The sequence below is a fragment of the Lepisosteus oculatus genome, chromosome 2 (assembly GCF_040954835.1).
Source record: "Lepisosteus oculatus isolate fLepOcu1 chromosome 2, fLepOcu1.hap2, whole genome shotgun sequence".
NCBI classification, from domain to species: Eukaryota; Metazoa; Chordata; class Actinopteri; order Semionotiformes; family Lepisosteidae; genus Lepisosteus; species Lepisosteus oculatus.
Genome location: NC_090697.1, coordinates 9,650,934 through 10,145,504, shown reverse-complemented (window position 1 = coordinate 10,145,504; position 494,571 = coordinate 9,650,934). Strand labels below are relative to the sequence as shown.

Genomic DNA, 494,571 nt, shown 5'->3' with positions numbered 1-494,571 from the left:
GAGAGTCACATTTTCATACCGACATCACAACAACATGCATAATTAAAGCTCTGAAACTTCATCATTTTTTTCTTTCAATTCAATTTAATTGAGTCACTCATAATTGCAGACTTGTCACTTGTTGATATTAAGTCATTTTGAATCACATGTAAAAAAGTCACAGCTAAAATAACAAGTTGTTATATATTGCAATTCTGAAGGGTAGTTTAATAGGTCTTTAAGAGGGATATATTGTGCAATATATCTACTGTACGTACACAATTCAACACCTTACAAGGATATCCCATTTTTATTAATTACAAATGATGTACTTAAATTTTAGATAGAATAGAATAGAATCTTTATTGCCACATGACCGAGGCCTGTGGAAATTGTTGTTGGTACAGCTTTGCTACAGACATTTGACATGTGACAATAACATACAGAATATAAAAACAGGACCAGAATGCACAATATACCATACAGATTCTTAAAATACAGGACGACGAGAGACAAAAAGTACACAGTACAGAACATAAAAATTCACTCTATAATTGAACATGCAAGAAATGGTGAGTTGATGCCCTGGAATGTTAACATAGACAAATCAGTGCAATTTAAATGTGATTCAGGTCATAAAGCACAATACCAAGTGTTTGATGGTTGGGGGCACGTTCCTTGTTGAGCAGCCTAACAGCAGTCGGGAAGAAGCTGTTCTTGAAACGTGAAGTTTTGGATGTCGGTGATCTGAAACGTCTACCTGAGGGGAGCAGCTGAAATAAGTCGTGCACCGGGTGAGATGGAGCCGTAGTAATCTTGTGAGCGCGTGTGATGGTACGTTGGGTATACAAGGATTCAACTGAGGAGAGAGCAGTGCCAGTGATCTTAGAGGCCTTCATAACAATGAGTTGAAGTCTCTTCCTTGTTAGGATGTCTGTGCTTCCGTACCACACAGAGATAGAAGACGTCAGAATGCTCTCCATAATGGCTGTGTAGAATCGGACAAGGAAATGTTGACTGACTCCAAACTTCCTTAATTGTCTGAGGAAGTACAATTTCTGATGTGCCTTCATGACGAGATAATCTGTGTTGATGTGGATTGCTTACAACAAATGGAACGTTTTATCCATAAAAGAAGTTAAATGTCAGTAAAGAAAATCAAAAAATAAAATGTCTATGCTTAATTATTAACTCCCTTTGCTGTGGAAAACTTGAATTAGTTCAGGTGCACAAAATGACTTTGACATGTCACACACAGAGTTGAACATATTTTAATAACAACTGAACAATGTAAAGTTGTAGATAAAGAAAAAAGTATAGAACTTCAAATAGGCACTGCATAGATCTGTCACGTCCACCAGCTACCATAAATGACCTCTCGCTAAACCGACCACAGCTATGGGTAATTCCAGCAAGCGCCAGCGCACTGATCAATTATCCAATCATGACACCACACTAATTACCAAACCATACACTTCCCGGGATATTTAAACCCTAACAAGAGCTAAGCAAGTGTCCTGACTTGAATTTGATAGAATACCAGAGGCACGAAAATACTGACACAACAATTGCTGCCCATTAACGATTCACAACCAACGTGACAGAGCCCAAGCAAGTTTGTAAAGAAAAAAATTGTATGAAATTTGTACCTGCCTTGTGTGTTAAGTTAGTAGAGACGTATCCAAAAAGACTTGCGGCTGTTATTGTTGCCAGAGGCACTACCAGTAAGTATTGACTCAAGGTGGTGAATATGTTTGCAGATTTTTCTTTGCCATTTTTGAAGACAGTTAATTTATTTTCCCTGTGTAAGTATTCATTCAAATTGTGATGAAGAATATTTACTTTAAGAAAATGTCTATCATTTGTAATTTAAAGACACGGGACATCATTGGACGGGGAAGATATGTCTGCAAGGCACTATATCCCACAGAAAAAGGAGTATTAAATAGAATCGCCTGTATTACAGAGATGGCAAGTTGTCCAATCTCTTGTCACAGCCAGTGGCTATTGCAATTTGTTGATTTTCTAATAATCTTTCGAAAGGAAGCCTCTCTGGGTTGCTTTGCATTTCAAAAGTTCAGTGTTGTCAGCCTAATGTCATGTTTTGACTGCTACTGTGCTGTGTTTTGTCTCCTTGCCATGTTTCACAGCTGAGGTGCTCTAATTGTCAGCTCCTCCAAAGGCAGACCCTAATCAAGCAATTTCCCCCATCCCAGCCCCATCAAATTGCTCTTTAGCTGTTGAACTGTGGAGTTTTGCTCTCCTTTTCACATGCTAATCACCCCCTTTCACTGTCCCTCTGTGAGGCTGTTTGTTGTGGAATAAATCCCCTTGTTTGCCTCCTGCATGATTAATTGATATTGTTGCAGAGCGTTTTGTTTGTGCTGTAGAGAGCTGAAAGGCAGTACATATTGAAGGTGATGAAGAGAGACTCACAACATCATTTCACCACTGGGGTCTTTCAAAGGTCGATGAAAGGGATCAATCCCATTAGTTTGTCCCATTCATTTAAACTTCACTAGAAAAAAAAATAAAAGACGAAATATTGAAGTCTCTTTAGGAAAGCGCGGCAGTCTTCGCTTAATTGAAGTGACAGTTGTCTGGAGCACTTTATATACATATGTACATGCTTATAATGAAACAACGTTTGTAGCTTATAGCCTACGCACACTTCTAGAGATGTCTTTCACATAGACATAGACGAGGCAGTAATATCTGTTACACAAACCCCATGCCCTTTGCGTCTTGTAATGTCTGGCTGAAAGCTAATTTATTGCTTTAACACAGTGCTTTAAAGATTTATTCATTATATGATATTATAATTATATACGGATTTTAATTGCCCCGAGCTCTGTCTAGACGGAGTTTACCCACACTGTAAGCTTTCAGATACTTAACGTAACCTACTAACATACTCCGGTTAAATAAGACAGGATCTGTCTTTTTTTATTCAGTCGCCAAATCTTTCAGTGATTTCTTATTCTTTAATTCGTTCTCCAGTAGCCAAAATAGTTTACCCGTTTAATCTTTAAATGTTTCACGACTGTTCTGATCATCAATGTACTTTGCTAACGTATTCCATCTCTCGTAGGCAGATTTAGTAATATGTGTAAATGAAAGTAAATAACTGAATAAATCAATAATAAATCCGTTTGAGTGGCATTTCTTGTTGTCTAAAGGGGAATATAATGATCACTGTAGAAACCACTGTCTTACTCGTTTAATATAAGGTAGTCTAAACATATATTATACAACGGGACTTTCAGCGTTACTTTGGAACTTGCATTTATAATCTACCAGAAATTGATTCACTTGTTAAAACTAGTCCACAAAATATATTATTTGTTCCAGTTCGCTCCTTTTCATTTTTTAAAGGAATCTGTCTGCTGTCCTTTAGATACAGTATGCAGGGTAATTGATATGCTTTAGCAGAGGTCAGAATTTGCATGAGAATTAAGAGCAGTAAATTAATTTAATATTCCGCGCACATCTCCCAATTATTCCTTCAGACCTTTGTTCCCTCTGCTTGGCAGATACAGGGTTCAGCTGCTCTCCAGCCAAACATCTGTGCAGTTAATAATTTGATAAACAGCTAATACAAATACTTTTTGAATTGTCTGCCGTACAACCCTTTTTTTTCGTAGAGACTTGCAACATTTGGCAGTGTTTTACGCGCAGCCTGGGTTTATCTGTCTATTGTCCTCGGCTATTCTTCCAGTCCACGGTTTTCGTGGCCTAACCCCCGGTTTCGACTGGGAAGACTTGCTCAAAGTAAAATTCATCCTGTAGTCCGTCTCCACACATAATTATGGAGGTTCATAAATAATTGAATTTGTTGAATGGGGATTTCTATAGTTCGTGGAAAACGGAATTTGCTAAAAAAAAACAACGTCTGCGCCTGTTCAGTATAATCCCATTTGCTGAACGAAGTCATGTCACTCTGGGTTGAAAGAAGCGGGGCATAGTAAAAATCGTATTAAAAGGTTACATATATATTTTTTAACAAAATACTCTTCACTATACAGCGTGTCGTTAATTTAAAAAAAACGTATTAAAGTACAATCATTATATACACAATATCGCAAATTTCGAAATCGATTTTTGTACAAACGTGATACTGTATTTAAAATAAAGTCCCAAGGACACCGATTTTTGATTTAGGATGATCCAGACCCGTGTTAAAAATGCAATTCTAAATTCTTAACATATACAATTTGGTTAATGTTTTTTTTTATTTTCTCTTCAGTGCGCGTATGTCCTGATATTTGCGGAAACTGTTACAATGTTTTATTACTGATTCGAGACACCGACTTTTAAATGACTTACAACAGTCAGAGAGAAGAACGTTGATGTTGAAAACAATAGTGTACTCTAATTTAATTTTAACAAATAGTATTAAGTAAATTATTCTTATATATTAAATATATACATTTGAAGGGACTTGGACGCTGTCTCCAGGTGCATAAATAAACTGTGCTCTGAACCTACAGTAAAGTAGCAATTCTGTAATTCCATTAACAGATTTATTACTTGCTGCTATACAGTTCTGTGCTATACACTCCTTTACGTGTTTTTACCTAGCTTTTCCCCAATTTACACTTGTTTATCCTCATCTGTTGTGTGAATGTCAATATATTAGTCACACTATGCATAATCTGACCGTTACCAGCTAAAGAAGGAAAACATTTAATAGTTCTGTCCTATATCAGGGCTTTACCTTAGGACACATAGTGCTAGTGGTCAATGTGTTAGAAAAAGACCATATATCTTCTTTTAGCAAAAAAGTCTATTGCAATAAATTTCAAATTATGTGTCTTTAGGGAAATAGCAAACATTTTGGAGAAAAAATAGTTCTGTTGTAAATCCTGGTTAATTAAAAAGTACTCCAAATATATTTTTAGATTTGTGAATAAGATGGAAACTTGCACAGCACAAATACCAGAATCAGTATTTTTCGCCGTATGAGATACACCGAGATACATTTTGTATTTATATATTAGAAGTAAAAGCCATTTCTATAATAAGGAAAATGTCTTCTGCAAATGTCAGTCAAACATGTCAAGGTAATCTAAATATGCAAAAAAAAATAGCAAACAGAGAAGTCAGCCACTGGCTGCCATACCCCCATTATAGCATTAAAAATGTAATGTTGAGCTTTGCAAAGCTGGTGGAGTAATCGTAAAGTGTTTGGACCGCAAGAAAATGTTTTATGTTTAAATTCAGGTTGGAGGGGAATTTAGTCACACTATGCAAATGGTGCAACAGACACCCATAGTCCTCGTCTTTTTGAAAGTAATAGACAAACAGTTCCTTTACACTCTAGTGGGGGAAAAACCAATTAGTTAAGTGCTGTCAAGTGGATAAAAAGGTGCAAAATCCAATTTTTTGCAATTTCATAGAAAGCAAAGTTAATAAAGTAGTGGGAGAAAGTGGAAACGATGATGATTGTAAGACTTTCAGAACACAAAATGCATTTCTCTAATTTGAGAACTCTTAGAACACTCAGCAGGATAAACTTTGACAGTCCCATTAGTTTGTTTTAATTAGTGGATCCACAGGAGATCCAGAAGATGTTAATTGTTTTCCTGATCACAAGAGGGACAGGTTTACGTCTAATTGAAAACAAAGGATTTCGTAGTGGATCCTATTAATTGTACCTAATTTTAAAGACTAATTTTAAATGCTCCACTAAAACACCCTTTAGTGCATTTAAAACAGTTTAATTGTGTTGAATTGATGTGAATTGAAGGCACTCAGTTAAAAGCATGATGTCAGAGAGAGTGCTTGCCTATCACTGCAGTCTGCCCAGTAACAAATACAAGTGAAAGCCCTTACCTAGCCATTAACATGGAAATGCAGCAGATAAACAAAAAAAGATAAATCATTTTAATAACAAACATGTTTTCCCATTATCCCTTAACTGGAGAATTAATTATTTTCTTGGTGATTGTTTTACATGCATTCAGTTTCACATTTACAAGTATACATAACCCCAGTCATTATGTTCAATTCAGTTGGTTTCCATTCATAGTCATTGTAATCTAGATCACGTACCACACACCATGACCTTATGTATGTGGTGACACTCTATCTCCTTGCTACATGCTGAAATATTAGCCGTTTTCTGTTTTCAAAAGAAATGTTCCAGTCATTACATATTGTGGTTTTTTGGCGAGTTTAACCCACAGTGGATAAAGCCGCGCTGGTAATGAAGAGAGGAAATAAAATATCTCGATTAATTCATCTCCAAAATGAAGATTGTGTGCCAAGAGTTGCAAAACTCTCATCTTTCTCTTTTTGTTTTTTTTGCTAATTTGCCAAAACCATTTAGAGAGGGTAAGCAATTTGGGTTAGACATCTATCCAATCCAATCTCATCTCTTTAGCAGAGATATTTAATTTCAGTATTGTAATGTGATTTCAATACTGTGCTGCACTTCTGTAAGCATCTTAACTTTCATTTCATCATATGTTACTAATGTACAGCAGAAAGATAAGGTGCTACAAGTGTGAATGCAGGTCGAAATGCAAATACAGACCGCTCTCTTTTTCCCTCACATGAACAACAGGAGAGGGTGAATCTTTTGTTTTTTGTTTTTCATCTTGTGATCATATACTCAGTGCTCAAGGATCACCTAACTGGTTAAGGTCATCACAGTGGCAGCAGGCACAGTGAGAGCTTCTTCAGTTTGCTTTAGGCATGACAACATACAGTATTTAGATGTAATTATTACTGCAATTCTAGATGTTTGGCTTCTTGAATGTATTATTACATTTAACCAGATAGTGAACCAAAATGGTCCTTTGAATTTTGTAATGTATAGGCTAACATATTACAAAACATGCTAGCCTTCCTGTGTCAGAGTAGTTTATTGTTTCCATCCCGGTATCTAACAAACAAGAAGAGCTCTGAAGGTACAAAGGTCTGGAGAAAGTAAAAAAACTCACTTGCTCACTTAAGGCATCGTCACATCATTTTCAATAACCGATTAAGCAATTCAGGGTCACGGAGGCCCAGAGCCTATCCCAGGAAGCACTGGGTGCAAGGCAGGGTACACCTTGGATGGGACACCAGTCCACTGCAAGGCAGACAGACACAAACAGAGACACACACTCCCACCTGGGCCAATTTGTACCGAAGCCAGCTAACCTACGAGCATGTGTTGGGACTGTGGGAGGAAACAGGAGAGTCTAGAAAAACCCATGCGAACATGGGGAGCATGCAAACTCCACACAGAACGCACCCCAAGAACTGAAACCCAGGGCCCCAGCACCGCTAACCACTAAGCCACCCATCAATTAAAGCATTGAAGAATTAAAAATGAGCAACAACTGGCTTTATTTTTTAGTAGTTTTCATGTGTATTTTTCATCATTGAATGCTCTAGTACAGGAGTGCTCAGCTGACTCCTTCACAAAGCACTGTATGAATGAAGGAACAGCTCAATTTAATGCCTGAGCCTCACCAGTCATACAGGCATATGCAATTATTTTTGACAGTGCATTTGAAAACAAATGAATTTTATTCACTGTAGAAAGGTTGTATCAAAACTGTTTAGAATTTATGTTATCACATTGACGGTATTGTATGTTTCAGATGAGTTTGTACAGTATACATTGATTAGTTCATCAAGAATAAATAAACAGGAATAATTCACACGTGAGATAAAAAGATGAAGTCTGCCTTGCCACAACCATGGCACACACTTGAAGAAGGCTCCACAGCCAAAACGTTGTTTTCTTTTCAGCGTGGAATAAACGTTTACTTTTTCTTTTGCATGCAATACGTGACTGACTGCTTGTATTTTTAGTCAGAAAGTGATAACGTGTAGCCCCTTTCAAACAAACCTGTATTTACCTGTATAATGCTATTCAAATAAATTCCTGTTCTTATTTCCAGTTATGGCTGATTGCTATCTTTGTTACAACAATATTATAATTTAGCTATGATAATGGATGGATTGATTATATCTCTATATAAAGTATACACTTGAAAGCACTGAAAATGCCAGAAATTAGTTTTGGAGCCATTAGGACAAACAATTAGTGTTTATAGTGTGTTTAATGCCTATATATGTATTTGCACCCCAGAACAGAAAACTGCCCCCTCATTCATTATATATAACAGCCATCAATGAAGCGGCTGTGACAGTATATTGGCAGCCTCTGTTCTTTTTGTTGGAAAGCATGTCTGTCTCTAAAGTAAATATATAAGAAATGGATACGATAACGTACAGAATTATATAGAGAGATGTATTTTAAAATCCAACTATCAATTGCTCTTGGTACTATTTTTGGTGCTGTCTCTGCTGGGTGTTGTCGTATTTCTTATTTTACAAGTGATTACCGCCATTAAGGAATGGCTTTGACTAATCTCCCTGTTTACACACATGAATCAAATTGTCCAATTCTGGATGGCCCGTTGGCTTATTTTCCAGCTCTCTTTAAAAAGCAGGGGTCAAATGCCACATCAACAGCATGAAAGGTTTATCTGTGTGCGTGTGAGAGCCTACGCATTTTCACCCAACCAGGGTCAAACCCGACTGGCTCTGAACCTGGAAATTGTACTTGTGTGGGCTTCGCTCGAGAGGTCAAATTATTTTGCAATTGAGAGCAAAATAGGGAAGTTGCAATTTGAACTCCATCTGTGGTGCCCAAATGCAAAGCAACATTTCAGGTCCGGGGTCTAGATTAAAGCAACTTAGTTATATAAGGCAACCCAGTTATATAACAGACTCCTGCACATCCCTCCCCCTCTTCCCAGCTCACAGCACTGCCAGCTCCTTCCAATATTCCTATATCACAGCATGCATATTGATTGCAGATTGTGTGGGGTTTTGCAAGAAGCAACAGAATCATATTTCTCGGACTGATTAGAAACCTCATGCATAGGAAATCGTGGAGAGGGAGCACTCTGTCTGCCTGCAGTGAAGGTGAAAACAATTTACACATTGGCAGGCTAATGGATATATTCATAGGGAGCAGGGAGAAAGAAGCTGTAATGGGCCTGTGTTGATGCAGGGCAGTGGACCTGGTCAGGCATCAAGGCAGATAGCAGCATATCAGATAACATATAATTGGCAGGTCATAGACAAATGAGTGTGGTCATGCCCCGTTGGGGAGGCTTTTGCCCGTGATAAAGACACTTGTAAACAATTCACTCAGAGAACATGGCAATAATATGTTGATCCAGCATGTAATGAGGTGTTCCCAGAATCAATACCATAGCCATAAAGAGCAGGTAGCAAGGTTGGTGTCTGCCTTTTGGATGACCTTTCCAAAGCAGTAAGGACATCATATAGTCTGAAGAGGACTATTCTCATATTGCAGAAGGCGCTGAGTGTCAGAACTTTCATTCGCAGCAAGCAAATGAACAGCCAGGCTCTGCATGCTAATGAAGTCCAGGCTATTTTCCACCTTTTTTATCTGCACATTATGCTCTTGACTTTGGAGAAGGTGGGAATTAGGTTGGACCTTAGTGTCAGACTGCCTGATGGCTCCGCTCAGGAAAACTGGTAATTGAAGCCGATGACTGCTGCGGAGGAGGTCTGAATTTGGAAATAAACAGTTTCAAGCACTGCGCGTCATTTCTAGAGAGATGACAGAGAGAATGGAAATGAGTTCGGCTGTCTGGATCTAATGCAGTTTCACAGCGGGAAAACACAGTCTTTTAGACAACAATTCTACTCATTAGGGCTTAAATGCCCCTGTAATGATGGAAGCAAGAGTTGCTGAATGCACAAAAGCAATTATAAAAATCCCTGCCAGAAGAACAGAAATAATCATAAAGCTCAGATTTAGCTAGGAAATAACCTATAGGCTATTTTGCTATCATTGCCATTCAAACAAACAAATAATAAAAATCTCCCAAAAAACGAAAACATACGGCCACTGCTGCTCTTTGTTTTAATCTTCCCCAGCTTCGTGTACGGTTGGCATGACAAAGGTAAAGGTACAAATTGTAAATTTTAATGCCATTAAATCTCCAAAGGCTAGACAACAGGGTTTATTTAGAACAATAAATATGGGAGAGACTTCAGGTCTGAGAAGGTTATTGCCTGTTTATTAGTACGATGGGAAGTTGACCAATTATTCCTTCTCTCATTTACAACATGACTCATTTGTTTTCCCTGCCTGTTAACCCTCTCAGGCCCACAAGAGCTGCTTGATTCTTTTCTGCCGCATGTTTGTTATTGGGCAGCTTGGCTGTACCTGGATTGTCATGTCACAAGGAGATGACTATTGCTGTTTCTATTGAGTAATGGTCTAAGCTGCAAACGGATTACTTTTATTTAAATGAGTATATACAGTATATGGCATATATGTTATATGCATGCCAATATTGCTAATTTATATATTTTACTATATGTGTATATACATATAAGGTGAATTAAAATCATATTGTGTATTCTATGATCTCTAAAGATAAACTTTGAATATATTCTTATAAAATATCCCTAAGCTGTTTATCAAAACATAGTTGCAAATCCAGGTTCTTGATTTGGTGTTTTTTTCAACCCCATGCTGTTATTATCTAACTTCTTCGGCTGTCATGATAACTTTGATGTAAGCAATCTTTGTCAGGAGTATTGCACTCTCTTTAGGAGTCTGTAGCTTTCAGTTTTTCAATTTGGAAAGGATTATCAACAACAATCCATTTTCTCAGCAGATGTGTAAACTTTTTCTTTCCCTTCTGAAAATATTTCTTATTTGACACTTTTAAGCAGCACCTCCTGAGCTGAATGCAAGGACTTTCATTTCTATGCATGGAAGTCATGCATTCAAAGCACCCAAATGCCGTGTATTTACAAAGTGTGAAATTACTTTAATTAGCAATCAGAGATGTTTTAAATCTAACACGACATGTTATCAATACAACCTTGTGGAATCTCTCATTGATGTTGAACATAACCTTGACATGGTTTCACTGCAGGGTTTCTTTTCTTAGATCTCCTTCATGCTCATGAATAAACCAAGAGATTTAGAGCTTCCTGTGTGATTAATTCACAGTATCTAGTTTACAATCTGTTTGTACAGTGAGTTAATGTAACACTAGTTTATAGGAGCACAGAATTTGTTAAGCTGTGTCTACATTAATGTTTAGTAAATGTACACTAAATATGCATCTATTTCTGCTCATAAATACATATTAATGCTTTTGAAGATTAGTGCACGATTTGTTGCTGTTTTTTTCCGGTGCAAATGGTCAAATAAAACACCAGTCACATTTGGCAACACAAGTGGACTTTATCCCACAATGACAAATCACTGATTTCAGCCCTATAGTGAATATGCATCAGCTACAGCTTTGGAAAAATGCAAAGGAAAGATCTTGTGAGCACCATGTCATTTCCATCATTCATATTTTTATGGAAACTCATTCATCCAGTGTCCTCAAAAAGCCACATATTCCAGATGAGAGTCACAGCAAAAGAGAGCTCATTCCGGAGGTGCGTTGCAGGTCTCTTATGCACACACACACACATGTACAGGAACAATTTAAATACACACATGAGCCTAGTCAGCATGTCTTTGGAAAGTGGGAGAAAGCTAGAGCACCTAGCGAAAATACACTTAAACAAAGGGACCATGCAACTCCACACGGAAAGTACCCCATGCCAGAATCAAACAACAGACCAAACTGTTAATTTATCTGGCTGACACTTTTATCCGAAGCAACATTTGCACTCATTTACACAGCTGGGTATTTTATTGGAGCACCTTGGGTAAAGCACCTCAGTCAAGAGTACAACAGCAGTGTCTCACCTGTGGTTTGAACTCACGACCTTACAGTTACACGTCTGGAGCCTTAAACATGGCCCCACGTAGCAGACACAGCTCTAGCTCTTATGCCATTGTGCTGCCCCTTAATGGAAACTATGATATTGTACTGCAAATTTCAATTTTACACTTAAGAACATACTGAAGTTCACATATGAATAAAAATGCTATTTTTTGGCTACATTTCATTAAAAAATAAATGTTATTCCATATCCACATTCAGTTTTAGATTGGAAAAAGACACGTTACCTCATTCTCAAAATATTTCAAACAGAGCTCCACAGCATTCAAAGGTAAACAAATATCACAAGCACCTGTGCACAAATGAGGGCACAGTTGTGAGTATTTATGCTCTGAAAATATTTTAGCATTGAGGAGGTGGCTACAAGACTTCTTGGCTCACAATGGTTTGCAAATTGTTGCAAGTGACAGATTTCATAACTCATTACAACAATTTAGAATTTGATTTAGAAAGACAGTGCCAAGACGTTTTGAATGCGAAAAGATAAGAGAATGCTTGAAAATGTCATATTTTTAGGATGATCTGTTAACATTGATATGAACATAGAATTCCATCTTTTCTTAAGTTGCTGTTAACTGCAGACAATTGCAACACATATACATACATTTGCTTCTCTCCTAATTAAAAGAGAATGAGGTTGACAGAATCATTCAGAGTCACAACAAGGTATGAACCATTTCAAGTGGAGTGTACCCGCCAAGTCAGCAAAGAGGGGGAAAGAGGCAGAGAACCATTTGGATCAATATGTTCTGCTGCCCCCTGTGGTGAAGAGTCCAAAAATAGTGATCTTGATCTTCAATGCAGAGCTAACAGGAATCTGAGTGCCAAGTGTATGATCCAATCAAAACACCAAAAGAATATTTAATCATTAGAAGCTGAGCCGTAGCAAAATGTGGGCTAAAGCAACATGGTGGATTTTAACCACAACATGTGTTTTCTATGTTCCTAACGCTGCATGCGGTCAAAAACTGAATGAACAACAGCAATCTACAGAAAGCTGAAATCCATTACTTTTAAGGGCCTAATATTCCCAAATCTAAAATACTTCCAGCATGCAAACATTCGTGTATGTGGGATTTCTCTCATACCTTGAGATTTGATCTGCATTTGAGTATTACACCTCTTGACCACACTTTCAAATATAGTAAAGATTCATGCAAAGCTGTATCAAAAGGGAAGGTTCACCAGTGTGGTGCAGAATTCCTAGGGTTCTGAATGTTTGCCTATTTTTCTATTAGATTGGAGTTCATAGAGGGGAAACACAATTAGTCCCCATTTCTGTGGTATTAAACCAGTTCATTATGCATTCATGGCTTTATGTTAGCATGTAATTCAATCATTTTTTTTTATTGGGGGGTGAGTATTTTTTTTATTATAATGGTCTCAAGTTAAGCAGATTCCTCAGCAGCAAATTAAGGAGGACTTATAAAAATATTAGAGTGTACCCTAATTAATTCTTTCAGTGCCAATTTGTTTAAAACTGACAACACTCCACACTCTTATTTGTGTAAAAACCTGATTTTTAATGGTGCTTTTCATCCCAAGATGATGCACCCAGTTCCTTGCTGTTCTAGTCTGTGTTATACAGTATAACTTGGAGGAAATCTCACAAGCTGTCGTAAGACACAGCAGGTGTGCTTCATGATATAGTTCTGTAAATTTCTGGTTCTGGGCTTCCTGTTTGTCTACATTGGGTAGGTTTCCCAAACATCTGAGCAGTTCAGTGGGAAAAAAAATCAATTGTTAAGACAATGACAGGAAGTAGCAAAAAACATGAAAAAATAACACAGGGGGTAGAAGCCTCTCCCACTCTTTCCTAAAACAAACTGTTGATGCTGTTTTTGGCAAGCTGCTGCTTCGTAATAAGAATTACTTTCCGAGTCAACAACAAAATTTGAGGATAAAAAAAGGCAGCCGGTGGACATGAACGGGATTTATATTTGAAGCGTCAACGTAGGTTTGTAATCACATCTTGCAGGTGAACATGCTTTAATGCAAATCAGATGAGAGCCTTCCAAAAAATAAGTCGTACAATTGAGTGCAATTGTCTGGCATTGTACAAACATTCACGTGTACTTTTTATCCTAAAATGTGCGAATGTGGTCTTCACCTAGATGGAAAATGGTGCAAGTAAACTGAAACAGTGTCAGGGCTGCATCTTCTTGGTCTTTAGCGGTGTGAGTAAATACAGAGCCAAACCTGAAAGAGAGTATAACGAGCTTTCTTTTCCTCTGTGAATCCACATGACCCGTGGGCTCACAGCAGCATGAGGAAGGATTGGGGTCATTCGTTTTTGTCCACCATCTTGTAGAGAACGACTCTGTAGCCGAAAAGCCATTTTCCAGTGACCTTCACTATGTTAATACAATCAGAAAATTATGTAGAATGTTTATATTTCACTTCAGCCAGTACCGCCTGATGACACGAAGCAGCCATTAGTGATTCATATTGATGAGACTCCACTAATTTATTTATATTTTTTGCAGAATATAATTAGTGATTATGTAATATTCAGGCCCTTGCAACTGTGATTAATGTCCAGTGTTTGAGGGGGTATAGTTCTTACTGAATTAGAGAATGATTAGTGCATGGCAAATCTACTTAATTCTAAATATGTTAATTAACAGTCTATGCACTCTAAGCAGTGGTTAAAAGCACTAGTAACCTCACACAAGCTTCAAATGTACTACACTCTAAATTGCCTGCAATGGATTTCTTTGAAAGGCTATATTTAATTAAATGCCATACAGTAGCCAGTTAGAAGGCTAATGGAAGTTACATTATATGTAACAGATATAGTGAGAAATCACTTAACAACGATCTATAATGGATATGTTTTCATTCTGTTTTTTTAAGTTTATTAATTAAACATATTTTGAAAGACGGATCAAATTGTATCTTAATAGAATTAGTATTTTACACATGAAAAAACATAGTAGACACAAGTAGAGATGAACGTTTTGTCTTTATATGTTGATGACTGTAGACTCTTTTGATCAATTAAAGGTACTTAAATAATCACCGTACGATTTACGATTGAAATGACACATTTACAAGAATCGACACCGTTTCGAAAGACTGAAAACTACACACTTAAATTCCTAATTTTTTGACGATTTAACGTTAACAGATTCCCATTATTTTAATTCGCAGTGTTCCCGTAAACGTTTAGCCGTTTGCCATCTATGAAGCAAGTTATCTGCAAATGGCATTTCCCGTCTTCATAAACTGACCATTTGAGAGAACAAGACGTTTTCTGTCGTCTCCCCAGTCTAGACATTTCAGTGCCTATTACCAAGGAATCATCAATATTAATGAGTAATTAGAATAGCCAATCAAAATCTGATTTGCTAATTAGATTTTGGACTATTCCGAGGAACTCGCAAGATTTTATGCACCATTTATCAGGTTTTTATAATGGCTTGGAATCAATTGTAAATAATGAGACAGCACTTGGAATTGTTAAGAAACACAAATATGTTTTCTATGTAGCCTGTCTTAAATTTTGCATTTGATGAGACACCAGTTTGGAAAAGACTGAATTAAACCATTTGAATTCAGATTTGACAACATTTGTCCTCCACTCGAGCATCCAAGAAGTAGCCAATTTACTCACATAAGAAGGATTAGAGCGCGGCATTTCTGGCAAACTACTGCATCCGTTATAAAGGAGTGTGTTTGAACCAGATGAGGGGCTGCAAGGATTATTGTTTTTAAAAAATAATTAAGATATTTCCATTTTATTTCATAACTATCACACCTTTTTATAATTGTATTTACAAATAAAAGAACAGAAATATACACATTACGTATAGAATTGATCACAATAAAGGATAATAACATACGAAAGGAAATGAAAAATCTCGAGGATACATTTAGTTTTAGAACAGCACCACAGAGCCACCTAGTGTCTTTATTTCAGCATAGCAGCACATATTTCATTACTTGTTGGACTTCAAAAGTAACCAAGCCCTTTAACAAAATAAGACAAATACGAATCTGTTAAAATATTTTAAAATTTGTTTAAGTGTAACTATACTATAGAATTGGTAGTTCTTTGCATTTGTTTGTTTTTAGCATGCTAAAGGCAATTACTGAAGCGATTACTACTACTACTACTACTTATTATTATTATTATTATTATTATTATTATATAATTAAATGCCAAACATTTCAAGCTTTTTGTCCATTGAATCCATCAACGAGGTTGTCGATGCGTTGTAACTATTAATCGTGCTCTTGAAAACTCCGCATCTATCTTGACTAAAAGCAGGGTTACAGTAGGTCGTAACAACAGAGAGCAAGAAAAGAATTGCAGTGGTCCTTTACAGACATTTTGACTCCAAGAACCTGTTATAACAACAAACCTTAATAGCAATATTAACTTATAATAATTATTTTAAAAAGCTGTATTAATCTAATAGCGATAATTGTTATTCTTATTGATAGAATATTTATATTCTTTTGCATCTTTTTGAGAATATGAATAAAAAAGTACAAACTGCATACAACAGCAAGAAGCTAGAAAACGTCATAATGTAAACATTTGACATCTAAAAGTACTGTAATTCCAAGGTTTAAATCACTACAACTACTACCGCCTCTATAATTATTCCTAGTATTATTATAAAGAGCTTCATTTTTTGCAGATCTCCCCCACTAACTTACGAACAATCATGCTACAAACAACTGTGCTTTTTACATTGGGGAACGATGCCATCATCTGGTCGAAAAAAATAGAATCCTTATAGTGTTATTCACAGATGTTTAGTTGTGGAAAAAGTTTATCACCATTATTATTATTATTATTATTATTATTATTATTATTATTATTATTATACTGTTGAAGGGACTTTACCACAGAGAGTGCCTAATTTCAATGTCGAATTTCCACAAACTTTAATTGCAGGCACTTTACGCGTTGTAAATACTGCTGCACTGTATGACGGGTAGCCGTGCTTCATCGATTTACCTGTCACTCCTGAAGTAGCGCTGTTAAGCCAGGCTCAAACGGGAGGAAAAAAAAGGCTGTATTTCTTTCTCTTCTCTTTCGGAAAGCAGATTTGAAGATGAGAACCATCCAGAATGCTTTCATTGGGCGCAGATATTTGTTAAATACATGCAGGCTTCCAATGGCTGTCTACGATAGATTTTTAATGAATGATTTACAATTATAATAGTGAAACATGGTGTGCTTTTATTCTTACGAAGCTATGCGGCCATTCGCACTTCAAATATCTGTGAAACACACACTAAGGATTTGTTTCTGGTCCAAGGTTATATGCTACATTAACGCACACAAAATATTTGATTCCCAAGGACATCAAACTAGGTGGGAGGCATAATCATGACACGAGCTGATACCTCCCCAAGCTCCTTCAAAAGTTGAATGCTTTGCTCAATTTAATAAGAATGATAGCTGTTTATGTGATTTATTTACGAACGAGATTAACATTTTTATTAACGTATTTCATTTACCTGTTCTGAAATAATGGTGCAGAAAACCGCATTTAAGATATCTAGACTGTTCTGATTCGGAATATCTTAAATGGGTGCAGCTACAGTACCTACTGTTTTTTTTTAAAAGAAAGATTCATTGTGATTAATTGTTTAAAACAATGCAACAGCTGCTATCTGAAAAAAAGACCTTAACGTTGCGACATTTATGATAAGGTAGTGCTTGAATTTGTAGCTGAGCCTAAAATGTTGTCTTCAGCGTGGGGAGCTGAGGTTCATCAGTATGGAAGTCTATTAGGTGAGGAAAAAATGTAATGATGGACACCAAACACAGGGAATCAGCTGCTCAATAAAACCCCCTAATTGCTTAGCAACAGTGTTTCAGGCCTCTCATTTGAGATCAAGAGTTTACTGGACTAGAGACTATGCTTTGGAGAAATGTAGCTTGTGTCATTAGATAAGACTGGTGGAAATGGGTTATATCTATTTTTCCCCCGACTATTATGTTACCTTTCAAATGCCTGATGTATTCGGTTTAGTAGATTATTTTCTGTCATTTCAGTTAATTGAATTCTGTCCATCACATTTAGATGTTTCACATTTGCATAAAGGTTAGAGTGGGAAAAAGTGTCAAACTCCAATTTAGACAATGTCACTCAAATGTACTATAACACTCCTTTGAGCTGGGAAGAGATGACTGGCTTAATTTAAATATGCACACACACACATATATATATATATCAAGAGAGATAACTAGGCAATGTGTATGTACATAATATAATACACATGTTTATGAGCGTGCATATTTATTTACATTTTAAAAATATTTGTATATACAAATATGTATATCTATAGCATGGATATACTAAAATGACAAACGTATCACACAGTCTTGAGAAAAGACTAATGTGCCTCTAACAGACTATCTTTGCTGTGTGTTAGCTAATTATTTTTCATTCTTTGCTCGTGTTGGTGTCTCGTCAGCTCATTCAGGTGCTCTGCGGTACGACGTCATGCGATCTGTCTCACGGTTGGAGAACCACACTCACTCGCCACTCGGTTCTGAGGCCGATGCCACCTGACGGGCCCTTTCTCAGCCCCCGATACTCACTGTCAAGTAGCACATACCCCCACGCGGTGCAGGACAGCGCCGAAGAGGGCCCTGCTGGGCTGCCGAACATTTTAGACTTCTCAGCTCTTGTCAAAAATATGTCTCTATCGACTTCTAAATATTTTTCGTGCCAGTCTCTCTTCACGGCAGTAAATAATCTCCTACATCGGCACAGTGACAGAAGAGGGGGAGCATAATAACGTGTCACACAATACAAAAAAAAATCTTCTCAGCCACCGAAGAAGACCAGGACCAATTCAGATTTAATAAGTTTGCTGGAATAACCAATTATGTTTGCTTTTGAAAATTGATTCAGATGTCTTTAGTGGCAATTTTCATATTAGCCCCTCCAAATAAACATCTATTAGGTTTATAAATCACATCTGCTGTATTACTACAATATAGCCTAAGCTAAAATAACCAAGTGTCAGTTAGTCAATAAAGAGGAGCCTGAGACGACTGACAGATTAGTCTCCTTATCTCTTTTCATCAGCTCTGAATGCAGGCTGAATTGAAGGTCAATATCTTGCGATTCTCCAGAGCAGAGCAGGTGTCTGGAGAGTATGGATTTTCTGCTATTTAAGCTCCAGTGTTCCCCTTTGTGGGCTCACACAGGCCAATTTCAAAACCGTCAAAACTACATTACGGAAAACCTCCCCTGAACAAAACCCAGCACTTTAGACCATGTTCCAAGTTGCCCTCTTTTTCCCAGACATTCTATGTTTCACGACAGCAGTCTCCTGCTATGATTTATACCCTTATCTGCAGAGGCTCAGAAAATGCTCTGTTTGTCCGAGTGAGGCATGAATGTCCTATTCTTTATTTTTTTCTGAAACAACATTTTCATTAAAAAAAAAATGAAAGGCAACAAAAACGTAAAGGAGGATCTTGGACCACAGACACACACAAAAACACAGGGTGAGGAGGGAACTATTTAGAACCTGCTTCTGGATTGTGAAAGAAAGAACAGACCCGCAGAATTTCAGAAACTGAATGGGCCATCTGTTTTGTGAAATGTCCGTATTACACATTATTAATTAAATGTGTTCATGTGCTCCCCTCTTCCAAAAAAGCATGTAGTAAATTCTAACATGCGTTTTAAATACGAACACAAAATATATTTATATATCTAGGCAATATATTTTGTTAGATTAGAAAACAGTGAATTGACAATGTTTTCCCACAGTCAAAGTCATGATGAAATGACTGCTGGGCTACACCAAACAAGTACTTATTGGGCAGAGCACTAAATAGCAGATGTCCTTACGCCAACGTGTTTATAGAAGGGCTTAAATTCTTGTTCAAGCTTAGGAAATCACAAAAAGTGAATAAAACAGGATTCCCAATTGAATGGAGCTGCACATCAAAGCAGAGTGTTCAGTGTTATACTTGAGGGCCCAGCGACCTGATGGCAAAATGATCATACTCTAGCCCTGAAGACAAGACTCCAACCAGACTCTGCTGGATGATGGGACAGCCATTAAAAGTTCAAAGAAAACATATAATGAAATGTGAGTTGTTTTTTCCTCCTCAGATAAAAGGGAGAATAATAGTCATAATCCTCATTATCATCAAAATCAATGCCATCTTAAATTTATTTGCCAAGTAGGAATCTATGTGCTACACATCAATAAATCACAACCCTACAGGTTTTAGCTTCAGGACTCAAAATCCAACACTAGGAATACTTTTTACATGGTGAAATGACATAATGTACTGTATATGGGTAACATTTCTTAAATCTCTTTTGCCTTGTTTTCTTATTATTTGTGCTTGTGGTTTTGTGAGTGCTCCTTGGCTTCTCTTGGCACTGAAGTCTCTCTGGAGTGCAGCATGTGCGTGTCTTGCAAATTGGAATTAGGTTCTTTCAAATTGCCACAATGCTATGCTTTAACTGTCCTTTGTTGCTGTAACTACCTCTTTCTTCAACACATTCCTAGTGTCTGGTTCAAACCAGGTGACCTTGATGGGCAAGGTTCTACAGATTCTATCACCCTTTTCTCAGACAAGGTTTATTCGCATCTTAATGCTTGCCATGGGTTGTTGTTCTTTTGAGAATTAACCTCTTAAAACCTCATCCTCAAATTAGAATTGCATTTTCTAGAACTTGTAATAATAGTGTTTCGATGACGTCTTCAATAAAACAGAGCTCCTTAGCACTTTGAAAACAGGTGCAGCACTACACTTTTGTAAAAGCAGATATTTTTTCTTCCAAAGATACATCTATTGTACGTATATCTATACTCTTACTTTCTCTCTCTCTTCCTTTCTCTGCCTCCTTTGATGACATGATGCTGTGGAATTATTGCTTTATCAAGTATGACTGTAATAGCCTACAGTTGACTTAGAAGCATTTGAAAAGACACAATGAAGGTTTCATCAACAGTGACAGAAGGTAGTTTTTAGAAATGAGAAGCAGCAGTTCCTCTTTAATGAATGTGATATCCTTCTCCACTCCATTTCTGTTATAATAGTTGTGGCACATTTCCAGTAGTTTGGTCCAAAAGCATTCCATTTAAGTGCTATGTTTCAATGTTGTTTGAAAAATCTGGTTACAACACTAATACACACACATTTAATACATACACATTTTCTCTTGAAAAACCATGATCAGATGTGCACATTGTCAGTCAATACATTATATAAAGGAGTATTACCTTTAACCCAACCTTTTAAGACAAAGCATGATGTCAACTGATGATAGGATTATATCACTGCATACTCTTCACCTAAGCTGTCCTAGGGTTTGTGACTTGAGGACAGTCAAGGAGATACCCAAGGCAGAAAGTTTATTCTCATTAACCCAAAATTGTGGTAACAAGATCACTGCCTTCAAATCTCAAGTTATGATAGGTTGGCACTTGGCATTCCTACACTCTTTTCTCTTTCATACTGTCATCAGCTGATCTACTTTTTTTGCTCCTCAAACTTTATAGGCCTGATTGCAAAAGATGTGCATTCAAGCTAATGAGAATGGTGAAGCATGTAGTTGTATTGATACTGTTTAAATAAGATCAGCTGATTTTCAACATAGATAATAATAAGTGCTTATACATATATAGTGCTTTTCTGGACACTCCACTCAAAGTGCTTTACAGACACTTACCTGTGTGCAGCCCCACCTAGATGATGCGACATAGTGCACCAGTACCCTCCCCACACACCAGCTATCAGTGGGGAGGATAGCAGAATAATGAAGCCAATTCAGAGATGGGGATTATTAGGAAGCCATGATTGGTAAGGGCCCAATTTCCCAGGACGCCAGGGTTATACTCTACTCTTTTTGAGAAACACCCTGGGATTTTTAATGACCACAGAGTCAGGACCTCAGTTTTACATCTCATCCAAAGGACGGTGCCTGTACAGTACAGTACAGTACAGTGTCCCCTTCACCATACTGGGGCATTAAGACCCACATAGACTGCAGGGTGAGCGCCCCCTGCTGGCCCCACTAACACCTCTTCCAGCAGCAGCCTTAGTTTTTCCCAGGAGGTCTCCCATCCAGGTACTGGCCAGGCTCACACCTGCTGAGCTTCAGTGGGCTGCCAGTTGTGAGTTGCAGAGTGATATGGCTGCTGGCCGTAGATGAAGGAGAACAACACCGCATTATTAAATAAAACAACTTTTATATATTATTAGTACATTGCGAGGTATAAATATAATATTTGAGTGAGGGTAAATAAAATTACTGAATGGACCCTCTAGTGTTTAAAATGACCCTGTCACAGTAATGTCAAGAAAGGTGGAACCCCCTACATCTCTGAACTGGTCTTTTGTCAAACCAGGGTTTGATGCTTGTTTGAGCTGTGTGTATATAATGCTTGGATGTATGGCTGTAACAACTCTTCAAATCTGAGTTCTGACAGCACACACTAAATTTATAGCTCCCAAATCACGTGAGGTCAACATTATTTTGTTGCCATGGCAACACTGTAATGTGGTATGGGATTTTGGCTAAAAAAATCTGTTGAATTTGAACTACAGCTTTTGACAGTACTGCTTACGTACAGTATGTACATCATTACAATAAGAACAAAATGTATTTTCTTTATAATGGATAATTTATATTTTAATTAACATAAAGCAGTCAAAATTAGATTTCTGTATTAAATTACACAAACACTAGTTTTCTGAATGTACCTTTTAAATATCATATTCTGAAGTAATAATTTCATAGACCTTAAACAGTCTCATATAATCAGAATCCTAGAGTTTTTTGTTCTTAATGTACTCATTCCAGATTTTATGTCAGAAATTTTAAAAAGCACCAAGGCTTTTGACTATAAACAGGACATGTAAAAGCAAAATATCGTAGATTCTTATGAAAGCACCTTTTATCTTGAAAAGAAATCTGTGATACGAAACTGAAGCACAAATGTATGCACATGTTGAAATCAGACATGCAGACAGTAATTTCTACAGCAGAGACAACAAAGTTTCAAACAATTAAGTCTGGATCGGAAAATACAAAAGGAAATTTATGCAAAATAAAGAAAATAAAAATAAAAATCTACAAATTTTCACAGCAGAGAGAAGAACCAGGGATGATTAGTTTTATTTAAAGGTGGCAGTACATCCCACAATGCACATTTTGAAGCAATCTACTGAGAACATCTACAATTTCTGCCTACTTTATTAAAACGAGAACATCTGCTTTTAGTTTTTATAGCCCACAACATATGTCCCTTCTTTCCTTACAAATCTGGCTGGAGCTCTTGCACATTTCCCTTTACATAGTCCAAAGATATATCTTTAAATACCTGTCAGCACTTTATTATTACTGCCTTCTGTTACCCCAGATAAGAAGAGTTAAAGTTTAATGAAATTTAGCTAAGCTACAGAGGCCTGCCTTTTATAAATTCTATACAGCCTCTGCAATGAAAACATATTGCTCTGCAAACACACAGGTATCACTGCCTGTAGTGTTGCCAATCATTAGTCCAGAATGACAACACAAATCAGAAAATGCAGCCCACCCTCCACAGAGCTGGGGATATTTCTATGTTAGTGACCAAGAAGAGTCTGCTTCATAGAATGACCTGTGAATTGAATATAAGCATCACCTGTCAATGAGCCACAGACAAATAAAATAATACAATATTATATCATAAAATGAGGGAATGAATACCAGCGAAATGATAATGCTATCATAAAATAAAGGGAGAAAATATTGCACTTTATTTTGTATTTCATGTGCAGTATTTTTTGTCCAGTATTTTTTGGAATGTGTAATAAAATCTATTTTAAACTTTATCTAATCTATTTGAAGAAATACCACTTTCTACTTACTATTTTAAGAAAGACTATTTAAACTTTATCAAAAACCTTATATGAACCAATCACCTCATTGGTGATTGGTCACTGTAAAGATGAGAACTTGATTAGCAATGACTTCATGCAAACTAGAAATTCCTTATTGGTTTAGAAAATGTGATTTCAGGGCTAAGCACACCTTGTCTTTTAGTACTTTGACTATTATGTTGTGGGTAAAACAATCATGTCACCCTGTCTTCAATAACAACCTTGAAAGCATTCCACTCATTATGCATTTTGTTCCCTTTATCTTCTGGCTGATAATATAAATAAATATAAAAAATACAATTTGGATTGATTACAGAATAGCAACATCTTTTGTAACACAGTGATAACAATTGTACGCAATATTCTAAAAGAGGTCTTAATATGTGTATGGTACACATTTCGCATAACATCCCTTTTAACCATGCATCCTAATATTGTTTGCCTTTTTTCCCCTACATTGTCTATGAAATAAACTTGTCAACACAAACTCCTTTGCCTTTTTTACTGCCTTGCCTTGTACTCAAAAAAGGAGAAGTCCCTGTTGTGTAGTTATTTAGAAGTAGTAGCGCAGGTGGAAAGCATGTTTCATTGCAGGCTGTAATCAGTGTCTCTGTGACAGTAGTTAAGGGAATTGTATTGAAGGGACAGAGGGACAGGAGTGATAACAGATTGAATGGCTCCGATAACCTCTCATCTAATGTCCCTGCCTGTCCTTTATATACAACACCTATTTAGTCAAGCTTTTCAGTGGTGGGGATTACTAGCAAGGATAAGGGGAGGTAAACACTGGCAGCTTCACCAAACAAGTGAGAGAGAGAAAGAGATGCTGAGACAAAAACAAAAAGGAATGGAGCTTTAAAAGGTTCAAAGTTTGGAACTAATGTATCGGGAAGACATTTTTCTGATTGGGTTCTCTGTGCTAGCCTTTTATTGGCCTTCAGTTCTGCACTGCTTGTTTCCTTCATTTCTCTTTAGTTTCGGGTTCAGATCAGAAAGCTTTGTGTGCAACGGCTGTAATATCCCAGCCCAATGTGAATCGCTCCTCGGTCAGGTCTCTCAGAAAACTGCAGTAAAGTTCAAGGACGGGATTACGAGTGGTGTCAACATTTACTAATTGTAATGGATTACACCTGGAGGGAGACTCACACTGAGAACAGAACACATAGATCAGCTTCTCCCTTATAAGTGGTTTAAAGCAAATGTTAGAGGATCTCACTAGAGCATTGTTACACTTTACTTACTTACCTCATCAGTATATTTATAGAGATATCAAATCATTATATTTTTATACCATATGTCATATTGTCATATAGTTATTTTTGATACAAAGGTTGCTCTTTTTTCTAGCATGGATATTGAAAATTAAGACTTGATGCTGTTATTCTTCACATGTGGTACTTCATTCAACAGCATTTTCATATCCTTTTCCTCCTCTCTGCAGAAACTTTCAACTTTTTGTCATTTGTCTTTTTGGCACACAGAGCAATTGTGTGATTCTGGTACACAAAACACAAGCAGGAACTGAAGTTGTAAAAATAACTACATTACAGTGTGTATACACGTCACTAATAATGAAACTACTGACTCACGATACAGTATATGAGCAAGATTAAATATTTCACTGGTTCCAGATAGATTGAATTGATAATATCCATTGATCTCTACGAGGGTAAACAATATTGACACATCAAGTGTGCGTGAATGCCGAATTGTCAAGAGCTGTAGACAATGTCCACTCACTGGAAAAGACAGCTTGTTTCACACAGTGCCATGCTGCAGTGATTCTGAGAAATGTGATCTGCAATAGCCAGAGCACAGACAATGGGAGGGAACTATTTATTGTCATTTATTCTCAGATCTAAACAGGAAACAATAAGAAATCTATCAGACGTATTAGCGCTTTTGTTGGCTTATGCTTCTTGAAGGAACAGGGCATGTTGAGGTCTGTGAAACTCAGTAAATTCCTTTTATAATGTGTGCCTCTTTCATACCATTTTCATAATTTTTTAAAAACAATAATTAGTGATCTGTGAATATTGCAACCTCTTCTATGCCCAGTTTGGGAGCTCTCTTTGTTGGAACACAGCTTAGCTCATCACTGTATCGTGTTGCTGACATGACCTAAGGGAGTCACCCATAAAGATGCATTCACCACAACAGCCTGCTTATCCCCTTTAATCCCACAGTCTTCGAGGGAAGGAACAGAACTTCAGCTTCAGTGAGTTTTGGAAAGCGATCCTTAAAGACCTACCAGCTACGATTCCAGAGTAAAATGAAAAGAAATTAACATTTTAAAATAAAAAAATCCAGAAATTAAAAATCAGCCATTACACCCTTGGACACCAACCCTGGTGTTTTTATAATTTCAGGTCTTTATAAAGGTGAAGTAATTTTGTTCACACTATATTTACACAAACCTGGACGATCTGTTTCTAATAACGAACCACAGATCTTATAAACACAAGAAGCAGCTATACTATTTCATGTGTCATTGTAAATGCCGGTAATATTTAATTTTCTTGTTTTCTAGATTTACAGATTCATCCAAATATTTCATGAAAGATTTAATACAAACGACAAAACATGCTGAATGGGTTGAATGACCCAAATGAAAATGACTCTTGTTTGGAACTTTTCTAATCTTCACAGCTATTACATGCCAGTTCTAATGTTTATTATTTTCCATTCATGCAATATAGTGCACTTCTTGCACCCAACTTCTAGAGATTTCTGTTACTATCAAAGTAATCTGATTCTATTCAATACTAAAAGTCTTCCAGGTGCACAGAGTGTGAAGAGATGCAGTTGGACAGTTCGGCGAGGTTGAGCGCTTATCCAGTTTGGCAGAAAGCAGATGAATTGGGCAAAGGAAGGCAGAGATTCTCCTGAACAGCTGGTAAATTTTAGGAGATGAGCTATTTCCCAGTTTTCTGCTCTTCTTAAGTGAGAGACTTCTGTGTATCATTTTTAGTTTTGCAAAGTAAAGTTTTATTTTATGTACTGTGTAAAGGTCTTGAACTTCGTTTCATTATAGGTATAATGAACATCTTATTATTATTATTATTTATTGTTCTTTGCTTTTTACATGGTGGTTGGTTTAAACCTTCATTTGATGGTCAGATTTTTTTTCTCTCTGCTGTATGAGATATCTCAATTTTAGTAGTAGTAGTACTACTGCTAATCATCATCAACATCATCATCATCTTTATATAGGAATTTTAAATGTGTGAGTTAAAAATAGTCTGGATTTGAAAGCACTGAGAGAAGGTGATTCTGATATCCTCGCAATAGAATGTTGCTGAATTTTGCTGGTTAAACATTGATTTAGTATTAAATGTCATAGTAATGACAAATTGGACAATGCACAATGAAAAGTATTTGTTTAATTTGTCTAAATTATGATGTTTTCACAATTTTACCGCAAAATCAGCGCAACGCAGTTCTTTTATCTCAATCCCCCTTGAACACGTACATACGGTGGCTGTGTTTATTTTTTAAAATGACTTATTTTTCTCTGTGCTTCTCATGCTACACTTCAAGGCAAGACAAAAATTTAATCAACAAGAATTTCTTTGAAACTGCAAATAAAAGGATCAAACTCATGTTTGGGTAGTTATACTCTATATACAATATGTGAGAGAGAGAGTTTAAAAATAATAAAATGTATAATGCCTTTGTGAGGCATTTTGTCATGCTGGCTCAGACTGAAATTAATAGCAACAGACGATATTAATTCACTGCTTTTACTTTTTTCAAAATTACCATCCTATCAGTACACGTGTGTCTTACAAACACCTTATGTATTCGGTTAGTGGGCCCTCTGTGTTTTTCACAAGGCTTGTCTGCTCCAGCCAAGTGTTTAAATTCTTGAGGAGCTTCCAGAAGAAATTAGTATGTAATGACCACACTCTGCAGAAGAAAGGTCCATTATAACGTACACTAACTGTACTTGGCTTTCATTTGCAAAGTAAATGGATGCAAGTGAAGGTGAGGGTTCACTAGCCATTCAAGTATTTCGCTTTAACAGGCTCCAGTACTCTTGCTTTAATTCAAGCAGAAGCACAAGTATGAATAATCACACTGGATGAGGCTCATCAAAAACAGCAATGCCTTGCACGGTTTTTCAAATGGCCAATGAAGCTTAATGACAAAATACAATTTACATTATGCCTTTTAATTTGTATTCCCCAGATCTCCTCTGAGTGATCTGACTTTGATGTTTCGCAGCGCACTGTATTATTTTGATGCAAATTCCACCCGGCTACATTCATCACGTTCTGATTTCCTATCTGTTTACCGGTGTACATTAAGGGGGAAAACTAAGGAAACATCAGCACTAATTTGTTACACTGAAACAATGCCTTAGACGGGGGTCTAGGGGGTTCAAAAGCCTTAAATGTGAAACTGGGGTTGTTTAAGAGAACTCTGCTATTGTTTCTTGCTACATTCCCCACATTGTCACCAGATCTCAGCCCTTGCTTAAATTATGCATGCTGCAGATTTGGAAGAAATTGTAGTTGAGGAAATTCCTCTTTGCTTCAGCATAATCACCAAGGCATGAATGGTTTATTGAGATACATGGGGGTGCACGGCCAAGGCTGCTAATATGAGGCCCCAAGGGTGTTCATTTCATATAATGTATGCACGGGCTAATTTATTACACTGTGACTAATTTCCATTTCTTGTGCTTGGAGTTGCCTCGCTAATTACCGGGATTTTTTTTTTAACTTTAGTAATTATGTTCCATGTTTGAGAGAAGCAACAGAGCAAATGAGAGAGGGCACGTTGTGCAGCACTCCCAGGCAGATGCACCCAGGTGAGATGAAATCTCCGTCAGGACACCGAGAAGCCAAGCTTTCCTAATCACTGCTCCCCGAATCTTTGATCCATTCCTGGAGCCGGGCACTGCCAGCATTTTGCAGAAATATCAGATATAATGGCACGTAATTAGACTTGCTACTTTAATTAGGAAAAGTTAGCTGTTACATGAAAGCTGTCACATCTGTGATATGTACTGATGGTTCACTGCTTGTATCCCAGGAGGTCCTCATCAAAAGGCCCTTCCCTGCTGAGCTAACCCACTCTAGCATGTTCTCATAAGCCAGATCAAGCCACGTAGGGGCTCCGAATGGAATGGGAAGGTACCAAAGGCAAAAGCTTGCTGTTTCTGTGGGGTCTGTCACAGCCACGAGCACATCCTTTCTTGTCCTTGTTAAAAGATGAACATGACAGAGACAAAGGGATTTGAAAGGAAACAATGTAACTTAACAAGATATCACTGGCTCATCAGTGACAGTTTGATGTAGCATAATTCTACCCCCATATAACAGGCATCTAGCAAACTCGTAAAAAGCCAGCAATTTTTTTTTCCTTTCTTTGTCATTTTTGTAAAGAGACCCACCCACCTACAGTTTCTGCTTAGGTAACCCCTTTTTTCAACTCTGCTTTGCCAGTCCCTTAATGAAGGGTCTTCTTTTAAGTGACTGCCTCTAACATTGGATTTCTCAGTTTCCCAAATAAGAAAACACTAAAAAAAATGAACGATGAAGAGTATCATAAAAAAATGAAACTAAAAAACATAAAGCAAAATGCTATTTTTATTAATAGCCCCATGAAAGTTTTCATTTCTTATATCAATCTAGTATTTAACCATGACAAAAGAACAATAGTAATAAACATCTCTGTATTCTGATGCCTGCTGCAGTTGTTTTTCAAAGGAAGAGAGCATACAACAGCTGCGCACCACTATAGTACTATTAAATATGGTGAAAAGGCTTGGTGGATATCAATGCCATTCATCACAAAGAAAACCCTTTTCAATTTAGTTGTGTGTGTTTCCTGTTTTCCCTCCTCCCAGATGGTACTGACAGAAAAGTACAAATGAATGTTCACTCTTTCTGGGTGTTTTGTCATTTGATATACTAGGGCTCTTTTGTGATACAACAAATGATGACATGTATATATCCATGGGTGCAGAGACAGACACACATACACACAAAAAGCCCCCTCTTGGTTTATGTAGCACCTGGGTTTTCTTACTAGTCAGAAATGGTTGGAAACGGCTTAAGGCTGCATTTCACCAAGAATTCCAAGGATAAAAGAAAAACAAAAATTAAGGACGTTTCATGTGTTTTCAACATTCAGAAATATCAGTCAATAAATCACAATGATTACAAACATTAAGATCAAATTAATAAGTATATTGATTTGCCAACTCATTTTATTTTGTTTGAGTTTTACTCTTTTTATTCTGTGAAAAGCTACAAATCAAATATATACTGTATATACTTTCTAAATTTACTGTGGAGAAAACTATGTCTCAGGACTCTGGATTCTCAGTTCTAATTCCTCTAAGGCCTCAATCTCCTCATCTTCTGTCCTTGTTATAAACTTGTCAGTTAAAGTTGTCAGTTGTCAGTTAAAGTAGTTAACAAAATTATTTACTTAAAATATACAATATATACATATACAATATACAGTATTTTTAAGGGGTTTCTACAGCCAATTATTAATAACATTCATTCCTTTGATACAAACTGTACTTGTCATATGAGGTACATTTATTTATAAAACAAATTTACTGTTTTGTAGATAATTAAATAATTAAAACCAACTAAGTAACCGAGGGTGTTTGAAACAAAGACAAGAAAGCAGACCCTTCAGGAACTGATTTTGAATTGTGAAATTAACCTTCATATTGAACAGCAAAGGTCCTTTCCGCTTATGCCTGCCACTAGGCTGGCATCGCACCCGACCCGACTGTTCGTTTTGCAGGTGGTGAGCCCGCAAGACGGCCCCGCACTGCCTTCTCGGGATGAGCCCGGGCGGGTTATGTGGGCTGCCCGGCCACCAGGCGCTCGCTGGCGAATAACACCCCCAGGCCTGGCTCCGGGGGCAGGTCACGGTAACCGTGTTCCGGAAAGGGTACATTCAGTCTCAGTTTGTACTGTCATGGGGGTATTTTTCGGACCGTTCTTTGTTTGGCCCCTCAGACCTGTTCGCCAGGGGAGACCCTACCAGGAGCACAAGGCTCCAGACCTCTGCTGTCAAGATGTGTAGTTTAGGACCCTGTGCAGACGGTACAATCCGGATGTGACTGGAATAAGACTTCTAGGGAAACACAGCAGGAGCAGGACAGGAAGACAGACAGGGGGGCGTGAAGGCTGGGATCTTCCAACGCAGAGCCGCATTAAATTAAGATGGACAACACAGGGGGCAGGTGCATGAAATCAACTTAAATATGAAAGGGCAGGAGCGCCTTTAAGAGGAGGGATTACGATCGCGACATCTGCGCATCCCTGAGGTACACAAGGATGGAGCCACTGAGGTACCCACTGGAACTGTCCTGGGAACATCCCACCGGGCAGAGACCCCGTGGGAGACCCAGGACACACTGGAGGGGTAATCTCTCTCAGCTGGCTAGGGAGCGCCTGGGGATCCCCAGGAGGAGCTGGGTCTGTTGCTGGGAACAGGGAAGTCCGGGCGGCTCTACTGGCCTGCTGCAGCCCTGACCCTCACCGGGAAAAGCGGAGCGAAAATGGGTGGATGGATTGAGAAGCAAAACAAAAATGCAACATTTTGGCCGTGTAGCCTTCCTTAGGAATGTGGAAGACAGATCACCGAATTATGAGGCAAATGTGGAGTTTGAAGTAAAAAAAAAAAGCAATTCAGAGAATAGGAAGAATAGAGAATGAATAGGGAGCTAAAAAGATCTGGGTAATGAGTCCCACTGGAAGTGTAAAAAGTAGCAATAAGAAAATAATTCAATTCAATTCAAAATACTTTAATCAAATTGCCCAAGGGGGCAATTTAATCTTTCTCATAACATGAGAAAGTTTACAAACAAGGCCATTCAAGTCCATCTAGCTTGTTTAGTTTTATTTCGAATTGATTAAAGGATCTCTTCCATCCATTTCTTGATGGAAGCAATGGCACCAACTTAGACAATATGGCCAGGTAGCTTGTTCCATTCTCCCAACACTCTTTATGTAGAGAATCCATTAGAAACTGTTGGAAAGAAGTGCGTTCTGTTCTTATGCTCTTCTCCTTAGTTTCCATTTGCGTCCCTTGGTTTGTGTTTCCCTGCTGATCCTGAAGTGCCTTTGAGGATTTTGAATATTTTTTTAATCAATCCTCTTCTCTGTTCAAGGTTTAAAATTATTTTGTTTTTTTAAGTCTGTCAGAGTAGGACATTCCTTTGAGCCTGGAAAATGTACTGGATCAGTTAAATTCTTCTTTTTATTGAACGTTCCTTGTGTTCGCAAAATCCTCCTATTTTAGTATCATCTGTAAGCTTAGCTAGCTTACTAACCATGACAGAATTTAGGTCAAGAAATTAATTAATAATTGCTTACACTTATGTAGCGCTTTTCTGGACACTCCTCTCAAAGCGCTTTACAAGTAATGGGGACTCCCCTCCACCACCACCAGTGTGCAGCCCCACCTGGATGATGTGATGACAGCCATAATGTACCAGTAATCTCATAACACATCAGTGGGGAGGAGAGCAGAGTGATAATTCAGAGTGATGAAGCCAATTCATAGATGGGGGATTATTAGGAGGCCATGACTGGTAAAGGCCAGGCCAGGATGCCTGGGTAACACCCCTACTCTTTTTGAGAAATTCCCTGGGAATTTTAGTGACCTGTTTTAAGTCTCAAGCTAAGGGTGGTGCCTTTTTACAGTATAGTGTCCCATTCACTATACTGGAGCATTAGGACCCACATAGACCACAGGGTGAGCGCCCCCTACTGGCCCCACTAACACCTCTTCCAGCAGTAACCTTAGTTTTTCCTAGGAGGTCTCCCATCAGGTACTGACCAGGCTCACATCTGCTGAGCTTAAGTGGGCTGCCAGTTGTTAGCTGCAGAGTGAAATTGCTGCTGGCTACTGACAAGTAACAACGGACCAAAAGTTCTAACGATGATTCCTGTCCTCCCTGTTGCACAGATCATACATGTCCATAATTAGAGAATTAATCATTCATGAGGATTTTTGTTAAAATCTAAATCTAAATATCATATGCTCTGTTTGCATCTGGTGCTGCTGCATAGATTACAAGACAAGACCTACTGTACCTTTTCTAAACCCACCCTGATAATCCCCCAGAATGTTATTGCCATACAGGTTATACTCTAGTTTATTAATCTAATTATCACTACAACAATCTTCCATTTTATAGTAGTATGTTATATAGGCCTATAATTTTGTGGTTCAGTTTTGCCCCTCATTCTGTGGATCTCTAAATAAAGCGAATGAGTGAACTGGCATGTATACAATTTAAGAGGTGTACTCTTACATGACATTACATGGAGCACATTAACAAAACTTGAAAAATGTTTCCCACATTGTATTCCAGAATTCTGCTTGAATTACAGCTCTTGTGCAAAGAATGTGTTTGATTTTTAAACCACTTGATATGTGCCAGCCCCTTTTTTCAAGAACAAATAATACTTCTGAAAAGATACAGTGCAAATAAAACTGAATATCTGCAAGACAAAAGTTGAGCTCAGGCGCAACCAAATTACTCACTGTTAATACATCTGTTGGTTTTTTTTACACACCAAAGATCCCAGTGCTAATGATTTTCTAACAAAAACATAACAGCCATTGCTGACACTTTGCATCTTAAAACAGAAGAACAGATTATTACAAAGATTTCTTGCATTCCCTGCTGTGTACAACTGAGTGATACTTAAAATATAATGATGTTCTTAAACCACTCTCATTAGCACAATGGTTCCAAATGGAAACAACAGTACACTACCTTGGGAAGCCAAACAGATTTTAAATGAGAACATAAAAAGAAAAGGCAACCATTTATAGTACAATATTGAATATCCAGCTCTAAAAATTATGTGTTCTACTCAATAACTGCTTGTGCACCCTATTTAGGAAGTATTAATCTGCACCTAAAACATAATCAGCATTTAGCGTAGTTTAATAATTTTACTGAATGAAGGATACGAAAGCCCCCTTTAGTCTTGCTTTTGGTTTTGTAAATCCTTCTGAAGGTACTATTATATGCAACACTTGTATCATATCTTGGTATAAAATAGTTCAGATATTTTTAGTTAACTAAATTGCACAGGAATTATATTTCACTGCTAAATGCTGTACACCAGTTATGAGGAGAATTCAAAATGTTTTGTATCCTAGGTATATAGAATCAAAGCCAAAACATGTTTTAACTTCATTTGTCAACATAATCATCCTTCCTGTCAATGCACACAGCCCATTCGTCCTTTAAACTAGCACTTCCCTGGTGATAAAAATAGATTTCATACATGAGAGAGCCATTTGGCCTATCTTTTTTGGTCTTTAGTAGCTAATTGATCCGAAGTTCTCATCCAGCCATTACTTGAAAGAAGCCAGCACATCAGCTTCAGAAACACGGATGGGCAGCTTGTTCCACACTCTCACAGCCCTTTCTCCCAGAACTCCCTGTTCTCTTTTTTAAAGTTCACTTCACTGCAGTTTCCACGTGTGTCCTAAGGTTCGTGTTTGTTGTTCATTCTGAAAGTCGTGGAATCAGGTCCCCATGTGGTTTGTTTTCCCTTTCAGGACTCAGTTCTTTCAGCTCATCAGCGAAGGACATTCTTTTAAATCCCAGAATAAATAAGGTTGCTCTTCTCTGGACTCTTTCCGGGGAAGTACTATTCAAAATTGTTTGCAATATTCTAATTTCTAATTGTTTCTCTTTTTTTAGTCTTAAAGGGGAATTGCAGTCCCAATTTCTCAGACCGGTTATTAGATCTTGGTAACACAACAAATTAATTGTTGATATGGCAAAATGTTACAAATTTGGAATCAAGCACCAAATCGGGTCCTTTGTAAAAATACTGTATGGTCTCCATCTCCACGAGAGCCAGAGTTCGCACAAACTGCGACATGAAGTGGCCCTTCTTGCTCACTAGTCACTGTAATGACGAAGGTAATGTAATGGGTTGGACGAGTGAATATGTACAGGTTGTGCAGCAGACATTTCACCGCAGAAATGCTTCAATGTGAGTTAACAAGTAAGTAGCAGTTTGTCGGCAAAACTGTCTTGAAGTCAAGAGACATGTTTCTATTGGATTAAAAGAGATATATTCACAAGCCTGCTTGTTTACAATACGATAAATCTGGAATAGTGCTGCAGTTCCCCTCTCCCATAATATCCCTTGTAGAACGTCCACATTTTAAATTGATATTTCAACATTTTGGTGAACAAAGGCTGTGGGAGTTGCACCTTGTTGTTTAGCAGTGAAATATAATTCCTGTGCAATTTAGTTAAAAATATCTGAGCTTTTTTCTACCATTTTATAGGATACTCTTATATGCAACATGTGCATTATTTCTTGGTATAAAATGGGAGACCCCCAAGGAAAGCTTGCAGTTATTAGTGGTAATTGTACGGTTAGGTCACGCACATTATTCTGGACCAGAATTTCCCTAGCCAGTATCCCAGTATGTTCACCTTCTACACTGTATTGTAGGTGGAGCAACTAAAAAGGCATCCTTATTCCTTAATCATTAAAAATTACACCCTGCTGCTAACCCTGGTGTCCTGGCTAAATTCCACTCTGGACTCGCACAAACTGACTTTCTTAAAATCCTCCTTTACTTCAGCTGGTGAAGCAGTTACTCACATCTGTATGCAATCTATGCAGTTAGGCTGCTGAGACATAGTAGCTTATGCTCATCCCTTTGGTAGGTACTGCACTTTGGTGGTTGCTTAACTCCTTCATGCAAAGCCCTTTGGGATCCTTTGGGATGAAAGGTGCAATAGGAGTGCAATCAATTATGCACATTTTCATGTTTAAGTCTGTACTCTGGCTTTCTTCAATAACAAAGGATGAATGAGATCAATTAACTACCAGAAACAAAAAGAACTGCTTTGGACAAATGACCTCCACTTGTTTGTAATCTTTCTCACGATTTAGTGATTAGCAGTACCCCTTTTCAATCCACTGTATGGGAGCAGCTGTTAATTGGACTATGGTATCTGGTGGAAATATTGAATTTTGGGAGAATACGACATTCATGGGTGAGGATGAAAGGTTCTGGACCCCAAAACTGAAAAACTGTCGAACAGATGGAGATCATGGATAGTATGTTTAATGATGACACAACATAGAGAGATTCAAAGATCCCTACTCGATATTTCATCTCTCCATTCTTGAAAAATGTCTGCCTTTTACAAGTCCCTGAGAATCTGTCTCTCGTGTTTCCATCTCTTTGGTCTCCATGCCAAGCCCTCTATTCATTCACACATTCTCTTTATCCTTTTAGTCTCCTTGGCCTCATATTCCTACACTCTCTCTCTCACTGTCTCACACACCTGAAGAGGCGCCATGGTCAAAGATGATGCACTCATTTCTTTCTTTTTACTTTTCACTGTATAATTAACTTCAAATTAGTAGTTTGGGGAAGTGATGAAAAACAACCAAAGTAATTGCTTAGTAACAACAAATGTTCAATTTAAAGAGGGAGCTGTTGTTTAATTATCCCCCAGATAAATTAGAATGGAAATAAAACATCAATAGAGTATGTTTGTATTTAAATATTCTGTTTATTTTATTTTTTTGTGGTTGTTTTGCAGTTAGTGATATGATAAACTGACTACCTAGCTCTTCCTAAAAATACTACACTATGTAAATATTATACTATACACAAAATACTACATAAAACCTCTATATTCACCACCCTGCTCCCAAACAAAGCAGCTACTGATCAGCTGTTCACTCCTCCTGAATGAACATTAAGCACCAATATTCATCTCAGGAAACGTATAGTGGTTCTTTTAAAATATATTGTCCTTCTGTTTAAGGCCAATTTAAAAAATCCTGTCCTGTCTCAAAATGTCCCAGTGAACATAGTGCCATATGTTCATCTTGGATTTTACTCACAGTAAACAATGTTAAAAGCAGTAACATGAGCCCCTTGCTTAGAATATTTTATTCACTTTTACTCACTATTTTAAAGCAATTATGCTATCCAGGAAAGGAAAGTAGAAGAACTAGGTTAATCTGTAGTTTCAGAATAATGTGATGGACTGAACCTAAGTGGTTTCCAAAAGCAGGGATTTGTGAGTGGATGTGATTTATGAGCCTTCAACCCCTGAAAGTTTATGATCGAGTCAACCCAAAGAACTACTTCAAGCTCAGCATTGAAAGAAAATCAAAGACTCAAGTGGAACGTAAGGTGCAGAATCATTTGGGACTAACAATATCCAGGCAATTCTTTACAGAAATGTGTTGTCTGTAAAAGGTAGCACCACAGTTGTGTCAAGTTAGATCCACTAAGAACCTCAAGACTCTGCTGAATGAGCTACTAAAATTGACTGGTCAGTAGAAAAAAGAGAATAAAGGCAGAATGACCTCCTCTTAACTTGCAAATATTTGCTTTGTTGTCCGTGTGAGCTTTGTTCAGCTAAACTATGGAACCATGAAATAAAGAACATACGTCTGTAGTATGCCCTGCGAAGGATTGGCGTCCCATCCAGGGTGTATCCTGCCTTGTGCCTGTTGCTTGCTGGGATGGGCTCCAGCTCTCCCCTGGCCCTGAATTGGAACAAGCAGATAGAAAATGGATGGATGATTGCAATAATATAATTTTTATTTGTTAACTACAGTTTGTGAGACAGTAGAGTAATTTCAGGCGTGATAAGGTACCGGAGGCATGCAAATATTAAGTATGTAAATGACTGGACCCTTGCTCAGTTGATCATATTGCTTTTATACAGGTTTCAGACCTTTAAGAAAGGTTATTTGATGGACAGAAGATTGGACAGAGGTCCTATTTCTTTATTTTTTTGTACAGAAGGTCTAATTATCGTTTAAAGGTTTAAAACTCATTTTCATTACTCCGTTGTTTCAACCTTTTTTCAATCTGACCGATGAAGGGATCTTAGCATCTCAATGGCACTGTTTACTAAATGCATCTCCTAAATGATTCTTTGTTCAGAGGACGTAAATGATGTTTTGTGAATTGTAATGCCCGGGCTAATCTGACAGCTCTGGAAAGCAGTCATTGATCTTATGGCACACAGTTTCACTGGGGAAGATTGATCCTTCATGTCTGTGATTAAAAAGATCTACATCTTCAGAGAACAAAACATTTTCTGTGAAGTTTGAACATTTAAATTTCATTGTGCAGATATTCATTTACAGTTTCCAATAAACTAAGAGACAATGTCTAAAATCTGGAAGTTGCAATGCCTATCTTTTGTTGATAATAAAATGGCACAGCACTATTTGATTTTACACAGTGTCAGGTTCCAAAACAGACAGGACCATTTTGTAAAAATAAAATAAAAATGTTTGAAAAACCTGAGTTGTAAATACTGCTGATTTATATACTGTGGCATTTTACAATAAGAGCATTGTGAAATCTATGAGATTAGTGAACATTTAGCACAAAATAGTACTAAAAACTTGTTTAAAGAACTGTAAACTCTTCATTAAAGTGGTTTCTTCCCAAAATTAAAAAAAGGGCTTAGACCTGTAGATCTGCTTTTTCCTCAGCAGTTAAAAAGTAATAAGAAAACAAAATTCCCTTTCTCTCCTCTTCATTTGTTGCTCTTAGTAAACCTGTATTTATGCAAACATTTTCCTTTGCTGTGTGCTACAGGGCTGATGGGAAAATCACCTCGATACATTCAAGAAATTCTCAGTGTTATACAAAAGTGCTCTTGTAGAACTGCACATGCTATTATAATACTGGTGGAGTATTTATTCAGAAATTCTTCAAGAGTTATTGCAGTTTTCTGCTGAAACCTCCTGTTTCAACAAACAATTGTACCATTATGTACCAAAAACCATATCTGTACAAATGTTCATTCTGAAAGTGACGCCTGTTGTCCTCAAATCATCCCTCCTGAAGTGGCCAAATTCTACTGCATTGTTGAAGTGAGAGTTAAATCTCATATTTTATATTCGTTTTTGGTTGCATTCATTAGAACAGACGGTAGAAAGAAAAGAAAATAGTTGAGGTACGTTTGTGAGATATTTTTATGAGACATAAATCATTTTAGTGCTCATCTGTAAATGGAAAGGGACCTCTTTCAGTGGACTCTCAAAAACATTTAGTTAAACGCTCTCAGTGGTTCTTTCTGTACCATGCAGGTCAATTTATTTCTGCTCCGTGCTCTCGATACAGCTGAACAATGGCTTTTTTCAGACACTGAAGAGCCAAGTGAATGCAGCCAGTGGTATCCATCCAGAGATGGCCTTGAACACTTTCATTAATAAAAGCTTGTCATTTGAAATGAATTCCTGTTCTCAATACAGAACCTCCTCCTTATCTTTGTGTTAGCCGGGCTCCTGGAAAATTAATGTCAGATTAATAAAAGGTAATGCTTTAACAAAATTATGGTTTTGCAAAATCATAAACTATCTGTAAATGTAGGTATTTTCACAAACAATATTCTGAGAAAGCGATAGATTATTGTGGCAAAAATGTTTTTAATTCTGCTTGTTAATATTAAAATGAATAAAGCAAGATGTTCTGAATGTAATATATTTGTAAAATAAGAATACGGTTGGGACACAAACGATATTTGTGTTCAAAGTTGACATTTTTCAAAAAAATTAGAGTTGAGTTTCCAGGTGATGTAACCCCTGCTTACAGAGTCGATGAAATGAAGGCAAACAAACATTATCTGTCTCAGAAAATATATTTATCTGCAAAAATGTAGATGAATTGTTCTCTAGTAAAATACATCAGCATCAGTAGCATCTCTCAGTAAACTGCTTGAGTGTGATACTTGATTGAAATGTTGGCAATGAATTGTGGGAAAAACGAATTTTAATACTGAAATTATATTTTATATTTTTCTTAAAACAAAGCATAATTGTTTCGTTTTGCAAGAACAGGTATTTCTCCGTAACAATTCAGGTAACTGATTTTTGGTGGGATAAATTAAACTATATTAATAAAAATGAATAAATTCCTGGTCAAAGAATATTCATATACATAACACACAAAATCTGTCATAATTATACTCTGTTCTTGTAAGATTCCAACTAAAACAGAGAACTGAAGCTAAAAAGAGCTGTACTAAGAACCTTTTATAGTTTTTGACATGTAGTCACAAGCATGTGCAATCCTCAGTTATTTCAACTGGGCTGATGCTGTTTGTGTTCTTTGACAGAAAGTAAAGTTATTGTTTATTTAGCTTCAAATTTGCTTGAAATGTATACCCTTTGTTCCATTTATGTTGTTATGCAAGTTAACCTAGCTTGTCCATGAGTCTTCGTGAGGATTATGTGGACTGTGAGTTCTGTGATAGAGAACAGAAAGTCCCAATCACAAGTATGCTGAGGAAAGTGTCTGTATACTAGTCAGAGAAGAAAAGAAAAAAAGAAAATGTCATGCTTTTAAGACTTTTCTACTTTTTAGTTAGAAAGGAGAAAGGCTGAGTGCTGCTTTGTGTATTTCATGGTCCTGTCTACCTCACCTGCAACCTGCATCTAATAACCAAGAACTCTGGGCTATACAATCAAAATATGAGGTGATTTCACAAAGCTCAGATGACAGCTTCCTCTATACTGCTACAGTATGTGAAGTAATGCAAGCACACAGGATCTGATGTTTCAGAGGCCTCATACCCAGAAATACCAGGTAGGCAGATAGTGGCCTGAAATGATGCTTGTCAGTCACATTAAGATTCCACATGACGTTAAACCCTGTAGCTCCACCTTGCTCATTTCCTGCCTTGTGACTTGGCACCCCATAATGAGAAAAGAAGCAGCCTGGTCTGTGAGAAACCCCAGCACACAAAGGTTAATTAGCACATTATTAAAATTGCAGCTGAGGAATTACCTTCATTCTTCCCCCAATGCTATGACTGGCTTTAGCTTTGGAGTGCAAATTCATACCACTTTTTCTGACTGGTTTATGGGAAAGAATATATCATACAGATTACAATTCGTACAGCATGCAATGATTAAGATCTTCAAAAATTATAACATGACATAATGAAATCAAATGATTTGTAGCAAAGAAAAATGCACACTTTGTTGTTTGTAGATCTAAATAGAATAATTAGGGAACCACTTTAACTGACCATTAAAAATGTTACTACACTTTAAGTTAGTAAAGGATTCACTCCTCATTAAAGATCCACTTCATACCAATCCAGTGGCATGTTTCAAATAAAGACTATTCAATGCTATTAGTTTGTTTCAATTAGATCTGTTAGTGCCAGAATTGTTCTGCAGGAGATGTAATCTCTTCACAGCTCTTTGAAAGATTTATTACAGTCATTGAATATTAAAAGAAAACAAAATTCCCAAGGACCCAGAATTGCACATCATTATATTATTATTTTATAATGTTTTTATAACATTACATATTATACTGTAAGGATCCTTTCCTTCATCTGTGATTATTAAGAGATCCACCTGATCAAATAACCACTGACAATTAAAACAGCTTAATTGCAATGCCACATTTGTTCCTGTACATTATAATTAGTGGTATATTGAATGTTTTATCACATTGCACCATATGGTATTTCCGTGCTAAGTGAAAAATAATCTTTCAGCCACAGAAACATGTCACTTCCCCTCTGTAAAATATATCATTACGGACCATTACTAATACACAAATGGTTAAGAAAACAAGCAAAACAATCGTGTTATTAATGCCATGCACTTCTAATTGTATTACATGCTGAGTAAAGATAAGGTAAACAGTTTGTATATATATATTTAACCCCAGACTCCTTCATAAATCTTTATAAAAACACAGAGAAGACTTGAAACTGTAGTCTGCACCAACTGGCTGTTTTTTGTAGGCATTGATCCTGCGTTTGTTTTAGATACTGTGAAATATAAGTTGAACTTTTAACATTCATTAAAATTCTGAGTGAGAGGAATGCTGTATTCCTGTATATCAAGGTATTTTTAATTTAAATAAAGGAAGGAATGTAGCGAGGTGATTAAACATTTCAATTGGCTGAATGCAAAGACAGAAGGGGAGAAAAAAAAAACCTTGACAAATATCATTCCTAACATTTAAATGGCCCTATTGTCATTATGGGCTGAGAGATTAAATTTGCCTCATCAAAGCCGAGTATGACAGGTGACTCAATAGGCTGATGCCAAGCGTGGAGCCAAGAAGATTAGCAGGGCACTGATATCATTATTTCCGCCTATCAGGGATTCAGCAGGGAGGCAATTGTAATTTCTGGGCTTATTAGTCCACACTCGGAGGAGAAAACCTAGTGATAAAGCTCACAGTGACAGCTAGGCATTTGTGCAGCAAGTGCTGTCACACTGACACTTACAAAATGCCAGTGTGGCTATATCCTTATAATCCTTACTAACAGAGGTTAAAACACAGCACAATGAGGTCCTCATCAATGATCAAAACCTTCATCACATTTACGTATCCAAGTTAAAGACAGTAGGGGAAGGACAAAGAACCCCTTCTCTCAATTTTTTTAAGTTCTCTTGTGAAACTGGTCCCCGTGTACAAAATGTCACATGGCTACATGATGTCTCAACCTCAGAGCGAACTCACACTGCTGATGCAAGCGGAGCGCACAGACAAACATCTCTCTTCCATGCTCCAAGCCTGGTAGCGTTTGTCAAATCTAATTAATATTGCAAAGCGTTCCGTCTTAATCTCGTTACTGTTTGTGCTTGTCAGTGGGTTGGAATAGACGCAAAACCACATTGAAAATTAAGCTCTTTAAAAGGCTGGCTGTGTTGACATCAGTGCCTACCCCTTAATACAAAATAGTGCTTCACTTGAAAAGAAAAAAAAAACCTGTGTTGTCTTCTCATATAGATAAACGAATTAAGGCCAAATAAGTCATGGCCTTGTCACTTGAAAACCTTTGGGGATAAGAAAAAACAAATTTCAATTTAAATTGACTGAAGAGAGTAGTTGGAGTTATTTATAGAAATGTGTGCCCTTCATTAATGTCTGTTTATAGACCAAATACAGTACAAGCTTATCCTTACACTGTCCTTGACATATAAATAATCTCTATCAGGAACCAAGTGAGTGTGACCATGACAATTATATGATTTACTGTGTTTTGCTGTCATACTTAACAGTATTACATTCAAACAGTGTGATAACCATCTTACGATGGGGGTTAATATTGTCCATTATTTAAGAAGAACCAGATGGTGAATGTAGTTCTTAAAATAAGGAAATCGGTCATATTTATAGGAATTCACAGAAAGGTGTATTTTATGTCTTTTTCACAGCAGATTCCTAATTTAGTTTTTCTTATTTCTCAGTGACTAATAAGCTTAAAATACCAAGAATAACACACACCTTTGGAGAATGTGAATCAAATTACTGAATACTGAAATATAATGAAGCATACTGTATGTCCTGAAAAACTGCATGCACATTCTCACTATTTTCATATTTTTTATATAAACAGAGATATTTCAGTCTATTGCTTTTTATATGTTGTGTAAAAAAGTATCAATTGATACAAATGTTTCCAAGCTCTTTTGTACTATACAGGCAATTAAATATTTAACTAAATATTTTAAACGAATACTAAATATTGTCCCATTGATGAATTCCTTGCATTTCACTCTTTCTTCTGCCTCAGCTTTAGTTGTGAAACAATGCATACCGAAATAATGGGCAGGTCACAGAGATCAGCCTTTTGACTGCTTAGTCACAATACAGAAAAATCCTCAGAAAGTGTGTTTAGGATGTTTAAAGTTTGAATGAATTCACCAACTTTCATGGTGGAGATGGTCGGACTGGATCATCATTGGTAAACATCCCATATGTTTAACAGGATAGTAACTGTAAAATTTGTTAAAAAAATCAATGCGCAAAGGGGATGAAAAGTACAATAAGTGTCCACAAATGGGAAGTTTTCTGTCAGAAAATGCCAAATGACCTACAGCTGTGATTCCTTTTTTCTGTTATGACTGAAATGTCTGTCATGAGTAGATTTTTTATGACCTGTGGAGGTCTGCAATGGAGCTAGGTGTGCTAATGACTTGCTTGTCTTGTCGTAAAGTGTCTAAAAGCTCTTTCTAAATACGAACTCTGCTTTGACATGCAAGGAGATATGAATCTACAACAAAACTCAAGAAACCTAATTATGAGATAGATCGCCATGTTTTCCACAAGCAAAAGCTAAACAGATTTTTACTTCCTAGTTTTATCATCTATTTTAAGATTTTTCTTGTTACTGTACATTTTGTAATAAGTGCCATAGAACTGATTGGAAATATTTTTGTTTGTTATTTTACTGCACAAGAACATTGACACAGTGGCATTTCTGATTCTATATGCCTACTACATTTGCATGTGGCCCATTTGCTTAGATATGGTGCCTTTTGTATATTTTAATATTCCACCATAGTGCTCATCAGAATTCCATGTATTCCAAGAGAATGAGTCAGCTGTACGACGAGAATGTGAAACGGTGAAACTGTACAACGCCACAGTTGTATATGATTACCTTCCAATTGTAATGGTTCCTGTATGCAATGCAGTCCATAATGAGGCTGAAGAGTTCTCAATAGCATTTTTTTAAATCTCCTTTCTGATGTAACCCTTCAACAGAGCAGAATTCATTATCTGAATGAGAAATCGTAAACGTACATCTGTCATCATTTTTTGTTTCTCTCTCCTGAACCTTGAAGGAAAGTGTGTCTAAGAGCAATCTCTCATAACATGGCCATTACCAATGTTAGGACCTGCACATGGCTCATGTGATGTACAACACAGGTTGTTCCTTTGTTTATTTTTATAAACAGCATGACTAGTGCTTTAGTGGGTTTTTTTTTTAGAAAAACTACTTTCAAGCGGAAAAACTACTTGAAAAGCCCAGGATATGAGCAGAATGCCCAGAACCATTTGAAAGTGCTTCACTAAACCTGAGCTATGCTTTCACCATGTCACTCATGTAACACCCTTCTGTTGTGAGTGTATTGGTACAACAGAGGTGGCCGTGATGAGGTCAGGACCACATTTTATTTGGCCAGAACAGAAAATGTTTGAGACGTACTTTCAGTACTTTTCACTTGATAAGCTACAGTATCTGCACTTTACTTTTCTAAGGTCTCATATTTTCCGCCCAGAAAGCACTGTATCCAGGAACCTGCCTTAAGGATGTCCTTCCTCAGTGTCTTTGACTGTCCTCTACTCCATTATATTATCACACACCACTAACCACCGTGTGTTACTGTGTTGGTTAATATAATTTGAATGGCTTCTGCATTCCCAGGTTTTGCAGTTCTCCTCCTGTGGCTATACTGGAAATTGCTTTACAAGCACAAATATAGTTCAGGACATTTTCTGAGTGCGGTGTCCTCTAAATCACCATGTCATTTAAGGAATTACTTCATAGCATGCCTTTCACTGGTCTGATTCCAGTCAGTGGTCATTACTGACAGTGGCTCCATGTCCCCAGTGTTAATAATGATTGAATACATCAACCATTATTTGTAGGATGTCTTTTCATTGTGAGCTACATGAGCTTTATAGTTACAAGTGTTTCAGGTGCTTTATAGTTAAATATAGCTTATTATAGGTTATTACTATACTTTTCAATAAAATACATATGTAAACTAGGTGGTACAGTGACACAGTGGTTAGCTGGCTCAATGGGAATCACATTTTTAACACAAGGTTCACAAGGTTTAACTTTAAGCATTTAAGTGATGCATGAACATTTATAGGTAAAATGTTTCAAAGCAAAATGACTCTTCCTTTCAGGGCACTGGTCTAAAATAATCAACTCTGCCAGATTGGAAAAAGTTCCCAAATATGGAAAAGCCATTGGAAAAAGATCTCCTTTGACTTACAAGTAGCTTCACAACGGGGTTAATGGTATCGAGTGGGATCTGTATCTGCCCTCTGAGTAACAAGTCAACAGTACTGTTTGCTTTCAAGAGAGGAGTGGAAAGAAGTCACTGCCTGGTTAATGAAAGTCTCTTAGTTGTCTTCTGTCAGGTGAAAAGTACAGAAGCATGTATTGTTAAATGCCAGCAGGAACATAAAAAACACAAGAAAAATAAGTGACCCTATTTTTATGAACAAGCATAATGGATTCTCTCTATAATATTAAAGTAATCAATCTAATATTTCCTTTCCTAGCTGTCAAATCTCACTCAAAAGTTGCTTTATAACCTTTAGTTTGGCACTGTCATTTGGTGTGGTTGATAAAAATCACATCACCTTTGGAAAATAAAAATAATGAAATAAATTCACTATGAGCATAAGAGCCACAAAGCCTTTCATCGTCTTAACATATTGAGTCAGATAATTAATAGTATTAATTTAATTAGCAATCAACTTACATGCTTGTAAAGCAAGATAATTTACATGAGGAATACATTAGTAACACTTAATAATGTGTTTCTCTTTTCCCTTCACCTAAGAAACTGTGACAAAATCAAATTTGACTTAGGTGATTTATTAGGATTTGAAGTCATTAGAGAAAAGGCCAGATTCTACCAGAAACATACAGTACATAAATCTATTACACCTCCTCTTCAGTGCATCTCCTGGTACTTTAACACATGAGCTAGAAATGAGGAATTCACAAGTTGTTCTAGAAGCACTGCCTATGAATGAAAACTGATGTACGTCTTAATATTTAGATTTTTTTTATGTTGGATAGCCATTTCACCTTATTTTATAAAATCTCAAACATATTGACTCTGTGCTCTTAAAGACACCATAACCCTTACAGGTGTCCCTGTCTGTCTACCAGAGCATCAGTTTTAACACCTCTGCTGCATTGTTTAATGTTTCATCCAGTCCACAGCACCTTGTATGTTTAGGCTAGAGTTCTTAAATAATTTACTTGGGAAGCTGCAGCTACTATGTGTTATCCAGGGACGATTTCTTAAATGATTTCATTATTTATATTTGTGGGCAGCATGGTGGTTCAATAGTCAGCATTTCTGCCCTGCAGTGCTAGGGCTCAGGGTTCAGTTCTGGACCAGAGGTGCTATCTGGGTGGAGTTTGCATGTTCTGCCTGTGGTCATGTGGGTTTTCTCTGGGTGCTCTGATTTACTCCTGCAGTCCAAAAACATACTGGTGGATTAGTAGGAAAATTGAACTTGATATGAGTGTGCATGTCTGCCCAATCCAGGGTGTATCCTGCCTTGTGCCTGTTGCTTACTGGAATAGACTCTGGCACCCCCGCAACCCTGAATTGGATGAATCAGTTAGAGATCGATTAATATCTGCTGGCTGTACTGTAAATCTAATGTTTATAAGTGTAAATTGTGAATATAGTTCAGTTGGTTAGCTGCATCAGCAGACTGCAAAGGAACAAGTACTAGGTTTATTCCACGCTGAAAAGAGAAGAAAGAAAATGCAATGTTTTGGCTGTGGAGCGTGAGACACCCGAAAAAGGCTCCACAGCTGAAACGTTGTGTTTTCTTTCTTCTCTTATTAGCATGGAATAAACCTATTACTTGTTCAATTGTAAATATATATGTCTACCAAAATGCTTTCATTTTAACAACTCTCTGCATTATTCCTTACTGTAGACTCTATATTTATATAAGTGTCAGTAGAATTGTATCACTTGGATATGTTGCACTATTGCCTGTATGTCTAGAATTTTAGAAGTCATTTCGGTTTCATGTGCAGCATGGTAGTGCAGTAGCTGGCATTGCTGCCTTGCAGGACTGGGGCCCCCTGGTTCAATTCCTAGGGTACTATATGTGTGGAGTTCGCATGTTCTCCCCGTGTATGATGTGGTTTTCCTCCTGAAAAGACAAACTGGCTTCTGGGAAAACTGACCTGGTGTGAGAGTGTGTGTCTGTGTCTTCCTGCATCTGTGCGTGTCCTACGATGGACTGGCGCCATGTTAGGGGTTTATACCGCCTTGCGCCCATGCTTCTCCGGGCAGGCTCCAGTACGCCATACCTCTGAATTTGATAAGTGGTCATTGAAAGTGATTGGGTGGTCTGGAAACTCACATTAATTGATCTTGTTTAATCAGACAAAGAGACAAACACATGGGATCTGAATAATGACATCTTCCAAGCGTACAAGCCAAAGAACATCAGAAGATCACAGGTTTATTTGGGGTGTACGTAAGCTGCATCTTTAGCTGGACAAAGTAATTCACTGCCAAACCTGTAGCAAAGTCAAACGTCTCCTGCAAATTGAAAACGTGTTACATCATTACTCATGGAAAATAAATGTACATCTTCACTGGAGGGAGATGAAAGGAAGCTTTAAAATGGATATGTTTGCCTTTATAAACTAAGTCATTATAAACTAAGATTTTCTGAATTAGGTTAAATTAGGGTTAAGATTATGCTTTGTGAAGTTGTGAGGCATGTCAAACTATGTGTTGTATAATATCAAGGTTTGTATGTGCTGTCATTTGAAAATTTTCTGTCCTTCTTAAGAGCTAAAGCAAGACAAGGACTAAAGCTTCCTGTAGCACATAGCTTTCATTGAATTTTCACCGCACTCACACCTTGTCAGCAAACAAAGTATCAATGTTTCTGCACAGAGCTCCTTTATTCAGTTGGTATACATTCAGAATTTCAACACTACAGGGTCATATCCTGTCTTGTTTGGCTAAAGAACATTTTCATTCTGAGTTGACCCCTGTCACTTCCCTCCGATTTGTCACAATGAAGGACCTTTAGCTGCCATTCAAAATGAGTAAAATAGCTACTCCCAGGGGCAATGGGATGGACCGCCGGCACACTGAGCCACAGTGTCCCATAATCAGCCAAAACAAAAGCATATTGACATGTTTGAGCCTCCTATCTGCAGCAACCTTGAGGTACCAACAACCACAAGGCACGAGGGCATTTCCTGCACACAGCTTGCACAGCTGTCAAGTTCCATTGTCAGGTTGCTTAATATCTATTACTTTGAAGTGGGAAACGTATTTTTTTTAAAGACTCACACAAAGGGATGTAGTCTTCGGATGTCTAATTCCCATTTGCTGGATGATCTTTTCATTCATTTTTGTAGTTGTTGTTTGCGTCCCTTTTTTTTTTTCTCCCAGCAACTGTAGAATACTCGAGCTCTGCTTTCCTGACAACTCAGGCCAGGCCAGAGGAAGCTAATTCCAGCTTCTCCTCTCGTCTGCTCTGAAGCAGATTTGGCCTTTGTTGGGTGGTGCTAATAGGATTAAATTGGTTACTAGCTCTGCCACAGGGATCACCAAACCATCCCTAAATTTAAGCATCTCTTGGGGACATCATTGTTGCCATTTTGTACTTCTTCTTGCAGCTAACTGCAGCCCCAGAAAGAGCAAAAAGAGGGGGAGGGAGGGTTAGTGAGAAAAATCTAGGATTAGGCTAGTGCTCATTACAATGTACACAAAGGCCAAAGGATCAGGAGCAGAACGCAAATGCAGCAGTTAAGTTAAATCGGTTGGATAAGCAGAATATCTCTCCAGCCTAACGCTGGTTACCTTCAGTATCTCATGACTCATACATGTACTGTAACATGGAAATTCTAAAGACTAATGTTGGTCAAACAGCTCATGAAGGGGTCCAGTGTTTCCAAATGCCTAAATGTAAACTATAGTTAATGTTAGTAAAAGACAAACATGGAAAGAAAATGATAAAAACCCCACCGCCTGCGCAATGCACACAAAACAAATGACTTCATTCCCTAAACGTCAAGGAGCGATTGCCTTACCAAATGAACATGGCACTGTGAATGTGCAGTACAGTGAATCATATACTGTATTTATTGCATCAGAGAAATCTGTTAAATACACAAGAAGATCTATAATCATAAGGATAATGAGGCAATGATGACCTAGTCCAAGAGACAAGTGTAATGCAAAAGAGCTAAAGCAATTTGCCTTCATGTAACTCCAGGAACTGCAGTTCTGTATATTCTACCTAGTAAACAATACAAAAGTGCATGGCCGAAACAATGGAATGCACGCACACACCGAAAAAATCCTGTGACTAGATTAGTATGCTGAAGTCATTATAATACAGTGCATGCGAATTTTAAGGGAGAAAGAGTACATGGCCACTACAGTGTGACCCTTCAGTGCTAAAATCATGGGAAGCTTGATGGTGATTGATGGTTCTGTTAATTTGAATAGGTACTCATAGGCTGTATATCCCCTTCACTCTGTGAAAATGTACATCTAGCTCTGCCCTGTGCATGTGTGTGTCGAGCATTGTAAAAAGGAACTGTCAGGATCAAAACTGCACAGCATTAACTCAAATTGTTTATTCATGATGTACTAAGTCGTCCTGTGTCTATTACCACCTTTAAAAATATTCATTTTAAATCTAGAGCCATGCATTGTTTCTTTGTGGAAGATTACTGTTCATGCTGCGAGCGGTTTTATAAAGAATACGTCTTGACAGCTCAGAATTAATTCTCTTCATAAACAAATTGGATTATTTAATACTTTAGTACTGTACATGATGTTATTAAAGAAAGAGTTTGAATGGTGAAATACAAGCGCGACTTCCACTGGCACAGCCAGTAAATAAGAAAGCAAACATCATGTTTATATTATTAGAATTTGCTCTAATTAAAATGATCTACAGTAAAATATAATTAAATTTCACACAACGTACCTTAAATATTACACTGTTTTGTGAATGGATAAACTTAAAACATACATATATAACATAATTATAGCACAATGTTAAATGTTGTATATGGTCTGAAATGTCTGAACCTACATTTCTGCAACAGATCTTTTACTGTATGAGTTGCTGTTTTTAAAGAACAAATCGTTTTCTTCGCTCTGCAAGTAAATACATAAATATTTAAGGAAATTCTTATTTTAGCAACTCCAGATAGGCTGTCTGCATTTCCATAGCTTTAAATAATGTCAATCTAGGTTGCTCCTGGATTGAAGCCCATGAGCCGGAAGGCACAATTTTTTCTTTGCCTACAGTCTGATAATTTTTAGAGCTATTGGCAACTTGGGAATTTTCCTTCCTTATCACTTGGGCTCAGCGAACTTCACTACCACTAATCGGAGCTCGAATCATTCATTCAAGGATTGCATGATCATGTTTTTCTTTAGCAGTGACAGCTGTCTGCACTGCATTAGCATTGCAGATGAGGCAGTCTAATAGGTTAATGCGGAACACACGAAAATTAGGTTTAATCCCCAGCGAAATAATCTAACGTTTTCAAATTCCTTGATGTTGGGATAGAGACATCGCCTGTGACTCAATTACGTGTAATGTAGATCAAAGCAAATTTACCTTCTGCCTCAACCATCTCCACAGTTTAGACAGTGAGAATAGGGACCTGCAAGCACATCAGCTCAGCTCAGTTGACTCGCAAGCAACTGGGAAAGCAGCACTTTTAAGATGGCAGAGGCAGTTTGTTAATTCATCACATTCTGTGAATGCACAAATATTTTATTTTAAATAAGACCAGTGCAGAATTCTTTACCTTGACACCATGCACATCCATCGCAAATCAACATCATCATTTTGATCTTCAATGTACTGTACCTTTATTACACATATGTAAATGAACATGGAAATATAGGGTACTTACGTTCATATACTTACACACCCACTTAGGGTGGCACAGTGGTATGGTATCTTGCAGCTCTTGCCCTGGTTCACTTCTGCAATGCAGTATCTTGTATGGGGAGTTTGCACGTTCTCCCCGTGTTCAAGTGGGTTTTCTCCAGGTGCTCAAATTTTGCCCCTCATTCTGAAGACATACTGGCTAGGTTAATTAGTGTATCTAAGTAGTGTATCACAGTACCTGTGTGCATGTGTGGATGTATCCTTTGACAGTCTATCGTCTTGCACACAGTATTGTATTGTCTTGAAGAGCTCTGTGCCTCCAGAACAGGCCTCAGGTGTCCACAGTCCTCACTGGAATGACCAGCTTGCTGATAACAAACATGTATATGCACTCACAGAAACTGGCAAGCACAAATAATTAAAAATCTATGAAATATATACAATTTGTATGCAAAAATACTATTTCAAAATAAAATAAAAAAGGACACTGGATGAAAACCCTTTGTGCACCAAAAAATTCACAATGGAAGACATGTCACACAAGGAACAGCAAGAATTGTTATACAGGTATACTGTCCACCTATTTGCAATCTGCTTTTCAGGTTCTCCCGGAGAGGATCACTGATATTTTGGTCACCTAATTTGTCTAATCAATCAGTTTTATTACAGGTAAAGCCAGCTAGTGTTATTAATCTGTATTTACATGATCAGTGTTACTGTTTGCCAAATCTATCCCTCCATCAATACATCAAGACACACGACCTGTTAAAATATGAATTCAATTGAGCTTTTTTTTTTTGCATGACAGAGGATGTTGATGTTGTTTCATCAATACAATGCTCATTTCTCTCTTTTGCCTAAACCGAGAGTTTTGCTTTGACAATACTGTCACACTTCCTCAACTATCATGGGAAAGTCCTTATAAAATCACACTGGGGCGGTTTCAGGGAATATGTGCCCTGTTCATGCAATACATTTGCTTTTATTTTACAGAGAACCTCTGTTTTCCTCCTTAAATGCTTTTTCCAGAGTGACCTCAATTACTCTGAATACCACTACAAGTATACCTATGATTTGCAGGGGGAGGGTCTCTAGCATAATGGCTTTCCATAACCTTTCATTTAATGTCCTACAACTCATTCATTTGCTTTAAACCCCACTGTCTTGTGTAAGAAGTGAAACAGTGTTGTTTAAAGAAAGCAGGCGAACTGGGGCAGGAAAATGTATTTCATCTTCAAGAGCAGGTCAGGAGTCCAGGTCATGAAAAAGATTTTCATTGACAAAAAAGAAAGGAATTATGTGTGTGTGTGGGGGGGTTACTTATAATGGAGGGGTAAAAACTATATCAGAGATCATAATTACACCTTCTCCCAAATGGAAAAAAATAAATAAATCAGGAAATCAGAAAATCAGGATCCAAACAAACAAAACAATCATCTGCAACCAGCTATTGACCTTGGACTAGAATATGTAAAAATCCCAATTAAATTACATTTCAACATATGCACACTTTAGATTATATCTAGACATCTGTGGCATTAAGCGCGACACATTTCATGTAAAATGGAAACAAAGAAATGAATGTGCAATCTATCTCTCTGTTTTCATTATTAGTGCATAACAACTCAAATAACATTGTGCAGTTCCAGTGGAAGGGAAAGGGAAGAATTTGTGTGCCCTCGGTTGCCAAATTAATTCTTGTCTTGACATCTTAATTCTCAGTTCTTGTGTGTGGTCAAATCAGCCTACTATAGAAAAGCAATCAAGCAATTATTCCTAAATTATATTTGCCCAACACACACTGATTGGTTATTCTTTTCTTATTGGGTAAGCTCATTAATTCTGAGCAGCTTGCTTATTATGCCTCTACCATTACTGCCTCCCTCTCTCCCTTTCTCTCTATCTCTCTCTCTCTCTCAATCGAGCCTATCTGCTAGTGCCAGCCTGCTGATGTTTCAAGATGACACACAAAAAAGCCCCATGATCTATTGCATTGTCTATTCCAGCAATTACTATTCACATTTCTGATTAACTTTGATGTGGAACCTAATGAGATAAGGCAAGTTATCAAGGCAGACCTGATAGTGGTCTCATTTATTCAGCATTTGGCATCGATGAATGACAAAAACTAATGAGGATGTGTTTGACAGTAAGCCGGAGTTAAGAAAGAGTATCAGACATCTCCAATTCATCAGTCTATCTGAAATATTTGCCATGCATCTATGTAATGGAAACACTTCACATAACAGTACATATGTTTGCTGTAAAGACGCAACTAAGTTGTAGAGGAGATTAGGTGAAAGCACTCTCCCAGCATCTTTAACTTAACAACTTCTCCAGAGCTTTAATGGTTATGTTAATTGGGAGGCATGAATTGGAGACTCTGAGGTTGTTGAAATAGACGCCCTATTTGTCGTCCGTAGCATAAAAACTATTTATACTTAGCATCTGTCCATGGTGTAAATTGTGCAACTATATTAGTGGCAAAATAAACAAACCAATTTGTCACTCTCCCAGCAGTCATTACATTACTCGAAAAGCAAATTTCTACACCTGTCCTCAGAACGGTACATAATAACAAAAAACATTACTGTATTACTGCTTCATGTTATGCATTGGAATAATAAACCACAAAAACTGAAATCGCCAAATGTAGACTGAATTGCTAGCCTACCCCCTCAGAGTAGGAAAATGTTAGGATGTTTGTAGAGAGACATGATGCGGTCTAAAAAATAAAATACATGTGTTCCAAAGATTTTATTTACAAGAGACCTCCACTGTCAATACTCAGTAAATTATCCTTTTAGATTTTTGAAGAAATTATAAAAAGTTAAATTAAAATTGCTATGGAATAAAAACTAATTTGCTTTGTATTCTGTCTGTAAAAATAAAATTAAATGCTTAGCTTCCACACTGAATTTATGCATTTTGGAGAATATGGTGCTGGGTATTTGTAATATACTTTTTCTCATTTGCATGTTAGAAAACAGACTTTTTTAATGTTTGCATTTTATTCAAAAATATTGAAAGTATTAAAGTATTAGTATTAAACAATATACGAATAAAGTAGTGCATTTAATATCACTTTTGTTTATGCCATAGATCCAAGTGTTTTAATTTTAATGTATTGTACAGTATATGTTGTATTAAACTTTAGCCTCTATGTCACATGCTACAGATACATACTTCACTTAAGTTAATAACATTTAAAACCCAATTCCGTAGATTAATTTATGTCACATCTCAAGTGTAAAGTGTTAATGTACTAATATCAGTACTGTACTGGTATTTTTTAACTTATATCAACAACATTGTTTAAAAATAAGTGTACATTTATCACTTTAATTCCAAAATAAACCTGCAATATCTCACACTGACAACAGCAAATGTCTACTGTGTTTTTTCTGTAAGGAACAGCTTGTAAAAACTAGTTGCAGAGTGCTTTTTTGATTTTGAGTATAAAAAGTAAATAATATTTTTACATCTAAAACATACTCAAGACAAATGAGCAGGGCTCTGAATGCTTTCCTATGAGGTTGTGAAGAGCTCTACAGACTTTAAAGCACAACCTCAATTAAGCTCATCTTCATCTGGAGAAAAAGAAGAGCTGAAAGCTGAATACATAAGATAATACACCCTCGCAACAGAACAGTCCCTTTAAAATAATCTTGATAACCAAAATACAGAGTGACAAAAAGGAACTTCCTTCAAGCCTCCATCCTTTGAAACTGGTTAACCAACTTCAGCTATTCATATTCAGTACATAATTAATGACATCCTTTTCTTGTTCTTATTACACATCATAACAAGCTGAAAAAGTGGGAAAAAAAAATGATTTAAAAAAATCATAACCAATTTGAGGACAAAGCATTGACCTCTAGCATTTCAGTAAATGAACAGTGTGCATAAAAGAAGATTGACAGTAGCCGTCCAAGTTTAATTCAAGCAGCCAATTTCCAAATGCAAATCATAATCTGCAGATGTTAGCAGCTGATATTTTTAAAATACCATTTCACTCAATTTAAATCCCTCTGAAATTTGAATTTAAAACAAAACCAAACTGCGCTTTTATAGTCTTTTCTGGAGTGTGAATACATTTATGTGCCATAAAGCTCCTTCGACTCAGCCTGCTGCACCAGTGTTTCGGGAGTTCAGTGCGCCCAGGCCTGGCAAATTCTCTTGTTTTAAAACCAGCTCAAATGTGTCAGCTGCTATATGCAGTCTGAGCATGGAGGAAAAAGCCATGCTTGACAAAAAAGAAGACTAACGAGGGTTCACGGGATTTTTGACATTGTTAGTACGGCTGCTCTTTAATTATGCTGGTATTATAACAGTCCGATTATGAAAAGGAAGGAAACAACCTGGACTCTTAAAGTAATTCTTTTCCAAGCTACTTATATCAGTAGAGCATCACAAGCAGAAAATGATGTTTTCTGAGGAAGATTGTCTTTAGTATTGGCATGGGAATGCAAAACTAGGGTTTTATAGTGGCACAGATATTCATATACAAATAATTAATAATAATAAGATTATTCTTTCTAAAATTAAGGTTATCCTTACATTGTAACAACATCATTGCAAAAAACACTTGATGATCAATTTAAAAATTCAGCATTTCAGCACCAATTGTGTTAAAAATGATTAAATTGCCAACTAGTCTATTAACATGTTGACATTCACAATAACAGAATAGTTTAAAATATTTATTAACATCTGTTTTAAATTATCAGAAGAATTCTTCATCTCATAAATCAATAAAAACATATTGTCAGTTATGGTACTGTAATTTCCATGTACTGTAGTTTGACTGTCTTACAGTGAATTAGCTTGAAAGCAAAAAAGATTTAATAATGGCATTATATATGTCATAATAAATACTAAAATCAGCTGAAAAGAAAATCTAGCCTGCCATCACTAAAGTTAGGCAAACAGCACACACATGCATATACATGTGCACATTTCATGCAAGACATTGCACTTGAGCTCTTCTATAGTTTCCTATAGAAAATTCACAAACGATAAAGTTTCTCTTTATTATAGTAAGATAAACAGAAGAAGGAAGAAAATGCTGAAATCTTGAACAGACGAAAATGCATGGAATATGGGTAATTCTTTTAGAATATAAACAAATACTTGCAATAATATTCTGATTTTGTCTTTTAAATACCTTTGTCTACTAAATGATTTACACAACAAGTATATTCAGCAATTCTGCTTTATTTCAAAGATGGAAGCATGAAAATGATCATTTGGTCTTCATTCTTCCTTTGCCTTTTTTCTGCTTCTCTTAAATGTTACTACAGCTGAACACATTGAAGCAATATCTTTTTGTTGCCTGCTTAGCATATTTGACTTTCTCCTGTCATGCACAAACAACCTCCAGCTGATACAAAGCCGTATTCTGCTTAAAACAATTGAGGCTCGTGCTCCTTCAAGTAACCAGAAAAAAAGTCAAAGACAAAAAGACCCTGCAGCTGTCTCCAGACAAAATAAATGACTTCCGGGCCTGGAGGAAGGACTCAGCATTCGTTTCGCACTGAAAGGGGTATTGTCCTTCCAAAAGCACAATATCTTACAGCACTTATTTGTGCTTAAAGTGTTTTTTTTTCTTGTCTTGCCTAAGGAATTGTTGATGTTCAAATAAAAAAGGAAGTGCACCCACCCTGCTGGAATTTTAAGGAATGTCTCTAGCCTGGATTTTACTATTATTGATACCTTTAAACAAAATTCAATGTTTTACTGACAAGGTACTCAACATCCCACTGCATTTTGAAAACATTCTGAATGCTGGCTGAGATTTTAATATTCAACATCCTGATTCATTAACATTCTATTCCAGTGAACAATACTGACTGGAGAGTCTTTGACACTCAAGATACTCACATCAAGGTCAGTAACTAAGAAAATAAAATCTGCATTCCACTCCTGGATTCAATCTGCATGAGGTTTCTTTTTTTTTTTCTGCCGTATGTAACATCCCTGAAGTTTTTTTTTCCCTTCATCGTTGAATATTCAAAGGCAGCACTTTAAAAAGAAAAGGCTTTAAAATAACAAGATGCCGTTAGATCTCTTTATTTAAAATTTAATTGGAACTTAATATTACCCAGGTGAATAATTGACTTGGTTAAAGAAGTTAACATTTTTCTTGGCTGTTATACTATGACAGGATACACCAGGGTTTCAGGCTGAAGCCTGTCAATAGCATATGGCTTGTTATTGTGAGCTATCGACTACCGCTGTCTCAAACATGGCGACAGAACACGAGAAACCATTTCAAATCTTCTTCCGACACACCATACAAAGGAAGCAAAACACTGCAAGTGTTAGCGCTGCGTGTCAGCAACAAAAGACAGAATGCAAATGCCGCTTATATCAACAGTGGGCATCTGTGAGGCAGACACAAAGCCCAATTAAAATACATACAGAATCAACCTCAGCTTTTGTGGGTGTAAATGATGCTCCATCAAGATGTCATTACAACACCATGTTCCCACCCACCTCCATGTATCTCCTGCTGCCCGTCCCTAAAACTGGAAATGTCAGACTATTTTATTACCAACGTGAGCTGCTCGCCTTGAGGTCAACCAGAAAACCCTCAGGGAATTTTCAGATTGTTGGTTGGGATGTAGCAGGTCAAACAGTTTGAAAAGAGAGATTTAGTTTAACATCTATTAGCAAAACCCAGTACAGCACCCGTGAGTATTCCCATTAGCCTGTCAGTGCTGATTTATTTTATGGGAAGCTCTGTTTAAGTCAGCTGTAGCCTTGCTTGAACATCTAAAATCAATAATAGCAACGATGTTCGATTAACCATGTATATTATAAAGATATCATGCTCGCCTGTAGTTACTGCTTTACAGAAACTGTAAGACACTACTATTCAAGAAGAAAAAATTAACAGACTAACACAACGTGATAGTTAGAAGATCCTTTTAAATTAAAAAATTAATTTGCAATTGTCAAACTGGTCAAGAAACATCTTTTTAAAAATATCTTTCATAAAACGTCTTTATATACTAGATGGCAAAAGAGTTCTACAGAGCTCACAGGTTAGGAAAGATCCTCAAATGCCTTGTCAGATGTATAACTGGATGAACAAAAAGATTTAAATCAAGAAATTAATTTTCATTGGCTGTATAAAAAAGCATCATGGTCAAAGAATTGCATAGAAAAGCAATTCTGATCTTATTAAACGCAAGGCGAAATGATATATTACCACAGTGCTCTTTACACTGCTCGGACATTGCCTGCTGAAATGAAGTTCCTGCTGCACTCAACCCTGATCACATTGCTGCAGATGTCAAATATAATGTGTTGTGATGTGGGAGTACACATCCCTGGTATCGGCTGTGAAACTGGCGATTGCGGAGCAATCCCTCAAATAGGAATGTGGAAAAACGCATTGAAATCCGCCATTGTATTTCTTTCCCCTTATCCAAAAGTCCTTTTCTAACATGCTCCCTTACTTTTGTGTCCTAAGAGCGCGGAATGAATGAAACCAGCTTACCTTTTTACCCGTCACTTACAGTAAATGCATCTATGCATTCTGTATGTCATCTATTTTAAGTAACCGTGCCAAGAAACGTAGCTGGTCATCAAGGACACCAAAAAGCAGACTTGCACATGAAATGGAAAGCGGGAGAAAAATAGAGGAGTGAGAAACCACTAAGTGACAAGGGTTGTGGGTTTAAATCCCAGAGGATGAGTACAGCTGGAAAACTCCATCAACCTCCCTGCACACATGGACACTGTGGATGTACAGTACCAAGACGTGGATTCCCCCCAAAAAAACACATTTAAGAAATTGAAACACCTTTAAATCAATCTGGATTAAAGAGTTTGCCTGATATTATCACAATATAAACATTTCACCAAGCAACTTGTGGAAATTATGCCCCAAATGGCTAGCAGTCTAGCTTAGATGGAACTTCTAAAGCAATGACTATGAGTTTTTTTAGGAAAAAATCCCCCAAGCAAAATAGAATGTTAATAATAATAATAATAATATTATGATCACCATCCAGTTTAGCAATAATTACAATAGCGGATGTCTGTCAAAGGTATGAGAGCAATATGTGTTATTTCTGAGGATTGTGATATATAATAACTGAAAATTATATACCATATTCAAGTTTCTTTTAATCTCAGACACATGACTGGATCATAATTACATGCAGGTATAGTGATTCCCGTGTTAATGGGAATAACCCTGCCTTGATTGAATTTATTGTCAGCCCATTATTCTGTTAAACCCAACCCAGCAGTAATTGCTAGTATTGTAATTTTCTAACCTTGAGTGTGAAAGCATTTTTTTTAACATTGCAAATAAGATCTCTATGAATGGGAAACAGTCTCTACATGGGTTTACTGCCATATTGTTACTCATTCTTACTAGATTCAAGGGGTCACATAAAATAGAAGTTCTGTACTTGATCATGTTTTCAAACGGAAATTTCCAAAGGTTCGGTTTTTGCACTGTGTTTGAAAGTAGTGCCAACCTTCCCCTAATTGTAGCAAACACTGTATGTCAATATTAATATTAAGAACTACACACTCCCAGTTTGAAACAGTTTTGAAGGCAGTGGCTGTATCATTTCTCTGGAGACTGTAAGCAAACAAGCACCTCTAATTATGTCTGCACTACATGAGCCTCACTGCATAGGCTGCAGAATGTCAGGCTATTACTTTAGTCAAAGTTCCAAATGCTTAAGATAATGACCAGTTACTAATTGGTGCTTATACCTTAAATCGGTTTATACGGAATATAATTGCAGCTATTATGGTATTAAATAATCCTTGAAATTAGCATGTACTGCTTTAGCAATGCTTTTCGCAGTGCTTCGGGGGGAAAAAAAAAATAATGGTAGTAGCAGAGTTTTCAGGGGTTTTGGAACTGCACCTCAATCAGGAAAAAGCCTGTTTTGGAGGGGTGGGGGCTGGCTTCCATGTACCATGCAGAACCTTAGTGACATTGTAGATTCAGACTTTGATGAGAACCCCCCCCCCCCCTCAGAAAACAGAAAAAAACAAAACAAAAAGGGGACATTACATTCAGATCACATTTCCAGGGCTAAAGGACCGTGCTTTTGTGTCACCCCTTCCGTCAGCTGTTGACTTCCTAAGTGTCTCAGACAGCCACATGTCTGTCTGCAGCCCTCTCCAATGGCTTGTCCTGGTCACATTTCTTGAGACTGCTGACTGCTAATGGGCCCGTCCTGACAAAGAAGCACTTTGAACAGGATGCGGAGCTGGGCCTCCAGCCAGGGTGCTGCGGCAGAGGAGGGCGGCATGGGGCTAGGCCCTGCAGCCGGCACTGCCTGCCTCTCTGCACCCATGTCACGCTCGCATGACAACCGCTCCTCTGTGCCTGTTTGAACTGTCCCTCCCAATTAGCGGTAATAAGTGACTCTGTAAGGATGAGCAAACATAGTAGATTCGCCCCCCCCACCCCCCAGCTCCCCACGCCTAGCAGCCCATGAAAATCCCAAGAGCGCAACCCTGCTAATAGAAAGAGAAAGCCCAAAGCTTCTCGTTCTGAGCAAACAAGTGCTAGCAAAGAGGCAAATTAATGACAACTCATTTGAAGAGTTTGCCTGAAATTATTTTACCCCTGTCTTTCCACTGAAGAATTGATTAGTATCTGCTCGATCAAAGTGTCTGAATCAATAAAGAGATGCAATGAGCAGAGAAGGCATGGTCTAGGCCAATTTATTCAGCGCATTTTTTTTTTTTAGATGGAAGAAAAAGAGAGGGGCTGTATTCTACAGAGTGCAAATAACTAGGCCTGTTTAGAGGGAGAGCTAATGATAAGCTCTGGGAAGCCAGTGCGTTCGTCCATCTCTCGGGTAAACTGCAGATTGCTCGCCTCGCCGATGATAAGCTCGGCAGTCGTGAACACTTCCAAGTTGCCCACTGCGTGTCCCCCTATAGTTTTGCCATCTTTGTCAGCCAGACAGACATGCAGGTGAGCCTCTTTATTCAGGGTGCCAACCAAGGAGACAATTTCAAGTCTTTCGCTGAGATGAATGATCTGAAAAGAGAAACAAAGGAAGAGAACCCATGGGAAGCAAGGACTCTTTCAGCCTCCTAAGCCCTGTGCTAGTTCAGGAAAGAAATAATTTGCAAGTGGGTCTGTAACCTTTTTTCACTTACTGTGACATGCCCTCAAATACTTGATAAATGATATGTTTCATGGTCATGGTTTGGGGAACATTTTTTATTTTTTGGAAAAAACAAAATAAAAAATAAGACACAAAAAAGTAGACTTGTCTCATTGTGCACCGGTGTCTTGGTAGCAGGTATTCTAGCAATAGCCACTTGAATTCAGTGTTTGAGAGTGTTTATTAAAGAGCATTGAACCCTTGTTTCTGACTTAAAATAAGTGATTATCAACAGTCACCTTTTAAAGTATGTTCATGTGTTTCTGATAAGAATAGTACAACCGTAACACTGTAGGCCTCATTGTTATAGTGATTCATAAAAATTAGATAACTTAGTTCATTATTATGCTTCATCATTAAGCTTCCTTTTCTGTTAATTAAAAGTACAAAGAAAAATTCCTTGTTGGTAAATTACTTTTCTGGATTATTTACATATTAATTAATTACTGCACTTCTCTATTTAAGTTCTATAGCCAAACAAATCTGGCTATGGAGTGCCAAATTTTTACTGAGAATTTTTTTTTTTATTGAGAGCAATTTACTGAGAAAAACATGCAGTGTGAATTAATTAAACTTGTCACAGTATGATACTGGTCAACGTCAAGATTATCCCCTCACAAAATCACTATTATTCACTAATGATTTTTATTTTTTAGTGAATAAAATATATTTATCCCAGTTTCCTTCTTGCTCATGTTTCCCATTTTGTTTCATCATCTTAATGTTGAAACTCCATTTTGGAAAATATATACAGTACATTTACAAATTATTCTAGAAATATATGACATTTTATGTTTGAAAAGTGTTTTTTGCCATTTTCCAAGTAAATCACATTTTAGCCCCGTTCTGATCTTCGCGGGATGTTTGTCTTGAAAGAGTAGCGTAACCCTTAAAACAATCCCGTCTGAGCTATACAAAGCAGACAGGATTAAAGGCAGCTTTCCCTGTTTTAAATGTGCCACTGAAGATTAGACCCTTTGCCAAAAAAATAAAAAGAGAAAAACACTATGCAAAAACTTAATTGATTTCCTTTCGACTGTTTACCTCCACAGCTGACTCCTAGAGCACAACAACAGTGGCCTTACTGCCGCCAACAGCCCTGCCAAGTACCTCATTAGTATTCGAAGCAGTGGCATTTGCCAGCCTGAGTGTTGCCTTGGCGACGCTGCCCACACAAGTGATGATAAATGGGGCTTTCAGCTTCTTCTTCTCCACGAAAGTGACCAGGGAGCTCAGGAGGTCCTCCCCAGGACCGAGGCGCAGCGCGTAGACTGACAGAGCAGAGGGTCCAGCCTGGGGAGGAAGAAGGGGAATAATAATAATAATAAATAAATAATAATAATAATAGAAGGGAGACACAGTGGTTAGCACTGCTGCCTTACAGCACTGGGGCCTGGGTTCAGTTCTGGAGCAGGGATGCTATCTGTGTAGAGTTTCTCTGTTTCAGGCGGTGCAGGGACATGATCATGTACACCACCTTAGCTGGGTCAGAGGGAAAGGAAGAGGGTCCCATGGAAAGAACTGAAGTCGCAAATCCTCTGCAGCCGTCAGGGTCACAAGAGCAGGGAGGAAAAGGGCACCCCTGAAGGTTCACTGTGAAAGAGCTCCCCCAGAGGCTGTGCTGCAGCGTGCTGAGGTAGACGACAGTGCCACAGCTGATGAAGAAGCTACTGTACATCTGTTACAATGCACAGTGGCTAGCATTTGCTGCATGCTGGTCATGGCAGCACACAAGTCCTGAAAATGCCTCCTTAGGCTCAGACACATTAGGCACCTGAGTCCCGTATAGCAGACTCCTTGCAAAGCCAGCGCCTGCAGGATTTTCTCTGTGCCCACTGTATTCTTCTTGTTTGGCTCAGCCATTAGGTGACCTGAGGGACGCAGAACCCTGGCTGAATACAACCACAGGGCTCAATGATGGAGAGACAGGCGCTGATGGTAGAGAAAACATCCAGAAATCGTACTCAACATAGCAGGGTTTGAAGCTGGGGAGACAAGAGGAGACAAGCCAGGGGAATCCAGGAAAACTCAGCAGAGGCTGGTATATGGCGAGCTCGGTAAAAAGCAAGCAAAGCGAGAGGTCACTAGCAGAGCAAGCAAGAACATGGCTGAGACAGTGGAAAACCCAATGACAGAGTGCTGAGCAAGGGCTGTCTGGACTTGGGATGGTGCTGTTATCTGCACACTTTGACCTGTCCTGGTCATAAAAGCCTTTAGCTCTTTCAACGTTGTCATTAGTTCCTGTATAGCCTTTCCGATCAGTCCCCTACTTGTATGGTCATCCAGTCTGAAGCAACCAAATGATCTGTGCAGGGACCTGATGGTGCCATTTGCCTTCAATTTCTTAATAATGGTCATGATCATGCTCCAAGGGACATTCAAGGCCTTTGATTTTTTGTACCAATCCTCTGATCTGTGCCTTTCCATAGCTTTGTCCCAGAGCTCTTTTGAAGGCTCATAGGTGCTCAAGGTTGAATGCTCTACAAAGCAAAAGGAGCCTATGGGAACTGCTGCATTTATCTTGGAATGATGAGAATCACTGCAATTTAACAGAGGTGGAGGCCAATTAACTTGCTGTGTAACTCTGAAGGAGACTGGTTATACCTGAACTAGTTTAAGTTTACTCTTACAAATGGTCTGGACACATCTAACCAAACTATTTCAGCTTCTATTCTTCATTAATTTTCTTTCATCTAGAATACATATTTCAGTTGGAAGTTGTGGGATTGGATCTATAAATACATAAATAAATATTTTAATGCATTTTAATTGCAGGCTATAAGGTAACAAAAGGTTAAAATGTTGACTGGAATGTATGAAGTCCATGTGTGCAGTTCATGAGGAGATCTGATATGAGTATTTAAAATCCTTACAGGCATTGACAAAGTCAGCTCAGCTGGTTTCTTTAGAACGAATAGTGAAACAGAAACCAGAAGGTATAAGTGAAAACTGCCTAAAAATGCATTTAAAACTGAACTGAGAACAGGAGGCATTTCTCTACCCAAATAGATATAGGGCAGTGGAACAAGCTAGCCAGCCATGTCGTTGAAACAAATATCCTGTTTTTTTTCAAGAACTGCTTGGATGAGATCATTCGATTTCATAACTACTGATTACTATCTGAGATACAGTAGATGGGCTTCTCATTTGTAACCTTTCTTATGTTCATATGCTTAAGCTGGCAATCCAAATCTGCCCATATAAAGTAGTATCATCTGGTATTAATTTTGGCACGGAGGAAAGAATACAGTGGCATGAAGAAATATACAAAGATATAGAATATATAAAATCTAGAAAAAACACAAAAATCAAAGACTAAGATACAAATGCATATCTAAGTCTTTCCTATTGTCTATCTTAAGCAAAGTTGTAAATATGAAAACCAAGCTTGAAGTCAACACAGACATGCCCAGAAACCTACATGAACTACCAGGGAAGAGAATTTTGCTCAAACCAAAATGCCAAGGAGAATAATATCAGAATTAAATTCCGCATGTCTTATGTTAAAACAAACTGGAACAAGTGTACACTAGTACAAAGACATGTAAATGAGGGACTGTTCACTGGAAGGTGAAGGTGGAACCCTGGTACATGCCAGGCGTAAGAAGATGAGGCTCAATTATGCAAAAGAAGTGGCTCAAGGCCACAGATTGTGTGTTTGTGCTTTTTGGTGAACAAATCAAAATCTAAGAGTTGGGCTCAAATTGATCAAAATATGTAAATGAAAAATAGATCAATCAATGGAAATAGAAATGGATTAAACAAGCATTTCATATGCTTACTATGTTTTAGGCATCTGTCTCACTTTAGACAGAAGAGCGGTGGCTCTGTGGCTCAGGATCTGTGCCTGTGGCTGGAAGGTTGCTGGTTCAAATCCCATGGCTGGCAGAGGAATCCTACTCTGTTGGGCCCCTGCGCAAGGCCCTTAACCCCAACTGCTCCAGGGGTGCTGTACAATGGCTGACCCTGTGCTCTGACCCCAAGCTTCTCTCCCTGTCTGTGACTCATGGAGAGCAAGCTGGGGTATGTGAAAAGATGAATTCCTAATGCAAGAAATTGTATATGGCTAATAAAGCGATCTTATCTTACATTAGCAATTTTGTGGAAATATCAAGTTACTTGACTGACATTCAGACTATTCACAATCACAATGTTAGTTCTGAGAACGCATTAAAGACTACTTAAGCTGTAATAAATATCAGTAATAAAACACCTGACCAAACAGGTCAACAAGTTTTACTTCATTACATCAAAAATAAATTGTATCAACATCAGTAGCGAAACTATTTCAATAAATCATAATACAGTGCCAGTCTGTAAAGATTAGGTAACGAGGAATGACCTATCAAAATATTTTAATACATTTCAGGACATCAACGGACAACCACAAAGTAAAATTTGTGTATGTATTTATATTAGACGAATATGTTGAAACCAAAACAGTGTAATTAAAGCTTTATTCAAATCTGTGCACGCTTCACAAATTGCTTTCAATACACACAGGAAATAACCTGCATATTTTTCACGTACTTACATACCTCAGAACTATATGACTGACATTTTATTTAATGCTCAAAAGACTATATTTCACAGCATGCACAATTCCACAAAGAAATGGAAAGACGTGTCACAAACTCTGTTTAGCATGTATCAGAACTTGGCTTGTTTGACAAACTAATTTGAGCTGATATTTAGTGCATAAGTGGGAAACTTATAAAATCTATAAGTCTTGATCCGTTGTTTATATATTATAATTCTAGATTCATAGGTCACTGATGCAATTTATTAATTTGTCAACCCAGGGTAACTAACCTAAAACAAGACATTTTGACTTTTTATGTATAAGGTTGTGGAAACAATATTTAGAGCTAAAGTGTCACCTTGTATGAAAATAAGATCCTAGGGATGTTCAACATGAATTTAGAAAAGTAGACCTTAACTAACTTGTTAGATTGCTTTGAACAAGCAAGAACAGTAATGGATATGACGAGATACAGTAATTAGCCCTCTTCAGCTATATATCTAGTAATTTCCATCGGATGGCCAAGACCAGAGAAAATATACTGTAAGTATGAACCAAGATTAGGTTTACTTATCATGTCAGTGACCACAGGAAAAGACATGAATCAAACCAGTTTTGCGGCTTCCTGCATAGTGTTTCCAGACAGAATTGAAGTTGCATTTTTTACATTGTTGCCAGTATAAAAGACCAGAGTAACACAAAGCAGATGTCTGCATGCATAACAAAAGGATAAGTGGTCAGATGAAATAAAACTGAAACTTTCTGGTTTTAAGGTAGTTACCTCTGGCACGAACCCAACACAGCACATTATAACGTCAACACTGTCCCTACTGTCAAACATGGTGGTGGCATCATTACGCCCTGGGACTGTAAAGCTTGTCAAGATGGAGAGAAAAATAGATGAAGCGAAGTACAGTACTGTAAAACTAAGGGAAAACCTGTTCAGTCTACTGGAGACCTAAGCTGGATGAGCATTCACATTTCAACAGGACAATGACCCAAAGCACAAGGTCAACGTTACAAAAGAGTGGCTGAACAAGAAGGAAGTAAGTGGCCCAGTCAAAGCCCTGACTTGAACCCAGAAGAGAATCTGTGGCAAGACTTGAATATTGCCGTCCATCAGCAAACCCCAACCAACTCGACAGAGCCTGGGCAGGTTTAAAAGGAGAACTGGCAAAAACTGCACCATCCTCCATACTGGTGTGCAAAGCTGGTCGAGACTTATCCAAACAGACCTGCAACAGTAATTGCTGCCAAGAGAACTTCCTCAAATGACTGATTCCGGGGGGGTGAATTCTTTGTGTTTTTTATTATTTCAGCATATTGTATTTTTGGGGTTTCTGTTTCTGGGAGTTCTGTATGTACAGTATAGTATTGAAACTGAAGCTGAAAAAAGCTAAAAAATCTGCAAATTGGAAGGAGGATTTTTGCAAGACACTATATTCAGTACCCATCTTGACATCAAAGTGTCAGGTTTCAAGTAGTTTTCTTCCTGTTATTTTGAATTAAATTTGTTTTTTTTTAATAGCAGGGATTCCGTAATAATTGAAATTCTTGAACCCTGCACATCACATCTGGAAACAGATTCCGACATAGCCAACAAGTAGTGATTAATTACAGTCTGCTTTTTCTGTAATAGGGTTCGGGTTACTGCATTTTGACATGTCATCTGCAGCATTTTCTTCTATGTGTAAAAGTGTGCATAGCTGTCAGACACATCAGTTTGCCCGTTGACGTGATTTTCTTCAGGTTACCAGATCCCCTGATGTCCTTCTAAGAACTGCATTGTATGTTGTGCCACCTGCTGTTGGCTAAACATGCTAACACTGACAGAGCCTTTAGTTTAGTTTTAGCTTTCTAATACTAACTCATTCCACTAAAATATGTCTTTCAGCTTGGGAGTGATAAGCAATTACATAAACAACATAAAAGTTAGAATGTCACAGAAGTCAGAAATCTCCCTAGGGGAGAACATGTCTTTAGAAATAAGTTAGAAGTGATATACTTCAGATAGATCCAGTAATCAATGATTATCAATCTGCATTTTAAGAAACGAAAAGAGCATCTTTTTTCAAAGAAGAAAAAGCATCTTCTTTAACCAAACTGTTTACAAGCTAAAACCATGTCAGCAATTAGCAAGACTTTTTAAGCCTTTCTACATTACTAAGGAGGTGTTTTCTTTTAATCAAATGCAGAATCACAATCACATTGATAAACCAGTAAAGTGTACGGAAAAATAACTACGTAAAAGACCACATCTGCTTTTTGTTGAAGCAGAACAATTATTAAAGATTCCTACTGAGTTCTGGAATTAGATTACACAAACAGTGTCTTAAGGAAGCGGGACCATTTATCTTCCCAAGAGCTCAAGTATAAATGTAAAGCCTGATGGAATCGTGAATTTGATAACAGAATAAATCCACATCATCCTAGTTAAACAAAGTAAGCTTCATTGTCCCCATACTGGAGTACACAGCTATGCGGCACATTCAAAGGCTGCTTGGTTTGAGATTCAAAACCACTTTCTTGAAACAACCTAAATATAATATTTTTTAAGATTTTGCCTTTAATTATCAAACAAGATATCTGCACTTATCACTGTAAAGAGCATTCTTTTGCTTTTCACCTACTGCATTTCCACTGAAACTGTAATTACAATTATGCTTCAAATTATGAGTTTATGTTTCTCCCCAAAAGATCGAGTGTATTGATCAGGGAATGTGTCTTCATTGTTCATAGTATTTCATACAATTTGTATTTTATGCAGTGCACAGTGAACACCAAAAATAAAGCTTAATATCTTCTCAAATTGCTGTCTAGCAATTTTCCACTTGATTTATAATGTGATTTAATTATTTTGAAAAATTAAAAAAAACTGAACATCTTTCTAATTAACTAAAATCATTCTTTATATCTAAGCAAATAAATTGGTCTATAATAATTTCATATTACTTCCCAACAATACAAAAATACATTAGAGCCAGAAAAAAGCAATTCCTTTCTTATTCACTCCTTTATAGATATGTTAGTTAACACCAATCATTAATTTATTGAGTGAATGTACACAACAAATATCATTAAAAAATTGTAAGCAACAGAAAAACCAATACGTCCTCTAATTTCAGCAAAAACTAAACAATGTAACTGTTTTAAATAATTATTTAAAGTGTTTGATAAGCATTTGAGATAAGAATTTATCTTTTTATTTGTACAGAAATGCATTCTGTTCCTCGTTTTCAGGAAAGGAATCTATAGTGAGAGACGAGAAAATCTGATTTAACAGATTTTAATCAGATCAATCAGTTCCTCATGCACTAAATACAATTATTACACAGATTCAACACTAGGAGTTTATTCCTCATCTTCTGTTTAGTGAACTTGAACAAAACCATTCTTTAAAAAGCAGTTTTGACCTAGTGAATCAAGCCTGATTACACTTCTCTAGGACACTAAGAAACGCAGGACTTCAAAAAGACAGAAGACAATTGTAGAGTGTAAACCCCATAAATTGAAACGCTTCAGATGGGCAACTGCTATTAAAAGATAAATTTATTTTCAGATACATTATTCATGATAAAAATCTGCTCCACAATCAATGCGGTGAGTCGAAAGCTTAACTCAGCAGTCTCACAAAACCGGCAGAGTCGAGCCATGGCCCCTGCTGAAAGGGAATTCTGATGCCTAGAGATTGAACGACGTCTCTAGAACAGCTGTAAAAAGCACATTGGCATCGCCGACAAGTGGGGATAAAAACGGCAGAACTGAGCAACCTCTTAGCCGGTGATTGTGTTAAGGGCTTGAGCAAATATTTTTTAAAAATCTTACTTAAAAAAAGGTAAATACAAATGTAAAAATTCTGAGCTGAAGGAAAAACAGATTAGATCCAACCTATTCTTAATGGTGTCATTCATTCTGATTTCAGTCACAGCCCAGTTCTCAGCAAACAGACTGAAGAGAATGTCAAATAACGCCAGTTTTACAACTGAGATGTCAAATAATGTTAGAGGAGATAAAGCCTGCCTGATGCAATTATAATATATTGTCTTTGTCATGGTCAAATAAAATAAGACAGGTTAGCATGTCCAGTTGTAATTCTGGTAATAACATTACCAGATGGTATAATCTGGATTATAAAAGAAGCCACTTAAAGTACAGATTATCTGTTCATAAAAAACACATAGAAGTACTTTAGAAAAAAGTTTTACTATTTAATTCATGCAATTAGTAAACTGTATACTATACATATTTATAATCTATAATATACTGCACATCCTTTTTCTTTTTTTAAACTGTGCATTTAATATCTCCTACACTAACTTCCATAGTATGAATTAAGTCACACAACGTTGAAGGAATAGTAATTCTCAAAATAGTATTAACCAAAACCCAATTAAACAATTATTTGCAGAAAACAAAAACAGATTAGAAGATAATAAAATGAAATAGCAGGGCTCCTGCCTGCATTAAAAAAGAAAAATTATCAGCCTTCAATAGACAAATGAATCTAAATTATGCTTAGTACAACATTACAAGCCAAAAAATATTTTTAAAATTATGTGTTTTATAAGTTAAAAATGTATACTGGGCCCACAGTTCCTTTCTGCAGTTGTTTGGCTTAAAGTAAACAGTAAATGACCAAAGAACATCCTTAATATCAGCAAAGTCACATCCATTGAAAATTAAAATGTGAGTGTAGTAAAGCACAGTTTTTAACATGCTATACTAAGAGGAATACTATGTTGTTTCCCCATAGCAACAAGAAATAAACATAAAAGGGAAGGTTTTAAACCTTCAGGTTTCGGTTTCTTAGATTGCATCTAATCCCCTCACTGAAGGGAAAAACAGCCAGTTGTACAGGTGTGTAAACAAGATGTAACCATTACAAAGCGCTTTCTCGACATTATAGCCATGGTATCAATCATCCCCATACCCTGTCATTTTGGCTCTGTTCACTTCATCCTGCACTCTTCAGCTCTTGAATTGCCCTAATCTGGTGACATGTTTGGTGTTAAAGGAAAGTCTGTAATTCTTTGTTGTTAAAGTCATCAGCCAAATTGGCTTCTCATATTTGTAAAGGTAGCTAGTGCAATTGAGACAAGACCTCATACATGTTAGTGAATATCTACACTAACACCAAAATTTAACATAAATTAAATGTATTATATATGTGAGCTCCTATGACAGTGCCATAGCAATAGAATATACTGTCATAGGAGTATAGAAAATACTGTAAATGCTCCTACTTTGAGCTGAAAAAACTTTGATCATTTTTTAGTTTTATTTTTCAAAATAATATTTGGCTAAGAAATAAGATGATAATCTCTCCGTGTATTGGTGTTTTATATTAAAAGTGAAGCATTCTTCACTTCAACAAACTGCTGATAGTCAGAAACACATCTGAAAGCGGTATGAAAACAAATAGGCCCAGGGGAATCATTATTTATGGCACACTGAGTTTTGAGTAAGGTGGATAGATCCTTCTTTTCCAAGGCAGAAAAGATTTCATAAATGAAAATTAGTCCAGGGAGACCATTTATCATAGGATAATCAAGGAAAATCAGTCTAAGCAAACCATTTCCAAGGGAGAAACATTTTTTTAATGTGACAACACAGCCAGTTTTTTGTAAGAAATGTATTGTACCAAAAGTCAAAATGAATCTAGAGGCCATGAATCAAACCTGGAGTATTATAAAGCAATTATATATAATAGACAACTAATAACAGAATGTTAAAAAATGAAATTGCTAGAGAGAATTTGAAATTCTCATAAATACTCACATACTGCTTGTTGTCTAAAAGGGGTTATGACAACACATAGAGAGCTAAATACACACTACACACTGGAACAGAGGATTTACAGTAGGCCTCTGATGGTTTAACCTCTGGCAGACGTAGGGTCAGTTGAAAGCAAAGATTCAGACGTCAGTAAAGATCTGGGCCCCAGAAAAGATGTGGAGGCCAGTGGACAGACCTTTAAACCCCATGGAAGACCTAGATTCCCATGTATGTTTTTATTTAGAGTCCTACTGCTGCTTTGAACCTGCACACAACGCAGCATCTTCAATACGCCTACTTCCTCACTTGTTTCCACTAGGAAACCCAATGGGACAGAATGACTTTAATCTCTTACAATTTCCATATGCGAGGAAAATACATTTTTACTTTTAGAGATATTGTTAAAGAAAAACAAATCACGCAGAGCATATTTCCATAAATTACGTTTTGTATTACGGTTATGAACTGGAGTGTGTACATCGCATTTTCGAGGAAAATACAAAATAATTTTCTACATAGTACAGCTTTGATAACTCCTCTTTTATTTAAAAGCTCTATCACTGTGTAAGGAGGACAGATTTAAACCCAATTCACCAGATTTTAATATTCATGGTTTTATGCATATACATATTTATTATCTATCCATTCCATACATACATATAACCATTTCATCCAATGTGGAGTTTCAGAGGAGCCAGAAACAGGCGAGCAGACAGGCGCAAGGCAAGGTACGCCCTGGACAGGCCACCAGCCCATCTACAGTATATCCTTTCCTTGCTCCCTTATTCCGTTTCGAAAATGTTATATTGATTGTGTGAATCATGTGTCTGAATTTTTAATAAATGCTGCATTCAGAATCACTTGGAAACATAACTTATTGGAAATATAATTAGAGTGAAGACAGATTAATTTTCTTTTAGCCTAAAATGTCCTTTATATACAGTATGTACCAATGAAAGGAAAAAGGTTAGACATATCAGATGCTGCAGCTACCTAGAAATGAAATACAAATCATACAAATGAATCTAAGGTATCAGGTGTCAGAAAGGTCTCAACAAAACTAAAATAATGTAAATCATTTTTTTGTTCACTTTTGACACTAGATGGTGTTTGAAAAAAGATTTTGAAACAATTGCTCCTAATCCTCCTTTCCTGTATATTTTCCTATATTTTCCCTACTGCCTGTCTCCTTGCCCTGGGTCTAAGAATAAAATACAAAAATACTCCCTGTGAATTTCTATATAAGAATTTTCCAAATAATCAAATATTAAAAGTAAAATTCAATATTTGTTAGAGCTAATGCTTTAAATGCACCAAGATAATGTATAATATTATTTTTCCATCTGATTTCATATTGTGCTTCATACTGTATATCAGCGTTTTATCCTTTTTTGGGGTGTTTTCTAGATAGTGCTTTTTAAAAACATTTTTTTACAAACATTTTATTTTCATCCCGTGTTCTAAGTGCTCAAATTTATTTCACCGTCTGCTGCACAGTATTGATTTGATTGAAATTCTTCACTGAATAGAGAGAATGGCTTCTGGGAGGTGCACTCAAGCCCAAGCCTTTCCTAGCACACAGTTGTATTTGTGTTTATCTGGACAAGAACACTCTCAGTGATGGCAGGGATGGGAATAGGAGTGTACGAGCAGAGAGAAAGGAAAGGGGGGAGGGCAGGGAGTCTAAATTACTATTCTTGTTTTCCCACTTTAGCATCCTGGGTTAAATTAAATACAGAAACAAAAGCATTCATATTTGTGCTTGCATGTCAAGGATTACTTGTTCCATTGAATGTCTTTCCCATTATCTGCTTATCACTTTCTCTGCTCTTTAATCTCTTTCTTGTTTCTGCTCAATGGCTTCCTCTCACTGTCTCTCCCTCTGAAAATGTACCCTTTCTCTTCTTCTATTTTTTAACACTTACAAAACTGAAAAGGCTGGGCTAGCCGGGGCCACCTGGAAGCTGCAATGGAGCTTTCTCCCAGGCCTGGCTCCCTGCCAGTTGCCAGCTGTACCATTGTATGCGTCCATTTTAGTTAATTCCATGCCTCGCGATTGTGCTGGTTCTGTTTACAACCACCTCCTACTCCTCCTGGGTCCCACTCCAATTGTCCCGGGTTCCCCTTGTTTAATACTGTTTTGCAAGTTATTAAGCCCTGGAAGTCCATTAATCACAGTTCATGTCTTGTGTAAGCCCACACAAGGAAGGGAAAGGAGGGGGAAGGGAAGGCACGCTCATTTCCCTGAATGGGCTTAGACGGTGGTCCATTCAGATCCCTAACGAGATCATTACCGCTAACTAAATACAAACCTGACCCCTTGACCTGCTGGGAAATTACGTAGGCCCCTAGTGCAAGACATTAATATGCTGTCCCAACCTCTCTCATCCCGCGTGCACCACTGTTGCCCCCCTCCTCCTTCCCACCCCCCCTTCTTTCCAATGGACAGAAAACTAAACCTGTCATCAAAAGGACCCTAATCACTGCTCTGATTGTGGTAAACCAAGCCTGACAGACATTTCACTGAGGCTTCAATAGCTACATTAGTGCCACCCCCATAGCCAGCTCTCTTTACCAGGACCCCAGCCAATGAGCTGCAAAGACCCCCAGCTTTTCAGATTACTTGACACACTGTGTCCACTTTTCTGAGACCACCTGGTAGGCTCATTTTAATACAACACCAGCGCAGTGTCTCTCCCTTTCTCTCTAATACCTCCTCTCAGCCAAGCTACCACCATGAATTCTGTATAATCCATTGACCCAGCCGAACATTCCTGGTTAACACTCCTCGGAAGAGGCTGGATTTTCGAGGATTACATGGTTTGACTTATGTCTGGTGGCACCTGCAATGAGAAACTCTGGAAAACAATTATCCTGATGGTACAAAAGCCCTCGTACCTTTTCTCCATAAATTGGCCATTAGCAATCACCTGCTTAATCCCTTACCTGGACCTTCCTTTATTGTCAAGGCAAGCCAGCCTGTCCTCACCCCCTTAAGCACAATAAATAGGGGGAAATTGTCAGCAGATTCCCTTCAGCTTATGTTAAGATGTTGTCACTTTCAGTAACTGAAGTGTTTCCACTTCAGAAGCTAGAGCTTAGCTTCTGCACAGGAGGTGGGGGACTGTGAAAAGCAGAGCTCCATGCTAAACAAACAGAACATTAAACTTCATTATGCAATCACCTAACAAGCACATATCCATTTAAGAATTTCCAAACTTACTTTGCCTTGAGTACCCTTGGAGTGAAAGCAGCTTGAAAAGGAATTGTTGACAAAATTACGATTTTACCTTCTTGGGTTTTACCTTACTGTGTTGAGTTTGCCGATCGGGCATGTTATGCTTTTTTTCTTTCCTGTTTTGTTTTCTAAATTTTGAGTGTTTATTCTGTGACTGCTGTGTGGTCATGCACATTTTAGATCTTAAAGAATATCACCAGCCTAATCCATGATAAGATCTCACTCTCCTTTCTCCTGAGGATAAGAAACGGAGATTCAGAAGAAAGTCGGATTTGACAACCGCTCTTCAATTAAAAAGAAATCTTAATTTACCTAGATCCTGTAATTATCTTTCTGTAACAAAAAAAAATAGTTTCCAAACTCACTCTACCGCAGGGGGAATGATCAAAGCCCCTTTTTATTGAATTTTGTTTTAAATCAAAATGTAATGCCTTTGCTTTAATCTCTTGATAAAATATCTCCAACAAAAATTAAGACCCTAATAACAGTAAAGAACAGAAGTAACTCTGTTCAACAAAACATTCAGCTGTTTGAAAGAACGCTGTGCTCAATTATGCTAAGAATTAGATCTACTAAATATGCAGAAGTGCTATATACACAGTCCACTTCAATCCCTTCCACCCCCAACACACACAGCTTCTAGGCTGGGGGTTCAGAGAGCATGAACTTCAGCTGCAATGTTTGAGAATCTATTCTATCTCATTTTAAACTCATCATAATTATCTCCATTGTGCCAATTGGATTTAACCTAATTTTGAACTCTTTCCACACAACGTTGTTAAATAGTTCTCCATCAAGTTTTATCTGTTTTTTTAGAGAAGGACACAAACAATAGTTACACTGTTGATGTTTTTAAAAACATCATCAATGAAGGTACTGTACATTACTTTCTTTTTTTCATTTCCCAAAACTCATCAGGCCTGTGTTTTTCCTCACAGGCAAGCTAACTTTGATCTTAAATAAGTCGGTTTTAAATAGGTTGCAAAATTCTCATGCTAGTCAGCTAACCAGAGGTTAACTCTGAAAATGTTTTTTTTTTAACATTTTTCAAACCATTCTGCAACACACAATATGTTGGAATAAGAAAGGACATGATTGATGCAGATGGTTGTATTTCACTTTCAGGCAGATACATCACTTCCCAATTTTTTTCTAAATATGCCAGCCTGTTCTAAAATTGACCAGTAAGATATATGTTATTCATACTCTATTTGGTTCACATGCTAACACAGAGTTTCCATTTTACGACAACTTGCTAATAAAGTTAATAATTGTTTGTTTTTTTCCTTTTGTGTATAGCAAGCTGTTTATTTTCCATTTACACGGATGCAAATCCAGGTAGTCCTTATTTTGGCAGGCAATAAAAGAAAATGTGTACATCATCATGGATCTCTGGCTTTCTAAAAATGTGATTATGTCAATCTGGTCAAATAATAAAGCCAATTAACAACTAAAACAATTAAGCAAATATGCTCCAGAAGAGCAACTGACTAATAAGTACTGTACAGTAGATATACACCTGTGTCTTAGTTTTATCATCTATTCACTTTAAATAAAAAAATGACTTTAGAAAAAGTACATTTAATCATCATTACTGAGATTGATCAAGTCTGCAATTTCCCGGCGTGTCTCTTTACAGTCTTCCAGTGTGTTCAGTATATACATCTCCTTTTTGTTACTTTTATAACGAATAGTTAGCATACAATACATTCTAGTTTCTGAGCATAACTAAAACTTTGCCCATAACCTTTTGATTTCTCATTTTAGAGCTAATTTCCGTATAATTTCTCCGTGTACTATTTGGTTTATGTGGGTTTCCAAAGACCATACTGTATAAAGACTTGGATAGCACTGGTGAAGAGAGAAGTAGTCTAGACTAAGGATGAGTCTGACAGTCCTGCTATGATGTTATCAGATATTTCTTCAGACTACATTCACAGGTCATGCCTTGTTCCGGTCATGTGAACTACAATAATCATAGTGTATTCAGTATCATCAAGGGTAAGATAAAGTACTTCCTTCAGTCTTAGCTCTGCTCTAGTTTTAAGTAGTTTATATGCAGGTTTTAGCTCTGCCAGTTTTAGCTCTTACTAAGTAAGGTGACCCAAATATGTACAGTTTACACATATTGTACCCTGAACCACTAGAACATTTCAATGTTGAAGGGTACCATTCCTGATATAAAGGTAGCTGTCACAGAAGCATAACTTAATCAGGCAAAAATAACAGGTGTACAAGAAACAATCACAGGCAAAACAGTATTTTGATATCCAGTGCATATTTATTGAATTAACCACAATGGTTAATAGTGCAATTGACCTTGTTCTACCCACAATGATGTATTCAAAATGCTTTTGTAGTTTACTTGACTTCACCTTAATGTAACCTTTCCTTCAAGCCCTAAAATGCAACATAATCTCTACTGCAACAACAGGCCAAGGTGAGAGGGGGGTAGAAATTATCCTGGCTTCGTCTGGGCTGCATTGCTCTCCAGGTGAGTGTGATCTCTATTCAAAGGCTAAATGAAGCAGAAATGATAGAGTGTTTGTTTTCCCTGACTTTTCCTGGGCTCACCAAAGCACTTGCTTCTGCAAACACTAACTGTTAATTTAATGTTCCCACCAAGCACTGTTGTTGTCAACAAAGGCTTCAAACCATAAGGGAGGAAAAAGGTAAACTTGTGCAGAAAACGACCCTTATGGTCCGATTGTCTTCTGGTCCTGACTTGCACTGAGGAAAAAAAAGACAGAGGAAAGAAGCTGAGAGCTAATGCATCATCTGGTAATTAACAGAGGCTGTGTACCTCACTGCACAGACAGAATCACCTGTAATACTCACTTAGTTACCTTCACAAAATCCAACTGAAAGCTCCCTCTCCTGTTAGCCAGATGATTAATTTGACGGAGCTAGTTAAACCCTTTATTCTGTGAAACTTAAACAAAAAGACGGGGCTCTCAAAAGATTACAGCAGCACATTAACGATGGAATGAACCATGAAATTGCTTTTCCCCACCCGCTGTTCCACAGCTCCCCGTCTTCCACTGTCAGTCACTCTGGATGAGGAAAGCCATTAGCACTACATCACTGGTATATTACAAAATAGCCAGGAGGGAAGGGATATGTTTGGCATTTGTCAGCTGACCAGCAAAGTAAGGATCAGATGAACCAGATACAAACAATTAGATACTGAAAAGTCAATGTATTCTACAAGCAAAACAACCTCCCCCAATACATTCGAAAAGGTGATTGTGATTCTACGCAGTAACAATGTCAGCTATTACACTGGCGTGCAACACTCAAACAGCCAAAAGCAGATCAGAAATGAATTATGGCTACCAAGAAACAAGCAGCCAAGAGGAAGAGCTCCCATAACATTGGAAGATGGAATCAAAAGGTGGTTAAGGAGAGCCGAACGCTTACGTTTGTGGAATAATGTTTGGGTGGAGCTCATCCATCAATGAAGATGACAATACACATGAAAGACCAAAGTGTAATGGTTCCTAATAGAGAATGGGGATGTTCAAGCAGCACTGCTCCCTTGCAGTTCTGGCCTGTGGTGTCTTCTGGGTGGAGTTTGCATTTCTTTTCTGAACCCCTCGTGCTCCAGTGTCATCCCACAGTCCAGTGACATGCCGTCTGTGTTCCGAGCAGGATGTAGTCGTACTCTACTTCCTGCGGCTGCTGGTTCACCCTGATCTTCCAGAATAAAACAGTTACTATGAATGGAAGGATCCCGCAAGTAAGGGACTCATCATCCTACCTAGCTAAGTAAATATTTTGGGACAAGCAGGAATTGAACTCTGTAGCTTTTATCGAAATTATTTACCAACTGTGCAATCTGATATAACATACTGTATATCCAGTGCATCCATAGTTAATAATAGCACCCCCTACACTTCCTGACAAATGCCCTGGGATATTTAATGACCATGGAGAGTCAGGACCTAATATTTACGTCTCATTCTAAGGAGAGCTCCTTTTTTACAGTATAGTGTCCATCACTATACTGTGGCATTAGGACCCACACAGACTACAGGGTGAGCACCCCCTACCGTTCCACTAATACCACTTCCAGCAGCAACCTTAGCTTTCCCACTGCTTAGTGGGTTGCCAGTTGTGAGTTGCAGGATGATGTAGCTGCTGGCCAATTGTACTGCAGAGAGTATATCTTTTTCTCTTGACCTCTGTGTGTTAGCAAAGAGTTTTGGGATTTCCAGTATTTTGACTTTGAGGTTCTAGTCATTTTATGATTTGGATGAGTCTCTGAGTCCTAAATGTCATCTCCAAGCACATGGAATCCTTATATGTGCTTATTTAAGTTTTAGTCTGCTTCCTTATTCCTTGAGTGCTCTTGATCTCCACACTGAATATTTGGAAGGTATACTGTATATCCTTATTGCACCTATAGGTCTGGACATAAGCCTCCTCAAGAGGTTAATGCACTCTACATTAATATATGATACTTGACCTTATCAAGAAACTACCATACGTTCTTGAGACTCTTTAAGAAATTGATGCATTCTACCTTTATTTCAGGGATCATGACCACTGAAAGTGGATATTCACCAGAAAGACAGTGAAGGAAAACCACCAAAGAAAGATGATTACTAGATGTTTGAGCCACAGTATGTCTGAGGTTAACCTTTGAAGTGATCTGAGCACATTCCTTGCACATTCCATAAAGGTGCTTCAGTAACAAATGTTTCATTCTCCTATGAGAATTGATAAGGTCCTTAATGGAGATCCTCACCTTGGTTTTGTGAAGATATTACTTATTATATAAACAACATTCCAGGGTAGGTCAAGATACAGAAGCTGCTGCTCTAGGGTCACTTGACCAGTTACAGGAAGACAATTGGTCTGGCGAGGCTTCCTGTGTCAATCAGAGGATGTCTACTGACGAAAGGGCAGAGAGCAGAATCTCTCTGCCATTCACAAGAGGGAGAAAGACGGACCATGGATAAAAGGAGCTAGTCAGTTTTGTGGACATTTCTTTGAAATGCTCAAATGGAGAAGAGTCTCAGTGGTTAGTGAGAACTCTGTTTGGAAGAATTTTGAGAAGAGACCCAGGGGAGACTATTTTGTGAACTGTTTATATGGCAGTAAGCAGTTTAGCTACTCAGCTAGGATAGACAGGGAGCTCAGGCTTTTGTTTTGGTGTTTGGTTTAATGCTCTTTTAATTCCCCACACTATAAACAAATTGCACTGGTACCTTGAACCTTACAGATGTGACTGTTGGCCAGGGCCCACCTACAGTATTTGGCCAGGGGCGGAGCGGTGGCTCTGTGGCTCAGGATCTGCGCTTGTGGCTGGAAGGTTGCCGGTTCAAATCCCGTGGCTGGCAGAGGAGTCCTGCTCCATTGGGCTCCTGAGCGAGGGCCTTTACCTTAGTTGCTCTGGGGGCGCTGTACAATGGCTGACCATGCGTTCTGACCCCAAGCTTCTCTCCTTGTCTGTCTGCCTGTGTGTCTCATGGAGAGCAAGCTGGGGCATGCAAAAAGACTAGTTCCTAATGCAAGAAATTGTATATGGCCAATAAAGCGATCTTATCTTATTTTTTAAAGCTCCCGTTATGATGTGCCCAATGCGTTATCCATCCGTCCGTTTTCTAACTATTTACTCCTGGTGAGGGTCGCGGTGGTAACAGGCTGAGCAAGGCAGAACGGACTTCCCTTTCCCCAGCAACAGTCTCCAGCTCCTCCTGGGGGATTCCCAGGACTCCCAGGCCAGCTGAGAGATATGATCCCTGTGTCCCTTCCCAGTGGGTCATGCCTGGTACGTCTCCAGTGGGAGCATCCCTGCCAGGTGCCTGAACCACCTCTAATGGCAGCCTTTTGGTCCAGAGGGGAAACAACTGTGTTCCACGGTCCTCCCTGAGGTCTGCGTTACTTCAGACGCCGCTCCAATCCGCTGGTCAATCTCACTATCCCCTCTACCTTCACTAATGGACAAGATCTTGAGGTTCAACTCTGCCACTTGGCGCAGCCGACCCTCCCCCCCCGCCCCATGAGAACCACGAGCTCAGGTCTGGAGGTGCTGACCCGAGTCCCAACCATGTCATGCCCAGCTGCGACTCTTTCAGAGTGCGCTGGAGATCAGTCAGATGGTGCAACGAGGACAGCATCACCTGCAAATCATCACAATACCAAATACATTTAATGAGCATTTCTAAATCTTTTGACCTGACGAAGGCTCTACAGCAAACATGCTTTTAATTCTTTCTACTTTTCAGCATGGAATTAACCTTTACTCTTTGGTTTTTATACAAAGTTTTATTGATGGACCTGTAAAAGCAGATTGCCCTAGAGATGAATATAAGAGGCGGCCTCTCCATGTGGAGCTCTGCTCTGCCCCTGCCACGACTTGATTTGGGTTGATAGCGTGGCCAGAGCTACAGTGTGCCACTCTGCACACAGTGGCATATTCCGCGGTGTCACCAGCCCAGATCAACATCACTTCCGTAACATGCTAACTGCACTGAGCCCTGTTGCGTTCTCTCCCTCTAAACTCCTCCTTCATCTCTGCAAGCTCAGTGACCGATAGACATCTTGTAAAATCCGGGTCACGGCACCTTATGTACTGTACTGTAAAACACGTAGCACTGCTTTGTCCCTGCCCCTGCTGGGATTTGATCGTGATCACCTGTTGGCTCAGAGCAAACATAACACCACTGCTGAGACAGTGGCAAACACTGGTGTGCCAAGAGACTAGGTCCTTTATTACGGTAGAATTCTACAGTACTCTAGTGACAAGTGTAGCTGTTCTCTCTCCTTGCAGGGATCCAATCGCGATCACTTACAGACTCGGAGTGCATTCAACGCCACCACGAATATAATACTGAACGCCACTGCAGCACATTAACAGGTCCGCTGCCACAGAGAATTCCACACTGTCGAGGTTAAAAGGCGATATGTTTCTTTGTGTAACATGCTGTTAATCTGCCTTCAGTAAGGCCTTCTTTAGCTCGTGGACATTGAAGATCACAAGGTTAAATGTTATAGAACAGGAGAGGTATGAAACCTAACTGACGTCTAAATTCTGGACATCTAGGCAAAAGACCAACAGGTCCAAGAAATATAATTCTACAGATGCTAACGTACATGGAGAGTCTGCAGTAAATATGAAAGCAGAGGGTTGTTAAAATTAAAATATAGGGTTAGACATATCTATTTACATTGGTACAGACTAAATTTCCAGTATAGCCCGTAGATATAAATGATAGATAAATAATTCAATCATTTAAGAAATAGACCCTGGATATAATAAAAACAAGACGACACAGGAACCTTCCAAGAAAATTATTTGAAACCTCTAGTCTAAACATAGAAGGTGCCATCTGTTACATGAAACATTAAACCATGCCTTACTGGGAGCAGCAGAGGTGTTAAAACTGATGTTCTGGCAGACAGGCAGTTAGGTGGGTGTCTGACCAGGGACACCTGTCAGGGTTATGGTGTCTTTTAAGAGCACAGAGTCTCTATGAATTATGGGACTGAATATTAATTAGTCCATTTCATATGCTCATTTCCACTACAGAGATTTTATCAAATAAGGTCAACTGGCAATCCAACATGAAAAAGTAAATATTAATAATTACATCTGTTTTCATTTGTATTTTGGGCTCTGCCTTGGCTCTAGGTTGCAATTTTAAAGGATTCATAAATATGCAAATGCATCTTTCTCAAAAACAACAGTCAACTGCATCACTCATATGTCGTTAAACATCAGCAGAACGCTCTTATTACTGTCACTACCAGCTTCTCAGTGAGTGTTCATGTGGAACTTCTGGAATAGCACTCACTGAGACAATGCAAACTGGTTCAGAGGTGACACAAAATGTTCCATTGACGTCTGTGAATAGCAGCTCGCTTGATTGTACACTATAGCAGTGTATTTTTCAATGCTTCACTTCAAATACAAGGAATTGTGCTGTCATTTTCTTCTAGTACTTCAACATAATTTTGTGTTTCATTTGTCAGTGACTACAGTATCGCAGACAGAATTGGCTGTTATTACACAGCTGGAGACAATATCATTACCACGTAGTTAGTTTTCAAGAGTCTGTAAAGAATGGGGCCTTCTTGTGTCTCATCTAAGCTAACAATCTCACATACCACTTATAGTCTTCTGCTGTGGAATTATATATCCTTACCAAAGGAAGTCCAGCGTGCGACATCCCTGAGATGTGTGAAACCAGGTGAAAGCATTTTCACCCTTAGTACAGAACAGTTTGTATTAGATTTAATTTTTTTTTCACTGATGTTTTCTCAGTTAGAGATAGTGTAGCATAGTGGGTAAGTCTTGGACCTCCTAATGGGTGGGCTGTGGGTTTGATTCCGCACTGCAGACACTGCTGTTGTACCTTGAACAAGGTGCTTTACCCCAGTTGCTCCTGTTTAACCAGCTGATGGTCTGGTGTCCCATCATGGGGGGGGTGGGGGGTGGACCATGTGCTCTCTGGTTCTCTTAAAGCCACAGAAACCAGCTCTGGCCCGATGAGCTGATGTCTCATGGATATGGCAATAACATACTGTATACTTAATGTGTAAAACTGGATGTTTAAGGAAGTATTTTTTTTTATATATATGTATAACATACTCTAAGTTCAGTGGCAGAGTGGTTAGTGCTGGGACCCTGAGTTCTATTCCGGACCTGGGGTGCTGTCTGCGTGCAATCTGTATGTTCTCCCTGTGTTTACTTGGGTTTCCTCCTACAGTCCAGAGACATACTGGTAGGTTAAATGGTTTCTGGGGAAACTGATTCTGGATGCGAGTGTGTGCGTGTCTGTGTTTGTGGCTGTGTGTCTGCCCTGCGATGGACTGGCGTCCTGTCCAGGATATACTCTGTCTTGTGCCCGTTACTTGCTGGGATGTGCAAGATATCACCTTTTCTGTATTAAGCACTTGGGTATGATGAAGGAGCATCTATCCCAGGTGCATCAAAGCACTTTGAAAAGCAATGATAAAAATAGTAGCATTTACATTGCACAGCCATCGCGGACCACTGGAAGACTGCTCTGAGGGACAAGCCCCCACGATGACAGTTTTATTAATTTCACCAAGGGTTAAATTCACTGTCTCTTCTGATATTCCATCACTATAATAAGGCCAAGCATATACCATCTGACAGACTGATCTCAATATTGCCAACCAAATCTAACCTTAGTGTTATCCTGGAGGAATCACTAATGGGCTTTGTGAAACAGCCTTCTGCCACCCCCTCGGGATCAGAAGGAAAACCATGCCCCTATACCTGACGCACAGGAATGGTAAGGGGCAACTATGCGCTGGCCAGAACACCAGTCTGTGGCAGGGCACATCTACTTGCAAGTACACAGCAACAGTTTAGAGTCCCCATTTAAGTCAGTTTGTCTTTGGGAGGAAACTCCTGGTGAAGACCCATAAGAACACAAGGGGAAGGTGAACCACTCAGATGGTGCTCAAGCCTGGAATTGAATATAGAATCCAAAGAGCTGTGAGGCTGCATGTCAAACCATCACACCACTGTGCTGCCTTTAATGAAATATACTTGAATGTATGGAAGTATACATTAAAAGTCTATTTTTATAGTGCATGAGAAGTCCAGTAGCTTTGATCCAGATGCAAATAAAAACAGATATAAAATGAAATAAGAATAGTAAATTACTCACTGAACGCCAGTTAACATCAAATAAAGAAAGAAAAGAAGGTTGTAGTACACAACTGGGTAATAGTATACAATATCGCCCCTCTGAGAATGGACATGAATGCAATATCTTTGCTTTAGCCTTTTCAAAGTGTAACATGAAAGAAAGAATATGAACTCACTGAAAAGACAATTGGGTAGAAAAATCAAGACGTAGTTTTATCCTCCCAGGAACATTTATCCTTCCACCAGCTAGTAACATTTGGTAGTATTACAGAAAGGCATCAATTACACTTATACAAGCAATTTAAAACGTTTTACTGCATTCCCACATATGGGAAGTAATATTCAACATTCTACATTCCACCAATAGAGTTCTCTCCTGTGGCTAAAGCACATCTTTAAACTGCTATTTAGGCTAATATTTCAAAACAAGCAACCTAAACTATGACATAAAAAAAACAATCAAAGTTCTGCTCTTGCAGCTTTCAATGTGTAAAAAGCATCTCTTTGATATGGTGTATATGATTTTGCTTCTTACAAGAGCCCATATCATTCACATTCTTCCTCCAGCTCCAACGCAAGTCTGTGCTTCACAAAGACTCCAAGACCTTGATTTGTGTGAACAAAAGAAGCTCTTGAGGGTCCAACTTCCTCGGGATTTACATTCGTCTCCACTTCTCAAAGAATAGGTTGTAATAAATCTTTTGGATTTGCAAACAAAAATAAAATTATGACAATCCCCAAGGCGTCAGTGTTTAACAAAATTTCACTCACCAATTTACGTGATGTGAAAATTACAACTGCCATTCACTATGGGACACAAACATCACTGCAATTAGATCAGCAAGGAAATGTCAGCCAGAGGCTTAAATCAACTATACCTTCTCACTCTGACTCCTCCATATGGAACAGGCGCTCGCTAAAAGCACAGAAAAATCTTCAAGTGCCTTGCTATTTACGTGTGCACTAAATCTGCACACCGGACAGCTCATTTTGGTGAACTGACTTTCTAAACATATGAACGGCTTTCACCAAATCTGCAGTGTAGATTTTGTGATAGAACAGAACCTCAAAAGATACTGCTTAATAAACCACTTTCTCTTTATAAGGCTGAAAACTACATAACCAGCACGACTTTCACATGCTGGTAATGCTGGTTTTATCTAAATCTGCTGAATTTAAGGGGCAGGCAGTTTAGAATGCCACATGAACACTTTCATTTGTCACACTTTTGTCCAGCTTCGGGAAAGATTCAAGGCCAAGGACATCTTTCGAGTTACCTTAATTGCACTGCCTATTCATTAGTCAAGAGGGTCTAAAGAATAGGGCATACTCCCTTAATCCTTTGTGAACAGTTAGTACACTCAAGAGCAAGAGAAACCGGGGCAGCAGTGGACCTAGCATTAGGTTAAAATGACGTCAACTCCCCAGATTCCAAATATTTTATGCAGTATGTATGAGGAAACAAGTAGCTCCCACATAATCCAATCAGAAACACATCAGTGCACCAAGGGGTCATTGTGATCAAGTTGCAATGCTGAAACTCTTAAACAGGATTATAAACATTAGGTATTTTGAGATGAGAAGGAATAATAATTTTAACAATTTTAAATATGAAATCTGGCTTCAGAAGTAGATTAAAGAGCCTCTTCGAAATGTGAAATGTTAGTATCCACAATTAGCCCTGTCTCAGGAGGGTGGATGCTGCTATCACTTTTAAACTCCAGGGCTGGGGATCAAAGGACTCTACCACCACTGGGTAATCCTTGACAAAAATGACAATTTGAAGTTTATATATTTTTTTCACAAACTGAAATGTAGTTTCCTTTGAAATAAAAAAAAACATTTGCCCTTGTCCTTGTCTGTAATATCTATGTCACAAAAGACAATGATCAGCCTCATTGGGGTTATCAACAAGATTAGCCAAGATGACAAGCAGGTGTGTCTACAACTGCTGTTTAATTAGTGCGTATGTTATATCCTGGAGCAACAGTATAACCCCAGACACATTCCCTTTTGTGCTAACAATTTGGGATCATTGAACTTATCCTCTTTACAATTAAATGCACAATAAGAGAAAAAGAGCATTTAAACTCACTGTTGTAGTGATGCCATATTTAATTGTATATCTGTGCTAGTTCAAGGTGTGATTGCTGTTCATCTAAATCTTGCTCTACTACTACTGCCGCTTTTGAACTTACAGTAGACAGACTGACCACCTCTTATTCAAAATTAAAGAGCTGTAACTTTGGTAGCTTTATTGTGCCCATCTCAATTGCATATGTCTGCAGAAGGCTGCTCCATGTAGAAATGCATATCACGACATCATGCAATACTTTCAGACGCCCTGGAGGTAAAGGGTTTCGTTTTCTAATTAATAATGACATCAAACATGCTGCCAGGTTGAACCTAAAAGACTTATTTCAGTAGGAACAGTGAATGCAAGTTGTCACACTGGACCTATTAGCCCCTAATCCCACTGAAATGCTGTGGGATGCACTTCATGGGAGTGGAAAAGAGCAACCAGCACAAACATGCTCCTGGAGATGCTTCTCAGGGAACAAGAAGGGACCTGTGTCAGGGTGCGCTGGCTGCAAAGAGGCAAGGGAAGGTTAATTCTACGCTAAAGAGGAGAAGGAAGAGACAAAGTTTCAGCAGTTGAGCCTTGTTCAAGTGTTTCACCTCTTCTTGTTCACTAGAACTGATCATTGCGATCAACAGCTCCGGTTGTCAGATTCTGTGCTGCTGCCAGAAGTATATTTGGAAATATTTACCATCAGAAGAGTTTGTAGCCAGAATGCAAGAAAGATAATATTGTTTGGATTTTGGTGAGGTTAGTTTTTAAAATTTCATATAGGAATACTTTCTGCAAATTCTTTAATACATGGCATATCATCAGTAATTATTATATTGCAATTCTCAGCAGATGTAATGATACAATGTAGTTTTGAAATGAATGCCATCGCATTAACCTATATTTTAATAGAATCTGGGATAGATAACAGAATAAATTAACGTTTTCTTCTTTCTTCAAATAATTTCTCATTAAATGGAAACACTAGAAATTGATTCCTATTTTGTACATAGTGAATATTTTTTAATTCGAGGTTCAGAGATAACAGATTCACAGTAGCTATCTTATCACATCGCATGCTAAGACGTTATTAGAGAGTATAAAATTAGCCGAACAATAACAAGAATCCACTTCATGGCAAAGATGTTGCTTGTCGTAACAAAGCACTAGAGATAGGAGACATTTTTCAGAGAGTATATGCTTGCTTTCAGTTTCTGTTCCCATAAATCTTCACTTCTGTTGGGCAATTTTAAAGGCCTTCTAAGTTTACAAAAGCTATCAGGAAACCTCATTCATATGCAATTACTATTTTATTGTTATTTATAGGCTATTGAGAAAAATGGTGACGGTTCTGAAGCAAATTGCATAGTAGTGTGCCAAAACGCTGTGTTTTGGACTGGTTACATGCACCATTAAGCCCTTTAAAATGGGCTCCACCCACCATGAACTGAAAACAAGCCTGGCTTTCTGACAATCAATAGGCACCACTTACAAGAAACAATGGTCTGTTGAGCCCCACTAGTTTTCTCATCAATGAAAATCAAACATGAATGAATCCAAGTGACAGCAGTGTTTTACTTTAATACCAACAAAATCCCCTGGATATTAGCCAGGGCTTCACTGTTTTTCAAACAGGTGCTACTGGCTTTCTACAAGCAGGTTTGTTTGAAACAGCTGAAGCTGCATTCGCCTCAGACAATTGGAAAACACACGTGTTTGTTTTGCCAAAGCTAGAGCCATACACAGTATTCATTGTGTAACCTACAGTACCCAGTCCTGTCCATTTCTGAGCGTGGTCAAAAACCAGCACCTTCATTTACAACGAGAGAACAGACCAAATCTGATGCCTAAGGACCAGATATAGGACGTGTGCTTGGAATGAAACAGTTAGGAAAAGTGTATTATAGTGGAAATATCTGGAAATGGTGGCTTGGAGAATTAATTCTGCAGAATTTTTCAGCTCATAAACTGCAAGGCATAAGGCCCTATTTGAAAAGAAGTTTGATAGATATAATGGGCTTGTAGTTAGCCATTCAAACACACATGTGAAATCAGTCATTTTCACCCCAAAAGTGAAAGGAAAATACAATAAATGATATCAAAGCAAATATTCTTAATTAGGACAAAGTAAGGACATGGTCCCAGACAGGTAAAGTTATTGTCTTCCACTAGGTGTCATGAAAGCCCACAGTCCAGTACACTATTATCAGTGGCTTTGTCACTTTAGGATGAATATTTAAGGCCTAGAAAATTCTTCCTCTATAATATAAAGCAGACTGAAGCCTAACCTGGGCACTTTTTCTCAACTGTAAATCAAGATTTTTTCTCAGTTTTGAGACTGCTTTTGTAAGAGTCAATATTATGCTGAGTAATTTTAAGATGCAACATTTTAAATCAGAAGAAAGCTCAAAGCACTCAGATCAGTAGAAGATTAAATTTTTCAACAAGGAATTCAAGACATGTTTTTCTATGCAGCAATGGTAAAGCCAGGAAGTACTTAATACAATGTTGAACATTTTAATCTGGACTGGTTAAGATAAGATAGAATGGCAGATCAATAGTTCCATTATGATAGCAGGCTTCTGAGAGCTTGTTTTCTTAGACCATATGTGCTTGTTTTATCACAGTTTAGCAGATACCATGCCATCCCATGACTTAATTTTGGTACATTTCAGGGTCTGCTGTGTTTTTCTAAGGGGCAGAAATGGTCCATAAGAAATACTAAAGAAAGAACCTTTGAAAATCTCTAAATGGGGTTTTTAAGCACTTTCAACAGACACAATTCCATTAAATGTCTAGTTTGTGATTTTTGGCATTTTATCAGCTTATATCAGAAGATGAGACCATGAACCAAGATACAGTAAGTAGCATGTTTTTTCTCTTTTTATTTTTTGCTCAATTCCAAAAAAAGTGTAAGATTTATACAGCAATACATCTACTAGAGCAATCTGAGAACAGTAACTTGCCCAAGTGTATAAAATCAATGTCCTATCTGGTATTTGAACCCATGAACCAGAGTCTTGAGCTGTAAAAAACGCTCCACACCTCTGCCTAATCATGTTCTTTTTATGTCTCTTTACACATTAACATGTAATAACTGATTAGCATTGCTATTTCTACATTCAACACTTAGGCAGCCAGAAAACAGTCATGCATGTTACAACCAGATGATCTGCAGTCTCAACATTCAGAGTCACGGATATTTAGCCACGAATGCACATCACTCGCATCGAATATTCCACTTCTGATCTCAATTTTAATAACTGCCAAAGAGTGTCTGGGAGAACACAAACTGGCGTGGACCTGCTACGAGTACCTAGAGCTTTTGGAGTTTATTATTGCATAGTTCATGGACATATCCATTGCTATAATTAAAAATAGAAGCTTGAGACCATCCCAGAAGTGGTCTTCCTCACAAGACAGTACAACAGTTGAATAATATCAAGCGGACAGTAGCTGAAGACTTGCTCTAAAGTGTATGAAACAAATACACAGATATGACTGTTCTGTTAACTGTGCATTTATGATGGAAATGGGTTTACAAAGAGTGTGAGAAACAATCATTGCAGTTCACTGAACATTTGTAACCACCTGTTATTTTCCTTACATGAGCCCCTCAGGAGTGGTGGTGTCCACTTGTGGAGGGAGGAGGCTGCCGCCCTGTCACGGGGGGAGACGAGAGCACCCTCATGCCCACGCTGTGCCCTCTCTTCAAGAAGTCTGCTATAGCTGGCTGAAGATGCTCCATACACTATACTCACACAGACCCTCGGAGAAAAAAAAGTCTGAGAGTCAAAAAGAGATGTAACCCTTATGCCGGCGTCACACTACACGACTTTTCCTAGGATTTTCGGTCGTAGCCTTCATATACGTAACCGTAAAGAAATCACAGCGAGTTGTAGAGAGTCGCACCGCGCGCACGTTACCGTCAGTTGTGTAGTGTGACACCCCCAGCAACTCAGTCACAGCGCTCTTAACAGCCCCTACGACTCGCTGCGACTCGCTGCGATAAAATCAAACAGGTTTGAGCCCTCAACTGGAAGTACAATGCATACAATGCGGCCGCAAGGAAAGAAGGAAAGCGAGTGTTTTGGACTGTGCAAAACACAGGCTCGTCGAACTTCGGAGCCAGCACAGATGTCTGTTCCATGTTTCGCCTTTGTTGTTTGTTTACTTTTGTGCGGCGCTCCTCCTCCGTGTGCTCCGCGTGGATTGGCTGCCAAAATGAGGCGACCTCGCGGTACTTCACGGCTTGATACGAGATTAGGAGCCGTGATGAAAAATCGGGAGCGAATCGTGTAATTAGTCAGCCCATGCGATTCCTAGTCAGATAATTTGACACCCTGCAGGACAGAAAAAGCAGCGAGATTCAGCAACCGCAGTCGTTAAATTTGACATGCTCTCCGACTAGATGTCATGTCGAGTCCTGTAATGTGACAAAGGCTTTAGACTTTTCATGCTAGATTTCAAGTTCTGGAGGTTCTGAAAACTACAGCCTTAATAACTAATTAGGCAGAGTAATTGCATTTAGTGCCAATATAAAACATATACACCTGGAAGAGAAAACTTAATTTATAAGTTGGAATGGGTTATGTCTGAGAGATAAGACGCACTAAATTGGACTTTTTAGATTTCATATTAGCTATAATAGGAAACAATATTGTGCCATAATGGAAATATAGTACAGCTGGGAACCATAAGTCCAACAGAGAAATGTCTTCTCAATAATGGCAAGTACAGTAGCCATAGAGTTTTATTCTTAGCAGTCTGTTTTTCATTCATGCCTTTGAATTTCCACTCATTCTTCACATTGCATCTGCTCGCATTTCTAGCTGCCTTTAATAACAAGCAATTGTCCTTATTTCACGAGAGACAGAGTTCAGATATTGCAAGGGTTTTCAGTCTACTCATCTATTGCCAGTATCCTTTATGACAGCTTAAAAAGAGCACTAAATAAATACACATTTATATATTTTTATATATAACATATGGTGAAGGAAATGACAGAAGACTTCACTGAAGACTACCAATCAGACAATTCAATGTCTGCAGCCACACAGCCTACATTGTCAGTTCTCAGTTTAAAGAAAACCTTGCACAGCTTCAAAGATCTTTTCAAAGCCTTAATCCTAATAGGTCGTGGTTTGTTCTGTCACATCAAAAAGGAAAAAGGAGGTATAGCAAAATAATGTGCAAGGACTGGCAGAGATTCTTAAGGGAAGATTGGCAGAGGATTTACTGTGCAGGGGGACAAAAATGTGAAATATCAGCCACAGAATGCATGTTGTAATAGATAGGAAATAGGCCTTCTCAAACATCATGAAAAGCTGACATTTCCAAAAGTTTGTCATGAGCGATACCTTGTCCAGGAATGAAAGACAGGAGAGGTCTATCCATAAATATTTCATGGTACAAAATAACATCTTAAAAAGAATCAAAACTAGAAAGAGCTAACTAAAGTTATAAAACATTAATTAACTCCGCATAAGGATGAGAAAAACAAATGTGTTTTGCATTTGCACATACTGTAGGTTGTACACTGTGTAATGGTTTTCTTATGCCATGAAATTGTTGTTTAAATCTGATTCTTTTTTCCTGTTGTAACCTAAAAACCTATGATTTTGTGGACCTTTCTTCTGATTCTGAGTTTAAATAATGTGTATTCCTTATTTTCATTTTTATCAGGCTACCTTTCCTCAATATTTCCATCATTTATTTCTCATCATTGGAAGTGCTGTTGACAATGGGTGTAAACATGCATATCAGACAAGTTATATAACAGAACAAATAATAGAGGATGTAACTCAAATTTATAACTAAATGTTAATCTTTGGTGATCATAATTAAAATTATACTAAAGACAGAAATCACTATATACCCATCAAAAAGGACTATTGTTTACAATAATTGTACTGTACAGTATGTGTTACATTGTAATTGGTCCATTACATTCTCATTGCTGGTAGAGCTTATTTTTTTAAAGCAGAGCTGGAATCTGCCAGCTACTGTACATTTCAAAATCCTGTAGAAATTTAAAATCTGTTTAATTGCAATCATCAGACATTATGTAATGGCAATTTCTATATCAGAAGGGGTGTATTGAGAATCTAAAACCCTGTGAACATTAATACGTTGCAATTTCCACCATGTCCACCACAAACACTACTAATGTGATACTCGGAATTTCTTTTGAATATCTCCTCTGGAAGATACGGTGGATCAATGTTTAGCATTATTACCTCGTATTACTGGGACTCTGGGTTCAATTTAAGACCTGGGGGTGCTCTCTGCGTGGCGTTTACATGTCCTGCTGGTGTCCGTGTGGGTTTCCTCTGGGTGCCTCTACTGAAGTGACTTCAGGTATATATATACAGTATGTGTGACAATTTGATCTGGTATATACAGTACACTACAGTGTGAAATGAAGCTCTTGTAAGCTAACAGGACCTGCAGTGTGCCACTTCAGAAACAAAGTGGCACTGAACAACATGTTCTGAAAATGGACGAAAAACCATAGCACTTACCTGGAAGTGCACTTTTAGAAAGAGAAAACAGGCTTCAGTGTTCCTGTCTACATTGATGTGTGCCCCTTACCTTATTTCCACTCTGGAATCTGTGAATCAAATGTATGTTTAGCTACTGGGAAATGGCCATGCATGCTTACAAGCTTAAGAGGAGATTGGGATCACTTTATAATATGGTTATAATTATAGCACTTAATATGTTATCTATATAATATTCATAGATCATCAATAATTACCTATGAAACATTACTAAGGATATGTAGAGTATTTATGTGTTACAACAACATGATATTAACATATGTCGATAGTAATTAAGGACAGCACATTGGCACAGTGGTCAGTAGTGCTGACTCACGGCACTGGGGCACTGGGTTCAATTCCAGTGTGTGGGGTTTTGTATGATCTCCCCATGTTCACATTCGTTTCCTCCAAAAGTCCAAAGACATACTGGTTTATGGTATGATTTTTAAGAAACTGTTCAGCAGCACCCTGAATGTTTTAAAATAGTGTTCCCATTTTGAGGCTTTGTCTATATGTCTTTGTATATTTCAGAAAAATATATGGAGAAAGCACTAGATTTCCCCAAAGCTCTGAATGGAAATGAAACAAGATGACTGTTAACAAAACCAATGAAATACTATAAAAATACTATAAAATACAATGTCACCAACCTTCCTTTATCTGCAAGTATAATTATAATGATTTAATGTTTCAATAATTATTTAATGTTTATTAATGTAATGATTAATGCATTCATTCATGTATCTTTTATTGTATGGTAAGATAATTGTAATTCCTCACAGTGTCAGCTACATTAGTTTATGACTGAAAATATACCGGTACATTTGGCTTATCTGTGCTTCTATAAGAGTCTGACTACCAGTGTCATAAGTCCCAGGTCTGCAATATGTAAGTGACTGTTTTCTGTGATGTGACCTCAATCCAGTTCTTTTCACGGGTTGAAAGGTCATCTGATACATCAGCTTTTCCACAGTGCAAACAGTGAAAGTGTGTGAGAGCCCAGGATCCTTTGCAACACGCATAAAGTAAATATTGTTGTCAGACTGTGTCAGTCTTTAACTGCAGTTCTGCCATCGACTGTCTTCATGGCCTGGTCCAAATCTTCAACAAAGCCATGTCCCTGAATGTTCTGGGGGAAATCCAAACTCTACCAGTCCCCAAGGTGCCATTTCAATAGGGTCAATTTAGAGATTACTCGCTTATTGTATCTGGAATCCCTACTACAACTCCACAGATTACTTAACTGTCATTGACTACAATAGCAAAAGCAAAAAAAAAATACAAATTCCCTGTATTACTTCTTCATAGAGGCCCTATGATATTCATAAGTTCTCTCAGAAAACATTCAAGAAACATTTATGAATTTAATGTTACTATAACAAACCAAAAGAGTATTTCATTGGCATGTTACTGTAACCTTTAAAAACGTGAAGAATTAAACTGGGCATAGTAAATTAAATGGACATAATAATGCTGCTTAAAAACAAAGCATATCTTTGCCTTTGTTATGATTACAAATGTATAGGAGAACAAATTTCAAATCTTTTTAAGATCTTCGTGAGAAACTTAAAACAAAAAACTAACTCTTGATGAATTCTTCAGCACTGCACTATTTTTCCTCAGTCTATGTCTCTCCTGCACATTGACCTGGTACAATTAACTGACATAAAGATTTGGCCCATGAACCTTCAGCACAGAAGTGGCTCATTAATTAGTTACCCATGGGAACCCTGCCATTGATTTTCTGTCAGCAAGAAACCACAACACACTGTGCTGTTTGTTTTCGAGCCGAAGGCCAGGAAACAATTAATAACTGTGAGAAAACATTTTGGCAATATATGTGATGAAGAAAAGCTTTTTAAAAAAGCTAAAGCAAACTATCATTCAATGGATTGAAGGCCTAAGACTGTGAGAAAGTCCAGTTTACAATGGAAACAAGCTGATAATGTGTAACACTTTTGTGTCTTCTGTTCAAAGTGATAAGTCCATTGTAGAAATTACACAAAAGGCAGGTAAAAAGCTCCCTTTGACCTCAATAGCAATCCCAAGAAGAATTAATTTACCTGGCACTATACCCTCCGAGAAGCAATGATCGCTTGTTATTTTGAGTCCTGGAGGATTTATTTTGGTGTTCTGTGCGCGACGTATAACCCCGTGTGAGAAGCAAACATGGGAGAGATTCTAGCTAATGATCCTGCAGCTTGGAGTCAATAACGATGACTTCCAACATGAAAGCTACATGCTTTCAGCTATAATCATAAACACGGTTTCCACTGGTAAAAGAAAAGGCGTGCACAAAAAAACTTAACAGCTCTCAGCCACCAGAGGCAAGCAAATGCAACAAACAGCCACACGCATTCTAACTGAAAGAGAGAAAAAGTCCCAAGTACAGTGGTACCTACTGATGTCTGACCTGTGTCAAACACAGGGGTAACAGACAGTCACACGTGGCACAGAACACGGGCCGCATAGGAGAACATAAAGACATGGTCAGCAGCTCTAGATACATAATGACTGTATTTGCAGAGTCAATATACCCAGAATTCTCAAGTGGCATATCTTTCCCATTGTCTCTGCAGACTGTGATCACTGTTCAAGAATATAGCAACAGAACTATGGCAGGCATTGTAATTACTGCAGTACATACTGGATATACTTCCAAAATTGTACAACTGAGAGGAGGCCATTTGGCCCATGTGCATTTGGGTGTCAGTAGTTTAGTGATCCAAGGATCTCATCCAGCTGTTCTGGAATACTACCAGTGAATCTGCTTCAATGACATGGCTGAGTAGTTTGTTGCTGACCCCCACAACTCTTTGTGTAAAGAGTGCTTCAGCCTTAAACCTATAGTCTCCTCTAATCAAGAGTTAAGAGAATCAGTTTCAACACATTCAGAATTTGTCTGTGTACAGTAGTTAAACCTACTCAAACGTGAAGGTGAAGAAAGAAGTTGTAATAATACTGAATATTAAATTAAATATCACGTTATTTACACATTTTTGCTTTCAGTTGCATACTATATAGTGATGTTGAATATTAATTCATTTTGAATAATCGCTCATTTACAATTGGCAGCTATACAGGGAAGTGACTTAGTTGTTTAAACACTAAGTCACTTCCTCAGGTAAGGAATGAGTGGACTCACACGATTCAACCTACGGAATGTCAAGCCTGGAGAAAACAGAGAAAGAAACATACAGGAAAAAAGCAATACGCTCCACTTATCAAGTGAACAAAGACTTTGTGCCACCAGTACGAGAGAGGCTCAAGTAAGCCAGCGCACTGTCACTCACACTGTGGGCTGTTCATAACCAGCAATTTCAGACCTAGAGAGATGTCAAACCCAAAATCAGCACGTCAATGACGGGCCATGAACTATGAGATCACAAATCGGGACATCTCACCGAGCCTGACACATTATCACGCTCCATTTTGTAATGATTTTCCTAATTCCAGTACCACTGCATCAGGGGGTTCAACTGATAGAAGTCCGATTGACAGCCAGTTTGCAGGCTACTTGAGCACTTAGGGTCCGTGCTCACCAATGCTCATCATCACAACGGAATGAAGCAGTGAGAACAACACTTCAAATGGACAAACCGATCCTGATGGGCATTACAGACCAATCCATAGGAAGGTCCAAGCCTGATGGTCAGGGCACGAGTGTCTAATCACTACAGAGCTCCACTTGTAGTAATTGTTGGTGGCCTGATTGCATGATACTCCACTGATCAATTCCTGGAATCACACTTGTGTCCCCTGCTGTGGACTCATCTCAATGTGACCTCATTCTTGCTAAATAATGTTATCAGTGCGAGAAACTCAAAGCTCTGATAATGTGATGTACAGTATACTGTGGATGTCCTATTTGAACTCTTATGGGTTGAGCTAGGATGACAGGTGACATCCCAGGCTCAGAAACCAGTGTACAGGTACACATTTGACCTGGCTCTGTAAGAGCAATGGGGCAGGATCCCACAAGACAGCACCTGCTATCATGTGCAAAGCATGTTAAAGTAAGTTGTCACAGGTGTACAACAAGTATGGCTCCCAATTGAGGCCACACACACAACTAGCCTTTAACTTTCACAGCAGACCTCCTGTTGATTAACCCAAATATTAATCAGCACATTGAATTCCTGACGTCATGTCTGTTCATTACAATGCCAGCATACAGTACCTGCTACAAATGTGACTGACACTTTTTTCATGATAGCTTTGTGAATTTGCTGCAGCCATAAATCATGAGTTACTTTTGATATTCAGTATAAATTAAATATAGCCCTGAAATTCATGCCTGTTTTTTTTTTTTAGCAAGGCTCTGATTGTTATCGATATAATGGACAAAGCAGCATAGGCATGCAGCAAATCTGTGTTTTTTGAAATGACAACATTTAATTTCAAAGTAAGCTCTGACAAACCCCAGGGCTTAGAATGTGGCCTCAGAAGTTCAGCATGAAAAAGACGAGAGCCCTTGCTGTTGTAAAAACCTCCTAGCCAACTTTCCCTGTAATTTTTAATGGCTTGTGTGTGCAAAAAATTGTGCAACTTTTTTCCCCAGCGACAAATTTGTGCACACTAATTTGAGTGCATGTAAAATTGTAAACCTGAAATTATTTTTTGTTAAAAGTTTTTCTCATAGAAGCACAGAGATCCCAAAGACCGGGACAGCAATTCAATGAGCCCAGTCATAGAGACTGAGTGCTAAGCGAGCATAACCAGTGAGGTACGAGACTATGAGAGCATAGGTACTAATTATTATATATATAATATAATATTATTATTATTATATTATTATAAGTAGCAATCATAATGCACACAGCCAAGCTGGACCTCTCGCGGCCAGTCTCATGTGGTCAATTTAGCAATTTTTCAATTGACAACCGTGTTTGTTTTATTATTATCAGATTTTTTTTAAGTTCATTTTTTGTGCGCAGTTCAATTTCCTATGTGCGCTGATTTTGTAACCTGTGTGCGCGCACACGCGCACAGCTTAGAGGGAACATTGCTCCTAGCCCTTCCACTCGTGGGCTGAATAAAGCTCTGTCATTTCCCATCTCTCTCCTTCTCCAACACTGCTCAAGGGAAGTTCAGTAGACTCACATCACTCACACACTAATCACATTTGTTCATCATTTCCACACCAACATTGTCATTGGTTGACTCTCATTCTTAGAGCTTGAATTTGATGTACACTTAATCTTTAATTAAAAAATAAAATGTAAATATATCTATTTCATTTGCATTGCATCCTCATTGAAACTGTAGGACAATATGTAATTCTACATACAGTATATGAAAAGGGAACCAGCTTTGTTCTTTTACTTTTTATAATATGCACTTTATAAACTCCTTAATGCATGGAGATTTGTGCGTAAGAATGAATTGAAATAACTGTGATTGGCTTCAATAAGGGGACAGATCCTTTTTCCCTTTGAAGAGAGAGAGAGGAAGCTGCAGCAAATTTAAGACGAGGACTCAAATTATTGACCCATGGAAGTGCATATTGAAGTACAGTATTGAGGTTCAAGCGCTTTTCTCTTTTAAATGAGAATTATTGTCATGTTGCATGTCTGCTGATCTTTTCAAACAGGCCACAGACTGATGTAGGTTTAAATCCAAGAGTTCTGTGCTGCTATTGAATGATAATGTGTATGTTATCTGAATGAATTCATTATTCTACATCTTTACAAAATCAGAAGCCATTCTGTGGCTGGTGAAAAGATGCAAAATACCTATTTGAAAGGTAATTTTCAATTTAAGTTTCCATAATTAAAATGATAGAATTTCAGTTAAATATCTCTGTGTCCGTATTTAAAGATTAGGGATTTAAAATACAGACCTATGCTGTACATCCAATTAAACATACATTTTTTTACTAATTTACTCAAATATGACTTACGTTAGTGGTTTAATTATATGTCCCTCTTATTTTACCTTGTCCCTACAAATCATCTATTGAGATACGAAATGATTTGGGGACAGTTTTGTTCACTGGCATTCCAAGATTCCGAACATTTACTGATGGAAAAAAAGAATCACAACACCTCCTCCTCCTCCTCCACACCCTGGCCCTCCCGTCTGCGTGGAACAGACCGCAGAGTGACTCATTTGTAAAGAGGACCTGATGCCACTGCGGACCAGTCCATCGCAGCCTCTGTCTGGCCCAAGCCTGTCAGGTGTGACGTCTACGAGGTGCGAGTGTAACGATTCTTTGGGTTTCCACCCTTGCCAATCCTGCCCTGCCAGTTCGTCCCTCACTGTCTGGGCGCGAACCCGGGTCTCCAGTGTCACCAGTGTCACGCAACAGGGAACTTGCTGGCTGAGCTAAAGGAGACCTCCCCCAGCCCAGGTGGCTGAGATCCCTGTTATTCGCAGGGGTGTATGCGTTACATGGGCAGAGGGCCTCTGACAGGTCGCCTTGGTCTAAGGCCAGCAGCATGGAGCCTCACTGTCCTGTCACCAATGCGGGCATTGTGTGACAGCAGTAGGGGTGGCAGATCTGAAACGCTCTCTCAGATGGACCAGTCTGATGTGTCGGTCCTGCTCGGGTGTGGTCCACTTGAGGGCTTTGTCGGTCAGGGGCATCTGGGGTATCGCCATTCAAAAATCTTATGACGAGCAAAACCCACTGTTTATGCACACAGAATGTACGAGTTGTGTGCTACCTAGCTAGACTGTTTCACATGACCCTAGGCAAGAGAGTCGGCAGTCTGTAAACAGCCTACCAGTTGACCGCGGCTTCGCTGTTGCATGTTTCTATGAGTGGTCATTTTGTGAGTGTTTTGTAACACGATCGCAATGGAGAGGTTTTTAAATATGAGTAAAAAACGTGGAGGACATGGAGCCTAGTTCTAAAAAGAAACGGACATGCAAATACAGAAAGTATGACGGTGGTTTCTTGAATTTCAGTTTCACTTGCACAATTGTGGACACTGAAGAATGTCCTCAGTGTGTTGTCTGCCTTAAAGTGTTGGCTGCTGCGAGCATGCTCCCCAGTAAATTGAAACGTCATATGGAAACTGTTCACAGTAGTTTGATAAGTAAGCCTCATATTTTTTGCGCAAGTTTAAATAATGAACAGTAAGATGCTTTTTCTAACTAAACTACAGTCTGCAGTTCTTTTTTCATCATACAAAGTAGCGTACCGAGTAGCACCATGCAAAAAAACTCATACTGTTGGAGTACCAAGGGATAAGCAGCAAAGCTCTGTGAATTCTGCTTCCCTGTGCAATTTCCTGCCTTTGTGAAACTGGGTTTTCAGCACTTGTGGTGATCAAATCCAAGTTCAGACAGAGAGTCAATGTTGAGATGCCATTTAAAATTACATTGCCATTTAAAAAATACTACCCAGTATTTTTGGTGAATTATGTTAACATAATTTATTAATCAAGCCCACCTACCCATTAGGAGGCACAAACAAAAAGACACTGTATTTCTCCCCCCCTTTTTAAAAAACATTGATGCTAGATTTTTACGTTTTTATTTAGTCATTTAATTTGCATTTTACAAGGATGCTGACCAATTCTTTAATCTCTTCAATTTTCTTTGCACATTCAAATACATTTCAACAATTCTTATTTTTTTTATATTTCAAATGGTTTTTGTCTCAGGTTATCATTAACCTGAAGTGGCCCGCTACACAGTTTCAAAATTTTATGTGGCCCTTGGGACAAAAAAAGTTTGCCCACCCATGCTCTAGTCCCTATACACATGTGATGCAGCCTTCCTCCTCAAACATGGGATTTACAGGTGTCCATCACGACGACACCTGGTGGCCTTAGTATTTAGGAAAAATGAGTTCCACATTAACCGAATTAAGACGTTTAATTGCTAAATACGAGAAAAAAGGCAATTCAAAAAAGCCGTTTAAAGAAACACACCGAATCGTTCTGTATTTGAGATTTGCACAAAGTACTCCGTGAAACTTACAATCCAGGTTGCTATTTTAACCAGTTTATGTTTAACAATAAATTTAACAATATTTTTGTTTGTTAAATATGTGGAGGCAGCCCTACAGAGAACACACAGACGACACCTGGTGGTATCCTACAACAAAATAAGGTTTTACTTCAATCTTTTCTTCTGTACAGTTGTGAAAAACATTTTGATTTTTTTATCCGACATATACTGTACGTAATGCTTTCTGGATAAAAAAAAAAACTTAGCGTGTGATTGATACATTTGTGTTTAATTAAAATACCTATTTAGAAAGTTATAAAAATTTATGCACTTACCATTTTTCATAAATTAAATGCGTTTCGCTTTTTCTCTTAGTTGTAGCCAAGTGCAGATTCCAGATCAAAGGTCAAGTTTCATGTTTTCCAAACACAGAAGGAGGTAGGACAAACGGTGAGTGGCGTTTCTAAACGAGGCTCTTTCTTTTGTTAATAAAATTTTGGGCGCTTGAAAGCCAAGTGCTGTTTTAAGCCACATTTATTACTACAGAGAAAGGAGGACCATTTTTTTTATTTTAACAGCTTTATCCCAAACTGACTCGAAAAGTTGACAGCTGTTTTGAAATCATATTTATAATACGACATGCATCGCTTTCAGTTAATCATACACACATAGATTTACAAGCACATTCCCGTCAGCAATGCATAATGTCAATATCAAATGCATATGCTTATTTGCTTTGATTAGCAATTAAGAAAAGTGTGGTAGCAACTCTTCTGAGGTGCCCTTGGGGTTAATAACAACTATCAGTTATTTCAAAATATCTTGGTTATTCATTTACTAGCCTGAGAAACAAACACTTTTGTGTGTTTGTAGATCTATACATTTGTTTTTTATCTCCAAAACCCCGATAAATTAGTGTTAATTCTCGGATAGGTCACATGTATCACATGAAAGTGAATATCATTCCAACAAGTATATTCCCCAACACAGTGGTCATATTTCACTCGTTCGTAAAAGTGTCTCAAATTAACACTTTAAAAACATATCCAAAGACATTTAGTCTTTCCCTCTTATCTGTGTATGTGACGTGTTCTTACCGTTTCATCTTCTTTTCGTGTTTTTTTTTTATCTTTGTGGGACTGAATTCTTACACCAGAACGACAATAATACATTCGTCTTCAAGCGTCTTTGAAAATGAGATGTTAACTCTTACAGAAAGCTATCCTGATAACCTGCTTAATTTAAATATTTCCTAAAGATTTAAACATATATATTTTTAAAAAGTGCAATCAGAATCTAAGTGTCTCTATTCAAAATATGCTTCAATTAATAATCGCGCCGATGTTGTCCTCTGTGCCTCAATATGCTTTAATTGGTGCAATATTGGCTTTTAATGGTACTTATATATACAAAAAGAAAAGCCATAACCATACAAGGAGAGAAGTCAAGTATTCCCAAGCTCTTTATAAGAACAATTTAGAATAGACGAGTGCTTTTCAAACCTTGGATAGAATTTGCCAGTTTTTTCTCGGAAATGCTTGCATTTCTTGTTATATGCTTCCACCTTAAGGCTAGTACGTGAACTGCAAGTTTAGACGTAAATATCCCCAATTTGAAAACCTTACGTTTGACATTCATTTCGAATTTGTGGTTTTATTATCGTATAGGTCTGCCTTATTTCTTTTTATTGCCTTAGATACCTCACATGTTGAACATGTACAAAATAGCTTTAAGATCTGTAGTTGAACCGAATATTAATGAAAGATTAAGAAATATAACAATCATTTGTTTACCGTAAGATCAATTATTTTCACGGGACATCATGTGAGAACTTCGTTAATTATGGCTTGATAAGTTTGCCTCTCAGAGAACTAAAAAAAATCCTAATTATTTTACATAATTAGTGTATATTTGTATGCTGTAACATATAACAGATTATTCAATAACTGTTTCCTGATTTTAAAACAATTAAAATCAAAACTATTCATCTAAATTTGACAGAGAAGGGAAAAAGAGTGGGAAACAAATCGTCCTGTAGAGAATCCATCACCATTGAAGTAATGATTTGGTATCAATCACTTTTAGTAATTTAAAGATTTTAGATCTACAAACATTATGTACACGTGCATTTTCAGGTATTTTTGGTTCTCTGTTGGAGTTTTACATTCAGCCTGTTAAGCACGGCAGTACATACAATATTGGTATCACTGGTTAACCCACAAAGCAAAGAAAAAAGCCCCCCAAAAAACAGTTCTTGTATCCTGTGGTATGAATATACTGGTCTTTTTCATTAGTCCTGCACACAGAAAGCTGAAGGCGCAGGTAAAAGGGGTTGAGATTAAAGCGGGCCCAGTTGTGTTCTAAGTGTTAAGATCCACGATCCTGTGTCTCAGCAGTGGTGAACAATAATGTGCACTTCAGGGACAGGTTTCCAAAGAGAATATGGTAACAATGGTTAATTGGGTATACCGCTAATGAAATACCCAAAATCGCATCTCACCATGTGTGACTTATTTGTTCATCTTCTTGCACATCACGATAATAGTCTCATCAGGACTTTCCCAACCATACAAGCCCCTTTTTAGGCTGGAAGCAGTGTCCACTTCACACAAATGAGGTGCACATCCTTCAGCTGGCAAGGCTGAGACCAAATTGATCATTGATTTCATTCATTTCTATTAACCTTTTCACACATTGCTTCACCATTCATTTGAGCATCTATTCAGCTCAGAAATGGTAAACCTTGAAATAAGAAAATACTCTCTAAAAGCACATTGTCCTTTCGAACAGATAGTGCTTCTTGTCGTCAGTGACCTGCATGAGGAGTTTGTTGTACTCGTGAAGATAAAGGCCTACACTCCATCTGATGCTCAAATGTTGACCTTTCACCTCTGAAGACAATGTTTAAATGCTGTGTTCTGCTTTTTCATAAGCAAAATGTGAGGTTACAGTATATGAAGTTACAAAGGGAAGAGAACCGGTTGGATATGTGGTGAGCTATTGCAGTTTCTTCTAACACAATAAAATCTTTAATCACACATTTGTTTTTACTGTGAAGCGCTTATTGTCGCTGCACTTTATTCAGAATTTAATTGTTATACTTGCGAATTGGCGTTTTCATGTGACGACATTGCAAGTGAATTAGATATTGACTATTCTGTGGTATATACGGTATATAAACTAAGGTGATGTTATATAATTGCCAGGTTCTGTTACTAATACATAAACTGAAACTAAAGCAAGATAATTAACCGGATTTAATCATTATTGATAATATTTGTAACCAAAGTAAACTAACGATAATAAATGCAACAGCAAGAAAGACATGGGGTGGAACCACTACTGAAAAGAAGCTCAAAATTTCTGTGACTGCTTATCTTGCACAACCAAAAACAAACCTTCAAACGAGAATAAGGCTGTGAATTAACATTGGAAAAAAAAACATTGTGAGGAAAATTTAGAGGCTTTATTTGATTTTCTAGAAGATCAAAATGCCATGGTTGAATCTGTCCATGCCATGAAAGGCAAATTGAATTTCACACTGTTTATTCTGTTTTGTAATTGAATTTCACACTCTTTGTGTTGTTCACAAGTGTGATATTCAGTATGCTGTTTAGATGAGTCATGGTTTTCACTTCAGGTAAAGTGTTTGGTGTTGTGTTTGTGTTTTTTTTCAAATGTAAGTCATAAAAATGCATCGAATTATGTAATACATGTTGAATTACATATGAAAATTGCAAAAAAAAGGTTTAAGTAGCAGCATCCTGTTTTAACCATTGTGACCATTTGGCACCAATCATAAGCATGAATATAAACCGCACCAATCACGTTTACAAGGGCTCCATGAGATCTTTGTAGTTCACAGTCTGAAAACAGGACTTCTTGATTCAGACTTGATGTTTCATCTGAGTAGTTTAACATCTGCTTGACATTCTAGGAAATTGAAGTTTCTGGTGTGTGGGGGAAAGTGCGCCATCTGTTGGCATTAAAAAAAGGATTTACCCAGAAGCCTCACTTTCAGATGCAGCACATGCAGATTTAAATTTAAAATAATGCCTAGCCTAGGTCAGTTATGGGTGATTTTGGATAGTTACTGTACATTCCAGAGGGCTTTGTGGATATTTTTTTAATCACAGTTCTCTTAAATCTTGGAAACAATGCTTCTACTACTACATGGATCAACTACGTAGTCAAGAACTCAAATGACATGACTGCAAAAGTGTCTACTGGTTATTTGACGATGTAATAGAATTGCTTAGCATATAGAAAAATAACAAATCATATAAATCAGAGTGGCTTTTTCTTGTTGTAAACTTTGTTCTGATTTAAGAAATTATGTTTTTACTTGACACTTTTTTATGGGTGGTAGCTAAGGCTGCCTCATACAGTAGTTCATGGATTCTAGCTTTGACTCTGGAGTGCGGCACCTGATATGTGGTTTTTCAGCATCATGCAGAGCATCATGTCAATGCTTTGCTGCTTAATAAGAATTTGGGGATTCTGATAAATATCCTGAAAAGAAAGCCCCTTCCTAATTGTACTGCATACATAGCATAACATAATTGTGTGCATATCTTATATAGAACAGTTTTGTTAACCCTGGTGTTCTAACTGAATTCCACATTAGGCTTAAAGTATATCATCTAACCTTCTTAACTTTCTCCCTTAATTCAACTCTTAAAGAAATTTCTCACTTCTACTCCTCATCTGCTGTGTAGTGATGCTGCTGGCACACAATAATAGGCCCTTTGCATCAGCCTGCATCAGTGGTGAAAGGAGTGGCCCCATCAGGTTGAGAATTTTGAGCAGGATCCGTAATCAGAAGATCTGAGGCAGCTGTGTTTCCACTGGACACATTTCCACTGACGGGAAACAGAGATTACACAGCATTCATTTCTTCTGTGCTTGCAAAAAATAAAGTAGTGTATGTGGTTGGATTTTTTCAATGTATTGAATGTACTTCACACGCATTTCTTCACAGGTCACAACACTCTGCCTGCGAGAGCTGAATCCTGGTTTAGCGATTCCCTGTTTCCCTGTGAAACATTCCTCATTTGGAAATTTTTTTCAAACATTTCTCACTTTGCCTTTAGTGCTTGACTGTCCGGAAGGTTTGAGTCTCACAAAACACCATCTTGTCTAGTTCCCTATCTCGCAAAAGGCAAAACATTAATACAAAAAGATGTGTTCAGTTCCACCTTTACACATGGTAAGGAAATGAATTTGTTTTAGTATTATACTCTTAGAACTGTTTGTTTTTTCTCAATTTTTATTTGAACTCAATTACCACAGTATTATCACAGAAGCTTCTGTAGCACTTTTCATTAAAGGTCTATTTTAGTAATAGATTAATTTATTAAATTAATTAAAAGTAATAGATTAATTTCACCTTTTCATACTGTCCCACGCAACAGATGCAAGTGACTGACTCAAGACACTATCAGAAAAAGTCTGTTTGAAATATAACATTTGTCTGTTTTCTGTTTGAAATATAAAAGTCTTATACGAGTATCTCAACTAAACAATGTGGTAAGAAGGTCAGTTTACCATGTGGAATGGAATGATCCTGCTCTCATTCACAGACAGACACCATGTTAAGTAGAGCAGGTATTGGAACTATAAGGCATGCTACTCCCAGAGATCAGATACTACTATTAATGGAGACACATACAACAAGCTTGTACTACCTACTCTGTTAGCTGGTTCAAACTACATATTCCTTTGTCTACTTCCTTGCATATTCCCTTCCCATAAGGCTAACCTTAACTCCAAATCACCCAATTTGGAAAGCAGCCACTACAAAATAAATTTTAAGGAAGGTTGAATTTCATTGGTAGAGAAGTTGAACATAATGTAGCTATGTAATGTAGCTGTATGAGGAAAACAAAATGATGCCAACCCTCGCAGTCACAAGAGGCACATCTCGATACTCTGACACAGAGAAAAACACGTCCAGAAAGTAAAACAGCAATTAAAACACACTGACATAAGGCATTATTTATGTTGAATTTATGATGTTGGGAATGCTGTCTCTAAGAACTCTCGAGACTTTCCAAAACAGCAAAACAGGATTGTGGCAAAACAAATAAAAACAAATCTGTGCAGCACAAGTCTTCCTGATGAGAAATGGGGATTCAAATTTCACTGCTGTCTTCTGCTCTAGGCTTCACTTTAGAAAATGGGTAATATAAACCTGAGAACATCTGAACATTTAACATCGGTATCTGTAAGATGAGGAGCTGAAAAGTGGAAAATTAATGTTTTCTTAATTTCTTGAAAAAATGGAATATCAGGCAGAAAGGTCTGTGAGGTTAAAAAATGAGTGGTTATCGATATTTCTTAACTCTCCCCAGACAAAATGTCAATGCGTTTTCGTGATCCATTTGGGGAAACGCAATTTAATATTTTAAAAGTAATTTTCTTGCATATTAAATACCTGAAAACAATTTAAATCAACATGAAGCTGAGCTTCTATTAACACAGCCTAACCTATGGAGCACTTTAACCACAGGATGCCGTTCCATCATTAAATCACATTTCTTCACTGCACCTTAAAAGCGTCCTGTTAAAAAGCAAGATTAATTGACAATAATTATGAAAATAGTGAAGACTAAAGTGGTGCTACAAGCCTTTACCTTTTTTTGTGTGAGATTTACGTTCTTACAAATTTTATTGAAGTGACAATAACATTTCTAAGAAAGGAAAGTCTAAACAAGAAACGGAGAAGAAGATAAGAAAAATGTTTTCTATTGCTTGGCTACCCATGTTCCATAATATATCATGTAAATGCCCTTTATAAAGATATTTTATGTTCTTGTTCTTTTTTCTAACACACCTAATAATCATCCCCATCGTCATGATCGACAGAAGTGTTAAGACAAAAAACTAGATCTGAAATTAGCACCTGCCTGTCTGACCACTAGATGGCTCTTATGAACATAATTTGTTTTGAACCTCAAGGTTAGATCTGTTTGGTTTGAAAGGTCCTTCAATTTATATTGGTTGTTCATTTAAAGTGCCATTCTGCTGTAGGTACAGTATGTGTAAATGACAACATTCTCAAATATCCAAACACTTAAAAGATTGGATTTTTCTTATATTCTGGAACAATAGCAATACTAATAATGATACTTTCTTGGTGTGTTTCTTCATGAAATACACTTAAAGTGTGTGGATTAGCAGTGGGGTTTGGACAGCTGAAAAAGTAAAACTTGAAGTTATACGACTAAGACCAAGTTCTGGCTTAAGGATTTCCTCAGATTCGCTTAATACGCAGATAATAATTTTATTCTGCAATCATTTAAGTAAAATTTATTGGGGGGGCCACTCGACTGGGGAGGTGCATTAAAGGGAAGAGTCTTTATTACCGTCCCATATCTGAAATATATTACTATATTACAAATATATTGCCATCTATATTAAAGAAGTTAAATCCTTATCTTAAATGTATGATGTACAAACCGATTCATGGAACCAAATCTTAAGTTTTGATACTTTGTAGTATTGATAGAGGTATTCAACAGGTATTCAGGTATTGACAAAGTTAGCTCAAAGGAGTAGTTTAGGGCCAATATTGAACACGAACTGTACAGATTGGTAAATGGAAATTGAGCATTTGCCTTTGGGTCAGGAGTTGCTTCCTTACACAAAGGATTTTATGTGGATCCTACCCTTAAGAAGATTTACTGAGAAACTGAGAAAAGCCGAATGATTATCAAATCAGTAAGATAACAGTAAACGACTACAGCTGGGTGACCTAATGAGATCTTTGAGGTACTATTTATCTGAATGTCTCTAGGCATTGGATTTTGACATGTTCCCCAAACCAAAAAGTATGAGTGGGAAACAATCAAGACCACTGACCAAAGCTCTTGAAAGTAAATGATATTCAAAAATGCATGGTTACAACTTTTGATCCAACGGACTCAGGTTTGGGATACTTGGGATACAATTACTGCGCGTGCACAAAGCCACCAAGGCCCCAGAGAGTTTGCGAAAAACAAAAATTCACATAGGACTACAAAACCACCCATCATAAAACCTGACTTCGGCCCCAAAATCTGGCGCTGAGCTTAAAAATTGTCTCGGTAGTGGGTGAATGCTAATCCTAACCCTACCTGGGGTGTCAACTGCACATTTCCGAGATCTATATCTGAGCTTCTCTGGGCATCGGATTTACACATGTTCCCCAAACCTAAAGGTATGAGTAGGAAACAATCAAGGTGTTCAGAGTGTGGGGTGTCAGACCCAAGCTGGATGTCCCATTCTCTGACACATGTCCTGCAATTTATGGGACAGTTAAAAGTTTTCTAAGATCTCACCCAATTGGCCATATTCCCCTCAGAGATGTCAGCGTCCAAAAACTGGAAGATTTCGTTGCACCCCAGAACAATAGGCAGACCCCTGTGGGCATTTTAACGTCAGCCCAAACAAGGAAGGTGTGGAAACACACATCCTCTAAGTTTCTGTGCAACATTCACAGAGATTTAGCCTGGAGTGTCATCCACCAGTGCTTACTGGTACTGTCACGATTAAAGTTCCCCCTCCTTAAGGGTGCTCCAGCCCTTTCACTTAAGACTTCATTCTCTGCACCTGTTTCCCATTCCCTGCCCACCTTAAAAGCCAGGCGCTGACGCTCTTCCGGGCTCTGCATCTGATTTCCATATCGTGCGAGTCCGGGACCTGGAAGCGCCTGGTCCCGTTAAGGTTTTAACCTCTGTTCCCGTTCCTGTTCCCCCTCCGCCGGTTCCGACCCGGTCTTCGTGGTTTTTAATTCTTTGTTCTGATGGATCTCCTGGTTTTGGACTTACCCTTGCGTTTTGGATTTTCCCTAAGGACTACTCTAGGATTGTTCGCCTTGGCCACACCTCCCCCGTGCACCAGCGCACCTTGGACACGCCCCCCTGTCTTCAGCCCCGTTTTCCTGCATGACGTTTCCCCAGTGTTCCCCCACTCCGTCGGATTGTGTCGTCCGCATAGGGTCCGGAAAGAACTGTTCGTTACAGGTACGAATTTTCTTGAACCGTAGGGTCCTCACCCCCAGCCCTCACTGCGTTAGGGTGGGCTGCGGCGAGGAGGAGACTGTGACCCATCTCCTGTGGTCCTGCTTTTTTGCTAAGGCCTTCTGGGCACAGTTTGAAGAGTGGTTGCAAGCTCTCTCGCCCCAATTAACCCTGACCGCTGCTTTCGTCATATACGGCATCTCTCCCGTCAAACTTCCTCCTGACGTGTTTGACAGGATCTGGGCCGTGGTGAACAGTGGGAAAGATGCCCTGTGGAGAGTGAGGAACATGGGGCTGTTCAGGCATCGAGGTCCCAGTCAAGGCAGCAGGTAGCCTGGCCCTGTTCATCACCCGAGAGAACTATTACCTCAGAGATCTGTGGAGAGAAGGGAGGGAGGAAGCAGAAAATCTGTGGGAAATAGAGAGCATGGGTCAATATCTCAAGAAACTGTGAAAAACATTATCATGTTTAAGTAAAGAATGTGATTTGCACCAGAAAAAAAGAAATTGTTGCTATGTAACTGGTACCGTGTCAAAATGTAATGAGATGTGATCATATATACTGTTTTAAGTATGTATATTAATGTAAAGCTTTCTAATTTGTGATGTCCTGTATTTTTTTTTGTGAAAAGAAAATAAAGTTCTAAGAAATCGAAATTGGGAAACAATCAAAACCGTTGATTAAAGCTCTTGCAATTAAATGAGATTCAATAATGCTTGGTGACAAATTTTGATCCCACTGACTCAGTTTGGGGATACAACTACTTTGTGGCACCCCATGCCTCCCAGGCCCCAGAGAGTTTGTGGAAAAAAAAAATTCAGATAGAACTTCAGAACCACCCATCCTAAACTTGGCTTGGGTCAAAAATCACAGCACTGAGCTTAACTGCTTAATTGTCTCAGTAGTGTGTGAATGCTAACCCTAACCCTACCACTGGTTCCTACTGAGCATTTCAGTTATCTAAACTTGAGCCTCTCTGGGTATCAAGTTTGACATGTTCCCCAAACCTAAAGGTATGAGTAGGAAACAATCGAGAACGTTGGTCTTATCTCTTGCAATTAAATGATATTCTATAATGCTTGTTGAAAACTTTTTATCCCAAAGTTTAACTTTCGGCATAAAATTACCATGCTGTGCACGCCACCATCCAGGCCCCAGAGAGTTTCTGAAAAAAAGTTCTCAGATAACTCTATAAATCCACCCATCCCAAACCTGGCTTGGGCCAAAAATAACAGCACTGATTTTAAAACTTGTCTCAATAGTGTGTGATTGCTAACCCTAACCATACCTTGGGTACCAATTGAGCATTTCCGCGATCTATACCTGAGCCTCTCTGGGCATCTGATTTTGATTTCTTCTCCAACCAAAAATTGTGAGTGAGAAATAACCAAGACTGTTGATTAAAGCCCCTGCAAGGGAATGAGATTCAGTAATGCTTGGTTACAAATTTTAATCTGACCAACTCAGTTTTGGGATACAATTACCTCACAGTGTACCATGCCATGCAGGTTCCAGGGAGTTTTTGAAAATAATTTCAGATAGGAGCAAAAAACCACTTGTCCTAAACCTGACTTGGGCCCCAAAATCCACCGCTGATCTTAAATTTGTCTAAGAAGCGTGTGAATAGTTACCCTCACCCTACCTGGGGTGTCAACTGAGCACGATCTTTACCGTGACCTTCTCTGGGCATCAGATTTTGACATGCTCCCCAAACCAAAAAGTATGAGTGGCAAACAATCAAGACCATTGAGTACAAAACATTTTCTTCTTAAATTTTTCAGCCATCGCTTTCTAGATCTTTCTTTGCTCACCTTTGGGATTAATAGCAGCCATATCACCCTGCAACTCACAACTGGCAACCCACTGAAGCTCAGCAGGTGTGAGCCTGGTCAGTACCTGGATGGGAGACCTCCTGGGAAAAACTAAGGTTGCTGCTGGAAGAGGTGTTAGTGGGGCCAGCAGGGGGTGCTCACCTGGGTCCTGTGGGTCCTAATAACCAGTATAGTGATGGGGACACTATACTGTAAATAAGCGCCGTCCTTCAGATGAGACGTAAAACCAAGGTCCTGACTCTCTGCGGTCATTAAAAATCCCAGGGCGTTTCTTGAAAAGAGTAAGGGTGTAACCCCAGTGTCCTGGCCAAATTTCCCATTGTCCCTTACCAATCATGGCCACCTAATAATCCCCATCTATGAATTGGCTTCATTACTCTGCTCTCCTCCCCACTGAGAGCTGATGTGTGGTGAGCGTTCTGGTGCACTATGGCTGCCATCGCATCATCCAGGTGGGGCTGCACATTGGTGGTGGTGGAGGGGAGTCCCCATTACCTGTAAAAGCGCTTTGAGTGGAGTGTCCAGAAAAGTGCTATATAAGTGTAAGCAATTATTATTATTATTATTATTATTATTATAGATTCTGTGCATTAGGTAAAACATAATTAAAATGCCATTTGCCATTTTCTACTGGTTTCAGTTCTGCTGAAGCCCTTTTTATGTCCTTTAATAAGTCTTTCCTTCATAGTGTGCAGTCCTGAAACAGCCCTAAATCTTTGTTTTGGACTGCACGTTTCAAAATTTACTTCAATGTACACTGGGCTGTGGTCCCAGCTCTCTAATGGCCCTTTCACCAGTGTTTTCCTTTTTGTACTATCTGGTCTCCACTCAGGTGGGATCCTGCATATTTAGTTAGATATCCATGTGATTTGTAAGTTGTTTATCTAATCTCAGCTAACACTCAACAGTAAAACAACTAACTTTTTAGCACTTTTTAAAATGTTTGAAATGTTTAAGTGCTACAGTACTTTCATCAAACTGAATGTGAAGACTGAAACAAAAAAAACATTCAGATTGAAAATGTAGCACCCAGTAAGAAAGCTGTTAAAATGAAAGGGACTGTGTTATTTAGCTTAGTCATATACTGTATGTATATACTGTAAACCTTGGTGTTGCCTTTGATCCACCAAACAAAACTGATTCAAAGATTGTATCATGTGTAGGGTGATCAAATAATAAAAAAGCTAAATAATTGATGAGACCAGTTGCATTATTTATAAATATTCTGGAAAGGATGGAGAAACATCATTTGAGAACTTATTGAAGCAAATAAAAGGAATAGCACAATTAGTGTGGGTTCCACTGTTCATATCACTCACAGAATTCTGACAACAAACTGACAGTATCCTTAAACACTAAAAAGTCTTCAAACCCTACATTTCATCAGAGATGAACAACCCAAGGCCAGGGGGAAACTTAGCTGGGACGCAGGGGTTACACCCCTACTCCTTTCGAGAAACACCCTGGTATTTTTAATGACCACAGAGAGGCAGGACCTCGGTTTTACGTCTCATCCGACGCCTTTTTACAGTATAGTGTCCCCTTCACAGGTCGAGCGCCCCCATCTGACCCCCCACTAATACCTCTTCCAGCAGCAACCTTAGTTTTTCCCAGAAGGTCTCTCTCCCATCCAGGTACTGACCAGGCTCACACCTGCTGAGCTTCACTGTGTTGCCAGTTCATATTTTTCTGGTTTCTGAAGCATCAGTCACAACAGAAATACTTTACCCTGACTCTTGCTCCTGTTGCTTTTAACTTCTTCTGTTTCAAGATGTGCCATCACATCAGAGATTATTATTTTGGTGTTAGCACAGTAAACCTTCTCATCGCATAATTTTTAAATCAGTGTCTATTGACCCAAAAGCGCTGATTGTTTTTTACTAGATGGTAGGCACAAGTACTTTCAGCAGTGGTTCTGTTAAGATCTCTCTCTCCAGGTTCTGGCTTACAGAAGAACTGATTATCGCCACTGCTTTTCAATTGAAGGCACAACCTGTCCTTTTTTGTTTGTAATTGATTCTTAATATAAGACTTGTAGCCTTGAACTGATTCTTAATATCAGACTTGGTGCCCACAATGTGTTGATTTATAAAACCTTCACACATCACAGTTGTTTTCCTATCTGACTCAGAAATAGAAATTCCCTTTGTAACACACTGTTAAAAGTGCATTCATTATTAAGTGTTTTACTTTTTTTTTGCTGTTCAACAGTTGGGATCTAATTCATATGCTGGAGACATCCTGGCCTACAAGTTTCTTAATTAAAATTCACCATATTGCATAAAATTGTCAAATAATTTTGTTCAACAAAAAGCCATGACTTTGTATTTATGTTTGTCAATTGCTTTACGTGTGTCAATTTCCTGAGTACCCAAATGTTTTTTTATTATACATTGCCAGTAACACAAGATAAAGTAACAGTATGCATATTCCTGATTAGCAGTCTTAAATAGAGGAGGAGACTACGGGGGCTCTTTAAAAATTTTGAGAAAACTGCCGAGATACAAAACTCAAGCGTTTCCAATGAGATCAGTCAACCATGGCTGTAACCAAACATTAATATACTGTATCCTGTAGGAGCTGCTGTCCACTGGATGAGATGAGATCTGAAGACTCCATCTATACTTTTAATAAATGCAGAGTGTAAGGAAATAGAAAAGTTTATATATCCAAGAAAAGTCTGTATTCATTTAAACTTTTATATTCTATAAATGGTCTCTAGATTCTGTTTGAAGTGGTGACATCTTCTGTGACATGCCAGATTCAGTTACGGGTTGCTGAATCTTTCTGTTGCCTGTATATTAACCTTTAATGGCCTGTCCCATAAAAATTCCCACCAGTATAAAAAGTCTATAAACTCTGAATCTGAGCTTCTGGCTTGGCAGGACTACAAAATATGTCTTCCAAAAGAGCCAGATGTGATATGTGTGCTTGTAAAACAATTTAATCTAGGCTACATTCAAGGTGACCACTCTGTTTCAATTTGCCTGAATGAAAAAAAAAAACATGCTTTTTTTAGTATCAACAAACATAAAAAAATATTTATTGAACATGAGTCATTGTAGCTGAATCATTATTCTATGTAAGTATCTCATTTGTTATTCTTGGGAAACGTATAAAATCAATATGTTTTGTAAATAAAACACACACATTAAGAGGGAACTTTTAGGCAGGTCATATTCTAAAGCGGATGTTAGCCACAACACCAATATTTTTATGCACAGTGTCATGGACTCTTTAATGAACACGTCACATAAGCAAGAAATCTTCACAGAACAGTACCCTCGGTCACCGTGCCGGGCAATGGATGGGACATTCTGGCACAGAGAGAAGAGCGCCACCTTCTGGTCCACAAACACATACCGCTTATAGCAGCTACTAGGTTTTCCTTAGAGGTCCTGGCTAGGCCCAGCCCTACATACAGTACAGTAGCTTCTGAGATCTGAAGAGATTATGCTACAAGCTGCTAAAGCTTATATACAGTATAATGTAATGTGTTACACTCGTTTGTGTGACCATGAGAAACACCTCCCCAAGGGAGCAACATTCGAGGCTGAACAAATTCTTGTAATTGTGTAACACATACTGTACTTCCAAGCATTGTTACACTGAGCCCATGCAGTAAGTAGCCTGCAGTGCATTGTACTGCTCCATGTTGCAGTTTTAAAAGCAGCGAGCATATACGAATACACACAGTACCCACATGCGTGTGTTTAGTATTCACTTCCTAGTATTCGTGTTTCTCGCGTCGTTTTATCAAAGAAAACGGCAAAGACGGAAACGACAAACAGCAATGCATTTTCGGACGACTGTCCTAAGCACGGACCGTCTCCGTATTCCCCCCACTTGCGAGAGGAAAAGCGCTCTTCGGCTGCTGGTCGCGCCGTCCTTCACTTCCGCACAAGAAGATGAAGAAGCGGCGGCGATGCCCTTCTGGAGCGCAGGACACGGAGACGTCCCCACGCACGGCACGCTCCGTGTTTACACTCCCACGAAAGGAGGAGACTGGCGCACAGCGTCGGTTTGCAAGCCAGGCACGACAGCTGAAAGGGGAGGAGGAGGAGTGGAAGGGGGGAGAGAAAGTGATACAGAGAGGGGCTGTATGGTATAAAGGAGGAAACCGCAGCTTTCAACATTTCCTTCTATAGCGGAATGTTTTCTCGAAGGAGCCATGGAGACGTCAAGAAATCTTCACAGAAAGTTCTGGACCCAAAGAAGGATGTGTTGACCCGACTCAAGCACCTTCGGTCACTGCTAGGTAAGAGGACAGCTCCATCTGGGATCACCCGTCCACAGTCAGCGGTGCATCCCCCCGTGTTTGTCCTCTGTGCTCGTTTGGGGATAACACAAATTGATATAGCCGCTCCTATTTGTCTGTTCACCGAAGAGGATTTTGGTGTTTTGTTACGCTGCTAAACCACGTCTGCATTCGGACTTCTGTTGTGCTGAACGTACTGAATTGTTTAAGCGAGTAAAAAAAAAAACACAACGGAGGTTTTTTTTTTCTGTAATACAATGCCTGCTTTGTACTTCCTTACTGTGCGAATTTCGCGGCTGTTGTTGCCGATTTACCTGAGTCGAGCCGGTGCCGCAGGTTTGACGTTAGGATTAAGCTAACCTTGTCATCCGTGACAGCCGCACCAGCACGCAGCTCATTCAATGGGGAAACTCACTGGATCCCAGTGGTGCCGCAATACAGGAATTCAGTGCAATTCAATTTTCCCCTCACGGCGAGCAAGCCACTAAAACGTCAATTGGCATGTTTAAATGTGATCAAGGTCTCCTCTCTGAATTCACCCACTAGCAGTAACAACGGAAAAATAAGCCACCCTCGTTAAAACGAGAGCAGGCAGGAGCGTTGGGTATTTATTGTGACATTGGTACAGCACTGCCTGTAGGGAAAGTAGTTGCATGATTGCTAAACATTGTCATCCTGAATCTTGCACAAGATTTGTGTTATTTTATTTTGTCGATATTGACTTTTCTTGGGTGCCATTTAGCTTTAAAAATACAAATACATGTATAAAAATGTGCATAACTCTCTATACTACAGAGCGGTGCGCTTCGGGTTAGGAATACATACAGTATATACCTGCCTCGTAAGAGGTCATTTTGCCGACTTTTGTCAGGATGTCTTCGGATACATTTTTAAAAAGCAGAAAATAAAGTTGTTTTTCAGTTGGTTCTCACCGTCCTGCTTTTCTCCTGTATTCTTTTAGGGAGTTTAGCTGGGAGTCTTTTTGATAAGCTCCCACTCTGTTGTCAAAGAGGGGTGGGGGTTGATATCTCGAGTTCCTGAATCTTGAACTTCCTTTGTGGAAGGTAGTTAAATAAACTGCTGTCTGGAGCTCAAATGTGCCTGTTTAGCAGTTGAATGTCATATTAAGCATGTGCTGTCTGAAAAATTACTGTAAAGTAATGATATACTGTATATGCTACGTCTCATAGCTTTTCCAGGAGGAAATTCTAAGCAATAGCAGTGTTTTAAAATTATGCTGGAGGTGCTTTGATTTGACCTAATTTGTATAGTACAGACAGTACTTCAGACTGTCTGAATAATTGCTCTTCACAACACCATTAAAATATGACAACAATGGGCTAGATTTTACTTTATAATAGAAATACATTGTACATTTGCTGTAGTTTCACCTACAAATAGTGCCTGTTACCATTAAATAGTGCACTTTGATTTTGTTTTTTGAAACAAAACATGCAATTATTAGTGAAGCACTTTCCAAACAAACTTTAACTTGTTTATTTATGGATTGAATTATAATGTATGTTCTTTTAAATTTTCTATATAGTGAAACCACCAGGTTTGTGTTTTTCCATGTGATTTGCCACAGTTTGGGAAGCATATTCCTAATTTAACCTCTCTGGTGAAACCTGATCATTGTTTAATTTTCTTGTAGGAGACAGAGCACTGAAGACTGGCAGTTAATTTAATTTTCTTTGATTTTTAGCTTCAGCCCAGACTATTTCTTAATTGCATGAAGTCAGGGGAATGCAGTGAGGTTCAAAATCTGAGGAGGTCAGTCTGTCTGTAGCTATCCACACTAGATTCCTGCTTACTGGGGCTCTTGGTGGTACTGTGAGGTACATCGGCCTTAGACATTTTTCACTGCTCAGCTGCTAGCTCCCTGTGTAAATACTACCAGTGTGTTAAGTCAGGGTTGCCAGCTTGGTACTGCTGGCAGACAAACATCCATTATCTTGCGTGTAGGACTCACTAAATTGGCTGTATAGTGGAATGTTATGACTTGAATTGCACTCAAGTGGACAGGAGTTGATACAGTGTATGTAACATCTTCTGTATATGAACCATATTTGCCCCTGTTTTATTTCAGTACAGAATGAAGTACATGCTCAAATGCTAGTATTTTACAATAGGTAACCTTTTCTGTTGTGATATCCTGTAACCTTTCACCCTGATCTGTAGTGCGTCAGTGCGCTTTGGAAGGGAAAGTTTAAAATAGCAGAACATCCTAAATGAAAGTACATTGTAAAACTTACAGAATTCATTGTTAGTACAGTAGTTACAGTAGGTTGCTGTATTTCTTAACACCCCCAAACAGCTATTTATTGTCCGGCACAAAGGAATGTAGGAGAGCTCTATTTTATTTGTGCATGATCCTAAGTGACTCCTTAGCTTTTTTTAATCAGGTAGTATGTTTTGATAACCCCTGACATCTAAACGTTTTCTTCTGCTCATGTGGCATTGAAAGTGATGGCCAGTAATGCAATTATTTCCATGTTCACTGTTTGTCCCCTTCTTTAATGTTGTAAATGGGTGTTTCACTTCAGTAAAAAAAAAACTGCAGTTTCATAAACAATAGATTTTCCCCACTTTTAGTTCCCTGTGCAGTGTACAGGAAAGCAGAGTGAGTGATGATGCTTCAGGGAGATTTTGATGGGTCCTACAGTACGCAAGTAATATTTTAGTCAACTACCTTTAAAATTCATTGGAGCTGATATGGTGTGCAGTGATAAACTGTGCTAACAGATCTGTAATGAGCATTTTATGAAGACCAAAAATATGTAAAGTAGGAAAAGTATGTTTTCTTTCATAGTTGTGTTGCTTTACTGCTTTGTGGCTTATACTCTTCCGCTGACTGGATGGTTCACTACTGTTCACTACAAACTGGGGGGAAAGGAGGAGGTTTCATGGAAATTGACAAACTTCTGAGGGATAAAGATAAGGTCCACCCAGGAGACTGTGAGTGTTTCACGCTCAGCAGCGAATCAAGAACACCAGGTCACAATTGGACAGTAAACGGGCATTCATTTAGAAAGGAAAAAAAACAAGTTATTTACTCAGAGTTGTTTGTGTATGGAAAAGGTTTCCGAACCAGGTGGTTGAGAAGCAAACTCTCCCCCTCCTCATGTTGGCACCCTTTCTTGCGTTATGTAGAAAAAATTGACAGGCTTGTGACAAAGGCAATAACAGCAATATAAATTATATGAAGAGATCTCATGTTTTGCTTTCTGATTCAGATTGGAAACTTTAATGTCACGTGACTAGTATACGTGTATTGTGAATGGTTCTAGAGTACCATATGTAAAAGCAGCCCTGAATTTGTTTCGTTAACATAATACAAGTAGGGAACCCTATTGATTTTACTGTCCACCATGGGCATGCACCTTTTTTAAGTTCTGTACCCAATTTGAAATGTACCGAATGAAGTGGCAGGTGATGTATTATGAAGATTTGCAGTTCACAATGTGCTATTCTTTAGGAAATTGTTTAATTTGGCTCTTGTTGGTGTTGAAGAATGATGTTTGCTTTGTGGTTCCATTAAAAGAAAAGTTAGGTGACAAATGTATAAAGAATGAGGTAGCTGTATTAAAATCCTGTTAACTGGTGAAATTTTTGTGCTTTCGGTATATGTGATAACTAAATGCGTTGACTGACATTTTTTAGACGGCGTTCAAATAAAGTGCAGTCAAATAAAAAAATACATGCTATAGCAAAGCATCCTTGTTAATAATTACCCTCCAACCAAAAAATGTACAGGACTATGGATTTACACTGCAATATGTAACAGAGAGGATTTACTGTAATTAGTGAGTTTGGAGTACTTTTACTCCAGATTGCTTTTCCATTTGAAACAATGACTTCCTATGAGAAAGATATGTCTTGATGGTCTGTAATTAAACACACATTGGAAATGTCCACTTTTTTATGCAAAAATCATGGAAATACAGTGTCAACTACTGATGGAGTTGATGTGAGATGGGAAAATTGAAAACGTTCTGCATGTCTGTTGTGCTTTGCTTGGGAGCGGCTGCAGATTTTGATGTCGTGCGTGGCTGGGCAGGCCTTCGATCTCTGAATAGGCCTCTTAGTCACCTGAATATATCATAGTGACTGAATTGGTTCAGTTGCTCAGGTTTTTTCATTCTTTTCCTTCCCATGCACTCAGGAATAAAAGAAGCGATTCCATGTTAAAATACACCTCCAACTTTAATTTTAGTTAATAAAAGAATTTATTTTATTTGCAAAACACTTAAAATGAGGTGGAGCTCAGTTGCATCTACTGTGCCTACTGTTTGAAAGGAGCAAGAACACACAGCTGTAAGGTGTAGTGCAAGCTAATCTAACCTGTCTGGTAAGTAAAAGTCAAAACCTAGTGTAAATAAATATGTATCATGTGATGTACTTAAGCTTCTGTAAAAAACGCCTATAGTAGTTTGTGTGAGCTTCATAAAGGACTCTCCACAGGCAAGTGGTCCATTGCGGGGTTTTGAGACTATTAAATCTGCAGTTGTTAAAACATTGGAACACGTAAAACATTACACTTATCAAAATCCATAAAACACATTTAATTTTGCCTTGGTTGTTAGTTTTGGAGGATATTATTTTAATTCTACTGAACCAAAAGCTGCTGATTTTAAATATTGTAAGCAAGAGAAATCTGTTTTTGTTTTTGAAAACTACACATAGATCATTATAAGATTGATGTCTGAATCAGTGCCTGGAGTAGGTGTTAAATGTTGTAACATCATTGTTGCAGGTTCCTCAGCTTATTTGAATGTAGGCATAGCACTGAGGGTGTTTTAAAACCCATGTCTAGTAATAACACATCTAGACGGTCATCCTAGACTAAGACTTTCCTGGCTCAGTTTTAAAATTTGAATATTTAATGCTGGACATTGTAGATACAGTATGGTTCAGGCTGTTTCAGAATTCTCTGTTGTGCTTTATACAACTGAAAAACCTTTCATAGCCTGCTTTAGTTGGTAATAATCATAGTGACTAGAACTAGGGATTTGTGTCATTTTGTGCTTATCAAAATGATGTTTAATACAGTGGATTTCTGCAAGTGCAGTTCCAGGCAACTATCCAAGCTGTTACTTCCTTACTCATATAGTTTTATCTCTTTTCTTGAAAACATATTTTTGCGCTTTGTAAAATAAGTACTTGACTTGTACAGTTGGACATTTTGGATATACAGTATTCACAGTCCAAAACCAAACAAGCAGTCAACCAAGCAAACAGGAAACAGCATCAACTTTACATTCTTAGGTGAGTTTTGTAACATCTGGAAGTCATTTATTACACCTAGTTCGCCAGCACCTCACCATCACTTTCCCTTTAAACCTATCTTTCTGTTTTTGGTTCTGTTTCTCAATGGTGAATTGAAAGCGATCCATCCATCATTTTCTAACCTCGCTATCGAATTCGGGGTCACTGGCCAGGGTCCTGGCAAGCAACGGGCGCAAGGCAGGGTACACCCTGGATGGGACACCAGTCCACCGCAGGGCACACACAGACACACACACTCCCACCAGGGCCAGTTTTTCCAGGAGCCAATTAACCTGCCAGCATGGCATTGGACTGTAGGAGGAAACCGGTAGCACCCAGAGGAACTTGCAGTATGACTCAAATGGGAAAGGAGGCTTTTAAAATTTGTTAGATACAATCTGACATTTCAGCATTTTGGTTTTCATTAATGGAACCCATTAATGGAAATGAGAAAATGTCTCCTGCTGAGTTGGATAGCTTCCATTTGTATTTTCATTTTTCCATGGACTGATTTGGTTGCAGACCAGGTTGTACATCTTCATAACCTCTCCAAGGGCTGTGAAGAACACCAATACTTTGGCCTCATTCCGCTGCTCTGTATTATGCAAAAGTGGAGAAGAGCACCTGTTTGGTGAGCTCTGCGTGGTACTTTAGTCTCAACAAAGTGTATTCCAAGAGCTGTGTTAGAGCATCTCCAGAAATCCAAAATCCTTGGATACCGAGCTCCACTCAATATGTTCGGGTGACTTTTTTAGGGCCAGTCACAGTGATGAAGTTATTTTGGTCTAAACTTGGTCAAAAATATGAAAACTAAAATTTCAGGGGGGTTTAAAAACCTTTTGGCAGGATTGGAATCAAAGGTATGTGGCCTTTGTAAATGACCCAAATCAAACATTTGGAAGGCTCTTACAGCAGAAATAACATTTTTATACCCTCTCCCCCGTGTGAACTCCGTAGGCCCGAAAACCCTTTCTCTAGCAAAACTCTGATGGTCAGGCAGCAGAATGCCCCTCGTCTGATTTGAGAAATCTATTTAAATGTAAGGTAAATCTAGTTTTAGTGTCAACATCTTAAATCTATTTATTTGATAGTTTTTGGCTTACTCCAGAATAAAAATGATGCCAAAAATGCCATGCGTATCTGTGGGAAAACATAACATAATTAATCTGTCTTTGCTTCTTGAAAACAGTGAGACTATAGTCAGGTTAATCTTGGCTGAAAAAAAACCTGAAATCCTTACCAAAACCAGACACCATAACTGATATCACCAAGAAACATATTGAGTTTACTGTTCAAATCAATGAACTGGCAAAGCGCTCTCTCTGCCCTGAAGGCACCCATTTCATGGTCATTTTCCAATTTGTTTTCTGCTTCATCTGCAAGTTTCTTTGTTGATCGTGAAGCTTTAAAGCATTTTCCTAATTCTTCTTCTTTCAGACAAGCTCCTGTCTTCCCTTAGGGGTGCTTTAGGATGGAATATGTTAATCCTAGAAAGAAAAAGTATGCTTTTCCATGTAGTGGTTTATTTAAATGAATTTATGTTTTAGATCAGCATTTTCAAGACACCATGAGTCAATATTTTAAGAAACAGGTGTATGATATGTAATGTGTGTATATATGTCTGTATATACCTCTTCTGCAGTTGTTTTAATTCGGTAATTATAGAAATAATTAACAAAAGGGGTAAATACTGAAAGTAAAGGAATTTTTAGACATGCTTGATATTTTGAATTGTATTGTATATTTTTAAAGCTAAGTTTCCACATGAAAGACATGTGCTTTGGTTTCCTCTCATAGTTCAGAAGCATATTGGCAGGTTAATTGGCTTTTGGTAAAGTGGGCCCTGGTGTCAGTGTGTGCATGTCTGTGTTGGTATCTGTGTGTGCGCCATGATAGACTGGCGTCCTGTCCAGGGTGTATCCTGCCTTGTGCCCGTTGCTTGCTGGGATAGGCTTCTGCTCCCCTGTGATTCTGTATTGGATGAATTGGTTAGAAGATGGATGGATGGATGTAGAGAGTAACATATGGTGCAATGATAGTGTGGTGGTTAGTGCTGCTCTTTAGAGTTATTGGTTCCTACGTTTGATTGTAGCCTAGAGCGTGTTCTGTGTGGAGTTTGCATGGTCTTCCCAGGTTTGTTCTGGTTACCTCCCTTCTCCCAGAGACGTGCTGGTTAGGATAAGTGGAGTCTCTGAATTACCCCTGTGGGCTTGTGTGTGTGCCCTGTGGTAGTCTGGCATCATCTCCAGGGTTTCGTCCCACCTACTGCCCTGTACTTCAGGAAATTGGATGTGGGAGGTTGTGAACCTTTACAGGAATTAACAGGTTTCAGATGATGGATAGAAAGATGAGTAATATAGCGCTTACGCTTACTTCAGTCTGTTCTGCCTCTAGAGCTGCCCTTGTTTTTATTAGGTCAGGAACATTGTGAAAGCCAGGGTGTATTTTAAGATTAGAGGTTAGGTAACAATTGACAGTTTTAAGGATCGAAAACCTTGAGGGTTTCGTAAGAATGCCAGATTTCTTTGTTATTCATTATGTAATGTGGAGTCTGCGCTCCACACCTCCAGATTAGATTTCAAAGGAGAGCACAGCAGAAAATATATTCTGTGCAATATATACCATTGTGTGTCTGATGATATTTATACTGTACATGCAGTTTCATTTAAATGGTTTGCAAGAAGAATTTGTTTGTGTAATTAGAAACTGTCACAAGCAACCTTAAAACTGTTGAAAAGCTGGCTATCAGAAGATGTTCCGGGTGGAGTGCATTTTAATGAGTGCATTTTGCATTAACACGAGTAGGAGCTAGACTGACATTCACATGCTCATTGCAGTGTGTGTGGAAACCCTATGAACAGCAGTCTTTGGTCTGTGAGCAGCGAAAAAGGCAGGCAGCTCAGTTAAAATCCAAATACTGTGCAGCTCCTGACAAAATGATAAAACTTAAGACTTTGTCGAAATTTTTAACCATCCACTTAGTATGGATTATTGTACTTAGTACATCCGGACACAAATTTAGGTGGGGCATTTGGCGCCCAAATGTTTTTTTTACTTAGGACCTTCTTTTTTGACATTATTTAAATCTGTATTTACTGATTTCGGACTGATGCTTTCCCTTTTTTGATGGAATTATTTAGAAAAAACTCACAAAGGAAATGAAATCCGAAACCTCAAGCGCACTAAACATTATGGTCTATCTAGAAGTGTAAAATATAGTTAGTTACCTGTATGTCTGGAAACGTACTTAAATGTTAGATCCGGAGTTTGAGAGATGTTAGATACAGCAACAGAACTTGAAAATACTGTAAATACAATGCTAAATTATACATTAAGTGATTTTTATATTTTATTTTTATATTCTCTCTACATCTCCATGTTTATATTTCAGCTGAAGTTGCAGCTCATAGTTTACTTCCATACTACTTACAGAACCTTTAAAATGATCATATAAGGACATTTATTCATACCTGTATGTTGTAGTAACACTGGACAGTACATGTGGTTGTGAACCATATATTTCAAATATAAATGTATTATATGCAAAAGAAAATGAGATCAATGCAAAAGATCCAGGAGATTAAGTTCAAATTATATTGACTGATTCGCAAATAAATAATAGGTTTAACTGTGAATTTATTTCCTTTTGCATTTCATTAATTGATTAATCTTTACATTTAAAAATCTTATTTTGCCTCTTCCGTTGCAGGCAAATTCCCTGTTTAAGATTTGTATATGATTGAATGAAGCATTTTATTTTCTGATTTCCCTTTTTTTCCATTGTCAATTACTTTTTTGTTGTCTGTCTGTACAGATAATCCATATTTTCGTATGATTAACATAGTTTCTGGTTGTTCAGTTCTTCTGATTTTACTTGACTTTTTGTTTTCAGTATCCTATCCGCTCCTCATGCAGTACCTTGGTTTCTGTACATTGGCCGGCTTTTCTAATAGTGCTGATAGTGGTTGTTAATTGGCTTACATCTTTATTGAGGTCAAATGGAATATATGCTCATGCTTATATATTAGTCATGTTTGTAAGAAGTGGCTTGGAAGAACTGTTTTCTTATCAAGGCAATGATAGAGAGTTCTTCTGTAAGTGAGGTCGATCCTGTAGGCCTATTGCTTCAATTACTTTCCTTTGAGTTTGTCTCAGTAGGCTGGAGCTGACATTTTTCACATAGCAGATTTGTGTACTTCCTTGTTGACTTGCTTAAAGAGTAAGGAACTATTGGCAGGACACAGAGAGGCACGCATTATTTACCATAACAGTTTACTCAATGTATGGTTTAATACATAGGCCGAGATGTAAGACCTGCTAACAGACTTACTACTAGCTACTACTAGACCTCCTGTCAGATGTCACTAGTGGTATCACTGCGTGGTACTGCAATACTATAACGCCTGACAGAGATGCACTACAAAGGGTTGTGGCAATGGCACAGAGGATTATAAGATGTGATTTACTATCACATCCTCGTGGTCACAAACTGTTCTCCCTCCTGCACTTATTATAAGTGGTACTGCACTATTAAAGCACGGAACGCTAGACCTAAGAATACCTTCTACCCTACTGCAGTGCTAACGGCTAACTGCAATGCCCCAGACTCCATACACATCGGCACTATGCACTTTTTTGCATGGACTACCATGTTTTTTTTCACTACTACGTGTTTATTGTTCTCCACAACATTTTCCTGTTGTTAATATTTATTATGTTTGTAATGTACTGTCTATATTGTGTGGTGTTGTACTCTGTATGTCTCAGGAGATCAGTGTGAATAAGAATTCTGTTATCCTGTACATATGGCAATAAACTCCTCTGTAAGGAAACGGGTTTGAGGTTTAATGCTTTGTGATGATCAGGCAGCAAAAACGCTTTCTAATAACAGTTTAGCCGCTGTCGGAAATAAAGATTTATTGTATTTTGTATTAAATGCTTTCATTTACATGTGAAGAGCATTATTGTCTATGTGCAAAATATTATTTTTTATTCTTTGTATTCAAATTGGTAGAGGATGAAGTGAGGAATGAGTTGTTTGTGAAATTCTTTCAGTGTTTGTACTCTGTAATGTACTGTAGGAAGGAAAATAAAATTGTTTCCCCCTATTACCCAGAAAAGCAGTCTTATTTTGAGGACTGTTTAAGGTGAGCTTATACCATACGCAGGCCTAATTTATTAGTAAATTTAAGTTGTGTTTTTGCACTTAATATTTTAAAGGATTCATAAATGATGAGGCAATAGACAACACTCAGTTTCTTAAATTATTCAGACAAATGAATAAACATGTATTTATTTATGTTTTAAAGGACCATTTATGAGTTATTTATTAGCTCAAATACAAGACATTGGCTTAATATTAACTCCAGTTAGGTGAACTTCAGTCTGCAATTTGTGATGGCTGTACTGAATTATTGAAAATTCGTAGTCATTTATCCTTTGGTGAAACACCTGTTTTTAATAACTTTAACGTCTTTTGGAACAGAATATACTATCAGAAAATGGCCTTATGAAGTACATGTAATAGATGAAAAAGCATCATTACATGGTTTTTAAAGTCTTTTGAGTTGTCATTTTCTGCAGGAACAGGCTATGTGTCAAATACAGGAAATGAAAAGTTAATCGTAATACTATGCTGGCTGATGTGTACAGCAGGTTTGCCTTAGGAGAGAGTTACAAGTTCATGTTTCAGAAAAAGTCTGTCTCAGTAGACAGAATGGACAAGATTATATTTTACAAATGGCTAGGAGTAATACTGTATTTCCAATGTGAAAATACATTTAGGGCTCACTGCATATTTTAATTTAGATCTAGTATTGTTTATGCATTTAGAGCCTTTCAAAAGCTTTTGAAATTTGGTATTTTAGTGTTTCACAAAACCTATTTGTTCAACTTTCTTGCATGAAACTTTAAGACTGTTGTGTATGAAGATATGTTTCTTAACATGTGGAAGTAGAGATCTTGTAAAGCACCTCCAGTAGTGATGTGACAGTAGCCACTGTTACAAAAGGAAAGCTGAGTTTGTGGCTTGTTTTTTAAACCTCAAGCTTACAAACATTTCTGACAAACACAGATGGAATTTCTCATAAACGTCTTGAGGCTGCGATTCAGTGAAAAATCTTAATTGAAGGCTAATCTCGAACAGTTGGGTACTGTAATAAATGTCCTGTCAACAAAGCCTTAGGCGGGAGGGTGATTTATTGTAGCATTGCTAATTCTCCTACAGTTCAGGCAGTATGTAAGGGCTTTGCTGAATTAATGAGTCAGGACTGGTGGCAGTACATCAGTTCAAATAGTTCACAAATCTTAAATATAAATAATTACTTTTATCTTGCTTTTATATGATATTAGAGTGTTACTTTAATGCTTTTAAATGGTATCACATAAGCAACTGTCCATATATGCATATGCAGTAAAGGAAACAATGGCGTCTATCCCACTCATTGTAAACAATAAAAAAAGTTACATTCTGTGGTGCATGGGCTGCCTGGCGATTTTTGTCTGTTTTTTAAGGGTTTATACGATTTCTGAATTTAAGGAAGGTCATTAACTTAAAGCCTGAACAGAAACGTGTACTTATTGAATCTTTATTGTCATATATATATATATTGCCTAATGCTTTGATTGCTGTTTACAGATGGAAATTATCAGTCAGATCCTAATACAAACATCTATACATAATGTATATAATGATGTTTTTCCCATATTGTGATGTTTGTCTTGTATTGGAATTGTTTCTCCCAGCCTCTTGGTTCTTCTGTCTTTCCTGTAAGTGTGCACAGAATTGCTTATACTGTGGTTCATAAGCTGTTCGTTCTTCATTCACAAATTGATTCCTCAGATTTTTTTGCCCCTATATAATATTTTCTGAATTTACTTCCAGTTTCTTAGTAATACTATTACCGAGAAAAAAAAAATTCCAAATCTTTACCTTCTTCCAAAATAGTTTGCGTTTCAGCTTGTCCATCCAGATTTAAAATCTCTCAGTAGCTGTAATGTGTGTGCAGTAACATTGTCATTTTCCTGCGTTTATGGTAGAACCTATATCTATTGTTTCATGAAATAAGAACGGACAGAGCCGACTTTACTTCTTGAGGAGGCTCAGGTCCTTCAATGTGTGTAGTAAGATGCTACACATGTTTTATCAGTCGGTGGTAGTGAGTGCCATTTTCTTCGCAGTGGTGTGCTGGGGCTCTGGGATTAGAGCAGTAGATTCCAAAAGGCTGAACAATCAGGAGAGCAAGCTCTGTCATTGGGTCTGACCTGGACCCCTTGGAGGTAGTGGCTGAGAGGAGAATGATGTCCAAACTAGAGGCCATCATGGACAACTTCTCCCATCCCCTCTATGACAGGCTTGCAGGAATGAAGAGCACGTTCAGCAATAGACTGATTCATCCACGGTGCGACAGGGAGCGCTACAGGAGGTCATTCTTGCCGTCTGCCATAAGACTGTACAACGCATCCACCTTGCGTCTTGGCAGAGGCAACATCGACAGTGACCTATTTCTGGACTAAACGCATATACACATCTACTGCTACATCTGTTCTCTTTCTTTTTCTTTTTCTTTTTCCCGTTTACAACCACTTTTGTGCAATATATGCCAGGGACCTGTGCAATACATTTATATTTATATTCATACGTGTGATACGATTTTTTGTGTACTGTTCTGTTCTAGTTTGCTCTTGTGTGTCCGGACTGTGAGTAACTCTTGTATTGTATTGTATGTATTGTACTATTATTATATAATTCGTTACACTGTGGCTGTGTTGTGTGTGTTAAGCTGCTGTTGCACTGCAATTTCCCTCACGGGATCAATAAAGTATCTATCTATCTAAAGAAGCATTCTTCTGTGATCTATACATTAGTATTGCACAGGATATATTCAACAATTTACACAGTTATGTGCCTGCTCTTACAGTTTAACAGAGAAGATTTCTTTTCCCATTCTTTTGCTGAGGGAAATTTCTCCTATTAAGGAGAGCAGCCATTTTTATGTAAGAGAGCTCTCTCCCTGTATATACTGTGTATTTTTCACATTTTATTTGAATTTTTAAAGTTGGTTCAGTCTGTTGTCTCAGATATTGACCTACTTAATGTTACAACAGGAATGACGCAGGCTGTGTGACTCTGCAGAGTCAGTCAGAATTCTGCCGGTGGCTGTTAGATGAGGGACAGAGATCGGCATCATGGGAAGGACTAGACTTTGTTCTGAGTGGATCAGTCAGGCGTCCTAAATCCATTTTTTATTTGATGGTACCTTTCGTTAATCCATTAGCAGAAATACCATGACTACCATCTGTGATTTGAAAACTAACACAGTTAACTGAATATGGATGTCCTTTTTTAGCTTCAGAAGATTTTTGTGTAGTAGATCCAGTACTTAAACCATTTGAGTGGTCTTACCTCTTGCAGAGTCCTAGGTTTCTTACTTTCCTGGTGTAAAGTCTAGCAACACATAAAGAAGTGTCCAACCCTGCCCCGGGAGAGCACCAATCCAGTTATTCTTGTAGGTCATCAGTTCTTAAAGATTGGCAACACTTGCAAGGTATGGATGAGTCAAACAAAAAATCTGTTATATGAAGAGGACTCTGATCCTAATGGTGACCTACAAATCTTGCTGGTTTGGAACTCTCCAGGACAGGTGTTAGAGATCCCTGCTTTACAGCATATACTGTGGAACACTGTAGCTGTAGTTAAGTTCTTGTCTGCATCAGACATCATATTAAGAGAATTTCATAGTGCACTGTAACTATGGAGTATTCAGCTAACTTGGCAAAGCTTAGTATCTTTCTGAAACATTAAACATCTGGTGACGATGCCTGTGCTGTTTCAAGGTAAATTCAAATAATGTTTCCGTCATGCAGTTGGTTAGAAGTTCACAGAAGTTCTAAGCTCTGGCAATTTCATCCTGCAAAGTTAATCTTTAAGCAAAGGGCAAGACATCAACCTCATTGATATGTGGTATTTGTATGCGGTTGTGACATGACCCTGAAAAAGTGCAGACCAGTTCTGTTAGTCATAGTGCTTCTGCCACAAATTGATAGTTAAGCAGGAGGCTGACAACTCTCCCACATGACTGGGCAATATCCAATGCTTAGCATGAATTCTAGAAAAGAAGCTGCTGAATATATATATATATAATTTTAATTTAAAAATGACAATTTTCTAATTGTTAGATATTGTGCATATTACAAGTATACCTGTATATTCCAATAAACATAGTGGTTGAGTTCTCATATACTGATAACATTTTAGACAAAAAGTCATCAATGCTTTATGCAGCAGGTACCGAAATTACTTTGTACTGTATATAATATAGATTATAAAGTCTAAAAATCAGAAAAGATACCTTCTGTCAGTCAAAAGTTGAATTGTCAAACTTTACTCTGGAGTGCCTTTTAACATTTCTGGAACTGCAGCCAGAAAAGAAACACTTTATAGAATTAATTTTGAAACCCTTTGAGAAGCCTTAGATTAATAATCAGCTATCGTGATAGGTTCAGTGACTGAGCATTATGTTTGACAGAGTGCTGTTTCTTTGAATATGAAAGACAGGATTCTCCAAGACACTGGCATTTATATTTCATGATTTGCATCCACAGAATGATAAAGTACTTTATACTGTGCCCTCAGAAAGTATTGAGATGGCAGTCTGATTTCTTTACAGTCAAGCAATATGGACACGGCACTCTAATATGATATGCTAATTCTGGTATTATTTATTGGTATTACAACAGACTTTGTAATGCCCGGACTGGGACGAGCTCTCAACCTGTCATTCAAACTAGGTCGAGTCGTCTTTCAATTAAGCCTTCAGTTTTTCAATTAGACTCCTGGTCTAACTCCCAATCACGTTAATTAATTGCTTTAAGTCTGTTCAGACCGCTAAATCTTTGATTTGTCTTTAGAGCCTAACTCTGTGAATTTCAGCGATCGCATCGCTCTTATTCAACTCAGATATGTTCCTGTTCTCTTCCCGTTATCATTCCCAGATACGACGACTCGGAAGAAACATTTTTGTTAAGAAGGTTTTCCTTTTTCAGGGCTGTCTCGCCCCCCTTTACTCTTTTTATTTCGTTTGGGAGGTGTGCACCCCTTTTTTATTTTTTATATTTTGCCTGCCACTACTATTTTACCTTCTCCACTTAAGAGTCCTGTGCCTGGGCTTTTAGGCGTGTCCGACTCAGAGCTGGTCTCAACCTCTCACGGCTTTACAGACCTGTTTTCTTTTTGTTTAACATTTACAAACTTCTAATAGTGTTCATGTAGTCTGCCCCCCTTAGTTTAAAGTATATAATACTACAAGCAACAGGTTTATTCCATGCTGAAAAGAGAAGAGAGAAAACACAACGTTTCGGCCGTGGAGCCTTCTTCAGGTGTGAGAAACCTGAAGAAGGCTCCACGGCCGAAACGTTGTGTTTTCTCTCTTCTCTTTTCAGCATGGAATTAACCTATTACGTGTTCCTTTGCAGCCTACGCATGCTGACGCAGATACCCACCTGAACGCATATAATACTAGTTAATTAAACGCCCTTGAGCAACAGTACTAGTTGTTCTTATGACTCCAAAGACAACAGTTTGGAGAGTCATAATTAGAGATGTTCCATTTTAAACTGAAATTCTGGAAATCTGATTCTATATTCAACCAAAGATGATTAATCAAGTTGAAAGTTTTCAGACATTCTGTTTTAGAAAGATGGGAAACAAATTAAAACAAATTACAGTGCTGATGTATCATCAGATAAAGCTCTTTAATTTTTTTCTATTCTTAATAGAAACCCGTAAATCTGGATAGTTATTGATAAAAGGCATTAATTAAATGTAAGCACTTAAATGTAGTAACACCCATTGTGACACACCTACATTTACAATGGGAAAAACATATATTTCACCAGTATTGATTGTGAAATTTCTCAGCCTTTTGTATCAAAGTGGATTAACATCCTGAAGCCAGTTATACCAGTTTTAGTTTTGTCAGTTACATTAGTATGAAATGGTTTGCCTGGTGGTTTAAAAATTCTTTAAAATTTTGCTTGGCGATTTACACCGTTACCCCTAAGATATGTGCTTCCTGTGTAGTCTTTTCATAGCTAGCCTTACTAAGATGTAAGTCAGAACACTTAATACACCGCAGTTCCTGTGCAAAACCTTGTACCTTTTACTATTACTGTAACCTTGTACCTATTACTAGTACTTAGTAAGTAATATTTGTTGTACAGTTTATTTGTTTTCTCTATATGGGCTTGTAAATCAAGAGGATATGTTCAAAGCAATGTTTTTTCCTGTTCTGTGTTACAGCTCTCTGAGGGGATTTCTGTACTCGCAAACTTTAATGATGAAAATCCCCAATGATCCATAGTACTACAGTACATTAATTTGTAAATCTTTGATAATTAAGGAAATCACACAAAAATCCCGACCATTAGAATTTCTTTTGGTTAAATGTCTAGCAATACCAAGTATGTCCTTTTTGTTCTCTGCTGGTATGTTGATGTATGAAGACTGGACTGTATGGGAAACCAGACAGAGACGCAGTCTGTTGCTTAACATTACAAGGATTATTTATATCTCATTAAAAAACAACGTTTACCCAGTTTAGGAGTAGCTGCTTCTTGGCAAGTTTAGAAACTGGAGCCCTAAGCTGGAAGTACTTAAGAAACTACTCTTCGTGAGCAAAAATCTAAATCTTGCAAGATCAGCATGGTTTGAGAAAAAAGATACCACATAAACTCTGGTGATCCACAGGTGATTCTGACATCTCACTCATCACCCTTTATCATCATGACATGCAGTGTTCTGGCTGTGTTTATAGGTCCAGTTTCATGACAGTAGAATATCATATATCCTGCGGTCATGCACTTTAGTGGCTTTGAAAGTCTGTGATCTTGATCTTTTAAGAACAGAAAGGTTGCAAATGTGAGGAGGCTGTTCAGCCCAGCTGATTTGTTTTGTTGCGGATAGCTAACTTATCTGAGGATCTCATGCAGCTGTTTATCAAAACACTGGAATATGGGGTTTGACAAAACAGTAGGATAGCAGGTTCCAGGCTTCTACAACCCTTTGTGTAAAGAAGTGCAATGTGTTCTCTGTGTTCTCATGCGCTTTCCCAATATTTTCCACTCATGTCCTCTGGTTTGCGTTTCGCTGTTCAGGCTGAAGGAGTTCTCTGGCCTGACGTTGTCAATACCTCTAAGGATTTAAACTGCTTGCGTTTTCTATGTAAAGTTCAGTACTTCCCCCTTCATGTTGCACTTCCACAAAAAGGGTTTTTACATTGGAGGAAAAGCATATTCTAGTGAATGACAAGATAAACAGAGGAAGTGCTTTGCAGACTGTATTTAAAAGTAAAAGTCAGTCATCAGTAGTAGCAGAATTATGGTGGTTAAGGTCCAAGTCCTCTTCAAAGACTGCAGGCAAAAAGCTATTGAGCTCCACAAGTTGGGGTGGCTGGAAAAGAATCCACATAAAGCTGAATCTGAAAGTGTCAATTATGAAGACATTTTTTAAAGCTACTGGTATAGTGTCTGCCCCGCCAGGAAGAGGATGCAAGTGTATCTTATCATGAGTCTGTAAAACAGGAAGTTTGGGAGGAAACTGAAGATTCAAAAGCAATAGTTTGAAACCTCCAATACACACTGGCATTTTCAGGGTACAGGGTATTGAAAACTACCGTTTACCATGCAGTATGCCTGAATGAATGTTGTATTCATTCAGTTATTCAAGGAAGAAGCCTCTTCTGAGAGTGAACTACAAAAAGAGGATATGCAGACATGCCAAACATAACGTAAGAAAGGTAACAGTCTTATGGTCCAATTAAATGAAAATTGAGTTTATTGGAATGCTTTTTCGTGTGATGTTTAGCTTAACAATGATGAATCTCATGTTGAGAAAACACACCTGTCCTGTGTGAAATATTAAAGCTGCCATCTTTGGGGTTGTTGTACATCTACAGTTCCTAGAGCCCTTGTCAGAGTTTGATTTCCCCTACCTTGACATGAACCAGGACATTTTGACAAGAAACCTGGTTCTTTCTGCAAAGGGTCTGAAGTTTGAGTGAAAATGGACATTCCAGGATGACAGTGATACAAATCATACATCTAACGAAGGATGGTTACATACATACTGTATATGCTGTATAGAATAAATGTACACGACTCTCAATCTCAGTCTCGAAATCTCAGTTTACTTTAACATTTGGGATTTTAACTGAAAATGGCAGTTAGCTAATGAAAACCAAAGGGTCTGGAGGACCTACAGCAATTCTCCATGGAGTAATGTTCATAAACTTTCCCACTAAATTGTGAAGGCCTCATAGCATACTACAAGAGGCCATCCAGTTGATAGAGTCCCAGGGAGAGAACTATTTACAAAACACTAACTAAAAGGTTGTGAATAAATGTGACTTCAGGTCTTAAATATTTCTGTCAAGTGTGGATTTCGTCTGTGGAATATTACGATTTTTTTAAAGCAAGAATTCAATCTGTAAATCTTTCTCTTATTAATTCATATTACATCAGGGGTATGAATGAAATTTAGAGGGCCCAGTGTAACAGGGTGGAAATCTAATTTGCCCAAACTGTCTGCCTTTCATTTATTGCTCACTTCTAATTATCTGGTCAGAAGTCAAATTTCAAGTCTGTTAGTTGCTGGAGTGAAACTTGAATTAGCTTTTTTTCTCACTGCTTTTGTTTGTAATGACCAGGGTCATACAGTCGGCACACCTGTGAACATATTAGAATACCTACTGTAGAATAGACGTGATGGCTCTCTGAGGGGATCAGCCTGCTTTTTCTCTCGGTTCTCCACTACGGGCTGCAGGGCTGTGTGTCCGGACTGACTTTTCATTGCTTTTTTGCTGGGAGATTTATTGTCTGCATTTTGTGTTTCACTCAATCCGTCCATCCATTCTCTCACCGCTTTATCCGATACAGGGTTGCGGGCAGCCGAAGCCTGTCCCAGCAAGCACGCAACGGGCACAGGGTGCGTCGCACCCTGGACAGGATGCCAGACCATTAGAGGGCACCACAGACCCACACAGACTCGTGTCAGGGCCAGTTTTCCTAGAAGCCAGTTAACCTACCAGTGTGTCTTAGGACTGTGGGAAGAAACCGGAGCACTTGGAGGAAACCACCGTGAACACTAGGAGAACATGCAAACTCCACATAGATAGCACCCCAGGTCCAGAATTGAACCCAGGGCTCCAGTGCTGTGAGGCACCAATGCTAAGTGCTGTGGCCATGTGCTGTCGCTGTTTCACTAAATATCAAACTGAATTCATTATAACTCTAGGACTAAACTGCGTAGTTTGATCCCAAAGCTTAAGCTGCCCTTACCTGTTTAACAAGTCAGAGAGGGAACAAACACACAACTGGTCTTCACCCGGTTGCTCAGTAACACCCCATTAATATTCCATACTAAAGGAACTCAAGACCTGCATTGCTCTTAATAGGTCTGGCTTTAATATTATCCTGAGCTCAGCAAAACATTTTTCAAAAGATAATTATCACTGAGAGGCCATTTCCAAGTGGCTTGTATTGACACTAGGGTGAATAAAGTTCTGAAAATAAATTTATTTACAAATTACATACTATTTCCTAGTTAAGTGTTCAAAGGCTGAACTGTATCCTCTGAGCTTTCTCGCTGTTTATTTCCACACATCTCCACCATTTCTAATATTTGTAACCTTTTATTCTTCTTTAGTCCTGATTCTTAGCAAACATTTGTATCCTAGCTTGCATAAGTAGAGGAGAACTGAGGGATCTGAGGTATCATAATGTATGTGAACTGTACTGTATTTACTGTGTACATTTGAGGATTGAAGTAACCTTCATAGGCTTCAGTGATTTCTTTCTAATATATATTAGCGACTAAGCTAAACTAGTCTAGAAGAAGAATGTTTCTGCTTAACTTGTGTATTTATGCAGAATGTCACGTTCTATAGGTAATTTCATATTTGAAAACATTTTTTTTCCAAATGCAGTTGCACATACTGTCACCCCCATAGTACCCTACTAAATCAAACCATAGTTTTCAGTTTCTATAAATATGCATTATAGGCATGTTTCAAGCTAGGCATTGATCCAAGAAAGACTTGAATTCATGGGGCTATGTAGAGTCTGATCTGAAAGGCTATTTTTTGTGAAAGACATACTGGGTCTTGCATAAAATAAGATTTAATTACTCTGTCTGTATTAACAACATTAGAAGATTTAAATACTTTAATATGAAATGTTAAGTGCCTCTAGATTTAGATTCATTATAGCTCAATCTAGAAAGGAGTTTTAGGAGTCAAGCGATCCAAGGATCTCGTCCAGCCATTTCTTGAAAGAGCACGGCTGGGTAACTTGTTCCATTCTCCCATGACCCTTGGGCTTAAAGTGGGAAAAAAAATGTACTGTAAATTTTGTGTGTATTAAATGTCTCATTACAACACATTACAAAAATCAAACTCCAACTCAGTCTTAATTTGTCCCAAATCTAAAAAGACAGCCTCTGGCTCTACAGTTCAGAAAACGGATTCCTTTTTGTTAAAATACATTTCTGATCAAATGTTGTGCTTTATGACTCACATAACTTTTGCAGCTAAGGTGTGTACTGTACATACAGGGTAGCATGACAAAGTACATTAAAGGAGTGTAAACCTTGAAGAGCAGGTGTAGTTTTGCCTCATTTCTGATATTTCAATTAATGACAGTTTCAGTTTTGTTTCAGGAAATAAAATACTGTATCTAGCTGACTAAAATAGAGTGACATTTGATTTGGCAATTTGGGGTCATCAATATCTTTTGAGGAACAAGCGCACTCTTGTTGTTCATGATTTTATCATGGGGTGCTGTGTGACTGTGGAGTCCTGAAGGATGCGTATTGAAATTTGTCATATTTGGAGTATTTTTCTGCATGTCAGTCTTAGCTGAAAAAAGCCTCTCCAAGTGAACAATTCTGCTCTCTTGAAGGGAAAATCTAATAAGGTTTGAGTTACGGTATATATTTATGAAAATGGCAAAAGAAAACTATAATTAAAAAAACAGAATAGAGCAAAGTGAAAAAGTACACAGAGCCTTTTAAGCTTCCTTTAACCTTTTCAGTTTTGGTATATCCAAATGTCTTACAAAGCAAATCTTGCATTTGATTTATACTGTATTGCTGCAAAATGGAGTGCTAACTGGCATATCACTCTACTTTCCTATTGACCTAATAATGTTTCCTATTAATAGTGCTTTAATGTAATTTTTCTGTTAGGGTAAAATACCTTTTTGAAAACTGTGCAGGAAACCCCCCCCCCCTGTATATTGTACAATCAATAGTAAAATCATTAATTCTATAATAAATTCTTAATACTCGTATCATATGAAAAATTCTGATGGTCTGTATTTAAAACATTGATAATTACGTTGGAGAATATTAATCATTATTAGGTGAGGTTAATTCAGTCGGACATTTTTCAGCAATCAAGGTGTTTTACACTCTTAGATTATATTTTATTTGTACTTAAACTGTGTGGTAGGGTTGAGTATGTTAGCGCTTGGGTAAATTACAGCCTATTGTTGAAATTATGATAAAACTCATATCGGAGCTTTTATATCTTCAAAAAGCCATCATTCTGACTTTATAATTATGAGGTGAATTTGGGGAACATTATGAGGGCACTCTTTAAGTGTGTTTAGCTTGTGACATAATTTGAGTGCACTCCTCTTGAGGTTTTAAGTAGTGAAAAGCACATTTTACTACTTAACGTCTTATCCTGTGCAATAGCCATTACCGTGTTAACATTTTATGATGTTTCCTACTGATGTCTTGCAGCCGTATGAACCTTTTGCTTTCATAAATATTTATTTGCAAAGAAAGGAACTTGTCCTACTTTCCAGCTAACATACAGTAGGTGTGGTTAAAAAGTGTCTTGGAGTTACTACAAAATTCAGCAAAAGATGTTTTTCCTTGAATTGTATGTGTTGGATATTTCTTTCTCTGAAGTTTGTAGAGTAATTCGTTTCAGCTGAGTCATTAATTTCCAGAAAGAAAGAGCTTAACCAATTTCACAAACAGCAGTGATACGCTACAGTTGAGTGGATGGTAACAGTTTGGCGTGATTTCAAGGACAACACGCCAATACTTCTGACTTACTGTATAAATGCACATTAGATGAATGGAATTCACAGGATTTGCCTTTAACCAATTGCATGTGTGTGTATCCTATGCTAGAAATATGCTAGAAGTTTTGAGCAAAGGGTGCTCCTTGTAAGAATCATGTACTCAGCATGTGAGTGGAGACCAAATCTGTGTGCTTTGTGTGAATTAGAGTGAGCACTGGATTTAAAGCCGATTTGTGATCTCTCTACTTTGTGTATAAAACGCAGATGAGCAGATTTGCCTTGCAAGCATTTTAGGAAATCCAATATTGAGCAACTAATTTGACATGATTATTCACATTTTTTCTGCATATGCTACGAATTCATATTTTCTTCTGTTTTATTTGGACAGGAAAACAGCGCCACTCCAAAACGCGCAGTCTTTATGGTTCTTATAGTCATAAGTTCCTTCTGCTTGTGTGACAGTGTGGAGCAGTGTAGCTGTAAAAGGCAGCGTATAATCGGTGCCTTTATTTGAAATCTTTGCTCAGCTGCTCATGGCAGAGTTTTGCCTCTTCCAGTACTGGGAGAAGTTCCAGCTGCTTTCCAGCATTGTTGCTGGAATGCTGTAGGAAGTGGCTCCGTGTGTCCTTATCGTCGGAGGAGCACCCCTCCCTTATCCGGGTGTGCTGCTGCAGTTGACCTCTGACCTGAGGATATATGGAGAAGAAACACCCACAGGAATGAGCGCCACACAATGCGGAGCAAACACTTTTCTTTTTGGATGCTGTTGCTGAGTCAGCAGGTTTTCCTGCACAGCAGGAAAGGCCAGAACACAATGAGAAGTGTTGAGAGCCGAAAATGTGAGTGGGTCAGATAAGAGCTATTCTGGATCGCTTGGATCATTTTTAATTTTGGTCTGTTTTGTTAGTTTCTCCTTTAGTGTATTTGTTGAGAACAGAGTGTCATCTTGTTGAAGTAGTGCAGTAACTGATTTAAGACCTCTCTAATGCCAGTGGGTGCTTTTGGTTTTTCTTCTAGCCTTCCTTACACTGCAACCTTCTGTCAAGAATACACATGCATTGCTCTGCCACATTGAAAATCATCCTCCTCGTTAGAAACCAGTCAGCCGCTGTAAAATAGGTTCAAATAATACATTTTGATTAAATGCAATAAATCAAAGTATATTTGTAGTGAACATTTTTTATTCTCTCCTGCTATTATAACGCAATAAGTATGCTTTTATTTTATATATTAGACTAACTGTATGACATTATGGAAACTGGTATGAAATACGATATGACATCAGCATTACTGTTTTATGAATAATAAAACCAATGTATAGGAAAATGTCACTTGTTAGACAGAGTCAATGAACAGAGTGATAGGGCCATTTATCTTGATTCAAGGGGTAGGCTATATCATGAGTTATAGGCTCTTCAGATTTTGTTCTTCGAGCTTATGTCCCACCATGACACTGACATTGAGTGCAGTATGACAGAAGACTGTGGCATTTCATTTGTGCTTCTTTTACTACCTTAACATTTTAAAGTTGAGGTGTTTTGAAGTTAATTAACTTATTTCCATACTGTATCTGTGAATAATAATCACAATCGCCCGCCGGGAACACAGAAAAGTTCCACAAAATGTGAGTAACGCATAAAGAAAGTGGAAATTCGAGGTGTAAACTTCAGGACACTAGTGATATTACATTTTTCAAGAGGGAAACAATAAGATAAACACAGGGTTGTAAATAGGTCCTGTAATACTTGAAGTGAGTGGAAGGTACTGTGTTTGAAATATGACCTTAAACGCACTGTGATAAAGATATCTACTTTGGACAAAGACGTGTGCGCTGGTCTGACGTCATCCATCTCTGTGTGGCCTGGCGATGGGCCAAGTGCAGGATGAGAGCAGGGGGTCGTGTACTCTGTCCATCTTCTAGAGTCGACTTCAGATTTCTGTCACCCTCACCAGGGTAACCCACGTTCTGATATTGTATGAATTGGCAGCTTTTATCTGTTGAAAGCATAAAACTGAAAGCATTTTAATTAACTTGCTTCCCAAAAAGTGAATTAATGGTGTGGCGTGACTTTTACAGGCCGGGCACAGAGCAGGTCTTCCTAGTCGTAGTGCAGTCATGCCCTTTATGTAGTAAACACAAAACAGCTCAGCCGTTCCAAAAGTAAAATGTATTTGCAGTGGGAACTAAATTAGTGACGGGAAAAAATATTCTTCAGCCACGGAGAAGCTTCCCAGGCTGTTCTTTGGCAGGCCTTTTGGCTTGTCGTCAGGTCACTTGTACAGTTGGTCCTCTGCTTTTATCCCCCCGGCTCTCGTCGTCAGCGGTTTAGATCTCTGGCTGGCTCGGGGACCCCTGTGCCCTGTGTGTGCTGTTTTCGCCCTCTCACCTTGGACACCTGCAAAGACAGGTCAGGTGAGGAGACACTGTACAATTAATGAAGAAGAGCTTGGATATCAAATATCTGGGAGCATAATAACCTTAAGCTCCTCTTACACAGAAACGCACTCTGACTGCCTGTCATAGACCCTGAAAAAGCTAAGTGCATAGATAGCCTGTATATGCAGAGCACCGCATATAAACCAAGTGCCCTTTTTGTAATCTGGTGCAGGTTGCTGCCAGAATTTCATGCAAGTAAAGTCCATGGAGGTTTAATAAGTTTGTCTTTTGCAAGTTCATGCTATAGGGTCTCATGAAAGGTTAGCCCATCTGTACAGAGTTATTGAATGAGCTGCTTGGGTGTTGAATGTTCCATTGGTGTTTTGTTAAGGTGACAACCCTGTCCTTCTTACGGACAAGAGTCAATGCTTTGTATCAAAAGCTACGTATCTTGATAAGACAAGTAACACAAGTTACTCCTGCTTTAGAGAGTTTTGTGCATTTCATTGGAAATTGTTCAGATTGAACAGTGATCCATGAACCAGAGGTCACATGTGGAAACTACATACTGTATGAATGGATTTATAATCTAGAAGGGTTTGGGGAGTATGGAACAAGATACTGTACCAGGCCATGTTGTTGAAGCTGCTACCCAGGTTTCTCTTGAGAAACAGACTGGAGGTGATCTATGATTAATTAGCTACCAAACAAGCTAGAGTGGTGGAATTCATTGTAATCTTTTTAATATTCTGTTAGTATTTTTTTATTGTTTAGTGCCTCTGTTACCACTGGTATACTCTTGAGCTATAATTAAATTGCCCCAGTAAATTCCCCCGTTGCAAGGGGGAATTTGTTTACGATGACCTACCCAGCTACAGTAAATGAATAATAGAATATTCTTTATAGTGTTATGATCCAGTTGACCATGAAGTCGGTCACGTTTGCAGTTCACATTCTGATCGCACAATTCAAGGCCTTATTCAGAGAGCCTAGAACGTTACTGTAGGTATGGTTTGAGGTTTGCATACTGTAGCTGTAGCTGAGGTTTCTGGTGGTGTACTCTGGTCAATTAAGTTAATCAGAGCCTCCAACAGCCATAGAACGCAGCATAAAAACAGAGAGGGAAGAAGACGAGTGAAGTTGTGAAGACAGAGGATAGAGTGAAACGGATACAAAGAAAACACATAAAGAAGGAGGGACATAATCATCCTTCTCTTTCTCTGTGTTTGTGCCATGTGAGAGGTCTTGGAGACCAGATTCTGCCTAAGTAATCTGAATATTACAGAGGGCTTGCTATCCTATTTGAGGAAATTCTGATTTCCTGTATAGTGGAATTATTAGACTAAAAATGTTCTCTGCTAGTTGGGTGATGCATTTTTAGATTTAGGGAGATTCCTTTTGGGAATCCATGTTGTGGGAAAGGAGATTAAGTTCTGAGTTGTATTATTTTATTAGGATGCGAGACTGTCCTCTTTGTGGCCTGTTAACCTGTTCCATAGTGATTTCAGTTTACAGGGCTAGCATTTTGTGCTTCTGGGTAGCATGTACAGTACGCCTCTATAATGCATTGACTTCTACCTATGATAGTGCATATGTCATGTAATGTTTTGTCAAATCTGTCTCTGAATAATACTGTCACTTGATTTATGTCAGAATATCGAGATCTCATGTGCCTCAAATTTTACCTGCCATTCGAGTTAATAGAGTAGTTGTCCATTATAGTTTATAACATTATTATATATGACAGGCATAGTTAGCCAAACGTTTTTTACCTCTCGGTTAGTGATATTAACCTGTAGGCAACCACTTTTTACATGTTTTTTTTTCTCTGTGATTTGTCACTATACTGTGCTTAATTTTGAATAGCTGAGATGGGGCTTTTTTGATTGGCTTTGGTTAGAAAATTTGTCTTCGGTTTTGCTGAATATTTTTATAACCTGATATTTCATGACTGTGATTACAGGTACAACATTTTGTTAGAAAAACAGGGAAAATACGATCAATGCTGCTTCAGCAGGTCAGTTGTCTAACCCTGGCTGAATGAGATTTCACCTGTTGTCTAGAGTACTTTATGCAGAGCCATATCACTCTGCAACTCACAACTGGCAACCCACTGAAGCTCAGCAGGTGTGACGGGGACACTATACTGTAAACAGGCGCCGTCCTTCGGATGAGACGTAAAACCGAGGTCCTGACTCTCTGTGGTTATTAAAAATCCCATGGCGTTTCTCGAAAAGAGTAGGGGTGTAACCCTGGCATCCTGGCCAAATTTCCCATTGGCCCTTACCAATCATGGCCTCCTAATAATCCCCATCTATGAACTGGCCTCATTACTCTGCTCTCCTCCCCACTGAGAGCTGGTGTGTGGTGAGCGTTCTGGCGCACTATGGCTGCCGTCGCATCATCCATGTATAGGGGAGTCCCTATTACCTGTAAACCACTTTGAGTGGAGTTTCCAGAAAAGCGCTTCATAAGTGTAAGCAATTATTATTACTTATGCAATAAGAAAACTTTTTTTTTTGAAAGATGAATTTGTCAGAATGTGCCTTATTTACAAGATAAAAGAGATATTTTTAATCTACAGTATATCATTAGGTGGTATACTGTAGGAAAAGGGAAAAATGGGTGAGGGAATATACATCAGTTGTTGTTAAATGTTGATTTTATTTATGGAGAATTTGCTGATGGTTAATATTTCTACTGCTTAACTTCACACAGTTGGATTTGAGAAGGTAAAATGTCTTAACTAAATGAGAATCTGCCCTAGATTTTAACAACAGAGAAACATCTGTTGTTCTGATCTGTTGGAGTGTGTAACACAGCCAGAGGCACAACATTTAACAGTAGTTGCCAAGTAGACTCCGGAGGATTTGAATGCGGTAGGAGCAATATGCTAATTGCCCATGTATTTTTGAACACTGCATAATATTGTGGTGCTGATTAAAAAGACTCTTGTTATACTTCCATCGCTTACATTGAACTTTGTTGCCCTAACTATGGTCTGTCTGAGAATGGTATGATTCCAACCCTTTCACTTTCAGGATGTATATTTTGTTGATTTCAGTCCTACTTCATGCTTTTACAAAAATCCACATCATAAACTGAAAAAATCCCCCAACATTCTCATGTATAGTAAAACCATCCCCAATTCTCATGTATTGTGAATACTGTTATCTGCAATATTCAGTGTGTCTCGGATGTTTACGGTCAAGGGAATAGTAAGGTTTCTATTGTTTTGCGTAAGAATGAATCACAAGTGTTGCAAAAGGTTCCGGAATGGTAGACCTTCAATAAAACAGGTTTATCAAGCAGTTGAATCGTTCTTTCACGTTTTGGTGATCCTGAAGCCCATCTCTTCTTTTTTCAGAAATAGTTAGGTTAAAACAAATGTATTGTCTGTGATTTCTTTAGTCCTTTTTGAAACCACTAAGTTGATTGAGAACAAATTTTCAATTGAATTTGAAATGACAGCCTGCAGATCTGTTTATACAGCAATGTGTTTACAGAAGCACTTTGCTCAGGGGTACAGTAGCAAGATAAGATCAGATCACTATATTGGCCATATACAATTTCTTGTTTTAGGTATTTTGTATTTTTCACATATCCCAACTTGCTCTCCATAAAACACAGAGAGGGAGAGAAGCTTGGGGTCAGAGCACAGGATCACCATTTATACAGCTCCCCTGGAGCAGTTGGGGTTAAGGGCCTTGCTAAGGGACCCAACGCAGTAGGATTCCTCTGCCGGCCGCGGGATATGAACCGACAACCTTTCTGCCACAGACGCAGATCCTTAGGCACAGAGCCACCACACCGCCCTTGTACCACCTTGAGTTTCAGCTCAAGACCCTGTGCTGTGGAAACGTAGCTATTACTCAACTGTCAAATTCTTGTGACTCAAGACATTTTTGGCACTACATTGTATTGATTTTGTCATCTGTTTATTTTTTTTGTGATCTTTTGTACTTTTGCTGGTGATCATCCTCACTTAGTGTTCTTAATGTTGTATTTTTTTGCAGATATTCTTGAAAGGGGGGAGCTGAAAGCATTCTTTGAAAACAACTGCTCTCAAATCTATTTTATCTTCTATGAAAATTTCATTACACTGGAAAGTAACTTAAAACAAAAAGGTAAGGTTCATGTCAGTGTTAATGAGACTGGGTCTGTCTGAGCTGACAGAAGCCCTTTAGGTATTTTCTGATGTCCTGTCCCATTCTTCGTTCATGTGATGGAGAGATTTTTAAAGTGATTTAACTCATTTGTCTTGGATGAAACTTAAGTATATTTAACCTCATCAACAAGTAAATGAAGTGAATGACAAATGCCTTAGTCATTTAAAGTAAATGTTCATATTGGTTATAAAATACAATGATGGCTTATACTTATTATAATGATAGGTAATTCCCGATAAATGTTCTTGATTGTGGTTTCATTCTGTGAGGAATAGCAAGTGCAAGTTTGATATTCTTATGCTTTCAGATGAACCCATATTTTTAAGAGAAAGAATGATGGAGTAGGCTCATGTCAAGACAATGAGTGTGTTCTATGTGGAATGGACTGTTCTTATTTTCCACTTGTCCTTCTCAACATGCCGTGCCTGCCTGTGTTTTATTTCAGGGAACAAATCACAAAGGGAGGAGCTGGACTCCATTCTTTTTCTCTTGGAAGTAAGTTCAATCCTTAATATTGTTTTCTCATGCCTCCAAACACTGTTTCTGAAGTGTTCCCCTGTCTTTCTAAAAATGTACAAGGAAAGCAGTTGTTTATAATCATCTGGCAATTGTTAACAAACTGTGCTTTGGCACTAGTATTTGGTACTAGAACTCATAATTACTGTAGTTTACTTTTTATCCAGGTCTTAGCAATAAATTATATTGTGCTTTATTTTTTCTGTATTGTGAAGGACACTATCTTAATTAGAAGCTGACTGTCCTGATTTTATTAAAAATGAATTTGCTCGTTTCCTCTAAAGTTTTAAAGTTGTTTAAAGTGTTGCTTTTGGTCTTTATGGCTTTGTCAACATAAAAAGTAAAATAACTGTTGCTTAATGAATTTCAGAGGATACTTGCAAAATGTCATTATAAATGTGGAAAATTGAAAAGGCAGGGCTAGGTTTATTGTCTAAGTTAGCTCTGTTGAAAAATGTGACTAGAGAGAAAAGTGAAACAGCCTATTTTGAGTATGATATGCATGTAAAAGTAAGGAAAATGAATGCCATTAATTAACTTTGTATTACCATTGGTCACTGTTGGGGAAGAATGTTGGAAAGTATCCAAGCTGAATTTGGATTAGTCAAAAAATATTAACATCCTGGTAAAATAGCTATAGCAATTATTTTAATCTGGTACCTGTCAAATGAAACAGATAAAACATATGTTCCATGATATGCAGTGCATTAAGAATAACAAACTTTAACCAAAAAAGATTTCAGTAAGACTGGAAAAACAGTCTCACGTTTTGGCCTCGCCTGCTCCTCTTTGATTAATCCAGAATGTGAAGCATGTTTCAGTTTCCAGTACAACCAATTATCTATGTGTGGTTGCAATGTGTGGCTCTTAACAGTTTATCCAATCCTTGCTGTAGAAATTCTGTCTGCTGATCCGGAGAGTGTATTGAGTGTGTCAGAATACCACAATAAACTACCTGTTGGTGAAGATTAGTTTATTGTAAGCAGAATGGCTGTCACCATTCTATTGAGAATTACACAAATTGCACTACAAAAGATCATCTTTGTACACTATTAAAATGTTGCACATTTTCAAATATTATTTTATGCCTAATGCTACAACGTTTTGAACTTGAAACGAACACCCTTCTGTTGTCTAAGAAACATGAATGAAGTGCATCCGCCAGCGTTAGACATACAATGTAAATTGATGTACTGCTTTATTACACCAATTAGGTTCCTTCGCCTGTTCCCACAATTTGTTAATTGCACAATTTGTTAAAGTTAAGCTAAGATAACAATAGAGATAATAAATTACCCATTGAAAGGACAATGTTTTATTTTCATTTTGTATTAATAATAAGAAGAACCACATAGGAACAGTTACAAACGAGAGAGGCCGTTCGACCCATGTAGCCTGTTTGGCAGATACGAGGTAATTGGCCTGAGATTCTCATATTCTGATTTCCTACAAGAAACTACTGTGTCAGCTTCAACAACATGGTGGGATCGTTTTCTGCATTCCCCTGCAGCCCTTTGAGTGAAGAAGTGCCTCCTGTTCTTGGTTTTAACTGCACTTCCAAGTAATTTCCGCTTGTGGCCTCGGTTTTGTGTAATTATTGAAAGTACTACTGGCATGGTAACGTTTGATCGCAAAGCATACTGCATCCAGGAGAGGGGCCAGTTTACCACTAAAGTACAACTCCTGACTCGTGACTCGTGCCAGGTGTTGTAGTCCCACTACACAGCAGATGAGAGGAAGCAGTGATAAATGACTTCACTCCTTTAAGGAATGAAGGGCTGCCATTCTGCATACTCAGAACTGGCCCAACTAAATTATTTATGGGGAGTCATTTTAGTTAGAAAGGATTCCTAAAACAACTTAGCTGCATCACTCGGCCTTCAGCTCCCTTGATTTACTTCATACTCGGAGGATAACCTTGCCTTTTCATTTGCATGTCTCCCACTTTATTACCTCAGACCCCTCTGTTTTCATTTTTTAAACTGTTTTGACAATACTGCATTTCTGTTTCGCTTGTGTTCGTACGTATTTGAACAAGTTTAGTCTTTGGTTGATCTTAAAAAAACGATTCTTCTATCATGGTATATACAGTATACACCCTTCATTGGAATCAGTATAATCCAGTAATAGGGTTTTATAAATGTAAAACTAAACATATTACTAAACAGCAAACTTTCTTAATTTATTGAACTCCGATTGCAAACTGAGACATCATGTCTCAACTCTGTTAAATCAGATAGAATGTACTGTACTGTATATATGTTGGGATGAATAACTGTTTAATAAAATTTAAAAAGGTGCAGTTAATAAGTAGGCTACATCATATGTTTATTAAACATAAAACGTAATAAAGTGAGTACATGGCTTCTAATGCAGGTTGTCCACATATTTATTGGAGTCTTTAAAGGCGGTATCTTGGTTTCACATAGGAACATAGGAACTGTGCTGTTGTGACCCAACAGATATGCAAGAGATTACTTGTCGAAAGGGAAAGAACAAGGCAGGCTTGAATGTTAGTGTGTGGCACTATTTCCAAAGCAGATTTTCACTACCAGCACCAGCAGTAGGCAGAAAAGTCATGCCGTTTTATGCATGTGATCCTGATTAAGCGTTTTGCTCCTTTCATTGGCCAGCGCGGCCCATCCTCTGGGATGATAGCAGAGTGAGAATTGCCATGGTCTCGCTCCGTTGTTCTCATACAGCTTTATTTGCTTTTCTTTTCAAGGCATGCTGCTGCTGAGCGTGTTCTGAAACTGTTATCAATTTACACTTTTCATATCTAAGTAATGAGGTGGATATCTTAATGACCTGTTTTTTTTTCCTTTCACATGGCTTCCTTATTGAAGCCATTCTGGCATTACAAAGCCCCTTGTTTGATCTTCTTTCTGGTTTTGTGTCACACACGCTTGCTTTCTTAAGAACGAGGGCACTGGAAAGCATCTCTTGAAGTTTAAGACTCGAGTGGTCTGCGGGCTGCACTGTGGAAACATGCCCTTCCTCATGTGCGTTCTGCTGTCGTGTCAATTAAAAACGCCAGGAGGCCCGCCGCTCAGTGAGGAAGTTGGGTAGGAATCTGCTGCAGGATGAAACAGGAGTGCGGAAACATGTTTCCTTCCCCAGCAGTGTGCTCCAGAAGTGTAGCAAGAACTACCCGTGTACGTGTAACTTACCTTCCTTCGAATACCAAAGCAATTTGTAAAATGTGCTGACGTTGGTTTTGTTTTGTTTGTATGGAGTTTGTCATTTGGATGAGTTTGTATGCAGGGGGCAAGAACTGATTGCTCTGTAGCAGGTATCAAAAAGGGGAGGTTCAGTTTAAAACTTAAGCTAGAGGCATCTCTCCTTTTTGACGTTGAACAGTGAATATTGCTTAATTAACACGTTTTGCATTCTGTATAATGAGAATCCCATAGGGAGAAATCTATTAATATACTGTGTATTTTCCTGTTAAGAGCAAAAAACACTGCAGCATACTGTAGGTGTACTATTTTATATTGAATGTAACGGTTTGAAATATCATTTTAAAATATTGTATTTGCATTAACACAGAGGCAACATTCTTCTTGCAACCCTTGTGAGTTTCATTTTATTCTTATGTAGCTCCTTTTTCTGGGCACATTGCATAAATTGAAATATAAAATTAAACATAAAATCAGTACAGTATACAGAATATACAATAAACCAGATATAACTGAGAAATTAAAAAGTAAAATAGATGAAGAATTAAAGGGATCAAAAGCATTAGTTTTAAGGCAAACTTTAAAAACATCAAAAGAAGCAGCAACTGAGTTGCCTTGGATAAAATCACTAGTGAACTAGTGAACACATGAGTGAATGAAGTGGTGTTTATGTACTGTATGTGATTGGAAATCCTATGTTTAGACCTGAAGGTGATGTCTTCAGCATTACATGTGTTCATTCATGTTGCTTTCCATAAGAAAGTAACAATTTCAGCACTGTTACATATGCAGACATTCACACACGATAAATGTTAACATACTTAAATATGTTCAAAGATTGTTCTCTGTTACTGTATGTGTAATTCCTCCAAGTCAATTTTAAACACACTTAGTGAAGGTGGCTTAGAGTATAGCAGGGTGTGATTATTTAGAATATACGACCAAGAATACTTCTTTATAGACTTATCACTCTAACCGGTGAAATTTATGGTTTCTCTACAAGATTAGAGCATAATTAATCCTGTGCGTCAAGTGAACACCACACTACTGTTCTGTTACACCACAGTGACCTCTAATCGCAGTGTTCCCCTTTCTAAACAGTAGCCAGCTCTGTTTCGAAAAATAAAGAACATGTTCCAAAACAAAGGCTACATATTTTGCGTTAACCACAGTTGGGCAGTCGAGTAAAATGATTTGCATTCTCGCTTCACCTTGCATTTTGTAATAGTATTCCTTAGGAATGGTGTACAGTATTATATTTGTTCCCCACGCCATTGATTCAGTTATCTCTGTGCATCATACACTAGCTAATTCTAAGTCAACTGCTGAAAACAGATTGCACAACTTGGCAAAAACTGGACAGTTATTGCTAATCTCTTTTATCAAAATGAAATAGGTCATATTTTTTATTAAAGACTATTAACAGCTTATTTTCAATGTAAAATGTATGTCCAGACATGTTACTTTATTTTTGTAGGAAAAATCAGTGGGATGGTGTTGCTAAGATTTTTCTAGATGGAACCTTCTACAATTATAGTACTTAGTCTGAGTAATGTATAGAAACACAGGGAATATTTAAATTAACATTTGATATTGAAAGTAGTTCTGAAAGGGCTGCACGTTTTAAGTTGTGCCAGGCATACAAAATAAAATTTGATCGAGCTGCTTTATGAAAAACTATTTTAAATTTGTCCCCAGCATTGTGGGTGGTGGTGGGGATGAAGTTGTCACTGCGTAAATTAAATAAACACTGTGTCCAAGGTTTTTTATATACTTTATGCACTTTTCTCTTTAATTTTCACATCATTTTGACTGTGTAACGATGTTTACTGTACCTGAATTTTGAAATACTGTGTGTAGCTAATTTCTTTAAATTTAAGAACAGCTTATTAAAATGCTAAGGATGTAGAAATAAAAGCTTTTCTTATTATTTGTTGTGTTTGTTATTGTGGACTATTGGAGTCTACAAGATGAGTACTTTTTTCCCATATAACATTTTCCCATTTTCATTACTCATTATCATTGGAATTCCAATAGGTGTCCCTTCTCTTAATCTCTGCCATCAAAATTTTAAATCAAATTGGTACAATCTTTATGTTAATGGGGCACAAGAGTGTGTATAAAATGGTCCAGGAGAAAATTGGTTATGATCACTAATTATCTCTATTTTTGCCGTAAATGTTGAAGCAAGGGCTTCAGCATGGTGTTGTCAGATTGGTGAACCCCTTGAGATTATTGTTCATGAAACATAAGGGTATTCATTGGTTTCTGGCCATTGTACCCTTTATATATTTAAAGTAAGAGGATGGAAAAAAAAGGCAAAAATGTCATGAGATGCTGAAATATAGGTGTTGGGGTTGAGGTGCACAAGGTAAGACAGATGGCTAACAGGCTGAGCACTTTCCCTCACCTGTCCTGAATCATACTTCAGCATGGGCAGCTGTCCCATGTTGTCTCAGGTCCCAGGTCCCAGGTAGTGAGTTTTACATGTTGGAATTTCAGTCTGCAGTCGCCTGGCAGCAAGACTTATCCTTTGTTTCATCATACATTAATTATTTGCCCTAACTTGGGCAGTCGAGTGTGAGTCACTTAATGGCAAAGCCTAGACCGATTTCTTCAATTTGAAAAATGACACCGAATGATTTCAGCCCTCTAGGCTTTTTCTGAGATTTGTTTTACAAGTTATTAGCTCATTAATGTGTGCATTTAAGTTAACATGATGTGATGCAATATTACACTAAGTTATTTGAACTTGAATTTGAGTTGAAGAGATAGAGAAATAATTAAAAGAGCCAACTCGTCCTTTTGTACGGTGTCCTGTACAGCACTTTGTAGGAAGCACTTTATACTGTCAAACCTTATTATATGTCTGTCTGCCCTTATTAGAGATATTGCAACGGTGAATTGCATTACTGTACATGCATAACCAAAAGCAATATAAGCAAAGATAATAAACCAATCACTTTATGCACATATGCTGCTTTAACTAATCTTTTTGATGATGTAATGTAGGTTTCATATCTTAGAATGCCTTTGCATCATATGAATAGTGCAAAATAATGCCATTAAATATAGTGCTGAGAATTTTTAAAGGTTTCCTTGACAGATGCACTTAAAGACTTGTTGTTATGTTGTATTTAGAATGCTTTGCTCATCTCATTTGAAACTAAAATGAACTCATTTCAAAATCTGACATGTGGGATTTTTTCATTCCCTTTATGTCATATCAGAAATATTACGTTACTCATAGCTCTTGTCACTTCTCTTTTTTGATTGTGCTTTCCCCTTTTGTCTGTGAAGTAGCTGTTCTTAAGTCAAATTGCAACTCAAATTGCTTACTTTTGTAGTACCAAGCTTTAAAAGCTGTGTTGAATGAAGATCTTTATCAGTTGTTCTGTTTATCCTGTAACTTGTTGTGTTCTGTAGACTTGCAAATCGGACTCCCTCTGATTTTGTGACCTTGAATTTGTTTACATACCATATGAAAGTTGATTCTCGTAAAGGAGCTCCGATGCTTAAAGAATCATTATATAAGACAAGTCTTTAATTTCTTTGCTGAAAAGAGAAGAAAAGAAACACATTTCAGCTATATAGCCTTTTTCAGGTGTTTCACCTGAAGCGTGGAATAAACCTTTATTTGTTCCTTTGCAGCCTATGCATCCTGACGTAGCTCTCTACTTGAACTACTTTAATTTCTTTGTAAAGTTTTACGGTGAAAATACAATGTTTAATTAAAACTGTGAAATGTAATGAAGATAAAACCCTGTACAATGGAGAAAAAAAATGAGAAGCATAACAAGAATCTACTATTTATATACACTGTAGTTACTATGTCTATGATTGGTTTGTATGATAATTGTTTTTGACCTATTGTATAAAAAAGGTGACAGGTAGGTCATGAGTATAGTATAATGATGATAGTATTTTACATTTTTGAGACGGTGCATCTATTTTTTCACTGTAAATGTTTTTGTTATTCAACCTGATCTGAATTTTGTGTTTTCAGTTCAGTAACATCTTAAGGCAAGTAGTAGGAACAGTCCTAATCTCACAGCTTTACTGTTACAAAGATGAAAATGTTACATGTTTATACTGTATATATGCATTTGTTTCTGTATAAATACAGTATAAACATCCAATTTAGTCCTCTACAAATAGTAAAATACAATTTTGCAATGGGGTATTTTTCTTCAGCAGTGTAGACAAGCTGGGCCTGGTCAGTTCAGGATTGTGAGAGTGGCTGCTTTGAGTGCTATTGGTCTGATCACTTACCATCAGGTGGTACTGAATCACACTGCATCCAAATAGGGGATGGGAATTCTTATCATTAGAATTATTATAATTAAGTGCTTATCTGCTTCATTGTCAACCACTAGGTTGTTAATGGTCAAATTAGTGAACACTGAGGCCCATTGAACAATTCAGGCTCGTTGCATACAAGTTCAGGTCTCACTTCTTTACTTACAAGGTTGTTGTACCCCTTTGCTTTAAACATGGTAAAGCAAATTTTGTCACTGTATTTAAAATTCACACAATTCATTGCAGTATTAAACTTCTAGTTCTTATTTTGCTGCTTTTTTCCTTGTTGAGCAATGGCCTTTTTACAGAGATATGTACGATAGAGTATCCGTAAGGTTTTGTCAGTCACATTTTATCAGATGAAGCTTACTGGAATCTTTTTCTTTTCATTTTCCTTTCAGATAAAACATTTTAAAACGTATTGGTAATGCTTTTTACAGTATGTAAAACTTGCAAGTCTATGTTAATATGATAGTTGTGAATTGTACATCATTTTAAAATCTGTTATACTGTACATGTTGTTATAAATGTTTATTCATCGTTTTGCTCATCATTTAAAGGGGAACTGCAATGCATTTGTATATTTCAGGGTTAGAAATGATCTGTAATGAGTGCATTTCAAGTCAAGCAAAATGTACGCAATAATGTGTTAAACCTCCAATTTACATTACATCACAAAATAGATTAAATTTCCAGGTATGCACAGCGTCATATTCTACAATTAAGAACGAGGCAACAGAGGTGAGGTGAAGGGACATTATTACACTGTAAACAAGCAGGCTTGTGAATACCGTACATCTCTTTTAATGCAGTAGAAATATTGCTCTTGACTTTGAGACGTTTTTTTTGACAAATACAACTTATTTGTTAGCTCTGCATGCAGATCACATTGGAGAATTTCTTGGGTGAAACGTCTGCTGCACAACCTGTGCTTAATTTCCTCGTACATTGTGTTACATTAGTCGTTACAGTGACTAGTGAGCAGGAACGTCCGGTTCACATCCCGATCTGTGTGAACTCTCGCTCTCGCCTGTGGCAAGACCAGGGGTTTTTGACAACATGGCGACTATCCAGTACTTTAACAATGTTTGTGATTTTGTTGTGCTTAATTCAGAATTTATAAAATTGTGCGATGCTGTCAATGAATTTATTTTGTTACCGAGACCTAATAACTGGTCTGAGAAACTGGAATTGCAGTTCCCCTTCAAACCTCCTAGTGGAAACTCAGCTATTTGGTCTGTGTTGAGAGTTTGTTGTGCACTCCAATATTCCTGTTTGTTTTTTTGCCCTTAGAGGCAGTATGAACATTATACTGTACCATCATTGTTAACCTTTTTAGTTACTCCAAACTGTAATTGATTTTTGATTTACAGTAGATTTTATTTTAAGCTGTTTTTCAACTCATATTTATTTTTTGTTAATTTTGTGGATTCCTTGCTTGAGGGAAAAGATGTCTTTTTAATTCACTGAATTTCTGTAGCCATGGCTTCATATTAATTAGTTCTTAGCATATGCTGTATCCAAGGGGGGTCACAATCAGTTTACTGTAATGTACAGTACACTGTGAACATTGTGCTAACTACAATGGTAGAACAAGTATAAAGTATTCAATAACAGCCAGGGTTACAAAAATTCAAAAACTGTACCTGTCCCTAAAGGAAAACACGTAGAGGTGGATACTACAGTAAGGGAATTTGTGGTGAGCAATCCAAGCTCTGTACTGAATGAGGTTATGGGTTGGGTAGTGTTTTTATGAAGGTGCTCAAGCCTTGTTGTACAGAGATGTGCCTGGACCTTGATTTGGATCTGCTTTCTTATGGGATAATGCAGTAGTATAGAAGAATAATGAAGAGTTGTGGTTCAGGTGAACGAATGGAAAGGACATCTTTGTTTGCACTGATGAAACTGTCATACATAAAACAAAACAATCTGAAATAACTTACTCATTTTCTTGTAGGTCAAATGTCTGTATGACTGTTTTGATTCCATACTGCTTACGGTTTCAAATGGACCACAGCTCTTGCATACATACCTGATTACAAAATCAAAATAGACAAAGGTTCCTAGACAGCATCATCTTCTGGTACAGTATTTTCCATTGTAGTTTATTTTGCTACCTACAAAATATTACATTCTTTACTTGCTGTGTATGTAAATAAGTAAAAAAAAAACATTTTGTACTTGTATATATTAATTGTAACCTTTGCCTAGTGGAATTTCCTTTGATGCTCTTATTGTTTTAACATATGCGATTTTGACTAGTTTGCTAGCAGTGCAAGAATCTAGATCATTATAAATTGGGAAGAGCATTGATCCTGAAGCAGGTCCCTGTAGTACTGCACTAATTGTATCACCGGATCCCACTGAGCATTTATCCTCATTTACAGTCTTTCCTGTTCTTTTTCCACTTTTCAATCCAATGTTCAATTCAGCTTTACTTTGATTTCTTCCTGCTTACACTAGAGTTTTATTATTAATCTCTTATGATAAACCTTATCAGAAGCCTTTGATTTAGGAATTAATCTCTTTTGTGCTACAAGTGGAATATTTTTAAACTGTTGCTATTCATTTTCTACTGATTTTGGACCTACTTCTCTTGATCTCGGTCTCATTTCTTCTTGTCTGAATTGCAGAAATAAAAAAAAAATGTTTTGCATGCCAGATGTACAGTGACAGTTTGCTTCAAATCATACCATGTAATAGTAATTGTTCCCTGGTAGTTCTATTACTTCTGTTTTCATTACTCTGTCTTGATATATACTAAATAATGCAATGACTTTCCATGCAAACATGAAGTATGTTTCATATTTTTACAATTGTCTGCATCACATTTTTTCTTTTGGCCTACAGACTGCAGTTCACAATATACTTTAATGTATGATGACATTGTTGCTGCTGTATATTATTTATAGTATTGCACAGTGCTGCAAATGTCTATCCTGTAAAATAATTTAACTGGATGAACTTCTGAAAAGTTTATCTTTAACATAAAATAGTGTAAAATTGAGGGTGGAGAGAATGGTGACTTATTGGAATACTAAAAATGGTGTGTGTCTGTTCCTAGTAAATTGAAGATCTTTGAAAAATATTCTGAGTCATGATCATACTGTCGCTGGAAACCTGACTACTGAGCATATAAACTGTATAACTGACAGCCCCCCTGGCAAATGAACCGTAGTAATACCAAATCTTTATGCCTAGTTTAAAGTAAAGGATTAGAATAACACCAGCAATGAAATCTGTCTAGCCTTTGGGAGACTCTGAGCAATGCATTTTCAGCTAGTAAATTCCATTATTACGGTTGCTGTTGGAGAACAGCAGGGAATTATTTACATTTGTGATGGTTTCATGTGTAAGCATCACTCAAATGGCAGGAGAGGAAGTGGATATTCAGTTATTCCTGAAACTGAGGCTTAACAGGACCTTGTGCTGTGCCTTTAAAGATATGTTGGTGACACTCTAGGGGTTGCAAATTCCATTTATAAATTGTTTACAACCTATAGTAGATGAATAGTGTTATTAACCTAGCAGCTGCTCATTCATAGTAATGATTAATAACCTTCTTTCGGAAACTCATCTTGTTTACAGCTCTTTCCATCACAAGCATGCTAAAAACAAAATCTCTTTTTCATTGATGGGATATGTTTTGCACAGGATATACAGAGTCTTTATCTGGGCAAAAAGCAGCTATAGGAACAAAAGAGAAACTCACATAAACAGAAACACATTCCACTTGTTCTGTCCTTCCCTAACACTCCATTTATTGGCGAGAGTGTTTATTTTGCAAAATTACCCTTGAGCTGGGATATTTTTTCTAGATTCATACATTCATCTCATACTGCTGACCACCTAATACAGTGTAAGATCACTTTATTGACCATATACAATTCTTTGTATTAGGAATTTGTCTTTTCGCATACCCCAACTTGCTCTCCATGAGACACACAGACACACAGACAGGTAGAGAAGCTTGGGGTCAGAGCGCAGGGTCAGCCATTTATACAGTAGGTTGCCCCTGGAGCAGTTGGGGTTAAGGGCCTTGCTCAGGGGCCCAACGGAGTAGGATTCCTCTACCGGCTGCGGGATACGAACCAGCAACCTTCCAGCCACAGATGCAGATCCATAGCCACAGAGCCCCCGCACCCTCGATGTATTTATAAAATGTGTTTTGCAAAAATAAAGTGTTAGACACCGTATGTGTCTCTTAAATGTTGTTTTTAACAATCTTTGGCTTAATTCTGTACATTCAGGCCTCTACAGAACATCCACTAACATGATATCGGAAGTCAGAAGTTCTGCTGAAAAACTGTACTGTATCTCAAACAGTTGTTAAATATCTCTTTGAGCAGTTTGTTAAAAATGTGTTTCAGTCTTCTTTTGTCATTTGTGAAGTGTTTCGAAACATTAAAAATGAAAATAGTTCTTTTTCCCAATGATCATTTGATCTTTCTTAACCTTATACAGTATTACCTTATATTATATGTTTCACAAGTAATCCTTGCCGAATGTTCAGTACATCATATTTTGAGTGTGCTGAAATTACTTCAGGAAGAATTACCTTGACATTTGACCCAAACTGCTTGCATTAGTTTGAATAGCATTATTTAATTTCACAATTGTAAAATGCTAGATGCAGTAACTAGGGTTGCTAGGATTTCACAACCGAGATGTACATTTTTCAAGGCTGTACAGTATATACTGTATGTTGCATGAATGGTTAGCAAAGTCTTTTTTACAATCTGCTATAAAAATGACTTTCATTCACTTCTTTCTTGATCTTTGTAGCACGGTCAATTAAATGTATGAAATCAAAATCATTTAATAATCATTTCACATTCCAAACCTGATTACTTACTGAGTGCCAGCTAGAAAGAAGTTGTCACATTCTTTCATCTGTACTTCATTGCAATTATTGAATCCTCTTAGTTTCTACCCAGCTAGATACAGTATGTAGCATTAGTCTCTATACAGCAATACTGCTCTATTCGCTTTAATAATGTCTGTATTGCCACTTTGAAATGAAATTCAACTTTTGTAAATGTCTCATATTAATGTTTTCTACATTGAAAAGTGACTGCGGTCTGAAACATCCTGGAAAATGTTGTTTAAGTCTCAAAAATTGATTCATATTTGGCTTTTATTCTCTACTGTACAGTTGTCTTCCAAGCCTGTCTTTTTACATAAAGAAAACACAATTTAAAGTCAGGTTCAGCTATGAGCAGTGACAGTGATTGTCATTGCTTGACATTGTGATTTCTGGCTCCTCGATCAGGTTTGGGTATGGAAAAGGATTGTGGTCAGTCAGGCCAAAATACTCTCACTGCCCAGAGCTGATCCCGAAGAGTGTATTCCTTTAATAATGGTATCAGTGAAATGGAATCTTGGATGATTGTGACAATTGCAGTGGTGCAGTTGGGGTTAAAATTGTACTTTAGTGAGAGTTTATTGTCCGCAGGAGCAATTTTCAGATGTTATATACTGGCCTGTCCATGATCTGGAATCAAATGCAAGCACTGTTTATGTACTGCAAAGATTCATGAAGGTGTGGCAGAGGATCTTTCACCACACTCTTGAGGAGAATTAAATTTGCACGGTAGGAACTTGATATGAACACCAGTATCTGTTTAACTGCCAGAAGCAGGCTGTTTCTTACAAGGGGAAGTTTGTTCGTTCTAGATATCCTGAAAACTAATTCTCAGAGGAGATTAAATCTGAAAAGTTGAAGTTAGTTCAACTGAAGTTGTGTGCATGCCTTTCAGTTTCAGTGATAGTTTGACTCGTAAAGTTGTTTTCTCTAAGATTAAAAGGGACATTTTAGCAATGTTTATCAAAGATGTTTTGATTTCTAAAGTCAATATTTAAAATGAAAATTACCATGGTAGTTTGGCTTATTTTGCTTCATAGGAAGCTGGGACAGTCATATAGCAGTAAAATAGTTTCAATTTCTTTATGCAGAATATAGAAAAATGTGGCTTTATGCATTAATGAGTCTTGTTTCTGAACTGAAGAAGATCCTGAAAATAATTTTCTGCAAACTGAAGAAAAATATGAGCCTAGTTTTATTTGGGGGAAAAAAATTGCTTATGACAATCAAGAACAATTCAGCGTGAATGGACACACATACAGTAGAATGTACTGTATTTAATTACATGTAATAATAACTGTATTGTCCTGTGTGTACAGTAAATATGTATTTGTTTTATATATTTTTGATTTTGTACAGGAGAGCATTTTGAACTGTCTAAATGTTTTAAAACTCTCTGTAAAGTATTAAAATGGTCATTCTGATCAATTGCTCTGTTCACATTATCTGATTTCACTCTAATTTGTGACCTATTATCACTACTGTCTATTTTTATGAATCCTTTGCAGCCTTCATAGCCTATATAGTATACAATTTGGTAGAATTTTCGCATAAATCAGCGATCATCAACGTATGGTCTACTGAAGCTTCTGCACCTTCATTTTACTATTTTCATTTCTCTTGTGAGATTCTAAAATTGAATACACTCCTGGGTGTTCTTCTTTGCTGGTTGTCTTTTTTAAATAAGGTGTGAGCATTATACTTTGAGAGAGAGAGTGGTTTCAAGACAAGAAGTTTTCTGATGATAATATGATCTTGTTGATAATATACTGCACATTGAAACTTTCCATGTACGGTTTTTGAATAATTTTAGGGGTATTGATATTGATGTAATGTTTTTGGTGTTCTTTTGATTGACTGCATCACAGTCGTGAATGACCAGTTATGAATGAATCCTTTGCAACCTTCATAGCCTATATACAGTAGTATACAATTTGGTAGGATTTTTGCATGAATCAGCGATCATCAACGCTGGGGCGGAGGTGGTGGCTCTGTGGCTCAGGATCTGCGCCTGTGGCTAGAAGGTTGCCGGTTCAAATCCCGCAGATGGCAGAGGAATCCTATTCCGTTGGGCTCCTGAGCAAGGCCCTTAACCCCAACTGCTCCAGGGGCGCTGTACAATGGCTGACCCTGTGCTCTGACCCCAAGCTTCTCTCCCTGTCTGTGTGTCTCATGGAGAGCAAGCTGGGGTATGCGAAAAGATAATTCCTAATGCAAGAAATTGTAAAGGGTTAATAAACTAATGTTAATGTTAAATGTTTTTGACTGTTGCATAAGCACTATATTTCCTCATTAGATGAGATTGTTTCTTTGGGCAATAGGTAATGAGGTACAGTAGCTCAACTCATTGACCCCGATTTTCAAGAACACAGCAACTTTGTGCCACTGGTACGAGGGATGCTAGAATGAGCCAACACATAATTGCTTGCCATCAGGTGTTCACAGCTGCCAGTTCCTATCCCAGCATGACATTTCGGTCCGTCAATGGCCATAATTTGGGGAACTACAAGTCATGCCAGCTTTTCAAGCATGATGGTACGAAGAGTGTGTGTCCGGGGTTCTACAGAGCTCCACCTGCAGTGATTGCGCTGTGCCCCATGCATGGATCAGCTGAGCCCCACGTCTTCCCTTCCTGTAGACGCACAGACTAGTAGACTACTCCTGTAGGGGTCGACTAGACCCAGACTAGTGTGAGAACAACCCAACAGGACAGCACACGTCCACATGCTGCTCATGTAACCATGGATATCCTATGTGAAAGTCATGCAGCGGATACCAGATTTGTGTACCCTTCGACATCTGCGGATGGCGCTGGCATGGCATGCGGCGTGCGGGCCCGAGAGACCAAGTGAACTGGCGCGTGCTTGTGCGGGCCGCATGGGAGGAATGAGACTGAACCCCGCAAGACAGCTTCAACCTGGCGCAACGCATAGCTGCAGTGTCGGCAACACATGCCACTGTGTCATGTCTGTCCAATAAAATTTCAGTGCATCTGCTGCTGCTGCAGAAATGGGTAATTAGCCCGATAACTTTGCAAATTTCTTGCGGTTATAAGTGAGAAGTTTCTTCTGGTTATTGGTATACAGTATGTTACCTTCATCCTTCATGAGCAGGACAGCGGCTCATTTCTATGCTTGCGTCTGAAAAGAAAAGTACATGAAAATATTGAAATAAATGTATTTTATTTCTTCAACAGAAAATTCTTCAACTTCTTCCAGAAAAGATATACAATAGATGGCAGTTCCACAGTATAGGTAAGAAATGTTTTAAGCACTGATGGAGCAACATCTGTGTCAGTTGTAGACATATTTTGCTCTTTCGTTCCATAGAACTGTTAGAAATGTTAAAAACAAGAGCAGGCATTTCAGTCCTTTTTGGCTTATTAATGCCGGCATCACACAACACGACTTTTCCTAGGCTTTTCAGTCGTAGCCTTCATTCACATAATCGTAAGAAAATCACAGCGAGTTGTAGAGAGTCGCAGCGCGTGTCCGTTACCGTCAGTTGTGTAATGTGACACCCCCAGCGGCTCAGTCAGCCCCCACTACTCTCTGCGACTCGCTACGACAAAATCAAACGCAAGTCGTGGTGGGTGGACAGTGAGCCAGATGTGTACTTGTGAGATACTGTAATGTCCCCATTATATTAAACGTTATAGCGCAATAGTAATTTGTTTACAATATTTGTTTTAAAGGTGTTTTATATTTTTAACTTTTATTTTTATAAATCTGTTCTATATTTATAAAGAAGAATTATTTCATTTTTTGAAGATGTTTATTTGTAGAAAACAATGCCTGTGTCACATTTTTCAAGATGTTTACCTGCTTGTTCTCCATGCTGTTTGTTTACTTTCGTGCGGCGCTCCTCCTCCTATTCCGGTGTGCTCCATGTGGCTGCCAAAATGAGGCGACCTCGCGGTACTTTCACGGCGCAATACAAGATTAGGAACCATGATGAAAAGGCATGAGAGAATCTTGTAATTAGTTACCCCCTGCGATTCCAAGTCGTATAATTTGACACTCTCCAGGACAGAAAAGGCAGTGAGATTTGCCAGCAGCCATATCACCCTGCAACTCACAACTGGCAACCCACTGAAGCTAAGTGGGTGTGAGCCTGGTCAGTACCTGGATGGGAGACCTCCTGGAAAAAACTAAGGTTGCCTCTGTAAGAGGCTCACCCTGCGGTCCATGTGGGTCCTAATGCCCCAGTATAGTGATGGGGACACTATACTGTAAAATGGCGCCGTCCTTCGGATGAGACGTAAAACCGAGGTCCTGACTCTCTGTGGACATTAAAAATCCGAGGGTGTTTCTCGAAGTAGGGGTGTAACCCTGGCATTCTGGCCAAATTTCACATTGGCCCTTACCAATCAGGACCTCCTAATAATCCCCCTCTATGAATTGGCAACATTACTCTGCTTTCCTCCACACTGAGAGCTGCGGTGTGGTGAGTGTACTGGCACACTATGGCTGCCGTCACATCATCCAGGTGTAAGCAATTATTAATTATTATTATTTAGCAACTGCAGTCATTAAATTTGACATGCTCTCCGACTAGAAGTCATGTCGAGTCCTGTAGTGTGACGCCGGTTTAAAATGCTAGCTGTTAAATGTCATTAAGCCATTTATAATAGCATAATAAACCTATTACTTCTTCCTTTTCCCTTTTTATGTTTGTTTGTTTTTGCTACCTTTATTGTAATACTTTGCACTTACAGTATCTACATTATCTCATCTGTCCACCCAGTTTTTTATCATTTCCTTTGCAGTTTCTGTAGTGCTCGTATTTTGGCATCATCTGTGAACTTGGTTTACTCTTGATTTTCTGGATATTTCTGGTATGAGCATTAGGAACAACAGCAGACCTAATACAGATTCCTGTGGTAGCCTACTGATTACATCACCCCAATCTGAGCATTTCTGTTCTGTCCATTAACCAGTTCTCAAAAGAATTCATTAATGTGAATGTCCAATGCTTGCAATTTAGGGTTTGAATTTTTAATGAGAGCTTTCATTAAATCACATATATCACATATGCTCTGTTTGTATCCATTACTGCTGCTGCAAGACCTCCCTTTTCTGTGTTCATGATGCCTACTTCTTAGAAACCCAGTGTTATACAGATAACAGATATTGCCTTGTTAGAAGTATTGTGCCTAGAGTGCTGGTAGGAAGAGATTTGTTAAATCTATTAATAATATATTGCTTTCTTAATTGATACAATACCATAAAGTCCTGCAGATTTTGTGATTTATCTTAAGGCAGAAAGTTTGCAAGTGGAAGAAACTGAGCACCATTGCTACTCTTTCTAGGAGTGGGCATCCTACTGTACAAAGGGCATGCCATACAATCCTCAAACAGGTGACAGGGAACCCTAGGGTGACAGCTAGGGATCTACAGGCATCTCTTGCACTTGATAACGTCTGTGTTCATGAGTCTACCATAGGAAAAACACTGAACAAGAGTGGTGTTCATGGGAGGCTACCACGGAGGAAACTCTCCAAACAAAAACGTTGCTGTCTGTCTCAAGTTTGCTGAAGACCACCTGGATGTTCCACAGCACTACTGGAACAATGTTCTGCGGACAAATGAGACAAAAGTTAAACTTTTTTGGTCAATGTACACAGCGTTATGTTTGGAGAAAACAAAACACTACGTACCACCACCAAAACCTCATCCCAGCTGTGAAGCATGGTGAAGGGAGTATAATGGTGTGGGGCTGCTTTGCTGCCTCAGGGCCTGGACAGCTCGCAAGCTCGCGAGGGACCAATGAAATCCAAGTTGTAGCAGGACATTCTACAGCAGAATCTGTGATGTCTGTCTGTGATGTAAAACTCAAAATTAATAATAATTGCTTACACTTATATAGGACACTCCTCTCAAAGCGCTTTACAGGTACTGGGGACTCCCCTCCACCACCACCAGTGTGCAGCCCCACCTGGATGATGCGACGGCAGCCATAGTGCGCCAGAATGATCACCACACACCAGCTCTCAGTGGGGAGGAGAGCAGAGTAATGAAGCCAATTCATAGATGGGGATTATTAGGAGGCCATGATTGGTAAAGGCCAGGACGCCGGGGTTACACCCCTACTCCTTTTGAGAAACGCCATGGGATTTTTAATGACCACAGAGAGTCAGGACCTCGGTTTTACATCTCATCCAAAGGACGGCGCCTATTTACAGTATAGTGTCCCCGTCACTGTACTGGGGCATTAGGACCCACATGGACCGCAGGGTGAGCGCCCCCTGCTGGCCCCACTAACACCTCTTCCAGCAGCAAGCTTTGTTTTTCCCAGGAGGTCTCCCATCTAGGTACTGACCAGGCTCACACCTGCTGAGCTTCAGTGGGTTGCCAGTTGTGAGTTGCAGGGTGATATGGCTGCTGGCTGCTTGCAAAAGAAGTTGGGTCATGCAACATGACAGTGATCCAAAACACAGGAATAAATCAACAACAGAATGGCTCAAACAGAAGAAATTCCTAATTTTTGAATGGCTAAGTAAGAGTGCTGACCTCAATCTCTTTTGAAATGCTGTGGTGTGATCTGAAGCAGGCCGTTCAAGCAAGACATCCCAAAAATGTACATGAACTGAAACAGTTTCGTATAGAGAAATGGGCCAAAATACCTCCTAACCACTACGCAGGTCTGAGCGGCAGCTACAGAAAGCGTTTGGTTGAGGTTATTGCCAATAAAGGAGGTTCCATTAGTTACTAAATATAAGGGTTCACATACTTTTTCCATCAATGACCTTGATTGTTTAAATCCTTTGTTTAATAAAGATATGACAATGTAAAACGTTGTGTCTGTTGTTTGTTAAATAAGCCTTAATAAAGTCATTATTATGACTTAGATGAAGATCAGATCACATTTTAGGAGCCATTCATGCAGAAATCCATATAATTCCTAAGGGTTCAGTATATGGTCATTAATGTTCTCCCAACCTTGTCCTTTGACTCTTTTATTACTATAAGGCTGCCCAATATGCAGTATATTCTGAGGCCCTTGATTAGTTATGTTCCTGTGCCTGCAACATCTCTACCTCTTCCATCTTCCCTGTCTTTCCGTAATGCTGTCTATCCACTAATGTTGTGTTCTTCACTCTCCGTATCCTTGGTATAATTGTTATTGTCTGTTATCACCGTGACATTTTGTGTGTAAGCCCTGAGGTGTGTTGGTTTTGCTCATTCCCTGTGCTTGGAAATATTGCACACTTAAGAGTCATGAAAGTAAAAAAAAATGGTAGCTCTCTATGCTGTGAGCGAACTTGTCGAGTCCGCCTTTGCCCTTTCATTCTCATTGCCATTTGCTTGTATGTTTTAATTTAAGATTCTTGAACACAGTGAAGAAGAGTAAAATAAAAGTGGAATGTTAAATGTTAACAGGTTTCCGAATGTTCTATATGCTACTTTGTAGGAATGCCTGTTCATCATTGGCTTCCACGTGAGCTGTCTAGTTCCACAGCTGTGTTTGGCCACCTCACCCCTCTTGCTAATAATTACAGAAATAAATCATGACAAAAGAGAAGTCCACACACCAGGCTTAAATGACTTGTACAAAAGAGAAATAATTAGTTGCTGAAAGGGTAAATAAAAATGTAAATTAGAGCCTAATTTTAAATGCAAATAGATAATTATGCATTGCTGAGTTTCACAGTCCTGGGTAATAAATACCTCTAAGGAAGTGATAGCCTCAATTATAATATTCTCTTTGTCAAGCATTTCTTTGGTATCGACAGAGCTGAGATCTTTGCCACAAATGTCTTTGCCTAATTGTTCTAAAAATGCTGCTTTATTGTATCATAGACATGCACAGTGGATGAAATTTCTTTGATGACCATTTAATCTTGTGTTGTGCAGTTTTTTTTTTTAGGAAATTTGAATTTTACATGAAAGATTAATTTTACCAGAAGTAGGAAATGTTGATTAAACATTACAGTCTCCATCTTTTTACGTGGAGAGTAATTGTTAAGTAAAGCATTATGAAAACTAAAAGGACAGCATTTACTGAGAGAGGCCCTTGGAAGATACTGTAGATGATTACAGCATTTGATTGTTTTCATGTTAAAGTCCAAAAACAGAGTAAATACTTTACTCCTCTAGCATATGTAGTAGACAAAGTAAAGGCTTTTGTGAGCTGTCCAGGTTAAGGTTTTGCATGATTTAGTTTTCATTACCATGGTCCAGTATAGTAAGACTGAGCAAGAACTAGTGGGTAGGCTAGCCAAGCTATGGGGTGACTTCAGGGATGACTGTGGCCAGTTCCATGTAAAGCTCTGTTTGGAGTGCACAGTTACTACTCACACCGTACATTCTTTAGGAATGCCCAGATACATCTGCTCTAAAAATAAAAAGTTTAATCGAACCATGAGAGAACATTGGGAATACAGTAAATAGCCTGAAGGTTTCTTCATCAGACATGCCATTGTTTCAAAATGATAATAGCGCTAATAAAAATGGGTTCGTTTATACAGTAAGTACTGTACACACAATTATATTCCATGTGCTTACTGACATATGGCTAGTTTTTATAGTTGGACTGCTTGCATGGTAGACAACAGCATGTCTGTTTCCTGTATTTACTGCTCACATTTGATTGTATTTTTAACAAACCCCAAACTAGTTGTTAAACTGGAATAAGCTGAAAAAGCTTTGATTAGTAGTGTTAAGGTTGTATAGGTTGTCTTTAATCGTGATTAGTGAATTAAGAACGTGCATTTTTCATTTTCATCTTGTGAATATAATGCTGTGGTATTTTAAACCGCTGAACCACAAATCTTAGATTGAAATGAGGTGTGAGGATAGAGATGGCCAGTAAAAAAATGTTTATTTCACACACAACATCAATCACAAAGATTTATTTCTTTGTCAGTTTGGAGGTATGATTTGGATCATTGTCTTGCACAGATGTCCATTTTCAAACAAGCTTGAACATGGCAGAAGGAACCAGGTTTAGGCAAAATGTCTGAGACTCTACTGTTTATAATTCCCACTCTGGTAACCCATTGATGGAAAACTACCCAAAAACACAATATATTCTGTTATATTTCTGTTATATCTCATTTTCTTAACATAAGCATCACCTTTTTCATGGTAATCATGCGTTAAAAGCCGAATTTTCATTTTGTTTCACCATAAGATATGACTCTAATTGTCATACTGATATAAAGCGGCAAATTTCAGTGACCATTTTCCTGCAGTCTTCGAGGAGCTGTCTGCCTTTATCCATTACAATGCATGCTTCTATGTCTTCTGTGTGTTACCTCTTCAGGGGGGAACCCCTGAAGACCTCTGTTTCATTTCCAAAGAGCAGCATGTTATTATAGGTTTATTGTTTGGAATTTATTAAAGGAGCACTAAGAACTGTGAATAAATGTGACCCTTGTGTTATATGGATTTCAGAAAATATGCCTTTGCTCTGTGCAAGGCTATTATGATTGCAGTTTAACATTAAGCAACTCAACTCATCCAGTCTGTTACTCAGTCTGTTATAAAATGATTTTTGATTCTGTTTCTTGGGGCATATGACTAAATGAGAAGGACAGTGTATGTATTTAAGTGTTGATATGTATTTTGGAATGTTCCTAATCTTGTTAGTGATGATGTATTAAGCAGCCATCTGTGTGGAATGATCAAAACTGTAAGGGAGTGTAAAAAACAGGAGTGTGTGTATAAACAGGATGGGGGTGTTCTATCCTGAGCTGAAGTTTGATGTCTGGAAGAATTCTCACAAGCTGTTCGCGACTCTCAGAATTGTGGCCTGTGAAAGCTGCTGTCTGTTTTGTTAGCGCTATTTCATGTGTTCTGATGAACATGTGAAAAAATACTCCTTGCATTGTTGCACACTCAGTAACAGGGTGTTACTGAGTAATTATTTAGGAATAATTTCCTTTTTTGACCAGTCTGCAACAGCCCCCAAAATATATTTGAAATATTTTTCTTATTGCAGATTTGTTTTAAAACAAATAGGATCACTAGACTAAGAAGTATTGTTTTTATTAGTAACATAACAGTAGGAACACTTCTGTTATGATAATCCTAGAATTAAATCCTGCTTTCAGAACTAGTGTCATATAGACCAACTCTCACTCTACAATGCCCTGAATACAGCAGGGACATCACAGCAACTGCAAGAGTAGGAACAGAACATGAGCCAAAAATCTATATATTATGATAATGCTCTAGAAGTAAAGTGAATATTACAGTATTGTTCTCTTTACATAGCTCATTTGTCTCATTTGATATGTGCCTAAAAGCCTTTATCAAATACGTACTGAGAACCTCCGGATACTGTATATCTTAATTGCATAAGGTTAAGCTTTACTACAGTTTTTGTGTGCAAAAGGTGGAAAAATGAATAAAAATACTTTGTTTTTGTGTATAATAATATTTCGGTTCATGCCTTTTGTGTTTTAGGTACTATTTTGAAGAAGCTTTTGCATACTGGAAACTCTTTCAAGGTAAAGCCGTCTGTCACATGAAAGACACAAAGCATTGGAGGCCTTCACGATGCTTAAATATTAAAGAGACTGTTAAAAACAAACTTAATGCATAAAAGACAAACCCTTTGGCCTTTGGGACTTTATTAGACTCGACTCAATAGGAGATTCATGATTATGGGAGAGCACCAACTCACGCTGTTTATGAATTTTTTAAACTGCAACAAACCACAAAATGCTAATTACTTTCTAAGGTAATTGACTTAGTTAAGCTAACAAATGCACACATTTATAAACTGTAAAAAACGATTTTTGAAAATATCTCTCCATGGTGACAGTTACAGGTGTATACAGTATGTATTCATCTTTTTATTTTCTTTTTAGCTCATGGCAACATTTTTGATTGGTTTTAAAGTCAGGAAATACCAGCCATTCTTCTTAATGTATGATGTGTCATTTAGGTTTAGAACAAGATTAAATTAAATCTTAATACCACCCATTAAGTGCCCTGCACTTGAATGGCAGGTGACCATGTGATAAAAGAAGCCTCTGGCTGTGATGAGACAAGCAACAATTGTATTTCTGGGCTTGGAGGTTAAGATTCGGGAGTGGGCCAAAGTTATTATTTAGTTCACATCTTAATCTTGACTGTTTGTTGCATTTAACAACACCTTTAATGGGACCATGTTTCAGCTCTTTTTTTTTTACCATTTCGTGTATCAGGGAGTAGACACATACCAGAAAAGTGTCTTTCTGTACCAAATGTAAATGTTGCATTTTGGTGTTACATTCCTCATTTCTTTCTGACATTTAATTTTGAATTGGAATGTTGCAAAGAATAGGTTTGTTTAGAATAAGCACACCCTTCCGTGTTATTTTTAGAGCAAATATTTTTTTTCCAGATCTGGTCAGTAAGTGCATCAAATATTCAGTATCACAGTTTGTTTTTCTGTTCTTCAGACTAAATGGAGGCAGCACACGCACAGTTAGTGCCTGCTGTTTTGCTTTTTACAGGTCTGTCCTCCATTAGTACTTGGTTCCCTAGTCCTGTTTAACTAGATGCAGTGTGAACCCCAGAGAGCCCAGTTCTGTCCCAGGACAAACAGGTCCACCTGGGGGTGATGCCAATAGGTCTCCCAGCCACCAACAAGTCCCATCACCCCACATGAACTACCTGTGCAAATGCCTAAAAATTGTCTGTATTGTCTTTGTACGGTATGCTTATAATGTATAAAATCTGTAATAAATATAATAAACTCCTAAAATAAAGTAAACTGCTGTGTTGGGAAAAAAACTTTAAAATGAAATTTAATGAAAGGAAGGTAACATTAATTCAACCTTTGAAAGCATCTAAATTTAAAATTGTTGCCAGGAGCATTCAATAAATAATAATTTTGTATAGCAGCCTACAATTATTAATCGTCTAAAAATCAGATTAAGGAAAGAAATGTGTAAGTAATACATTTACAAAAAATGGCATTTAAAAGGCTCACTGAGCATAAAAGGATCCCTTTGGGAATGAGGCTCCTGCATTTTCCACACTGATTGACAAACACACAAACGTTTGGTTTACAAATGACTTTAAGTACAACCGTGCAAATATCACTCTGGAATAAATATGTGTAATTGTCCGTGTCTGGGAGTTCAGTGCTCAGATTGGACATGTGGACCCAGAATGCCACCCCATATTTACATGCATTCTTAGGGGGGAATTTGTTTTAAATTTGCATGTTTTTAGTTTACAGCGCATTTTTCAGAAATGCACGTGCAGTGAAAATCGAGCACTACCTGTGTGTTGCGTGTACGGATAGACCGTCTAGAGCTGGCTGGCTCAAAGGCTTCAGAACTTCAGAGAGCCGCAGATAAGAGGAGATCACTGAGCAGGTCATCTGGGTCTGTTTGTCTGTAGCCCCATAGCCAGTACTGGCCAGAAGAACATTTAGAGTAGCCGGTCGGCAACTCTGATCTGCAGGCAATTGGAGTGGCACCCAAGAAAATCCATAAAACATGCCTGCAGTCGAACCCAGGGCCTGGAGCTGTGAGGCTGTGAGGCCTGTGAGGAGTACTAACCAGTGTTTGTTCATCAGGGTTCTGTACTGTTATATACTTAATACACATAAGGATCTTTTAACCCTTACAATAAATTCAAAAGCGTATACGGAAATAACAGTAGAACTACATTAATAGCCAAGATGATCTGAATAATATATTTTGTTCCTTTTTTACTGTAGATAAGAAGTGAAGGAATCCGCCTGTTCTTACTGTGGCTCCAGGCGCTCCAGAACAATTGCTCTGAAGAACAGTTGTTAATCTTTGCTTGCCTGGTGCCCGGGTTCCCTGCAGTGCCATCCTCCAGGGGTCCTTGTACTCTGGACACTATCATTTACAACCCCTTCTCTAACCCGCCTGATGGTGAGTGAAGCTTGCTCTGCTTGTTGTCTTGTTTGATATATGCAGTAGCTTGCTTTGGAAAAGTATTCAGACCCTTTCACATTTTCTTTAAAACGTGCAGTTATGACACTTCAAAGTAGCAATTATTGATTATATACTTAGCCTACTCCATACATTAATAGCCAAAAGAAGCCAATAAGATGGAAGAAAAACAGAGAAATCACAATTGCATAAGTTTTCAAACCCTTTTGCTGTGGCAAACCTAAATTAATGTATAAACCTAACTTTTGGTGCACAAAATTACTTTGAGTCACGAGTGACCTCTGTGTTAATAATAGTGGTTTGCATGATTTCAGAAAGAACACAACTGGCTCTATAATGCCCTTCAGTTAGGTAGTGAACTACAAGCACAGATCCAGCCACTGACACCAAAGAGCTTTCAGAAGAACTCGGGGATAAAGTTGTGTAAGTTGTATTAAGCTGCAGGCTCAATGGCTGAGATGGAAGAACATGTGGATGAGTCAGTAATAACATGGTCACTCCAGAAAGCTGGTCTGTATGACAAAGTGAATGAATCCATCTCAAATCCTGCATTGGGGTTTGCAGAAAGGTGTTTAAGTAATATTGCAACCATACTGTGTGAAAAAAGGTTTTGTGGTCAGACTAAACAAAATTGGATTTTTTTGTTATTAATGCAAAGCACTATAGCTGTTATAAACGCAACACTATGACTCAATCAGCACCTTCCCCATTGTCAGGTATGGTGGTGGGAGCGATATGTCATGGTTCAGCTTTTCATCAGCTTCTCAAGACTGATAGGAACATAAATGGAGCAAAGTACTGGAGCAGTTTAGAGGAAAACCTGTTTCAGACCCAAAACTGGTACAAAAAGTCACCTTTTGTCTGGACAAAGACTCCCAAGCACAAGACTATAGCTACACTGGAGCTGCTTAAGAATAAGAAAGTGAATGTCCTTGAGTGGCCTAGTCAGGCTTACAACATACAAGGTTAAAAATGAGAAGATGCCACTGGGCCCATGTAGCTCATGTAGTGAATTTATTTCATCCTGCTTGCATCCGTGGAAAAACTTGGAAAATGCTGTCCATAAGTGATCTCCAAGCAACGTAGCTTGAGCAAGTCTGTCAAGAAAGATGGGCAAAAATTGAACAGAGACAGTATGAAATGTTGATAGAGCCCAACCCAAAAAGACTTGTGGCTGTAATTGTTGTTAATGGTTCTTCCACCAAACATTGGGTTCACAAGTCTTAATACTTATGCCTGTCTGAATATAAATAATATGTGTAGTTCATTTTTTTAAAAAAATTCTGCCGACATTTTCTGTGATGTAACATTAAAAGCTTTCAGTTGGAGCATTCAGGTTTTTAGTAAAATATTACGTTTGAAAGCATTCTGTGAACAGGTTGCCATGGGAAGGGTCTGAATACTTGTAGTAAGGCTCTGTCCATATTCTTACTGCAGTATCCAATGCAGGGTCGCAGGGATGCATGATGCACCCTGGATAGGGCCCTCGTCTGTCACTGGGCTCACACAGACACACACACATTCATATCAGGGCCAGTATTCGCAGAAGCCAGATAACCGACCAGTCTGTTTTCTCACTGTGGGAGAAAACTGGAGCATCTGGAGGAAACCCACTCGAACATGGGAAGAATATACAGTACAAAGAGCACACAAATAGCATCCCAAGATGTGAACCCAGGGCCCCGTGCTGTGAAGCAGCCACGCTTACCACTACACCACACCGCCCTACAAAACTTTTAGACTTTTAGATATTTTTAACACTCATTGCTCTTTAGATCTGATTTAAAATACAGAAAAACTGTCTTTAAAGTGACATATGTTTATAGCAAAAGAGCGATTACGTTTTCAAGGCATGCATGTTTGCTTTGTATAAAATGTTTTCTTTTAAAAAAAGCATATACATATTTTCACAGTAGTTTTTCAGTGCAATAATTTATTTTTTCGAATGCAGCCAAGGTTGTTCCTGAAGAAATCACACCTCTTGTGCCAGCTGTAGCTGGAGAAAAAGTAGCTGATGACCAGACCTGCTTTCTTCTTCAAACTCTTCTGAAGTACATGGTTATACAGGTGAGGTGGAGAAAGATAAGTCTTAGGGTTTTAAAAAACACCCAGGGCGTTAGTTCTGAGGACCCACGGCTGTGTATTATGATTATTATTAAATGTGATGGATAGCCTAAGTGATGCCATTTATCCACGCCCCAGGAAATAATCCTATTTTGAAAGTTTGAAACTTTTCACAGTTGTTAGCTCAGTTATTTCTTTTAAATGTTATTCCCATACGTACCAAAGAAAAAAAGATGAACAGTGAACTGATTTTCTATACTAAATAATCCTTGCTTACGAAATTACAAATAATTTGCATCTAAAATTTTATGCCAGTTCCTGCCCTACCAGTAGTCTGACACTGGCAAAAACACCAGCGAAGGTAACAGTCAGAAGGGCCAAGTGTAGTTGGTCTGTTTTTGACAGTTTTTCCTAAATTGTCATTTTGTCATGTTAATAATTTTAGAAATTTCAGTTGTCACTGTAACTTTGTCATAAAATGTCACATTAGGATGTGTTTTCAGAGACTGCATGCAGATATACCATTAATTTGCTTCTAGACTAGTTAATTGTATTTTTTGTAATTTTGTTTTTACAAAGGCATCAAGCTTAGAATGGAGAAACAGAGAAAACCAAGACACTGGCTTCAGGTTTCTCTTTGCACTATTCAAGAAGTACTACCTTCCTCACTTGTTTCCATGCTTTACGAAGTTGACCAATTTGTATAAACCTTTACTAGGTGAGTAGCATAAGCAACAAATGACTTGGTATAGTTTTGACCTGTTCTTACGCAAACTGAAGCACTTACTGAAAAAGGAGTCTATTACAGATGTGTTCTCAAAATAAATGATTTCAAAACATATACATGTTCTTGTGCTCCTAAGCACAGTGGTTAGAAAGGAGGGGCATATTTTGGCTGATTTGACTCCCAGAAGCTGACCGTTCTGAAGATGCCATGAAGGTGTTTTCTGAAAGATTCTTTGAACAGCATTCAGAGAGCAATTAGTTTGTTTCAGTCACCCACAGCCCATTGAGTATAGTAGCAGGCAAGTTTTTTTTTTCTGCAGTAACCCCTCACACTTTGTACTTTGAATTCTAGGTTTCCTAGTTAAAACTGTTTTCTTAAAATAGTATTATGGCTGATAATTCTTGGAGTTTTGAACACATGACTCAGATCACCTCTGAGTTCTTCAGTAAGGGCTCATGAAGACTGTAAGCCTGATAAAGAAGTTCTGTATTTTGTCGGACTTTTACATGTGCTGCTTTTTTCTGTTGTTGTATTGGGCGGAGCGGTGGCTCTGTGGCTAAGGATCTGCGCCTGTGACCGGAAGGTTGCCGGTTCAAATCCCACGGCCGGCAGAGGAATCCTACTCCGTTGGGCCCCTGAGCAAGGCCCTTAACCCCAACTGCTCCAGGGGCGCCGTACAATGGCAGACCCTGCGCTCTGACCCCAAGCTTCTCTCCCTGTGTCTGTGTCTGTTTCTCCCTGGAGAAAAGCTGGGGTATGCGAAAAGACGCATTCCTAATGCAAGAAATTGTATAGGGCTAATAAAGAAATATTATTATTATTATTATTGTTAGTGTTTTCCGGGATGAAAATCTCTATGTTATTAAGTGTCTCACTGCTATTTTAAGAGTTGTTCTTGGACAACTTTCATTGTTATTTAGACTCAAGCCTCTCGTCTTTGTTCGTTCCTTGATATTTCTAGAGTTCTTCTGGCAATAATGCAAACCGTGTTTTTCAGCTCTTTAAACTGTATTATCACTTAAGCTAAGGCAAACACCAAAAGTGCTGACTATGTTCCTGGAATGTTTTAAATAAAAAAAGCTCAGGTCAGTATTATTCCAGGAGCTACCAGTTACATACTGGGAATTGACCTCCCCCATCTTCTCTCAATAGACAAACATTGTGCCTTTATTTCAAATGCCAGGAGCGATTACATTTTGAAATAGTAGTACTGTGAGGTACTAGGTGACTCAGAAAACTTACCAGGTTCCCTATTAAGGACTGGAGTTCAAGAGAGAGCTGCACACCCCCTCGTTGATGAATGGATGTAGTGCCAGTCCCTCTCTAACCTGTGCTGTTGCAGAGCTCCACAGATCCTGTCAAGGGCATGTGGCCGTGTACAGACACATGAACTTGCTGGTGTTGAGACATCACTAATAATTTTCTAAGATTAAAAGCTTTCTGCTTCTGGTGTATTAGTTAGTAATAACACCTGCAGTTGGAGAAGTTATTTCATGGGCATGGCATTGCATAAGAGTTTGAATAATCCAAACAGTTGATTGATTTCCATTTGTGAAAGTCTGCATTGTATTAAATACAGTATACTGTATGATTTACTGTAGCATTCTCTTCAATGCAAAAATAACTGATGGAAAACAATACACTACAGTATTTTGGTATTTAGCAAATAGAGTGTACTGTACTAAAAGCATTAAAAGAATCCCCGTAGTGGGGAAAAAACCTGATTGTTCCATAATTGTATGTTACTTAATGTAAATGTTGGGCACAAAATGAAACAGGCTCCTATAGAATGAAGGTCTCATACTCTTTATCTCCTCAGTGTGTTTGAAAAGCTGAAAACTTTCATTCCCAGCACACAATTTAATTCTCACAATGCAGTTGGCAGTTGCAAACAGCTTTGTTTCCCTGGATAAAGTGTCTTTGCAGAAGGTTTAATGTGCTTAATGTAATGCATGATTTTCAAGTTCTTTTTTAAATGAAAAAGGCAGCAGTGTGTACTTTGTGTAAATCTACTGCCTTGACTATTTCAAACGATCGTGCTTGACACCAGATGACAGCAAATATTGATACTGATGACCCAATCCTTGTTCTGTTGTCTAGATATTCCTCACCTCAGACCAAAGCCTTTATATGTTCCTGTGACTCGCAACAATGAGAGCACGTACTGCACAAGGGACCAATACCTGGCGCCACGTGTTGCTTTTATCAAGTGGCTTGTGACCTTCTTTCTGGAAAAGAAGTATGTCACGACTGCTGTTCAGAACAGTAAAAATGGAGTTGAGGTTCTTCCCAAGATAATTCAGGTATGTTAAGTCTGTTCTGACAAGAAGCTCTGCAGGAGTACTTTGTAATTCCAAAATTAGCACAATTCAAAATGTCTTTTAACAGAAGGAAGATCAACACAGATTTAACTATGCTTTGCATACAGCTACATACAGTATTTTGGCTAATACTTCATTTTAGTGGCACCTAGTAAGCATGCATCACTTTTCTCACTTTGACCTGCGCACTCTTAGCAAAAGGTTGACAATCCGTATATAATAGATCGTGACTGATAAATACATATGCATGTTTATTTTTAATAAGGCATGAATTACACGTGTTAGTCATGTAGTAGCACTCAACAAGCTGTGTTTCAGTAATAATGTGCTAATATATTGCTTTCAGGTTATCCCTAGAATAGTGTTAACAGGTTCTGTCACTTAATAAATAATTGGATGTTTTAGTTTATCCAAAAGGTCAATGCCGAGCTCTCATGCAAATAACAAACATTGCCAATGTTATTAATTTAAGATTTACAAAAATGTCGGTACATTGCTTCGCATTATCTTATGTGTATCTGAATAAAACACTGAGCATTACGTAAAAAACTTTCAAAACATCAATTACTCTTTTCTGTTTTGGTAAGATGGTAGTGCTAATTTTGTATCTTGTTTTCTTTTGTTATTTTTTTCTATATTGTATAGTTTCTCTTTGTTTATCGTGGCTGTAACAAAACAGCACGCGCTTTCCATTATGTGGTAAGAGGATATCTGGTTGCATTATCAGCCTTTTCTGTTTTGCCCTTAAGTGTGCATTAGTCAGCACATTCATAACTTCTGAAGAGCGTGATGTGCTTGCAGTCTGACAACAGGGCTGGTGTGTCCGAGGGTTTGTGGCCCTCTACTGTACCGGTGTGGTAATGCAGTGATCTTGTGTGCGAGCAGACTGTGACTGCGGGCAGTACCAGTCAGGAGAAGAACGCGGAGGCCGAGTCGAATTGTCCTGTTGAGCAGGACAAGAACCATTCTAACAGCAGCACCCTGTCGGACCGCCGGCACAGTAACTCCAGTTTGTGCAGCATCGAGGAGGAGCACCGCTCTGTCTATGACATGGTGCACAGCATCCTCCTGTCCACCAGGGACAACGTCAATTTTGTCAATGAGGTCTTTCATCAGGTAGGCATTCAGTTTTAGCCCCGCGTGCAATCAGGAACAATTCCGATAACATCGATATTACATCATGCCTGTCTTTGATTTAATAACAACGGACCATGTTGGCAACATGCTGAATCAGAATAAACCTTAGTGTTAGGTAAAAGGTGGGAAATACTCTTGCCTCGTTTGTTTTAAAGGAGATTATATTATTCAAAGTCTATATTAATTATATTCAAAGTCTTATTGCTTGATCTTTGGTAGGGCAGATATTTTGCACATTGTGTCATCTACACTGCATGAATACGATAAAAGTGGTTACTGTTAGTTGTCCGCTCAACCAGAGAAGTAACGTCAACTTGTGTTATGCTGCCCTCTTGTGGCGTTTAAGCAGATCTCAGCTGCAACTCTGATGAAACTGCAGTGGCCCCGCCAAAAAGCCCTTCTTCGTTAAAACTTTGCTTATATTGTATATTTTTTTATTCTCCTTTCTGATTAGATTAATATATATTATGTTAAACCTATGATCAAACCTGAAAAGCGAACCTAATTTTGGTCCTCTTCAGTTTAGTAACATTCTTAAGGTACTTTGCATATGATTCTGTTACCATAACGAAATAAAAAATAGGAAGAGAGATATGCGAGGTTTGTATTAGTGTGGACATTGAAAATCCCGATGGGGGAGGAATCTGGTTCTTTGCAGTAATGTGACGAATCTGTGAAATGTAAAGTACAGCCCTGTTCTTTTAGTCATCACTCAACAAACCATAACGTGTCTTAGTGCTACATGTCTTTCCATCCTAACGTCTCACGCTGGTGTTGTTCAGGCTTTTCTGTTGCCTTCCTGCGAGGCTTCAGCTACACGGAAAGTGATTAAAGTTTACAGAAAATGGATTCTGCAAGAGAAGCCTATGTTCATGACAGAGCCCGAAAAGACCAAGCAAGAAGAGGAGGTAGACGACATCCCTGTGCATTTGCTAATATCAGAGACTGACAGCAAACAGGTAATAACTGCTGCTGGTGCAGGGACCGTGGATATCGTTTGGCCTCCTCTTTAAAAAAAGTTAGCTGTCTGTTAAAGATGAAGATGGTAATGGTGTCGTTAGAATGGATGATTCTTCTGAATCCCAAATAAATTACCAACAGCTACCAAAACTCTAATCTCCAAAGTCTGGTGTTAATAATACTTTTTCAAAAAGAAGATCACACCTGTTCATCCAAAAGTAGCTGAGATATTTTGGCCAAGACTGTTGACAAACTTAATTTTTTAAGGTTGTATTAATTATCTCTGAATTGTACACTGCACTAGTAAGACTAGACAACTGTACGGTAAAACGTTGCTATAAAGTTCTACGTTCCAGATTTCGCCTTTTCAAGCAAAAGTTGTAATTATTAATTTTTTTGCTTTCTCGGACCAAATTTGTTTATTCACAGGCTGTGGAGTGGGAGAGTAAATACGGCCGTCCACTTTTCATCTCTCGGATCTTCTTCGCCCAGCCTGTAGTAAAGGCGTAGTTTGCTTATCAAAGAGCTTACATGCCTATGCAGAGATGCATGATGGGTTATTCAGTTTCCATCAGGAAATGTTAGATGTACATTGTGCCCAGACCTGTTATGAGAGTAATACCCTGTATGTGACTCTGTTATACTGCAAAATAAAAGTAACGTTAAATTACAAAAGCAATCTACGTGGTGCCGTTAAGTTACCACACCCTCAGTCCTCGTGTGTCTCACAGAAACGGATTAAATCAGTTAGAGGAAAGAGATCAGACGAGCCGCAGGAGCAGGAGAGCAGGCTGCTGCCTCTCCATCCACACCCCCCACTCCCACTCAGCAGAGGCCAAAACCCCCTCTTCTCTGTCCCCCTGAGGCCCCCACTTTCACACTGCCTTTTCCGCCTCGTCTGTTATCGCGCTCCTGTAATAACCATATTACAGTGCAGTAGTGCTGCGTCTAGAATAGGCATTAAAACAAGATGAAAAAGCAAATAAACACACTCCGCTAAGAATGACAATAAAAGCTCTAATACGGGGTAAGGTATGATATGTGATCTACATGAATGTGTTTATTTTAAATTCAAGGAGGAAAAAAGTGCTTTGTTCATTAAAAATTGCTTAATTTTGCATAGTGCTCGTTTTACGAGACGTGGAACCATACTGTTTTCTCCATAAGGTCCTGCATTTGTGAATTTGCCTTTCATGGAGACTTCAAGGTACTTAAACCTCAGAAATACTGAGGTGTTACTGGAGAGAATTGTAGTCATCACACTACAGAAAATATATTTTTGCTCTAAAATCTATCATTCCAGGGTTTAAGGGAGAACCCTTGCATGGACAGATTGAAAGAGATGAACCTTTTTATTCTCAAACCCAGGAGACTGCAAGGGGACCCAAAGTTAAAAAAACCTCCAAAGGCATTTGAAGTCAGTGGGCGTCTTCAGAAAGAACAGCAAAACGTGAATCAGGGAGCATAAGTGGAAAATCATTCAGATCTGAGAACGGGAAGCATTTTTTTCACAGAAAGAGTTGAAGGGATGATGAAGCCGGTACCCTGGCATCTTTCAAGATATGGCTGGGTTAGATCGTTGGATCAGTTAGCTACTCACTACCAAACTGGCTAGATGCACCTCATCTCACTTGTAACCTGCCTTATTTTCTTGAAACAAATCCATGCTTTTTTAAACACGAACTTCTTCAATATTTAGGACCTATGTTTTTTTATTCTTTTATGTGCCCTCATGTTTTCTGTTGAAAGTGAGTACATGCAGTATGGTTTAGCTAAGGGTAAGCTACTTTGCAGTAAGTGCTCTGGAAAAGACGAAGAAAGCCTAGGTTGTCTCTAGGTTTCGGACAAGGGATGTGTTTCATGACGGGAATGCTGTAATGTTTCATCAGGCCACAGAAAGCTCTGGGCACAAGCGCACCTCCAGCTGGGGCAGAACATATTCCTTCAGCAGTGCAATAAGCAGAGGCTGCATCTCTGAAGAGGAGAACCGGGACGTCAAGGCTGGTATCCAGTCTGTGCTCCAGGTACTGCCTTGCTTCCAGTGTCTGTTTGCAAAGGCTCTCCACCAGAATGGCCCTTCTTTGGTTATGTGGTCCCCCATTTTCTTTCAAGCGCTAATGTGAATATTGTACTAAAATGCTTTGCACAAACAGTTTTATAGAAGTGTAGCTTTCAGAAGAAACAGAAAACTTTTTATTTTTTCCCCTAATCAGAATTTAATTCTGGAGTTCTGTGCTGTGTTCATGTGTGCTCTGGACACACTGTATTGAACACCTTCGACTACTTATTCGTTCTTATAGGTTTCTCAGCATCTTTAATGCACACATGCTGTAAATGTCTGTTAGTAGTTTCTGTTCATTCTGCTCACATTAATTGCTAACAAGACCATATCGCTTTTATGCCTCGCAAAAGTGCATGGTTTCAGCACAAATAGATTTTCTTATTGCATTATTTTAATCTGAGTCCTGATTTTGGAGTCACCTTAAAAAACCAGCCTCTGGAACGGGCTCACTCAAATAAATTTGTCGTCAATGTGATTGATCAACAGATTGTATTCTGTGAAAGTCGTATACAGTGGGAAGAAGTACAAGCAGTATATCTGTGATATTTCCGTCTTGTAAATGAGCAGAGAGTGAACGTGCATCGTCTTGCTTGAATCTTGTCGTGTTGGGTTAAACCTGCAGGAAGGGCAGCAGGTGCAGTGCATGGACATTATCAGTGTTGTGCAGTGTCCTGTAGTCAATTCACTACAAGTGGGGTTCTGTGGCATCCAGAATCTCCTGCAAAACCCATCACATTTGGACCTCTCCAGCAATGTGTCTGTTGTATACAACAATCGATTAATTCTGCGTGTCAGTGCCACACTCACTGGAATCACCCAGGGTGGTCTACACACGTCTTGATTCAAGAGGGCTTGGCTCTATCGCTGATGGGTCCACCTTAGATGTTTCTCCAGTATACTGAAGGCTGAAAGATGCTGTTCTCTTGACAGCTGTAGTGTATGGTTCCTTTCTGTATTCATCTTTCATAATGTTTTACCAGGCTTGACACTTGACAGGTTAAATTACCTCTTCATCTGGGTCCAGTCAGTTGTTTCACTAATGAGCCGATTTAGCACTTACGCAACGATCACAGTCAGACACGATTGATCAGTTAAAATGAAATCATAAAAGGTTTATCAATATCCATATACCCCGTACAGTATTTTTCTAAAAAAATGCGTAGACCAGTAAGTTGCTATTTATTTTTATTTATTTTATTTGTAGACTATAGACTATATCAGAGTACAAAAAATAAAAGTTAAATGAGTGTGGCTCCACTTGGTTAATGGTTTGAATTCAGGCTAATGCAGCTTGAATACTGTGGCCTACTTATGAACAGCACTTGAGAGATGGGGGATTTCTTTATCCCAGGAGACTTATTCCTATAAAACCACCTGGTCAAGTGCAAGATGGGATTGAGCCATATCAGTAGGTATCAATTAATTAATTAATGTGCTAAAGAACTGCTGCTGTATTATGTCCTTTTGGAACTGCACCACAAATAAGTCTGCCTAATAGCACTCTATGAATGCAGGTATAGACCTGTGGTCCTCCCTGGACCTCATAACTCATTTCAGAAAGAAAACAGGATGCTGGGTTTTTAAATATTATTTTAAGCTGTTGCTTTGGTCTTTCAGAGCGCTTAATGTGTCTAAAGAAAATTAAAGTGTGTTTTATTTGATAATTAGCAGGGTGTGTGGACTAATAGTGTAACAATTGCAATTGATTAACCTTGTTAACTTCTAATCTTAAAAGTTTGATAAGATTTATCTTAGATCATGTACTGTAACTACAGAGTGAAAGGAGTGTCCTTTCTTTCCAAAGGTGTTCCTCACAAATTCAGCCAATGTCTTTTTACTTGAACCGTGCCACGATGTCCCCAAGCTAATGGAAGACCAGGTTGATGTGTGTAAAGGAGTGCTTAGTATTTACAGACGGATGATTATGGAACACACCATGAACCAAAAGACATGGTTGGTATTTAAATACACCAGATTATATTTTGTTTTAAATACTGTATATAAGGACCAGTAGAAAGGCCTGACTTTCGTTTTATCTCTAATTAGTTAGAATAAGAGGCTTTACTTTACCTTTGACCCTTGTACTGTAGATACAAAAGATCTAAAAACACTCTCTGGAGTGGCTTTTCACAGCAGCTCTCGTTTAATTGCTGTAAAACTTTTATATTGAGACAATTCAAAACATTCTTTATAATTTACTATGGGGTGCCCTGAATAAGCTCTTAGACTTTTTTATGTCGTTTATAATGTATTTTGGTTTACCTTTCTAAATCACTACATCTTACATGTCTTTTAAAAACTGGACATTTATTTGCAAACAGTATCTTTTTTCAGAAATTGTTTTTACTAAAAGCGGTTTTATTTAGACTCTTGTTACAAAATGTTACTCAAGTCTTAAAGTGATAAAAGGTTTATGAGTGGGATTATGTTGATCTTTTTAAAATGATAAAAACATACCATTCAGAACTCCTCATAGTTCAGGTATATTTTGTAAAAAGAAAAAAAAACACATGGTACCGTATATTGTAGACAGGTACACCTGCCTGGAATGGGAAGGTACTGTATATTTCTGTGGTTTTGCTCAGTAACTTTGAGAGGTTCCACGCATGATGGGATGTGTTTGAACAGGGAACAGATGCTGCAGGTGCTGCTCAGAATAACAGAAGCAGTGATGCGGAGATCTCAGGAGAACCAGAGGAAGGACCCATTTGCAGAGAGCCTGGCATGTCTCCTTTTCCGGGTAAGCACTACACAAGGAGGCTCCAAGAAGCTTCCTGGTAACGATGCGTGACAGACCCCACCCCGAGCTAGGACAGTGCGAGGGATCTACAGACGTGAAACCTCAGCGTGGGGCATGAAAGTAGTTACAGGAGATTTTATTCCAAATATTTACAGCCAAAGACTTTCCAACAGCTGTCTCTTAACTGCTAATACAGCACCAGCCTTCTGCAGCAGAGTGTGTCCTTTATATACTGAAGACACTAGTTAAACCCTATGTGAGAATGTGCACTTTTTCACCCCCACTAGTAATCTAATAAGCGATACCTAGCAAGTCTATTTACAAATATGAGAGGCCCTGTGGCACCCCCTAGTGGCCGTGTGCCTGTGATTGCAGTCCCAGTTTAGGCTGGTCCACCACAATGTATAAATGGAATTGTAAAGGAGAATGCTGTTAATGGATGAGATACCTTGCATTATGGTTATAATAATATTATATGTTAATTTTTAACATTATAATTGAATTGAATATAGTGAAAAACTGTTTAGTCAGGTTGTTTAACTAAGAGTGCTCTGTGTATTATTTTTATTTTTGTAAGGAAATGAACAAAAGATCAAGACTGTTACGGAGAGTTTTAGGCGTGTAGTGGGATGTGGTGGTAATAGGGTTGGAAATAATATTATTAAGCAGAAAAGCATGTTTTACATTCTGAGTAGAATAGTGGTTGAGTTTTACATTTCATATTTCGGAATGAGTGTAGTTTCTTAGTCTTGGTATGATTAGCAATATTTCTAACCATTACATGATGGCATCTGTAAGTCAAAGAATATTGTACAGTATGTCACTAAACAGAGCAAAGTAAATGGCTGGTGAGTTAAGCTCTCTGTGGACAATATTATATGGAATAGTTTAATTTAGTAATTTAGTTTTCCTCCATTTATGTAAATACCTAACAGTCCAATTACACATTGAATAATTTTGTTTTAGATAGATACTTTATTGATCCCGTGAGGGAAATTTGCTTTGGTTTGTTGATAACTCCTGTCTGTCTTTCACTTCTTTCTGTGTTCAGACAATAATAGTGGCCTGGGTGCGAGCCAATCTGAGCGTGTTTGTATCCAGGGAGTTATGGGATGAGCTCCTCAGTGTGTTATCGTCTCTTACTGACTGGGAGGAACTGATCAACGAGTGGGCCAACATCATGGACTCCCTGACGACAGTGCTAGTCCGCTCGGTCTACGGTCTAGATATGAGCAATCTGCCCCTGGACAAGCTGAGTGAACAGAAAGAAAAGATACAGAGAGGCAGAGGTACTGTACATGACATTCCTTTTAATTGTAACTCCCAGTTGTAACTTCACATGTTTCAAATCATTGATCTCAGTGGATTTTTAACTCTGTTGTTTGTATATTAATATTTAAAGTGCAGAGAAAAAATCTGTGAACTCCTTACTTTTTTCACTTATTTCACGTACAGTTTATGAAACCTAAAATGTTATTAAATTACAGTCCTAATAAAAGATTAATTTAACCTGATTAAACACGACATTTATTTATCCTTAAATGATACAACATTTAACAGCCATAGGTGATAAAATATGAAAACCTTTAAATTCAGTAACTTGTAGTACCACCTTGTGTAGCAATGACTACAACTAAACATTTTCTGTAACCATTGATCAGTCTCTGACATCAGTTTGGAAGGATGTTGGCCCCTTTCTCCATACAGAACTCCTGTGCCTTTGTGACATTTGAGAGTTGGCTTGCAAAGACATCTCGATGGCGTTTAAGTCTGATCTTTGACTTTGCCATTGCAAAAACATATACTGCAATTTCTCTTTTCTGCAACCATTCTTTGGTAGATCTGCTTGCATGGTTATGATCATTGTCTTGTTACAAGACCCAGATCCGATTCAAGTCATGGATGGATGGCCTGTTATTCTCCTTCCAATGAAGAATGTATTGTTGTGACAATAGTGTCAAGTTATCCAAGTCCTGAGGCAACAAAGCATGATACTCCAACCACTATGCTTGACAGCTGGGCTGTTATTCGTCTCTTTGAAAACAGTGTTTGGTTTTTCACCAAACAACGTTTTTCATTGAGGTAGAAGACATCTACCTTTGACTTGTCTGTCCACAGAACATTGCTCCAAAAGCCTTTTGTGAATCATTCATATGCAATTTGGTGAATTTCAGACAGGCAGCAATGTTCTTTTTCGAGAGCAGTCTCTCCTTGCCATCTTTCCATCGACAGTGTTCTTGTTCAGTCGTTTTCTTATAATTGAGTCATGATCTGCCACATTAGCCAAAGCAGGAATGGCCTGCAGTTCCTTGGATGATACTCTGGAGTTCTTTATACTGTACCTTCCTTGAGGATTTTCCAGTTTGTTCTTGGAAAGACTTTAGTAGGATGACTGCTCTCAGATAGAGTGACTGTGGCCTAGACGTTTCTCTGTAGACTATTTGTCTGACTGTGTCTTGGTGAAACCCCAGATCCATAGAAATGGTTTTGAGGATCAATAACTCTTTTTGTGAGATCCTCATGGCATAACTTTACTATCACAAGTGTATGGTGAAGACCAAACTCATGTTCCTGATCTTTAGGGTGGGGCCTTCCAAACTGATTACTCAGGATCTACCTAATTATTTAAACAACTGATTCTAATCGTTCATCTAATTGAGCTAAGGAAACTAGGGGTTCATTTACTTTTTCACTTCCCTTGTACCTTAATTACCCATTTTTGTTCCAAAAGACATGGAATTGGCAATTATAAACCCTGTTGGGTATATCCATAAATACTGGTTTTTATTCAAGAAGGCTAACATAGTAAAATTATGAAAATTACATATTTATCTTTGGAAATTGCAAACTTTTTCTAGTTACTGTAGGAAAAAATGTAATTCAGATTGTCATTGACGTAACCAATTTAATTTCTTCTTAGTTTTAGCATTAAACTTCCATTGGTTATATTCTACGATCATTTGAATAATTGAGTCATTGCTCTACAAGATTATTTGCATGAAAAAATCATTATATGTCCTTTGTTACACGGTATCTTACAAAAACAACCATTCTAAGTTAGGCCTACAGTCTGAATTCATTGGAAGTTGATAAAACATAATTTACAGTGAAAAATGCAGGAGTATCAGATCAATTTTCCTTTAAATAAAATAATCAGTGCTCATGGTTGATTGTAGCTGAGAGTAGTCCTTGTTACAAGGCTATGAGTGTAGTGAATTCTCATGGGTGACATTTGTCTGCATTTGAAAGGAGTGAGTGAAGTGGTAAAAGCCTTTTTGTGTTTTGAGAAGTGACTGTTGTGTTTGGGCATTGTGGGATATAAAGGGAACAGTGGTCCTCTTATATGCTAGTATGGCATCTCAATTGTATGACTGTACAGCCGCTCGCCATTCAATAATTTTTTGCCTTTCAGCAAGCTGATAAGTGTGCTTTGTCTTAAGATGGTGGCCGGGTACTCTTAGATCCCGTAAACATGTTTATTGTCTGTTTTTAAGGTGTGATTCAAGATGCTCAAAAAGCAGCAGCAGTTGGCAGGTCATTTTCTCTGAGCTGGAAGAATCAGGCAGATGCCCAGGAGCCAATGAGATTCAGAAGTGCTACAACGTCAGGGGCTCCAGGGGTGGAGAAAGCACGAAATAATGTTCGCCAAAAAGCCACAGGTCAGGATGGCATCATATTAAGTTTTTAAAATGTTATTTTAACCCTTTTAAAATAATATCTGGATGCATGATAAGTTTAAGATTTTTGGTTTACAGTGAAAACATAACCTTTAGTTCAATATGATACCCCAGTAATTTTGTACTTTCAAATGCTGTATATAGCTTCACTTCTTTTTGTGGCGATATGTTTACCTGTGATACAGTTAATGTACAGTATAATCCTTTGTATAGTTTGTATATTGGGTACATGGCTTTAGAGTTTCTTTGTGATTTTTTTTGGGTTGATGGCATTAAAGCCTAACCATGTAAGAAATCATTTGAAAATTAGAAGAGACATTCTCATTAATGTTTATGGCAAGATCAAAGCCTCCTTGTAGTTCTTTTTTCTGCTGTCATTCTAAGACTTTGTTCCTGAAGCATGTTTGACACAGGTTTCTTGGTATACTGCTTGGAATTATTAATCAGTCTTGACACCAGTAATCTACAACACAAAATAAATTCTTTTAGGCTGCCTGTCCTAGTACAGTATGTTAGTCTAAATCACCAAAGGTTTTCCGTAACCCTTAATGAGAGTTTTTTTCACACCTTCAACGACATTGTGGGAAAAAGGTTAACATAAATAGTGAGCAGGTATCTTATAGTGAAATGAATGGCAGTATAATCATTCTAAATTAAGCCTTTTTTCAGTTGAATAAGGGACAAACGTACTGCAGATGAATCCCCTCAGTCACTTTTCATTGTTAAAGTAAAGGATGGAAATCACCTTTTCGAGATTTGCAATTTTTGAGGAATAACAACCTGACCAGTTACCCAGGACCCAGGTCATGATGGGAGCCAATGAAGTTGCTTTATCACTTTTTAATACTGTATATACAAATCAAATAGGAGTCCTGTTTGTGGAGGGTTCTTTTTGCACTGCACATGATCACAAGAATGGCAGTGTGCTGTAGTGCAGATATTCATTAAACGAGGTGTTTGTGACAAGTTGAACCTTTCTAAAAGTAAATGTGTTCTTGACCCCTGAAAAGGGGCAGGTCAATTTCTAAAGGAGTGTGTTTGGCAGCACAGTTACCGTGAAAGTATTCTATGATTCCAAAGTTTAATTCTAATTTTAGGTTGTAAGTGAAAGTCCCTTTCCAGGGAAAGTTCTTTAGAGTGAATATTGGCCCACTCTCTGGATTTCTGCTCTGGCACCTACAGTATAAACTGTAACTGGTTGTTTGATACACAGTGCCCCAAATAGACCATGTTTATCCCTTTTCTGTGACTTCTGCTGCCCATGAATTCCTTGATTTGGAAGAAAAGATTTAAAATTTTCAGGGTGGTTATGAAAACATAAACTGTAGTGCAGACTATTTTTTACTTTAAAGTTTTTTTTATATCAAGTCTGGCAAATGCTGGGTCTTACCTTGCCATCATAAAACAGCAGTTTCCCTCCAAAATGTGTAAAAAAAAATAGAGGCAATTATTTTCTTCTTCCAAATTGCTCAGATGTGCAAATGTCTTTGTCCAAGTCTATGAAACTGATATTCGTGACCTAAAAATGCAAACATGCTGCAAAATATCTTTTAGAAAATACTGCTCGCCACAAAAGGATCACATGAATGTGAAATCACAACATATGTCGAAGGAAATCTTCTAGAGTAGAGGCTGACAAGCAACATAATGGTTTCTATTCAGTGCTTTATTGTATGGTTTTCAGCAAGTCATTACCTATGCATCTTACTTTTATATCTTGTTTAATTGGCTCACTTAGCAAATTGTATTCTGCTTGATACAATAACAAGATTGCATTATGGACTGTGATACACAGCGAAACAGTGCATTTCAGTGGGTGCTGGCTGTGGCTGCGTGTTCTTAAAGGGATAATTCCTGATCACAAAAGGCAAGCAGATGGTGTCTATTGTGCTCTTTAGCTTCACCTTTGAAAGGCTACATGTTTCAGAGTCAGTAGTTAAACAGAACTGATCCCCGTTGACAGTTTACAAATTGGGGTGCGCACGTCACCTCATAAATAATTTAAAGCATTATTTGTAGTTTATCAAAGACTTCTAAGTGACAGGGTGGTGATGAAAGAGTCGTCTCACAAGTGCCTGATTCCCTCTCCTTATCTGCCGTTGGACTGTCTATGAAGCCAATCAGTATACCTACTGCTTTCACTATGTCCATTGAAGTGAATGCAAGTGAAATAAATACATGCGTCATAATACCTCTTTGGGTTACAAATTATGGTTGTGTTTTTGTTTTCACTTTTTCACTCTTTGATTTTAATTCCCTTTGATTAAAAATAAGAACTTTATTGAAAAGCTGAAAACTGAAAAAAAATCTTAACAATTGTAAAGCGACTTGCAAAGTGAACATTAGCCTTTTTCTGATGGTAGTACTTGTTTATCTGCCTTTCTATACCATTCGATTTCATGTACTGTATGTCTTGTGTTGTGTTCTTAATTAATGCAACACACTTAGGCAGTGTGAAGTCAGGATGCAGAACAGGGAATACAGTGAATAATGCTAAGTGTTTTTGAATACATTCATTTTTGATAATAAATTATTACACATAGACAATATTAAGAGCTTGTTAAGTTTTAAACAGATGTAGTTCAGCCTGAAGGAGAGCTCTCTGAAGTTCGCTGCCTCTGTGTGTGAGATGAAAACACAGGCTGCCTCAGATTTCCCTTTTCTCTTCCTAATTGGATTTTTCATGCATTGAACTTCAAACACACTAATATCCCCTTCATTTTAAGAATTCAAACATCAATCACACAGCCATCTTAATAGTTTCATTAGGAATATAATTAATTGCTTATTAAAATGCGTAAAAGATACACTATACAGCAATAATGAAATGTCTGAAAAGGGAGTAATTAAAATGTGTTGTTGCAAAGCATAATACTTCCCTTTCATAACCTTCTTAAAGATTAAGACTCAAGTACAGACAAGATAGAATAGTCCTAAAACAAAACATGAAACTATAGGTATACTTTTTAATCTATACTTCGTTAAAAGTGATACCATTTGTTCTGCATATAAAGTATTATGTATTTCGTTTGTTAAAATGCATTTAGTAAAACAATTAATTGTTTTAAGGTTTTTAATTAAATGCCAGACTGTGACTGCTTTTCACCATTGCTCTTGACTGTTCCCTTACACACAGATAAGTTCTTTCACAACATTTTATACACATTGTAGAGCAAACATTAAAGTGTCATTAGAATGAAAGTGTCCTTGCTCATTCTGTATCTATGGAGTTATAAAGTAGTAAAGATTTTAAATATTGACGGTACTGATAGAGTAAAAGAAAAACATCTGCTTTAAATCCCTGTGGTTAACAAGCTGTTATTAAAAAATAACTTGTATGTCATTATTTCACCAAATTTTTGTTTTCAGGGTGCTGTCTCTATTTAATAACATTGTCAATTTTTCAGGTGTTCCTTGACTTTCCTTTCCTAGTCTTTCCTGAAAGTATTTTCAGCTCCTGGTCATGAGGCTTTGGTATTATTCTGTGAGCCTGGAATCCAGCTCGGTTTCTGTTAACGAGCACTTATTGAAGTTCATCTTTTTTCATTTTTTTTTGTTTCCCTTCGTGCATGTAATTATCAAATAACTTGACTAGCTTTGATGGCATTTGTATAATTATGATGATGTATATTGTGGGTTGGGTTTGGATTCTATATTGATCATATATCCTTCTCTCACTCTTTTCCAACGAAAGCTAAGCGAAGCCAGTCTATCAGCAACTGTGTGCAGCTTTACGAGGCTTTGCCTGCTACTAAAAGTGTGCCTATGCTTCTACACACTGTGAGCTCTTTCTTGCCTGGTATCTCTTCCAGCTCTTGTTCTCAGAGACTTTCAGGTAGTGTACTTGAAAGCCAGCTTTTGCTTCACTTCTTATCACTTTCTGTGCATGTCTTGAGTTTTCTGTTTGTTTTCCCTTCGCATGTTTTTATGTTATGCACAGTTCATCTTGCAAGTGCTGCATCAACTAAGAAGCAGCCTTTTTGTTTCATTCAAAATTTAAGAAGCACTGTGCTATGTACTGTAAGCATTTAAATGTCTTATTCATTTGTCTCCTTTTAAAAGAATAAGAATAGAAATCGGGAAGAAAACTTAAGATCCGAACTAAAATACAGATTATTAGAATCTGCTTGCTAGAATTCACCTAGTGCAAGAATTTAAGTAAATATCCTTATTATCTTTGTCCTTTTTTGTGCTTGAGTTTAAAATTACTGTTACTGAGGCAATTCACATACAGCTGAGGCAATCCACCTATTAGCTGTTGAAATATTTAACTTTCTATATTTAAATGTTAGACTTAGTAGTTGATATATCCTAGGTTAATCGATATATAGAGTACACTACATTGCAGACATCTTAGATGAATTCAGGAGTTACAGTGTACATTATAAGTACCAACAATTCACCAGATGATCCAGTAGCGTTTTTTACCATTAAAATTACACTGTTTAGTTTGGGTGAAAAGAAACAAAAGCAATTTTAATTTACATTGATCAGAACCAAAACTTTATCACATTCAAAAAGTTAAACTATATTTACCGATACAATCTAATTGACTCATGGGGAGGTGTTTCTCATCATCGACATGTTGTTCTTCACACACCAAGACTACTTTTTGCTCTGTTTAATACATATCTACTATCTTACTATTATCTTTCAGATAATACTTATCTGAAAACAAAATGGCTAAAATCCCAGTGGGAGAGTGCCACAAAATGTTGTGTTTTATGTTAAGAAAAAATACTGAGTGAAAAGAGGGAAACAGTGCAAAACGTCTGAGACTTTTGCACAGTATAAGAACTTAAAGTCCATCCGGTTTGTCCATGGTTTGTTAGGTTGCTAGTAACAGTCTGTATACATATTTATATACATTTGGTGATGTATATAAAGTGTAAATATCTTTGTTCTACCCCTCATACATACCCCCTTTGTGACAATATAGCCATCTTAGTCCTACTGAACAGTAACAAGCGATAAATACTTCCACATAACCCATGCACACAGAAGCCAGCGAAGCTCCGCTCATTAATTGACTAACATGAACTCAAGGCAGCGCAGCCGGCGCTGGCGCCCTTGTGGAGGGTCTGACTGTGTTTCCTGCTGCCGGCTGCAGAGGTGGACGAGTGCCCGCCGGCGGACGGCGGGGCCGAGGGGGAGCCCGCGGAGCTGGGGGAGCAGGGGCTCCCTCGCAGCAGCAGCACCTCCGACATCGCGCGGCAGCTCTCCGAAACGCTTCAAGGTATGGTAGGGCCGCGGCGGTGAGAGGCGCCCCCCTCCGGGCGGGGCCTGCTCGGCTTGCAGCCCTCTCCGCTTGTCGTTCTCCCTCTCCGCTTGTCGTTCTCCCTCTCTGCTTGTCGAGTCCGGCTATACAGCCCGCCCGCCGATTGCTCATTCAAACATTCAAGCAGTAGCTGAAGACACTTTCTGCTACAACCAGTTGAGTAGGCCGAACTCTTTCTTAGCCACTCGGGATTCTTTTTGATATTGTCTCTGTTGTTCGTTACTTTTTGCTCCTGTTATTATTAGAAGTAGTAGCTGGAGTGGGGCTGGGCATTTTTTGGGGGGCATGTTTTTTTTTTAGCGTTTGGTTCATAACTGCCCGTCGTCTGTACTGTATTGACACTCATGTTTCACTAAACTAAGCAAGAATCATTTCATCAGGTTCCCGAAGCTGACTTCAGGTGGTAGAAAAGATATTAGAAAATTCCTCTCAAGTTACATGGAACAGTTGCGACAATTACATTGTTTGATATATATGACAAAGATCTTAAGAGTTGGAAAAATACACATCTGACTGTTCTCCACCAGGTGTGCTGTACGTGGAGAGATATATCTGACTGGATAAAACTTTAGATATCCCTAGGATGTCAAGGTTAAACAATGCCTGGCTATCTATGGCATTATTTATCTGCCAAGTAAATGTTTTGTGGTAATACTTTTATGCCTGTACAAGCCTGAACTCGCAGCACTTGGTTTCCTTGGAAGCTTGGCACAGTCCGGCAAGGGGCCGAATACGACCCGGAGCCCCTAGGAGTTGCTTGGGCTTGTTATTCCAGCCTCCCTCATTCAATTAACAGTCATTAAAGTCATTAGTCATTAAAACTCACTATTTTAACCCTGTTACGCCACTGGTGTGGTGTTCTGTCATCGAGGTGCTTTCAGGATAACGGCAGTGCGTTTACAGTACTGACCCGCGTCTCTGAAAGCTTGCCTCTGTCCGAATCTGCCTGAGGTCTTCCGAGTTTGTCCCAAAACGCCCAATAATATCAAATCTCCTGCCCAGCACCGGGCCAGTGGGTTTCCTCACAGCAGCCCAGTCTCCCTATCTGTTCCTGCCCTGAAGACTGCGCTTCCCAGCCGCCATTTCCCTTTCTTAATCTCCATCACTCCCCACCCTCCCTCGGCCATCCCCGGCGGCCCCCGAGCTCCACGGCCATCCCCGGCGGCCCCCGAGCTCCACGGCCATCTCCGGCGGCCCCCGAGCTCCTCGGCCATCCCCGGCGGCCCCCGAGCTCCACCACTTCAGCTCTCCCCACCAGCCTTGGATACCAGCCTGTCAGCGAGACCCGGCTGCCAGTTCCCTAACAGAACTGACATGATTAATGTAACACAGTGGATTGGCTGTTTAATGATGACTCATCTGCCGATTTGAAGTGAAGTTATTTTAACATCTCCAGGGTCACAGACTGGCATAAACAAAACAAAAAAAGGAGATTGAGACAAACGCTGTTTTGACAGAAAAATTTAAATTAGCTGTACACGTTTCACATCTTAAGATATCTGATAGGTGATCTTGTATTGGCTCTGCTTAAAATATATATTTTTGAAGTACACAACAATGAGAAAATTATGAGAGAGGAGAGTTTTAGGGCAAATTACAGATGTGAGGATAACTGATGTTTTAAGATGGTCTCATTAAGAGTTCGTACACATGACTAATTTGGTTGGTGTTAACCTAATTCGATTTTAATTATGCTAAACTCTGTAGCACATTCAACAGCAAATCTAAATGTCTGTTCTTCAGAGGTTGTTTCCAAATGTCTGCATAATTACAGGTCAAAAAAGGGAGTATTCACCAAATGCCAGTAGTTCAGACATGAGAACCTGTGGCCTAGAGAACGCCTCGAGAGTGAGAAGAGAGAGTGAGCCTCCTGTGGTGAGTCTTTGAGCTTTGGGCTGGGATACAGCCTACATCAATAACTTCCAGTCAGCTACAAAAAGCTAAATTATTTTTCTTTTCTGAACATTTAATTCCGTCTGCCTGCAGTGTGGAAGTCATTTTGTTTTCTTCTGACCTGTCTATTTGAGTATTTAGCCGTTTCCTTTAGAAAGATCGTAGTGTGGTAAAACTGTTGGAAATGTGTGTATAGGAGTATAGGTTGCATCTAAGTTCTTTTCTGCTTATGTCTTTTTAGCCATCTGTGTATCCCAAATGCTAAATATATTTTTTTAATTATTCAAGATTCTCGTACGACGAAGTAGCAGTCCTCCTGATGTAGAATACCCTGGGGACTCTCACTTACATTCCGGAAAGACAAGACTACGAGAAAAAAGTGAGTTGTAACTCTCAACAGCATAATGTAATTAAATCAAATAATAACTGGTAGATCATAACTGAAAGTTATTTGTCATATTGCAAAATAATCACAGATGTTACAATAAAGTGTCACAGTTTAACAAGTAACTTGGTTACAAAGTGAAGTATGCAGATTAGAGCATTTTATAACACTATATATAGAGATATAATCTTGAAATAAAAAACAGTGCAGGGAAAGGTACTGAATGAGTAATGCAACAGATGAAGAACCAATTGATATTAGTAAACATATTAACATTTTAGGAATTTACAGAAAATTGAAAATTGTAGAAAGACGCTTTGGTAGCTGGTGTCTAGTGCTGGTATGCTACTGCTGATGTGTAAATTTCAGGGTAAGGCGGTTAAGAACCTTGGATACATACCGAAAAGCTGAGTTTTTATAATTTACTAATGCATTGTTTCCAATTCAAAAAGGGAGCTTACAGAATTTTATTGTGAGCCTTGTTATAACACATGCAGATTTTCCTTTGGTAGCATTTTCCAAGTTCTACTGAATTTTAAATTTGACAAAACGATGCTTTTGTATAAACAAGACAAACAAGCTCACAACAAGACACATTTTGTAACACTAGGAACTTTTTACTTCCCGATTTAATCTAAAAGACCTTGCAGCAAATAGTACAGCAGCGCACTGATATATGACCCTCTGTAAATTAACTTGTAGGTGAGAGTGTGAGCAGTGAAACCTCCAATGGTTACATCAACGAGAATGATGTCAGCCTGATGTCATGGCAGGCTTTTGAGGAAGAGCAGGACTCCCAGTCTCCCAGTGATGTCACCATTGACCCAGACACACAGAGAAGTCTTCTGCAGCTGAGCCCCACAGATGCACTGACAGGTACTATTGAACCGACACCCTGCACAATTTATAGTCACAGAGCTCACAAGGCGTAAGTACTGTCATTTCACCAATACAAAGGTTTCATTCTGTGGTGTCTTCTGGAATTCATTCTGCAATGGATCACAGGCTTTCACCTATTAAAAATATCAACTGAAAAGATAAGCCCTGACTTTTATAGCGTTAGATGAGTAATGTAAGTACTATAACGATGCATCAGAACTATCCATGCTGGAACTTCAAGTTGTGATCCTTTTTTTGGGATACACAAAGACTAAAGTGACAAGGCAGTTGCTTTTACCATTCCTGCTTTTTGGACACCAGAGAGGAATTTAGTGTCTCAAAACTATATGTTCAAGATGGATAACAAATACAGGCACCATAAAAAGTCCGGCATTGTAACAGCTTTATGTATTTCACGGCAAAAATGCACTTCCCAGTGAACTTGCTGCCTGAATACAGTAGATTCAGTAGTCATGAATGCATGCCAATGGGATCTCCTCTGTTTCAAAAATGTGTATTGTCCACTGAATTGTATACCGCTTAAAATTTGTAGGTGCAGTATTTATGCTTTATATTATATCAAGTTCTTATCTTTTAATAGCACCACAAAAAGAAAAATGTATTTGGCAAACATACACAAGACACAGTTATGCTGCTGCAATAGGAATTTAAAGACATTTATTATAGAGATAAAAGGGTACAGAATCATATGCTGTAATTAAAAAAAAATTATCCTCTAACTATTTTAGCAGAGACTTCAGCATTCAAATAAGTCTGAAATTTCTGTAGTTTCAAATGATAAAGATCCTAACAAAATGTAGTGAATTTCCAAAGATAATTTAATTTTAGTTTATTTTAATTACATTACATTAGTTTTTATTTCATATAAATATATTGTTTACTGGTTATAGCTACAGTGTAGTGAGATATATGGTTAAGACATTTAATGTTTTATTCGATGTGTGTAATGTAGGTGAACTACACTGGGTATAGGAAGTCACAACCCCCTTTCAAAATGTGTACATTTTGTTGTATTACACTCTGAAAATAAAAACAAATTAAATTAGGCTTGTTCCATTTTTATTTACACACAGTTACCCACATTAGCCAAATGAAAGTACAATTCTAAAACATTTTAATTAATATTCCTAAAGTAAAATACCTTATTTGGATAAGTGAACAACCACGTTACAATTGCATTTGTAAACTTGTTCGGGTATAACCAATCACCTTACAGATCACGCAACAAACTAATTGGCTCCCACCTGTGATCAGTTGTGGTGATTATGATTAGTTCAGAATAAAAGCAGCTGTTTCTAGAGGATTCTACTGCTTGGAAGTGCATTTCAAAGCAAAGAATCCACTATGGGTAGAAAGGTGCTTTCAAAAGAACTTGGAGATAAAGTTGTGGAAAGGCACAAATCAGGAGTTGGGTATAAAACGATTTCAAAGGCTTTAAGAATCCCATGGAGAACAGTCAAGACCACCATTAAGAAGTGGAAGGCGTTTGGCACCACCCAGACCTTGCCTAGATCAGGCCATCCCTCCAAACCGGATGATCGAGCAAGAAGGAGACTGAGCAGAGACGCTACCAAGAGGCCGATGGCAACTTTGAACAGGGCCTTTATGGCAACGAGTGGTCATTGTGTGCACTTGACAACGATATCAGGGGTTTTTCTCTTATTCAACCCAGTTATTCTACTTTTTTATTTTTTATTGCGGAATTTTGCTTTCTTTTTTCACTTGGATCTTGCAAGGTACAATTTGAAAATGAAACTGGTAAAAGTCTGATTTTGTCTTCTTTTTGGGATTTAGGGCAACAATTTTGAAAGGGGGTGGTGATTTTCTATACCCAGAGTATATGGTTTAGTTTTCTAACATGTCTCTCCCAGCTATGATTTCATCAGAACTCCTCAGACAAGCACCCCTCTTGTCCAACACTTCTGTCTTTCTTAACATTAAGAATGTGTAGAATATCCTATCTCGCTTTATGTAGGCACTATTCTATTACCTTTGATGATACTGATGAATCACTTCTTTTTTTTTTACTGTCTTTTAAACAATTATAGCATACTTTTGGGATGGAAAATTACCTGAAGTGTCCTGCTGCCATTGAATATTTCACTGACAGACATGATTCTACCTGTAAACATACTGATAGTTAAGTTTAGTTAGTTTAGATAGTTTTATGTCTCAGTGTTGAAATTCTTACACAGAGCTGTTAGCTGGTTTTAATGTTTACAAAATCTGTGACAGATTTTAATAGATTGGGGTACCTTTCCAAGTAACTAGTGAAATGTTTTATCCTTAAAAATGATCATACTAATTCTCTTCAGTTTGATTTTTCCTCTACTGGCCCCTGTCTCATACTGGACTAAATTGTACTTAATAACCTGTACACTTGTGTGTAAGAGTAAGTGGCGTTGTTTTGAATCCCATGAAAATTCCTTGGGCAGATTATCTTTGTCGATCCCTGTTTTTCGTCATTCACATCTTGCAGTTTGACGTTGATACTCCTGTCTTATGGTGGTAACTAGGAGAAGATGTAATGTTCCCTTTCAGATTACAAGAGTTTAGTTTCCACAGCATTTAGTTTTGCTGGAATGAGATTTGGCCTTACTTTCTTTAATCTGATTACAGTGTGATTCCAGTGAATAAACACTTCAGTTAGTAGAAAGTGGTATTTGCCTTCTGCCTATTTTTGAAAATTAGCAGAGTCAATATATCAGTTACGGCTCCGATTGCGTCAAACTACTGATTTAGTGAACTAGAAGAGCTACAACTTGAGTAGCCCTATCTAGTTGATGATGTTTCTTGTGTTACTGTTACATATACAGTATCAACACTCTGACCATCAGCTGATCAGTTTAAATTTGATCAATATACATATTAGAATACTTGGAGTCATCCCTGGGTTTCACCAGTTCTGTGATCCCAAGAATGCTGTGTGCTCTCAGGGTGCGACACACTGTACTCCTTTTTTCACATGATATAAAAGTGTTCAAATCTTTTTGATTTGGTCTTTTCAGCTTTATTATTTTATGCTATAACAAACTATTTTCTGCATGTACAATAGATGCAATGTGTAATGTTTTGTGATGTATTCAGATGTACAGAAGCACTGTATGTCCATAAAAATGTTACCCCAGGGGACAATAAAGTTTATCTTATGTTCTTATTTATTACTAAGGATATTTATAAAGGAATAGAGTGGCTGGGCTTATTTATAGTTTTATGATTTACTACAGTGCCTGTTGGCACAGTGTCTTTTAAGGCTAGTAATCGGTGCACTTATTATGTTACATTAGTGTTGAGGTTGATTCAGATATTTTGGTGCTTTTACATACTTTTGAGAAATTACCGGTGCTTTCCTTTGTTTGTTCACTTGCAACCCGACATGAGATGTCTGCCTACTCCTCTGCTGTGATTGGCGGGCTGGTGAAGTAGCAGCTTGGGTTCATGTAACCTTTATTGTTTTTCCATTTTGCTTATCTGTCCGTTGTGTTATGTGATCAGTTAAGATCTCCAGGTGCCGGTAGTGTGTTCCACTTTGGAAACAACAGGGGTTTTTGCAATGTGCTGCTTTGAATAGGAGTGTTTAAATAACTGCGGACAGGGAGCTAGGGAATAGAGAAAGGAGCAGCAGCTGGTAACATGGGATGTTTATTCCTGTCACGGCCATATCCTTCACCTGTCTTACTGGAATTGCATTCAAAGCATGCCTTATTAAATACAGGCCCATACATCTCTTTATGGCGTTTTTTAAAGCACTCTTCTGTTTATTTATGCAGTACACACAGTCTGAAATGTGCCCATTGAATGCAGTTATTTTAAATGACAATTGATCATTCTGAACCTTTCTGCTGTGAAAAATCTACATTTCTTACAATGCTGAAGCCCGTTTCCCTTCCATCAATATTTGCATCTGATTTGTGAAAATCCCTGTATTAAATGTGCATTCCTTTTATATTAAGGAATATAAACTTCTTTTACGAGGTTAGAAATGTTACCATTTTCTTTTAGATAAGGTACAATTTGATTCCATAATACAGACTGATGCGGGGGAAAAAAAGGAATGTTTTCTTTTTTGCTTAGTACTGCATGACTCCTGTACTCATAGGTTGGTGATATTTGCGGTTAATACTTTCCATGGTTTCATTTGCGAAACAAAAGGCCAGTGCAACAGAATTCACACTCAAAAGGGGAGCTGTACTTTGCGGTTGAGGAGACAGGATTCAGCGGAGCTTTCATGACTGAAAAAGACGTCCTGGTGGATGCCTGTATATTTGGTGTTCTTGTTAAGCAGAGCTCTTTTTTCCTCCCTGTTTAGGTTCTGACTGTGCCCTTCCTCCCCACTCTGCTCCCTCCTCCCACCCCCAGCTCCCCTCTGCTTCACCAGCTTTGCTAGCGCACCCTGACTGCAAGGACTGCCCCCCACTCCTGGAGGAGACGGTGCACCAGTCTGTATTGCACATGCCTGAGGACCTGGGTACTTTCCTGTCCCTTTCCAAGTCTTGATTTATCTGTCCGTGGAATTTCTCTGTGCTTGACTGTCCTGGGAAGGAGCACTTATTGGTGGGGTGTTAAAGCAGTTGGGTGAATGTGCTTGGCTGTTAGCAAAATGAAACGAGAGACTGCCTGCTTCTGTGCTGTGATTTAGCGAGATGTGCCACACCCCTCCAATCATTCTGTTATGTGCACTGTTATTATTATTAAGTGGAAGCTTTTATGTTGCAAATCAACCTACCTTTCATTTATCAGCTGTGATCGCAATGTGCGCTGCTTTATTTAGTGCTCTGGTGAGCTATTGCTAGAATCTCTCCCCCCAACATTACATGATTTCCTCAATATAAGTCCATATAGACCCTGTGTGTGTTACCTGTGGAGTTCTGGTGAATTGTGGTCTTTATCATTTAATTTGAAAACAAGAGGGAAAACGTTTAGCGCCATTACTGCTTCTTGACAGAATGCCCCAAGTGTCAGATTTAATCTCGTTTTTCTTCCAAGGGAAAATCGTTAGCTTAGTTGATGCAACCTCAAAAATAAATAAAAATAACAAAGCTTTCTAAGATGGTAGAATTAAGGAGTGTGCTTGGTTGAACACTCATAGACTTCATTAGGGGGCACTATCTTCCACTATCATGTGCAAAATCTTTACTTAAAGTGTTGAAAAATATTTAATGCACAACTAGGCCACTGCACAGGCTTGTGCACTCGTAAATGTGATCATGCATACAGTTGTCCTTACTTCAACACTTCTTTGCTTTATTTCCCAGTTCAGTTTTCTGTTTCCTATATTATGTTCCAGAAAATATAGCATCCAAGCCAAGACTACACTGTGGAAGGCAGATAAAAACAGAGAAATACATTTTTATAGGTTATTTGAGCTTTATATTTCAGGACCTGAATATTTCATTGGTGGTTGTTATACAGTAGTTGTATGCTTCTTAAAAGAGTGCAGGAAATGTGCATAAGATGCATTTTACTCATTTTCGTGGACATTATTAAAATGTTTCAGCTTACAGATGTTCATTCTTGAAGAGCAGAAAGTTTAGATGGAAATGGAACTAGAGTTCCATTTTTTGTGTTATTCTTCTAAGCTTTATGATGACATCTAGCAAGCAATGATGTGTAGGAATTCTATAGCAAAATCATGTGCAATATTTAGGCCAATGAACTTTGTTATACTGTTTTGTAATCCCTACAAGTTGTCACAGTAGTAAAAACAGAAACCTGAAAAACAAGTTAAATTAAGATATGGATTGGTTCATTCTTGACATTGTGATCTGTCAACAACGTGAATGCAATTCAAAATGCTTTTTTTTTTCAATATCTTAAAAAAAATTACACCTTGCCTTTTGAGTTTGTACTCAAAGATTTTCACAGAGAAAAAAGAATGATCTAGGTGCTTACTGTAGGTGTCCTGTAACAGCAGTGCTTCCCTTGAGCACCGATAAAGACCACTATTCCTAATTCAGTTTCAGCACTGAGATTTTTCTTTGTAGCTTAACAGAGTTCTTGTTAGTGTTATAAAGAAAACTCACCAATTTTTAATGTTTCCTTCTGGCTCATCACAGATTGCACAAGTAATTTGGTATTTCATCAGGGGAAATGAAAGCAAAATGTAGATTAAACCGTCTACGTTTGATTTCCACTGTGACTCTGCAGATAGCAGCGAGTGCCTGGCTGATGACATTAGTATCATTGCTGGGGGCAGTCTCACTGGCTGGCATCCTGACTCTGCAGCTGTGCTGTGGAGAAGAGTTCTGGGAATTCTGGGAGACGTCAACTGCATCCGCTGCCCCAAAATCCATGCCAAGGTGTTCTGCTATCTCTATGAGCTGTGGCACAAGCTGGCAAAGGTAACATTGCTCACAGATACCTACAGTCCATGTTAACTTTTCAGTCTTTTCATAACAGGTCTTATAAGAACTAGCTTTTGTCAATTAACAGAAAATATGGTTTTCAACTAAATCTGTGAGGAATCTGTGTGTAAATCTGTGAGGTCATAACTCATTTTTAAAGCTAGATTGTAATTTGTTATATTTAAGATGTTCCCCAGAATTTCAGTTCCTGCAGAATTGATTCACCTGCACATGCCTGCATTAAAATGGGTTTATGCATCAAAATAGGGGCATTTTCCAATAGATTATGTTGATATTAAGCTGCCGTTCTGCACAGTTCAATTAAACATGAATGGCTGAATAGAAATATTTCATCAATGTGATTTGCCAATCATATTGTTTATTATTCTAGATCAGAGACAACCAGGGAATAAGTGTTGATAATCAGTCTTCTCCTCCTCGACCAGTACTTATTCCACCACTGAGGATGTTTGCATCCTGGTTATTTAAGGTAAGATGCACAGTGCTTGTGCTGATAGTTTTAGCTGTGCCCTAACAAGGCAATTCAGATATGTATATTATTATATTTCTGAATTCCTAGCATTCCCCGATTATTGTTTTTCCTCTTTGAACCACTTATTTCTTTGCAATTGCATAACAGTACCTCCGGATTTGAGTGAATTGAAGGAACATGTGACTTTTAGTGTTGAAAAACTTTAGGGCTGTTACCAGATTATTGATTACTCATTTTTGTGCTAATTATTTGAATAAAAACTGCATTAGAGTTAGTTGGATGGGGAAAAAAGTCTGGGTCACTCTCATTCTCTCTGACTTTTACACCAAACGCCAGGGTACTGCCTTAGTCTTGCTTGGGCAGGGCTAGTTCGTGGCACAGAAGTAAAGATGAATTACTGACACAGACTATTCCTTTTTTTGGTCAAGGTAATTTGATGTCTGAGACAGTAAAACTAATCGGAGTTTTCCCATTGAAAATCTAGCATCGGGGACACATTTAACATATAAAAGGTTATAGATGGAAGGAGTTCACTCAGGCCATGTAGCTTTTGTTTTGTTTGGTTGTTAGATCTCATCTGAGTGTTTCTTGAAAGATGCCGTAGTGTCAACTATGACACTATGCTGGATAGCTCTCTCAAACTTGTGCCTCCTGTTCTCCGTTTTAAAAACATGCCACCGTAGTTTCCACTTGTGACCTCTGGTTTGTGTTCATTGTTGTTTCTCTAGTGCTTTTGTCAGTACCTTCGAGGATTTGAGAACTTGAATCAGGTCTTGTTTTTTGGGGGAGCTTGTCAGCTGACTCGTTCTTTTCTGAGCTGATTCTAGAGCAACAGGGTCTTCTTTGTTCACACTGTACACAATACTATAAATTAAGTCTTCCTCGTGCACTGCACGATTTTAGAATAACATCCCTTTTTAAATTCTTTACTTTTTAACTAAGTATCCTAGCATTCTGTTTGCCTGTTGATGTGTTCCCCCCATCGTACCTAAAACTGTTCTTCCAGCTCAGCTGTCCCCATTTTGTGTTTATAGTTTGTTGTTTCTTCCTACATGTAACACGTTTCATGCACTTTACTATTCTGTGTCATCTGCTCATTTTGAATTTTGAATTTCCTTTGCTGCTTCTACGGTGTTTGCTAATCCACACTTTGGTGTCACCCATGAACTTGATAGAAATTAAGAAGAGCAGTGTTTGTAATGCAGACCCCTGTGGTACTCCGCTAATTGCATCAACTCTATATGGGCTTTAATCCCTTATCTGCATGCTGTTTTTGATCCATTTTGTATCCATTATCCATTAGTTCTCAATCTGCTGAAAAGTTGCTCTTTTTGTGCTACTTTCTGCTTGAAATTATTTTGTTAGTGAAATAATTGAACATTTAATTCAGATTAATTAGATTTTTGATACATATACTGGATATCAATTTTGACTTTTTTCTTTAAATGCTCACATTTTGAAGGCTACAGCTCTGCCTCCTCAGTTCAAAGAAGGGCAACTCCAGGCCTACAGGCTGATCTGCGAGATGATGACCAAACATCAGGATGTTCTTCCCAATTCTGATTTCCTTGTACACTTCTACCACGTCATGCATAAGGCCTTTACCAGCGAAGATCAGGTAAATCAGTGCTTCTGTCTTCCCTGTATGGTGTAAGGATTTAAATTTTCTCTTTTCTCTTCCCCCTGCTTTACTGATATGCTGATCATCCCTTTCATCCCTTAGAAGCACTGCTGGACAGATTTGTTCCCTAATGGCCACTTTACCAGGTGACCACATGCACCCTGTAACAATAACTGTTCCATAATAAGTGGCCAATAAGACAATATTCTGAAGAAGTTGTCTGATAGGTATTATCAACCTGTCAGGTTATTGATATAAATGTTAAAGAGTTCTAATGCTTGTATTTTTACACTTTACACTTTCTAGGTTACACAGTTTGCATGGTGACATTTACCAAGAGCTGTATCACGCAAGATGTGCTTTCTTGGCAGAGCTGTTTTTCTTGCAGTATCCACTAGATGGCAGTGTGCTGTAAGATTTAAGCTGCTACCACTCCTGGCAAATGATCTATATAAAAACCGTTTTTAAGTAAACAAAAAAAAAATCCCTCTCTGAATTGGTTGCACAGTGTGTCCAAATTGCTTTGCTTAGCATTATTTTTGTGAGTTTTAAAGACATAAACCCAGTCAATCTACTGTTTGTTCTTGTGCAAAAATTGCCAGACTGTTCTTCTTAACTATTGCTTCTAACAGGGCATACTGTAAGTATTCACATGTGGGGGGCACACATGCACTTTCTCTAAATCTTTCTGGAATCTTCTTTAATTTTATCTTTTAATCTTCACAGCTGTGTCTTATTTTGCTTCCTTTTTTAGTGAGCGGAGTTTTTTTTCTTCTTTTCACTCCTCATGGTGGTGCAGTTGTCATTATGTTGACGGTTTGGTTCTTGAGCATAGCGGACACAACCAATTAAATGATGAAATCCCTGGTCCAGTAATGTTGATGTGTGAAATAATGTCAATTATCTGTAATAAAATATGTAAACCCAAGTTAAACTTGTCTCCGGCTGTTCAGAACCATTAGGAGGGAAGTAGGTCAGTCAGGCACTTTAAAGAGGGGAAGCCACAGTGAGTCTTTAGAGTCTCTGCATACTCAGGAAACGTGAAGGGAGGGACCAAGATGGATTGTCAGTGATGTGAGAGTCTGGAATAAGATGCTCAGCATTGTTGTCAAAACAACGGATACCCTGTCTTCTTCCAGATGGGTAGATGATAATTCAAATCCTTGGATCATGTACTGTCGCCACTAGCAACCAAACTTACTAACTGGGCCAAATGGCCTTGTCTCGTTTGTAACATTCTTATGTTCTTAAGTCCTGGCCCGTGTCTGGAAGGTTTCCACGGTATCTGGTTTGAGCTTCCAAGCTGTTGGGTACCCTTGGAAACTCCCGAGTGTAAGCCTTGTGCAGTTCATCAAGCGGCGCTGGCACAAATACACGACTCCAGAAAGGTCACAGAAGAAGCCATTTGTCAAGAGCTGTGGTCATATGTTTCAGACTTCAGAGCCATTATTAAATTCAATTATACCCAAAAGTAAATGATCAGTGTATGAACTAGCAGGTTGTGGAGCATCAGGCTAAGATTATAGCGTTGATTGTGCTTGCGGGATTGGTGCGAATAGCCACGGGAATAGGTTTCATTTACAGATGTCATAATAATAAATCATAATTTTATTTAATAAAAAATGTAATAAATAATTAATTTAATAAATAACTTTATTTTATATAGCGCCTTTAGAGGTGGCTTCTCAAAGCGCTTTTCAGAATGACAACAACAATAAATAAAAAAAAAACAATATACAAAATAAAACACAGTTACAATACACAGAGGAAGCCGTGGATGGTGGTACTAAGTACAGTAGGAGCAGAGGGGTAAAGAGTGGAAGCAGTTAAGTAAAGGCTCTTCTAAAGAAGAAGGTTTTGAGCCTGGATTCCTTGGGGAGAGAGTTCCAGAGCTTGGGGGCTCAACAGGAGAAGGAGAAGGCCCGTAGAGTGTAGACGGGCTTGAGGGACAGTTAGGAGACCAGAGTTAGAAGAGCGAAGGTTGCGAGGTGGGGAGTGGGGCGTTAATGGTTCAGACAGGTACTGAGGTGCCAAGCCATGCATGGCCTTATAGGTGAGCATGAGAGCTGTTAATAGACACCAGGCTGAAATTAGTGCAAGAAGCAGCATGCTTCTGTATCATTCAGAGTAATGCCAGATTGAGCTTTTATGTATTTTGCTTGTTCGTTGTTTTGATTTGTACATCATATTTCCATACACACACAGCAACATGTTACAAAAAATGCCATTGAGTGATACCACATTTCAGTGGCTTACAGTATGTACTTAATCGTCTGTTCCCTAAACCCCTTACTAAATATACCCTTAAGCAGAGTACTGCCCAGGAATCAGCCTTATTATCATTAAAATAGCACAGGATTAAATGCATTGTTAGACATTATTCAGAATGGCTAGTTTTATATCTTTTGATTTTTTACTTAGGAATGACAGTGGTGATGTGAAAATATGCGAGAATCCCGTTCATGTCTCTCAAAAGACTAAATATAAAAAATGAAAACTAATATTATGAAACACTGTAGTAAAGAAATGTATTTTTTTTTGCTTTTGTTAATTAGTAATAATAATTAATACTGTGTGCTGAGTTAACCACGTTTATGGTGTCCTGCAACAACAACAAGGTATCTTTTGAAAAAGTCATTTTTGAGGATTGCCATATTTTTATATAGGAAGAAAATTTAGTGTTTGGGATTTTATTTGCATTTGTAATCTTTTCTTTTTCTCTCTTTCTCTCAGTACTTATTAAAGTACTGGGATTTTGAACACATGAGATCCTATCACAATTAGGTACAGTATATACTGTACTGTATACTGTAAGGAAGACTTCCATCTGCTGCTAAGTAAACGTTTTAAGTTACAGGTTATGGCTGTGACCTTTAGGATAATGTAATACTTGCAATGCATGATGAATGAATTGTGGAAATGGCATTTAGAGAATCAAATATATTTTGATGAAACCTCGTTTTTACTGCAGCAAATATAAAAGATGCTGAGTTTGTTGAGTTGAACTAATGTTTTTGTCACTTTTCTTTTTTGAAATGGTTTGAAAAATTTTAGAAAAATATTTCTTGGGGTTTTGACACTTTATCCATTATTTTAAACAGATGTAAAAAACATAATCATTACATACAGTGCACTGTTTATTCTTTAAGCATTAAAATCAAACTAATTAAAATAAATATTACCTTTTATGCAAAGACATTACACTGCTGACACAAAATGGAGCCTGTTTCCTATGAAAATAATCAAAATGGTCTTGATCTCTGAACGAAGTAGAGAAAATGAAATCCCAATTTAGATGAGAAAAATAAAAAAAACAAAAACAAGTGCCAAACTGCTTATTACTAGAGCACTTTTTTATTTTTTCTTTATTATGGTTATGAGCATAAAAGTACAACTCTGCATCATATGTTAAAGTAAAAAGCATTTTTCCTCTCTGCTCAATAATGTAGAGCAAACTATACCCTGATGTCAAAATTCAGTTTCTTCCACAAATATTGATAAAAGCTACTCTTAGTGTTTAATTGCACCAAGAACAAGAAGACAACCAAAATAAACCCCGAAGGTCCCATCTCTTTGTATTGGAGAGTGGGGAGGAACAAAGAAAATATTTTTCTAGATGCACTTATCTGATAATTCCTCTATATTTAAGTTTCTATATCTAAAGTATAATTTTCAAGATCAGTGTTTTAATTAATTATGATGATCTTTAACTTTTCCTTAAATGTAAAACAGCATTTCAGTACTTTGTTTCATATTGCTGAAAGAGATTTTGTAGAATTCCAGCTACAGTATCTATCATACTAACATCAGCACTGATTCCTTCACATTTTTAACTGTATAAATTGTTAGTCTTTCAATGAGATTTGGGCTAGATTTTAACAGTTTTTGTTCAGCAAGTGCTTTTCTTGGTGTCTGAGCAAATATCTCTTTTATATTTATGTACAGATGGTAAAACTGGCTTTTTCCTAAAAGCATTTTAAAGTTTTCTTGGTTGTTCTGGCCTTTGATCTGTTTTCTTATCGGTATTGTCAGATGCAGTCTTAATGTAGCTTCCAACAAAATCCTCTTTGCTCCTGAAAACACTTTTAGCTCACATACTGTATACAGTATAACATGCCAATGCATTTTCACATGATCCTCTTGCAACTAAAATTTTCCCTAAATTAAGGAACATTGTGGCTGGGGGTTTATTTATTATTTAGATACATGTATAGAATATACACTGTAGCATGTAGTGTATGTTTATATTTTATTGTTTACCCACATCTACTGTATATTTGCATTAGCTAGTAAAGCAAGTCTGTTTTCAAGATGCAGCACACAGTATAATATATGTAATTAATTACTACAATTATGTGAATTTAAAAGGGTGGCAGAACAATGATTATATCAAGGTTAGCATCTAGGGCTTTTATTGTATAGAAATGAGATGCTGTTGGAGGGATTGTGTTATATTCTTTGGCTTTGTTATTACAAAATACAATATGGGGACTTCTGCTGTTCAGTTGGCACAGGCTTACAGGGATGTGCAATGGAGCGTGTACAGATTGGATGAAAATAGTCTGCATGCTGCACAATAGGCAAACAGCTTGGCTGTTTTACATGAAAAAGTCCCTTTAACAGTAGGCTGGCTCTCGTGCTTAAAACACAAACACACAAGGTGCATCAGTGACATTTTAACATGCACACGTTTGGTAGTAATTAATACTGTGTGCTGAGTTAAATTAGTTTGGGGTGTCCAGCAACAGCAACAATGCATCTTTTGAAAAGGTCATTTTTGAGGATTGACATATTTTGATATACTGTACTGTAGGAAGAAAATGTAGTGTTCTGGATTTTTTTCATTTGTTCATGTACAGTATTCATTTTGTGTTTCTGTGTTTATACATTCCCTAAGTTGAGAAGCCATCACTGCTAGGATCAACAGGAGTTGGGAGTCTTATGGGACTGACTGGGCTGTTACAGGGCTACTTTGGAAATTTTCTGAAATTTCCAACTTGGAAGGGAGAATTTAATTTAAATGCCTGGCTTTTGCAAACATTTAATCCATTGACACTGTAGAAACGTTTTTCATTTTACTGGTACTTTACCTCATTCACCTCTTCCATGCAAAGAAGTGTATAGCTCCCTCACTAACAGAACTTTAGAGACAGCTGTCAAAACTGGGACAAGAGAGAGTAGCGAAAATCTGTTTACAAGTCAACTGTCGACATGCTGAGCAGTAAGCAACTGTTTTGTTTAAACATGGAATATTTAGTTACCAAAACATTAAGGATTTTTTTTTGAAGTTACTCTGTTCTGTGAGGTAATGTACTGTACACAGAATTCATTATCTTTACATGGAGAGGAGATCACAGTCGAATACATGTGAAGGGATCTATGCAAATGGAAGTGTCTAAGCTGATAAGAAGAAAACAACTGAAAAGGAATGTAGGCTGACAGTTTGGATGTCCAAGGCCAATTGTTTCTTAATTATGTCTTGATTTGCATCTCATCTGAATTCTGCAGACTATAAGACTACCAGATATTGGTATTAAAGATGCATTTCAAGGCTAATTGGATTTAAGCATTGTGATTAAAGACCATAGGAGAGTGTTATAATCTATCAGGAAGAAATTGCCAAAACCTTTTCGCCTTACCTGTGTTAACATGTGAAAGATCGGTACTGCACAGTCTAGAGTAGAAAGTGAATGAACACTACTCTGGAACTAATCCATTCCTGAGCAATGCAGTATCATTTGGATGCTGACATGTGGATACCTACCTACAGTATGATATGCTTTATAGTAATGGTAATGATGCCCCAAGTACACAAGACAATTACTGTAGCTGTTTTACTTATAAACGAACATAACATTTCTGTGCTGAGTCTGCTGACCGTAACCCATTCCCATTTTTATTTTGTGACCTACACAGCATAAATATGATCTGAGGTGCTGGTTTGAAGTGTGAAGCACAGATGTTTATATGCTATTAGAGTGCCGAGGCAGAGTGCCTGAAGTGTTTGTAGCTGTGTATGGGCTCCTAGAAAGGATATTTTGGTCAGAAATGTTTGAAATGAAATGCCAGCAAGATTTCTGTTGCCTTTTCTTTCAAGATGCTTAATTACAATTCATGCAATAAGTTTCAATTAATTCTTATTTCCTAGCGTATTACTAGGAGGTTTCATAAATGAGTGCAGTCATAACAGAAATATTCTAAGAAGCATATATATCCATTTCAGAAGTGCTCATGAGCCTCGTTAAATGCAGTGGCTTCTAACTTTGACTACATATGGAAAGAAAAGAAAAGAGAAATGAGAAATATCTTCACTGAGTCTCCTGAATGGCAGGTTAAGCTCTAGGATAACAGATTCGAGCCTCGTGTTACTAGCCGACTGTGACTGGGACTCCCTCCGTGGGGCGCACAGCTGGATGGCAGTTATTTGGGCAGGGTGACCCTTGGCCAATTAAAAGACAGGGGCATGATGTGCTGTTAGTGAAGGCCGTGTTTCTTCCCCATCTGGTACAAGACTTTCAGTGAGGGGCACTGGTACCTGTGACAGGCTACACCTCCTCTTTCTCCCTAGTCTTTGCTCATAGGATTCATAGCGGTAAAAAAGTGCATAAAAAATACAGAATTGACTACATCAAACTGGGTGGTGTAAGAAAAGTAATTGGAGATGTTTTTTTTATATGTATAGATTGTTTTTTGTATTTTAATTTAAATTTTTTAGTTTGTTTTTTTATAAGTCTGTTTAGATGGCTCAGCTGTTATACTTTTGTGAAATGGCAAAAGCTGATGAAAACGCACATGGAATGTTGTTTTAAACAACATCTCAATCTACAGCATTTTATTCAGAGAATGACTTCAGAAAGTAGGCTTTGAGAAGTCGGGAAAGGACTAATCACACCTTATATTTGTATTATAATTAATACTAATTCTTACTAATAGTAATCTTACTGTGAACCGGATATTTAACATTGTGGCTTATTTATTTGATTTGAACATCATGTCCACTATAATGAAATCAGAATTTATTATTCTAGCAATTAATGTTCCTGACAAAGGTTCTTATATTGCTGGTATGGTGGTTCCCATGCAAACTGAATAAAGTAATAATAAAATCAATATAGCTGATACCCTGGCTTTTCTCAGGATACAAATGGATGGATTTCTGCTAGATGGGCCAAATAGCCTCCTTTTGTTTGTAACCTTTCTTATATTTTTACTCTTATGTCCTTAAAACATACATAACATTTTTTTTATTTTTGTTACCATAATTAAACTTATTATCAGGAAAGGATATTTAAGGTAACTGAAAAATAACTGCGACCAAAACATTACACTACTGTATGTGGTATAAATGTCAGCATGTCACATACAGGCAACTTTAAAATACATTTTTCCAGCAAGCATACAGTACGTGCTGCACACCAATTTTGTCAATCCCTGATTATAAACTAAAAAGTAAAATGATACATTTTATTAAAATTTTAAAAATAAGTTCACCTGTGTATTGTATGTTGATAATTACTGTACATTCAGTGCAGCCTGTGAAAAAAAAACCCTCAAAAGACTACATGGCATTTGTCTTTTCTAAGCCAGACTTTGAAAAGATAGTTTATTAGAATAGATCTTACAGTTAAAGAGATGTTTACAAAAAAGGAAGAAATGCAACATGTTGTTTTCTTTTGTCTTTTACTTCACTTTATGATGTGTCGTAAGCAAAGCAGGGCTACTAGTTCTCAAACAAGAGCATCATATTTTCGCGATATGTCAATGCATATGTATTAAAGAATAAACTTTAAAATTCCTTACTAAAGAAAAGTAAATAGAGGAATTTTCACTTTTTGGAAGTGAAACCTTTAGTTTGTCTCTAGAAACCTGCCTTTGAATTTTAAGTCTTTTCTTCTAGCAAGGCAGAATAAATGATCAATTCTGAAAATAACGACGGAAACGATGCCGTAAATATGTATGTAAATTGTGAGTGAAAATTGCCGAGGAGGAACAGAATTACATTTGTCTTTTCAGCTGGGTAATGAAAAGTGGGAATTAACCATAAACAAATATAACTACCCATTTCTGCTACATTCATTCGAAAATGCCCCGGTCTTAGTAGATAGATCTGTAATTTTGGTAACTGGGTTTTGAATACATTTAAAACTTTTCAGTCTTCTGTTTCCCGACCTTAAAATTCAGGCAAGCTGCATAGACTGGGAAGGGTTAATCAGCTTTCCTCAAACTACATTAATGCACCTTTTGTTGTTAAAAACATGCTTTGTGCACAAGGAGATATAGTGCCTTTTTTGATTTCCACAAAGAAATCCCAAATTATGTTTCTGTAATTATGCATACAATGGAAATGTTTTCAGAATTGCCTCTTCCTCTAAAATGCTCATTTTGTGTAATCATCCATGGGTTCAGAGCCACTAATTACCAGAAATTGTTCTACACATTACATGTTCCAAAGGTCAATTACGGGAGAATGAAGAAAAGTGTCAATCCAACCAAATGCGTAAGCCAATTTTCTGTTACTGCCGCAACATGTTGTCTTTATTGCTTTTGTTTTTCCCATTCACTGTTTACAAAGCGTTCAATTAAAGTGATTCATTTACCTGGTAGTGAGCAGCTGAACATAGCTGGTATTTACAGAGCAGTGCTTTACAGAAATGTGCTTTAAAAAAAAACTAAGAAGAAAGCATTTCTGTTTGAACTATCTGATTTTTACAATTTGATTGATACTGGGCAGATGTGACTACTCTGCACCTTTCCTATAAGCATGTGGCCAGGAGATAAGCAGGGCATAGCATATGATGTCGCCATCAGCTTTGTTTATTCATGCCTCCTATAGTTTTACCTATTGTTCTGAAAATAGCAGTTTAATAATCTTTATTATCTGTTTGTCCTACACATACTCTTTTAACTCTGTAACAAAAGGTTTCAGTTAAAGTAAGATTTGTATTAAACTGTCATGAAAAATGTCATGTGTTTCTGCCTTAAATACTGGGTTAGAAGCATTTCCTGAAATTGATGGATATCTGCATAATTTTGATGCATTGCTTGAAAAGAGACGTAACATTTCGGCTGTGGAGCCTTCTTCAGGTGTGTGAGGAGGACCTCACACCTGCAGACGGCTCCAGAGCCAAAGTGTTGTGTCACTTTTTATCTTTTCCTTTCAGTAATGCATTTAGTTGAGCTGCCTTATAAAGGTTCTTTAATTGCTTAAACTCTGCATTGGAGCAGATAAACAGAACAAAGTTTACAAAAGAAAAAACAATGAAATATAGTATCTGAGATGCATAATTAAAGCAGTGATATGTGTACTGAAAATTGTCTTGGAAAAAAAAAGGTGTTTCTAAATTGTCTTTTGGTATGGATTTAATAAGGACAGAATTGTCAGCTGATTATCACTGACATCACCTACAAGGTGAGTGCAAGTTACAAAAAGCCTATTTTTAAATAATTAGTACTTTCTTTTGCTCGTTCAGCTCAGAAACTGTTAAGGGTGTCTACAGCGTTCTTACTCGGGAGAAAAAACTCTCTTCCAGTCATTGTTACATTTTCTTGCCAAAGAGTGGTCTTGTGTGTGGTTCATCACCAAGGTTTATGTGCATTGTGAGGCACTAGGTCAAACAGTGCAGTGAGCCACTAAAAGCAATAAAAAGGCAAACAAAACCATAAGCTATACTGCATAGTCTAAAGTATATCATTCAAATCAAGGGATCTCATTTTAAAATTGTGTAATGCACTAGTTAGGACTCATTTACAATGTTGTGTACAATTTTGGTCACCATGTTACTAAAAACAAATATTGCTGCTCTGAATTTAGTCCAGAAAAGAGCAACTGCAATAAATGCATTAACGGACATAAAGAATGTCCTATTGCCCATGCGCGTATTCAATATAAGGATTCAAAAATACAAGCATTCAAAATTTTCAAACACAGATGAGAGGACACAAGAGGAAAGTATGAAGAAATGTGTTGAACCAAATGGTTGTGGTAGTGTGGAACATGCTCTCCATCCTCGTGATTGGAGCCAATACTCTGGCTTCTTTCTAGAAATGGCTGGATAAGATCCTGGGAACAATTTCCTACTAACTGCCAAATGTGCTAGGTGGGCCAAACGACCTCCTCTCATTTGTAACCTTTATTTGTCTATTTATGAGCCGTCACAAAGGTGGCCATATTCCACTACCAGTGTTGAAGACCAAGAGAGAACCGATGCATTAGCTTATTCTGTTTAGATGTTCAAATAACCTTAGTGATCCCTTCTATGGGCATTTAAGTACAGTAAATGCAGTAAACAGTTGCATTCTATATGAACAAATCATGTGATTAGTCTTCATTTCACTTCTTAAAGGAGGCTTTTCTGATAACGCAGGTGTTAGGAACACTATAAATAAACCATTTTAATACAAAAAAATGACATGTCATATAGGGCAGAGCAGCTTTTCAGCATATTGTATGATGTCCATGCTGCAGTTTTGTATAGCCCTGGTCCCTGTTACTGTACATATTTAAGGAATGTTGTATGTGAGTCTAATGGTTTTATTCCTTGATGTTTACAAATATGTGTTGTACCAGTGCTTGTTTGCTTGTTCTGTTGGAACTGTCAAGGCTGGATTTGAATTCCCGGTTCTACCCTTGGGACTCCCATTTTAAACATGATATAGGACAATAATCATTCTACAATAAAGGATGGACTGAGGTACAACAGATTACGTTCTCTGTAAGCTTAATTATATTAACATAAAGACAAGACTGATTACTAAATGTGATACTTGTTTCCATGTCAGGTATTCAATCATTTTCCATGTTTTTATCAAATTAGGCATAGCTTAAAGCTAATGTTGCAGCAGAGCAAACAGGTATACTGTATATGAAGGAACTAAGAAGTGCAGTTATCATAATCTAATGATAAATTTGAACTGTCAAAATAGTGGTCTGTTACATTAACATTCAATTGGGATGTCATACTGAAAAATGTTGATTTTACAACTGCAGTGTCTTTTGTGAAATCTTCACAAATACAACACACTTTTAAAATAGACTGTGAAACATAATGTTTTTTTTAATGGGACAATAATATTTTTGAGGCTGGAGAATTTGTTTTATTCATACTGGACAAGATTGTAAAGCACTAGTTATATACTGTAGATACATGTATTAATGTGTCATGCACCATTTTCATTTTGACATTATTGTGAATGTCAAAGGTCACAAGAGGGCCTCTCTCAAGCTGGTTTTCTGACTTATCAGTGTCATCAGAGTGTATATTATCTGTGTTAAAAGTTTAGTGCTGTCAGAACAAGTGTCTTTCATAGTTCTGGGTATGATTATAAATGTCTATAAATGAAAATCCTGTACTTCACCTTTCCGAGCAGACCTTTCCAACAGTTGTCTGCACGTAAATATGACAGATGGGTCTTTAATAGGAAAGCAGAGTTAACAACATGCCTGTTTACAATATTAATCTTCGAAATATGCTTCGTTCTGCCACCTTGAAAGCCAGGTTTGCGCAAATCCCTCTTTATTGCAGCATATGTCAACAGAAATGAACTCCCATCTGCTGCTGTGTAGCTTAGCGCTTGGCATTCTGTGATGAAGGCTCATCACAATACCTGGGCTCTGTTTGTAATTACAGGTGTGTACTGAGGAAAGCAACACATTAATCAGCCTTTTAATTATAGAAAGGTGGGTCTTTTGTTCAGCCCGTACATACAGAATTCACTGTGCACTGTGATACTAGGAGAACCCATCTGCTGCTTTTCTCAGAACATGTTTGCTTTGTTGGATATTGCCTGCCCAGGGCTGAGAGGATTTAAAACCTCTGTTTAAATATTAACCTGGTGGAAGGGAATTGGCTCCACCTCTTCACAGCTTTAAAGAGCTATCTCATTTGTAATCGGCCCCTTTTCTTTTTCATTATATCTTCCAGGAAACTCTCTAGCGAGGACCATTTCTGTTGTATGGAGCACTATGCACTATTTGAAGTAGAAGCAATCATTTCTTTATGCAGCCCATGTGTAAAGCCTGAGCACAAAACTGGTGGTGCTACTTTAGCATAAAGGAAATATTAATAGATTTAAGTGCGGTTTATGTTATCTGCCTTGCACACTTCAGTATATGTTGAGCCATCTGTTCTTAAAATTGTACCGTATTTTGGTCAATACATTTCCTATTGTAATTGTTTCTAAATTACTCATTCAGAGTTTGTTAATATTTCATAATTCCTTAACATTTACCTCCTTGGTATTTTAAAGCAACATTACAAAGTTTTAACTGGATGAAAAAAAAACATTTAGACATGATGGCTTCACAGTGCTTGACAGTAAAAACACAAGCAGCTTCCGAACAATTTGATTATCCAGCAGTATAATTTATCCAACAAAAACATATTTGATAAAAAAAAATAGTGGTCTTGAGGCTCAATATACAGTATATTAATGGAGCTGTTTAGGAATGAATATTTGGTTAATCTGTGATATTGTCTACTGTATACTGTACCATATTCTGAAATACAAAGGCAAAATTCTTCAATTATAATTTATGTTGGATGTACTTTGGTATTCTCTGATGTCTGATGTCATCTGCGCCTTCCTCTAAGATGTTTTTGATTTTGCCTTTATCTTCCTTTTTACGGAGAATTTAGCCGGGCAGTACTGCAGATGAAAAAAAAAATTGTACATAAATGAACTAGGAAATAAGACTGGTTTCAGCTTTGTATGGTACATCTAAATTCAATTTCTTCTCAACATGGTTCATTTGGGTACACGCCTGTCTTTGTGTTGCTGGCCTGCTTTCCTCAGCAGGATTTGTGCACCATCACATGTTTGTTACAGACCTTTTTAATTTAAATGCAGTACAGGTTTTCAGCAGGTAAAATCGCAGTGTTTTTCCAGTCACGGAGTCGAATCACTCCCCCTCCCCCCCCCCCCTTTTTCTTTTCCAGGATGTGTTAAACACAGTCATCAGGCACTGTTCCCCGCGCTTCTTCTTTCTCGGCTTGCCCGGTTTCACAATGCTCGTGGGTGATTTCATCACCGCGGCGGCCCGCATCCTGAGCACCGAGACGCTGGAGGTGAGTATGACAATGTTAAATAGGCATCCTCCAGCCCCGCAAGGGGCCTCCCCGCCCAGCCCCGAGAGGCTGAGCTCCAGCAGCTAACGAGGTTCAGATTTCTGCACGGGAACAGGTGCTCGCTCATTAGTGTGCTGTGAACCCGGGCGCTCGGGGTAGATGCCATGGCAGCTGAGGTGTGAAATTGCAGTATAAAGTGACTTGTCTTGCAAGGGCAGAGGCGTTTCATCAAAAGACCAGATTGTGAGAAATCTCCACCGTACAACCTTGACACTCAGGTGTAAATCTTGGGTTTCAAAACCTCGTTAGCCACCAGCGCAACAACCTGAGAGCCCGAAGATGGAAATTTCCAGGTGCACGCAGCAGTGCCAGACCTGACGATCAGATAATCATCTTCTCCCTTCATTAAATAAGTACAAAACAACAGCAGTGCAGTTCTACATCTGTCCCCAGTATATTTCTGAGGTGTAATGCAAATATAGCTCTATTCAGAACTGGACTGTTTATACAGTATCTTCAGAAAAAAATGACATTCTAAAATACACTACTTGTGTAACTGTACAAGGTTTATTGGATAAATGTTTTATGTAGATAAGATGCTTAAGTACACATGAAAATATTTACAGTATATATGTGTTTTGCTCTCCTTTTCACCTTTGCTTCATCGAACCGAGAACACAAATTATGCTATTTTTCCATTTTTTATATTTTCAAAGGCATATATACTGTGTGTAGCCAGTGTTGTTCAGATTATGTGAACTTTTGGGCAGCCGTAATGACATGCTGATGAGAAAGCATGAATTCGCCTCACTGTAAATGATTGCTTTACTGTACATGATCATTTTCTCGCCTACTCTAAGAGAGCACAGTGGCTGTTTTGATTTGGTCCATTTTGCCTTTTTTTAACTGTAGATGTCTTTTGTCTGTAGGAAAACATATCACAAACATATAGCTGCATGTGCTCTAAGCATTCTGTAACAGTGTTAGAAGTGTATTAACACATCATTTTCCATTCAGACCTTCTGGTTCTCTTTTTCACTCTTCTGACATGATCATCATGTAACCTTTTTGTCGGCCAAGGTCAATAGATTTTGCAAGACTAGTTTGTCAACTTCAAAGCCCGTTGCTTTTTTGGATTTAAATGAAGTTCACTTTAGTATCCTTATCATTTTGAGAGCACGTTTAGCTCCCTTTTGTGCCTAAGCATCAACGAATGTCTGTTTGTGTACACTTACATATTGCACCGCTGCAATGAAGTTGAATGAAGTGAAGAAGCTACACTAATATATTCCAAAGGTACTGTATCTCTAGATTGTAATGTGATTTTGGAATCTTTATTTTAAAGGCTCCTCGAATTGAAGCACAAACTCTTCTTGGATCTTTAGTGTGCTTTCCAAACCTATACCAGCAGATGCCATTACTACAGACAGTTCCTGGAACTACTGATATCATCGTAGGCAATGAAGAAATTAAGGTAGGCAGTGTAATGTGTGGTTAATGCGTGAAAATGTTTAGCATCAAACACAGGTAGTAGACAACAAAATAGAAATGTTTGGGTAAATGAGGGATGCCTGAATATTGAAATTGAGGGCTTTCACACAGATGTGGCTCATGTATAATTAGCATGCTTGGGCTTAGGTATAGAATTGCTGGACAGGCCTGGTTGCCTGTAATTATATCCACAAGAGGACACCTCAGTGGTTTTGAACGAGGGGTCATTGCCGGGATGTATTTGGCAGGAGCTTCAGCGACCAAGACAGCTCATCTTGCCGATGTTTCACATTTCTCACGACCAGCTGTGTCTGAAAGACATCACTGTAGGGGCAAAGTAAGGAGAATTGCAAACTCCAGGATCGTATCTTTGCATTGGTTCAGACAAGGCAAAACAGGCAAGCAACGGCGTAGAAACTGACTGCAAAGTTTAACCTAGGGCGTCCCTAGCCACTTTCATCATAACCAGTTTCCCAAGAACTGCACAAAGCAGGCTGCTTGAATGTTTGTGAGTCCAGTGGTGCAGAGGCAATGGACTACTGAGCAGTGGAGAAATGTGATCAGGTTAGATGAATGATCCGTCACCGTATTCTTGACAAATGGATGAGTGCACATATTGCGCCAACCAAAAGCACCCTACAGCCCTGACTGCTCAGCTCCAATATTTGAAAGGTTCTGGTGTTTCTATAATCTTGTGGGGTGCAATTTCCTGGCATAGGTTGAGGGCTCATGTTCCCTTAGAAGGCAAGGTGTCAACGTCGGAGGCCTCATGCTCACCTGTAAGGCTCTGCATTGTTTGGCAGTACTTCAGTACCTGTCTTGAGTTACTATCGTCCTACTCCCCACCTCCCAGCCTTCGTTCATCTAATTCTGGTCTCCTGTCTGTCCCCCAAGACCATCTACACTCTGTGGGTGACAGGGCCTTCTCCTGCTGCGCTCCGAGCTATCCTTAAGGATATCAGCGAGTCTCTTTCCCTGAGCTCTTTCACAGCAAGACTCAAAAGCTTCTTCTTTAGAAGGGCTGTTTAACTGGTTCTGTGTCTGGCCCTTTCCTTTCCTACTGTCATTTCCCAGACTGTCATAGTAACTTGTGTAATTCTGCTATTCATTCTCCTCTCACTGTGTATTATTGTTTTCTAAAAAGCACTTTGAGAAGCCACTTTTAAAGTAAGGTCAAATAATGTTTATTATTATTTTGGAACAAAGTTATTTCTATAAGTTATTTCCAATTAAATGACTGCATCTGAACTTATGAAATGTAAAACTGGATTTATATCTAATATCTAACCTAAAACACCAGTATCAGAATACCTAACATTTCAGAGTATGACAAATGTCATTGTGGACAATAGCAAATTATGCATCACATTGAGTTACAGCTTCTATCTAAACCTCCTGGTAAGCATCAAGCTCTGCGTACTGTTGTTACTTTTATGTAATGTTTTTGTGGTTAGAAACATGCACTGAATTTGCATTCAGTAGCTAAATCAATTATGACTCAAATATCTAGCAAATTGCTCACTAGCAGGCTTTGTTCCTGAAATTCTACCAGAAACATACAGTAATGATGGGTTTAAAGTGCATTTTTAACTGCCTTTGATTATTTTTTTCTTTGATTCTGTTTTTATTCCTTTAGGACTATTTGATCAACATCTTATTGACCATTGCGAGGAATGAGCCCAGTGAAGGAGCAAGGTACAGGGCCAAGTTGATGTTGGTTTACTACAGCTGCTGTCAGAATTTCTTTTTCAGCACATTCCTAAATGCTCCAATTTTTTAAAGACTTGCAGAAACCAAAAATTAAGGGAAAGTATAGAACAAGCCATAACCTTTCACAGACACCACAGAAACAGTATGTAATTAAAAGAAAGCATACACAAGAATAATTACTGTACCTTGTGACTGACTGACATAAAGAAACAAAGGTTGCTAATGAGTGGGGCCCATCTAGCTTATGTATTAAACTACGTGTTATCCCTTTAGAACCCAGTATACAATATCTCTTACAAAAATATTTTGATGCTTGTATGTATTGCTGTATAATAATGTAATATTGTAGAAAAGAATATTCCGCCAATCAATATCTACCACTCATTGCCTAGAGAAAATGTGTAAAACAAACACAATCATGATTTAATTCATAATACATTTTGATGTTGATAATAAGTCTGAACCTAAAACTGAAAAAAGGCATTAGATCTCATCCGGCATTTAACACGTTTTAATAAGATTACGACCATTTTAAGTGATACTTTGCCAGATTAACGTTTAAAAAATGAAAACTTGGAACATAAGATCATTATAAACGTTATAAAGGGAAAAGTGGCCAGTGACTTTAAACTTGGTTAAAGGCATGGGAATGAAGGTAGTGGGACTCTATAAAGCTCATACCAACAGCATTGCAAGTAATGAAATATCCACCATACAGCACGACTGTACAAGTGCTTTCACCTCTTACTCGTGCCATTTTGCTCTTCAGTATTTTTGTGCTGACGTCATGTATACATTCCTGAACAATGACCTGGCCCTTCAGAACACGTTAGGCAGCCTTAAATCTCAAGTAGAGGGTCAAAAGAAATGCTGGCCTGAAATTGAGGCAGCCTGTAAAGTGCAAATAGGGCCTCATGTGAGTTGTTGTACTGTTGTTTTGTTTTTCAGATGCATTGCCATTTGTAGTCTGGGCGTTTGGATCTGCGAAGAACTTGTGCAGCAGACAAATCACCCAAATGTTAGAGATGCGATAAATGTAATTGGTGTAACACTGAAGGTAGGACATGAAATGTGCAAACCTCTTTTGGTCTAGATGGGCTCAGTACATTAAACCTTTAAGGTCAGATTTTGTTGAGATACAAAATAACTGAAATTTAATAAGATACACGTATATAGTCTCCTCCCTTTTCATATTCATAAATGTATACATCTTCCTTCTTTTGAATGTACATAGTTTTGTTAAAAAGTTATATAAGTGTAAAAAATAGGGGAACAAACAGGAATTTGTGCCTGTGATGTAAGGCTGAATAATGGTTGTTCATATGTAAAATAGTTTTGCTTTGTTCTCTAAAATAAAAAAAAAATAAAAAAAAGAAATGTGCAAACCTCAAATGGGTAACTTTGGAGGAGTGTCGAGTTCCTCTGGCTAGAGCACAGGGGAGAATTTCAGTTCTCCGGTTAAGGAGTTGGTGAAGTTAGAGCAACGAATGGCTGTTATTCTAACTTTAGCAAAGTGATGTAGAGCTTTATTTGTCGAAGTCTGAGGAACTTGCCTCTCATACTCATTGCCTGGGATGTTAAATGCTTTTTTAGAGGCAGTAATCCAGTCCTCTAGCCCCAAGATGTCACTTTATTCTCCACAAAGGAATTGTTAACAATTTAAACAGTCTTCGCTTTCTGTTAAAAATGTTATTATCAATATTTACTGCATGCTACTACAACAAACTACAGAGTAATCAGAACTCCTCAAATTGTTAATAACATAAGTAGTTTTATAATGAGCATCACATGATACATACTGATTTTAATGATCTTTGATCACTCAAAAACCTGTAGTTTGCATTTGTTTTAATAATGCAGTATTTTTTTTAATTAATGTATCCTGATAAATTGTAAAACTCCCCAAAATAGTTGCTTTCTTGAGGAAGTATGCAGTGTGAAATTAAACTGATATTTTCATAGCAGTGTATCTGCTATGATAGCGGAAACGTTTAATGCTCTTTACAGAAATTTTCTAGGTATATTTAGAATGTTTAGTTATTTTCCTAAGAATTTGCAAATACTTTTGTTACAATCATTTAAATCTTTATCATAGAAACATCTTTATCAACTCTACCTCCATAAAACTGTTTAACATTCTCAGTTTTTTCACATATCCTGCCTGGATTGTTGCTGTGACAAAACCAAGAAAGAACATTCGTTGTATTGTTTTTATTTGCATATTAGCGCTTGTGAAATTGCCTGGTACAGTGAGGACTAATTCACATTAATCTGGTTTGGCACTGCTCTTAATTTCAATTTGATTGTGGAATGGCTTTTGCTCAACTTAGATGTTTTTCTTACTCTCAGTATGTGTATAAGTGATTAGCAGATCCTATTTGAATAGCTCAGTTTTATCCCAGAATTGCCTACAATGTTAATTGGTCATCAGCTGGCAGCTGTTCATATTGTAGTAAGAGTTGATATACTGTAATTCACTTGACACATGAGCTATCAAAAATACTGATTTTCTGACAAGCTGTTTTTGCAAAGGGGTGGTATTATTTTTTGTTATTCATTTGATAGCTTCAGTAATCAAACCACTAGAAAGCATCTTTTTAATTATGTAGTGATTTGAAACTGGTAAATGATACATTGCTAAAATTATGGTTTCCAAAGCCACTCTTTTAATACGCACTGCTTGTTTCTGGCAGTTAGTACAATACTGTTTTCCCCCAATGCTAGTTCAGTGCTGCCGATCATTACCAAATGGCCAGTATGTTATGTGATGAAGAGAACTGTTTCTGCATATTTCACTTGATTTATTCCTTCACAATAAAAATAAATCATAATATAGATTAGGTCCTCACTTTTTTTAGTAAATCACTACATCCCTAAATGTAGACTGCAACGTCTTAATGCTAGTTTTTTTGTGCGTTAAGCCCCCACTTGCACACTTAAAAACAATGCAACAATGCAAGTATATCCAGCAACATAAATGAAAGGTGTTTCTGTGACAAGATGATATGGACCACCTAAAAAACAAGCATAATTGTTTTTTGGGCAGGTGCCGCTTTAGGTAAAAAAATATCATTTTGCTGCAAGCTTTGTAAAAAAGTGGATCTGTTTTTAAGTGTAAGTGTGCTGCTACAGAGGAAGTTACCTGCTCTTTCATTTAAAAGATACAAATGCAAATGCATACAAATACAAATACATGCAAATAAATACATATTTACTGTACTTCAATGCTGAAGTAAATTAAAGTAAATAAAAAAATAAACAGGGCTGAATTTCCCATCCCCTAATGATAGCACAAGTTAAAAACACAGGATTTCCAATAGTCAGCAAACAGTGAAAGCAGGCAAGTGTGAAAGACATTAAATCTCTGGTCTTGTTCAAATTCTTATGTTTTTTTCCTTCTCTGGTTGAGGTTTTATTTTGAAAAGCACAGCCCTTTGAAGTGTCAGTGAGGTGAAGCCAGGTTCTGTTTGCCTCCCTGGGTATGATGGGTATGAACGAAGTAACATTTATAGGTCTATCTCAGATTGAATTAAATATTTTATGACACTCAACTCATTTGGTTTATTGACGTGCTTCTCGTTCAATACACATTTTATGATTATTTCAGGATTTTTTTCACGGTCATGTTAACAGAAATTACCTCAAATCAAAAATACTTTACATTGCATTGCCATTTGTAGTCTTAGTGTGGGAGTTTTTTTTCCTTGTCTTATTTTTTATTTTCTTCTTCATGTTAATAAAACAATATAGTGACACTGCAAGCTATTTATTCTTTGTTTGAGTAATAAGAAATTTTGGCCTGTTCTAGTTGCTCATTATTGGGGCTGTTTCACAAGTATAAAGTATAGTTAATGTGTTAACTACTTAATTATTCTTCATCTGAATTTCATTGACATGACTAGACTGACATCATGAGGCTTTGAACTGAATTACAGGTTAGATACCGCTATGAAAAATTAATCTACCTCTGATTTTTGTAGGCCTCTTTTTTATATTGGTGGTTTTTGAAGCTTCCAATTCACCATTCATAGTGTACTTTTTTGCGTATGCTCTTGATATGTTTTTAGGAAAGGGTATATGCCATGAATAATGATGCTCTTGGTCTTGTAGTTCCTGGACAGCAAAAAGACATGATGCTTGACGGACTATGAGTTTGCTACTGTACAAGTGTTCCTCCAAAAAGTGAATAACAGGTGTATTGTACGTATATAACAACTAATGCACCTCAATTTATTCTAAAATAACTTTTTTTTTTAAATCAAAATGCATTGTGCATCCTTTAAAATACTGGAAATGCATCATCTTGCAATGACAGTGTGTGTAAAGTAGCATACAAAAAAAAGGATCCCATTTGGTCAAGCCACCTATTAAATAAGGCACAACAAATTTCTCTTCAAATCCTAAGTAAACATGATGTATAATATGAGCAGAAAGAAAATAAATTGTCTTAAATCCCCAATTTTCCTTGGCTCTGTGCAATTTTGGTTATTTTTATAGACTGGTGCCTGTTCTTCATGTAATAGGGAACTATTTCATGCTTGGTACTCAAATGGGTTATAAGAGATTTCTTTTTTTGCTTTAAAAGATGTAGAGAATTTGTGGTCCCAGAAGGCTAAAAAATGTTGGTGCAGTGCCATTATTTCCAGACTACCTGTTTCCCAGGCAAGTGTGTGCTCAGAGGATATGCGGCAATTTAAACAGTTTTTATCATCCTGCCTCCTGCAGCAACAATTCTCTCGCTAATGGAAAAGTAATCATTTCCTCTTAGAAACTTGCCATAAGGAATAAAGTGACCAAGAAAGAGACGAAAAGTCTTTTGCTAAAAGCAGGTGTTGAACTTTAAGGTTTAGTATCTTGCTAAAGATTGTTTTCCAAAGTTTTATTTGTCATATTCCACAAGTCTGGTAGTCTGTACAAATTCCATGTTGATGAGAAGTAAATACTTGGTAGGTTTTTATTATTCAGTGTTAAAATGGGTATAACCAGGTGTGGCAGCACTGTTTGTGAGTAATTGTAGTTTTACAGTTTTATCGTAATGTGGATTTGTTTTAGGAAATATATGATATTTGTTATTTGGAGTGGTACACATCATATAAACAGAACAATAAACTGCTTCTTTACAGATGAATTCTGGAAAGTGATTCTTGTCTAATCGTATTGTATGTTACTCACTTTTAAGAAATAGTGGGGAAAAAATAAGAGGTTCTGTACAGATGTACATAGGAAACAACTTCTTCAAATCAACTTTTAATAAGTGCCATTAGTCTGGGGAAATTTTGTAATGTTTACATTTGAGGTGGCCTTATTGTGTTGATAGAAATAAAAGAATACGTACAAAATATTAAATGGAACATACATATTCAATTTAGAAGGTTTTGGAATTATTTATTCTCATTTGAGTTATTTTGTAAGGCACATACCTTCCGCGAATATGGAATTGTAACAGTGGAAACATCAAGAAACAAGTAATAGGTTTATTCCATGCTGAAAAAAAGAAGAAAGAGAACACAACGTTTCGGCCGTGGAGCCTTCTTCAGCCATCACCTGAAGAAGGCTCCACGGCCGAAACGTTGTGTTCTCTTTCTTCTTTTTTTCAGCATGGAATAAACCTATTACTTGTTCCTTTGCAGCCTACGCATGCTGACGCAGCTACCCACCTGAACTACATCAAGAAACTGCTTTTAATCTGCAAGAAACTGCAGATTTGAGCAATTGTGCACCTCTGTTAAGAAATGAATATAGAGTGAAACTCTTGAAATACTGGACCGGCTCATCATAATAATGCTGATTGTGACTTCTTCTCAAATAAATGTCTAGCCATCAGAAAGAGGCCAGATATGTGATCACACTAAACAATTTGATGGGATGAAGTGGAAGCACCTCTGTTCAGGCTTTCTCGTATTAGGCCTTAGGTTTAAAAAGAGATAAATGTCTCCTTTCTTCACTCAGTCACTCAGTGCTATTGATCATCTTTCTTCTTCAGATACAGTATAATTCTGTTTTGATATCAAAATAAAATCAAGGTGTTATTTATTATGCTGCCTCAAATTACTCTGCTTTCCATATTCGTGTTAACAGTTGTTGTAAGAACCAGTGTACAAGAAAACTGTTCACTATTAGCAAGCACTGATGGCTTTTCTTGTGTTCTTCCTCCCTAGTTTTCAAATAAAGTGGTTGCCCATGTCGCATGCGATGTGTTCCAGCTTTTAATCTGTCACTGGCAAAACCTTCAGAGATATGAATACTCTCTCCCGAAGAAAATTACTGAAGTAAGTCCTCATCCTAAAACACACTGTGCTCAAGGTGTATTCCACAGTTAGTTTTACAACATGCTTTATCGTGTGAGAAGGGTTGCAACCTCATGTTCAATGCTTTTTTTTATATTACAGATTTTTGTGGCTACAATCGCATTTCTCTTGCCGAACGCAGAACATTCAACTGTGGAAGCAGATAAAAAGGTAAAAGGTTCCACATAAAAAGAGCTATTGTCCCTTTATTAATGTCATTTAAAGAGGATCCTCTGCTGTTGTAATGGAATTCAGAGTAAGGCTGTCTTCACAATGCTTTCTACTTGCTAATTGATTATTTTTGTGTAGCTTGTGGTTGAGAAAGCAATGCTCCTCTAATGGAAGACCTTTTTTATTTTTATGTTATTTAGCTAATGGTATCACTGCTGCTCTGCCTGCTGGATTGGTGCATGGCAATACCTTTGAATACACTGCTAGAGCCTATTACCATGCCTGTGCTTGAAGACTCTTCACAAAAAGCTCCTCTGCTGGACTATATTTACAGGGTATGTATAGCTTTAGCCATAGCAGCTGCCTAATCATTGAGCTTCCAATTGAGCTTCTGGTTCTGGTAATAAAATATATTTAGAACAAAATGCTCATAGTTAAAATATACGACAATCCATAATTGGCCTTTTAATGGGTCTGTAGTACATTAGTGTTAGCCGTTTCTTCTCTCGAAGCATTTCAACTCTTATTAAAAGCCAGGTCAGAATGACAAATCTCAAAGTTAATTCCTAAGGCCAGCAAAGCATGAACTTAATAAAGCTTTTCATTATTAAATAAATGTCTGTGTGATTTCAGCGAGCTGTGGTTAACAGCATCCAAAAGGCAAACGGGACCAGCTCCTTAATTTCATGTGCATGCAAGACATTGATTGTTGTCTTGCCTTCTGGGTACTAACCAGAAAAGGCTATAAATATTTGAAAAATACATTCAAACTTCTACATGAACACTGAAGTGTACAAAAAAAAATTGCATTTCAAATGTGTTTGCTGCTGATAAAATTCTAACACAGAACCTATTTGTTTTCAGTGATATAATCCATGAAGATTTTAAATGTCTTACAGTACAGTGCTGAGAGGTAGGCTAGTTGAATTTCAGTCCGTGCCCTACAGTATGTTTGAAGTGTTATGAAACGTGTGGCCCACTTGCTCAACCATGTGGCAGGGCAGAGTGGTGGCTCTGTGGCTAAGGATCTGCATCTGTGGCTGGAAGGTTGTCGGTTCAAATCCCGTGGCTGGCAGAGGACTCCTACTCCATTGGGCCCTTGAGCAAGGCCCTTAACCCCGACTGCTCAAGGGGTGCCATATAATATAGTCCATATAAATGGCTGACCCTGCGCTCTGACCCCAAGCTTCTCACAGGCACGTTTGTGTGCCTGTGTGTCTCATGGAGAGCTGGGGTATGCGAAAAGACTAATTTTCGCAATGCAAGAAATTGTATATGGCCAATAAATTGATCTTGATCACTTGGTCAGGATTCAGTTATGTCTTGTCTGAGCCTGAATAGCCCACCCAAGACAGGTTCCCCTTTGTTGACACGCCTGCATCAGTCTCCCATACTGTACATGTGCTCCCTGTTGTTCTCTGCCGCTCTCCAACTGCAGTGCTCCTCTTCAATTATCTGTCTCAGATCTAGTCTGACAGGGATGTGTCTATGCAATCAAAGCGCAAATCCTGTACACAAACTTCCTCTACATTTTGGGTTGGGTTCAGTAACTCTACCGCCACTGCTCTCAGGGAAACTGTATTTATTGGTTTTTTTAACGATTTGAAAGGAAGATTTTTGCACACAGTAAAAAGGTCTTGACACTTGTTCTATTAGAGGAAAGGAAAATAGTTTTTTTGTGGTTCAATAGAAGAGATGTATATTTTTTGTTAAGGTGAATGGAAAGCTGACATGCTTGATACTTTCCAAAGAGCAATAGCAGAGAGAATGCTTTCCTTAATTTTCTTTGGTTTTGTCACAACTGCAGCACTGGCAGTGTATTTACTGATATGTTATTAAAAATGAGGATATTCAAGGATAAAAATCACAAAGTTCACAAGAGATTTTAAGGGGAAAGCATTCGTAGTTATTGAAAATGCTTTTGTATACTGAATACTGACATCAGAACAATTGCTTTGTTGTTGAAAAATTCATTAATCGAGAGTTTGTATAGGAGGGTGCATGTATATAATTACACACTTATTGTCTCCAGTTTTAGAATGCCATGTTGTAAGAATATTCTTTTTTTCATCAGAATGGAGACCCTTCCTAATGTACAATTATCACAACTATGATATTTTAAATATTTGTCGTGCCAAAAAACATCCCACGTTCAGTGGGTCATAACTAAGTTTTTCTAAATTAGAATGTAGTGAAGACACAATGACTGCTAATGGCATTTTAAGGGGAGATATTTAAACTTTAGAAACACACTGTGCTACAAATAATACTATTAAATAATACTATTAAACTATTTGTAATTTTGGTCATGCCTAGACTTTCAGTAAATTATGGTATGTTTGGCCTGCTTTCAAGAACAGATTTAGCCTGCCATAGCACTCACTTTATTTAACTGTGAATAAAGCAATTTAACACACCAAGCAACATATTAATTAATTTAATCATACACACTTCACAAAATGTAATTGTGCAGCAATCGTTTATCTTTTTGAACATTATTTTGTTTAAGTAAATGTAATTTTTTTCAAGCGCCAATTGTGTTTTTAACCGGGCAATTAATTGACTCCTATTCTGAATATACAGCGTAAACAGGATCTGGTTTCGCTGAGCAGGTGCCTGGTGATACACTAACTGTGGGAGGCATAACTTAAGCGAAAGCAATGCATTTTAAATAGTGCCATTAATGAACAGTCTGCAGTTCACATATTAAAAAGCTAAAACAACTATATGGAATAGTTTTTTTCAATTAAAATGAAATGGCTTCCGTGGCAATGTATAAAAATATTTCTGAAGCTAATGAATGTGATTCTGGCTGCCCACGAAACACAAGAGGTGTCCAAGACATGGCACTGTCAAGTGAGCAATCTGAGGAGGATATCCGGAGTTTCAAATTTTAGGCTCTGCTTAGGGTCTCAAGTGGCTCGTAAGAACAAAAGCAAGGTAACAGACGACAGGAGGCCATTTGGGCTCTCTAGCTCATTGGGCAAGTAGTGGCTGAGTGATCTGAGGACCGCGCGCAGGTGTTTGTTGAAAGGCGTATCGGCTTCGAACAACATGGCTTCGCCAAAAGACGCGTCTCCTGTTCTCATTTGTGAATGCACTTCCCCCCAGGTTTCCGTTTGTGTCTTCTGGATCATGTTTCACAGGGGATTACAAAGAGGTCCACCAGGTTGACTCTGTTGATGCCTCTAAGGATTCTGAATACTGGGATCCTGTCCAAGACAAAAACAGTTCATTTTTTCCGCTGGTGCCGGACATTCTTATTAGCCCAAGGCTGTCTCTTCCATTAACTAATTCCAGAGCAACATTATCTTTTTTTGCGATATGGTGCCCAAAATTATACAAAAAGGTGTATTTAAGGCCCTTGTAAAATTTTAACATACAGTAACTTCCCGCGATTTCAATTATTTGCTTTTGACTTATGTCTTACCATTTTGTTTATCTTCCTGTTGCTTCCCTAGGTGTCTAGAAAATTGAAATGTGTCAACATAAACAGTTAAGCTGCCTCTATCATGTAGTTTCCCATTTTGTATTTATAGTTATACTTTTTACTACCTGCATGCAAAACCCTGCACTACACTATGACTACATTAAATGCCATCTGCCCGGGTTTTTGTATTTCATTTGCTTTTTCTTCAGTATAAACTAATCCTTCTGACTTTTAAGACATGTGTGCTTATTTTAAAATCACTTGAACCATTATTATTGCACACAATCAGATACAATTCAATGAGTTTTGTGACTTTTCAAAGTAATTTTGTAAACCTAAACTAATTTAGGTTTTCAGTGGTTAAGGGGTGAGTACTTATTGCAATCGACATATATTGGTTTTTACTGGTATTTACTTATTTTATTTATAAAAGTATTCAGCTTGAGCATTCAAGTTTTGAATAAAATATTCACTTCAAAACTGTGTGCACATCATTTATAATTCAGCAAAATGGGATACCTTTGGAAGGGAGTGAATGCTTTTGCGGAGCACTGTAATTAACAATACCAAATTTCCCAGAAAATGTAGTCTCTCTTTAATGCGTACAATAATCTTTTCAGACTAACAGATTTTAGACTCAACATTTGAATCTTAGAGAAAATTGTACAATATTCATTATTTTACAATTAAGTTCCTGTTATTTAATGTATAAAGACAATATTTAAAAAATGTACAAAATATGTTGTTTTTAATAGATACTTTAGTCTAAATTTAAAGGCATAATGTAGTCTTAGACTGTTGGTCTTTCCGAATAGTCTTTAATAATTTTTATTAAATATTTTCACTGAGCATTTTTTTCAAAATATGATTTACTTCACAGTTAAAAAAAAATAAAGGAACTGTACCAATCGCAATACTGATCAATAAGCAATAGACTGACTGCTTAGACTTCACATCAATATTATAAATACCTTTTTACTGTCCCCCAAAAAACCTATTATTTTGTATCTTCTCAAACTTTTCTGTGGCAGTTTATTCTTATAAAGCAAGCTCTACTGGTCAAGAGGTTTATTATAAAGTAATACATTTTTAATTTAAAGTAATAAAAAAACCTTTAATTAAGGTAAATTTTTAACAGCACTTATTGGCATATATCTCAACATTTTTTGTTTTTTTTATTTGGGGAAAGCAATGTTAAAATGTTGTCATCATTTAAAGCAATTCAGTCTTATATCTCTTAGGAAACCCAGCTTCAAAGATGTGGATCTTTGTCAAGATAGTACTTTTTTAAAGCTTTTTACCAAAAATGTAGACTACTGTATGTTTAATTTAGAGGAAGGTAATGTATTGTTTAGTGTTATTCAATATCAGTTTAACCGTGTAAGCCCCTAATGATGTTTGAGATGCTGTCAAGATATTCTGTACATCAGGTCTCTTGTAATCTGTAACATATAGATTCAAGATAGGTGAATGCTGGAGTTTTCTCAATAACAACAGTAATTCATCAAGAATATTCACAACAAATTCACCTGAACACAAAATAAGAATTCTGTGAGGATTATGCTCTTTCTAAATTGTAACTCACAATTTAAGATTATTTATTGAGTTCATAACTGGTAAAGGATGAATGTTTGAATCCTTATCAAGGAATCCTGGAAATAGGCTACCATGGGTTTGGACTTTGATTAGCTTGCTGGCAGTTACTCAGTGAGTTTGGTTTCACAGTATAGAATGAAAGATTGATATATTCCATTGTTCCTGTGATATTCCATCCTCATTGGATGGAAGAAGGGGGATTTGTGCCAAACACTGTTACAATTCAGAGCACTCTTACACTGAGGAGTTACACTGTACAGGCTTTGGTGAAGAGTTCTTCAAATTTAATGTTATCTGTCTCTGAATTTTTGTTTCCTGAAATGTTCTGTTCTCAGCATGCTGGGATTGGCAAAAAACATTGTTTTAATAAACACTGGTTTAAAAATATGTAACTACTGTATGTTTCTGATTCATTTTGAGTAAAAACTGAATCAATTATATCTCATTGATCAGAAGAGATTAACAGTTTGAGAAACATGCAGTGTCTGTAGTTCAAAGGCTGATGCTGTGGTGCCATCTTCAGAGTTTCAAGCACCTGTCATGAGTGAGCTAGGTGTACAGTACATTTTTGCATGCTCTGACTTTGTCTTTGACAGTCAAGAAAAGACTGTAGTTCATGCTGTCCCTATGCATACGTTTTCATTGTTCTTAATGATTGATAATGATTATTAAGTCCTGATCTGTGGGCGGTGATCAGGAGACCCATGTGGTGCAATCCTTATTGATGGTTCTCATTTTAGGAAAATACACTGGTGGGTATTGATAGGGAATCCAATACCTACAGGTGCAAAAAGGTGCCGTCCTTCGGATGAGACGTAAAACCAAGGTCCTGACTCTCTGTGGTCATTTCTAAAAAAAAGTAGGGATGTAACCCAGACGTCCTGGCCACATTTCCCCCTAATAATCCCTATCTATGAATTGGCTTCATCACTCTGCTCTCCTCCCCACTGAGAGCTGGTGTGTGTTGGGCGTACTGGTGCACTATTGCTGCCGTCACATCATCCAGGTTGGGCTGCACACTGGTGGTGGTGGAGGGGAGTCCCCATTACCTATAAAGCGCTTTGAGTGGAGTGTCCAGAAAAGCACTATATAAGTGTAAGCAATTATTATCATGATTGAATACTCTTGGATCGAAACAGAGATTCCAGTTGAAATGTATTTTAAAAATCCTTAGTAGTGCTCTTTATGTTATTGCCTATAGTGTTCTCTGCTTATCAGTTCGTCTTCTACCATGCGATTCAGCCTTCATTTAGAAAAGCTTTGTACTTCATGCTATGATGAGCTGATGCCCTGAAGAAAGTCTGAGAATGTTCTGGTGGAATAGTGCTTAGTGTGATTTCAGGACAGAACAGGTTTGTGTCTGAACAGCTTTGAATATAGATTAAATTACAATATTTCCCAATCTGGATTACTTTCTTTTGTTGACTCATTGTATTTTGTCAGTTGACCAAGCAGTAGCATGTACACCACAGCAACATTTCTATTAACACAGATTAAGATTAATAAATTCTTGTATGCATTTGTTATTTCTCTTTGGGAATTTCTGACCATTTATTGTCATAATTGCAAAAGTTTCCAGTAAATAGGTTTAAAAAATCCACTTTATTAATGATTACTCTTATTTAATTTGCACCAATAAATAATTATCACTTATTTTATCACTTATCACGTATCACTTATTAACTGACCTTACATGTTGCTTCTTTATTTTTCATAAAGGGACCAACTCTGGCATTAGACTGGGACAGTTTTTATCATTTTTTGTGCATGACATTTTTTGCAGTACTTTCATTGTATCAATGTCATCTTGGCCAGTGATTGTAGTTTTGTGCAATATGCTACCCTCTTCAATTCTCAGAATGTGTTGGCAATAATACACCCAGATCTTTAATGTCAGGGTGATAATGCCAAGTACTTACTACATTGACTTAATTGTGGTGTCAGTTCCCAAGTGGTGAACACATATCTCTTCACCAGCTTCCAGACAAGTCACTGAATTTTCTGGATCAGTTCTGGAGGGGAGAGTCAGCTCTCCTTTTGATTAACACTACCTTGTAGTGATATTGTGGGTTGATGTTTTTGACACCTACCTTCCATAAATTTTTGACATACTGTACCAAGACGATCATAGATGGTGGTTTCCACTCTTCCAGGAGAAATGATTTTTGGAGCTCTGCAGCCCTGATACTTCATCAGACATTATCACACTTTCTATGGCGGAATTTGTTTCCAGCCTGGTCATACCTGAAGAACAGCCATTCCCAGTTGATTCTCTGGAAAGGATAGGAAGCCATCTGTACTAGTGATCCATCCATCCATTTTCTAACCACTTTACAGGGTTGCGGGGGAGAAACGGAGCCACACCTGGCAATCAATGAGCACATTGTCCCATGAAAGGAATATCGCAGGGCAAATAGAACTGGTATACACATTAAATCAAGCATAAATCCTGTATGTGCAGCTTTCAACAAAATGTTTAGCAAATCTGTGAGCCAACATAGCTACTGAAAACTGATAATACCACAATAAACTAAGTAACTTGCTCTTTATTTCACATCTACAGTATATAATTGTTCTTCACCCCATTTCATTGGTACCAATAGCTCCAAATTTAAGAGTGTTGATTTTATTTGTACTGAACCAAGTATTTGGATAACAAAATCAATCAATTCAGTCAATATTTCAAAAAACTTCAAAAAAGTAGATGTTTTTAAAGATTAAAGTATGAAAATATATATGTACTGTAGGTAAACTCTACAGATCCAAGCAGTTATTGCTGATCATTCCTTAGTGGGCAACAAGATATACTACACGGGGAATGTTTTAGTGGCAGTCTGTTCTCTGCACTTTGTGCACCCCTGGCCTTGTGCTTTTTCAGTACAATTTGTGCACTGAAATCTGACTATAGTATCCTGCTCTGTGGAATATTTAGCAGACCACTTTTTAATTAAACTGGTTGTTCCTGGCCCCAGATTGACATGTGAAGTCAATCAATCTGCAGTTGTTTGCCTGTTTTGGTTTGCACCTTGACTTAATGCACGAGTGTCACGATCCGGTTGTGAACGGTTCCTCCCACTGGTGCCCTTGGCTGATGGTGTCTTTCCCCTTAGAGCTCCATGCTGACATCACCTAGGACCATTACTCATGAAACATCAGTGAGATGAGCTGTCTCGGTCACTGAAGCTCCTGACAAACAGGCTCAACAATCACCCCTCTTCCAAAGTCACTGAGGTCTTATTATAGGTAACCAGGCAACTAGGCTTGCCCAGCATTTCTATAGCCGATCCTAAGCATAATAGGATGTTATTTGTACATTATTAATTATTAATAATTATTATTAACACACGAGCAACACCTCATTATATTTGGTCCATTACAAATATAAAAATACATATAAAAAAGTATAAATATTTTAGTATGTAATAAGTATAATACGTATATATTATATACTTATTTCTTGTTTATTTTAATAACTATGTTATATTTAAAAGCATTGCAATGTGACGTTGTTGATAGGGGGTGAATATTTTTACAAGGCACCTTCTGTGTGCTTTGTAGATTTGTTTACAGGTCCTCAGCGTTCCTTCTATTAAAATGACTTCTTTTGTCTGCTCCTGACATTCAGCGGTTTTTTTTCTTTTTGTAATAATCTAACATTTGCCCTTTAAAGGCTGCATGTTTCATACAAAGAAACATTATTACATGGAGAAGCACAGATGAGTACCAACAGAATACCCTTATTAAGGATTCCATCATAAGCCATGCTAAGCAGCTTCCTCATTTTGTTTATTCAGGGATGAACTTTACATAATTCATTTGCTTGTAAATATAACTCCAGGGACTCTTAATTACTAGATTTTTGACTAAGCTAAGATTAGTCTGTGCAGTGAAGCTTTCTGGTTTTAATTAAGTCCTGGAGGAAAAAAGAGACAGGTGGATGACAGATACGGGAAATTGTGTGACTTTGCAATATACTGTCAGATAACTACATTATTGGTGAGAGCTTGTTTCAGGGACCCCATACAAGGCGTCTGATGAATCAGAAAACCCTCCTTACATGTGTGGAATGGCAAAGTTAGATTGACTATTTAAGTACCCTTTGGGCACCTGGGTACTCCAGTACCTGCTGCTTTGCAGCTTATTATTGTGTTTGGAAAAAGAAAAGTAATGAACAGGTGTGTTAAAGCAGTTTCGAGTCGATAATGTTTACTGTAGCAAACAAAAAGGAGAACTGAAGGAACAGCCATTTTGTTAACTTTCATTTTTTTTATAGAATGTGAGTGGAAGATTTTATTTAATGAAATATCAGCCTTTCTCGTCAGGGACGTCACCCTAAATATCAAGCCAGATTCCACCGACTTCACATTTTGCCACCTGATGACCTAAAAAGGTTACAGTTATTTTTTTTTTTGCCTTTGGGATGGTAGGATCTTGTAAGCCTTCCCAATGAATACTGCTTTTTTGCACTGAGCTGAAGTAAACACAAATTACACAGAAGCTATGTGTATATAGTGAACATGCTTCCTGTTTATTGGTTCCCTGCAGAACAAAAGCCTGTGACTTTCTTACTTAAGCTTCCTTTTTTTAAAGCTTTGTGACTGTTTTCTGCAACGTTGTGTTAAAGGTCCTTGAGTGTCTGATTAAGCTGGTGGGTTAGTAAAGAGCCATCCAGTCTTGATCCTATAGGGCAAAGGTGTCAGCGAGTTTCCATTCCAGCTCAGCTCATTATTGCCTTAATTGGACCGATTTAACAGCTTTTCCCAGCTCCTCAAGTGCTTCTGCTTTTAGACAGACGTAGGAAACCTGTAGACACAAGAATTGAACAGGATTGAACTGCCATTGGTTTCAACCTTGCCATGGCAGATAGTTTTATCAATTGCAAATGTACATTTCAATTTATGACATTCAATGCAATTTCTACATTTTAAATGTGAAAATACCTTATTTCATCGATTGGCATATGACATGGGTCCCCTTAAAACTTTTATGAAGTGGTATTTGAAGTTGTAATGAGACTTGCGTGAAGTGAATAAAGTTGTGAACAGTATGAAATTGCCACATTAACGCTAACATATTCTGTGCTTTCCGCCAGGTGTTGCACTGCTGTGTTTATGGGTCTAACCTCCACACCCAGCAGAGCCATTATCTTCTTAGTCTAGCTGACCTGTCAGCTACAGATTACGATCCCTTCTTGCTTCTTGGAAACGTCAAGAACTGTGAGCCACAGCCGTCTCACTCAAGTGTGGATTTTGGCAACCTGCTCACGGTTGCTGAGGGTAAGTTCTCAGCATGGGAACTGTCTTTGCTAAAGTCACTGTCATTAACAGGTCAGTCTTCGGGGGATCAGCAGGAAGCAGACTTAGATTTGTTGGCACAGGGTAAAGCAGGATGTCATACTAAAGTGGGTTCATTTAAAACCTGCTGTGCACTAGATTGCTTGGCTTAGTGGGTGCATATCCATGTGTATAAATATGCTTGTGGGTAAGTATGTGTAGAAAGAAAGAAATACTTCTTTCCACAAATGAACCTGATTACTTACTGAGTAGTAGTAGTGGAAAAGGGATGAGAAGAGAATTGTTTCACCTTCTTGCTTTAGAAACAGTACCTAAACAATAGTTCTGAGATTTGCTTTTATTGGTCTTACTGCAGCTTGATTGTTTTAAGACATGAACGTATTCACACCAAGAGTATAATAAAGAGACCTGGGTGAACAAACAAAACTGAGAGCATCTCAGAGAGCAAAAGAATGTGTCTGACCAGGTTGGCACACTTTTTACACGAACTGAAGATAATCTGTCTGAACTTCTATTGATAAGAATAGTTTGCACCCATGAAAAGCCACCAGGTGTGGTTCAAAAGGTATCTTCCTTTCCTCCCAGCCCTACAGAATAGCTTTTGGCTGCAGTCAGGCCTGATTAACAAAAGATGTTATGATTTAAAATGGATAGTGCTTTAGGAATAATCATTCAATAGGAGCAGCAAAGGGCTAAAATGGCACACACCTGAAAGCATATCACAGACGCGCAAAAATATTCTCCTAAAATGTGTTTAGGTAAATGCCACACCCTGAGAACACCTGGGACAGAGAGAATTGGGAACAATCTTCACCTGGAACAGCCACTGTGTTGTTGCATTCTAGATGCAGTTTTAATTTGTTTGTGTGAAATTTGTAGGTCAAGAGTAGGGTTTGGGCTACCATCTAGCTTGTGGCTCTCTCTATCACATATGAACATCAGAGGAACAGAACTGATGTTAGATGATTGAGGCCAGTCCCAGAAAGTACTAGACTCTTAGTCTGCTTGTACCTTGTAGAGTTCACAAACAGACAAATTACAGACACCAGTTAACCTCGCTAGCATGTATTTGGAAGGTAGTAAGAAACTGAAGCAAAAACCCATGCAAACAGAGAATACTTGCGAACACAAAATGTGCTCTATTTCTCAAATATGAGAAAACTCTGGAATACAAAAACAGTATTGCTTCTAGGATTACTTTATTGTAAGTAATATCAGTACTGAGTATACCCTCCTTCCTATTTTACATACTACAATACAGAGGTATCTCTTCTTTGTTGAACACTCATTCATATTTGCAGGTAGGAATAGATCTTTAGTGAAGTGACTAATTTCACAATAAAATGATATTAATAATTCACTAACATTAAGAACTGCAATACTTCGCAGTTCGGTAGATGTATTAATCATCTCAAAACCCAGTTTGACAGATGAGATTTGTGAGTTGGGGTTTTGAGAGTTGGAGGAAATTCTCATTTCTAGTAAGGTGATTGTTTCCCAACCTGTGGCTTGTGGCCCACATGTAGTTCATGATTAAACCCAAGCAACTCCATACAATTCAGGCAGTACAAATTACAGACTTTAAGACCAACATTAACTGAATGTTTATTTCTCATGTGAAACAAATACAGTAGTCCTTAAATGAAAATTAACAAATGGATGCCAGAATTATTTTTTATCTTTAGATGCAGTCAAACTGTGACTTCCATGTTTTATTTTCCTCAAAACATTGCTTTTCTAATCAGTGCTCAGGCTGTAACTTAATCTTGAATGTTTTTAATATGCACTGAGTACACGGAAGGAATACAGAAAGGACATCATGTAATCTTTGTCTTTGACACCAGTACAACTCAGTAACTCACTGAATAAAGTTTTAAACGTTTTACTGATTCATTGCATGGTAAATCTCAGTTTTAACAGAATTACAAAACAGACAACAGAATCAATATTCAACAGAATAGCAGCAAAACACCTCTTGGTATTAGTCTATGATACCCTCAGAAGTTTCTGAAGGCAGTTAGTCACAGATGTCATTTGCTCAGAATATGTCTTTGCAAGTCCTTCATCAACACACTTTGGATAGAAAATTCATTTAATAAGCATACTCAAATAATATAATATTAATATAATCCATGAAATATAAAATATATAGGCACCATTGGAAAATTATTAGGGAAACAGTATAACAGCAGATGTACAATGCAAAATCTGCATTAAATTAATGTGATTAACATTAATGTTTCGTCTTCTCAGTTGAAGCTTCTAAGCACCAACACACCCATTGAGATCGTTTTGTGTTGTTTTTCTTACTGTTTTTTATCAACATTAACATCTGCTTGCAGTGAGTTTTTTAAGCATCTCTACTAAATGTTTCCTGTCACTCGTCTCCTGAAATACAGACAAACTTTACATTACTTTTGGGTTTTCTTCCCTGACCCATTGGGGTAGCCTTCACTTTCTAACACTTTGACGTGTTGTTCTAATGATTTCTTTTACTGCTCTGGGGCCTCAAGTTCAATTCCCAAGCTGTTATCTGTGTGGAGTTTGTATGTACAAACCTGTGTACAACTGGGTTTCATCTGGGTGCTCTGGTTTACTCCCACAGTCCAGCGACATACTGGTAATTTAATTCAGTGAAAACTGGCTGTGGTGTGAGTGTGTGTGCCCTGTTATACACTGGCGTCCTATCCAGTTTGTGACCAGTGGTGTTGATGTCAGGAGACCAGTGAGATCAACGTACCTGAATTTCACAACCGGTTTTGTTTCTCATTTTTATTTAAAAATGAGTTATGGGGTTAGGTTTATTTTCCTGTAGAAAAAAGAACAGCTTTGACCCACCCATTTCCTTCCTGCCTTGCACTTTTACAAATGTAACCTTCTGTTTTTCTGATATCCTTTTTCTGTGCAGCGGCATAACCACCTCAAATCTTCACGTAGCCCGTGTTGGTGAGGGTTAGCCAGTTGCTATGGCTCCAAACAAGGGGATGATCAAATATCCATAACTGCCTTTCATAAAAAAGGCATTTCTGCGATGGAAATTAAAAAAGGAGCACATATTCTGCAGACTGGGTTTTAGAACAACATCATTCAACAAAGTCAAGAGAAAACAAATTGAAAAAAGCTGATTTAAGTCAGAAAACTCTTCTTTTAAAAAACTTAGCTTGCTACCTGTTTGTTTTAGCTCTTCAAGTTTCATCTCATAAAAGGGCAAGATTTTTGTAGAGAGAAGAAAAAATAAAAATGCCTATAACAGATTCTAACCCGTAAAGACTGTCCCGAAGACAATTAGAGATTATGTGAAATGAACCGAAGTTTAAGGAATTAATGTTAAATATGGGGATTAAAACAGAAATGTAAAGTGTTATATTTGCTGTTAAAAAAACAGAAGAGAACACAGAAACAGCATTATTTAATAGTTAAGCTTTGTACCAACCTGAAGAATGTGATTTAGGACCTAATTAAATTAGTTTTCTTAATGTTTAAAACATGGAACACACAGACAGATTAAAGAGGAATAATAGCAAATTTTGTAACGGAAGTGCAAGCTCTAGACTTTACCATAAGTTAACTACTCTAATTGTATGACAGATTGCCTGAAGTATGTGCAGGTGTGACAGAAGGCAAGTTTGTTGAGGAATGTGGGCTTTAAAATTGCATTCTTCCAAGGTAGTTTTGTAGCATAAAATAAAAATCTATTAAAACAATTAAATTGTTTGAATCAATTGTACAACAGTTTATGCTGATTATTCTTTTTAGTTGTGTTTCAGAAAGATTTCCTTTCAATTCTAGGATGTTTAGAAAATTATATACTGTACATGTATGTGACTTTTGTTCAAGCAGTTTTGTGAAACATTTCATATGTATACAAATTCCCTAGGTTGATTCTTTTATGTAACTTGTGTACAGACTACAAAAAAATAATCACCACTTTTTGAAAACCTTCTGACATGAATGCAAGCATGGATAATATTACCAAAAATCTAATTTTCACATGTCTATTGGACATGAGAGGAAATTATAGTATTTTTGGAAGTGTTATAATGTGAATGTTTTTTTGTGTGCTTTAACACTAATAAGAAATGTATTCCATTCAGTTTGAATAGTCATGAACATTTTGATGATTAAAATTCAGTATCAAAGATGAGTAGAAATCTATTCTTTGAATTACAAAGATACTTCAATGCTTAATGAGGAATGGGAATCTTTTCAGCATTGTCAGAATTGAATGGTCTTTTCAAAGCTGCCTTCAATAATTAGATGCTATATACAAAATATGAATGGCCTAAACTATTAGGCATGGGTTTGTAAAGAAAAAATATCCCTTTAGTAATTAAGACTGAAAGATATATTTATTCATCTATATGAAAAGAACCAGAGCAGAAAGCTGTAAGTGTAAGCACGTGGATTGGAAAGCTCAGCTATGCAATGTCACAGGTAGAAACCAGTGACATTATTGATATCTTGAAGGCTTTTTGTAATGAACAGCTTTAGGCAAGTTTTTCGTATTTTACCATTTTGTATTTGTTTTCCAACCGGCATTTTCTAGCTATTCAAATATGCATAATTTCTGTAATTTATTCTTCTTGTGTGATCTTTCTTTATTTTTATAACTAATCTATTTCATTGAGACTTTTACTCAAAGCAGCATACAGATATTACAGCAACTGATTTTTTTCCCCACATACAAATGTTGGAACTAATTTATACAGCTGGGCTCGCTTGGTCGGTCAGGTTAAAGTGCCTTGCTCAGGGGTACTGCAGCGGTGTCTGCATCTGGAATTTGTGCCCACAACCCTCGCAGTCAGGTGTGGGGAACTCAAACGACTTCTGCAAGCTTTCTGAATGACTTTACCACTGGAGCCTAAAGTTGAGATATAAGAATCACAGGCTGGACTATTTGCTGCCCGTTTTGAGAGTTCCCAGAAGTGACACAGAATTGGCCATAACAATGCAGGGACTGCCTGTGAGGTCCCTTACATGAAGTCTTCTGCTCAGAGTCCAGTACTGATTTACAGTATGAAAACCAACAGTGTCAGACGTTTGTACTGTATCTGTAATAAAACAAACGAACATTGCTCAGCAGACTAACAGGGAATCAGAGCAGGATGAAATCCATCATCTTGGTACCTTTAAACACCAAAGGTCTTTCTTGATTGGAGTAGTTTGAGGACAAACCTCTAAATGTATTTTGCATGGCTATCTTTCCGTGAAAGATTCAGTTCATTGTCTGTGACTTGTGAATATTCACAAATTATTTATAGCATCTTCCGTAATAGTTCAGTAATAGTTACTTACTTGGAAAAAAGATGTATATTGTCTTTATTAAATTTAAAGTATGTAATATGTGCCTTTGGATAAATCAGTGTTCTTTACAGTGCCTCAGACAAGTGTTTCCAAAGCAGTTGTAGAATGCTGTGCCTTTTGGAACCTCTTTATTTGTAACCATTACATATTTAAATACAGTGTGCTTGGAAGGAAGACTCTGTAAGAATGATCTTACCTTCTGTCTTAGCAGAACCCTTTTTTATCCTTATTGTTTGGTCGGGAATCTCCTCCAGACTACCAGATGGTTTTTCAACCAGCAACCACTTAATCCAGTTAGCCATTTGGCCTGTCATCTGTTATGCGTTTTTTATAATACTTTACAAAAGAATTGTTTTATTAATATAAATATTTATGTAATATATTTTTTGTTTATATTTTGAGTTTCATTCAATGTTTGATTCTAATGCTTATTGTTAACGCTGAAGGAAAAAATGTAATTACAAGTTTTTTGTAACTATAAAAATATCTGTTTAATATGTTAAAGCCTACTACATTAGAATCCAGAGCTTTAGAGCTTACTGAATACACAGAAAATATCATTTTTCATGCTGCTAAACAGTGGAAAATTAATTGAATATCAGTACAGAAGAAATAAAAATCAAAGTAAAAATTTGGGAACATGTGATGGAGACTTTTCACAGGAAATATATCAGCTTTTATATGATTGTAATTAGGGATTATAATTAGTGTTTTACCATATTTATGTACCAAAATTCTTTACACAGACATCTGTCTATATTTGTGTATCAAACTCAATCCAAAACAGATTCTTGTGTGGTTTTGTTTTTGTGTGGTAACTAGTTTAATGCATAGTTTTGACACTGTCTGACAGGTGCAACAGAATGAATTGTTCTTAGTTTTTATGCGAAGATACATATCGAAGAGGTAGAAATGTTGTAAATTTCCCAGGTGTGTTGGTTTTCTGGTATATGTACTGTACTTAAGGAAAAAAGAGATGTTATTCATACACTGTTAACAAAGCTTTTCCAACAGTCATTTATGATGAAGGTAAATTGCTGATGTGGCTCGAATCCATAAACAGAGTGATGGAACTGACTCAAGTTACAGACCAATAAGTCTTACTTTTTTACATAAAGTTATGTAAATGATAATTATGATCAAACAAGAGCATCATCTGTAGGGCTACTGCAGGATTCTAGAAAAAGTCAATATGGGTTTAAAAGGCATGTCATGTTTCATTGAAGTTGTTTAATTGAGGTTTAATTGCTTTAGTTTCCTTGGTTAAGCATGGGCTCCTTGCCATAGTGACAAACATCAAATCAGCCCACAGTGTTTCTCAACATAAATGCCCAGATCTTCAGTAAGATGTTTATTTTGAAAAATTGTTTTCAATATCCTTCTGAAACAGAAGCTTCATGCCCTCAATGTTTGTGAGTACCAATTACAATATAAACTTTAAACAATTCTTGGTATAATGTAGCTTTATTTATTGAATCTAGGATGGGAAGGTCCCAAATGCTTGGTTATTAGAAACATATTATTGCATCTGACCATCTGAAAGAGTACTTGGGGTTCTACAAGTTCTTGTAAGCAACCATGTTAACATGCACAAAATGTTCTTTGTTTTTTTTAAGTAAGAACAATAAAATTATTAGTTGTCATTTGATCGAGCTTTCTAATTCTATTTTTTTCACAAAAATAACATAATGTATTTTTTTATTGTAGGTAAAACTGGAATTTCTAAATAGTCAATAGACTGTTCAAGATTCTTCATTTGGATTGGTTTGGAAGGGTGGGAAGTTTTTTACTGTAGGATTTCACTTCATTAAACTTCCATTTCCATTCATTACATGGGCATGTTGCAGCGTTTTTCTGTATAATAAGTATATGCAAAGTAGTGAATTTTTTATGGGTGTCCCATTCATTTGATGACAGTTTACTAACATGCCTTATGTGATAACCATGTTTAGGTTGCAACAAGTTTTGAATAATTACCGAAGCATTCATCCACTGATATATTTCCCTAGGTAAAATTTAAGTCAAGCATTTTTGGTTGTGTATCAGAAACACAAGTTTTAGTATTGAGCATATTAATAGACTGGCAAAATGATGTACACCAATAAGTTGTGTGATATTTTTGAAGATTGCTAAAGAGAGAATCAGCTTAACTTTTTTTTGTTGTTGTTTGAAATACATAAAAAGGTGAGGGAAGTAGAAATAAATAGTGAAAGAACAACAGGCAAAGTATACCCAGGTAGTTCTGTGCTGAATGATACTCTTTGAGCATCTTAGCTCAGTTTTCTTCTTTTTGAAGTTTGTGAAGCTATTATACTGTACCTAATGAGCACTCCAGTTATCTACGGTTTCATCTTGCATGGAATAAATTTCCATTCTACCCATGGCAATGTGAGCTCCTAGTACTCATAATTGGTTTAATCAAGAAATCCTACTTGGTGTTTCCATATTTACCTGATTTGTCCGCAACTTTCTTCTCACGGATTGATTACTGCTCTTCTAATGCAACACAGTTTTCCCCAAAACTGTAAAAATTTACAAATGCCCACTTGATATGAACTGAATTAATGCCAAGGTATATATGTCCATGTGTCCTTAGTTCCTTGTATACTGTTCACACAGCTCTCTTCTGGTGGTTCTGTCTCATTCTGATCCTGGATTGTTTTCTCAGAATGCTTTAATGTGAAGGATATATAGGCTGCTTTGGAGTTTAGAGATGAGCATCGTTATTACTTGATACCTTACTTAATTTGGGATACGAAATATCAGCTGCTTTCAAGATTTATGAATGAAGATTAATATTTCTGTGTCTTTATTTTCCTCAGAGAAGAAACGAAGAAATATGGAGCTGATTCCCTTAACTGCTCGGATGATCATGACGCATCTTGTGAACCATCTGGGTCACTACCCACTGAGTGGAGGTCCAGCCGTCCTTCACAGTCTCATCAATGAGAATCATGACAACCACTATGTGGAGTCCTCTGAGCTCTCCTCCGAAGTGTTCAAGAGCCCCAACCTGCAGCTGTTTGTGTTCAACGAGAGCACTCTTGTTTCATATCTCCAGATCCCAGCAGAAAAGGCTGGAGCTGGGGAGCCACAGATGGCTTCTTCAGAGGTCAGAGTTATTGTAAGAGATATCTCAGGGAAATACTCTTGGGATGGTAGAGTTCTCTATAGGCCTTTAGATGGACCAATGTCTGGTCAAAATAATGACTACATACCAACAATGCATTGTGGCAGTACTTGGTCTTCGGACAAGACGCATCCAGCTAATTGGGATTGTCCTGATACTGAGGAAGGGGATGATGTTCTTGACAAGCTTTTGGAAGATCTTGGCCACAGTAGTCCAGAATGCTTACCCCAGCCTCAGCTGAAGCTGAATGAACCAGCATCATCACCATTTGGAATGAGTTTAGAGCAGGAAAATGCCATTACAGAGACCATCTTGAGGCAGACTAACCAGGAAGAAGAAAATGTGAAGAAATGCAGTAATGACTTAAGGATGAAGGTAGCCAGTCAGAAAGAACCAACTCATCAAGAACCCAAAGCTCCTTTCTATTTCTGTCGGCTTCTGCTGAATGATCTGGGAATGAATTCCTGGGACCGGAGGTAGGCTTTGTTAACTACCATTTCCCTGAAGGATAAGGTGAAAAAAATTGGAACCCTAGATAAATGATTCTCTTGAGCTTAGTGTCCTTTCAGTGCCTTCATTTCATAAAAGAATTTGAATGTGCTATACTGTACGTTGCCTTGGCTTGCCCAGCTATTTTAAGGAAAACTAAGATTGCTTGTCGGTATCAATGTACAAATATGGAAGATTATACAGTAAATATATATATACATTTGCAATACAGATATGGAAGTCATCACTTAAAAATATATTATAAAATATACAGTTGATGTAGAGATATGGAAGCCATCACTTACAAATGTATTGTATATAAAATCATGGAATCAGTAAGTAGAACTAGAATTTTATGTACATAGCAGCTGCAGTTTTGGCGAGTGTCATCACTGTTCTTGGATAAAGACTTTTCTTATACAAATGTCCTCATATTCCCTGAATATACAGCTACAAACCTTGATTTAGGGAAGTCTTACGGTTTTATTCCCCTGGATGATCAGCAAGGCATTTAAATGTTGAACCTCACAACTGTTTATTTCTTAAATTTAAATCACCAAGTGCAATTGGTTCTCTGCACAGATAGATATGGAATTGCTTAAAATACAGGAGACAGGATAGACAGGATTATTCTGGGGAGAGAATTGTCTTATCTGGGTAAATGAGAACCTGACTCCCAGAGAATTTTGTGCTGAGATGTCTAAGTAACCTAGATAAGAACACAATGATTAAACTTTAAAAATACTGTAATGAGGTCCATTCATGGCCAGGTACTGTATATACTGTAGGTAGTGGATATGTAACAATAGTACATGCAAACTATTTCAACATATAAAGGGATATAACATATTTTGGTCATCAGTATAACATATTGACTGTAGGGGAAAAAAGTCAGTCATGAAGCTATATTGGATTCATTTAAATAATCTCCTAGGGCCTAGGCATTATTCTGAAGCTCTCCTGAGGGTAAATAGGATGGTTTGGTATAACTCTAAATGCAAAAATAGAAATAGATTATGGTTGGCTGGTGTGTTGTTTAAACAGTATCTAATGTATTGCACTATACTTGTTGTACAACAACACAATGACAAAGATATTTGTTTTTATTAAAAATGTGTCCATGTTATGTAGTTCAGTTCACTTGAATCTTTCAAGGCACCCTCTATGTGCTGTACTGGAATTGCTTACTTTAGAGGATTCTAGTGGTGGGTTAAGGTTCTGAACTCAATCCGAACAAGATATTTCCTGCGAACACAAAGTTGACGTGCGAACACCACATGTGTACTGCTGGAAACCATACTGAAGAAGAGCAGTAATAATTCACACAAGCCAATTCTGCTGCATTTATTGACCCTGCAAAGATTGGGATGAGCAGGAAGGTTAATCAGAGGAAATCAAGTTTCCTGTGGCTCTTGTGATGCACAACGCTTTAGATGGATCAATAAGGCAGATGAAAACAACAGAAACATATCTGACAAATGTATTTCACTTGGAAATTGAAGGAGTTGCAAAGCATTCATTGTTTCATGTTATTGAAATGTGGAACTAAACTAAATATAGAAGGCAATTCTGAATGTAATCTCCTTTTTCATAACCTATCTAACATTAATAATATAAATGCCTTGTCTGTTTTAAAATGTGTATATTTTAAAACACTGGTGACTGAAAGTGCATAACCATAAGAGCTCCTCCTTAGGAGCTCAAACAACAAATTTAAAAAAGTGTGTAAATAACAAAATGTGTTATATTAACAACTGAATATAGTAACCATTTAGAGTTTGCTTATATCTGTAGGCTTTCCATTGTAGCTAAATCCATAGTGCATGCTTCCAGTTAAAAACAACAGGAAGGAATGTACAGGAAAAACACCCATGAAGTAGTATCATTCAGGGTGTCACAATGGGTAGCATTGCCGCCTCGCAGAGCTGGGGGGATGGTTTCAATTCCTGGGGTGCTGTCCGTGTGGAGTTTGTATGATCTCTCCATGTTTCTGTGGGTTTGCCCTGGGTCATCTGGTTTCCTCCCACAGCTCAAAGACGTCCTCGTAGGTAAATTGGTTTCTGGGAAAACTGGACCTGGTATGAGGGAGTGCCCTGCGATGGAATGGCGCCCCGTCCAATGCGTGACTCGCCTTGCCGCCTGTTGCTTGTTGGTATAGGCTCCAGCTCCCCGTTGACTGGACTGGAAGGAGCAGATGTGACAGTAGTCTGCAATACTCTGCTCTGTATTCTGTGCAGCATCTCCTTTAGAAAGTTACAGCAGAAGATGCTGTAACATTCCTAGCCAGCACTCTGATCAGCGCCCATGTTTCACTCCATATACCGAGAGCTTTTAAAGCATTTTCTTTCACCCCTTTATTTATTTCATTCTCTTAAAATTAGGCTGGCACACTTTTGGCAGAGGTGAAAATGTATATGTAGCTGGATATCAGAGCTTCTCCTATCTCTCACCTCTTATTGATGAAGTCCAGAGAGGTGTGAATGTCTGCTACAAAGGTGTAAAAATCCCTGTGTAGTGCCAAAGGTTTTTATACCACAAAATCAAGAACAGAATTTCACATAAATTTATATTCAGATATGAATTTAAAACATACGTACTGTGTGTTCAGTATGTACTGCGCTTAGATGTAAATTTAAATCATACATATTATATTTGAGCTATTAGAGATGGTTGTATATAAAATTAATTCTTTCCACAAATTGTATTAGTGTTATTTGGAGGGTTTTTGTAAATAATAGAAATATATTTTTAATTAGGTCGATGTCAGTGGAATGAGCAGTTTTAATGGGTATAAGTTAAACTGGTGTAACTGATCCAAGTAGGTTTATGTTTTGAAAATTGTTTTTGACGATGCTTAAAATTGTCTTCAACAGGAAAAGTTTTCATCTTCTGAAGAAAAACTCTAAGCTTTTGAGAGAGCTTAAAAACTTGGATTCAAGGCAATGGTAAGTTAAATGAAAATTCTGTGTATCTTTTTGTGTCAATTCCTATTTCTGCCTTTGTTGTTGGTTTAAAAGTGCTTTGATGCTGATAATTGCAATAATACAATGGTAGCTGTTAATTTCAAAATCATGACCACCTTTATTTGCTAAGTACCTGTCCATTTCTTGTGCAAGGAATTTACACTGGTGTGCTTGGTGCTGCAAAAACATTTGACATATACAGTACAGTACCAAGCACAAAACAAGACCAATAGACACCATCAGGACAGTGCACGATAACTAGGAATTCTGGTTAAGTAAAATGACAGCCCTAGGGAAGAAGCTGTTCAAATACCAGGTGATTATGGTTGTAATAGAGCAATAGTGTCTTCCTGCGAGAAGGCGTATATGTGTTTCTCTTAATTATTTTACCCTAGCCTTTAATGCATGCATTGTCTTTTATTAAAGGAGTTACCAGGAAAGGGTAACGGAACGTATTGAGTAACATACAAGAAACAAAAACAGCAAATTGAATGAATGCGGCAGCCTTGAAGCTGGAATATCTTATTTTCATAATCTTTCTTATTCAAAAAGAATAGTGATCTTCAATTTGCTTAAAGTTCTGGTATTTTATCTAGAACACTTCTCAACAGTTATAAATGTCAGCATCCTAAAAGGACAGAAAGAGAGTCCATTCTTAAACAACATGTTAATAGAGAAATGATGTTTGATCCCCTCTCCTTGTTTTATCACAGTATTTATATCCGTTTTCCAATGCAAGAGTTATTGTGAAGTATAGATTACTTTGACTTGCTGTGATTTCTGAGTGTGTGTGATTAATTGACTAAAGTCTTTTTGATATCTTGCATTGACCTCAAAGCGTTTAAGAAGCAGATACGACATCCAAGGCAGATAAAGTGAAACACAGAACTGAAGCAGAAATTAACATGTAAAAGAGAAGTCTTTCTATTCAGCTGTTTCCTAAAGATGTTACATTTGAAGCATTATTTTTACACTATGCCATTACTGTTTCCAAATGCACTTGATCTAATAACAATTTTTATGTTCCTTAAGATTTGATCACTACTCATACCAATCGTAATTATAATTACTTTATGTGCAGCCTGTTTAAGAGAACCACAGAGGTTTTGGGGAATTGTAGCACTTCAGGTTAATCACGTGAAATACCCAGTTATGCTTTTGCTCAAGAATATTGTTTGGTGATAAATTACGAAATAGCATTGTTGCATATTAAATGTAAGAAATTGAATTATTAATTACATTTCACAGTTTACCGGCATCCTCCCTCTTTGTCACTGTTTGAATTGCACATCTGTCATGTTACTGCACACATGTGTCTTTGTGTGCTCATTTAGATAAGAAATGTATGCGTTTTCCCCAAATATTTTCTTTTCCTCTGATGGAAGGCTAATGGCATGTCTAGCACCGGGGTGATTATCACGCGCTCTCCCAATAATGCTTTGCCAAACTCAATGCTAAAGAGACAGCAATGACACTTCCTACACATAAACCACCAAGCTCACTGACGTTTTGCTCAGTGACTGAGTTGAAAGAATCAAAGCAACCGAGAAACATTTAATTCCCTAGACGACAGCTGTGGCCTGTTTTTGCAGACAGCAAATTGAATGAATGGGGCTGACTTGAAGCTGGAATATTTTATTTTCATAACAATATTTCTTATTCATTTATTAGTTTTGGGTTGACAGAAAAATTGAGCAGCAAAAGTCACATTGCAGAATGATGTGGAAAAAAACAAGATGAAAGGATATCACAATCTGATGCATTGCCAGTGATACAGCACACCAGTTTATTGTGGTATTTTATAAACCTCTAATACACATGCATACAAAGAGGGAGGGACATCGAGATCCATACAGATGTACAGATGGATGGAAACCCTTTTATAATGCAAATGGATTCTTTCTTTGCAGCAGAGAAACCCACAAGATAGCCGTGTTTTATATTGGCGATGGCCAAGAAGACAAGTGCTCTATTCTGTCCAACACTGAAGGTAGTCAAGCATATGAAGACTTTGTCTCTGGACTTGGCTGGGAGGTATTTCTTTATTATCTTGCATCATACAGAAAACATGCAATTTTAACGGGGAGGATGTCATTCTGCCCATCTAGCTCATTGGGGTTTTTACAAGTTAAGGGAGGAGCTCACCCAGCTGTTTCTTAAAAGAAGTTGTGATATCAGCTTCAACAACAAGTGAAGATTTGTGCAAATAAATGCCTCTTCATAGTTTGATTGTACTTCTGTTAGTTTGCATTTGTGTCCTCTGGTTTGTGTTTCACTATTCATTCTCAGGAAGTCCATATCTACATGATGGTGAACTTTGTCAGTACCTTTAAGGATATGGAAAAGATGTGGGTATCTAAATCATGCTTCCCAGCCAGGTGGTTGAAGCCCGGACTTGAGGCTCTTGAATCAGTGCTCTCATGTCTGTTCAAGACCAAGACGTTTCTGCTCCTGCAGTGTCTTGGTGTAGCATGTTCCTTTGAAACTGGCAAAGTACTTGGTCGGTCTTCATGACAGAGTGATTAATATACCTGACAACAGTACCAAGTGTTAATGGAAATCATAATGGATACTGGCCATTATTGAAGAAAATGTATTTACCCCCTCATGACCTCTGTGCATCCATGTGCTGCTGACTGACAGTGGAATTAGAATGTCTAACGTGTGTTAAGTTGTTATGTATTGCTTAAGAACCATACCAATTGATTCATGGAATAATAAATGGTTACTTTCAGTATACATCTCTGCTTTTTTTACTCAGGAGTGTTCTTATTTTTGGTTGCTAATTTCAGTTGTCTCCTTTGCATTATTAAAAATAATAAGGAAAAAATGCAGTAAGTACTATTTTAAAAATGCAATTGAGGACTATTCCAGGAAATCAGTTTTTTTCGAATATACAGTATTGCAGTGCAAGCTAAATAAAAAGAAGTGATATCATGAGAAAATTGCGTCAGAACTGATAATATCAATTGACTTAAATCAATATGATCATTATTTTGTCTAAATTCTAATTGTGTTAATTGCACATCATGCTAAATGATTGATTAAATTGATAGTTCTATGGTTTCCCAGTGAGGTGTTTTATGAACTCTAGCTATTACTTTATCTTGGTTGACCCCAGGGGGTTGTGAAGGTATTTTTGTGTAATGTGTTATGATCTGGACATATTGCAGGTGGACTTGGCCACTCACTGTGGATTCATGGGAGGCCTGCAGAGAAATGGCAGCACAGGACACACTGCACCCTATTTTGCTACCTCCACAGTTGAAGTTATTTTCCATGTGTCTACAAGGATGCCCTCAGACTCGGATGATTCACTTACTAAAAAGGTAAGTTATAAGGGTTTTACTTACCGATAAAACAGGCTCATCATTGGATTAAAGGGTAGACCAAACCCTTAGGAAACATGAATGTCAAAATTTATTCTGATTTTATCTTATTTATTCTTATGCCAGGGGTATCCATTCTTAGTCCCAAAGAGCCACTGTCTTCAATGGCTTAGAGGGTAACTTCATAATGGCTGAAGCCTTGAAAACAGTTGTAGGTTAGAGTTTGCTCAGTCATTGTCAAGTATAGCCACTGACAAAAAAATGACTTATTCATTTAAGTAATCAATATCTCAGATACATTTAAAACTGCAAGACATTTGTCCTTCAGTCCAAGTAGTGCACGCTCATGAAGTGTTTCTTAATGTTGTTTAAGAACATTGTTTTCCATTGCAAACCTATAACTTACATTAAACAATCTTTTGTATTTAAATCCTAGTTTATAAGTATAATTAAGTCACTATATTAACAGATACCCATAGTTTTTAGGTTATTATACATGTCAATTGGATTAGGTGTTACAGAAGTGCATAGCAGTCAAGTCCAGATTCTGTTTTTAATGTTCCTCTGTGAGAACTGAGATTAAAGTATTAAGTATTTCTGGAATTATTATATGGAATAATATCTGGATCATTGACATCTGAAGAGTACAGGGCAAAGAGATGCAATTATTTGCAAATCAATGAGATAAACAGGTGTTTCTGGTCATATATAACATCAAACAGTAGCTGGATGTTTGTGAAGGCTACAGCGTGCCAATGAGGTTCACATTGAAAAAGTGTTTTTAATTAATTTTCTGTCACCGCCTTAATGTTAGAGGATCACTGTGTGCCAAAGCATAACCCAGTAAGCACAGAGCACAGGGGAGACCACTCCATGGACAGGAGCCTTCTATCACAGGGCAGACACACGCTTGCTTTCATTTACACACACCTCCAGCTGCAGTTGAGAGATGCCAGTTGATCTACAGTATGTAGCGTGGCTATGTTCAGGAACACCCAAAGAAATCCCACATGCATACCCCAACAAACAGCTGGAACTGAACTAAGGCCTGCAAGGCAACAGCTCTAACAAAGCACACATCCATGCCACCCTAAATACATTTTGGTTTGTATAGGTTTTATTTGTTTTTATGTTAGTTGAAGAAGTGACTAGGTAAATCTTTTTTTTGTCTTTTATAACGCACAGATATATTTGTATTGATTTTCTGAGAACAGGTAAACTTTATAACCCACTGGCATTTTGATGTGTTTCACATTGCTATTTCAGTTCCTCAGTTTGAGGCAGTTGGTTTTTAACACTGGTTTTTCATTGTAAAGTAGAACTATAATTCAAACAGAAATAAATTGGACACTTTGACCTGCACTATTGGCTGGATACTGGAAAACAATATACCTTTTACAAGTTAGATTTCTAACTAGTTGATGTCTATTGCTGGTCAAGACCCCTGGTGGCGCTAGGCAAGATACCGTTAGAGTCTGGATAGCATGAAATATTTAAATACATTCTGTCACCCATTACTATTTCATCTCTCTTGTGAATGTCTATTTTCATCAGAGGTAAGGAAAGGTGACTGAAAAGAGGCATGTGCTGGCGGTATAATGAGTGTGTTACCTTTAATTGTACCTCGATTTCCTCTTTTCCGTGATGGTGCTGGTTGTAGTGTGCTTTGGACCCTGATTCAGAGATTATCTTGCAAGCGCCAGGGAGTAAAAAAATTAGGCACCTACTGCCTGGAATGAGAAGCCTTTTATCTGATTCTTGTGAAGCCAGAGGGGGAAATCAATAGCTGTATCAGCATGTCCCTGTACAGCCCCTGAACTGCAGTTAGCATTGAAAAATGAGCTGCGAGGCTGCCAGAGTGATTCGTGCTATCATATAATGTCCCATCGTGAGGGAAATTCATCAGATCCTGAAAAGCACTGGCGACCCCATACTGAACCTTTGCTCAGTAGCCAGAGAAATTTGTTAGCTTTTACGAGATTAGATTTTCAACAGCTAATCTAACTGCTGAAGGGTTTGCAAAGCTTGGGACAGAGTTGTGCTATTGGGTTTGTTCAATTCATTTGACTCCAAGCACTGTAATTGCACTTACATCTTACAAGGCCCTTCGTAGCCCGAGGCAGGGCAGCATCAGGAAAACAAATTGGCAGCTACAGAGCATGAGTGGGGTGGGGGGAATGAAAGGGGCACATTATCAGCATCCAGGCAGTCAGGCTCTGGCAGGAAGTTTCTTGGTTAATTTACAAATAAAACTTAGGTTTTCCAGTTCACGCAAAACAAGGGGTAGTTTGCAGACCAGATTGTTTCTTGGAAAAAGAAGGGTTATCATCCCCCAGCAAAAAAGCAAGAATTCCTCAATCCAATTGAGGGCTTCTAGCCTGACAGACCAGCTGGCCTTGTTAATGCAGTTAGCTGGACAAGGAGGTCAGGCTGTGGGGTACAGGGCTTGTGTCAGAGTGACAAGTGGTCTGACGCCTGCCATGCTTACAAACTGGATTGCCGCAGGCAGTATCTGCACTAGCATATAAATTACTGGGGCACACGACAAGTCAGCGAAGAAAAGAGCCTGTTTTTCTAAGACAAGAGAATCGAGTGTTTGTTCTGGAGTGTGTGCAGGCTGGTGATGCACAGTGGGTTTCGGTGGGAGGAACTGGGGTTAACAAGGGGTAATGTGGGCTGGGGTGTACACGCTGGCAAGTTAATGCTATTGAAAGAAATGCAAAGATATATTTAGAAGTAAGTGGGGAAATGTATAATAAAGATTTATTCATCTGTCCTTTGAACGATTTCCTGGATTTGCTCTAACTACCTCAGTTGTTTATGGACATGCAGAGGAACAAATAATCTTTAAGTGACATTTCTATTAAATATGCGCAACATTCAATTTTTATTTCTACTGTAGGTTTTGTTCCTTAAATGCTGGGTCTACAATTACTTACCCTTGCAAGGCTGGAAATATTTTTACCAAACCAGTGTCATTTGTTTGATAGCATTTGCTTGTTAGTACAGTTTAGTGTTGGTCATATGTTTATGTAGTTAAGTTACTAATATTTGTTTTCCAAACAGTTTTGTTTGTAAATTGTCATATTATGCTAAAGGAAGTTTTTTTTTATTTAAATTGTTTCCTTATTTCTCCACCTCCCTAACAAAGATCTTTCCTGTTTGTTGTGTATTTTTTTAACTTCCGCTATAGTGTCATCCTTAACTGTGCAACTGTATGTTATCAAGAGCTTCCTCACCAAATTTTAGAGTGCCGCCAGTCTTTACCATACACTTACATGCTTTTTATAAACATTTTTTTTTCTGCTGAAATATGGTTTTATGTAAAGCTTTGATTTTGAATATGTACAAAACATACGTGCACATGTGCAGGACACATGGAGAGGAGCTGATTGTCAGTGATTTAATTAGTGAAATGTTTGATCTGTTAATAAACTTCTGTCATCACCTCTGTTAATCAAGAACCAATTTACTGTTTCAGCTTCGTCACCTGGGAAATGATGAGGTTCACATCGTCTGGTCTGAGCACAACAGGGACTATCGCAGGGGCATTATACCCACAGATTTCGGGGATGTGTTAATTATTATTTATCCAGTGAAGAATCACATGTTCTTCATCCAAATCATGAAGAAACCACAGGTATGTATTTGCTGTGCCCACATGCCATTAGGACTTAATCAGTAGATGCTAAATAAGCTCATTTTAATAGTCTTGAGGATGCCTGCAGACCAGCTACATTTCAGGAAGAGATTGAGCCAAGATATCATGGCCAAGATGGGAAAAAAACATGTATTCTTTAAGTAAAAAGTATAGTTTAAGTAAAAAAAGGCATTTTGTGTAACTTTTGCCCTCACATAATTGATTTCCAGAACTTATGCCTTAAAAAGACATCTCTACAAATTGGCAGGGAGGTGCCCTGGACCACATGTCTCTCAAAAGACTTTGGCTGATCATGCTTAGGCTTAAGTTTACCGAAAAGGAGCCTCATCGTTTCATTTAGTCATATCAAGCAGCACTTTGTTATTAATTATAATATCTTGTTATATTGTATTCCGAATATTTTCGAATAATATCACTTCGAATAATATCCCTATCTAAAGTGTATATAGTACATGCACATCAACCAGCACAGTGATGCGAGTGAAGATTAGCCAGGGATAATGTGCAATCTTACTGTTATTACTCAAATAAAACACAAAGTAAAACAGAGTTTGAAAACTAGAGGTGTTCCCATGTATTGTAGGTTACTAGGATGTGGCATGACCTCGATAAGAGAAAAAAGTTACTGACTAGCTATTGGTATTTCTTCAATCGTATCATCGATAATGCATACTGGTGTGTACAGTATGCTTCATTTCATGCCCACATCATGTGATATTTGGCTTGACATGCTTACTGTGATGCAAAAAACAAGAAACACAACAATTCCCTTTGCTCCATCAGGTACTAATATTTCTTGCTGTTAAGATTACAGTTGGGAACTATTTGGAAATATCTGAAAACAGAGTGATCAAAAGCACAAAATATTGATATTGGAATACACCCAAATGCCATTTTCTCATTCTGACTGAGGGGGTTTGTGGTGGTCTCGCATGTGTTGTTCTTTTGTCCTCATTGTCCATTTCCCAGTCTAACCGCAGTGGAAGTCGTGTTGGACAGTATAATGCTTCCTTCAGATGAAGCCATGAAGCCAAATGAAAGTTTTTCCGTCTCCGTGCGAACTGAGCTAACGGGGACATTCATTTAATAAGCAGGATTATTTAAAATATGAGGAGTGGAAGTAGGCTAATTTTTTTTGTGGTAATTCTGCATTGAATCTGCATTTTGCTGGGGTATATGCTGATGTTTTGAAGCTGAAATTGTAACATTTTTTTCGAAGTTTAAAATTCTAAACATGGTGAATATCAAGCATCACAGCACTTGTCTCATAACTGTATTAATACAGATTGTAAAATAAAATATGCAGTGTTATTTTCTACAGTATAAATTATGAATCATCATTATACATCAACAAAACTTTCCTCAAGTGTTTTTATGTCTGGTTGCCCTGGAAAATAACATATTAAATATGTATAATAACAAGTACTTAGATTAAATATATATATAATAGGTACTTATATTAAATATACATTATTAAGTTTATATTTGGATTTCTAGGCATATTTATGCTTTATTTCATAAGTTTAACACATGCTTCCTTACAAAATAACAATATGAAATTATTACTGGCAGATATGCTTTGTTAACCATCATATATTGATGACAAATTAATGTTTGTCAAAACACAATTACCGCTTGATTAGCACAATGCAGATCAAAAACACCAGATAATTTTTGGCAACTACAGAACCAAGAATCTTGTCACTGAAGGCTTGAGAAGTAGCATTAGTATAATCTCTCATTTAAGAAAAATAGCTTTCTACACAGAATATAATCTACATATCTATGCATGGCCAGTCTTTAATTTGGTAGTGCTCATGTGATTCTTGTTCTTCTGGTATTTGTGACTTTAATTCAGTTATTTAATATTTTACCTTTATCAAACAATCCAAATTTTATCTTAGTTTTAGACCAATCGTTTTAAGAATTCTTTGTTTTTATTGCTTTTTCTGGGGGCCCTGTCTCTCAGCCGTGCAAGCATCTCTGGAGTGCGGTCATGACAGTGAGACCTTTTACTGCGGTGCTCATCCATTAAAGACCACACAGTTGGCACTTTTTTTTTCAGCTGTAGGTTCCTGGCTTTAATCTTCATTATTCTGTGAGAGACAAACTTAGATCTTTGTAGCCCACTGTTGGCTGTGCTGAGGTCACACTCACCATGGATGCCTTACGACCGGTGAAATCGTATTTGTGCTGCTGTCAGCCTAACCTCTGGCCAAAAGCATCTCCCTGTCTTCTTGCTGCATCCTCTGTCTTGCAGCCTGCTTCTAGCCAGACACACTGCGCATACTGTAGGTAAAATAGAAATCTTTTAAAACAGAATCTGTCTGTCAGACTCCAGAGGCTCTTTTTAATATTTAAAGCTTCTTTGAGGGTTAAGCTTACAGTATTTTAAGATGTGGATGCTGGTATCCTCTGACCTCCCTAGTATATGGACAATAACATTTAAATAAAGCAGAAATCCTTTACTTTTTTACACAGAATCTTAGGTTTGGAGAATATGTAAAGGCTGTAAATGAGATTGTAAGGTGTTTTAGAAACAAATAAACATTTCCTAAAGATAACACAATACAAAATAATAAGGGATAACTAAACAACATTGACATCTGATAATACACACATACAATACTGATTCTTTTCTTTTTTATCCAGGGTATATGGTTAAAATAAAATGTTGAGAAGCAATAAAATAACAAGAATTGCTATTGGTGTTCGGTTCTTCACACCGCTCCATATAGATGAAATAAATTACAATTAGGAAATGTCTTCTGCTTTTAAAACCTGACCTCATTACCGGTCCCAGATCCAGAAGACAGATGACTCATCAAGAAACTGTATAAAGAAGACCTACAATGCACTATGTGGCCCTTGACTTTTTTCAGGGTTACCTATTTGTCATATACTCTACATCAGTTTCAAAACAAATTCAATATTTTGTATCCAGTTTATAATTGTGTGACCAAAATAATACTCAGTCATTTAAAACCTCAAAATGTAAGTAATATGCATTCATACAGTAGCTATGTTATGTTACCTTATAAGTATTGCTTATGTAATGCGTCTAAAGCAGACATTTCAATTAAAATTTTTATTTCTTATTAAATAACTTATTTTGTGTGTGTACTGGAAATACTTGCTTTGCTGGTATAACGGTTGTATGATTTAATTTTTAAACTTAATAACCCTCATAATATTTAATTATTTCTCAAAAATTCAAAACAAATGAATTTCAACGATTAAAATAATTAGAATTTGCATATCACAATACTTTGGTTTACCATTGCTTAGTTACACAATACAAATTTCAGAATAGTATAGTGATGTTAATGTTTTAGATGAAAGGGTGCATATAGCATTTACTAATGGTTAGTGAATTTATAAAGTATTAATATAGATCCGTAAATTAATTGATTGGCAGTAACAAAGTCTTAATCCAGACTTACGTCACATAAATCTAACCATGGGTTTAAGGCTTTCCTATGGTTAGAGGCACTGTATGTCTCATTTTTGTTACTGTTTGGAACATCATTAATAATATGTCTGTTTGGTGTTCATTGACTATTATGAACTATAAACTGATACCGTAAAGCTAATGTTACAAAATGACGTATTAATATAAAATAATTCTGTACAAAGAAATAAATTATATCACAAAGGTTTAATATTAGTAAACAAAGAGAAAAATAACCGTGGTACATGTGCCCGTAAGAATGTGAAAGATGTTTCTGCAGAAATATGCAGTGATAGTGATGAACTTTGGGATAGACAGACAACACTACAGAAGAAGGTGGAGTACACACTTAGACTTTTCACTGATAGTTCTGTAAGCAAATCACAGGCCCTTCCCAGACTCCCCCCTGCTGTTCTGCTCTGGGCCTTGGCCAGGCCTGACAGCTGAATTGTGCTACATTATCTGGTGCCTTTTGTGATGCCTGCTTGTGTCACTGTGAGTGAACTATACACTTTTCATGAGTCACCAAAGCTGGAATTGGGAACAGGCTTTCAGGGGTTAGGTAACTGTGCCATCTAGTCTATATTGAAAATAAGATTTTATTTTTTTTAAAAAGAGGAGTTGTCCTAGACAAAAGATAAAACACAACATGTCATTGAACATAGTATTGGTTGCTTTATTCATTTGTTGCACTTTTAATGCCTGTCATTATAATGTCTGTAGAATAGTTCCTTAAGATAACCTGGAACTAGACCAGTCAGTGCCTTTTTTTATGTGCTGGAGAACCTTTACTCCACTTTTAACTCCACTTTAAATAAAAAATGTACTTTCTATTTAAACTGTACCTTAAGCTTAATAATGCTACCAAATTACTGTTATCTGAAGTCCAAATGTATACAGTGTATATAAAAGTAATTTCTTCTCTCAGATTATCCTAAATCTAAGTATGTAAATATATATGATATCAATACTGTTTTAAAATGAAGCAAAGACATCTTTTCTGAGCAACCTCTTATTTATCGTTGTACTATGGAGAGAAAATATGAAATATGATCCTGCTTTGTGCAGAGGCTGTGATCCACAGTATTTAAATTGCATTCCCTAAGCAAGTAAGAAGGCTGTTTCTACTATCAGGTTACAGAATCCATGGCAACATATGGCCTCTTAAATACAGAATTGTGCACTTTCTCTTTGCATTTGAAGTAGGGCACCTGGAGTGAACATTAACCCAGAAGGATTTAGCCTTTCACTTAAAATTATATCATTTTTTAAAATTCTTTTTCAGAGCAGATAGACATTACAATACTAAGCCCTTTTACAATGTCATTTAGATCCTCCTGCTTGGCAAACAAGCATTGATTAGCAATTTTTTTCCCCTGCATGCATGTGTGTGAGTGTGTCTCCTGATTAATTAAGCAAAGTAATTATCCTGAACTGTGGCTGCGTCTTTGCTCAGACAAAACCGTTTTTTTTTTCCGAAACAATGAGAAGTCTGTCAGTATGAATGTTCTCCACGCGTCACAGATGTATGAGGACACTTCAGACAATGAAGCACAAAAAAAAAGTTGCTTGCCAAATGGGACAAAGAATGTCATACAGCTGAGAAGCTCAACACATACCACTCGGGACACACGGCAGCTTCTGTGGTCCACAGACGTGTCATTAGACTGAAACCAGTGAACCGAACATAATACAGTGCCATTAGGTACGATCTTTCAACAGACTGCTGAAGATGAGTGTTCTTAAAATAGCCCTTCTGTAAAAATCACACACAAACCTGTTAATCTTTTGTTTTCAGCATCACGCTGCAATAAGTGAACACCGCAAGTTTACAAAGGACTTTGAGTCCTTTGTTTGAAAACTGTGAAAAAAAATCGCTTTAGACGCTAACAAATCAGGTTGAGGCAGTTTGTTGAGTTTCATTTTCCATGTGCTCTTGTGTGTGATTATTTGAATCTGGTAAAGCTTCTTAACAGTACATTGGCTTCACACTGTTTCACTTTAGAAACATCTTTTTAAAGGTTCAGTAGTTCTTAAAAACACAAACTTGATTTCTAAATAAAATGAAATTGAAACATATTATCTTAAAACGACAATGTTACAGATCTAAACCACATTAAAAGCAGTTGTTGAAGCCGTTTAAGTTGATATGTCTAATGGATGAGATCCTCTTCTCTGTTGTTAGCAGGGAAGATGGACAAAAAAAGGTTCTTCCGTCTCATATTTTTCATCCAGCTAAATCAAGTTTATAATTTAAGATTTAATTTAGTTTAAAATTATGCATTACTTTTTGACTGTCAGAATTAGCCTATTGCTTAGTGGACACAAAATATTACCATGAAATGGCCTGCTGCCACAGTCTAATAAAGATATTTTTCAAACGCACTAGGGATAGGCTCTGAGCTTGGAAGGGTGCCTCATAATGTCATTTCTATCAGTTTCCAGGTCAATAGTCATATGGCCTTATTGAATCAAGTTCCCGGTTATGTTAGGAAGATGCTGCGTATTATAAGCAGTTGTTAAAATGCAGCATTTGTGCCTCATTGTTTTCCACACAGAAGATAATTGTATACAGTATATTTATTAAAAACATTGCCATGTGTGTATTTTTATGCTTGTCTTATGATGTAATGACAGTTCCACAGTTTATGAAAACGAATACAATAAAGTGTGCTTAAAACATTTATAATACTTTTGAATAAATGGTTTATAATTAATTTGGTAATATATTTATAATAAAGTATCTAAGAATTAATATTTGTTCATTAAAAGTAGATTTATTCAGGTCATTTGAATGTTTATTTTTTCATGAAAACAAGAAACGTATAATAACCAGGATGACTGCATTTTTACCAAATTCAATACATTGAATTGCCATATTGAGCAAGGGTTGTTCAATCTCTTCCCTGTGTTTTGTGAACAGTATACTTACAGGTGGTGCATTTCAAGCTTTCATCAGAAGAATAACTTGCAGAATTCTTATTTTGTTGAAAAGCATCCGGCCGTTATTAGTTTGTAGCTTTGGCTTTGTCATACCTGCCAGTTGCAGTCAAGTTATTCTGGCCAGAGCATGCTGGAATGGCATCTAAATGAACCGTTTGCAGTAGGCAGCTGCCAGTGTCAGATGTTGTATGAAACTTGAATTCCTTTTTGCAATTCACTGCCACCTTTAATTAGAGGAATTCCCTGGGTGCAAGGGGTTTATTATTCGTTTTGTCTTGCCATTCAGTGACTGTCACAGTCATCCGTTGCAATTGTGTGATGGACGAGTCACAGTTTGCATTTATTTGTTCAATAAATTGGTATCCAGAGGAACAGATCTTTAGCTTTTCTATCGGAGATAATTATGTTTGCTTCATTTGTCCCATCATATGTATTGACTATAAATGTGTGTTTGCACATACATGCAGTATTCCCAGTGGGCTTCATTCTTTCAGCCCATATAATATCAAGGGCTCACAGATAATTTTCTAGTGATTCTAGTGTCTTTCAAAATAAAAACGATAGTCTTAAAGGGTTTTCAGTCTCTAAATGCTCAATATATTTCTTCCTTTTGAAAAGAATAATGTCACAAAATCAGATTTTTACTTAAATATGTGCATGTGATATGGCCTGCTGAATTTTACTCCACTCTTTAGAACAGCTCCTGTCCAGATCAAACTGTATCTTTCCCCTTACTGTGTGTAAGGACTAGGTGATAAAGTGAGAAACTACACATGATTATGGGCCTTAGAAATTACACTAAAACATGTGATGGCGTAGAGTTTAGTTTGCCACACTTTTGATCCATGTTTTCACCAGTAGAAAAAGTTTATTTTTCTTCTGTTTTCGCCCTCAGGACTGAGACAAGAGGCCTAAATAGTGGTTCCTATGTGTTCCAAGTCAAGATGGGCATATTGATGGGATTAGAAATCAAACTGGGAAGCTCCAAATGCCATTATTTCCTTTGCACAGTGTGGTATCGCCTTTATAAAGCCAGCCACTGGTGAACCTTCAATCCCCCACCCCAGTGCGTCTTTGTTTATCTTCACAGTTTTTCCTCTTTTCTTCCACAGGTCCCTTTCTTTGGTCCTCTGTTTGATGGAGCCATTGTAACAGGAACCCTGTTGCCAAGTTTAGTACGTGCCACATGCATCAATGCCAGCAGAGCTGTGAAATCCCGCCTAACACTCTACCAGAGCTTGTATCCTTTCACATAAAATAAAGCCTTTCCTCCGAGTGGGGAAGCTAAGGTAAGATTTCACTCTTTCTGGAATTCCCTTCATGGCTGTAGGCTGTTCTACAAGTCACAAGATTAGAGGTTCATTAGTTATAGTTGTACATAACCTGTCTAACTTGTTTGTCTTTGTTACATGAAACAATAGCACTGAAAATTATTTTTCCATTAACATTGATCAGAATCCTTGGTTTTCTTTGTTATTTTCATCCTCCGTCATGTGCAAGCTGTCTGCTTCAGATTTTTGCAGAAGGCTTTTCATCTGACCGGAAATTTAACTGAAAAAGTATCCCGCTAAAACGAATGTGACATATGGCGTTTAATGAGCACATGGAGCATGTGATTAGTTTTTATGGTTTGATGCTGGCGTTGATACTTTAGTGGTTTGGCAATTATGCCAAATTTAAGATCATTCACTTGCCATCTTACATTTGTTTCGTTAATCAAAATGTTCTCTACTTCTGACGCAGGGTTAGTGAGATGTGATCTAAAGTACCTTTATTTGGAATATACAAGAGTGCCTCCTTTTGCCTTGTAAAAATAAATGAATACATCCCAAAACAACTGGGACAAAGCACCAGTTCGTATAAAAGCACGCTGTAAACTCAGATTACAGCTGTACTTGTCAGTCGGTTTAAGGAGAGTGCAATCAGCGATGGAGATTAATTTGCATCTCAATTAAGTAGAAATAAGGGAGAAGGATTGTGGTCTGTTGCTAGCAGGTTGTGGAAGAAATCTGATCAGCCACAAAGCCATCTAGTACTGCAAATGCAGCCTGACTAGAAGACAATGGCTGAGGATTTGTTGCCATGGTGACCTGAAGCTTGGTTGCTCACTGCAGAACCCAAGTTTTGCACTCTACACTCTATTTTGGCATGATGACAAAACCCACTACTGTAAAGAGAGGAAATGAAAAAGCAATAGCTACTACAAATCAAACAGAAACAGACTGCGGCCATGTGAACCTCTCAGTTTTCAGGGCCATGTTAGAGATATAGGGAGTACTAGCCATACACTGTGAGAGAATGTTTGTGAGATTTCACATGCATTCAGCATTCATTAATCTAAGAATTATGGTTTTCAGTTATTAAATAAGATTCCTTTTCGTAACGACAAGCTAACAGAGAATAGTGCGTCTACTAAATGTATTATATGTGCATAGTATTTGTATACCTTGTGTTTCTCACCAAATACGTGCCTAATGGTCTTGTGTTATTTTCCTCTGCTGTTGTATTTTTTTGGTTTTGCTTTCATTGTTTCATTGTTTATTGTTTTTTAATTCGTTGGTACCCTTGTCGGCTCTTCTCGGTTCCTTAAATTGGCTTCAGTGGTACTTGGGGTTTCATGTTCTATAGTGGGATAGCATTACTTTTCACATCTTCCTAATAATGGGCATGTTGACCATAAACTGCATTGCAGTAACATCTCATAGTCTAATGATTCAGCCTAGCACGTGTCATTGAGTTTGAAGAATCAGGCCTTAAATCTATTCGTTCAGTAGAGTAGCTGATGTTGGAGGTCTCCCAAAAATGTCTTGAACATATACAGTATTGTGGGCTAAATGTCCAGTGACATTGCGTGCCTAGGTAAATTTGATTATATAATTTCTAATCGTGTTTCTCCTATATGGAACCATACCCTACTAAAATCAGCTTGGCAGTCCAGCATGAATCTTGATTCATTGGAGAAGACTGTACAGTGGCCACTGTGTTCCACACTCCCTCTCTGATGTATTGTACAGCAGTCCCACTATGCTTACTGGTGTAGTCTAAAGCAGCCAGAAGCAGTACTGTAACGAGAGCCGGTCCAGGCTCCAGTGAAGCGTAGTTCAGGACCCTGTACAGACGGTATAATTCGGAAAAAGGTGGAGAAGGACAACAGGGAAGAGATGTAGAGGATCACAACGGGTTGACAGACAGGGGGGCGTGACGGCGGTGATCCTGTGCTCGGGGGGCATGACGGTGGTGATCCGATGATCGGGGGGGGGCGGTGGTGATCTGGTGCTTGGGGGGAAGTGGCGAACAAATCCAGACAGTCCAAAGGGAAAATCCGTGGCTCAGCCCAGGGTCCAGGAACTGGGGGATTCATCGGAGACAAACATGGTTAAAATCCGGAATGTGATCCGGAACAGGGAATAAAAACCAGGGTAACGAGGCCAGGTGCTCTGAGCCCCGGACTCAGATAATTAGGATGCCGTGATGAAGCTTATGTTGTTGGGTCTCTCCTGGACCCACTGGTAGGCGGGCTTCCGGGCATCCATTTCCTAATGCTGAGCCAGGAATAGCAGGAGCCCCAGGCTTAAATATCAACAGACAATACAGGAGGCAGGTGCACGTAATCAACTAAAATACAAAAGGGTCGGAGCGCCCTTAAGAGGAGGGATGACGATCTGTAGTTTGTCCTGCACTGCTATTGTGGTCAGCAGTCACTCCTCATGGTCAGTTGTGCATTTCAGATACCCCATTTGTAGGATCACTGAACATCACATTTTTGGTTCTTTGGAATCACTAATGGCAGTGCATCCAAACAAAGGGAAAAGAATGATCTGTCATTTCCAAACCTTTACATTTTTAATGCATTTTTAATACATTTTGTAAGTCCTAAATAATAACTACTTGAGCAGAATTTGCAGAAATGCATGTAACTCACATGTGTCTTCTTGCATACAGAACGGCAACATGAATGAATGGAAGAGTCAAATTCTATTAGCTGAGTTACTTTATATTGTAGTTACAATTGTTATATACAACAAGAGTAAGGAAAGGAACATTTACAAGTATACAGAGGGGTATTTGTAATAACAAATACCAAGGATTTATTCATCTTTTTCAGTTTATTTAATCTTCCTGGTTAGCTGCTTTTGAAGCAGGTGGAAAGTAGACCTTTTCGTGCATCTTGCACAATCACGAGCGAAAGTGGAAAATAAAACCCTGGTAATTTAAGTAAAACAATGACTCTACTACTGACAAATGTGAATCATTCATTTTTTGACATCTTCAAATTATTTTTGGACATTCCATCAGTGTTTGAAAGAAACTACTTGTGGACTCGACTAGTACTTCAAGTGTGTGCCTTGAACATGATAACATTGTATGTAGTGTTTAGCACATTTTACAAGTAAAAAGGTCATTTAGGTTTGTTTTTTCTACATTGAAGACTTAAAAAAAGGCAGATTTGTCAAGGCTGAAACATTACATTTTGGCTCAAGGGCTATCAGCATTTGTGTGTGTATTTGTTGGGATTGTACTTCCTGAAGAGAAACCCATTTGTTAGATGAACAGCTGCTGACTGGTATTTTTTTGCAAATGTAGTGTATCTTTTCTTTTTGTTCAGACAGTGACCTTGTAAAGAAAAGGATCTTGTATGGCCCTGTGGATTCAAATAAAAGATTTGTTAGGGGTGTGTGCTCCTTCTGCACTGCAGAGATAATTGGGAGACTTGAAATGTAAGATTTTCCTGCTGCAAAATGTCTCATTCTAGATTAACTTTACATCACAATTTTGACAACAACATCCTCATAATGAAGGTCCTCAGAATTTTTGGTAATTTGGTTTCATTTTCCACCGAGTACATAAAAGCCACAACAGTTTTAACATAGTTTGTCATATTGTTTTATTAACAAAAACTAAAAAAAGACAAAGAGCACATATAGAATTGTAGGACCATTAGAATCAGTTAATGTGACAGGACAGCTGCTAGAGGAAAGAACATTACAGTGCTTTTGAAATTGCACATAATGTTACATAAATTATTAATACCAAAAACATCTGTTTTATTTCATATTCTTCTGATCTCATTAGACTTATGAAATTTCATGTTGTGGCTGCTTTCTCAGTCATGCATGAAAATGTAAATGGCCATGAAGCCAGCCAGTTGGTGATCACATTAGAGAAATCTTTCCACAGGTCCCAGAGCCGACACCAATATAGACACATGCTGCTCCACTTTACTAAGTGGTGTTTATCATGCACCATCACCCAAGTGTGATTTTCTTTAGGAAAAGCATCTTTCTCTGAGGTGTAAAAAAGTCTCATAAAGGTTGGATTATAATGCTTTAATCATCAGTGGGTTTCACTTGAAGACATCAGGTTTCTCTCCAGAAGCACTAAAAATCTCAAAACCACATTCATGCTAATAGATGCATGTAAAAATAAGCACATTTATCTCTTGAGTTTATCTCCAGATAACTTTGTTCCATTCTACAGAAATTGTGTTTGTCAGTCTCTTTCTGCTGAAACCTGAAAGGGTAATGACAAGAGATGTCATGAGAAAACAAGCTCCTGAGACTCAGGATCGAACAGGACAGGTGATTTGCTCGGTGACTACACTTTGAACTGAAGTTTCAGGTGCGTTTTTTTTTTTCACCTTTCACAAGCACGCAACGGACTTTTTTAATTATTGAAAGAGTCACAAAGCCTCAGGTTCAGGCACATCTGTGAATGGAATCTTTTCTATTCAGGAACTGCACGAAGAGTGATTGAAGCTCGTAATGGCGGTTACATTACTAGAACGAGGAGTTATACTTCCGAATTTGTGGCAGTCCCGTACTACAGCTGTTCTTGACACAGCCGCTACGGTTTGAAGAGATCGTTCCTGACTGGAAGGGTTTTTGCAGTCAGTCCCAGTTACCTTGTCTGGAGGAGAACACAGGATTTAACTTGTCACAATGGGCTCTCCTGTCAGTCACTGTAACCAACTGTCACAAGAGAGGCAGAAGATTGAGACTGCAGAGCCGGGTCTCGTCACAGCGATTCTTGAGCGCACTGATGAATGCTGTGGGAGCTCTAATAGGTGGGATAAAGGAGTTCTGACCTTCATTTTGAAGTGCAGCCTCCCTGCTGGATGGAATCGATAGTTTCACGAGCTGTCTTTGCTTCATACCTCTCTCCCCACACCGAGATCCATCTCCAGGCAGCAATCAATAGCTATAATCTGTTCCAGCCTGCAGTAAGTCATGCAAGGCAAAGCTTTTAGGTGGCATTACAGGGGATAGTGGAGGTGACTCATTCACTCATCTTTACAGTGCACTTCATGCTGTCTGGAAAAAAATGCAGTACTTTAGAGCATTTCTTTTAGGAAATGTTACTCATTTCAACTGCTTTAACTTTCCTTTATCTTAAGCCTCATCATCGGTGCTTTCATCTGTTGTCACCCCGGGACAGAAAAGTGATTTTTTTTTTCTGGTGAAGACACTGAAAAACAAGATTATCGAAACAGAAACAGTGGCAAACAGTGCAACAGAGCGTGTTACGTTGTGCTCTCCTACCTCTTCGGAAGAGGTCTGGGAACTGGGGGTGAAAGTGGAGCTTTAATCCTCCCCTGAGCCTATCAGCAATAGGCGGGCATCTCAGTCCTGCTAGAATGTAATATAATTAAGAGTTATGGAAGATGAGGTTTCAGCCACAGTGACTAAGATGGCTTGAGAGCTGGCTGCAACAAGGAAAAACGTACATCGGTGTACTCATTGAGTCAACCAGTTGCCCCAGTCCCTATGTTCCAGGTTTACTGAAGTGGCAAACACACGTTTAAAATAAAAAGGTCTAGAAAATAAACCAAAGGGGTAAGGCTATATTGTCCTGTTGTGACTCTGTTGCGATCGCTATAATGAAATTGTATTTGCTAAATCAGTGTTCAGCTTCTGGAGATATTGTGATGTAATACAAAAGAGGAGGTTGTTTCCAGAATGTTTTTTTGTGTGCCACATCCTATTCTCCTGCGTCCCTTTTGCTAGTAAAATGGTCCAGCAGGCCCTGGTTACAGAGTGTTTTGTCTGGAGTGGTTGTAGGAGTGTGTCTGAAAGTACCAGCGAACTGTGGTTACAGAGAGCACCCACTGCTGACGTCTGTTAGGACGTTTGTGTTAGTAATCTCTCGGTTCCGAAAATTATGGATCTGCTAGACTTAATGAGAAGAGCAAAGTCAAATGATTTCAAATAATTGCCTCTTCCTTTATTCTTATTTTGTTCATTTGGTAGAACTAGTTCTCACTTTGAAAATTGCTGTTTTGATATCCTGCCATAGTTGAAATTTGAAATGAAATTTGTGTTCTTACAGAAAAAGTTTGTAAAAATCAATTTGCCATACTTAACATCAAAGTACAATTCTACGTTTTATTTAACAGATCTTGCATGAATTCCATTTTTTTCTTATTTACTAGTTGGGTAACTGCATATTAGTCTTGAGCTAAATTCCATACTTTGGTACTAAATTTTCCTCTGTAGTGATTTGTATCTATATTAAATAGCAAATCTATATTTTTATTTGCCAGTGTAGGCACAGACAACTTTATAAATTGATATATACATTGGATATACTGTATATAAATATTACAAAGTATTTGAATCTACTAACAATCATGTTAACATTAAAGTCATCAAACAACAAAAATCAAAATAATAATATTATAAATAATACTTGCCAACACAATGCCAATTCTATTTTGTATTCTAGTATTTCTAGTTTGGAAAAACAGTGAACGGTTTTTGGTATGATCTCTTTCAGCATCCACTTTTTTCCGTTTTCATTGAAACCATGGCTGAAAATCCATCTTCAGATAAGCATACATTAATTAGTATTATTTTTTTTATTATTGACTATATTATCGGGTCAATATTATTTATATTATATTTTATTCTTGAATTCTAACAGATTGTTGATTGTTAGGTGAACAGGTTTAGCAGCACAGCTGAGAATACATTTTCATTCCTCAGAGGATATTACAGCTGCAGTTTGATTTTCTGTGTTTTTGCTGTTAAGCAGTTAATAAATTGTCATTGTATGACACTGAAACAAGAGATGTTATAGGTTAAACAGTTAACCCACTAAATTAATACTGGTTTTACACAGCATTTAAACATTGAAGACCAATGACATGTGGTTTTAGTATAACTGTGGGCTCTTGTAATCAATAATATGTTTGTGACAATACAGAGAAGCAATTTATTCCAAACAGTGATTACTACAACAAGCAGGTGACATTATAGAATAGTTTCAAAACTTGCCTAAATGTAGGAATTTTTCAGCAAAACCTTTAAGTACTCCAGCATTACCTATAGCAACAGCAAGAAACACCAAACAGGATTTCTCCATAATACATAACATTTTTAATAAACACACTAAATATACTATGAAAACTAAAGTTTGAATAGTTTATTCTATATACTCTAGATCTTCAAATGTTCTGAAAAGACTCATTTTGATGCCAATTTAATACCCAAAAAATGTTCTACAAGGTTCTTATTCTAAAAATTCTTAAATTTGGAATAATTTTAAATAAATATCCTTTTAAACATTTTCTTTATGCATTGCTCTTCCACTCCATCGCCTGTAATGTTTTAGTAGTAGTATTAGTAATTTATTACACTTATAGAGCTCTTTTCTGCACACTCCACTCAAAGTGCTTTACAGGTAATGGGGACCCCCCGGATGATGCGAAGGCAGCTAAAGTGCGCAGGTACTCTCACCACACACCAGCTATCAACGGGAGGAGAACAGAGTGAGTTCATAGACGGGGTTTATTAGGAGGCCATGATTGTAAAGGCCAGGGGAAATCTATCCAGGACACCGGCGTTAACACCCCTACTCTTTTCATGAATCGCCCTGGGATTTTAATGGCCATGGAGAGACAGGACTCCAGCTTATGTCTCATCCCAAGGACAACGTCTTTTTACAGTATAGGGTCCCCATCACTGTACTGGGGTATTTGGACCCACATAGACCGCAGGGTGAGCGCCCCCTGCTGGCCCCACTAACACCTCTTCCAGCAGCGACTTTAACTTTCCCAGGAGGTCTCCCATCCAGGTACTGGCCAGGCTCGCTCCCGTTGAGCTTCAGTGGGCTGCCAGTTGTGAGTTGCAGGGTGACATGGCCGCCAGCTTATTAATTTGCAAAAGTATGATGTCACGTTTATAGTCACATTGGTCTGAGTGTTGAGTGTGAGGATGTCACTGTCCAATAAACATCAGGAAGCAAATGCTTCAAAGGTGAATTGAAAGCTTTCTCCATTTGACATTGTTCATACCGTTAATTGCAACATCCGCTGCCTTGTTCTGTTGAGGTTTGACTCGACAGGTCTGATTTCAGTTTTTGAAACGTACATGAGCACTTTCCTGATTGAAAAGTGACACAAGACGAGCTGCATATGCAGCCGGACGTACGGCATTGATGCAGCGTGACAAAGAGCGGTAAGCTCTTGGCTTCTGAGGTAATGACCGAAATTCCAGGTTTTGCCTGTAGATGGGGGTGTTCACATGGTTTCAGCTGTGCAGTAACGACAAGATCGCTGGAGGGACTGTCAGACATTCTGCTGTCCCAGGAGTGTGGGGGAATCCCATAAGATGAGCTTTTCTGGTCCTCCCTACTCAACACATTGCCATGGTGGCCCTATCCAGTAAAAATGACCTGAAAATGGATGGATGGAATCAATACGAAATGCTTTTTTTCTGAGACTTTATTTTCAAGGTCACCTGTTGCAGGGCCATTAGTAACTCTCAGCTAGGTGTCTGTATCTGTAGCTGGTCTGTAATCTTCAGAAATCTTAACTCTCAGAATGTGCAAAATAGAAAAAGTAAAAAACTAAGGTGCTTATCTTAAAAAGGAAATTCTTTTTTAACTGTATTACTCTTTAGTTGTTGTCAAAAAACAATACGTTTTTTTTTATTCCAGACCGGTGAGGCATATATATTTCCCTGAACCTTCATAAAAGTATAATTTGCATAATTTGAAAATGTCTACTTGTCAAAACTTGACAGAATTCTAGTAAAAAAAAACATGCTTGAAAGTATTATTTTTCCTGTCATGTAAATTAGGGAATTCTGATCAGGCAGCACAGTTCCACAATGTGAGTATTCAGCTGCTCAGCAAGAGTTTAGCAACAGTGTTGGAAAGACCCATTAAAAGCCCACTGTGAGATAACACTTCTAACCAAGTGCAGGTGCATTGAGTGACTGTTGATTAGAAATGATATTTTGGACTGAGGGAGTGCCAGTATTAAAGAAATTAGGAAGAAAAAAAATCACCATACTCAGTAGATGTATATTAAATTCAGATCCTAAAATTCAGGTCTTACGTGAAAGATTATTTTTATCAGCGTTTGCTGTATTTTAAATACAGCAATTTACAGCTATAAATTTACAGTTTACATTTATAATGGGTCCTGTATTTTAAATATTTAAAATTCCTGTCCAGATAAAATACATATTGCAGGGTTTATATAACATACATGTTTACACCCACATAAAATACTTCTAGTCTGTTTATCATAGTACCCAGGAAGCATTAAAATTATTAAAATTTGAAAACAGTTTTTTAAAAGTCCTTAATATGTTCCTTTAATGTGTGTATGACGGTTACATAGATAGCTAATCCTTTTTTCTTAAAATACTGTTTTTTGTCCTATGATTCAAATGCTCTTGGGTGTGTGCTGTTCTCATCTTGATTTAGAAACTTGTGCTTGGATTAAGAATGATCTTCCCTTTAAAAGCATTCCTGACTGTAGATCAGGATAACTGTCATTTTCTATAGATTCTTTCTTTTAATAAGAAGTATGGTTCTTTCCCCTTTTGGATCACATTTACATAGCTCCCTAAATCCTCCCGGACAGACAAAAAGGGTCCTGATTTACATGCCTACAGTTCTTCAGATGTCCCAGTCGGGGGGGTGGGGGTAGGGCGGGGGGGGGCTGCCTCTGATCAGGGTTTCTCCACTGAATGTTTTAACCTAATCCCATTATCATTCTAGCGCTGTGCCACTGATGCACCTTGCTAGCTGACCAGCTGTTCCTGCTGCTAGTTACAATGTCTGATGTGTTCAGATCACTGGGTTCCTGCACTCACCACCGAAAGGAGACAGCACTTCCACTGGGGATGGCCACGTGCCTGCCTGTCAGTAATGGCACTGAATCAAGTAATAGGCTGCCCGAATGGCATATGGTGTCTAGCTTCATACAACATGCAAAAGTATTCTTTGCCCTGCACTAATGCAGAATGACTCATAGCATTACTAATTTTTTCCCTAACAATAGCCTGTCGCTACACCCTCACTTTTAAACCCTAGGGCTCTCGTCTCTGGTTTCATAGCCCCTTAAATACAGGTAGAAGACTAGGAGACATACGGCAGTGGGATTAAAGCATGATTGATTTTTGTTTTTTTAGGCGTTGGTGCTTTCAAGGGTACAATAAAACAGACCTACGCAGACCGAGTTAAGGGATTATCTGTGTTTGTTGGAACCTTTTACAGGACTGTTGGTCTATTTTGTTGGTAGTTGTGCATAGTAACTAACTCTTGACATGTTTTACATGAAGTTTCAAAAGTCTGTTTATTGATTCTCTTCACATGTTGTCCCATTGCATTCTGTTTATGCGAGTATTTTTCAATAAATAACTCAAATAAGTAAACCCATTTTATCATTTCTTGTTCAGGACCATATTATGCATTTCCACATGTCTTTTATTTAATATATTGAACAGATTGAGATTTTTAATTATATATGTAAGAAAAATAAGGAATGTCTAATTAAATGGGACCAGAATGTCTGGAATGACTAATAATCCAAAACAGGAAAGGATATTGGTAGATTCAAGGTGTCCCTTTGATGAATATTTTATTTAAAGAGATGAAAAGTACATTTTGACATGGTAAAAATGCATTTTCTGCCACTTTTAAGTATTATCTAGGGCTGTTATCCTTTCTTCTAATAACATTAACTAAAAATGAAAATTGTCGTATTTTAAGTGTATGGAGTAAAAAAATGAAACTTCAGCGTTACTTACATTGGTTAAAATGTCTAAATCCTACATTTTAAAATGAATATTTCTTCAAAGGACTTTGAAATTGCAACAATTGCGGTGCAACTGTTTGTTAGTAGTTGTATTAGCAGATCTGTGGAAAAGCACCATTAGGGCAAATTATATTCAGTTCAACGGCAAGGACATTTATTGGTATTTAGACTGACTGGGGAGTTCTACATTAGTCCATTGCCGGAAAGCTGCCTGTTCTTGTATTTGTGCAGAGGGGAAGGCTGGTAATAGTCACGGTTAACCGACGCCTATTCCTGACGCGTACGGCACCAAGTGCGACATCCAGCCCATTGTGTGGTATAACACAGGGACAATAAACAGACACTTGTTAACTGAGACAGCAGATCCTCGCGAGCTGGGAGGAAACCAGAGCGCCTGGCAACACCCCCATGGGCAGAACATGCAAGCTCCGCACAGAAGGCACATCGGTCCAGAAATGTACTCGAGACCAAGACAGTAAGCGATGCTGTGAGTGACACAACATCACTCGCTGTCAGTTATGAGGCAAGTTAGTTATCATGTTATATATATATATGATTCTAAAAATATTTTTGCAGTATGTGTGGCTTTTCATTATGAACCTTGATGGATTCATGCTCTAAGTCTTTGTCAAGTTGCATGGGATTTCCTTTTGTTTGCTCCAAGACAGACTTACAAAATAAGACACACAGTATGTATCAAGAATAGTTCTATGTATTGTGCGATTTCTAACCCTGGGTGTAATTGATTATAAATGGTCAGCATTAGGTAATTATTCAATTTTCTTCAAAGCTGACATTATTACCGGTTTCTAAACCCCTGAGTCAAGTATCTGACATTCAGATTCCATCCTTTATACTGAAATGATAAAATTAATGTTGTTTTGTAAGAAAAAAATACTTAATTGCTACCACATTGTAAAAATAGTATCTCTCTTTTTAGGGGAAGAGAAGAATTGAAATTAGTAGTGAACTTATTTTAGAAAATTATAATTGGACCATTACGGCAGATTTTCTCTTTTCAGAGTTGTAAAGAAGGCTCAAGATCCTGTCATCTTGGAGTAATTCATATTTATATATTACAAAATGACAAAGGTGAATTTATGGCTAGAGCTGCAGACAAATTTATTTGTGTGGTTAAAAACTTCAAGTATTCCAAAATGCATGAAAGGAAAAATATTTCCATATTTTGATAAACATATTTGTTTAACCCTTAAAATGTTTTACCCCTTCGTATTTTCAAATGGACTACCTGGACTATCTTTCTAGAGATGCTTTGGGGCAGTCTTCAGTGCACATACTGTGAGTTCTCCCATGAGACATGACTTTTTCTCCAAGAAAACAATATTTTTGGAGGAAGTCCTCCTTTTGTTCCTCAGACAGTGGCACATTTGAATTTTAGAATGCTAACAGATGTGAAATGGCTTATAAATTTGAAGAAGACACCTGTTTATTCTGGAACATATTATCTAGCCTGTTTCATTCTGGGAAAGGGTCCTCAGTCCTCTTCTTGAGCTGCAGCTTGGTACTTCAGAAGGGAGTCCTACGAAGGGGCTGTACTGGGAAGCTGTGCTGGTCACTGGTTAAGAATAGTGTCCACATCCTCAGTGGAGTTTATTCCCAGTGATGGACCAGACCATGGTGGTACTGGAACGATCTCGTTTAACTTTGTCCACTGTTTTAACTGTTTATTGGAATGATCAAAATACTGATTTATTCATTACTGATTAATTCATTTGAGGCTTTTTAGGGCTTTCATGAGCAATTATAGATAAGACTGTACAGAGTCAGTGTCACTACCAGTTTTTTAAGAGAAGTAGAAATACACAGTGATTGGCCATTTTCTGGTTTAATGAGGTCAAAGGTCATTATTATAATCCCATTATAATGGCTGTGCATGAATGCTGGGCTAATTTACCATGCTCTTAAAGCAGCACCTATAGCATTGCAAGGTATTAGACTTTGTGGCCTCAGAGCTTTCCTTAAAAATAGCAAATGGAAAAAAAGAACTTGGGTAATTGTGATTGATGTGCAGTGCTTTACCGAAGCTCTTCTGAGGGTGTACACCCTTGGTTGTGCTTTTAGTAATTAGCATCCAGCTAGCTTTTCCATCTGTTCTTCAAACCCATCTTAATTAATGAACTTTTCTTCTTGAGTCCTTAGCATTATGGAAGGCTGTTAGTGATCTCAAGTTATTGAAATGGATTTCTTATGCCAGCCATTTTTACATTGATTAGTTCTATTTTTTGTCTCAGAGCTGCAGCTGTGCTAATTAGTGAATCCTGCAACTGTGTTCTTTGTACTTCCCACTTTAAGAATGTTCTCAAATGGATTCTTAGGCATAGTCACTGCATTGTGGTTGGGTGAGTGTTAGTGATACATAATTTCTCATCACTTATCCCAAGTAGAAGCCCTGGAGCAAACCAGATACTGTAGCTCCACTGCTGTTTTTGAACCAGGCTGTGCCTGAGATGATGGGGAAGAAGATGAGCAGTTTGAGCAGTTAAATTAAAACTGTCGTATCTTGTAGAAGGCCAGAGTATATAAGGAGAAGGTCTGTCTTTGTTACGAAACAGGTTGCCTTTTTATTTTTATGTCCACTGTTTACAACATTAGAATCCATATTTCCTGCTTTGGTCTCCATTGTTATGGATTCAATGCAGATAACAATCTCAACTCTGGAGCCTGTCTCCTAATTTTGCAGCATGATTTAAGGGAAGCACTTTTTAATCGTCTATTATCTAAAAAAGAAAAAGAATTTCCAAATGAAATCTTACAGCTTACGGAGCACGTAATTATGGGCAGACATACAGAGGTGTCCCCAAATGAAATGATGCCCACTGCTGTATAACACTTGAGTATTTTGCAAGATATAACTGAAACCTACATGAAATAATAGTTGTTCACCCGTAAATGTCAACCAAATGTCAGATATAATATACCGTAGTATCTGTTTTACCTGTTGTGATTCTTTGGCTGTTTATGTCTATAGACAATGATGTTGTCTCAATTGTTTAAAAAAAATTAAATTTAGTGGGAAATGGTCTCATCTCCGTGCATAATGGTCACAGAGTTGATGTTTGTTTAAATATTTTTATAGTAGGTATAACGTTAGAATTTCAATTGTTGTGTTATTTTAAACCATTTTTAGTTAATTATTTATAAGTTACACATTAATACCACTTTAAACAGTTCAAAGGCTCTACTGGCTCCACTCTCTGTTTGTCTTTTTGTTCTGGTGCAAAGGATGTCCTTGTCGTGAGCATTAGCATTTTTCTGATAAATGGAATTCAGTGCCATCTTTGCATAGGACGTCAAAAAAGATTAAAGTGTGCATTGTGCTCTTTATTTTCTTTCTTACAGAATTCCGCTTTTGATGTGTTAATCATCATATTCGGTTTTTATATTCAGAAGTGCCGCCCATTGTTTTAGGCCATAGAAGATTGTGTGCCATGCCTTGGTGCACTGTGACAGCTTTTTAGTTGAGGCTTGCCCAAAACAGGGCAATTTTGCCCTTAAAAGAATGCTGATATCTTACACAGCAGGAAATTAGACCATAAAGTCAAGCAGACAAAAATGTATACATCAGCTTCGAACACAGGGCTTCATGAAGGGAGTATCTTGTTTAGAAATGATTAAATTGTGCTGTAACTAAAATGGAATAAACCTAACCTTGCATGTTCCAATGTTAATCTTTAATTTGGGGTTATACTTCTAATGTTCTGAGTGTACGATTGTATAAATAGAGAGGCATTGAATCTTTATTAAGTAATAGAACCAATAGTAAAAGTTATGTTTTAATGCCTCTCTATATAATATGTATACTGAACTGCCTGACCTTTCTCTCATCCAGAGTCCCCAAATAGTAACAGATATTTTCTTTAAAATATCTGTTTTTGAAGAAAAAACAACTAAAAAAAATTGATAATTAAAATACAGTAGATACAAAATGGATATTTTCATATGATTTTTGAACCCGTGGCTGTCTTAAGTCTTTTTTCAGGCCTTTTTTTACACTGCTGTTGTCTCTTATTACATGATGGCTGTTATCTCAAGACACTGTGCAATGGGTCACGTAACAGCAGGGCCTAGATACGTATGACAGGAAAGATGAGAATGAGATTTTCACTGCAAAAAATTATTATTTTTGAATTATTTCAGGAATTGGGTGTGTGGATATATTTCAGTAAGTTGGAAGGATGAGAAACATATTTGTTGTTTTGTTTGATGTAAATCAAGTGCTATGACTGGACCAAAACAATCACCTTAATTCAAATCATTATTTCTACAAAGAAAAAAAAATGTTTTTCATCACGTACACTAAGCTTTAATTAGTTTCTTTTCAGCCAAGCATTTTTGCACCTTTTGCCCAAACGAAAAAAATACTCAAACACATGCTGAGGGAGAAGCTTTGTTAAACCAGGATCACAACAAGATCCCAACTGCTTCACCTACTTGTTTTTGTGTTTCTAGAGACTTATAGAATCACATCTTCCTCCGTTGTCAGTATCTGGGCAGATATATGGTACTTCCAAGTCTCATTTCAGTTTTCTTCCATCTGTTTTGTGCGTGTATGAAAAGGTCTATTATAATCCGGTGCTCTCTAAATAGATTGGCTACCAAACGGGTAGGCTCAGAACATTAGCCCAGATTCCAAGAAGCCTTCCCCATAGTTTAATTATCTGGCTTTACAGAGATCTTAATTTTAACGAGTTTTAAACTACATTGTCTCTGGACCCATAAAAGACATACTGTCTGTAGTGAATGAATAGGCTTCATGCGGGCAGATTGAGGAAAGACTGGGTCTTTATTAACCCTAGAATGACTAGCTAATGTGATTGAAGTATGACCACCTGGCAGGGAGATTGTACAGTCAGCTGCCACTGAAGGCCTAGAATGGGGAGTACCAGGTGTTCTGCTCTGGCCGCCTGATTGTTACCATGTAATAGCCTGCCTGACTGCACAGTATGGCTTGGGGCTAGGATTAAAAAGCTTTTGCCAACACAGAGGTCCATTTTCTTTCTTCCCCTTTTTTTTTTAGCTCCCTTGCTTCTGTTTGTCAGTATCACCCTCTTCCTACCCATCGCAGGTAGAGTTGCTTATGGAGTAATGGGTATTCATCGTGACCCATTCAAGCTGTTCTTTTCTGGGGGTTTGGGGAGCTGGAGCAAGGAAGATAGAGAAGAAACTGCTGTTGTGGTATTTTTTTTAAGTAAGGAAGGCTAGTTAAACTGCTGTCTGGGATGGTCATAGTATAGCTTTCAGCTCCCATCTGTTTAGAAGCATTGGTATTCTGACCCAAACTGCAGTAACTAATTAAAATAATTCTGCAGTGGTTTTGCTCTGGCTTCTAAAAAGTTGATACGCCTTGTGTCTTAGATTTTTGTTTTGTGGTTTTAGATTTGAGATTAAATGACGCCTTAAAATTATTTTTTTTGCATTCTGATGGAAGAAAGCATGACATTTGAATATAAAAATGTAAACGACTAGAGGGTGATGTTTTTTTACCCATAAATATGGGGTTTTGCAGAACAAAAATATTATTTTGTTTAGATTTGAAACTGCATTTATAATTGAAACAAACACAGCCATTTGCAGCTAAGTCTTTGTGACTCTGTGACATGAAAACATGATAGCTATGATCATCTGTAATTATGCGTACATCATTAGTCGACCCATTAAATGCTTTTCATTTCATAGAGCTTGGAAAGTATGTCTCAGTTCAATTTGCAGAATGAATGAAATTTTCACTGAAAACAGAGAATTCAGCTTTGAATGGAGGTGTGAATCAGAGAATAAAACAGAAATGTTGTTGTGCGTTAATGCATCACAATCATTCCTTCGCACATGCCATAAGCATCATTAAAATTTTAGATGCCCCATCTAGCCCTTTAATATTTAATTACCACTCTGTAGAACACTGCACATTATTGTTAGGTTAAACTAGGGCCCTTGGCACTACACAGTATTATTGTGCTGTTCTAGCAATTAGGATGTCACCTTCTTACATTTTAATGGGTTTGACTTCTGCTTGTTATATAGAAGATATATAGATATACAGAGGAGCTGCTTTTTATTTCTTATTTTGAGAGGGTGAGGAGGGCGTAGGTCTTGGATAAAATATAAGCCAAAAAGTGTGTTCAAACGTCACGTTCTTCTGGCAGGCCATTGGTTTGGATCTCTTGAAGAGAAGCTTTTTTCATTTGTGTTGCTTTCTGTTGCTGCCTTGACAAACCACTTTTTTGATTGCAGATACTTGTCAAATCCTTCCTTCTATTAACTTTTCACCGTATTTCATGAATTTCCGTTTGCCTCCTGTTCTTGGCTGAAATGGCTGCAATACTGTATTTGGACATAATCACAATATCGCCGGAGGAGGTCAATTGCAACAGAGTACTAGGTGGGTGGGTTGCTAAGCTAGTGTCCCGGATCAGTTCAGTGGGACCCTGGCGCATCACTCCAGTCCTTCCTTCATCCGTCAGAAGACATGGCTTGGTCTACATGGTTTAGTCCATTTATAACCTCGCTGCTAGCCTGACATTCTCCTGTGCTTGCCTCACTTTGTATTACCTTGCATTGCCAAACTTCTTTGCATTTCTGCCCAAAATATCAATAAATGATGTTTTCAATTGGATCTGTTTAGGAACACAATTGAGAAAGTATTGTTTTCATCTCAAGGAAAATGTCTCTAAGCCACCTGATGATACTGAATGGGAGAATCTGTGAAGTTTATTATTAGGATTCTTATAAGCTATTTTACATTATGAGTAATGTTCAGCAAGTATGTCTGATTGAAAACACTGCTCAAATGGAACAAACTGTCCAACTGAACACTAATGCAGTACATGCTCCTTAACATTAGTTAATATTGCTGAAAAGTCAAGTTAATTGCAGTCATTGTTTATTAAAGTTTGTCTCCCTAATAATCGGTTTTCAGATAAAACCTGAATTGGAACCAAAGAAGATTTTTAGATCAAACCAGCAATTCATATAAAGAAATTGAATTAGAGTAGAAGGCCTATTATTGATTAAAATAATAATAGATGAATTTAGGATGTGCAAACTATAGAGGAGACAAAAAGTGAACGAGCAGCTACAGAAACAAATAGCACCTCAAAAGGTCAGATTTGCTTGCTCAAAGTAATTTCAGTTGCTGAGTCTGAACTTGATTCTTGTGTCATTCTGCACTCTGAATTTATCCCGGTTTTGTATAACATGGTGTCTTTGCAAATTATAATTACATTATGTACCAGATAATTATAATAACAAGCGATATATACACATTTCAAAGTGACTATTTTTAATAAAAACTTGAATGTTCCAACTGAAAACTTTTGTGGGTAAAAAAAAGTAAAATTTCTATTTTGGTTAGATATCTAAAAACATTCCATAAAGGAAGAATTAAATTTTCACCCACTCTTTGTAGTACAAGCTCTGTCAAGCCGATTGGTGATCGTAGAAGAACAGTAATATTCAAGTCTTTACAGAGATTTTCTCTCGGATGCTATCAGGTCTGTCAGGTCCCAGATTCTGAAGTTTAGCTTTGGCTTTGTGTTTTGGGTCCTGCTGAAAGATGAATTTTCATCCCACTTTTAGGTCTTTAGCAAATTGAAGCAGGTTTGCTTTATAATCTGTCTACCCATTTTCTTTTACTTGCTGAGAAGCTGCCCCATAACATGCCTCCACTGTCATGCTTTACAGTATGAATACCAGTACCAAGTATTGACTTGGAGACAGGCTGTGTTTGGTTTGTACAAGAAATAACTTTTTCCATTTAGTCCAAACGGTTGTAATTTTGTCTCATTTAACCACAAAACCTTCTTTGCACATTTTTGCAGTTTCTCGTACATGCTTTGTTGGAAACTTCATGTGGAATTTAAAGTGTGTTTTCTTTAGTGATGGCTTCCTTTAAAACACTTTGGCACACAGGCCAGTATCTCAGGGGTGACTGGGATATTGTTGAATCATGAACATTTTCTCTCATCTCACCCATTGAGCTCTGTAGCTCCTTCAAAGTCGTCGTTGGCCTCATGGTAGCAGCACGAGTATTCAGGAGGTACGGCCTGATCTAGTTAGTGTCTGCATAGTAAAATGCGCATTCCACTTCTTAATGATTGACTTCACTGTGCTCAAAGAGATATATAGTGTATTTAAAACATTTCATGCCATTCTATTTATAGGTGCCATTCTGCAGCTTTAGGCCTCAGTTGTTTTGAAGGAACCTTTGTCTTGATGGTTAAATCCTTGTTTTGAAACTAATTCCCTGACTGAGGCACCTTAAAGGGGCAGGTTAATTTATTCTGAATCTATAAAACCATTATTATCGTATAAAGACAGAGACCATTCAACAAATTTTCAACAAATTGTCATTTTGTGTATATCTGAACTAATTTAGGATTAACTGCAAAGGAGGGCGAACGCTAATGTAATAAACTTTTTAGTTTTTGATATTTCTTTGCAGTTTTCGTAGACATTTAATGTGTTCAATTTGTGAATTCAAGTTGTGATTAAAAATATTTAGTTTAACAAAGTGTATACACCATCTGCGATGGACTGGCATCCTATGTAGAGTGTATCCTGCCTTGCACTCCTTGGTTGCTGGAATAGCTCTCCCACGACGCTGTATTGGATAAAGCATTTTAAAATGGATTGATGTACTGTATACAGCATTTCTAATTTATCAAAATGGGACATCATTGGAAGGAGGTGAATACTTTTGCAAGGTATTATGCCTCCAGAGTTCTGAGTACCTCTGTGGTATGTATACAACTTAAGTTGCAAAGAATGTTGAAAAGCTTTACAATTCTGCTATCATGACAATTGTTTCTCTCTCAGTCAGGGGCCTGCTGACTCTGTGAATTCTCTGAAAACTATGCACTTTCCCTTTTAGAAAAACACCTTTCTTTACCTTTGCAGTGAGGAAAGACCAGGCACACAGACTGTCAAATGAAATCAGTTTTATGTGGTGCTGTTGTTTTTCGATGCTTTGTTCCCTGTTCATTTTCACATGGATGCACTTTTTTAAACTGCTGCTCAGCTTATCGAAATGCTCAGAGAAGAAAATCTAAAACACGAGAATCCTTCAGTAAATGTAATTCAGCTCTTTAACCTGTTGAAACAAAGGACACTGAAAAAATGTTTTGTGTGGGTCTGATTGAAATATAATGGTCCATCAATATGCACAGCTGAAAAAGCTTTCCAGAAAAATATAGTACTCTTTGTTTTGGTAGACCTTGGAGACTCATAAATGCCAGCATCTATTATGTTTTTCTAAAAAAAATGATCAACTTATACCCCACCTAATATTGTTAAGTGCTTTCTGCATTGCTACTTTGCACTAATGGCTCTAATTAAAATGTGTCTGTTTGCTTTGTCATAGTAAAATGTAGATCCAATTCAATTATGTCTGTTTTTGGAAAAAGAGCTTTAAAAAACAGGATTTTTTGCAACACATGAAATGTCACTTATGTGGACTAGCTTCTTGTACAGTATACATACAATACATAATGTAATATATACTATGTATCGATGCATATGTATAGAATTTAATATGTTGGTGCAGAATCATTCATCAGAGTTGCCTCTGTGTTTCACAACAAAACAACGTGCATTCAGATGTCTGTAGTAGTGTTTCAAAAGAACTCTCAGGGAGCTGTCTTCAGCACCTCTCCTGAGCATTTAGTGCAGTGTGATGATGAACCCATGTTAATTCTGCACTCACACAGAAAACACAAGGTATTGCGCTGTTTTTCACAATGTGGGTCTGGAAACGGACTAAAGTGTCACCTTAAAATCAATCTCTAGAAATTCTGCTTTCTTTTTAGTCTTCTACTCCGATTCAAATGTGGGGGAGACCTATATATTTTTAACATTTTATCATTCTTGTATCAAATACTAGCATATGGTATCACCATGCAACTGGTTAATAATTTAAATAGTACAGAATGTCTTATCTGATGCTCTTGAGATTCACATTAAGTATAAAAATATGTTCATATTTACGTGTGCAATTAATGGAGCTGAATATTTCCCTTGCTCTCACATTAACTACAACTCTGTGTTTGGACAGTTGCTTGTTTTGTTCTAGATTCCAATAACAGCTTCCTTCTTTAATTTAAATTAATGCGACCATCACATTTAACAAACAATGTAAATGCAAAACACAGCAATGACTGTATATATTTAGAAAAACTAATTACAATAAAATGCTTTATCCAGACCAGACAAATAAATCTGGTACATTACGGTTTTGTTTCTTTGGTCAAAGTTACTGAAGATCATGCTTTTGAGAAATGGTAATGGTCAGGTAATTGATAACGCAAAGTAACTGCCGAGTGCAGTAACTATCGTTCAAGAAACAACGCATCTCAAGGCTTTAATCTTGAATTGGTGCAGTATCATATGAAAAGGTAATCTTCAAAGTGAAACCTGAAGTACTATTTGTGCACTTTTCACATCAATTACTTCATGCACGCAGTCCTTTTTCAATCTTATTAATACTCTAGTTAATGCACACCATTCTGGTGTTATTTTAATTTTAGCCTCTCCGTTTCATTATTTTGCATTGTACTGTCCATATATGGACGTCTGCGGTCAACAATTGACAGATCTTAAAACAAGGTTTGGAATGGAGTGGTTATCTGAATATGTAGTATACTGTCTGAAATGGTCAATGACTCCTTTGATGTTCAATTAGATTTCTTTAATATCTGTGGTTTTCATACATATTTTGGAGTGAATTACCACCATCTGTAGACACTTATTTCTAAATTCTACCACTTTTAATGTGATGTGCATGATTAATGTATTTATTTAAATGTGGCTGGTGAGGTATTTGAAAACCGTTCCCATTTTGTGCCAGACGTTTCCACTTTGGGATCACCTGGATACTTTCCATCTATCACTACCTCAGCCCGGCATGCTGAGTGTCTGTACTGTGGACAACATGTAAACCCTGAGACCCATCTGTCTCGCAGACATAACAGATCCCTTGGCCCTTATCAGAGACACATTGACCTCTGAGCCCTGGACCAACTCCCAGAAGTATCCTCTCCTCCTTCCTCAAGACCTGCTCAGCATAAATAGCTCAGATTAGAGTGATTGTTTAGGATTAAACATCAAAGAGAGTGCCCTGGGACCAATCCAGAAGTGGAACGTTTTGCTCAGGTGCTACCATAACTGTGTCACATTTACTATGAAGCTTCAAGGTGTTTCCAGACTGGTTAGATTCACGAGCTACCCTGGTGCTGCTCTCGTTGCGGTGACACAACATTTTATAGGCAAAAGAGGGATCACACTCTTTATAAGCCCGAGGCAACAAGGCTGTCACCAGAATAATAATGGTATTGTATTGCTTTTCAGGTTATTTAAAATCTAGAACTAAAGCAAACTAGGGGACAAACATAGAACAATCTGTTCCTTGTGCAGTTATAGCTTGGATGGCAGCCTACTAAAGCCTCTGTAGAAGACAAGTTATCATTACAATGAGGGCTTCTGTCTCACCGTCTAGTTTGTCCTTATTCTACTTAATGCACTTAATCAGCTCTTAGTCAGTACTTCTGAGCTGAAATTAGGGCACCTGCACACTTGATGTAGGTGTGCATGAATATGGGATAGAATTGCTTAAAGCTCCATTTTCTGTATTTTTATTCAGCATGTTATTACAACTGTGTTAGGCCTCTTTAATTTGTCAACTTTATTCCACTTACACTGCTTGGCCTATTTAAAGCAGTACGCTATTTTTAGTTTTATTAGGGTTTAGAGAAGTTCTTTTGGAGGAACTGAAAGATTTGTTTGGAAAAATGTAAGCTCGCAGACTTACTACATTCTGATTGGTGCTGGACTTTACAACTTGTTGATGGCAGAGAATGTGAATGGGAGATGAAAGATTTCTTTATATATAAATATATAGTGAGGGTAGGGCAGCACTGTGGCTGGCTTGCAGTGTTGGGGCACTGGGTTCAGTTCCTGGGGTGGCTCCCTGCATGGAGTATGTATGTTCAACCTGTGTTTGTGTGGATTTCCCCTGGATGCTCCTGTTTATTCAGACATACTCACACCAGGGCCAAGTAAACTATCAGTATATGATTATGTGTATTTGTGTCTGTGTGTGCCCTGCAATGGACTGGTGTCTTGTCCAGGGTGTATCCTGCCTTTGCGTATAGCTTTCCAGGAAGGACTCTGGCTCCCCAACGCCTTTGTATTGGATAAAGTGGTTAGGAGCTGGATGGGTCATGAAGGTAGTAAGGGCTGTAGTAAGGGTAGAAATCTTTTACTTCTTTTTGAAAGACTCTTTAACAGAGCCTGTGCAATGTATATTTTCACTTTTTAAATAATACAAATTGCAATGCTAAAAGAGTATTTTATTGAATCCTTTCTTAAATTTTGCATGCCCCTGTGAACAACATTATGCCCTTACTTATTTGTTCTCATCTCTTGTGGAGAAATATAGCTGAGAGCTCTTGAATGTCAACAGTACACGATGGAGGAAAAAAAGAAAATCCCAGTAGGTTCAATTAACCTGCTTTACCCTGCAGTCAAAGGTCTGTGTGGAACATCTAATTAGAAGACTTGTTAAAGTAGATATTCCTTCCCATAAATGTAGCATGATTATTAACGATAATAAATCATGGGTGGTGGGGGTTAAAAGCATGCTTATGTATGTTTTTTTTTTCTTCCGCTACCAGCAATAATCTTCTCACTGATCATCTCACTCCTAGAACAAGCTGGATAATGAGACGATATGGCCTTTGGCAGCTGTACTTGCTCTGATAAAATGGGACAGATACATTGTTATACTGATCTCAGAGGATGGATGAACTGGGGATTTGCCTTCTGTAATCACTAAGACAGAAAAGCTCGCGCCTTCTTTCCAGATCCTTCCGCTGGATTGAGCTTTGCATGTAGGCCATGCGTGACAACAGGTCCCTTTCACACATGCCTGAGAATTTCTAATCAACACCTGCTTTCCAGGCTCAGATAGCTCCAAGGTACCAGGGCTCTGCTCTGCACTGGGCAGGCGACATTATTATTATTATTATTATTATTATTATTGTTGTTATTATTGTTGTTGTTGTTGTTGTTGTTAATTTCTGAAGAGTTTGAGTTGTAGCTGATTATGACGAACCTTAGTTTTGTATCAAATCCAAAATTGATATTTGTCTCAAGTCACTTTTGTTTTCAACCATCAAGGTGTGGCCTCTAAGAATGAGCTGAAAATAAATTCTAATCTTTTAACTGTTCAGTGGTAATTTAAGAGTATATCTGTACTGGTTATGCTCCCGTGCACTGTTTAGCTATTCATTCACTGATCTGTATTCTATCTGTATCGTTGCTTGTATATACCGTACAATTGTTTGCTTTTAGATCCTAAAGGCTAAAAACCTTTTGCTTCTTTACAACAAAATAGATACGGTAGCTACTAATCTTCAGTTTAGGATGAAAATATTGAGGATCAAGAGGAAATGCATGCATTAAATTGTTTCAAATACATTGTGAGTTTTTCCATTTAATTGCTAGGGGAATCCTACACATTGGTATATGAGACCCACTTAATTGCAAGCTTCAGTTAATCCTCACTTAATTCTGAATCTGAGGTGGTGGGGTATGAATAAAAAAAAATGAAAGATTCCTAATTAAAGGCAAAAACTGTCTTTTACGTGGTTCATTTTTGAAGAGCTCCAGTGACACAGAAAAAGGTGAAAAACAAGGAACTCTCTTTTGACTAATTTGTTGACTTGTAGACCGGCAAAAGTGTGTTATCCTCTTATATGACATAAAAGGGTGTTCTTTGTAGGACTTTCCAGACTCCACAATCATTCAAGGTGGAAGGAAACCTTTATTTCAGTCACAAATATCCAGTTGATCCTGTAATTAGAATTGTTTCGGAGCATGAAAAACAAACATCCTAGACACACAATCTTAAACTTGTTTTATTAAGAGGGAATATCCATCTTGAAAGTCAACAGAACACAACACCTGAGGATTGAAACCAGTATCATTTGGTGCATTTTTAATGCCTTTTAGTATAAATATAAAAAAATAAAAATGAGCATTTTCTGAAAAACAAGCTGATCTATAGTGTTCTTAAACCTTCCACGAACGAGTAATAAGATCAAATTAATTTCTCCCCTAAAACATATGCATCGGCTTCATTCATATTCCAATACCTATGAGTCATTAAACAGTTCGCTACATTATTTGAAAGAGAATAGGATTATGGTATTATTGCTAATGCAGCTTTATATGGCTGCTGCACATTGTGCCCTCCTGCAATCGCTTTTAACACTTCATTAAGACCTCGGAGCTGATGAAATTAATTAGATGTTTACGGCATCCTAATGACTAACAGAGATGCATTCCATTCAGAATAAGGGCATCTGTGGTATGCCTGCAATGCTTCGATGGTAACTGGCATCTCTGATCCTGCAGTCCATTTGCGCTTTTAGAAGGCAATTATCATACTTCACAAAGTAAATTTATAAGCAGCATGCTTGAGAGGGTTACTCTTTAAGGTCAACTTGATTGGCACAGGTTAATTAGAGGACCTTGATATGAGCACATTCAGGCTTTATTCTCAATTAGAAAGTTCTTGTCTTCTGCTTTTTGATGCTCATTAGGGAAGGAGTTTGGAAGATAATGAATTTCATCTCTTTGCTGTATCATTGATGTTGAATTATTTTTTTCCCTTTATTATAGAAAAAAATTAAGGCACACATCTTAATCATACATTAAAACATTATATATTACTATCCCACAAAACCTTTCAACTGTAGCTTTTAGATTGTTATTTGAAAGACTCATAGACTGGATATATAGTCTTCAGTATAATCTACCAATATCGAAGTCTATAATGGGTGTTCGTTGTATAGACCATTGTCATAGATTCATCAATGTGGACATAATCATTCCATAAATGTGGAAGTATGGTCAAACCAACCTCTTTTCCTTGTTTTTTGCTTTCCAGAAAATCAGGACTTCTCACATTGTGGTCAGTCTACCCTACTCCATCACATTACTTCAGTGCAACCAGCACCTCGTCTGTTAGAATTGATCCTGCTGGTTGTTACTTAAAGCACTGCAATGGAGTGAATTAGAAGGGTCGATCACAATAAGTTAAATAAGGGATAACCACTACTACTCATGGTGACACTGTCTGCTTCACAATGGTCAGACTCTTTAATTTAATTTTCATTGACTTGAGTTCCGTATTTTTTGCCATAATGTTTGATTAAATGGCATTTGGCTTTTCATCACAAACTTCTTTTAGGAAAAATAAAATGCATCCATATCGTATACATAAATACTGTACCATTTGCAGTTTTCCTAATAAAATGTGTAATCTTGGAGCATTCATTTCATCTCAAATGAAGAGTGGTAGGCTTTACTTTTGTGACTTTGGCACCGTAGTAGCGGAGTCGTTTCGAATAAAATAATCTTACAAACCAGTTTCAAGTCCTATATCTTATCAATACCACTGATGATAATGTGTCCATTTCCAATAATAAAGTTATACGGTGTTTTCAACATACAGTACAAAAATCTCACTTAATCTTAGTTGGACCCTGGAGAGAGTATTAAAACGGAATAATTTCAGTTAACCCCAAAAAGGCAAAAAACCTAAAAGAAGACAACATAAACATTCCATGAAAACTACTGTTCAGGATTTTTCCTTCTTCTCCTGCTTCCTTTGTGGGTGTGCTGTGTATTCCTAGTCTACTAAGAAGCTCAGTTTATACTACATTGTGGGCACCTTTGTATTCTGTTGTTGAATACAAGATTAATTAACAGCAGTCTCTGCAGCTTCTCCGTGTCCCTTTTCCTGCCAATCCCTACTCCCGTTCCCAGATTCTTCTTCTAGAAGACCACTTTTGACAAGACCTGATACCTTTGGCTGATGTTTCTCCATTTTGCATATCACATAGCATACATTCTCTTGTTATCAAGAATATTGTCATGGAATGTTTTTTTTTTCCTCTTGGAATACTTGGGTATCAATAATCCATGCCAGGTGTTGTAAAAGAGAATGAGATGGTCAGCAGGGTTAATATGACATTAGGATTTCAGCTGCCATATGTAGCCTGTTGCTATACAGTCTGAAAATGAACTGTGCTGTCAGCTGTGTTAATGAGGAAAGGGACCATTTCATTTACAAACCAGGTTTCATTGTCATCATGGGTTCACTTTGCTGGTGATTTTCTATCAAAGTTAGATGCCCTTAAAATAGAACCATCATGTCATCTATCCTGACCAGGTTTTTATGAATCAGACAATAACACTGTACATAAAAGGGATAATCTATTTATTACTTTTTATTTTTGTGCTTGGTGATAAATTTCCTGTGTACAAACACCAGATAATCAGATGTGATCGATTTTTTTTCTTTTTAGAAAAGCAGCATTTTAAACTGCTTTTATTTCACGGCTCCATCTTGGGTGTTGTCTAGGAGGCTGCATGGTGTGGAAAATAAACATGCAGAAACAGCATATTACATGGTAGCATTGAAAGTAGGGAGAAAATTGTATTTTATTAATATTATGAAAATGTTGTATTACATATAATCTAGAAGAACAATACAGGGGGTGAAAAAATTGAAACACTTAACAAAAAAGGACTTTAATAGGTAGTATAGTATTTTGAAGTAACTAAATGGCAATTTAAAGAGAATTCTAGAGGTTTCGTGTGAATGTCAATACAAATTACCAATATACTTCCACTATAAAAGATGTCTTAAAATCGACACTTTAATATGTGTGTTTCTAATACAACATGAGAGATCTCACATTTTGAAAGAGGTGAAATATTTGATGCAGGAATTGCAGGTGTATCAGTCACAAACATGGCAGAATGATTTAACGTGTCAAGGGCAACAGTGTTGAAAATCATGACAGCATCAGGAAAGAGGAACAATGGTCACAAGTCGAAGCTCTTGGACAGAGATATATGGACACTTAACAGGATAGTTGCTAAAAAACACAAAACAGCAGCCTTTGTAATACTGTCTGATGAGTGGTCTTTTACTCTTGTTCCCTTGTCTGGGTTATATGTGGAGAAAGCCAAAGAAAGGCTTCAATCCATACTGCCTTTTCCCAACTGTTAAATATGGCAGTGGATCTGTTATGATCCGAGCAGCCATCTCTTGGGAGTCAGTGCATCCTATGGAACAGACATTGTTTCCTCAAGGCCTTCGCATATTCCAGAATGATGATTACAGACTGCTGAACAGATTGCTAAAAGACAGTGGCTTCATGAAGTCAAATACCTACCATGAAAGTTCTGAGTATGGAGCAAATTTCCACGTCCTCCATCTCTCAAAGAACTGGGGGCTTTCCCTTCTGAAGGAGGGTCAAATGTTTCACTAGAAACAGCTCAAAACTTGTATAACAATATTCCAAGAACGAGTGAAGATGTTCTAAAGGCAAAGGTCAAACCAACTCCTTGTAAGTTAATAAAAATTCCGATATTGCTTGTTTCCATTATTTTGTCTACCCCCTGTAGATGATGATGATAATTACTTACACTTATACTTTCTGTTAATGAGGGCTTCCCTCTACCACTACCAGTGTGTAATCCCCACCTGGATGATGCACCAGTATGTTCACCACACACCAGCTCTCAGTGGGGCGGAGAGCAGAGTGATGAAGCCAGTTCAGAGATGGGAATTATTAGGGGGCCATGATTGGTAAAGGCCAAGAGGAAATTTGTCCAGGACCCTGGGGCAACATCCCTACTCTTTTCGAGAAATGACCCAGGATTTCTAATGACTACGGAGAATCGGAGTCTCGATTTTATGTCTCAACCGAAGGATGGCACCTTTTTACAGTGTAGTGTCTCCATAACTATACTGGGGCATTAGAAGCCACACAGACCACAGGGTGAGCGCCCCCTACTGGCCCCACTAACACCTCTTCCAGCAACAACCTTAGCTTTCTCAGGAGGTCTCCCATCCAGATACTGAAGGTACTGGCTAGGCTCACACCTGCTGAGCTTCAGTGGACTGACAGTTGTGAGTTGCAGGGTGATATGGCCGTGGGCATAGTATAGTATATCAGATAGTACTGTAACCTGCTGTTATGTGTATTTAAACGTCAAATTTGCCTTATATTAGTTTCTGTTACATACTTTAATAAATATGAGACCTGTGAATCGTCCCCTGCAGTAAAGATTAAAAACTTCACCTGGTTATATGATATATGTAAATGCCTTTGGACTTTTTGTTTGCATACTGAATTTATTGCCAAATTATATTATTTTAAGATTTTTCCAGTTTACCAGACTCTTTTAAAGAAATTATCTTTATTTCTGAAGCTCAACGGTGCTTTTAGCCTTAAGTGGAAATATTTAAAATGCCAATTAAAAAGTGCAGCTTGTGGAAGACACAAATATGTATGGAAGTATTTCCCAATATAACAATAATTAAAATCTTGTAAGTGAATCATAAACATAGTACCAGAAGCAGTTTATTAGCAGACAAGGGAAAGAAAAGCTTTAGATATTTACTAAGCTTTTTACCTGTAAATGGTTCATTAATAGCTCCATTAAGGGAGCATTGTATGTTGAGGCCGGGGGAGGGTGGTTGCACCAAAGTGCTCCTGGAATACCTAGAGTGCTGTAAACCTCCAGGCTGCTGTAGCTCTGCCTTGTCTGCATGGTGGTGTTGTCACGGGCAGCTCTTGCCTGCTAAGGTTTCCTGCTTCACTCAGTAACAAATGCAGAAATGAATACAATTTTCTGATTGCTAACGGACCTTTGCGTATCAGCTCCTGGAGTGGTACGGTAGGTTCAGGTGCCATTTATGAAACGGTTAGTTTTCACTAGTTTCCTCAAATCTGCTTGTTGGAGAAGAACTGCAAATAAAAAACAATGAGTTGGATTGCACTGCACTGGATTTTTTGTCACGTGAAGCCATATGGTGGAATTTGTGTCAAGGTGAAAGACCTCGGCATAAGTGGAGATTACAAACATCATAAATCAACCATTATGTCTGTAATAAATTATAAAAATATAAATTTGTGCATGAGAATACAGAGAATGTATTTCAGTATCATGTTAATCTTAGTGTCCTTCTATACACATGATACTGAAAAGCCTGCGATTGTGTCCGGAATCATACTAAGCGTCATTTAATCACTATCTTTGTATTTTAACTCTTCACCTGCAGTATCTATTGCTTTGGTTTTGTCTATCTTCTAAACCTCTTCTGTGTCCTTGCCTTGTATATGGTGTGTTTCAGGACCTAAATAAAGCAAAAAACAAAACTGCAACCCAACATAGGTGGGGACAGGACTAATAGGACCCAAGGACAAAGTGAAGTATGGAAGTAAAAACCTGTGCGAAATCAGAAGTATCCAAGTGTCTTAATCTCAGCAGACTGCCGTTTGATGTGACCAAGCTACAGTAGGTACAAAGATAGAGTAAACGTGCAAATTGAGTCGCATATGTTCATTTATCAAAAGCACAAAGGTAGAGAGAAAAGTTGCCTTCACAGCTGAAGCCCCAGAGATAAAACTAGATCAGGCTAATATTAAAGGGGGGCCGTAATCCTCCTTTTTTGGCCTAGCTTTCATGAAATCTTATTCACCTTGAACATCAATGTGTTTCTGACCTTGGCTTTGATCCATCAAGGTGCACTGCCTTCCTTTTCACTACTGATTCCCCAAAGCCATCTGGACAGCACTGATCGCTGCCAGTTGCTACACATGTACCTAAATGCTTCAACGTTGAGCTGTATGTAGTGGTAATTGGGTCTTCTTCTGTTGATAATTTAATATACCCATTTATGATTTCATATCAATTTATAGTTGCGTTATAAAAGACTACTATCAAAAACAACTTCTGCTCCTTCTACTTGTATTCTGCTTTCCCTGTAGATTCCCTACAGTTTCTCTGACTCATCGTAATAAGCCCATAGAAGTGTCAGGCAATCAGATGCTTCAGTAAGAAATGCTTTTTCGCTGATGTGACTCATCAAGCTAAAATTTGTCTGTCCAGTTTAGTTGTTCTATGACGTGATCATTGTGACTTTTTATTAATTACTAATGTGTTTTGATCATTCCTTTATTCAATGTGACTTACGTATGCTTATACCTATTTATATACTGTAGCTGGGATTTATTCTACAACAATCTGAGTGAAACAACTTGCTTAAGGTTAGAAAAGCAGTGGTCCACCTGGAATTTGGACCCACCAGCTATTAATCTTTAATACAGATCTGTTTTCGTAAAGGCTATATTGTTTTCTTTAGCTCCAATTGTGTTGTATCTCACTTCGCCATACATATTGGAAGACAAATGTTTGTGATAGTAACAACAGAAAATTGGAAGAAAAAAATGAATTTATACTGTACGGGTTCTTCTTTTCATGTGTGTGTAGTAGACAGTATCAGCTCCATCTGCCCAGCTGTTTGATAACAGATCATTAACATTTTGTCAAGGATATCATAATGCTGAAGACCGTAACTATATCCTAAAGGGTTAAAACTGATTTCTGAAATAATTTTGCTGTTATTGTACATTATATCTTGTACCCACTGAAACCAGAATACAAACTGTAAAGAATATCAAGCTAGGGTCTCTATGTCTATAGCTGCACTCTTATAGATGCACTCTTGCACAATCCCACAAACATATCCTTGTGTTGTCAGCTTTGTCCTGCTCTTTCGGGTTTGTGTGTACTGTTTAGTGTTTATAGTGATCTTCACTAATACACAGACCCACTACCTGAACATACATGTTATCTCAATCTGATATACTATTTATAGTAGTGTCATACATATGTCCTAATATGGATGGCCTAGTAATTATGTCCATGCTGCATGTATCAATTTGTGTTTATGTATATACTATTATCTTACAGTGGTTCATGTCAGTTACATTCTTTTGAGCCCTATCTTTTTGTTAAATGGAAAATGGAGAAGAAATGATCTTCGTTTCATTACATAAGCAAGGAACTTCTGTTTTGTAAACCCCACAGTGCACAGCTTAATTAAGAAAAGAACAGAAAAATTACAGCACTAGAACTAATAGCTGCTGTCAGTGGCCCTAAGTCAACTAAATAGTTAGATTATTTAACAGTCCGTTGATTGCAGCTGATTGCTTTAACCAGATTGATTCTCAAGGCTCTTTCCAGTCAGCTCTATTGCACAGGAACTAACAAAACATGAGACAGAGGCAGTGTGTGGTATCAGACGGAAATGGCTGCCCCAGCTGGAGTCAATATTTGTTCAAGGAATCTCAATAACAGCCATGTAAGAGTCATCTGCATTTATGATAATGGACGGCCATATGGCTCTATTGACCTTGTGGGATCTGTTGAATTATTTGTTTGTTGACTTTTCCTCTATATTGTACATAGATTTACAAGGTTCCTTACACTAAGAATAATAACACAATTTTTACCTGCAGTAATTTCTGTTTTTTCCAGGAAGAATGTGAGGTATTAGCTAAGGAGAGCAACTCGCAGTCTCTTTGTTGATACTCCAGTACCCTGGAAGTGACCTGCTATTGTGCTGTGACCCACGTTTCCATGGCAGCGAATCCTATGATGTTCTTTTGGTGTTCTGATTTAGCTTCTGAAATTGAGAGCAGGGAAATAATGGAATTACAAAAGTGACTAGATTTGAACAATATATACAGTCGAGAGAGAGAGAGAGAGAGATTCAGAACTTCTGTCTTTAATATTCTTATAAAATTAAATGTAAGGTTTTTATTTTTCTGCTGTTGGTGATGTCCATGTTTGCTTTATTAATTACAGATTAAAATGAATACTCGTGTTCTCACGCTTCATTAAAACAATTAGTTTATAAACTAGTCCTCATTTAAATGCATTTTTAATCCAGCGTGGATTCTGTGGCAATTGAAGTAAAGGAAAGTAAAATCTGTGTAAATAACTGTTTTTCTAATACAAATAATTTGAATATCTTTCATCTTTATTCTAATTTAAGAAACTTTTCAAAATGTGTAAGAAGCACTTTCATTCTCCATACTTTTTCATGACTATTTTGAATTAGTGGCACAAAAATTGGAACATCCATGTGATATTAAATGATTTACCTACGTTAAATCTAAAACAGGTCTTTTTTCTGATGATGTATTTCTACATCTTTTCTTTAACATATTATTTGTATACGAATTAATTGTAATTGGCTTAAACGTGAACGTGAAGTTACTATGTTTTCCTGCTTCTGTGTGTAGAAATATGCCTTTTCATAACCTGTGCTCTTATAAGTAGAAATGCCTTTTTTTCTGTCATTAAGGTCTCCATCACCACTGCAATTTGCTTGTCTGTCTACTTTTCCATGCCTTATTTATCTAAATACAAATGAACCCCTCTGTTTTGTTAGCAGTTGTGCGCTACATTGTATGCTGATGTGTTGCGTATGCAGGGCCTTTCATTAAACAGCAGGGAGTTATTAGGCAGAGCATGAAAGGCCTTTTCTCCCATGCCTGCCTTGTTTAAAGGGGACCCAGGAACAGGCTGCAGACTATAGGCCCTTGCAATGAATCGAGGCAGCACCAGAGTGGGGCCTGAGGCTCAGGTGGTTCTCGGTCTCAAGTTTAGCTCAGCTCTTTCAACAATTTGTCACGCCTGACTCTGCTCCTGCTGCGCCAGCACGTGCCAGCTTAGTGTCAGGGAGTCTGTTTGCCAGACGGCCACTCGGGCCTAACAGCCTGCTGTTGATAGGGCCAGTGGCTTGCTGTGGCAATATGGAGTGGAGAGCCTTGGCAACAGCCTAGCACTGTGCAGAATAAGCAAGCCTCTAATGAGATGTGAATGGCATCAGTCAGTCCCTTTAGAATTGGTCGAGGCGTGTGTCTCCACTCTGAAGAAGTTTGGCAGGCTATTCATTAACTAGAGTCATCAGGAGTTCAAGCCTGTAACAGACAAGGGCAAGTACAGCCAGCAACAAATGCACTGTGTCCGACGCCTTAATTGCAACCATCCTTCATAATGGCACAGTTTAGGACGCACAAAATAATCAGCGCAGGGATTTTTATCAAATACCACAGGATAATTGCCCACATCTTTTAATTTAAAACAAATTTTGAACACTTCAGCTGAAGCAATAGTTAACAGACATTCAACTCTACACGCGCATCACTTCCAAAGGATTTAATTCAAATGATTCTTCATTCTCCGTCACTTCATTTGGCCAAATTGGATTTTAGTTTTTGACCCCGACTATCTTCCCTACCCAAATCGAAATAAAAAATCACTAGCTATTTTTAAAACAAAACTGTCCACGGGACATTTCATTCTGTGGTTAGTATTTGTAATTACTGTAGTTCTGTTGTACTTTCACACACAAGCCAAAAATACTTTTATGGGCTTATTTGTTTTTTTATTCATTAACATTATTATGAGAAGCAATGGTATATGGAAGTGTGAATCAACAGAGTTATACAAAGGAGTTTTTTTTGTATACCTGCAAATGTAATTGCATATGCATTAGGCAATAAAGGTGAAAGGTTGGAGATATGTATTGTATTATTACTATTCAACAGAAGGTTTGTTGTTGCACAATCCTTTGAGGGACTATTTTGGGTTTTGATCGTCTTGCATTGTCAGGAAGGGCGAGAGTGTTCATTTGGGGGAGGGGGGACTGTAAACTTTCCAAAATTACAGCTATTGCAATTGTGAATTTTCTAATGCATTTGGTTTTCCTCCTGACAAACCAACAGAGCAATACAAAGCAGGAGAGAGTTCCCTCATACATTGGAAAAGGTTGGCAGAAGCAGGGGTCCTATTAAAACGGCTGGAAAGTTTCTTTGACATGTCACTCTTTTCGGTTTTGTTGGTAACCGATTTTCAATTTCATGTGAAAATTGTGACTGTTCTGGGTTTTACTCCAGGACCTTGAAAGACACTCAGACTGTCACTTCTGTTTGAATGTTAAATCATTTTCTCCTCTGCAGGTATTTTGTTCTCTGTATGTATTCATTTTGTTTATATCAGTCAGGTGCCTGAAAATGCGTGACAGTGGATGGTTTTTTATTTCAGGATCACCTGTACAAAGCCCTGTGAGCTTTGGTTTGGAAATGTTTCCTTAATTGTCGACATACAGCTATGAAGAACGGGCACTGTACCTGGAAGCCATAGTGCAGAACCACAGAGAGGTGATGACCTTTGAAGATTTTGCATCTCAAGTGTTTACTCCCTCTCCAAGCTACTACTCCCTAAGTGGGACAGGTAAGGCTGAGGTTTTCTTGCTGATGTAATTTGCATCTTGGAGCACTGTTCCTGTGTACACCTGTTTCCTCACACCAGTCCTTTGCCGTTTGAGATAAGCTTTCTTCATCTCCGTAGTCTAATGAATATCAAAAGAAATGAAGGCATTCATGTTCATTTGTGTTGCATCAAAGCTGGTACCCTCAACTTTTTTAATGTAAACCTTTCTTCAGCTCTCCTTTTAACGTCCAATGCCAGCAAGGTTAATGAACAAGCTCCCGGTAATGTGTTCAGATTTATTGAAGGGTGTAGGTTACTTGCTGTGCCTTGCATATGCTATACAGAGCTGAAACTGAATTAATGCTTACTTATCGGAAAATGATCTCTCATCGCAGAAACCACTGCTGTTAATGTTAAATGTGGATTATGCTGCTAGGATACCAAGGCCTGGAATTAATGCACCAGAAGTGGGAAGCAGAACTTCATTCATCATATCTTCCCTGGAGCAAAGCACTGGACTGTGGTCATGTTTTTAGCAAGCAAACTAAATAGGTTTGATAGAACTGTTTTAATAATGAATCCAAATATCATTTAAAAAATCATTCCAGGTCTGTTGTATGTGCAGACTTCCTATAGTAGTATAAAATTGTGTCAACCTTAGTGATATGTCTTTGGCACAGTTGGTATTTTCAGGAATTAGTTTTACTTTCAGAAATGATCTCTCATCCCAAAGATAATTTAAGAACATCTAAGCCATTAATCAATTCTGAGTTGCAGTTTTAACTTCAGAGCTGCCAGAACAGATGCCAAAAGAAAATGATCTCTTAATCATATTAACACAACAAAAACAAGTAGTTCTTCAGAGCAGCGCAGTTTGTTTCTCTTCCTGCCAGTCTAATCTGCTGGTGACATCAAAGGGCTGTCCTTTGTCCAGTCCGGTTTGCGTTTTGGTGTGGCTTCACTTTGTGCAGAAGCCTTCGGACCTGACGTACCACTGCCAACCAGTTTCCGCAACCTGTGTTAGCTGTGTCAAACATCGGTTTCATTCCTCCCCCCCCGCACTCTGACTTGTTAAACTACTATCTTACATCAAAGCCATAAAATTGCAGAAATAAATTAAATCCGGCAAATTTAATCGGGCCGCAAATAAAATCAGACATGCGTCACCATTCAGTGCTGCTGGCCACAGTCCGTGTGTTTTCAGAGCTTTGTTAGGAGATAAGAGGTGTGTGTGTGTGTGTTTGTGCCGATCTCCAGTAGCAGCTTGCAGAAGGCTGTGGAGATAAGCAGACAGGCAGAAGCAGAGGGGAGCCAGAGCTATTTACATAATTATGCCACTGCTTCCTGGAGAGGCCGTTGAGAAACACTGCACTGACCTCTATTGACCTTTCATGAACTGGAATACTAAACAGCCTAGGAAAAAAAAAGCTTGTAATTACTAAGAGCTATGGTATTTATTTCTCGTTTTATTATTTCTGTACATCGTGCAACTCTGAAGAATTCTTTTATAGCGCAGGTGACAGAGATGTGCATGCCAGACTGAATAGGTTACCTTAATTGTGATTATCAAGACCGAGTAGGTTATTTTAGCCCTGGAATAAACATTTCTTTTTTGTCCACAAATCAAGGATTTGTTTCACAGCAAGCCGCACCAGCATTATATAAAAGTGTTCATAACATAATCAAGATTTAATGTAAGCAGACCCTCTTGGTTCATTCGAAATTCATTTTGAACCGATTTTATTATCATAGACCCTGCATCTGTGAATAGATTTACAAGCATTATAACCGGGGCATTGTGTGGCTTTTTGTAGTGTAGATCTTCAGCTTTGTCTGCTGTATGTCTGGATGTGTATCCCCACAAACTGTTTGGTTATGAAACAAGTAATGCAGTGCAATTTGACAAAATTCACAACGGCTCATGCTTTCCAGAGCAGTTTTTTTTTTAAGTGATTTGTTCACACACAGGAGCTTCATTGTCTTCCAAGTTATTACTCATCCTGGCAATGGAAATCTAAAAAGATTTATTTTAATCGGTAGCTAAGAGGTTTTATAGATAGTAATCATTTTACAATTTTCGGTTTATGTAAACTAAGATATCAGAATGTTGCTTTACTAATTGAATGAAAATCCATTAGCTCAATTTGTATAGCATACGATTGAAAACTAAAAGGCCCCTGATTTAATCCTCATTTCCAGCATTTGAAGTGTTTTTAATTTTTTTTCAGATATTGTTATTATTTTCAAACAATAGTATAAACTTAGATTTGTATGAAAAATGTTCAAATCTTTTGATTGGAGTAAAAAAAAACAGTCCTGATAAAATTAACAATGTCATTTTGCACTCACTGTGTACTGTATGCACTGGAGTAAGCCATGAGATTTTTATAATGCTAATAAACAGTGTGAGCAACTAATCTTAATAATAAGATCGATAACTGTAATTTTGTGTTTCTTAACAAATCTTTCAGGTATTTTTGTTTATTTTTTGAATGTGTAATCAACAGTTTTATTTTAGTATTGGCATCATGCACACCCATCATGGAACCTCAAATTAAGACATGAGCTTACAGCTGTAGCTCCTGCATTGCTTGGACAGACATGTTCCCCTTACGCACCCAGCTATCTGCAGTCTCCATAATGCCCAACAGGAGAGTTAACACTAATTGGAGGAGCAGGTTATCTCTCACTGATGTCACTGCAAGTGTGCAGGTGCACCAAACGTTGCAGGAGCTGCTGTTTTGCAGACTAAAGCCAGCCCCCGGCCCTTACAATTGACAGAGCACAGCTGGCTTGTGACATGACCCAGGCTCCAACCAATGACAGCTGGGCCATTGTTGTTTGGTGTGATGTGTTTATTTGAACAAACCTGAGAAGGCAGCTATTATATTGTCTCATGATAACCCTCCTTCCAACCTGCCATCTCCTATGTCATTGTTTTTTGCTCATTATCCAGGCATTGCTTATCTTGCCGTTGAATCCAAGTCATTGCTTCTGAATTGAAGACCGTCACCTTTTGGATGCTCAAATTTTCTGTTTTTTTTTTCCTTCTAAAGGTTTCTTTGTGAGCTGAATGTCCAGCACACCGCCATGTTCCTCGTTGTGCCATATCTTACTGTATTTCCATCTCTCTCACTCATTATCCACTAACATTTCATTCATGACAGTGTGCAGGCGCTGGCCAGGAATGTATTTCGACATGGATTACCCCTGGGCCAAGTTTAACTGTAAGACTTCTGCCCTTTTCCCCGTTTGGCATGTCACTACCCCTGAAACGAGCACCATTTTTGTTAATTTTAAGTTATGCATCACAACCTTCTGCATGTGCTTGTTCTCTTTAGTGACCACACTATGCACATTATCTTTCACAAAACCTGTATGTATGGATGTATTTATATAATTTATTTCAGCTTTAATGGGTGTTGTTTTTATTTGTTTCATATACAGTATAGATATGTTATAGCCTATAGCAAGGTGGGGTAAAAAAATATATTTGGTAACAAGTAGAAAGCTTTCTTTCCACTTTCTATGGTATGTATATTGACAATGATTTCTAGGTACTTTATGGTTGCTTTTAATGTGTAGTTTAGCTGTTTTTCACATAAAAGCTTTATGTTGTCAGTCATGTCTGGCTTTCCTGTTAGTAATGCATTTGATGCATTTTAGCTCCTTAATGATTTCAGGGAAGTTATCTGCTGTATCATAGAAAGCCTGACTAGGGATAGAGGCTGACTGCTCATTCTTTGTCTTTCTTGAAAATCTGAGGAAAATATAGACATTTAACTTAAAGAGCAACATTTGTATAGTGATGTAGCAATTGTTTTCCCTTTTTTATGTTTAGGATGAGTTAGCATGCATCTTTTTAATGAAAAACAAATAGCAAATTTAAGTTGGATTCTTATAGTATTTTGGCTGCCTATCTTCAACTACCTAAACATCTTTTAGAGATCGGTTGAAAAAATATATGATAGATTAAAACTTTAGGTCAGCTGTAGATGTAGCAAATTTTTGTGTCTCTTTTTGTTACTCCTGCATCCAACATTGTAGTGACTTCTTCCAGCTGTTGAAACTATTAAATACATCATTGTACTTTAGTGAAAGTTATATCGGGAAGCTCCGGACATTCTAAAACACACAGTACTGTCCCAGCTCCTTGTGTTTAGAGCGCACCTCCGAGAATCTGGTTATTTGATCACCACTGTCTCCAAGTCCATCTGTTCACACTATCATTACTCAGCTGTATGCTAGTCAGCTTTGCTTTTTGTCTCTGGTGCTAATCCCCCGCCTACTGTATAAAACTTGCAGGTAATCAGCCTCCTTCTCAAATTTTACACAGCACTTTCTTTCTTTCACCTTTTAAAATTAACTCATCATTTTTCCTTTGCATCAGTGATTTCATGCAAACCTTTTTTTTTTTCGTAAATTCCACTGAGAAGTGATCCCAAATGATTGCAGTGTAATGATCACACATTTTAGACACTTTAGAATGATAAGAGCCAGCAGAAGGAAAGAACATATGCCATGTTGCTTTTGGTTTTATATTGTCTAAAAGGTGCTAGCCATGCATTCCTGTATATGAAGATATACTGCACAATACAACTGCATGTAAAACACTGGGGTTTATGGGTTTCCTCCTCTTGGTGGTTTTGGTGGAAATAGAGTTATAAAAGGCACAGAATTAGTAAAGCTTAGCACATTAGAAAATACTTTTGGAAGTGTCTTCACCTTCTGCGACTAGATTACATTGTGGTTCAATTAGAAGTCACCTGTATAATAGTAACAATCTATTATTAAACATACACAAAACACAGGATATACCAGTTTTGCCAAATCGTTGCCTTCTATTGTGTGACACAAGCTTGATAAAATCAGTGGATCATTTTATTTAAGTTTTCTTTAAAAGCTAATGATACACAGATGAAGCAGGGAGGAGACAGGATCATGCTGTCTCTGAATCCACCACCCTCTCGACCTGTTTCTCAACCACAAGAACCACAGCATATTCCTCATTGCTTCTTCAAAAGTTTCAGACTTAGCCACCCGGTAAAGTTTATTATTTTGGGGTCTGTGTATAGTACAGTGAGGATCTTGAGGGGGGTTATTAACATCACTGACATGCAGTGTGGATCTCTTGGGCAGGCTGGAGCTCGATTCAGTAAGCTTTAATATAATTGACTTTAAAATCATTGGTTTGGTACTTCAGTGCTAAAGCTGCTCAGCAGACCCCTTCTAACACAACGGCATGATGATGAAAGTATGTATTTGCTCCAGCATGGGCATGTTAATCCAGCCAGTAAATACTTCCCTTTGAAAATGTCTTGCTGTTGCCACAACCAGGAATTCTTAAAAGGGACCGAAAGATACCACTTTAATTTCAGCCATATTTCAATGACTTTTCAATGCTGGTCAAATGCAAAAAGGGTGAAATCAGATTATATTTCTAATGCATTACAAAATTCCAAGCCATCTAATAACATTATCATACTTCATTCTGTTTGAGTTTGCAAAATGAACCCATACAAGAAAGACAATTTGGCTTTGAGTTGTACTTTTTGAGGTACAAAATAAAGGATTCAGTTTTAAGAATTTTTTATGGTTATCCTAATAATTGTTGTCCATGCAATCCATTGTTTTAATACGTTGAGATAATGTTTGATGTGGGTGCTTGACAATGTTGCCATATAGCAGGACATCTGCACATCTTTGGAATACAAAATACACATACTCAGGCTCTTCTCCAGGGAGAAAAGCACCCTGCTGTTTCATACAAATGTAAGCGCATTGCACCGCAACAGAATGTACCAGAATCCTTCTGGAATGATCCTGCAATGCAAGTGTAGAGGCAAATATTCTTTCAGGCTTCCGGATTGATTCTCTATGAACCGTAAAGTCATCAAACTGCAGTGCAAAAAAGTATCTGGTCATGCTTGATTCCTAGCTGAAATACAAGTATTGCCCATTCAATTTCTTCGTCACTACACTCATCCAAGAAGATGGTCTTCCAAAAGGTGATTTAATGGGGATCCTTCATGCTGGACAGTAATTTTGACCTTGGATGCAATCAAGACTTGTGTGGTCCTGCGTGGGGAGGCAAATGCTAGATACTTTGATGTTTATTGATGAAATCAAAGCCTGAAATAAATAAAAGATGAGGCATTAATCAACACCATAAAAACGAATGTTCCTGTATTGTAACCTGGGTTTGTGATAACACCCTTAAAGTTGTAATCTCTTATGTAAGGCATAATGATACTTTAGAGGTATGCAGGAAGGACAGAGGGGGAAATATTTTGTTAATTTTGCTTTTATGTAAACACAGGATGACTGTTAAGTTTTACTCTGTTTAATTTTTTGTCTAATTGTTTTTAAGCGTGGGAATGTGCCCCCTATCACCTATGATTTGTTTTGTTCTTTTTCGTTCACGTTTACAGGCAGTTCAAAAGTATTTGTTGCACAGCATAATTGTATTACTGGCTCTGTTTCTGACCGCTTTCTTATGATGACCTATTTTGTTTCTTTTCTTTTAGATTAAAATATGTAAAAGGTCTCATTACTGTAATTGACGAAGGTAAGACCAATTTTGAAGCTCAGCTGCCTCCAATGGCCACCCTTTCCTGGTTAATGCATTTTCCTTTTACTAACAAGCTTGATTTACTGTTGCTTTCCCCAAAACAGCATTGCGTGGGTTTCTGTTTAGTTGGGCTGCTAATTGAAACTGATGCGCTGTGGAACAACTGTTTTATGGGAATTAACACCTGACTAAGTAGCAGCATGAACAATACGGTTGAACTTATAGTATTTATCTGCCCCTGCATGTCTTAGCTTTAACTAAAAAGCAAATACTTTTTTTTTCCCCCCATGTGTGCCTGTTAGCCTTGGGCAGAATCTGACACTAACACCTGCCATACTGGAAAATGTCTTTGTCATTTAAGCTTTGTTTGAACTGCTGCAGGGGAGCCAATGAGAATGAAGCCCATTTACTTTTTTTTTTTTTCTCTGACTAAGCACCACACACAACAATCTTGAAATGGCGCAGATAAGAAGCGGCACGTGCTGAGCGGCACTTTTGAGTCCGCTTGGCTTAATAAGAGTTTGGAGGGGATGGGGGGGGAGGGCAGGGGCCGATGCGAGAGGCTCTCAGCGGAACAGCTGGGGGAGGACGGGAAGACAAAAGGAAGAAAAGCCGAGTGGCGCGGATCTGGAGGAGCGTGGGTGGGGCCTCCATCCCCGGGAGCAGGCCGTCCACACGCCAGGTGTGACCTTTGCAAACCCGTTGGTTCTGCTTGTTTGTCTGGGCAATTTAAAACCCAGTTGACAGGAGCAAAGGGGCTGTGACAGCAGCCTCAGTGAGAGAGGAACGGGGAAGGCCTATTGAAAAGAGAGAGCGAGTGGGTGACCGAACGTTAACTCTTTAGGGCCTCGGCGTCGGCTTAAGGCACAGGGGCTCCAGAATGTTCCTGTGAAAGTGCTTCACGTAGCCGTGGTTGAGCGTACAGTGAAGAACTCATCTGGTGCCGCAAAACATTTCTTACATTTCTTACAATACATGATTTGGCATTACCCCTCCTCAGCCCAGTTACAGAGGACTTGTACACGATTGTGCCATTTTTTTCTCACTACAGAAACACATTGAACGTTATTTTTTAGTTTACCTTAATTCAATCCTTAATTCATTTTGATTTAAACCTTAGTCATTTGTCTTTTGTTGCTTTTTAAAAAGTTGCTCATTGTATTGAAATGATAATGTAATCATTTTGACCTCTGCTGTATATGTGTGTAATATATAGTCTTGAAAATGTCTAGAATGCATTTTAAACTGTTATACTGCGCATATCTATGTACAGTATGCCCACACGATTTTTATTATGTTATTATTATAGTTCATATAAAATATGTATTATTCTTCTGGCCGTCTGAAGAAGTCACTTTTCTAAAACAATATTCCTTTGTAATAGTCTTGGTAAACAGGCTTTTGTCACTGCTATTCATTGCTGTGACTGGAATACAAAATATATATCTTAGACATGAGAATGTCAGAAGCCCTTCAACTCTGCATTGACCTTGATTCCCAGACCATATGGCATCACACTGAGCTGAACTGTGCTGGACCTGCTCTGACCTGAATCAGTAATGAATACAGACACTCTCGCTCCTCTTAACATTCAGTCACACATTATTCGCACTTGAATACCGAGGAACAGCACCTTCATACTTCTCTGGTGGCGGAGAGCGACAAAAAGAAAGTGAAGAAAACTGAGCCGCGGGACTTCTCCGTAAAGTGAAACGGACGGATGATTCCATCTGAGTGAATGAAGAGATTCTTCTGTGGCAGGCAGTGCGAGAAGCTGTGTTTTGTAATATCCATTTCAAACGCTTGATATCATCTAGACAGACTGCAGACCAGGATGCAGGCACACATGTAGCTGCACATATACTGTATGAACATCGTTCAAAGAACACGTTTTCCTTCTGCTTTTGGGCAGCGGGGTATGTTTTTAGGGTGCTAGCTGAAGAGCTATTTTCCCACTGTAGCTCAGTTCCCAGTATCAGCCGTTTAAACCTTAAAGGTCTGTGCCAGGCAGCTTCCGAGTGGAGTTATAATGTTTGTGTGAACGCCTTTATCTGCTGTGGTTATCACTTGCTCACTCCACAGCTGCCATCTCCCTGTCAGTCGTACTGGGTTTGCAGAGCTGCGGGGCTGGTTGCATGGCTGGGGCTTGCCGAGAGGGACTGGAGTTAGACTGAAGGAATGCTCACTCTGTAAGGGCAAGGGGAATCCTTTGGGTAACTCTGAGGTACCTAGGTGTGGTCTGTCCTTGCACACGCTTGCCTGTTTGAACTGCAGCTCCTTTCATATGCATACAAGCTTCGATTGCTGCCGTTGAGACCCTTCAGGGAGAAGGCAGTCGTCAGCCCAGTGGGCTGAGTTTATGTTACTTTGACCATCTGCCGTTCTTTTTAGCTACAGGAACTTGAGATGCTTCAGAGAAAAAAAAAAAGCAAGCAGATGCCATCTTGACCAGACAGAAAACTTGTTTAAACTGAATAGAACGTTATAACTGTGGGTGTGCTGGGGGTTGGGTGAGGGCTTTTGAAAGATTTTTTTGATAGTGAGTTTTTATAATCCCATTGCGATTTCTTGCCTCCCTCTACAGTAATGTGTACTCTCATGCATGGTGACTTCTCTCCAAAGATTAACATTTAAAAGATGTGTGCATGTTATTTTCTTTATAGTTCACGAAAATATTTGTTTGAAATGTGCCAGGTTCAAATTGTAATATTTTTCACATTTAAATACAAAAACATTTGTATTGCCCAAGAGGTATAAAATTAAGGTTCTCATTTTAAGAGTAAATGTCCTATTAACTTTTTTCTTTCATCCTTTAATATATGGCAGCCTGGGCAACCATTGGAAATGTGAATATATAGGAACAAATAATTCCTCTAACAGGTTTGTCAGGAACCTGTCTTAATACCTGGGCTACATTTTAGCAGGCAATGCTGTGTGTACTCTCGGCTGTCACATTAATGTAATGTAGTCTTGTTGAGTTTATACACTTATTGTGATCCCTTGCCTTCCTCTACGTAGAGGAAGGTGCTTCTTATTTATAAAGAAGGTGCCTGCACACTTGATGTTCCATCACACATGTTAGCGATATTTTCTTTTGCTTTTTCAAAGGCTGGCTCGCTTTCTGGATTTTTGTTTGCTCAAAGAGGCATTCTGGGAATGTGCACTGAAAAAGAACAGTGGAGGAGTGAGTGTGTTCGGTCAGGGCAGAGCCCGGTAGGTGGGGTCTTTCATGGGCTCAGGAACACTACGGCGATAAACACCCTCCGCTCCGCGAGGCCAGGCCGCCGTGCTGTTTTCTGCAGCGTGTCTGAGCTGTGTGCAGGCTTGTTTGACTCTGGGATTTCTCCCTGTTTTCAGGTTCCCTCAGTGGCAGCACGAGTGCTGAGCTCAGCGTTGCCGTAGGAACAGACACCACAGATCAGGTCTCCCCAACAATGCCACGTGCCACAAAGAGCAGAGTCTCGGGGAAACTTCGGCGATCGGCCAGCGCCATAAGCAAATCCTCCAACTGAACTTGACTGTTTTTTTACTTTTTTTTTCTCACTTTTTAAAAATTGAAATCTCAAGGGTTTGTTAGTTTTAGAACCTTGTCATCCATTCACTGCCGGGGTTTTTTTACGTACCACCAGAAGAACTCTTGCAGTGCTAAAAGTTCCAGCTAAAAAAAAAATGATTTAGCTGCATTTTCAATTTTATTATGTGTCTCTTTGTCTCTTTGCTATAATTGTGTAGTATTGTATGTTTGATCTTCCCGTTCCTTCATTGCACATTTCAGAGTTTGTGGTCAAAGATTTGGCAACAGGTAATTTTGTGTCATACCATCTTTTATTTTTAGATTATCCTTGATTTTTGCCTATGTTTTAAAACAGCTGATTTAATGAGAGTGATTAGTGTCCTTAATAATATGAGTAAAATATTTGAAAAAGCTAAGTTATTTTTGCAGTAATTGCTTGCTATATGACTAGTCCAGTATATATTCTAATCCATTTAGTTTAAAAAGTGGTGAACGTGCAAGATCACAATTGTACGTCAAGGGAGCATGTTAAACTGAATTCCAGCAGAACACGCTTGAAGCTGCTGTGATTGAGCTTGCTTTACATTTTGTTAGCAGTAAAAATGTACACAAAATTTGGGATTTTAGATTATTGCTTTCTCTTGTAGTCTGTCTAACAATACTTCCATTCAGTGTTTGCAGTGACCCACATCGTGTGGGAATTTTTTTTTTCTGGTTGCAAGATCTTGAAATACTGTATCCTGGGAATGTGTGTTGTCATTGGTTTTCTTCATATTAATAGGCATCAAAGGGAAGACATTTTGAACAAACATTCTGCAAATAGAAGCATTCATCTTTTTCACCTTGTCGTTAATGTTTGTTTTTTCAAGATTATTTAGTATGGCAATTCCAAATAATCTTTTAATTCACCTGTTTGAATTCAATATAATTGTATAGACCAGAAAAAGTTCAATGTAACAAGATTTTTTGTACATAATAACCATTGAAAGCTTTGTAGCCCAAGTGAAAGTAAGGGATTGGTAAGTGCACATGACTTTACTGACTGAAAAGACCTCTACATATGTGGTTTGTCTCCATATGTTTTATAGTAACACCTACATTACCTTGCATGATTTATGTTGGATCTTCTATTATACTGTAGGTGTCTGTTTAAAATCTGAAAGACAAGATAGTCTTCATTAGAGTCTTACTCCTGCTTGTATGCATCTCATTTCCATGTATTATCTTTAGTTTGTTTTGGTTTGCTTGTTTTTTTTTTCAATCCTCCAGATTAAAAAAAAAAGATTAGATTACAGTAAGTGTAATTCTGTGTAGTTATCCTTTGTAAAATACTTTAACCTTTCACAGATTCCTTTAATACCTGTTTCTTAATTAAATTGATTTTCATCGGCCCATGAAGCTACAAATATTCCATTGTGACATTCCAATGTTTCTATTTTGCACTAATCAGCTGTGATAACATATTGTAAAAGTGAATGTTTCTTTCTGTGGTTAGATGTAAACCACTTTGATTTTTTTTATTTGTAAATATGGAGTAATATTTGATAAACACAATTCAGTTATATTAAATTGACATTTCTTTCATTGAGCTGTTAACTTCAGTGAATTAGCTGATTAGATTAAACCTGCAATCAGAGCCTCAGGTGATTCTTATCTAAACATGCACTCTGTATCTGGAACAGAAACTGGAAAGTATTGCTCACCATGCTGATGTAATACCTGGCTTTGAAGCTACTCTGTGTACTGTGTGGTGTACACAAAATCAATGCAGACACAGCATTTTTTCAGTTTTCTATGTTTCTGTGAAAAGTCATTTCCCTACATCTAGTGCACCTAATGCATCTTTCTCGATGGTTTGAGTGGAGATGAACTGTAAATGGAGATGCACTGTCATTTCTGAGAAACCTTGCTGTATCAGTCTATATGTTATATCTACATTATATGTCTTTCTATATGTTGAATATGAGTATGTCCTTTTGTTCACACAAAGTTGGCTGTGTATGTCAGACATTTTCCTATAGTGTTGAGATGTTGAATAAATGTCTTAAAAAAATAGCTTCAAAATTCAAAATAATGTGGGCTTTAATTAGACTTCAGCACTAAAGTAGTAAAACTATTCTAAAGATTTTTTTTATTTCTCAAGAATTGAGACAGTCTGAATGAATATCAAAACACCTTGAATACCATAGAGTAACAGGCAGACATTAGTTACTAGCAGTACCTTTGTTATGAGAAGAATACAAGAGTGCTTTTTCCAACGGGTTTTTTTTTAAAGACAACTGAATCCTCAGCCCAGTATTAGCAGGCAACAAAAGGAAATGGTTCTAAGCACTAATGCGTCCTTATCAGTCTCAGCTGGTACAATAAAAGCAAGGTGCATTTAACAACCACTTTAATTTAAAATGCTTAATTACTTTAGCTCTCCTGTATCACTGTAGATTCATCTAAGTGTGGTTCACAAATACATACCAGCCAGGTGCATAGGTTTCAGAAGTGTGCATCCAAAAATACACATGCATGTTCATTGTTATGCATCCCTAACACATTGATAAAATAAAGAGGGAGTGTGCACAGAGAATCTCTAGAGATATGACACAAGCACATAAGCCTTTCACAATGGTTACTTGGCAGGTACCTGTAACATACTGTAGTTAAGTAGTGCAGTTGTTTTACAAAGTTCGATATGATACTGGGAGTTAAAGGTTCAGATAAGTTGCACAACGAACGTAAATAATGCCAGCATTCAGGGGGGACATGCAGAATGCCAGAACTGAAGTCATTTTACCCTCCAGATAATTTGAATCTGGCTCTTTGTTGTTTCCATATGGTCCCTTGGCGATTCCGTTGCCATGAAAGCCAGGTATTAATCAGGCTGTGTGAGCTCTACTAGAGATGCAACTCCATCCTGCTGCACTAATTTGCCTTACCTATACACAATTCTCAAGCACTGATAAATAACATAGGAGGCGTGTTCTGAGAGTTGCACTCAGAAATCTCTATATTAAAGAATGTATGCAAATCAAATTCTGTCTTTTATGGATCTGTCAACAAGTATGAAACTACAAAAGCTAGTGTTAATTCTGCATTATATAAAATAAGCATTTTTAAGTGTGTTGCTTTGAAGCATATTCCTGTAATATAATCTTTGTAAAAGAGCTGGGGTTGGGGGGCTTGAAATACCCATGTTTTATTGTTAACATATCAAACTGTTTTTAATTCTAAAGAAAATCCTGGCTACCTTTATTAGAAATGTGAGATTTAAATGATGTTTCATTAAAAGTGATTTGAAATTCAGTGTGTTACTCCAGGTGGTTTCCTGTAATTGGGGAGAAAGGGGAAATCTGGTGCTGTTTTGTCTTCCATTAACACCAAATAGTTCCCTTTGTCAAACTTTGGTTGTGTATCCCACCGTTCTACAAATATTTTATCATCCGCTTCAGGTTTATCGACGTGCTCTCTGAAAGAGTTCTGTTCTGATAAACTGATGCTGATTCATTTACTTTGCAAATGTCATAGTTCTGAAGGGAAAAATATTTCGCAGGTAGATACTAATGTTGCTCAAACAGAAAAGGAATACTGATGGAAGAAGAACCCAAAAGTAACTAATAGTTTGTTCTACCGTAAGAACCCAAACCAGCTGGTGGTCACTTGAGCAACCTTTGATCATTAGCATGAACTTTCTTTGTGTCTTTGACTGTCTTATTAAGGAATAGGAGAAAGATTTAGCTCTGGTTTACCAGCGTTCCAGTCTCCTGTTTTCACTATATGATGATGACAAATCCTTCGTCTTCATCTTCTGACCTCTTGTGACTTTTGACATAGACAGCACACACCCTTACACAGTACTCATGTTCTGCACTGCCACTTAGTGTATTGCATAGTGCTTTTTATATTTCTCACTGTTGTTTTGTCATGTTGTCTGTCTTCTATGTGCCATGTTTTGTGCTCAAACAGCCATGTCCTCTGTCCTACTTGTTTGTTGTCTGCCATTTTGTGTGGGGTTTAGAGTTTATATTCCAGCACTCGGGCTTCTGGAATTTGGTCTGTTTTTGAATTGGATCTGAGCAGTTGCTAATGGTCAGACTTTTCATAAGCAGTGTTTCTCTGTATGGCTGGGTTGTTGTGTGCTAGACTTTGACTAAGAATCTCTTTAGTAGATAACCTGAATGGCTAATAAATCCTGCAATATTTTTGCAATGCACGAGACTTTTTTATGTTTAATGACCTTGGTCAAGGGTGGGGATGATTTCCCAGTGCTTGCAAAGAGAGAGGAAAATAAGACTTTGCTGTCCGTTACCCAAAATTTCCTATTCCCAAATAGACGGGCATGGATATGAAGTGGGACATTCGATCCGGAAGGGGGCGATTGGTTCGATCTTCCCGCTTGCATGTCTGTTAGCCCTTCGTTATTGGTTGCCCAGCCCTTGCTTTGCAGCAGGCATGAGCTCATCTGGTTGGGATGAGGGGTATGGGGTTGACTGCCCTCATATGAATTTGCAGATGGGCCCATGATGTGCATTCGTAGTGGTTCAATCAGCCTTCCCAGAACAGGCTGGACTACAGCGGCATCATGTGTTCAAATCTCTTTCATATTTCTATATCCTGGCTGCTTTTAAGAAATGGCCGCATGACGTCCTTTGATCAGTTAGCTACTAGCCATCTGATAGGCCAAACAGCCTCTTTCATTTTCAAAACTTGTTATATAGATTTATAAAAAAGCTTCAGTTAAGTCTTCAGCAACTAAAATACGTGTATATGTATACTGAAACTTGGTCTTGTCTTGTGTTTTATGAGTTCATATGCAGTAGTTTGGTACTTGGTTTGTTGGACATTACCCCTGTGGTGATGATGAAAATGCCCACTATGGGGGTCTCCAGAGTCTGGGGCTGGGTTATGTCAGTAGTCAACTGTGTGACTGGACACCCCGCAGCCTCCTGGCCAAATGCAAGTATTGCTGTCAGTGAAGGACTTGGCTTCTCTTGTAATCAGCCCAGTGCTTCCAGTTAAGCACTGTGCTCCCTGTGATGTGTTAAAAGTTGAGTGGCTCAAAGGTGGGTGTTTCAGAGGCATCTGCCTTGACTTCCCTATTCTCCCCTGTGTGAGGTTGCAGGAATTGTAGGTGTCAGCCGAAACCTGAAGTGTACAGACATACAAGTCCAGATCTTGTGGGTGCAGCAAAAATTAATTAGAGCTTCAGAAATCAGAACATCACAGTAAAAGCTATTAAAGGCAAGTTCCAAAACAGTACTCTGATGTTACAATCTTCTCCATTATGGGGAAGTAATTATTCAAAGGAGTCATTTGACATACATTAATGTACACTTACAGCACCAAGGGAAAATATCACAGTGCTCATACTTTGAAATTAATTTTGTTCCCTATAATGCAGTATCTTTCTTTGTATTTTAACTGACTGAATCTATATGCTGCTTTTACGTATGCTCTAAGACCAAAGGTTTTTTGACGTGTGTAACTAACCAAATACTTATGTCTGCAACTTTATGCTATACACTATGTGGACAATCTGTCATGCAGTAGGGTCTAATGACCCTTAAGTAAAAACAAATAGCAGACTGCAGTCTCTCCATTAAAACGAGTCTGCCTAACATGTACAGTACCTGAGAGTCTCGGGGATCATGAAATCACAGGATCGCTGCATGGTCTGTAAAAATGTAAGGGGGACTCTTGAGAGAACTGTCAGATCTCTACACCATGACTTTTCAAGTTTGGTAACACTGCTGACAGAGAAGAGATTAATAATGCTGAATATTGGTCTGTACCGTGCATCTTTTTCAGTAATAGAGTTGGTTACACTTTTGATATTCTAAGGTTTTTCGACAATTTTTAACTTCTAAACACATTATTATTAAACTCAGGATAATATTTATTTTGTGCCTACATTATTCACTAGTTAAAAGCTAGTAGCAATATGCTTGAGTGTAATGGTGTCTAAACCACAATAGGGTACATATTGACTTTTTTTAACAGATGTAAAATGGTTACCATTTATATATCTATATATATATATGAAACCCCTTTCATATTTTGACTTTGAAAATGCTTTAAGAAGTAAAATGGATTTGAGTTGAACATAGATATACAGTATGTGGAATTATGCTCTTTTGTTTATTAAGGAAATTGTCTTTATTGAATTGCAAAGCAACGTTGACAGTTTTGTATATTTGTACACAGTTTACAGTGATTTCTTTTTGGATAGTCATTCTGATCCAATATTTTTCCTGGTTATTGAAATACGTTCTGATGCTAATGTAGGGTGGAAAAATACTATCTGTAGGGCATTAAAAATACAGGTCCTGAGGTCCTGTGGGCTGGTAGCTCTGCTGCCTCCAGGCTACAGGGGTCCCAAGTCCCATCCCAGGCTTGGGCACTGGTGTGCGTGGAGTTTGCACATTCTAGTCTTAACAAGCTGCTGGGTGATCCTGTTTCCTCCAAGAAACTCATGCTGGTGAACTCTGATTGGTTACTCTGGATTCCCCTGTTCGCTCTGTGGTACCGCAGTGGTCCAGTGTCAGCCTCATCCAGGGGAGGCAGTTGTGTGCGCTCCGTCCTACACTGTGCTTCCATGATGTGCTCTGCTTTCCTGTGACCCTCAGCTGGATAATGTGCTTCAAAATAATAAATGGACTAATTAAAAAAATATTCTTCTATATGACTAAAAATAATCCTTGCCGACAGCTTCATTTACGGTGACTTTGAATGGAATGGAAAATGAACTGCGAAAATACCAAATACACAGTACCATAAACAAAGGAAACTTGTCAATACATTAATATCCCTCTTAACAGCCCAAAAGTAAAGTCAAGGCAGACTATTACAATACAGGGTCTTAAAAGCTGTGAAAATTGCATGGCTTTCCCAAGAAGAGCACCCAATTCACAAGGATAAGTAGCACACTGAAAAGGTAGCGTCTGTACAAGAGGATCGGGAGGGGTGGAGGAGACAGGCATGTTGTTCCCCACAGGCGTGCAAGGAGGTTCAATGTGGGGGCGCACGAGTGGAGAGAAGGCACTAGCAGGGACATAAGAAGAAAGGAGGGGGCTGTAAGAGATAGTCTATCTGTATACACTCTGCTGTGCAAGAGTTTGCCTTGTTCTGCTCTTCTCACTACACAATCTTACTCTGCTGGAATACAGCTCTATGGTGATCTTCTCGTAATGTTTTAGCCATTACGTTTGTCCTTACGGTATGTGTCTTGTAATGTGAAAAGCAGCCTGTTAGCTTTATGGATCTGTAGAGAGGAAAGAATTATATTCATGACAAAGAAGGCCCGACAAAGAGTTGATTAGTGCATCCATCCATTTTTTATCTGCTTCATCCAATTCAGGGTGGTGAAGGAGCTGGAGTCTAACCTGGGCAGGCAACAGGCCCAAGGCCAGGTACACCCTGGGCTGGATGCCAGTCCGTTGCAGGGCACACACGGACACAAGCACAGACGAACACACTCACACCAGGCCCTTTTTCCTACTAGTATGTTCTTGAACTGTGGGAGGAAACCATCGCAAACACAGATAGCACCCCATGACCAGAATTGAACTCGGGGCCCCAGAGCCGTGAGGAAGCAATACTACCTACTGTTCCACCATGCCACCACTGGTACAGGTGATGGATGGTTTATCTTACGTTACTGTGCTCATAGGTTTAAAGGTTAAGATCAATGCCAATTAGAGACTGGTAAGCAACAAGTTTGGCTTTCTCACACCAAAACTAAGCTGTTTCAATAACAGTAACTTTTGTTTTCATTATGGAGGCTTTGAGTAAACTATTGATGCTCATAACACACGTATTGTTACTCCTGATTGTGTTTAATGAAAAAATCAGGTGTTAGGTTTCTAAGTCTTAGACATATATCCAAGATGTCTGCATGGCATATATGATAAATAGCTGACATCAAAAACTTTTAGCACCCCACTGGAATACTTGATCTACAGTTGAAAAGAGAACCTCATACCCTTTGCAGTACACTTGGCAGTCAGTCCCAGATTGTTCTTAATACAGGTGGCCCCTTTGTCACAGGGGATTGGTGTGTTGTGATTGTGAGTTGTGAGTCTTGTACATCCTTGTAATAGACACAAAAGTTGAAATTTGGATTCTCACTTCCACATCCATTATCCATCTCCATATTCAGGACAGTTGATAACCTTTATAAAAGATCTTTGCTTTTTGCTACACTGACGGTAATGGTAGATCATCATGCTAGCCTCAAACATATATAGGCTAAGAATTTTTATTTACGACGCAGAAAATGCAAAGCGTTGCTAGAATTACGTTCTGCATTGTTATGTTGAAATTTCTAGCGCCCTCTTTAGATAGTAATCCCGTAATATCGGGGGGTACGGATATGTTTTATTTAGCCTTTCTGGAGCATTGCGAAACCAATATTTCTCCAAAAAGTGAAGAAACCACAACTGTTTAGGTTTTGTAGAACTTTTTCCTTCATCCGCGAAGAAAACGTGTTCTTAAAAAGACGTTACAATGATTACACGATTTTGAGAAATATCTTGAAACTCGTTTAATTTCTTTTTATTGGAAGGGGGGTTGTAAGACCTTCTTTGTCCAGAAAAATCACCAGATTTCAACCCTTTTGAAAACTGCTGGAACATACAGTTTAATTCCACACTCCATTACTCGCGTCACAACCTGAAGGACGAGATGGGACTGACCTGCAAATATTTTAAACTCTTGGTGAATACATATCCTCTTTAAACTGCTTTCGCCACTCAATATATTATTAATTGCAGAATAACTAGCCTTTGGTATGTGTTAGACTATGTGTGTGATTGATGAAATGTAGATTTCGACGTGGTTTCACGTTGTACAGTATACGTCTTCATTCAACATATATTACAATATTGTTGTCATCTAGTTTTCAACATAATGCTTTGTTCAGGTTTAGAAGAGATGTTCTTGTTAAAATCTCTAAAATGATATAATTGATGAAGATTGTAGTTATGAGCGGGTTTTTATTTTTGGATCTCAATCTCAAGTTCTACGCCACTAATACAGATAAATATACTAAATTACACACGTAAATTACACTACACGTTCTGATCTCGTAAAAAGTATAAAAGCACCTGCTATACAAACTTTGCTGATCGATAAAATGCTTAATAACAGAGCAGAACACAGATTTTAGTGTGACCGTGAGAAATCATTACATTAGGAAACCATTATTACGCTTTCTGTACCTTTAACTTCACATAAATCGACGAACGAGTACTACCATTAAAATTTGTATTTAAAATACTTTTAAGAAACTAAACTTTTTAAGTATAATTGTATACGTTCTTTAGTAGGGGTCCCGTTGTATTCTGTTAAATTTATTTTAAAAACAGCTTTGTTTTAATAAAACGTGTAATAATAGGAATTTTGAGTTCTGAAACATTTTACTAATTTTAATCAGGTCTAGTTCTTCAATTCTAATGTAAAAACCCGTTTTTATTTCTAAGAATTTCCGTTACATTAAAAGTAATGTAGGGATTTTCCGTGTGACATTCCCAAATATCCAAAAGAGACTAACACAAGGATAAGAAAATAAAGCTAATTATGAAAAATATCGTTAGTAAAAAGTTATCCTGCGATTTCCCATATTTTCGCATTAAGATGGCAAAAGATCAATCGAACAATAAAAATTAATTCAGCGTTAGCCGAAGTTGAAACGGGATGTTGTAAAATAATATTAGTTCAGTAGTTTAAATGCTTTACAAAAGTTAAATTATTAACTTAAATTAAATGGTACTAACGAATACCATTATTGAAACTTATTTCCAAGAGCTTTATACAGTAAAGGAAAAATAATACTGATACTGTGGAAATGTCCTAATAAATATCCCGATTAAATAAAGCATTTTTCAGTTATTTTAACAGTTTCTTCTGCAACATAGTTATAACGCCATCTTATGAACTATAACTATTTAAAAAAACCATAAATGTCTACAACACGGAAGGGAATGTTAGAAATAAATCGTTCTGAAATGTATTTCCTTTTACATCTTTCGATTTGGAAGTGATCACAGCAAAATAAAGTTCATCTCTGAATATAGCTCAAATGTAACACTCATACATATGAAACATTGTACACTGGACATAAACATTGTAAGAATTTTAGCCAACTCGATCAACCTGTTTCAACAGGACATCAGGAAGAGGAAAAGGCGCTATATGCAGAGCTACAGTTACACAAACACTTCCAACACGGTTGAAACTGACACCGACAAACTGACAGTGACAAAAGGAGCCCGTGTCGTTTTGAAAATACTTTATTCGAGTAGATAGCAAACACAGTTGAAAACATACGATTGAAGCGCTATATAAAAGCTAACATTTAAGAAAATAAGCTGTGTATAGAAAAGATTGCATCTAAAGTAAACTATACGTTTTACAAGAGCTGTGTAGATTGTAGTAAATTTGTAAACCATCCACGACATTTATAAAAACTCAGCAGATTAATTCGACAAAGGGAATATTTGGCTAAAACATGTAAAAATGTCAGAATAATTCACATAACGAATCACACGAAACAATAATTTACATAAAATAATTTCGATTTAAATAAATAAATAAAATTATAGAGAGACATACATATATTGCAATAATAATAATAAAATATGTGCCAGCGTCATTCAAGATAAAAAAACAATCATTAATGATGACATTTAACTTTTAAGGCAGTTATACAGCAAGATTGTAGATGTGTAAAAGAACTCTAATTCAAGGCATTTATGGCTACACTAAAGGAATGTTTACCGACTTCTGATTTGTTCCAAGACAAAGCTAAATTTCCATGTCCGATTCACAAGCTATAATAAAGCTAATAAAGTGATAGAGAAATTTACAGCCTGTGAATGAAAGGCATTTTAAAGATAAGGTATACCTACTGAAGAGCCCTCTCTTAGGTCTAGGAGCTAATACATAGAACATGTGCAGTAGTCCTATAAAAATACTTATAACAGTCAAACTAACGTTTTACTTTATTTAATAAACTAACTTAAGAGGAATCTGAAAATATATAATTCAAGTTATAGTTCCATATAAGATTTAAACCCCCGTCGATTGGTGTGAAAGACAGACCTTTTACTTTTGTACTTAAATCCACAGTGAGAACTGTATGTGCTGAAATTAGTTCGCATAAACATAAGGAATGGAGGCTTGTTTTGTGTTTTCTTTTAAGACGCCACTTTTTTTTGTTGTTTTTTCTTCCGCGTAAAGGCACGACGACTGTTCTGTTATTTTTCAGCACGCAGGGCGCACAGGCATTTGCAGGAGGATAACTTGCCTGTTTTCTGAAGGGTGGCATTTGTTGATGTGCCTCGTAAGCCCGGGGGAGCTGTAGAAAGTGGCTGGGCAGTATTTGCAGGGGAAGACCTGCGACGAATGCAAGAGACGAAGGTGGCGCTCCTGGTTCGACCTGTTGGGAAAGTTCTCGCCACATACTGGGCACAGGTGGCACTCCGGGACTGTGGGGCTTAGATTCAGGGGAGCCTGGCTTTGGCTTTCGTCAGACGAGGGCACCGGATTCGACTTCTCCCCGTTCTCCGCGTTGGGGAATGATGGGTAAAGACCCTGATCTGGACTGGTTTTATTTTTCAGGGCTTGGTGTCCCAGGAGATGCTTCCTCAGGTAAGCTTGGCGCTTAAACTTTTTCCCGCAATGGTGGCAGTCGTACAGGCCGTCCTCCGACCCGGACTCCGACAGGCCTGGGCTCGGGGTGTCCCTGTCGCTCGTCGCGTCGATCCTCGCCTCTTTCGTGTCTTCGGACCCGGCCTTGTCACCAGAAGGCACCTTGGCGACGTCGGGTTTGGCGCTCTGGGGAGCTGACGTTGCGGTGGCGTTTTGGGGTCTCGGTTTGTGCCAGCGCCGGTGGGAAGCGAGGTTCGCTGGGCAGCTGAAGACCTTGTCACATTCGGGGCATCTGTATTCAACTCTGACAATCCTGGAGCACTTGTGCTGCGCTAAAGAGAACGGGTCGGCGTATTCTTCCTTGCACAGCTGGCAGATGAACTCCCCTAAAGGTTTGTTACCTCCGGATGAATGTTGTCTTGGTTTTAAGTCAACTGGCCCTTCTTTGATTTTCAGACCAAGTACCGGGGAGGTGGTGACTTCGTCTTCGAAGTTCAGTTTCCTGATCGCTTTGGGTTTTTTTGCTATAGGTTTACTCTTGCGATCGCCGTCTGAGGGAGGCCTTTTAGTGGCGTTTCTCTGGGTCGCAGTGGGAAAGGAGCCGGTGGTTCCGCTCCGATTGCTGTTGCTCGTACCGATCTTCAAGTCCACGGGGGCAAATAGGAGCTGATCTAAAGTGGTGAGAACCGCTGGTGTCGGAAAGGACTCGGCAGAAATTGGGGATCCCAGATTGAAACTTCTCTCGAAAAAATTCCTGTCGTGTTCTTTGCTGATTGGCCGGGTGGGGCTGTAGAGCGCCTGGTACACTGTCTCCGGGTTGCCAAACTGGACCGGTTTAGCATCCTGCTCCGAGACAGGAGTATCTGCTACATGGCATGGCGAGGCTGCAGCCCGGTCAGGGCTGGACGAGACGGAAAGAGGAGGGGATGAATCCGTTTGATTCTGCACGGCTTTCATTTGATCCTGCTCTTCTTCATCACTGCGAATCCTGTAGGAGACAAGCGTCGATTTCTTGTTTCTCTTGACCAGAAAACCTTTGGGCATCTTGGCGGATAACAAAAAGGCACTTAGAAAAAGACGCGTATGAATCAAGCGTTTAAATAAAATCCAGATTCAGGAAATCACGAGCGCACTTTAAACTTTATTTCTTTAGCGTATTTTGTGCTATTGATCTCTGTCTTCCCGAAATGCTTTCGTCTCTAAGGCATAGCTGCACTCTTTTTAAGGAGGAATGATGCTATTGTTTCGCCCCTTGTTGCCACATCCCCAGCCAATCAGAGGAAACGAAGATCCCTATGGATTTGCTAGTGGGAGGGTAGGACGACTTGGTTTCGGGGGAAAATGTAGGAGGGTTTGCAGATTGCTTAGCAGATGTACCTGTGGTTTATTATATTACCGTGCGTGCTCGGCCCCTCCCTGATGGAGGCACACGCCGGACCCTCCTCTTTTTACGGTCTGATGAGTTTCTATACAAATACACACGTGCCATGGCTTTGTGTGTCTCCTTTGGGGGCCACTGATCTGCCAAAAGGAAATGTCCGTCACTACCATGATCATCAGAATTTAAAATTAAAATGGTGTGTGTGTGGTGGTGGTGGTGGTAGTGGGGGTTGGGGGGTAGTGATGTGCCCTGTTTAATTTCGGAATAGTAACAAAGAAGTTTTACATTGCACGGGTTCATATCACGAGTAACCAGGCGCTGCTGATATGGCATATGTAGCACTCAGAGAGAGTTAGCCATAAACGAACCTTTAGTGTAGACTAGCGTGCATTTAGACAGCGATCGAGGCACGTGTCGCATTCGGCAGTTTAAGTCTTTAGTTATACATCAGACATCCTCCGCATACATAAATAATAAAAAGGCGTTCCTGTCTTGCCGCACAATAGCCGTGCCATCCCAAGCTGTACATCCCGTTTGCGTTTGAAAAGGAAATTGACCTCTTCACGGTGAAATGGGACTCACGGGCAATCTGTCCAAAAGATAGGCGCGTGCTGTGTGTAATCAGTGCCGCAGACAAAGCAGAGCGCTTGCAAAAGGCTTACTCCACGGTGATCTTCCCATTACAGACAGAAAACTCCCCGGGTCAGATCGTGTCCCATCACTTTTTAGCGTAAGTGCTCTGGTAAGAAAGCAGGACAGGGACGTTGCTTTATTTTAAATGATTTGTCGCCAGTTACGGATTGTTGTTCCGGCCGATTCTTTTTTAGCAACTACTGTAGCAACATAGTTTCAGCATCGTGGACTTGAGCACTTTTCTTAGGTCTCATGATAATATGACGCGAGCTGCTTTCTAGTAATTAGGAAAGCCGTATCCACAATAAATCCATTGCACAAAATACAAAAAATAAAATAAAGTTTGCGAATTTGAAGATGTTCGTTTAAGAACAGCCTAACTAAATTAATCAAACAACAATAATAATTCCAAAAGGATATCAACCTGTAAATCGTTCAGTAAAATTGTACGAGTAACTTTGCAATGATTAAGACTCAAAGACAAAGCTGCATTAAGCTTTTCTTCAGTAATATGTGTCAACTAATACCCTAAATACACATTTAATACCTTTTTATAAGTCACCAACAATCAATTTTATAACGGTTTTGGAAAACTTCAAGAAATATGTACAGGCATTTTCAACCGCAGGATAAATAGGTATGCTTCTCCTTTCATTATGATTTTCACACGTTTTCTTCAGAAGAGCAATATGCCCTGTTTAAATCATACACCCGAATCTTATTTTATCGATGTAAACTCTCGGAAAAGCGTGTCTGAAGACAACACAATCAAACGTAGAATTTCGTGAAACATTTGCCGTGCGTTGTTGTGCAGAACTTCGTCGTGCTTGTAAACATTTTGAATTTATTTCTGCCGTCGCTTAAAAAATAGTTGTGAAACCATTGTAATTCTCTCGCGTTCCTTTAATTTTGGTAAATATTTGAACATCAATCAGGAATAGAAAACTTGAAAAGCATTCAGCCTCCCTTTGCTTATATTACATGAAGTAATGTCAGCCATTGTACACAGCTCCTAACTTAAAAGTCTGCGGTCAATGCACAGAATTCCTATTATAGGATTTGTTAGTAAATAGAGAGTGGTTGTGTACACAGGCTGACCTCAGTAATTTCATTGGATGCACGCTCAGTGTTCGCAGGAATTGCTCCTCTTTTTGAGGCACGCGAGAAGCAAGACGGAATTAAGCTCCATCATCCCTCATTGTTCCCCATATTAGCATAAAGCTGCTGTGGGGGACCGAGTCAAATAATTACACAACCGGAGGATTGGAGACATTTCCCTGAACGCACATTATATTATGTTGTTTTATACTTTTCCATACATACATGTTATTTGCATTGTTTTCAAATCAGTATATATACAGAGCCTAGCTGTAACTGTACATAACGGTGATCATTTTAACCCGAGTAACTCGTGGTTCTAAAATTTCCGTTTAAATCGCGTTCGATGTAAAAAAAACCCAAGAGATGTCCTCTTTTTAAAACCACATTCACCTTAAAAAAAACCTTAAACAACGTTAATTTAGCAATTTTTAACAATTCATCTTTCCACCGACTCATACCTCAACACAAAAGTATGCTGCGGCTCACTGAAGCGATAGAACTTTCGCCTTTAATCAACATTATTCCACGATATGAACGATTCATAGTATGATGGATATAGATTTCCTGATTTATCAAGGTCTGACAGCGGTACGTTTTTTAGCAATTCTTCCACTTAATAAACATAGAAGAGGCCGGTAAAATCAAAACGTCTGCAAGGCGCAGATGCATTTTTAAATAAGGTGTCGCCACACACTTTTTAAAGATTCATGTGCGACAAAAAACGTCCACATGGAATTTCTTAGCAAAAGTTTATTATCGCACTTATAAAATTGTCTTTTGTTTTATACACTGGGCACAAATACATTGTTTGATGGCATTTAACGATTTCTTTAATGCGCTTCTGTGGACTAGCACTATTTGTTTAGGATGCGTGTGTGCGTGTTTGTTCAATGGCGCGTGCTGCCCAGCAGGCGATGGAGTGAAGATTTGGTCCTCATTAGCATACAGCTGCAGGTCCCTCCTTCCTAATGTACACACTATCCACTTTCATCCCCTTCTTATCAGTACCCCACCCCCTTCAACAAGAAAGAAAGGAACTTAAAAAAAACCTGTCTGAAAATGTTCCGGACGAAGGTCTCGTTGTTAAACTCTCTCCTATACTGACAATTAAAGTTCTGCTTTTCTGGGGGGACGCGGAGATGGCAGAGACTGCAGTTCTGAGTCTTTATTCTTTTTTTATTGTCCATTCGCTTTGACAGATTGCATTCTCTTTATTGGCCTCTAATTACTTTGTGTTCCGCGTCTGATAGCAAGATTTGTCTTTCTGAAATAGTTTGCATAAAACGTTTATCTATTTTTAACTTTAAACGGTTCAACAGCCTCGTTTTGCACTTTCCTCACTCAACCGAAATTTTTTGTTACTAACATACCTTAATATTCATACAGATCAGACGTTGTTATACAATATAAATAAATGAAGGAAGGCCAAGCGAGTCAATAAATAGCTTATGTCCAAATGTATTGAATTTTGACCGCTTGTCTTAACCTGCGGCATTATACAGTATTCTACCCATTACGACTGTCAATAAGGACTGTCATGTTAAAGTTAATCCAAAACCAAATTTTAAAAAAACTCCAGAAAAAAATCGATGTCATATATAAAGTATTATTTCACCCACTTTCAAAATGAAACTCAGAATACACGTATTTATGTGCGTTAACGTTTTACTCCACCTTCAAACAGCATGAAGTCCGTGTAAATCAGTGATACAAACTCGGTAGGCTGTCCCTCACAGATCATACACAAACGTCTACCAGACTTTGTCTTAACCAATGGAATCTATCAAACCTTTAGATCAAATTTGATTTCTAAAAGTTTGTGTCTGCACTCGCGTTGCATACAGTATGTAGTTTTAAAACAGCCCAGGTCTACTTTCTTGCACCATCTACAGGAGAAGTTAAGTAATTCCACCCGAAACACAGAACATTTCTACCGTACATCGATGCCTAGAGAGAGAATGCGAAGGATCAGTTTTCAAGTAAACATTCAGTGTTTATTAAATGAGATTTGAGATTGAACACTGAATTGATCATCAAAATAATAACAGTAAGAAATCAGCTTAGTTGCATTTTGAATATAATATGGGATACTTTGATATTTCGTGAATGGAAACTAAACTAGTCTTACTTTTTAATTTAATTTTAAATTACTTCTGTTAAGTGTATTCTTTTCATCTTAAAAAGTCCCTTTGGAAATTGACATACAATGTTGTTTTTCATAGGCAGGAAAATATATCGACGAAAACATTTCTGTACATATTCAAAAATGAAAGAATGAAGAATATCTAAGCCTATATAAGCCCTGGTAGAGCATACATGGGTAGATGGCATCTGTTGTATTTGAGGTAACTCAGAGTGCTTCTCTCCACAGGCTTTCTGATATTGCATTCTTCAGCTGTTCTTCTGAGATACTGTTTGGGCTCCTCTGGAAGACTCAATTCTTCATCCACTATCTGTTGAGCTATTTCTGCAAATGAGGGAGAATCTGGATTCTGAAAGCAGGTAAAATACATCTGGTTATGTTACACTCCCGAATGAAAAATGGCGATATGAATGACAGTGGTACCAATGGGAATGGCGATTTTCAAACTAGTACCTGTCTTGATGCCATGATCTGCAGCACTTCTTGCTTAAAATCCATAAAACGATCGTGGTATATGGCCAGACACCACGACTCCTTAAAATAGCTGTGTAAAAAAAGCAAACAACTTCTGTAACTTCACAGTTTTCTGATTAGATACTACAATATTTTTTTGTACCTTTCTCCTTGTTTTTTTTTTCCTGAGCAGCTCAGAGCCTGTCATGATCATTTGTTCATAAAATACCTCCTAGAACAGCATGGTCAATCAATTAATTTAATGGATGTTCTTGATGTTCAGCCAGCTTCAGTAATTACATTTAAAGTGGCTTAAATCAGAGCTGTGGCAAGACCCAGTGAAGAAACCAGATTTAATCAGAATTTGAAGGCCTGACAACCAGTGTATGGTGGCTTCTCTATTGTCTACCTGCAATGGAGAAAAGCAGATTGGACAACTGCATAAACAGATTCAATTTGCAGACAATGGCTCAAATGTTTTGGGGTCATTTTGGTTTAAATATTAAAAAGACGCTGTTAAAACATGATTCTCTGTAACACGGAGCCAATGATCCCCATCAGAAGGGTACTAATGGAAACCTTTGTTTTATCAGCATTTGCTGTCACTAATTGTTACAGCTTATTACCTTAGACAGTTTCAGGGCACACAGAGATAAAAAGGCCCAAGTAACTGTGTTTTATACCTCTTTTTTTCTTCTTTCTTAATGAGGGCAATGATGTACAGTACCAAGATTTAATATAAATGAAAATACACCCCAGGGAGAGGTTTCAGCTTGAGGATTCTATTTCTTAACAAAACAAAGTAGCTTGGACATCCCTGTCTTTAAAAAGGAGAAGCTTAAGCACAAACTGTTGAGCTATATTTTAGATTATACAGTGCAGCATGGTGTGGATCTGCAATTGTAGCCTAAATTAACCTTGTAAACTGATTGACACTTTTTGTTTTTAAATTATGAAAAACAGTATGAAAATTATCCATAGAATGTAAAATATTGTATAATATTGGATTTTAAGATGGTTGTAGTTCACGGTTCTTATTAAGTTTTTGACTTTTTGTGTTTAGAGAAAATGCTTTCCATTTTCTTAAACTGAGATACTATTTCAAGAAATTGAATCTGTTGTTATTTATCATAGTTAATTGCTTGTTTGCCAATGCAAAATTACAATTATTATTACTACCAGAATTCTAAGAAAGTCTGTATAAATACCAACTCCTTATCCTGTTTAACACCCAAATGCAAAATTAAAATTGCAGTAATAAGTTAAGGACGTTCTACAGTATAATGTTAGTAAAGGTTTTATGTGTTTTACATACTAACAGTCTCTGTGCATTGATGCTCACAATTGATGCTCATTGCTTTACATAATTATTCCACATTGAACAGTTTATTACTTACCAATCATTGTTTAAAGAAAAAAGATTAATTACAGAAAATGTATCAATAAGGTACTAGCATTAAAATAATTTATATGGGATGAATTGATTGTGACCTTTATTATATTCTTAAACAAATAAATCAGGTTGTATGTTTTGAAAACAGCTATAATATACTCCTGCCTTTTTACATTATTTAGACCATAGAAGTGTTATTATTGTTGCAAAGTAAGTGCCATAAACCAGTAACTTTAAAACTGTAAAAGCGTTTTAGTAAAGTATATTTTCATTGATCATTAATTGACACTGTAATATGCATTTTCCACACTGTAGTGAAAAATAAATGGAAAAAAATAAAGTAAATAGCAAACAAAAGGAAATGCCTAAAAAGTGGATGTGAATCCCAAAGAAAGTTATGTGCATAGATGAAACCTGCAGACAGTATGATGCAGATGCAGATGAACGTTTGTAGGCAAAGAGAGCCAAGAGCATTTATTATCTAATGATTGAAGAAAAACTAATGTAGCCATCTTACACGTACACTAGTTTTTTCATTATAATGTGAGATTCAAATTGTATTTACTTAGAATTAAGAATTGTTTACACATATAGAAATATGCCAGCAGCCATACCACCCAGCAACTCACAACTGGCAGCCCACTGAAGCTCAGCAGGTGTGAGCCTGGTCAGTACCTGGATGGAAGACCTCCTGGGAAAAACTAAGCTTGCTGCTGGAAGAGGTGTTAGTGGGGCCAGCAGGGGGAGCTCACCCTGCAGTCTGTGTGGGTCCTAAATTCCCAGTATAGGGACGTGGACACTATACTGTAAAAAGGCATCGTCCTTTGGATGAGACGTAAAACCGAGGTCCTGACTCTCTGTGGTCATTAAAAATCCCAGGGCATTTCTCAAGAACAGTAGGGGTGTAACCCCTGGCGAAATTTCCCCCTGGCCTTTAACAATCATGGCCTCCTAATATTTCCCATCTCTGAACTGGCTTCATCACTCTGTTCTCCTCCCCACTGAGAGCTGGTGTGTGGGGAGCATACTGGCGCACTGTGGCTGCCGTCGCATCATCCAGGTGGGGCTGCACACTGGTGGTGGTGGAGGGGAGTCCACATTAGCTGTAAAGCACTTTGAGTGGAGTGTCCAGATTTCATGCATTAAATTTCATGCATTCCAAATTAATGACTGGATAAATATTACATAAATGTGCTAGTTAGCACACCTATCACATGAATATTAAATGCAAGATGTGTGCAGACATTTAATATTGATATTATATTATTTTTTTTCTATTAGATGTTTTGAAAATAATAAGAGAGTTTCAATGTTAGTATTAGCTGTCAAGATAAAAGTGTCCAGGAGTGTCAGTAATTGATCAAGTGAAAACTGAGCATCGCTGGGGTTCAATCGAATTGAGCTGACCCGGTTATCCAAGTCAGTGCAGTAAAAAACAGAGCAAAGAAATGTCACTGCTTTTGGTTTTCTAAACGTTTCATAGTAAAGCGCTTATCATGGTGACTTTGGAGGAACACCAGAGCTTATCCTGGAAGCACAGTAATGCCAGGTGGGGCCTGAGAGAGCACATGACAGTACAGTACAGAACAGCATGGAGAGAAAGGGAGAATTTAAATAGCCAGTGAAAAAAATTAATATCTGGGATGTGATGGAAGTAGAGCTGCTCATGAAAATCCCAAGAACTACTGGAGAAAAGGCAAACACCACACAGACAAAACTGAAACCAGGATCACTGGTTTGAGAGGTTGAGGTTGAAAGTTGAGAGGCAGCTTTGCTGACATCCACATCACTATGCTGCCCACATACTTGATCATAATCATAAACATAAATATTGGAATCATTTTCATTGTTATTTTTAATTACTACTGTTACTGATTCACATGCTTTTTGAAACTAATAACACAGTTGATCAAATTACTACACAATCAAATTACGTTTTAGGTTTTCCCTAAATATTTCCACAGTATGCTTCAATTACTTTTAGAATTAAATGAAAACTTACCTGTAAAAGTCAGAAATGAGTCCTTCATCAAATCGATCACAGAGACCATTCAGCAGTTGCTCATTCTCTCCATATAAGCACAGATAATTTGAAGCCGGGAAAGGTTTCAGTGAGAGGCAAGTAATGGTTTCAACCTCATTGTATTGGTTCAGGTGGAGTCTAAAATAATTCCCATTTTCTGAACTTCCTGTTACAATTTCTCTGCCCTGGGAAGACATAAAATTGCTAATGTTTTAACATTAATAAAAGAATAAACATTGTCTAAATTAAAACAATAAAAATATTTATCGTCGCTATGACAATTCGACAAATTCCAAGTACAATTATTTTCTCATTTCATCTCTATATCTCTCCAATATATAATTTACAGTGAAAAGTGGGTCTTTCATAAGCCATGTTAAAAGACCCCTCCAGGCATGGCTGGTTTGAGTGTTATCTTAATCTGAATGTCAGAGGGATTGTCTGAGAAGTAATGTACAATTGGTTGAATGGCCCCTGGCTTTGGCTGAGCTTGAGTTGGCCACCGAATGCTCAATTTGTCCCTGTGAGCCATCCCTGTGGCTGGTCAGGCTCCTGTGAGCTTGCGGTGCCGATTGTTGTAGAAACCATAGGTCTCTCATTCTGAATAAGAAGTAAATGGCTCTGACAGTACGCACTTCGCAGGAAGGCAAGCATGGTGCTCACCACCAGGAGAAAAATGTCCAGCGATTCAAATTAAATAAAAAGTACCAAAAACAAATGATTATTTTTGAGATGAGTGTCCTGCTTTTGAAATGTCACAGGTAGTGATATTTGTCATCTCCGTATCCCTCTTCAAATAGCCAGGTTCCTGTTTATGAGTTGTAGTGTATTGCTTTCAGTGGTAGATATGCATTAACTGAGTTTGAAATACTTGCATGTACAGACGTGCATATCCTTATAGTGGAATTTAATTTAAAAATTGAACCAAAATGTTCTAGCTAAATACCAGGTTTGTTCGATGGCAGAATTAAAGTACTGGTATCCTAATGATGGCTTTTTATCACACAAATTACAGTATATACCACTGACCCTCATAACTTAAGTAGGTATAGGAAATAATATCACAATGTAATGGGTGAGTCGTATCATGAATTCATTATAATTCTAGTACAAACAAAAATGCACTGTTCAGTAACAAGGATGTTAAGGAGTTTTGAAATGTGTTTTTAAGGCGGTACATACATATTTCGATTGTGACATTTGTGCTGCTAGAGGGGTGCCAATTCCTGGCTTTGAAGCATGGAGATAATGATATCCTCCAGGAAGTTTACCACCTAAGCACAAAATAAAACAGCATCAACAGTCATTCTTCTGTCTAAAATAGATAATCGGACAAAGTATTGCCTTAATTAAAGAAGAATTTAAGAATTTATCAAGGTCAAAAAACAACAAGGCTTGTAATCCTGCATTATGTATAGGTAAATTGGCCTGAATACAGGGCTTTGTCCAGTTACTAATACAGAAGGCTTCACAGCCGAAACGTTGTGTTTTCTCTCTTTTCTTTTCAGCATGGAATAAACCTGTTACTTTGCAGACTACGCATGCTGACGCAGCTACCCACCTGAACTACTAGAAAATAAAACATTTACCTTAAATCTCGTTTATAACAAAAGTGTAGGTGGGATGACAATAGCCCAGTTCACTGAACCTCAGCTGCAAGTATTTCGTAATCATTCCTGATTTCATATCCTCACGTTAAATTATAAATACGATACGGAAGCCCAAGTTCCACTCTCACTTGCACCCCTCCTCCAGCCCATCTCCCCCTCTGCAGCTGCCCCCTGGCCACTCCTCCCTCTGCACCCACTCTGACTGGGGGGCCCAGCCTCCTCATCCTGTGGCCTTGGGGGCAGCCCCCAGCCAAGCGGGTTGAGACTTGACTAAAACACTCAATATACCTCTTCAATATGCTTAATTCTTGGGTGTTGTTATTCTGATTGAATTAAATATTTGAGAACCTGAAGCTGATTTTTAATTGCTAACAAACACAACTGCATTGAAAGGCTGAGGCTAGGCTTGGTGCTCCTGATTTTGTTTATCGGAAATATAAATGTACATTTAAACCCATTAACAAAAAAAATAGATTTGGTAACACACATTCGTGTTCCCAAATCCTTTGAAGACAATGTTTGTTTTAACTGAAACTGTATTGTTTTTATGCCACGGTCAATGGAATGCATGTTTTTAGCATTGTACTTTGAATAGTTCAAGGTTATTTATATTGAGATGAAAGAACACGTTTGTTTGAAGTGTTTTAAATGACAACTGCATTGATCCTGAGCACTGTAATACAGTATAAAATATTTTTTTATAACTGGATCTACATAAACCAATAACATAATGTACTAGAAAGATTTTCAGAAACAAATTTAAATTTACAATACAGCATTTCAATGATTTTCTTTCTAGTATATGTGAAAATGGAAAAATTGTGCCTTGTGCTGTACTTCTTATATCTACACATTGTTTTACAATAATTTAGGTAATAGTTTACCATTATTAATTATGTATATATTATGTGAATATTCTATATGTAGAGTATATTAACCAAGTCATGTTTACATAGCTTCTTCTCTGCAAACAAGAGTAACTATAATATGTTTAATTTGTGGTTTGGGAGGTTAAATTTGTTTGACCCTATACAGTATATCTGCTCTGTGTTTAGAACAGGGCTTTTTAGTAATATTACTTCTATAGTGTATTTAATTTTGTTGAGGGGGTCCCTGTGAATTTTGCGCACACTTTTCCTGCAGAAGATGCACTTTTTTATAAGGTGGACATTCAGAACTGGTTTGAACTGTATTGGAAGAATGCTGGACACTAGAGCTACTATGTCATTCTATACGGTTATATAGGAATGCGTGCTGCCAACCTAAGTCACCAATTGTATTAAATCAAGTTATCTTTAGCAAATAGGGAAGTAGGAAGTTGTGTGTGATTTTGGAACACTGCCAATCCTGTAAGCACAGAGAAGCATGATAGATAACGGAACATTTTTTAAGGACTGTTCTAGTTTAATTACATTGAGAAAAATACACCGAGCATCTCTGTGAGTTTTGCTCCCATGGGTACGAAATAAAAACTTCTTTTCACTTCTGAGACAGACTCCTGACTGTCTTTTAAAGGGAAGCTGGGAAAAGTTGTCCACGAACTTGGAGATAATCTATCACCCTTTTCTAAGCACTTAATAATATACGGGGTCCCAGGGGTGCTGAAGCCTATCCCAGCAAGCCAACAGGCACAAGGCAGGATACACCCCGGATGGGACACCAGTCCATGACAGGGGAGACACACAGACAAATACACCCTCACACCAGGGTCAGTTTTCCCAGAAGCCAGCTAACCCCCTAGTATGTCTTTGGACTGTGGGAGGAAACAGCAGCACCTAGAGGAAACCCACATGACCATGGCGAGAACGTACAGATATAAGCTATTTGAAATCAGGCCCCCAATGTTGAGGGGCAGCAATGCTAATCACTGTGCCACAGTACCGCCCATTTGCAGGTAATACTTCATGTAAAACAAAGCAGTCCCCTGATGCTTTAAATACAGGATCTATACAGATGTGCACCTGCACTGCTATCTGGAGGGGAAAAAAACACCTGCCTTGGACTTTCGCCCCTCTGAACATGGGGATAAGTCTGTCGAACTCTACAGGGGGATCTGCCACCCACTCCAGTGTCGGGTCAAAGAAGGGGAGGATGGCAGCAGCCAGCTGGAATCCGACTTCTTTGGAGTTGAAATTGCTGTGAGTCCACTGGTCTGCATGGTAACGTCGTGCAAATTTGGTCAGTGGACCTGCAGCCCGGATTGTTGGATCACTTGTGTGGAACGTAGTATCAATGACAAGTCTCCCATCGTATACCAGAAAAGCATCATTTATGGCCTTAAAAGCATCATAATCAATTCGTTTCTTGTAAAAGTTAATAAATACCTATAAAAGCAGAAAAAAATGAGAAGATTCTAATGAACTACATGCAGGATTCTGAAAATGAAAATAACAAAGCATATTTAAAATCTGCTACAGTTTGTTAATCAGTACATACTGTAATTACATGACAGAATTTTATAATATTAAAAATAATGATAATATACTATAATAATACAAAAATATGAATTAAAAAGAATCCCCCAGAAACCGTTAGTGTTACAGAGGATTTTATGATAATGTTTAAAATTCTAAGTACGATATTAAGATACATTAGCACTACATAACAATATCTGTAAAAAAAAAAAGTAAAGGTAAGAAAATAAAACATAGAGGGAGTTACCATTTTTTCTTCTGTAAAAGGGTACATCAGATGTAAGTTGATATTACATGAGTTCACTGAGTTAGATACTATCAGTAGATACTGAGTGCATTTGACATAATTCCATGTTATGAAGTTAATAAAACACACTTAAAACTTCATACATCATGTCAGTTAAGACAAAAGTAAATACAAGATTACTGGAGAGCTACAAGAGGAGTTGTATTACAAGTAAAGATCCTAAAGTTTCATAAACAGGGGCTTATGTTTCTGGTATTTCAGCACAACTATTAGCAGAATAGTGATTTAGATGTTGTGCAAACTATTTAAAAAATGAAAATAATCTAATTATTAGGAAATCTATTGTCTTTAACTCTGCATTTAATTGCTAGCTATCTTTCAGTTATCCTTGACTAGAGATACTTGGCTTTCCCTTTGGCACCCTTTGCCTTCCAACATCTTTTGTGAGCAGTGAGTACCGAATTTTGTATGAAATACAAAAATGCTTGCTTTGCCTTCCACATTTTGTAATGGATAATAATATTTTTAATATATAAATCCTGTATGCCTGCTAAATAAAATATTTCCTATGAACTAAAAAATGAAAGTTTGTGTTAAGTGATGACAAACCTTTTAATGTTACTTGCATGCATCACATTTTTAATGGGTCCCAAAGATTTTAGCTCAGATGTCAGATGAGATGATGAGATTCAAGGTTTTCAATCTGTGTTATGCTTACAGCTATTCCGTTTGCTAAGTCAGCCTCTTTATGACTTTTATTATACTAGGGATGATCTCAACATGAGATTAACCAAGCTTCATCAGGTTTCTATTACGGGCATCTTTCTGTCTTACATACTGGGAACTGATTTTTGCAGTTTTCTTTTAGACTTGATTTGAAGAATGTACGGGAGTAGAACAGTACTTTCACAGCTGATGCTCAGCGGTAGTTTTACTTACTGAGCATGGAAGTTTGAAGGGTTTTGTGTCAGTGGTAAACGAAACAGATGTTATGGGCTCAGTGTCTTCTCCGTCATTCCACTGGGCAAGAACACAGTTGTGGTGCAACGTCACTCCAGCTCGCCTCATTGCTTCTTCCACAGCTCTCTCCACTTCGAAGTTGTTAAAGCAGCTAACTGTGTCATCCAAAGGTGGCTGTACCAAGTGGATACGTGAGGCACTAATTCCAAGGGACAGCATGGTTTCTAAAGTAGTGTACACATCTATTGTACTGCCAAATAATACTGCATTACCTGGAAATGAAAACACATTTCATTCAATTAATAGGAGGCGTAAGAACATTGTGACAAATAACTTGAATGATGCAATATTACTGGATTACGAACAACTCTAATGCTATGAGGCCTATGAAGGTCACCTAGCAACAGAGGGACCAAGATAATTTGCTGAGGTGCTGTATCTATGCTCTCTTTTTCTGATCATTGCAGAGCTATATGGGAAGATATCAAGTGAAACTGTTTCTTAATTTACAATTGAGACATAGCTAGACAGCAGCTGAATATGTTATTATTATTAAAACCGTTAAAAAAATTAATTGCTGATAATGATGACAACGATCATCCCTGCCTGCTCTCACCTGCCATGATCTCAAATTAAAAAGAATGTCAGAGAATTCCAGTTAAAAAGACATCAGGATCAAGTGCCGAATTAATGTTCAAATTAGCAATATTTACTGTAAGCCAGAGGACAGAATTACTAATAGACAAAGGGAATTAATTGAAAACAACTTAAAATGATAGCTGTTCCTACTTAGCATATTCACCTTTTTTCTCATTCCATTACTGCAGGCAATAATGGAACAGTAAAAACTGTAATACTGGACTACTGCAAGACTATGTCTTTGGATGTTGAGGGATAAAAGGGTAAATGAAATCACATTACATTCAATATTGGTTGTATATGTCTTATGCAATGACCAAAAGAAGAGTATTGGCACTATCTCTGATGTTTGTAGTTAACAACAAGACCAAGATCATGTGAAGTGAGTGTGGAAGTACCACCTATCTCACAGTTTTGTTGTGTTTGTGACTGGTTTTGTGACTAATCACATATTTAAAAAGGAATGCCTTTGGTTTCTGGTAGACCTATGGAAATGGACTCTTCTCATTTATGGAAGTGTAAGATACAGTAAGTACAGTACGTTAACTTCTAAAGTATCTTGTAATGAAAAAAAAGTTATTATTTTCATTACTACAGTGCTTACTTACATTTTTACAACCTTAAACAAAACAGAAGAAAATAAATAAAAAGAGAAATGAAAATTAATTTTCATAGAGGCAAAGCTCTAAGATTTATGCATTTAAAAATAACAACAATGTACAAAAATGTTTCCAAACACCTGTGTGTACAGTAGTAAGGCCTAATTAAATTTGCTGTTCTTTGGAATTTCAATACTGCACTCATCTGCCAGCATAGAGGTTTCAGCCATGGAGGTATATCTAGCAACATGATTGCTCTATTTCAGCCTATTAAGTGCACTACCTTTCTTCCCATTCAAACCACCTTTATCTCTCCCTACTTCTGTCTCTATATTCATGAGAAGAGTAACATCAGTTATCAGCAGAATGCTTGGTTTATTAAAGATAACAAGAAAGGCGGGAACTCTGTTCCCCACTGCTCTTTTCAGCACATTCAATTATATCATAACAAGAGCTCTTTATAGCACAGCTGTACCTGTACAGAGAAAGAACAGGAAGGGAGGAACTAGATAGTTGTTGTTCTTTATGAAACACATGGCCACCTCTTTGGCAGTCCCTTGTTGCTCTTACTCTCTTACAGCGGTCTCCTTTATTTGAGTGCGTGTATGGCCATGAGGATGGCATCATCCTGGTATGACTGTGTGGGTTTGGAATGGAGAATGGGAAATGGAAACAGATTACCAGAACTAAGCTCACATCCACTTATCAAATACATGTTTTTTGTGAGTCTTTGAAAATGTTCACAGAACATTTATTTTCATCTCGTATGTGGTGTTACATATCAAAATCTGATTTGCAGAAGAAAGAAATTAAGTAATTGTGCCATCTGTTTATGCCAAATAAGCAGTAATGAACATTATTTGTACAAGGTAATATGCCATTTACCAATTTAGTTTAAAATGCCCTCATCAAATTAGTTTCCCTCAACAATTTGCTTTGATAAAGTATTAAATTAATATGCTTACAATAAATGATCATTTATCTTCAATGACAGCACCAGGTTTACTGTAAGTAATGGGTGGTGCACTGAAAGGAAGGCTTAAGACTCTACATGTTTGATCTAGTATTAATGATTCCTTGAAGTTGTGTAGTGCGTTTCATCATAAATGATCCCAAAGCACTTTGCACAAAAGTGGGGACCCGCTTCTTCCAGCACTGAACCATCTGGGTAGTGTCTAACAGCCATTATGCACCAGCATCTCCAATATGTAGCAGATCTGGCGGAGAAGTGAGAAATTTCACCAACTGAATTAAGGGGGAACCTTAGGAACACTGGATTGCACAAATCAAGACTAGACTTTTACCATGACACTGGGGGTAATACCCACACATTTCATTAATGACAAAGTTGTCAGGACTGCAATTTAATCTAAGGACGGCACCTCTATCAGCAATGTTTCCAAGCACCACACAGAGGCATTGACTTGAAATTCTGACCCAGAGGGGAAACTGACACTTACTGGTCCACCAACCAAGTGGTGTCATATCCAAGTGCTTCGTAGGCTCACTCTTGCTTAGTTGATTTGAGATCTGATGATATCTGACTAACAGGAAGGCAATCCTGCTATTAAGCAGTCTTATTCCTCATTTCCTGCGGGGTCATAATCTGTTTCGTTTCTCTTGAAACTTTTAGGCATTGTTTCCCTAAAACATTGGATTATCAACAAACCCAGTGACTCAGCCAGGTTTTCAAAGAGTTCAACAGCTGCCACAGTTCCACATTTGTTTCTCACAAGGCACTAAGAACGAATGATTGTACTCGGACATTTTGGAAAGCTCTTGAGTAAGTGTGATAAATGGTATTCAGGAAAATGTAAGTATTAAATGGGGGAATATGGAGAGAAAAAAATATATCATGCAATACTTAAGTGATTGTACAATCTTTCAGTGAAAACGAGAATTCAGCTTTTCTGCAGTTTATAATGGGCACTATCCATGGTGCTGAAGGTCAGTTCTAAATCAGAACAGCTGCACTGTGTTTCTACAAGTACAAAACAACATATTTAATTTTGTTTTGTTTAGAATGAATCACAATAAACTACTAATTCATTCATTTGTGAAAATTTTATGTGGCAATTTGTTGTGAAGGGTGGTGAATTGAAATGATTCAGATAAAAATGTTAGAAAATATGTTAAAAGAAAATGAAACACTGGGCATGTCCTGCTATAAGTGTGCTGTAATAGTTTCTAGTAAATTGTTGCACTTATCTTTCAGCAATGTGTTGTCTTATGTGTTCAAGGCATTATGTTTTACACTATATTAATAGAAAGTATGATTAGATGCTTTTGGACTACTGTAGTTAATAAGTTTTTTTTTCATTAGGGCAAAATCCTGCAGTATGAATAGTTGCATTAGAGAAAGAAATGAGAATATGAGAGTAAATCCGTCTGCAGCTAACTAGCACACAGCTGAATAAAATCTGCCGCATATTATGACGTAAGCCAATTGATTTTCTTCATTGTGGCAATTATCATATTGTGGCAGATATATACCTGCAACAATATTTGGACCCTGGAACACAGACACTTCTTAGTTGAGCAAAATGAAACCCAAACAGTAAACTCACCTCCGTGTGCCTGGAGAAAATTTCCTTTTACGGGGTGGGATGTCACATTTTCCACACAAAGCATGCAGAATTGACATATTCCTCATTAGACAGCATAATTTGCATTCTCTCATAATTGTGCTACTTCCTTGATAATTAAATGATCTTCTAATTAGTTAATCTAATCAGGTTAATCATGCAGTGCTCACTGCCCCTATTATTTTCCTTAGAAAAAATTATACTTAATTAATTCTATCAGCCTTTTCATCACCAGAGTACCATTCCCCCCAAAAAATTAATATCATGCTGCAAATGGAACGAAGAAGCAGAGCTAGACAGATGAAAGATTTCATTCAAATTAATTACGTCCTAATTATATAGTGGGAGTAGGGAACAGTATGCCTAATAAGGCACATCAAATAAAATCAATCTCCAAGCTGAAGACATGGACACAACATACCCTCAGAATGCACAAAGTTGTGCTGAAGCCAGTTGTAAGTCTTTAGGCAGTCTCTGTCATCATTCAGAGTGAAAAGGTTGGAAGGGACTGGTCCAGTGTATCTCTCGCCTGTCCTGATGGCAATGTCTCTGTTTGTACTCAGTTGGCTAATATCAATGCCAGTGGGGCAAGGTACCTTAAAGAAATGAAAGGAAATGTAAAGGAACAAATAATATTCACCAGATGAGTAGAGTAACATCATTTCATTCATATAATTAAAGATGTTCAGATGGGGAGCTGCATCAGCATGCATAGTCTGCAAAGGAACAAGTAATAGGTTTATTCCATGCTGAAAAGAAGGCTTCACAGCCGAAATGTTGTGTTTTCTCTCTTCTCTATTCAGCATGGAATAAACCTATTACTTTTTCCTATAATTAAAGATACTGTACACATATATGTGAGTTAACGTTGATTTTTGTACTGCAATATTAAAGGGTAATAACTTTTTTTAAATTTTTATTTTTAGTTTGGAGTGCCCTGTACCAATGTCTTGCTATTGACGCTACTAAATGAACAAAACAGAAAGATTCTGTCATTTCACTTTATAAGCCTAAGCTGAGTTATGGAGTGTTTGTGTGAAGCAGCTGTGACGATCAGAGGTGAATCAATCCTAGGTGATTATCTCTTCCCAGTCCACAGTAGGACAGAAGCCAGCACAGTGATCGCTATTGGTTCTTATCCAAGATCAGTATCTAGGGATATGAAAGAGTGACCTCCTGCATGAGTCATCCTTCACTACAGGCAATGTGCCATTTTATGTAGATACATGGAGGAGCACAATCAGAAATGGAGGAACACATTCTGAAACTGTAATGCATTGACTTGTCACATGAAAAAAACAATATTAATTAGATTTAATCTAAAATTAATTAATCTGTAGTGATTTTAGAAGGATATCGTACTCATGTGCTATGGGTTTGTCATTTGACACATATAGTAAGGTCATCTTGACCAGCTACTGTACTTACCTAGACAGGCACATGATTGGTTTTATACAGTACTTGCAGTCTTAGCAGAAAAGAGATATGAGAAACTTTTGTGGCTTTACTCTCAAAGAGAAAATATCCAGTGTCTTTGAATTATTTTTTCTTTTCCAACTAACTGATTAGTTAAAAAACTTTATCTTAATTTTATTATTTTTGTGTGCAAATCCTCTGCATCTCAGCCTTTTTTTGTATTTTCAAACCTTTCTTTAGCATCTTTCCAAAGACATTTTGCCATTACTCAACACTCTTGGGTTCTGAAATTGACTTTAGTTTTATGTTTGCAATCGCATGTTCCAGTCAATCCACAACATCAAAATGGGCTATAAGACAATGAAGCTATACATTTCTTAATATTTTGCAACACTCAATGATCATTTTTCAATACAAAGATCATAGATGTCTGCTTAAAAAAACAAACGCATATGATTACAAACGATTTGTATTATTCGACATCATCATCCTGAATCATATGCCAAAGCTTTTGCCATAAAAATATATATCAATAAGACCAAAAAAACACAAGATATACAGGTGAGCTTGATAATATTGCTGTGGCCTACCAGAGTCTTATAACAGCCCATATAATACATTTTAGCAAAATGCTATTGTATTGGTAGTTTCTCCTGCTCCAGTCAGTCATTGCTGTTGTGAGATTATTGCTGTATTTTTAAGTTTTAACCATTTTTTATTTTTTAAATCAGAAATGTACTATTTATTTTTCATCAGCGGATGAGTATGTATTCATTCTACAATACCAACTGGATGATGGTTTTAAAACATGCTAATTGTCAATGAGTAGCAATGAGAGGGTTTTCACAAAATTTGTTGTTGGCCCAGATACGTTTGTTCTTGCACGAAATCAGAATTATTTACATATATTTTCATTTATACAATATAATTTTTGTTTTGTTATAAAGTTGGATCTTAAATCTATTTCATTGAAACAATTACACATTACTCACTATGCTATGCCACCCCCATTTGTCCCACACATGTATTCACAGATAATTATTTGTACACTCCACCTTTTGCAACATAGACAGCTGCCTGTTGCGTATGCCTAATGCCTGCCCTGGTTAAAAGAAAGGTCTGCAATAGAAAAGCCCAAATTTACCTCTGAAATGCACATGGATCTGACTTATTGCAGTTACTCTTTACCTTATTGTGGACAAATCAGTTGCAAGTCATTGCAGACATGACTATGTAGCCATGTAGTTCTTGCCACAAGGCCCAACTTGAATGATTTGTTGAAATTGTTATTCACTAATAATGACTCTTTTGTGGTTTATAGATGAACAATTCATTGAACTGATTTGTCCTTATATTTTCAGCAATTATGCAATCAATGATTACAGGCAAGAGCTTTTACGTTGAAAGAGGGAGATTTGAAAGTATATAATTAGCTAATCAAATCAAAGCACTAGTTCAGTTTTTTATGTTTGTTTTTTAATTTGACATTATGTAGCTTATCTAAGCAGTCAAGATAACAAACCCCTTACTCCTTTCTCTTTCAGTACGAAATTCTAAATTGTGAAATTCTAAATGAGAATGCTTTTCTGCCACAAATGTACCCTGTTCCATGTAGTTTATTCCATTAAGGTAGAAACAGTAAATAAAATGAAAATATTGCATTTTGATTAATATTACAGGTAAATTGAAATGAACTCTCAAGTTTGTATTTTAACTGTGCTACAGAAATTGCACTTCAAACCACATACTTCCGTTTACTTGATAATATTGGCTAATGTGAAGGTTATTAAAAATAATTTGTTGCAAATAAAGTGGGCTAAAGCCAAATGTATTTTTATTGTTGGAAAAGAGAGATAAAAAGTGTTCTTTCACCCATCAATATAGGAGGAAAGAATAGGAGGATAATCTGTATGCTCCTTAAATTTGGCATGGATCACTACTCTTCCAATTTTTCAAAAGACAATACATTTAAGAAGGTAAACAAACAGTTGAAATGCATTTTAGAACTGTGACTTATGCATATTATTGGCACAATAATATGATAATTGAAAATCCTAATCTCATTCATGTTGCAGGAGCCTCACCTGGTACTGCTGTCCTGTGCAGAGTATGAGATGGTCATATGGGACCTTCCTGTCATCAGACACCAGCACATGCTTGGCAGCTCTGTCTATTCCCTGCATCTTTCCAACCACCACGTTGATCCAGGACCGCAGTGACAGCAGCGCATAGTCCTTATCACTGTAGCAGTAGCTACAGGGACACAACAAACAGGTCTCAGTGATTTTAACGGCTCATGGCAGAGACTAATTAGACATCTGTCAGGCTACTTATGGCTAGAGCTGAAATGCAAGCTATATAAGCTTTCAATAGTATAAAAAAAGAAATGAGCTTCTGTAGTGAACATGTGGACATGAAAGGGATCTTTTGAATATATCATATTGTTTTGACCATTTTTGTGCTAGCAAAATTAACAAACTAAAACATCTGTTTGAAACAAAATGTTCCCCTTCTAATAATGCATATTTTTATATTGCAAATCCATTTTGGGACTGAACATTACTAATAATTAAAAAACCTCAACTGTGTTCACAATGAACATCATAACACAGTACAAGAAGAATCTAAAAGAGAGCTGAAAACCTTATCTTTCATAATTAAATAGTTAGTTGTCAAACTGCTGTCTAAACAGTTATACAAATTCAAGCCACAAAGCAGGAATGCCACATTTAAATGAACACAAGGCGTTTTAGGATTTTCAGTTTTCAGTTTCAGTGACTGCAGACCTCTAGCATCACATTTTACTAACTGCATGATTGCAATGAAAACCATAATTCCATTTGTTACTTTTATGGAGTAACAATGTTATATGTTCTAGTGGAAAGGAAACATTGAACAGCTTCTGCTCATTTTTTTTGTGTTAAATTTAATTCAATTAAATTTGTTGTAGTATTAGTACAAATAAAATATTAACAAAATAAAAAGTGATGAAGTTGGAATATTCCTTTAATATCTTAAATCTACCTACAAAGAGGGTAACTTATTCCCATTGGTGACATCTTTTCTGTGAGTGTTCAATTCTGAAAAACAGTACCTTAGCAAATAAATATTCGCCCCTTTCAATGTCTCGTGTATTTGAATTACAAATGGAGTACACATTTGTTAAAGATTTGAATCAACGATTTGACATGAATGGTCCAAATGAATACTTTCGTGGGCAAAAGTACTGCATACGAATTCACTATGGTAAACCTACATTCAGGTACAGGGTATTACTATAACAAGATGCAAAAGTCATACTGTAGATGAATGGCTTCTGTTAATGTGAAATAATAGTAGTTCTCATGATTTCAGAACAAATCCACATATGTCTGTAGGGTTCCTCAGTTAAATAATTTCAAGCAAAGATTTAATTATGATCCAAGACCAAGAGACATTCAAAACAACTCATGGATAAAGTTGCAGAAATACTTCTGGGCAAGGAGGAAACTGGTTAGGGATGCCACCAAGATGAAGACTGCAAATTTGAATAAGCTACAGAGTTTAATGCCTGAGAGAGGAAGAAATACTCATGAGTCAACAATTTCCCAGTCACTCCACAAAGCTGATTTGTATGACAGAGTGGGAAACCCGTCTCAAATCCTGCATGTAGTTTGCTACAAAAGCATCTAAGTGATACTGTAAGTGTTTGTGGTCAGATGAGACACAATTGGAGTGTGTTGGTCAAAATGCAGAATGATATGTAAGGAGCAAACCTAACACAGCGCATCAGGCTGTCAACACCGTCCCTGTGATCAAGCAAGGTGGTGACAGCATTATATTTTGGGGCTGCTTCTTATCAACAGGGACTGGAAAGCTTGTCAAGACTGGAGAGAAAATAGGCAAATTTAGAGTACAGGAAAGTTTTGAGGAAATGATTTTCTGTGTACTGAGCAAGAAACAAGAAACCAAAGCCCAAGGTTAAACTAGAGTGCCTTAACATTCTGGCCATGACAGAGGACAGTCACCACCCCGGGCATGAGCTCTTCACCCCACTGCCCTTAGGCAAGAGATACAAGAGCATACGGACACTTACCACTAGATTCTTCAATAGCTTCTACACACAAACACATTGGCGAACACATTTGGCCATGCAGACCCCTCAGACCACACCTACACCGTCTACCTCATTATGATTTCTTATTTATTGCACATATACAGTCATTGTTTACATGTCTGCATTGTTTACATTTGAACTGTTTACTTGTTTACTTGTACATTGTCTACTGTTTGCTTGTATATTGTCTTGATGCTCTGTCTGCACTTTGTGTTTTACACTTTCAAGAGATTTTCTGTAAGTAAGAATTCCATTGTACCAGTACAGGTTACACATGGCAATAAAGTTCAAGTTCAAGAAGAAAGTGAATGTTCTTGAGTGTCTCAGTCATAGTCCTGACTTGAATTCAATAGAAAGTCTATGGCAAGACTTTTGTCACTTTGACCTTTCAAGTTTTGATTAAAAATGTTAACTTTAAAAAATGTTTTACATCATTTGCAACTGAACGAAATTAGATATTCTCAGAACGAGGTTAATACTTTTGCGTATAAATAAAATATTATTTTCAATATCTGGATGTTCTGTTTGTCCTATTAATATTGTAATTATACTCGATGTGCCAAAGTAAGATGGAAGCAGAAACTACATTTATTATCGAATACTAGGGAGACTGAAAAGCATTCATTGTTCTAGATTAAGGTTATCCAATGGCACACAATGATGGTAGTGTGCTGGATATTCCTATAGCAATCAAAGTTTACAGAACCAAAGGACACAGCTATTACAGGACTGGAAGCCACAAGTTAACAACTCCAAGGATCACAGATTGAAGGTACAGTATCTTTTATTGAGAACATAAGACTTTGACTAAGTCTTTTTGTAATTCCCTTGTAATGTGTAATTCCCATTATTTCTGTTTGAAAAAAACCTCCTCCTGTTTTTTTCATCTGCAAATTTAAGTAGATTGATAAATACATGAGAATGTAAATTATTGATATAGATCAGGAAGATCAATGGGCCTAAAACAGATCTCTGCAGCACACCACTTATACTATTTGCCAATTAGAAGATGTGCCCCTTAATATGGTGCATTGTTTCTGGTTCATTAACCGGTTTTCAAATCATGCATATATATTATATCTACAGCTTTTGATTTGAAAATCAACCTTTTAGAGGTGTTCATCAAAAGCCCTCTAATAGTCTAATTATATAATGTTGTACTCTAGTGTTTTTCTTGATCGGTTAAGGAATTCTATTTAGTTATTTAGAACCTGTCCTTTGTCTCTTAAATGTAACTGTATACTAGAAGAACTACTTTTTTTCCCCCAGGTAATAGAATAAAAGTAAAAAACAAAAATCACCTCATTCAACATCACTTATTTGTATTGTCATGAACAGTAAAAAATAATTTATAATAACAATGGTTTACAGTACATTATGGGAATATTGCTTATTAAAGTGATTTAATGCATATAAACTTAACTAATAGTGTTAGATATTTCAGATGAAGTTGCTATGTGGGCTACAATGCAAACTAATTTCCATTATCTGAAGTACTACATGAGAGAAGGGAGACAGAACAAATAAATGAAGTACTTGCACTATGTTCAACATTTTATTCTTTTATAAAACCAAGTGTTTTTGGACAAAAGACACATACGTTTGCCATCTTTCTTAGTTACAATTTTTTTTTCTCCATTGTCCTTGAAATCTCACACACTCAGTGATCTGTTACTATGCAACCATTGCGAGGCCTAGTGCCCGCATTTTGCTCTACATTTAAAAATAGAGATGTGTATACAGAACATCAGAAAAAGCTAATAATCTATTCTAAAAGTAAATATTTTATTTTAGATACTATTTTGATAGGGCAGCACACTGCTGCTCTTAGTTCTACTTGCTTGACAGCTGTTCTGCTCATCGTAGGTTCGTATAGTTTTTTAAGAGCTGTTCTTTTAAAGAGCACAACAGGGGACCACATTAAATTAGCACTTTTGGCTAACAATACCTTTAAGTATTGCAAAAAAAGAGCAACTTGCCAACCAAACAAATTCCATTTTAATAGTTAACCTTGTTAGAAGGTTAACAAGGTGTGTTTCCTAATATGGGCTACAAGTTCTCTGACCCGAGACATGTTTAGATGTTGTGTTGATGGTTGTGCCTATATAGATTTGACCTCATTTGAAATGACAATAACTTTTGAGGGGGAACTGCAGTCCCAATTTATCAGACTGGTTATTAAATCTCTGTAAAAAAATAAATTAACTGACGGGAACGTAAAATTTTACAAATTACTGTAAGGTACTGTATGGTTGCATTGTTATCGCAGAGTGCGAGAGTTCATGCAAACTGTGACATTAAAAGCAGCCCTTCCTGCTCACTAGTTGGTGTGAAAAACACACCTTGTTAACCTAACAAGGTTAATTATTAAAATTTAATTTGGTTGGCACGTTGCTCTTTTTTTGCAATACTTAAAGTTATCTAAGAAACATGTTTTGGTTTAATGGCAAAATGTACTGTTAATTCAGCAGTAAAATTGGCTTGTATTAAAGCATGTTTAAAATGTAATAGACTTCATTTGAAGTTTTGTTGCCATGTTATGAGACAATGACAGCAATATGGTGCTATGCATACATTGACACTTAATCTCTTTTGTGATGCAAAAAATTGGAGGTTGTACACATCATCGTGTACTTGGTGGTTTCACTGTGGCTTGAAATTCACTCATCATTGCCGATTCATTATAACCCCGAAATGTAAAAATAACATTGCAGATCCCCTTTAACTTTGGGAGGCAGAGGCACAGTTTTGCTGAAAACTGCACAATTGCTACTGAAGACAGTGAAAGCAAGAGGGAGGCAAAACCCAGAGTGAGCCTGTCTGCAGAAGGCTGGCTGCAGAGTTTAAAGGGGATGTAGACATGGCTTTGGAAAACCAAAGTCTGCAACAGTCAGATTGGTGGGTGGTAAAATCTGTATTTTCCAGCACAGCTGATGAGACATCTGGAGACAGATGGACTGGTAATAAACAGAATGGAGGTGTAGACACAGAAAAACAGGAATCTTGACTGAACAAAGTGCACAAGTCCCTGTAATTGTACAGGCAGAGGAGGAAGAAAATGAAATGTTAGAAAAGGAGATTCTGCAGTTTGAAATACCCGAACTAATGAGAAAAGCATAGGCTAAACCGAACTACTTTGACACCTGAAGAAGGCTCCACAGCCGAAACGTTGTGTCTCTTTTCAGAATGGAATAAACCTTTACTTGTTCCTTTGGCTAAACTATGGCTAATAATGTTTCTTCAGTAAAACAGAGTCTTGTATTTGAGACTGAAACTTCTGGTGCAAAGCTGTGAGATACTGACATATGAGCAAGTGGACCCTCTAACAGAAGAATGCAGCACTATAGTCAGTGTGGGAGAGCACATTGCTGACAAAGACATTCATGATGGAGGCAGTGATACAGACTGATACCTTTTATTAAGTCCTTAATTAACAAATTTTCCTATAGTCAGCAAATAATGAGAGGCTACATTATTTAAGAATTATTTTGGCATTCCTAGAGATGGCCAAAGGTAGATAAGAAACAAATATAACATAGCACTATTACAATTAATGTGCAATGCAACTTTCACCTGGAAAACAATAGAAAATAAAGATTGATTAAAGAATGTGATGGTTAGAGTGTGCTTATCATAAACTGCTTTATAACAAAACATTATTGTATTGGCGTCCTGTTTACTTGTTTACTTTTTATGTACGTTTGTTTTTATCCTTAAACCTTAATTGGGAAATGACAGTAGTAAAGAGAGAAACCCATATTGATGAAAAAACAAATCAGAATGAGGTTCAAGCCTACTTGAACTAAATCACCTGGAGAAGAATCCTATAACCACACCCCGAATCTGTCATTGAGTTTGCTTTAAGAACAAAAGTAACTGCTTCATTTTTTCTGATTCATGTTTTGGTCAGCAACTGGAAATGTTTGAGATGATCTGAGCTGTCAGAGTGGTAGAGGAGGACAGAGAACTATATTCTTGTCTGTAAGGCTTTCTGTTAGTACTGTTGTGATTGGCACTACATACTGTGTGTGGGTGGGTAATTGTTGTTACACTTTGTGTTATATTATGTGGGGGAAGAATAATGTTGAGCACTGTTTTGTTCTTGTTTTATGTGTTTACTGAATTTATTGGAAAATAGCTTGAAACCTAATAAATATAAATGGGACACTGTCAATCTAAAAATAACAGTGACCTTTAAATGAGGATAAAATGTCTTATATGTAACTCTTTCCAGCACGTTGAGGTGTGGTAATGTTTCACATTTTGACATACATCAAGCAGTTCTTCCTCAGCAGGGTAAAAAAAAGTAGTAGCATTAAAAAAAACTACCGTGTGACGGTACTGGGAAGCCAGGAGAGACTGAGGCACATGAGACAGCATATCAATAAAACAAAACTGAGAAACAGACTAAATATCTCTGTTCTCAAAGCTGCCTGAACAGAATCTTAAGATTGGAACTTGGTGGTGTTCAAAACACACTGATACACAATTTGTGTTTATTTATATTCACAGCATTTTTAAGTTGTATTTGATCTTATGATTCAGAATTTTCCATCCAAACCTAAGAACTTTCATCCATTAATTCCTGTTGTAGAAACAAGAATTACTCCATTACTTGTGTAAATAGGCACATTTCATAAAAAAATTGCCCAGTGCCAGTTTAGCTTCTTTTGATTCTAAAGTGTTAAAACACTGACACAAATACTATAATACAGTACTAAAATGAATTGGGGTTAGGATTTAATTAGTTTTTCCACCAATCTGTAAATTCCTAACCTCCTAAGCTTTTCTGCTTGCCCAGGGCTTTTTCTTCCTATTTATAGAATGCAATTGAATCTGCAGTCATCCAAATTTAATATACTGGCATATTCCTTTAAGAGGACTTACCTGGTAGCCAAAAATGTTTTATTTTCAGAATAACCCGAACAGCCACCTGGCAATCCATGAGTGGAGATCAAAGTGATGTTGTTGAACTGCAGATGTGGGCTATGAAAGCAAAAGAAATGTATAAGAGTAAAAGGCATAAATAAAATAGAAATACCCATAGATGTAGGTAACAGCATGGAGCAGTTGTTAATACTCTGGACCATTCTTTATAAAACTGAGGGTTTAAGTCCCAGACAAGGTCTTGTACTCATAAGCAAGGTATTGTGCTCAGACTGCATTGATAAACTTCTTATTTAATAGACATGTCAGTCAAATAAATGACTAATAATAAAATGTATGTTACAAGTCAAAGAAGAAAAAACTTCCTTTAAAGATGTGCTGATAATAGGGCAATTATTATCCTTTGGGGTAAGTGAGTATGTCTTAACTTTATTTGCATATAAAATATATTTTATGTGTATGTATATGTGCTAGAGTTAGAAAAGCCCTATACATGTCACTTATACCACTTTTCTAAAGAATAAAATACTCTTTCACAACTAACTTCAAAATTAAGATTATTTGTATTTTACAGTATTGATAAAATAGTATTACAGTCTTTACTCAATAAAAAGATTTGCTTTATAATAAACAGCACACACAATTTACACATTCCTCATATCACAGGAAAGACAGAGTGAAATATAACACATTAGAATAACAGCGTGTATACCCCCTTTTTCTCTCATTACGGCTGAGAAAACTGACTAAACCTGTTTCAGGAACAGCAGCAGGAGCTGGACTGCAGGCTCACCAGATTTCAGCTTTAGTGAAAATCTACTATAAAAAGTTGAGGTACTTCCAAGTTAACAATGTGTGTCAGGTGTCATTCACACAGCTGTGAAGTGGCTTTGTACCAAAACAAGGGACACTAGCACTTTCATAATCTCAGTCATTTGTTGCATGCTTGTTTTCTGACCGTATAAATGTAAAGATAGTTGCAAAAAGAAGAGTGCAGATATTGTAGATATTTATGGAGGCTTCATATCTACACTAATAGGGGCTGGGTAAGAGCTCTAGTGACCCAAAAAGCTTTAATCTTCTGTTAATAAGAAAAAAGATGAATGAAACACAATCTCTTCCCACTTTTACATGTTTTTTTCCCTTACTATGACTATTGCACAAAGATCTGTTCACTGGAGTGACCAGAATGGGGGTTCACCTGCAAAATGAAAAGCTCTGTAAGTCATGGCGTTAGATGCACAATTAGTTTCCTGCAGACTCATCAATTGATAGAGTAACTGACTCCCACACCAGAGTTGAAAATGCTGTCTTTTTCTCCTCCCTAGATTCTTGTTTGTTTCCATAATCTAGTAAACCTAGAAGTGCTTCACATAGATAACGCGATGATTGATTGCTGCTTCCTACTGCTCATGTCATTTAGCTGCATATACATTTTGAGAAAACAAAATTGCTAAGTACCATCAACACAGCACACAATCATGTGTTTTGAGGCATTGCTAAATAAAATTTTTTTTTAACGTGGTCATATCATTGAAAACTATATCCGCTAAATACTGCTGTTCCTGTTTGAAGATAATGCTGTTGAAACACTAAGTATTTATTTAACTATATGTAACACATCACATATGAAAAAAAAAACTAGTAGCAGTATATTTATCTCCCCTGTAAGTCAAAGGCACCATCACACTCATGTGCTGTTTTAGAACCACTAGTAATGTTTTCATGTAAATGCTGTCTATGACTATCTGTTCCATGCAGTCATAATCAGTTTATGGCTGGCAAATAGCAGTCAAAGATAAAAAGGGCTTTTAAATTTAATTAATCAATAACTGTATATTTATTGCATGTTAGTATTTAATTCAGTCACTTATAAATAGTATTTACAGGCATAATGTCTTTAGCGATAAAACACAGTTGCATCCTCTGTTTTCCTTTAAATGTACAATTTATGGAAAATTGGGACGTTTCTAGAGAAAGGCCGCTCCCGAAGAAAAAGCAGCTGAGTGAGCACTCCTCAGATTCAAGGCATTTTCAGATTTGTATCTAAGTATGACATTCAGCTGCAGTGGGGATTTGAGGTTGCTGTGGATACAAAGGCAGAAAAGAGCTGCAGATAATAAAGTGAAGTAGGGATTAGAGGCAGCACAATATGGAACAATAACGCAAATATACAGATACTGTTGGGCATACAATATAACTATTCACTACAACTGTAATAACACACAACAAAAACATAAAGTACCAGTAGACAGAAGAAGCAAAACTTTTTAAATTGTAAACTCTTGCAGACCTTCTCTATTTGCCTCAGTTGTCGGGTTTTTCAAGTAAAGAAACAGCTGTCTGGGTTTCCAGTTGTACGTTTCTTCACTGTTGTGTACAGTATATGTCCTAAATTTACTTAGATGTCCAAAAATACAGTTCTTTGAAGTGATTCATTTCCTCGGTATGTATTTTAAACACAGTAAATAATCTGGAAACATTTGTATTACTGTGATACAAACATAAGGAAGGACCATAATGTACTAGTCAACATTTGCTCAGAATATTCCAGAATATTCAAACACTGCTAAGTACTACTGAATAGCATGCATACAAATAACTAATACATATATTGTATATTATGTACAAGCACTGGCAAAAATATTCTACTTAGCTGAATAGATCAACTGTTTCATGCATGAATTTACATCCTGGTTAATTGCCTATGGTTTACAAGAATTTCAGGTGTTGGGGATCTTTTAAATCTTAACATTATGTTTATTACATTTATTTGCATTGTTTGTAATGTTTAATTAAACTTTAACACAAATGCATTCAAAATTGAATTACATTAAATCTATTCACAGTTTTCAATATTGAAAAAAAATTACAAATCCTTTTTTTAGGAAACCTTCAAGACAATTTTAACCAATTAATCCAATGTCTATGAACAGGATTCTGATAGTTAACCCCACTTGTCAAAAACACAAATTAGTACAGTTTTCTCTGCATGCTTGAGTGATCATTTTAAATAGACAATATTCAAATAATTGTAAAGGAATAAGATACTTCATTTTCATGTTCATGATTACAACAAATCCTTTGCAATTTAAAATTTAATTAGGCACAAAATCTAACAGAAACTACTGTATAAAATACTGTAAATAGCAGTTATTTGATTTGTATACTATATGCGTGTCGTTCCTTATACTATATACCCTTAAGTCTTAATTTATTTTTGTCCTATATTAGATACTCCAGTATTTTCAGGAAAGTTTATTCGTGTTGATTAGTTTTAACTATCGGCAATAACAATTTTATTTCCATTTCCGGCATTTTTCTTTTAAGACATGCATTAATTTTAAAAATCAATATGAGCATTGTCTCTTCCTATTGTTAAAAACACGGCTAGATAATGCAAGCATAAGAATGAAGTGCTTTAAAGTCACACAAACCTAAGTACTCTGGGATTCTTAATCTTCTGCTAGTTGAGAATGACATTGCAATCATTAAAGACCTAACGCCTAATGACGCTCCTCACTGGAAGACTGAACTTGACCCAGATATCAAACTGTGGATTATTCCTGTTATCAGTCAATGACAGTGCTCATTGTGACCGAGCCATAACTACAAGGCTGGGGGCATGACCATTCACATCCATCTCTGTCTAACTGCCTCCCTATTGATTCTGAATAAGAAAAAGAAACATTTCTTTGAGCGATGGGGACCCACTGACACTAAACACATGGAAAGCTGAAACTGCCGTTTGGAGCTTGCCTGATAACAGGGCTAACAGCTGGAGAAAGCCCCTGCAAACCTACACTCATGGCAAAGACAGATAGGCCAGAGCAACACATTCACCAAACCATCTATTACATGTTAGCTTTGTGATCAGTTAGTAGGCTCTAACTATTTCATTAGTCAACTAATTAGTGACAGCAAACACAGAACTCTGCTGATGATCCCTGACAAGTGTAAACAGCCTAAGCCTAATTAAACAGTCAGTAGCATGCCTGTGAATGCCAACGAGGCAGCTGTGCAAGATGTTCACCGATAACGTGCCAAACACCACAAGTTATTTTTAAATTATTTTTCAGTTCAATGGAATAACAAGTTGCCATGCTGTCATCAGCTTAGGGCTTACGAACATGCTTTAATGGTTTATTGTTTGGAGAAGAGTTGATCTCTAGGCAAAGACCCAAAAATATACACTTTCCATTTCAGACTAAACACGAAGTTTCTGTAGATACCACTTTCACTGTAAGACTAATATTAAGTACAAAACATGCAGAATAGGTTTGGTTTTAAGCATCAATGAAGATATTTTATATAGAATTAGTTTAAAACTGGTTTAGGCCTTTTTGTTGATCCGGTTGTACTACAATTTTACAATTTCTGTAAACAACAGAAATTTGCAAATAAAGAGTTAAAAGCAAACAAAGATATATGTAATTATTGGACACATTCAAAACATTTTCTCATGTTTCAAAGAGCATCTAGGTCATATTTTAAGTAAGCTGTATGATCTTTATCTAATCTTTTCCAGTTTGTTTGGATCATTGTTTACCACCATTTTGTCTGTCACCAATTCTTTTTTTTTAGGTTTAGATCATGGGGTACCTATTTCTCACAGTTGTCTTAAAATACTCTAATTTCTTAAAAAATGAGTCTCTCCCAGCTGCATTTGACTGACTTGTAGTTGCTACTAACCAGTAAATTCTTCTAAACAAAATTTTGGCCAGCAATATTTAGTAGACAATGTCTGATCCAGTCATAGTAATTTATTAATAAAAAACATTAATTAAAGCTTTCAATCCATTTTCTTGGATTTGAGCAAGTGTGTGGCTGTTTGCTACATAATCTTAATCCCTGCTATTAGCTACAGTACACAGAAGCAGAGTTTATGTGGGCAGTGAGTACTACAATCACAACAAATAATCTAATAGCAATTCTATTATTCTAATTCTAATAGCAATATTATGAATAAAGACAAGTTACATTTTCTTTGTAACTAAAGTAAAGTTTTACTTTGTACTAAAGTAAAAACTTTTAAAATTTCTTTTAGTAGCTTTTAAATTAGTAACTTGGAAGCTTTAAATTCCTTTCTGACATTTTTGTTTCTTTTGTCAAAAGAAAACAAAATAGTTTAATTCAGCACAACAGTGAAAGTTGTAAAATATTTATTTTCACCTGAGCATCCCTTTCTTCAAAATTTATATGAGATTACCTATCTGAACAGTATTTGATACAACTGTTAGAATTCCTCTGAATGCAATGATGTTATAAAACCATACCGAATGAACATCCTTGCAAGAAACTGATTACATAATGTATAAAGATTATGAGATGACATATAAAACAATATTTATCATATTGCCTTAAAGCTTTTTCTCAAAATCACAAATTGTAAAATGATGCCTTAGTTTTTTTATTTGAAGATCCAAGGTATCCAAAAGAAAACTGGACTCAAAAGCTACTGCAGTTATTTTAAACAAAGCAGAAGAGACTGATGCTGATTAGTCTATACAAAAATGTACAGTAAACAAAAAGAAATCCGTCTTGGAGTTTTCGTTGCCTTGTGTCTCTTATCTTTCTGTGTGGACTGTTTCTCTGCTCTGTTCTTGTGTCACTGAACAAATTACAGTGAACACTGCCCCTAGTGGACACTTAACACACAACATTTTACAATACTGTCTTGTCTCTATGCATAATAATATGATAAATTCCTCTAGAACAGAATAAAGAAAAAATATAAATAAATTATAAACATCAAGAAACTTAATTATTTATGCCTTTAAATGTGAATCAGCTAAAATTATTCAAGATGAAAAGAATTGCTATAATTACTATATGATACTGCAGCTACTATTACTAATAACCTATTTAAAATATCAACTTAACAATCGTCACCCTAAACACTTTAAAATCTATAAAGAAGCACATTTCACAAAATAAAAAAAACACAAAACAAAAGAAAATAAGGCCAAAATATAATAAAACCAATCACAAAAAGGACATTTTTGAAAAAAAGTAGACCTAGGCTAAACTTAAAAGCACCAATATATCTGAGTCCCCGATTTCTTTGCCACAATGTTCCAGAGGCTCTGTCACCCACAGAGTGTAGATGAACAGGTGCGAACACAGTGCGAACACAGTGAACCAGAATCAGCAGAGCAAACATCACATGAAGGGGAGCAAACAGGTCATATTTCAGTTACACACTGAGGAGCCATATTGTAGAGCTTTGAAAGCTAGCAGAAGGATTTTAAAATTAACATGTAACCTGACAGGAAAATAAATTATATCTGGTAAATAACATGTAGTGTCAATCTAATTATAAACAAGAGTGTAATACAAAGAAAAACAGTAAAACCGTAAGCTTAAACATTTGTACCTAGAAAATCATTTAACATTTTTAAAGTTATCATATCAGACAGCACTTCCTTACATCAGGAATACCAGCATTAAAATGCTTTAGATTACTTAAAACGGTAGATTGACAATGAACATTTTGATTATACAACATTATACACACTACTGTATGTAGTTTTAAATGATAAATACACATACATACCAGTAGGCCAGCACCTCCAGGAAGGATATCCCAGTATCAGAAGCTCCAACAACAACAATTCTGGCATTTATTGTAACTTTTGGCTCCAATGTTAGCTTTCTGTTTATGTGGTTCAATGCATATGGCACCTGGAACAAAACAATATAGTATATACTTTGGTGGGATTTACACAATAATTAATTTATAAAATACAACATGTTAACAATTGAACAGATAGTGAAGATCATTTGCTCATACAGTGAAGCATGTAGTTAATTTTTTTAATGTTTTCCAACATAAAATAAAGTTTCCTTATAATTCAATTCAATTAAATTCATTTTTATATAGCACCTTTCACAACAAGGTTGCCCCAAGGCGCTTAACAATGAAAGTGACCATACATGTTGTCAATACAGAACAGAAAAGACCAGAAGACAACGGAGGAGAGGAACCAGAAACTCCCTGTTAAGGAGAAAAAAAACCTCTAGTTGTCCAAGGTCAACTGGCTGCCCAACCCCTTTGGGCATGCTAACATTATATAATTAAAAAGAAGGAAATAAATTAAATAATGTGTCTTGTAAAAGTATTCATCCTTTTCCACTGACATCCCACTTTGTTGAATCACAAATTATGTATATACTGTACTTTTCTTAAAGTTAATATTTTCAAAAACATCAATGCTCACACTGAACACACTTCACTGCAGGTCAAAATTTAAAAACAAAGGCCTGTATTAAATCAAATTTGTCTTGCTTTGGCATCTACACAAGGACTATGCAATAACCTCGACTCCATTTGGTCCAAAGCCTAATTTATATTTTGGTTGTTCATGGATTAAGAACAATATGAAACTCTGAAAATACACGCACAGTACTTAAATAGCCTGGCAGATATAGTGTTACAAAAATTGCAGAATTTTAAATACAAGGAAATCAGGGTTTCAAAGCTAATAAAACTAAGTCATTTGAGTAACAAGGTAGCTTGGTGGTGATGAAGTTAGCAGTATCTTATGCCAGCATCCATATCACCCTGCAACTCACAATGGCAATCATACGGTAACAGTGTAATCAAAATCAATAACAGTATCATTATGAACTATTATTATTATTGTTGTTTTTGTTGTTGTTAAGCAAAAAAAAAGAAATAGAATCTGTCATGACTGTTATTGGTTATCAAATGATTATTTGACCTCTACGAGCTCACATTTTTCGCACAGTACATGTGTTACCAAGGAGAATATGCTAGTAAATCTTATTGATACCCTTACAACATACTTAAATCCAACAGCTGTCATGCTTCACTAAAAGTCTCTCAAAGATCTTAGCACTATAATTGGTCCTTGAGTGCTAATAATTAGGTTGATTGGTTCCATAATGCACCTTGTTTTAAGGGAATGACAGTACACAAGAAATGGACATGACTCCTGGGGGACTAATCAACCTCCGTACTAACGCTCATACAGACCTTGCTGATCATCCGGGTTCTTGAATGACTAAGCTTTTATATCTGAATAGTGTGACCTGTACCACTGAAGAGCTCTATAACAGAATTTTTCCAAACGTACAGAATCTGTCTGAACTGTAACAGTAGAAAAGCAAAGATTCTCTGTGGCCTACAGTTTCTGAGACAATCAATCAACACAAACACGTTTTGTTGGAGGGGACAGATTTTAATTCTAAACAGATAAGTTTAAAAATAAGCTGGTAATGTACAAATACTCACTTCTGTTTATAATTAAAACTATTATACATTTTAAGGTATCTTTATTTATTTGCATATTTGAAGAGTGTGGAATATTTTGTTGCTTCTATTTATTAGCTTCAGCTACTGTATACAGTGGCCATAAAAGTATTCACCCTTTTGGACTTGTTCATATTTTATTTTGTTACAATATGGAATTATAATGTATTTTAATCGGGTTTTTTGCAATTTTGCAAGCCCGATTGAGAATCTCTATCAGGAGCTGAACATTGTTGGTCACCGCACGTCCTCATCCAACTTGAGGGAACTTGAGCAATTTTGCAAAGAAGCATGGGCAAAAACTGCAGTGTCCAGATGTGCAAAGCTGACAGAAACTTCTCCAAGGAGACTCATGGGTCCAATTTCTGCCTCTACCAATATTGACACAAGGAGGGTGAACACTTACACAATTGGTTATTTTCTGTTTTATATTTATAATTAATTTATGAGGATCTATAGAAATTTGTTTTTACTTTGACATTATAGAGTGTTTCGGGTCAATCAATTAAATACATTATGATTCCGTATTTTCACTGTAAGCCCATCATTGCGAAATATCTGGAAAGTAGAACAGATACATATTGTGTATGATCATTTAATTAAATTGGTGAAGCAATTTCCCAGTTTCTCTACCTGATCTGAACCACTATCACATAATGACTGCTGCACAGTGTGTCCCTTCTTATATATAAAGTCTTTTAATATCCTTTAGGATGAAAAACACTTAGAAATATAATTATATTTTTTACCAATCACAGATTCGTAATGTGTAACTGGATTCCAGCCTTTTATTTTCTAAAGGAAACCTGCAATCATGTAAAATGCTTCAGAAACTTGAGAAAGTTATTTTTTGTTATATGTATTTTCATATTGCAAAAAGCTGTTACAGTGGACAATGTCAGATAATCTTTTGAAATATTTTACACAACAATGTGTTTTCAACATATGAACCCAAGATGTGTAAGTATGTTTACAGTGTTGTTTGCGTTTATTGTGTTTATTTTGATCTGTGAAGCTGGGGTGTAAACATGAGGATGATCCAATTCAGTAAAAATATTTAAAAACCATGCTTTTGTTGGAAGATTGCCTGAATGTGCTCAAGTCATTTGTAACCTTTCCCCTCAAAAATAAAATCGAAATCTGTCACAGAAGTGTTTCATAAAAACGTTAGGGATTGCATTAATGTCAGCAACCATATCACCCTGCAACTCACAGCTGAAAACCCACTGAAGCTCAGCAGGTGTGATCCTGGTCAGTACCTGGATGGAGACCTCCTGGGAAAAACTAAGGTTGCTGCTGGAAAAGGTATTAGTGGGGCCAGTAGGGGGCGCTCACCCTGCAGCCTGTGTGGGTCCTAATGCCCCAGTATAGTGACAGGGACACTACACTGTCAAAAAACTGTTCAGTGTTTTTGTTCTTGGTGATTCCTTTAATTTCTTTGCATTGGAGCATGCATGTAAATAAGCATTTCATTGCACTTGTGCATAGGACAAATAAACTGAACTAAACTGAAATAGTCATTTTAATAGTCATTGCCTTTATAAGTAACATTTTGCAAACATTGTGTTCTTCTCAAAATTTCCATTTCATGTAAGCCTATTTTATAAGAATAATCTATGGAAAATGCCACCACAGCAAGATAATCAATAACTCAAAGCATAAGGTACTGCTCAGCAAGTGCATCTAGGCCTAATCACAGGAAGTTACATAACGTTAAACAGAACAGAATGTGCAAAGCACTGCTATGACCAATACACTTTGTAATCTGATATGGTATTGACATAAAATGGAACAGGTGCTTTAACCCAATTAATACCTACATGCTAGGCAGTGGATTGGATGCACACCAGAAAGAATAATACAAACTATAAGGCTTGTTCTTATCTACCTGGTAGTCTTAAATTGGCAGTTTCTGTGACACTGAGTTACGGTTTTACAAGTATTTTGAGTTGAACAGCAGATACATTAAAGGTTTATTAGCTAAAGCACCAAAAGGACTTCAAAATGGTATCCATGCAAGAAACCATAAATAATAGTCTGTCTTGCATGTCTACAACCCACCCACATAAAGCAAAACTACACTACCATGTACATGAAATTTTGTTTACAGAAGCAGAATGAAATAAGCTTCTATTAAAAATACAGTGTCATATTTTGTACTCTAAGTAAAAAGGCATTGTAATTTATGGAACAATATGCTCTAGAAGTGTTTTTTATTTTATTTCATGTTTTCCCTTTTACAACACATATGCTTTTTTAAAATCAAAATTATAATGCCTAACATCCTTCACAGAGAGGGTAAAAAATACTTTTACATCAAAACAATGCACGTTTAAGTCGGGTAGTAGAACAATGTATACAAATAATATACAGGATACTGTTTTACTGAAAACACTGCTTTTTCTGGGCATCTGCTTAAATATATTTTTTAATACAGATCAATAGAAGGGCGGAAGGATGTAGGTCAGGCAGCAGTCGTACAGATAGTTGTGTAGCATGTGTAGAATCAAAGCTAGGGTCAATTTAGATGGCAAGACCACATCCAGTGAATACAATTCTGTCAGAAACAACAGTAAATCTCTCAAAACCTGCCAAATATAAGTAACAAACAAGGTTTAAAGAAAGATACTGTCCAAAAATGTTTTTAAAATCCAAATTGCCACCTTCTAGTTATGTCAAGACAAGCAAACCAAAATGTCATGTACACTTTTACAAGCAGAGGAATGACGTCTTCTATCTAGTCAAATTAGTGTGATATTTTCACATGCAATACACAAGTGGTAAACAATCCCACTCCACTTGTTGGAAAGACCATCTGGTGCCTGCCATTAAAGTGAGATATTTAACAATCAGACAGAAGAGCTTAAATGGCAGATTGCATCATAGGTTCTCATAAAGACAATCTATGCGTGACATTTACCTTTAACCAGCTTTTCACAGTCGAACGGGCAATTTCTTTGCCTTGTAAAACAAAAACAATTTTAAAAGTGCAATACCATTTCTTAAAAACTGTCTGCTTTATTTATGACTATCATATTTTTATCAGCAGTAAAAGGAAAGCTGTGTATAATAAAGAAAAGAGAAACATGCTTCAAATAAACAGACTTTCTTTTTGGTTTAGTACCACAAATACCAGTATACTTTTGTTTAAGATCACAGGATTGATCTTTTAATTCTGTTACTGCTTATCACTAAAATGGAATATTATATAGAAATCTGTACTTAATTACTATAATGGAAAACCAACCAAATGTTGTATGACAAAATGCAGATGGTCAATTTAAAATAAGTGACTGCCTTAGGAAAATATTTTTATAGCACTAACACCAATCCTCAGTGTGTACAAAACTAAAAAATAAAGAAGTAGTTCAGGTGGGGAGCTACGTCAGGATGCGTAGGCTGCAAAGGAACAAGTGATAGCTTTATTCCATGCTGAAAAGAGAAGAAGGAAAACACAATGTTTCGGCCATGGAGCCTTCTTCGGGATACCTGAAGATACCTGTGCTATTTTATTATAAAGCACAGTCAGTCCATTTTATTTCTCAGGACTGGACAGCTGCCTGTTAAAAGCTCTCCTTGACCAGGTCACCATGATTTCAGGCTCTTACTGTTGACACACGAAATAATGAGTGCACCTGACACGCAACACGATTTTATGTTTTCTTTTGTAGATATGTACAAGATTGACCTTATCATTTCACTTCCAAAATCTAGAGACTGATTTTATTTTTGAGAAATAGTGCCCCCTGGCGGACACTTAGTTTAACTCTTGCTTTAAAATAAATCCAGAAAACGTTTTGACTCCCCAATAGCTGATGCCATTATGTGCTTTGTATAAATATTTACGAATTTCAAAATTAATAAGCTTCATTAAGCACATGACTACTTCTCCAATCATATAAATAAATGCAAAATCTACATCTCTTTATTCATTCTATATTACTCTTCACATTTTGTGTACAGGGCTGAGGAAATACAATTTTACAACATGAGTAGTATTTTAAAAATTCTTAAATATGTTTTTTGGCTTTACTAAGAAATTCTTGACTGCATTATAATGAACCTACAACTGACTTTAAGCCTGAAAACCTTTGGAAAGAGCTCTAAAAACCTAGTGTAAGTAACATGTAATTGCAATATGAAAATTAAATGTATTTCTTCAAATCTATAATGTCAGTTTGCATTAATGAAGTCTATCCACAACCTTCTCTGAGGTCTTTTACCAGCTGAACTGCAAATAACCAATTTATAACCAGCTTAGTCCTTATTGTTTGAAGAAGTGTGTAGATGTCTAAAAGTTCATCTGTCTGTACAGTAAGGGACTTGTGAGCTACTCAGCAGTCTGAAGGTCATAATTTTAGAGTTCACCCCTTGATATACAGCTGTCAAGTTAATAAATAAAAACCTTACAAGCACAGATGCTAAATTAACAGAAAACAACAACTTCCAGCTAAGCTTATTAAAAAATTATTCATTTTTTACGGATACAAAACTCTTCTGTTATACTGGCAGTTTAAGGTCTATTAAAAACTGTGAATTGTAAAACATAAATATTAAAACCATAGCAAAATATCTTCAGATTAGCTAAAATTATAATACAATTAATAATTACTTTACAAAAAGTTACTGTATAAAATTAGGACATTTTGATCATAGGGAAGGTTGGCTATTCCAATTTGAGATCTGAAAGCCTTGAAGTGAAATTTGGTTGACAGTTACATAAAACACTTTTTCTTCTGGCAAACTGAAACTGAAAGCTAATGTGAATGTACACTAACATCTTATTTGGCTGATCCAAAGTTAAGTGCATTTGTACTCATTAACACAGCTAGGCACCTTACTGTGTGAAGAGCTTTTCTCAAGGTTCTCCATCAAGGATTAGAACCCATAACCTAAGTCCAAGCCCTAGCCACAAAATGGAAATATTAAAAAAGTAGTCGGGCAAAATCATTTAAAAAATATGTTCAGTTTTGGATCCAAAGCCAAAACACCTCTAAATTAACCTAAAAAGCAGAGTTTGAATGGTATGTTAAACTCATACTGCTTTTTATCTTCAGTCAAAATACAGAAAACTTTGCAAGCTCCTAACAAAGATACAGTAACTCTCTTTGTTTTTATTTGAAAAATTCATAAAGATCAGAAAGGGTTTGCTGACAACCTGTCACCTTTCCAGAAACAATGCTTTCCAGAAACAACAACTTGACAATAACTTAAGTTATTCCTCTTAAGAGGATGTCATTACATTTCTTCTCAATATATCTTGTGTGTTGATAGGGTTGTAAGCATTAGAAAACAGCAGTAAATAGCTACAGTACTGTCTTTGGTAATTTACTAATCTATACTTTGTACTAGTCACACAGGAAATTCAATCAACGATACAAATAAAGTATTGGAATAAGTTATTAATGATCACAATTACCTTATTATTTTTGGATGGCTTCGGACTAAATGACATGCAAACAAGCAACTAATGGAAAAAAAACTTTCTATATTTCTATAAAGAACACTCGGTTCACTGCCGTCTCCACAGCATTCTCAATATGGTCATGGGGGATTGAAGCCTGATAAATGTCACATCCTTCCTTGTATCTGTCTCAGCTAATTAATCGACATTACCAAGTTATTGAATCCAGGCAGAAGGAAAATCATATCATAGAAACGTTATTAAACTTAGGTGAAACATCTGTGAAACCTAAGCAGAATCAGCCTGATAAACATCAGTTTGGAGTGGTATCCCTGGATTGTTACTGTTTTGTCTATCTCGTTGTTTTTGCAACTGCAGGATCAACACATAATAGCCAAGAATAGTTTTATAAATAATATATGTATCAACAGATAGTAATGTCACAGTGGTGAGAATTCAACAAGGAAAGGGAGGCAATGATCACCTGCTGGAAGGAGCCTTCTGAAGATCAATTCAAAGAAGAACCCACTGTCAACAATAGTAGGCACAATTCTATTATAAAAAAAATCCAATTAGAAATGAGACTGGAACTTGTAACTCATGATGTTAATTCACACTGAAAAAGTGATATGATTCACACACAAATTTGTAAGTTATATGAACAGGAACTAACACAACACCTCCACATACTCAGCTTTCAGATCTGGAATGAATAGGTAATCCCCATTGTTTTTTAAAGAATGTCATAATTGTGTAAATCCTCACGAAAAGGGACAAATGCAATGATGAAAATGAAAGAGAGCTATCCCTGCTTCCCTAAATTCCAGTATGAATTCTGAAGTACTGAAGGATGTACTGTACAGCCAACATACGTTTTATAGCCTGACAATTACAGGAAAAATGTTACAAGCTTGGGAACAACCTACTGTATGTATATTTAGCAATTATTGACTTGTGGGACACTCTAAAAGATCCTTCCTGAAGCATGGATGTCTTCCCACATTCTTCATGGTACTTCATGGTGGCCTATAATTTCCAGACAGGAGTCGAACAAGGATCTATTATTTCCCCAACACTATTTTTAATATTGCTGTTCCATAACAGAAAAACTCCCAGCAGGAAGGACAGAATGGAGGGTTGAATTATTTCATCTCTAGCAACTCCCATCCAAAACTAAAACCACACAGACTTTAGTCTTTGAACTTCAGAATGCAGACGATGCTGTAGAATCTGCCCAAACTGAAATGGACCTCCAAATAACTGACAATTGACTTGAATGTAAAATTCAATAGACCAAACTTGACCACCAGGAAGCTCCAAATGCATCAGGAGCATCATGTCATATTTCACAATGAAGGTCTAAAAAAAGTAGAGCATTTGCGATAAATTGAGTCTTTCACAAAAGGCTGATATTGATGAAGAAATTTAGCAAGTGTAACATTTGACATCTGAGAATGTATGTTTAAGGATTGTGACATCAAGACTGAAATGAGACTAATGGTCTACCATAAAATCATTATTATCTTGTTATAAATGGCTGAAATCTGACAACACTTAAAAAGACAGGTGAAATATCACCAACATAATCTTTGCTGAATATTTAATGTATCAAGTAGGAGAACAGATGCATCAACATCGGTGTTCTCTCCTAAGCAGATAGCCACAAGCAGTGAGGCTATGGACATCAGTTTAGGGTATGTTGATTATGTCACTCCTATGTCAGACTCCAGCCGAATAATATTCACTTCTCCCACCCTTAGACAAGGCAATCTCACCAGAGGACAACAAAAGGAAAGATATGGTCAAATCTAACATGAAGAAATACATCAAAATCAATTCCTACGAGATTATAACATTTGATTAAACCAGACAGAGGGATAATATGGAAATTGATCCCAGACTGCATAGTACACAGTCAGATATCTCCTGACAACATTTGCTCAGAACGTGTATCACATAAGAACCACATTGGTCTTATCTGTCATCTTCAGCTTCACAGAGGACAATCATGCCTGACCATGTGGGTGATAGCCAATGACTGAACCAAAAAATTCATTGTTACTATGTTCTTCTGAAGTGGTGTATTATTCGATAGAGAAGCAGTGAGATTTCTAATAGTGCTCATAATTTTGAAAGAATTCAAATCACAAATTAGAATTTTTAAAATTCAAATGACTCAATTCCAATTGAAATGTATCTTTTAATGTCTTATACCACCATCATTTTTACAGATTTTAGTTCATGGATTAAAATCTTATGATTTAGCTTTTCTGCACGGCTTGTATGCAAAGTTGAAACAGACCTTTAGATAATAATTTAATCTTTAAAACGATCATAAAACATAATCTCAGGGTCAGTTTTTTTTTGTAAATTTACTTTCAAACATGACTTACGTGGATGAATTTCATTAGAGAGAATTTCCTCTTTTTCCATTTTGAAACGAACGCAAACTCATTTAGTTTTTTTTTTCCCACTGATAAACTTTAATTAAAAGCCACCTCCTCTGGACTGAAGACAGTGGTATTTGCCCATCTGCAAAGCTTGGCATACCGCTTGCAACATGCCAGCTGCCTTCTGCTGCTTCAGCACCCACCTGATCCTTGGAGATTCGCCTGGAAGGAGCATCGATGCCAAGCTCATCTAGCGGATAGACAATCTGCCGTCTTGGGCGCACAGGAACCATGCAATTAAGGGCAGATGTCAGAGAATGGGCATAGGCATTCTGTGAGAATGGTAGAAAACGGGTACAAAGTGAGCTCAGAGGACCCTTATCGTAATGCAATACAGCTGACTGAAATAGCAAGTACAGATTAAGGTAAAACATGAGTTAAAATGAAGGGGAAACGGCCTGATAAACAGGCACTTAGAGCAAGGGAATGAGCGGTCTGCAGCGGCAGGCACTAATGAAGATAATTATGAGAGTAATTGCATTACCATCTCTGTGGGAATGGATGAAAAACAAGTGGTTGGATTTATGGGATTCTGCTGTACAAGGATTCTCCCCCCGAGGATATGTTCTCCTCAGTAATCATGAATCAGCTAGATTTGCCTGCATTAGAAATTCATCTCTCTAATACCGTTGGAAGCGTTGCTGGCAGACCCCATTCCCCTGCTGCTGAGTTTTTTTTTCTGTTATGTTGTAATAATTGTATTTGCGCTTTATATCCGAATCTGACTCATGTTTGTACAAGGTAATTAGCAAAAGGAAGAAGCCTCTGTGCTTTGAGGAAATGCTTCATTACATCATCCCAAGCTACAGCAGCCGCTGCACCTGGATACATGCAGGAAAGGACAGGAACTGACAATGAATTGCCAATTATCAGATGCTTTATCCCTGATAAAATACAAGGGAAAAAAATATTCCATATTTATAATGTCAATAGAACACACAAATTGAACAGCAGTATGTGAACACTAGATATAACACATTAAATAAAGAGGATTATGAATGGTGTCTTTCACAGACGGGAAATACGGTGCTTTCTGGATTTGCATTACATCTCACCTTTACATCTTTATGTGAAGGGTACACACGGTGGTAGAGAGAAGATTTGTGGGAGAGCCGAAGGGCCTCTTTGAAGAAGTGTTTTGCATAATGTTGAAAAATGGGGTTCAAGGCAAAGTGAAGAAGTTGTCCATGTTCTTCCATGGTGTGATGACTAAAGTAGATGAAATTCTCGATATTGTAGTGAGAGCGGATAAAATCAATGTCCTAAAGAAACAGAGGACAATCTGTTTAAATGAGAGAATACAATTCCTTTTAGACTTCAATTAAAAAATGCAGCATTAATGCAGTATCTCACATAAGTACAGTACTTACAAATCTTCAGTGGATGCAAATATTGCCAAATTGATATTGTACACAGATGCCATCTTACTCTCTACACAAGATTTAAGTTATTATTGCACAGTACCATACTTATGTGATTACAGTTAAGTAAAAAAATATGGTTCAAAAAATAAATATTAAAGGCACATTACACCTCTTTAGTTTTCATTTGAGTTGAATTTGCTGGGATACCCCTATCACTTATAAACATTGTTCCTATAATTGGTGCTCGCAACCAGTCCATCCACTAGCCCTGGCATTAAAGTAAACACTTTTTACTGACAACGAGTGACGAAGTTCCACGTGAGGAGAGGGACGGGCTGAGACTGACCTCTCTGAATATTTCCATTTGCCACTGTCTACTTTTCCCCATCATATTTATGTTTTTAATATGAAGTAGGTTACATGTTTTAATTGCAGGACCAAAAGAATGTTATGAAAAAGAACAATAAAATGTTTAATTATGCCACGCTTTGTGTCTTTTTTCCCCTCCATAGTGTCTCAGAATAAATCACCTGAAAAGAAATTGTAAAACTGTGAAACGGTGATTATTTGCTGAGACTATGATCGTACCACCAAAATCTCACACCGTGACATCCCTACAGTCAAGAAGGACCCTTGTGTCAAATAAATCCATCCATCCATGTATTTTCTAACCACTTCAATCAATCAATACAGGGTTGCAGTGGAGTTGGAGCCTATCCCAGCAAGCAACGGGCACAAGGCAGGATACACTCAAGGATGGGACACCAGTACATCGCAGGGCACACACAAATACAAAACAGACACCCACACACTCATACCAGTGTACTTAAAAATAAATCTACTATTACCAGTTAAGGTATCAGCAGTATTACTTTAAAGAGAACACAGATTGGAGATGGATTTCAGTAAACTACCCCTGCCATGAGAAGTCTCATGTCTTTTCAGGTAAAAAACATTGAATTTTAGTTTTTTTTATTTCTTTTTTGACACCTACAGTATACAGTATGTGGCCAGGAGATAATGACCAGGTTTGAAAAAGAACCCTAGGGATCAATTTAGAACATCCAACCAAACAATCAGTTTGGCATTGGGCTATGTGGCTACCAGGAGTTAGTCCATAAATCTTGTCTGTTTTAAATTGTTGTCTGTTTTCCCACTTTCTCAGGGTTCTCCACAGGGTTCTCTGATTACATGTCATTCTTTAATCAGATATTCACTGTTACAAACTTGGGTTTTACTACTTTCATTTCTGCACTTTACAGGTTATCTTCTGATATGGATGCAACAGAGCTTTCTTAAGCTAAACTGTTAAACATCGATATATACCTTTTTAATTAAAAAAGATAAGACTACTGTAATGCCTTAATTACTAGGATGGTTCTTAAAAGTACTAAATTAAAGTTACTGTATTTCCAGAAATCAGACTAACAAAAAGTGCTCTGTATAAGTACATTACTCCCATCCTCTGTAAATTGTAATTGCTCTCTGTGAAATTTATGAATAGTCTAGCTCTGGTTGTTTTAAGGATTTACTGTAGAGTATACTCTGAACATAACATTACTAGAACACTGCAAAATCCATGATACACTTTGGGATTGTCAACATTTTTTAACATAATTGAAAGACTCTTTTCACAGGTTTTTAATGCATAATTTAGTTTTACCTAGATTTTACTAGGTTCACTTAATGTGTATTTTAGCTTTTATTATGTGTATTACACGTGTGTCAGTGTACAATGATTTATGTTTCTGAAAATTATTTATTAATAAATGTATTGGCATTATTATCATCGTCAACATCTACAGGTGAAACGTCTCAGACTCTAATTTCAAACTTTTTGTCAAGGACCGATCTCAGAAAATCATCAAACACATTCTATCATATCACAATTCATTAAACTATACAATTAGAATTTTCATAAACAACATTTTCATTGAAACAAGGTTTATCATATTTCATACTGCAATGTTTAATAACAGGTTTGAAAACAATATTACCTCCTCATTTCTTATTATTAGTATTCCCACAATCTGATCCAGGACTTCCGCCACAAATGCCTGTACTGGAGTTCCATCCTGTTAGTCAAATCATTATAAATCATTAGTGGGCAACAGCAATAATAGCCAAACATATTATTCTGTGATAGTTTTAATATTTGTTTTTAAAACATTTCAGAATGCACCAGAAGACAGCTGGTGCTAATTACATTTTCACCTCCCACTGTTTTATCATTTCATTTAAATGCCAAAATAGAAAAAATAGCATGCATTAATGTGTCTTATTAATTCAACAGTAGCTAAATGACAAGGGGCTCAAATAATATTAGAAAAACAGGTAGAAACCTAGAGCCTAACCTTGTAAGTGTATGGCCTAAAAAACATTTAAAGAAGTATAGTATCTCTTACTGGATCTCGTCGGGCTTGACAATACATATCTAGATCCTCCAAAACAGCATCCTGCAGACTGAGCTTATTTACCAGGGACTCAACCCCAGTTTTGTCACTAGATCTGGCAAGTCTTACACAAAACTTTCTGTAACAAAACACAACAGCCAACATTACAAACCATCCACTGTTTGCTGTTTTCTTTACAATATATGCTGTGTTCATCACAAAGGAGCATTTTAAAGGCAGACTTTTCACTGTCAAAAGTAAATTCATAGTTTTACTTAAGGTACTGGATTTGAAGTAGAGCATGTTCCAAAATGGGAAAAAAAAAGATGTACATTTTAAAAAAAACTAAATTAAAAAAACATAGATCATGAGCTAAAACTAGTATCAATAAAGAAAGGCTTCATATTTTATTAAATGTTCTTTAGTTTGAATTTTCTATGATCTATGTGATTACAGTATATTCACAAATTTTAATGTTAATATACTCTATATAAAATTCAGAGTCAAAAGATCTTTTATTTACATTGTTAATTACAATTTGTATACATATTTACATTTAGATATCTGACAAATGAAGAATTACTTGAGAAGGCCGGAGCGATGGAAGATGTAAAGCTCCTGAGACAAGGTGCTGGTATGATAGGGAACAGCACGGACAAAGCTCTGGAGAAGAGGAAACTCTGGAGCAAGTTTGGGCACTGTTATAACGCAGAAAGCACGGTCCTGCAAATGATGAATGATAAGACTGTATCAACATTGTATATTTATTCTCAAAATGCAACTGTTTGGAATGCAGTGCAAAAAAAACAGTAGTGAAGAACTGAGAATCATCAAAGACATATTTAAGGCTGAAAATATGCATACTTTGACAATTCAGTTTCCATCATGAAACCTTTGCTGTATTAACAAAAGGAATAAAGTTACATATACTTCCATTTTAAAGGCATCCCTCAGTGTTTCAAAAAGGTCAATTATCTAAAGCGCTTTAGTTTTGCTCTTTAAAAGAAAATGCTTTCTTAAAAATAAATCTGCTATTACTAATTAAGGTATCATTATTATTATTCATACTATTACATAAGGTCAGCAATTTAACCAGTTACATTTGCAAATATAACTGTGGTACAGTTTATTATTTTACTCTATTCAAGGAGTATTTATAAATAGCTTAATTTACTGTACAAGATCAAAACACACTGAAATGAAACAAGAAAATATTAACTTTATTTTCCACTCCATTATGCTGTCAAAAGGACATTGGATACTTGGGCTATAATCATAGTTACTTACAGGATAAAGTTTAAAAATGTAGGGTAAAAAGTCCACAGATCTGTAATAAAGAAAAAAAATTCTAAAATATGTTGGCACACCATGGGTTAGATCAGCATATGGAGGTTAACAGCAAGTTAGTCTGCCCACATATCCACAGCATTTTATATGCATTGGTTTATTAATCTTGACATGAAGAAAGCCATTTCTGCCTTTCATCTCCTCATACATTGTCAAGTTGAGCACTCTACTCATATATTACATGCTCATTCACAGCAGTACATAACTCGATTCCATATTTCTGGACAGCTGTGAGGTAAAGGACAATGAAAGGCCCTCAGCATGCAGCCACCTAACTGTCAGACTTTCCTCATCTTAAATGGAGCATTACAAATAAACACAGGAGATGCTCCAGTGTGTCAGGAATCTTTTTAAGGAATTTTGATATCGGTTGAGATAAAATATAATGTTGCTACTTTTACTCATAATAACTGCCTACAGTTATTACAGTGTACAGTAAGTGAAGGACATGTTGGAATACAACAGTCGAACACAAGATACAAACTGAAAAAACGAATGAGAGGAAATGCATGCAGTTTAAACATTACATTAAAATTTAATTACTGACAAAATAGTGAAGTGAATAACATGTAAAATGAACTATATATTATCAGTACTCAAAGATGTATACCCATAGTAAAACATTTGTTTCACCTACTGTATTAGTTTTTTAAACAGTTCTACTGTATGTCAAAATAAGACATGTACAATATGTGGCCGAAGGCTTACTTGCACTATTGCACTAAAACACTATTTTTGCATGTAAGCAGTTATACAAATGTTAATTATCACACTATTTTATTCAGAAATTCAAGAAAGGTGGCAAAGTTCTCTATGTAAATTGTGTGCACACTACAGTACATTTCTAGTAATGATAATTAATTACAGTTAATTAATATTCGCAATCAAAAATTTGAATTAATTGCTTCATGCTTGCAAATTTAAAATGCAATTGATCAAAACCTTTCCATAGTAAAGCATGTGACAAAGTAAGTACACCCCCTTAAGATGGTATGGTTTAATATATTTAGACACGGATTGCACCGTGGTGCAGTAGTCAGTATTGCTGCCTTGCAACACTGAGACCCTTGGTTTCATTCTGTACCTGGGATGCCACCTACATAGAGTTTGTATGGTCTCCCCATGTGCGTGTGGGTTTCCTCTGGGTACCCCGGTTTTCTCCCACAGTCCAAAGACATACCTGTAGGTTATCTAGCTTCTGGGAAAAACTGGCCCTGGTGGGAGTGTGTGCCTGCCTGTGTTTGTTCACCCTGCGATGGACTGGTGTCCCATCGAGGGTGCACCCTGCCCTGTGCCCAATGCTTGCCTAGGATAGGCTCTGGCTCCGCTCCATCCCTGAATTGTAAGAAGCAGCTTTTGATATGGAAGGTTGGCAGATTTTTTAAAAATCAACAATGACAAAGTAGAATATGTTTGTGTTATTTTTCAAATGACGTTAGTTTTATCTACTATTAGGATTTGGTGAAGACTAGGGTGAAATATGTCTAAATACAGTATATTAAATAATAAAATCTTAAGGGAGTGTACGTTTTCACTACATCACATATATATATTTTTACACCCAGTTACAGGTGTAACCCAGTTACACCCAGTTTCCAGAGGCTGTCAGCCAGTTTTTAAGTCTTATCTCTTACAACACTACCTTTGTAGGGACCAGCATTAGGTCCCAACAAGTAAGTGCTTTGTCCATGAGGTAAATGAACTTTTGCAAAAATACATTTAATATTACTGGTAGGGTATACAAAAACAACACGTCACATAGAGAAAATATAAAGAGCTAAGGTGTGAGTAAAAATTTGAACTTTCTTTAACTTACCTCATTTCGTATTTCTCGTCTATAACAAACAACTGAATACAAAAAGCATTCAGAGCTCCTTTGTAGACCACGGTTCTGACTTTCTCTCTATTCTCTGTTGGTGAGTAATCTGAATTTATCTTTTCATTACTTGGAGCCAGAACAGCACAGGGTTTGGTAGATTCTCTCTGAAATAAGTAAAGTTAAACTCACAAAGTAACAAGTGGGACTGTGGTACGGAAATATTAAAAATGATTGTTAAATTTAAACAAAAACAAAAGAATCTGTTTTTCTCAGAGATATTCTATTTGATTTTAATCACTTATAGTCATTTCTAGTCATTCGGAAACACACTATTTATAAAACACACATTATAACTGCATTTGACTAATCAGATTTGACTTTTGGTATAGAGTACCTTAAACCTTTCACAGCATTATACAAAAAATGTATCTTTTTCCAGACCCCAGATTAGTCATTTTAAAAAGTCTGAACTGCAGAGTGTACCTTTTTTTATTTTTCTGCATGTGCTTTGTTTGACTTACAGTATTACTCCCAGGCAAAATGTTCTCTCTCTCTTACACCACTTCCTACTGTCTCCAATACTGCCCTTCTGCTGTACATTCTGTACCCCTTACCTCCTCTTAAAGAGCCCATTCATTCTCCTTCTCTCTCCTCAGTGGTGGAATGAACTACACACAGAAATATGAACCCTGACCAGCTTTGGGCACCTCCTCTAGACTTGCTTTTGTCCTCTTATGTGTGAGCTCTTTGCTTCAATATGTCCCTCAGTAACCCTTATTCTACTTCGGAAAAGTTTTGGTAAATGGTTTTTACTTATCAAAACTGGTAATGTAACCTTCTACTTCCACTTACTCACTATAAAATATATACATAATTACAGTATAATGTGATGTACATCCAGAATGGCTGTATACTGTACTGTTTTAATTATTATATTCTTCATTTGTTTGTGTGGTACTTAGGCTGCTTATTAATTTTGTGTTGTCTTGTTGTTTTATGTCTGTTCATCACCATTTTTTACCAATAGACTGGCTTCTTTGTAATGATGTTAGATAAGGTGTCTGCTAAGCAAGGTAAAATAATAATAAGAAGGAATGCAAGTGCTCTTTTACCTCTGAGGCATCAGACACCACACTCTCTCTTCTAGAATCCCTGTCTGCACTGCTGAGATCCAAAACGTCAGCTTGTTTAGTATCAGTCGCGATCTGTTAAAATATAATATACAAATTGAAGCAATTAACTATGGAAAAGTAAAACAACGACCTGAAGGCCTAAAGGAAATAATATGTGACTAATATGACTTAATGACTCATTTATTTTATGAGTCTATTATAGAAGCTCTGCCACTATGTGTTATTTATCCTCCTAACAATCCATCCTTTACACATGGAATAATAATACCTTGAATAACGTTTGTATACATAGCTTTTGATCCTGTTAAAGAAAATAATGTTAAATTATTAATCTGCTGTTTTCTTTTCTTTTGTGAACACCTCAAAGTGCATTACTAATAAGGAGAGGTCTTACTTCATTCACCACAGACGTACAGCCCCCACCTGGGTGACATGTGGCAGCCATTATATGCCAGCAGCTCCACTACACGGCAGAGAAGTGAGAAGCTGTTTTGCCAATTGAATTACGGAAGAACTTTAGGAAAGCAAGATTGTGCAAGCCCAGAGTGGAATTTAGCCAGGACACTGGGGTTGGACACTGCTATTCACATGAACAGTGCCATAGGATCTTTAATTAACAGGTTGTCAGCACCTTGGTTTAACATCTTATCTGAAAGACTGCACTTCCTCCAGCATAGTATCCTAGGTCACCCTAAGTGATTTTGGAAATTGTGGTCCAGAGGAAAGTGTGCTACCTATTGGTTGGATCACCACCAACAACTGCAGCAGTTTTTCCTTGGATTTTCCAAAGCCAGTACTGACCAGGCCAGATTTGCTTAGTTTCACAGACCTGATGGTATCAGGCAAGAAAGTGCTCATGCTGTGTTACAATTACTGTAAATAAGGCTTAAATAAATAACTCTCAAAAGGTCATTTCTTGTTGATACATACTGTGTCATAGTGAGTCAATGAAATTCATTCAACAGGTAACTAGAAGTTACTAAAAATGGTTACAGACACTTTTTTCTGTGTCACATTTTGGTACAATCTCATTTAAATTATATACACTGGAACATCTTCTTTTCAAAACTGTCTTAGACAGCTAAATGAATTTACTTAATTTGCATTCCAATGGCAACCTTCAAGCTTCATCATTAACATGTACCATCAAAACAAGACTTCTGATTTAGAAAAAGAATTCAGAAGTTTTTTATCCAAGTGATCATGATCACTTCACATTGATGTTTGTCAAATTACAAATTATTATGGATTTTTACAAATATGTGATTTACTGTAGCATGCATGCAACGGACAATGCACATTGTGACTCTACAATTGCATGGTCAAACAAGTGTAAAAAGGTTCAGCAAATAAATCTGTTTATAAATGTTTGTATAAAACAGACTCAGATATACCTGAGGTATATTAACAATCAGAGATAGGTTTCCATACATAGACATTGAAAGGTTCGACTGTGTGTACCTTCAAATCAGAATCTTGCAGACAGTTGGTGCTTGTGTCCTGTGGTATCACAGATTCTGACCTATGAATAGGTTGCCTCAATGCATCTAAAAAGAAAACAACAAATCTTATATACAACTTGTATACAAAAATACTAGGTGCACATGCTTATCAGAATGAAATCCAAATACAAAACAGGAATGGACTCCATAATTTAAATGAAGATGGCTATCTTTGTGACATTCAATAACTATTGTTTGTATATTAAAAATGGTATATGGAACCAATCCTTGTAAATTAAAAAAATATGGATTTTCGCTCTTCATTTGATTGTATTGGCCTTTTGTGCTTATTTGTTTCTTCAACCATCAAGATACAGCTCTGCTTTATTAGAATCATTTTAATACCTGACTCCCACCGTGGTTCAGATGGTTGATCGAGAATATCATCTGGGTGGGGTTTATGAAGTCCATGGTATGGCCCTAACTCAAAGCACTCATTCAGCAGTTTAACATTGATGTCACCACTTAAACTAATAAACCCCACTGCTGTGCCTTCACTCTGCAGAAACAAAAAAGAAACGAAATATGGCTTATAAAACAAAGCAGTTTATTATTGTTTAATGCATATTTCCCAAGTGTTTTCACTACAGATTTCAACAGTGTCACAACTGCTGTTTGTTATTTTTGTTATGGCGAGTACCATTCATTTCTCCTTTCCCAATAAATAAATAATCTGTTTCATTAGATCTGAATGTTTTCAAATTAATCTCAGAATTAATTTAAGGGATTAACTGATCAGATTATTTTTCCAATATAAAGGGGTAACATTTGTACTGTAACTCCTTAACTGAAGAGTTATTTTCATTTCTTTTTACTTTTACTGCTTTGTTACTTTCATACTATTAAGAGATAGTAGAGGTACTCAGATATTTGTTTCAAATGTGTTCATTCTTCATTTCTAAACATGGACTTAATTGCTTCAGAATATCAAGATAAGATAAAGAAAGGGGCATTATGACTAAAATGTGCTTATCAAACATCCAGATCACATTGCCAAAGTCCTTATTTAAAAGAACTAACAGTTGTAGTCAAAGTGTGCTGCCCTGGAAAACTACCGAAACTGTGATTTAATGTGGTTGCTGTCAAAATGTGTCACAAGCAATATATTCCTCCATACATATAAAAAATAGGTGAATAAACGATGACAACAAACATGAATAAAATGCCACAGAAATGTCTGTGGACAAAAACTGTTTTGGAGCTTAGAAAACTTATTTGTAGATATATACACTGCAAAAGTTTTTAAATGTCTTAGACAATCAAGAATAAAAATGTGCTCTAGATACAGTACATTATGATCAACAGGTATATACTATAGAGGTTTCTGTTATTGTAACATTTTTTATAGTTATTAATACAATTGAGTTTGGGTGAGAACAAACCTGACCTGTCATCAGCAATTATTCTTTGTTTATCAGAATCTTCCACAAATTCACAAAAAATCAAGATAAACAATCAATGAGCAGTCAATATAAAGTGTTGCAGTTACTAGTTACTATTTACCACTGAAATCTAGTGAACGTAGGTATTTCTCAAGATTACTTTGTCCTCATTACACTTCCATCCATTTTCTAACTACTGCATCCAATTCAGGGTCACAGGGCACAAGGCGCACACAGACACAACACAATCAAACACTATCATACCTAAGACCGGCTTTCCCAGCAGCCAATTAACCTACCGGTCTGTCTTTGGACTGTGGGAGAAAACCGGAGCACTCAAAGGAAACCCAAGCAAACACAGGTGGAACATACAAGCTCCACACAGAGAGCACTCCAGGTCCAGAATTAAACCCAGGGCCTCAGAGCTGCGAGGCAGAAATACCACTGCGCATACGTGCCAACCTCTCTACAAATCCATAAAGCTAAAAGGCTATTTTTTTACTATAGAATATTTATTATTTATAATTAATGGTTGTTTTTAAACCAAAAAGAGCTACACTCCCATAATTGTGTTTCTGCACAAAAAGAACACCTGAATGAAATAGGAAGTAAAACATTTTCATAGCGATGCATATCCATGCAACCCACCCGAGTTAAATGTTAATTGGAGGTTTTAAGTAATATAACAAAATGAGGGAAATTGAGAATTGTGTTGCCAAAATCCACCGGAGTGAGGTCTTTCTGTCAAAGTCATGTTGTGTCTTTAGCTGCATAGACTGGTAAATGTAAGCTTCTGTGCAATTCATTTCAGTCCACTTTCGACGGCATGCCAAAACATTAAAAAAATTGATAATAGAGTTATCTGGATACATTTGGTCAGTGTGCATAAAGGGCTTTATCTACCATATGAGGAATCAAAGCTCTCAAGCCTTAGTTACAGAAGAAGAAGTAGGACCGGTTGTTTTTTCATTCCTAAGGGACCACAAACCTGTAGAGATTTCAGTAATGTAATTATTACATTTTAAATTACAGACATTTACAAAAATTACTTTTTGCACTGAAGTCTATCTACTATTAACTGTCACACACAGGAATGAATAAGCAGTGGAAGAAAGGACAAAATGATGAGGTAAGGTGTCGTCAGGTCTCAGGATGTGAACACATTAAACAGATACTTTCAACAGTCTTCTCACAAACTAACCAGGTTTTAAACTACAAGTGACCACCTGGAGAATTTTCAGAAAATATTTTTTTTAATTATATCATTTCATCCTACAGTTTGTTTCCTCTGTGCATTGACTCCCACAGTACACAGCAGTCGTTCTTGTTAGTTGGAGTTACTGGGTCTGCATTAATTGGTACTTAATTGTTTGATTTGTTTCAGACTGGATGTGTTGACTTCCTTTTAAGATAACAAACCTCACAAACTGCAGCATGGTTGTCCTCATCCTGGGCCTCTATAAGCTCTGCAAGGAAATAATCTCCATAGGTGCTACCAAGCTTGTCAGTCTGCTGTGCAAAAATAGGAATAAGATCATCATGATCTTCTACCCTAAAAAACAAAATGAAAAATGTTTTATGATATATTTTAAAGCATACATCCTATCCTATATGATATGCTTTTCATACTGTACCATTTGTAGGGTAACTAGTCTACTATGCTTAAATGATAAAATGACCCATCTGACTATTAAGGACAAGAAAGAACCACACCTTTCAAAAAACTATCCATCCTGGGACTATATTCCAGAAATTCATGAAGGTTAGGATTACAAGTTAGATTGCACTCTTCCAATATGCAATTTTATGATGCAGCTAGATCATTCAGTGCCTTATTTGGAGCAGAAGAACTTTAAAAGTCCAATTAAAAGTGCAATTTACATAGAGTTTAACTCTGGACATACAGTACTGCAGAATTTTGGATATCTTAGAAGACAGCTCCAGTAAGTAAGCTGTTATAATAGTCAAATTTTAATTAAAGGTATGTTTTACTAAATCAGATAGGCAATGCAAGTATCTTTAACTGAAAAAGGTTACAAGGATCTTTAACTGACCTGTTATGCAGGTAGAAAAAAATACCTTTATGACACTCCTAATATGCAGTTAAAAGGATCAAAAGTACCACCAAGAGTTTTAACTTCATCAAGGGTTTGATATCAGCACCAATCAACAAGATCAATGAAGTCACTAACTTTGTGAAGCTGATGTTTGTATCCTACAAACAAAACCAACCTCAGTCTTGTCAGTCACAGTTTAGCTTACAAAAGTTATGTTGCATCCATATATATTAATATGAGACAGACACCTGACACCTGTAAACTCCAGAAACTACAGAAGTAATATTCCATTGACTGTGAATAAAGCTAAATGTCCATAGCATAACAGTGAAACTCCAGTCAGTGAAGGAGATTACAATACTAAGCAGCAATATACAAAGACTAAATTGCAAAGGTGTCAGCAGAAGAACCCTGAGTAAGGCAACATTAGATATACGTATAATTTACAGAAAAAACAAATAGTAGACTTCCTACCTCTAACATACATCACCATGTGTTACCACAACTGCATCCTGTACGTTACTTTACCATTATCATTATGATTAATGATAAATAATCATTTATCATAATGATAATGATAAGGAAACATCATCATAAATCATAAACAATCATTTATCATATCTTTATCATCTATTGTACTGTGCAAATTCCAAGGTAACAGAGCAAATAAGAATCCCAATGTACATGTACATATGTCAAAGAAATTCCTCTGTCATAGTTTAATTAAATTTATGCGAAACCCAGATTTCTTAGAATTGTACAGAATTATGAAAATGCACCTTAAAATATTGCTAATGTGTTTCACCTGAGGCCTCTTTTACTATACAGTATATAATTCTATTCGAAAGCTTTTTCTGAGCTAATCGGTTCTAATGGAAGAGGGTTTGTATTGTATATGAATTGAATTCCTCAACAGAAAAGTTAGAAAAGGAAGACGGACCTGGCTCTGCGGATATGTAACACTGGGCAATGTCTGTGTCGGTGGCACACAAATGCCATATAATCAGTGTTTGAAGTCTGCAGAGTTTCCACAGGTTCGAAGACTGCAGCAAGTGCTGGCTCTAGAAATACAGGGAGGGCAAAAGGCAAATTAATCTTATAATAATTACAGTATAAATTAATTATTTCAACCTGAATCAAACGCAATCTGTGCAAATATTTGCCTTCACAAAACGTTATGTTAGTTTAGTTCACTTTCTCTTTTTAAAACTGAACGTTTTGAAAACATTTTACGATTCTCTAAATGTGGCACAGGAACATTTTAGCACAACAAAATCAGTAATTTAAATTAAAAATAAAATTGATAAACTTATAATTGAGAGATTTTGAGATATTTGTACAGAATTCCATTCTAGCTTGAAATGTAACTCTAGCTATTTTATTTGACATAAAACATTTTTGATTATATTTTGTAAATACATCTGATTTGATTTGATTTACAGCTGTTATAAAAGTAAGATTTCTTACCTAAAGTGGAACCAACTGGAGCAAAGAGGAATATATAATGGAGCTCTGTAACAGCATTGAAAACTGTTCTAAAAGTAAGCACATTGGCAGTAAAATGACATTATTGTTATGGTGATATACTGTAACAAATTAAATCAGAAAATAAACAAAAGAAAGCATTGTACAATAAATTTCTATTTAATTTATTTTACAAATTCTTCTCAGAAGTTATAAATGCAAGAAAGGTTAATTATCGTTACAATCAAAACATCTAATAAAAAATGAGAAGAGAAGATCATACACAATCTAAGTCAGAGTTCTATATAAAATTATTTCCAATTGCCATGTTATTAGTTTAATGTTTCATATTGGCTTGTTTTATTAAAGTATTACCTTACAATCTCTTTTGAACTCCCAATACAGAAGTCGGGCCGTGCCACATAGAGGTGCATAAAAAGTGTGTTCAGTGGCTTAAACAGAAAAAAAATATACAGAAATAAGATCTAAGATACATATAATAATATCAGTATTATTTCTGAATAGCTTATCTCTCATTCGCTTAGTGATGTGCATTTTCTCTACCATGACTAGATCAAGCAGATCCATTGTATACTGGTTGGTACAGTATGTCAAAAAATGAGACCGCACACATCACATTCTACTGGTGCAAATGGCAATGGGAAATGTATGTTATTACATAAGGTGGGGGGGCGAGGTCACTTAACACGTGGCAGCAAACAGCACTCAAAATGCTTCAATTTATACCATGCGATATAAACAGACACTGTCCCCGTCATCTTTGCACATGAGAAATTGTTCTTATGACATATATGGTAAAATAAAGGATGAAAAAGTAATTTTCCTGAAACTTACTTTAAGTGACTTGTTTATGTTCCTGCGCAACCGGGTTGAATTTCTAAGTAGGCTAATACCGATCTCTAAATTCTAAGTAACACGGAGGTTTAAGCAGGTAGGAAACTAAAATGTGATTCAGAAAGAATAAACAAATCAATCCAGAGTGCATTAAAAGAAAACTCTTACCAACACAACATGAATCTGTCATTAACTAAATAGTGCACTACTGCTTCAGCTGCTGCTAATAATACTAGTGCACACAACTGTTGATAATTCGGTGAAATCAATACTTACTGTACATTTATCAATGTTGTAATTGTTGTGTAACCAAGGTTCCCAGCAAGCCTGGTCAACAAGATCCAGATTGGGATAATCTAGGAAGGCAGCATGAGCTATGACTTCATTGTTTGCACTGTTCAGTGTCACTGCAAGGTTAGCCTTCTCCCTAGGTAGACAAAAAAATAAATGAATAATGACCAGTGATGGACTGGGATCCTTATCCAGCCTGAATTCCCGCCTTGTGCTATGCACAATTTCTCTACGACCCTTACCAAGAATAACTGGCTTTTTGATCATGGATGCATGAGTCAATTATGTTCTAGAATGGTACTTATTTATTAGAGACCCTTCTGAATCAAAATGAACCAGAGGAGACAGTTGGAAACAATGCTGAAGCACAATGCTGAAGGCAGTTTTTCTTTTACAAAAGAGGTTGTTGGTGTCTGGAAAAAGCAGTACATCCATACGGCTGAAGCTGATACTCTGGCTTCTTTCATGAAAAGGCCGGATGAGATCCTTGGATGAATTTAGCTAGAAGCAATCAAACGAACTAGAAGGGACAGATGGCCTCCTTTCTTTTATACATAAAAGGAAGCTCCTTATGAAACATCTGGGGAATAATAACCTGTTGGGGATGGCATATGTAAGCCTGCTTAGAATGGTGTGTTCAATGCACCTCAACTCCACTTGTGTGGTCTTCTAAACTTATTAGCCAGTATTGCATCTATCAATCGACCATTGCTAGCACATCAGGAGAAGTTCGGAAGTGCATTTAGCTTACAACATGTGTTGTGTATGACCTTGCTCAGACTCTACGAGAGACAACTTCTTTAACTCTCACCAAAGCTAAACTTAAAACATTCCTTTTTACCAAGGTCTACATCTGATTGCCCTCCATCTGTAAAACCTCTGTATGCTCTTGTCTATTTTTTCCTTCATTTACATTTTATTGGACTTTTTTTTTGCCTTTTTTTATTCACTATGCAGAGCGTCCTTGGATTTCGAAAGGCGCTTCATAAATAGAAGTCGAATCCGAGCTGAAAGAGGTGACTCAGCAGTGATAGATTCTGCACGCCAGACGCTGCAATCGCAGGTCATGTGGGAGCAGATGCACACGCTGACCTCCGAGTCCCGGCCCCGGGTGGAGTTCCTGTAAGAAGCGGGGTAGACGTGGCACCGGGTGAAGAAGGGTTAAATGTAACTGCACCCAGGCTGCGTCCGCAGCAGGCGAAAGGGGGGACTGAAGGATTATTTTTAGATATCTTTTGTATAATAATAATGAATAAACTTCTATATAGTGCCTTTAAAGGTGGCTTCTCAAAGTGTTTTACAGCATGTCAACAACAACAATAAAAAAACACACAAGATAAGCTAGATGAGAATACACAGGTAGAGGAGCCAGTAGATGGTCGTACTGAATACAGTGGGAGCAGAGGGGTAAAGAACAGTTCAACAAAGGCTCTTCTAAAGAAGAAGGTTTTGAGTCTGGATTTGAAGGAGTTTTTGTATGACATAACTGTAACTTGAAGCATTGATGATCACCTTGTACCTACAAAACGTTGCTGACGCTTAAAAACATGTCTTTGTGATTCTGATATAAAAAAATATGCAGACTGCTGACAGCTACCAACCGCTCAAGAAACTATAAGTGTCAGGCAGGAGGAAGGAGGAAGCCGAAGTCGCTCTGCCATCTCAATCGCCGGATGAGGGGGATGTACCGAGATGAGGACGGGGCTACTGAACTGCGGTTTTTGCTCGACTTGTTTGTACCGGGCGATGCTGGAGGAAACCAAGCTTGGGGTAGAGATGCGCAGAGAAAACTTTCTCTCGCGTCGCTGTGCTGTGTATCTTGATTTGAGTACTAAAAAATAAGGACCTGATGTTCGCTTCGCCTCCGTAGTCTGGACTCGGTTCTTTTCACCGAACCTCAGCTGTCCCGCCTTCAACCTCTCCAGGGAAAAGGGTCTCACACGTGTTACATACTGTACCACTCTCACCAACACATGTTAAAAGCAGTCTGTGGACGGTGCATGCGGTTGCAATATTTCTCAACTGAATGACGTAAACGCTGCAGGACTGCTACGACTTTGACATTGGATATAGCGTTGAAAACAAAGTTAAAGACAATAGGTAATCCGATTTACGTTCTCCCCAACTATTTTACTCACAATAGGTAAATGACGTTTAATCTGCCAAACACGTCTTTGGTGGAAGGCAGAATCAGATTACTGATCTCTGGAGCATCCGACGATTCTGCTCGCCTCGCCGTCACAATTTCTTCTTTCCCACCAGAGGAAGTAATGGTCCTCATTGTACCTTAAAGCAAGCAGTCGGGCGGATAAATAAAGCAACTGCACTGGTAGTGAATTTACAGATTTCAAAACTGAGAAACAGCTCTCTTGCGCTACAGAGTTTGAAATCGTGTTCAGACGACAGACAATCGCAAGCACTTTAGAAATGTATATTTACACATTACGAGACCAATAACAATTTAAATGTGCAGTGCCAAAGCGTATTTCACACATACGCATGTACAACTGATTTTATAGAAACATGAGCAGAAACATTTTGATGCTCTCTTTGACATGCATATTAAGAGTGGCGAGTCACATTAAATTCAGCATAGGTTATCCAATGCATTATATGTATATGTACTTAAAAATAATTCTTTCAAATGCAATATTTCTTCAAGAAGACGAGGCTGGGTTACCTTCCTTTAAGATAACTTGCGGGTCCTCTGTGAACATTCAGCAAACAAAACTTCATATCCATGGTGACAGAACGCTCCGTCTCCTTGACTACCAATGACATCATGGGGTGAAAGGTTGGAGGTTACGCACGGCGTACGTCTTTCATGGTGGACCAGTGTGTGGAACCGTAGTTGACTTCTGTTGTTGTTATTACAATATTGTTCTTAAAACTGTGTATTTTTTATTTTATTTCGGATTAGAAGTAACAAGTTGAAAAATGGCTTCTACCGCGGCTGGGAAGCAAAGGATACCGAAAGTGGCTAAGGTAATATTGTACCGTGTGCTGGCGATGTTTGTAAGGCCTTGCGAAAGATAAATTCAACGTGAAAAACATAAATAAAAAGGTTTATATATAAATCAAACGTATCAAAGTTGCATGTCTTATGTAGGTGTAAAGTATATTTGCCCGTGTGGTATAGCTAGGCGCTTATGCCAATTTCATCTCGAGTCAATTAAAAAAAATGCCTTTTGCAATGTACTTTGATACATTTTGAATTCCTCCTTCACAGTGCGATGTGTATTTGCTTGTGCTTTGCTCTATGCGGTATAGCGGTAACGTGGCGTGGCTGAGCTGGAGCTTTTGTCCCGTGTGCAGGTGAAAAACAAGGCCCCCGCCGAGGTGCAGATCACGGCGGAGCAGCTGCTCAGGGAAGCCAAAGAGAGGGAGCTTGAGCTTCTGCCCCCGCCGCCCAAGCAGAAGATCACCGACGAGGAGGAGCTGAATGATTACAAGCTGCGGAAAAGAAAGGTAAGTGCGGAACACAGAGCCCGGCGGCTGTTTTAGACATGTAATAATAATAATAATAATTGCTTACACTTATATAGCGCTTTTCTGGACACTCCACTCAAAGCGCTTTACAGGTAATAGGGTCTCCCCTCCACCACCACCAGTGTGCAGCCCCACCTGGATGATGTGACAGCAGCCATAGTGCACCAGTACGCTCACCACACATCAGCTATCAGTGGGGAGGAGAGCAGAGTGATGAAGCCAGTTTATAGATGGGGATTATTAGGAGGCCATGATTGGTAAGGGCCAATGGGAAATTTGGCCAGGACGCCGGGGTTACACCCCTACTCTTTTTGAGAAACACCCTGGGATTTTTAATGACCACAGAGAGTCAGGACCTCGGTTTTATGTCTCACCCGAAGGACGTTACCTCTTTACAGTCCAGTGTCCCCATTACTAAACTGGGGCATTAGGACCCACGTGGACCGCAGGGTGTGCGCCCCCTGCTGGCCCCACTAACACCTTTTCCAGCAGCAACCTTAGTTTTTCCCAGGATTGTCCCATCCAGGTACTGACCAGGCTCACACCTGCTGAGCTTCAGTGGGCTGCCAGTTGTGAGGTGCAGGGTGATATGGCTGCTGTCTCCGACTTCAGGACCCGAGTCCAGTCATCCTCCGAAATGACCTCCACACGCTCCACGTCCCTTTTGTTAGTTTAAGTACCAAGCGGAGACAAAACTTTACAAGTTTGTGCTGTTGTTGATATTGTGTTTTTACTGTTAAATCAAATTATCATCACTTTTAGATATTGGAATCTGCAATATAATATTTTACACCAGTTCCTTTATTTCCTACAGTTCTTCTATCTTATATTTCTAGTCTATCATGTATTTCTATCACATTGGTGGTGGTGGAGGGGAGTCCCCATTACCTGTAAAGTGGAGAGTCCAGTAAAGCGCTATATAACTGTGCGCTATTATTATTATTATTATTATTTCTAGTTATTGGTGATTGTAAGAAGTTGCCTGACTTTTGCAACCATGATGATCATTAAAACCATCGTAGCTGTACTGCTCTCAGATGGCCCAACCATTTGAAGTAATATGAACTTGAAAAGGGGAGAATTAAATATTTTTACACCCTTCTGTTTAATGTTTTTTTTAATATTTGTATTCAACTGTATAAAATTCAGGTTGCTCAGTTGAACAATAATCGTGTGAGTTTAAAAAGCACAAAAGTGCATATGATGAAAGTACACTCATCTGAGCTTTCTCCGTGATACTTTGTTTTTGTCTATTCAAAGGGATTTGAAGACAACATCCGAAAAAATCGCACTGTCATCAGTAACTGGATAAAGTATGCACAATGGGAGGAGAGCCTGAAGGAAGTTCAGAGGTAATATTTATTTCTTAATGTTCTAGATGAAATGTAAGAGGAGAGAATATTATAAAAAATACCTGTCCACCCAGATTCTGAATTGTGATTACAATAGGGCCAAATAACTTGGAAAGCCACAGATTTAATGAAATGCTTTTAGAAAAGAGAGAGTTTATTTTGTCATGTGTATATATACATTGGGATTCTTGTTTGTGCTGTTCTTTCTGAAGGTGTACAGTAAAATAGGCCATGCCACACAATGTGCGCAGTACATTTAGCCCACAGCCATATCACCCTGCAACTCACAACTGGCAGCCCACTGAAGCTCAGCAGGTGTGAGCCTGGTCAGTACCTGGATGGGAGACCTCCTGGGAAAAACTAAGGTTGCTGCTGGAAGAGGTGTTAGTGGGGCCAGCAGGGGGCACTCACCCTGTGGTCTATGTGTGTCCTATGTGTGTCCTAATGCCCCAGTATAGTGACGGGGACAATATACTGTAAAAAGGGTCTGTCCTTCTGATGAGACACAAAACCAAGGTCCTGACTCTCTGTGGTCATTTAAAAAACCCCGGGTGCTTCTCGAAAAGAGTTGAGTGTTATCCCAGTGCCCTGGCCAAATTTCCCAATCATGGCCTCGTAATAATCCCTATCTATGAACTGGCTTCATTGCTCTGTTCTCCTCCCCACTGATATCTGGTGTGTGGTGAGTGTACTGGGGCAATATGGTTGCCATTGCATCATCCAGGTGGGGCTGGATGGGAGTCCACATTAGCTGTCGAGTGCTTTGTGTGGAGTGTCCAGAAAAGTGCTATGTAAGTGTAAAGAATTATTATTACGGAGGCCTGCAGGATCATTAATGATCTAACTGAACTAATTAAAGGCTTAATTGGAACAGTGCAAGAGACTCCCTGTTCTCCAAGTGCTACTGATTTAAGGCATAAAACCTGCAGGAATTCAGCCCTTCAGGATCCAAGTTGGAAACTCCTACTCTAGTCTAATAGAAAACCAGAAATAAGCTTTCTGACTGCAGATGTTGAGTATTTATTATAATAAATAATGACAGTTGCAGCCAACTCTTTTTTAAAAAAGAGTTATAACGCTGCACGCCCGTCATCATCAAGGGTAACGGCGTGACATGATGCTCAAAAGAATGGTCTCCTCATGCTCTTTTTATGTGTGTGTTTTTCCTTCTTCTCTAGAGCCCGCTCCATTTACGAGCGTGCCCTAGATGTGGACCACAGGAACATCGCGCTGTGGCTGAAGTATGCCGAGATGGAGATGAAAAACCGGCAGGTGAACCATGCCCGCAACATCTGGGACCGAGCCATCACCATCCTCCCGCGGGTCAACCAGTTCTGGTACGGGCTCAGTAGTGCAGGGTGCAGAAGCGTACGTGAAGAACGTAGGGTTTCGCTGCTTTTCCTTTTCTTTTGTCGGACTGTATTTTAGTACTGTATGAAATAATATAAGTCAATCGTCAGGGTACACGCAAATTCTGTTTAGCTAATCTTTGAAGAGATCTTAATTTAGGTTTTGCCTTTCAAGCTCAGCTACAGGAAGGATAGTTCAGCAGTGAGACATTAAACTGTTAAATGATATCATGTTTTATCCATAGTTTCTCTGCTCTAGTTAGAACGCTGTGTTCTCATACTTGACTGAGCTGGGCGTTGACCGCTCATGGGCATCGACTCTGGTTTCCTCTGGATAGGTACAAATACACCTACATGGAGGAGATGTTGGGAAACGTAGCCGGCTGTCGGCAGGTGTTTGAACGGTGGATGGAGTGGGAACCTGATGAGCAAGCCTGGCATTCCTACATTAACTTTGAACTGCGCTACAAAGAAGTGGACAAGGCACGCTTCATTTACGAGACATATATCCTTTCCAAAGCTTGTTTCCTACTTGTTTTTGGGGTGTAGTGTTGACTTTTTTTGTCTGACGTAGGACTAGACTTTAAGACTATAATGGTCATTATCCATTTTTCTCATCATCCGTGTGCAGAATTGTGCTTTGTAGTTAAAGGGTAGTAGTGTTCAGGCATTTTCAGCCACTCCCCCCAGTTGGATAGAGTTAGTTGTTGGCCTCGTCCCTTCCACTTTATCAACATTATCATGTTGTTTATGAAAAATGTAGGCCAATTCATGACTCATCACACCGTCCAGCCCATGTTTTGGATACCTCTGGTGTACAACATGCTGTACTTTGGTATAGCTGTGTCTTTATGTAGCTGAAATTTTGCTTTCTTGATTGCATACACATAATTATTGTCTACAATTACTTGAGTTTCATTTGCCAAGGATATAGAATAAAAATCATTCAAGAGTATTCAAAAGCCCTATGTCAATGCAGTTATTATGTTGTATAACAGTTACTTTTAAGTAAAATAATAAGTATTCTAATTTAGTTGTCTTACTACAAATAACTTTGAAGTATAGGTTATTTTTTTTCTTGAATATTTCTGTAAGTACAGACCTGCAGGAAGTAGCATCTTTCCAGTAAAGGAAGCAGTTTATTAGAACGAGACTTTGTTGAGGAGGGAGGATTTTCAGGAGCCTGTCCCTGCAGTTATGTTCCTTAACCCCAGTGTACTTGTAATTGTCCACCCTGAAGTGAAGAACTGGATCAAGTACGCCCGCTTCGAAGAGAAGCATGGCTACATTGGCCATTCCAGGAAGGTGTTTGAGAGAGCCGTGGAATTCTTTGGGGAGGAACACGTCGATGAGCATCTCTACGTGGCTTTTGCAAAGTTTGAGGAGAAACAGAAAGAGGTGACCGATTGCTAGCTTGAGAAAATCTACTGCCGTAATTGACCTTACGACTTTATTTTTGTGCTTCTGCAGCTCGTGAGGTACTTTCTTCTCATGGTGGTTTTCCTGCTTGGGTTTCTACAGTTTGAGCGAGTGCGGGTGATCTACAAGTATGCCCTGGATAGGATTCCTAAGCAGCAAGCCCAGGAGCTGTTCAAAAACTACACTGTTTTCGAGAAGAAGTTTGGAGATAGGAGGGGAATCGAAGATGTCATCGTCAGCAAAAGACGTTTCCAGTATGAGGAGGAAGTCAAGGTGAGCAAGCTTAATGATGAAGCTAAGGATAACTCGACTAAATCGGCTGTTTTACTCAGTTTTTTACGCAGTATTTCGTTTTTACCCATTCCTTTCCCACCTGTTTGATTTCATTTGTTCTTCTAGGTCTTTACAGTTAATTTGTTCTTTTTTTGCAGGCAAACCCTCATAACTACGATGCCTGGTTTGATTACCTCCGACTGGTGGAGAGTGACGCAGACGCTGACACGGTTCGAGAGGTGTATGAAAGAGCCATTGCCAACATCCCCCCCATCCCGGAAAAAAGGCACTGGAGAAGATACATTTACCTCTGGATTAACTATGCCTTGTACGAAGAATTGGAGGTCAAGGTTAGTGCTTTAAGATTTTTGGTTGAGATGTTAAATGACTCTGTTTCCTATATGTGAAAACACAGGTTATGCAATTAATGTTAAAACCACAAAGTAGCTTAGCTTTGTGACTTGCAGTTGATTTCTGTTCTGCAGGAGAACAGAGAGGAAAAGGCAAGTGCAGAGAGAAAAAGCTGCAAGCTAAGGAGGAGGCAAAGGGAAAGTGTCATTTTTACAACATGAATGAGGTTTTCAGGCTGGAGAAAATAGAGAGAAAGATTAATCATTCAAATAATCAGGGTTAAATAGGGTACTGCAGTAGAGAATTGTTTTACATAAATGTAAAGGATCAGAAATGTGTTAGTTAACAAGCGTAGCACATGGAAGAAAGTGGTACTTTGTCGAAGTTTAAATTGTACCAGATATTTAGAAAGTTAGAAATAGGTGTGTGCTTGCAGAAGAACAGTCTTTGGCCATAGCAGAAATTGCACTGTAGGATGGAATCATGACACTATTTGATAGATCTGATGTGTACTGTGGGTTAGGCTGGAAGACATTTTTTTTAAAAGGTGCACTAATTGAGGGAGAAGAATATGCTGTTATTTCTTAAAGTACAATGCCTGACGTATGATAACGATATCTAATTAACAGGGTGATGATGCTTCCATTGGGAATTTTATTACAAAACAGCTATTTGGAGTGGTGGTTAAGGCTCTAGACTTGTTACTGGAAGGCGAATGGGTTTGAATTCCCTTGAGCGAGAGACATCACTAAGGTTGCAAACGTATAATGCCTTGCTATATAATATAATGGCTTCTGCCCAGATGGTATTGTAAATATGAATTTGTTTTCAGTTGAGTAATCTGGTTAAATGTTTACTGTGTTTTGCATGTGTGCAGGGAAACTAAATGATATTATATTGAATGGCAACTTTAAGAAAAATGTTTTTTCTCATGATAATTTTGATACTTGAGTTAAACATTTCTGTTAAGTGTTTTAACTTCACTGAATTTTCATCCTATCCGCAGGACCCAGAAAGAACAAGACAAGTGTACCAGGCATGTCTTGAACTCATTCCACACAAAAAGGTATTTTTCTGTAAAGTGTTTTTAGTGAACACATACACCAACATTTATAAATCCTTTTGAGTCTATTTGTCCTGTTGATTTCAGATATTATTATTGTTGTTGTTCAGGTTCCATCGTAATTCATAATACAAATACTGTACAGACACAGTGAATACACAACCACTGTCACTTTATATACAATGCATTTAAGACTAGGATCTTAGTATTTTACTTTGTGTACAGAGTCCTGAAATGTTTCATTAGCCTACTGACCTATTGAATGTTTTGCTTCTTTTTTTTCCAGTTCACATTTGCCAAAATCTGGTTATTATGTGCCCAGTTTGAAATAAGACAGAAGAATCTTCCTTTTGCTAGGAGGGCTCTGGTAAGGAGACTGATGTAAAAGTTGTATTTTACAAAATTTCGGGTCACTTTTGCCCATACTGATCTTTACAAACAATGGCAAATTCTAGAAAACATTTGTTTTGGAACATTTTGTTCAGTGAGGATGTTGAAGTAGTCATTTTATTGTTTTCTGTTGGGTCATTAACAAAGGATGAAGGTTCAGTCCTAAATATTTAAAAATCTGCCTTAAAATATCTAAAACTTTTAGAATAATCTAAATTGTTGAAACGAACCATGTATAAACCTTCACGTGTTGCACAATAGTTATTCACTGCATTGTTTTTTTTCCTCCATTTCTCTTTAGGGCACAGGCATAGGTAAATGCCCAAAGAACAAACTATTTAAGGGCTATATTGAGCTGGAACTACAGCTTCGAGAGTTTGATCGTTGCCGAAAACTCTATGAGAAGTATCTGGAATTTTCCCCAGAGAACTGTACGACGTGGATCAAATTTGCCGAGCTCGAGACTATCTTGGGAGATGTAGACAGAGCTCGTGCAATCTTTGAACTCGCTATAGGACAGCCCAGACTGGATATGCCAGAGGTAATGTTTGCTTTTGTGCCGAAGTAACACATTGGAATATTGTGTAAAAATGGTGTGTGTTCCAGCCCCCGGACCTCTGGTTTCAAAATTATATTCTTTAAGTACTGTCGTTCGTGCATTCAACAGTGAAATGAAAACCAGAGAGCACAAGTGGAAATCACGGTGCCTATATAAAGTCTACAAATTTATTATCCAAGCCATATTCCTAGGTTTTCATTGGTAAGTACTTTTCAATATGTTAATAAAGGTAAAATAAATTGTGATTTGATGTGTCTTGTTTTCAGACCATTAGGCCACAAACTGTAAGCGGTGCATAGACTTTCTAAAGGCACTGTACTTGGAAGTACATTTAAACCCGAGAAAAATGAGCACTTCTTTAACCAAAGGCTTGTGGGAGTGTAGCATAACCTCCCTGATACCTTGGTTTCTTTCAAGGAATGGCTGGATGGAGATTCTGTTTCAATGAACTACTAACTACTAGATGGGCTACAAAAGCTGAGTGGCCTCTTCATCTTCATCTGCAGCCTGTCTTATGTTCTTATGACATCAGTGATAAGTGCTGTTTTGGAAATGTGAGCTGCAGCTTAACTGATTGGACATATTTTCTGTGACTTCTATATGCTGTGCTCTAAAAGTGCAGTTAATAGCTTCACTGTCTTAATTATGAAATAATTCAATTTCAGGTGCTTTGGAAATCGTACATTGACTTTGAAATTGAACAAGAGGAATATGGAAAGACGAGAGACCTGTACAGGAGGTTACTACAGCGCACTCAGCATGTTAAGGTAAATTTTTCTACCATCAGATGTAAATTGTGAAATGGTACACTGCTTGGAGGTGACACAGTAGCATAGCATCTCTAGGGTCCTGGGTTTGATTATGGCCCTAGGTATCAGTGTAGTTTGCATGCACTCCTTGTGCTCACCTAGGTTATTGGCAAGTGTTTGTTTCCTTCCACCTTTCAGAAATGTGCTGATCAGGCTTGATTGGGTATTCTAGGTTGTCCTTCTCTTCGTGGACCTTCATTGGACTGGTGTGTTTTAAATGCCATCTTGGTCCCATTGCATCTAGCTCTGCCTTGCTGCCACCTTTATAGGAAACGCAGCTTTTCAATAATGGGTGGTTTAAGGAGCTCCACAACTTGACATATCCATTTTTAATAGATTATCTCATGCATTATTATAAACTGAGAGCAGAGAAGGTTTTCTGAGAGCATTGTAAAAATGGCTTCTCCATCCAATACCAAATAATCTCACCTTCAGGATAACCCATGGACTACATCATTTTTTTATCAGAATAATTTTTAATTTTTTCCGTTGCGTGGAAAATTGGACAGCCTTGTTAATTCCGTGTTTCTCGTCAAAACTATACCCCGCTGTATTGTGTAGGTTTGGATCAGTTACGCCCAGTTTGAGCTGTCTGTCGAGAGTGAGGATCGCCTGATCAAGTGCAGACAGATTTACGAGGAGGCCAACAAAGCCCTGCGCAACTGTGAGGAGAAAGAGGAAAGACTCATGTTACTGGAGTCCTGGAGGGACTTTGAGGCCGAATTCGGCACCGACAGCACACGGAGCAGAGTGCACAGGCTTCTCCCCGAGAAAGTCAAGAAGAGGAGAAAGCTGCAAGCAGAGGATGGCGTAAGACCTTTATACCTGTTCTCTTTATTTTTAAAAAGTATAATTTGGTGTGAAGAGGTTTACAGAAGAAAAACAACTACAGCAAACAGTTGCAGTAACTAGACTTCATGGACGGTCTTCTTTCACTATAAACTATAAAAATAATTACATTTGTTCATACGTGTAATTATCTGAAATGTGTTTTATCCTGTTTAAAACAATTATAAAGATGTGTTATGCAGCCTAATTGCTACAATTAGAAGAGGTAGGCTTTAAAATTAGTGAAGTTCACAATATAATATAAATGTTAGGGCCTGGTGGTACAGAACCACCACTCAGGAACAATGGCAACACCTAGAATTTTAACTGTGTTGCCTCCTGTACCTGTACTGTAATGGAAAGGAATGTGCCAAGTTTGTAACCATTAAATTGCGTAATGATAAATTGTTATATTTACATAAGAACCAAAAAAAGTTACAGGAGGTCATTCAGCCTGCTTAGTAGTTATTAATTGATCCCAAGATCTTATCCAGCCGCCTCTTAAAAGAAGCCAACAATGTAGGAGGGGAGCTCAATCCATACACCTGCAACTTGTTGAGTAAAGAAGTGTCTCCTTTCACTGGGTTGGGTGCATTTTGTTGGAACTTGTTCAAATATGAGTCGGTTTTCTTCTAGATTGGCTATTCCAAATTCTTTAAGGGACATAAACCATGTTAAACACCAACAGGGTTTAGCTGTAGCAGTGTTGCAAGTTTTGAGGAAAACCAAAATGGATAAATATTTAGATGGGATATGTAGCAATTTAAGAGTATTATTTTAATTTGGGAATGTTTAGACAGAACATTTACAAACTACAATAGGCTGTATGGCTTCTTTATTGTTACTAATGGGATTTGAGCAGTCCTTACAAGGTTCAGAATAGTTACTGTTTTGTGAAACTGCAGAATTGGATGAATTGGATTTTTAACTTCACAAGCGGGTAAGTCATTTTACTACACCTGTGGAAGGATTCTGCCTTTTACTTTTCTGGTTTTCGTACTGATCTGTATTTTCCCTGTCCCTTAGTCAGACGCCGGCTGGGAAGAGTACTATGACTATATCTTTCCAGAGGATTCTGCCAACCAGCCCAACCTCAAGCTGCTTGCCATGGCGAAAATGTGGAAGAAACAGCAGCAACAGGAGGAGGAAGAGGACAGTCAGGAAGACTCGCAGGAGCAGCAGGAACAGGAGGACCCAGCGGCTGTTACGGCTGGTGATGACAAGGATGATGGTGATAATGACAGGCAGGATAATGATGAAGATAAGGATAAGGATGAGGACAGCAATAAATCCTAACCTGTCCTTCACACACTTTCAGAACATGTTTTCTCACAAGACTCTTGATCACCATTCTCCCCAACTCCACTATCTTCTAACAGAATGGAATTTGTATCTCTCAGTTCCCGAAAACATTTTTTTTTACAGGAATAAACATGATTTTGTATTTATTGTACAGTGTCCCATTTATTATAGATTGAATATAATATCCACAGTCCTGTTTTATGAAAGAGAACTAATAGTTTATAATATGGTGCAAAATGAAATGGGCATCATATATATCCTTTATTATCTTGACTTTAATATCTGTTTAATTCTACTTGATTTACATTGCTACAGGGAAATGCATATTTCAAACTTTAAATTAAAAAAAAATATTTTACAGAAAAGCTGTGGTTCTCAAGCAGTCATGTTTCAAATATAGAGAACTCATTAGACTCGTCTTTAAGCCTCTAAAAACATCTTTTGCCTGAGTCTATACTATTTTCATTTCAACAAGTTTGGGATCTAATGTTTTTTACTGAGAAATAAGCCTCACACAAAAGATATGGTCTTCATCATTAAGACCAAAAATGTCAAGAAAGGATGACTAAGGTGCCGAACCTTTAATCTTTATCACTGGTTATCTTAAGAGGATCTAGAGTTAGAAAAAACACCTTTGTGTGATATTTAAAAATTAAATCTAGAGAGATTTAAATGGGTTCAATGCTTGGAGTTTGCATTGATTTTTATTAGCACTACGGGTAATTGTGTTGAGGCAACTTGAAAATTATCCTGACAAAAGGAACGATTTAGATTCCAAATTGGCAAAACCAACAATTTTAAAGGCAGTTTTGTGCTGTTCGTGCTCAAAACTCTTCACCATAATTTGCAGAAAGCAACTGTAATCGTAAAGGGGACTCAACTGCTGAAGAACCACAGCCTATAGTTATTCAATATCTTCAGGTCTCACAGGATGAGGAAGTGGAATAATTGACTTCTTCTCTGTGTCTCTGGACAAGGCTTTCCGCATATCTGTTGGAAAATGAGGTTACCATGAGTTCACTTGCATACAACTAAAATGCTGATGTCTGTCAAATAACCACTTGAAATTAATTGGTACCCTGTACAGCAATATGGAGATCCTTTATGTGAGGTTAGGTTAAAATCTATTGAAACAATGAAAATGTTGGATAATAAGATTTGCGTGGTTTCCTGAGCAGCATAGAGCAGACATTCAGATGACTAAAAATAACAGATATTCACAGTAAACAAAAAAATGTCTAAAGTCATGATGTGGTTATTTTAATTTAGTTCTTCAAGAAAGAGAAAAATAATTGAATTCACACTAGAGAAGTGCACGTTAATTTCCTGGTATAATCTGCAAATTTTGTACAAACCAGTATCGAGAAGGGAAAATGTGTACTGTGGTGTTCTTTTTAATACAACTCACAACAACACAAACTAGGTTTCCTTCTTAGGACAGGAGAGCTTACCATAAGCATCTTCATCTGGCTCCCCATTGCTGGCAGAATAGTACTCTATGACTGTCCTGTAGACGCTATAACCCAGTTGCTTATACATGTTCACAGCTACCTGGTTGGAAACGCGTACAAATAGGTCCACAAAGAAGCCTCCTTTCCTGGACAAATGCAAAAGAGAACAAAGTTCAAAGCATATAAATATAAAACTGGTTAAGTGCCATGACGATAGTTTCTGATGGAGAAACCGCACAAAAAGCACTGATTCTGCTTACCTGCATTTATCAAAATAATCTTATTGATATAAATCATATTAAAATAGCTAGGTTTGCCCCTGTAATGTTACAAAATATTGATATTTTTATTTGGTTCATTTAAAATGCACATAAAACAGCTTTCATTATAAAGTTTAAGCACAATGTTTAACTAACATCACTTTATTAACCCTTACAATTTCTTGCATTAGGAATTATCTTTTCGCATACCCCAGCTTGCTCTCCATGAGACACACAGACAGGGAGGGAGCCTGGGGTCAGAGCGCAGGGTCTGCCATTGTACAGCGCCCCTGGAGCAGCTGGGGTTATGTGCCTTGCTCAGGAGCCCAACGGAGCAGGATTCCTCTGCCACCTGTGGGATTTGAACCGGCAACCTTCTAGCCACAGGCGCAGATCCTTACCCACAGAGCCACCACTCCACCCCATAAAAGTCTGATGCTCCACCAACAGCTATCCGGGCTCCAATGCTGCTTGCATTTAATTTTATTGGGTTCTTACACTTAGTCATTGATGGATAGATGCTAATATCTATTCTTACCTCAACGGTAAAGCTTTAGCATGAGAAAGTACTCAAAACATTTTATACAGCACCTTTCATGACTTCTAAAGACGCTTTACAGTAAAGATAAAATAACAGACATGTGATGGTAATTGAAAAGTAGTATAAAGAAATTTTAAAACAGGATCTGAAAGCATTGACTGGCTTGCAATATATACTGGGGAGAATACTGCAGTCTTGAAACCAGAGAGCAGACAACATAGCCTCCCAGATATTGAGGCATCATTTCGGGAACATAATTAAGGCTGAGGCCTGAAGATCACAAACAGCATGTAGGTATAAAAGGGAGCTAAATAGCTCATTGATGTAGTCAAAAGCCCAATTAAACAAGTCCTTGTAGGCGAGTGCAGTATTTTGGTTTTTATTCCGAAATACAGTAGTAGCTAGTGCAAGAAATCCAAAACAGGAGATAAGTGCTTATGCACTTAAGTTACGTGTGTATTATCGAGAAATTCAACCGTGTTCTAACAGCATTATTCAATTCAGGGCTGCAGGGAAACAAGAGCCTATCCTGGCAAGCAATGGGCACAAGGCAGGATACAACCGCAGCAAGACCCAGGTTCTTTGCAGGGCACACACAGACAGACACATGCATGCTTTTCCCCAGAGACAATTAACTTAGCAGTCTGTTTTTGGTTTGAGGGAGGAAACCCATGCAAACATGGGGGGAACACGTAAACTCAAGATTGCACCCCAGGTCTGGAATCGAACCCTGAGCCCCAGCGCAGCGAGGCAGCAATGCTAACTGCACCACCGTGCTGCCCTTATTGACAAATCATACAGTTTTACCTCTCGGAGATCTCTTCCAGCAACTCCATTAGCTTGGCTGCCAGCCCGAGCCTCCTGAACTCTGGGGCAACGGAGAGAGCTGTGACGTGCCCGTGCCACTCTTCCCGAGCTACCGAGCCTTCCGCTTTTCCCATGACTGTACAGAAAGGAAAACAGAGAGCGCTTCAAACTCCCGGTGATTCTCACGGCATTCTGATAAACAGAATCAAAGCATTGAGAAAGCACAAAGGAGCCTTCCATAAGGCATTGTAGCATGGGCAACTTTAGAGGCACCAATAATAATAATCATAATAATAATAATAATAATAATTGCTTACACTTATATAGCGCTTTTCTGGACACTCCACTCAAAGCGCTTTACAGGTAATGGGGACTCCCCTCCACCACCACCAGTGTGCAACCCCACCTGGATGATGCGACGGCAGCCATAGTGCGCCAGAACGCTCACCACACACCAGCTATCAGTGGGGAGGAGAGCAGAGTGATGAAGAGGGGGATCGTAGAGGGGGATTATTAGGAGGCCATGATTGGTAAGGGCCAATGGGAAATTTGGCCAGGATGCCGGGGTCTTTTCGAGAAACGCCCTGGGATTTTTAATAACCACAGAGTCAGAACCTCGGTTTTACGTCTCATCAGAAGGACAGACCCTTTTTACAGTATATTGTCCCCGTCACTATACTGGGGCATTAGGACACACATAGACCACAGGGTGAGTGCCCCCTGCTGGCCCCACTAACACCTCTTCCAGCAGCAACATTAGTTTTTCCCAGGAGGTCTCCCATCCAGGTACTGACCAGGCTCACACCTGCTGAGCTTCAGTGGGCTGCCAGTTGTGAGTTGCAGTGTGATATGGCTGCTGGCAAATTATTTCTTGTTATGCCCAGCAAATTGTGGAATTTCCAGATGTGTGGTTTTCATGTCTTAGTTTACCCCTGTAGCCTCAGACAGGAGAAAATGAGGGGTGGATTACAGAATGGTTTTAAATGAAGGAGTAATTTCTCACTGCAAGAAAAGTGATGCCAACAAAAACAAAAGGACTTACTATAACCCATTAGTTCCCCTCCAGGTGCTTCTGCCACAATGAAGTACTCAGGCCAGTGAGCCAGATACTGAAGGTAAAATGGGATCCCATACTGTTTCACATGTTAAAAAACAGAACATCGGACACATGTACTGACACAAATACTGACACCAGGATCTGGGTTTAAAAGCCTTAACATACACTTCAGGATAATTGTTTATAAAGCCTAGTAAAAAATCAATATATTTGGCATACATCAAAATGAAGATGAAAGATTAGTGAAACAGGTTTTTGTAAGAGTACTGAGAAGGACTTCATCCACCATTACATTAAGAAATTGTGCTTACCCTATACAGGGTTTAAGTTTAGTAAAAATAAAAGGTACTGGTCCTTACCCAGTTTAATTTAAAAAAAACAACTGTTGCTTGGTTTACTTATGGTATCTCAACTTCTGTTAATTTGTTGTAAAAAACACTATACAACCTTTTTTTAACCAAAGACGCGACTCTTGAACCTGAAGCACATAGTTTTTAGTGTAGTGCACGAAATATGATTTCAATATAAGAGTTTCAATATTCACCAATGTCGAATAACGAATGCGAAATCTTTCTATGGTTTGATAATTGTTTCATTCGAAAAGGATACGGTTTCTGTGAGTGGATCCAGATTACTGCAAGAAAGAGAGAAAGAAAGTTGAGAGTAGAAAAACACATTAAACAACAAACGTTTTAATTTGTAACTTTCTTAACATTTTGTAATGTGATTTTAAAAAATCTACTGCAGTCACCTTTTAATTTAAAAACCTACGTGTCAAATGGTGTGCTATCCTTACGTCTAACGTTTACCTAAATCACGTAGTATTTCTATTTTCATCATAGAGTGAAACTTCTCCGAAAATGTCTTTCTTGTAATGCGCTGATGGGTTCATTTTTAAAAGACGTATCAAGCGTCAGACACCTTAGCTTTTCCCGTTATAATATAAAGAAAGTTGGACAAGCCATAAATAACTGATATTTAGCACGAATAAATTAAGTTACTAGTGGCGCGATGGCTTCATAATCTACGAAAACAAAACAATATGACTTTATTATTAAAGTGTTATTAAAAATGGTATCTCACGGCGTATTTTCTTAATCGTGTCAACTACAACAAAGGGAAACAAGAAACACGTTTTAAATCGAAATTCTGTGCGTGTATTTGTTTTTAAGTAACGACTTGCTGAAAATCATGACGATTTGAATGAACATAGAAACGGCTAAAAATTGAAGTATCATGATAAATAACACAATCTTATTTAAAAGATAATTAAATACCTCTTTAGACTCACATGTTATTGAATTTAAACAGATCATCGCAATTAAACGCTCTCAACGTTGTCATGTTCTCTGAGAGTGAGAGCCGAGAGTAAAAAGGAAATACAATGTATGACCTTTCAACTTTAACCTCAGCAAAGTGAATTGATTCCGCTGGCAGTTTTGTTTGGGTTTATTTTCGTTGTTTGACTCATTAAACTGAATGAAATATTTGGTGTTCGAAATGATAATGCTGCTGTTTTATATTTTACGTAGGTGCTGAACACGATTAATCAATCCGTATACATGCAATTTAGTTTTGCATGTTGGCGGTAAATCGATATTTCGGCAGTTCTTCGACAAAGTATCAAGGAAGGAGTAAGGAATAATGCGGTTTGTGTTACCCCCAACCTTATTTTAAAACATTGGAGGCAGCAAGTTTTCTATGCACGAATACTTACAAGGTTTAAAGCCATGAGAGCTTGCAGATCCAGTTACAATACAGAGCTACAATTGAGCGGAAACAACGCACCTAGAAAAGCGCTTTAAAAATCTACCTGCATTGTCTGCTACTGATCTCTGTACACAGACTCTGTACACTAAGCTTTGCGGAAGGGATGAAGTCAAATAATTTATAAAAGAAATCAACGCAGATAAATGGAGCACTGAATTTCCAGTATGAATAAGTACCTAAGTTGAAGGAAGAGTTTGCAAATTATCTCTCACTGTGGATATGGGGTCTAGCATCACATATGAGAAGAATATTTCACATACATATTCACCATTTGACCATTAACGTTAATAATTTTCAGTTTTCATATCGTAAACAGTGTTTTAAAATCTTTGTAGTCAATAATAAACGGATATAAATTTTATTCTTGGATAAATACGGGAACATTAAACAATAAAAATAACGCTGCAATATAAGAGGTTATTTTATTGAAGGTCTTAATTTTGCCTAAACTTTTAAATGAGTATTTTCAGAAGTGTCCATGCAATACAGCATATGATACGAATAAACCATATTTACTGTAAGTTGAATGTTTTTTACTATTTACATCCTGTTCTTCATAGTGGTTTTGTGCATCTTTAATATTCTTTTTTTAAAATAAAAAAGGTATTTAAATATGATAGAAACATTTACCTTTATGACTAAGACTTGTTAGTGAATTTTATCCATCCATCCATTTTCTGTCAGCTTCTTCACATTCAGGATTGTTGGGAAGCCAGAGCCTGTCCTGGCAAGCAACAGGTACAAGACAGGATACATCCTGGACAGGACGCCAGTCCATTGCAAAGTGGACACATAGATATCCACGCTCTCAGCTAGGGCTGTTTTTCCTAGAAGTCAGTTAACTGTATGCCTTTGGACTGTGAGAGGGAACCAGAGTACCCAGAGAAAACCCAAACAAGTGTGGCGGGAAGATACAAACTCCGCACAGCACCCCTGGTCCAGAATTGAACTCAAGGCCCCACAACTGTGAGGCAGCAATACGAACCACTGTGCCAGCCCCAAGTGAATTTTATTCTTTGTGTTAGTTATTGTGATATTGGTATTTCGTGCTATTTCTGCTTTATTCATCAGCATTTGTGAGTTATTCAACATTTTTTACATCATAAACATACTGTATTATGAATAAACATACTGTTATTACAGAGAAACTCACTGTGTTTTGCTCTGGAAACCTGTGGTCTGCTGCTGTTCATGTCCAACATGGCAATAATTTACAAAACTTCCTTTATTTTTGGATCTTTCTTTTTCAAATTTGTAGACTTTCAGTCAGACCTGCTGAATGGGAAACACATATACTCTAAGTACTGTTCTCCCTTTGACCAGGTAATTCTCGCTGGGATTAATCTGCTTTGCAAGCTGAAGTATATTCCTGACAAGTACAGGCCTTTAAGGCCTTCAATGTCTGTTCTCATATTTTCTCTTTGTTCTTCTAGAACAATGGTTCTCAAACTTTTTGGACCAAGTACCACCCCTAATCCAACCAAAGCATCCAAGTACCACCTACAAGTCATCTTCTCATAGGAACCCCAGAAATTCTCAATGACCAACATACGCGTGCACACACACTCACACATACATATAATAAATATTATAATAATAAACTTTATTTGATATAGCGCATTTAAAGGTGGCTTCTCAAAGTGTTTTACAGAAAAAAAAAACATTAACAACAACTAATAAAAAAGCACCATTTTAGTGAGAGGGGTGAGCCTGTTAAGGTGAGCAAAGCAGATGTGAATTAATTTTTCGAGCCTTGATACAATTCACAACAGAGTCTAACAGATATTAAATCGTCAGGTATTTTTTTGACGGCAAAGGTCTCGCGGTGGATGTTGTAATGCGTACATTAATTTCTGGAGCAACCTCTCCAATTCGTGCAACTACACCGTTATGTCGGCTCTACCACCGTCTGTACAAACTCAGACGCATTTTATCCAGTCGAGGCCATTCTCTTCGATAAATTCATTCGGAAGCTGAAATACGTGCTCTCCTGTAGTTCGTGTTGGTAGCGGTTTACAGAACAAAAAGTCTTCATGGGACATGCCCTCAAACTCGTATCTAACGTAAACGAGTAAATTGGCCAAATCGACTACAGATTCATCTAATTGCAGTGAAAAACATCTGCTCATCTTAACACGCTCTATCAGTGTACTTTTGATATAATCCTTCATTTCAATAATTCTATGAATGACTGTGTCTTTCAGGGGGAGGGGGGCAGCAGGTCGAGCTGTTTAGCAGCTTTTTCTCTACACATAATACGTGTCAGCTCTTTTGCCAACGGTAAATAAGGTTCTTCAAAAATAGTGTAGCTTACCTGCTTTAGCAATACGCAAGCTTGCATTTTTCCGCGTTTCCGTTTTTATTTCCGTATTTATTTAAAGTTTTTATTTCATGCGCATGGGAGCGAAACACAGAGACGCTCGGTGTATTTTTCTCAAATTAGAACAGTTCTTAAATATTTTTCTGTTATCACGCTTTCGTGTGCTCACAAGATTACCTGCGTTCGTAGCACGCATTTCTATGCATTCCTGTGTTTACAACGTTGGCATTGTTCCAAAATCACGCACATTCTCCTTTCTCCCTATTTGCTGGAGATACAGTAGCTTTTTTTAAATACAATTGGTCACTTGCATCCGTAGCACGCATTCCTATAGAGTGGTATAGAATTACAGAGTATCTCTTGTGTCCACTGAAGTATTAGCGCGAACTGTATCGTAGTACGTAGGCTGCGTATTCGACACGTATTAAAATACAAAATATGAAAACCCGTCCCGATTTTTCAGCGCACACGACACAGTTCCAGGGTCATTTGACGTACCACCTGGCGGAACTCCACGTACCACTGCCGGTACGCGTACCACAGTTTGAGAGCCACTGTTCTAGAACACGGGTATTACCAAAATACCTTCCGGATCCTTACTGTTCGCTTGTTATTCTTTACACATTCAAAGTGTAAAGTTATGTTAATCCAAAATATATAAAGGCTTCAAATTGTCATTGTACTAAAACAATCCCAAATAAAGTATTTAATTTTGGATAAAATTCTGTAGAACATTCTGTAGCTTCACCCTTTTTTGAGGTGTGGGGTTCATCAGTGCAGTGTAGATTTGTCTTGGGGTCTTGTTGATGTTTCCTGCTACATTTCAGATCCAACTGTCAATAGGGATATAGATGACCTGTAAATTGTAAATTTGCATCACGTAAAACAGTATTATAAGGCTAGGCTTCACCTTACTAAAAGAACAGAAGTTTAAAAGGTCTCAGTTCAGCTCAATTATGTGCAGAACATAAAGCTAATGATAGTTATTTGTTCAGGGAAAAAATAGTCATATACTGTAAGAAGATCAAAGATGATTGTTTATCACTTGAGGTTTTCTTTTTTACTTTGAATTATTTGCATTCTTTTCATCCTTGATAGTGGTGGGAGCAGCCAGCTAAAAGAGCATAAAAAGCTTATTCAAGACACATATTTGATAAGCAGATAGAGTGAAACTAACTTCCTGAACATTATGGGAAGGACAAAAACAGCAATGGTATTATATTGATATGCAAAGCCTCTTGTTAAATGAAAGGTGGTGACTCAAATTTTTAAGATGCTCCCACTTGTGTATTGTGTAACACACCACTAGAGATCCTTTCAATTTGAGTACACAATACACCGTGGAGTATTAAGTTACCACGTATATTAATGCTGTAGGTTTAGTCATTTTCTGGGAATCATTCACAAATTGAAAGATAATACCAAATATAGAAAACCTGGTCATGCCCAAGATAAATTGCCTGAAACTGTGAGATTACATTACATTAACCCTCTGAATGCCAGAATCAAGAAATGCACCATAACCAAAGTCTGTCCATTCACCTATTTGTAATAAGCACTTCTTCCAGTACGAGGTCATGGTGAACCAGAGACTAATCTGGCAGATAGCGGGTATAAGATGGGATGCACCCTATATGGTATGTCTTTCACAGGGCACACTTACACACTATACATATACTGTAGGGGACAGTTTTAGAGAGTAGGATAAATCAAAACAGAGTACCTGATAAAATCCTACACAGTTATATTAGACCATACTGACTCCACACAGAGTGTGACCTCATCCAGACTTGATCCTTGGGCACACGGTCTGTGAGGAAGCAACTTCTCGCGCTACATTACCTTGCCAGCATCATGAACTCAGGTTGCCTTTTATTTTTCTTCTCTGAAAGAGCCATTTTTAAACGTGTATTTTTGTCAAGATCAAATAACATGGTACTGCCGCATTACAATGTGGACAAATGTGGGCTGAAATTGGCAGCGAAAAAAGGCCTACAAACAGGTGAAAGTTAGCTGCTTGCTTGTTGTTGGCTTCTCCCATTACATCACCAGGAACCAGCCTTTTTAAGGAAAAAGTAATGGTTTTTATCATGCTAAAAAGAAAAACACAACATTTTGCCTGTGGAGCCTTCTTAAAAGAAGAGAAAGAAGAAGACTGAGAAGAAGCAATTGGGATGACTACAGCATATCCAACAAAAAAGTAACTTCTGAACCTCTAAGACCTAGTAGTAGAAGAGAGCCATGATGACTACTAAACAGAATCAAAAGAAAGCTGTAAGCTATTCGATTCAAATAATTATGCAATGCACTGACAAAAAATGGGTGTAATTCTATAAGGCTGTAGAAACAGGTAAAAGGACACTTCGTCTTTTCACCATGAGACCATTACGAGACCGAGTGTGGAACAGTAGGTGGAGTTTTGACAGAGGAGGTGAATAGTGTGTGTTGCAGAGGGGTCCTTGTCTTAAATGTGGCTTGGCACAGGTGCTTGAAGTCCTTGAGAATGATGCGGCTTAAAGTTTTTGTCATTTACGGGATCCTTGTAATCTCCGGGAGACTGCAAAATACCGTTGCAAGGTAACAGATGCCAAGACCTCTGGGCAAACAGAGGTTTTTGTTTTTCTTTGTTGCTTAGAAAATTATGGAAGCCCGTTTCCGCCAGGGAGTAAAAAAATGCGCTGTGGTATCTCGCAATTACGATTTAGTATCTCTGAATTGCGACTTAAAAACTCAGAATTGCGACTTCATATTTATGATGTAAAAACTCAGAATTACGACGTCATATCTCAGAACTGCGACTTAAAAACTCAGAATTATGACTTTATATCTCAGAATTGCGACTTGAAAACTCAGAATTACAATTTGAAAACTCAGAATTCTGACTTTATATCTCGGAATTGCGACTTCGAAAGTCCACATTTAATTGTCTGTCCTTTTGTTATTGTAACAGATTCAGGTTCTAGGGCTGGTGCCCTCGCCGCTCCCACCTTAGTTCGTGCCTCACTGCATGGGCTCGGACCCAGGTCTTGCCAGCTGAGCTAAAGAAGACCTTCTTTTTTAAGTAAAAAGGGACATACAATGGAAATATGTAAAAAAGTTAAGTTTCAGCTTTTATAATTGTGAATTCCTCTGGATGTGAAGTGTCTATTTCTGTATTTTTTTTTCATATTCTGTCTGCGTTTTTGTATTTCTGGTGTTTAAAAACTTTTTTAAAAAGCCCACCGTCCACTATTCCACCCATGTACTATGGAAGCCTCACTGGCGGAAATGGGATTCCATAAAAATTCGTGTAATTGATTTTTATTAGGGCACTGTACAAGACAAGTCTTCAGATCTATATATCCTATGATCCTGTACGATTTATGAATATGGTGTAACGGAACGGCCGACATACAGGTTGTAAGATCTGGTTGCAGTGTGGTGACGGCACCGCCCTCCCCTGCGCATACCAGGGATGCTGGGCACCGAGGTTAAAGAAAGTGTTCTTTAGCTCAGCTGGCAAGACCTGGGTTTGGGCCCATGCAGTGAGGAACGAACTAAGGTGGGAGCGGCGAGGGCACCAGCCCTAGAACCCGAATCTGTTACAATAACAAAGGGACGGACAATGAAATGTGGGCTATTTCAAAGTCGCAAATGTGAGCTAAAACGTCGCAATTGCGAGATGTAGTATAAAGTCGGAATTCTGAGATACCAAGTCACAATTGCGAGATATCATAGCGCCTTTTTTTACCCCCTGGCGGAAACGGGCTTCCGTAGAAAATGGATGTGCAGAGATTTATTTTAGGCTGTGAAACTGGAATGATTTGTGTTTATGTGTAGTCTCAGATAAAGAAGGTTTGGGCACCTGAAATGATTTTTAAAAAGTCAGAAGTACAGTATTTGTCATTTCTACACAATCTAAAGAGGATCTTGAAACATCAAGATCAAAATATCAGGGGTTTTATAAAAAATAAATTAAACAGCATAAATAAAATGACATGATTGTAAATATTTAAAAAGTAACATTTTAATTTTCTATACACACAACATAGTGTTGGACAGATTTCCAAAACAGGTTGAGTTAGTTATTGGGTTAGTAAAAACAAAACTCTTGAAAACTCAATTTATTTGTTCATGAACATTAACATTCTTAATCTTTGCATCAAATTGCCTAAATTTACCCATTTATTCTGTTTGGATTTAATTACATTTAATTTCATTTTTAATCAATTTTTAATAGCTTACAAGAACCATAGACTGAAGGATTTAGTGCTGGTTGACTAAACGGTTCTCAAACAGAAGCATTTACATTTTTTAAAAACACTCTTAACAACCTTTTTATTTTTCCAGGCCAATACTGTACCAATTACTAACACTACTACAACACAGGTGAAAATTGACTAAAATGGGTTTGGAGTGGATACATGTATGTTTGTTGTTTTGATTTTTGTTAAACTGGGGCAACAAGGTCGCTCAAGTCTTATGGCAGAATAGTATTGTTACAGCTTTGGGTGACTTGAGAAGTGTCTCTTAGATTTCAGATAATGTTTGAGACACTGGGAAGAGTAAACACTTCTAACTTCAAAGCAGAGAGGATGTTTGGATTAATGATTGCAAAGGAGCAGGGCAGGAAGACACAGTATAAATTGAAATTAAGAGCACAGGAGAGAAAAAGGAGCAGGACAGAAAGACAAAAGAAGGAGAGCAGAGGGAGAAGAGAGAGGAGTTGGGACTTGAAGCCTGTGCCAGGCAAGAGCCCCTACTTCGTGATCATCCAAATCAGTCCTGACCGGAGCTCAGTATTTGAACCTTGTTAGAGAGAGCCTGCTATTCTGTGTTTTTAGGGAACTTGGGTTTCCTGTTAACTCAGTTAGAAACGTCTTTCCTGATTAGGGTGCATTTTATGGATAGGCATATGGGTTCCCCATTTATTTTGTGGCATCTAGGGCACAAATCCTGCAGCTGGCAGAGGAATCTTACTCCGTTGGGCCCCTGAGCAAGGCCCTTAACCCCAACTGCTCCAGGGATGCTGTACAATGGCTGACCCTGCGCTCTGACCCCAAGCTTCTCTCCCTGTCTGTGTGTCTGTGTCTCATTGAGAAAAGCTGGGGTATGCGAAAAGACTAATTCCTAATGCAAGAAATTGTATAGGGCTAATAAAGAAACATTATTATCTCTTGTGTGGCCTTTGTAGGCGTATTAAGAGTTAAGCAGTCTGGGGTTTTCTGGGTGACCAGGATGTCAGTTCTTTGAAGCACCTTGTTTATAAATACTATATATAGAATAACATGTTTTGTTGTGTGTTGTGTCACTGGCAATAGAGAAGGTCTGGCTGGGAATCCAATAGGAGCTGACAACTGAGCTCTGTACTGTATACAGTCGGCCATGGAGTATTTTGTGCTCTTCAATTATCTCTCTTAGGTACTGCACAGAGCTCTCCAAACACCCTGCACAAGGTCTTAGGAATAAAACTGAGAGAACCCAGGGTGACATCTGCGTCTGGCTTTTAAGGGGGAATGGAAATCAGAAACAGGTGCAGGTAATGGGGCAGAACAAGGAAGGGCTGGAGCCCCCTTAAGAGGAGGAGTAGCGATCGTGACATAGTCAGCATGTACCAGCATGTCTCTGGACTGTGGGAAGAAACCAGAGCACCTAAAAGAAATACCTGGGACGTGGGGAGAATATAGAAACTCCACACTCCGCATGAATTGAACCCAGGGCCCTAGCTCTGCAAGGCAGCAATGCCAACCTCTGTGCCACCATGCTGCCCTGAGCATGTTCTAATTTTGTGGATTTCTGAAATCCCAGCAATGTACAATGTTTAATTTGTTACATTAGTTAACAGTTTTCAACATCAAGCGTATTCAATTTATATATACCTGCAAACTGGATGAAGGCAATCATACAGTAACAATCAAAGGCAGAAAATCTGAGATAAACTTCTTTCACCCATTAAAGTGCAAGGTTGGGTAAATTGTTTGTTTCCTATAGGGATTTACAGTAATGAACTACCACTTACTAGTTATTTCTTTTGATTTCAGCCCTTCTTATCTGATCACAGCCCCCAGATTCTTGCGTCCTGCTGTCCCCAGCACACTGACGGTGGCACTTTTGAGGAGCCCTCCTGATTTTGTCAAAATCATGGCAGAGATCCTCAGTGGGAACTTCAGTTTGGTTAAAAGCGAAGCCACTTTTAAAGGAGGCAAGTAGGACATTTCGGAATAGGAAGTGAACGCATTGTGTGTGAGAAAGATTGTAAAAATCTGAGCTTAAAATGTAATAAGAGTATAACACTAAACAGTTTAAAATATTTTGAATGTAATCATTTATTCTTTGCAAGAAGATGTAGCAGAAAAATGTAGAAGAATACATTATGATCTCATTGCTAGCAGAAGCAGATAACAAGGTTTAAAGTTTAATATATTAAGATGGATTATGCTCTTCGGCCTCAAGGGTATTCAGTGTTGATGTTACCTACATTTTTCTTAAACATATCTTTAAACTGCTTTTCTTGTTAAACACAAGGCCCAGGATTTGACGTTTACCTTTCTTCTACAGTGCTTATGTTGCAGTATACTTTAATATGTAACACCAGAAGGGATGTTGAATACAATCTTGAATCGACATAACCTGAAATAAAAATTCCTTTAATTATCTTTAAAGAATGCTGCATTTTCAAATTCAGGAGCTGAATAATATGACAAATTATGTTACAAGAAGGATAAATGAAACACTTTTGGTAGCCTGAAGCTTTATCTTAACCTCTTTGAAGAAGACAACAGAACATTTACCCCCTTCCCTACCTATTTACTTGGATAATTTTGCAATTCTGCCTTGCTCATATGACTGAAGCCTTATATGGTGCCTGCAGTCTTAGAGAAAGGGCAGTGAAACCAGTGGGTTTAAACTTTCACACATTTTTTTTTCCTTCAAAAATCACAAATTGTAAAAGAAGCTTTGGTTGTTGAGTTTATGTTGCACTGGTTAGTTATCTAAATAGCATATATAGAAAATTAGAAGAGGATTCATATTGAAATGCTCCTGAAATCTATATAATAGATTGATAGTATAAAGTATATACAGTATATAGTATAATAGATTGATAGTATAGGTCTGCATTCATATATTCCTTCTTGCACTGTTATAGCATTCAGCTCTATTATACTGTATGTACAGTAATTAGAAATTAAATATCCCTGAAACAGAAGAGTGGAAGGGTTTGCATTCTGCAATGCTGTACACAGATGGTTTTACTCTACTTGTTTTACATGAAGATACAATTTGTTATTCCCTAATGTCATTTTCACAATTCAGAGTCATCTTCTTCTTGTCAGCAATCCTGTAAAAAGAAAAACTAACTTTTGAGAAATTTTAATAAATGTGTAAAATTGTGAATAGACAAATAAATAATTATTCATAAACATTAATCATAGAACAAAATTTGCGATTAAAAAAATAATAATTTATTGCAAGCTATTTTGTTTTGTTTTTGAAGGTTCAATTGGGATACTAGAGATACCTTCAGTAAGTATTGTTTACAGGTTCTTTTAAATGTTTATACCTTTTTGAATTTTACAAGAGCTCCATGTGTATATTTCCACCACATTTTGGCGCTTTTCTAGCTTTTTCTAGCTGCTTTTTTGTGCAGCAAAGGCAGTGTAGTTGATTTGATCTATTTTGTGAAATGTGTGCTGCAAAGCAGAACAAAAATGTTATCGTGGAATTATTATAACAAAAAAAGTTGCAAGCAACAATAATTGTTTTGTCAAAATGTAATCTTACAATTCCTTTCTCTTATGTATAAATACTTGCCTGCTGTCCACAACTCTGTGCACATCTTCTTTACTACCCTCCCTGCACCCCAGCTTCACATATGCAGCTGTCTCCCTGGCTCATTCCTTGTAAGTGAGAGGGCAGTGTTACAGCTCAGACCCTCCACCAGGGCTGTCAGCCAAATACAGTACGAAAGTATTAAGTATTCAATCGCCATATATATGTTAGCTTCGTTTGTTGTAATTAGGATTTGACTGCACTACTGAAAAAATAACTCTAGTTTTTATTATTATTGCCAAATTTGGTGGTGGTTAGCATTGCTACCTCAGTGTTGGAGTCCTGGGTTTGATTATAGACCTGGGTGGCTCTCTTCACTTATAATTAATAATAATAATAATAATAATAATAATAATAATAATAATAATAATAATAATAATAATAATAATAATAAATATAATTGCTTACACTTATATAGCGCTTTTCTGGACACTCCACTCAAAGCGCTTTACAGGTAATGGTGATCCCCTCCACCACCAATGTGCAGCCCCACCTGGATGATGCGACGGCAGCCATAGTGCACCAGAACGCTCCCCACACACCAGCTATCAGTGGGGAGGAGAGCCAATTCATAGAGGGGAATTATTAGGAGATCATGATTGGTAAGGGCCAATGGGAAATTTGGCCAGGACGCCGGGGTTACACCCCTACTCTTTTTGAGAAACCCCCTGGGATTTTTAATGACCACAGAGAGTCAGGACCTCGGTTTTACATCTCATCCGAAGGATGGCTCCTGTTTACAGTATAGTGTCCCCATAACTATACTGGGGCATTAGAAATCACATGGACCGCAAGGTGAGCGCCCCCTGCTGGCCCCACTAACAAAACTTCCAGCAGCAACCTTAGTTTTTCCCAGGAGGTACTGACTAGGCTCACACCTGCTGAGCTTCAGTGGGTTGCTAGTTGTGAGTGATATGGCTGCTTAGTTTGTATGTTTCCCCTTTGTTAGTGTGGGTTTCCTCCCAGGTGCTCTGGTTTCCTCCCACTGTACAAAGCAATGCTGTTGGTGCCCTGTCCAGGATGTACCCTGCCTTGCTCCCATTGCTTCCCTGTAGTCCTGTATGGGATAAAATGGCTAGAAAACGAATTGCCAGATGTTTAACTAAAAACGAATGCCCTTTTCTAAACCTACGCCCACAATCATTGCTACATTAATCTGACTTCACGCTTTTACTGTAATTCATCTTTCATTGGTTATGATCTGTCAATATTTTTTATTTTTTTAGATTTGTTGGTAGTTCTTTTCTTCTCCTTTTCCACCAGGTTCCCAAAGAAAAGCTGAAAGATAAGGCCGGTTATCAGCTTGTTGTGAGTGGATATGTTCAAAACAAGCTGGTTTTCACTAACAAAACTGAACTTGAGTTCAACCCAAAGAGCTTCTCTATCTTCATTCAGACTGACAGACCCAAATACAAGCCAGGGCAGAGTGTTAAAATCCGGGCTGTGTCTGTTTACCCTGACCTGAAGCCTTCTAAGAGCCAAGTAGATATAGGCATCAAGGTGAGTGAAAACACATCAAGTTCAAGTTTCAAGTTTCAAGTTTATTGTCATTACACTCATATACATGGTATATGGTATAACGAAATGCTATTTAGCTAGGTCTCAGACATAAGTAGTAGAAAGAGAAAACAACAACAACAACAACAACAATACAATTGTGTATCAAAAGAAAGACAGAGACAACAGGCAGTGTGCAAAAAACAACAACAGACGATGTGCAAAAAACAACAAAGATGGATGTGCTAACAAGAGAGCTAGCTCAGTTATTCCATTATAATAAAAATAAAACAGTGAGGAAATTTAAAGAAATTTTTTTTTTAAGTTTCCTGCCCTGGAAATAGAAAATTGGTTAGGAAAAAATGGTCAGGAATGACAACACATGACCATCCTCTCGCAAAGTAAAAACGTACAAGAGGGACTCTGAGGAGCACTCTTCTTTAACAAAATAAAATTGAGGAAATGAATTGGAACAAAAACAGTTCACGTCCTAAACACAAAGAAATTCGTTAACTTGAAAAAAAGTTTACTTCATATCCGGTATTTCAATTCTGATACCGTTTAGCAAGGAGATTTTCCACCGGTCCTAAGGAACGCCTCTGTGTGCTGATTTGTGATATCTCTCTTAACCTGATCTCTGATCTCTCAACCACTTGTGCTAATTGATGCTTTAATGTTCTGCTTGTTTCTTTAGATTATTTTTTTTCTGCACCCACTCCTTGGTTTGAATAATGTCCCTGACAACTGAAGCATGCAGACCTGTATGCAGTCTGTCTTCAACTTGCTTATTCAGCATTTATTCTGCTATTTCTCCCTAAGATATCTGCTCTTATTCAGATGACTATCTAATGGTGTTCAGAGAAATGTGTGAATTACAATATATCCGACACTCCCATAGTGAGCTTTTTGTATTCCTCCTGAAGATGTCCAATTTGTTATATTTTAAGCAACATACCCAAAAAAGTGAAGTTTATTTTACACTTACAACATTGCTATCTGTTTCTATTGTTTGAAATAAAAAAAAATGCAACATTTGCACCTATATCTTGCAATTGATGATAATGTTCTATTTGGGGTCCTTTAATAATGTTTTTATAATGATATTGAATGTTTTTGTTGGAACAAAAATCAGAACACATTAAAGATCTGCAGGACTAGTTTGCTATCAAATACCTCTCCAATCTGCCCTTTTCTTCATACCTATTTACATTACTATCCCACCTCCTTTCACCTTTCTGTTCCCAGCAAACAGGGAACGGTCACCATCTTGACTCACCGGACTGCTCTGACTTAGGAAACAAAATGGTAGACCTTGGCTTCCTCTACAGTTTATAGTTTTGGGATCTGTTTTCCTGCCAAGTAGTTTAACAGTCAGAGATTTTAACAAAATACTTGCAAAAGACCATAGTATGCCATTTACATGACAGATTAATTAGAATTTGGGTACTTAAGGTGAAAAGTCATAGAATTGATTTGTTTTATGTAAATTTGGTACATTCGAACACCTAATCACCGTTCATGCTTTACAAAGTAAAAATAATATTCGTTTTTTTTTCCGACAGGATCCTCAGGGAAATTTGATACAACAGTGGCTATCACTGGATAGCAGGCTGGGGGTTGTATCACAGGAGTTTCATTTATCCGAAAACCCTCCCCTTGGCACGTGGTCTATCGAAGCTTCTGGAAATGTAAGTCTGAACCAGACTAAACCGCAGTGTATAACACTGAAACCAATACTACGCTTGCATCTGTTGTGCTGTTTTGAGTACTTTAGTTTTATATCTCAAAATAATTGACTTTCAAGTTTGTTTTTCCAACTTCATTTTTTTAAGTTATTTAGAACAATAATGGAAAAATATTGCATTTAAAGCACGAGACTTCAGAGATGACAGAAAAGTCATCATGATTGTGATGCATTTTCTGTCTTTCAGGGGGTGCTGTCAGTAAAGAATTTCATTGTTGCTGAATATGGTAAGGTGTTTTTCAGTGTGGCTGCAAAAGCACAGTCCATGCCAATAGGTATTATTCTTGACAGGAAAGGAAACAATGTAGGGTGTAACGTTTTCCTTAGGCACTGATTTGTAACCTCTTTAGTTTCAGGTCATTATAGAACTAGAAACAAGGGACAGGGAAGAATTTGAAAACTAATACTCAGTTTTCAGCTTAGAGCCTTAGTCTTGTTTTAATGTAGGGAGGAAACACATTCTTTCATTCCTATGAAATTTAAGCAGTTCGTAATTTCAACAACATTAATTGGCAGACTTTGACACCAGTCTAAAGTACAGTAATTGACTTGATCAAAGACTTGCTTGTTATAAATATTAATAAACTTTATTTTATATACCGCCTTCAAAGGTGGCTTCTCAGATTGCTTTACAGAATGACAACAACAATAAATAAAAATAATACACAAGAAAAAACACAATTACAATACATAGAGGAGACCATGGATGGTAGTACTAAGAATAGTAGGAGCAGAGGGGTAAAAAGTGGCACCAGTTAAGTAAAGGCTCTTCTAAAGAAGAAGGCTTTGAGTCTGGATTTAAAGGAGTTTAGAGAAGGTGACTCTCTGATATTCTTGGGGAGAGAGTTCCAGAGCTTGGGGGCATAGCAGGAGAAGGCCCTGTCACCCATACAATGTAGACGGGCTTGGGGGACAGTAAGGAGACCAGAATTAGAAGAGCGAGGTTGCGAGGTGGGGAGTAGGGCGATAATAGTTCAGACAGGTATTCAGGTGCCAAGCCATGCAGAGTCTTATAGGTGAGCCTTTTGTCTCTATGAGAAAAATATGATTATTAAATTGATCTTTGCCATTTAATGTTATATTAGCTTAGAATATTTTCTTTTTTTCAAATGTTAATTATGTTGTTCACAGTGGTCCCCACATTTGAAGTATTGATACAGACACCTTCAGTGTTTAATTATGAAGATGGCGTAAGTGGGACTGTCACTGCCAAGTGAGTTTTAGATACAAGAACTGTAATGGTCTTGTTCCATCTGCTGTTTGCTCTAAGAAGATGACTGTTTGGAATATAAACTTTAGTGTGAATCACCTTTGCACTTCATGATATTTTATTTGCACTTCATGATATCTCGTGCTTCCCACATTTTTGCATGATTTCATCCTCTTGTTAAGTTTCTTATCTTGTTATTTTATTATTAAATGAAGTTATTAACATTATGTTCTGAACTTAGGAATACTTTTATTTACAGGTATACTTATGGAAAACCTGTGAAGGGAGTAATGACAGTCACAGTTTTACTGAATTACTTTAATATAAAGCTCCCTTTAAATAAAACCATGGAGGTATGTTTCCTTATTCTATCCGTACAAGAGTTCATCAAGTTTGATTTTTGCCCTCGTGTCTCTAATTGTAGAGGAATTATTGCCATGATCATGAGTATATATTTTTTATTGGTATGCAATACATTTGCATTTTAAAAAAGCTTCCTAAATTTGTTATTGTTCTGTTTCATTCAATTATTTTCATAAATACTGAGTGTATTTCCTATTATTTCAGATTGATGGTTTGGCTACTTTTAATATCACATACAAAGACTTTGCTGATTATGATAACCTGTATGCAGGAATTCTGGAGGCCTATTTTCCTGATGAGATAAATGTCCTAATAACTGCCTCTGTTAGTGAGCATTTGACTGGTAAGCAAAGTAAATTTAATATTTTTATTTTTGTATACAGTACAGTACTGGTAGATTTGCTTCCATTCTACATATCTTCAGTGGAGTTTTATTATTTTTTGTCCACACAGTTGATTATTACATTTAAATTACACGTTTGTGAAGGTTTTGTTTGAAAAAGGGCAGTCATTGTGTGTCTTTGAATGCAGAAGTATCTTGTTTCAAACTCATTGACTCTTATTAGTACTTCTCTTATCTGATACATGTTGCTAATATTGTGAACACCCAAGTGAAATACTCACTTTTTCATGATTGTACCCAATCCAATTTACAATTAAAATATATATTAGATGCATTTATAAACTTCAGGTGAAATTGTTTTATTACTGTTGGCTTACAATCGTTCTTCTTTTCTAGGAATTACTCAGAGCACCACATTGAATACCACAGCAGTTAGAAATAAATACCAACTGAATTTTTATGGGTATCCTTTTGACTTGAAACCATCTTTAAACTTTACAACATATGTAAGTGAAGTCTTTACTGACAGAACATATGACATCCTTTACATTTTTTTAACACTATTTCTTATTTTGATCCAGGTCACCTTTGTTCGAAAAACAAAAACTGATATTATGAAATAAAATATTACATTCTTGAAGGCATTTTCACCAATGTTGCCTATAAAGAGAATATCATTTATGAATGTCCTGCTCAAGTCACCTGTCTCTAGAAAGACTTAGCAGATTCATAAAAAAACAATTTTTATTCATCCGCCAACAAATATGTTTCAATGCTTACTCTTGCAGCTTAAAATATCTTCATACAAGCCCCTGACTCCAGAAGAGAGAAGAGACAATGTGACAATCTCTATACGAAAATACAGAGATAACTACTGGGATTGGGGCATTGGGATCTTCCAATCCAGGACAAATAACTTTTCAGATTTTTCTTATAGTACAGAAGTACCATCTGAAACATATGAAACTGTGAGCTATATGGTTCCTGAAAATGGAATAATAGCAATCAGATTTCAACTGCCCGAAAAAATCTACAGATTAAGCATTCAGGTACGGATAATTTCACACTTTTAAAAATCTGATAAAGCTTTCTCAGAATGGTCTGTAACTATTTTTTTAAAGCTAATTCCATCCAAATATCCAGGCCGACTGCGAATTTATCAAAAGCTCTGTGTGAAAATGATATTTATTAAGTCATTTCTTTTCCTGGTAAACTAATATAGTGTATAGCTGTGTGAAATAGACATTGTATGCATTCTTATTACTGTTGCCACTTTTCTGCCTAGGTTACTTGGTTGCTAGTAGTTAATTCATCTGAGAATGCATGCAACTGTTCCATGAAAGAAGCTTTGAAAAACATGACTGGGCAGCTTGTTCCAAACTCACATAACATAATTAATTACCAGAGTGGCATTTCCTGATAATTTGTTGGCATTGCACAATGTAATTAACAATTATTTTCTACTCCTATCACATACATTAAATTACTTTGCCATTTTATACTGTATATAACATTGACTTTAGTGACTATTCATCCGCGTTGCTTTTTGTTGAGGATGATACTACTGCCGTGGGTGTATGGTGATGTCATGATCATGTGAGACCTGAGCAGACCCATGGTGCTAAGACACATCAGTTTACTGAAGCAGTTTCCAGGCTATTGAGATACAGCTGTTTGCTATGTCATTTGATGTGATGGCAAGATACCCACTCTAAAGACGATGCTTAATCAATCCTGTTTTGTGATTTAGCATAATTTGAAGAAGCAGGGAGACCAAAACATTGTTTTATTCATCACATTATATAACTGGAGCAAAATAATCTACAGTAATTAACCACCGTAAGTGCTACATCTGTAAGTGCCTTTGTGATGCAGTATATACTGTATATATATTTCTAGGCACAGCTCCTTCGTAGTTTTGAGATCCTGGACTTATACCAAACATATCAATCCCCTAGTAAATCCTACATCCAGTTAAAGAAGGACAGGTCTGATCTTAAGGTAACTTCTGACATTTACTGTAAAACTATAACTGATGAAATGTGATGTAGAGCATAAATATATAGTATATTATTAATTTATAATATTAATATTTCTGAAATTGTTGAAGATGAACTAGTATTACTAGTAATATTGTTATCGGTATGAATACACCATGTTTATGTATGGTTGAATCGTTTTGATAGCTTTAATTACAAAACACTGGTAATTAAATGTGTAATAAAAGTGAATTTGTTTGAACTCTTGAGTGTGTGTGAAGCTGTTGTTGTTAGGAATGTGAAGTGTATAATGTGTCACTTGTATGCACATATACTCATCCAATATATGTATTATTTTGTTTTAGGTTGGGATTCCATTTCGGATAACTGTTGAGAGCAGTAATCCATTAAAGGAGTTACACTATTTGGTAAGGTGTACTTCAAATCGCATTGTCAAATACAGAAAATTCAAACTCAGAAAAAGAAATAATTGTACATTTGTCTACCTTGCGTTGTCTTAAATTATATCAAGTTATATCAAAATAATTTGCCAAATTCTGGTGGTTATTCTTTTATTTCAATAAATAATTAATAAATTCTGTTACAAAGTAATTTTCACGTTAATAAAAGTAGAAAACTGTGCTTATTTGCACAAGCCTTAAGTAAATTATTGTTTGGTCTTCTCTTCTTTATCAAAAGTGGGAAGAAATGTATCAATTTAATATTATTTCAATTACTTAATTTTTTTTATTCATGTCAATTTTAAAAGTTGTTGTCAATTCATCAAAATTGTAGTATTAACCAAAACCTAATTTGAAATATCCAACCATCTAACGTCAGTTGTTTCAGAACCTGATGTAACTCCACATTGATTCCTCAGGTTACATCGAGAGGAAAAACGCTGTCGGTTGGCAAACTGTCCAATGCTTCATTCACCTTGATCCCTGAAGAGTCCTGGGCTCCACTTGCCTGTATCATTGTGTATTATGTTCGGGACGATGGAGAAATTATTAATGATGCACTTAATCTTCCCATCGCTAATGTCTTCAAAAACAAGGTGACTCCTTTTTTGCATGCATGCCTAGTTTGAAAAAAACAATCTTTAATTTACATTCAAGATTTCTAGACACCTTCAACTCATCTCTATCTTTCCAGCTCCCCCTTGATTAAATCTGGGGGTTTGAGCCTTCTTGTCCTTAACCAAGTGGGCTAAGCCAAAACGTATAATACTTTTGATTATAATTCATTAGATTTTTGGATGTTACTATTCCTTGTGAGTTTTTTGTGGTTTGATATGGATCATACAGAGATTTCTTTCTGAAAACTGCACTGGTGATCAGGTTTCTTTGAGGTGGAGCAAAGCACAAACAGAGCCCTCAGACAAAGTCACTCTGGATGTGTCTGCGGCCGAGCCCAACTCCTTAGTGGGACTTTTGGTGGTTGATAAGGGCACACAGCTGCTTGGGTCTGGCAATGACATCACACAGGACACGGTGAGTGAGGTCGGTCTTGTTATCAGACAAGCACTATAAACAAGTTAAAAGCAGGTATAATTTTTGGAATGTATGGTTAATGAATTGATCGATGAATAATGAAAATCCAAGCTTGTTGAGCCGTAGTTACTACACTTTCAGATTTCCTCATATTGTTAACACTGTGCACTTCTGCTGAAATTCCTATTATACATAAATCTGTCTATTAATTAATAATTAATTGCTTACACTTATATCGCGCTTTTCTGGACACTCCACTCAAAGCGCTTTACAGGTAATGGGGACTCTCCTCCACCACCACCAGTGTGCAGCCCCACCTGGATGATGCGACGGCGGCCGTAGTGCGCCAGAACGCTCACCACACATCAGATATCAGTGGGGAGGAGAGCAGAGTAATGAAGCCAATTCATAGATGGGGATTATTAGGAGGCCATGATTGGTAAGGGCCAATAGGAAATTTTGGCCAGGATGCCGGGGTTACACCCTTACTGGGATTTTTAATGACCAAGTTAGTTATTAGTAGTCCTAATCTTTGATTAACCTGTTATGGTGTTTTTCATTGTTCAGGTAATGTGTGTTTTTTAACATGGTACTTGGTTATTTATTCTCTCAGGTTACAGAAGAACTGACTACATACAATGGAGAAGAACATTCCTATCTTCCAAAAATGAGCATTGGCCCCTTTTCCGTTTTCATGGTATTATTGGCATACAGAAATGCTATTTTTTCTATATAAATGCATGTTCTACAATAACTACTCTGGACTCAATTCATGTCTGTTTTCAAGAGTTCAAGAGTCTTATACTGCTAAAGGAACCAAAAAGCCACAGTATTAAAAACTTTGAGAATGGTAACTAAGGATAAACAAAATGATTAAAGAAACATGCTCATTTCTGTTTTTTAATGCAGCTCCAATGGACTGCAAACAACCACTATTGGGGAAAAATGGAACCTCTTGTTAACTAATCACACCACTTGTTTCACGTTCCTGAACTGCAACTGGATAATACTGTAAATATGTTTCAAAGTCTGTAGACCAGAAAGCAGTAGTTAGCAATACAATACAATGAGCAAAATATACTGAATGGTTTCTTAATTTTATAAATAATAAACCTCTGGATGGCCAGAATCCAATATATATATATACATAAATTTAATATATGTATTTTAACATGTAACATGTAAACTTGTTTGTAGTAGACAGATGTTTTAAGAAGCTGCAGTTTCTAGTGATCTTTTTAAGAACTTGTCTAAAAGAGAGTTGATTTATTGTATATCCACAGAGTTGTAACCTTGTGGTGATAACAGATGCTAACCTTTCAGACGACATCGAAGGTTATAAACCTGAATTTTGTAAGTCAAAAAGCTTACCTTTCAGCTTTTGGAATTCACAGCGAACTATTTACTGTGTGCTAGAGAACAAATTCTTTGGGTGTTCCATCATAGTATGGAAAAACAATCTTTTCCATAGTAATCTATTGGAGGTGGTACAGCATAATGATAAGCTTTTGAACTTGTAATTGACAGGTTGTGGGTTCAAGTCCCTTTTGTAGAGGTTGTTGCTGTACCCCCAAATCCAGTTGATCTGGTTCATCCAGTGGTACTATATAAGTTGGAACCATTATCTCCAGTAGGGACAGCAGTGCTTAGGGTTCTGGACTTGTAAAAGGTTTAAATACTAGGTGAGACACTGCTGACACTGCTGTTACGCCCTTGAGCAAAGTGCTTCACCCAAATTGTCCTTGTAGAATATCCAACTCTATAAATGGATGCAAATGTAAGTTGCTCTGGATAAAGGCAACAACAAAATAAATCAGTAAGAGTGCATCAGATTTAATATTTCCAGAACTTGCTCTAATAGATTACTTGTTAATAGAGAGTGCATCCTTATCATGATCACCTTTAAAAAACCTCTGAAATACATTCATATAATCATCATCTGAATATGAATATATATTTTGTCACTTCAGTAATGCCTGAGATAAGACAGAAGCATATACAACATTTCTAATGAAATGAACTGTTTGAGCTGTGTTGTCTATGCTGTCCGTACTGCACATAAGCAGTGATGGACACAGGTCGTAATAAAAACACTGTCTGTTACACAGTCGAGGAGATTCTGCAGCCTTTTGAGTCCAAAGCAGCACAACCACTGGAACCAAGAGTTCGCAGCAACTTTCCAGAGACATGGATCTGGATGGATTTCAACACAAGGTGAATTATAGCTTCATGGAAATAAAGCAGGTCACATTACATGTAATTTTAAGTCACCGTAAGCTGAAGAATAGATAAATGTTTCTTGTAAATGGACTTTAGATGAGTCGCAAAACCAAGATAAATGTTTAATGTTCTTTGAGCTGCTGTATAAATGGAGTTAACATTGAAAGTTCAGGAAGACGAAAACACCTCTACCAGTTGATAGTCAGATTTCCATACAAGTCAGATTTCCTGCCCTGTGATCAATGTTGAGAGACCCTCCACCATCCCCATCTGCCACCACTGCAGAGCACACCCCTTGATTCACCTTACTGAAGGGGCCGGACACGTGGTCACCAAGCGTGTTAAAGCCAAAAACTAGGAGAAATTTGTTTTGTAGATACTCACGACGTTATACCTTATCAAATCAAACACTGACCCGTGTTTTCGCTGCACCCCACACCCTGAAAAAGAGTTATACATTGGTAAAACCCAAGTATCTCAATTTCTGTGCACTTTTATGTGAGCATCAGATAATCTGTCTATTCCATTTATTATGTTTTTGACTTTACAGTAGGTGCATCAAAGTGCATTGTTTCTCCATGGATCTTTAGTGACGAATCCTAGTTTTCAAAAACAATCTGACAAGCTTTTTAAACTAATTTAACTCCTCAGACTCTTCTTTAAAGGAAAATAACAGTGGTGGGAAGTTTGGTTCGCTTTGCTTAGACACTAATGCACAGTGTTTCATCATTGGCGTTCTTGATTCTAAATGGCACCAACCTGCTTCCCAATGAAACGATTGTGTAAGAGGATTAGTAAGGATTTGAACAGAGAACAAGGATTACAGTTACAAGGATTATACAACATGGTGATATGACCTTCTTTTTCATATTTTTTTAGTGCATCAAGAAATGGGAGCCTGACTGTGACAGTGCCTGACAGTATCACATCCTGGATTGCAAGTGCTTTTGTTATCTCGGAGAACTTGGGCTTTGGACTGAGCACTGCTCCTGCAAATGTAAGTGCTGTCCTGAAGTATGCTCCTTCTTTTTATACTTTGGATCCATACCATGTTAGTGTCATTAGACATAGCCTAACCCTCCTACCGGTTGTGTGTATCTTTTGCAGCTTGAGGTTTTCCAGTCTTTTTTCTTGTCTCTGAATCTGCCATACTCTGTCATCAGGGGAGAAAAGTTCATCCTTGAAGTCATCATCTTCAACTATCTCGAGCAGCCACTGGAGGTAAAACAGCAGCCAACATGTTGTTCCCATTTTAATTTACATCTTACAGTCTTCATTGATTACTAGAGCAACCTATATTTAATTGGATTTGTTTCCAAGATTAATATCTGCATTAATGACATCATTTTAAATCTAAGAATACTATCATCTTGAAAATAATACAGGTTTGAGGGGGAGCCAGAGCCTGTCCAGGCAAACAACGGGTACAATGGGGGATGTATCCTGGACTGGATGCCAGTCCATCGCAGGACTCACACAAGTACAGACACGCACACACTCACACCGGGGCCAATTGTCCCGGAAGCCAATTAACCTACCAGTATGTCTTTTGGCTGTGGGAAGAAACCCATACAAACCGGCAGCCATATCAACTGCAACTCACAACAGGCAGCTCACTGAAGCTCAGCAGGTGTGAGCCTGATCAGTACCTGGAGTGGAGACTCCTGGGAAAAACTAAGGTTGCTGCTGGAAGAGGTGTTAGTGGGGCCAGCAGGGGGCGCTCACCCTGCGGCTCATGTGGGTCCTAATGCCCCAGTATAGTGACGTGGACCCAGTACTGTAAAAAAAGTCGGCATCCTTTGGATGAGACATAAAACTGACGTCCTGATTCTCTGTGGTCATGAAGAAGGGTGTTTCTTGGAAAGAGGATAGGCGTTATGGCCAAATTTCCCCTGGCCTTTAAAAATCATGGATTCTTAATAGTTCAGTTCATTGTCATGTGCACAAGTGCAATGAAATGCTTATTTGCATGTATGTTCCAATACAAAGACATTAAGGAAACACCAAAAACATAAACGCAGAACAGCGGCAGCAACAAGAAGTTAAATTACATACATCTTAGAAAAAAAACCCATCAGTGTGTCTAATCCCCATCTATCAACTGGTGTCAAGGCTCTGTTCTCCTCTCCACTGCTAGCTGGTGTGTGGGGAGCGTACTGGCGCACTTTAGCTACTGTCGTATCATCCAGGTGGGGGCTACACACTGGTGGAGGTGGAAAGGAGTCATCCCCATTACCTGTAAAGCGCTTTGAGTGAAGTGTCCAGAAAAGCACAATATCAATGTAATTATTATAAATCCAGGGATATACAGATTCCAATTGAATAGCACCCCAGGTACAGAAATGAACCCAGGGTCCCAGCTCTGCAACACAGCAATGCTAACCACTGCGCAACAGCGGCAGTACAAGTTTTCTCTGTTATGCACCAATGATATAATCTCTTTGAGGAGACTACGGTTTCTGTGCTATATAATACTTTGGTGTCTGTAACTAAGATATTTGTTTCTTTGTTCTTTTTCTGACAAATGTCCACAGCACATGTGAATGATCCTGTCAGCTCACAGTGTCTTTCTTTTCGTTCAACAGGTTATGGTTACTGTTGCACCAAGTGCTTCTTTTGATTTTCTCTTTCCTGATGTTGAAGGCATATCAATGCCCAGCAAACAAAAGGTGTCTGTAGCCAGTCGGGATGGTACCTCAGTTCTATTTCCCATCAAACCCAAAGCTCTTGGAGAGATCCCCATCTCTGTGAAAGCAATCTCTTCTGTTGCTTCAGACGCAGTCATTCAGAAAGTGTTGGTTAAGGTATCTGCTTTGTTTCATTTCTAAACGTTTCTCTCATTGAAGAGATACCAGGTCGTACGTTATTTAATGTGAGATAAAAATGCGACATATTAATGTCATAAAGGAAGTTCAGTTTTATTGCTGTCTATCAATTGCCCTTTTGGGAACATACAGATTACAAATGGCAATTTGGCTCATCTAACTCATTTGGTAGTTAGTTTGTAATTAATCCAAGTATCTCAACCAGTTGTGTCTTAAGCGAATCAAAGTTAATGCCTTCTTCAGCATGGCAGCTTGTGCAGCTTGTCCCATACAGTACATGTGTCCATTTCTTCAGCCATTATCAAAGAGCTGCTTCTCCTCTGAAAATTATGGCAAGAGACTTGCCATCTTGGAAGCCTACAGTAGGACACAAGCTAGACTGTGAATAAAAAAGGGCCAGGATGCCAGTCCACTGCAGGCCACAGAGAAAGAGACAGTTTAATACCAGTGAAAGCTAGCTATCATGGTGGGAGGAAACTGGAGCCTGTGGAAAAAAAACAAATGAACAGGGGATAGCCAGGAGAGGCTGGGTGTGCCACTCACTTCATTCAAATTGCTTCTTTCAGTACAACCTTGAGCCCTGATATCAACAATGCAGTGTTGGCCTAAACAATTCCTAGTGTAGATAACTGAATGATAATCGTGGGATTCTGTATTTGATTGCGTTTTATAAACATAAATTGAAGATTTGTTATATGGTATTGTACCTCACTCTCAAGGCCGGCCCTCGGCTTAGGCAAACTAAGTGACTGCCTAGGGCTCCAGCACCACCAGGGGGCCCCTAATGTGAAACACAAAATATTTTTTAATCAGCACATTCAAATGTGAAACAAAAATATCCTCCGGTTTCTTTTTCCTGTTTCTGTTGTGCTAGTCTTGGCTGTTAGTTATAAATCATAATGTTATTAGTTGTGAATGTAAGTGCAGTGGCTTATTTCACTGTTGATGTATGAAATGACTCATCTTCTCATAATTATATGATTAATCTTTGCCATAAGATGACAATAACACAATATGCGGTTTCAACTTCTGCTACTCCGAATGCTACTTGTTTAATTTAGAAAAATAGTAAATGTTGTGATGATCAGTTTCATTCATCTTTCATTTCATTTAACACGTATCATGAAAAACAGATCGCATCAAATCGTGATCTGGAGGAGCTCCTTTCCAAGATCTTGCCAGGAGCCCCCATAAAGCTAGGGCTGGCCCAGCTCACTCTGTACCTTTGTTCTTTCAGAGATTAAGCATTTTTTACAGATTCCGACAGTCTTCGTTTGCCATGGTTAAGAGAAATCTTTTTCTTTTCTTACAGCCTGAAGGAATCGAACAGTCATTTGCTAAGTCATTGTTTTTGGATCTGGCCTTGGCTGAACAAAGCGTTTCCAAACAAATTAACTTCACTTTCCCCCCAAATGTTGTGCAAGGCAGTGAAAGAGCTTATTTTACCGTTTTTGGTATGTGACAAAATAATATTACATTAATAAAGGTATAATTATGTTTGTAAGATAACAATACTCTCTCATAGGTGTGTATATATTAAAAACATCATAAATATGCTTTTGAATTAACATATATATTAAAAGGAAAAATAAGTTATTATGTTGTACACAATGTAAAAAATATTAAAAATTAATTCATTTTATTATATTTCAGACAATATCCTTCTGCAATTGTTTTGAAAGATATGCAACAACAATACAATAAATGTATTGTTCATGATATCTTTGAGCATAATATTGCAATAATGTCAGAATAGAACACCAGAGTCCAGAGTCCCCAGTGTGAAAATATTTTTGTTAGTGGGAAGCAGTTATTCCATAACACTAACATACTTAACAAGTGATGATGAATTATCACTATTGGAGTCATGAGTGCTTGGAAATATTGTGGTTATTAATTTTAATGTTTAGTATATGTACCACAGACCATGATTTCCTTTCTCCTGTCTGTAGTTGAATGCATGTTTTAGCATTAAACTACTTCTTGTCTAAGCTTGTAAATTTTGGGGGCCTTTGCATAGGGGTTCATATATTTGGAAGTAATAATTAGGTATTTCATCACAGATTTGAGTTCCACTACTAACACCACTATCCATTACAAACATACCGGCTCTCATTCTTATCTACCATACAACCCAAAGACATCAGTGACTCCATTTTTATCAGATTTTGATATGTGTGAGAGATAATACGATTTTCTTGAGGACAATTAAGGAAAACATTTTCACAGTTAAAATACAGACCATCTTCACCAGCCTTATTTTCTTAGGTTATTCTTCAATTTACCTCAGTGTGGTTGCTGAGCTGGTACATCTGCTGAGAAACCAAGCCTCTCAAGTGTATTTTTTTAGTATTTGTACTTAGGCTTTGAACTTTCTGCATTAATTCTTCTCTCAGTGATAAACGTCATCATGGAAACTGACCACAAAAGTGTTACAGATAAGCCTCTCTTATAAAGTATAGCTTTTCATCAGCATTGTTTATGCTGTTTTTTCTTTTGTGTATAGCATTTTAAATCACCACAGGACCAAAATTCTTACAGCCTGGAAAATATAGTAGACATTCTCATGTAAAAGCTGCAGGTGAAGGTGTTTGCATCATTATAATGATTATTGTGTCCTACATGGACATTTCTTTGTTGAACTTTGAGTAAGACTAAGAAGAAAACTGTATTATTGGAGTTACATTTGTCAAGTACAGTGCCGTCATTTTTTTTACAGGTGACATCCTGGGTCCATCCATCACTGGTCTCGAGTCACTTATTCAAATGCCTTATGGGTGTGGAGAGCAGAACATGATAAACTTTGCTCCCAATATTTATGTTCTACAGTACTTGATAAACACACACCAAGTGAAAGAGGATATCAGAAGTAAAGCCATATCATTCATGGTGGAAGGTGAGTTTTGTGGTCTGTTTATGGTCAAGCTCTCATAAAAGAGAGTTCTCATTGTATCCCATGTCACTTGTCACTTGTACATTTTTTCCCATTCTGAACTCTGTTTCTATATGACTAATATTTATAAATATGAGCAGCGTTTGACTGTCAGACTTAATTTCAGCCTCAAAAGTGAACAGCAGTTAATGCAGCAGGCTTTCTTTCTTTGAGTTTTCAAGAGCAATAATGATTGACTTTTTCACATCTAGTTTGATCCTTGTATTGCAAGTGATGAGATGTATCATTAAGTCTTATGTGTTCTTCACAGAAGCCTTGTCCAGTTCACTTTGTTCAATGAATGTTCTATGCATATACAGTACAGCAACTGAATTAAGTACTTCTGCAAATATTTAAAAAATAGTAATGTTGCTGTGTCCTTGCTGTCAGTTCTTCTTGATTGCCTTAAAGGAATGTACTATATAAAAGTGAAAGAGTTTTTAACTAATGATGCATTGTTAACACTGGGATTGTATCCATGTACAGGTTATCAAAGAGAATTGTCTTACCAGAGGAAAGATGGGTCCTTCAGTGCTTTTGGCAACAGTGACTCCTCTGGAAGTACTTGGTTTGTACATCAGATCATCTGCCATTCTAGCCATACTAATTTTGCTGAGTTTGTTCCCTTATATCCATGGTGTTTCATGCAAATCTTGTGTTTTTTAATTGAATTCTGTTCTATAAGGTTATCGGCTTTTGTGCTCCGATGCTTCCTGGAAGCCCGTCCTTTTATCTCCATTGATCCCAAAGTGCTCTCCAGTACTGTGAGTTGGTTGCTGAGCCAACAGGATGCTAGTGGGGAATTCAAAGAGCCAGGAAGGGTCATTCACACTGAGCTACAGGGAGGACAGAATGGTCCTGTTTCTCTTACTGCATATGTGTTGATGGCTCTGTTGGAAGATGACACATACACGGTATGACGAGAATAGTTGCAGATTTTTTCCCCTTTAACCCCTGCCCAAAGTATAATATATTGTACTGAACCTGCTTTGTTGCTTTCTTGTAGAGAACATATTCAAGTGCAATTGACAAGGCTCTGGACTTTTTGAAGGACAGGCTTCGAAATGGAGTCTCTAGCAGCTATGCCCTATGCCTGGTGACATACGCTTTGTCACTGAAGTATGATAGTGGAGCCAGAGATGCTCTTGATGAGCTGGTCCAGAGAGTTCATAAGCAGGGTAATGAACTAATCTGTCTTTGATTTTATAGTTTCTTTATTACTTAAAAATATAGCCAAGGTCAAGAAAATCAGTAAATAATTAAATAATAATAGTAAATAACTATATGTACAAAATAGGTGTTAAGGGTATCAGAAAAGCTTCTGACGAGACATCCTTGGAGGTGACTTGTTAAAACAAGGTAGTAGTTCAGGTGGGTAGCTGCGTCAGCATGCGTAGGCTGCAAAGGAACAAGTAATAGGTTTATTCCATGCTGAAAAAAAGAAGAAAGAGAACACAACGTTTCGGCCGTGGAGCCTTCTTCAGGTGTCACTTCTTCAGGTGACACCTGAAGAAGGCTCCACGGCCGAAACGTTGTGTTCTCTTTCTTCTTTTTTTCAGCATGGAATAAACCTATTACTTGTTCCTTTGTTAAAACAAGTTCTGTTATGATTCAGAAAATTCCATTATGTTCATATGGTGCATGGTTTAGAGATATATCAATCATGTTGGATTTTGTTGTTCCCCATTTTCTTAACTTGAACTTGAACTTGAACTTTATTGCCATATGTAACCGGTACTGGTACAATGGAATTCTTACTTACAGAAAGTCTCTCGATTGTAAAACAAGTGTAAAAAAAATAACAAAGTGCAAACAGTGCATCAAGACAATGTACAAACAAACAATAGACAATGTGCAAGTAAACATGCAGACAGTTTGAATGTAAACAATACAGACGTGTAAACAATGACTGGAGACGTACAATAAATAAATTACAATGAGGTAGATGGTGATGGTGTAGGTGTGGTCCGAGGGGGATGGCTAAATGTGTTCGCCAGTCTCACTGCTTGTGGATAGAAGCTATTGAAGAATCTAGTGGTAAGTGTCCGTATGCTCTTATATCTCTTGCCTGAGGGCAGTGGGGTGAAGAGCTCATGCCCGGGGTGGTGACTGTCCTCTGTGATGGCCAGAATTCTACCACGGCAGCGGTCCTCATAGAGCTGTTTAATCTCGGTGAGACTGCAGCCGATGATCCTCTGGGCCATATTGACCATTCTCTGCAGTGCCTTTCTTTCTCGCGAAGAGGTGTTGCCATACCACACGGTGATCCCGTTGGTGAGGACGCTCTCGATAGTGCAGCGGTAGAAGTTCACCAACACATGTATTGGCATCCCCCATCGCTTGAGGCACCTCAAGAAATAAAGGCGCTGCTGAGCCTTCTTCATGATAGTCAGTGTTCACAGTCCAGGTTAGATCTTTAGAGATGTGAATTCCCAAAAACCTAAAGCTGGTGACTGTTTCCACTTCCGTTCCATCAATACTGAGTGGGCTGTGAGTGTGTGGCCTGTGTCTCCGAAAGTCCACTATTAGCTCTTTCATTTTCTTTATGTTCAAGTCCAGGTTATTGCTATGACACCACCTAAGCAGCTGTACAACTTCATCCCTGTAAGTGGACTCGTCATCATCACTGATCAGTCCTATTATAGTGGTGTCATCAGCAAACTTAATGATGCGGTTGTTGCTGTGTCTTGCTTTGCAGTCGTGAGTAAATAGGGAGTACAACCTTGGACTCAGACAGCAGCCTTGTGGGGTTCCAGTGCTCAGGGTGAGGGTGTTGATGTTTTATTGCCTATCCGCACCACCTGTGGTCTCTCGATAAGAAAGTCCAGCAGCCAGTTGCAGACAGAGTTGCACAGACCTAATCCCCTGAGCTTTGTCACCAGTTGACTGGGTATGATGGAATTGAATGCTGAACTGTAGTCCACAAACAGCATTCTCACATACGAGTTCTTAGTGTCCAGGTGTTCCAAGGCTGTATGCAGAGCCAGGGAGACAGCATCATCCACTGATCTGTTGTTCTGGTAGGCGAACTGCAGGGGGTCCAGGGACTCTGTGATGGAGGAGTTGATGTGTGACAACACCAGCTTCTCCAGGCATTTCATCACCACAGATGTTAATGCTACTGGGCGGTAATCATTCAGGCATGTCACTTTTGTCTTTTTGGGGGTTGGAACAATAGTGTTTTTTTTAAAGCAGGTGGGGACTATGGACTGTGACAGGGAGGAGTTAAAGATGTCTGTAAACACTGTGGTCAGCTGGGGTGCACATGTCCTCAGGACGCGAGGTGGTATCCCATCAGGCCCTGCAGCCTTATGGATTTTCACCCTGCTCAGAGTCTTCTGCACGTCCTGCTCTGAGAGTTTCAGAACAAACTCGCCCTGCACACTTGGGGTCTTCTCAACATTGCCCGTGTTCAGAGCATCAAAGCGGGCATAGAAGTGGTTCAGCTCGTCAGGCAGGGATGCGTTGTTCGTGTCAATCTCCTGGCTGCAGCCCTTGTAGCCTGTGATTGACTGTAATCCCTGCCACAGCCTCCGGGTGTCAGCGCACTGCATTTCAAGCCGCACTCTGTAGCTCCGTTTGGCGCGTTTTATGGCTTCTTCTAATGCATACCGTGATTTCTTGTACAGCTCTTTATCCCCCGATTTGAACGCGGTGGATCTATCTTTTATTTTATTGCGAATGTCGTGGTTGAACCACGGTTTCTGATTGGGAAATGACCTAATTTTCATTTCTGGTACACAAACGTCGGTGCAGTATTTAATATAGCTGGTGACCGCGTCCGTATACTCATTTAAATCTGTTTCGGGAGCTCTGAATGCGTCCCAGTCTGTACTATCAAAGCAGTCTATTAACTTGCTTTCCGCCTCCTCAGACCAACAACGCACTGACCTGTTCGCAATGGGGGAGGTCTTCAGCTACTGTTTGTACTCAGGAAGCAACAGGAGAGCGATGTGGTCCGACTTACCGAAACTCGGTTTGGGAAGCGCTTTGTGTGCTCCTTTTATTGTTGTGTAGCAGTGGTCCAAAATATTGCCTCCTCTTGTCGGTACAGTGACATGCTGAATGTATTTTTGCAGAACTTTCCTCAGATTGCAGTGGTTGAAGTCCCCAACTACAATTGAGACGGCTTCTGGGTGGGAGTTTTCGTGCTTGTTGATAATGTCGTGGAGTTCGCTATGTGCTGCTTCCACGCAGGCTTGAGGTTGAATGTAAACGGTTGTGATAATAGTGGCGGAAAACTTCCTCGGCAAATAAAAGGGTCGACATTTTATGGTCAGGTGTTCTAGATTCGGCGAGCAGGATAAAAACAAAAAGTACTTTCACTAGGAATATTTCTAGTGAATCTCTACGTCGCCTGTGTTGCTGAAATGTACAAAAACATTTGTTGACTTTCATTTATCCCACTTTTTTCATAGAAAACAAAATACTGCTCTTATGCATGTAGTATATCAGAGGATTCGAGATTAAGATTACAGAAATAACATTAAAATTTGCATGTCTGAAAGTCGTTTATAAAGGCACTGATATTAAGTTCTTCTAAGAAATAAAAAGAGAGATTTTTATATTTTTTTAATTTATGATTTTTTTTAACAAATTCCCCAGAAATGAACTGTTCTATTAACTGTTTACACTTGACTAACAATGCAATACAATGAAAAAAAAAATGCAGTTCAAAAACCAGAAGCACAGATGCATAAACTCATCAATTAGCACCCGTTGTATGTGCAGTTCTATTTTTCTGCCATTGTTAAGTTTGACAAAGTCACTACCTGCTATTTCTGTGGATTCGGGTGATGAATTGTACTATATTATCCATCCATTCAATTGCTCCATTCAATTCAGGGTTGTGGGGGAGCAAGAACTTATCCCAGCTAACCACTGTCCCACTATACTGCCCCTTTACTATACTGTGAACCTCTAAAATAAAATACATTCATGTTAATCTCTCTGTTTGCATACTTGATCTTGTGTCCTTTCCTTAAATACAGGGTATAGTGAGACAGAATTTATTAAACGGGTCACTGATCTGTTTGAATTGAAGGTGTTTCTCCTGTATTACTCTTTTGACAGGAGATACACTGTCCTGGGATTCAACCACGATGGGACTGACTAATTCCTGGCAAGCTAGATCAACAGATATAGAGATTTCAGCCTATGTGATGCTGTCTTATTTTAAGCAGTCTAGGGTGGCGGAGGGAGTCCCTTTCATGAAATGGCTGAGCCAGCAGAGGAGCCATCTGGGAGGGTATTCATCCACACAGGTTTGCCATAGCTTGAACCTAACTTGAAAAGTTATTTGCATGATATGACCGCCAGATCATACAAGATGTTCTTTTAACATAGCCAACACCCACAAATAAAGTGGTTAAACAATGTTGTTTAATTCATTTGCAGCATCTGTTTTAAACATGATTCTTCACGTGTGAAGACGAATTGCAAACACAGTATTGCATGTGGTGTATTATACCCTGGAAGCAGAATCGCAAAATCATCCATTAAACTTCACAAAGTTTAATGATGCATGATGTACTGTACATCTATATAACGGTCAAAATTTTGAAGTGAAACAAGAGATAGTATGGATAGTTTGTTCACAAAAATCTTCCATGAGTTGCTGCAAAACAAAACCGAGAAAACCATAGACCTAAACTTTGTGTCTATTACTGTATGTTTAAGGGGGTGGAAAGGATAATTACAACTAAATGAGGTGATCATTGACTTGGAAGTAGATTCTTAGGAAATAATGCGTTTGGCTCTGGAGGTCTTTCTTGGCTAACATGTTACAGCTCTAAGGGAGGTGAGAGTGTGAAACATCATCCAACCATGCTGGTCAAGCTGATACCTTGGCTTCTTTCAAGAAACCTCTGGATGAGATTCTCGAATCGATTAGCTACAGTACCTGCAATCAGACAGCCTGGATAAGACAAATGGCCTCAAGTGATTTGTGATCCTTCTTATGCTCATAATGCATATTAGACTAAAAATGTGAAACATGAGGTTAGAATGAAACTGTTTTCGACTTTAACACACACTTCATGGTGAGATCCAGTCCTGTTTTGTGACAAACAGACGGTGGTTTAACTCTTTTTTCTTTTTCAGGACACTATAATAGCTCTAAAGGCCCTTTCGGAATATGCAGTATACACTGGGTCAGGTGAGATTGAGATTATGGTTAAAGTCACTGCTCCAGGTTTGCCTACTGCAGCCACTTTCCAGATTGATTCAACCAACTTTTTACTGCTTCAGAGACAAGAGGTAATCTTTATTCCCATTAAAAGGCTATGAGGGTAAAGAATCAATTTGAAGAAAAATCCTTTTCAGTCTTGAAACTGTCTATTGTCATGAGCACAATGTACCATTTTGAAATTAATCTGTCATGTCAAGCTGTCTGACAAGGAACTACCTTGTTCTGTGAAAAATGATATTCATACTGTAGGTCTTTTTTTAATGTAAGAAGGTAACACCACCCATTATGTATGTTTTGCAGATTAAACCACAAAAAGAGATAAAACTTAGTGTCTCAGCAGAAGGACGTGGATTTGCCATTTTTCAGGTACTTTTTACAAACCCTGTTAGCCATAGCAGCTGGGTCTCACTGTGCAAGCTCACTCCGAGAAGACTTTAAGATGGAGGGTGCTTCAGGGTTGGGAGTTTTGCTGCTCGCAGTACAGTGAGCAGTGTTATGAGGGCTGAGTTTCTTGCAAGACTAGACATGGTCAAGGAAACAATAGTATACAACAAGACTAGACATGGTCAAGGAAACAATAGCATAGGATATAATAATATTCCCCCTCATTAATGGCTAAGGGATATAAACACTCATGAATTTGGACAGCTGGGTAAAATGAATAAGCTGATTGTGAAGAACCCATGCAGAACAGAGTTCAGAGAACCCCGCAGCTGTGAAGCGCTAGGGTTGGCCTTTCTTGTGTTAAGGAATTTGTATTTGGCATCGCCTCGTTTTTTTCCTACCTCCAGATTCTTGCTGTTCATGGGTGCATGAAGAATTGCAGCCGGTGTGCCAATCAGGGCTTCACAAACAGTTCTAACTGGGGAGGAGCAGTTTTAAAATTAAACTGCAGATCAGAGGCATAACAGAACCAGCTCTGAAAAGCTTTGAGCTGAAAGATTATGGATAATTTTGAATTACACCTGGTGTCTGAGCTTGGACCAAATACAAGTGTCAACAAGAGCAGAGCATCCCACCAAACTTCTTTGTTATCAGTTAGTTATGCCAAGCCTTTCATTAAACTGTTTTGGAACAGTCCTGAAGAAATACCATCTTGGCAATGCAATTTATTCCATATAAACATTTTTCTTTTCACATGGATTAGTTCACTTTTTGAGTCTTGGTGTAGGTGTACTTCTGAGACTTTAGAATTGAGTGAGTTTTGAACTTAGACCCAACATGTGGGCTTGGATTGGCATTCAGTTCCAGATTTTCCACATTCGTGGGTTTTAGTAATGCAGATGTTCAATTTCTTACTCAGCAGTGACAAACAGGAAAATGTTAGCTGATGATAAATTAGCTGTTCAAGGGTAAATGTGCTGGAGCACAGAAATGCTTATCAGGCACTGATTTTGTTGATCATCCGGTTCCACATATTCATGAAGGTAAAAGTTTAAAACCTAATTATTGGATTGTAGCATATTTTAGAAAAATAGCTAATGAACTACAATTGCAGTGTTAGAGTATAAGATAATTCCTCATTTTGGATTTTCTTTGACCCAACATCGTATAGCAGCTGGTCATTAGAAACAGGTCAACAAATATTTTAAAATAAACAGCGCTTTGCATCATCCTGATTAATTCATGCACTATACAGAATATCTGGCTTCCACTTTCATAGTCATTGGAAGTTCATTGAATTTTGCCGTGAAAAGAAAGCAAGGTCGAAACAGATAAATGTTTAAGGATGTCTGCTCTAGTTCTCACTACATTTCCAGAGATTCCAAATCAGTGCAACTTATTTAGCACACACAACAATTAAGAAGGGTCTCAAGGTCGTAAAAATTGGTTTTGGTGTTCAGTCTCTTTAACATCATCTTCTTTATTAGTAGTATAACAAAAATATATAATGCATAAGTCACTAGTATGGTGCCACAATTAAAATAAAAATGAATTTCAGAAGATATAGACAAACCCCAAAAAGCATGATTGCAGAAAGAGACTTTATTGATACTGTCATAGATACACATATGAGGTTGAAGGCAGTGAGATTCTCTTACCAGAGGGTCTGGGGCTTTTGGTGATGAGGCCATGCGGACGCCATGGAAACCAACAACTGGGCCTCAGTCACTGTGCGACAGCCCTTTCTCCTGAGGAATACAATATTTTGGCTTTTGAGGAACTGGCCTGGTCATATGGTAGAATCCCTCCCGACAGTCCAAGATTCTGCAGCTTTGGGGGTAGAGTTGGGGGATAGAAAGGGGATGTTTACTCACCAAATGCTAAGAAATGTCTTGGACGATGCTAGGAACAAGGTCTAAACAGCTGTACAGTATGTAAACCCCAGAGGCAGTGCTGGCTGGAATTGTAGCTTATGTTTCTCCTGAATGTTCATGATAAGCTGTGTTTAGCACTGATATTAAACAGCAAGTACTGTGTAGCATTTTTATAAAAATGTTACAATAGTAAAAGTTACTTTAAAAGTTTTTTCTCAGTAGATTTGGACTAATTTTTCTCTTTATTTGTATAAAACAACAGCTAAATGTTTTCTACAATTTGAAGAGTGAAAGTTCATCGAGGAGACGCAGAGACACAGAAAATAACGAAGCATTTGATTTAGAAATTGAAGTAAATGACCACAAAGATGACCTTAATCATGTTTCTTTGCACATATGCACAAGGTAAGATTTAGTGGTATTTGTTCATACTGTATGTATTTCAATTCTAGAGATTTCAGTCTTAAAATCTTTCTTTTAACAGTGCTTCAGTGTTTATGTTGTAACCAGAGTAAGACTGTGAATAATAGTTTTAAATTCTCTTCCTGTTATAATTGGTTTCTTTGTGTCAGGGATATTGAAGCACAGTAAAAAGTGATTGAGGAAGAAGGACTTCTTATCTATGATCAGGACAGTCAGCAAAGAATGCAAAATGAAATGTTTCTTCTAACAATGTCAAGTCACTTTTTGTGTTTGTGGGGATCTGGAATCTGTGTCTTATTTTGAGTGGATTTGTGAATTAACCCGTTTTTGTTTGGATAGTTTGATTTGGTGCTCACACTGTAATTTAATTGCTACAGTATATAGGGCTGTTATGATCAGAACAGACAAAGGGCTTTATGCATCACAAGTGATTTTCTTTCTAAGTGTATGAAAATGACAGTGCTTCTGGGAGATATTTGTTTTTCCATTCTATAGACTTTCATTCCATGAAAAAAAACATTTGTTAAACAGATTTATCAAGGATTTACACAGCTTTCATTCCAGAGTGCAGACAAGTAGCATAAAAAAACCCCAAACACATTGGTGTCATTCAAGTAGGGAGCTGTGTCAGCATGCGTAGGCTGCAAAGGAACATGTAAAGGGTTATTCCCTGCTGAAAAGAGAAGAAAAGAAACACAAAGTTTCGGCTCTGGAGCCTTCTTCGGGTGTGAGGGAGGAAAATTGACAGCTGATAAAGTATGGGAGAACAAAGTGGAGAGGAGGCAGGAGCAGGAGAGAGGCAGAGTGGGCACTCAGCTGGTGTGAAGTCAAAAGAGGTGATGAGAGGTGTGAAGTCAAAACCTGCAAATGAATAGAGAGGATTCGAAGGAAATGAGTCTTTTGTTGAGAGAAGGGTTAAGGTGTGATCCTAGTTTCAGGATAATTTTGGTTTTGGATGTCTTTCTGCAATAGGAGTTCTGAAGCTTCTCTTTTGAGAACGCAGACAGGAAGATCAGAATGATCATGGCCGTTAGAGGTGAAATGGGAAACTATGGGCTTGAAGAGATCTTTCATTCTCACAGCCATGACATGGTTCCTTTAAGTGGTCTCGCAGTCTCCTTCCTGTTTCACCAATTTTGATAACCTGCCCTTTTTTGCAAGAGATGCAGTATCTCTATTATTGAAAAAGAATGCCACACTAAATAAGATAAGATCACTTTATTAGCCACTGTACAATTTCTTGCATTAGGAATTTGTGTTTTTGCATACCCCCTGCTTGCTCTCCATGAGGCACACAGACAGAGAGAGAAGCTGGGGGTCAGAGCACAGGGTCAGCCATTTATACAGCACCCCTGGAGCAGTTGGGGTTAAGAGCCTTGCTCAGGGGCTCAACAGAGTAGGATTCCTCTGCCAGCTGCAGGATTTGAACCAGCAACCTTCTAGCCACAGGTGCAGATCCTCAGCAACAGAGCCACCACTCCACCCCTGTGTGAACCATTGCCCTATTTGTGATAGCAGGCTATATGCTAAGGTACTGTTTTGTCAGTCGAAGGCCTTTTTGACAAAGTATATCACAAACAGACATTTTGTATGAAGAAGTGTCATGCATCTGCTCCTGTTTGCTGCCTCCTCCATATTGTTCATACAGCTGGAACATTGAACATTGACATACACTGGATGGCATGCAGGTTTTTGACCTTTCATATGGAAACGCATATGAAACACATCTGCCCAGCTCTGGAAAACATTCAATTGTATCTTCACAACCTTTACAAAAAGAAAGTCGGGTCCCTCCGTATAGACTTGAAGATTTAACTTATTCCCCTCGTCCCTTTAGGCGCTGTCATCTTGGTCCCACAATTATGCAATTAATTATGGCTGAATAACCAAAAGCTGAAAGGATTCAAAGTTCTTCAGCTGATTCACAGAGTCCCCTAAAACATGGCCCCTTAAGTCAGTTAAATCTTTCTTTGCTTCCCTTTGGAGTGATCAAGGTATTCCCATTCTATCAGACTTCTTTTGAAACAGTGACAGTCTTCAGTTATTCTGGGACTTTTAAATGTCACTATGAACTAATTGACTCCTCTTTTTTTACTTCCATCCCTATGGTGCAATACAATGCCTGCTTATGGTGTTCCCAGGAGGATGAGATAATGCACACATCCAGTTCTTAATCTGCAGGACTCCGGAGAAAAAACAAAGTCACTGACTCCTCTAGCGTTGTTCTGGTGGAGGCTTCAAACACACCCAGAGCAGCTGCTATCATCTAGAATTGAGACTTGAAAGTTTGAGAAAGTTGGAGAAATATCCCAGCACACAATTGGAACAATGTAAATGTGACTGCTTGGCACCATTTACACATTTTTGGAATGTCTAGATTTGATTAAATATAAGAAACAGTTTTTTTTGTCTTTCAAGGTGCAAGTAAAGTTTAATTCTACACATAAAAGTAGATAAAAGAATTACTTTAATATATTTATACTTCAATATTTTTTGTTGTTGTCCTGTAAAGCATTTTGAGAAGAACTTTAAAAAGCACTATATAAAAATAAAGTTGATTAATCTTAATACTATTATTATTAATATCAATATCGATATTATATTTATAAGAATAATGTTAATAAAGAAATTAATATTTCCTTAGCAGCCTACACGCACTGATCCAGCTTCCCAGCTCCCCACTCAAACTTCTTTTCTTTCACCTACCGTTCTAGTCCTCGTCTTCTAGAGTACTTTTGCTAAATGAGATCTCTTGGCCACAATGGCCACACAAGCAAAAAAGCAACAGATTTGGTTAGTTTCCCAACAGACACTGCTCCCCATTCACTCCTCTGGCACCAAAGCATCCTGTCCCAACCTCATGTTTTTTTTATGTGGAGCTTGCTTAATATAGTCTGTTTTGAAAATTGGAGTTTGATGAAAAAAAGATCACAAAAATAGAGAAGAGACCAAAAACAGGAGGCTAGTCAAGACATTTAACCCCAAACTACACAATCAGCCTCTGCCATGCGTTCTTCTAGCTGCTGAAGCATTGAGGCGAGATTTGAGGACACAAGGAAATCTAAGTAAAATCTTTCTCTTTCAGTACATATACTGAGTTGTAGTAAAAATGTAGCAAATCTGAAAGTTTTAATACTCATTTGTTTCATTTTTAATATCTCCCATTATATATATTTATATATATATATGTGATTCTATATACAGTATAAGCGCTTTGAGAAGCCACCTTTAAAGGTGCTATATAAAATAAAGTTTATTATTATTATATTTTCTATATTCAATTAGACATAATTCATAAAATACTAACATTGTTCAAGTCAAGGTTATTTACATGTATCTCCTCCTAAAGATTGTTGGAAAATCAAAATGTTTCTCAGACCGGAATGGCGATAATGGAAGTGGGCTTCCTCAGTGGTTTCGCCCTTGATGAAAGTGGAATTGCTACTACTGAGGTTATCAAGAAGGTAGAGACTTCTCCAGGGAAAGTCAACCTGTACTTGGATTCAGTAAGTCATATTTAAAAGATTTCTCGGGGGGCGTTTCCCTTCTTAATGCTGGCACACGGCAACAATCCGAATGAAGGAAATGTGCTTGCTTTGTGGTGGTGATTTAACTCAGATTGCTCAAATATGAAAACCCTAAAGGAAGAAATACATTTCATTTGTCAATTATTTCTCTTAATTACATTCTTCACCTATATGAAGAATGATTCTACATGTAGAAAAGAACATTAAGAGGTCTGGAACAAGCTTGCCAGCCATGCTTGAAGCTGATACCTTGGAGTCTTCCAAGAAAGGTCAGGATGAAATCCTGCCAACTGGTAACCACAGAGACTTGTTGAGCCCAACATCCACCTCTTGTCTCAAAATGTATTCTCCTGTGACACTGCTTCAGACTTTGTTTTGTGTGAACATAGTGCATCCCAGAAGTCAGTTTTTTGGTTGTGTGTTCCAGAACTCTGTTTGGTTTACTATTTTTTTAATTTATGCTCAAAATGTAAAATCATATACTGCTTTGTCCTTTTTAGGGGTTAGTGTTGCTGAAGTTCCAGATTTATCTAATCTGTTCTAAATGTCTTGCATAGTCAGTGGTTGCAGTGGTTTGTCATGAAAACTGGAATGGCTCACAGGCAAAGGGCTGGATACCTCAGCTGAGAGCAATTCAATCCCCACAAAAATAAAGGAAATTGTGGTCACAGTAACATGCAAACAGATGCATACCTTGAAGTACAGGACAAAGTGCAGTCCTACCAGCCAGGGAGAGCTCAAGATTGTTTCAAATTGTAAATCTAAGCAGATTCTGAAGTGTAGTTTTTTTTTTACAGGCCACGCACAAGGGTCTTTCTGTGTGGCAGTTTGACCTGTGTTCTGCAACTGAATTGATGAAATTAGCAGAGATACTAAAACTGCCAAAATGTCAGGTCTCATTGACAAAATGTGTCCATGATATGGAGCATGCACGGCTCACAGGAACAGGGCTGGTCATGCCATTAAAAAACATAAACATCCGCCAGTTTTATTTATATTTCCCACTGTATCTCCCCCTGACTTCTTTCATAGGTTACAGCACAAGAATTCTGTGTGGACATACCCGCGATGAGAGACTCCAAAATTGCTAATGCCCAAGATGCAGTGGTGCAAATTTATGATTACTACGAACCCCGTAAGAAATATTGTATTTAAAGTCTAAAGTATTTTTGCTAAGATTCATTTTAATACACATCTAATGGATTCCGTACGATGAAACTCCGTGTATCTTTTTAATTCAGGAAGGAAAGTTGTCCGCACGTACAACTCTGAAGTAATGCGAAGCGTGTCTACTTGTGCTTTCTGTGGTGAGGACTGCAGTCTTTGCAAGGCCTCAAGGATTATTGAAGTGACAACCAGCGGGACCGAGGACCTCTTCCAGCACTTTGGAAGAATCGTATTGTTTGGATTTTTCGTTCATGCAGTTTTAATTTTGTTTCAGTGAAATCCATATGTGTTTTAAGTACAGCATAACAGTTCTTCAAATGTCAATACACAGTCAAAAGAAGGCTTCACTGATTTTGTTCTGTTTTTTTTTTATAAAGCAGCTTGAAGACCTAAATCATTTAAAATTCATATTTTAAATTAGAATTAAATTCCTTTTTATTTCACTTTTGTGATACTATGTAATATACGGTAGTCTTATTAGTAACGGGTGTACACTGAGTGAAATCAGGGTGGTGGTTATATCATTGTCATTTAGAAAATGCAGAGGTTAGAATGAGGAAATGAAATATGTTGCTTTCTATCAAATTCAAAGATTGTATTCCGTTTTCTGAAAGGAATAAAGCAATTTTGTTTGTCTTTATCATTATATTCTTTTACAACCTGAGAGCGGCTCACGTTTGCTGTGTAAGTAATCCGAGCTGCCGCCAGAGGGAGCCAGAGCCTTTCGCAACGAGAACGTTTTTTTTCCAAGTTGCCTTTAACAGTAAATAAAATGTGAACGTCAGTCACAACTTTCATTAAACAGTTTTAAACAGTTGATTAAACAATCGATCACGCAAGGCAGTAATAAAAGCCTATTAATAAAGCAGTAATTAACACTTAGTCCCATGCATTTGATTTCCAGAAAAATATTATTCTGGTTTGATTGTAAGGTAAGAAAGAAGAGAAAAATCTCCTGGCACTTTTTTGTCCATTCAGACAAGCTAATAACATAGACACTGCAAAAGATCCAATCCTTGTTAAAGGTATACTAGGGCAGCTTTTGAATTATGTGATTTTAAAATGAAGGCAAATAACCCATGGAAAAAAATTCAGGGTCTTGGATTCAGGGTGACCACCAGAACATCTGTAGTGAAGACTGATGGTGGCTTTTCTGCTTGTTGATGTATTTCCAAGATTTGTGCTCTCAGCCAAGAATTATTTTCCTTTCCTGAAAGCAAATCCAGGGGTGTCAATATATTGCATAATGTTCTAGCTGGACAATGCAAGACCCCACAGCTTGGATTACAACGGCACAATCTCAAGAAATAAATGTTTCCGTCTTGCCAAGAGTTTTTTCTCTTGAGCCAATGTCATGAACAGGAGGCACATTTTAAGAGATGACCTTGTCCAGTTGGCTGCCACTGTGTAGGACTAGTTGTAGAACAGCCTGTTTAGGTTGATCACATCTATGTGTTAATGCTGCGACAGTATGATTATGATATTATGAGGTTTTGCCTAATATTATGAAATATTTTCATTTTAATAGTGGCGTACTGAAAACATGATTTTGTGATATTATAACCTGTCACATAAAAGATTGATTGTGAAACTAAAATATGTAGGGAACTAAAGTTTGAAAAGGGGTTAATGATTTGATAACGGAAAGTGGTGTCAAGATGAGAAATTTGTAATTGGAGCAATTTCATAGAAGCCCAGTGGTCTGTATTATACCTCTTATATTGGAAGAGGTGTTAGTGGGGCCAGCAGGGGGCGCTCACCCTGCAGTCTGTGTGGGTCCTAATGCCCCAATATAGTGACGGGGAAATTATACTGTAAACAGACGCTGTCCTTTGGATGAGATGTAAAGCCGAGGTCCTGACTCTCTGTGGTCATTAAAAATCCCAGGGCTTTTCTTGAAAAGAGTAGGGGTGTAACCCTGGCATCCTGGCCAAAATTCCCATTGGCCTTTACCAATCATGGCCTCCTAATAATCCCCATCTATCAACTGGCTTCATCACTCTGTTCTCCTCCCCACTGATAGCTGGTGTGTGGGGAGCGTTCTGGTGCACTATGGCTGCCATCACATCATCCAGGTGGGGCTGCACACTGGTGGTGGTGGAGGGGAGTCCTCAATACCTGTAAAGAGCTTTGAGTGGAGTGTCCAGAAAAGCGCTATAGAGTGTAAGCAATTATTATTATAATAATAATTATTATTATTTTCTGTCAGTAATCATGGCTGTGTCTTAGAGAGTAAAATCATGCTATTTGCAGTATCATAATTGGAAGGACAGAGCAAAGGAAGTATCAATGGACTTAACGGACACTATTCAAGATTGGCTTAGTAACCCGGAAACTACAATTTAATGTTAACAAGTACAAAGTAATACATGCCGGTGATAGAAAATACTCTAAAAGATGGGCAGCACTACATTAGAAAAAGCCCATGAAAAGGCTCATCATTATTCTCCACCAGACAATGAGGTTATAAAAAGTAAAAACATAGTGCAAAGTGGTAGTGAATTTAAATACAGTTGCATTAAGGTCAAACAATGCACTAAGGCCTCACTTACAATACAAGGAGCAATTGTAGTTGTCAAACCAGAAAAGGGACATACTGTACTGTAGCTGCCTTAGAAAACATTCAAATAAGAGCAATTAGAAAGATTCCATTGTTTAAGTGAAATGGCATACATAGATAGGTTACATCTTTTTTCAATTGCAAAGACACAAATTCACAAATGTTTAGCATAATTCACAAAACAGTTCATGGAAAATCCTAAATCATAATCCTAAACCGAATTTTACAGAAAAATAAAACTCTATGCCAGTTTTCATTAGTTTACATAAACAAATGCTTGCACCTAACAAAGGAAAACAATATGATGAAGCTTTCAAGCAAAAGAAAAAAAGCGGTATATCTTTGTATCTTTTTATGTCAAAATGTTTTTTTATGTTTCCTCTGTACAGTATTTCAGGTGGGAACTGCGTCAGCATGTTTAGGCTGCAAAGGAACAAGTAATAGGTTTATTCCATGTTGAAAAGATACGTTTATTCTGGAATAAACCTCTTACTTGTTCCTACTTGTTCCTCTGAACAGTATTTCAAGACATTGGCTATTACTGGTGCTGATTGCACCATCTCTTGCAGTTCAGAAAGGACATGACAGCCACCACTGTAGGATTTCGTTTCATTTCAAAAACTGTAGATGGATCCTTACTCTGAAATGTTAAACTACCAAACAGAACAGATGGGCTGAATGGCCTCCTTTTGTTTATATCAGTTTTATATTTCCATGTTTTTAATATGGACTTTTTAATATGGATGACCAAGCTGCCAGGGCAGAGGTATACTTTTGTCTCCCTTTATGTGTCTCACTTATAGTACCATGACCATGACCATGATCCCAATACCATTTACTATATTAAAAAACTGACAAATTGTGTTACCGGGACAACCCAACAATTCAGGTAAATTACAGGCACATCACATCAGTACTGAATAGCTGTTACTCTGCACTTTAAAAGAGGTTTTGAGACAGCAGCCTTACAAATGCCAAAAAGGGGGAAACATACTTGTCCCGGGAACCTCACTGATCTAGAGTAAAAAATAAACTAAAAAATTAGATACTACTGAAGTCTGTCAATTTGGCAAAACAGTTTTTTTTCAGGTGTCTTGTTTTGCCATGATGGCTTTCATCAACCTTTGCTTCGATTCTCTACAATATCACTCGCCCTACCTTTGCCCACAAAAGACGTATTAAAAGGTAGTTCCTGCATCAGCCCGTGTGACAGGCCAGAGCTCCCCTCCAGGCTATGACTTTAACATGGAGAATGTTATTTAAAACAAAGAAAATTCATAAGGAACAACAACGATAGTGATGTATTTTACACAGAAATCAATCAACCCATCAATGAGAACCATGTTGTAATGGTTCTGTGTCAGCGACGTGGGGAGTACCAGGCAGGAGATGACTTTTACAGGCCCACCGATAGCTTTATTGCCCTTCATGGTACAGTGGGGTGTGCTGATCATGGGAATAGAGAAATATTCTCTCTGGAAAGGCAGAGAGAGAAAGAGCAGGCATCCCCAGGGGACAGAAGAGGAAACAAGATAGAGGGGGGACTCCTCTCCACTTTCACAAGGGGAAAAGGAGGGAAAGGAGTGGGCCTGAGGTAAAAGGGGAGAGGTCATGGGGTCAGTCCAGTGTCCAGCGGTGCAGAACACTATAAAATTTAAGTGACAGAATTATATTTATGCATTTGACTAAATGGTTTGGAAATGTGCTTTTTAATTTTTTATTTATTTTTAGCTATGAGTTTATCCAATACGTTTTAGTGGTTGGCAACTGAATAAAACCATAGAACAACTGAACCTTTTCAGTTTGGAACACAAGAGATGAGGGAGGGGGGGACTTGGTACAAGCATTTAAATGTTAGCGAGGTATTGACAAATACAGCCCAATTGACTAGTTTATGCTCAGCGATATGAAAGGCAGAACTAGAGTTTATGAGGAAACGTACTGTAAAGTATTTACTGTAGCACCTAAAATAGGAGGAACTTTCTCACAGTGAGGGTAGTAATGGCTTACTCTTTTGTGTACCCTTATATTCTTACAAATATTGAGTTTCTTCCGTGCAGCAGCATGCAATCAGCTAAATATTGCATTCGGATTGTGGGCGTGCTTGGTTTTTAGTAGCTAACTGATCCTAGGATCTCATTCAGCTATTTCTTGAAAGGCAGGGCAGTGATTTTTACAACATTGCTCAATAGGTTGCTCCATGCACTCCCACAACCCTTTGTGTAAGAAATGTCTTCTGTACAGAGTTTTATATACTGTACACTTCCTCTTAGCTTGATATGTGTGTTTGACTGTTCATTCAGTTGTATATCGAAGGGCCTTGAAGTAGGCCTTGTTTTCTCATCAGTGCACATGTAATCAATAATATTGATTGAAACTGTAGTATTGATTGATACTATTATTGATTTGATTACTGAAGATCATTTTGCTATCATTTTATCAGTTTTATATCCTGCAATATATGTCTTTGCTTCTTTTGTATAACTCTCAATGCATTATACAGATTCCTGTGAGAAGGTTTAAAAGATGCTAAGTTGACCTTGATCAAAGGAACTTGGCGGGTAGTTGTATCAAAACATATGCTGTAGATAAGGCCTATAATCTCTAGAAGGGGGGTTACTACCCATACAGGTTCAAATAAGGGACACTAGCTTCAGCATCCCTGACACCCGGGGTTGCCATAGTCATTTCCTTATTGGGTCATAAGTTCTTGTGATGAAAATCAGGGAGACTAAAGGGGAGGTATTATGGGATATAGTCTGATGTAACATGAGAGATTAGGTAGGATGGCTAAATGATAATCAATTATGGGACTGCCAACGTATTAGCCAATTAGGGTTCGAAATTCTTTGAGATTCTTGTGGTTTACAGAACTCCCGTTGTGCATATCGAGAATAAAGGAGGAAGATTCTCCTCACTACTGTCTCTGGTCTGATTCACCTTTGGGGCTGTCTTGACTGCTGTCCTCCCCTGTTAATAATATCAGCTCATGTACTGTAATGTACTGAAAACGTTTTCAAGGAAGTAATTTATATTGTTACCTGCTTGATAGCAGAAAAGGAGAAAAATGATCAAGTCTTGCAAAATACAAAGCACACACACAACAGAATAGAACTCATAACCTTTATTGTATACATTTTTAGATGGAGAAATCCTCATAATATTATCATTACAATGTTTCGTGTGTGTCTTGGAAAAACTTGAATGTATCTCTAGTTATTGTAACGTGGAAACTTTTAATCACATACTGTAGGGTCATCAGAAGAGTGAAGTCATTAACAATAAGTTATTAACACAAACTGTTTGGAAGTCATTGGCTGGTGGCTCTATCCTTGGTGAACTTTCCCGAAAACGAACCTGAGAGTAAATTGTCCATTGTCCATGTAATACATTCATTATACTGTGGAATCTCTGCCCACAGTGAAACTGGGGACCCTATGAGTATCAGATTAATGCTACTTAAATAACAGAATAGCTGCTGATGAATTAAACTTCTCCAGTGGAATAATTTTATGTGCAAGCAAGAAATAACTTAATCAGACTGGTCAGCTTTGTCCACCTGCCAGAGCTCAAATTTACTTTAGTTTTAGTGCTACTTGACAGAGTTACTTCACTGTCAGATCCAAACCTCACTGCAAGTCTTCGTGACCATGATTCTATTACAAAGGAAGTCTTTTTCACTCCTAAAACATTTTGTCATTTTGTTGTTGGTAACGCATTTCCTCCTTTATTTGAGAGGCACAGGCTTTCCCTTTAATTTATGATTATCATGGGTATTATACATATTAATGTTCCTTGAACACTCTTCAAATTATATTCAGTTAGCGTCAATAGCACCTTGGCATGTTGTAATTTCCTGCAGCTGTAGTTGTACATTCTGATGGAATAAGCCAACTAAAGCAGACAGTGGATTACAACTTTTCTGTAAAGCTTAGGTCTGTTTTCAGTTTACTGGATCACCCGGCATTAATACCATCCCTTTGAAATGTGAGTACTTTTTTCACATCAGCACATTTAACAAAGAAATGAAAAATACATTGTAGAATGTGGTTGCAAATCTATCAACTATATAAAGGTGTTAAGTAAAATGTATTTTTTTAAACCACATTCAGTCATCATTTCCATCACTTGTCAATGACACTTTTTTTTACTAAACTATAAGCCCTTGAAAAAGGGTAATGCTGTTCTGAGCAGCAGCCTGCTTGGTTCTTGGAAGAGCTTAGGGAAGAGAATGGTTGGTAATTTCGTGTTGGACCAAAGAAGACATTTTGGTCTTTGACTCTGATACTGCCAATATGTGTATTGCAGGTTCACAAAGCGTAGAGTTAGCCTCACAAATCCAATCAAAACTCTCAGCAAACTCTCTTAATACAGCTCTTGTGTCAATACAATCCCATTGCTCAAATGTTTTCAGAAAAGTTTCCAGTTTGAGTGATTCTTCCCCAAGGAGAAGGTATTACATAATCATTCAGGTGGGTAGCTGCGTCAGCACGCGTAGGCTGCAAAGGAACAAGTAATAGGTTTATTCCATGCTGAAAAAAAGAAGAAAGAGAACACAACGTTTCGGCCGTGGAGCCTTCTTCAGGTGTGCTACCTGAAGAAGGCTCCACGACCGAAACGTTGTGTTCTCTTTCTTCTTTTTTTCAGCACGGAATAAACCTATTACTTGTTCCATTACATAATCATAACTGGTGAAAACGATGCGGACACACTGGAGCAACACAGAGCAAACTACGTGTGTGCTGCTATAGGTCAAGCCAGGGGTTCTTGCACTATAACACTGTTCACTAGGGATAACAACACCCAAGATTAAAGTGTCCTGAAAGGATTACTGAGGGTTCCGTGAAAATTCGGCTTAACCTGCTTGGCTGAGGGCTGACCTCCTGGCCAGGGGACGGGGAGGCTGGGACCCCCCTGCAGAGTGAGGAGTGACCAAGGGGCAGCTGCAGAGGGGGAGAGGGGGCGGAGGAGGGGTGCAAGAAGACATGAGGCAGAGAAGGGGATCACGTGCGGTATTTATAGTGTTTTAGGAGAGGAAGTGACATCAGGAGTGATTGCTAATTCAATTCAATTCAAGATGCTTTATTGGCATGACCAATAAGTAGAATCAGTGCTGCCAGAACAAAACAAATACAATTAACAGTAAACAAAAATCAACAGACATTTACAATAAGGAAACACTTATTACATACAAACATATGGAGCTTTATTGAGAGACAGGCTCACTGCTCCTCAGGCTGTGACAGGAGATCACATACTGGGCTGCCAGTTCAACTGAGTTCCCTCCTCCCTCTCCCAGCAGGATTGGGACCTGTTGTGATTCTGGCAAATTATATTTGAAAATTTAGGGAAGAATGTTTCTCTAATCCCAGAGTATGTCACAGTGCAGTAGGAAGTGCACCTCTGTCTCTATTTCTCCCCACTGGTAGTGGGACCACAGCCTGTCCTCTCTGGCTGTGTCACCCAGTTTCTATGGCCAGGCTGTGGTCACTGAGCCTGTACTTAAGGCGAATTACTTTCAGCCAAGTCTGATTGAACTTGGTTGTTGCCATCCCTCCCAAACGTCCGTTACAACCTCCATAAATTGTCATCTTTCCTGACCTCTGTTATCCTCATCTTGTTCAAACACATGTGGAAAACTTGGGAGGCTATGGAGGAGGAGGAGAGCCCACACATTTTGCCCCTGTAAATGACAATGGCAGCCTCCACCACACACAGCGGATGCCGTGGGGGTTGGCGGCATGTTTCCTCCTACCCCGCTCCCCTCTCCTCTGTAGATGAATGGTTTAATAATAATAATAATAATGTTTCTTTATTAGCCCTATACAATTTCTTGCATTAGGAATTCGTCTTTTCACATACCCCAGCTTGCTCTCCATGAGACACACAGACAGGGAGAGAAGCTTGGGGTCAGAGTGCAGGGTCAGCCATTGTACAGCACCCCTGGAGCAGTTGGGGTGAAGGGCCTTGCTCAGGAGCCCAACGGAGTAGGATTCCCCTGCCGGCCGCGGGATTTGAACTGGCAACCTTCCAGTCACAGGCGCAGATCCTGAGCCACTGGACACTGGGGTAGGAGCCTGTCACAACTGGATACACAACAGCGCCATTGCCAGATGATGGCCAGAGCACTCATGCTGATGAAATAACATGGCCACAGAGATGAAAGTCTCAGTGGTGATTATACAGATTGACGTCCAGACTGTGTATTCTTTACCTGCCAGAAGATAAATTCATCTGCACTGATACAGTTTGCTTTTAGGAATTCCATGTATTCTATGTAGAATAGCAAAAAGCAGAATGCTGGGAATTATCAATAATGAGATTGATGATTTTATCACAGATGTGCTTGTCATGCTCCTATATACTGAGTGAGTTTATCACAGCTTCAAGGCAAGACTTGAAAGCTCCCAGTGTCTCTGCCTCTACTACAATATTTTTTTTAATTTTCAGCTTGATCTCATGAAATACCGTCTTCAAAATGTTTTGCAAATACTTATTTTGTGCATGGTGTGTGAGAGATATTACATGCTTAGTGCGACTGCTTAGATGTTTGTGCTAACAGTTTTGTAAGTGTTCAAAATTGTGCTCAAGCCACAAAGCAAGACTAACATATGAAACAGAACTGATAATGGCTCCAACTCTATCTGTACTTGCCATTCTCTTATACACTGAGTGAATCATGCCGAGACTTTAAAGTTCCCAGTAAATTGGTCTCTACATGTCCCAAACAAATTCCATGCATTAAAAACGTGTGTTTAAAAAAAGACACACACTGAGAACACTGTCACAATCTGCTTTAATGTCAGGTTAAAAATATATAAAACAGACACCGAGAGGCATTAAAGTGCAAAAAATGAGTATTGGCACACACATGCGTGTTTTTTATGTGTTTCGGTATCTACAGTATATTGGTATCCATATGTGTATGAATCTAAACTGCATGTAATGATAAAAGGCTTGGGGTAGCTAATTTATAGCTCATAAATACAACTACTGTAAGATCTCTTATTGGAATGTTTATGTAATGTGACAAAAAATTCCAATAATTCTTAAATTTCCAGTTTAGAAATCTGTAAACATTTTTTTTCTGTTAAATTTTTAAACTAGGTCAGTTTAGGTGGAAGATAATGTTTCCATTCCATAGAAGTCACTAAAAGATACCATACAGTGTGTTTGGAGTGATCTCTGGCTTCACGACATAATTTAGAATTGTTAAGTACAATTTCCTCCTTGTCTATATGCCTGTGACCAAGGAAGACTGAGATCAAATACATTTCCTCCAATTCCACCTCTTTACCACAGTCCCCAGATGTTGCTCTCTCACTGAGCCCCGGAGGACTATGGAAAAATCTAGATGATTTCTATCTGAAGTTTCCAGGTGGCTGCTGAATTAGAATTTCCATGTTGTGGAGACGGATACTGACCCTCCTTAGCCACAAAGACTGGAGGGCCAGTTCTCTTTCATTGTGTATTCCCAGCCAGATAATACACAAAGCAGACTAATTAAGTGATACACATAAATAAATGAATACAGATGGGATTTAAATTGTCTTACCAGGACACATTTCACAGCCTCATAATGTGCATTCAAAAGACAGTTTCATAGCTGTATCAGGGTTGGTTGCACTAAGAATACAAAATTATATTAGTTATATGTGAAATGGTTCACAGTGTCCATAACAACACTAAGAAGTTAAGTAAAGTTATGTCTAGAGAGAAAAAAAAGGTTGCAGAGAACTGCTGCTTTCTTCCAGTTTCACTTTCTGTGATCCTTTACTACAATAATTATAGATTTCAATATTTACTGCAATAGTGCTGAAATTAACTGTCTGCTTATAAGGTGCTATTAGACACCTGCTACTGTATATAACGTTACATATTTTAATACCCAATACCTTGCAAAGTTCCAGTATAGATAGTTTAACATGGTTATCTACCACCAGATGGCAGAGTTTGTTAAATCCTGCAATATGGAAGGAAGGTTGTAATAAATTGGACTTTTAAAGTTCATTTATGTTTTATTACTATTATTTTTTACATTTTCTAATTAAATCTAAACGAAACGTTCACAATCAAGAAACATAATAAACATTGTGATTGTAGACATGTCTCAAACATAATATTTTTATTGAACAAAGAATGACAGTAATGGGGTGGTTTTGATTGTGGTTTTTGATTGTATACAAATGACTGGATATATGCCCCTGACCACACTTAACAAAATATGTGGCTGGTAAAGGGAAAGGATGTTTCTGGATGTACATGACAAGGGACAGGCCACACAATACTGAAACAGGTATCAAGGGAAACTAGCAGATTAAGAAATTCGGGTTAGGGATTAGATTGTCGGTACTCTGAAAAATAGCATTATAAATGAATAATTGTGAAAAGACAAAAAAGAGAGGATTTTAATGTTTAATGCAATCTGAGGGCTCTACTTAGATTTCTATAAATGAAACTATCTTTGATAATGTCTCTTTCTGTCCTCTGAATCTGAATCTCTGTCAGAACACTATCATGTCACAGACTTCTACAATTGAATCTTAACTACAGTAGGTTGAGAAATATCAACATTAACACATTTCCAGAGAGCTGTAAAGTCTCAGATTTTTCTGGGACAAGAGATTAAACTAACACTATTAAAAAGAACATGGTTTCATATCATTTTTGGAAGGTATTGTGACAGAGATGTTATGTTTTGTTCTTTCTGGGATTATTAACCTTAAATGCAATATGCAGCATGTAAAAAACAGCTAACCTTTCTTAATGACTTACAGATGCAAGTCTATTTGTAAAGTAAAACAAAAAATAATAAGAATAGTAACAAACATTTATATTACTATAACCCTGGATTAACATGCAGTTTAAATGACATTTTTTTGCTCAAATGTTGCACTACTTAAATAAACTCAGATAAATGCCACTCTTTGTTTCCTTGTTATCAAGAGCCAAATTAAAGTAAGACAATATCAAGTCTATACTATTAATATAGCTGTGAGAATAAAACTTTCTGTGGTGCTTAAAAATACAAAGCTTCTTTTAAAGATACTGTATATATGGGTTGCCAGTAGGTATAATGAGGGCCACTGACTGAAAAATCTCTTTTATGCTCTAATAATATACAAATGTGAAGAACATAAACTGTATACTATATGGACATTTTCTTTCTGTTCCTGTATTAATATTTGTTTATTCTTATTGTTCTTTTGGAAAATGTTTCTTCAAAATGAATGTCAAAACTAATGTGGTTCGATGTTAAATTGTAAAAGAAATGGACATGGAGAAAAGAACAGACTTCCATCAGCTTTTAAAACTTCATAATTCATCATCTTTAAAGGGTATACATTCTTAATCATCAATTATATTCACTTTCATCCTGGGTAATTAAAATGGCCAAGTGCTATTCACCTAAACTCGCCACTGTGATCCTCATAAAAATATGAGGCGAGTGAGGGCCATAGACACTTTTGTGTGTAAAGCGCACACATTTGCCAGAGCTATCATATGCTGCATGCTTCAGAAGTCCTACAGGAGAGTTAGAATACGGATCGCATTGACAACACTGCAATCTGGACTGTCAAGGGACTCAATGTTGTGGGACATTCTGCTCGACTGTTCCCAAAATGGCCACGTTTATTGCTTGTGTTTCACGGGGGATCTGATTCTTAATTGAAGTTTTAAAGTTTTGAACTAAATGTTAAAAGAAACTCATATCACCATTGAATCTTAAAAATGTACATACTGTAGTAAGAACCTTTGTTATTAGATTTTTCACAGTCTATAGTCAAAGCAGTATCGTTTTATAAGCCTGAATGCAAATTCATTTTTTGTGAGGCAGCTAATTGACTTTGGCTCAGAACAGTGATGCATTAGTGCTTCATTCTCTACACCTTGCTTGAATTTCCCTCAGAGACAAAAACAATGCGTACAGCAATGTCATTAGCATGCAATCAAGTGATATAATTTCTTAAATGATAAATTGTAGCAACATAAGATGGTTGCATTTATTGACATTCGGCAGGATCTTTGGAAAAAAAAAAGATGCAAATTTAAAACAGTCACCATGGGGATTTTAAAGAAATAAACAAACTGAAGTACAACACACATGAAGATCTCATTAATGCCTGAAACCAAAACTCATGAAAAAATATGAATTCTTCAGAATATTTTGATTGGATTCAGTATGACATAATAGGAGACAAATTGTGTTTATTTTGAGGGAAGAAGAAATTCTGGCTCTATGGGAAGCCTGCCGTATTCTTCCAAAGTGCCGTGCAATGCATCAGCAACATCAACAAAAATAAAATTAGACAACATTGAGCAACAAAACAAAGCAAAACAGACTATACAATCACTGGAATAAAACTCATTGGCGTCTATTCCTTTTTCCAACTTTCCATACCTGTATTATTCCGTCTCTAACTTGAGCACTTAAGTTCTTGACTTGTAATATTATCAGCCTAAGTAACAAGGATTTTAAATACTGCCAATTTAAAGGCAGTTATAAAGCTTTCTGGAGTGTGTTCCTTGAGGATGGAAACTGAACACACCCAATGGCACGAGTGTAGGAACAGTAACATAGCTGACATTCCAACCTGTTCTATTGGATGATCTTGGCACAACCTGAGGAGCTGTAATAGAATTACTCACTGACCTTTCACAAGAGACCAACTGACACCTCCAGAGAAAACGAGTCTGAACAACTGTTTAAAAAATCGCCAGCCTACCATGGACTCACATTGGACCACAAAGCATTAAGTCGGTGCAAAGAAGAAGGATTGCGATAGTGTACCTCTTTCAAATGCAAAATACTCAGCAAAATGTGTTGCAGAGTCACAAGATATCACCATTTTTTGATACTGTTACAGTATCTCTAGCTCTAGTTTACTGAGCTAATGGAATTGAGATAAGCAAGAAAGCAATGGTAATTGATGCAAGTAATTTTGCGTTGGTGGTAGGCTGAGCACAGAACAGGTTAGGAGTCACAGAGCTGTCGCTCCCTTTACTCTGTATCAGGAAACAGCTTAGGAAACAGAGTTCGGAGGTGATTAAATATAATCACAGCGTAAACTCATTTACTCATTCACTCCAGCTCAAGTAATTTCTTAGTGGCCTTTTTTGTTCCGTTGTCCGGTTGCTCACACAGCCAGTTCTCAGCTTTGTAGCCCTTCCCTTTCCTTAGTCAGCATTTTGGACCTCTGTGTACTTCATAATAATAATAATAATAATAATAATAATAATAATAATAATAATAATAATAATAATAATTGCTAACACTGTATATAGCGCTTTTCTGAACACTCCACTCAAAGTGCTTTCAGGTAATGGGGATCCCCTCCACCACCACCAGTGTGCACCTCCACCTGGATGATGTGACAGCAGCCATAGTCTGTCAGTACTCTCAACACACACCAGCTCTCAGTGGGGAGGAGAGCAGAGTGATGAAGCCAGTTCAGAGATGGGGATTATTAGGAGGCCATGATTGGTAAGGGCCAATGGGAAATTTGGCCAGGATGCCGGGGTTACACCCCTACTCTTTTCAAGAAACACTCTGGGATTTTTAATGACCACAGCCAAGTCCTCTGTTTTACGTCTCATCAGAAGGATGGCACCTTTTTACAGTATAGTGTCTACGTGATACTAATTCTGGGAATCCATGTCCATGTCCTTGAAATGAAAACAGTAGGGACTTGAGGACCTCTTCTGTGCTCTGAGGCTCCCAGGTGCACTGTGTTCACCCCCCACCAGCAACGTCTTACCTGCTGAAGAGGCTCAACGCATTAAATAAGAAGTAGCTCAGCTGTCGAATATCTGGGATCAACCAATTGCTGGATCCTTTTAGGCAGTCGACTGCCTGTCACAGTGTCCTTCTAGTTTGGATAGACACTGGTCGCTGAATTAATATCACGTGACCAGTTTTGTTTTCAACAGAAATAATTTTTTTGAAAAATAAAAGCAACCAATAGAAAGACTAATCAACAATGGACTCATTCAGTAAAAATAAAAATATCTTCCTTTACACATATGCCTGGGTCTGGTACTTTTGAGGGTAATAGCTTGTGATTTTGTTTAATTTATTAATGATTATCAAACCTCCTACATCAAACAGTTAAATAGATCAGAAGTAAGAAATACATACAAAATTAAGATGGAAAAACTGAATGAATTGAGATAATGGCGAAAACAGTCATTCTGCTGTATTGTGGATTTTATGCTAAAGACGTTAGAAGGCACTAGCCTGAAATCTTTTTAAAGATAAGAATAGACTAAGTACATAGAGGTTAATTTATTATGCTATAAAATAAAGGTTTCATTTACATTTGAAATAAACATATCAGGATTCCACTGGGTTAAATTTAAGAAGGTCATTGTTTCATATATGAAGCATTTTGTTGTCCTAAATATTTTATGTCACAATGTAAAGACTGTTTTAGTGCAGCAAATGATCTATAAACCTCAAAGCACCAGACTTTTCCACTGCTGCTGGCAAGAATCCTTGCTGATGCAAGGGCAATTTGCCCAGAATGGAAAAAATACCCCACTCAGACATAACGTCTGTGTACAATGAAATGAGACCTAGATTACTGAAACCTGGGAACGTCAACTACAGTGTTCTGTAGGCAGCTTAAACCCACACTCTCCAGAGGCTGTAATTTTCATTATTTGCAGTCGCATATACTGTAGGTTTGTGAATTTTTTGTTAATAGCTATGGGCAACTGTATAAGCAGTACTAAAGTAGCATAAAGACCTTACTTGTACTGTAGATGAAGCTTGTGCAGATCATTTTTTTATTAATTCCACAATTAACATTGAAGACCTTGCATACAGTGAAGGTCAGGTCATCCCTAGACCTGAGAAAGATGTTGCAATAATGTGAATAAATTATTAAATAATGCCTCAGTAACACAAGTGGAATGAAACCATGAGATCCTATTTCCCCAAATGCTCATTTTAATGTGTCAAATTCAGATTATTTATTTGATTATAAAATAGATATATTTGTTTTAATTTCAACATATTACAGCGTACTTGAAAAGTATTGGCCCCTCTTTGACTTTTTAAAATGTTATTGTGTTTCACTGTGGAATCATAAAGTAGTTAACTGGTAGTTTTTGCCATTGATTGACAGAAAACACTGAATGAACTATCAAAGTGAAAATGCAATTCCACAGATCCTCCGAAATGAATGAGAAATAAAAAATGGAAAATAACTGATTGCATAAGTATTCACCCTCTTTGAGTCAAAGTTTGGCAGAGGCACGTTTGACAGAAATTACAACCATAAGTTTCTACCAGCTTTGCACATTTGGACACTGCGGTTTGGCCCATTCTTCTTTGCAAAATCACTTGAACTCCCTCAGGTTGGATGGGAGAAGTTGGTGAACAACAATTTTCAACTCCTTCCAAAGATTCTTGATTGGATTGAGATCCGGGCCACACCAGAACATTGGCTTTTTTTCTTTTAAACCACTCCAGTGTGGCTTTGGCAGAAATTGAGGATTTCTCTGTACTTTGCTTTGTCCATTTTTGCTTTAATCTTCACAAGTCTTCCAGGTCCTCATGCAGCGAAGCTTTCCCATGGCATGATACTGCCACCACCGTGCGTCACAGCAGAGATGGTGTTCTCGGGATGATGTTCACTGTTACGCTTGCGCCAAATGTAATGCTTACCTTTGAGGCCCAAAAATGTCAATTATGGGTTAGTTAAACCATGGGATCTTCTTCCACTTGGTCTCAGAGTCTCCCAGATGCCAAAGGCAAAGTTTAGTCAAGATTTGATGTGAGTTTTTTTTCTCACTATCCCATGAAGCCCAGATTTGTGTACCACCCAGACCATTGCCATACACAAAGCTTCTCCCATCTCAGCCATGGAAGGCTGGAATTGCTTTAGAGTTTTCACAGGCCTCTTAGTGGCCTCTCTGACTAGTGCTCTTCTCACCTGGGTACTCAGTCTTTGAGGACATCCCGTTCTTCACAGTTTCACAGGACTTTACTGTGTTTTGGGTATATGTAACAACCTGGATATTTTTATATACCCTCCCTCTGTGTGGTGCTTTTCAATAACCCTGTCCCAGATTGAGTTCCTTTGTCTTCATGATGTAGTTTTTGTACTAATCAACTGTGGGACCTCCCAGAGATAGGTATATTTATCCTGAACACCCTAATTGCACACAGGTGGGCTCCATTCGATGACTTATATGTTTTCTAAAGACATGTGGTTGCACCAGAGCCTATTAAGGTGTGTCATAGTGAAAGAGTCAATACTTATGCAATCACTTATTTTCTCTTGTATATTTATAATTAATTTAGGCATTTCTGATCAATGGCAAAATATCTCAAATTAAATACTGTACCTTGTGATTCTATTTTGTTACACAGTAAAATGTGAAAAAGTCCAAGGGGGTGAATGTTTTTGGTAACCACTGTAAATAATAATCGCTGGTAAGCTAATTTCTTGCAGTTTCAGAACAGTCATATTTTCTCTTTTCTTACAGTGTTTAGCTGCACCTTCAGACCCAGGATCTTTTATTGTAAAATAAACACAGACATGGAGGCAAGTAATTAGTGTTTTTTGCACATAAAAAGTGTAGACTACATAAAATAAAACCAAATAGATGTCCTAAAAGTGAGAATGTGCGTACTTGCAAAAATCTGAATCCGTAGATATGGATAATTGTAGTTGTGAAATTGCCTGGGTTGTGACAGAAGGCATAGAGAGAGTGAATGCATTAAAAAAGAATTGTTCTCCTATCTTGACTAAAGACCCATGCATATTCTTACTGTGCAGCAGAACATCTGCTTAGAGCACACAGGAGTCCTTGCTCAATGTGGTATCAATCTGTTTCTGTATAATAAATTTCCTTGTGGCTAACTTAAACTGCTTGGCAGGCAGTCAACATGGAAGAAAGAAATAACTTTGAGGCCCACTCATATGTGCCACTTTCACAGAAAGCAAGATACCCACAACACAGTTCTGCCTACAACACATATTTCGGTGTCTGTGGTAAAACAACACTGTGCTAGGAGCGTGTCCTTTGGTCTTGATGTGTGGCAACAGTGACAGGAGCTGGCATGAATTCTTTATTACATCCTTCCTCCTGGAACATGGTAAGGGTTATTAGAAATCAAAAGAACACCATACTAGCAGTGCTGACTGCCAATAACCACTGAAGCAAATCTTGTTAAGGTGAGGGGATTAAGCCTAAAGTCGGAGAGTAAAATGCGGTTCACAAGCTGAATGCACATTCAGTCATTGCTGTCAATTTTAAAGCACAGGCAATGAGATAATGCCAGTACAAAAAGTAATCTGGCACGTGATATAAAGCCCTCTTAATTTATTAGAGTTTAAATCTGAAAACAAAATGAATTCAAAGAGATGCAAAATATCTTCCAATGTGTAAATAAATGTTTTACGTATACTGGTCAATATACGGAGCTTTTCAACAGTATTTTCCTTCTTTCGCTCACTTCTCTCTACAGCTGTTTCCCTCATAAAAGAATGAATGAAGAAATAAAATGGATCCTGAATGTGTGATAGGAGCACTCACTTTGCCTCTGGTTCTTTCTACACATTTGTTTCCATGTTGTAAGCCTGCAAATGGGTGAGTGAAACATCCTTCTTGAGCACATGAAGAACAGCAAGATTGAGGGTCAGATGCTCCCTCTCTTGAAAAAACAGCTTAATCACTTCTGATGGCTACCTTAATTGTGTTTTCCCATGTTCGTGGTGTCACTTAGAAGCGTTCATTTGAAGAAAATGGATGAAACGATAAGGTCACCATATAATAGTGATCTTATGCAGGTTCACATGCCAGCCGGACCTCCTAGCATTTTCAGAGATACTAGGATCCTTCTCCACACACAGGCTGTCATATCCCCCAGAATCACTAGTGTACCCTTGAAACCAGCCCATTACATAACTACACGTTTAGCAGCCCTAATCAGTACTTCTGCTCCCAAAAGAATTAAGAAAGTATTTAGAAGGGATACACACAAAAACTAAATAATGCCATGGCCCCCAGTAACCCCAACTAAGTCCCAAGGAAAACTCCTTACATGCCATACGGACCCATCTCTCTTTGTTCCTTGTCACGTCCCCTCCAAAAAATTCTATACACTGCATTGCCCAATTCAGCTCAGTCCATCATCCAGGCATACTTCTTTCTGCCATACATTTCATTTCATGAAGAAAGAACCTAAACTCAGTTCAGTTCCTCCACGTGTCTTTAGCATCCACTTCGGTCCGAACGGTTCCAAACAATACGTTTGTTTATACTGACCATACCCTACTGTGTGTAATACTTAACAGGGTAAGGGAAAAAAAGTGTGTCCGAGCCTCTTGGCCTCCCAGGACTTGAATGATGAGTAGGAATGTCCAGTTGGAAGATTTAGCCCAGCGACCTGGCCAAATTTCCCATTGGCCTCCTAATAATCTCCCTCTGTGAACTGGCTTCATCACTCTCCTCTTCTCTCCACTAATAGCTGGTGTGTAGTGAGCATACTGGCGCACTATGGCTGTTATCGCATCATCCAGGTGGGGCTGCACACTGGTGGTCGTGGAGGGGAGTCCCCATTACCTGTAAAGCGCTTTGAGTGGAGTGTCCAGAAAAGCACTATATAAGTGTAAGGAATTATTATTATTAATTAAGATTTAGACCAGAGGAGGCTACCTGTGGAACAGCTCGAATGTAGATGGTCAGATGACACAGTGAGCTGTCCCTCTTTCCTTTGTCCTTTGTTGTTCCTCCCTGCCTCTCTCTTCCAGGCCCACTCCCAGCCTGCTCAGCACCCCCACACAATCTCATGGCCCCTCTGACTGCACGGTAGCAGATGGGTGTCCAGGCAAACACTGTCCCTCAGTCATGTGAATATTGCTGAGTTTTTTTGCAGAAAGGTGACAGAAAGAACTTAAAAGGAGAGGGACTGGCACACAAACTGGAAAAAAATAAACCAAACTCTGATAAAAACAGTACTCATTACTGTATATTAAAACCGCACACAGCTTCTAGCCACTGGCCTGCACTCATTGCTATCACCCCATGGCACTAGCACAGAGTGCTCTGCAGCACTGTTTAATTTATTGATTTAATTATCTGTTGTTTCCTTTTTTCTTTCCCTTTTTATATTAATGTAGGATTTATGCAGTTTGGATTTATACAGTTTGTTTAAGTACCAAGTCTGCCAAACCATGAGCATTGTTCGTATTTGTTCATTACTGTACGTGGTAACGTTTAATATTCTTTTGTTTTCTCTGAAAATCCAACTAACAAATTGAACATTAAAAGCAGTAAAAGATAATAGCTTAAGGCTCAAAGCGGAGAAAAAATATTCAGACAGAAGAAGCAAAACATCTGAATCTGTCATAATTTTATGGAAAATTACTGAACAAATCCATTACATAATGATTTTCTATTTAATATTGGAAACCATGTTGATATTATCTCACATCTGCAGTAAAAGTAAAATATAAATATTTCTGGGAAATCTAAGAAAGCACATTGGCAATGGACAAAGATGAAATCTGAACATGGTATCTGTGGTTTAATAAAGTGTCTTGATTTGTTTATTTCCGGTGCAAATATATGACACCTCAAATTGCTGGAGAGTCTAAAAATCACCATCCCATTTTTCATGCTCAAATCATCCAATTAAGGATGATATTTTTCCGTACGTATATCAAAACAACATCAGTTTTTGGTACAAATGTGTCAGTATAAAAGCTCAAGTATAAATTAAAGAGTTTATCTTTTTCCACAAATACCTTCTTAACACTCAGAGTTTCGCATCTTCTATCTATAATTTATGCTTCTGCTACTTGCACTTTTTGACATTAAATATTCAACAGTGCTTTCTTATCACCAGGTTCAGTATGATCTTCAAACCTGGCTAGTTTACTAACTATACCATAATTAAGGTTATCAAAAAAAAAAAGCTATGGTCATAATATACAAAACTTTAGTTTGTGCACCACCCCTAAAATGTTCTCTGTTTGCTTTGAAGAAAATCACTTTTAAATCCAAAAACATGTTAAAATTAATTTTTATTACCATCTTGCACCCTTTAATGTTCTTCTGGTTTTGTAATACCAGGGGAAAAAAACAACAACTTTAATTTAGGGTTTTTCTTTTTCTTTTCTCTTTATGTACCCGTCCTTTCAATTTACTGTCCTTCATTTTTTAAACAGGATGTTGTTTTTTAATCATTTTACAAAACACTTATTTTTTATTTTCTTTTTGATTCAGTAATCCATTTGGGACACTAGGTTCTAGACCTTGATTTACTTACTCTTGGGAGGAATCAGTACTGCACTTCAGGCAGAATATAACACGTTGTCTTCAAGGAATCTGTCTCTTCTGTTTCCATATTTATCCTGTTTTATTTAACTTCTCTTTCCTTTCCTGTAATTGCAAACCTTAGTTTTGGGCCCTACATATCCTGTTTCAAAGCATACTTTAAAATATACCATACTGTGATACACATTCCATAAAGTCCTTCCCACCTCTGTTTTCTTTACTCCAGACTACTCCAAAAGACTAGATCAATACAGGCATTACCTCTGGAATTCACCTCTGGAATTTAGTCATTAGCGATACCTACCATTTAATTGTCTTTTGCTGATGTTCCTATTGATTTTTCCCTTTCATTGAGAGTAAAATTAAAATATCCTGTAATAGTCACACACATCCTATCCACACACATTTTTTAATTCAGTGGTGTAAAAAATGACATCATTCAGGTTAGGGTTAGGGTTGTGTCCTCAGTTTCATTCCAGAATTAAGTCGACACAAAAAGCATGAAACATCCTTGTCAGCTAGTTCAAACCAGTCAGTGTGTTAGAAACCTCTCACAATAGAAGTTACTCAGCCGGCACTAGTCCAGTGATAAGATTTGAGTTACATGTGCTAAGATACTGCAAGTATTTGAGAAGATGTATTCATATTCTTCTGAAAACCAAATTACTGATGCCCCATGCTCAGTTTTTAAGCCTGCAAGATGAGTTCCTCCAGACAGGATTCTGGACAAGTTTTCCAAGCATATTTATTTTAATTTCCTCCAGTAAAAGTTCCACATACCACAAATTTACAGAATCTGCAAAATTGTGTGTTCCATGGAATTTCCTTTTGATGGCTCACTTCAGACATCTGATCCACACATGAGAAAAGAGGGATCTGGAAGTGGAATTTTCTTTTTTTTCTTCAGCATTTTTGTGTAAAATTTTAAGATATTGTATACTGTATTAAGCCAATTTGTTTGATAGAATATATTTATAAAAAAATTAATATGTGTCAGATAAAAAGAAAAATATAGCATATCATTTTAATACTGAAGCCGGAGAATATTCCAAACACAGACTTATGCCATCATTAAGAAAATAACAGCTGAACGTTTCTATTTTGGCCACAGAATAGTGGATGTACAGTAACTTAACTCTTTGGTAGCTATCACATATTTTTACTCACTAGCTCACTAGCTTTGCTTCTTGTGCCAGACTTCCCTAAAGCCATACAGGAGAGCTTCCTGTATACACCATCCTTGGTGACTGGGGTGCCATCAAATCCTAAACACATCATCCTAATCAGGACCCACCAGCTATTACAGAGCAGTACCTGTGTATGGGCTTTAATTTAGAAGGATTTATGGGTTTCTTTACATCATCAGCAGTGAAAATGACAGAATTAGTAAATTGCTTCAGATAAACCAAAATCAATGTACAGTAGTATTTTAGAACTCTAAAAGAGTGCAGAGAAGACTGTTATTGTCATGATCATCTCCATCCTCTAGAGGGCGCCCCTACCCTTTTCGTACTGTTTCTGATTTAGTACGTACACCTGTTAATTGTTTCCTGGTTATTATTTAAACCCGGTGCTTCGGGAGCTCAGGACTCTGACGGCATAGGCTTCATCATGACATCCTGACCATCTGGGTCCAAGGCCTCATGATTCCTGTTTTTAATCACCCGGTTTCTGTTCCTGTCCCTGGTTTTAACCTTCCTCTTTGGATGGATGGTACCTGGACTCTGGACTGCGCCCTCATTTCCCACTCTGGACTTCCCTTTTTTGGACTCGTTTGCCTGTGCTCCCTCCTTGCACCCAGATCACTGTCGGCATCGCCCCCTGTTAGTCATCCTGTTTATTCCATGTTTTCCTTATTGTCGTTCTCCAGTCTCTTCCGGATTATACCATCTGCACAGGGTCCTAAACTACGCACTACATGGGAGTCAGGACCATTAAAGTTATGATATAAGCACATGAGGATGTCTACTAGTATGAAGATGCCACTAGGCCGATCTATCTCATTTGAACATACTGTATGTATAGTAAAGGGCATTAACAATTAACTCAATTATGTCCTATGAAATACAGTTTTTCCAGGATGAACTGTTATCTTAAACCAAAATGGTTAAACATTCCGTAGAAGATTGCAATAGAATTGTGTTTTTGTATAAAGCAGGAAACGTTTTGAATGAAAAGAGAACAACGGCAGATGTCTAAGACCTTTTACCTGCAGTCTATGAGAAGCATCAGAAGCCTAATTTTCTTTCTGCATCTTTTTCGGTATCATGCATTGTTAAAAGATCTGCTCTTCATCTTGCACATTTGGCTATTGTCTCATTAGCTATGCTCAATTGACATCAAATGTGTTGAGCAATTGCTTGAGATGGAGATGAGAAAACAAAGTTATAGCAGCAAGATAAAGTTCATAGAAGACTTTTTTTCTGCTTAGATCTCTTAGTTGTGTAAGCCTCAACCAGTATTTAAATCAGTGTATCTGTGTTACAATTTACAATCCGTTTTTGCATGAGTTATATCAGATATCTGCGTTTGATAAGATATACAATCAATTGTGTAAAACATTAAAGCATAATTAACTCACCACTGAAAATAAAAGGCAGTAATTAATCAAAACCTAGTCTCTGAAATGCTGGCTTTGTGCGCATATGGTTCTGTGATTGTGCAATTCATTACACCTCTGGAAAGGAAGAGGGTATGCATCTATTTAACTAATCTAGTTTCATATTTTAATACACTGAAATTGATTAAATACAAAGCATACTTTGGAAAAGAGATGACATGATGCCTTTGGCATGGTTAAGAGATAGAATAGTTATTCATTTTTTCTTCCACTTATGCAGGCCTAATACTGCTGTGCAGCTGGAAAATGAATATAAATATTGTACTCTAACATACGCTTCCGTTTAAATGTCATTCTTGTCCTTCTAGATCAAAAAGATTGCATATCCTGATGTCATGTAATAATTTATAAATGACTTGAACACTGACCTATTATATAGTCATTAAAAAGTAAAAAGCAATGATCTAATATCTTGTGAATTAATCTGACTGAAACAAACCTTAAAACCTTTTGATGAAGGTATTTGTTCTACTGCTTTAAACTACAACCATCTACAATAATGGCACTCTTTCAAAGCCCGTGGAACAAAGAATAAATCCAAGAAACGCAAACAAAAATCTTTTATGTTGAAGTTCGCATCACAGTCAATACTTTGTGATATTTTTAGGTATCAACTTTGATGATACCAAAACCACAAAAAAAAAAATGCCATCTCCTTAAAAGATGTGGAACTGGACATGAGCACGTGATGTTTAAAGTGAACATTAACAACCATAAAAAAAACAATCTAGTCAACCATTTAGAAGAAAAGAAACACAATGTTTTGGCTGTGGAGCCTTCTTCACACCCAAGGAAGGCTCCACAGCTGAAACTTTGTATTTCTTCTCTTCTCTTTTCAACATGGAATAAACCTTTACTTGTTCCTTTGCAGCCTATGCGTGCTGAAGCATCCATCTACTCGAACTACTTCAACTATTTAAAACTACTACTACTGTATATATTTATACTACTAAAGGGATTCTGTTTTCTTTAGCAATCAATTGTAAGCAGGTTCTGGGCACACCCATGTTGTTAGTAAACCATAAAAAAGCATTTTTCCATTCTTAAATACACTGCAGTCCTGAATAAAATGCTATGTAAAATAGTTATAATCTGTGGTCTTTACATTACCACAGACTTTAGAGGGGTTTTCCATTTCTTCAGAAGGTTTTCAAAATAGTTTCGAAACCAACAACACCAATATGGCTTAAGACTTCCAATCATTAAAATACAGAACTCACATGCGGCATTCCCTGTGTCAATTTATTTTAAAACAATGCTTACATCTGTTCAATCAGCCTTTACCATGGATAGGCGTTTTAATAGCAAGAGGCATAACAGAGATAAGACGGAATGTCTCATTATTAAATTCAATGACATGATGTGTATGTCAGTATGCTTACCTCCTTGAGGCCTGGACTGGTTGGATCTCAGAAGCTGAGTAAGGTTTGACCAGGATGTTGCTGTCAGAGATGCTGATGGAGCAGTAGGAGACTCTCTTCCCCGAGGGAAAGGAAAGAGATAACATGATGCCTCTTGTCCCCGAGTAAAAATGTAGCAACTAATTCCCATAATGGTAACAAGGGGCAGTATCCTCCATGGAATGTTTTTAAACCAAGTTCTTGAATTTGTTTTTGGTCATCAAAGACCCAGTTTCTAATTTGAAAGTGTGCTAATCTACAGTAGCTGTCCTGGCAGAACCAGAATGTCATTTCTCCCCAGTATCTAAATTGGCAAAGTCATCCTTTACTGCTTCCCCTCTTTTTCAGAAACTGGACACCACCATGTCAGTAGGAGAGGTGTTTCACTGCTGTGTGGAAGACGTCACCCTGGACGTATTATGGCTTTTAGGATTTAAAATAATATTTTTCAAGAAGTAACGTTAGAAATAAGAACAAAAGTGAATGTCTGGCACAGCAGGCAAGCTGCAGCCTTGGGTTTTTTCCAGATTTATTAAAACCACAGAATGTCGGATGTTGTTTCAACTGTACTGTAGATGAAACTAGGCAAGTACTGTACATACTGTATGTTAATACATGATGTATGGTATACATGATGCTAGAAAACAAACAAGATGTAGAAAAGCGGACAATTTATTTTGGCAAATATGAAATAGTCAGTGCTTTATGGCCAAAGTGTGACGTTTTCAATTTACAGTACCTAGGCAGAGAAAGAGAATACATTCAACGCTGGGTGTAATTGGGTGTTGAAATGATAGACATAACCCAAACATGGTCAAATTTAGAGAAATGTACATACTGTATTATTTCCCCCCTTTCTGCTGTCAGTCAATGCATCCGGCTTGCGATTTTATTTTGATATTTTTTAAATTGCCTGGGAGAGGAAAAGACCACACACGTCCACACTGTCTTCCTTGTTCCAGGTGCCAGCTGGAGGACAGAAACTGCTCTCCTTGTTATTCTGCTCCTGCAGACACCTGGGGTCCCTGATGTGTGGCAGTGGGAGAATCCGCCAGTCAACCTGATGTCCAGGCAGCAATTGAACCACTGACCTTCAGGCTTTAGGGCGCATTCAGATCATTCCCTAGTTTTCTATGGTGGATTCTTTCGAATCTACCCCTACAATTACACTTTTGTTCCAAAACATTGTGAAATCCCCTTTCCATCTTTGGTCATAGTCTTTATAGTACACTCCCTTTGTATTATTGTTAAAGTTCTCTGAATATATACAGTATACTGTATGTACATCATCATACAAAGTTTTTAAATTTGTCAAATGACTATAGTTTAATTGTTTACTACTATGACTGCAGGGAGGCAAAATAAGTTTTAAAAAGGGCAGTGAAGACAGAAGATAATATAACAGATACAGTACGCCTTGTAAACATAATTAATCATCACTGTATTCATTAAGAAATCACTAATATCCCCACTTAAGAAAAGAGAGAAAAATATTTCAGTCTTTTAAAATCACATTTCATAGCAACCACCAATAAAATAATATTGGAGACTAATCATCTCGAAAGATTAATTTTAAGATACATCTCCATTTCACATTTTGTTTTCGACACATTAAATGACTACGTGTAGATGTCAGACAAGACACAATGTCAAAAAACTGTAAAACCACAAGCTTAAAATACACAAAGAAACTGGTATGCTTCATAGCAAAAACTTATCGCCACAGAAACAAATTCAGCTTCAGTGCAAATGATGCAATGAAAAGCACACTTGGAAATTTTAAGACTGCTAAAAATAACATTTAGTTATATGTGTGAAATGTATATATACACTATATAAAAGAAACACTCAATTACAAAAAACTGGAGGCTTCATTGTCTTTTATGTAACACAGCTCGTACGTGGCTAATCTTCAAGAACATACACAAGGGATTAGGATCTGGTTTGCATACTCTGAGGAATGTGGAAGACCACATATTGAAACAGCAGCTAATATCCAGAAATATTGTTCCCTTTGAGTGAACTTTCTGATGATAGCATTAGCAGAAATAATCAGATAACATGAAAGCCAGGCATGCACTTCTGAATGATGGTTTTATTTATTCTTTGGGTCCAACATGTTTTAAGAGCTCAGAGGTCACCAAGAATGCATGTGTTTAATATTTTCAATATGTTAATCAGGGAAAACTGTGTTCTCAAAGCACAGTAGCCATATCAGATGGGAACTGCAAGAAGAAGTCTGCGGCACCAAGGAAAAACAGGCTGTGTTGTTAAAGCAGTCAACCTCTTATTTTCAAAATTATTTTTTTTTAGCCCTACTTCAATCAGGAAGTTCATTATTGGAGACATTGGGGAAATTGTTACCAGTAATAATAGTAACACTTAACACCAAAAGCTTTTGTATTTTGATTTGCATTACTTGTAGCGTAGTACGTATTATGAAGTAATTCAAGTAGGGAGCTGCGTCAGCATGCATAGGCTGCAAAGGAACAAGTAAAGGTTTATTCCGTCCTGAAAAGAGAAGAAAAGAAACCCGTTTCGGCTGTGGAGCCTTCTTCAGGTGTGCCTTCTTCTTCCACACCCGAAGAAGGCTCCACAGCAGAAACGTTGTGTTTCTTTTTGTCTCTTTTCAGCATGGGATAAACCTTTACTTGTTCCTTATTAAGTATTATGCGTTGAGCGGCGAGAACAAACTTTTACCTTAATTTTTCTGAAATGGGATATTAATGGAGTTTATAACAAAAGTTCAGGTGGGATGATAGGTTCAATCAGCCTCAGCTGAGGCTCTAATTTGTAAAGAATCATGTTGTTATTTCCTCTATTTAACATAAATACAATTTACTGCATTATCTCCCTCACATTCATCTTTTGCACCCCATCTCCACCTCTGTAGCTGGCCCTTGGTCACTCCTCTCTCTGGATGGGAGGTCCTCTCTCTCTCTAGCCTCCTAGAGAGCTTAACCCTCAGCCAAGCAGGTAAAGCCAAATGACTGTAACTTAAAATATTCAATAAACGTTTTAATGTGCTTAATTAATGCTTAATTCCTGGTTGTTGTCTTTCCTAGTACATTAATAATATTTTCAAGTTCAGGAGAGATGACAACAGCCATGTCAGGAAAGTTCACATACAGGCTTACTTTATGATTTAGGTCCAATCAGGAATGGTCACTCACATGGGCAATATACAGTACATTGTCACCTTTGTTGAAACTAATCTTAGTCCTAAGAACATTTGTCAATTCTTAACTGTTCTACTACCGAATGATCTACTGAAGTCATGCAACACTCTCCCTGTTGGACATCAGTGGATTGTGCTGTTATTTACAAGTAACTTCATTTTTTATATTTTGTCATGCAAACTCATCATTCTCTTTTTCAAGTATGTTGTATTTTCGAATGCAGTATAAAGCTCATAGTTCGATTAAAGATGACTTCTTTATTTCAAGCACACAACAAAAGCCACGTCAGAAACACAGTAGCAAAGAATAGAAAGGAATCTAGATGGAATACTGTAGATGTTGCATACTGAAAGGCTAATGATATACATATTTCTCTCCACGGGTGGAGAAAAATCTACAAAGATAACAGTGTAAGTGTGATTTGTACTGTATGAAATACTCAAATAATGTATTAATTTCAAAAGTGCTGTAAAAGCTCAATTCACAAATTGCTAACCTGACAGGACAACCAAAAAATATTAATACTTTCAAAAAATAAACTTAATGGCTTCTTAATTGCACTTTAATTTATCTTGTATAGGCATGCCAGAGTTTACTTTATCCTATTGACTTTTTATTTATCTCTTTTAGCAATACTATAAGCACTTCCATTTCCAGAACAAGACTGTGTGAGGTCTGTCTAACTCATAAGATCTGAATAAATATAATGTGGTTAACAGTCTTCTCAGACACATTATGCTTTAGTAAAACTATCATTAAATGAATTAACCATACACAGCACTTGGCTTTATTTCATTTTTGTTCCTATACTCAATTTGTACTCAGAATGAATTGAAACTATGGGTTTTGTTAAAACTAAACTACAGATACAAAATGGGCAAAGATGGAAAAGTCTATGAAAAATATATTTATTTATATTTTATATTTATATTATATTTATCATTTACATCTTCTGCAGAATTTGGGGAAGCAAATGTTAAACTGAAAAAGTTAATAAAGGGATGCTGTGTTAAAATTGTGCAGTAGCACGTCATTTAAAATATTGAGAACAATGTCGGTCACTACGAGACAAGAAACAAACTGCTGCTCTGGAATCAGTACAAAGGAGAACAGAAAGATGTATTATCTGGCTAAAAAGAATATCTTACACTGACAAAGTAAAAGAACAAAACTGTACCATTTTAGTCTTGAACAGAGAGGAATACAATGGAAACGGATTCCAGTATACAGTACAAAAGCCTAAAAGGCTTTGGCAAAGTTAGGCCTATGGGGTTCTAATGAATCAGCAGTAAAACATTAACCAGAGGATGGAAACTATGTTTGAGTGCATTAATACTGAGGAAGCACTTCTTTACCTAAAGGGTTGTGAGAGTATGGAACAAGCTACCCAGCCATGTTGTTGGAACCAATACTCCGGCTTCTTTTAAGAAACAGCTGGATGAGATCAATTAGCTACTAAATACTAAATGGTCTTGTTGGACTCAATTGCCTGCTCTGACTTGTAACCTTTTTTTATAGTCATATATTCTTGTTTTATAGTATGCTAGGAGACATGGAAGAAATGATTAAACAGACCTAAAATTAATAATCTGGACTGCATTTCAACAGAATTAAAGGTTCATCCAGCCATCCAATCAGATATGAAAAAAAATATATTTCTTCTCATTCTGTAATAACAATAGGTCACATAAGGATGGAAATATTGTATTTCTTCGGTTTTTGCCTCTGTCACACATTAGTTTTATTATAATTATAAAAGCTGCACAAGGATCCCAATGTGCGTCACATATTACAGGTCTCCTGCTTTTTCCCCACAGAAATACTGCTTAACATTCAGCATACAAAGAAACAGTTACCTGCAAAAACCAAAAACATTAAAATAATATTCCTAAAATCATAGAATTTAAGACACATAAGAACCTCGATTCACCACGTGATTCATCTGTCGAGGTACTGTATCAGCTATCTAATCTCTTTACAGTCCCCATGGGTTGTTTTTCCTAGATCTCTAAATTATTTTTGTTACATTTCTAAGGGTTCTTCGAGAATTGTGAGCGTGTAGCAGGACGTGAAGCTATAGTGATAGTCTAAAGCTTATAAGCTGTCCATACAACCATTAAATAGGCAGGTGAGCACTATTTTATGTTATAGAATATAAGATATGATAAAGTTATGAAAAATAAAACATTGAAGAATAATACTGCACAGGTGCTGTCAGAAGCCAGGAATATCTGATTGTCTAATGTTGCTTTGGCTGTGTCTTTTTTACAATTTTTCAGAACACTGAGGGAGAGAAATACATTACAATATCATGTTTGTGGTTTCTTTTTTCAAATGTGCAAGGCAGAGACGTCAATGCTATCAGAAGGACACCAGCTGAGTTTAAAACAAAAGTTCAAGCAGATGTTAAGCTTTATTCTCTCCCACTTCTGCCTGCCTACTGTATGTATAAATATCACACTCCTTGCTCTCTCACTTGTGTGTTTCACTTTTGCTGACACGTGAATGGAGAAGCCATCCACTATAACTGTGAAACCCTTACGTTTATTGAGCTGAGATTTGCTACCCACTGGTAAAATTTCTGTTTTGTCAGTATTTACTGAAGCTTCAGGGAATTTCATGTCAACAAGTTGGATGTCATGCAAACAAGAGTTAAGTGATGGAGGGGGGAAACCAGAGAGGAAAGAAGTTTTTACATAAATCTGAGTATCATCTGCATAACAGTGAAACCGAAGACCATGTTTGCATACAATTTGGCCGAGATATAGCGTATACTGTAAATAATAAAAAGCAAAGGGCCGAAGGCTGAACCCTGAGGCACGCCATGATTGACTGGGGCCATGAGGGATTTATCAGCACCAAGGGAGACAAAATGCAGTTGTCAGATAACAGCAAAACCAGTTAAAGACAGTACCACTGATAGACAAAAATGTTTGCAAGAGATTTAGCACAGAATGATTTACTATATCAAAAGCAGCACTTAGATCGAACATCATAAGGATACGTATAATCCCTGAGTCAGAGAAGTTAAGTAAAGCACTCACAATACTGACAAGAGCAGTCTCAATGCTTTGATTTGAACAGAAGCCAGACTGAAATGGCTCAAACAAGTCATAAGCTATCATATGTGCCTGTAGTTGATGTGCAACCATGCGTTCTAAAAGGTTTTATAGAAATAGTCATTATATCAGAGTCCCAGCCAGGTTTCATCAGTATAGGATTGATAAATGCAGTCGTTAAGGTAGTAGGGACCACACCCAGGGAAAGGGAGCTGTTCTGTGTTTGCTTTCACTAGTTGTAGACCTTGCTGTGCAATATTGTGTTCTAATTTCTTCCAGCTGCTTGAAGGAAACCAAACCAGTTCTCCTACCAGCTCAGCAAGCTACTGAACTCCAGGCTAATTTGAAAGTGAATTTCTACTCCACTGGTAATCTTGCACTCTGCTGGCTTGCTCTGAAAGAACATGGATTTGCTCTTTCTTGAGCCAGTTCCAACAATAATTTTTCCATCTTTACCCCTCCATGCTACAGGGAAAGCAGACAGATCGCTGTAGTCACAATGATGTCTGACCTTTTCTTCTGGCTCCTCTGTCCCCAAAGATTCACTGTGTCTCTGTGGCTGTTCCCTGTCCCCCCTCTTTGTCCGTATCTTATATCCCCTTCTTGCTTTCTCTCTGGCTGTCTGCCCACCTGGTACACTTTATCCCTTCTGTACTTTTTTCTATTTCTGTTCAAGTTTCATTGTCAGGTATCCATCCCACTGCACTTTTGGGTCCAGCAATATTATTATTTTTTTCTCTCTTTTGCTTCTTCATTCCTCTCTCTCCAATCTTCCAGTAGGAGTCCTTTTCAGCTGGTGATACTCTTCTCCATCTGTAGGACTGACAGTGTCAGTCTGTGTCCGATCTAGATTTCTCACCTCTTGCTGTGCAGGATGTTCACTCTTTGGCATGGGGATGGGTGAGGATGGGTTCCCTTCCCTTCTTCCCTCTTATGTGGTGTCCAACTGGATGTGGTATGGGAAGCCCTCTGCTGGATCTTCCTTTCTGTACACGTTTCCTTCCATCCTTCTCTTCTCTCATTAATGCTCTGTCTACTCGAGCTGTTTCAGGAATGTCTTTTTTCAGATGTTCACTGTAGCGTGGAAGAAACTTAAGGAATTCCCCTCCATTGCCAGTGAGATTTCTCAATTCTAATCCTTTTGGGCCTCCTTGCCACAAGCCAGGCTTACAGCATTAAGATAATACTTGACACTTTCTTTTGCTCTTATTCAACACTAGTTCTTAAGCCTCTTCTGTCATGTCACTTAAGTTCTGCTACAGTATGTGCATTGTCCCCTAGGATCCACCAACTCTTATCTTCCAGCTTTTCACAGATGTCGCATTGTACATAGGTTAGTGCTTTTGCAGAAGAAACTTTGAGGCACCATGGCCTCATGAACTTCTCTTTAGTTTTTTGTCAACTGTATTGCTGTACTGGACTCTTGTGAACTTGCCACTCTTGTTTGGGGTTCCATTAGAGGTAAAATCTACCCTCAGTATAACTTCACCAAGTCTACACCATTGTAGTATCCTCTCTGGGTTCACTTCTCCAGAGCCTGCACTCCACTGTACCTAGAACTTACCACTTACTCATTATTTCATCTAAGTCTTTGTAAACAGTCATTTCAAATCTTCTTTTACTCAGACAGCCATCCCTTCCAGGAACCTCAACAGTTTGCTACACTACTCTCTCGAACAGCTAACTAATCTGGCTTCAGCACCAAGTAATTCCTGCCATTCCTTAGATTGGTAAAGTAGTCTTCACTGCTCTCTGCTTTTAATTTCTTGAATGCTGCTTCTTTGGGTTACATAACCAAACACTATACTTTAAAACAGGATGTTCCAAGCTTCCTCTCTTTCTTGTCCATTTAGAAATGCTAAAGAAGTTTTCTTCAAAACTTTCGCTACTTTGTTATGCATTTGATCTGCTAACCATATTCACATTCATATACTATCTTTAATCTTTCTCAATTAAGTCTTCTGCATCCTTGTTACGAGGTCTTTCTCATTTCTTCTGGGAGTTCCAATGGGCCCCATTCGTATATAAGGGTCGTTGCTGTCCTCAGCCAGGTGAATCACCTCAATAAAGCTCACCATTGGTCTTAATTAGGCTTTTATCAAACTCCTGAAATACAAATGATAGAACAACAGAAAATAAAAGATGTGATAAGAAAATTATGATATGTTTAAAGATAAAAGCCTTCAACCTTGTCAGAATTAATTAAACTCTGATTAACCCACTTAGTACTGTACTTGTGACACAGGTACTGTTCAAGTCACAGTGAAGAGGAGGCTATTTGACTTTGCTGCCAGTTGGTTACTGTTCCAGGCCTATTCCTGAAGGATCCCAGGGTATCAGCTTCAATAAAATCATAGAGTAGTTCGTCTTTCCCTGTCTCCCGCAGTCCTTAAAAAAGCAGCTTCTGTTTGTAGCTTTCTTCAGCTTCCACTTCTGTCCCCTGTTACAAACCACCAACCACACTTCAATGCTTAACTTGTCACTTTACACATGGGATGCAGTAAGATGACGGAGACGAATGCTGGAACAGGCCAGTTTTTTTACATTTGGTAGCCATTGTTTTTGTATTGAGTTAATTTAGTTCTGTACATATGTACTAGGCTTGCAGGATCACAGCGGTCTGATTGCAAAAAAAGTCAATATTTACTGATTTGACGAGCAGTAACTCATTGCTATTTAATTGAGTATTGTGGCTGAGTGGTCTAAAGAGCTGGATTTTAGGCTCAGTACTTTTAAGCCAATTGCCCCGTGGGGATAATAAAGACTCTCTCTCTCTTAAATGATCAGTGAATACAAAGAAGATATAATGAAAGGTAAGCAATTTCACAAAATGGAACAACATGTTGCTGAGGGCTTTTGGCAGAGTGTTCAGAGCAAATCAAATCTAATTTAAAAACGAACAAGCACACCTTTTGTTATATATACTTTTTAAATAAACCCAATTCCAGTTAAATATAAAATCTAACAAATTAAAATAAATAAAGTAACTATTAATTGTGTAAATAATAACTCTTTATTAATAGCACTCTTTATAATTATTAAGTTAAAGCCAGTTGAGAATAAATTCTCATTCTCAAAAATGACTGGCCTAAGAGTTGCATTGATCAGTGCAGAGTAGTGCAAAATGTTAGTGAATAGACAAGTTAAGACGATAGCTTTGGTTGCTGGTAATCATTACTAAATAAATTACATAAGAATATGATTTTTTTTAAAGAAACAGGAAGAAAATGTATTTGATAAATAGCGTGCTGATTTCAGATGTATAAAGACCACTAGATGTCAGTGTGTTGCTGTGTAGAACATATTTTTTAGAGGTCCTTGTTATGGGTGAGATTCTGCTGGTAACATTTTCATATAGCAACAAGTATTATAGCACAAGTCTTTTCTTTTCTCCACTTTTCTTAGGTCTCGGGTTCCGAGATTTTTATTACAAAACATTCCGACAAGCATGCCAGCAAAAGGCTACTCTTTTTCCACTACTGCATCCGACCTTAGGGTGACCTCCTGGAAATATTATATCTCCTAAGGTAATTTCTTAGAACATGCAGCGTGCTCTCAACATTCATTCAGTACAAATGTGTTTTTGGAACATACCTATTCTACTCATTGTCAATATCAGCATGGGGATGACGTAAGTACTGAATCAGACACCAGACTGTTGTCCTCCATTCCAGAAAGTCATTTTTCTGGTTTGATTTAAAGACAGATCATTGTAGTTCTACATACAGTAGAAACATGTAAAACCCCAGTGATTACGTTACAGAAAAAGAAGTTCCATTCAGTTGTACAAATTCAGTAAATTGACTCTAGTAGATTATAAAGTATGGATAAAGACCAGCCCGAACAAGGAATGTATTGATTTAAAACAGCTCCGATCTATTGTATGCAGACATTAATTTCATTAAGGTATTGAATTAAAAAAAATACCACAGCATATTTTGTCTTTGCTTTGCCTTCTGATTACATTATTACAAAAATACCAAAATGAATAATTAAGAATCAGTATCATGACATAATACATTTTAAACAGGTGGAGCGGTGGCTCTGTGGCTCAGGATCTGCACCTGTGGCTGGAAGGTTGCCGGTTCAAATCCTGCAGCTGGCAGAGAAATCTTACTCTGTTGGGCCCCTGAGCAAGGCCCTTCACCCCAACTGCTCCAGGGGTGCTGTACAATGGCTGACCGTGTGATCTGACCTCAAGCTTCTCTCCCTGTCTGTGTGTCTCATGGAGAGCAAGTTGGAGTATGTGAGAAAGACAAATTCCTAATACAAAAATTGTATATGGCCAATAAAGTGATCTTATCTAGAATAAAACAAACTTTAAGGTTCTATAGAACACTAGCATTATAACAGACTATAAATTGATTAACAAGAACTACTGTAAACTCTTCTGGGATACAAAACATTTAGGGTTAGTGCCCCCTGCTAGCCTCTCTAATACCTCATCCAGCAGGAACCTTAGTTGATCCCAGGAGGTCTCCCATCCAGGTACTGGCCAGGCTCCCCCCTGCTGACCATCAGTGGGATGCCAGTTGTGAGTTGCAGGGTGATATGGCTGTTGGAAATTTTTATTTCCAGAATCTGTCAGTACCCCAAGAAACAACAGTTCTGTAAGAGGAAACAGACAACTGACAAAGATACTGTTTTTTTCTTCAATTTTGCTCATTCTCACTGAACATTGTACAAAATCTGTGTAATGAACCACTTCTAGAATCTTAGAACCCAGCTCCAGGGGTTCCATTCTCTGAAATAAATTCCGTGATTGCGAAAACTCTATCCATCCAGTTTCTCACCCACTTGTCCAGTTCAAGGTTGGAGGGGAGCCTGTGTCTAACCCAGTAAGCAATGCAGGGCGCAAGGAGGGATACATCCTGGACAGGAAGCGGGTACATTGCAGTGCCCACACAGACACAAACACACGTGTTCGCACCAGCGCCGATTTTACAGAAGCCAGTTAACCTCCCAGCACGTCTTTGGACATGTAGGACATCTAGGAGGACAATGGAGCAGCCAGAGGAAACCCATGCGAACGTGGGGAGAATATACACACTCCAGTCAGATAGCAGCCCGGAACTGAGCCCTTGTGGTCGATAAATATTTTCAAATGGTCCCTGCACCACCAACATAACTTGCAGGTTGCTCTCTTGAAATGTACAAACATGGTTATGTGACATATAGCTCAACACATGAAAGTAATTGAATGTAATAAGTAAAACAGTAAAATGGAATGTTATTTATTCTGAGTCCTTAATCTTAGAAATGGCGAAAGAATCGAACTATTGAGACAGAGAGCACTGAAATTGTGTGTGGACAAGCTGGATGCCTAGGGGGAAGATGACTGGGGGAGGCAAGACAACAACACTGCGTCATCAGTTGGTGGAGAAGGGGGGCAAGTTTCCGTGGGCAGAACTGCGTATGAGCAAGGGCTTCCCCGCTGTGGGGAAGACTCAATAAAGAAGCCTTGTATGAGCAAACGCTGTGGCTGGCAGGGGAAACCTGCTTGTGAAAATAATCAATTATTGAATTCTAGATGACTGAGGTATTCCAGCTCAGCACTTTCCAAACCACCAAGGAACCTTGGCCCTCTCGTAGGCAGCCACACGTGAAGCAGGGCTGCTGCTCATGATGTGGTAACATTTCTGCATGTTTGCTGCGCTTCTGTCCAGAAAGCAGGTCTCACTGGTGCACCTGCCATTTCCAGCTTGGATGCAATTAAGAAGTACCCATGGGTGGGTCGGGAGATCAAACTCAGAGATTTAGGCCTTTGGGTCGCCCTCTATGTTGTAGTTGGGAACTACAGAGCCACCATAAAAATGATCCAACTGGAGTGATTAATGTCAGTAAGTCTAATTGGCGATCTGTGTGAATCCTAGAAAGGAAAAAAAAATCAGATATCTCAACCTACAAGTACACATGCCACACCCACACCCTATAAAACACCTGAAGAAGGTTCCACAGCAGAAATGTTGTGTTTCTTTTCATGTTTTTTTAAAGCATGAAATAAACCTATATTTGTTTCTTTGCAGCCTATGCTTGCTGACACAGCTACCTACTTGTACTACTTCAACCTACAAGTATGGCAAGCCTTCATGTTACAATGAATATATCACACTACAAAATGAGTCTTTAATTGCAAGATGCTTTTTTGTCCAAATGTTGTGTCACTCGTGATGAACTGCTTAGAACAAACTGTTTATTATCACAAATTTAACATATAGTTTAGCTAGGTGAAATATGACTGTATTAAATGGCATCATCGTTTGCACATTGACTCCCTAGAAACCTGTGTCACTGGCTTCCAGAATATAACGCTAAGAAACACAAGCAGGTCTTGACACCACTGCCATGCTGTAGTGTTCAGATTATTAGAGCAAAACAAGAAATGTTGATGGGAGACAATTTAAGAAGAAAGAAGCTGATTATGTCATGGATGTCAGAAGGGATGAACAGTGGAATGGCAGGAGAGCGTAAAAAGACCCTATGCGTAGCGGCGAGACGGGGGTTAGCCCGGGCTCAGCTGTTCAGGAAATGCCGATTAGAAACCGATGCCCTCAGGCCACCGACAGGAGCGACCTGGTGCTAGGCGGGTCTCAGGACATCCGAACCTCAATGCTGAGCGAGGAGCAGAGCAGACACAGGAAGTAAATAGGCTACACAAAAGACACACCAGAAAGACATGAATAATCACAGGGAACTAGGAACAGGAGAAAAGTAGAGCGCCCTCTAGGTGTACTGGGCGGGACAGATTATTGAAGACGTCAAATGGATGAACACTCTACGACTAACTACCCAGTCAAAATAATGTCATAACCATCAGTAAGGGAACAAAATAAGTGCAGGTTTAATAAGGGAAACCAAACCAAAAATGCAAACAGGAAGACACCAGAGCAGAACAAAACTCAATCAACACTACTACACCACCTTGGCCGGGTTATGTACTATAAGCCCCACCTCTGGTCCTCTTGATGGACAGATGAACCTATTTTAAAAGGTGGGTTTCCAGGCTCTGTAACCTGCAAAAAGAGGGTGGGGCAGACAGACATAAGACAGCATTGTGGATCCACAGCAGGTGACATAGCAAAATACGCTGTACAACAATACATATCATACAAAAATAACATAACAATCGATGCAACAAAAAATATGCAAATGTGCAAGGACAGACCACAAGTCCATGTGAAAAGGGCATAACACAGTCCTTCATCACATACCCACTGACAGATCAAAGTTGTAAATTAATTGATGCATCTCCATGGAAAACAAATAATTTGAGGTCCTGGTGGAGAATGGGTTTTGCATCAATGGTAAACATCACTGTGTTGGAGCAAGAACAATCCAAAAAAAACAAAGTAAAATTGTTTGAGAAATCAGGACAAGGTGGGAGTAAGATGGAAGAATAAAGATATTTTTTTCACATTTTTTTATCAGGAAAGTGGTCTTCTTTAACAATAAACAATAAGGTGGGGGAAAAGTTAGTTTTAAAGATTCTTTTCAGATTAAAAGATATTTTAAAAACGTGACCTGTCTCTAAGGTACACAGGAGTTGTGAAGCCAGGTGGGAGAGGCACTAGGCATGAATCCAGAGTTGGGGAATGAAGGAAGAAATATTGCACTCCCATCAAAAGTGCTGTACAGGTATGCTGATTTTTAGAGTACCAAAATAATTTTCTACTTACAGTAAGTTTCAATTCCTAATGTGAAGGGCAAAGCTAAATTGGACACCAGCTGCTCTATTTGAAGAGAATGATGCAAAAATACACAATGATCTTTGAATTAACTGTGTCCATCTGGATTACACGTGAGTGAGCATATTAAAAAGAGTGAATCATTAAACGAATACAGCAGGGTCTTGACATCTGCAAATTTAACATTTAAGACTGTATCTTGGATAGAAAAAGAGTAGAGTGGGATGAAACCATGACGAAGGTTAGGTGCAACTTTCACATTAGCCATGAAACACACTAGGATCATGAGACGAATCTGGCTCGTAAGTGAGCTTCTCCCTGCACCTTGCCCAGGTACCCACTATCCATAATCTCCTCAGTGTGGTCTTGTTTTTGTATTGTGATGGACGCTCCTATTTCTGTGACTCTGGTGGGGGGAATGACAAGTTGGGGCAACTTTACAGGCTGACTTGCCTTTTTCATCACAGTGGGGCATGCTAGTCATGGAACAGGGAGATAGCTGGTAAGACATAGATAGGAAGTGCAGGCATCCTGGTGGTGTAACGATCAGTTCTTTCCGGACCCTATGCGGACGACACAATCCAGAATTGTGAGGAAACATTAAGAAAAAGATCATGCAGGAATACGGGGATGAAAACAGGGGTGTGTGTCTGAAGTGCGCTGGTTCACAGGGGAGGTGTGGCTGAGGCAAACAATCCAAAAATAATCCAGAGAGGGAATCCAAAAACGCAAGAATAAATCCATAGCCAGGTGATCCATCCAACAAGGAATAAAAAACATGAACCGGGTCGGAACCGGCGGAAAGGGAATGGGAACAGAGATTAAAAGCTTAATGGGACCAGGCGCTTCCAGGTCCCGAACTCGCACGATACAGAAATCAGATGCAGAGCCAGGATGAACGTCAGCGCCTGGCTTTTAAGGTGGACTGGGAACAGGGGTCAGAATTAAATCCAAAGTGAAAGAGCCGGAGCGCCCTTAAGGAGGAGGGACTACAATCGTGACAGGTGGACACAGAAGAGGGATCCATGCTGTTTATTTTAGTTGATTACTATAAGTTTGTAATCACTGAAAGAAAGGCACTGCAGAGAATGGTCAATATGGCCCAGAAGATCATCGGCTGTAGTCTCACCGAGATTAAACAGCTCTATGAGGACCGCTGCCATGGTAGAATTCTGGCCATCACAGAGAACAGTCACCACCCTGGGCATGAGCTCTTCACCCCACTGCCCTCAAGCAAGAGATACAAGAGCATACGGACACTTACCACCAGATTCTTCAATAGCTTTTACCCACAAGCAGTGCCATTGACGAACACATTTGGCCATGCCCCTCGGACCACACCTACACCTTCTATTTAGTATGTATTTATTATCTATGTCTTATTTATTGCAGATCTCCAGTCATTGTTTACACGTCTGCATTGTTTACATTCAAACTGTTTACTTGTTTACTTGTACATTGTCTACTGTTTGTTTGTATATTGTCTTATAATAATAATAATAATAATAATAAACTTTATTTTATATAGCGCCTTTAAAGGTGGCTTCTCAAAGCGCTTTACAGGATGACAATAACAATAAATAAGAAGACTACAACAATAAATAAGAAAATTTCACAAGACAGGACACAATTATAATTACAACAATACAACAATAACAATAGAGGAGACCGTGGAAGATGGTATTAAGAAGAGCAGAGGGGTGAAGAATGGAACCAGTTAAGTAAAGGCTTTTCTGAAGAAGAAGGTTTTGAGTCTGGATTTGAAGGAGCTTAGAGAAGGTGACTCTCTAATATCCTTGGGCAAAGAGTTCCAGAGCTTGGGGGCATAGCAGGAGAAGGCCCTGTCGCCCATACAATGTAGACGGGCTTGGGGGACAGTAAGGAGGGCAGAATTTGAAGAGCGGAGGTTGCGAGGTGGGGAGTAGGGCGATAAAAGTTCAGACAGGTATTGAGGTGCCAAGCCATGTAAAGCCTTGTAGGTGAGCATGAGGATTTTAAAGTCTACGCGGAATTTGACCGGAAGCCAGTGCAAGGACTCCAGGATAGGAGCAATGTGAACACTTGCACTAGACCTGGTCAGGATTCTGGCTGCTGAATTTTGGACATACTGCAGCTTGTTCAGAGTAGATTTAGATACCCCAGGGAGCAGAGCATTGCAGTAGTCAATTCGAGAGAATACAAAAATGTTGATCAGCTTTTCAGCCACAGTTAATGATAGCATAGGGCGTAGTCTTGCGATATTTCTAAGGTGAAAAAAATATGTTTTGACAGTATGCTGTACATGTGGGTCGAATGTTAAGCCAGAATCGAATATAACCCCAAGGTTTTTCAATTTTGATTGAAGCTCAAGTACAGAGCCATCTACAGACAGGGTTACAGGACTGGCTTTACGAAGTTGATGGGGGGTACCAATAAGCATGACTTCAGTCTTGTCACAGTTAAGATGAAGGAAGTTTTGAGTCATCCAAATTTTTATGTCAGAGATGCAATTAGATAGAATAGAGACAGCCACATCAGTGTCGGGTTTGGTATGGATGTATATTTGAGTATCGTCAGCGTAAAAATGAAAAATGAGGCCATGTGATCTTAAAAGCTGACCAAGTGGGAACATGTAAATGCTGAAGAGCAAGGGGCCCAGTATTGAGCCCTGGGGGACACCAGACTTGACAAGACCAATTTCAGACCTGTACCCATTGAGAGAGACAAAGTGACAGCGATCAGTGAGGTAAGACTTAAACCATTTGAGGGCAGTGTCAGAGACTCCAAACACAGTCTCGAGACGAGAAAGCAAGATGTTATGGTCAACAGTGTCAAAGGCAGCACTGAGATCAAGAAGGATGAGTATGGAAAGAGAACCAGAATCAGAAGCTATTAGGAGATCGTTGGTGACTTTGACTAGGGCGGTTTCTGTGCTGTGAAGTTGACGGAAGCCAGATGGGAGGGGTTCGAAAAGGTTGTTTGTCATGAGGTGGTTATGTAACTGAAGTGTGACAGCACGTTCTAGAATTTTAGAGAGAAAGGGTAAGTTGAAGATGGGGCGAAAGTTGTTAAGATTGTCGAGAGCCATGTTAGGCTCTTTGGCACTGGGGTAATAGCAGCAGTTTTGAGGACCGTTGGTACAATGCCGGTTCTCAAGGATTCATGTATTATATTGAGGACAATGGGACAGAGAGAAGAGAAACAGGACTGGAATAAAGTGGTGGGAATGGGATCTAAAATAGATGTGGTGCGTTTCATGCGCGTAACTAGTTTGTTTAGGGATGCTGAGTCAAGAAGAGAGAAGCTGGAGAGAAGGGAACCAGAGAAGTTGGATGAGGAGGGAGGAGGTGTGGAAATTATAACCGTAGTGGAGAGAATGTGAAGCCGGATGTTGTCAATCTTAGAACTAAAGAAATCTAAGAATGTGTTGCAAAGTTGTGATGAGGCAGGTAATGTGGTGGGGCAGTTTGGCTTGAACAGTCTGTTGATGGTGGAGAAAAGATGTCTGGGATTGTTTTGGTGATTTTCAATGATGTGAGAGAAGTAGGTGGATCTAGCAGACTCTATAGTAACCTTATAATCAGATAAGTAATCTCTCCAGGCCTGATAATGTACATTTAGGCCGGAAAGACGCCACCTACGCTCAAGTTTGCGAGAGGCTGCCTTCATGAAACGCAGATGGTCATTGTACCAGGGGGCAGGGCGAGAAAAGGAGATGGTTCAAGTTTTTAAAGGAGCAAAGGTGTCGAGGGTAGATAAAAGAGCATTGTCAAGTAAAAAACTCAAAACCTTATTTTTTAGAAAGGTCAGGGCAGTCTTGATGCACTGTCTGCACTTTGTGTTTTTTACACTTGTTTTAACAATTGAGAGACTTTCTGTAAGTAAGAATTCCATTGTACCAGTACTTGTACCGGTTACATATGGCAATATAGTTCAAGTTCAAGTTCATGTTACTGTTGTTTGTTTAAGTTGATCAATGATATTGTTACAGCTTTGGGTGACTGAGAAGTGTCTCTTAGATGTTAGATAAAGTTTGTGACACTGGGAAGAGTAAACACTTCAAACTTCAAAGCAGAGAGGATGTTTTCTGAGGTCTGGGGGGGTCCCTTGAGCAGAAACAATAGTAATGTTTATCTTACTATGCCTAGGCAAGTTGTGGATTAATGATTGCAAAGGAGCAGGGCAGAAAGACACAGTATAAGATCACATTAAGAGCACAGAGAGGAAGGCAGGAGAGAGAGAGAGGGAGGAAGAAGGAAGAAACAAGTAGAGCAGACAGAAGAGAGAGGGGTCCAGAGGAGTTGGAACTTGAAGCTTGTGCCAGGCGAGAGCCCCTACGTCTTGATCATCCAAATCAAACCTGACTGGCATTTGTATTTGAACCTTGTTGAGAGAGGTTGACAACAATAATAAAGAATACGCAAGACATGCACAATGAGAATACACAATGAAAGGAGACATTAGATGGGGGTAAAGAACAGAGCCAGTTAGGTTAAGACCTTTCTAAAAAATAAGGTTTTGAGTCTAGATTTGAAGGAACTTATGGAAGGTGACTCTCTGATATCCTTAGGGATAGAGTTCCAGAGCTATGGGGTGCAGCAGGAGAAGGCCCTGTCACCCATACAGTGTAGACGGGCTTGGGGGACTGATAGGAGACCAGAATTAGAAGAGTTATAAGTTTGCGAGGTAGGGAGAAGGACGATAACAGCTCAGAAAACTGAGATGCCAAGCCATACAGAGTGTTCTACAGTAGGTGAGCATGAGGATTTTGAAGTCCACACGAATCCTGAGACAGGAAGCCAAAACTCTAGGATAGAAATAATGTGATCACTTGCACTAGACCTGGTCAGGAATCTGGCCACTGAATTTTGGACATTAGTATTAGAGTTTGTTCAATGTGGATTTAGAAAACCCACTGAGTAGAGTGTTACAGTAGTCAATTCGGGAGAAGACAAATGTGTTGAACAGCTTTTCAGCAACAGTTAGTGATAACGTAGTCCAGTGCACATGTGGGTCGAATGTCAAACCTGAATCAAATATCACCCCAAGTTTTGCTGTTTAGACTGAAGTCTTGTCACAGTTTAGATGAAGAAACTTTGGAGTCATCCATGTTTTTATGTCAGAGATGCAATTAGAGAGAATAGAGACAGCCATATCATTGTCAGGTTTGGTATGGATATAGATTGGAGTATAGTCTGCATAGAAATCATAGTTGAGGCCATGTGATCTTAAAAGCTGACGGAGTTGAAACATGTAAATGCTGAAAAATTATTATTGTACTGCTTTTCTCATGACTTCTAACAGTCTAACATGCATATACTAACAGAGTAACATACAGTCAGTGAAAAAATAGTGGAGCTAAATGTTAGTAATGCTAAAATGCTCATGTTCCACTCAATTCCAGGAATAAATACATGAAGAAATATGGGGTAGTGTTAATTGCCATTCCTCATTAAGGGCATCAACACCCAAACAAAGTGTCACTCTTATCTGTACCCATGCCAAATGAGCATGTGCTGCAGCATATGTTCACTTTTAAAGAAACACTGCTAAGATTACTGCAGATTTTTCAATTCCTTTTTAATACTAAAAGATCAAAGTTACACAAAAAAACTATTAAGAAACAACAGACATGTGTTTGTGTGGTTTCTCCCAGTTACATTTGGCTTTACAGGCAAACTGGATTTCTCTGCTCAACATATGCTTCAGATATGTTAAAAATGTTAAAAAAGAGAAAACTTCATTTTATTTTAATAGTATAGTATTAGTTTGCACAGCTGAATTAATGTAGCAGAAAAAATAAATTCAGGTTGGATCCAAACATGTAGACTGCAGGTTTTGTGAGTGTTCAGTGCAGGATTATATAGGCATTGATTCAATCATTTCAAAGCCAAGCCACGAATGGCAGGTCATGTCCCAGAAATAGTGCTGGGTCTACTCCATGTCATATTTAAAATGTTTGTGCCATATTCCATCTTGAAAACACTGAACCTCCTAATTAAAACAGGAAGGATACAAATCTTTGTAGTATTAATAATACAGAAAAGTTTATCTACTGTACTATTAATCACCAATTATAACTCTTAAGGTAATTGTTAATACATTGTTGAGCAGTATACAATATTTTGTGTAAAAAATATTCATATACTAAAATATGTATATACTGTAAATCAGTAGCACTGAAAACACTGTAAATAATGTAAAAGAAGGAGCATGCTTTATCTGTATAAATTGGTACAATGTAGTTTTTTTAAAAGCCTTGTCTGAAAGTTAAAGAAAATAATGAGGAAATCTACACAAATAAGTGTTACTTAATAATAACAAATTGAAGTTATGTTCAGTAGACTATATGGAATTTTTTATTAAGCTAATGTTATATATTCACATCCTTTTCCTCTCTCTTTCACACCTGAAGAATGTAATGCAAGTGAGATCTAAGCATGTATATAGCTATGTATAATTTAAAATGACTTTCATTGATTGGAATTGCACTTTTAGTTAATCACCATCATCCATCTGTTGCTCTAGGTTTTGAGCCAGGTGAGAGGACCTTGTTCTGATCCGTCTTTGTGACCAGAAGTAATTTAAACCTTATTTTAGAGAGCTTGCTGTGTTTTATTTGAGAAATTCTGATTTCCTTTATTGAGGAATCCTCAGGCTGAAGACACACTCTCCTAATTTGGTGATGTATTTGAATAACACGAAAACAGTTTCCCATTTACTTTTTGGCATCCATGCTACAGGAAGGGAGGTTTCATTTTTTAGGATGTAGGTTTTATCGCTGCGGTTGGCCTGTCAAAGTATTGCGTAATGTTTCAGGTTAAAAGGTTAGCATTCTAGGATTACTGGGTCTGTAGAACAAATGCTTCTGGGACATGTTTTGTAAATTACATAGTGTTTAATATTACGGTATATTGTGCAACCAACATTTTGTGTTACATACTGTAGGTTATTTTTATTGTCAAATAATTTGTTTGTCATAGTTTGCCTCTGACTTATTATTCTTTCACCACAGCTGTGTCAAAGAATATGGTTCACACATGTTTTACAATTACACCTACTGCTTAGATATATTTTTGACATTATGGTATTTAATTATTTATTTAAATACTCACTCTCTCACACAACATAAATGGAGGGTTCACTCTCAAATTGGAATTATTCAGCTAATATTGGTCTGTTATATTAATTTTAATGTTCTGGTTATTTGCTGTATTTACAGTACATAAACATAAAAACATTGTGGGGTTGGAGTAGTGGCACAGTGGTGAGCATTGGTGCCTTGCAGTGCTGGAGCCCTGGGTTCAATTCTGGACCTGGGGTGCTATCTGTGTGGATGCTACCTTTGTGATATGTTCTCCCTGTAATTGCATGCAGTTTCCCTGGGTGCTCCAGTTTCTTCCCACAGACTGAAGACATACTAGCAGGTTAATTGGCTTCTTGGAGAATTGACCCTGACATGAGTGTTGTATTATGAAATGGTTAGAAATTGGATCGATGGAAAAACATAGAGGGATAAAAGTGCCTTTGATTTACACCTGTTTTACTTTAAATCTCATAACTAAAAGTTAAAATTACTTCTAATTTAAACAATAGCGTGCATTCTCACAAAGATGTTATACATTATAACAAATATTATGTGTGCTCAAATGGGAAACACACTATATCAATCACATACAGTATAAATGTCACACAGACATCGGTTTCCTTCGAGAGATTGTTTCCGTTAATGCAGATTGTCCAATGGATTTGTATGTTAAAAAATTCCCTCGTCACCTACTTTCTCTTCACAAATGTATGCTGGAAAAAAATGGTGTGATATCTGCAAAGCCTGTCCACATTAGTATATCAAAAACTTCAGTGTTAGTTTTCTCCAAATTGGAAGTTTTAAGGTGATGAAATCACAATGTATTCATTCATTGATTTCAGAAAGGAGAATCTGTGAAGGCAGCCTGTGACCTAAAATGCCGAGTAACTGCAAGGAGCTAACAACACAGCAGATACTGTTATTCTATCATAGAACAACAATATCATACAGAAACAAACTTGGCAGAAGTAACCGGCCTCCATTTAATTTTTTATGTGGTAAAAATTAAATGTATCCATTAAAAAACAAATCCTTGTTTTTCACTCATTAATATGACACAATCCTGAAAGTACAGGTTTTGAATTACGAAATATTTAAATCCATGTTTTTTTGTCTAGATAGATAAGACTTTATTGATCCCAAAGGGAAATTGATGAATTTCCCTTTGGGATCAATAAGTCTTATCTATCTAGAAAAAAATAGATACTGTAGATAACTATCTATAGTTCTACTGAATCTTTTCTAGTTGTCTGCTGAAGACTAATAAGCTCATCTTGAAATCATGGTCTAAATGTTAGCTTCAGTTTTCAATTTATTGACCTTTTCTTCAATGCCATCATTTTCTCCTGTTGCAGCACTTCTGCTTGATTTATTTATGTTTCCTTAAATCCAGGCCTGACTACTGTTCTTAATCAGAAACAGTAGAACAATTTGTTTTGAGAAAGGCACAAGGAGTGTCTTAAGGACTTGCGGTATTCTTTGGCCTTTTGAGAAAGAACTGGACAACTTTTTCACATAAAATACAAATCCACAGACATTTAAATAAGAATTAAAAAGAGTGCATTGTTTGAACAGTGATCATAAAATATATTTAGAAATAATCACAGTATTTTAAAAAAAGTAAAATCTAGTTAAGAGGTGTCTAGACTTCATTGTTTTTAAACCTTGTTGTACCAAGAAGAGTATATGCATTTACTTCTGTTAACATCTAGGAATGAAAATGTTTACAGTATGTGATCATCTTAAGTTTTCTTATTCAAAATCCAGACACAGTTCTTGTTTTTATTAGAGATGGGATAGGATTTATGCACGTTCTAAACTTGTTTCAAAGACTATCCTCTGCTCTCCCAGCTATTTGCACTCATGTTGAAAGCGAATGGGCTGAGCCTTCCAAAATCCCCACAAATTAATATAACCTGCCTCCTATACCAAAACCACATTGCTTTTAATCCAGTTATCCTCGAGGCAGGAAATTACGAGCTGCGGAGTTAAAAAATAATATATAAATCAAAATGTATCTGTCATTGCGGAATTGTGAAAAATCCTGGGCAGCCTTATGTGGATTTAATGGCTACCTAACTAGAGTGTTAACACACCTTAACACAGCTGGACAGCACTGGTGTCCTTTTTGGAACTACAGAGAGGATTTAACAGTTGCACAATAACTCTGTCTATTTTTCCTTTTCTTTCACATACACAGTATATTTTAAGGACAGGTTTATTACTAAATAGATAGTAAACAGTTTGCAGCCCCTGCTGGGCTGTGCTTCTTGGACACATATGTGATTAGAAGCGGTACACAATTTGTTGAATTGTGCAGATCTGTATGTGCATACAGAGTCTCTTATGTGACTTGCTCTACTCCATAAAATTAGAGTAAAGTCATATCTCTTAGCCATCATCTAGCAAAACTACAGGAAAAGGCACATCTATTTCAATAGATGTATTATATATGCAATTATGAATATAAATATATATTTTATATATTATTAAATATAAATACATTATTTAACACGTTTAACATATAATAAGATGTATGAGTAAATCCAATGTATAGTAAACTGCATATATTTCTCCATATACATACATGTTCAGATTTATACATACCCTCTAAATGTTTGGAAGATAAATACCATAAAAGGATTTTGGTTGTCCTAAAGTTTCACAAAGCACTTGACGGTTCATAAAAGTTTCAGGATGTCACTTTGCTGCATATGGACATAAATCCAGTCAGATTTATTCGTATTAATGGGGAGAGTGAAGGAAATCGTCACAAGATTTCAGATGAAAGTTTACCAACCTCCCCAGTCCTGGTGACAGCTAAGTATTTCCACAATCAGATCCATCAGCATGACATGATTGGCGTATATTCAAAGATTTGTCCACTGAATATAATATACAATATACAATATATATACAAATGAATATACAGAGGTGGTCACATTCTAAAGTATGTCAACTACTGTGTGGATAGATGTGTTCCTACCAAAAAGATCCAGCTATATCCCAATCAGAAGCCCTGGATGAGCAAAGATGCTCGCTCCGAACTTAAAGCGTGATCTGCAGCCTTCCAATCAGGTGACAGAGACCTGTTTAAAAAAATCAAGGTACGACCTGGAGAAAAAGACAAAACTCGCAAAACAGGAATACAAGGGCAAATGAGAAAAACAGCCTGGGGGCGCCGCAAGGCACATGTGGCAAGGCTTGCAGGCTATCACGAACTGCAAAGGCAATAGCAGCGGTATTTCCTCCACTGAAGCATCTCTACCAGATGAGCTGAACACTTCTCTACTCCCGTTTTCAGGCTCAGAACACCGAGCTGCTATCAAGGCTCCCAGTAAACCAGGGGACTTTGTGTTACAGCTCTCCAAACATGGGGTGTGTGGAGCCTTTAATCTATACATGTAAAATGTATTGCATGTCCTTAATCGGGAACTAATTTTCAAACACAGTACCAGCATTTCTAATGATTAATATAATTATTATTTATCAAATCTCTGTGATACATAGTAACATCTGTTTTGCTTCAATGCATGTTTGGCAGCAGCCCTTCTTGTTATCTATGTAGTTCAAGACATTCTGGAAAAAAGTAGGTGAGCAAACATAAGATTAAAAGAAAGATACATTAGAAATCTAAAATCTGTTATTTGTCATTTAAGTATTTAGGTATTGAAATTGTTTCTTTTCCACATAGTAAAGTCTTTTAAAAATAGAGATTGCTAGACTGCCTCAACGTAACTTCCAATGCAGTCAGTTAAGTAAGAACAGAAAGTGAAAACAATGGTCTTTTGTGTCTGGTCTTCGATTTCTGACAGTTTGAGGAGATTGTTTTGGTAAAGCTAATGCCTTTCCTATTTATTCAGCTGAAAGATAACCACAGGATAATTCTGTCTAGTTTCAAAATCACAACGCAAGGGGAGGCGGACAAGTTGACTGAAGGAAAGCCAGAATCGGAAAGGAGCATTTTAACCGAAAACAAGAAAAAAAGAAAATGATTGGGAACTGAAAAACAAAAATGGTATTTGTCAGTAAACAACTGTAGCTGGGTCTTAACCCTTATCACTTACCACTAACACTGTTAACTTCATACTGGGTATTTATAAGATTACAACTGGATATCCTCATTCAGGTCAGATTTTTGTTCTAAGATTTTTTATTTAATTAAACTCAAATGTGAAGAACAATTAGTCAATTAGTCAGTTTTATGGACTTTGGAAAATGTGAAAAATCTAGATTAACATCTAAACATTGGAAGTAAATTGAACTCACTTTTTAGAAGCAGAAAATTGAAAAGATCTAATTATTAAAATTGTAAGGTCAATTAAAGATACAAATACCTGTAGGAATTAAGCATCTAGATTAACGCAAAACTACCCAGTGTCAGTTTGTTTTCAACACTACCAAGCTAGGGAGCCTGAATTATATCCTGATAAACACATTTTTTAGGTGTATTTTTAATTTTAATCTTTTCTACAATCAACTAAAGCTATTTTTAAAAATTATGTGCAATATTAAATCTAATGTATTTTTTAGAGTATGACTTGATTATAATTTACACAGTAATTTTAAGTTAGTTTACTATATTCATTTCAAGAAAGACAACAATTGGTCTTTTGCTATCATACAGTAGTTTATTATAAACAATTTTTAAATGTGCTGCTGCTCTTATCTTCCACCTTAATCTAGAGAGGAACTTCTTCTAATATACTTTATAGTATATACAGTATGTGTCCATGCCATTGGTTGAAACCATAATAAGGGTGAAACTGTGAATTTATTTGTGCAAAGGGAAGGAATAACAAGTCATAAAACAATGTGCCTGCAATAAAGTTTGGCATCTCATGCTGCTGAACCCTAATAAGGTTAAACAGCTATTCATGCCTGCTCACTGCTTTATAGGAGTAATCATTTGCAAAATTCCTTCTCCTGCAGATTTGTAATTGGATGAGTGGCTAATTCTTATTCATACCTCTATCTGTAGATATTTATTTATTTGAAGTGGAATTCATTGTCTTGGTTCTTAGGTTAGCTAATTTCTTTTATAAGTATACAACATTATGCATATTATACACTGTATACAGTATGTGTCTTGAAATCAGTACATTTGCAAAGAGAAAAATAATTACTGTACATTATGCTTGTTGGTAATACATAAGAAGTTCATAGAATTCCTTTGGGACTGTGACGGGACAGTGTTAACCCTCCTGGAAATGAAAGTGGCAATAGTCCTTCATACACGCAGTTTCCTGTGCAAGATTGAAGTCTATTGATCCCCTGCTTATACACCGTATGGTAACAGACAGTCTTATAACATTCTAGACAAATGTTTCTATGGTGCCCCATTTTGTTACATTCCAAAATGTTTGTCAATTTCTTTTATTTAAAATTTTATCCAAACCTGAATGTTCAAACTAAAAACTCAAGGGCAAGAACTTAAGAACTCGAAGTATAACATACATTAGACTAAAGGTCAGCAAAAAGTAAAGATAAAAAATGGAAATATACTGATTGCATAAGTATTCAGAACCATAAACTCAATAACTGGTGGAAGTGCCTTTCGACAGCAATTATAGCCGGAAGTTAAGTTTGGGTCACGCTCCACAAAGCAATGCACACCAGCCTGGTGCAATGTTTGTCCATTCTTCTAGGCAGCTTTTCTCAAACTTTCTCGAGATTGGGGATCACATGTGGACAGCAGTTTTTAAATCCTTCCAGATTCTCAATGAGAATCGAGTGAGGTCTTTGACTGGGCAACTCAAGAACATTTATTTACTTATTTACTCCACTCCACTGTAGCTTTGGGCCTGTGTTTCACTGTCCTGCTGAAAGGTGTATTATTGTCCCAGCTTTAGGTCTGAAGCACGTTTTCCTCTAATATCTGCCAGTACGTTATGTTCCAATCAATCTTGATGAGTTTCGCAATCTCTGCTGATGAGAAGCAGAACTATAACATGATGCTGCCACAGCTGAGCTTGACAGTAGGGATGGTGTTGACTGAGTTTTGCACTCTGTTTGGTTTGCAGAAATTCTATTTTATGCATTTAGACGAAAAAAATTCATTTTGTCTTATTTGACCACAAAACCCTCGGCCACACATTTGTAATCTCACTTAGATCTCTCTTTGTTGCACATCCACAAACCTCCAGGATTTAAATAACATACAAGCCCCCTTTGTAGAATGACCTGGATGTGGTTGTACTGTAACTGTAATTCTGTAAGTCTTTCAGAGTTGCTGTAGGCTTCACTGTGGCATCCCTAACCAGTTTCTTTTTTGTCTGACTGCTCAGTTTGTAGTGACAGCTTGATGTAGTCAGTGTCTGGGTGCCTTCTACTTCTTAATGATCAACTTCACTATGCTGAAAGAGATATTATGAGCTTTTAAATAAGATTTTTTTACCCTTTTCCTGATCAGTGCCTTTATACAATTTTAACCCTGAATTTACTTAATTTACCCCTAATTTACTGACTTACAGATAAAGGATTTTACAGCGATAGGAGCACTTACAGTATTATGAAATCATGTGAACCACTATTATTGCAGACTGTGGCCACTTAACTATATGTCTAACCATGTCTAACTTGTTAAAGTAATTTTACACACCTAAATTATAAAAATACTTGTGCAATCATGGCATTTTTCTTTCATATTACCTTTTTTCTTATTGTTTTGGCTTTCAATACGTGGATTAGACTGTGCGTTATAATTGCTACTTGAAAGTGACAGAAAGTGACAGTGTACTTCAGTATCATTTACAAAAAGACAATGTTATGACCCCAAGTGTCTAGGGGTAAAGGGGGGTAACATTTAGGATAGTTTTTGGATGCAGGTGGGTTCTGGTGAGGGACTAGGAAGCGTGACAACAAAGTGTTGGTGCAAAAGCGATCATTTTAAAGTGAATAAGTGACTGGTAACACACAGGTGGGGAACTAGAGTGGTGCCAAAGAAAATGTCATGTAAGTCCGACAGGACGAACCGTGGAATGGCAGGAGAGCGATAAAGACCCTATGCGTAGCGGCGAGACGGGGGTTAGCCCAGGCTCAGCTGTTCAGGAGAAGCCGTATAGAAACCGATGCCCTCAGGCCAAGGACAGGAGTGACCTGCTGCTAGGCGGGTCTCAGGGCAACTGAACAAACAATGCTGAGCGAGTAGCAGAGACACAGGAAATAAATAGGCTACACAACAAGACACACCAGAGACATGAATAATCACAGGGAACTAGGAACTGAAGGAACATAGAGCACCCTCTAGGTGTAATGAGCATGACAGAAAAGAAAACAACAAACAAAATGGCGCTGGCTAAGAAAGAGAGGGAAGCTAACCTAACTACAAAAGAAAACCCGAAACACATGGTCTTCGGAGTGTTTAAACACTCTAGCTCACCTTCACTGACTACCCAAAACCATACAAGACAAGCAGCACTCGCCTGTTCTAACTAGTGTTACTTATACAGAGATCAAGTACGTGTGCAAAATGTACCCAACGACCTAAACTAACCCAATACACAAGAGTTCACACAAATACACAAGTGAACTATGAATACCAAAGAGAAAACGAGAGTAGACACAAGTAATGGTACAAAAGAACACAGAAGTTGATACAATACATCTGGACAAGGTAATGGCAAAACAAGGATAAACACACAAACGAAAGTACTGTACGAGGAGACAAACACAAACAAACAAGTTCCGAACCTGTACGAAAACACAAACGAACAAAGCGAAGCCGAAACAAAAACCAAAAGCGAAACAAAACCAAAGCCGAGCAGGACCGAAGTCAAACGAAAGGCCTCTTCATTCAGAAAACCTCCAAGTTATATACTGAATAAGCTGCACTCTGATTGGCCAGGAAGCTGATTGATGATGATATTATATTGAAACAATGGTGTAATGATGGCCCAATGTGGAGGGAGAACAATCAAGATCAGGAAGTGGAACATAGCAACAAAACACACATGGACCACACACTGGGACATAACAGACAAGATAAATTCAGAGTGTTCCAACAGGATGTTTTCTTATTGGGTTCCCACCTTTCAGTACTCCATTTAACATGACTAATAGCACCTCACAAGTGACCATTTCCCCTAATGGCTATACCTGTTGTTAATCCTTGAGGCCTGCTCTCCTTGGTAACATTCCTAATATTCTTAAGGAAGCATTTTCAACAATAGGCACTGAACATTTCAATTTTTGTCATAGGGTGTTTTGATGGGGGATAAGGCAAAAAAATAGCTGTGAATCCAACAAACTACAACCATGCTTTTAGGTGAAACTAAATATACAGTATAAAAACAGTATAAAACAATTTCAGCTCTTTGGGTTCATAATATATGGTGTAGACTTATCTCTTTATTGGTTTTGGAAACATTACAAGCAAAAAGCTTTTTAACAGCACACAGAGATTCTTTTGGGGCTCTTACTTATTGGAAAATTCTTACAATCACACTGGGTTTATGATCCTTGAGTATAATTATGTTAGTGTGCCAAACACCACAAAATGTTTCCTCTTCACTTAAATCAACAAATTTGTCAGTCTCACTGAAACAGACCTTTTAGAAACAGAAATTTTACAAAATAACATCATGAAGTAATACATTATTTCACATCTAGTGTTACCCCAACCAAGCAATTCAATTGTCAACATTATTTTATTCAGAAAAAAAAACAAATATTTAACATATTGAGCAGCTGTCTAATCAGTTATTTAGGCTTCCAAATTGACATAAGTTTTACAATAAGTGCTGCGTACCTTCACTACTGTTTAATAAGTCTGTTTAATAAGTGACTTTAAAACTTCAAAAATCCTTGAGTCATTCCCTTGAGTGAAACAAGATTGTGACCACTCCAAAATTTGTCAAGCTTATGTGCAGTGTAGTGATATGATGATTTGAGTTTACTATAACAAAAGAAATTGGAACAGGAAGTTACAAGAGTGCTTTTCTAGCTACGAGGAATCAAACTGAAAAAATAAAAAAATATATCAGCACATGGATTAAAAGTATACAATACGCAATTTATTAATACAACAACAAAACAAACCAGCAAAAGTAATGATTTACATGTATATGTGAATCAATATGTCTTGAAACAATTCATTCATTAAGGAATTACAAAAGCATTAAAACACATCCTGGATAAGATACTGCACGTCAACTCAAACAACTGTTATTGTTAACCTCCTACATATATTCACATATTCTCGAAGACATGTAAATATTAAGTTACTGTCATGAACTAAACTTTATCAAGTATATTTGGAGCAATTGTTTAATTCTAGAGATTCCTAATGGAAACATTTATACTCATTTGAACGCACTGGCCAGACTGTTCTATGAGCAGTTTGAAACTCCCACAGAGAGAGTCAGCTGACTGGGTTCATGACAGCTGTGTCCAATCTTCTTCTGTGAGGTCTGTGCCAAGGATGTCGTATGGCTCAGGGGAAGAGGGGAAACTTTCTTCCTAGCATCGCACTGATCTTGGTTTTCCTACTGCTGAAAAAAATTCACTTAGAATCTG

The 494,571-nt window shown here is 37.7% G+C and overlaps 7 protein-coding genes across 15 annotated transcripts; 3 read left to right on the top strand and 4 right to left on the bottom strand.

Moving 5' to 3' along the window:
• Nucleotides 1–59,227: 59,227 nt before the first annotated feature.
• LOC107078120 (bifunctional protein GlmU-like) lies at nt 59,228–101,512 on the bottom strand. The gene is made up of 3 exons (XM_015353412.2): nt 101,270–101,512; nt 62,361–62,543; nt 59,228–61,120 (listed from the first exon to the last, which is right to left on the bottom strand). The coding sequence occupies exons 1-3, from the start codon at nt 101,270–101,272 to the stop codon at nt 60,869–60,871; spliced, it is 438 nt and encodes a 145-aa protein (XP_015208898.2). The 5' UTR covers nt 101,273–101,512; the 3' UTR covers nt 59,228–60,868.
• A 14,085-nt stretch (nt 101,513–115,597) lies between these two features.
• On the top strand, nt 115,598–311,163 carry ralgapa2 (Ral GTPase activating protein catalytic subunit alpha 2). Of its 7 annotated transcripts, XM_015354273.2 has the most exons (43): nt 115,598–116,027; nt 144,780–144,890; nt 145,378–145,427; nt 160,987–161,044; nt 168,203–168,246; nt 170,457–170,637; nt 172,610–172,725; nt 173,302–173,440; nt 175,550–175,752; nt 176,656–176,886; nt 177,690–177,866; nt 179,757–179,891; nt 181,734–181,882; nt 182,558–182,669; nt 183,721–183,958; nt 186,164–186,328; nt 190,041–190,181; nt 191,457–191,582; nt 193,399–193,499; nt 193,806–193,896; nt 194,605–194,778; nt 199,112–199,270; nt 200,950–201,143; nt 201,538–201,636; nt 203,102–203,257; nt 216,196–216,324; nt 217,670–217,798; nt 219,452–219,510; nt 220,474–220,582; nt 225,684–225,794; nt 225,915–225,983; nt 226,184–226,318; nt 236,102–236,285; nt 244,430–245,213; nt 248,100–248,171; nt 250,100–250,223; nt 251,363–251,518; nt 255,000–255,158; nt 262,686–262,813; nt 297,681–297,805; nt 300,952–301,011; nt 304,312–304,352; nt 307,713–307,803. In XM_015354273.2, the coding sequence occupies exons 1-42, from the start codon at nt 115,922–115,924 to the stop codon at nt 304,314–304,316; spliced, it is 5,994 nt and encodes a 1,997-aa protein (XP_015209759.2). In that variant the 5' UTR covers nt 115,598–115,921; the 3' UTR covers nt 304,317–304,352; nt 307,713–307,803. The 7 variants fall into 7 exon arrangements, with proteins under 7 accessions (XP_015209759.2, XP_015209777.2, XP_015209788.2 ...); XM_015354291.2 differs by lacking the exon at nt 300,952–301,011; XM_015354267.2 differs by lacking the exons at nt 300,952–301,011; nt 304,312–304,352 and having other exon boundaries at nt 115,599–116,027; nt 307,713–311,163.
• A 6,967-nt stretch (nt 311,164–318,130) lies between these two features.
• Nucleotides 318,131–320,835, bottom strand: LOC102690579 (insulinoma-associated protein 1a). The gene has a single exon (XM_006626137.3). The coding sequence runs from the start codon at nt 320,548–320,550 to the stop codon at nt 319,120–319,122; it is 1,431 nt and encodes a 476-aa protein (XP_006626200.1). The 5' UTR covers nt 320,551–320,835; the 3' UTR covers nt 318,131–319,119.
• Nucleotides 320,836–324,912: 4,077 nt separating this feature from the next.
• On the bottom strand, nt 324,913–382,626 carry cfap61 (cilia and flagella associated protein 61). Of its 3 annotated transcripts, XM_015354541.2 has the most exons (27): nt 382,503–382,623; nt 381,961–382,108; nt 379,808–379,958; nt 379,052–379,128; nt 378,680–378,747; nt 378,153–378,273; nt 376,575–376,707; nt 374,119–374,272; nt 373,733–373,818; nt 372,251–372,343; nt 371,136–371,302; nt 369,260–369,299; nt 368,556–368,695; nt 367,985–368,111; nt 367,577–367,654; nt 365,271–365,477; nt 364,359–364,487; nt 354,643–354,770; nt 348,087–348,185; nt 341,188–341,356; nt 338,109–338,283; nt 333,844–334,136; nt 332,240–332,567; nt 329,816–329,907; nt 328,613–328,818; nt 325,218–325,308; nt 324,913–325,113 (listed from the first exon to the last, which is right to left on the bottom strand). In XM_015354541.2, the coding sequence occupies exons 1-27, from the start codon at nt 382,537–382,539 to the stop codon at nt 324,913–324,915; spliced, it is 3,738 nt and encodes a 1,245-aa protein (XP_015210027.2). In that variant the 5' UTR covers nt 382,540–382,623. The 3 variants fall into 3 exon arrangements, with proteins under 3 accessions (XP_015210027.2, XP_015210031.2, XP_015210038.2); XM_015354545.2 differs by lacking the exons at nt 324,913–325,113; nt 325,218–325,308; nt 332,240–332,567 and having other exon boundaries at nt 328,728–328,818; nt 382,503–382,626; XM_015354552.2 differs by lacking the exons at nt 324,913–325,113; nt 325,218–325,308; nt 328,613–328,818; ... (1 more) ...; nt 332,240–332,567; nt 333,844–334,136 and adding an exon at nt 335,220–336,319 and having other exon boundaries at nt 382,503–382,626.
• Nucleotides 382,627–382,647: 21 nt separating this feature from the next.
• crnkl1 (crooked neck pre-mRNA splicing factor 1) lies at nt 382,648–393,153 on the top strand. Its single transcript, XM_006626202.3, has 14 exons — nt 382,648–382,807; nt 383,138–383,290; nt 384,572–384,663; nt 385,842–386,000; nt 386,351–386,517; nt 387,232–387,410; nt 387,534–387,704; nt 387,863–388,054; nt 389,062–389,121; nt 389,405–389,485; nt 389,810–390,049; nt 390,733–390,834; nt 391,438–391,686; nt 392,731–393,153. Exons 1-14 carry the CDS (start codon nt 382,760–382,762, stop codon nt 392,998–393,000), a joined length of 2,163 nt encoding a protein of 720 aa, XP_006626265.1. The 5' UTR covers nt 382,648–382,759; the 3' UTR covers nt 393,001–393,153.
• A 108-nt stretch (nt 393,154–393,261) lies between these two features.
• Nucleotides 393,262–398,517, bottom strand: naa20 (N-alpha-acetyltransferase 20, NatB catalytic subunit). Its single transcript, XM_069196748.1, has 6 exons — nt 398,414–398,517; nt 397,732–397,756; nt 397,108–397,198; nt 396,066–396,201; nt 394,458–394,603; nt 393,262–393,996 (listed from the first exon to the last, which is right to left on the bottom strand). Exons 1-6 carry the CDS (start codon nt 398,464–398,466, stop codon nt 393,911–393,913), a joined length of 537 nt encoding a protein of 178 aa, XP_069052849.1. The 5' UTR covers nt 398,467–398,517; the 3' UTR covers nt 393,262–393,910.
• Nucleotides 398,518–403,620: 5,103 nt separating this feature from the next.
• Nucleotides 403,621–439,828, top strand: cd109 (CD109 molecule). Its single transcript, XM_069196723.1, has 33 exons — nt 403,621–403,789; nt 407,233–407,393; nt 408,687–408,715; nt 410,285–410,521; nt 412,081–412,206; nt 412,450–412,489; nt 413,394–413,475; nt 413,732–413,825; nt 414,040–414,178; nt 414,575–414,684; nt 414,967–415,227; nt 416,078–416,179; nt 416,523–416,585; nt 417,038–417,214; nt 417,498–417,650; nt 418,264–418,347; nt 418,934–419,003; nt 419,759–419,864; nt 420,750–420,867; nt 420,978–421,091; nt 422,456–422,674; nt 424,008–424,149; nt 425,415–425,591; nt 426,114–426,195; nt 426,313–426,541; nt 426,634–426,805; nt 430,701–430,891; nt 431,730–431,885; nt 432,118–432,183; nt 434,338–434,480; nt 437,848–438,004; nt 439,058–439,160; nt 439,267–439,828. Exons 1-33 carry the CDS (start codon nt 403,716–403,718, stop codon nt 439,467–439,469), a joined length of 4,380 nt encoding a protein of 1,459 aa, XP_069052824.1. The 5' UTR covers nt 403,621–403,715; the 3' UTR covers nt 439,470–439,828.
• The last annotated feature ends 54,743 nt before the right edge of the window (nt 439,829–494,571 follow it).

What these genes read in the sequence shown, in the direction of transcription:
- LOC107078120 (XM_015353412.2), bottom strand. An exon ending in CTGCTTCGAATACTAATGAG is followed by an intron (nt 61,121 to 62,360) that starts GTACTTGGCAGG and finishes TTCTCTTTTCAG; the next exon opens with ATCATTCATCTCAGCGAAAG.
- cd109 (XM_069196723.1), top strand. Translation starts at nt 403,716, where the DNA reads ATGATGCGGCTTAAAGTTTTTGTCATTTACGGGATCCTTGTAATCTCC. An exon ending in AGGTTATAAACCTGAATTTT is followed by an intron (nt 419,004 to 419,758) that starts GTAAGTCAAAAA and finishes TCTGTTACACAG; the next exon opens with TCGAGGAGATTCTGCAGCCT. An exon ending in ATCTCGAGCAGCCACTGGAG is followed by an intron (nt 421,092 to 422,455) that starts GTAAAACAGCAG and finishes TTCGTTCAACAG; the next exon opens with GTTATGGTTACTGTTGCACC.
- naa20 (XM_069196748.1), bottom strand. Translation starts at nt 398,466, where the DNA reads ATGACAACGTTGAGAGCGTTTAATTGCGATGATCTGTTTAAATTCAAT. An exon ending in CTGTTTAAATTCAATAACAT is followed by an intron (nt 397,757 to 398,413) that starts GTGAGTCTAAAG and finishes TCTTTCTTGCAG; the next exon opens with TAATCTGGATCCACTCACAG. An exon ending in TGGATCCACTCACAGAAACC is followed by an intron (nt 397,199 to 397,731) that starts GTATCCTTTTCG and finishes CATGTGAAACAG; the next exon opens with TATGGGATCCCATTTTACCT.
- LOC102690579 (XM_006626137.3), bottom strand. Translation starts at nt 320,550, where the DNA reads ATGCCCAAAGGTTTTCTGGTCAAGAGAAACAAGAAATCGACGCTTGTC.
- crnkl1 (XM_006626202.3), top strand. Translation starts at nt 382,760, where the DNA reads ATGGCTTCTACCGCGGCTGGGAAGCAAAGGATACCGAAAGTGGCTAAG. An exon ending in CCGCGGGTCAACCAGTTCTG is followed by an intron (nt 386,001 to 386,350) that starts GTACGGGCTCAG and finishes TCCTCTGGATAG; the next exon opens with GTACAAATACACCTACATGG. An exon ending in AGCGCACTCAGCATGTTAAG is followed by an intron (nt 390,835 to 391,437) that starts GTAAATTTTTCT and finishes TGTATTGTGTAG; the next exon opens with GTTTGGATCAGTTACGCCCA.
- cfap61 (XM_015354541.2), bottom strand. Translation starts at nt 382,539, where the DNA reads ATGTTCACAGAGGACCCGCAAGTTATCTTAAAGGAAG. An exon ending in TGCAAGATTCTGATTTGAAG is followed by an intron (nt 372,344 to 373,732) that starts GTACACACAGTC and finishes ATATTTTAACAG; the next exon opens with ATCGCGACTGATACTAAACA. An exon ending in GTCAAGCCCGACGAGATCCA is followed by an intron (nt 367,655 to 367,984) that starts GTAAGAGATACT and finishes TTTGACTAACAG; the next exon opens with GATGGAACTCCAGTACAGGC.
- ralgapa2 (XM_015354267.2), top strand. Translation starts at nt 115,922, where the DNA reads ATGTTTTCTCGAAGGAGCCATGGAGACGTCAAGAAATCTTCACAGAAA. An exon ending in AAGTAACTTAAAACAAAAAG is followed by an intron (nt 144,891 to 145,377) that starts GTAAGGTTCATG and finishes GTTTTATTTCAG; the next exon opens with GGAACAAATCACAAAGGGAG. An exon ending in ATGATTCACTTACTAAAAAG is followed by an intron (nt 251,519 to 254,999) that starts GTAAGTTATAAG and finishes TTACTGTTTCAG; the next exon opens with CTTCGTCACCTGGGAAATGA.